General features: G+C 43.6%; 3 protein-coding genes and 1 long non-coding RNA gene across 7 annotated transcripts; 2 read left to right on the plus strand and 2 right to left on the minus strand.

Moving 5' to 3' along the window:
• Positions 1–7607: 7607 nt before the first annotated feature.
• LOC117000673 lies at positions 7608–25794 on the minus strand. Its single transcript, XR_004418841.1, has 3 exons — positions 25715–25794; positions 20716–20721; positions 7608–7713 (listed from the first exon to the last, which is right to left on the minus strand). It is a non-coding gene; the product is annotated as an uncharacterized LOC117000673 (long non-coding RNA).
• On the plus strand, positions 7700–211866 carry ARHGEF4 (Rho guanine nucleotide exchange factor 4). Of its 4 annotated transcripts, XM_033068551.2 has the most exons (15): positions 7700–7721; positions 25717–25794; positions 91083–95333; positions 99006–99344; positions 104637–104766; positions 166142–166281; positions 199526–199705; positions 202176–202358; positions 203348–203527; positions 204741–204973; positions 206151–206280; positions 207070–207201; positions 208128–208371; positions 208994–209071; positions 210302–211866. In XM_033068551.2, exons 3-15 carry the CDS (start codon positions 91908–91910, stop codon positions 210457–210459), a joined length of 5553 nt encoding a protein of 1850 aa, XP_032924442.1. In that variant the 5' UTR covers positions 7700–7721; positions 25717–25794; positions 91083–91907; the 3' UTR covers positions 210460–211866. The 4 variants fall into 4 exon arrangements, with proteins under 4 accessions (XP_032924442.1, XP_032924443.1, XP_032924444.1 ...); XM_033068552.2 differs by lacking the exons at positions 7700–7721; positions 25717–25794; positions 91083–95333; positions 99006–99344; positions 104637–104766 and adding an exon at positions 111508–111729; XM_033068553.2 differs by lacking the exons at positions 7700–7721; positions 25717–25794; positions 91083–95333; ... (1 more) ...; positions 104637–104766; positions 166142–166281 and adding an exon at positions 182810–184315.
• A 6647-nt stretch (positions 211867–218513) lies between these two features.
• FAM168B (family with sequence similarity 168 member B) lies at positions 218514–241461 on the minus strand. The gene is made up of 7 exons (XM_033068555.1): positions 241396–241461; positions 234935–235015; positions 231205–231288; positions 227156–227298; positions 226050–226227; positions 224696–224825; positions 218514–223416 (listed from the first exon to the last, which is right to left on the minus strand). The coding sequence occupies exons 2-6, from the start codon at positions 235002–235004 to the stop codon at positions 224713–224715; spliced, it is 588 nt and encodes a 195-aa protein (XP_032924446.1). The 5' UTR covers positions 235005–235015; positions 241396–241461; the 3' UTR covers positions 218514–223416; positions 224696–224712.
• A 22360-nt stretch (positions 241462–263821) lies between these two features.
• PLEKHB2 (pleckstrin homology domain containing B2) lies at positions 263822–278017 on the plus strand. The gene is made up of 8 exons (XM_033068756.1): positions 263822–264340; positions 267422–267469; positions 268054–268206; positions 268925–269027; positions 269915–269954; positions 272159–272248; positions 273368–273482; positions 275489–278017. The coding sequence occupies exons 2-8, from the start codon at positions 267433–267435 to the stop codon at positions 275623–275625; spliced, it is 675 nt and encodes a 224-aa protein (XP_032924647.1). The 5' UTR covers positions 263822–264340; positions 267422–267432; the 3' UTR covers positions 275626–278017.
• Positions 278018–406561: the final 128544 nt, after the last annotated feature.

Below are 406561 nucleotides of genomic sequence, written 5' to 3' on the forward strand. Positions count from 1 at the left end.
TTTGTAGATTACAGAAAATAGTATCATTTTGGTTATGGCCATTATAAGTCATTTTGATTCTAGCATAAGAAAATGGCAGGATAAACCTTGAGAGCTCGCCTTTTTTGTCCTAATGCAATAGATGAGGTTGTAGTGTTGCAGTTTAGAGAACTTCCAGGTAATAGAGTAATCCAGATAGAATTATTTACCATTAAAAATTATTTACCAGTAAAGCAGCAAGCTCTGAGCACAGACCCAAGTCCACAGGCAAATTTTCAAGCAATGTCCATCCAGGTTTACCACTCCAAAATCCCTGATCCACACTGTCAGCAGGTTCTGCTTCTGCCAGAGGGGCAGTGCCACAGGAAGTGCAGCCACCACACTGAGCCACAAGGTTTGGTGTCCAGGTGTGTTAAAATAAGCTGAAGTCAGCACTGCTGTTTTGTTTAGCCATTCTGGCTGACTTTCTGTGTTAATACAAGTGAGGCCCACTAAGGCAGACAGGCTCAATATAACATCCACTGGTATGGTGCAGGTGGTGTGAACCTGTCCCCTGGACAGCCCCTGGAAAAGCTGCCTAGTAAGATGTGTTGCAAAGGTGTTTGCTAAAACCTCATATACTGATTAACAACATACTCTGGTGGCATGTATGAAACAGAAAATTAACAAGATAAAAAAAAAATACATCTTTTTATGGCTCCTTCTGTATTTCCTACCTTTTCCTGGTGATTATGTTTGCTATTATTCCCCAGAAAGCAGTATCAATGCCCTATATTAAATTATATGGGAAAGAATATCATAGTCCTTTTTACACTTTATGTATTCCTTCAGAGCTAAACTGAAAAGAATTGGGGGGAGGGGGGGTGTTAGGGAAAGAATCTAGTATTTGGAAAACATTTTGTGAATGTTTCTGTGCTGCCAAAGCAGACAGATAGCTTTCATGCTCAGACACAAAGTTATGGGGTGGGGCAGGCAGAAGGGATTAATGCTGTTTCCATATGAATAAGTAGGGGTTTTTTGGGTATTATTTACTATAATCCTATTAGCACAATGGACAAGCCTAGTACAGTTTGGTAGCCAGTCACTCCCTGCTGAAAGAGAGACTGGGCCCTTAAGGTGTGGTGAGAAGCGCGTGGGTGATAAACTAGAATGTGCAGAAAATACTGATGTCAATGCTCAGGAGACAATAACTTTCATAATGTTGCCAGTTAAGGTTTTCAAATGGCATTTTTTCCCCTTGAATTCCCAGCTCCTGGAGGTGTGTGACTGCACCAGGGTCTGATTTTAAAAAAACTAACACATTTTCAGCTGCTACAGTGGCAGAGGAAAACTGAAATGCCAATTTGGAGTGCAAAGTTCTTAAACAACGAGTCTTTCATCCTTGGACTTGTCAATCATCTTACAAGTATTTTAGAGCTTGGATCAGCTTGTAAAAGATGCTGATTATAATAGCTGCTGGATTGAATTTTTTCTTTGCTTAGCCCAAATAAAAATTCAAAATGCATGAGTATAGCACTATTAATCAGAAGAGTGCAGGCTTTCATTTCACTTCCCATATAAATAGGCAGTCAAGATGTCCAGCAGAGAGAGTGCAAGGGGACTGACATCAGCAAATGCAATGGAACCAGGAGAAAACCTCCTAAAAATCCCTTCAAAAAACAGAGGAAGAGACAGAAAGGCTAAAAAAAAAAAAAAAAAGAGCAAAAAATTTGCATTTTAGCTGCTAGAAAGAGGCAAGGGCTTCTACAGCAAATCTGCACACAAGACATCCTGGGAACTGTAGTGGTCATAAATGGTGGGAGGTTTCCATGGCCCATCAGATCAGTGTTTGCCACTCTCCAAAGACAGCAACTCCCTGTTGAATTGTGAGGGTGACAACACACCGTGGCACGAATTTAAAAAAAAGTGATCCACTGTGATCTCATGGGATTTTCCTGCTGAAACCAGGGCTCTGTGTACATCTTTGTTTCCATGGATGTGTGCTCTTTTTTATCCTGTTTGCTTCCAAGCATCTGTCAGTCCTAAGAGAATGGAACCTTTGGCTCCACAATTCTGTGTTCGTAAGTCCTGCGCAGAGCAACGTTTCTTTTGTGTTGGGAACCACTAATATGGATCCCCAGGGGAGCAGCATGGCTGGAGCCAGTGTTTGTCCAAACCCTGATCTGTGGAAGCACAGACTGTGCATTGATGTCCATCCCACAGCACTGTCTTCCCACATGTGCTCAATTCAAATGTACATTTTCAATTCAGTAGAGTTCATCTTTCCAGACTGAGAAATGTGCACAATCCTATGTGAGCACACTGAAGATTTGGGTTACTCCTGTTCCTGCTTCAAGCTTCCAACAGGGCCTTGGATAACCTGCTTCATCTCTGCATCATTCTTCATATTAAGGGGAAACTTGCTTATTCCCTCCAGGATGTATGCAGCTTTTTGAGAGGAAGGATGTGCCTGTGTGCACAGCACAGCAAGTCTCTGATTTGGGCAGCAGCCTGGAGCTATCACCGCATTACAAAGAGCAGGAGGGAGGGGAAATGGCCTGCTCATTAGCAGGAGAGAGAAAGTATAATTTGAATGACATCTGCAATTTGTAAGTTAAAAAAATCCAAAATTAATGGGACATTTAAGTTTTCAGATTACATTTATTTTAGAGTTGTGTAAAAAAGGGTAGGATGTTGCTGAGAAGCTTATGCAACTGTTTTTGGCTTTTAAGTGCCTTTTTTGGTAGTGCTCATGCCCTGAGCAGTTCCAACCCCTAATTACTTGTTTATTAGTCCATTTCTTCCACCCACACGCACAATTGTAGCAACACAACTCCTGGCAAGTTCCACAAGTTGAGGAGTAAACATGTCTGGAAACCTGATTTCTGTCTCACTTGGCCCAGGATATTTTCCTTTCTGTGGAAGTGTCACATTTCAGGGCACAGTCCCACAAGGAAGGCAGAAACAGGTGGGAATTTTGGTCAGCTGGAACTTCCTTACACCATCATTGCCCCAAGAGCATGGGACTATACCACATTCTCATTCATTGTCAGAAAGTCTTTCCAAGAAAACCAAACCTACCTAGACAAGGTCAGGACCTGTATTATAAAATATGCACCAACTGTGGAAAGATTCAGGGACTATTCTGTTAAATTATCAGAGAGACATTGTCGTTTCAGTAGATCAAAGGAGAAACCCCGGTGCCTCAGGGTTATTTACATGTTGTGTTTGATCCTGATATTGCTTTTCTCTTCCCCTCAGCAGCACCAGGAGTGAATTATCATCACATTAAAAAGACAAGGTTAGAGGCAGGAACTATTTTTATTTACCAGTTCTTCAGGTTAAGTACTAAACTAAAGTGACTGCAAGGGCTTATAAAGTGTCTGGAATCAAAAATGTATTTTTCAGAAATCTGATAACTTAATTTGTTTTCAAATATGTGATCCTTGATGATTTGAGATGGTTTAGAAGACACTAGAAGTGTTTTTTTCTTTGTTTGTTTTATTTTCAGAATATCAGAGTGAGGTTTCTGAAGCTGTTTTTTTTTAAAATGGTTTACTACTGCCACTACAAAAATGGTAATTCTTTATAAAAAGAGAAACAAGCTGAAAGAACAGGATAAAAAGGAGTATGGAGAAAAGTAGATAGTGTTGAAGGCTATTTTAGAACAAATTTCAGGAACCTTCATTGTTCAGGGATAAACTAATTTTGCTTTACATTAAAATCTACTTATTTGAACAGGTATAGCTTCAAGAGTTACAGATGATTCACTCTCCCTTCTTCTCATTTTTTATGAGCCCCTTTGAAGTTTATCCTAAAGCTCCCCAGAACTTAACTGCCTGTTCTAAGAGAGGTTTTATGTGAGTGTATTAAAAATGGAAATTGAAACTGAGGGAAAGGACCTTCCTGAGGAGAACATGCACTTCTCCAGAGAAACAGTGGGGTACTTGCTTCTAGAAAGAGTCAAAACTCCCAGAACCTTGGTGTACAGGAGGGTGCTGTACATATCTATATCTATATCTATATCTATATCTATATCTATATCATCTATATCTATATCTATACCTATATCTATATCTATATATCTCAGTCTAATAAATAAAGGCACATAATAGAATCTGTGACCCTAACATTGGATTTACCAGTCACTCACAGGACCATGATCAGTTTTCCAAGTTCTTCTATTATATTATTTTCTATCTTCCTTTAAAAATAGAAAACAACTTTTCATTTGGCCTTGGAAAATCTTAAAGAATGTTATCATGTTATCATTACTTAAGTGAGCTCTTTGGGATGGAGGGATTTTACTCCTGTAAGTAAAGGATTATGCATAGCCTACAGCGTTACTGTAGCTGAAGATCTTCATCCTCATCTTAAAGAGCATAGTTTATGTGAAACCCATGAGGTGGGAAAGGCCCATGCAGAAAAAGAAATCTGGGGAAATGTGTATAAGGAATGGGATTTGGGATCACTGTTAAGAACAGGAACATCAACTGTTTTTTTTATAAGGCATCAGTATTGGAGATGGGCAAAATGACTTAAGGCAGAACCTTCAACTTGAAAGTTTTATTTTACTTTCTCCTTTCCAATGTAAAGTTCAAGCCAAGTTCACTAAAGTTTGTGAACCCTTCAGCAGCACTTGGCTAAGTTGTAAGCATGAAATTGTATGTGGTTTGGGTGCAAATCAGGATGGGTTTGATCCCAAGCCACTTGAAAGAGCAGTTCTGGCCACATGTAGCTCTGTCTTTCAGCCTTCTTTGCAGCCCAGACCTAGACTTGCCCAGAGGGAAGCTGTGGCTGAAAGCCCCAGCTTTTCAGTGGATGGTGCCCACTGCACTTCTCACTGGTTTTTCACAGAAATGTGAACGTTGTGTACTTGCCCTGGATGTCCTGGCTTGGGTTCCAGTTCAGCTAGAGGGTCATTATATCTATATCTAAATTTCAGAGTTGAAGGGGCAACATGGGCATCTCACCCAGTCTTCCACAGGGAGTTTTCTTCAGAACAGACTCCTTCCTTTGGCAAAAGCCAAAATAATTCCAAAAGCTGCCCATTGGCTCTCTTCCTAGGAATTACTAGGAATGTTTCAAAAATTAATCTGTAAAGACTTTTTGACCTGTAGAAGCAGATTCCTTCAGATAAGTCTAAAAGTTTTTTTCAGTTCTATTCTGCGTAGTGCAAGGTCTGGGGAAAATTTATTCTAGAAGTCACAAGCTGGTTCCTGCAGGTCTCAGGGATTCCTTTGTGCCAGTAGCCACAGTATGTATACCTGCCATGATGGTAAGGTCAAACCTTTCGTAATTCAGAATGAGCAAATGCTGGTCCTGTTTGTGTTAAAGACTTGAACATCTGTGGAGCTGAATAGCTAGATAAGATGTTACTAATAATTATTAATACAGTAACTATTTGTTAAAAATGCTGAGAGGACTTTTACAAAAGCCATTATGGAGTGACTACATTTTACTGCCAAGTAGTAATATGTTATTTTTTGACGTGGGGTATCCTTTCCTCTTTGTTACACTGAGTTGAACAACCTTGAAACTCCAGCTAAACAAGTCTCCAATCTTTCTGAATTTGTATGGAATGACTAAACTTTGGCTGAGAGTTTTCTGACATGGTAATGTCTGTTCATGTCTTTTCCTGGCTTCCTTTCCTCTCAAGAGCAAGCTCATGAGTAAGATGACTGGGAAATAAATGCCAGCAAGTTTTATATAGTAACATGAGGAGTAAGTCTGCAGCTCTTATGGCAAGGTTTTAAAGGGTTGCCATGTAATCACTCCTTGCAGAGCCAGCTCCTCTTGGGATATGCTCTGTCTGCAAGATGCTAAATCCCAAGGACCCAAGCGAGGCAGAGTTTTTGGCTTTTCTAGTGAGAAATGGGCAGGTTACTTCCCCTGTCACCTGTATGCAGTTGTCACTGGCTGCTGCCCTATATATTACATCCATTGTCCCTTGAGCAGTGGCTAAGAAAACCTGGATGTCCAGCCCTTTCTAGAGGCAGGTGCTACAGTTTAGCTGTAACTATTCATCTATGAACACTTTTCAGGTGACACAAGTCTGATAGCATTCAGAAAAACTACCTGAATTTTTCCTTTTATGGTCTCTACCTCTATCATAACTGAAAATAATGCAGATAAACTTTGGATATGGAATAAATTTTTAGAACTAGGATTGCACACTTTAGAAATCTTTCAGTTTACTGTTAAACTATCCAAATATGGGCTTGATGTATGCACTTTGAAACTATTTTGTTCCACAGTCCCCAGTAAAATCCAGTATTCAAAGCAATTTGACATTGTCAAGTGCCATTTTCAGTGTATTTTGATACAGGTCAAAACTTCTATTTCTTTTTTTCACTTCCAAAAATTACTTCTATTAAAACCCAAAGAAACTTAAGACTGTGATTTTGCAGCAGCATAGGTTATATGTGCATATAGGTAGTACAAGATAGAATTTACTACAAGTGTCTCTCCACCAATCTCTGTTCTCCTTTGCTTGCTACCTCTGTCTGTGCTTTTCTTCCCAGACCTGTTTCAGCTTCCAGCCCTTGAATGCCTGCCTCCCCTGTCCACCTGGGTGTTGATTATCTTAAGGAATTTCCTTTTCCCAAGTTCTTCTTTTTAGACACAAATACTTCTATACAGGGTGTGGATCACGCACATTCTGGTGGCTTCCAGATTCTGGACTTCTAAAAGCAAAGTTGCAAGAAATGTTATATTCTGCTGGACTTCATTACATCCAAGAAAGTGTTAGTACATTCTTACAAGATGAACAGAATTTTTTCTCAGATAATGACTTGCACCAGGTACTGCTAAGCACTCTAATGTGATCTGCTAAGCAGCAGTGTTTAGGACTCACTTATGATCTGACATGAGAGTTTTCTAATGCTTACAATTTAGGGACTTACACCTAACTTATATTACTATGAAGTCAGAGTATGGTTGGCCATTTATATAAAGTTAGCCTCAGAGAGCTTCCAAACTGAACTTTTGTTTTAAAAAAATTCTTCTGAATCCCCATCCAAAGTGAGGTTTTCATGTGGGAGCACCACATAACATGATTACTGTTTTTGAGGGTGTGTGATCTTAAAGAGAAATGGAGAGAATGTTAAAGCACACATACTAACAGGGGTACTGGTGGGCAGGAATTCTGCTCCCATCTTTTTTTTTTTTTTGCAGTGTGTTTTTTGCAGGAGAGTTTCCTCTCCTCCCTCTTATACTGAGCTCCTCTCTAAGTAACTGCTTAGGTTGTTAGGTTTTCCTTTCCTGTTTTAACTGTTCGCTTTTCCCTCTCTTCATTTAACCCTCTCAGAAAGAGTCCTGAATACATAAAAAGCTTTTACAGTGTGCCCTGAAGCATGTCTGCTGATGAAGCACATACAGTGTAATTATGGATATGCAGCATCATGAAGTGCCTTTGTTTACAACTTCTCTATCAGCAGAGTATAATGAACGGATTCACTGAGGAAATGCAAAAGCAGATGCCTTTGGCGGGCTCCTGTTGTTTTCTTTTTGGCAAAGACAGAGGGACGAATCTGCTCTGGGACAACCCTACTGGAGTCAGATGAGTTACACCAGGCAGAAACTGGAACGTTCTTCTTTTCTTCTTCTTCTTCTTTTTCTTTTTCTTTTTTTTTTTTTTTGGTTTCATTTTGTTTTAATTTATTTTTTTTAAAGCACACTGTTTCCAGGTTTCTTTTCCCTGACTGTCACAATTTCTCTTTCCACAGAAAGCCTGTGAGAAAAGACTGTCTGCTTCTAAAAAGGTAGGATATTCTTTTAGTCACTAATAGCTAATTTCCTCAGCTGTATACATTCTCTCTATATATATATCTATCAACCAGTGAATGTAATAATAAAATTAATATGTAACTATATTTTTAAAAGTACTAAAAGCAAAAACCATTGTTACTGAGTGGGACAGTAAGAACAGATTGTGCTGTGAGAGGGGTGCAGTGCTAACACACAGCTGTGCCTTCAAGGGCATGAGATGTGCTCTTGAAATGTGTACTCATGCCTGGCATGTACTGAGGTGTAACAATGGGCAAAGCTTCTGAGGCAGGTGTCTGTGAAAGCAGCCCGTTTCACATGTGTGTGAAACCTTTAGGGAAGAGAAACCTGTGGCAACTCATGGTATCATGCATATTGGCAAGGGATAATCTTTAAAACAAGTTTATTTGGGTAAACCTGGAACTGCACAGTGTAATAACAGAAGTCAGCAGGACTGCTGCTGCCTTCTGCCTGCTCATGCAGTGATCATACTTCTGGGTTTTTTAATTCTACTGGGGGCCTGAATGGTGCCTCTCACATAAAACCTGCCATTTACAATTTGCCTTTTGCTGAGGCTCCCTTTGTGCTCACACAAGGCAGCTGGCAGGAGTGCTGACCTCCCCAGAGCAGAGCTTGCCAGCACTGCCTAATCAATATTCAGTAGAGTTGGCTGCTCTTTGCGAAGCCATTGATTATCTCAGGAAGGTCACTCCCCCTGGGTGTCACTTTTCAGTCTCTTGCCTGTATCTCCCCTCCACCCCCATTCCAGGCTCTCAAGAGGAAAGAGTGCTGGGATGGAAATGAGGTTACCATTCAGGGTCTGAACAGTTTGTCGTCAGATGTCAAAACAGTCTTTCAAAAGAAGGTGATTTCCTCACTGCCAGATTTTTGTTTATACCAGTTTTGTACTTTTAATTTCTGGGATACTTTTAATGATTGCAAGTTGTGGCACTTGAAGGATTAGTTGTATTTGACTCAGGCAGGTTGCACTAAACCTTGGTTTGCTGTGTGACCAGAGGAAAAAATTCACATCTTTTGTACAGCTGTAGATGACCTTTCTAACCTCTCTTATGGAAGGGGAGAGCCATGATTTCATATTCCGTGCTGTTCAAGAGTACATGAACTGGGAGACTCATGGAAATGTAAAAACATGGCACAAACCCCTAAGTGCTGGTGTGCACTGCTCAGAGCACACCCAATTCATCTTTTCCAACATAAGAAAGGAGGCCAGTGAGGTTTGTGTGGCACAATACCTGCCCATTACCCTAAAGTGAGTTTTGTAAAAATCATATTGAAGTCTCTCCTTTTAAGTGTTAATTGTCCTCTTAGGTCTGTATTCAGTCCTTAATACAGCAGCAGAGAACTGTGAAATAAATATACAAACCTAAACACTTGAATTCATTAGGAGTAATGGAGTCCAGGTATATAGACTGATACAAAAGAGTTACTGAAGGAATAGTTTGATTTGGTTACTTGTATAATAAATACAACATTAACAATCACAGCAGAGTTTAAAGGGCAAAATGGCAAAGTCAGAATCTCAAAGGAGGGGAGTGTACAGGTGGAGCTAAGAGGCAGAAGGGTAAAAGAAAAGCATTTGGTGCAAAAGAATTGTATTCCTATCTCCATCTCAGTTCAAATCAGTGCCCTTTCCAAAGAGCAGAAACTGCACTGTTTTAAAGTCTCTACATTAGCAGAAGAATTGAACTTGCAGTAGATGAGTAGTAATTTAGTGTTCAGCTTCCTTGTAATAAGGTGATTGAAAGTTAATAGCTCTCAAGCTTTATCCTGCTTGTCTCTTCTCAGTTTGTATTTGAGGCATCACTAAATCCAAGCCAGATGCCTCTATCTGGACAGGAGCAGAGTCAGCAATGCAAGTCAAAGCAAAGCGGAAGTTACTAAGTCAGTGGACGTGAGCACTGTTCTTCTCCTGCCCTTAGCACTGAGGGTGGAGCTTTTGCTGCATGGGGAGCAAATCTGCTCTGTGCTTCTGGCTTTATTCTGAATGCTCCTGTAGTGGCTGGCAGTATTCACTGTTGATGGAACAACACCTAGGCCACACCTGGTCAGCACCTTCCAATTCTTTATCACCCTTTCTGAAAAAAAAAAAAAAAAATTCCTAATATCCAATCTATATTTCCCTGGATGCAGCTAAGACCATGTCCTCTTGTTCTGTCAGTGCTGCCTGGTGAAAGAGGCCAACCCCACCTGACCACAGCCACCTTTTAGGAAGTTGTAGAGAGTGATAAGGTCACCCCTGAGTCTCCTTTTCTCAGGATAAACAACCCCAGCTCCCTCAGCCATTCCTCACAGGGTTTGTGTTCCAAGCCCCTCACCAGCCTTGCTGCCTCCTCTGGACATGCTCAAGCATCAACGTCCTTCCTAAACTGAGGGGCCAAAACTGGACACAGCACTTGAGGTGTGGCCTCACCAGTGCTGAGTAGAGGGGAAGAATGACCTCCCTGCTCCTGCTGGCCACACTATTCCTGATCCAGGTCAGGATGCCATTGGCCTTCTTGGCCACGAGGGCACAGTGCTGGCTCATGTTCAGTCAGCTGCTGACCAGTGCCCCCAGGTCCCTTTCTGCCTGGGCACTGTCCAACCACATCATCTCCAGCCTATTACGCTGCAGGGGGTTATGGAGGCCAAAGTGCAGGACTTCACACTTGGACTTACTAAACTTCATCTTATTGGACTCTGCCCATCCATCCAACCATTCCAGGTCCCTCTGCAGAGCCCTCCTGCATTCCAATAGATTGACACACGCTCCCAGCTTAGTGTCATCTGCAAATTTACTAATGAAGGACTCAGTACCCTCATCCATGTTGTCAACAAAAGTACTGAACAGAACAGGTCCCAGCACAGAGCCCTGAGGGGCACCACTGGTGACTGATCCCCAGCAGGATGCAGCACCGTTCACCACCACTCTCTGGGCCCAGCCATCCAACCAGTTCTTAACCCTGCAAAGAGTGCCCCTGTCCAAGCCAAGGGCTGACAGCTTTTCCAGGAGGATGAGACAAATTTAGCTAAAATTCTTCTACCCTTAACAGATGGAGCCCATCCAGCTGCAGCAGGCCAGGTGCTGAAAATGTTGCCCATGATGAAAGAATCCAAATTCTGCTGATGACATGAACCCTTGAGCCATTTGTTAATAATGTGGGCTCTCCTATTCCTTTCAACATTTTTCTCCATAACCAAAGGGACTGAGCAGAACATTACTTGTGCTCCTGCCTTATCAACCACTTCACCCAGTGCCCTAAAGTCTTTTTTTATTTCTTTGACACTCCTCTTTTCAATCTCATCACTGCCAGCCTGGAGTGTCAGCAGTGGGTAATAATCAGAGGGCTGGATCAGCCCAGGAAATCTGTCAGTGATATCCCATACCTGGGCCCCAGGGAGGCAGCACACCTCCCTGTGAGATAGGTCTGGTTGACATATGGGGCCCTCTGTTCCCCTCAAAGGGGGTCACCCACTACAACTACCCTTCTTTTCTTTTTAGTAGCCAGTGATCTTTCCAACATACCATGTGTAATTGGGAGGCTCACTGGGCAGATAATTTTCTTCTACATCCTCTGGCTGACCCTCTAGATCCAGGGCCTCATATCTATTCAGAAGTGGCACCTGGGTAGGTGATGGGGGTTGGGAGGAATTTTTATTATGGCCTCCCCAAACAGGAACTCCCAAGGAACAAGGACTTCCACTCCCTTTCACCCACCAGGTGCCCTTCTAATGCCTGACAGTGGGAGGCATGGGAGTCCTCTGACTCTGGTGGGCCTCCCTCAGGGATGGAAGGGCTGAACTCCACAATCCTATTTCCCTTTCACTTCTCCTAATACTTCTTAGTCCTTCAACTTCCTTCCCAAGCTGAACCATCAGTGAAAGGAGGTAATTCACCTATTCACACCACAGGCAGGCTTCTTCTGCAATGGCCTCTGGAACCACGGATAAACTCAAACATTCTGCACAGGAATGGGTCTGGACAGAAGCATCCTTTTTGGAGGCTTCTACTTGGCTACATACACTTTCACTAATTACAGTTTTTGACCTTGTAAAAACCAACCAATCAACAGAGACAACAGACAACGAATGGAACTAGCAGGAGGAAACCTGCAGCCCTGACTGTGACACTTGCTGTGCCACAGCCTTGGAGGCATGCCACTCCCTCCGAGCTGTGCCACACCCTCCGAGCCGTGCCACACCCTCTGAGCTGTGCCACACCCTCTGAGCCGTGCCACACCCTCTGATCCCTCCCACACCCTCTGAGCCGTGCCACACCCTCTGATCCCTCCCACACCCTCTGAGCCCTGCCACACCCTCTCAGCCGTGCCACACCCTCTGAGCCGTGCCACACCCTCTGAGCCATGCCACACCCTTTGAGCTGTGCCCCACCGTCTGAGCCGTGCCACACCCTCTGAGCTGTGCAACACCCTCTGAGCCGTGCCACACCCTCTGAGCCATGCCACACCCTCTGAGCTATGCCACACCCTCTGAGCCGTGCCACACCCTCTGAGCTGTGCCACACCCTCTGAGCAGTGCCACAGCCTCTGAGCCCTGCCACACCCTCTGAGCCATGCCACACCGTCTGAGCTGTGCCACACCCTCCAAACTGTCCCACACCCTCTGAGCTGTGCCGTGCCCCTGTTTGCCCACTCCTGTTTGCTGCACTTCCTAGAGCCTTCTTTTCATCCCCCCGCCTCTCGCTGGAGGAAAATCCGGCCCTGAGCCTGCATGGCTGACAGGAACCTTGCACTGCTGCCTCTTGGTTCCTCTCACAGAGTGGTCTGGGGTTTGTCAGATGCTGATGGTATAGCCCATCTCTCCAAGGGCTTGTTTAGCAGCCAGCAGCACTGTGACCATTGCCAGCAATCTGGGTCCTGTCCACTGACACAAACCAGAGAGATGATGACAGAGATGTGAAAAATGGCAAGCTGGCATTAACCAGGCATGTGACTGGGCTGGTATGTGGCACAATGGACCTGCCTGACTGCCAGAGAGTTTGTTTAACCATAATTAAGGGGTTAAAGTGAAAGTGGGCAAGGGACAGACAGTTCTCAGCTGACAGAGAGGGAGCTGTCCCTGGCACAGCAGAACAGTGATACCTCATGCCATCCTTTTTGTCAGGAAGTAGTTTCTTTTTGGTGTTAATTGTCAACCCTCTGGCATTAGGTCGTGTTTTGGCTATTGTCTGTAAAAAGGCCACTGCTTTAGTAGCCTTTGCTACTAAAAGAAGATCCCTGAGACATGGTTTTGCAACAAGTTTAAAACCAATGACATTTACATCCAGTTTGTCTTTCAGCTGTCTTAGCACACCTGAGACATACTTAAAGGATGAGGTGAAGGGTTAATATTATGACATAGTTAAAGAATATTATCAGTGTTTTACAAAGGAAATCTTAAGAGAGAGCCTACAGCTCCCATTCCTCCACTTGCAGAACCTGCCTGTCCCATTTATAGTTACATGGCCCTGTAGCAATCACTGGAATGCTAGAGGGAAATACTGAATGGAATGTGTTTCTAGCTATTGCTGCTGATGGAGCAAAATAAGTCAGCATTTTGGGACCAAACTGTTCGCACCAATCACCAGCGAATCTATCTGATGTAGAGGAATATCTTTCCTGTATCTCCTTTCCACTTGTGCTTTAGGGTGTATTGAGTGTTTAGGGAACCAGGGTTCTCTTGGGGCTGCAGTGACAGCCTGTGGGTTAAAGGGCAGTGGCCTCTCTGTGAAACACCGTATGAAAAATCTCCAAAGAGACATGAAATGCCCCTGAAGCCATCTTGTGTGTTTGACAAGTAAAATGTAATTGGGGTACACTCACATTTTTCCTTCTAGGTTCTTCATGATGCTGATTATGCCTGTGAGGTACACAGACATTGAAAGTGATAGAAAAGAAAGATTTCATAATGATGACTGAGAATGTATTATGTTAAACATGAGAATCCTACATTTGTTTCAAGCATGATTGTGGGTTTTGTAGTGGAGAAAAAGTGTGTGTTTCTTCCTGAGAGCAAATGTAGAAGGAGAACCCAGAGGTTAACTGTGTAAAGACTTTTTGTAAAGTTCCATGTCAGTGTGGTCATGAAGACTAAATAACTGTGGGACTGACCTCCACAAGTGGCAGGTGCAGAGTACAAGTTTGTATATTCAGTGTAGCAAACGAAACATCCTTTGGTATTCATGAATGTTGAATAAAATTTTGAAAGATCAAGAAAACTTTAACACTGCCAACAGTGTTATACTTGTATTTTTTAAAATCCCTCCCTCAAATGGAGATATGAAGTAATGGCTGATATTTTGGGCTATGTGGATTCCCAGAGCACCCTATAGGTCAGTGGCAGTTTGCAGACTTCAGCCTATTGTGGTGTAGGTTTGAACAAGTGATTCAGTTCATACTGGAGATAACTGCAGCCTCTGAACACATGTGGACCTCATTTTATTACAGCACTCCATGAAAAGCCTTAATATATTACTGCCTGTAAGTAATAAAACTACAGCATCCAGAATTGAGTGTAAGGCCAGACTTTTGTAGCAGTATGTTGTGTACATACTGTTACATGCCCTGACACTGTTCTGTACTCACCTTTAGAAGGACTGGGCAGGAAGTATTTTCAGTAATTCCCCTAGGCAGTGGGCTGTGTCAGCTGTTAGTGCAAAAGTCAGCATTTCCCATTGTAAATAAAATACATTTCTAGTAGATATGAGCTCTTGTCCTGCATTACCAGATCCTGTCTGATTAAATAATAGTAAAAAGGCCCACTAAATGATCTGCCTTGTGTGTTTGCAACCTGAATTATGATACCAAAGGTGCTACAGATCCTTGTTGTTTTTCATTTTGCAGTTATGCCAAGTGTTTTCTCCCGAGTTGGTGAAGTTTAAAACTGGTTATTCTCTGTTTGCTCTCAGTGCAAGCTTGGCAAACAAAGAGAGAATCTGGGTTCATTTGTCTGCAGTTAGAACTTGCTTTCATTCTGGTACTTCAAAAGCTGTTGTAGGAGTACAGTGGTGCTATGTGCATCTCAGTTCACAACAGGTGGAATTGTTACCTGCAATAATTACACTTCTCAGGTATTTGCTCTGTAGTCAAGAGAATGAGTTTATTTCATTGTTCAAATTTAATTTTAGCATCACATTGGTATGTAATAAATTCACCTTTATCTTTCTGATAACTTGATTTAACTTTCAAGGTAAAGCAGCACTTAGAAGATGGCCACCCACATCCTTTGCAAAGAAGGAAAGAGAATGATAAAAAAGCATTTGTTGCTTTGCAATTTTTTATGATGAAGAACAAAACCCAAAAGATAATGCTATCCTGACTGTCTATAAATTATGTGCTTTTCTCATAGTTCAGGAAAGCACATAGTTTATAGAGGATCAGGACAGTATTGTCTTTTTCTTTAAACATCCGTGTACTTTTTTGTATAGTGTTGTGGGGGGCTTTTTGTATAGAACTTGTCACCATGGTGTCTGAGTGCCTTCTCCATGCATTCAGTCTTCAGTATCTTTTTGTGAGGTAGCAAAAGGAGAATGAGGGGTGAATACAGTGAATTATTTGCTCAAGGTCATTCAGCAAGTCTAAGGCAGAACAAGGAACTGAATGCAGATAACCTAGCTCTCATATATTGTCTATCCTTTATTTTAGGAATTAATGGATCCCAAAGATTGAAAGAAAACCACAATGTTATTTCCTACAGCTTTTCTCAGTCTAGATTGACTCAGACCCAGGCTTTTCCTTGGTATCCATTTGAAGTAGTAGATAAAAGGCAGATATGTTCAACAGTGAGCCCCTGTTTACAGCACATTTGAGCTTGCATCACTGTCGCCTCCTTTTTTGTTAGAACTGTTCCTGTGCAGTGTCCTCTGTGCCTGCCTGGTGCAGGGAATCACTTTCTATAGAAACTGGCTTGTAAACTGCTGGGCTTGTGGCCAGTGAGGACAAGGGGTGTGTCTGAGGGCAGCACAGAGCTGCTTCCTTCACACATTGCTGCTCTGGCTTCCTTCAGCCTTTTGGGACCTGTTCCCCTTGTCACTGTGTGTGCAAACAGGAGCTTCTGTTCAGGATGCTCCTCCTGGAACCCAGGAGCTCCTCCTGGTTCAGAATGGGAGTAAAATGCATTTCAATATCCCTGCTTCACATCAGTGTTGACTGTCTGTCTGTGGCTGTGCTAGGCACCATATAAAGAGCACTGGGATGCTTGGAAGGAGGATTTCTTCCTGGGAGATGCTGCTTATGAGTTTGTGGCAAGAGTGTGGAGGTGCAACTTGTTCATCTTTCCATTACAGTGTCCCTCAGTGGGGGCAAAGTGCTTGGCTTAAAGATCCCTCATCCCCTCAGTGCTGTGCTAGCCTGGGACACCTAAGTTACTTTTTTCTCTCTGATTGAATTCAGTTCCTGTCTTTCTTCAGCTGACAAAGTGAAAGATCTCTGGGGAAGCTGTGCTCCCATCAGGTACTTTACTTGATTCAGTATGATTTCAAATCAGAATTTGTCCACTAGTTTTGAATTTCGGTGGCAAGTCAGGATGCTGAGCAGTGTGACTGCACTGCACATGGATCTTACACTGTTGACTCAATGACACAAGAATATCAGCTTCAGTTTCCCTCTAAAATAAAACTAAAATTGGTCTATGGTTTTCATTCAGGGAAGAGAAATTGCATTCAGAACAGTGAGGAAACAAATACTAGAAATTTCTTGGTTAGGTGAAATGGATGAATAATTTCATACTCACTCTTAGTTGCCATTGGAATGTCTCATTGCAAATTCAGGATCATAATTAAGATGCATAATCTGCAGGATATATAGCTTTAAAAGGTGAATGTATGAACCCATTAAGCTACTGTTTTCACCAGTTTTTCCTGGAGAAACATTTTCTGAGACTTTCTACTGTAGACAGCATGTAAGAATATATTAGGTACTTCAAATTATAATAAGGAAAACCTGAGCTCAACCTTTGAAGGATGAATTGCTAAAGCACACATTTCATATTATATTTGCTTGTTTGTAACAAGGATGTTGCAGTTACCATCTATGTAATTATTCACACTATGTTGCAAAGAGAATGGGGACTCTGCTTTCCAAATACAGATTTACAGTCCATTAAAGACTTCTGGTTTAGTGTACATCAGGAGATACATCAGGAAGAAAAGCTTAATCATCACCATCTAGATGAAAATATTTGGAAGGGTAGAAAGTAATTCAGAAGCCCCAGATCAATTTCATTTTTGACACTTTTCATTACATTTGATGTCACCACTTTGCAGCACTGAGCTGGAAGGTTCTGCTGCAATAAGCCTCTATCTGGTGAGCATACTCATACTTTTTATGCCTTGTTGATGTTTCTTCATTACATGCTGATGTCTGCGGCATATCTGTGTGAAAAATGAATTCAGTCTGAGGTTTTGCAGTTTTGCAGTAGCCACTGCACAAAATATATGGCGTATAAAGTTAACTCCTTCAATCATTGGACAAAGAGAATCCCTAAGAATCCAGTGCTCTCTCCCTCCAGCACCTAGATTAAAGTATTATGCATTGGAAATGGCCAAATTTAAAAGGTAATAGAGTATCAAAGTTTTCTGTAAGTTTTATAAACACTGGCAGTTAAGTAATCAAGGAGTATTCAAATTAGTACTCTTACCAAGGGAGCTCTCCAAATGTATGCTTTTATTGACAAGCCCCAACTGGTCAGCTGGCATTTGTGGGTGGAAGCACAGCTAATGTGGTGAGAAAGGGTATTTTGGGGGCAAAGATCCGTAGGAAACCAAGCTTCATCAGTTCTGTCTCTTGGGGAACAAGCTATTGTATAGCAGAGCACAGAGATGCTGCATAGATGTGAAACCTCAGTTGCAGTTTAGCTTTTGTCTTTTAGTAAAAGAGCATAATGTGTAGAGACTCTTTCAATGTTTGGACAGCGGAGCTGAACAAAACAGAGACCATTATATGTAATATCTGTCAAGGCTTGTGAATGGTCTGTGTTAGCTTGCCAAATGCAAATGAGGATTGTCCATTCATGTAGTCCAAGAGAGAAAATGATATAACTTCTTGGGTACAATTACTTTACTGTGACAAATAAACAGGGAAGAGAGGACTCCAATATGGCAAATGGTCAACTTCAGATAGCTGTAGGGGCTGTAGAAATCACACTGCTCTGATAGAATACCTTATTTTACATTCTTTGCTCAGACGTAGTCCTTACATTTTCAAAGTGGTTTGTATGCTCCCCCCACAAGTTGTAGAAGAATTGACACCCGAGTCTCACTGATTTTTTAAGGCAAGAATATGTTTGTCTTGGTTGGAAGTGGGGTGTTCTCAAGCAGCCTGAGCTACCCTATTTTCTCTCTGCAGTATTTTCAGTCAAAGCACTAATGCAATTTTGTACATCTCTGTCATGAAGTAGAGAAATTACACTGTTTCCAAATGCTGGCCATGGGTAGAAGTGAAGGGGATGTAGAGCTGAAAAGTACTGGCTAGTTTCCAGCATGTGAGTCCCAAGCACTTTGCAGAAGGAGGCCACAAGGGAAGGGTTCAGCAGCTCTTCTGCGCCTCAGCTGAGTTTGAGAGATTCACCTGAGGAGCTGGTAAAGCTCTGGGGAAAAGGTGGATGGGCTGAGGGGAAGCAGACATGCATTTGGTTGCTGATAAGATTGACCCTATCAGAGATGGACATGGTACAGCACAAAGCAGCAGGTTGGATGCCATGGTGGTGCACTCCCCTGGCCAAAGCAGTAGGTTGGATGCCATGGTGGTGCACTCCCCTGGCCGCTCTCTTTTGCTCAGAGAGGGCAGTCCTGTGTCACTGTGGGGACTGAGCTGACAGGCTGTACCTGCAAACCTACAGACAGTGGGTCCAATTCAACCCAAAGGTCAACAAATTGCTACAAAAGCAGGCTCTCACCTGAGTGATGTGCCCCAAAGCTGGAGCTTTCTTGGCAAAATATCTGTGCTTCCTAGGAAAGCCCCACATCCTCACTAGCACCACGTTATGGCTGGTCACTTGGCACAAAAACCTCCTGTGCATCATACAGAGAGCACAGACCTCTAGTTCCTGTAGCTTCAGGCAGGTTTCATCAGTACCCTTTCACTGCAAGACTCAGCAACTTAGTTTAGAAAATAAAACATGGGGTTTGTTACCTTTGTCTCATAAGAATGTTTTTTGAAAGATAAAGGACTATTTCAGTTGAAGTAGTTATTCCAGAAGCGTGATTTGGAGAGACACTTGGTGTGTGGTTCATCTTTCTTTCCCAACACTGGTGGGTTAGAGTCTTCCCCCAGACCTAGCTCAACCCAAAAATGCTCAGATATTTTTGAAGGGAATGAAGTGTGGGCAGCTTGCCCTCTGCTGGCTGCTGGCACCCAGGTGTTAGAAGGAGCTCCAAAGAGGGACTTCGGGAGCTCAAATTGTAATCTGCCTAATTCTGCTGGAATATAAACTGGTTAGACTAGATGGGTGCTGACATAAAAGCTCCTTCTTTAAAGTGGAGTTGTCTATCAGCAGCCAGCATGAGCAGCAGCGTAATCATCCTCTGACTTGAGCTTGAACCATCAGGTGTCAGCCTAGTTCTGTATCAAGGATTTTCAGTGCTGAGTTATACCAGTTATCTCCTTTCCAACTTCTCTGCCCCACCATGCACACAAGAATGAGGGACAGGTGTTCCCAGTGAAGTCAACAGCACCTTCATATTCCCTTGGAGAGAAAAAATGAAGGGATAGATGGGTGAGTCAGGAATGACCAGTACTGCTTCCTGCATGTGGCTGTCCTTCATGAGACAATTCACCACACACAAGCTGTGCTCTCCTGCTGCTCCCTTGACCAGTGACCTGTGGCAGGGAAGGTACCAAGGGTCTCACAGTCCCTCCTAGGGCTCCACTGTGCACTCAGGATTATATACAGCTTGTGCTTCCACACTCAAACTTGTCCGCACTACAGCTCCTCTGTCCTTGTGAACTGGTTCTCCAGCTGCCCCAAACTTGTTTTGCTGTGACCTTCTGCCAAAAAGAAAAGCTGTTTCCATAACCCTTATATTTCAGGCTTTGATGTTAATCCTGACATTCTTTACCTAAATCCAAATATGCATTGCTTTTACAATTTTAACGGAAAAATACTTATCTTGGATCTTAAATGCCTAATTGCATCTGACCAAACTAGGCCACCTTAAAATATACCCCAGGAGTAAAAGATCCAATTGTTGCCTTGTTAAATACCAAATTAAAACAAAACCCTGAAGAAATGAAGGGGTGGCAGTCAATGATGTTACAGTTGCATAGGGACTGATAGTAAGAAAAGTGGCATACATCCAGAAGGGGCCCATAGCAAAAGAGGGAACCTGGCTCACATGGAGAGTGGGATAAGGTACTGCAGAAACTGATTTGGATTTGCAAATGAAATTTAAGAGACAAATGTGTATATATTTTGTAGTTGGAAGACTATTCATTAAATAATATAAAAGAAATGGAAGGAGAAAGTAATTATGATGACAAGAAAGAACGCAAAACACTACTGTAATTTTTCTTTAGCTCCCTGAAGACTGCAGGTCTTTGTGTTTCAATGCATGAGCTACTGTTTGGCATGTTTCCTGAACCACTTTGTCTATTCACTTCTTGCTAATGTGAAAGTGCCCAGACTCCCTGGAAAGGCAGCTTTGTTGGAAACCTTTCATTATCAAGGATTAGCTGTTTGGTAAACCTTTGGTGTCCCCTTTAACAGTTTGACAGGAAGTGGCGACTAATGAAGGGCTCATTGTGGTGCTGCTGTTAGTGTGGGACTGGAGGGTTTTATTGCTCAGCTTGCAAACCAGGGTCCTTTGTGCTCCCAAGGACTGAAGGGAAACTGAGTCATGCCCTTTGATTCTGCTGAAAACATGTGGTGAAAAATATGCTTTCCTTTCTTAGTGCTCTTGCCTTGTTTGTGGTCTAAAGGTTTTACACATTTGGGAATTTGGTTGATATGTTACAGAATTATGTGTGAAGATTGTGTCAATGTCTAGGAACAGCTTACCTGAAACTTCTCCATATAATACCAATATGAAAAACTGAAATAATACAAACCACTAAGTGCCTTTATCACCTCGCAATGTAGTTGAAAATCTTTTTAATGAACCAAATCTGATATTCTCATCCCACCTCTAGTAAGGTAGAAAGGCATGGCAGACAAATATAAGATTTATGTCTTCACTGATAAACTTTCATATGTGTTTTACATTTCAAGAGAGATTTATTGAAATCCTTTATGAAAGTAATGGACTAGAAATGCATTACCTATGAGAAATGTCCAAGGACAACTTAAATAATGAAGAAATACTGCTGTAAATCATCATCAGAGTCTGTGTTATCAAACAGGATTCTTTTATCTCTGCAATAAATCTTTCTCATTGAAACTCCCACACCACTCATAACCCCAAGGATGCCCAGTGCCTGCAAATGCAAAGGAACAAAGAAAGGCAGCTCTGTAAAGCACATGGGCAAGAAAACAAATCCCTACCCACAGCCCCAACCAGGCTCCATGTGTTTGAGGAAGTGAGTGTGGAAACAGGGAGCTGTTAAAAGTCCAGAGACTGCTAAGCACCAGTGCTATTGGGTGGGGGGGCCAGGTCAGTGTGGAACTGCTCGTTCTGAGGGAGGGCCCCAGGAATATGGCTTGGAATTTGCTCTTCCCCTCTGTTAAAGCTAAGCAGGCCAAGTGCAGGGAGTGTCCCTGCTGATCCAGCACACAGGTGACACAAGTGGTTCCTGCCAAAGGAAGTGTTATTAGCTGGTCTGTGCAGGAAGGGCAGCCAGGTAACACAGGGATGTGTGTGTGTGTGACTGGGGACTCCTGGAAGATATTGTGATCTAATGCAGAGTTTTGAACTTGTTCTCTGTCCTGTATTCAAAGGCTGCAAGAAACTAATCATGCACATAAATGTGGCTGGTGGGAAGTGGCTGGAGAGTGGCCAGCAATAGAGAGGGTGCTGCAGCCCACATCTCACTGTCCTATTTCCCTAGCTGAGTTCTCAGCTCCACATGGCTCCACCCATCCAGTTGTATGGAACTGTGTGAACACATAAGGACTGTGTTACTTTTTACTGGTGATCCTCAATAGTTTTTCACTGTGAGCAATTTATGTCTCAATGCCAAAGTGGCTCCATACCATTCATAAAGAGAGGAGATGTGGTGCTCCTTTTGTACATTTTTGGTGTAGGTATATGAGTGAGCTTTAGGACCCCAGTTCCCAGCACAGTTCAGGGCTTTGTTGTGGCACAGGACACAGAACAAGAGCTGTGGTGCTGCAGGTGACTGATGAGAGCAGTGCAAAACAGGCTTTCTGGCAGTCTTTCTGTCCCCCAATAAACACACAGTGTAATGCCTCATTTCTAAGATGCACCATGGATAAAAGATACTAGAACCCTCCTACAGCCTGTCCTTGGCCAAGCAGGAGGAACACTGGATATGAGATCATTGTGACAGATGCAAATCTCACTCTTTGGGTAAAACTCTGGCCCAAGCCTCTATCCCTGCTGCTGCAAAGCCACAGGCACTAAAACCTGGTCTAGGTCTTGGCCCCAGCAGTTTCTCCAGGAGCACAGAGGAATACCTCTGGCAGCACCATGGTAGGACCCTAAAGTGACAGCTCCTCACTGAGCACCCCAAGACCATTCCCACATTACAGACCATTACCCAGCTTACAGTGCTCTCCCATCCTCAACAGCTAAAGAACCAAGACAGGAGCCACATCCTGAGACAGGCCAACAGTGTCACTTTTTTTTTCCTTTGGCTTTGCCCAGCAAAAACAAGGCACCTAGTTCCCACCAATCTCTTGGGTGTTTCTCCAGGGAAGCAGAAGAGCAGGGCAGACCTGCCAGTGGGCTGCTCTGGCTGGGCCCACCCTGGGAGAGTGCACCAGGGTTCATCCTGGTTCCAGAAGGATGTGATGGTCAGGGGACTTAGGAGCAGGGGGATCTCACTGAAGGATCCCTTCTCACAGTGAGTCTGTGATTCCCCCAGCCATGCTGAGTGCCATTTGAGCTGTCCCCTCACTGCTGGGTCCTTTCCTCTGTCTTGCTTGGTCTTGGCTCTTTCTTTCTTTGGGGATGGGGGAAAGGAGGGGCAGATAGGTGTTGTTGGTGTTTTTCTCTCATGTTTCTAGTGGAGTGAAAATGTGTAAAATCATAAAATGAGGAAACAGAAAGTGACTTCCTGCCCCACACAGCCCAGCCCCTCAAATGTTTGTGTGCCAAGTTTGAGCCTATTGCTTTCTTACCTGTCCTTGCTGTCCTGAATGCTCATCCTTTCTCCTTGCATGGCCACGACTTTTGCCTGCAGACCTGGTGTGCCCCTGGACAGGGTTTCTATCCTGGTTTTGATCATTTCCTCTGCTGTGGATTGAGATTTGTGGTCTTCCTGAGGCAAAACCCCACAGCCATTACCTGTGTGCAGAAGTTGGGGATGGGCTGGCGAGTGACTCGAGCATAGGGCACAAAGCATGGAGCTGCCCAATTAAAGATTCCACTGGTTTCTCTGGAGATGAAATAGTATCAGCATGTAACCAAACTCAGAGAGAAGGCAGTAAGAAAAAAATATTCATAATTATAGTAATTACAGCTAGAGAGTGCCTTTCTGATTGACATGGAGACCTTACTTCAAGGTATTGCAAAAACAGTCCTGGGCAGTTTTAGAAGTACTGAACGTAAGTACAGCAAGTGCTGAAGCCCACTTGTCAGAAACGTGGTGACCACATAAGAGAGCTTCTGTGCTGAAGGGGTGTCACCCACTCCAGCACAGCCTCAAAAAGCTCTCCTGTTCCTGGGCAGGGGGCATCTGCTCAGGGTTTGCTGTTCCTAATTTGATCCTTCCTGACTTAAGTCACAAGTTAACCGTACACAACCAGCACCGAGATTTTCCTGCTTGAAGCTGTTCTGCAAAACCTTCCACCAGAGGGCAGCTGGGAAAAGGAATGTGATGGGCTTGCCTGGCTCAGGATGAGACAGCAGCTAATTCGATGCTAATTATTGTGCTTGTAACTTCCTCCCTAACCAGATGCAATCCCCTTCAGCCATTTCCAATGGCATTATGCTCAGGGAATGCCTCCCACAATAAAAGCAGAGGCAGCGTTCTTTCCCAATTGCCCCAAGATCCATTCTCAGATGTAATCTGAGCTAGACACAGTACAATTAGTTATTTGTGTTCCTGAATTAGCAAAAGATTAAGCTTTAAAAATCCAATAATGCCTCTGAATGATGTGTTTGCAATCAGTTTATCCCTGAGCTCCATTAACTGCAGGTCTGGTATGGTTTGTGCAGTCTAAGGTGAGAAGAGCAGAGGAGTCAGGAACTTTTTACTCAGCATGGCATCTCCTCTCTTTATGAATCATGTGGACCCATATTGGAGCCACTTACAGGTATACAAAGCGTGGTGAAAAACTGTTATAAGATCACAAGCAAAAATAAGTGACAGCTGCTTCCTGGTGTAGCCATACATGAAGAATACAGGGAATGGACAAAACTACTTGTGCTAAGTACTTATTTTACCTTTCCTTGTGATGGAAGAAGCTACTCAGCTACGATACTTGGTATCCATCTGCTCTACCATATCCCACACTCCCTGTGGCCATGATGTGTGCTTCTGCTGTTACATGGTACAGATAATCACTGAAGACTGAAACAAAAGTTTCAGTGTTTTTCAAACAGAGACAAGTAGCAACTCTGACCACCCCCTAATGACTAATCTCAGTCTAATTGTGAGGTTTTTTTTTTTTCTTTTCATACTTTCTCTTTTGCAGTTTCTCTCATTTAGTGTCCCTTTTATTTATACTGTTATTTTCTCTGGGGAGAGAGATTTGCTCCTTCACCTCATATTGAGGTGGAATTCAGCTAAAGTTAATGAGATTTCTACTGCACTAATAGTAATTTTTACTGTGGAAGTGAATTGGACTTCAGAGAAGCTGGAGCTTGATGATGTTGGCAATTTAAATATTGTTTCAAGGTTTTCATGTCTCGTTTTGAAACTGAGAAACTACACCACTGTCTTAATCTGTCACAAAGCTAATAAACCCCTCTTTGTTATGGCAAATTCCTCTCTCTGGAGATACCATTAATGTTAAACCTGAATGTTTGTTATTTCCAAATATTCCATATATTTAATGAACACTTTGCATTGAACTGAGAGGGGATATGTACTCCAGAGCTGAAGACATTCTGACACTTGTTGCCTTCTTTGTAGCTTTTGACTGGGAGCTTGACATTTGCATACCCCTGATACCTCGTTAGTTTGTGTGACTGGTGTCTACTGGTCAGGACAAGCACAGGAGACAGCTGGCAGGAACACCATCTCCAGATGAAAATAGGTTGGAGGCAGATGGATTTGGAAAGAGTGGGGGAATAGAAACCTAAAAGAAAGACCAGTTAACCTCAAAGGCATGCAGTAGAAGTGAGGAGCTGAGTTCCTGTCATTTTGCCAGTCTGAGAAACAGCAGAAGATTCTTTCCTCCTGGAAATCCACAGGAGTACCAAATGAAGCCATAGGTTCTGCAGTGGCTGCTGGCAGGGGAGCATGGGCTGAGCAACTCCTTACCAGCCTGCCCTTGGTTCTCCATGGACCCAGGGCTCTTTTGGCACCTAATACAGTTGCTTTTTCCCCTCTTCTTTGTAACCCAAAGAGAATAGTAAACTCAAGTCTTAAGAGAGTTTTGTCCATTCCTGTGCTGAGTGAACCACAGGATTTGTGAAAACCCATTTAAGTTATATAGTTAAAGAGTCTACTCAAATACACAGTGTCACACAAGTCACCTTCATCCTTGTGAGTATTAGGGTTTGAGAGCCTCATTTTGCAACCAGAGTGATGTTCCTTTAACCCTATTTTCTATGAAGAGTTTTCAGTTAAATCAGTTAACTGTCAGTTAAATCAAGACAGTTTTCAGTTAAATCAATTTTTTTCCTCATGGGCAGGTGGATTGAAGGCAGCTGTAGGGATGACTCATTTTTTTCCAAATTTCCTAAGTTTTTTTTCCTATGTCTCTGCACAGAAGTGCCAAAGAAGTGCTGTAAGAACTGCAGGAGAAACAGAAGAGAGTACTTCTGAGAAGACACAGTGCCACACTGAGGTGAGAGCCACTTCTGTTTGACTTGGGATTTTGCTTTCATTCATGGTATATTCAGAAGTGCTCTTTGCAGGAACTGTAACCATCTGTGTTCTAACAGTTAAAAGCAAATTCTGGCTTCTTTATGTGGGGATATTTGGGCATCACAAGAAAATATTCAGAAAAAAATCGATTTCAAAATGATCCGTACCAGCTTTAAAAGCTGCCAGCTGTCTTTAAAGAAATTTTGTAACATCCCTCAGTGGAAAGCTAATTTTATAGCAAAATTTTTCTATCAAGCTCTGACAATGCCAAATACACAAATGTAAGTTCACTCACTTCTTGTACATATTATGATATTGAATAATGATAAGTTTTAAATTATATGATAGTACAATAAATTTTATGTACAGTGTAACTGAAGTTAATTTATTAATTCATCTGAAAACAATGCAGCCTAAAGCTGTTCAGCGCTTCCAAGGATTGTCTCCCACATAGGTACAAAAACTACAGCTCAAAAGCTCAAAGCAGCAGTGGAATTATTTTTTACATGATTATGAACTATGGGGAATTATCTGTTTGCATCTGTCAAATGATGAGATTCCAGAACAGAAGCCTTTTTTTCATATTAAATTGAATAGGATAACTCAGTGCCTCAAAGCTTGTACCTGGAGACCTGTTTGATGCTAGTTTTACTAGTTAGTTTCATTAATTTTCGTGGCATTATGTAGCCCTGTTTTGTGAAGGTTCATAATGTTCCCAGAGCACTCACGCTTTCTATGTAATTTGGGTGTCTCCATTGTCATAGAATGTAAGTGCCTTCCATTCTTTGTGTTTGCTGTTCCATTAGAGCAATTCAGTTATCCTTGGGGAAAAGTTGAAGGGAGGTGCAACATCTATGATACAACTTGTCCCTGCTCTGTCTTTTCACATAATTGTTCTATTTAAAAGTTTGGTCCAGTTCTTCCATTTTGCTTCTTCTCTGTTTCTCATTTACTACATCTCTGTTCTTCCCAAAACCGTAAAGTACCTCAGTTTCCATATCTGTACCTTTCCTGCTTTTTCTAATTTGGCTTTTGTCTCTGCTGCCAGAAGTGTGGTGTATAAACTGGAACAAAGTTTTCGAGGTATGGACACTTACAAGAGCATCTTATGTATTGTTCTTCTAATCTGAAATAAATGAACTTTACAGCACACAAAATGAATGTGGTGATGCAAGTGGGACCATGAAAGCATCTGGCTAGGGAAGCTCTTTTCTGCCATGTTCCCTTCCTGCCCATGGAAGAGTTCATACTCTCTGTAGCTAAAACTTAAAAGGCAAATTGCTCTGTCTGGGGAGGAGGAGGAAGGAGGTCAAGGGGCTTTACTTGCACTTGTGTGCAGTTCTCTCAGGGAGTCCTGGGGGAGGCTTGAGAGGTCCAATTTAGAACATAACTAAAAATGAATAAATAAGTCTATTCACTGAATTCTGAGTAAGATTAAGAGGAAAGTTTGCCAGCCAGTGCTGTTGGTGGTATGTTGGCCTATGGCCTTTCCTAGTGATGCCTGGGAAGGCTGACCTGGAACAGAGACTAGGCAGAGCAAAAGGAACAAAATAGGTATTTATTGAAAGGATTCACCTTGGGCACTGCAAGAGCCTGGCTGAGGCTGCACCCAAATCAAATCCCAGATGGATTCTGGTCATGAGTTTTACACTTTTATGAGTTTTGTTTCATCTACACATTGGGGTCAATTGTCCAACCACAGCCCCAGGCTATGAAGCATCAGCCTGGCTTGCCTCTTTCCATTTGCTATTGTTTATGCTTTTGGGTACCAGTTGTCATTGATTCTCTAGCTGGGAAGGGATTGTTTTGTCTAACTACCCAGTGAAGAGAACTTACTAACACCTGTTATGAAGTTTCAGAGTTATGTACTAAGCAGCAGAGATTCTGAAAAATATATAAACTAAAACCCAAGGCATCACTAGCAAGCACCAATTCAAAGTTATTAATATGCAGACTTTTCATTTGAGTGAAATTTAAACAGCAATTTTGTCTGTCAGTTTAATACATATGAATATTCTCCTAAACTCAGGAATTTTGTGTTGCAGTTGCATAAATGTATTCCTTTTGCTGTGTTCTCCTCACAAGAGCCAGAACATCAGACAACACCCAGGACTTACTTACCTTTGAAAAGGCAGAATGGTAAAACTGGTTTCATAGAGTTCCTGTCTGAGAGAATACCACTCTTCAAACATCCTGGATTTTAAATGTTTCTGCTGCTCCCTGGGAACATAAGTAGTAAAACAAGCTAGTGTGGATGTGAAACCAGTTACAGAAGTGAGTTGCCTACATATAAACAGTTTTAAAAGTGTGAGATTTTTCATATAATGAAGTAATTTCTGTTTGCTTTTAACACGAGAGGATCAAGTGTTTGGGACAGTGAGGACCTCAGTGTTTCAGTAACTGAGCAGCTTCAGCTCACTTCCTTTACCTGGTCCAGAAGGTGCTGATTTACAAATAAGTTCAGACCTTGCAAACAGCACTGAGGATCCCTTGAGCTCAAAAGAAGTTTCTGACATGTCAAGAGTGGAGAAGAACACTGTTTCTGGTGAAAGCTGCACATCATATTCAAAACCTAAACATTTTATGAGTCCTGACCCTGTTTGAAAATAGAGATCCTAAAAGAAAACTATGAAATGGCAGTTGAGATTACCAGCCACTTCGTAGAGATTTAAGAGCCTGTCTCTAGTGGTCCTGTTTTAAAATTTTGGATTAGGCTTACAGTCTCTTCAGATCCTTTCTGCACAAAATGAAATTACAGTAATTTCATGATTATAAGGCGCACCATTTTGACTAAAATTTGGTCCGAACCCAAAGTGCAACTTATAATCAGGTGCGGCTTATATATGGACAAAGAACAAAAAGTTGCTGTTTTAGTTTGGAGGACAGGTGTCTGCTGAGAAAGGCAGAATCTTCTCTTTGAAATGGAGACTGTAAACCCCTTCCCTCCAAATTATTATAATTTTGAAATCAAAGGAATTTCAGGCAAAGATATGGGAATTAGGAATAACAGTTCTTTTCTAGGGAAATTAAAATAGAAATACAGTACTACAAAGGAACAAACCCCAAACCCTGACAAAATCAGAGTACAACCTGACACCTGTCAGGCAGGGTGTTGGCAGCAGTCCCATTAAATGGTGGCTGCATCCTCCTGCAGTGACAGATGTGGCTCAGTTGGAGCAGTGCTCCTGTACAAGGTGCAGTTTCCCTCCGGAGGTCCAGTGGTGATGTGGAGAAATCTGGTTTTCCTCTGGAGTCCAGTGGAGAAAGGGGCTCCCTTAGTGTCCCAAAACCTCTGTTTTTATCTTGGTAAGAAATGTTGGGCTCTTCCCCCTGGCTGGAGCAACTTCCAATGGGATGCAGTAATTTTATCAGTCCCTCAGTGGGACTCAATGGCCATTAGCAGAAAATGACTGGCTGGAGGAAGGATGGGTTGTGAAAAGATAAAGAACAATGCCCTGCCTGGTTTCAATGGATGGCCCATTAGCAGAATCTCTGCCGTGGAGATAAGGATCACTGCCCCCACCCTCAACAGATGGTGATAGAACAGATACCTTTTATCACATCCTGTATTGTAATGTGCGGTTTATAATCAGGTGTGGCTTATGTATGGACAAAGAACGAAAAGTTGCCAACACCCGGAAGTGCGGCTTATACTCAGTGCGGCTTATAATCATGAAATTACTGTAGTTATTGATTCAAACCCACCATGGGCATTTATGGTTTACCAAAGTTAGGACTCATTGGAAACACTGCTTTCATTTATGTTTAGGGCTCCTTAAGTAAGCAAATTTTCCTGGAGTAATGCAGATTATCAGTGGAACTTATAGGAAAACTCATGTCTCCTGAAATCATATCTCTTGTCCTCATATCCCTTTTATTGATTTGAAGGAAATGGAAGGAAAAGGCCTCAGCAAAAACTCAGAGATGAGCCACATAGGCTTATGTGATATGGAAAAAGTCTGTGGAGAAATTTAGATTGTTTTTCAATCCTCCTTTTCCTAGCTGTTGTTCAAGTGGATGTTACCTACAAAACCTGGGGTCATTGGAAGCAGAAACACAAATGCTATTATTTAAAATAAGAATAGCATGGAACTAAACCAGTCTTGTGTGTGGTTTGAACTACTGTTTGGAGAATAGTAATCCACAGAAGGAGCTGTGCTGCAGCTGCTGAAATGAAAATGATCAGGGTATAAAAATATGTAATACAGACAGCATTAATGTTGCCTTAATTAGAAGTTGCTTACTTGGAGATAACTTCTAAATGGACATACAGTTTCTTGAAGATTAAAAATAAAAGAACAGATCTGTGCAAGGAAAGAATTGTCCAAAGCTAAAATGATTTACCTGAGAAAGAGTCCAGCATTACATGATTGGAAGATATTTAATTTAAAGAAACAGAAGACACAGGTGTTTTCTGTCTGGATGTGGGACCATAGTCAATGAGAAAATCAGAAATTAATTTTCCCTGTTTGAATTGGAAGTATCTAGAATTCATTTAATCCTGAATGACTTAGATCAAATACATGAAAGTCTTTATTTTCTAGTACACAGTACTTCAGCACAATAATTGGGAAAAGAGTATTAAGTTGTCAAAGCATGAAGCAATATACTACTTCCCTGGTCTGTCAACACTGTCCTAGGAAGTGTGAACTAAAGTGAACTTCTATTTGTAGGAAAGATTGGTGGAGTGAGATTTTCCTAAAAATCAAAACATAGAACAGATGAGAAAAAAAGTAATAGAATACTGTTAATATCAATTTACAGCAAAGGCAAGATGGCAGAAGGAGAGCACAGCAAAAAGGAAGTTGGCTGCTTTCCACAACACTCTCCAGCTTTCACTGTCCTGGGGCTGTGCAACTGGTTTTCTGTGCATGGAGCAGATGGGATACAACAGGTTTAATCTTGTTTTTCTTGATGTTGTGACTCACCTGAGCTTTAGTATGTGTGATTTGTTGACCATGGTTAAACAGCAAGGACTGAAAGGACATAAGGAATGAGACATCCTGTAAGTCAGTGGACAGTCCAACGTGGTCTGGTCCATAGCTGAGAGCCTAAGAAAAACAACTTTTCTAATTTGATATATTCCACAAGCATATGGCTGTTTTCTTGGAGCCATTTTCAGTCTGTATCACACTTTGTAGGAAAGAACTGGTTTTGTGGTGAGGCAAAGGAATCATTTGTCAGGCTATGAAACTGGTTGCTAACCCTTCATGACTCAGAAGAAAGCTTTGAGTCCTGCCTTGACTTACAGCTAAATCACAGACAGTCAAGCTGGCTCTCAGTCCAATTACTAATGCCAGGCACACACAAACAACAAAGCTTGGGATGCAGTGACATCTTCCCAGTTTGAAACATTTCTATTTCTTGCCTGAACTGCACTTTTTGGGACAGCATTCTCCCTTATCCTGCCCTGCCCTGCCTTTACTACTGGATGGAAAGAGATTTTTGCAGGTTACTTCTGCAAGACAGACCTGGTGCAGTGGACAGGAGAAGTGATGATCAAAGCAGGTTAAGTGCTGACAGATGAACGTGTACAAGCTTGAGCTTGCAAGTACTTAGAACTGCCTTGGTGCATAGGCAAAGGCAAACCAAAATATTCACATTGTCTGATACACACACTGGAAAAAATTATTATTATTGTAAAAATGTTTTCAACTATTCTTCATAGCTGATTTTTTTTTTGTTTTTGTTTTTTTACTGATGCCTTGAACTCTCAAAGGGAGCTAAAATATTGAATAGCAGTGTTTCCAAAAGTAAAATGTGACGAATCCTCTGCATCTGGCTCATTTTTAGAACATAGATTTTCCAGATTTTCAGCTTGCTTTTGTAAGAAAAAGAAAGGTCTGGACATAGAGCCTCATTCTCCATTTTTTTACTGGTATTGGTGTCTGGATTCTCTGGGTTGTGCAGACAAAATAGCCTGGAAAATGTGAGCTCATTTAAGTGTATAAGTCTCTGCATCTCTGACTTTCTCAATTGCTGAGATCATCCAGATCCAGTTTTCTTCTGTGGAGATGTGGTAATTATTTTAGTTTTATCTCACTGAGTTTTATCTCACTGTCAACTTCTCACAGATTTTCCATTTCTTGTTATGGAAGATTGTTATGGAAAGGTTTCATAACAGCAATGCAATTATTGTAGCTGCTTTGGGAAACCAAAACATGAAGGGTTTTGCAGGTTGAATATTGAAATTAGTTTTTAGTTTTTATTGTTTAATATCTTTCCCTGGGTTACTCCTGAGTTCTTCAAGTGCAAGGACTCTGCTCTAGGAAAAGGTAAGACTGTAAATGACACTCTGTCATGCATGAGTCTCAGTAAGAACAATTAGTTGGCAAATTTAGCAAATTACTGGGCTGTTTTTCTCCTCTGCTATGCTGAAATCCACCATTATTGTAGAATTGCTTATCTCAAGGAACAGAAATGGCTATGATAACCGTTTTCAATTGTCCTTCACTCTTTGTTGGAACATCCTGCCATCTGGGCTCCTCTGCACAGGTTGTTCAGGGTGTTGAGAGCACAGCAGAGCAGTTGACCTAAATTGTATCTTACTCAGTCTTGCCATTGAAGAGTGAGCAAATAGCTGGAGTTCCACGGCATCCAGAAGAAAGAATGAATGTTTCTGGCCCTCTGGGTGTAGTAATTGTTTCCATTCAAGGTGGTGAAGAAAGCTTTAGAAGCTCTCAGGAGTTGGGGGAGAGGTTAAAATTTGAATAGTCAGATTTGTAGCTGTATATATGCATCAGTGAACATGGATCTCTGGCCATTGTAGGTACTATGGGCAAGATTTTTTCCTGCTCTTACAGTCAGTGTGACAAGCCTGGGTATTTGGCCTCTTGGTATGTCGCTTGACCCATGGCATATGTAAAAAATTACTGTCCAAAATACTTCAGATGCATGAGTCTGAGACAATATTAATGTCAATTGACATAGGTCAGGAGCTCTTATGATCACCCAAACTGTTTTTGCTCACTCAAGCTTGACAGTATCTTACCAAACTGAAAATAATAAAACTGTCCCAGAGGGAAAACGGAAGAAGAGTGAAATTCCTGGTGGGATTGAAGATTAGCAGCATTACATGGTTATGATTAATCTCTTTCCATTCTACACGTGTGAGGCTTGTTAATACTCTGAGTGCACATGGTCTTTGTTAATCTCCAACCACATTACTCCAGTGGAGGCACAAATGCTTTAGGGCACAGCAGGCAGAAAATCAGCAGCAGAGATGCACCTCCAATAGCAGTTATTTTTCCCACTAATAAATACATTGCAAGTGTGTGGTACTGCTCAGTGGCTAAGGGTGAATTCTTAGGTATTACTGTAATAGATATCTGCTGCAGCATCAATGCACACGTGGTTAATCCTTGGAACACATATTGAATATATGATAGTGACTTGGAACAGATCAAAAATAAAAAGGATGAGGTTAGGAGCCTGAGCCAGAGATCCCAACACATGGTGTGGTGCAATGTCAGTTCTGCAGCTGTAACTGCAACTTTTCAACATAGTCCATTAACAGAGCTTTATTTTTGTTTCACAAATTCATTAACTTGATCTTGAACGCAGAACTGGGAACTGATGGCTACAGGAGCAAGGGAGGCTGGTGGTCTGTGAGCTTCCCCCTCTATTCTTGCCAGACCTGCAGATGCAGCCTGCAACAGCCCCTGTTCCAGCTGTCACCTGCCTGCCTGCAACCTCAGACATTCACACTGAACAGGGTGCATTGCAGTTCTGTGATTAGACCTAGTGAGGGTTGCCTGGGACTGTTCTGATGCCTGACCAGTTCAGAGTTCTAAGATGCTCAGGTTAGTGTGGTTTTGGGAGCTTATGACACCTGCCCATGGTGGTGTTGCCATTTGTAGGATGACTCAACTACCAGGTCTTGGCTTGCATAACAACTGGGAGTAAGTTGCTGGAAGGAATTAATACTAGAAGTATTTGTCTTTAATTCGTGCCAAATGCCATACCATGCTAGTAAAGAGATGCATATTTCTTGTTTTCATCTGCCACTTTCTCCCCTGTTGGTGTCTGGGGAATTTATAGGAAAAGAGCTCTTGGTAGAGGCTGAGCAACACCTGGGTTTTGCAGTGCTGGGTAAGTGCCAATGCCAGCCAAGGAGTATGCAGCCAAGAGCTGGGGTGTGCCCAATTCTTAGACATCCAGCTAGTTCTGTGGAAGGGTGGAAACATGTATTGGTTGGTTTCTGTCAATAGAACAAACTGCTGAGTTTTCTTTATTAAACAAACTGATTACAAGGCAGAGTTTTAAAGATACTTGTGAAAAAATGACCTATTCAAAAGAGCTAAATCTATCATGAAGAAGTAAGAATCAGAAAAGCCAGGAAATCATCTGGATGTTATAACACTGCAGGAAGAATACATCCAAGAGGGCAGACACAGTGAATGAATATTGAAGTTACTCTAGGAAATCTATACTGTGATTTCTTTGAAGATTGGTGCCATATCAACAAAGCAGGAAGCAGGAAAGCCATGTGGTAATCAATCTCTACTGAAGGAATACAGAGCACTATTGTTTCTTATGCTTGTATTCACAACATTTTATGCTTACAGGCTCAAAGCCTTGATCTGCATTTATAATTTCACTGTAAAGTGTAGCAAGAAATGAGAATAATGTTATTTTTTTTCTCTGACTATGCAATCTATCCTGTTTTGTATAGCTATTTTCTATGTATACGTGATCTAATTACTTGTCTAGAGGTGAAAGCATACTAATGTATGTAAGTGTTGACACCTTGGTTGAAAATATGCTGGTAGACAAGAACAGCATTTATATGTTAATCAAAGGAATAATTGTACCAAAAGTACAAGTGCTTCAGTTTTTTTCTCAGTTTTGAAGTATTTCTTGACTGAAGAACTGACCCCATCTTGAATAACTAACCTTGTGATGTCACCCACTCAGGAAGAAAGCTCTAGACTTTCTCACCCCACAGTGATCAGCTATGGGATCTCATCAGAGGGACAGCCATTTGTGGGAATTTCTCTGTTATGTGTGCACTATCTATTCCTGGAATGTTTGCCAAAATGCTTTTCCTACAGACAAACCTCTCCATAAGTACTCTGCCTCTGTCTTACGTATTAAACTTTCTGGATTAGAAATCTGAATGTTATGAGCCTTTGAAATAGTAACATTGTCCTAACCAGAATATACCACCTAATAAAAGAATATAGTCTAATTCCCTCTTCTGTTGAATCTCCCTGAAGACAGAATTTCAGAATAGTCTGGCCCTCTAAACAGGACAAGGACTGTGATCTGAAAGCAATCTTTTAGCAGCCCTGATATTGACTGTTTTGTTTTCAGTCTCCCACCAGACTGATAGTAACTGTGGCTGGTTTGTGTCTCTGTGTCCCTGTGCCTGACGCCTTGATGTTTGACACTACAGCGTTATCACTTCTGCTGTGCCACAGCCTCTCACCTTCCTCTGTACCTGGGGGGATGCAAAGAAATGGATTTTATGTCCAATGTAGAGTAGATCTGGGGTGATGGCTGGGATTCTTGTTTATATGATGATCATACTTCCATCCAGGCAGAGAAGGTTTTAATGGCACACCAGAATCTGATATAATGGTTATAACTCAGAGACAGTTGAGTTCCTGAATAACTTTGAGAATAAAAATACTGGAACTCTACTTCATGATGCCCTGTCATTTCCATCACCTTCATGTGATAAATACCCCTCTGCCATTTACCTGGCTGGGACATTCTGGAGAATAGTGGGTGGAGAAGCCACTCATGCTGCTTCTTACTAGCTGATTAACAGCAGGACTTCTCTCTAGGCACAGGAAAAAATCACAGAAGCCTACTTCTACCCTGCATTTAGCTCTCCATTTGTTTGACTTGTTCAGAGGGTATTTAAGGCAGAATTATAGCTTGGGATCTCAGTACTTCTACTCTGGACTTCCTCAGTCAATTCTTCTAGAAAATAGTTTTGGAATTAATTTAACTGGTATTATTAGGGCCAAACACACTTCTTGACCAGTGGTTCATTTTAGCTCTTTTCTGCAAGAGATTTTTAAATGCACATGAGTAAGATATTTTCTAAACTCATAGTAAGAGCTTCCCATTGGACCAGACTAAAAGGCATCTAACTCTGTGTTGCCTATGCCTCTAGTCTGGAGTGGAACTTCAGAGATCCAACCAGCTCTGAATTAACCTTGCAAGCTTCATAGCAAGGCTCCTGGGTCTCACAGCCAGGGCTCAGTCTTGAGTGGAAATATCAAACTGGAGTAAAAATACCTTCATCTGCCTGTGGTTAGGGGCTGAGGATGCAGAGACAGCAGTGGGAATCCTCCTTGTGGCAGCACCAGCAGCTCCCATACATTGATAAAACAAATTGCAATCAGGCTTTGATCCATGACTTCTCCTGCTAAGATTCCCTTTATTGTTTTTCTTCAGAAGCTTAAAATTCAAACCAACTCTTAAATGTCCTATCATTTACAGCATTGCCTGAGGAGTTCTAAGTTAGTAGCTGATGTCCATAAGAAATGGGATTTTGTTGGGCGATGGTAGCCAGTGTTGGTATCCAGGGATTTCTGGTTTAGAAGCACAAATGTTCATCCAGCTGAGAGCTGAGGCTGTGGTAAAATAAAGAAATACCTGTCAGCTTCCAAAAGCTCAGTTCCCCATTATAAGCCCGGAATCTCTTACCTTCTATGAAGGCAGAAAACTTAAATGTTTTGATTACAGGAGGGAAGTTCAGAAGGATTTGAAGAGTCCTTGAACCAACATGTTAGGCTGCATCAAGAGGTATATTTTTATGATAATGGTAATCAAATGAACTGCCTGAGGGAAAATAAGCAATTACAATGAAGATGAAAGTGTCTGCCATGATCCTTCAGAAATTAGAATACCTGTTTGGTCACTGAAATCATCATGTGAAGACACTTAGTGATGGCTGCCTGCAGCATGTCCCTTCTGCCCAGGATAGGCTGATAGTTAAAAGTTTAAAGTTTTCATTTTTGGAGCTTTTGAATTCAGATTGCAATATTCCAAAACCTGAGCATCCGTGGATATAAATTAATGTGCCACTGAGGCATTTTTAATGCCTTATTTAATAGGTATGGTTGTGTGTTTACAGACATGAAAACAATGAAATCTCTGGGCTTTGTCTTCCAAGGGAAAGGCAACATAGAGCAAAATTGTTGTTCCCTGAAGGAATTTTACAGGATATGGTGCTCTGAGAAGAGGCAGGAAGGCAGGCCCAGTCTCCATCCTCACTTTAAGCTCTGCACTATGCACACAAGACTTGTCACATTTGACCTTTGCAGCCATAAAGCTGGAATGACTTCAACAAATTTTCCAACCTTTAGTTGGTTTGGAAGCCAGCCTGACACAACCTACATACAGTAGTTTCACGAATACAAGCCGCACGGATTATAAGCCGCACCCCCGGTGCCTCGACAATGTTGCTGTCTTTGTCAATAGATAAGCCGCACCCCGAATATTAGCCGCACTTTCGTTCGTCGCGAGAATCCGTGCGCAGCTTTCACAAATTGGCCAATTAGTAACAGGATCGCGGCATAGCGGGCTTTACTGGCTCGGGGCGGGGCCAGGCAGGCTCGGCCCGCTCATGGTTGCTGACGGGGCCGGCCGGGTGGTGCTGCAGCCGCCGCCGGGCTCACTGGCCCCCCTCTCCCGTCAGCACCGCCCCGCCGCTGCGTTAACGTAGTTGCCCTGCCGGCGGCCCAGGCACTGCCGCCGCTGGCAGGCACGCCGGCCGCGTCGCCGCTGCGTTGTTTACGTAGTCGCCCTGCCGGCGGCCCAGGCACTGCCGCCGCTGGCAGGCACGCCGGCCGCGTTGCCGCTGCGTTAACGTAGTCGCCCTGCCGGCGGCCCAGGCACTGCCGCCGCTGGCAGGCACGCCGGCCGCGTCGCCGCTGCGTTGTTTACGTAGTCGCCCTGCCAGCTGCCCAGGCACTGCCGCCACTGGCAGGCACGCCGGCCGCGTCGCCACTGCGTTAACGTAGTCGCCCTGCCGGCGGCCCAGGCACTGCCGCCGCTGGCAGGCTCGCCGGCCACCCCCTCCCGTCTGCACCGCCGCCGCATTTCCTCGCCCTGACCGGCACTGCAGGCCCCCGCACCGCCGGGCTCCCCCACGCTGCTGGCCCCGATTCTGCTGGGCTTCCCCTGCTGCCAGGCAGCCCCACCCGCCGGCCTTCCTGCTTCTGCCATGCTCCCCTGCACTGCTAGCCCCAGTTCTCCCGGGCTCCCCCGCCCTGCTGGCCCGGGCTCTGCCGCCCCCCCTGCCCCGCCCTGCTGGCTCAGGCTCTGCCGCCCGCCCCCCGCACTGCTGGCCCCGCCTCTGCCAGGCTTTCCCACCTCTGCCGGGGCCGGCCGGGCTCCAGCTTGGCTTGGGGCTGCCGCGGGCTCTCACTTCCGTGTTGGCAGCTTTTAGAATTTTGTTAATGTATTAGCCGCCCCGGAATATTAGCCGCACTTCCGGGTTTCCACCAAAATTTTGGTCAAATTGGTGCGGCTTGTATTCGTGAAATTACTGTAATACCCAATACCCAATGTCAAACTAAGTAAATGGTACATGAAATAATCAAATAGTTGAAATGAGGGGAAGAAAAGCCTTCCACTAGTGCAGTAGTGGAGTTTCAGTGTCACTGGTCTGCCCTCAGAGAATCCTAGTCTCTGTGTTCTGCAAGGTTTGGACAGGTATTTTTGGTTCAGGCACTCCATGGTGCTGCTGGGCTGAGAGCTGTGTCACTTTAAATAGTCACTTTTGGCTGTGTGGCAAGAAGCAAAAAGGATATTTTGTTCTGAGTCAGTGATAGTTTTCAGCTGCTGTTCTTTATAAAGCAGAAAAGGCATGTGGATTTAGATAGTGTATCAGTAAGGAAAACGTCAACAGTAGCTGGCCTTGGGCATTTGAGGATTAACAGTTCTGTGCCTGTCCAAAGAGACTAAATCCTCAGTGACCCAACGAAACCTCAGAATCATACACTGAAAAAATGATTGCCACAGTTTTGCAAGTGGTGTTCATGGTGAGTGATAAACTCCTCACTCTGAAATTGGACTTGATAGTAGTGAACTCCAGATTGTGTGCATTTAAAGGGCGGGTATAAAATTGTGAGAGGTTAGCTATGAAAAAAAATAATCTATCAGCAGTAGGCTGACATTTTGGAAAATATAAAGTTTTGGGCATCAGAAAGCTTTTTACAGATTTACAAATCAAAGTTACTATCAAGGATTTCATTGGATGTACAATTAAGGGAGAAAGAAGAACTTTTGGGTATTTGCACGTTGTAACCCAGATTAAATAAGGTTGCAGGTTCTCTCTAATGCTTTGAGATTTGTTTGTAGTTGTAGTGCATAGTGGACTGACATCTGCCAGCTGCCCACCCTGCCACCCTCAACAGGACAGGGAAGAAGATAAGATGGAAAAGCTCATGGGTTGAGACAAAACCACTTAACAATTACCATTATGGACAAAACAGACTCAACTTTGGGGAAAGTGGTGAAATACGGTGAGAAACAAAGTGGAAACTCCTTCCCCTACCTCTCCCTCGTTCCCCACAAAGCTGATGTTCCCTCCTTCACTCCTGGCTTCTCCACCTCTGGGTTTTATGTCCAGCACAGAGCAACCCTTCCCCTTCCCAGAGGCACCCCACTACCCTATGCCAGGCAAACCTGGTCCAGCCAGTGCTTTTCAAGGGCTGTGAAAGGACTTAGGTAGCTCCATAATGATCTGCTAAGGTGCAGAATCACACAGGCCTGACTGTTAGAAAGTTTATTGCAATTTCCCTGGAGTTTTGACCAGCAGAGTTCCAATTGCCTTCAAGGAATTGCAGATTGAGGGAATACTGTGCAATTTGCACATCCTGTGTGGTGAATTGAATCAGCCCAAGAGATGTACCAATGTGAGGGAATGGTCCCAGCTGATTTACAGGAGGAATATCCTCATTTCTAGCCCATGAACGAGTAAAGCATGGAAGAATAAGGTGAAGATGGGCAGTTGAACTTTAATTTCAGAAAAGACAACCAATGGAAAGGGGGCTCAATTCCTTTGGGCAATGGCCTGCTTTGGCATGTTGTTTGTAAGAGACATTTCTGTGTAAATTAGAAATATTTACAGATAAAAATCTGGCAGCAAAAATCTGCCTTTGAGCATACAATGATTATTATTAAAAAACCCCTAATTCAAATGTGACTAAAGCTTTATTTTCCTTTTCATTTCTGAAAAAGAAATGCCAAGGCACTGCAGAGATGGACTTTTCTCAGTGGTTGTTTCCTTCTGCTCAGTCTGATGTCAGGGCTTAGGCAAAGGCTGTTTCACCTGAGCCTTGTGAGCACAACCTGAGTCAATACCAGGAGAGGCATGCAGGAAATATAAGTGTGCCTGCCACTTCTTGAATGAGCAGGTTATAAAACAGTGAGAGTAATTTCAGAATAAATCATAAAAATTACTTAAATATTAACAAATCAAAGTATTGAAAAAACATGAGCCAGGCCCATTTTCCTCCAAAGAGAATTTTTGAACACTAATGTTGGATTTTTAGTTGTTTTGCGACTCTTTAGAATTTTTATGGGGAGTTTTCCTTTCATAATTTGGGCCAAAAATTTACTTTAAAAGATTACTGTGGGTCTATAAAATTGACATATGCCTAGATTTTAGAGCTAAGATTTACAGTAAAACACTCCCTTTGTCCATGAAATCATAAGAGATGACAGGACCAAACTTCACTGAAGCAGTATTGTCATTTGGTGGATCAAACCACGGATGATATTGCATTTGTGCCTTGTGTTGTAATTTAGAAATTATTGGCCTGGTTTCTAACAAGTTGGGTGTGCCCTTCAGTGTGACTGTGTATGCTTAACTCATGCAGTTCCCACAATGGCAGAAAAATTGTGTATGCGGCCAATTATAGCTTCCTGCTGTAAAATACTTGAGTTTTGCATGAAAAAATCTGATTTACATGTACTACCCAAACATCAGTGTTCCTGCATGCAATGGCCTAACCACAAGAGTGACTGCTGGGAGCTTTGCAGCACAGCAAACCCAAAACAAAACCTAAAGCAAACCCAAAGTGGGGCGTGCTTAGGGGGTGTTGGCCCAGAGATCCTGCATTACACAAGGCAAAAGAGCAAATTGAGCCTCAGAGCTGGTGTTAGCTGTGGATGAGAGCTGGGCCATAAGCCACGCTGGGGGCTGTTCCCATCCCACCCTGCTGTGCTGGGGGCACTGCACATTTCTCTGTTTCTCTTTTCTGTGCCAGCAGTGTGGAGCACCAGAAGCTACTCTGGAACTACTACTCCTTGAAACACCTCTTCCTGGTGGAAGGATTTTGGTAGTTCATATATAGGCCATAGCTAGATTAAAAAATAAGTGAAAGCTTGCAGTGTCAGGCTGTGCCTGAGAGTTGCTGTAATGCAGAATGATCCCCCTCTGAGAGCTTGCTTGTGCTCTGGAGTTGTCTTTGATTCTAAGTGCATTGTGTGAGGAGACTTTGCATAACTCTCAGCCCTGGCCAATAAATGTTGAGAGATTCTTTGCTACGTGACATTAGTTGCATCTCTGTGCTGCTGAATGTTACTGAAGCACAAGTAAAGTTTAAGAGACTATAATGCTAAGCGAGAAAAAAGACAAAAGTGAAATTGCATATACTTTTCTGCACTTCAAAAGACTTGTTCTGCAATTTTCCCTTACCTTTAAAGATAGCAAAGCTCCCAGTGTGGGAGCCTTTGCTTTTAAATGCTGCAGCAAGCGTAATACTCACTGGGTGAACTTGGAGTTGGCAAAAGCAAAGGCTGGGGGGGATGTACGGGAACATGTGCTGTCCTTTGTAGTTCCAGTTCTTTTAGAAGCACTCACAAATAGCTTTAGTTTCTTTAGCAAATACAATGGCATCATTCTGGGCATGCCTAGTGGAAGTGTTCTGGGGCTAGTAAACTGTGAACAAACCTGTTTGCATTGCTGCACTGCACAGCGCAGCACAGATAAGCCCTAATTGTTATGCAACTCCTTAGCATAAGCTCCTGGCATGGCTCATATGCTTCCCTTGTACTAAGACTGTCCAAAATAGCAACAAGAAAGCATGTAACTAAAGACACAGCAGGAGTGTAGGAATTCACCCAGGCCTTGGATGTTCTAAAGATTGAACAATTCTTCATTTCAAGCCCTCCAAAATGCTAAGCATAATGTATTTTCTTCGGAGCTTCTTCAAGGTAAGCACTTTCAAACTTTTCCTGTTTGTTGGGTTTAGTTTTGTTTTGACAAGAGAGAAACTTGGATTTGAAGGCTGCGTGCAGGAGTGTAGAAAGTAGTTTTCTTGAGAACTGATGCTCAGTAAGCAAACACACTCACCAGGTTTGCAATTTGCTTTGCTGTGTTAACATCTAATTTGTAGACGGTGCTTGTTTGCAGCTACCATAAAAAAGAAACACTTGTTGTGCATTTGAGAGATCCTTATGCCATGGAAACCATGAAATTTATAGTGTAAGCTACATGCATGACAGGGAGCTGTTAGCAGTGAAAGATGCATTTTATGAGACAAAGCCAAATCTTAACTTCCAATTTTATTATGATTTCCTGAAGTGTTTGTTGTATTATAAATGTGCCAAACTGAGCAACTGAACACCAACATAATTAAAAATATTTTAGATACAAACTATATGATAAGCTGTTTTCAATAAGTGTAAATTCATATGAAACAACCTGACCAAATATCTAATATTCAGTGGTGGGTATGCAACTCTCTGGGGACAGATTTTTTTTCTGTGAGTCTAAGTAAGTTTTGTGACAGAGGCTGTGCTGCTGCCTGCTGTTGGGCTGCAATAGCTGTGTGAGATCTGAGTCCCAGCTGTGGCTGTCACCCTGCTCAGAATCACAGCCTGGGCTGCAGGTTTTGGTGCAAGTGTACACTGGGAAATGCAGAGATGATTTGGAGAAGTGTGGGTCAAAGAAACGAAAGTTTAATCAGATTAAAGAATATTGGATTGTTTTGAGATCTAAAATATTAGAATTTGAAGCTCAATAGGGAATTACACAAGCTTAGAAGAAAAATACTTAAGGAATAGAATAACTGTAGTGAGATGAATTTCAGATTCCCATTATGTTGTCACTTGCACATTTGCATGCCAAACTGCTTCTTGATAAAGTATGCTGCAGGATTGCAGCTGCAGAGAAAGCCAGCAGTGAATTTTAACTCAGAGTTGCTCTGTGGAGAGCAACTGTTTGAAATAAATATTAGAAAAAGATTAATTTTGGTCTTAAGATACAATTAGCACCTGCAACTACCTGATTGTTCATGGGAAACAAGTAGTGCTCCTAAGGAGGTTAATCCTGTTTTCAGCAGCCTTCCTTGGGGATATTGTGTAGAATTGATCTTAAAAAATTGCTTACATTTGGGTAGAAAACATCTACTTAGTTTTTTCTAAATTGTGTTCTTACGTTGTTCCAGAGGTAAAAGTGAGGGGCAGGAAAAATACAATGGGAAGGTTTTTCTCTGTTACTGGGGTATGGGTTTTGACTCATCACAGTTGCACACTTGTTGTTTTATCACATGACAAGCCTTGACTTTCAAAAATTGTAGCATAAATCATGCTGCTAAAGTGTATGTAAATATCCTCCTTCAGCGTGGGAGAGTTTGTACTTCTCAGCACTTACAAGAGTATGTATTTTTCTATTAAGACCAGTCATCTACAGTCACCAGTTAGAGAAAAACAGGACTGAGTAAAACTGTTAGCTGTCAACTGTGTTATGATGATTACTGGATTCATCCTGAATCATTTTAATGTAACAGCTTTGTGCCATCTCTGTTGGTTTCAGTTTGAGAAAGGCCAGTTCATGTCTGTGAATTTCATTCTGCATTCATTGACTTAAATCCAACATTCAGCTAAGTTGGTCAAAATATGCCTGAAATAGAGGAAAAATCAACACTGTGCTAATACCAGTTTCTTCATTGTTTGCTGTTTTCTTGAAATAGAAATCTCTTAATTGGATTCTGGCCAAAATACAGTATATCTAGAGCTGTATTTTAGAGGTCCTGTGCACACCACGCTGCACTCTGATGTTCTTGTGACGTGTTAGAATGACCCAAATAGCTTGAAATGCAGTCTGAGGCCTCATGTTTCCCAACAGGATTTTAGCTACTAAAATCCCGTGTCCTTGCCTGGGAACTTTAAAAGTATCACCCTCGTCTGACTGAAAAAAAAAAGTAGGCTGGGTCAACTAGCAATAAACCTGCCCTAAACTGGGATAAATGCTGCTGTGGGAGAGTTACAGTGGTGCCTCTTGTCTTTCTCTGGAAGTTGTATCAGCACCTTTGCTGATGGGAGGAGTGGGATAAAGTGGAAATAGCATAAACCTGTAAATTATTAAAAAAATTAAAAAGAAATAAAATAAACTCCCTAGAGTGGAGAGCAAGACTGTGGGGCAGAGTTGGTGGGAAGGAGCTCAGGATCCTCTGCCTGCCCCTTTGTTGTCCGGTTCAAGGCTTTCCCAGCACAGGACTGAGTTTGCAGCACATAATTGCATCATGGTGCCTTCCAAGTATTGAAATTGCTTGCACATCTGATCTTAGGAGGTTGATTGCTACATCCTGGCCAATCAGGTTTTTTGTCTCCCATAATAATTAATTTTAAAACCTAATATTTTTATTTTGATTCTCCCAAGAGAAATGGAAGCAGGTTTTGGAGTTGACGTCAACGTGCGACTGCATGGGTCTGAGATGCTGGTTTTTCTCACTTGTTTAAGAAATTCTATAATTAAAATATTCCATATGACTGTTCACTTGGTAATAAAATATTTGGTTTTGACAAAAAATATGCAGAAATCAAAGTGTAACCCCTTATTGAATGAAAAGCCAAATAAATGGCTCACATAAACCATAATGTTTTTGAGAAGTGTGACAACAAAGTTTATGGAAGCATCTTCTTTCTTCCTTTAATTTTAATACTGGAAGGTGCTGATTAATACTGCTGTTTTTTATGATGACCACAATAAGAATCATGTTTTCATATGGCATGGGCATTTCAAAACAACAACCTGTTGCAGTCATTTCCAATTCCTCTGTAATGCCACTGGTACTGCAGTAAACAAGGCACGATGCAGATTTGCACTAATACCTTTAATGCCTCTAAAATAGTACACCTATTGTTCTCTCTGAACCAAAGCTCCAGGCCACTAATACCAGCTCAACAATTCCTGGCCACTTTAAAAGGCCAGTGTATGCCTGAGCAGGGATGGCTGTGTCACCATCCCAGAGATTTTGGGAGCCCTGCTGCTGCTGTCATAGGAAGCAGCATTGCACAGCTGTGGAGCATCCTAAATTTGTATCAGATTCTGCATTCTTAGTGTTGTACTTTTCTCTCTCCTTGGCCATAACTTTCATTTAATTCTGCTCAGAAATCTGTACCATCTCCCTGGTGAGATTTGCAGCCCATCCAGCTTTGACTTTGGATCTGAACCAAATTTTGCTGGTTTTCTCTTTAAGCAACGTGCCAAACTTGTGTTTACAGAAATTGAACTGAAGAATTTGTTCACAATTTATGTGCTTCTCTGAAGGAACTTTTGTTCTGATGTAAGAAATCGAGGACCACACTTGTACTAGCTTTAGGTCTTGCATGCATTTCACTGGATATTCACCTATCCTGAAACTTTAGGTTCCCACCTAAACTTTGTGGTTTAGTTCCTTTTTTGTGACCATCAGTCTTTTTTCTGGGCTAATCTTTGTTAGTCTCAGCCTTGGCACCTCTAAGACACCTGTGAAATGAGCACTAAAATCCTGTCTGGTTATTCTGCCCCGAGGGCAAGCTCCTTTTTCCCTTCAAGTGAAAGAGCGGAGATTTCTAAAAAAAAAAAAAAAAAAAAAAAAAAAAAAAAAAAAAAAAAAGTCCTGATTTAGACCTGTGCCAGGACCCTGCTGAGTGGACATGCCCTTGGAAAGTCAGAATGTTTCTCATTGAAAATGTACCTTGTTATCTACAGAAGCTTTGGTTCTGGTGTGTGCAGTTGTAACATTGCTGCTGCGTGGGGCCATGTCTTGACTGTAACATATTTGGCTGAATAATAACTGTGGGTATTTTAGGTTTTACGTGGATAATTCAGGTTTTGCTTAAACTTTAGGAATTACTAACATGAAGCTGTTCTAAATACGTGTTTATCAGTTGTTTGTTATCTAATCTGTATGATGTGGTGTGGCTATGTGCTCTTCAAGCGTGCTCAGCTGGCAGGCAGGCAGATGCCACACAGGTATCTTAACCTGATCTTTGGCACCCTGTGAATCTGTGGAGGTTCCAATCTCCTGGCCAACGAGGTCACTCTGTACTCTGGGATTTCTGCACTGATGCTGCAGCTTTCTAAATAGCAACAAAAAGTATCAGGAACAAACAGAACATTTCAGCTGGCTGGGAACTGCTTTCTTGCAAAACTGGCTGAAGAAGACTGGCAATGTTTAGTTAATGAACTTCTTGTAGCATAAATTAAACCGAGACAGCGTTGAGCTGGAGCTAAAGTGACAATCCCAGAATGTCAGCTTAGATCTTAATGTCTGCAGCAACTCATATTTCCTGAGTAACAGCTCTGCAAGTAATACCAGAATACACACCTCTTCATTGAAAACGTAGAGAGGGCTGCTAGTGTCTCATTTAATATACAAAACAACAAATTTGAATGATTGCACACATGGTTGTAAGAACCCTTGGGTTATATTGCTATACAGAATGGATATTATAGTCAATGCTGTGAGTATTGGTTCTTGCAAAAATACAAAATTAATTTTACTGGAGTTTTTAAGTACTTTAGAAAAGACAGCTGTTTTAGGAGCATAGATTCATGTATAAAATGCCTCTGTGAAGGTCTTGCTTTCAGGGGGACTGAGGCAGCTGTAGACAAATGCTTTGCAGCTGAGGTAACCACAAACTAAATTTTGTCCAAAGAAATTAGCATGCCTTGACTGAAGTGTATTTTCCACTGAGACTAGCAATATGATGGCCAGACTTAAATTTTCAAATAATGCCTTTGATACAAGGAAGAATGGAAGTTCACAGATTTCATCCTTGCAATGGCTTTCCTCTAAAAAACAGTGAATACTGAATTAAGCTGCAGTGTATGGCAAATCATCAGGATTGGGCGTTCCTCATCCCAGACAGTTACATAGTACTTTCTTAAACCAAAAATGCTGTACAGTGCATGGCAATGGGCAGTCTTCATGCAGAAAAAAGTGCTGTAATATGGGAAAGAATGTGATACCAGATGAGGGTACCGGAGATATCCACTTCTGTATAAAAAGCAAATAAATTGGTGAGGTTTACCTAAGAGTTCACATGTCAGAAGAATAAAATTAGCCTGAAAAGACTATTGACTGAAAAAAGGAATGAGGTTTGGATCAATTGTAGTTATTGCGTCAGCAAACAAGATGTCATATGAGCTCTGACTGCTTTAAGGAAGGAATGCATTTTGTCTGGAAGAGGCTTAAGGACACATAAAGGGAAAGCTAGTATTGCTTTGTATGCAAACTATCTGAATAATGAAAAGACAGAGTCTCTGAAGCACTAATGCATCTTTGAGAGTAATAGAAACTGGAATTTATGGCAGCCAGGTAATTCCTGATTAACCTGCCTGCATGTATGTACATTAAAAGGGGTGATGCACACACACCCTTTGTCATCTGAAATACTGCTGCCAGAGCTGGGCCGTCTTCATCCTCCATACAAGAGTGCTATTATGAGTCTAGGAGAGTGGAAGCAAACCCTGTATCCAAATGATTAACATTTGCAATTAATGCTTATTTCAGTATATATTAATGACTGTCAGTTTTAAGGCAGGACAGAGCCATGAATTACATTACAGAGAATAGCCACTAAAATATAACAATGGCTAAAAATGTAACAATGGTTACAGTTATAATGCATCCGTTGACAGGAATTAACAAATATATCCATTTGCTCAGACCTTTAACTCAGAATCACTTTGACTTCTTGGCCATTAGGATCTGTTGCATTTTGCACCTCTGTGTGTGACACATTATTTGTAGCCTCCACAAGGATCATCAAGTCCAACTTAGAAAAATACCCCCAAACTCAAACCCAAAAACCAACAAACTTGGCCCATTAAGAAAGTGATATCCACTTATTATCCACTTTCACTTAACAAAGTGAAAAGTGATAACCAAGAGTGAAGAATGGTTTGCTTACAGATAAAAGTGTGGGGAAAGTCCTGAAAGTCTTGGTCAGCTTTTGTGTAATCAAAGCTTGTGTTATGTTGAGACCAAAATTTCCTGCAAGGTGGCCTTTGGTACCTTTTGGCCATTGGTACAGTTTCCCAAATCAGCAAAATGATGACATTGTTGGCTGTGTTCCAAAGAACTCAGGGAGCTTGGGAGCCACAGTTTTCTTTTGCCTTCAGAGATGGATACCCTGCACAGCTAGCATAGGTCTTGCTGCTGAGAAACTTCCAGTAACATTATTGAGGTCATACAGATGAGTATGTAATTACCTAGATAAACAGAGTTTCAATTAACATGATTGCAATCTAGTAGCACTTAAATAGTGTTCCTTAAGAAAAGGATTTCACCCTGTAAACTGCCTATACATGAAGAATGAAAATCTGTATGATTAAACCACACCACAAAGTTAAACATTACCAGAACCTATACATAGCCTTAGGTTCAACTTTTGACCCCACAAGCATTATTGCCTGAATGAAAATCCCAGGAGACAAGGCAGGAATTTGCATCAGATTAATTATCAATGACAATGTTTTTGTGGTTTTATGCAAAATGCAAGAAGATTAAAATAATGAACAGTGCCTTGCAACACGCAAGCACTCTTTGGCTAGGCCAGCCTTCTTCCTGGCACCTCAGCCAGCTGGAGCTGGAGCCTTTGGAGGTTGTTAGAGAATTAGCTGAGCTGCTTCACAGCTGAAGCAGCAGCTTTCGGATTACACACATAAAAATAAGGTGAAATAGTGCTTCTCTCTTCAGACTCTTCTCTTGCCAAGACTGAAGGTGGAAATTCAGGCAAGCCTCGCTCCAGCAGTGAATGACTCCCCTTCCTTCTTCTTCTAACACTTCTCTGTGTCAAGCCCCTCTGCTGAGCCAATTTTCTACACTGATGGTAGGGGCTAATGAGCAATCTGCTACTCTTGGAAATCTCCCATGTTAGCATGCCACAGATGTGCTTGGTTGAGGACAGTGTTTAGCTCTGAGTGAAATGCTATCTGCTCATATATGTGATCTTCCTGTAAAACAGAGCAAGTGCTTGTCCTCTTCAGTGCAATCTCATAAGTGTCTTTGCTTCCTGGTACTAACAAATTCTCCTTTTAAAACAGTTTTGTGGTCATGGAGGGCCCAGACAAGCCTTGCTTGCAGAACATGGCTTTCTCTATTGGCTGAGATTTAGCATTTTCAATAGACAACTTCCTGATCAAACGTGGGATGTGGCCAGTTTTCAGTATAACTTCAACAAATCTCTTTGCAGCAGGTGGGCATCAAGACCTCTATGTTCCCCGAGGCTTATTAAAGAGGTCAAGTATAATAATTTAAGAAGCAAATAACCAGTGGTATAAAGAAACCAAAGTTTTAATAAAAATATTTTGAAAAGAAGCAACAACAACAACAAAATTAATTTGATGTATTTTCAGATGAACATTCAGAAATTTACAAATTAAGATTGGGTTAGAAATGGGTATTTCTGCAGTTCTGGAACAGGAAGAAAGTCTTTCACTTCACAGTGTGTCCTATAGTGAAGGTGAGCTGCTGCAGTACACAAAAGGATTGAATTCTTGTCTGCTTCTCAAATTCTAGCTTATATGTATATAAGCCAGAATTTTTACTTTGACATTTTTACTTTGACATTTAAATGGCAAATATGTCATTTAATGGTATTTGGGATATTCTTTATGTATTTTCATGAGAATTAAATTCCAAGAGTTGAAATTCTTAGAGACCTCTATAGTAGGAATTTTATAAAATGATGGAAAGGCATTGAGGTAGTTTGAATCAAGTGTAAGGGTAATAATATCTTTTCAAAGTCAATCTTTTATGCTGTCTCATAAACGGATCCCTGTGTTGTTTTCTTTAGTCTAGATTTCAGTTACAGTAACTTCACGATTATAAGCCGCACCATTTTGACTAAAATTTTGGTCCGAACCCAAAGTGCGGCTTATAATCAGGTGCGGCTTATATATGGACAAAGAACAAAAAGTTGCTGTTTTAGTTTGGAGGACAGGTGTCTGCTGAGAAAGGCAGGAACTTCTCTTTGAAATGGAGAATGTAAATCCCCTCTCTCCAAATTATTATAATTTGGAAATCAAGGGGCTTTCAGGCAAAAATATGGAAATTAGGAATAACAGTTCTTTTCTAGGGAAATTAAAATAGAAATACAGTACTACAAAGAAACAAACTCCAAACCCTGACACAGTCAGAGTACAACCTGACACCCCGTCTGGCAGGGTGTTGGCAGCAGTCCCATTCCATGGTGGCTGCATCCTCCTGCAGTGACAGATGTGATTCAGTTGGAGCAGTGCTCCTGTAGCAGGTGCAGTTTCCCTCCAGAGGTCCAGTGGTGATGTGGAGAAATCCAGTTTTCCTCTGGAGTCCAGTGGAGAAAGGGGCTCCCTTAGTGTCCCAAAACCTCTGTTTTTATCTTGGTAAGAAATGTTGGGCTCTTCCCCCTGGCTGGAGCAACTTCCAATGGGATGGATGCAGTGATTTTATCAGTCCCACAGTGGGACTCAATGGGCCATTAGCAGACAATGACTCCCTGGAGGAAGGATGGGGTGTGAAAAGATAAAGAACAATGCCCTGCCTGGTTTCAATGGATGGCCCATTAGCAGATTATCTGCCATTGAGATAAGGATCACTGTCCCCACCCTCAACAGATGGTGATAGAACAGATACCTTTTATCACACTCTGTATTGTAATGTGCGGCTTATAATCAGGTGCAGCTTATGTATGGACAAAGAATGAAAAGTTGCTGAAACCCAGAAGTGCGGCTTATACTCAGTGCGGCTTATAATCGTGAAATTACTGTAATCAAATGCCATAATGCCCCGGCAATAGAATCTTAACAGACATCCCACGATAAAAAGATTCATTCTATCTTCAGGAGACTCTTTTGAGACAGGTGGCTTTACATATTTGTCAGCAATTACAACAAAGACAATTATGTCTTCAGAGGGAATGTCTCTTCGGTAGGTGCAGACCCTGCAGTGTCACACCAGCCTCCTCTCCTACCCGTAGTGAGGGGGACTGGGACAGTGCAGGGATTGATGGCCCAGCAAAAGCTGCTCCTGTGCCTGGCTAAACAAGAGAACCAAACCTACATGGAGCCACTGCTGCCATGCCTGTGCTCTCACCCTGCTGCCACCCTGCTTTTGGCTTGTGTCTGCAACTGGTGCAAGAAAAATTAGTCTGAATTTCAAAATTAACTCTCCTGAATCAGCTGTAGGGCTTTTACTTCCTTTCCTTTCCTTTCCTTTCCTTTCCTTTCCTTTCCTTTCCTTTCCTTTCCTTTCCTTTCCTTTCCTTTCCTTTCCTTTCCTTTCCTTTCCTTTCCTTTCCTTTCCTTTCCTTTCCTTTCCTTTCCTTCCCTTCCCTTCCCTTCCCTTCCCTTCCCTTCCCTTCCCTTCCCTTCCCTTCCCTTCCCTTCCCTTCCCTTCCCTTCCCTTCCCTTCCCTTCCCTTCCCTTCCCTTCCCTTCCCTTCCCTTCCCTTCCCTTCCCTTCCCTTCCCTTCCCTTCCCTTCCCTTCCCTTCCCTTCCCTTCCCTTCCCTTCCCTTCCCTTCCCTTCCCTTCCCTTCCCTTCCCTTCCCTTCCCTTCCCTTCCCTTCCCTTCCCTTCCCTTCCCTTCCCTTCCCTTCCCTTCCCTTCCCTTCCCTTCCCTTCCCTTCCCTTCCCTTCCCTTCCCTTCCCTTCCCTTCCCTTCCCTTCCCTTCCCTTCCCTTCCCTTCCCTTCCCTTCCCTTCCCTTCCCTTCCCTTCCCTTCCCTTCCCTTCCCTTCCCTTCCCTTCCCTTCCCTTCCCTTCCCTTCCCTTCCCTTCCCTTCCCTTTCCTTTCCTCTGGCTGATTTATTTGAGAGGACATGTAAATGCTACCTTATTTCAATTCTACCTTTGGAGGAATCAAACTATTTGATTATTTTTCACCCATTTATAAAATGAAATAGTTTTCTGATCCACAATAGAACATTTAATAATCTTACAGGTAATGATGTATAGTTCCTGAATGAGCATGGAAATTACTTTATAAGTTTATAGCAAAGCTAGACATCCTGGACTGCTATAACAGTATACACATAATAATGTGTGTAAATATGTAATGTATATAATGTATGCGCTCTTAGATTGCTGTAATCAACCATTCCATCCAAATGAAGTTGAAAGAACAAATTCTGTCTGTCCATAGGAGAGGCAGAGATGGGGCCTTGCAGCCCCAGACTGGTGGCTGTTGCTGTGGAGATGTGCAGTCGTGGCCTTGCTGTATTCCACAGGATGGGATTTTGTTTCTGGATTTACTGCCAGTGGAACAGAGCTGAGAACCCCGTGTTAGTGGAATCATCCAGATGCCTGAAAATTTTTGTGCCTCTCCCCCTTCTCCTTCCTTTGCTTGCCCTCCGAATGCAGCAGCGAACGGAGCAATGAACCCCATGCAGAAATCAATGTTTTGCTTCCTCAGCTCTTTTCTCTCAGAGCTGCCCATTGCATTCTGCCAGCTCGGCAGGTTCAGCTGGATGCAGCGGGCTCTGGGCTGTCCCTCTGCTTTGTTCTGCTCCATTCTGCTGATGCCACGGGGTGTCTGTGCCGGGGACATCAGCCTTGTGCATCTTTCTTCTCCTGGCTCTGAGGTGCAAACCCCTGGAGCACTGTGCTGTACACACACAGCTCTGAAAAGAGGAAAAGAAGCCAAAGTCAGCTTGTACTCTTAGAGTCTTACTTGTTGTGAAGAAATAATTTAAGAATCTTGCTAAAATCCTGCACCTGGTCTCTCTCTGGTAATGCATCTCCCAGCAGGCGGTAAGAGCAGGGGCCCTCAGCCCTGTGTTTGGAGTGCTGTTTCCTTCCTGCTGTTGCTGGTTTTGTACTTTCAGCTGTCCATCATTCAGGCACAAAAAGGTAATATAACAGGTCTCTGCCAGAAAGCCTGAAAGAACTGTCATAGTTGTTATTTGCAGTATCTTAAACTTTTTCTAATTCATTTCCTTCCTTTTGTCTGTTTGTTTTTGAACCCCCATGGCATTTGTTTCTCAGCAGGACTTCTGAAACAGGCGAAATTTTACCTTGTTTACTGTTTGTTTATCCAAATCATGATGAAGGCTTTTGTAAAAGCAATTTGTTTCTGATATTGGTGTATCATTCATAGCTTTCCTAAGGCTGAGTTTCCTTGACAACTAATTAATAAAGATTAGCTTTTCTTATGGAGCATAAGACTCAAGTACATCTTGTTTTGTGATGTAGATAATCTCTCAATCTTGTTTTGGAGGCTGGGTCTTGTCACAGAGATGCCACAGGCAATCTATTCTGATTTACAGCCAGACTTGGATTAGGGGTGAAATTTTTCAGATAGTTTTTATTTTCCCAGTTCTTACATTTTTCCAATCATTTGTTTATCTGTCCTTGGTTGGTGAGAATTCCACAGCCTCTTTTGGTTTGAAGGACATAGAAGAAAATCACCCTTTTGAACTTTAAATTAGCTGAAGAAAAATCTAGATCTACAGATAAATTATGTTAAAACAAAGGTATTTAGTTGAAATGCATGAAGCTATGTTCCTAATAATATAAAAAGGTGTCATAACACAGTGTAACATAATCCTTGTATTTCCTTAAAAATATCCTAATCTTTAGCATACCTGCTATATTATTAAAAGTATTATTGGAACTTCAGAAACAGGCTGAATTTTGAATTGCTCTCAGTACTAAGGAACAAATGCTTGATTTCATGCTTAAACTTTTCTCAACTGTGAAGTTGCTGACAATGCTGTTATTTTTGATTCATGGGAAAAGGGAGGACAGGGATCAAAGCTTCCTTATTCTTGAGGACTTTTATGATCAACTGTGCTTGGGCAACATTTGCTGTGTGCTCCAAACACTCTTGAGTGACATTTGCCTGAATGGGAGACTATTTGTTTTCTTGTAAGGGTGAGCCAGGGACAATCTGATGCTTTACACTTGATTTTACACAGATATCTGACCAAACTGAAACTCATTTTGTTTACTAAAACAAGGAGTTTTAGCAGAGGAGGGCTTTGATGAAATCAAAGATTGAGTGCTTCTATCACATAAGAATATAAGCTTTACATCCACACATTTCTTGTCTTTCTGGATCAAAACTCAACCAAACAAGCAAGAATATTTTAAGCTTTGGATTTGATCTCCTTTTCTGTTCCTTACTTTTTTGAGTCAGTGAAGTACTTCTTGGCAATTCTTGAGGTTGTGTCAATCCCATGTTAAGCTATGAGAAAATTCTCCCAGTGAAAACAGTGCAGGGCTATGCAAGAGTGGAGCAGCCCTCCAGTGACTACTCAAGAATTACCTTCAGCAAAAGGCTTTGCTTCATCTTGGCTTGTGTAGCTCCTTTGCTTATTTTCACAAGCAAAATCCTTTTTATGCTGATGTTGAGTTATAGACTTGCTGGTTTGGCTGCATCTTTCAGCAAACCAGCAGTTACCTGGTGATGTGCTCTCAATAGACTGGGCTGCATTTTGTCTCTCATAAACCCTTTGGCAAAAAGCCAGTTTTAATAAGATCTGAAAAAAATCTCTCCTGAATAGATTTATTTTATCCTTCCTTTAAAAGAGCAGGTTTTCTCTCTAGGCTTGCAAGCAACAAGCAAGACCTGACTGATAAAACCCTTTCCCATATGGTCTCTGTGCAGCCATTCAGTACTGCATCTGATTTGCATGAACAGTGCCAAGTACTTTGGTGTCCTACAAATGAGGACATCTTCAGAGCTGAGACATAAGCCAAGACCACCCACATTTAGGAGGAAACTTGCATTTGCAAGCTGAAAATTAGCTGATGCAGCATATGTCATCATGGGGCAGTGCATTGGGCAGAATGGTGACAATGTGGAAGCTGCCCTGAAAGGCAGTAGGAAATGGGGCTGTGAGAAATCCATGGAGAGTCATGTCATTAACTGTAGCACAAAGGTCTGACTCTTGCCAAATTCTCAGCATCTGTTTTTTAATACATCAAATTTAGTCAATTCTTTGTATCAATATTTAGACACTACCAGTGAGCAACTGGGGAATAAGCAGGGTTGCCTTTCTGCAGATGAGCACAGCTGGATTGTGTCCTGCAGGGCCAGGTGAAGCTCCACTCCAGAAACTGTTCTTGCCCTGGTTTTGTCCCCTGTGTCAGGTCGTGGTGCCTCTGAGGCCACAGGAAGGATGCCATGAAGAACAGCTGCAGTACTAGAGAGCAGGGTTAATCAGCACCCAAACCTGTCCCCACCCCAGGGCAACAACAAATGTGCTTTTATTTCCAGCTGCACCTTGGATGGGCTGTGGTCCAGCCTGTCTCATTCCTTTTTCTGGTTGCCTAAACAATACCTCTAAAATCCCTAACTAGCATCTAACTAGCATGCTAAATATTTGCATGTCTTGCCAGGAGAATTAAATGTCAGTGTAGAACCAATTATCTTGAGGAGAATTTAACCCCTCATTTATCTTAAACCTCACTTGTGGAACTCCAGTGCAAATAGTGGCATATGGTCTGGCAGTCACTTGTGTTTGTTCTGTTTTGTGACACTGGATCTGGGCTGATACTTTGTGAACTGAAAATACATGAATTCTACTTCTGCTTCACAGTGCCAGTGATTATCATCCTCCTGTTCCCCCCCTCATACTTTCTGTTTCTATTTTCATACATCTCTGCTGTTTTAAGGGAAAGCTTACTCCAGGAATTTGGTGTTTCAGAGGAATTGACACCAGTGCCTCGTGCAAAGAACCACTTGAGCTGAGATCTCTGTGCAAGCTCAGAGATTGCTTTCTGAGAAAGAAATAATACAGGAAATATTTTTTGTTGACAAGATACTCTTCTGGAGAGCTCATTCTCAGTATTTTGCACTGGAAATTTTACAGACTTAGACATTCTGCACCAGATTATTTAGAAGAGAGGCTTTTCCTCATTTTGTAGATGGGTGCACTTATTCTGCCTTTTCTTATGATGGGAGATCTATAACTGTTCCAGCCTTAAACATTTTATAGACTGTTGGAATGTATCCTGTTTCTTTTTACAGGGACTTTTTTTTCAATCTGACTAGTTTCTTGAACAAAAGTAAATAAACCATTTTGGGCATGAGGAACCAAGGCTAGGTTGAAGTAAAGAATTGATCTGTAGGCGTAAGTCACTGGCTAGTATGAAATTTGACCCAAAGTTTGTTAAGAAAGAACAATTTCTCCTGCTGACTTATTTAGAGAATTTACATATGATTTTCAAAAGAGGCTGTTTTCAGCAGTGGGGGGTTAACAGGCTTCATTTCTGCGCTTCTCAGTGTGTCTTCATTTCATTCTCAGTGTGAATTTGCTAACAGCCTAAATTATTTAAACATACAAAGCTTTGGCATTAATCATGGCACAGCAAATATAAAAATTGTTGAGCATTCAGTATCAGCATGAATTATTGTCTTCTGTAGGTCTGGCACCTCACACAATATCTCACCTTTCAGAATAACTTGTGCTTGGAAACAAGTCCTTGTGTAATCTGAATCCTCAGGTGACATCCTTCTTCCCTGAGGACAGGGAGGAGCTTGGCAGTGGGGGCTGATCCTGGGCACAGGGAGCACCTGAGACCTGGGAGCACAGAATATGGGGATCTGGAGCAGGGGCCATTGGGAAAATGTGCATTCTTGTACAGCACTGCTAAATCTAATGTTGTTATTGTTGACATTTAAAAATGTATTCATCATCTTTAAAATGGCAGCATATTTACAGGTTTTCACAGGTAATATTTATAGAAAAGTTTGATATTGGCAACAGAATTTTTCTATCTCACTGGTTTTTTTTTGAAAGAGACTTTTAATCATGGAAGTAGAATAACTTTTGCTCTCTGAGAACATTATTCATCTTATTCCAGTCGTTCTCATAAATGAAGCTTTCAAGAAAGAAGAAATAAGACCTTTACTTCTGAATCAATAGGGAGCTTTTTTGACCCAAAAGTAAAGGGAACAGAACACAAGGCTGTATTCTTGCAAGTAGGATACTATTAAACCCCACTGAAGCAAGAATTCAGCCTTGGGAACAACTGAACCTTTTCAGATCTTGCTCTTAGTTACTTTCAGTCTTTGATACAGAGGTATAACATTATTTTTAAATTATTTGTAAATATTTAGGGCTTATTGTACAACATACGCATTCTACAATGTGTACATTGTAAATTTAAGCTGATTTCAGGATGATAATTTTTACCTTGCTCTTAGAGAACAACACCCCAGACTGGAAAGGAAAACTTCAAAACTGTAATAATTTATGGGAAGAAAGGGAAGAATTAGAGAACTGTATTTAACTGCCTAAAATTACCAGAACTGGGTGTTTCCCTGTGGTGTGTGTATGTCGTGTTACTTTGTTATCAGTTTATCGTGTCTATCCCTAAGGCAGAAGTTGCTCTGTTAAAGTGTGATGTTGGTACTCTGCCCCTTTGGGATTTCCAGTTTATTCTTGCAAAAATGAACTCAACGAGTTCACCCTCCTTGAAAAGCTTCATCTCCTTGGCAGCAGCAAAGGGAGAAAAAGTGTTGGGAATGCCTTTACAAACAGAGAGCTGCTCTACTTCTGCACATTCTCCTAGCAGCCAAGACTTTGGAGAGACTGTGCCCTCTGTGTTCTTGCTGAATCATGGCACAGGCCTTGGTACTCCAGCCAGCCTTTTCCTGCATGGATAGAAACCACTGTGCCAGTTCTGACTCTCGATGCTCACTGAGATGATTATAAACAGAGGAAATGTAAAACAGGCAGCAGAGGACACTGAATCTACTTTTTGCTTTTGAGTAATATGAAGGAGGCTCTGACTATAGATGTTTCATGATTTGGGTGTTTCAATAGCAGATCATGCTCTTCAGGTACCTGGTGTTTAGATCATCTTCCTCTTCTTGCTGCATAGACAAACAGCTTTATATCAAAGAGAAATTTTGCATGCTGCTTGTTATCAAGCATATCCCTGCAAGAGATACCTGTAAAGGTTTTCATCTATATGAAGTCCCTGTGGCTTAAAACATAAAAGGGCTGGTAAAATGGTTCTGCTTGAAGAGCAATGGTGGTATTTGTTTTATGTCTAAATCACTGCTCAGTGAGAGGCTCCAATAAGCTCTCAGTGCCTTTTATTCTGCAGAAAAAAATGTGTTGTGCTCCTCCTCCAACTTGAAGAGCCTCAATTACATCTTCCAAGAACAGTGTATTAAACTGCTGGTTTCTAATCCAGATAACTTAAAGACAGGTCCTTAGAGGACACAGTGCACATGTGCTGCAGTTTGATGTACCAATTTGTATGTCTTGGTCATGCTTTTCAGAGTCCCACAGACAACCTTAACCTCAGTTTTCCAGATGTGTGAACTGGAAGTGTGTGGCCCATTTCCATCGGAGAATCTCCACAGGAGTGCTGCCATAAAGCTGAACCTGGACTGGTGTGTCCTGACTTGTTACACGGACAAGTAATACACAGCTATTGGCACACACAACACATGGAGATTAATGACCTTTCCTATGAAGCTTGGTACAGAACTGTAAGCTAACAGGAAGCAGTGACAGGACTTGTATCTGAAATCCCTCTTTCCTCCACTTTGAAACTGAAGAAAACAATGGAATTAATGTGACATTTGGATTTTAATTTTTAGATTACTCCTTTAACTGTTTGGATTTTGTGGTCAAACCCAGGCAGTAGCAGCCCAGCTGCCAGAAGGAAACCTTCAGAGGGAGGTGGTATCCTATTTAGGAGTGTATAAGCTGCCTGTGTCCTTTGGGTGGAATTCTTAATTTTATCCTTTTGCAGTCATCTTTCTTACTCTATTCCTGTTGTCAGGGATATTGTGGAGATCTTTCAGCACAACGATGTGTTCTCAGTGAGGCCCCTGCAGTTATAGACAGCTCCCTATGTCTTCTGGGTGGTTTGTGAAGTGGGAAGGTAAGAGGGAGTAAGGATGGATAAGTGGACCCATGTCTGAGTATAATGAGGTTTTAGCTATTGGGGAATTAATTGGTTACAACAAAAGTTAGCTATTTCAGTACTGACATGGTAGTAAGTATTGGGTGGGAGGGGATTCTTGCTGTTGCTCTGAGGAGCTGCTGCAGTGACCCTTCAATTGATAGAAGTTGCAGGGGCACATTGGTACATTAAACTAGCAGAGGCTACTTGGAGTAATCTACAAAATGCAACAACAGACACCTAATGACCTCTGCTTGGAAAAGGAGAAACTGCCACTGAAATAGCATCACTATGGATACAGGAAAACAGAACTGTTTATAGGATTGTGGAAGTGTCAGACTTTTTGAGGAAGGATAGATTGGAGGCCAAATAAAACCCTATGGGGTGTTTTTGTTTAGCCTGATCTTTCTAAAACACAACAGGGGAGACAGGCACTGGTTTTCACCATATTTACCTGGTTGGTAAATATGGTAAAAACAGGTAACATGTTGGCATAGCTGTACTTCTGGAACTCATTTCTGCATAGCACAGAAGAAAAACTACCTGAAGAAAAACTTCATGGACAGCCCATTTCTGCCAGTCAAGGCAATAGATAGGAATTTGGTCTTAAATCCTGATGGGACAGTGTCCCACGTGGCAGCTGTCCAGACATAGTTAATCAAATAGCTAATTAACACCATGATGGTGATCAAGCAGCTGATTTGACACAGAGCAATAGGCTTTGTATTTTGAGCAATAGGCTAAAACTTTGAGTTTTGTTTTGGAGCTTAGAGAAACTGTGAAAAAGCAAAAAAGAGAATAGTTTGGAGGGGATCCAGGGGAGCAGGAAGTATCGGCTTTAGCTGCTCTGGGTGGAAGCCAGAGGAAGAGGTGCTGTTACAGAGCCTCCCTTGTGATAGAGACCAGTGCTTTGGATGTGTGTGGGTCAGTCCACTTCTGTGGAAAGCATTGCAGAGCTGGGTGTGAGCTTCTGAATACCTGTGCAGGAAGAATGATGACTGACAAAAATGTTGGAGTGGTGAAAATGGTGCTGAGTTGGTTTTGGCTGCAGAGCTGTTCCTGGGGTTGTGATGGAGCCCTGCAATCCCAGCCACTGAGCGTGGGCTTTGCCTTGGAGCTCCTAACTCCCTCAGATGCCTGAGGAAAGGTTTCTGTTACTGTATGGCTTACTGCTGCCACTCACAGCCACACAGCTGGTGCAGTCGGCACAGAGCAAGAAAAGAAATAGGCTGGGCTTGCCCATGAACACATTTTTGGTTTGATTTTTCTCTAGTAATAGAAAAAGATATTCCTGCTGCTGGTTTGGAAACCAAAGACTATGTCAACTCTTACTTGGAAGACCCACAACAGAAGTGAATTTACCAGAGAAGCAGAGGAAGTATTTTCTGGAGAACTGTTGCATAATCTTTCATGTTTTTACACGCTGTATTTTGACATACACTGTACTTTAGATTATTATTAGCCTGTGTTCTACTTTATGCCCAATACACTTCACCTGAAGTTGAATGTTTGAGCAAGTGAAATTCTGCCAAGTCACTTGTGACTTGAACAGATCCAGTCCAAAGCTGCTTCCCTTCTGCCAAGCCTCTTCCTTCAGTATGTCAGAAAACCTCATATTTTTTACTCTTTTGGAGGGAAAGTTATTATCTTTCAATAAAAAACATCTGGGGTATTTGGGGAGAAAAAACAGATACCCAGCCTCTTTGTCAACTCTGACTGGGGAAGTCTGCCTGCCCACCTTCCTGTCCTTACATCTATTCCCCAGTTTGCAATAATACGCATCAGGCTTTGAGAGCAGTGGGATTCTGAGGATATGCCTCTGCCATGAAGGCAAAGCAGTGCAGCAGCTGTTCTGGCCAAGCTGGCTTTGGAAGCTGTTTGTGCTCATCACTTACCTGTGCTAGGAGGCAGCTTGGAGCTAATGAACTTCTTGGGGACTGAGTTAGCATTGGGGTGTGTGGATGCAGGCCCTGCTCAGCCTTCCAATGTGATGTCACACTATATTAGTCAAATATTCCCTGTGGAAACCCAATGAGGGATCTTCGTTGACTCTTCCTTTCCAGGAACAGGGGTATTACAGTCCTGTTTCATAAGGTCTGCAACTTTGTCAGCAGGTCTGTGAAATTTTATGAGGTGATGGACTTCCTTCTTGACTATGAGGCCCTAACACATGTTGGCCAGACAAGCTGTGCATGTCCCCTTCCTATGAGCGTTCAAGGTCAGATTGGATGGGGCTGGAGGCAATGACAGTGGGTGACATCCCTGCCCATGGCAGGGGAGTTGGAACTAGATGATCTTTAAGGTCCAACCCAAACCATTCACTGATTCTGTGGTTCCTCCATCTAGTCTCCTTAGCCTCCTGAAGGAAGAAAATTTGTGAATTTGGGACAACAGCTCCCTTTCCCCAGTGGGCTGATCTCATTCCACACTTAGAGTATCAACCTTTATGTGTGTACAGGAAGATTCTTCCTGCCTGTGTAGCAGGGGAACCATTCTGCTGTCTGTGCCCTCTGGAATCTGCTCTGGGGCGCTCAAAAACAACTTGCTATGAACAGGGCTTGCATCAATTTGTTCCTGCCTGTGTATGGATATGTGTTGTACTACTGACTGGTACTATTCTAATAGTGACAAAACTTGAGTCTAACCAGAAAAAGCAAAATATAGAACAGAGTAAGTTCAAGTACCTAACTTCTGGCAGGCCAAGAGCCCTAATGTCTCTGTAAGAGCCTCCCAGGACCTCCAGGTGTGATGAAAAGCTGACACTTCTGAGCTTGAAGAAGGCTGGCAGAACATGAGCCTGGCAGCTGAACAGGGACAGAAGAGTTATCTGATTCACTGCAAAAGGGGAGCAAAGGAGCCTGAGGTGAGCTGGTATGAGACAGACTAGGGATAAAGAAATAGAAGCATATAGAGAAGAACAGGTGAGGTGAGGTCCAGAGAGCCTAGAGCAGATCCTCCCTACCTGGAGGGAGAAGAGGATAAAGAAAGGGTTGAGTGCCTGATGTGACAGAAGGTGCTTTTTTCCTTCTGTATTTCCTCTCATACCCTGGAGAACAGCTCTGTGGGTGGATGGCTGGTTGTAGAAAGAAAGATTGTGCTTTCACCTGGGAAGGGAAAAAAGAGCAGGTTGAACTATGTTTAATAGCTGCAATAAACAGGTTTTTCACTCTGGAGGTTCCATCTGGAGCAGGCAAAGATAGGCTAAGATAGGATGGACTCTTAAGCTTTTCCATGCATCACCAGATGTTCAGGTGGGAGAGCCACCCACTGCTGGAGACACCCCGGCATGGGCACACAGCTGAGCTCTGTGTGAGGCACAAGGACTTTTCACTGTCAGTGTTGGCTTCCTTTTCCTCTTTGGTGATAGAGCTCAGGTAGGAGAGAGGAAGTCTTTCAGGAGGGAAGTACAGCGTGCATGATATTAGGTCTGAAATGTTCTCCAGAGGTTCTGCTCTGATAAATTTCAAATGCATATGCAGCTGGTAAATTCTTATCTAAGTAACCTGAACCTCTTATGTCTGAATTGTTGGGCTGCAGTCCTTGCAAAGTTGTTGAAGATGGGAGTCAGATTTCTGATGTGTCTGCGGCTGGCTACAGGATTTTTCAATCTCGCTACTGCACAGTTCTAGGACAAGTAAATACAATTTGACTGTGTCAGAATAATCCAGTTCTCCACTTCTGCTTGTGAAAATCAGCTGTAACAGCCATGAGGGAGTGCAGAGGGAAGAGCATAATTTCCCGAGCGGGAGCTGTGGCCGGGCTCCACCTGCTGCTGGTCGGGAGCAGCGCCCGCAGCCACCGCTCATCGCACCCCTGTCCTGTCCGCTCTCCTGGGCACGAAGTAAAAACCACGGCAGAGAGGAAAACTGGGTCCTTCCTGCCCCTCAACTTGCTTTAGGGCTCTCTCTCGTGTGAATGATGTGAATGTGTAGTGATTTCTGCTGATCAGTTGTCACATCTATGTTTTAGGAAGATTTGTACGAAGTTGAGTGTCTGCTCCTGAAAACTGCCCAAGCTTTGGTTGTTAGCAGTCAGTCATCAGAGTTCAGTTTTTGGGGTTTCTGCCACTGGGTATGGAAACATAACAAAGCTGAGTTCAGTATATTTTGCAGCATGAGTCAGTGGTTTTAATTAGTGCTGTTAAATAACATTGTTCTTAATACTGCTGTAGTTCACTGCACGTATTCTTCAGAAGTGCTCATAAAACACTTGGTGCTGAGCAAGAGTCACGCTAAAGAGGAAAACAAGGTAAAATTAATACTTCTGGTGCTGGCATGATTTTACCAAAAAGGAAAACTGTCCTTAAATGTTAACTATTGCTCCTTCTTAGGGAACTCCACGATGCCTGCATTACGGTTCAGGCTTTGTGCCTACTCATATGAGATGGGCTTTCCATTTTGATTTCTTATCAACTCTTTCTGCTGTCTCTGCTTGGAGTATGTGGATTATGACAGTCTGGAAGCTGTGTAAACTAGATTGATGCATTGAGCAATACATGCTATTTCAGACCACAAAGTGGCAGCATAAGCAATTTTATTCTCTCCCTCCCTCCCTCATTCAGTTTTCTTTATTATGCTACATTGTGCTTTTAACTATAAGCAAAGTACTTAATGGTAGCAGACTGGGCTGTATACACCACAGTCAGGTGCTGCCTGCTCACATATAGGTCAGAACTGAAATATTTTCAAAGCATTCACACTTGTTCTTCTAGTTCTGGGACATGTTTGGGCAGAATTTTCTGCTTCAGTTTGGTTCTGGGTTCCTTTCTTGAGGGGTTCTCAAGTGAACAGGATGGAATGCTCATATTTAGTTTTCTTTGAGGTGGACTTGGCTTTGAATCCAGCTTTTAACAAAGGAAAAGCTGGTGCATAAAACTCTGAAGTACACATCCTCAAATACTGTTTTTGAAGAGGAACATCCCCTCTCTTCCCCCCACCGCCCAAAACAGAGGATATGTAAATGGGAATGCCTAAATATGTCTATCAATGGAGTCAACTTATCTTCATAAAGAAAAGTGGATACCCTTTGCCCCATGTCTTTTGTACCAACCAAATAACACATTCCAATGCTGAGAATTAGGATATGACAGGTAGAATGGCAAACCATAAGCATACTTGTTTTCTCACTACTGTCTGCTCCCAGTCCCTTTTTTATTTTTCTGTTTGCTGAAGTATGAGCCACTTGTTTCTGGTTAAAGGGCTTTTCTTCTGTCCCCTGTGCTCTCATGGTCCATTCCAGTCTCTGCAGTGACCAAGTGCTACAGTGAAAGCTTTCCCTGGAGCTGAGGAGAGTCGGGGATGAATGAGAGGTTCTGGTGTGAAGTGCATTACTCCCACCCCTAAGCTTTAGTCTTTACTTGTTGAGAATTCTCCTTTCTCTCATTTATCTTCTGATGCTTCAGCATATCCTCTTTAAACCTTCTCATTATCTCCTGAAATTGCCCTGAGTTCAGGCAGATAATCTTATCCCTACCATGTTTCCAAGGGGAAAGGGGGCTCTGGGTCAGCCTGAGCACTGTAGCACCCTGTTGGGAGTGGTGGTGCAGCTGATCAAACAACTACACCACAGAAGGAATTTGGTTTTCTGTCCTGCTGCACTCATCTTACATTTCCATGTCTCAACTGAACCTATACCATTTATTTTATACTCTCCAACATAAACAAATATTTCAAGTGGTTTTAAAATTTGGTTTTGTTCCCTGAATAAATGAATATGGACAATTAATTATTAATATTTTTAGATAAACCACAGTTGGGGCTAGGATTGCTTTTTGTCCTAGACCAGCAAAGCTGTGTTTCTGTTAATTTTGAGTCCTTGCCAGTGTAATTCTGCCACCTAAGAAAACCTGACTTTCAGAAACCTGTCTTTGCATAAAGAAGTTAAGCAAAGAGAAGGTTTGCAAAAATTCATGTTGGGAGTTTATTAACCACAGGAATTTTGGGTTATTGTTGCATTTTCATATAATCTCAGACTTCTGATGTTTCCAAGGAACGGGGCAAATATCTTTGGGTACACACCTTTAGTTCAGCTCAAAAGTAAAACCACAGCTGCAGTGCTCAGAGAGAGCTGAACATCTCTCGGGGGCTGGAGGATGAAGCTGGCTGATGGCTTCCAGAGACCAGGCAGCTGTGCTTTGCTTCTGTTTAGTTCCTAGTTATGAACAGAGGTGGCCAAGAGCAAAGAGCAACAAAGAGAGCAGTCCATAAATGTGGTGAGGACAGTGTCCTTCTCACCAGCCTTGAGAACTTGCACAAGCCCCATTTGGAGACAAACTTTCCATGGAAACTGCTGCTATAAATAGGGCAGATTGCTGTTCTGTTTCTTGAGGATGTGTATTTGTACTAAGCAGGGGTAAATCAAACTGCAGGGGTGTTGGCCTTACTTGTTCAGTTGGATTAATACAGATCTGGTCTGTGGGTACAGCTCCCCAGTGCTAAAAATAGTTCCTGGCAGGCCTCATTCCAGAGTGATGGGGAGAAGGAAGATGCCATGAGGCTCCTCCAGGGATATCAGCTCACTGACAGCCCCGTGGGGCAAAGCAGGGCTGAGTTCAGAGCATGTCACCCCTTGTACCATGCCAAGGGATGAGTCTGTGTCTAAGCAGTTTCCTCTGATTCATCAGTGCTTTGTGTTGTGGGCTAAAGATACTCCATATAGAAGCTCAATTTGAAGATAACATGTTGTTTGCCTTTCTCTCTGGTTGCTTTTTAGCTACTGCTGTTCATCTTCTAGCAGTTGTCACCAGCTGCTAATTTTTCTCCTCTCCCCACCCTTATCACTTTCCTCCTTGCCTTCTCTGAAGGGTTCACCTGCGAGGAACTCCCTTAATTTCCTGTGCTGATTACACAGTGCTAGTCACTGAGAAACACAACCACACACCTAGCGTAAAATTATGGAGAACCCCTCTGCATATAAACATGAGGTACAAATGTAGGATTTTCTCTTTTAGCATTAAATTTTCCATTAATCATAGGTTCTTCCTACAAAGAATCCCTGGTTCAGAGGCTCTGTTGTTTATGACTGAAAATTGCATGATGAAACTCCTGAAGGGCACTTCCTGTGATTCAGGGCTATGTACATGAGTGATTGAGAATCAGAGACTCTGGGGAGAACATTTGTGGGCTCCATGCAGTTGTGTGGTGTTTGGAAGAAATGGGGGCCTTTGCATATAGAATGTGGATAAAGCTGCTAAAGGCAATGGACAGGGCACAACTTTAGATGTTCAGGTTTCAGAGAAGCCGTGGAAATTTGTAGTAGCAAAAAAGATGGCTTATTTGAAATAAATATGGCCTTTATTTGAAGCAGTAGCAGCAAGAATGTAGAGGCGCTTTTAAGAGTAATGTTGTTTGCCAGAAAGATGCACTGAAGCCTTCCACATCTGTGTTCAGGATTGGATTATATATCTGAGCTTTTTTGAAACTGTTTCTGTCTGACAACAACCTATTGTGTGAAAATCCTTAAAAATTCTGTCTTATGCAGTAAGTAAGGGTAAATCACTATTCTAATAGAAGAGAAACCAAGATATAATAAATGTACTCAAACTCATTTTTCGATTATCAAAATAGGAAGCTGCATTTTACATCACAGACTTCTACCTGAAAAGTCTAAAATACAAGGACTTTACAGAAAAAACTAGAGAGAGTTAACAAAGACTCATCAAGCACCTTTTGAAAAGAGGAAGGAATTTCCATTTCTTTTTTTTTGACAGGGGTTCAAATGTGAGCATCCCCATTTGGATAAAATGCTTTTGAAGAGATTGAGGAGTAACTGTAGTGCCAAAAAATTATTATTTCTGTAAATGAATCATTAAATAAATATATACTTAATATTGATTTAATTATATATTAATTTAAATAAATGTATATATGTGAACATGTCTAAAAGTTCACTGTGGCATGATTATAAAGTTCATGTTGTGTTTGTTTAGCATGGATTCATTTTGTAATTCATGGTGGATTACTACACTAAGGTTATAAATAAGATGTGCTGCCCTCAGTGAGCTGTCCTGATTAATTATTAGTAGGGCAGTAATTGATTTGGCAATATTCCCTGTTATTGCTGAGTAGTATACAATTTTTCCTTGTGTTTGCATTGTTGTGGCTTAAAATTTGTATGACACAACTAGATGCCAAGTCAGCACATGCTTTCAGGCTGCCTTTGTAACATTGTGCTAGGCTTCTCTTGCTTTTATAGGAAAGAAAAGAAATAATAGTTACATGGTTACTCACTGGGCCGGGAAGGCTCTCACACTCTTGTTTCTCAAGAGCTTTTTTCCCAAGTAGTCACAACTTAAAGCACAGTCCTATCTTGCAATACTTAATTTGATGGAGCTTTTAAGGTAGCTTGAGAAAGGTAATTTCATGCAGCTCCTGTTCTGTGAGGGTCCAATTGTCAGCAGCAGGAGACCTTTCAGCACTTGCCAATGGATCCACTAAGATTTCTGCAAAACACAAGCTTGACTTTAATCTTCTCAACACTCTGGAAGTAGAGATGTTCTTGAATCCTTGCTGGCCTTGCCCCAGCCAGAGAAGCCAACCAGGTCCTCAAGTGTGGTGATTGAAGGAATGAGCCTTAATCCCTGGGTGTCTCTCTTGCACAATGGCATTGTTAGTCATGAAGAGGGAAAGGAAAGAGATCGGTCTCTGATTGCTTTGGAGACCCAAATCCCCACGTACACATCAGTCATCAGCCTTTTCCAAGCCTGAAAACTGCCCCTGGCCTCTGACTTCTCCTGGTTTGGAAATAGCAGGAATGTACTTGGATCTGGTGCTCTACAGGAAATGTGTTTCATCTCTCCAACTGTTGGCTTGGTGCACAGCTAAGATTTTTTTCTCAAATGAAAAGAATGACCCCATACATTTCAGATCTGTGAAACTTCTGATTCCAGAGCTTTGAAAATAAATATTGCAGGATACATGGAACATGTCATCTTCTGTGAGTTCTAGCAAGAACATTACAGCCAAGGACTTGTTCAAAAATCCAACATCTTGGAAATGAACACTTTCATCTTGAAAGTTTTATCTTAATTCCCCATGCTGGTTTTACACCATGTTAGATGAAGTTGACAGCACAAATTCTGCAGTTATGTCTTAGATAAGGTGGGAGTTGAATGTACACGTGACCAGAGCGATCTCGGAATCAGCCCAGCACCAGGGACCAACTGGGTTTAAGTGACCAATGATCTTGCTATCGATCTAGTTAATCTTTATAATAATATCCATATTAACATCATCTTATTTTTGACTTAACTTCTGTCTCTCACACTATAACCTAGAGAATATCTCCTAGCTATCTACCTTTCCCTCTCCCTCTTATTTTTTTTCATCTTTTTCATTATCTTTTTCTTTCTCTCTCTTTTGACACTGAGTTTTTTTCCCCGGGAAAACATTAAATAAATTGTTGGTTCATAGAGTGCGAAAGCAATACTATTTTTTCTGTTTTCTGTAATGGGACATCCAATAAGGCAGAATAATAAAGCTCTTTTGTCTTTATTTTACCTCATGAAAAAATCAAACAGGAAGATCTTCAGGTTTACCCCCAAACCATTACCATTCATCAAAATACCAGCACAAGCACATCTAAAACATCTCTCTTCTATGAGCAGCTTTTGGCATTTGAATGTTAAAATGTTATCCCTTAATATTTCAGTATTACAACCTTACTGTAGCTGCTGTGAGGGCAGCCACCATTCCTTCATGGTCAGGGCTTTTTTTCAGCTTCTTGACACTTAAAGTTGTATATGAGAAAAATGTACATATGTACAATGGAAGAAAGAGACATGGATATCCAGGAGCACATCCACTAATGGTTACGTCTTTAAAAAAAATATTCTACTTCTGTTATCCTCTTATTTCAAAGGACTGTGAATACCAATGGATTCACACTCACCCTGTGTTTGTGTTACAGATAGAAGCATTATGGCAAAACATGTAGCAAGCCAAGGTAATGCTGGAAATCTGGCCAAGCCCAGTTGAATTTGTGTTCTTTAAATTGCCTTGGGTCGCAGAGGAGAGGTTAAATCAGAACGTTGTTTATCTCAGCTTCCTACAGAGAGTTGAGTAGTGAGGCAGACAGAGCATTCTGCTTTGGAAAGAAGCCATATATTCCAGTGACTAATGAAAACCAAAGAGGGCAGGGGTAAAAGTAGCAATTAGGACATCGGAAAATGTGTGGCTCGTTTCAGAGCGTGAGGCTTCACTTGTATCTAGTTCAGTGCTGCAAACTTGGTGCAAATTTCACTGTATAGTAACAAACCTGAATATTTGCCTTACCTGAATTTGTGATCATATTCCTGGCACCATACACACTTCAATTGAACACGTCCACAAAACTGTGCGAGGATCCTTGGTAAAAACAGGCCTCCGCAATTTCCTCACAATTCTCTTTTGATTTTATAGAAGTAAAAGAAAGGTCTTGTCCCAGCCCAGGAGATCTTTCAGGAGTCCCCAGCACTGCAGGCTCAGATTTCTTGTAAGGTGTTCTCACTTCAGAAACCAAGAAGCGGCTGATGAGTAATAAGCAGGATTTTCTCAAAGCTTCTAGGTAGGACTGTTGGAGCCACAACCTGCCTGCCTCATCAAAGAGCCTTTCTAGTGAGCAGCATGCTTGTGGTGATAGCTCAGTGAAACACAGCTGGTGACTGGGCAGTGTTTCACTAGGGCACTCATTTGCATCCCATTTGCCATGCTGTCTGTCTCTCTGAGGTGTCTAATGAGCACTTGGCACACTGGGCCCAGCAGCCACTGAAGAACTGGGACAATCATCTTCTTTATCCAAGGAGGTAGGTAGAAATAGAATTACTACAATTCCTCCTCAGCATAATTAGTGGTATCAGCTCCTGTGCTGCCTGGGCCTGATCCATTATTTGCTTACTGTTAGCAAGGTGCAAGAGGAAGGTGGATTGCATATGAAGGGTGGCTCCTGTCACCTTTGTTTGATGCAGTGACACCAGACTGAATTACTGCATTAGGTAAAGAACTAATTTAACAGATACAGATCTTCATGGCAATATAACATTCCTGGGAGTCAGCTCCATGTATTTACAGTCTTAAAACTGAAGGAATTCTTGCAATTACAGAATAGTTGAGGCAGGTTTTCAGTTCAGACTGTTGAACTGATAGAGGTTGTAGCAGCTCCTGGATTTATAGCAATGTGGGCATTTCTGAACTGTGACCAACAGAACTGACCTCCTGTGTGTGCTTGGTTGTCAACAGGATGAAACCATGACAGCCATGAACATTGGAATTGTTCTTTCCAGGAGGTTTAGATCATTCATATTAAATGCTTTGATATCTTACAAGAAAAGCTTTATGGGACTGCAGTAACACATCCTACTGTGGTGTCATGTTCTTAGTGCTACTGCTCCTCTACTGAGTATCACAATAATTTTGTGATGAAAATAATGTTTAGATAAAAAATTAGTTTTGTGTAAAATTAACAAGAGTACATTTGGAGAAGTCTGCCATTGTACCTGGATCTCAAAAAACACTGGGAGCTGGAATAAACAAAAACCTGTCAATCTCATAGAGACCAACTCTATAGTTTGCATCTTATTGATCCCTTGTATGACTACATCTCACTAGGGACAAAGTTCAACTCCTGCTGAAAACAGTAGGATTTAAAGAAGGAGGTCCTGACAAAATCTACAGTGATGTATGTTTACCTATAGAGAGTTATATGTGTATTTCTAATTTAAAAACATAAATTGTGCATCTCAGCAAAGCAGGACTTGTTATTCAAGAATACTGGGCATTGGAAACTTCATCTACAATCCCTTTGAGTTTGTCTGTTTTTCTGGCTGGTCTGAGTTTTCTTGGCTGTAAGTCATTGGTTTTTCTGGTTTATATTCCAATGCCACTGAGGTTTCACAGCTTACACCTGACTGAGTGTCTTTCTTAAGGAAACTGCAGGTAGACATGTGTCATGCCTGGCTCAGGTAACCCAATACCTCTGTACCTGATTAAACCTGAAAGGACTGGGTAAATGCTGCACTCTCAAAGTCTGGCAAGTACTTCACTCCTTAACTGTTGAATTCAGACAGGCAATAAATGGGAAGAGCAGACAGTGAAAAATTAGTCTGTGCCGTGAGCACAGGAGTTACATACCTCAGGGATTTTTTTATATACTCTTTAAAATTAAGAAAACCTTTATATTAGTCTGTAGATTCTGTGTTATCCTTTCACCACAGAGACTGCAGTGCTTCTCAGAGAATTAAGTACTGTGGAAGGAGAATCTGCTTGCTGAGAACCTTGAAATGAGCATCTCTGAAAACCAACAGTTCTATTTCTGAAGGCTTAAATCTGGCACGGGGGAATATTTGTAATAATTTTGATATAGAATCCAAGAGAAGCCTCACACATTTTTCCACATTCCACAAATACAAGGGAGTTTTTTGCCAAGCTGTGAAAGTAGCCAAAACAGAAATGAACTTTGGGGCTGAGCTTTTTTTTCCTGTGCTCTCAAAGTACTTGACTTTGATGTTGCACTGATAGAAAAAGTTATCTAATTGTAGATCCTGATATAAATTGATACAACAGGCTGCCCAGCTCTCTGCCATCTGGAATGTTACTGGGAGCCGTAATAAACTGCAGGGTGGTAATTCTTTCAGCTAATGTCCAATAAAGAGGGGATTTGGCCTCATGGCAAATCAGACTCTTAATTTTAGTCTGAGACTTCTTGACTGAGAAAGCTCTGTTGCTAATACAAGTCACATGGAATCCTAACACTATTTACAGCAATGATCTTTTTAATTCCTGAGCAGCAATACATAATATTAACAGGGTTGGTTTGGAATGGATCATAAAGGCAATGATCTTGCAAATACTACTCATGTGCTGTGTCTTGGAACAAAAACCCAGGAGAGCACAATCTCCATTGCTCTGAAATGTGCATGAGTGCTGGCTGGATGTGATGGCATTTGGTACCAAATCTATTCTCCCTGAGGCTACCCAGCACTGAGAGCAGAGGCACAGAGACATTTCTTAAAATGATATGTTCAGCTGATGTGAAACCCATAATCTGGCTTCTATAATTATTGAGTAGGTAATGCAGCAAGCTAAGATGGGAAATGGCTCAGAGCCTGTCCTGCAGAAGACAAAAGCCAGGGGGATTTGGTTAGGGTTGTTTCAGTGGTGCATTGCTAAGCCATTGAAATCCAAATGTCCTTCAGTTGCTGGCAAAGTGAAGAGCATTCTCCACAGCCAAGACTTCTGCAGTGGTGAGGCTGCATGAAATACCTGGGATTACAGAACTGGAGAAATGCTGCTCACACTACAACCAGCCTATGGAAATGTGCAATTTCCAACCAAAGGGACTGTAGATACATCCTGTGACAACTCCAAATGGCATTAAAATCCATCCAAAATTCACTGAAATGGGGAAAGCAGATGAAATAAAGAGGATGTTAAAAAAAGAGGACAAAATCAAATTTTAAAAAAAGTGCCGATTTTTTATTGAAATGTGCTGTGATAAACAAATCCATCTGGAAATTTCCATGTCCAGGAAGTCCTGTAGATGCACAAGCTAGTGCAGGATTTTCAGCCAATGTGACATGCAGTCTCTATGAGTTGCCCTTGCCCGATCATGTTATAGTCATGAGCTTTGTTTAGTACAGTCAGACACCACAGAGTTGGAAAACTTTAAAAAGAAAGGTTTTGTTCTTCAGTTTGCTTTCACAAACTTATAAAATCCTAGTGTATTATTTACTGGGAGGGCAAAGAAGCAGCAGTGTTCTTGGTTGTAATCAGTGTCAGCAGAAGTAATGCACTTCTGTGTGTTTCTGGTTTCTCTAGTTCAAGTGTGATGTTTCCTGGTACATGAGTAAGTGTGCAGTCACTCAGAACAGGAACAGAACTGGGTCAGCAATGACAGAGAAAATAGCTCTTTATACAGGGCAGCTGTAATTAGTGCTGAAAACTTCATGTTCAGTCACACCAATGCAGGCCAAAGTAATGGTTACAGAAAGAAACTTCACTAAAATATCATGTTTGTCATTCAAGCTGGGGTTTTTTTCTTCTTTGTAATGTAATATGTTTGCTTATATTCCCAAGTCAACAGAGTTCAGCATCTCATCTGCTTGCTTGGGTTTGTCTTGTGGTGTCCTGGTTTGTATTGAGAAGTACAAGAATGGCAGCAGTGCAGCGTTTCTAATCTTACCCAAACTTTTTGCACGTTTCTGTCCCATCAGGGCTCTTATCCTGCTGAGGCATGAGGTGGTTTAGTCCTGTTTTACCAGTGATGTCAGAGTTTCTGGGACTGAGGGTGTAGCCAGCCCTTTACACTTGGTCAGTGCTGTGCTGTCAATGAGCCCCAGTGTCCCAAATGCTGGTGCCATCCCTCTTGGCTCACAGGGCTGCTCCTGACACTGGGGAGCTCTCAGCAGTGACAGCCTGTGAGAACTGTGGCCACTGTTAGCCCTTGTATCAATGGGATGGATCACCTCACCAGGATGTCCAGGGATTTGGAGTCAGACCCAGGTCAGATGGCACGTGTTTGACCCACCACAGTGCAGAGGGTGAGAGCTCTTGGTTTGAAGAGTTGAGGTAGTTCACACAAGGTCACTCAGCAATGTATTTCCTCTTAACATAACCTGATTCCTTTACTTCACTTTCCCTAGTTCACAGTAAAAAGTTTTGAATGTTCATTTTTATAGGCAAGTTTTCCAAAGGAAGCACCAAGATTCAGCTCTCTATGTTTAAAAATCTGTCCTTAAATTTCTTAAAGAAAGTTGCTTTTTGACGTCATCCACTTTGAACTTGTTTCTTGCTTTGTTAAGTTAGAAAAAAGCAGCTACAGTGGACAGATGGATCTGTAGTGTGTTACAGTTAGCTCAATATCCTGTCCAGGAAAAGGTTTAAAATTATGGCAAACATATTGTGAAGTTTCTCCTGAACATTCTGTCTGCTGCTCTCCACCCAGAGAGGCCTTTTAAATAGGGTTGTTAGATGTAGGGCTGGTTTACCTTTGGACTAGAACCTTTGTTTTCAGAAGCAGAGCTGGGGAAGGCATTTGGGTTGGGGAGCTGCTGAGGAAAGAGGCACGGGATGCTGAATCCCAAACTTCCTATCCTGGCTTTGTCTTGTTTATTGTCAAAAGCAGATCACATCATGTCTCTGAGCTCCTTTTCTCTGGGTGAAAAGGGGAGTACTGACCAGGGTGGAAAGAAGCACAGCGTGACGATGCTTGATATGCTTAAGAATGTCTTGTTCAGTTCAGAAATAGATTTGTAACAATAGGATTTAGAGTTCATCTCCTCTGCCTCCTCCCTACACTATTATTCTTCCAGGTAATCTAATATTTCAGGAAAGGAAACTTGTCTTCATAATCTTCCAACAGGCATGAACAGCAGTTTCCACTGAAGGAAAATCCTTTAAAATGTATGATGTTGCTGAAGCTTCACAATACTATTATTAATAGTTTATTATTATTAATATACTATTAATAATATAATATGTAATAATACTATTAATACAACATTAATACTATTAGTATTATAGAATATTAGTATTATCTAATGATATCAGTGTATTTTACTGATAGTTTTGTCCAGGTCTAATAAAGAGCTATTAAGAGATCTACTTCACAGAATTTCAGACAAAAATCTTGTGATTACAACACAACTGTGCACTGGAGTGTTCTGAGCAAAGCCATTAAGGCACTCTGGTACTTCAAATTTTGCATAGCTTTTTGGGATGCTTACCTTCATCTCCTTTTTTTGTTTAGCTTACTACCTTCAAGTCAGCTGACCCCATAAAAACAGACGACACTGAACATTCGGAGCAGCAGAAAGTGGGTAAAGTTTAGGGTTCTCTTATGAAAGTAACCAAAATCTGTGTAATTACAGAATCACAAAATAAGCTGAGTTTGAAGGGAACCTCAAGGATCATTGAGTCCAACTCCTGGCCCTGCATAGCACCACCCCCCAGTCACATTAATCTCTGTACAGTAAATCTTATTGCTAAAAGTGGGTCTGAGACTCTCCAGATTAATTTGAACCTAAATCCTCCTTTAATAAATTGCTGGGACTATAATTTTTAAACCTCTTAAAATTCAAGTCTTTGAAAAATGCAAAAGCTTTTAAGTATTTCAGCATTCCACCTCCACCTAAGCTTGCTGTGTGACCAAGACTTTAATGGAAGAGCTAGTATGTTCCTGTTAAGGGACATGGTGAAGCAGTGGGCTGGTATAAATCAACTTGTGAGCTTCTCCAGTGCAGCTCAGGAATAATTTTTTAGCCAAATATTTTTTTAATGTTGCCATTATTACAGAATTGATCAGTACTCCTGACTCAACTAATGGATCTGGCTGGTTCATTGAGAAAAGGTTTTTAGAACTGTGATCAGCTTGCCCTGTGTAGGGATTTGCTGCAGAGAACCATTTACTTCTTCCTGATTGCAGCATGGGATGCACAGATCCCTAAGGTCTCTTTGGCTGGGATACAGCAGATACCCACAAAATATGAAAAAAGGCTAAAAATAATTTCTTAGTACCACACATTCACAAACATGCAGGACAATGAAACCATCTTCTTCTAGTCATCTTTTCTTCAACACACACTTATAAATTGCATTGTTTGTACCTCCTATGTGAAAAAAGCTGCAAAATTTAGGCAGCTGCAGACTCCATCCCAAGAAACAATTGCCCATACAAAGGTCCTTCCAGGGCTGTGCTGCTCTGCCATGCTGTGGGGCTGCTGTCTGTCATTGCTGCTCTGGTCCTGCACACTCTCCACAGATGTCCTGGTGGCATGGGGGGATTGTTTTGCTGTAAACATTGTGCTGGTAATTATTGCAAGTAATGTGTGTAAAACCATTAAACCCGAGGTTTATGTTTGATTTCCAGCAAATATTTGACAAGCTGTAGTTTTAGGGCATTCAACAAACACTTCCTAGCAGGGGAGGCAGTCTTTCCATATCATCTTCTAATTTCCTTCCCATTCAATTTTCTCTTTTACTCACCTGCCCTTGCTACCTGCATGGGAGGAGCACTGTATTTCCTGCCCTGCCAGACAACCTGGGCTAGAAGGCAGGAGTCTTTTGGGTGGCAACTTCAGAGGCAGTGGGAATACCAGTGGAACTTACGCAGCTGTGGCACTGAAGACTGGGGAGTTCCCATTGCATCTTGCTGGAAGTTTTAAGTCCTGGGACTGTGAAATCTCTCAGGTTCCTCATGTCAGTGGCTGATGGTGAGATTTGGCTGATATAGATGACTGAAACCTGAAGGTTCTCTTAGGACTGTTTTTTCACTTTGGATGTGAAAGGTCAGAGGATTTTTTACAACCTTGATTTCAGCTACTTCCTTTGAAGGAAAAATGAAGAAGATTTCGGGGCACAGCAAGTCCAGACAGAGTGTGGTTTTACAGAGGTTCCAGTCCAGGCAGCAGGAACAAATGCCAGGTGAAACTCTTAAAACCTTTGCTTCAGCACTGCAAGAATTGGCATCAGTGTGTGCTTTTGGCTGTTGGCAGGAAGAGCTGATCCTGGCTCAGCTGATTGACAAAGCAGCAGACCGGCAAATTCGGGAGAAGCTCTCGAGGGAACTTGGTACCTTGACTCTGGCCCAGGCATTGAGGCCAGGATCACAGATGGAGAGAGTGTTGCAGGGAAATTGCCCTGGGTTTATTTCAGTTCTGACGAAGCAGTGGGAAAACTGCAGCAGCACCAGTAAAATTTGGAAGATAAGAAATTATAATTGCTGTAATCAGTGGTACTGCTGGAGACAGAGAAAACATCCTGCCCTCACAACAAAATATGATCAAGAGAAACAAAATCAGTTCATCCCTTTTTGTCACAGCCCAGTATCATCTGCACCAGTTATGAGGAGACAGCACCTGGGCTGGCAAGTGAGATGTCCTGCCACTACAAATACACCCCCCAGGAAAGTCAGGAACATTCAGGTAGGCTGCTGATTGCAAAGGGCCTGGGACAGAGTGACAGAAAACCAGACACGGGCACCTGGGACCTGACCATTCAAACCATGGGTCTGTTTATGCAGAGCCCTAAATCTCAGCTGAGCTGCAGTCCTCCAGGTTATACTGCAGTACTTGAACACTTCAGTGTTCACTTTCTTCTCTGGAATGTAGGCATTGCATTGTTACGTGCTTGACATTTGCTTTTTCTCTTTTGCAAGACTTAAAACTTGCATGAACGTTTTTGGTAAGGTGTTAACAACTGTAAGAGCAATGTCTGTACTGGGTTTGGTGTGTTGATGTGTTGGCTGGATGCTTCTGCTGAAGGACCTGGCAGAGAAGTAATGTTATAGATGGAGTTTTCAGACTGGTACTAAAGGAGGCTCTGTGCCTGGAGAAAATCTTCTTAACCCGTTATAACACATAAGAATATAACCCACTTCTGTAAGAGCTTAGATTTGTAGAAACCTCCATTGCTCCATAGTCATTGTGCTTTGAAATGGTTGTGTAATGGAGCATTAGATTTATACAGATATCTGTGAGGAAAGATTATAAAGAATGGCATATAAGAAGGTGACAGGCCAATGGGCATCACAGAGTTGTATCTATATCTGAGGTACCTGTCAAATGAGATAGAGTCAAAGAAGTTCTGCTGTAACATCTCTTTTTCTGTAGTATTCTGCTCTATTTTAGTCTAAATTTCCTACTTCTAGATAGGTGGCAGAAGATACTAAGATCAGTTCCTATTTTTCTTTTTTCCTTTTTAAAAAATGTTTTTATTTTTATATGTGTTTGGCTTGGCTTTCTTTCATTTCTTTCTTTCTTTCTTTCTTTCTTTCTTTCTTTCTTTCTTTCTTTCTTTCTTTCTTTCTTTCTTTCCTTCTTTCTTTCCTTCTTTCCTTTCTTTCTCATTAAAGAAATGATTTCATCATCTTTGGTTCTGATAATCATCCTCTATTTGATTTCTCTCTGGTAGATCAGTGGAACTGACCATTTGTGTTAGATAATGTAACAGGGTTAGGAAGAAAGGAAGCAATGATCAGCAAACTTGATAGAGACAGATCCAATAAAAGGACAAATGTGAGCAGAAATGATAGTAGAGAACAAAAATCACAGTCGATGTGGAATTAGGCTCTTTTTAAACAAGATCAACTCTGGGCTGCACAGAAGCAAGCTGAAGTAGTTCCTCTCTCAAAGGCTAAGAGAAAATACAGTTTGTGAATGGTTTGAAGACATTTCTCCCAGCGCTTCTTACTTTGTCCTTGCTGAATTCTTCCAGGACCTGAACATACTGCATCGCCTCACAGCTGCCCTGCTCTCCCCAAGGCAATTATTTGTGATTAGCTAGCATAATGTAATTAAATGTTTAGATTGTCCTGAACAATTGAATGTTGTACCTCTAATGCCTGTTATTAGTGCTCTTCCTGACAGGTAATGAAAACATTATGAGGCTAAAAATGTCTGGTACTCTTTGTGTATTCAGCACTGAAGCAGTGAAAAGGCTGACTGAAGGGAAATGAGCTGTAGTGAGAAGTACTCTGACCTGAGGCAGTGCCAGCAGGATCTTCAAAGACTTGAAAATGTACAATTTGCATCTTTTTGTTTCCTTTTAAATGTCACTTGGTCTTTGTGGTTAAGAGCAAAACTGAGCTCTGTTTTGTTAACCAAAGTTTGCAGCTTTTTGGATGCTCATGCAGGTCTGTGTGCCATTTTTCTTGAACTGACCCTAAGAGAGCATGAAATGAGACATAACTTTTGCAAGAATTTTTTCTGATCTTGTGATGGTTTTAAGGCAGTGCTGTGCCAAGCAAAATCACTAGGTAGGAGGATATAGTTACTGTATTCCTGATTCTGTGCTGCTGAAAGCTGGATTTTGGCTTAAAAGGCATATTTCTCTGATCTGATAAGCTTTCAGATCTTTCTGTGCATTCAGATTGGCACTGGCTAGGTGAAGAATTGTGGTGTGGATTGAGTGACTGGATTTTGCTCACATCTCACTCTGCATTCCTTGCCATGTGAAGTAATTTGCTAATACCTGGGGAGATACACAGGGCAGTTCAGGGGCCTGGGAGCAGCCAAGGAATTAATGACTTGTTATAAATTTACCCACTCTGCTCAGGATCTTGCTGCCCTGGATTTTCTTCTGCAAGGCCTTTTTCTCCTTCCTGCATGTTGTCAAGTGGGAGAAATTGTGTGTCACGATTTATTAGAGCTCCTCTCACATCCTGCAACTGTCTCTCTAACCTTACAGTGTGGGAAGCCAGGTCCTTCCCACTGCACCAATGAATGACATACTCTTGCAGTTAACTTTCCAGGAGCAGCAGTTTCTGCTATTTCCATTTCAAAAAAATTAATTACTGCTTCATTGATAAAGTTTAGGGAAGCCAAAATAAGCACTTGCTGCAATCCTAGACTCTCACTTGCTGGTGCATAGGTATGACAGGCCAAAGAGCAGCTCCTCCCTCCTGAGGAACTAAATGGACATAATTTGTGTTTCTGGTGAGGGATATGAAATGTTTTGTGTCAGTGGAAGAATCTCTACCATAATATACTTTTTCTGTGACCCAGAGGCACAACTCAGAGTGTAGGACAGATGTGCCTAGGTGGATTGTGCCAAGGGACTTAAAATATGGACAATTTCTGTCCCTTTGGATGCCTTTTTAAATGATACTGCAGTTTTAAGCCTTGAAATAAACAGTTTAAGTTATGAGGACTGGGTGGACTGTGATATTTTGCACTGTGAGGTTTTCTCCTGGCTTAGCAACAGGCGCTCAGTCTTTTCTCATGCCACCTTTTTTAGACCTCTCCTCTCATCAGTGGACACTCTTGGGACCTTTCTGAGCTCTGTACCTGATACATGCATGTGGGTTGTGTGTAAATCTGGATTGCTGCAGGAGTTCCTTGCTTATGACTGCTCTTCCATGTCACGTCTGTTACAACAGTGTATCCCTCCCTGGCCTGTGGATTGTGGTAAAATAGATTAATAAGCATGTACAAGACACTAATTACTGAATTAGAAGGTTACAAGGAGCCAAAAAATCTTCTCATCTGTCCCACCACTGGAGATCAGCTCTCCCTGAGTCATTCCTGTCAGGTATGTCTAATCTGTGCTTAAACACAGAAAGTGATGGTTCCATGCTATCCTCTAGGCAACCTGTCCCAGTTTTTCATTATCCATACTGGTGGTGATTTACTGATTTTGGTTTTTTTTGTGAACTTCAGTCTTATCTGCTTCAATTTAAATTCATTAAATCTTGTTTTATATGTCATACACTCGGAGAGAAGATAGCTACCTTGTATCAGCAGTTAAAGTCTGTTTTCACACCATACTCTCTCTCTCTGGGATGCAAATCTTTCTCCGTGATTCATCCTAAATAATCCTAGTTCTTACTTTGACTATTGCCACTTGCTCCATGTATCCTGATGTAGGATATACATCAGGTTGTCTGGGAGGTTCCAGCTGAGACCTCATCTGTGCCAAGCTCAGGTTCCCCATGCCCTTGTAATTACTGTAGCTATTTTTTAGCCACCTGCACTGTTGAAAGTGTCAGAAAGCCCCTGGAAACTGTTTACACGAATGAGACAGGAGTCTTGTGGCAAAAGCACAGCTGGTAGTTACACCAGAGCCACTATATCCAATGGAAATAAAATCAAGGGACATCACATGAAGTCATTGGTGGGATAAAAGGTTCCTGACAAAAGGCAGGGTTGTGGACAGAGAAGAGGCCATTTTGGTCACAGATTCATACAACTCTTGTGGATTTTGGAAAATAAGGCTGGGCTTATGTGACCTCAGCTCATCTCATGAGTCAGGAGTTTCCATTCCCCTGCGCCTCATCACTTAATCTGGTCTTACAGCTCAGAGGTCTGGAGGTGTTGTGAATGGCACACTGAGAAGGAACAGAGGTGAAATCAGGTACCCAAGATCAAAGAAGTAAAGCATTGAGCTGGCTACTGAGCAGCTGCATGGGAAAAAGGCACATGGGGCACTCCCTGAGCCCCAGCAGCTGGAGGGCCTGGTCCCACATGCAGAGTGTGCAGCACACCTCAGCCTCAGTGTGTGCCTGCCAGCCTGGCACAAAGGGCTTGCTCTGCCCTGCACTGTGCCTTGCGGGCACAGAAGAGCATTGAGACTGCGTTGGACCACTGCACCCTGACCCACAAACACCAGGTGCAGATGTTGTCCTTGTGCCTGTTAAAAATCCCTGTGAACAGCCCTTTTACTTCCTATTATGTGGCAGGGGAAGTGGAAACTGTGGGCAAAAAGGGTCTTTGCAAATGGCACAGCTTCAGGCAGCTGAATCAGTGATCTGCAACAGCGTTTTCCTTGAAAGTTGTTATTGTATATATGCTGGCATGTTATTTGATCTCTTCTGCTTTGAAAAGCTCATGGAGAAGATTTCTCAACCACTCTGGAGAGAGGAGGAAGGGAGTGAACAGACTGTTGCCACTGGAATATCTCAAGTCACCCAGCTAGGCTAAACTCAAACAAGGTGTGAGGATGCAAAATTGTGCTGGATTCAATTCACTTCCTGAACTCATGAGCAGGACCTAGCCCGTGCTTGTTCCATATCTGAAAACCATCCTTCTTCCCACGATCCTCATTTTTCTGCTGGTTCCAGATCTCATGTCAGGTTTTAGGTGGTGTCTTTGCTGCAAAGCCTGAATTTCTCTTTGTGTAACACATGCAAGAGTCCAGAGCTCAAATGCAGGGCAAATGGGTAAGAAACAACCACTGAAGGTCAGGAAGAGCAGCTGAGGAGGGGAAGCTTCATGTTTTATGCACATGGAGTGATACAGACCAGGAGTCAACCTGAAGATGAGGCACATGACAACAAAAGAAGGAATAAGTCTTATCTGACTATCAAAACCCAGCCTGACTTTGTTAGCAAAGCTGTTACTTAAAGCTATCAAGAGCATGCAGCAATGGCATATGTCTTAGACTGGGACATATGAAAAAATAATGCTTCTGTTGTTTATAGCTCATGATAGGGATGCATGTTTCACTGAATTTTACTTGGAGCCCCTCCAAATCACCTCAACAATGCAAAATATGGTACTATGCTTTTCTTCCCTATTTGTTCTTTCTTCCCACTTAATTTTTCCCATTGATGCTCATCTCTCTGCTGCCCCCACTTTGACATCATGCCTCCTTAAAATGCCATAGGAAAGAGACTACAATTGTCTTAGGGGCAGTTCTGTGCTGGCAACCTAGTTGATGCATATATACACAGCATTTAGTCACATCTCTTTCCTTACTGTCCCTGAGGTTTTCTCCTCTGTTTGCATAGTATTCTGTGTGGGGAGATCTCAAACTTCCAGAAAGTTATTAGACCCAACAGAGGAATTAAAAGATAAAATTAATGAGCAGGGACTGAGGTGGTTGAATGTCTGGCTCTGCTGCAGGTGCTCTGGTACGACTAGAACCCTGAACCAGTTAATGAACACAGCACTTCCTCCCTCTCCCTACTTCCCTCCCTCTATCTTACATAATTAAACACCATGGTGCAGACACTCTTACTGTGTTTATCCAGCACTATTGGGTCATGGGCCTTGCAGCATCTAGGAACTCAGCAGGATGTGCCACAGGAAGGGTGTTTGGTATAATCATATTGCAGCAGGACTGATAAAAAGGACCAACATGACCACAGAAACAAAAGTTCAAAAGCAAACAAAACAATGAAGACAGAAATGCAGTGGCTGAGTGTGTTGGGCAATTCATGGTGATGTTTCCAGTGATGGCAGGAGGAAGTCACGAAAGGCAGGATTTTGTATCAGTCACTGCCTTGCATTTCCTGGGCTTCATGTAGGCCCTTTACTTCGGAGTCCTCTTTTAATTAACACTCTGAATTATAATTTTGCAGATTGAAATCTTGTCTCAACAAAGAAAGACTGGTTCTAAAAGTGGACTGAGTGGTTAGAGTGGTTATAAGATAAACAAGCTATATATCTCATGACATTCAGCTTCCAATTTCACTCCAGTCCCATGTTGAACACTGAATTGATGATAACTGAGGGAATATCAGTGGATGTCTTCTGGCTACACCTATATGCACACATACACTTGGGATTTCTTGAGTCACTCTTTGTCCTTGGTGGAGTCTTTTTTTTCCAATATTTTTTTTCTTTAGAGGAGTTTGCCCTGTCTTTAGAATATTTACTCTCTTTGTACTCCTTCAAGTCTGTTGTCCTATAATTTCTCAACAGCACTCTGAAAAAAACAAAAAAGAATTGAGTTTGAAAAAGGTAAATATGTCTGCTCTAAAGTGTAGTCACAAAAATGTAGTGCAGCAGAGTTATGGTGGAAGGACACACTTGCTGCCAGTCTTCTAGAGCAGAAGTCTCCATTTCTTTCACCAGGAATCCTTAGGGTTCCCACTCAGCTAAGGGGTGTAGCCCTGAAACACTCTGAAGGGAAGCTGAGCATGGATGTTGTGTTCATTTAGTGCAGAGCAGCAGGCCAGAATGACCTTTTCAAGAGTATAGAGACTTCACTGCCTGATGGATGTCAGTACTTGAAGCTCCTTAAATCCAAGAGCACAAGAGTTCAGCAAGGTCCCTGTCTTTGCAGGAGGATTCACACAGTTCCTAGGCAGGACTTTTGCTCTGTGCACAGCTGAGTGGTGCTTCTGTCAGGCAGCTTCAGCCTCCTGTAAGTGCACCTGCCTTGCAGAAAGGTAATGGTAAAACTCACACAGACATAGATGTACATTTGCTGTGTGACTCAGGCAGGTCCTTCCCTGAGGCAGGTGTGTTAGATTTCCTTTTGAGTACAAAAAGTGTTTACACTGAGGCTTAGTGCCCCATTTCATGGGAGCAGGATTTTATCTGCTCACATCTTTATCTTCTACATGTACTTCTGATTTTCTTTTGCTGGGACAGTACCGAGCTTTTCCCTATTAAAATAAAATAGAGAAGGGGCATGAGGGAGGAGGAATGTTGACCTGGTTTTATAAGGCAAGTAAAATATATCCCAGTTTTCCTGAAACGATAACCAGCCATCTAATGTAAGCTTTCCATGTGTTGAAGGCAGAAGCACAATGAAGCAATAAGCAATATTTTCTCCTGAGATTTGCCAGCAGAGGGAGTGCTGCAGTGCAATGGTCACAGATTGTATCCAAGGGCAGGGAAACTGCTGGAGTCTGAATTTTAGCTGTTTGTGTTCCAAATTTTATTTGACTTATTATATTGCCATATTGACCAAAAAATGATCTATTTTGGAAGAGTAACAACAGTAATTATGGATACAGTCTAAACTTTACATTTCAAGAGTGAAACTCCATAGTGCATTGGCTAAAATGTAGGATTTCATTTGGTACAGATCAGCTGTCAGTTTGTGAGAATAAACATACAAATATTTTCACAATAGTTACGTCCCATATTGTTGTACTGATGAAAAAAAAAAGTATTTCTGATGCAAACTGCATCTTGTAAAACTTAATGGAAGAAATAAACCACAGGTACAAGACACAGAGAGCCATGAATCAGTTTTATGCAATCATTTTGTACAAATAACCTATCTTGCACACTTATCTTCTGCTTAGCACAGGAAACCCCTATGCCTCCTCACCTCTTCATCTGCTGGGCAGCCTTACCTGGCAGGAACTAAAGCTGAGGGATTTGATGGTGAGGCCCTGCAATGCAGCCTGTGTTTATTAGGGGCAGTGTGTATTTGTCTGTGCAAAGTGCTCTGGCCAGGCACTTCTGCACCTCTAGATGGCTCCAAGACCCCACGCTCTGGGATCCCCCACACCTTGGCCAACATCTCTGCTAAGCCCTGTGTGGGAGCACGGGGGTCAGGGTCAAAGGGGAGATGCTGGTTTTGGCTTTGGGCTATAAAAGTGTTTTTATGTTGGAATTGGCTTGTTGTAGAGAAGTGGAGAAGCTGTGGAGTGGAGCAGACCCCACTGCCTGTGGTGTTTGTTTGCTCTTGCAGTCCTGCACTGATCAAGTGTCACACAACACCATGGTGGGGGCCCAGGTGCCCTCTGGGGCCAGGTTAGTCAGGGCTCTGAGCAGAACAGAGCACTCCAGCTGGTGGTGGGTGGGGGGAACACACTGAAGTTTTGGGAGTTACAGTGCTGTAATGATGTTCAGATATTTCACTGATTCTGTGCCTTGTTTTGCCTTTGGTTGCAACTCGTTCCTCCTGCCTTCAGCTGGCACCGCCACCTCGGGTGATGCTGGCTGCCAGAGCCTTGCTCACCTAGTCCTGCTGATTTTGGACTTGCTTTGCCATTTGGAGGCTTTCCAGTGAAGGCACTAAATATAACTAGAGCAGGACATGCAATGGATGTCCACGTGTTGTTTCCTCATGCCAGGAGTCATTAGCATAGTGCAAGTTGTCCCAAATCAAAACAACTGGCTTTGAGAGATTTTTAGCGAAAATTAACTGCACCTTTTGGGAACAATGAAAAATCCATCTTTTGTGGAAAAGGGAGATATGTTGTTTTAGTGACTTCATATATAAGTGGTTCTGTATACAAAAATGTTGCCACTTTAGATTGAGAGCTCTGCAAACAGTGCTGTTGCTGTGTATAGATGATTAACAAAACATCTGTGTCACCAAACTGCTTAGTGCCAAAATTACTTTTGGATGCCTATACATATCTGCACTAGAGCAAGAACCTCCTGGGAAATTGCTTTTCTCATCCATCTGTGAATTTTGTTTCCTCTTGTGCAGTTAAGATGCAAATGTTTGTATCCTGCATGAAAAATTGAATATGTTTTGCAAGGAAAACGTCATCATTCAGTGGTTATAGAGCACTTTCCCCAGTACCTGCAGAGGGTTTCATTTCTGGTGCCTTTCAGAGTGCCTGTTGAATTGCCATTTATGCACAGAGCAGAATCAGTCTGAAGGCTCAGAACTTCTGCTGACAGCAGCATCCCTGCTCAGCAGTCCTCATCAAGGCACAGTGCTGCATCTGCTCTTCTTCATGCTGGTTTGCTCTTTATAAACATCTGTAGCACCTGTAATATCCACCTAAATGACAGGCAGTTCAGAAAAAATTCTGCTGACTAAGAAACAAAAGATCTGTCTGAAGTTAATGTCTTTCAATCTACTTCTCATTAAGTGTAACAAGATTTATTTTTACAGGCAGTACTAAATAAAGGCAATTTAAAAAAGAGCTTGGGTATCTGGATTTGATCAGGAAGATAACTTGAAGCCTCAGGGACCTTGTGTGCTTATTTGACATGATGTTTTCTGTATAGTTTCTAATTTAAATCTCTGCTGGGTCATTTTTGCAGCCACAGTTGATCAGTGCAGAAGGATTTGGGGTGGGTTGCAGCTACTGCACTGTACCCTTCACTGTCACCTCATGTCTGAAGTCCCTTCCCAGAGGCAACTTTTTGAGGGGTGGTTGTGTCATCCTTAATTTAGGAGCCTTCCTCAAGTTCTGTGCTTCTGTGTTATGTGAACCCTGAAAAACACAACTCTGGGCATATGGGAGAGCTCTCCCAAATAACTTTGTTTTCTCTTGACAGAATAAATCTTTACATGCAGATTCATTTGCTACATAAAATTCCCCTGAGGTAGGCCTGTGTCTCTTCATACCACAAATAATCCAACCCCTGACTGGCATCCAATTTGCTTTAAGGATTTCTGGACAGGCTTTGCGTTTACTCAAGGGTGGAAAAGTGTAGGTAAATTGAGACCATTAATTCTGGGTCTGTATCTCTTCCCCAGATATGTGTGAAGGGCTCTGTGATGACTGAGGCAATGTGACTGGTTCCTTGAGCTCCATTATTGCCAGGAGCCACTTTTGTCCTCTGTGACAAAACTTCGTGTGAAGGGAACACTTTTTGTGCTGTGTTTGCTTTAAATCCAAGAACATAATTCATGAAAAGCCATTTCTGTGACTGTTCTTCTGGAAAGGCTTGGTCATCTTAGATCTTTTGAGGCCTTCCCAACCTGGCAAACATCCAAGTAACATTCTAGAAGCAACGTTATTTTGGGCAACCTTTGCCAGCCCAGTTGGAGACACCAAGGCCCTGGGGCCAGACTCCTTTGTCTCTCCAAGACTGTCCCTTTCAGAACAAAAAGGAGAAACTGGGTATTCCAAATGCTCTTTTTGTCCTGGTACTGAACATACCATTGTTTTTCCCTCTGTGCCCTCAGCTCAGGATATCTATAATGACAATAACTGTTCCATGACCAGCGTTTTTCAAACCCCAAGGCCACCTAAGTCCCTCCGTGGTTGTAGGAAAATCTCAACTTTTCCCAGCTCTCATTACACAGAGGCTGAATGAGTTTCATGCTGCCATGTTAGAATCTTAACTGTTCAGCTATCATGAAAAGTTAAGAATTTAATACTGAGTCGGGATCCCTGGGAAGCCAAGGAGGAGTCCCAGAGACTCAGTCATTCAGTAATTCCATTCAGCTTTTCCAAACATGCGGGGCACAAACCAATACAAGTGACCCAAGACAACATTACAGCTGAAACCTGAAGCAGCTATATTAGCAATCTCACTTTGCAGTGAAGGGGACACTTTCATTCAGTACTTTTGTCTTTCTTTTCTTCCCTGCTTTTTAAGTGGCAGAGTTCAGAGCACAGGATGAGACCTCCTGTAAATCATTCCCTCATCCCTGCCCTGGAAATTGCACATTCCCTTTCCTGATGTGCAGGCACTGGGCACAGAGCTGGCTTGTTCTCACCTGTTAATGGCCACTGCATTTTAGCCTCCTCCCATTGCAAATCAAAGACACTGGGCTGTGCCTTTCAGTCAAACAAGGTGTGAATAGAGATTTATGAAATGTATATTGACAGCGACTCAAGAGTTGTTACCATCAGCTGTGGAGAAAACAATTGTCTGGATCCTTTGAAAATCAACTGAAAATGTTTTCATGTTGTCTGGACTTCAGGGAAAACCTCGTCTGATGTTCCTTGAGCTGGAAATGAGGTGATAAGTAGAGTCAGGTCCAAGTTAGTGGGAAAGCAAGTCACACTTGCTTAGGGAACTTGCAGCCAAAGTAAAAGCAAAAGCCATCTAAATGATCAGGCTCTGATCATTTAAGGATAAAATCCTTCATTGAAAGACTAGTTGAAGTAATATGATTGTCTGTTTAACCTCTCCTGCCAAGTGTTAGGCAGAGAAAATTAGGGAGACACAGTATCTGAGAAACTCACGATTGTTGCAATATAATATTGTGTGAAAAAATTATTCAAATAGCAAATCTGCTCTAGAGAAAAAATGGTACCTGACTTCCCACCAAATGAAAAACATTCAGAGGTCAGGAGCGACTTAGCCCATGGGAGCAAATGTCACATATGAGGGCAACCTGGATGGGAGGTATCTTATTCTGTGGAGATAAAGGTCTTCAGTTCACATATCAAAGTCACAAGGTTTATTTTTCTGCTGACTTTAGTTTGACATGACTATATATGGCTACATGATCAGTAACTTCAATTTCATCCTATTTTCTTGGCACAGTTCAGAGGTGCTAAGAGAGATGCAAGAGAAAAGCAGTCAGGGGAGCTTTGCTGTGTTTTGTGTATTGTTTGTGAAAGCAAAAGCCTTATTTTGGTACTTATTTTTCACATTTATTCCCTTGGCCCTTGTCTTCCAAATGTTTATCTGCTCTGAGATTGAAGAGATGTATAAACAAGCAACCCTGTCCCTGGGTGCTGAGGGTTTTCTCAAGAACTCTTCCCAGGAAAGACCCATAATTTGTCTTTTAAAATTCTCAGAGTGATCTCAAAGAAATTAAAGGCACAAGGGCTGTTGTCTAATGAGCAGCATGGCTGAGAATCACTGCTGCACAAATACTCAGTTCTCAACCCTGTGATTGTGTTGGGAGCACAGGGCTACGTCAGAGCCCATTTTAAACCTTCCCTTCTGCTCTGACTGAGTCCTTTAACCTCAATTTTTACAGAAAAACAACCCCCAGTAACATAATGAGATGTAGTCCCAGAAACCCTAACAAAATACACACACTACAGGTTGGGAGAAAATTAAACCACGTGTGACAGAGCCAAGTCTGGTCCTCGCACAGACACTGGGAGACCTGCAGAAGGTACAAAGTGCAGGTCACTGGGCCTGTTAGGATTTCTTCCCTGGGCATTAGGGGAAGTTCAGTGAGCTCAGGAATGTCAGATTTACCACAGGTGAGCTCTAAGCCTCCCTCTTAGGCAGAGGACTTGACTAGATCTGGTGCACACTGAAATTTCCACATGCTCTCTCTCCTCAGAGGAGCTCCATCCCAGGCTGCATCTGGTAGACTTGGTCTGCCAGGCTCATCCTGGCACTGGTTCTCATCCTCAGCAGCACTGGGGCTAGTCTTCAGTCCTGGCCCAGGGCAAGACTGGTGGTTGGCATTAATTGCTGCCCTTCATACCTAGAAGTTGTTTCCTTATTTCCCACAAGTTGTGGAAGCAATTGTGGGGCCTCTGTTTCTGCTTTAAATGCATAATTTTATATAACACCCATTAAAAATAATTAATTTGGGAGGGGTCACAGCATGAATATCCTGACATAACTATGTTTGGAATTATAGATGGAGCATAAGAGATTTCTGCCCTAGTTCTTTTTGCAATTTAATCCATAATTATCCTTGTGGACAGTTGGGCATCTTCATTACTTTGCTTCTATTTGCCTGAATAGTTTTTCTCTCAGTTTCTTGCCATCTGTAAGTTTGTGTTCAGAACAGTGTTGAGGAGGCAGAGCTGGCACTGCTGAGCAGCTGCTGCTGTGTGAACCAGCTGCTCACATGAAATGCTGCTCTGTGCTGCTCACTGCTGGCCCCTCCTGAGCAGGGACACCAGGATTTGCCATGACTGGATATCTCAATTACGTGTGTCACTGGCTGCACAAGTAAAGGACACATTGCTCTGCTGCTTGTGTGACTCGTGCTGCCACTGCAGTGCAATTTGATCCGGTTCAGAAGTGATTTTTGGACTTGTTTTAAAGTACTGAATTCTCCCCCTTGCCCCCTCCATTCAATTTGTCTTTTCCTTCTTCTGCCAAGAGAAATTACCAGTCTTCTTGAGAAATTCTCATTTGTAAATAACTCTTGTGTCTTTCTTTTTCCAATTGACATGCTATGCTCTGGAGTCTAAAATCAGATACTCTGTGGCATGTCCTTTGATGTGATTTGCAATTTGTCTTCCCATATGAGGACTCACACTTCCTCTGTGACACAGCACAGAATATGAATATGACATGCAGCTCAGGCTAAAGGGTCTTGTGTTCTAGTTTGATGGATGCCATTCACTTCTGGTGTGTTCTGAATTTTGGTTTGGTTTGCTTTGCCTTTGGTTTTTTTTTTTTTTTTTCTTCTTTTCAGGAAAATCTTTCATTGTTTGTTATCTCAGTTTTCAGATTTTAAAATATGCCAATCATTCTTGTGAGGACTGTCACCAAAACCTGGGTAAAGAGGCATCCAGCATTAGGGTTAGAGGCTGCCATTTATATTTATGTGGCATCTCATTCGAGATATGAATGGACTGAAGCTGAAATCAGCCAAGTATCTCAGCTGGATGCATTTGTAGAACTTCTGACACCAGCAAGTACTATTTTTACCTCAGGAAAGTTTGAAGTCACTTTGCTATGACTTCATTTTCTACTTCAAAGTTGAAAAATACCCCAACTTCTGTTGAAGAAAAGAAGACTGAGGCTCTGCCAGGGTTAGCTGTCTGTGACAGAAACATTTCCTTATACTGACTGTGTGGTTTTAATCCTTCTGCTCAGAGCCAATGATTTGGATGTGCTCTGATGACTGATCCATGTAGTGCTCCTGGTATAAGCCTTCTGGAAAATGAGATTTAAGACCTTTTTCAGCCTTGGTCCAAGTTTTGGTATGGATAATATCTGAATACTCAACTGCAGTTATTCTGCATATATTTATGCCACATTTCTGTAATGCAGACACTAATAATTACTTCCCAGGCTTTTCACATAAACCTCAAATTTGAAGATGTGTTCACTGGAGTTTCTAGATCTACTGGCAAGGGATGATTTCCATTTGATCAATTTGGTAGTGAAAGATATGGCCAATGTTTCTAGGCATCACCAATAATAAAATTTTGCCCTCTACATAGTTACATATGAAAATGAAAAAAAAAGGTTAATTAAGAAACATTAATTTAAAAAAAAAAGGCAAGAAATAGAAAGACCTCGGGACCATAATGAAGTAAGACAAGTATAACTTTCAAAGACATCAGTATTATTGAATTAATTGTGTTCTGGAGTCCCTTTTCTAATAATAATTCATGTCACCCTGCTGCTATGGGATATCATTGCTAAATCATTCCTTATTGTTTATTCACAGACCCCACAGCCAGTTGAAAACTACATCAGTGAAGGAGAGTTTGAAGACGATCTGAATTCTACCCCAAGCACAACCGAGCTGGAGGTGCGTGGATCCAGCCAAGAAACAGATGAAGATTATTTTGAAACTGTGTCACATCAGAGTGGATCTTTGTCAGATGTGAAAACTGAGCCTTATGAGAGTGCATCAGACACAGAATCCCTTTCCAGTGACATAACTGGGAATGCTTGCTCGGATTCAAACTGCCTGTTCACTGAAAAAAAGCCCCTGTGCTGTAATCTTCCCAAAGAAAAGGCAGAAACCTTCCATGGACTGAAGTGCTCCAGGCAACCAGAGTTCACCCAGCACCTACAGCTACAATTGTCCTCCAAAATAAAAGAAGCACCAAACAAAACTGAATTTTGCATACAGTTTGCAGATTTAGAGGGTGAAGAATTCAGTGATGAAGCGCTAAGGTTATCTAGTGATATTTCCACTGCAGAGAGCCAAGTCTACGAAGAGGGCATTTTATCACAGACCAAGAGAAAATCTGTAACAGCACTGCAGAGTAAGGCAGAGTTAGAAAGCAGTGAAGTGCAGTCCTGTACCAACTCAGTATTTACAGAAAACAATGATGCAAGACTGAAGGAACATCCTGCACTATTTAGCATTGCTTGTTTCAAAGCAAACTCAGAAAGTTGTTTGATTTTTCCTGAGGTACAGCAGTTTTCCTTCAGGTCAGATGCAGCACCAAGCTATAGTTTGCCTAATCTTCATTTTGAAACAAATGGACCCAACTGTAAAAGTGACACTGAGACATCTGACTGTAGGTGTGAATTAGAGTCTATGTCCAGGGTGAAATGCAGCAGGAGGCATTCAGCTGACAGTGAGGACACTACAGGTAAAAGGATAAAACATGGAAGTACAGACACCATGTTAACATCAGATTCACTCTTCTACCAGAGTTGCTTCAACCCAAAATCTCGGCTACCACACACAAGGTCAGAGATTACAGAAAGTAAAACATGGCACAGTGTACCTGAAAATATCAGTGCTCAAAGTGAGTCAGAATGTGTGCTGAGCTGTATTCACCCAACAGACAAATTTAGATGGTCATGTTCCAGAATACATCTTCAGGAGCTGGATTTTGAATACACCTGGAAAAAATTTGGAAGGATAACTGTAAACCCTGAAAAGGCTATAGAAATAGAAGGCAAATTTGGCATAGAAAGATCTCTTCTTGATACTGACACAGACTCAAAGGAGTGTCAGGCTTCTCAACCTGCAGCCTCTCCCCAGTGCATTGATTATTATTTGCACTCTAAATCAGAGACATGTGGCCTTAGCCCAGAGCCAGCTGGTACTTGTGCTGACAGCTTAACATGGAGTGATGCTTGTGAGGGCAATCCAAACCTAAAGGAGACATCTTCTTCCCTGGATTGTGATGCAGTGATCATAAACACCGAGGAACTTACGCATAACAATGAGTACAAAGCTGAAAGAGATCTGGAAGCAAGCAGATTCCCATGTAATATTGATGTTGGATCCGACACTGGGGACACTGCAAACCCTGCAGCTTCCCATGCAGGTGTTCCTGCTCTTGTGGAAAGCAGAGACTATGATTGCTCTGTAAATTGTGTTTCCAATAGTGGAATACACCACAAACATTTGGTGGAGAATGGCCTTGAATCTGAACTGTCAGATACGGAGATTGTGGCAGGAGAAAGCTGGGAAGATGATTCTTCCAATCTTGGCTTTGGTTGGAAAGTCCTGGAAACTGCAACACAACCAGATAGCAGTGACAGAGAGGCAGAGCATGGAGAGTCCGTGCAGCAAAATCTGAGTTGCACAACTGGTGCCTTAAGGAGCCACTCGGAGCTAGGAACAAATGAACATCCTACTCATACAGGAGAGGGTGAAGAGAGTGTCTTTGCTGTTGAAAGGACTTCCAGATCAGATTATGTAAGGCAGGAAGGGGATTTAAAGACTATTCCAGAATTAAAGCCTGCCCTAATTATAGTCTCTGTAGAGGAGAGAGGATTACAGTCCAAAACACTGAATGATAACCATCCTACTGAAGTGGTAGCTGGAACATTGGGAAATGTAGTGAGCAAGGATTTGATGTCTCCTCATACTGCCAGTAAAGCTCATGACGAGCCAGAGACAGTTCTGAGTGAAAGCTGTAACTGTGAAGAACAAATTCTGGCCGCCCTTCCCATTCCTGGCAGTGCAGAGGTACTTGCTGGTAGGGATACAGCTGAAGTAAAAGCAGAAATTTCAGAAGAGAAAAGAGAGAAAACAGAAGCAGTTTCATCCTTTGGGTTCACCTGTAGTAATTCTGCAGTAGCAAGTGCAAAAGTGGAATTCAGGAATGTTGCTGTACCATTAGACAGTGATACACTTATTGCAGAAAGTCAGATTTTTCTGTGTGAGAAATCACTTATAAGATCCCCCAGAGGGAGCAGTGTGAAGGTGTCTGAGGAAGAACGCTGCAGAACAGGGATGCTGTTGACTAGTCCAGTGACAACGGAGACTAGCAGCAGAATAAGAAGTTTGTATCAGGGAGGTGGTGCTGGTGTCAGCCTTCAAGGACCCTGCCTTGTCTCTGGGCAAGGAGTAGGCAGGCGAGGAAAGGAAAGCTGTAATGGCTCAAAGGAAGGAACAGGTATTTGTGAAGAACCCTCTCGTAGGGAAGGAAAGCAGGGCTTTCCTGCAGAAGACACCTCTAGCCCCAGCAAAGACAGTGCACTCAGTCTGGATGTGTCTGATGTCTTTGATGAGTCTCTGAACAGGGAGTCCCACAGCACTTTCATGCTGGGCCTGGATAATGTAAGTACCTGCAGCACTAACAGCGAGGAACTGGATGAGAACTCATCCCACACCCTGGGAAGTAACAGCAGTCTTCATAAAGCTGTACAAAAACCTGCAAAGAATGAGAATGGCGGGAAAACTTCCAGGTTTTTAGTATTCTCAAAAATGACATCTTCCAGAAAAGCTAAGTCTGCCTCATTGGAAAACCAGGGAAGCAGCAGTATCTTTGGCAGCAAGGCAAAGACTGAAGAACTGGATATTGCGAAGGATGATGAAGACACTGCAAGTTTACTGTCTTTCAAAAGTTGTTCATCTGGCTTAGTCTTCCACAGGAAGGAAAGTTACACCTCTGAGTACTCTGATGATGATGATTTATTTTATGAGAGACCTGCAGGATTGTTCAACAGGTTGAGCCTGAGGAAGGCCTCTGGCTCTGGTCGGATACTGATGGAAGATGCAGATAGGCAGGTTTCAGGTTCATATGAAAACAATGACAGTGAACCTGCGGAGCATTCATGGAATAGAAAATCATTCCCTGAAAATGAACACAAAAGAAACAAAACCCCTGAGGGTAAGAAGTTCAGGACAAGGTTGGCCTTGGCACACAAATCCCTCTCAAGCTTATTTGAGTCCAAATGTCCAGAAAAGGAAAACACTGAGCAAAGCTCAAAAGCCTCAGTGAAAAATGAAAAGGAGAAAGCCAAATTTCGCCAGAGCGCCTGGAAAGCTTTTCTAAAAAGCAAGGAGGCAGATGGACTAAAAAGGCCTGTCTTAATAAGTTTATCATCCACACAGGAGAGTCTCAATGCAACCAATGGCCACCTGTTAACATCAGTAGAGCGACAGCACAGCTCCAATGGACACACCTTTTTAAAAACAGAAACACATAATGTCTCCTCAACAGACTCCAGCTATTTTGACAGCTCTGTGGAGCCTGTTGATGCCTCTTCACCTTCACATATGTGGAGAAGACGAATACAGTCCCATGACTTGGGTATCAGATACTCACAGAGTTCAGACTGTGATGAACAGCAGGAGGTTCTGAGCAACAGTTTAAATACCTCTCTAGAGGAGTACTGGATGAAATCTCCATATAGCCCCGCTGACTTGCAGCTGGCATTTAGTCAGACAAGTCCATCATGCCCCCAGCTCTCAAATTCTGATGGCAAAGACATGCCTTGTAGGCCCATGAGTCCCAAACCTCAGAGTCCACGATCCACTTCTAAACACAGGAACTTCCGCTATCCTGGGCGGGTTTACGCCACTTCCATGATCTCTCTTGGAAACAGCTCTGGAGTGGAAAGCAGTCTGGAGGCTCCTGAGAGACCAAAGACACTGAAACCCAGAGGAAGTCTCCTACACTCGTTGGATGACTTCCAGAGGGATGACAGTGGCATAAGCAGTCAGTCCCAGATCAGCTTAAATACAGATTCTTCCACTAGTGACATGCTCCGAGATGAGGTGAGTTTTTGTCAGAGAATGGTTTGCAGTCTTTTGCTTCACTATGGTTTAGGAATTCCAGTGAAACTCTTCAATGGCTCAATGGCTCATTGATTAGATGAGTCCTAAACAATCCTCTTGGTCTAAGGTAGGTAGCACTATTCATTCTCTCTGTTTCTGTTCAAGACTATGTGGACTGATGTGCTCTTAAAGGGAGGATTTGCTACAAAAACCCAAAGGGATGGAGCAATCGCACCATTAAAGATCATACAGACAACACCCTGAGTTCATCTCTAGTTTTAAGCTGGGTTTTACCCCTCTTTAAGGCAGAATTGAGCCTTGTAACTGGTGCATAGTAAATAAGTTTCTCATTGTGAAAGGCAACCAAGAAATCAATTCCTACAGCTAGCAGTCACTTTTTAAGAAGTAAAATAATTTTCTTTAGACAATGAGTAGCTGTCTTTTGAAGTACTATGTGTCTTTTGCTGTCATCATAAGTACTTTTTGAACTAGAAGTCCTTTTCTGCCTTTTCTACAACAGACAGAAAACCCCCACTAAGCTGCAGACTCAGTGTTTCCTTTTCATGTTGTATTTTTTTCTAATCCAGGTAACATATTAAATTCTTGGCATAGGCTGAATCTCATGGAACAGATTGGATCTTCAGTAAGGATTTTGTGATTGGCTGAGACCTCTAAAAGCAGAGACTTCCTCTGTCAGTAGACATTTAATCTCAGAGAGGATTTCCCAAGCTGTAAGTGGCTGGGAGCTAAAAACTCTCTTTCAGTGGCTCAGCACAACCCCCAGAGTGACCGAGACTGAGCTATAACTAAGGTCCCAGAACATGCCTTGACCATGCTACTTTTCCAGTATTATTGCTGATGAGTTTTGACATTAAGAAATGGGAAAACAAATTTTTTGAGCAGATTGTCAAAAGTGGCACTCGAGAGAGTGCATGAACTTTTGCATACCAAAAGCAGACAATTTTCAGAGGGTTCATGAATCTGGAACTTCTTGATCAATTCACAACAGCTGAGAGCTGCTTGTGTTTAACTCATATGAGCCTTTCACAGCTTTTGCTGCTGTTACCTTTTGTCTCTCACATTTCAGTTTATACTAAACCTTTAAGATAACCCTCCAAGATGGTCTTATCCTAAAACCTCCATTGCTGAAGGTTTCATTGCCTCTCTGGGAAACATATTCCTTGAGAAAATGTTTTCCCAAAGGCTCAACAAGAACTTTCCAAGCTGCAGTTCCTGGCCACTGTCTTGTGGCGTTGTCTGGCACTACTGAGAAGAGTTTGGATCCATCATCCATGTCAAAAATTGTTGGTGGCTGCTCTTATATTGGCTTTAGTGCCCTGTTAATAGATTGACAAAACCCAGGTCCCTCAACATCTCCCCACATATTCCCAAATGAAAGTGTTTTGGTTGATTGGCTTGGGGTTTTTCTCTAAAGCTGTCTGGAATCCAAAGAAGTGTTTGGGTGGCAGTTTGAGAAGTGAGGGCTGTAGTGTCAGAATTCCAGGGTGGGGAAAGGGGAAGAGAATTGGCTTTATTCCCTTCTGTGCTTAGCTTTACTTGAAAATCTTTTGTTTCATGGGCACCAGCTTAGCCTACAAACTTAATACTGGACAGTGCATTCCAAACAAGAGACTGCAGCCTAGGATAAAAGCTAGAGACTTGGGCTGTACACACTGTCAACAGATGAAGCCTCTCAGAGGATGAATAAAATCATTGACCTGTATATTACAGCTCAAAAGAACATCTAGCAAAGAGTGTAGAGATGAGGCATGTGTAAAGCCTTGAAAAGGCAAGCCCACATGCTATAATGTAACCACTAGGAGCAAATAAATAATTACTTAAATTGATTGCTAGATTAAATTATTCAAAGAAAAACATAAAAAATTTAAATAGTATCTAAGACACATGGAAACAGTTTAATTTTCCTGATTCTTCTGGAGGCTGCAGAATATGATATCTGAAATTGGACAAATGCAGCTGGAGCCTAGAAATTAATGCAAATGTCCCAGCTTTCAAATACAACATCTAATCTATTAAAATAGATAGTGTTTTGTTTATTTATATTTTCAAGACAATGTGAAATGAAGTAGAATTGCACTCTTGATTTTTTAAGCATAGCTGTATTTTCAGGAATCTCTGGAAATACAACAGACATTGGGCAAAGTATATTTGAAGTGTTAAGTCTTTCCAAATAATTATTTGCATGCTAAGGATGGCCTTCCTTGCATATACTGCTTTATAAAGCAGTAATAAAATTCAGTTTGTTGATGAGTTTGAAGAAAAGTCTTTTTCTGTTCCACATGAGTAAAGACATTAGTGCAAAACACATCTGTAGTAATGAAGCTCTTGAGCTCACTTCCCATTGTGCCCTCCAGAATGGGGATATGTGTTTATTCCCCAGCCCCAGGTATTTTTCCAGTTGTTTCAGCATTATCTCTGTTAGTTCTATGCCAAACTGCACTGGATCAGCTCACCCTGGACACCTCTGGCCACCACTCAGGTAAGTAACTCACCTGAGCCTGCTGGAGCACACAGCAGCCCCTCTGTCATTACCTGCTCATGGTTAACATTCTTCAGCTTGCATCCAGGACAAAGATTTTATACTGAAAACAGCAAGACAGAACCATTACCAGTTTGCCCATCTGCCAAGCCCTTCACTACTTGTTTACTTATCTGTAAAAATCTGGCATGATTTTACTTGCATAACTGTGTTACTCAGCAGGCAAGAGCAAACTGTCCTAAAATGTCCCATGTTTGCAATTCACATGTTCTTCTCCTTGCTCCTGTCCGGTAAGGTGGGGTTAGGCACAAAACACCTTTTTCACAAAATCTATTCTTTCTAGACTGTGGCATCTCTTGCCAGGGGCAAAGAAGAATTGACCTGGAATTGCTGGTTAGTTGAAAATAGGTAGGAAGTGCCTGCAGTGGTTTGAGGGTTGTTTTATTTGGATTCTTCAAATGATTTATGAGAAACTGGACAGATACTATTGTCAGGAAACAGCACTTTTTTGTCATGAGACTCCTGAGTTCGCTCATTCCCCAGTGCTGTTATCTCCCACCTTAAATATTATTGATTCTTACACTGATGCTATGTGGAGTAGTAGCTGGTTGCCTTAGGGCACACTTGATTTCAAGTTGTTCTAGTATAAAAGCAGTAATTTTGTGCAACCACTCAAATGGGAGTGAAGGGCAAAGCTGTGCAATTCCTTACTCTTGGCCCAGCATAAAAAAAATAAAATGGGTAGTGTAAAGAGCACATCAGGAAGCACAGGGCTTAATATATCAGACCTGCAGGCATCCACAAAACCTTTTCACATTGTATAACAGAAGTACAGTTGGAAAACCAGAAACAGACAAGAGGTCATTTTTCTATTTTCAGAGACATCCTCTGCCTTTGTAAATAATATTATACAGACAGAGTGACCTAAATCCTGGTGGTAATGTCAGTGTGATATGCCATTTAAATCAGGGCAAACAGGGCACTGTCCTTGCACAGGGAGTGTATATTGCACCCTCAAAGGATAGCAGAGCTCCTCTTTCAGGCTGAAGTACTCCTGAGAGTTTTCTTCTGAGTTTTTCTGTGGCTGAATAACAGAGCTTTGCCATCTTCTGTCCAAACTGACTTGAAGCAAACAAAATTTCCATCCACCAAACCCTTGTGTTCGCCTGCAGTTTGTAACACAGGAGCCCAAACAGCCATGGCAAACAGCAGCTGAAAAGAGGCCAAATAAGAAATGGGATTCCCATCGCAAGAGGAGGCCCCCCCGGGTCCCACCATGCCCACGCCCCGTCTCCAGCCTGGAGAGCAGAGCCCCGAGGCTCTCCTCCCTTGCTCCAGAGGAAAAAGCCAAGGAGATTCCAGAGAGGAGGAGGAAGAGACCCAAACCCCCCTATAAGTGCTTCAGCTTCGATGATGTTTGGATGGAGAGGAATCAAAAAACGAAGCTGGAGAAGGAGGCACAGCCAGAGGGAGGGGTTCAGTTGCAACATCTCCCAAAGGACACCTCAAAAGTAAGAAGCCATGCACCCACCTCCTCGTTCCCTGGCACTGTCTTCTCTGCTCCAGCTGCTTCTCTCTGCTCTCATCATATTCCTGTCCTTACACTTTGTCTGGCACCACTTCTGTCAGCATTTCTGGTACTCTGTGGAAACTGCTGAAACACTGACTGGTCCTTAAGTGATGGTGTCTGAAGGTGGTGGGTTTCTTAGCTTCTGTAATCAAACAGTTCATGCCCTGTGAGATGCTGGAAATAGAATGCAAGAGAATCAGGTTGCTCCTCTGTGAGCTAGTGACAGGGAGGGCAAGGAGCAAATCAAAGTTTCCTTAAATCAATATAAATTAAACTGATGAAATCTCATTCTGTGCCCTGTGGTGTTGCTGTATACTTTAATAACAGACTTCTAAATTAGCCTTCCCTTGTATCTGAGGCCAACTCCACAATTCCTACTGGAGGAAATTCCTGCTGTGAAACACTTGAGAGAACATTGCTATTGGATTTTTAGCTATTAATATTTTCCTCTCCACTGAGGGAGACTTTTAGTTCAGCATTATGATTGCTTGTGAAAAACTTGTGGCTGTTGTGACTCACAGTGATGGCATCTGTTACTTTTGGATCCAGAGCTAAGGTCTGTTCCCTTCAGGGAGAGTCACAAATCTCTGTCCAAGAGCCAAAATTAGCCATAATACATACAAAAGAACTTCTGGGGAAAAAGGACATGAGATCAAGGGATGCTCTATGAAGCCTCTCATGATAATATTGAGAAATTTTCTGATCAAGCTTGAAATCATGTAGCATATGTCAAATAAAAGCTTTCCTCAGGGGTTTCTGTTTTGGTCTGTATCTGTATTTGTTTCCCTTTCTCTTTGTTGTCCTGGTTGCCTGTTTCCCCTTGTTATTACATTAAAATGACTATTTTGGAGAGGAGATGGGGCCTCAGTAGTCCTATCACCGCTTCAGAATATGCCTGAGCTTATGTACACAGAAATTTCTGTGAGTGGTGAAAGGGAAACATTGGCCTGCCCACTATGGCTTGCCCAGAGAAAACCTGGGAGAGCTCCCATCAAACTGCCAGACACCTGGGACAGCAAGCCACACCAATCCCAGAGAGAGGGTTTCTGAAAAACTGCACCCTGTTCCCCCTTTCTCAAGGAAAGAGACTGAAAATCTGTGCTATTTTGTATGAGCTGGGCTCTTCAACACAAAGTGTTGCTGGTTGCTGCATGGATGCGTGCTGGATAATGATTCTCTGATGTGATTCCCACTCTCAGTTCAGTGAGGATGCTTCCCTGGCTCAGCTCCCTACTACCTGTCTAATGGAGACAGTAAGTCATTCATTCTCTTGAGGCTTGTGTATGTTAGGATCAAAAAAAAAAAAAACAAAAAAACTTGGGTTACTTTTCTACCTTGGTAGAAGTTCCGAGTGTTTAGTGCTGTACAGGGATGATGCGGGCTACTGAAAGTGAATACCTGGCTTACATAGGATCCAGGATTAACAGAAATCAGAATCACAATTCCTGGACAAGCATGGGCAGTGATGGAAATCTAACCTGTGCTGCAGGGCACCACTGAGAGCATTAACTCTGCTAAGAGGAGTGACCAGTTCCCTCAATAGCTTCCCCTGGAGCCATCAGATTACACAGCTTGAATGCTGTCTGCTTTGCTGATTGACTGCACATTTGGAGGCTGCCAGGAAACAGCTTCTCCTTTAAGCATTTCCACCCTTATTTTCTGGTGCAAACTTGCCTCTAAATTGCAATCAGCTGTGTGATGATTTGCAGCTGCCCCTGTGTCCACGGAGTCCCTCTGAACATCACCCGCCCTGGGGCTCTTGGGTCTCAGTGCAGTTTTCTGGTTTATTCTTCTCTGGGTAGAAGTGTGTAGGTAGGTTTGGTGTTTACTGTTGCTGTCTATTTGTGTTATGTAGGTTATTGACACTTTAATCTTTGTGGGCAGGCCAAGAAAGCAAAATGCTGGTTTATTGAGAGGACTGTGGGGATTCAAAGGCTGTTTTTTACGTTCATGTAACTGAATTTCTTGGCCTGTGCTTTTTATTTATAATAGTAACCACTTTGCAATGCTCTAGTCCTGTAACAGTGCTGGTTTATTCATACTCCCAAGTGTCATGGGAGTGCTGCCACAAGCTGCAGTGTTTGAGGGCAGTTTTAGAAGGATGCTGAATTCCTTTTAAGAAGGAACAAATTATTACAAAAGAAGCTCTGTAGGATGTTTATTGTCTGTTATAGTTTTGTGACTGCAGTGAGGTGACTGTATGGGGCTTTGGAGAGCTGAAATTACAAGTCTGATGTTTTCTGACATGGCTGCCTTGGGATGCATGGCTTCTGTTGTGACAAGTCACTCTGTATTAAGTCAAGATCAGGTCAGCCCACAAGGTGATGTAATGCTGCAATATTGGGGAAAGCACTTATTGGGGCAGGGCAGAGAGGAATTCTTGATTATTCAAGGACTGATTTCTGATACCACTCAATCATTCAGATCAATGTACAGAGAGGAGCATAATGGAAATATAAGGTTACTCTGAGGGCTGGTAATTGGGGCAGGGGAAAATGGACAAACAATCAAGAAACTACCTATAAACGAAAAAAAAAACCCCCAAAATAAAAAACCTTTAAGATGCCAGTTCCAAACAATTCTGTATATATTGTGTTGGGTTTTTTTTGTTTTTTTGGTTTTTTTTTTTTGCTTAGGTTTAGTAAGCTGCTCTGCTTCCTTAAATGGGAACAGCATGTGTAAATTCCCAGTAAACTCAAAGCTTGACCCAGCTGTCCCTTATAATGAGATGCTGCAGTAACAAGCTGAGCAGCTTCTGATCTTGGGCCTTAAAGTCTCAATACAACACCTCCCATGCTGGCCACCCCAAGGGGAAGAGCCAAAACATAGCTGTGGATGAATCTATATTCTTTTGCTTGTCCATAGGCTTTGCCTTTCACATGGTGCTGGGTTTCAGGCTATAGCCTGGGGTCCTCCTGCTTTTTTTTTAATGCAGGAGAAGTTCCCTAACTGCAGCAGAGACAATGCCCCAAACCACTGACATATGGAATGGCAATGGGCTCTGTTTTGGGAATTATTTTTGTTCTGAACTGCCTGTCTGTTGCCATCCAGTGCTTTCCTCTTCTGACAAAATCTTAAAACCTGGCTCTTAAGCTTGATGCTTCTAGAGTGCACAGCAATAGGAGCACAGACATGGCTTCTACATGCATTTGTTTGAGCACAGTTTGTGCACTGCCAAATTAGAGAGATTCCTAAAAGGCCCATCAGGGGGCTATACCCAGAGGGGGTATCGTGCAGAAAAAGCTCTTTTATTTTGAAAGAGAAATGAGAAGCAGTGAAAAATAGATCTTTAGCTCATTGCACTGAATATGACTTCTGGAAATTTGATTTTACCTCATCCAAAATAAGAGAAAATGAAATTTTATTGTGTGGTACCACTGTTATGAGCACCATGGACAATTCAGATAGACTTTAAGAGAGAAATGAACACAGTTTGGGGAGGGGATTTAATGAGAAGATCTCCCCATGATGTGCACCTGACAAGGCATGGATATACAGCAGAGACCCAGCCTCTGCCAGGGACTGAACTGCTGTGCATAAGAGCATAGAAATAACCTCTGGCAGAAAATACAGGAGAGAGGATCTTCACTTTGCTCCCTCATTTCTCATCCTTTCCCTTATAGGTTGTGGGAAGCAGATTACTAACACTGATGAAAATGCTGCTTCTCCTGAGTCAGGGTTGTACAGGCCTGGCTTCCATGCTATAGGATCAAATATGCTATATCAAATATTTCGTGCCATAGAATTAAATGATGCCTGCACCCAAAATTTGCTCTGATTCTTATTAATTCCCAGGAGTTAATAAGAATGAAGCCTGTGGTTGTAACAGCCTTAGGCCAAGGTTATGCTTTCTAGTCTTAAACAGAACAATAATTCTTTCTATCACCTTTCATGTAAATACCCTAGACTTTACCTTTGACATTTTCAGAGCTGTGGCCCAGTAAGTTTGATTTTCACTGTCACCAGAAGAGTGTGTGTTGCCACTGGGTCTTTGCTGTGACTTTTCTAGAAAAACAGGCACTGCTCAGGTTAATCTGAACAGGGTTCATTCTATCCCTCAATAGATGGTGATTTGTGCCAAAGTATTGGTGGTGTTCTCTTTGTTTCAGACAAGTTAAGTCCAGGAATCAAAAGCCAAACCAGGCAGGGAGCAGCAGCACTCAGCTATGTGGGCACTGTGTGCTGATTAGTTTTGGAAGCAGGGTTTGGCTAAAGTCCATCTACAGGAGAGGTTTCAGCATCAAGGCTGGTCAGCAGCCCTTCTGCTGATGGGACCTAGTGTGGGCTGGTGGGGAGAGGGAAAGATCCTGGAGAGATGACTGGACCTCAGTAGGCCGAGTTCCTGGCTCAGTGAAGGATGGATATGTTGTAACTGAATGTCAGTGGCAAAAGGAAGGGGCAGTAGTGATAGAGATGAAAAACTGGCTGTGCCCACGGGATTAGTGCTTACTGACCAGCTGATCTCCCAGTCACTGATGTTTTCTGTGTGTGGCAGCCATGGGAGAGAAAAGGAAAAAGGGATAAAAGCATACCTGCAGCCTGCATTAATTACTATACTCTGTATTAGAGGCCATGAACTATGTGTATGTATCTCTGTTTTCCCCTTTAAACCAGCGAAATTTATTAATTCAATGAGATCTGACAGTGGTACAGAGTTTTAAAAGTTTCATTAAGATCTATAAATTTTATAAAATCAATCAGTCAGGTAGAAGGGAGTCTGAGAATTCTTACTTGTACCTTTAGCTGAAAAGAAGAATATTGTTATCTATACTCTATATGGTTGGGGACTGGTACCAATAAATATCTGAAAGGAAAAGCTTGCTTTTCACATTAAATACCAGAGGAGGACCTATTAATCACAAAGCTGCAGGGATAGTTCTGTAGCTGAGGGGATGATTTGTTGTAGTGATATTCTTAACCTCCCCATTAGAAACACTTCATAGGAAGGAGTGAAACTTTCTGTGAATGGAGGTGTGTGTGATTGTATTCGAAGCAGGAATCCAGTACCTACTTATCCACTTGTGTTCTTATCACCTTGCAGTTTTCCTTGCCTTCTCACTGTTTTCTAACACTTCCAGCCATAACCATCCATGTGTGTCCATTAACACACTGCTTACCTTCGTGGGCAGGTACCAGAGGTGGGAAGAGGTGCTCTGGGATCAATGCTGTATTTTGTCCTAGGGGACATCTAAACTTAATGTTTGCTACCTTTGTTTTCCCTGTCCTGTTGCAGGCTGGAATAAGTCCATCCATCACATCTCCTGTTGCCTTTGACATCCTGCCACTGAAGCTGCATCCCTTTTCCCAGAGCACTCCGACAGGGCTGGACTGCGTGGGCTGGAAACGGCGCATCTCTGCTCCCGGTGTGTACCCTGTGCTGGCTGAGAGTGTGCGTGATGGGAGAGTTAACCTCTGCCTTACTGAGTGTGGGAACTGTCTCATAAGCTTTCTAACCTGTTTATGATGACTGCTGCATCCATGTCTGAGCAGAAATCTGTCTTAGAGTTGAATCTTTCATGTGATTTTCATAGCCAGGTTTGTTTTCTCCCTGAGTGGATAAACAGGGTGCTGTTTAAAGGCACAGTCAGCTGTTTAGTGGAGATCACTCCTAGCAATGATAGTGTGCTTGATGTAGAAACATTGTGTTGTCTCATGAGAACTCTGTCTCACCTATGATGATGTCACCTGTATCACACTCTTGAATTAGGTTTCTGCAGATGAAATAGATTCTGCCTTGTGTTTGCTGGAGAGCACTACAGTGGGTATGGTGAGGTTCCTCTCAGGTTGCTAATTAGGCACTAAAGCAACTAAATGAGCCTCTAGAGACAGAAGTTTCCTGTACTGTAAATCCCCTTAAAGAACAAGTATTCTGTGTTTTCATGAGGAATGGGCATGAAGTATCACTTCTACTTCATTTCTGATGACTGACACTTTCTCAGAATTAAAATGTAAGTTACACAGATTATTAAGATGTGAGACATCTTTGCCAGGTTTTTAAATTCTCCATCTGACAGTGCGTGCCCAAACACTGTAGATATCTCTATCACAGCACTTTGGGCTGCAATAAGGAAAAGAGAATGCAGAGGAGTTGTTAGGAACCTAGCCAGGAAAAGCCAGCCACAGTTGGGTGCCAAACTGCCATTTCTGCCTCAGAAGGTCTCTGTACCATCGATTAAACCCTGCTGGAGTTACCTAATTAAGGGACAATAACACTGTACTAATTACATCAGAGTTGAATGGTCATAGTATTTTGTCAAGCAAAACCAGTTTATTTTGTGCAGCTCATGCACAGAGTCACGAGGCTTGATCTGGAAATAGGAAAACTATTTATTATTGTGATGTTGAGAGCTTTGCCTTTGCTCTCTCACCACTGAGGGCTTTGATCACTTGCTGTCACAAGCATCTGGTGCTGCCCCAGTGCCTAGGACCAGCTCCCTGACTGAATTAAGAAAGCTGCAGCTTTGCTTCTTGGAAATCCCAGATGGAAACCCATCATTGTCAAGTTGTCTGTGCATCTCTGACATTAGCTGAAATCCCTGAGCACTGCTGTCACACAAGTACATTCTGAGTCACAGCTGAGACAAATTTCATGGTAGTTCCCAACTGGGACATAAGGGAGTTAAAAAATATGTATGAATTTCTGAGGGTGAATAGGGGAAATAAATACATGCAGACTGACCAGCTGGCAGTGGTGTAGGTGCTGTGTAGAAATGGGGCCTGAATCATCAATATTCCTGAGATAGGTACAAGTGAATTTCATACCATGACCTAAACCCGGATTCTGATTCTGAATTTCTGAGTAAATGTAGCAAAACAAATGAAATGGAGCAGAATTGTTTTTCCACCACCACAACCATGATCCTGGGAAAGGAAACTGATGGACAGAGGAAGCAGAGGTTCTTCTGCCACAGCCATGTGTCTTAGCTGCTGCTTGTGGGCTTCATTTGAAGTGTTTTTGGGGAGAAGAACATGGGCACGTGTCTTGCCTGTGGTAGGATGTGGATCAGAAAATTGCAAGTTAATGAAGTGTTGCTCAGAAGCTGATGGATCAGTTTTGAGATTGGCTATGTCCTTGAGGCAACAGTAGTGCAGCAGAATGCCCTCTTTGATTCGTGCACAGCTTTATTGTGATATCTGCTGTTTTTGACAGAGCTGTAGGGCATGTAAAATAAATATAAATAAATGGTCAATTCACTTAATCTAATGTAAAGATTTCTAACTCCAAAGCTGCAACTTCTTGTATTAATTATCCCAGTCTATGCTTTAGTCATAAAAACCACTGGATATAAAAGTGCAATGCAATATGCAGTGCTACTAGATGGTTCCATGTTGAAACATGGATAAATATGCTGCAGAGACTCTGAGGGATGGACTGTGGAGGCCTCTCTAGTTCTGCAAGTGTGAAATGATGCCTGGGATGGTCCCAGCCCAAAACGTGCTATGCACAGCTCCCAGACTCTGTCATGAGTCTGAGACAAGGCTGGGGACGAGAGCTGGGGACAGCCCGACTGCCCTAGGTCAGGCTGTGGTTTTTACTGGAACAGCTCGGGTGCAGAGAAGTTTCATTTTAATGCTGTACCTGCTGTGCTCGTCGCGCTCCGCTCCGCAGTGGGAGCCCTCGCTCTGGCTGCCTTTATGTCCTGCTGGCAGGAATGGGGCAGGAGCTCGGAATGGCTCCGAGCTGTCCCTCCTGTCCCTTGTCCCTCAGCCTTGCGGAGCCGGGCGGCACCGGCAGGTGGCTCTGAGCGCTGGGAAATGCGGGGCTGTCCCGGTGCGCTGTCACCTGTGCTCTGTCCCGGTGCGCAGTCCCGGGGTGCTGTCCCCGGTGCTCTATTTCAATGCTCTGTCCTGGTGCCCGAGGGCCTTTTCCTAATGCTGCTTGGAGTCTGGCTGGCTTGGTGCTGGGACCACTGCCCTGGTGCCCAAACATCCTCTGAGTGAAAAAACTTTTCCTAATATCCAACCTAAACCTGCCCTGACACAACTTCAGGCCATTCTCCAGGTTCTTGTCATCAGAGAGAAGAGATTGTCCCTCTGCTTCCCCTTGTGAAAAAGTCTGAGTGCAATGAGGCCCCCCCTCAGTCTCCTTTTCTGGTTGTTTGGGTACTCCCATGTCTTCATTCAGTATGTTCATTCAGTATGTTCCTTACTGCCAGTTTAGGAAGCAAGCAACTTCCTAAAGTGGATATGGGAATGCTTTTCTGCTTTTTAGCAGCATCTGAAGACCTTTTGACACAGGTATTGCACCAGGAAAGGGGTGGCAGGGAAGGACCTAATAGGCGCTGGAGTGAGCTGTAGCAGGATAACAAGGCTTTGGGTTAAAGCAGTGGACCAGCATGTTTGTCTTTTAGGCTATGAGACCTATCTTCTCCTTCCCTATCCCTCCTGAATCTGGTATTTGTTTATTTATAAACTGAAACTGCTTAAAACTGGGGATGTTGCTGGGAAGCTGTTTGGACAGAGGCTGCAGCTGTGAGAATGTAGCTGCAATAAGGCTGAAGCAGGAGATGGGCAGTGTGAGAGCTACCAGCTCATGGGCCTAGAGCAGAAGGAACATTCTGGGGACATGCTGCTGTTTCTGAGCTTTTCCATAGGGACTTTCCAGCAGGAGGTAGTCACAAGGTGACACAGTGACAGACTCAGATAATTGTCTGAGAACTGGACTTTCTTGACATCCCTGCTCTCACTGCTATCCATGCCTCTCAGGCAGATTTTCTATTCTTGTTCCAGCTTGTTACCCTTTCCCAGGTGTTTCCCTCATGCTGCCTCTCAGAGGCTCTGAAACTTTAGGGTAGAGATTGGGACAGAGACACACACCCTCATAAACCTCCAGGGTTTGTCATATCCTCATAGAGGGAGAAACCTGTAACCTGTGTATTGCAAGTTTGTAGGTGTGCTAGAACAAATCTCATACCTGTATTATGTTAAATCGTTATCTAAAGGCAGACCGAATTTTTTTGGCAACCTTCCACATGTCTTGTCAGGTTAGAACAGCTGTAGAGCTTTGAATTTTCTGCTATCAGATGTCTACAAGAGCTGCCCTGGAGTTACACCACAGAGCTGTGGTTGGCTGTGCCAAGCAGAGAGTCATGGATTCCCTGTGACTGATGTGTGCTGATGAGGAACATACTGGTGGCCTTGGACATCTTGCAACAAGAGTAGGCGAGCCAAGTTCTCAAGGGCTGAATCTTTTGTGGACAGTCTGGAAAACAGTGACCACTCAGTGATACTGAGTTATCCCCTGGCCTCCCTGGTGTAGTGGAAAGTATTTCTCAGAGGCAAAGGGACTGTCTGTTTACTCAATATCATGTGGACAACTTTCATCCTCTTTTCCCAGCTATAGATGTGCTTTTAAACTCACCCTTGGCAACAGTTAATGTGAAGATGTTTGACAGCCACTGGAGAAATCTGTTCAAGAGGCAAAATATTAGCTCAATAACAGGACTTTATTATGTCTTATAAATATTTAGCAGTCCTGTAGTTCAGCAAAATAGCCAGCTGACTTATTTATTCCATTTTTGTCAATTTAGCTCTTGAAAGGACACAGAAGAAAGTGGTATGCAAGTTCTCAGAAGTGTATCATGGTCTCTGTAAGATGAAATGTTCATTCCATCCCCATTAACTAGAGAAGTATAATTGAATTTAAGTGGCTAAAAAGTAATCACATTGCCTGCTGTATACTTTTCACTTTTTCTTTTAATCATAGAAAGATTAGACTTACTATGTCAATCTTGTCCTCTTCAACCACAGCCACAAACATTTGCCCTCTCTGAGTTCTCTGATAACATGTGCTCACTCAACAGTTTTCATCCAGTCTTAAAAGCAGGGCCTGGTGGTGGCTGAGTTCCTGAAAATTTGTCTTAGCAAGTTGAGTGGGTTGTATGTATTAGCTATGCAGGTTGAAGATTTAGCACACCGATAAAACTTTCTGCGGGGTAAAGAAAGAAGAAGGTCCTAGAAAATCCTGAACGATTCAAGAAAACTACAAGATTACAAGGGAAACCAACAGAAAATCCAGCAGACATTTAGGATCAGGTTGTCCAAGGCTAGTTTGACTACCTTTACCAGTCTGTGCAGTGAGATCCTTAATCTTTAGTTCGAGTCACTTACTGCTACTCAATTTCAGATAACTTCTCTCTGTATGCCACAGAAGAAAATCTCTGTGTAGATTTTACAAGAAAAAAAAAAGGAGTTGGGGGAACCCCTCTATGATGGGTTGCATTCTTGAACTCTGACACAAATTTTGCTTTCCAGAACTTAGCTTTGTAGTATTTTTCTTCTTCCCATTCTATAAGAAAATTCCTCTTCAGTGCATACATACATCAGACACACATATGTAAGGATAATCAGGACTGAACTGTAACCTCTCCTCAGCACCTTTCCTGTCTGAAGAGCTGCACTGACTTCCTTCTTCTCAATGCCCTGTTCTCCACATCCACGGAACAGCTGCATTCACCTTTGTTGTCAGTGTTTAATTTACCTTCCCCTGATCATTGTGATCAAGAAGAGTCTCTCTCCTGTTGTACTCAAATGCAGATCAATGAATGGTTCTACTGCAGTCAAATCAAGAACACATTTCCATTTCTGTTAGGATGTATTAGATATTTTGGTCTGAGTAGCTACATTCAGAAGATACTTGAAGGAATTATTTTGTTACAGATCACTAGAAATGTCATTTTTGTTACTGCTGCAGAGACCTTTCTTTAAAGAATAGCTGAAATATTTAAGGACTCAAAAGTTGGTTCAGCATTATTGAATGCTTTGTGATATTCTCCAGTGATGGAGTGTGACATTTTTTCCTTTTAGGAAGTACTCAGTAAACCAGAAGTCTTACTGAACCGAAAAAACTCTGCTGCTGCATGGATAGTGAGGCAAACTCAAAGGGGTCTCTACTGGAACAAGCTGTGATGACCTTATTTACTTTGCAAAGAGTTACCTTACATTCAAATTGTAAAATAAGTGTTTTCAGTTCTTGTGTGAAATTGGGCTCCTGGGTTTGGACTTGGCTGTCTGGAGCTGTGCTCACTCTATGTGACAGGAGCAGTGTGGGGTTTTCCTTTGTGGCCCACATGTGGGTGGCTGTCCCTCTCCCAGATGTGCTGGGGGAATCTCCTTTGCTTGGGTCCAGCCCCTACCTGCAGTCTCACCTGGCTGAACTTTCACCTGCCCTGGGTAATCCCACACTGCATCAAGCTAGTTCTGGTCTTACACTCTTTCCTGCTGCACAGGGTACAAACCACTCTGAAATTATTTTGATAGTTTGACAAATCTGCCATCTGCAAGGTCTTTGAGCAGAAATGTTCTTTATTATAAAATCTCTGGTGCCTCAAAGCTGTTGTGAAAGTGTACAGGTATTTCTGCATTCTCAGGAAACTGGTATCCTTTCAGGATCTTTCTTATAGGGACACAGGCAATCTCCTGTTAGGTAATGAGAATATAAAACTTTCTAGTAAATAGTAGTCAGTGATGCTGTTTCAGTTGGGACTGAGGTCTCCTACAAAGATTACACATGGAAATAGGGATCATACCAGGTCTGCAGTCTGGGAGTGGATGTTAAATGATTTTTCAAAACTCTCAGCTGCAATCTCCCCAAATCTCAATCTGTGTGTTTCTGGCTCTAATTTAATTTTGAATTTTTTTTTTTTTTGAGCACTTACAAAAATAGTTTTTTAATAGCAGCAGCCACAGCCAGTTCTAAACATGATTAGTTTGTATGTTAAATCCTTTCTGAGTTCTCAGGGGAAGCAGATAACGCAAGGTCTCTCTCACTTGGGCATTTTCAAAATGCATGAAATTCTACTATTTCCACTTATTTATTTTTAATCTGCCGGTTCTGCTATATTAGGAGGAGAGATCTGTGTCTCACCCTTTGCTTCCTTAACGTCTTGAAATCGGCTTTAATAAAAATCAGCTGCTGGAAGGCGCAGCCGAAGGCGGCGGAGCTGCCACAGAGGGAGCCTCCTTGGCGGACCCCTATGATGTCAGGATGCATCGCGGCGAGCCGAGCGGCGGCTCGGGCTGCAGCCCAGAGCTCCGGCGGCGCTGCCAGGTGCGGCTGGCCCGGGAGAGCTCCGCAGAGCGCTGCCCCAGCGCCGCCGCAGCCCCGCGGAGCCCGCGGCTCCCCCGCTCCGCCGGCCGCATGAGGACCCAGCAGTGCCCCAGCGAGTCCAGCGGCGCGCACAGCGCCGAGAACTGCAGCAGCAGCGGCAGCTCCGGGCTCTCCCCGGGCTCCGACTCCGACAGCAGCGGGGTGGTGTGCGGTGGCGGTGGCATGAGAGGGGTCCTGTCCAGGTACTGGAGCTTGGAGAGTCTTCACTCTGCCACGGGTAAGGGGCTCTTTTCCCCCTTTTTCTATTTTAAACTTCTCTATGATATTGCGCTGACCTTGAGAACCCAAACCAAACCTTCTGGAAAAAAAATATAGAATTGAGAAATGCATTCTCTTAGTCTTGAGAAATAACCAAAGGGTTCACTGTTTGCTGGCTATGCCCTCTGCAGACTTAAACCTAAACCAAAACATCACACACCCTTAATAGACTTCTTAAGTCAGGAGGGAAGAAATAGGTTTTTAATGGCTTTGGAAACAGCGTGTAGGCTACCTGATTAAAGCTGTTCTTGCCTATTTGAACATTTCTCATTTCAGCTCCATCACCCAGAGCTGAACATTAGAGTTGCTATTTCTCTGTGCAAATTCCAGTGTGGAGAGTACCACTGCCTCTAGGAAATGCCCAGGCAAGTGCTGTGCTGCAGATGAGGGCTAGGTAGGGTTGCACTGCTGTGAACTGAAGGAGGGAAAGGCAGTTCCCTGAGCCAGCTGCTCAAGTTCAGTTTTTGCTTTCCCATCCATTATTTAATGTCTTTCTTAACCAGAGATTTTGGAGGCATGTTCATGTAGCCTGGACCTGTTCTGACTCAGTCTGTCTGGATCTGGTATTCTGGTTTTTAGTTACTGATGTGCCTATTTAGGGTTTGAATGTTTGAATTGCAAGCTTAGTAAAGAAGCAGCCTTCTCATTCCCAACTGATCCTAGCAAAGGAGCCTGGCAATGATGTTAATGGCCAATGACTGCTGAGCTGTTCAGCTGTTGCTGTTTAGAGAGATTTTTAATAGAGCTGCAGTAAATTAGTTCCTCTCTTAGATAAATTCAGACAAGTGCCTTCAAGGCCACCAGTGATTTCCTTCATAAAAATACCCAGTGCTACCAGCTAGAATCAAGGCTTGGGAAGAATTCAGAGTGTAGTTCTGTGTAATCTGCTTTAGTCGTGTGTACTTTTAATTATTGAAAGGTTTTATCATTCCATCTGCTACTGTAGATTTGGAGCTGTTTAATAAAATCTCCACTGCTGCTCTGGAGTCTCTGCACAATCAGGAAAGGGCTGGAGCAGGGGGCCAGTTTCCCTGACTTTCCACCCTGCACACCACACCTTCTAGGTGGCCAAAAGCACTGAACACCCACAATACATCCTGAGAGTCCAGGGACAGGAAAAAGCCATTGCTGCTCTGTTTAAGGGAAAGATCTGGGCTGCAAGTACAAGATGATGGGCTTTTGCATTCTCAGTAGCATCTGCTGGCTATTTTCTCTTGTAACTGGGAGTGCAAATGAAGCCCAGAATGCTCTGACATTGGTCTGAAGTAAGCCTGGCTCAGGGTCTTTTTGCAAACTCCTGCTCAGAGTTGTGTGTGGGGCTGCAGCAGTGGCTCCATCCCCTCTGTGTACAGGATTGCTGTCAGCTGCCCTCCCTAGAAGTATTCTTGGGCTTAATCAGGTCACTTGAACCAAATGGTATACAGTGCTACAAAAGAAGTAAGGCTGATAGCAAAATCAGGCTCTGAAGTTAAGTCTGTTTTTCTAAATGCTCTTTCATTTCCATAATAGTCTTGTTCCCAAGGCTGTGAGGAATGGTGTCATTTTGTGGATGCTACATGCATTTAGCAGGAAATACAGAGATGAGAAGAAATTGAATAGAAAATGGTATGGAGACAGACTGAGGACAGGGAAAACCAAATTAAGTTCCATAATTACAGTATTGATAAATAAATACAATAATAAAAGCAGATCACTGCATTTCAGACTCCCTGCAGCCTCAAAATACTGTGGTAGATGTCTTCTCATGTGCAAAAGGTTTCTGAGCAGTTTGTCTCTAACTGTTAACAAAATTCAGGTCAGAATACTTTGAGAGAAATGGATCACTAGGAGGGATTTGTTTTGATTCTTCTCTGTCAGAATTCTTCTTTGGCTCAAACTTAGGAAGTTGTGGTAGAACTGCTCCTCCCCATCAACGCAAATTGCCTGAGGAGTGAGGAGGATTTCTTTAAAGCTTGTGCTGAATAACGTTTTTGAATGGTAAAATTTAATACACTGCTTAAGCCAAACAAAAAAACCCAAACAGAAAACCCAAGAAGAAAACCCCAGCAGGAGCAGTAGCAGCTGGCAATGCATGAGAGAAGTTGTAACTAAAATGTGAGGCAATGTCCTCTCCTCAGAGGAGCAGGGAGCCTCCAGCTTCTTTCAATGTGATACTCCAAGAAGTTGGGGAGAAAAAAGAGCACAGACTGTGTGGAAACACTGTGAAGTGCCCAAAGTTGCTTTCAAAAAGCTCTGAGGGATGAGCCAGTCTTTCTCTGTTTGAAAGGGATTCTGGATTTCCTTAAGGCTGGATAGGTGGACTTGGCAGAGAGGGTTTCGCTTTTTCCCCCTGTGTGTACATCACCTTTTCTGTAGGGATCTTCATACTGAGTCTGTTGCTGTCTCTTTGGGGATTAGAAATAAGCCAGATTTAAATGAGTAAAAAGTGGAGGTGAAAAGAAGGTGGGAGGTATGATTGGAATGCATCCATTGGAGATTTTCTTTTAGATAATTTAGATTCCAAGAGAGTGAAAAGACGGAGATGTGTGTGTGGTTATGTATGCATACATTTGACAAGGTGTGATTTCAGAAATACAAATTGACATCCCCCGTGTGGAAAAGACAGAGTTTTCTGAGGTTCACAGGAGCAAAAGCTGTCTTTGGTTTGTTATCTTCCTCTGCAGTCAGTAATGAAGTACAATTCCTTTTAGTTTGGGGTTGACCTTATTGTAATATATTGATCAAGAGGGGAAATTAATGGGACAGTTGAAAGAGAAAAGAGCTGTTGTTATATTTATAACAACAGTTATAACTTCTGTGCAAATGCCATTTGAAATACAACTATACAAAAAAACCCCCATGGTTCAGGCTAGTAGGAAGTGAAAAAAAATCTGGTTTTTAGTATCAGTGACATTTCTGCTCTAAATGTCAATAAGCACTACCTTACATGAAAAGACCCTTCTCCCTGAAGCTAAAGATAAACATGAAAATAGGGAGTGTTTTACTCTTCTACCAGGCTCTCCATTTGAGGATGCCAGAGGATTTTGCAAGCATCAATTACTCTCACAGAGGGCCCAAAAGACTTTCAAAGCATGATTTAGGATAGATAAAAAGGTATAGTTTGATACTTGGACGGTATCCTTGCTGTTTTTAAATACTTATGAGCAGTGACCGAGTGTTTGGCCAGTGAAGAAAGGACTGGGAGCTGGGGTGGCTCAGCAATTCTGAAAACCAGGCTGTGAGTATCTCAGCTGGCCAAAACCCCATAAGGCAGGCAAATTAAAAGATGTGACAGTGCTCCAGCAAGTGATTCAGTGGCACTCTGAGCACTGTAACCCTGGTTTCCTAGGCAGGACTTTGTACCCCAGGGCTGCCTGTATCCCATTCATCACTGTTGTACAACTCCACTGAAAAGTTTTTTCCTTTAGAACGTTTCCAGATTCAAGACTGTGAGCAGCTCTCTGTGCCTTTCCAGCTCCTTTGTTGCAGGTCCAATCCCGACCTCATTAATACTTGTGTTTGTTCTTTTTCTTCTCCAAGTTGGGAAGGACTGGAAGAGCAAAGAAAGGTAGGGACAAAGGGGGAATCACAACCTGGAGAACTAGTGGTTGCCATAGTTTCCCTGGGATCCTCAGTGTATTTGTGCATATGTAGCAATTTAATTGTACAGGCTCCACTTCAGTGCGCCTCTGCACAGATTTGTGGCTCCTAATATGCAGATATGCTCATCTACTGCCCTTGGGAATATGGCCTTTAAACAAACAAGAAAACATGAAGCATGGGTGTGGAGGTTTTTTTTTTTTTCTTCATTCAGAGCTTAAAAAGAAAATTGTGGGTTTTTCAGGAAGGTTTTTCCCAAGTCATTCATTTCATTGTTGTGGCTGATGAGAGAGCCAGTAATAGAGCTGTGGCAAATGCTTTGCGTCTTTCTCGTTTGGCAAGAGATTTTCTTTTGAGCCCTTTCTTTTTCCCTTTTTCTTCTCTTAGCCCTGTCTTTTTGGTACTGATGTCTTCAGCAGTGTTCATGGACTGCAGTGCATAATTCCACTGACCCTTCTTTCTCTGGGGTCACTCAGTCAGAAGGAGTTAGAGGTCACACAAGGGGAGATTGATCTAAGGTTCAAATTGCTTCAGAACACATCCAAAGGAGAGCAGGGAGGAAAAGAAGTGAGTGCCTCAGAGCATCTAGTGCAGCATCTTGAGGTTGTGTATCACTCTTACCTTGGCAAATTGCGAGCTAGGGTATTCCAGCTGGATTCATGCTTGTGCTCTAACATGTCCCCCATATATTCCTTGTCACCTGCCAGAATAACTTCCACTCATCTCCTGAATGAATAATCGATATATTTAAGAACAAACAAACAATAATCCATGCTAAATTAACTTTAGATATTTCTCCCTGTGTAGATTAATTTGTAATGGTGACTGGTGAGGTTAGGTTAAACCTAGGGGTGATCCTGAACTTTTGAGGACGAGTTATAAGATGAACATCTCTTGGTTGAGCTAGTGAGCTGCCCTAAAGCTTAAGTAAATATTTCTCAGTAGAAAATACATCTTCCAAATAGTATTGAGTGTTGCTGAGCTGTGACTTGGCATCACATCCAAACAGTGAGAGCATCTATATGAATAAGTGGTTGAGTTCATTCCAGTAAGGGGAATCTCAGTTGATGTGTGTAAACTTGGCTACCTAACACATTTAGTACACTTACAGAAATGTTTTATTCAGTGAAAAGTATCCTCTAGCATCATGCTTTTCCATGAAAGGGAATAAAAATAGTGTTAATATAGGTAGGAAGTCTAATCATGTTTCTCTACCTCTGTTTGCAGCAGAACCTGATTTTGTAAGTTCAGCTACTTTGGAGTTCTAATTACATGTTAATGTGTTGGGGGTGGTTCTAGCTGACTTTCCCTTGAGATTTTTTTGGTGTTGTTTCAAAAGAAGCAAATTCTTATTCTCATGTCCCTGTGAGGCACAAATTAGCACCTGTGCCTCTCAGAAATAAACATTCCCCATCTTTGCTGATGCTGTGTTTGCAGCAGGGAAAGATAAATCTTTGGAACACTGCCTGTGATAGTTCCCCAGCTGTCACAGGTACACCATCTTCATCCTTTTCCTTCTCTGCCTTCAAAACAACTCCCATGAAGAACATTTAGACTGTGATTACTATTCCCTTTGCTGAGGAATATGACAACTCTCAAGACTGTATTTTTTCAAAAATTCAGTTACCTTTAGAGTAGCCTTTCAGACCAACACTTCTCTGGGATATATCCAAACATCAGTTGCTGCTATTTTTCTGCATGGAAGTGAAACAGCTTTAAGCCACCTGATTTCAATACTGCCAGCATCACAGCTCTTACAGCAGGGAACTAGCATGGTCCAAGAGAGTGAAGAAAAGGGGGAATGAGGTGGTACCATGAAGCTTACCTGGCCCTTCGTTTCTTCTCTACCTTTAGGTAGGCAAGCAAAGGCTGGCAGTGACTTGAACACAGCTTTTCATTTGCATTATCTGGGTCTAGTTCATGTAGGTAAAACAGCAAAAATAGATTAGAACACGTGCTGGCAAATAGTGCCTATGCCCATGGTCACAAAGAATGTGTGTACTTGCTGCCTACACATGATGCAACTTTGCTATGGCTGCTTAGCAGTTAAGTTAAACAGTGCAGGGAGCAATCCTGCCTGTCCTTTGCCATCAAGATGTAGCCTTTAAATTACTAACCTTGTCTGTGACTGAGCTTATTCTCTACTAAGGTCTTGTTCTCCAATTCTTCTGAATCATGAGAGGTGTCTTTGAAGGATTAGAGAAATGTAGCCCTCTTCTGAGTGTCAGTAATTATCTTTGGAGGCTTCTAATTTAATTAGAACCCTGTCTCATCTCAAAATCCTTTTGTGGCCTGATGTTTGTTAAACCAACTAACTAGTTCAGTGATTTGCTTAAAAGTGCCAGGGATGAGCTGAGTGGGCTGGACTGCAGGATATTGGTCTGAGCAGGCCCAAAGTCTGAAGATGAGCTGTCTTCTTGGTTACTGAATGCCTTCAGTGGCTGTGCCATTCTAGAAAGCTGCTCCTAAAAGTGGTGTGTCTGCACATGAAAGTGAGACAGTAGCCTGGCTGTGAGCTGATAGGAACATGTTTTGCACCTGGTTAACTGTCTTGGATTACATTGTGTGAACATCCAAGTGTTGGCAGCTCTTACTACAAATATCCCTTGGGGTGTATTTGCCTAAACAGGTAGAGAGCTGTGCTGCTGTTATTCTCAATCCCTGCAAACTAAGGAGCGAGAGATTCCCTGGACCATGATGTTGGCTCAGAAAAGCACAAATAAACTTTTTTTTTTTCCCTTTTCTTTTTGCCATGGACTACTGAGTAATTGCTTTGCTGGAGTAATTGAACCATTTCCAAGTTGAGCTGTATCCCAGAGAGTGCTTTATGGATGCTCTAATGCATCACCCACGAGCAGCTATTCCTGCGTTCTGTGGCCTCCAGCAGGATGAAGGCTGGCAAGTGATTGTAGAATAGGAGGGAAATCAAGTGCTGAAGGCAGCTGAGTACACAATTGTTCTGAATATCCTCCTTGTTCTTACTGTGTTGAATTGTCTTTTTACCTCATGTTTGAGTGGACGTATATATATATATAAAATATATAAAAAATATATATACATATATACATGCACAGATATAAATATATACATACACACAAGGTTATTCATTAGTTAAGCTTAGAACATTCCTCAGTGAGGTTTTTCCCTCCAAAAGAAGCATTTCTAGGTGTGCGCTCTGATTTTTTTTTTTTTTTTTTTTTTTGTCTACCAATGGATAAGGTTTCTTTCAGAACCCTTCTTAAAGGCTCTGATAAAAGCCTAAATAATAATTTGAAATCCATTTCAAGTGTGTTGTTGAGGTATATGGTACCTTCCTTGTTACCTTCCTTGCTTTGGAAGGTAAATTTCATGTAAATATTGATAAAATAACTTGAAAAACAATTTTTGTGTCAGGAACATGAGGTAAATGCAGAATTTTGTTGTTTTTGTGGGGTTTTTTTCCTTTAAAATTAAAAAAAACCATTATAATGGCATTGGAATGTTTCATGTTGAGAATAAAGGAAGATAAGACTAATGATGTTTTCAAAACAACTGGCACAGATTTTATTTCTATGGAGTGAAATTGCAAGAGTTTCCCTTTTGGCTAATGGAAACAGTTTCCATGAGGTAATTTTCAATTAGGCTCTTTGCCTTTTTTTTCAAATTGAAGGGTCCCCAAAAATGCAGAAAAAAGACAGTGAACTAGGAGATTCAGTGTTAACACAAAATGATTGGTTTGAATGGACATGATTAAGATACTCTGCTCTCCCTTGGCCAATGGAACCTTTCCAGGCCAGGTGTGGAAAGCTCTTCATGAACCAAGATCACTGCTGGGATGTACATGGGAAGTGGCAAACTTGGCATTTGGCAACTGCACTTCATGGAGTGCTCCAAGAGGCAAAGGAAGGCCACAAGCAGGGTCTGGGCACCCATGGCCATGGCTCCCTGCTCTTGGAGCTGTCATTAACCTGACTGCTTGCAGGGATCTTCACACATCTCAAGGCATGTAGAGGTTCAAAGGAGGAGAGGCTGTCTGCACAATTGCTGAACCTAAACAAACCCAACCCGAAGGATTTGGGAAGTAAAGGCTCAACTGCAGCAGGGAGGTGCAGTGAGAATCAGTCTCATTTGCTGAACAGGAGCACCCCAGGGGCTGCTGGAGCTGCTCCTGTGCTGTGACCCCTCTGTGACACTGCCTGCTCTGGGACACAGCACAGCTCAGGAGAACCACACGAGCCAGCAGCCCTGTGTGCTCCAGCCCAGAGCTGGTCAGAAAAACACCTGTGTGCAGTGTTCAGAGGTGGGCTGGAGGCAGCTGTGAAGTGCCTGCAGTTGGGAGATGGCAGCAGGGTGTAGAGTGCAGGTGTAGAACCCCAGAGTGAGCACTGGGCTGTTCCCAGCCTACACCACTGCTCGTGTGGCTCCTGTGTAGATTCTGTTGTGTGGCTGTATTGGAATTGTCTCAGTTTCTGACAATACAGAATGACCTGGATAAGAGAATATCAGACTGGATGCTGGAGCTGTTGTTTGAAGCACTGGGTTGGCTCAGCTCCTGCTCAGCTCTGAGCCCTCTCCCTGAGCAGAGCTGTGTGTCAGCTTGAGGTCACTGATGGTACATCCTGCTCAGGGCAAAAACCTACTCTGCATGCCTGAAAGAAGCTTTGACAATAAACCTTTTAAGAGAGTTTATTATGAAAACACAGCGTTACTAATACCCTGAAAACAGTGGATTTGGATCAGTTCAAAATGTGGCATTCTTATCAACCTTAAAAGCCTGAATAAATTAAAAATATGCAGAACCCATCTGTACTGAAACTTGTTGATTGGATCTGTCATTTCTCTTTGGAGAGCACAAAATAATTTAATTTGGGCTATTTTTGATCCCAGTTCTGAGCTTCTCCACAATCTCTATGCTGTCATAAATCTAGGTCCTGGCAGTCCTATTTCATGCTGTCTTACTGTCAGTACTCTGCACAGGCTGAATTCTGGTGGGTGGGTCAAGCTTTCTTCTGTGAATCTATAGTCACAGTTGGTGGTATAGTGATCACCTGTGCTCATGCTGCTTTTTCTGGCTCACTTGAGAGCACACACTGCACAGCTGGGACTTCTGCTTGGCCCCCAAATGCCACTTCACCGTCATCTTTGAGCCACTGGAGGAAACCTCCAAAGTAATTGTATGTAGGACAGCTTATGCATCTTTTAGGCAGCCACTTGTGATTGTCTACTCCAGATAACTCCTCTGATCTGGAGAACTTAGCTTTCAGAAGGAAAAAAAAAAGTACTTCCAAGGGTAAGACAAAGAAAAGCCACAGTGTTTCAGGCCTGTGACTTGACACTTGTACAGAATTATTTAAAAAGCCACTGAATTAATTATGGCCAGGTCATTAGTCGTGACTCATCTGAACCATTCTTGATGTCTCTGAAATCACAAATGTAGATGAGTGTGTGCGCTACTGCATCAGAGTCCTGTAAGGCTGCTTGGCCAAATACATGGTTTTTTTCTGAATAAAGGTGGGACCTGCAACCTGGTATTGTCTTCCTCTCAGGTCCTACCTTTCCTCCTTTCAGTTTTCTTTTTTGAAAAAGGCACCTTGATTGCAAAGACTTTTCCAGTTGTAATAAGGAAAAACAGTGGAACTCTGCAAGCTCTTTCAGGCTGCCCTTAGTGTAAAAAAGTTTATATTTGAATAGCATTTACTGTAATTTGGTCTATTTCTTCTTGTCCTTTTATTGGCACCAGATCAGAGCCTAACTATCTCTTCTACACCTCCCTCATGAGGTACATGTACACATTGTTTAGATGTCCCTGAACCTTCTCCTCCCCAGGCTGAAGAGTCCAAGCTCTCTCAGCCTCTCTGTGGATATCAGGTGCTCCAGTGCCTTAAACACACCTGACCTTTCGTTGGACCCACTCCAGGACATCCATCTGTTCCTTGCAGTCTCATTTGCACTGGAGTCCTAGTTAGGTTTAATGTGGTGTGTTTTCTGGACCCCTAACCACCTTAATGATCATCTGGTATCACATCTGAAGCTTTATCTGTCAAGTGCTTTCTTTGGCAAGGCTGGTAGAGAAAATAAATTTTCTGAAAACACAAAGCAGAAGAAATTTTTTCCCGCCTTAATCCTGAGGGCCAGGGTTTGCATTGTTGCAGGATTCACAAGTTGCTTCCTATTGATCAGCTGTGCACATAGCTGGAGAGGAAGCTTTGAGAAGCCAAGACAGGTCAGAGTTGCCTGGTTGCAGCAGATATTGTAGCTGATGGGTCACTGGTGACACTTGCCTGTACAGACGGTGTTTGGTGCCTAAATCTCTGAAACATCATTTAATTCTTTTAGGATATGAACTGCCTGGTGTGGGATATTTTGTTGGTGGTGGGGTTTTGGGGCCCCTTGCTGCATGTTTCTGCACTTGCAAAGCTTGCCAGTGGGATGTGTGGTGTGAGCATCTGATCAGTGCTGCTTTTGTTTTCCTGAGAGTAATGTCAGATACCAGCTGGACCATGGCCTCAGGGATATGCCAGGCCAGACTTTGGTGCACATGTGGGAGGAATCTGGTTGTACAAATAGTTCATGCAAAGGTGGAACCTTGTCTGAAGGATCCTGAGAAAGCACTGAGGCTGTGTGCTCTTTTATCCAGCCTTGCATGTGGTTTCTGCACTGTGTACGGACTCATTCAGTCCCCTATTTATAACACTCCACAAGTAACAAGTCATAGCACAGAAGGGACCGTATCGGGCACAACAGCCTACAGTTTTGTGCTGCAATACTCTAATTATTAATCCCAGGAGTCTGTGGGAGAGGCCAGTATGCTTGTTAGAATGAGCTCTTGTGAATAAATTCCCTGGATAACCCCATTTAAATGCAACATCCCTTGGTTGTGAATGTCTTTTCTTGTTGCTCAGCCTGCTCAAAGGGTTTTGATCTAACAATTTTCATGGACAATTTAAAGCATTGCCATTAAAACAGGGCTTTCTCCTGGAAACACTGATCTCAACTACTTTCTTCTTGACAAAGCACCTGAGGTAGCAAGACTTTGGGAGTTCCTTGACACAGACTCTGGAAGGAGATAGGAATGCTGTGAGGAAAGAGGTTTTGGCAGTCACTAACTCTGTGTGCTCTGTGTGGCAGGCAGGCACATTACCTACATTCCTGCTCTGTTTTCCTCTCCTATAAAACCTAAATACAAGGGGGTTGTGTGGGTTGCTAAGTGCTGTCTGTAAGATAATCAAAAGGCAAACAGAGCTGGGCCATAGACCAAAACATTGCTTCAAGTACCTTACAAGGGCCACAGAAAGTTTGAACTCTGCTGCAGGTTGGAATTTCCTGCTCCCTACATAGCTCTGATCCAGGATCTCAGAGCCCTGTGCTGGAAGTGTTTTAGTGGGTCTTTCACTAATCCATGATATTAAAATCCAGGGCATTTCACACACTGTGTGGTTCTAGATCATCACTGTGCTGGAATGGTTAGAGTGCAGCAGGAAGAGCAAGGTGCTTGTGTTTTGTCTTATAACACAGAGAGTGTTCCAGGCCAGGCTGGCAGGGTCCTGGGCAGCCTGACCTAACTGGTGGCATCCCTGCCTGGGGCAGGAGGTTGGAGCTAGGGGAGCTTCTTAAGGTTCTTTCCATCCCAACCCATTCTGTGGTAAGGCAGCAGCTGACAGAAGGACCTCAGGTCATGTTCTGCACTGTGATGGGGTTTCTGCAGTGAGTGAAGCTGTTTGCAGTGCTCTGCAGGAGCCCTTTCTGCTGTGTGAACCTCATCTGGCTAGGAGAAGAAAAATGCTAGTGAATCCTTCTGAAGTGATTTAAGAAGTTGTGTTTCTTTGCTTATGGCAGTCTTCTATTTTTAAAGCAGGGTTGGTGAAATAAAATGAGCACATGAACCTCAGTTCTTTAAAAACAAGGACAGGAAACAAAATTTAAACCTTTCTTTACCAGCAGTTAATGATGAAGAACAGCTCAGCTGTGTGGCTCTGTGTTGGAGAACTTAGGGTGAAGCTAGGCAGCTGGGTCCCAGCCTTCTGCAGCACATTGAGAGGACATGGAGAGAGCACTGCTATCCCAAAGGGCCCCTGTTAATTCTTCTCTGAGTGTTTGCCCACAGCCACCAGGAAGGAATTGGGTTTAAAAGCAGTGCAGCAGAACACCCTCTAGTCATGTGTCTCTTCCTTCTCTGTTTGTTGAAGTCAAATGTCTATATTTGGCACATCCTAGGCTGTTGTCATGGAAATGGTTGTATTGACACATCCACAGCAGAGCAGCTTTGTTCTGTACTGAAGGATCAGGACGATGGGTGAGAAAGGAAGAGGCCTCTTCTCAGCACTCAGCTGTACATGATATTTGTTCTCCAACTTCTTCACTCCAGTTGGAAGGCACAGAGCTGTTGAATGGGTTGTTTTGAGCTAATATTGAAAGAATTGTCTAGGACAATACCCAATGCTTGGACAGAGAACATTACTGAACATCACAAAAGATAGAACCCCCCAGCTACCATAGCTGCCTCCTATACAGCTGTGTGCTGCTGATTAGCACCAGTGCAGAGCAGTAACATCTCTGCCCAGTCTGTTTCACCCTGTATTTCTAGTTTGTGGGAGATCTTGTGTGTACCTGCTGTTTTGAAAATGGTAGGAAAGAAGATTTATCCATTTGCACATTGTAGCTGACTGAACACTGAAACCAGATGCATCCCACTGACCAGAGGGAAAAGAGGAGTATTTGAAGAGTTAAAGAAGATGAACTTAGAGAGAAGTGAGTAATATTGGCAGATTTCACTCCTAGTGTCCTTTCTGATGCTGCCAGGCCACTCTGCATTTTCCCAAGATAGCTTCTTTGCTATGAGAAGGGGAAGGAATAGAAGAAAGAATGTTGGATCTGTTTGCCTCAGATCAGAGTGTTTTCACAGCCTGTTGCTACAGGGAGCTTCTCAGCTTCATGCCAAGAAGAGTCAGAAGATAAGGAACTTCAGAGCAGCGAGGGAAGCTGCATCTTGCATCTCGGAACTGAGCTCTGCAGGGTTCTTTCCTTCAGTGCCTGGGTCTGTGGGAGGAGTTCCTCCCCCCTCCTGTGTATCTTGAACGTGCTGGGAGATTATTTCAGTGCATTTCATCAGACATTTGGTGGGTTTATTTCCCTGGTAAATGTGCACATAGAGGCTGTTCCATGCTTAGTAAAAGCCATGCTGTTTCTAGTGCAGTCTGTGTGTCCAGCATGATCCATAATCACCCGTGTGACTGCAGATAAGGAAGGTCCTTTCTGGCTGCATTGGGAAAAGCTCTTCTCACAATGGCCTGCACAGATTAGACAGAATTCAAGTAAAGAGAGCTCCTGTCCTTGCAGCACAACTGAACCATGCACTCCAGGTCCCCCTGTAGGAAGGCAGAGCAGGACTTGCCCAGAATCCACTATTTTAGATTTAATCTTTTGAGATTTCAGGAATGTTTATTCCTTTATCAACTTCCCAGTTACTGTTGTATATGAGCAATACATGTAAGGGTCATAAATATATTTGTAATTAGGGCTTCCAAAATCCAAGCTTTCTAATTGTCCATTGACTATTTGAAATTTAAAAATATAGTTAAGCAAAACAAAAAAGGTTGATTTTCTTTTTTTAAGGTTTGATGTCTGTTTCCTGGTGCTCTTATTTTGTATATGTAAGAAGGGAACCAGATGGGGAGGATTTTCATTTTGTGTAGAAATTTGCAATGTTAAGAACATCATCTTAATATTTTATCTGCTTATATTTGTGCCAGCTGTTCTGCCTGAGAAAGCTGCTGCTCCCTTCAGGGTTCCATGGCCTGGTCACCCTGTAAATACTGGCAGATTAGAATTACAGAACCTGTATTATTGCTGGTGTTCAAAGCAGAAGGAACAGCAACTGGAAACTTACTGTTTATCTCTGATAAAGCCAAATACAGAAAAATATTCTGTAAATTTGGCCTTTAATTGTGACAAGTTCAAAGAAAGATGGTAAAGATTTATTATTAGATTCCATTATTTAATTATTGTTAGAGTACATGATTTATTATTAGCTACCATTTATTAGATAAAGTGCATCCTAATTTCTTCTCCTTCCCAGGAAGGGAATTCTGAAGAGTGATAGCATATCTGTATTGCTGCTCTGGGCACAGTGAGTGAAAGCCTTGGATGACTTTGTCTGCAGGATGTGGTTATGGTTGAATAATGGACTAAACAAAATATGGAGTATAATCAGAACAAGTTCCCAGGCAGTTTTTCATGTTAGACATTGGGGAAGACCTTAAGAAGAAATACTTTCTTTTAAAAGCCATTTTTATACACATTTTCTTGGAGCAAAGGGACTTTTCCAGATAACCCTAACCTGAAGTAATCTTTCCACATCAAGGAACTTTAACCAGGGAAGAAGTGTTGGTTGCTTTCAGATCATCTCTCTGGTGAACTTTTTGTATCTCAGAGGCAATATAGAGAAAACAAAAATGTTCTTTTTTGATTGAGACCACCTCTGAGGCAAATGTTGAGTGACAGCACAGCAGAAAAGGTGAAGGAATCATTGGGAACTTTGATATATGTTCTGTTGAGCTGTACATTGCCTTTGGTAAAAATATGAAGGCAGTTGGCAAGTTAACATTTTATAAGGAAGGCAAAGGTATAGAACTGCTGTCCTTATATGGCTTCTTCCAGTGGAAGCAGAGAGAAATCTCTCCTGACACCACGGTGGAAAATTTGATGTGGGGCAGAAGCAGAAAATGCCAAATGCAAAAATGTTATCATCCCTACTGTAGGATGCCAACTTGGCCAATACAGGAACTCTGTTATTTAGCAGCATGATTTTTGACACAAGCTCTTTTGGGCAGGCAAAACCAGCTGAGTTCCACAGGGCAGCTCCCCAGTTCCACACAGTGCATTCCCTGGTGTGTCCAGCTGGCAGGTGCTGGATGGCTGCAGCTGTGGTGGGCATCCTGACTTGTGCAGAAACATTTCCAGCAGCCAGAATTTTGGGGTTGGGCAGCCTGTTCATGAGGAGCAAATAAAGCTTTGTAATCAGATTCACAGAAGCAATTAGTTCTGGTTAAAACAGGCACATGTTTTACTGTCAAGTTTTGGTGTGACCTCTTGTCCTCTGGTGTCTGAGTAATAAACTGACATTCTGCAGTGCCCACAGCTTGTGACATGAGTGAAAGAATGGGGTTTGGGATCTGGTTGGTATTTCTGATTGGGAAGTTAAATGTGCAGATGATGTGCAATTGCTGAAGGGTTGATGTTCTCAGGTGGGTGTTCTGGGTGTGGAAGGGTAATGTGTCCTGGATCTCTGTCACTGTCACGTTCTCCCTGCACTATCCAAAGTCTGCTCCTTTGCTTGTGCTCCCACCTTTTCTGCTTGCACAGCCACTCTCCAGTGAATGGATTTGCAGGTGTGAACCCAGCTTCTTGAACACAATGAATCCTTCATCCTGCCACCCATACATCACCAGCTTCTATCAGCTCTGCTCCCTCCCAGACTTTCTCCATTATTGCTTTCCTATTTCCAAGCACCATTTCATGTGCTCCTAATACAACCTGTCATTTTGGTTTGATTTTTTAAGGTATGTGGGAAAAAATCCTTGACTTTTACTGGACTCATGAAAGCTTTTGACACAGAAATGTATTCTCCTTGTTCTCCAGAAACCTCCACCTCTGTTGGAGGCACCTTAAACTCTGTATAGGTCATCCTATAATAAACCTATGCTTGACTGCAGGACTTGGGTCACCTTTCAAAACTCTGCCACTGGCCTCTGCTGCATAAAGAGCACAAGGCTGAACCCTCTGCTGCTGTGTCTGAGCAGCTCCTGCAGATTCCGGTTTAGCCAAACTTGTCAATAAGGTAGAACTGAGGTTTGCTGGATGGAGATCAGACCTTTGCCAGCACAGAGGTGTTGTGTGCTCAGGGTGGATCCAATCCTTGTGTTTTGCAGCTTTCAGGGTAACTTGCTCCTAGTTGACTCCAATTAACTTCTGCTTTTCCAAAGGGAAACCTTAGAAGTGTGCCTGGAATTAAAATGTAGGTATTCCAGTGGGCTGCTTGTACTGCCATGAACTGAAATCACCTCCTGCAGGAAAGAACAGTAAGCAGGTGAGAAGATGTTATCTCAAGGAAAAAGAAAGTTTCCAAACCAATTGCATAATATAAAGTGACATTGAAAATTAAAAGCTAATTTGCCTGCAAAGCTAGCTCTGAATCACTAGACCTTGTTCTGCTCAACCTCCAAACTATCTAAAATAGTGATTTTCACATCAGGTGTCTCAGTTGCATTCCGAGAGCCTCATGCTCTGGAAGGGGATTGTGTAATTAGCTCTTCTTGTGACTGATTAAATCAGTTTTCCTCCTTCAGTTGCTGAATACAGTTGGTGATAAGTAGCAGTTGTGATATGCACAACATAAGCTGGGAATGTCTCTTATCTGCACTCACCTTCTTCTATGTGCACTTTGTTACTTTCCATACAACTATTCATGCTATCTTTAATATTCCACTTGGAATCTAATTTTAATGTCTTTGCCTTTATTTAGACTTATAACCACAGGAAGTAAACCCAATTTAGCTGTTTGATGTATGGATCTCCTGGCTTTCAAGGAAAATCATTTGAAATTGGTAACTTGCTCTGTGAGCAAATAGTGTGAGGTATCAGGAAAATAAATTAGCTGCATTTCAGTGCACTGACATGAAGACTTTCTGTGGCATCAACAGGAAATACCAGTGGTTTACGGTGGGCAGCTCTCAGTGTTATTTTAATGCAAATAGGCATGAGCTAATTGGTCAGGGCTAGAGGGAGCTCCTAATTGGAATGTATAAAGAAGAGGCAAACATGCAGAAGAAAATTTCCTTTTCCACTGGGGAGGAAACTCTGCAGTGTTAGCTAGGCTATACCTGTAGCACAGCTTGGCTGCTTCCAGTGCAGAATTTTGTAATACATAGATTTGATAGTCAATCAGTATTTTTGCAGTTAATGCCAATTTATGACTTAAAATAATCTTACCTCTGCTGTGTGACAGCTGTTGTTGTGAGGCTGGGTCAAGTGAGGACAAACCAAGACAGGCAGGAGGTTTGTGTGACCCAGCAAGGGTTTTGTGACTGGGATGGGAATGTCTCTCCATCACTGCAGATGTCTCTCCATCCTGTGCCCCAGGTTGAGTGGGCATCCTTGCTGTCAGGCTGGCAAAGCTGCCTCTGTCCCTCCCTCTTGCAGGCAGAGGCACTTCACTTCTGGCAGTGCTCATGCAGAAAGGAATTCAGGGAGTGGCGGCTATCCATTTCACACTTGACCAGGCAATAAATACAGGAGGGAGCACACAAAGCTGTAAGTTCCTGAGGGGGCCTGTGCTTCATTTATATTGATGCTGTTTTCTAATGTCAGACAAAAACTGTATCTCATGTCTAAAACGAAGCAGCCACTTATGGGTTGAATAATTGGAAGTTTATTAGTGATAACAGGAGATTGATGCACTGGAAATTCAATTCTGCCCGTTTGTCTCATGTTCCTTTGCTGGACTTCTGCATTCTGTGTTTTCTCTCAGCAACAGAGACTGTGAGATAGTGAAAAATATGGGGTTTGGTTTGGGGAATTTTTTTGTCTGAAAAGATAAGACTTTTAATGTCGTGTTTTATGTAATTGCTTCAAAATTGCAAATTAGCCCTTACAAATTATGGAATTAGCTACTCATTAGCTTTCCATGTTGCCAGAAGAAGGACATAGTTCATGAGCCAGTGGATGAATGTCTTAGGTGCATTTTAGCTAGATCACAAAGACTACTACTTGCCATGGAAAATCCTCTGGTGTTTCCTGGCAGCTGGCCACTAGTGAGGGCCTTGAGCTAGATAAACTTAGGAGCTTTAAGGAGAATAAAGTTGGATGAATCTGGGCCCTAATCCCTGTTTACCTCAATGTTTTCATCTGTGGTTTGGCAGCATTAGTTACTGTGCATGCTAAGGCTGAGGTCTTGCTCATTAATACTGAAAGAGATTGAAGGCTGTTATTTTCCATGCACGGTGTTCCACAGGTTCCAGCAATCTGGAGACTGAGAGAATTTTGGTGGTGAATCTCTGTGTTAGGTTCTGTCTTACTGGGGGGAGGTTCTGTCACTCTTACTGGTTGTGCTACCTGACCTTGGTTGGTGGGAGATGTAAAACCACCTGTGGATGTGTAACCTTTCCTGTGATGCGTGCCAGGAACAGAAGTGGGGCTGAGGGGAGCCCACGTTTGGAGTGAAATCTATTCCATCTGTAATTGGGAACGTATGGAGTGCCTGTGTGTGCTCAACACATCACACATCAACACCTGGTTGTGTTCAAGCCCTTGCTTTGGTTCAGACCATGGGTGGCCTGGGCTCAGCCCTGGGAGGAGAGACAGACAGGAGGACTGCAAAAGGCACTTGGCTGATCAAAATGGGCATCAGAACTTCTGTTGCAAATGGGATTTTTTGTCTAAGCAAGAACAACAATCTTTGATGCCTCTTTTTATAGATGCCAGCTGAACTCTTGAATAATTCTGTGCAGTTCTGCTCTCAGGGAAATAGGAATGTTTAATGATAATGACTCTTACCTGAGGAACTGAATTTAGAGCATCTCTAAAATCTTAGCTTGACGCCTAATATGGAATGCAGAAGAGGGCTGTAATTCCTGAGCCCAGAGCAGAGATAAAAGAAGCTGCAAGCATTAGTGTCTCCTAAGCCTCTGTGACAGTTTTTTCTACTTTATTAATGTTTACTTTAGAAACAAAGATGTACTTGCTCAGTTTGCTCATATTCTGAGACTAATTTATGTTCTGAGTTCTGCCATAGTATTTTCCTTACCACTATGGAATTTGGTTGTATTAACAATGAAAAAAAAATCCAGAGGGTTGAGCTAGAGAGAGGCATAATTAATGGAAGGAGGAAGCCCTGTGAGATAACTTATCATGCCAATTTTCAGTAGTAGAAGTGAGCTACTCAGCTCTTTTGTCCAGATGTCAGGGTAGACAGACCCCCAGAACTCTGGCTGCAACAGTGGCAGAAAACAGAGTTAAACACTTTGGCACCTGGCAAGCTAATTTACCACTTGATCTGAAAAATAGGGAGCAAGGGAATCTTTATGCAAAGCATAATTAGGAAGAAATAACTATAATGAAGCAAAAATTAATCAGCTACCTCAAACTGAATTGAATTAATATTTTTTAACAAATACTACAGACTAAATGCATTGTTCAAACATTTCAGGAAGTGTAATATAAAGAAAAGGCTCTTACTTTGAGGAAATTTCATTACTGCATAAAAAATCCATGTAGCCCAAGGTGACAAATACCACTCCTGTTTCCCTCTTTTTTTGGAATAAACTGTTCACTTATGAAAACACTTCATTTTTCATTATGTGTTGTTGTACTGTGACCTAAGAAGAGTTAAGGGCACAAGAACATGGGAAGTTCTGGACCAAGTTTGTACATCACAGAGGGAGTTACTTTAAATTTAGAAATTGGACAAGCTGTGTAAACTACTTCTGCATTTTTGGTTTTGGTTATTTGGTAGGTTTGCTTGGATTGCACAGAAATTGCTCCAAGTTCTGTCCTGCTCCCATCTGTTCTTGACTCTGGCCAGCTTCTCTGGGAGCACAGAAATGTGCATTTAGATTCTGCTTGTGCAGAACACATCACCACACTAAGCTTCAGGTTGGTTCTTTATTCAAATGCCTTTAAATAAAAACCCAAGCTTTTCCTGTTTGTATTTTATCTCTGGCACCTCTCAGTGCCATGTTTCAGGATAAAGGACAGTTTTTATCTGCCTTGGGCCAGCAGTCACCAAGTTTTTATTCCTGACAAGGTTGGCCAACTGGAAGAAGAAAGCACTGCACTCGATTTTAGGTTTGTTTTACAACTGCAGAGTATAATTGATATATCCAGGCATTGTAATGTCACCACTGACCAAAATTAACAGTAACCTGACCTGAATAAAGATTAGGAGAATTCGGTGCTTGTAACTGTGGTTTTACAGCAGGGTTTCAAAACATGATTAAACAAAAATACTTACAATGTTTGAGGTGGCAATGAAAGTTTGGAATCGGATCATCTGCTGAAAACATTAGTTGATTTCTTCCTGTGTAATATGAATTAATCCACAACATATCACCTCCCCACGACAGCCTTAGGTCTGTAAAATTAACCAGGAGAATATTATCTTCTAATTTAAAAAGACCAGACCTTTGTCATTGAAAGGGCTACAAGGCTGCAGCTCTCAGAGGCAGAGCAGGAGCAGATGTTGGTGCTCCCTGGGACTGCTGCAGGGTCACAGTGATACCAATTATAGAACAGCACTTGGGCCAGTTTTTCAGGTGGATAAGGAAGATTTATTTAGCCATTTTCGTGGAGCCTGCTCACTGTCAGCCCTGCCCTGAGGAACAAGTGTCCACATCAAGATAAACACAAATGGGGGGTTCTTCTTGTCAGGCTCCAGAGGGAATTGTCAATCCTTCCCAAGAGGTTCCTCCCTAAATAGGACTAAAGAACTCAAAGCTCCTGTAGACAGCTCAGATGGTTTCTGCTTTTGCTCCACCTGCTCTGGAGATAGATGATGAACACTTTAAAGGATTTGGCAGCCTGTGAATGTTTCTCAAGTGTTCGCTTCCCGTTGGAGCTGAAGGTTCTGTGTGGGGCCATGCTCTCATAGCCTTGAATTGATCACAGCAGGAACGTGAACTAACTCCTTTTACTTCTCTGTGTTCTGTGTGAATTCCCTGTGTCTATGGCTAGGCAGCAGATTGTTGGCTTTGTTTCCTGTCCTGTCTTTTATCTTTTCATCCAGATTCACCCTCTTTCATTTTTAAGTATTTTGGTTTTGATTTCTGAAAGAGAAAGGCCTCTCTGATGAAGGAGGTGGGCACAACCATCCTTTTGAGAGAGGAGAGGAAGAAAAAATGAAGTATTGTGTAGCATGAGTGAGCATTTGCTGAAAAACATATGATTCAGTGGCACCAAGTATTCGTGGTTTTATTGTGAAGCAGAATGAAGTTCCCAGTGGTCACAGTTCAGAGCAACAGCAGCCATGATAGGAATGTGGTTTTTTTCTGAGATTTTTTCTACATGAATAAATTCAGTTTGCATAATGGAGTGAGGAATACCTCTTTTTTTAACTGACCTCTTTTTGGCATCTCAGCTTCTTCCACTGTCTACTAGCCAGAGACAAGTGCTATCAGAAATTCCCACAGTTCTTTGCCCCCTTCATTCTCCAGCCACCTAGAAATCACTTGCTATTTATGGATTAGTGCTGGGAAGGAGTTATCTGGGGAACTGGAGAGTAAGAGAGTGCATTTCAAACTAACCTCTGGATCATGCTGTATACAAATTTATTGTCCAAAACTACCAAAATCTGTTCTTATATCCTGGGAAATGTGCAGAGAGCAAGAAACAGTGTTGGCAAATATAGTATAAACAAAATATAATCAGATTTATGGCAATTCTGCTGGAATTCTGGGGTGAAATCAGAATTTGTATTTTAACATCTGTAGATTTATTAGAATGTGTACTTCAGAAATAAAGCAACCAGCCATTTTATACTGGATTCATGATTCCTGCACTAATTCCTCAAGCTTTCAAGAATCATACCTGCTCTCTTTAAATAATGAGGGGAAAGATTGTAGAACTATGCTGTGATCACTCTTCTACTATTGGTGTTGTATCCCCCATCCTGTCTGTGTTTCCCCTGGCCTTGATCTCTTGGTGAAAGAGGCACAGAAAACAGAGAGAAACAATGAGAAGAAGCATATGGTGTTTGAGACCATATCTTATCTTCTGTACATCCAATAAATATTTAGTTTTCTTGCTTTGTTCTTTTTTCCCTCCAGAAAGCCAATTAGCTGAACATGTTTGAATCCATTTGCCAAGACCAGTTCCTCGGCATATTTCAGATGTGCCAAAGAAAAATATATTGTCTCATCAGTCGTTGCTTAGTACCAATCTTTAATCTGGTGAGCAGCCCTTTACTACACAGCATTTTCCATGAGATGGTAATTTACCTCTTGAGCCACTTATTATGGTTTTTTTTCCCTTGGAATGTATGCTTTGGCTCTTACCTTTGACAGTTTCAATCTGCAGTGTTGTTCTGTAGCCAGAATGTTTTCATCCTCTGCTGGGTGACTGGTACTGGTGGTTCTTGCTGAGTTTCTTGAGACAAGTGCTTTAGAAACCAAGTTCACCACTGTGTGTGCAAACCCACGCACTATCTGTGCCTCCTGAGCTGCTCAGCCAGTACAGTCCAAACTCCTGGTGCTGCTTACCATGTTTTCCTTGGGACTCACCAGATGAGGTAGCCCTGTAGACCACAATCAGATTTATAGGGAGGCATTTTTGTTACCCTGTAAATGACACATGGAATGTAGGTCGTGATTTCACAGAGAAAAAAAATGGGTCAAAAGTCTTGCTGGAACAGTGAGGGTCTCCTGGTGCTGGAGGTGTGCAGAAGTGATCTGTCTCTACATGCCTATCATGGATCTGCAGCTCTCATGCACACAAAGTGTGAGGAGATTGGGGTTCATCACTGGAAACCCCAAGCCTGTGCTGTCCATGCCCAACACACTCCATGGCCTCAGGGGAAGTCTGTGATGCACAAGGAATGTGGGTTTGCTGCCAAGTGTTGTAAAATGCAGAGATGACAGCTCTGTTCCACAGAGCACAGTCTAGGAAGATGCAGAGACATCTTTTGCATGATGCTGGTGTCCTCCTTTTGGGCAAAAAGATAACACAGACTAGGAAATCTAGTGCTAAACGTGGCCTGAAGGGTTTTATTGTGTTTAATAGAAACTTGTATCTTGCCTTTAAACAAAAGTAAGCATGGAGTGTTTGAATAGTTTTCTGGTGGTTTGATTCTGCCTTGGTGACTGAGGCTTTGTGCTAAATGGAATTGGTGACTGTAACTTACCAAAAATCGATTTACATGACGTGTGAGTCTCCTAGCTCCCACCCCTTAGTTACAAGTACTCTTCCTTTTTTTTGCTCATAAGTAATGTGGGCTTCTCGCCACAGATTGAGTTAAATTGATTAGGCTGTTAATCACTCAAGTGATTTTGAGTTGGAATAATTTGAACCAGTTTCCCAGACAGTCTGCTTCATCACCAACAAAAATCCATTAATATCATAGGCTCTGATAAAGCAAGGACAATGTCTTTCCTTGCCACTTCTCTCTCTTAGTAGGAAAAATGAGACTCTAATGCACAGACTGATTGTCAGTGGTAAATAAAATAGGAAGAGGGGTCTCACAGAACAAGGAGATTTTGGGTGGCTGTCATAAGCTGGTCAAGCCAGTGCTGACTTTCAGCTGAAACAGTGCTCTTGGAAAGACTGAGGCTAAAATCACTGTTTTTTTCTTGGAAGGGAAATTACTGGGGAATAACTTTTAAGTCTGCACAGATATTTGTGAGCTTTGGGTTCTGGATTTTTTTAGGGACTATGGAAGCAGCACTAAAGTTTTCCAGAGGGCTTATTCTGCAAAACCAAGCTTGGGTCTGGTATCCATCTTTCAGCAAGTTCCTTCTAGTGATGGAAGCACTTCTTCCCAAGTTGTCACGAGTGGAATGAGCGATTCAGTTGGAGGCTGGTGCTGAGCAGGCAGGTTTAGTGCTGCTTTTGGGACAGTGTGTGCTTGGGTATCCTTCTCTCCACCTCCAGCACAATCAACCTGAGCTGGTACACCCAGTGTTTTTTCTGCACACTTGCTAAAAACACAGTTCCAGAAGCTGACTGCACATCCCTTGTTTGCCTGTCAGATGCTAAAGGGGATGTGTGGAATATGAGCTTCCTCTGGGACAGACCTTCAGGCTGAGCATGCTAATTAGTACTGCAGAAAAGGGAAGTCTGAGGGGAGCTGCTCAGAAGGAGACTTTTGAACTAGGCTGGCTTTGTGTTTTGATTTTCTGGAATAGAACAGCTTTTCCATTTTATAATACTGTTAGCACAGAGAAGTCATACTTGTGCAAATGGCTGCTGTGACACTGCTGGCAATGATGTCTCTGCTCTACTTCAAACAAATCCACTTTTTTGAAAGTGGTGTCTAACCCACTGCAGCATGTTAATAAGACTGGTGGTGGGAATGGAAAATGTTCTGTTGTCTATACAGGCTAAAAGATAGAGTCAGTTTGACTTCAGACCTTTTCTTTCTTTGCACTAAGAAATAGCTCAACTTCACTGGCTGATTTTCACACATTGGCCATGAAGTTGTCATTTTCTGTGCTGACCTAAAAGCCAAAGAATTGGTTTTAGGCTGTCTTAGAGGTTAAAAATTAATTTAAACAATCTCGAGTGAGTATTTGTGTGGCTGCTTTCCCACGCTTTTTGCCTGCATCACAGCAACAGACTGCTCCAGTAATTGGAGAAATTCTTTGCTTTATGAGACTGAGATGTATTGCAGGTTGTTCTCTTTTGGCAGGTGGTTGATATGTGTGTGTAACTGGCAATTAGAAGTTCTGCATCAGTGTCTGTGCTGGCTTCGTGGGGCATCTTGGTGTCACTCCAGCAGTGCAGCATCCAGAGTCTCTTTGCAAGACTGTACACAGCTCATGGGCTGGGGGATAGAAGTGCCCTCTTCTGTTTCAGAATACCTCTGTGCTGCTTGGTTTGTTTTAGAGAACTAACAAGTCTCCTGACATAAATCTGAAAACTTGTTAGCAGCCTTTCAGCTCAGATTGAGCACCTGTTATCTTAAAATAGAAGAAGAAAAAAAGAAAGAATGCATTAAAACAAGAAAGAGATCCAAACTGTAAGAAAATATAAAGTCTTGCCCAATGAAAACAACTATGAAGATTTGGACAGTGTAAACTTTTTTAAAAACTAAATTTAGAGAGCTTGCTTTTGAGGTGTTAGTAGTTAATAAAGAGCCAGCTCATAATGTGAAGACAAGCCCTGTGCCAGACAGCTAAATTCAGGCTTTGTTCTTTTAATATGTCACAGCTACCTCACCCTGGAATTCCTCATCTGGAAAGGGAACCTAGATATGGTCTGGCCCTGGGCCAGGTTGCATTTCTTCAGCTATTCAAGGCTCTTTATGCTACATAATCAAGTTAGGCCTTGGTTTGGTGTTCTGGTACTGGCATACTTTTATTCCTGAATTATGGATCCATCCAAAACCTGTTGATTTCAGCAAGAGCAGGGTAGTGTCCCACAGAGCATATCAGGGCAATAGCTGGTGGGGAAATACTGCTTTCCACAGTGAAACATTTGTGAATCAAACTTATTTCCTCTTCCCCTAGGTGGTGGTATCCAAGATGTCCACAGGGAACAATTTAGTAATTCATCTGTAGCTGACATGAACATTTTGTGCAAATAGGAATGCCTAATCTGATAGCAGGTTGGCAAACAAACTTGAAGAGCAGGTTGGTCAGCAGGCAGAAATCAATACCAAATATTTTCCTTGCTGCCTCCCATCTTTTTGGAAACTTTAGAAGCCAGAAACATTCATTGGAAATGTACATTAAAATGATCCCCAAAGTGGATTACTCAGCTATTTCTGGAAGAACACTGCAAATTCGCTTCTGTTGTGCTGTTGGCCTCCTTGAATCATTATTAATTAGGAAATTTAGCTCTTTAGCAGGCTGCTAATTAAATTGAGCTGCAGTGATACAGACAAGTAAAGGACCTCTTCTATTCTCTGCCAAGAAAGTCATATATCCTGGGGTTGTCATGAGGAATATCCAGCCAAGCTGCCAGTCTCCCTTCCTCTAGGGATGACGTGTCACATTCCATTTGACTACCTGTCTGTTATAGTGGATCTCTCCCTCCTTTTCTTTTAATTTTAGATTTGTTTATCTCATCCTTTTTCAAGGCGAGAGCTCAGCCCGACAGTGCCTTTTGACTTGGTCTGTGGGCTCTTCATCAGTCAAGGATGTAATTCAGTTCTGTCCTGGAGGCAGTGCTGGCCATAGAGTGGAAACTGAAGGCAAGGGCGGGAAGTTAGTAGCAGTAATCATAAACACTGTCCCAGTTCTACAAACCTGCTGAACTCTGATGTTTTTCTCCTGTGAAGCTTTTTAAGCTAAAGGTGCCTTACAAAGTGCTTCACTCTCCCCAGACACAGCCTCATTTCTCTGAGCCTCTTATGGAGAGATGATGGTTTACTTCACTATTATCCAGTCTGCTGTTTGCTTTACCTAAAATAATATGATGATGGAGAAGGAGTTTTGTTGTCACTTCACTCTGTCCTTTTTGCTGATAAAAAGATGCTGAAGGAAAAGAAAGCTCCAGAAGAACAGTTTTGTGTCATCTTGGATTAAGTTAGCTATTAACTGCTGGCTGAGGTGCAGTGAGTGAGGATCTGCACCCTGTTGTGGGGTTCTTTACAGCTGGTGACCTCTAAGTTGGGAAGTCCCTTCCGTATTCCTTGCTGGCCTATTGCTAGGAAGCTATAGCACACTATTTCTATGTCACTGCCTTCTCAGCTCATTCTCTGTGTGAAAGTGAACATTTCAGAAAAACTGCTGTTTCTGTGTGGTCTCTGCTGCTCCATGTCCTCCTGAGCACCAGGGGAAGCTGTGTTGGGGGGATGAGAAGACAAACACAGGACTGCAGCCTTGGGAGCAGCCAACTACAGCAGCAGGCAGCAGACACCACTCTGCAATTCAACAAGGAACTGGAGGACAGGAGTGCCAGACACACAAAGAAGTGGCTACTAAAGATTTAATGTCTCTAGCCTGATGTTCGTTTTCTCCCCCTACTAGTGTGAAAGCAGTAGCCAGAGGGATGAAAGAATGGGGGACAGGGGACAGAATCTATTCAGAATTTCCCCTCTTGAAACTGAACCCACAGTGTTACACAGGTATTGGTAGCAAACAGCTGAAGAGATCCATCCATACAAGTGACAAACAGCCCAGCTCTGGTACCAGGAGAAAAACCCCTCTGCTCACCTAAACATTAGCCCTGTGAAACAGCTTCTTGCCTCTCTTGCAGGCTCAGGAGAGCCATCACCTGTGTGCCAGGACCATGCTGCTGTGCTCATGTGGAGCAGTGCTGCTGAGAAGATGCTTTGCAGAAACTTCCCAAGCATAGGAAACCTGCAGAGTCCTTTCCGTGAAACAAAGCAGCCTTGGTACCTTCATGGTAGAGGCTGGGCTGGAAACACTCACCTATTTTTCAAGGAGCTGAGATTTCCTTTTTTGAATAGAGCATCTACTGAATTCATGGAGTTAAAGGAAGACTAAACAACATTTTGCCTGAAAACATGCAGTGAGCAAGGAGTTAACTTTCATTTCCCACCCTCCAAGTGTTGAATTCCAAAGCCCTGTTGAACAGAAACTGCAACACTACATTTTTGCTGGCTAAGCTGTTCTGATATTGATCAAAAGCTGTTCTTGCATTCACCATCTTACCTAAAGAGCTGATGTGCTGTCTCTGAGATGGTAATCTTTTCTACCAAGAAAAATCCCCACAAAGCCATTTAACTTTTCATGTTCTCTTGTTCTGATTTAGATATATTTTTCCTGGAAATGTAAAGCTCATCGAGCAAGTTCTGTGGGCAGGATTTTCCACATGAAGAATATCAAGGGTATGTGACCTCCTGGTCCAAATCACAATTTAAAGCACATCAGAGGGATTTGAAATTTGGATATTACAAAGGATTCTCTACCCTGTTATCACTCTTACATATTTGCATCATATTTACCATCAGTATATGAGAATCATATTAATTAGTTTTCATTTTCATTAAAAAGAAAAATTAAATTTAGTATTTTTTTATCTCTACTTCATTATTTGAGTTTTCTTGAAATTTTTAGCTTGGGATAACATTGGGATTTTCTGTCGGATTTTCTTGTTTGACTTTCAGTCTTTGAGAGGTTTTGGTATTTTTCCTTGCCAGACTGAAACACACATCTGAGATTCTTATAAACAGCTAAAAAGACACTGGAATTCTTCATAGTATAGGAAGCCACAGTCACAACACTGACTTGTGCTTTCCTGTTAAAGACTTACCAGGATAAAAAAATGCCTACAATGGGATATTGAAATTAAACATACTGTGAATTAAAAATGCTGCAAATTAAAATATTCTGTTTAAAACAAGGCTTTAAAATACTTAGCATGAGAGTACTACATAGTTGTCTTCAGAGAAATGTAGCCCTTCAGTGAGTTTATTATATTGAGACCACAAGGTTAGGCAGTGCTGAGCACATATGAATAAAAAACAAGCTGACCAAACAAAATTCAGCATAGGGTTTGCAATAAATTCCAAATTGCCAGCCTAAAAAACTGTGACTTTTTCTGCAAATTTGGGACAAAAATTTCCCTGTGAACAAGGACACTGATTAATCAAGGCTATATAACATACTTAAAAATGTAATGTGCAGTAATGTTTTTTCTGCTATATAACACACCTAAAGATGTAATGTGCAGTGATATTTTTCCCCAAGAAAGTTTCAAATCTTTTCAGGCGAAATGTTGTTTAGTCTTCCTTTAACTCCATGAATTCAGTAGATGCTCTATTCAAAAAAGGAAATCTCAGCTCCTTGAAAAATAGGTGAGTGTTTCCAGCCCAGCCTCTACCATGAAGGTACCAAGGCTGCTTTGTTTCACAGAAAGGACTCTGCAGGTTTCCTATGCTTGGGAAGTTTCTGCAAAGCATCTTCTCAGCAGCACTGCTCCACATGAGCACAGCAGCATGGTCCTGGCACACAGGTGATGGCTCTCCTGAGCCTGCAAGAGAGGCAAGAAGCTGTTTCACAGGGCTAATGTTTAGGTGAGCAGAGGGGTTTTTCTCCTGGTACCAGAGCTGGGCTGTTTGTCACTTGTATGGATGGATCTCTTCAGCTGTTTGCTACCAATACCTGTGTAACACTGTGGGTTCAGTTTCAAGAGGGGAAATTCTGAATAGATTCTGTCCCCTCTCCCCCATTCTTTCATCCCTCTGGCTACTGCTTTCACACTAATAGGGGGAGAAAACGAACATCAGGCTAGAGACATTAAATCTTTAGTAGCCACTTCTTTGTGTGTCTGGCACTCCTGTCCTCCAGTTCCTTGTTGAATTGCAGAGTGGTGTCTGCTGCCTGCTGGCTGTAGTTGGCTGCTCCAAAGTTCTGGGGATTACTTTGTGCACTCCAAAACTCAGCATTGCATGGGTTTGCTGTTCAGGGTAGCATGGTGGATAGAAAGTGATGCTGTGCTCTTGACCAAATAATGCACAGCAAAACTCTTCAGTGACACAAAGCTAAGCTTTGGCTTTCCTTTATATTCATACTGTCAGTTCTCATCTGGTGTTTCTTCTTATTTCCCACTGTAATCAATCACCTGCTGTGCTCATCTGAATTTGTTATTTGAGATGTGAAGCTGCAGTCCTTAGCTCTGTGTTGTGGTTCTGCTGTACATTTTTGAGTGCCATACTTGGACACTTTCCAGGCTGCCTGCAGTAGGTGGGGGTGTTTGGTGCAGCCCTTGGTTAGCTCAGTGACAGGCTGCAGACTCTGTTCATCACTCTGTTATCCAGATGCTTATCAGCTGCTCTCAAACCCCAGCCCTTGTTTGGCTGCTGGAATTAAGGCTCCATTGTTTCTGAGCTCACAGAGCACTGCTGCAGCCCACAAGTGGGAGGCCACAGCAGCCCGAGTGTGCTTCTGTTTGCCAGAGCCTCCCACGCAGGGTTTGGAGGCAAGCAGCTCCTGCCTCTTGTAGAGTTTAGAAGTCTCCTTGCTTTCTGCTCTGCTCTCTGGGGATCCTCAGTCAGGAGCCTCACAGCAAAAGGCCTCCAAAGGAGTCCCCAGGCAGAGTTGGGAAAGCCTTGCATAAGGGGCAGGCAATGGGAGAAGGACAGAAAGATTAATTAACCACTGCGTGCTGTTGCAGCCTCACCTTGAGTGCTGTGTGCACTTGTGGGTGCCACATCAGAAGGAAGATCTGGAGCTATTAGAGAATGTCCAGAGGAGGCTCCAAAGATGCTGAAGGGCCTTGAGCAGAAGCCATGCAAAGAACAGCCGAGGTCACTTGGCTTGTTGAGCATGGACAAGAGTGAAGGGAAACATCATTGCTATCTACAGCTTCCTCTTGAAGGGAAAAGGAGGGGCAGATCCTGATTTCTTCTCTCTGGTGACCAGCATCAGGACCTGAATGAACAGCATGTAAGGGTACATTTAGATAGGCTCTTAGGAAAAGCCAGAGGGTGGCTGGGCACTGAGCAGGCTCCAGGGCAGTGCTCACAGCACCAACTTCACACAGCTCCAGGAGTGTTTGGACATCGCTCAGGGCCACATGGGGGTGACTCTTGGAGTGTCCTCTGTGGGGACAGGAGGTGGGCTTCTCATGGGTCCCTTCTAGCTCAGGTTATTCTATGATTCTATGACAACAGATGATTGGGACCTTTCCCCCTCCTATCCTTTACGAGGTGGAACTCATCCACTTTCTTTGAAGGAAGCAAGACAGAACTGCTGGGTGTGAATCAAACCACAAAATGGTTGCAGCAAAACCATTTTGAACTAAATGTTTTAGCACAGACAATGCCTCACAAACTTGGGTGAAAAGATGAGAAAGATTCCAGTCTTGCATCCCTTAGTCAGCCAGAAATATTGTCTCCTGGAGCATGTTAAAACACAGAGCTATGCATGCAAGAGTTACAGCCCTTCCTATAACTTCCTCCTGGATGGGTGAAGGGTTTTCAGAAAGGAAATTTGATCAATTCAAGTCAGACTAGAAAAATAAAATGGCAAGAAGCTCTCAGTTCTTTCATCTTTATTAAATTCTAAAATATATTTCCTTACAAGACTTACATGACTGGAACATTTTATTACATTGTATGCAAAGTAGTTAAAAATACTACTTTTAAAGAATCTGGAGCCCTGCCCTGGCATTTGGATGTATCCAGGTTCCCCACAGTTTAATGAAGCTTTGCTGTACACTGTCCAATAACCCCTGACTGATAAGGGAGTTTGTGTTTGGTGTTTTGGGGGTGCCAAGACAGGCATTTGAATATCTCATCTATGGTCAGAAAGGCAGCACAGAGTGCTCTTGGAACCCCCTCCTGTTCACTTGGCTCCTCAACACTTCTCCCTGTGCAGGTGGAGTTAACATCCTGATGGGTCTGTGGAAGGGTTTGGAACGTGCAGCAGAGCAGAACCCATCTCACAGTGCTGAGCACAGGTGTCCAACTTCAGCTCTTTGTTCAGGAAGGGTTTTCTTGTTTAGTTTTTTTTTTTTAGTGCTGACTGATCTTTAATTTGTCATCTTTAGTTAATTTTAAAATAAAATACAGGACCATCAGGGGCTTGCTGAGTCAATGTTTTAGAGTCTGCAATAAGAACAGTCCTTTTTCCCTTACAGCTGGTTCTGTTCTGGGACACTTCTATAACTTATTTTCCAGCAGTGTCTCTAAATTAACTAGATTGTCCTGTTTTTATCACTCCTGTTCAGGAGGCTGTTCCAAGAGCTTGCTGCTCTGAGAGTTACAAGCCTTCTGCAATGAAAATGTCTCCCCAGTCTTAAATTCCCTTACAGCAATTCGTGCATTTGTCCTTGTGCCAGAGCTGTCCTTCCAGTTGAAAAGCTTCTCCCTCCCCATGCCCCAATTGTGTAGGTGTTTATCTTCAAGGCACCTCTATTAATCTGCTTATCACAGGGCCCTCTGTGTGCCAGGAGAGCTGAGCTTTGTCCTTAAAGGTTATTTCCTCAAACAAGGATACTTGTGCTTTGTGAATTTTATGTCTGCAGTTGAAAAGAGCCTTGGCTTCCTCTGACCCATGGGAGTTCTCCTCACAGCATATGTCCTTCTTAAGTAAAAACCCTCCATGTGGGAATTCTCAGACTCCTGTTAGTATTTGTATAGCAAAGAGAATCCTCAGGTAACACAAAAGCCAGCTGTTTCTAAGCTAAAAAAGGCTTGAGTGCCAGAGGGTTGGGGATGTCACAGTCAAGCAATAACTAGAACTGCCACCATTTAGTGATCCTTTTGCCCTGAAAAGTTTCCTACTTTTACATTTATATCATAAGCACAAATTTCTTCCAGACATACTGTGCACAAATGAGATATTTGTGTTAAAATATCTGACATCCTCTATCTTGCCTGCTTTTCAGACAGTTAATGTCAAATGGAAGATTTGAAACTTCTGGGCCCTGTATTAATGACTTTGTCTGATTCTTTACATTCCTTGAAATTTGTTTATGTCTATGGAGGCCAAACAGAGTTGATGATTAAAGAGAATATATTGTAGCTTCAGCTGTACAAGGAGAAAACTGAATTGCACCCTTGCTAAGCAGGTCTTTGGTTACTTGTGCTAAGATCAGCATGGGACTAACCTTGCCTAGGAAGTCAATTTAGGAGTAATTCTCACTCAGTGGTCAAGATTTCGCACATTATTGTTTCAACCATCATATTTGGGTGATTTATTTGAACACTCGGATATAATTTTTGCTTTGATTTTTGAAAAAAAAAAAAAAAGTATCATGGTTGAAACAAGAAATCCCCCTCAGCAAGAATGGGATGTTGAACTAATTGTTGGCTGACATGTTTGCATTCCTGTCAGATAACAGCTAGATTTACAGGGTCCTAGGTTTTGTGGACAGATTCCTCTCTTAAGACAAACTGACTTGCATTTTGCTAAAAAATTTGAGATTCAGCTGAAATATAAAGCAAGTCTTCTGTGTCTTCCAAAGTAACATGACATTAACTGTGACATCAGTGTTAAAGGATCTGTGAAATACCAGGGTTTGGGCTCCTTTGTTTTGAATTTCCTTAGTGTGTGTATATGCTACTGAAGGAAATCTCTCTTTGTTCTCACTCCCATGTTCCCCCTAAGAGGAATGTTTTTATAGCAAGGTACTGAAGATCTGAAGCAATGTCAGAAAAACAGAGAGCAACAGGCTAAAATCATCTTAATCTCAGTGATGGCCTCAGCCTGGAGCTCTCTGCCACTGCTGCTCTCAAATGCTCACTCTTAGTGATTTTCAAGCTCTTTCTTTTTCCCCACCCTTGGTTTGCAGGAGAGGCACTGCTCCTTTCAGTAGCAAACACAGGTGGTGTCTCCTCCTCACATGTGCAATAAAGTTTTATATATCCACAACAGGTAGAAGGTTTCTGTTTTACATACACCAAGGATTGCCACAGCAAAAACAGTCTGTTAAATTGGCTCAGAGACTTCTGTTGTGAACCCAAATCTTTGCACATCTAGAGTGAGGCAGATTTAAGACCAGACTTTCTAAGATGAATCTTGAGTTTCTTTTGTTGCCTTCCATTCCCAAAAACCCACAGGTGAGACTTAAAATATAATTGAAACTGTTTGTTCCTGATGAGGATAATAAAGTCCTTTAAAGTAAAACTTCCATGCTTTTCTGTTACTCTGGATTTGAATGTTTCTACAGTCTCTTGATGCATTTACTAAGTCTAGAAAAGGGTTCTCCAGAATTATTTTTTTCTCTTTTATGTTTTGTTTTTTGATTCATCCAAAGTTGCCTAAATAGCTGGAAATGTGGACAGCACAAACTCAGAGATGCTGGAAGCATTGGGAGTTCCCCCACAATCAATCCATAGCTGAGCACGGGATCACAAGGCCACAGAGGGCTGAGTTATGGTCTGCTCAACATCTGTCAGGCCTCCAGGATGGAAGGATTTGAAAACTGGGAAGTCTGAGATTCCAACTTTGAGAGCTTTCTGTGGGTTTGGGTGGAGAGAGGACTTCTTGCCAGCATGAGTCCATGAGAACAATAACATCCTCTGCTGCTGGGGGAGCAGCGTGCCTGGGGTGCCTTAGGAAGCTGCTGATGTGCGTCCTGAGCGTGGCTCTTGGAAAGGCACTCACTCTCAAAACACAGCAGCAGCCTGCCATGAGCTTGGGTTGAAGGGATAATGTGCAGACTCAATTACAGAGAGTTCATTTCACTGAGATTTTGAAGCACAGATGTGTGTTCTTCTGTCATCCCACCACTTGATTTTGAGTATTGTCTTTTCCCCCTGCTATTTTCTTTCTCCATTGTAATTACTGCTGGCAATGTGACCCAGCTTGCTGGCTGTGGTGCCATGCCCATTTCCTGTGCACATCGTGGTGCAGACAGCCATTCTGGGTGGCTGATGGTCATTGACAGGGAAGCAAAGCTGAGGTATGCCCAGCAATGGAAGGACCACCAAATGCTGCAAGCACAGCTTTTGCTTCCTTTTTGCAAAGCTGAAGTTCAGGGGTTTGCTGCACTCTTTAATTTGGGCAAACCATGTGTATGGATAGTCCCCCACATGGGCTTCCTTCTGCAACTTGAGAAAGTGCAGCCAAAATAGCAAATTTTAGTCCATTGCAGTTGTTGTATTGCAGTAGCAGTGGAGTCCTGCCAATCCACAGCTCCATTCCAGGCTATGCAGTGCAGGCAGACAGCAGAGGAAAGTCTGCCCTGAGAGGACAAATCTTCTCTAAATAGTTGGGCTGTATAGCAGGAATGTGAGTCCTGCTGCTGACCTGCTGCTGACCTGATCAGACAATAACCAGATCAATAATAATGTAATCCTTCTGGCCAGACTTCTTGCACAGTTGCCTTTTCATTTAATCTACAGCAATAAAGTCAAGTCTTTGCCTAGGTATTTTTATTAATAGTTTTACAAGCAGAAGAAGAGTAGCCTTGGGCAAGTCTTTGCTATCTGCATGTCTCAGGACATTATAATCTGAAAGGATGTTGTCATGGCTGATAGTAGTTGTGTAAGATGATTACAAAACCAAGGGAGCTTTCAGGCCTGTTTACAAAAGCTGTGCTATTGTGTCTTCCTCCCAACGGTGAGAGCTCCAGGGGCTCTTTTACTGGAATGTGCAGCAGGGGAATTGGCAGAAATTAATATTTAGTCCTATTTGGGAGTGATAGCAGGTAATGACAGGGTGAGTTAGTGGTACAGCAAAACCTGCAAAAGTAAGGATGAGGAGATCTTCCTTCAGTTTTAGGGAGATTACCAGCAAATGGCTTCGCCTGATTCTGCTTTCTACTGTCAGCCTCCTACAGCAGCTTGTTCCCTTGAGTATTCCCACCTAGCAGAGGGGCTATCCTTAAACTGCCTGGCAGAGGGGTGGTGTGATCAGTCTCTGTGCATGCTAGTGACACAAGGAGATATTCAAAGCTTTTTTTGGGGAAAAAACCCATAAAATTCTTGTTACAGTTTTGGAACATGCTGATACAGAGCACCTTGTGGAGCAAAAGCAATTGTGTTTTTGGAGTAAGCAGACAGTCAAATTGTTTCCAAGGGGAGATTATAGACAATGACTAAGATGTGACTTCTGTGGAGCTTTGTTTTAATGACAACATATTGCTGCACATAAAACACATACCTTGAGGTAAATTCATAGCCTCTGGCACCAGCCTCTGAGAGGTTATTGCACGTTCAGTGTAACCAGACAGGCACAAAAATTTTTATCTTGAGTTGGCCTGTAAGCAGCTTTGGGATTATATTGCAAAAAGCTCTGTGATGCCTGGATTTTATGCATTTACATTAAACCCCAACAATTCCAGGAAGCATCTGAGTTCTTGTGCTGCTTATCACTTGTCTTACTCCTCATTAAAGACTACTTGGAAGAGAGAAAACGTACTGCAGTGATGCCATAAATCATATAAACAAGTAGAAGAATATCTTCCCCAATTATTTTTAAAATTAGTCTGCATCCTTTTCTGGCATTTAACTCCTTTTCTTTCAAAACACAGCTTGCTTTAAGAGGAGCACAAAACTGTAAACCACATCTGCCAAGCTCACAGTCCCCACTTGCTGTGCTGGGTTACACAGCCATAGTGAAAATGGGACCAAATTTCAGGACATATAGCGAAAGAGGGCAGCTGAGGTTGTGCTTCCAGGAGCTGGGGCTGCACTTTGTCTGGACTGTGCTGTAAGAACTGGGACCCACTTACATGGCAACTGAGCTCATGCTCACTTATGATAGGTCACTGTTTCACAACACACAACTGCAGAGAAGTTTTCTGTACTAAGGTGAGCAAAAGAGTCACAGTTTAGCCTTTGAGGTTCAATTTTGGTTTGTTCTGGCCCCTGATTTGCAAGAACTTTAAATGGAATTTGGCATTTCTTTCCTGGAAAAATCTGTGAGTGGAAAACTCAAAAGTTAGCTTCTACCTGTCAAAAGCAAGCACTGTGAAATACTTCCAAGGTAGTTACACATGAGCAGAGATGTCTATGTGGGTTAGAGCTTCACAGCCAGGTTTTAACAAGGACCTGTCTCAGCCTGGCTAATCAACCTGGCTGAAGCATTGAGTTGTTGTATCCTTGCTCCTCCTGGAGCTAGGTCATTGTGGGCTAATTTGGATATTGATCCTTCCAGTCTTGAATTAAAATTTTAAAATCACCTTGTGCTTCCTGATGCATATTCTGTGACTGTAAGGTGAGCTACTCCCCTGAATTAATAGCTTTGTTCCTGGCCCTGGCATGGCCTTCCTGTTCTGCTGGCCACAAGATATTTGGTGTGATACAATCCCAAAAGGAATTTTGTGTGCTGCCTGGGTGCTCTGCCCATCCTGGGATTGAGGAGAACATCAAAATATGTGCATGCTCAGCTGAACTCCTAACTGGTCCCAGTTATTAGCATCAGCTGGGTTGGTTGTACAGAAGTGGCTTCAGGCACTTGAATTCTCTGGTGTCTGACAGACTTGGTGCTGTCAGAGCAAAATCAACAGCCAGGTTTATTGAGAGATTACAATAAAAATTGCAAATTTTAAAGAGCAGTTTCCTAATGGTGCTTGAAGTGAGGCTGGATGTCATGCTCTGCCTGCAAAGAGCAGCTCTAGGGACAGCTGGCTGGTGAGCAGCCACGAGCTAATTGGAGCAAGGCAGCATTTCCCAGTGCAGCTGTTCTGCCCTTGCACAGATGAAAACTGCTCTGCACTCAGAGCAAACCTTGCTGGCCAAAGTCTTTGAAAGCCCAGTGAGAGCAGCAGGCTGGGGAGTGTGGTGCTCTGCTCCCTGTTCCCCTTGGCCCGAGCCAGGATGAGTGGGAGTATTCTGCTCAGCATGAATTCCTGCCCTAAGCATTCCTCCCTCCCCGCTGTGCCCCAGTGATGCTGTACTGCATCACATTGTCCTAAACCCCTTCTTCCCATGTCCTCTTCCCTTTGGGGGCTGGGCAGCTCCCTGACAGCCTCAGCTACAGCTTAACCCAGAGCATAAGTGCTCCTGTGATAGCATTTGACAGGCCTCATGTTTTATCTAGAGGGGGAACTTTCTCCAACACAAATAATAACATCTGAAATTTTGTTGCTGCTGACTGAGGGCAATTAAAAGCTAAATGTCACACAGCAGTGTAGGCTGCACTTTCCTAGTGAAAATAGTACATGGTGATTTGGTGGCAGCAGTTAATTAGTTTGGGCAAATGATCTCTTGCTGTGGATGTTTATCAGTGCAATCACATTTATAGCCAGACTAACAGGGTAGAAAAAAGGGAAGGGAATACTCTGCCCTTTTACATTAGGGAGAGCAGATCATCAAACAGTGTGACTCTTGCAAGACAGGGACCTGGCTCTGTGCTTTTTTCCTCAGCTCTCTGCTGAACAAAATGCTCAGCAGCAAGACTGGAGGTCACTGAGCTGCACACAACAAGAACTGACAGGTCTCTTTCCAGGATCTGGCTGAGCTGCAGTACATAAAAGAAAATGAGAGACATCCAGGTTCAGCAGAGCTCTTGGGAGGGGTGTTCAAAGTTCAGGCCAAAATGGGTACCAGAGACTGCTTTCTGTGCTCAGTGCACATCAAGAGGCACAGTGAGTACCAGGACTTCCAAATCCAAGTGTGGCTGTGTCAGAACACGTTTGCTGGGTTTGCAGAGTAGGGAAGTGTCTGGCACCTTTCTCTGGGAATAGCACTGAACTCAGGTGAAGACAGCAACAGCTACTGGGGCCCAGAAACACAGTGCCCTGAATTTAACTGGATTTGAGTGAGTTCATGGCAGATGCATTCTTGTTGCCCACTCTACATCAATCTTCTCTATAATTTAAAATAAAGCTGCTCTGAGCTTCTAACAACGTCATTTGAATATGCTTAGCTTGAAGCATGAAACTGTGTGTAGGCTGACTTGTTAAGTGTGTGTGTAGTGGTTTAAAGGTGATACAGAGCATATTTTTGGGCACCACAACAAGAGTGCTGTGGGATGAGTTGGAGATGATCCAGAAGGAAGTAATGAGAGTAATCCAGAGCATGTGATCTACAGAAGAAGTTTGGATGATTTCAGGGGTGTGCAGTAGAGGAGAATGGAGGAAGACATGAATCTTTGCTGGGGATAGTGAGGGGAGAGAAGGGGTTGGGAAATCTGGGCAAAGAGGTTTCTGATTTGATGCTAGGAGAAACCCTGGATAAAGATTACCTGGAGAGACTGTGAAGTCTCAGTCAGTAAAGGTCTTGAGGAGGAGATTGGGGAAACCTTTCTCAGAAACTACTACTGCTGTTGATTCAGCTTCAGAGCAGATGAACTAGCAAGAAGATTTTGTGAGGGTCCCTTCCAGTTTTGCCTTGTGTAGACAAGATAAAAATGAACACTGGGCTACCCACCTATGCTTTGAGCTGCAATTCAAGTAATTGGCTTCACTGATCTTTTTATTTCATTACTGCAGAGTAAATCACTTTGGCTCCATTCCAGTATTCCTTTACTCTAGTAAAAGTTGGATTAAATCCTTTCTATACTGTTAGAAGCACACTTATGTTTCCAAGATATTTATTCCCTACTAATTTATGTATTTAAAAGCCTACTGTGTATTTGTATAGAATGAAGATGACTTCACAGGCCCCCTCTTTCCATTTCAGTGCCATGTTTGTAGATATTTGAGATGTGAGTATTGTAGACTCAGTATGGTGCCTGGAAGGTCCCATAGGTAATTCAAACTATGTGAGTCATGTAGGAAGTATTAAATCAAGTTTGGTGTTCCAGGCAGCTCAGTACCCCATCTTGGAGAGCTTATCTTGGTGACTCTCCATTCTGTTCCAAAAATGAACAAAAAATATCCCCCAGGGATAACTGAGATATGATGGTGTTTAACTGTTTTACTGACATTGTCAGTTCCTGGTTTGTGGGACACACAATCCAGATGCCAGACGTTATCAGGGACTGCTTTCAGCAGGGACGTGCTGGATTCATGCTCTGTACTCAGTGTACGTGCAGTTTTTGGGGGGTGTCCCACACTCTGTCTTCTGCAATGTTCTGTTACATCTGTGTTTTCTTGCCTTTCTGACCCCATTCTTTTGTTAACACAGGTCAGAAACTACTAAAAATGGTATTGTACACCCACTGGGAATGAGAATTCCAGATTCTGCTGCTATGCCTCCAGGGCCATCTCCATGTCCTTGGTTGCTCGAAGTAGCTGCATTTGCTTTACCTTTGGTCATCTTAGAGCAGAGAAAACTGGGAAGGGATTGAAGGAGAGGTAAATTAAACCTGGACCAAGAGAGAATCAAAGCAGTTCCTCAACATCTTTCTCATTAGAACCCACTATAAGATGTTTGTGGGCCATGGGAATATAATTTACAAGTTGTTCTCTCAAGCCCAAATTTGCCTGTCTTTCGTTGCTGGATAAATGCAATCCATTAGTCAGAAGCTGAAGAGGCTTTTTCCACTGGTTGGATTGTTTCAACCTGTTTCTGAAACGTATTTTTGTGGTTTCATATGTTGTTTTGAAAGTCTAAATCCTCTCTGGAGATGAATATCTATGAGGTTGAGTGGCAACAAGAGGGAATCTTTCCCTTCTATACCACCCTAATTGTGGCTCTGGGGCTGGGGACGTGTTCCCTTCCTGGAATGAGGATGGGAAAACAAGCTGGCATCAACTTGTACAGGGCTCTCTGTTTGCTTTGCTTGTCCTCCTCTCCATCTTGGTCTTGCTCAGCTTTTTCCACACCACACAGAAAAGTGAGATTATTTGAGTGTGTGGTTAACAACAGCCTCACACTGGTGTCAGAAGCATGAATTAATAACTGGGGGGAAAGTGTTCTGGGTGATGGGTCTTTGTTGGGCAAGAGAGATGTATTCATGAGATGAAGCAGCCTGCACCCTTCCTCCCTTTGCTAATGTTACAGAAAGCTGTTGCTGCTCCTGTTCTATGGGAAGATGAGCAGGCTTTCTTCTCTTGCTGCTGGCTCCTGGTGTGATCTCACCTTTATGGTACCCTAGTGATAGTTTCTGCTCTGGACTGTCTTCACACACTGTCTAATTTTGGGATTTGTTGTCTCTTTGACTGTGGAAATATCTGAAATTTTAATGAGAGAATTTTTTTTTTTTACCAAAGACTCCTATTTTCATGTAACCATTTCTGTGAGCATGATGAAGATACTGGTTTTTGTGCCTAGCAAAATACTGTCAGGAGACTGAATTTGGTGCAAATTTCTCCTTTTCCTGCAGTTTTTTCCCAAAGGGACATCTTACTAAAATTATTCTAAGGAACAAAGTGGATGCTTAGTTGAGGAAGTAGCATCAATTGTGGTGAGACTGAGTTCACACTATTTCTATTCCCCAAAAGGGAGAGGAAAGTACTTGTCAAGTCCAGAAGCTCTCTTCACACAGCTCACCCTCAGCTCTCCCCTGGGTTTGACAGGTTTCAGTGGTTCTGGCAACAGGCAAGGCCATGGTGTGGTCATCACAGTGATGCTGCCGTGTTGTCACCAGGAGTGCAGAAGCTTTCTCATGATTTCCAGAACAGTTCTTCAGCTGTCATCATTTTGGAACTGAGAAAACCTACTGATTTCTTCATCAGCGCCAGTCTCTTTTATGAGTCCCAGACCTATTGCTCAGAAGAATAACATCTTCACAATCACTTTTCTGCCTCCCAAAAGGCTGGATTAAACTGGTGAAGCTGTAGATGTAGTGGTGGAGTCATTGGAGGTGTGATGATCCATGACCACAGTATCTGAGTGCCAGCCATTCCAGCTGTCAGTGGCTGAGCCCTCTCCAAAGTGACAACTCAAACTTCTGGTGATCCCAACCACTGCAGAACATGAGGATAAATGGTGATTACAAGTGAAAACTTTGTGTGTTGTGCTGCAGTATCGAAGAGGGCCAACATCAAAGGATGCTATTTTGTTGCTTTAGACTGGAAGTAATTAGAATGGAGGTATTAATTTTCATCATCACTCTGCTACTACCTTGTTTAGTTGTGAATTCATCAGTTCTTTTTGTCCCTCCCACCTAGGATCAATCTGAAAAGGGATATGTGCACATGGAGAGCATTTTCCTCACCTCTGAGAGAGCTCTCTAGCCTTTATCAGACTGGAAATGCTGTTCTGCACTGCAACCAGGCAAGCACTGTGTGCTTGTTCTGATTGTTTTGCTGTTGACATTTTTGAGATTATGCAAAGAAGGATCTGTGCAGTGTGGTGAAAAGAATGAACCCAAACCTTTAAGGTTACTCTGAGGTTAGTAATGAAAACTCATAGACCTCAGAAAATGTGCCTTGGCATGGGTTGGAAGCAGTGCTGTGTACAGAGCAATTATTCCCAAGAACACCAATTTCCAGTTCAAACAAGCTCAGACTGCATTTACAGCAGAGGGATACTGGAGTCAAGGGGATTGTTTAACTTCTGATACACTTTGATGACATTTCCAGCAGGAGAGATAAGCAGACGCCAGGAACATGGTTTAGAAATGGCAATTTCCTGCCCTCGGTGGAACTGCACCTGCTGAGTTCAGACATGGACTTCAGGGGAGGAATGTCCCACTTTTGGAGCCTGTCCTTTGCATTTGTGTTTGAAAGGAAAGAAGGCAGACAGAAGTGTAATTAATCAAAGTTTGAGGAAACAGGATTGTGAAGATTTATATCCCTCATCTGTATGTATAGTGGCTCTGTCAGCTGCATGATGGGCTCCTTGGAGGGCTGCTCTCTAATGGGGTGGGATGAGAGCTCTACAGTGCTGAAACAGCTCAGGGTGGGGAGATTGCTATAGGGTGATACAGGCCCCCATTGCCCACCTTTTGCTTTTGTCCAGAAGAAAAGAGGGGAGAAGAAATGGGCAGCACAGTTTGTTGATACAAGCAAAAAGCTTATTTGTAAAGATTTGTGAGTTTGCTTTGGGCCATTTTGTAAGTAGAAGGGTCACATCTGAATGGCTGCAGAGTGTTCTCTGCACCTGTCTGCCATGTCCTGTGCAGGAGTGCAGCTGGTGGCAGTGCTGGCTGTCTCCAGCACAGGGAGGGCTGTTAATCACAAAGAGCTGCATTGCAGCATCACCCCTAAGCCAGGCTGCCAGCAGAGCTGCAGCTCAGCATGCAGGATGCCAAACACCACAGGCATGTGTGTGCAGTTCCTGGCATTGCTGCACACCAATGGCCTCATGGGCCAAGAAAGCATCCTCAATTTTTCATGGATTTTACAGCATGCTAAGCTTCTATGCTTCCCACTACACGCTCTGTGCCTCACTCACTGATTTTATTCACTAGAATAATTCTCTTTCAAAACTCATTCAGAATAAACCAACACTCACTGTTCTCACCTGTCCATGAATACTAGATTTTATAAACACTGAGGAGCAGCAGAGCAGTATCTCATAGCTGCTTTTGAGGAAAAACCTGTGGCTGTTGAGTCGAGGCAGTGCAGCCCTGGCTGGCAGCACTGAGCAGGGTGAGCCCTGCCCTGCTGCCCAGCTCAGCTCCACACACCCCTTCCCTGTCAAGTTAAACAAATGGTTTTGGTGCTGAGAGCACTGGTCACTGTCACAGCAAAGATGGATGGCTTTCCAGGATGGATGGACTTCATCTGGGAATTTGTTTTAGAGCTTGGGCCAGGGGTTTTTTCATATCAGAGGAAGAAATTTATATCTTTTGACAGTAGTCTCCTGAGGGCCTCTTTCCTTTATTGGTACTTCAGTGTTGTCCTTTGATGTAATAATCCTGCATCACAGAGGCTGTCACTCAGACATGATCAAGTTGGACCTCTGGTGCAGGGAAATACCACCAAAGCTGAAAATAAAAATAATTATTTGAATTTATGAGACAGAGACAGCTATACCTTAACTCAAAGGAAGATGTTTCTGCACAGAACAATTCATGATGAATATGAAAATTAACCAGGAGCTTGGTCTTACAGAAATATGATTTCAACTGACACATTTTGTGTTTCCACTTCATCCAGACCATATCCCCATCCAGTTTAAAATGCACAGATATTATCCAATAGCAGTGGCACTGTGGAATTCAGTATTTTAAAATTTAGCTAAACATGGGAAAGATCACATTTTACATACCTGCCCTTGAGTGAAAGGATTATTGTGCTTGTTTCATAGATCCAAACAATTCATAAAGAATTGCAGGTTTGTTCTCCAGGGCAGTGCATTGGAACACACAGACACTTGCTCTGGAAGGGATGTCCTTGTTTAGCCTGGGTTTGTTTTGCAAGCAAGTTCCACACTGGTGTCAGACTTGCCAGGATGGCTTTGAGTGCTGCAGCCATGGCTTGAGGAGAATGTGCCTTTCCTGACCTGTGCCTTGGGTACAGCTGCCTTTGACTGGACTTCATTTTTACCATCTCCAGCTGGGGATGGGTTCAACTTCTAAATTGGTTTCCAAAACTTCCAAAATATTCTGTGCTGCATGCAAAGATCTGGAAGTGGTAATGTGTCATTTGGAATTCACAGTTCAAAATGCACGCTTAGCATCTCAGGCTCACAATTTGCTGAAATGCTGAGCTGACCAGTTCTGCTGCTCTGATTTCCTTCTCAAAGCCCACAGTAAACGTCCTAAGTGATGAATTTAACTGTGAAAGGCACCCTGGACAATGTGACCTTGACAGAATGTTTTTTTTTCCTTTTAAAGGGGTGATTAATAATGGCTTTGAATCGAGTACTTAATGCATTTCAAGAGGAATATTGTTTTCCTTGGAAGAGTTTTCCTGCTGTAGGGTGAGACTGCACCTGACACATCCAGCCACAGTTCAGACCTGGGGCTGAGTGTTGTGGAAGAACTCTGAAATGAGGCACCTTCTCACACCAGTTTCCAAGGAAACTTAATTTTATTGAAAGTAAAGCTTCCTTTTGTTTCTATGATATTTGAAGGTTTATTGAGATGCATCAATCAGTAGGTTCAGTATCTTGAGGATAATTCTTTAAATCTTATTTGCAGTGATCTATCATATCTGCATCTCCCGACTCCCAAGGAACATAAACTTTACAGTGGGCAGCTCAGTTAAGAGCAGAATCAAATACCAAAGGCAGTGAGGCCTCTCCTTGAATTCTTTAGTGTGTTTAATAAGAATATTGCTGTCCATATACGGTTTGAAATTACTTTGGTGCCGAGTCTTTCCCATGTATCACTGGCCGGGAAGCCTGGAGTCCCTGGGGAGGAGAGGGGTTGGGGCTGGCTGCTGTGGAGGGCACCCCCAGCCAAGCCCCAAGGGCAGAGACTCATCCAGGGCACCTCAGGGCTCCAACCTTCTTTCCTTGGCTTGTACACCTGGTCTTCAGCACAGACATTGATTACCAAAACCAGTCAGTTTTGCTTTGGCAACAAAATTTGCACTGACAAAAGTGTAAATCTGCCATGCCTGGGTTTAAATTTCCACCTGTCTCTGTCCTTGAGGGCCCTGAGCTGATGTGGTGTCCTGCTATTCTGCACCCATCTTCCAGTGGCAATGCTCTTGTGCCTTTTTCTACTCAAATACAAAAACTGGATTACATTTGGCCATGGTCAGCAGCTGTCCTGTAGCTTGCTCAGAGCTGATCTCCCAAATCTGTTCTAAAACCACCAAAGAACTCCCCTGACTAATTCAGAGCCTGGCTTTGAGTCCTTGGTTGTAGCATTGTGTGATTCAAATTTCTGCTACAAAAAGTCTGACCCCTTGGCTATTGTGGTAACCGTAGTTAAATAATATTAATCCTTAATTTTCTGTTTTCCCCTCAGAAATATTTGGTAGATTGATCTCAGGGATTTTCTTAGAACTCAGATTAAAATATAAACTGGGACAGAGGGATTTCCTATAGGTAAAGCAGTTTTACCAGTATTTTTAATGAAAATATTGTATCCTCAGCATGAAACCAGATGTGTTGTGTGTTACATGAAGGCTGGTCATGCAAAATAATGTCAACAAAAGAACCTTGCTGCCCCTTGAGACTTATACTTGATAATGCACAAGAGCAATTGAAAGTCTTCTCATGGCATTCATTTTTAATTACTTCTGTGGTCCAAGGTCATAGATACAAGCCACTTGTCAGCCTGGATAGCTTCTCCAAGATAAAGAATGAATTTATGGCATTTATGCAGAATTCTGGGAAAAACCAAAGGACACATTTTTCAAACTGAAGTGTTCTAAGTTAGTTCCTTAAACCCATGCTCAGACACTTGGATAAACAGGCTGCCTTTCACAAGTGCCAGCAGAGGCTCTTTGTGCTGACACTGCTGCAAACAGCCTGTGCCCAGGGCATGTGTCACTCCCCAGCCCAGGCTGGGGCTTGCAGCCTCCTCCAGGCTCTGCTGTTAGTTTTGCCTTAACCAAAGTGGCCCCATTGTCAAGGCTTTAAATTATTATGAAAACAATTCTTCATTTTTCATCATTCAAGTTATAATGTGGATGATGCCATTGTAAGAAAGATCTGTGTCTGTTTTGTTTCCGTGCAAAGTTGGCATGGCCAAGTGGAACATTTTAGGGACTATTGTGATATGAATTGTTTTACATCCTAGTGGCAATCGTTCATAAAAATTATCTTAACCATTCTTTACAGTATGTTTTTTCATGCCAGTAGCTAAAGACTTCTTGTGTAGTGGAATTTTCTTGTTTTTAGACTGTGACTTAAGACTGAAGAAAATGTTTTGCTTTTTGGCAACAAAATCTCTAGCAATGACTTCGCTTCCAAGCTCTTGGTGTTTTGAGGGTGTGCTTGAATGTAGAGACAGAATAAAAATGCAGAATCTTTGGAGATATAAGTCACCCAGAATTTTCTACAGCATGTTTGCATTCTTTCCTTTTTTTAGTAAAGTAACAGGTACAAGAAAGGAGGCCCTGTGAGAGCCCATGGTGCTTGGGTTCCCACCACTCTCTGTGAGTACTCTGAGGAAGTTGTCTTAGAGGTGAAGCAAATCCTTGCTAAATCAATAGAATTAAAATAGACAAGGACAGTGTAAGCTTTGGGACATAACAGCACTTGCATGAAGAAATCACCAATTAAGTCTTTGGAAAGCAGCTGCAGAGGCAGGAGAAGCAACAGTTCCTGAGAGAATGGGGAAATACTTTCTAGTGAAGGTCTTTATTTGAGGGCTGGTGATGACTAGAAATATTGGTTTTCTCTGTATTGTTTAAGAGTCTTTCATTTACATTCTGGAAAAAGAAAAAAAAGCTTTAAAACACAGATTTTGGGAATGCTTGAGTATGCACCAGGGCTTTGGTTCAGATGATCACAGATGAAGTGAAGGCAGAGCAATAAGACTCAGTAGCAGTAAGGTAAGTGTGCCTCCCTTGTTTGCATGTTCCCACAGGCAACTTCCATATATTTGTGCAAACAAAAGCTGAGAGAAGCCCAAAGGGGATTCTAGGAATGATGCCACATGTAACCATGCACTGAGGTAGCAGCAAGTACTGAGATCATATAGGGCAGTCTGTGGGAATAATCTTTTAAATAAACAGTGTGTCTCTTTTTGCCACGTTGCTGGTCTTCCAACTTGTGGGATGTGCCTATAAGGTTTTGAAAATCTGGAGCTGATGCTCTTCTAAAAAGAAATTCCTGGAATCTTATTGACAAAATCTCTTCCAGTCCATTTTGTCAGGCCTGTCAGCTGTACTAACACTCTTTGATGCTGCTTTTACCTCCTGTGTTTGCTGAAGTAGGTGTTGCCTGCTGTAAATAACCATTGTTCTGGTTTCCTAGCCCATTTGTTTGAATTTCCTCGGTTTTTGTGGCACTTCTGGACAAGAATGGGTGGATATGGATACAGGGATGTAGCATTTTCAGCTTTGCAGGTGAGTGTGGCTCAGTGAGGACACTGCTGCTCTGACCTGACTCTCGTCACGCTCACCAGGCAGTGTCTGAGACATTCCCCAGCCAGCAGCCTGGCAGGAGTTTGGGAGGCAGTGCTCTGATGAAGGGGCAGCCTTTGAGCAGTGTTTGTATCAAGGGAGAACAGTTTGGTCTGAGGTTGATTTTTACTGAAGTTGTAGCAGGCAGCAGAGTGAAATGGGCAGGTGAGAATTCTGCATGGGTTCAGAATGTCAGTGCTTGTCAGAAATGAGAAAAGCAATCATTTCAGTCTTTCACAGAGGAAGCATTCAAAAAATGATGGTCAGCTGTTTCACCTCAGCACACACACATACCCAAACTCCTTTGAATTTTATTCAGTGGATAAAACTCGTTTTTGGGGCAGGAAATGATCTGCTAGCTACTCCAACCTGCACACCCTACCAAGGGCATGGTGAAGAATGTGCCTGGATCCTGGGAAGGATTTGTCTGCTAGCTTCGATTGCTGCCATTGACTTCATGCTTAGATTGTGATAGGGCTTAAAGGACTGAACTCAAATTGGCCCCTGTTGTGTTCAGGGTTGTCCAGACATAAAGTAAATAGCATTTCCAGAGACATTAATCTGCTAAACGAGAGCAAACAGTCACTGTGGATGAGTAATCAGACCTGAGCAAATAAACAACAAATACATGGAGGAGGAGGACGTGCCTGCTTTTTTCCAAGTCAGTAGCTGTGATGGGAACAAGGCCAGTGAATTAATAGTTTGTGTGCAGTGCAACAGAGGGACTTTTCAACAAAGGAGCAGGCTTTGGATGAAGAGAATATATTTATGTGACTTTCTCTCTGTTTTTCCCATTATGTCCACTCTTTTTCAAAGCCAGTTAAATCACTCCCCCTGTCCCAGTAGTGCCATCACCCAACGAGCCAGGAGGGAGCAGCTCTGTGCCCTGGGTGTGCCAGGGCAAAGTGGGCCAGGCTGCAAGTGCAGAGCAAGTGGTGATGTGGGAGTCAGAGCTGCAGAGCCATTCATAATCCACAGCTCTCTTCCCCATAATTATCTCTGCTTCCCGAGAGAGTTGAGAGCTCCCTTAAACCTCCCTGCAAGTCATTTAGATTCTAATTGGGATTTAAAAACTCTTGAAACCTGAGTGGGTGGCTCAGTGCATTATTGCTGATGAATGGTACCCCAGGTGATGTGCCCAGCAGACCCACAGAGGATCTGGGCTTGGTTTTCCAGTGAAGAGCTGGCCTTTCTCTTTTCAAGCACAGATTTGCTCTTTACCTCAGCTAATTAGAAACTGGCTTCACTCACTAAAGAAATTCTGTTTGTGGCACTATACCAAAGTGTTAATTCAATTTTGTTATGTTGAATCCTTGCCCTTCTTAATGTTTCTTTACAATGGAGGGGAGGAAGCTTGCTTTCTCCACTTAAATATTTTCTGTCTTTCCTTCCCAGCCTGTGGTTTCTCCTTCAAAGATTGGCTTAACATGGTTTAATTACCTACTCAGAAATGTCATCATAAGGACCTCAGCTCTCTAGGCTTGGTTTTGAAGGACCATGTTCCTGGTGTTTTGGTGTTTTTTGGTTTTTTTTTCCTCCTCATGAAGCTCATCCTAACTGGTCATTGTTCCCTTGTTGCTAATTCCCTGCCTGACTTCCCTCTTCCTGTTAACCTGGCCCACAACATCAGCAGAATGATGAGAGAGGGTCCATCAGCACAGTAAGAGCTGGAGAATTGCCCTGCTGGGGCAGGCGTGGGATGACATCACTCTGATGGATTCCACTGTGGCAGCTGCACAGGGACCTCCGTGGGCCGAGCATCTGATAAATGAACCACATAATTGAGAACAGGGCTGATGGAGGCTGCAGCACTGTTTTTAGGGGGACAGGGGTTTAGCAATCCCAAATGGGTGAGGAGGAGGGTTGAGGGGCTCTTCTCACCTGGGCAATGAAGTCTGGGTGTGTTCCCAACCCCATGCACGCCATTCACTTTTTTATCATCTAAAATCTCTTGAAGTGCTTCCTGCAGCAGCTGCACTGCGCTTTGCTGTGGGCTGCACACAACCACAGCAATCTCTGCTCAGTGAGGCAGAGGAGATGATGTTGTTAGCTCTGAATTAATTTGCTCTGTGAGTGTAAATCAGCCTCCTACTGTTGTTTTGGTGAATTATTTTAAATGTAAATGCTACAGAGACAAATGAAATGGGTGGATGTGGAAAAAGCACACTTGAAAGAGAGAATTCAAATACAGAAAAATTGTTCCCTTTGTCAATATAATGTGCTTTTAATAAACTATGGATGCTCTTGGCTTTCTAAGCTGCCTGTAATCATCATGGATTCCTGTCCCAGCCTTACCCCTAAAAGCTGTAGACTGTAAGTCAAGTAAAAACAGATAACCAACATTTTAGGAAAACGCCTCTAGCCCATTTTCCTTCAGTCCTGGGTCATTGTTCAGGCTTGTGACCCAGACACGTCTGGAGCTCCTTGCCACTGGGGAACTGCTGGGGTTTATTCCAGCTGACAAACTCTGTGAGTTTGAGAGAGCTCTGTTAAGAGGCTGTGCTAAATTTGGGGCTGTAGTGTCCAGCTCCTCTGAGGAAACTATTCTAGAAATTTATTCTGGGAGAATAATTTTCTAGTGAGAGGAGGGGATTATATAACTTTAATTTTTTTTTTTTGTGGTGATAGGTGTGTGGGGGATTTTGGGTGTTGGTTTGGGTTTTTGTTTGAGCTTCTTATTTGTTTGATTGTTTAACAGCAACTCGTATTCACTAATTCCTGGCACTTGGAATGAGGCAGGTCCAATCTTTGAGAGAGGAGCAGAGCACAAATGTGTGGAACTCCATGACCTGTACTAGGTGACATTACTCTTAACTGAACTCTGGACTACAGTTAACATCTGCTTTTTGAGACCTCCAGTAGACACTATAATTCCAACTTCATCTTCCCACCAGTTTGATGAACAGCACAAAACCTTTTCTCTTGTTTGCCCTCCCTGCCATCTCTGTGGTGGTGAAGATGGAGGCTGTCCCAGTGCAGCCTGGCTGGTGTGTTCTCCAGTGTCACCTGAGCTTGATTGTGAAAATCCCACCTTGCAGGCAGCTGCCTTCCAACTATCCCAATTTCCCTCTGGGCAGGCTGCAGTTGCACTGGCAGGGTGGCAATGAGCTGTTCAGCCATGGCTTGCCTCTCCCTCTGGGCACAGAGTGCTCTTCTCTGTGAGTGCACAGAGCTGGTAACAGCTCCAGAGGCTTTCTGGTGACATGGAGAGCTCTGGAGCTGTGCACAAGTACCCTTAGAGTTGCTTGGCATCACCCTTCTGCAAGCTGGGGCACAAGCAGAGCCCAGCCACGACCCTTCCCACTACTGCCTGCTTATTCCTGCATTCCAAACTCAGTAGGAGCTGTAAGCAGGGTGAGCCCTTCCCCTGGGCCATCTTGACCAAGCTCCACTTGATTTGCACAGAACCCTTCCCTTTCATCCATGAATGGCAGCCCCAGTGCTGCCTGCTCAGACACTCAGACCACCTGTGCCACTCACTGCTTCCAGTGACATGTTCTGTATGAGTTCTGAGGCTTCACATCCTTCACATCCTCATCCAGTTGGGTTTTTGATACTTTATCTGTATGGTTGCATTAAAAAAGAGTTTGTGTGGCATTCTTTTGTGAGCTGCTCTTGCTAGAATTATCCATCTGCTTTTGTATTGTAATGACACAAATCCCAAGCTTGGGCTAGGACTAACAGCAGCGTGAAACAGGTTTAGTTCTTGCACATATTGGCTGTAGTACTAAATGTTGGTGACTCCCCCTCCCTGTTCCTGTGTGTGGGATTTGTTGCCATATTTAGTGAAATTTCTCAGGACAGAGGTATAAAATATGAAGAAATCTGCTTGAGTTAATTGATGCTTGGCTTTACTTTTTGGCAGAATGTTGTTCCTTGGTGTGGCCTGACTGCCAGGGAGGGCAGGTCTGGTCAGTGTTTCAGAGAGGCCAGGCATGACCGTGCCACTGAATTTCAGTGTTACACAGAGATGAGCACTTGGAGGTGGCAGGAATGGAGATGTGAATTAGCCACTGTGCAGTTTAACAGCAGCCTGTCCAGCCAGTGCTGTGCTGTTGGGGAGGCTGATAGACTGTTTCAGCAATCTCTGCTAACTTGTCTTCTAAGATTTTTGTATAGTGCTTGCTTCTTTTCTACTTGACCTAGTTTATGCTTTGCACGTTAAGTCAGTTCCTACACTAAAAGCCTTCCTTCTCCTACTTCCCTGATGGTTTTCTAGTGCATTGGGTCACCATTCCACACTACTATTTTATTTATTTGTGGTCATGTCTTTCATCTAACCTGCTTCCAAGCAAATTCTCATTTTTCATTAATTTAATTCTTCCCTTCAACATTAGTTTGGGAAAATGTGTAATGGCTATCTTGGGCCATTCTTCCTCAAGGACTGAGAACTTTCTCATGCTTATAAAATGAAGTTTTGGTGTAATATGTCTATGAGGACTTTTTTTTTTTTGCCAGGAAAACTAATCCCAAATGCAGTAGCAGGTCTTGAGACAGCAGAGAATTGATGAGCTTGGTAAGATCAGAGAGGAAAAACAGATCTCTAGTAAAAGCAAGCACAGCTTTCAAGGCACTTAGCAGAGGTATAGAGCATTTTAAGTAACACAGATAAATACCTCCCTGGAGCTTTTGCTTTTTCATCTAAGCACAGATCAGAGAACAAATAGGAAAATGCGGAGGCAAAAAACAAAAGCTTTAAAGGTGCCAATGAATATTTTTCAAGCTGAAGGTTACTTTTAGCAGTGAAAATAGGAGAAGACGTGTAAAATAAGGGAAAAGAATAAGATCAGAGGGCAGAAGAAGAGTTTTGAATTAAGTGACTGCTGACTTGCTTCTTACAAATGATTTATATTTATTTGTTCTTGAAAAACATTTCTAATTTGTTTCTGTGCTACACTAACACACTGAAAGTTGTTCATTACTATCAGACAAAGGTTTTTTTAGACAGTGTTTGAGCAAAAAATGATACCTTTAATGGCCTAAATTTAGTTTTAAAAGTTACAACCATGGTAACTCTGCATGAAATTATCATATCTGTGGTACTCCAGCTGGTTTTGAGTTTTATATTAATGGACTAGGTCTAACCCCAGAATTGCTTTATATGCAATTTATACTACTGAACATATTCCGTGCAGAATTTCTGTACAATGAACGATGTGAGGTGTCAGAGCAAAGCTAGGGGAACGCTTGATTTTTTTGTGAAATGTCACTTAAAGTTGAACGGTTGGGTAGTTCCATACTTGCACAGAAAGCTCTGCTTTAATCATAAGCTCATATGCACCTCTGTGTCCTCAATTGCCATCAATACCAAGTGGAGTTCCAGCTTCAGACAGTGTTTGCTGTGTTGTGCCTATTTATTGAATTCAAAGCATAAACAAGCAAGTAGTTAGTTCAAAAATAGCTCATACTTGTCATTTTGATGTCAGGTCACCGCATTGAACTGATAGCTGCTACACTGAATTTATACCTCACTGTTATAAAGTGATCAGGTGGTGCAGCCTTAACAAACCTTCCCTTGTACTGAAAGTGTTGATGAGGACAAGCTCTGCAGGTCTGGCTGTAATCTCTGTCAGCACTTTATTCAGTGTAATGTGGTGCAGCTTTGGTTTCAGGTAATGAAAGCTAACAAGCCATAGGGTGCTTTTTTTGACCCAATGGCACGATTAGGTGCATAAGATGCACTTGCATCGTGAAGGGAAATGAGGGCTCAAGACCAGGTTTGTGAGTTGCTCCCTATTAAAGCTCTGCAAGGTCAAGTTCATAAGACTTTTTCCCCTGTTCTGCAAAAATTTGGAAGGTAACATCATGTAACTTGCACAGCCAAGACTGTTGCCAGGAGTGTTGATAGTAATGTTTGTGTTTTCATTCAGTTCCACTCCTGTAGCCATGTCAAGTCCACTGAACTAAAATCATTATTTATATCAGCTGTTCTCTGCATCATGTCTGTGTAGGCACTTGTTTCATGCACAGAAATCTTTGTAAAGCTCACTGCTTTGTCATGGAAACTGTTACCCTAGCAGTTGCTAATCCAGATGAATATATCAGCAAGTGTTTTCTTTAATCACTGTCATTTTTCACAGATTTGAGAACAGAAAGTTCACATTCAGTAACCAGTACAAGGATAGGATGAATGACACTACAGGCTACTGAAGGGTATTTGCTAACACCTCAAGGAGACTTTAGGAAAAAGATCCTGCCCATGAAACAGATGAAGTGACACTTTCTTCTGTGCACGGAGTATAAATACCACATTTTTATTTCTCTCAGGCTTGAGACTTCAGTGTTTGTTGTAGTTGCAGACTGTGAACTCTCCATTATCTGGAGCTTGTTTGGGGCTGTGCTGAGCAGAATGGCCTTCCTGTGGTAAAAATGGATAATTCTGGAGCAAGCACCCTTTTAGGCATCAAAAAAGGATTCTAAAAAAAGTGTGTGGACAAAGAGGAAAGTGAACATTTTTCCCAAAGGCTGAGATTTCCTTTGATCTGATAGGATTTGGTAAATCATAATCCTCAAGGTATGAAGTGGCAGACACGAGCTGCTTGTTATCTAGTCCAGTTTCCTGTCAACACAGCAAGGTCCTACTAAAATCACATTTGTGCCATCATTGCCCTGTGCCTTTTTTCAGACCTTGTTTTCCTATTATTGCTTGATCTTTTCTTTGCAACATGCAGAAGTTGTTGAATTTTTCAAAATCATATTTTCCAGTCTAGAAAAAGACACAAATGGGGGTAAAACATGAGTGGAGAAAAATTCTCTGAAAAATAGGCATGTGTAAGGGTGGAATTCTGCCCCAGAATTCCCTCTGTAGTTTCCCTGTCTTTTTCCCCTTTGTGCTGCATTACAGTGCCCCTTGCCCCAGTGAGCTCCTATCCTGGCTCAGTGCTGCTGAGCTCCTGGAGTCCTGGAGGACTGTCCCTGTCAGTTGTTTTCTCGTTTTCCTTCCTTCATTCTGTTCCTACTCAAAGGCAAAACACTGTTTATGATGTTTTGTAATGGGACACCCCCAGGAAGCATCCCTTAAATCAAGTCCTGAATAGCACCAGTGTGAGGAGGGAACCTGGCTCAAGATGGTACAAGGATCTGGGATCGTGGAGTGCTGGGGTTTGATCAGGATAGGAGTGTTACAGGGGGACATAAAACATAACCCCTGTTATAGGGTTCCAAAGGACCCACCCTTAGCTTAGCAACAGGCTGCAACCCCTGCATTCCTTCCCTTGAAAGAGGATATTGATTTTTAGACACTTGTTGAGGGTGAGGGTAGTCCCCAACAATACTTTTTAGGGTTCCTCTGATATTAGGGCAATAGTGGCAGAAAATAAAAGAAGAGTGGTGCAACGACCACAGCTAGCAACATAAAATACTTTAATAATAGTGAAAATAAATGTGGGATGAGGCCCAAAAATCCGAACTCTAACCAGGTCTTTCTAGGAGTTGGTGGTTGAAGACCAAGATGCAGGGAGGTCCAGGGTATAAATGGTGAGCAGGAAAAGGGGTGGAGTTGAGGTTAGGGTCCAATGGGTATAGGGGAAAGTGGTGCAGAGGTGAGGTAAGGGAAAGTAGGGTCCAATGGGGACAAGAGGAAGGGAGAACATTCTGGAGACTGGGAGTGGTGATGATAACTGGAAAATGAGGGCTGGGAATGTGTATGAGGCATTAACATGGGTGATTCCATGGAACTACTTCTTTTGGGATCACCACAACTCAAACAGATGCCTGCCAAGGCCTAGGGCTGGGGTACAGGTCTTCCTCAGTAATGGTTGCCTGACCTGGAATACAGGTCAGGCTGACTCCTACACACACCAGTTGTCCAGGTTGCCCCAGAGTAACGTGGAGAGGCTCCAGATGCAGTTTCCCATATTCCCCTGGGACTGCCCCTGCCTCTGGGCTCACTGCAGATTCACTACAGTGTGCTCTGTGCCCATTTGTGCATTTTGCTGTTGCAGTGATCACGGATGGAGCGCTGGACAAGACAGCCCTGACAGACGATGTGGGGAGCGAGGAGGATCTGTATGAGGAGTTCCGCAGCTCCAACCACCGCTACGGCCACCCCGGGGGCGGCGGCGAGCAGCTGGCCATCAACGAGGTACTGCTCCCTGTGGGATTGCACACTTTAGGTTCATATTTGGCACTGAAATGGTTTCTCCTGTGGTTCCCCCATGGTCTGTTATATGGTTTAACCCTCCCCTTTTTCCTCCAGCCAGACCTGATTGGCAGTGACCTGGGGTTCCTCTGTCCCGTACCCAGGTTTGAAAAATCCCTGCGATTTCCCACACTCTCTTCTCTTTCCCCTGGAACCCATTCAGGAATAAAGGCTTGGATTATCCTGGGAAGAAGAGCCTCCTTTGGTCTTTTATCTCATTCCTGCTGGATTCTAAGCCTTCTCCTGGTCTTGAGCTAGCCTAGAAGACAGAGAGGAGGCTTGAGTATTTAACTGCAGTTGGCGCCCAACGTGGGGCACCAACTGCTGTTAATACCTAAGCCTCCTCCTGGTCTTGAGCTAGCCAGAGAGGAGGCTCAATTATTAACAGCAGCTCCACACCTCTTACAGCATGGACAACTGCTGGATCCCACAAACCTGGGGGTGTGCAGCTTTCTGTGCTTTCTGGCACTCACCCTTGGAGAACACTGCTTTTGGCCTGAGGCTTTGGAGAAGACTTCTAAATTCGAGTTATGGAATTAAAATCATTGGTGTGTAGTTAAATAGAAGTGCGTGATTTCACATGGTGAAGGGTTTTAAATTTGAAGTTTTTAAAATGTGGTAATAGGTATAGGACAAGATGGAGTGTAAGAGCCATAAGGAGAGAAGCAGGACTCCAGATGGCTCTTTAAAATGCTGTTTATTGTATCCAGATGATGCAGCAATTCACAATTCACGGGTCATGGGTGAAAGAGCCTATCCCACAGCTGGTCAGCCACAGCTGTAGGTTTGTCTGAATCCAACTCTAGCTCTGGTTACAATGCATTATATACTTTTATTTTAATACATGACAACCAATCAATACCTTTACTATTACCTAGAGCCTATCACAACTACTAACATTACCATATTCATGTTACTATTTTCTAATCACAAAAAGTTAGTATGCTACAGTATATTACAGTAACTACTAACATTACCGTATTCATGTTCTGTTTTCCAATCACAGAAGTCAGTATGTTACAGTTTAAGCTAGAAGTTGTTTTTCATTTTCTTACAGTGGAAAATTCTGAGACCTTTTTTCTACTTGGAACATTGGTTGTCTTGTTTGCCTGTGAAATCTTTTTGCTTGGTAAAAACATCTTCTGTTTGAGGTGGGTTTATCCTTTGCTCTGAGCCATAAAAACCCCTTCTAACTAACATACCCTTTGCCTTCTTAGTTACCCAGTAAGACTGGCTCAGCAATTCTTTTCTTCTACATCAAAACTTGCTTTCATTTCTATTCCTTCTTTAGATTCAAAGATCTTTCTGCTAAACATACATATGTGTGAGACCTTCCTGTCAAACCCCAACAATGGAGGATTTTGGGTGGTGTCTCTTCTCAACGTTCGCCTTCCTTCTTCTTCATAGTTTCAGGTAGTGGTTTCTGGTTGGTCAGTCAGGGTCAAGTGAGGGTCATGGGAATTTAGTTATTGGGTTAAAAGTATAAATAATATAGGTGTTAATTCTTTATTGGACTGTTTAGCTTTAAGAGATCTCGTAACTAGCTGGATTCACCTCCATTTTGCTCACATCTAGCAGGTGACTGGAAGTGCTGCTGGACTTTCTGTACTTTAGATAAGATTTAATAAACAACCAAGCCTGAATGCAAGAAAATTAGTCTTCTTTGTGTATTTTTTAATCCTGGCTCTGATTGAAGGTAGAGGAGACTGAGACAAACCCCTAATTAAGTGGTGCAAAACTCCGACCACTGTTACAGAGAAGGATGCTGTGGCTTTGGTTAACCACAGCCAAGCTGGTAATGGCACAGTGGGTGGGGCTTTAAACGTCCTTTACTGTGGGCACCATTTACAGCCAGGTGACAACAGGGTGCTGTCCCTGAGGCAATGCAGAGCCACAGCCCCTGAGCAGGTGACTCTCCTCTTGGGTGCTTTTGATTGAGAAGTTTGAAAATATTAATTATAGAAAGTGGATAGTTTTTTTTTTTTCTTCTACCTGCACTCAGAGTGAGGATTGAATGCTTAAGAGACAGATTTTTAGTTTGGACTTGGTTGTTTATTAACTCTTATTTAAAGTACAGAGAGTTTTTCAGACTTCTGGCTATTAAACCAAAAGCGAGAAAATTGAGGTGAATTTAGCTAATTACAAGGTCTTTTAATGCTTAACTATTTAATTAAGAGCTGACATCTGTATTATTTATACTTTTGACCCAATAACCAGATACTTGTGACCTGCACTGAAGGATTTTTTATCTAACTAAAAACTACTACTTGAAATCATGAAGAAGAAGGAAAAAGAAGGAAGAAGAGCCACTGCCTAAGAACCTCCATCTTGTCCCATACCTATTACTATATTCTAAAACCTCAAATTTAAAACCCTTCAGCATGTGAAATTACACACTTCTATTCCAACTAAACACCAGTGGGTTTAACTGTTACTTAGATTTTAAAGCCTTCTCCAAGGCCTCAAGTCAAAAGCAGTTCTTCCTTAGGGGTCAGTGTCAAAAAGCACAGAAAGTTCAAAACTCCCAAGCTTCAGGGTTCCAGCAATTAATGAACTTGTTAAAAACATTAATGAGCAAGTTCAGACTTGGAGTGTGTTGTGCTGAAGTCATAACAGAGATGCTGAAAAATCCCTGGTCTACCTGTTTCTTTTTTCATGGGTAAGAAGAGTGCAAAGTTTAATACAGGCTCGGTCTTCACTGGTTCTGCCTGTTCCCCAGAATATTCACTCTAGGGATGTGAAAGACTTGCCTTTTTAGTCACTGTTTTTAGCTATTTTCTTTTATGGTGCTGAGCATGATTAAGCTGGCATCAGCAGTTTAAAAAGGTACTACTTGGTTTGAGCACTGCCATGAGCACTATGCTAACAGATCGAAGATGCTTTTCCTGTAAAAGTCCTATTGTTTTATCTTGTGCATTAGAGCTGGCATCCTGCTACACACAGAATGCTTTTTCTGCAAGGTGAACTTGAAAGAGTGGAGCATGTTCACCACATGAGTGATCTGCTGAACTCCTACACATTCTTTCTCTCTTTCCTCTACTCTGTTACATATACATGACCTTCCCAAGATGAGAAGGCAGGGATAAAAGAAGTATTATATTTTCTTGTGGCTAAGCTATAACTGAAACTGCATGGCTCTCAGTGTGTGTATTTGATACACCCAGTGATGGTGCTTCTGGGGTCTGAAAAAGCTCCAGAAAGCTACACAGTGAGGATAACAGCTTTTCTTCAGAAACAACAACAGCAAATGCTGTGCCAGCAGTTCTCCCACTGCTCAGAGTCCCCACCTACAGCCCTGGGTGCCTGGGCTAAGGAAAGGAGCTACTTTATTTCTCTCCCTGTTGTTGCCATCCAAGGGTTATGAAACCATCGTCAGAGCTTTTTAATTTAAACTCAGCGGTCTTGGACTGTTGTCACTGTCAAGAAAACATGAGTAGAACACCAGAAAATCTTGAGTTGCATTCTTCCACACTTACCTGGTGTGTTTATGAGTCCAGGCATCACAGGAGTCAGTCCCAAAGCATGCACTGAGTCTGGGAGGAGGATCCTGCTTCCCTCCCAGTCAGTTGCTTCCATCAAACAGAATATCCTCTGTGTTCCTTTCCTCTTTCCTCTTTCCTTTCTTCTTTGTTTTCCTTTTTCCTTTTCTTTCTTTCCTTTCCTCAGTTCTTTAAAATCAGGAAAAAAATAAACTTGCCAGCAGGTCTCACCATTGTGCATGTGGTGGTTTTATTCTTTCTTTATTCATTATTACTGAGAACAATTGCTTTTCTTTCATTTCTTAAAAGTTCATTTTATTAGTGTAAAATCCCATCACTTGTAATCAGGAAAACCAATGGATGTGTCCAAAGCAGGTGTAATTTATATAATCTATGAAGTGTTATGTGAGGTTTTGTTGGCCAGTTGACTTGAAAGAAAAAAGATTATTTTTGGCTTGTTCCCTAGAATGTTGCCTGTTCAGGAGCCAACAAAACTGTAAGAACAAACAGTTCATTATTTACTTTGTTGACTGGTTCCTAGGGGTAATTAATCCATCACTTGGTTCCAGTGAGCCTTAGCAAGGCGCTGCCTACACGGTCGCTTCCCGGAACAAGAGATTACAGAAAAGTACAAAATCTCTGCAGTGAAACACTCAATCCGTGAGATGGGAATTCCACAACAACAGATGTCTTAAGGGCTGGAATTGAAATATCTCAAATAGCTGGTATTTGGACAGGCTTACCCTCATCTCCCCTGCTGGACCAAAAGGTGGCTGTTGATTAGTCCTGAGTGTTTTCCACAGTGCTAGGAGTGATGTAGGGTGAAGATTTCACTGTTCACTCATTCAGTCACATTTTGTGAGTAGTCTCAGCTTTGTTTTATTGTATTCCAAGTTGCATTTTATTGGTTGTGGATAAGGAAACTATGGTAACCATATTATTCTTAGCCTTCTTGGAAGAAACAGCTTTCAAATAAACAGAGAAGGCTGAAATACATTTTTAAGGTAGTTGGCAGACCAAGTGTTGCTTTAAGGCACAAAACACCCAACCACTGAGTTTTAGTTCATTTTGGATCAAGAGAAAATGATTATGAAGTAAAAAAGAAACCTTTCATAAAACAAGAATAATTTATTGGCAAGAACACTAGAGGGATAAAAGAAAGCTGAGAAGGTTGTACAGAGCCCACCTAAGAAGATCAGCATGAGAGTGTGTAAGAGCCAAGAAAAATCAATCAAAAAGTAATAATAAGGGTTTGGGATGAGAAAAGAGGCAGGAGAAGTAATTTTGTTGGGGCATCTGTTTGACATTCTTTCAAATGCTTTCTTGATGCTCAGGAAAAGAGATTTTTGTGTTTAGATTGTACTTGGTTGAGTTTACTTTGTGTTTGCTCCAGATAAAGACCCTATCCTTGTATTTTATTGCACCCAAGGTATCACTGGGTGAAAATGCAGCAAGAGAAAAATCTGTACTGCAAAGATATTGTGATTCTATCCTTCTAGTTCTGCATAGATGTTATGTATAGATCCAGCTTCAAGCTTCATTAAATGTGTTCCATGTCTGAAGTGGAGAACACGAGGGATAAGGGATATAAAAACCTGCCTGCCTGGCTCTGGAGTGACCATAGGGATGAGAAGCTGTCTAGTTTTCCCCACTGAGTAACTGGCCTGGGTGAGGAAGCTTAGACCTCTTTGCTGGGTGATATCTGGGTGTCCTGAAGGTTTGTTGTGTGCTGCTGTGGGACAGTGTGGCTCTGTGCTTTGCAGGAAATGCCACTGCAGTTTTACACAGCCCTCCATGAGCAGCACCGTGCCCATCTTGTGAAAGCAAAGACTCCCAAGTTTTTCCTTATCTCTTATGGCTCTGTGCCTGATAAGTTTGGAATTTGGTATGTGAAGTCTCATTCCTGAGGAAAGGCACAGTTCATTGGCTCCAGCAGGGCAGGATTTTATCTGAGACATGTAACCACTGCTGCCTTGTGCTTTAATGTGACAATATCATAATGTCTTACAGATGTTTGAGCAAACCCATGGCTGTTGACAAGATGCAATTAAGCTAATTGGTTCCAACATACATGTTTCTGATTTTAAAAAGTAATTAATCCAGCAAGATATTCAAAGTGGCCCAAACAATGCATCTACCACGTACCCAGGCAGCAGACACTGTAGCAGTACTCTCTCCATCTTACTGAGTCTCTAAAACATTACTCTGGTGCTAACTCTTTGATCCTGTGCTGGGCTCACCCAGTGCTTCTCCCAGACCAATCAATTTTAAACAAGACAGACTATTCACAAAATGTTAATACAGATGAAATCAGAACAACTGATTTTAATTTTGTTAAACATGAATAATATTGTTCATAGCCTTTTTAACTTCATTTATCTTCATTCTAATTAATAGAAATCCCTTGTGTACTATATGAGGGCAAATTTTATGTGACAGAAACATTATAAAATAGTGCCACAAAATATTGCCATTCCTTTTCTTTAAAAGAGTACAAGAATAGATTGCAAAATATGTGGTCACAATGGATTTCCACACTGAAAACAGAGTTAGAATTATTGCTAATAAGGAAGCAATATATAACATTCTTGTGTAATCTGGGAGATTTATTATCACTTTTGTATCGTAATGTGAGTATATTGCTAAAGCAGACAGAAACCATTTAACAAACACCTGCCAGCACACACTGAGTTGTTTTTGGGATTTTTTTCCCTTCTGGAGGCCCTAATTGCTGCTTTTGTGTCCCCTGTATTCCTGCAGCCAAGGTTGACAGCTGTGCTCCAGAAGCAGCAGATATGATTTATTTGTAGAATATGGTATAAAGCTCAGTGCTGTCAAGGACAAGAAATAATGTTCCCCTGTGGACATAAATCTTTATTGGATCCCGCTTTTTGGTCCCAAGTGCTTGAGTAACTTCGTGTAGGGCTTAAATGTGAGTGTTCAGAGTGTGCAGTCAGAATTGTAACTTCTTTTGCTGCCTAGTGGATTTAGTTTTTAGAGTTTTTTATCATGCAGACTTTTAAGGTTGTTTCAGAGGGCTTTTTGCAATGGATTTAAAGCTAATCAGTATATTCAAATGCTTTATGGCAGTTATGTCTCATCAAACATCAGGATCAGTAGCTAAGTGGTCCCAGGGGTTTCCAGAGCCATAATTCTGCCTACTGCCATGGGCAGCTGGGGCTGCTCTGAGCCATTTTCTCACGTCCTCTAGCACTGGCATCCCTGAGCAAGGGATCCTCCCTCAGCAGGCTGAAGATGCAGAGGATGTGATGGAAGGCAGTGTAGCTCACTCAGCACTGAGGAAAGGCTGTCTTGTGAGTGAGTTCAGGGTTTTTGGGAAGATGGGGGAAATGGGATGTGCTTTCCCACCTGCAGTCATACAGTGAGTCCTTGTCCATCCAAATGCTTGTTGTCAGCCGTGGGAGATGGGGGCAGGTAGTTCCCTTACCATGGGTGTGTGCCACACACACCACCAGGAGTTCAACCCACATCGAAGCATTTCTGCAAAATGGATTTTCTTTTGCAGGACTATGCTTTCTCTAGATACCCAAATTAACCTGATACTCATCAGGACCAAATAAAAAGCCTCCAGGGTTAGGTTGGTATTTGGGGTATGAATAATGGGGGGCTGTTGGAGTTCTAACTCCCAAACCAAAATTCTGTGGTGTGACAGTGCTGCAGGTGCATTAGGGGATGAGTGGGTTATGGGCTCAGTCTCTCAGGGAATCTAACTCCTCCTTCCAGGAGCCAAGCTGGAGCTGCAGAACAGGAGAGGCAGAGCCTCTGGCTTTCACCTCTTTGTGAGCAGGGTGTGCCTCCACAGGCACACAGACGTGTTTGGAGAGGGGAGGGTACTGCCCAAACTTTCATCCCTGGCTGTAAAACAGAGCTAAATGCGTCACTCAGAGGAGATAACTGGAGACAGCATGAGCTTTGGAGCTCTTACATCTGCCCTGCCAGATGTTATACTGTAAGACTAACAGCTTCTGTTCACACTTGTTAATGATTTCTTGTATTAGGGGACTCAGTAAAATGTCTGGTTTTTGTCGGCATTAAATATGTTCCCAGTTACTGGGGTGTGAAGGGGGGCTTGGCTCCACAAATCTATCCCCTTTGGAGGAAAAATGATCCAAGAATATTTTAACTCCTGAAGCTCCTTGTGCCAAATCACCTCAGAGGCTGCCTGTATTTTATCCAGTGTCTCCATGTGTTCCCAGGACTGTCTGGTGCTCCCCAACGCTTAAAGACAACATGATGTGTTTCCAAGAGGTCTCTTTATCCTGAGGTTAAATATTTTAGCATCCCATTAGAGGGGCTCCTTTAACCTGTGGCAGTGGCATTGTGTCCTGCAGGAATAAGGGCTATGTTGCAGAAGGTCTTGGCTTCCTGCCTGCCATTTTTAGCTCATGAGGGCCATTTACCACAGCACCACTAAAATTTTCAAATCCTCCCACAGGGCAAGGCAGGCTCTAACCCCTCCAGGTCCTCATGGTTCTACCTGCTGAGGGCTCTCACCTGCACCTAATGAGGGTCTGTGCAATGAAGCCAAGGAAATGTGAAGGTGAAGGGGAGAGATTTCACCATCCGTGTGTAAAGTGGAAACCTTTCAAACCTGCCCTCTCTCTGACACAAAGAAGGAATTTACCCTGTCCTCAGGAGCTCCTTATCTGGCTTTCAGGGATCCTTGGTTTTGTTCCTCACTCTCCAGTGCTGTTTTATGGGAGGAAGAGCATTAGAAGCACTGTGATATTTGCAGCTCTACAAAGATTTTCAGAAGTGTAATAAACTGCTGTTACCACTGCTTGAAACAGGAGCCTGATGGTGTGCAAAGATAAGTCTGTTTTGCAGAATCTTGCTGTTACAATTTGCTCTGCCAATGTCTTTATTTTAAACAAAGGTTTGGGGATGTCCATGCCCCAGTTTACCAGTTCAAGAAACACCTGGAATGGATAACAGTGCAATAACCAAGTGGATATTGGAGTACAAAGATTTACTGAGAGAAGGGGATAAAGAAGGAATGTGAAAGAGTAGGAATGCTGGGTAGTGTAGAGGCTGTTGCTGAGGTTTTTCCAGGCTTAAGTGCTTGCATAGAGACAGAGAAGTGAATTTCTCTCATTTTATACCATACTTGTGTCTCAGGTTCCTCTCAGCATGGTTTTGATATCGGAACATTTCTTGGATTTGTTCTCCTCTCCAAACCCTGATTTGGAGCAGCTTTTCTCTGCAAAGAATTTTCCTAATTCTCTGAAGACAATTGATCCCAGTGGTGGAAAAACAAAATCCCTCCTGGCTCTTTTGACCCTTCAAAGAGCACTGTTAATCCCTCAAGAGATCTTGCCCATCAAGTAGGGGACCAAGGCCCCTTGTCCTACACTTGGTAAGCTGGGGCTGAGTTAGCAAAACTTTTGGCCATGGTTTAACAGAGTGAAGGCACTGGCATATTCCTTGCAGATTTATATCCCCACTCTGGTGAAAGCAGAAAAACCAACAATAACCAAGCTGCTCAAGTGCCAGCACTGCTCCTCCTGAGGCTCCTGGGAAGGCTCCCCCTCCTCTGGGGCACTTGGGGCCAGCCCTCCTCAGTGCCCTGGGACAGCCACTGTCCAGTCAGGTCATTCAAGCTCTCCTTGCAGCAAAATGAGGAAATGTTCCTGCTCCTCATTGCTCCCATGGGAACACTCCAGGGGCAGGGAGCAGAGCAGCCTCTGTGCCCAGCACTGGGGCTGCCCCACACCTCCTGTGCCACGGGCATGGCAGGCTGGCCCTGGGACATCCAGTTCAGCTTCTTCCTTCAAGTTTTGGATTTCAGGAACAGTGACCTAGAAAGGTGTTGTGGGGGTTATTTTTTTTCAGTTCTCCTTTTAGCTGATGTTATCTGTTATCTTCAGAGAAGATCCTGTTTCTGGCTGTTCCACTGACTCGCTGCTGGCAAGTCTTCATGTCAACAGGTTTTATAGATTGAAAGCAGGGTGTGTGAGCTATCCAATACAGACTGAATGTCCTGTTTTTTTCACATTCCTCTGTCCCTAGTGGATATTTTGCCAGTAAAGCAGAGGGGCACCTTGTTCATTTACTACTGGGGCTTGAGAACCCATACTCACCTTCCTGATTATCCTAAGAACCACTTACTGAGTTTGCTTCTGAGCTGTATCTTAGTCTTACTAAAGTTTGGGGCAGCTTTTGGAGAACAGCTCATCAAGGTTTGATCTTCAGGATGTATTGTTCTGCTGTATTTTTTTGCCTTCTGGCTAAAACAGAGATATTGGGGGAAACCTCAGAAGGCTGCTTGACCAATTAAAATTTCTGCCCTGCTTTTTTGTCATGTAGAACATAGGAATGCCTAGCTTGATTCTTATACACAGCTTATGTATGTCTTTTATCCTCTTATGGCTTTTCTCATCCGTGGAGCTTATTCTTTTCTCCAGCCCTCCTGTGGCTCCTTTAGTTCCATCAGAAGGCAATGAAGGACTCCAAAATTAATATTACTACAGACCAGCCTGGAAGAACTTTAGAGACCTGCCACTTGCAAGCAGTTTTTCTGTTTTCTGCCTCCACAAGACTGGCATATTCTGTAAGAGGTGAGGATGCTGAACAGTAAGAGAAGGGTCAGAACACTGCTCTGCAACTAAATAAATGCATTATTTTAAAAGATGACAGGTAAAGGAAAACTGTACTTGTGATTTTGCAATGTGTGGGCTCAACAGAATATCTGAGACAGCCCAAAATGACATTGCTTTGTTGTAAACACCTGTACAGTCAGAAACAAGGGGGGCTAGTGGCCTAGAAACTACCAGAAAAACAAAGTTTGGCCCTGTTCCCCCATCCCTCTCCACCCACCTCTTGTAAAAACTCTTACAGGGATTATCTGTTAATGTTTTCCAGCTTTGTACAAAGACATCTTCCTCTGCTCCATGTTCCCATATTCATCTTGCCACTCACCTTGTACTGTTATTCATCCCCTTCTCATCCCCTTTATCTCTTTCACTGGCTTCACTGCAGCTTCCTCTGACCTCAGCTGCTCAGGTCCCCCAGCTCTACCTGTGCCTGTTTCCTCTCTTCTTTCCTTCCCTTTTCTAGGAGTATTTCTCTGACTGTTTTGCCCAAATGAGCATTCCTTGTTATTCTATGTTATCTGGGGCTGTCAAATTTTCAGCTCGTAACCAGGATACCACAAAACCAAAAAACATTCAAATAATTTCAGGAACCCAAACACCTCTCTCAGACACCCAGGATGTCATTGCCAGCATGTCTGTTCCTCAGCCCTGTAACAAGGGTGGTCATTTTGTACTCTGACCCCTCTCTAGATACTGCATTCAGGCTCTTATTCTTGCTGGTCTCCAAGATGCAGCATTTCCTTTCTTTCCATCTGTCTTACTACAAACTCTATTCAGCCTGTGTTTATTTCAGAGCATCATTATTACAATATCCTTTGTTCTGCCTGTGTCCAATTTGTACTGAAGATATCTACCTTCCCAGTCCCACATGGGCTGTGCCAGCCTGTATTTGCTTCTCCCTGCTTGCTCCTTGCTCTGCCACATCTATCCTAACATGCATAGTTTTGTTTCCCAGGCCATTGCTGTCTGTATCCCTCTCCTGCCATCCCTAAATCCCAAAAGCATGCCCAGCTCTGGCCCAGCACACCCTGGATCTCTCCTCAGCTCCCAGGGTGTGTGGGAGGAGTTGTGTCAGCCCATGGCTCATGGCACCATCACCTTCCTTTGGCACTGGAAATCCAGGCCACGCTGGTAATTCCCAGATGCTTCAAACATGTGAACAGTTGCTGTTGCTACTCTTGAAAATAAAACTTGCTTTAGGAGAATTTGGAAGATTTTCTAGATTTAGTAGAGTCTGAAAGCAAAAGGCTGTTTGCTAAGCAGATTGTCTCTTTTTCTTTTCTTTTTTTTTTTTTTTTTTTTTTTTTTTCCCTTTTTAAATAATTGTAGTCAGGGGTGGCCAGTCTGGCTGCTTTTCTTGCAGTCTCCCAGCAGGGCCATGCCTTAATCTATGCACTCCATAAGGAAATTATCAAGCCCATTCTCTTTCCATTGAGAGTTATCTCGTGAGTCTTGGTACTCGAGCACGAGAGCAGCTTGTAAAGTTTTGGCAGCACTGCATGAGTAATGTGCCCAGGGAAGTACTGGCTGTAAAAGCTGAGTGGGTTTAAACCATGCAGTATGAGCTAGAGAAAGATGCAGTGGGAGTAACTGTGCTCTAGTAACACAGTGTAACACACTGTAAAAATTCAAAGCAAACTCTGGCAGACTGTTTTCCATTTTAGAAGTACATGATCATATGCAGCTGAAAAAGCTATGCTTGTTCTGATGTTTTCTGTGTGGCTCAATAGGAGTGCTGTCCTTTTGGGAGGTGTTATGTGCAGTGTTACTGAGTGTTAGCTCAGTGCATAGCAGGGTTGGTAATTGCTTAGTTTGGATGCTGGGAAAAGTGTAATTGTGGGATTACTGGGAGTTAAGGAAATTTGGTTTCCATGGAATGATTTGCAGGTACGAGTGCTTGCCCCCTCACAACTCCATTGTCAGCTTTTTCAGCTGCTGAGCTGTCAGCCCCTGAACATCCACTCAGACTGGTTTCTTTTTTTAAAGGTGCATTCGAATGGTTCATCACACCAGTGTTATAGATAGAAATGTTTTTATCACTCAATTAAAAAAAGATTAAAATCAACAGAAGCTTCTCCCCTAAGAAGTTCTTCAACAGTACTGTACAAGGGAAAGGGCAGTAATAATTAGATGATTTTTATGTCAAAGAGAAATTGAAGGGGGAAAAAAACCCAGTCATGTTGGACCCAGATGAATCTGTCTGTTGGAACAATAAAGGTTTCTGAATGTGCTGAACGTGTTCTCTTGCTCTGCAGCTCTTTATGCCCAGCCAGAGGGACAGGGGAATTCATATTTGTGTCTGTGGCTTCATTGGTGCAACTGCAGAGAGGAAAGCTGCCTCAGGAGATATCCTCTTTGGGAATACCTTAGGGATACTTGTAAAGGGGCTCATATTTGCATGCTCCAGGCTGAGTTTGCACGCACAGAGACAGCAAACCCTGGAGCTGCCTGCCTGGTGTGTCCATGAGCTCTGCCCTGAGCAGGCAGCTGGGGCAGGAGGTGTCTGTGTGTCAGGGCTGAGCCAATCCAGGCTCAGTTCTAGCACTTCTATCTTTGTTAATATTTAGATAATACACCTTTCACCTTGTTGGAGGGAGAGTGTTGATAAATGACCCAGTAAGAGCTCTTTTTCTGTCTAGGGATATTCAGAGCACAGTTTATTTGTGCCTACAATACTAATGGATCCTTGCCTTTAAGAGGAGTTGAATTGTGTTACATCTTGTGCTTGTAGCAAGCACATTTCTATTTGTGACCAGTCAAGAACAGGAAGTCCTGGAAATGTGCTCCAGCATGGTATGTAGTGTTCTGCTTGGAGCTTTGCTGTCCAAGGCTGCTCACCAGCAGAGAGGAGAAAGGTGCTGGAGGTGAGGCTGGTCCCCACATGACTCTTGGTGGCCTTGCTGTGGGACATGAGCTCTGCTTTCCTAGCCTGTTGGATCCAGCTTCCCTGCTGGTCTCCTCAGTTATTTATCTGCCTGTTCTACTGGCACACCTGTGCTGCTCATTTACAGGTATTATTTCTTCACATTTATGTGTGTGTGCCTTTCAGTTCCCTGTTCAGCTGCTACAATATTGAAACACCCTTGTCACTGGTAGCCAGTGGGCTTGTCTGTATACTCCTGGCCTCCCAAAGATGACACCTAAAACAGTCTTACAAGCTTAAGCCTCATGTGCTGCATGGTGATGAGTAAGGACTGGGCAATATTTAGCAGCATTTTGATGAAAAATGTCTTTCTTCTTGTATTTTATCTAATATTAGACTGGGGGTTCTTGAATAACTCATTCCCCCTTGGTCACTGAGCAGCTTCTGGGACTGCAGCAGGGTTTTGTGTGTATCCAGGCCTTTGAGGCTGTGCTGTGATCACTTCTTACTCTGTTTGAGTGGCAGCATTATTCCCATGGTGCAGTCCTGGCCAAGGATGGCTCTTAGAGGAAGGACTCAAAGGAAATAATTACAATTGCAAATTAGATTCCAATGGAGATTGTGCAACAATTATTTGAAATATGCTCCCTCAGTGATAGTTATACAAAGTGAGCCCCACTGTATTAGAAGCCACGAGGTGAAACTTAGAGCTATTTCATCTCTTGCTGATGCCACCTAGCACAGAAGCAGGTGTGATCAGTGAGGAATAAGAATGAGGCTTTATTTCCATGATGGAAAAATGCCACATGATGTTTGACAGAGTGCAGCAGTAGCTGGAGAACCCCCCCAGTGCAAACACTTGGAGTTACCATGGAATTGACTCCCCCATGCAGAGTCTCTGCCACAGACCTTGTGTGGGGGTGGAAACAAAAGCCAGATCACAGCCAGAGTCACTCTGCAGCTTTTGTCCATGTGAGTTCAGTTTCTCTTCACTGAGGGGTCAGAAGGGTGAATGCCACTTAACATTCATTGTGCAGTGCTCCAAGATGTACACGAGGCAAATATGTTATTTGTGCCCAGGCCATGCAGGGCAGGGGGCACTTGGGTTTGCACATCACAAGAGCAAAGGAAAATAGCTGGGGCTTGGGGTGTTTCTTAGACACCACAGAGTTAGATGAAAATGTACCTTCCACTACAGTTTTGGGCTTTGCTTCCCCCTGCAATTTCTTCCTGGCATCAGTTTCCCCTAGACTTCTTTTACTAGGGGGGCTCAAAGCAGTGTCCAAGAAGTGAACTGCTTTTCCCTTTCAGATGTCTTCAGACAAACTTTCTGTGCTTTCATCTTCAAATGTTTCAGCATGTTCATAAGTGGCAAAGATTTCAGGAGACTAGTGGAGAATTATATCATGGATTTTAGAAACCACCCCATATCCTGCAATACCAACAGTGTAGCTCTGCCAGCCTTGTTGAATCAGTGGAGTTTATCCATTTCTTTTCAGTGTAGCTATGTGCTTACAGAAGATAGTAGTTGCTGTGCAGGTTTCAGAGAGGTGGGTGTGATCATGCTTTCCATTCACCATAATTTGCTTCTCTTGAAGATCTACATCCCACCCAAATCCTTCTTGGTGGCTTATGTCCAAACTCAATCAGGCAAAAAAAGCCTTCAAAGCCAGACAGGATTTGCAGAATGCCCAAGAGTTGAACAATGCAATGATGCGAGTCAGCTGTGGACTTGAAGGACTTCCAGTAAATTGAAGTCTGCAAGCTTTGAAGTGTTCTGCTGGGATGCACAGGGCAGGGAGAAATAGTTTTTTTAAGTCATTAAGTCATTGCATGCCAAAAACTCAAACACCAGTGAGTTTGGGCAGCCTGTAGATCCCAGCAGTTTGCTCTGTTTGTGAGGATTTTCCTACAGGTCTTGAAGATGCATTGAGAGCACAAGACCTCATCCTACACATCATTCTCCTTGTTCTATATTTAAGCCAGAGACAAGGAGATTTGCAGGATCTTTATGTTCAGAAACAAGCAACTGAAATAATTCTTGATTTTATTGTGACTAAGAAAGACAGAAGCACAAGGAGACAATGAAAGTTTTGACTGCACTTTCTGTATAGCCCCTGATGAGGATGGCACAATTTGGGGAAAAAACTCTCCAAAATTAAAGGAAATTACCAGTACCCATAACTCTTAAACCTTTCTTCATTTAAATATCTTACCTGCTGTTTTCCAGGATATATACAGGAGCTGTACAGATCCCCAAGAAACATTACAGGCACTGATGTACTAAAACATTTAAAAAAAAAAAAAAATTAATAATTACAGTAATTTCACAATTATAAGCCGCACCATTTTGACTAAAATTTTGGTCCAAACCCGAAGTGCGGCTTATAATCAGGTGTGGCTTATATTAATTGTGAAATTACTGAAGTTTGTTTCTCAGTTGTGAGAGAAGCTGAGAGTGTTCCATTTGTACCCACATCCCTTCCCAGAGATGGAGATTACCAGAGGTGTTTAGCATTTTGGGATTTTATGGGGAGGGACCTTGTGTTCTGGTTCCTGCTGCTAGGAATGTGTGTGGCCATGTTGGGAACTTCTGTGTGAAGTGCAGAGTCATCCTCTTGGATAACTCCATCCTCCATCTGTGGCTCCACACACAGCTCCAGTATCACCTAGCCCTAAATCCAAGGTCTGGATTGAGCAGATTTCAGGATTGCTGGATTTGTATCCCTCACTCTCATGAGGAGGGATGTGTGGTGTAAGTGAGAACTGGAAGATGTGAATCCTGCTGTCAATGAAGGGTTTGAATACTGAGTGTGCCTCCTCCTCTGCTGGGAAGCAATTGCTGCTGGGCTGTTCAGTTGGACGTGGGCTCTGCTTTGCTGGCTAGAGGAAAAGGGCTGCAGTGGAAGAGCCTGTGCTGGATGCTCTCCAAGGTCTATCCCTAATCCTTCCAAGCCTTTTCCCTCTGTTCCTGACCCAACAGGGGTGGGAGATACCCTTAGCTGGGGCATCTGTGAGTGTAGCAGCTTGGTCCAGTAGCAAAAGCATATAAATTCATAAAAGCAGGGCTCTGCAGAGCTGGATGGAGGTTTTCTGATTGCAGAGGTTTGGAGATTTGCAGTGCCTCAGGCCCACGGAGGTGCTGGCAGAGGGAGCCAAGTGCTTTAGACTTTGTGTCTCCAGGACGCTGGCAGGAGCCGAGCGGGAGTCCAGCAGCAGCCGCTGCTCCCGGGCTGCAGGCGGGGCCGGCCCGCACCTCCCGTCCCTCTCGCACCTCCGCACCTGTTGCACGCTCAGGTGTACGGGAACCGCCCGTGCCCTGAGCCGGGCAGCGATTTACCCGTATAGGGCTCGGCCCCGCTGCCGGACGCTGCTGGAGCGGTGGGATTGAGCGCAGCACGGCCTAATCCGCGCCGAGCCGCCCCCGGCGCTGCCCGCGCCGCCAGGCCGCGGTTGCCAGGGCCCGGTGTATCCTGGAGACGGAGCGAGCGAATCGCGGCGCCGCTCGCTGGGAGCCGGCACCGCCGGCGGATTGCGGAGCTCCGACAGCGAGCCCGGGCTGCTCCTGCTCCGGGGCCATGGCGACGGCTCCTCGGGCACGGCAGCCCTGCAACCCCGGCGATCTGCTGGCAGGCTCGCCCTGAGCTGAGGGGGCGTTGGCACACGTGCCGAACCTACAGACTTCTGCTTTTCAGAGCTGCAAGCAGCTTTTGTTCACAGCCCTGTACCCCATCCTGCCCTGGCAGGCACTTCGGCTTTTTTCTTTTTTTTTTTTTTTTTTTTTTTTTTTTTTTTTTTCTAATTTCCGGGGGGCTGAAGGGCTGAAGCAATGGCAAAGGTCCCCGACAGAAGCAGGCACAAATGGAGTGCGCTTCACACTTTCCTCCGCTGCAACATGAACCCGGAGACCCAGCGAGTGGTGGTCTTTGTCATCCTGCTCTTCCTCATCATCGTCAACGTGGTGCTGATGTTCCTGCTGGCATTTCACTGAAGGAACGCTGCCGCTGGTGCTGAGGTGCGGGGGTTTCCAGGACTGGGGACAAAGCAGCAGGTCAGCTTGTGTTGTGTGCCTCTGGTCTGCTTGTCTGCTGTCACGGTGCCTGTGTGTCTCACAGCGTTCCTCCCGTGTTTTTGAATCGTCAGCTCCTTCCCCACCCTGCTCCCCTCGCTCTCCTCCTGTCATCACTTGTGCCTTCGCTTTGGATCCCAGGTAAATGAGACAAAGAGGGGTAACAGAGCCAACCTGCTTAATCGTAGCTGCTTTCCGTGGCACTAATCAGCCTTGGTCCCTAGCCATGACGATGGTGTGCCTGCACGTAGCACTGCTCAGCCCTGGAGAAGCCCGAAGTGCTGCAGCTCTGTTTGCAGAGGGACAGTCACCGTGGCAGGAGCCCTTACACCAGGACCAGCTACACGTAAACACCTGCTGGAAAGGCTGAAGCCTCTAACGCCTCCGCTGCCCTGCCACTGTGAGCACTGTGCTGTGGCATGAGTAATGCCCGATTAGCCAAAGAGATTGATTAATAGAGTCCATCAGGAATTCAGGCTGAATAAATGCTGCAGCAGTGTGGAAGGAGCATTCTGATGGCTCTAATCCCATTTCCTTTATGATACCTCAGTGCTTATCAGCTATGTGTATCAAAATGGCTGGCACAGCCCCAGCACAGGACACTGCCTGCAGCCCACTGGCTCCTGGCCGGCCGTGCCCAGTGGGGCAGCAGCTCCAGGAGCACTCCTGTGCAGGGGCAGCAGGGAAGGACAGCCAGGCAGCCTGCCCCATCCAGGCCTGCTCACTTCCCTGATGGGATCAGCAGCCCTGCACATCACAGCACTTCCACACTTGCCATTGGCACCCAGTGGAGCAACCCTCGGCTTGATGGCATCGAAGGAAACCGATCCCTGGAGGAGCACAGACTGGGAAGGAAGCCACTGTTCTTAATGACACTGCTTGTTTTTGTGCAGAAGACTGCAAAAGATGCAAGCCCTTAAAATTCAGCAGGATCCTTCATTTTGTGTGTTAGGTAATCTGCAATTTAAGTACAGCTTTCACAAGGGCAGTGTGTTTGCTGGTACTAATGGTTGAGGCTACTGCAGTTCTTTCAGACCTGAATATTTATGGCTCCTGGAGTCTGATCTGGTGTTGAGAAAGGCTGGATGGTGGTGTTGTCTCTGTCATCATGAGTGATGTACTCTGCATGAGTTATTTATGTGATTGTGTAATGCATTAGTGTCGTACAAAACCACGTCACTTTAGCACACAAAGAATGGAATTTGTACCCGTGGAGCTCCTTTGTGTTACACCTGGGGTGCAGAATATCTTTTCCCTGAGAGAAGATTCTCTCTTGCAGTTCTGGGTGTGGGGCAGCAGCAGGCCCAGCTCCCTGCAGTTCTCTGGGAATCTCTTATGCAGATGAACAGTTTTGAATTATTAAAAATCTCAAACTAGGCTATAAATTCTGTTATCTAGCCACTGGGATAGCCACCAAAACCATCCAGTCTATGTTGTTTTCTGAAATTATCATTAGGGAAAAAAAGCTAACCACAGCTCACAACTTGGCTTTCAAACAGATCTGTTTTCTCTTGAATGTAAACTTTACCTGAAGTCTTTACCCTCCAGTTTCAGCTGAAATGCATAAAGTAGAAAAAAGATTGTTCCTTAGAAAGGATAAGTGAATGATAGGAATGTGTGCCTCAGTCTTCAAATGACATATGAGTGACAAAAGTGCAGCTTTGGGGTCATAAGTGTCAGTGACAGAGAGCTTTTGGTAGCTGCCAAGGAGGGCAAATCCTGTGCAAGGTTTGGGCAGGTTCTGAAAGTGCTCAAGGTTCAGAAGCTCCCACCCCTTGTCAGAGAGAGGCCTCAGCATCATGGCAGCCCCTGCACCGAGTTTGGACTGTTACTGCTGTCATTCCTGCTCTGTATCTTGAAAAATTAAAAAAACCCCCAGATGTTAGATGAGAGGAGCAGTGATTCACAGGGCCCACATGCAGTGTAGCTCTGAAGAGTAGCCGGAGATGGGCTCCATTCACAATGCCAGGGATTTCCATGTGGAAGCCATGGGGCAGCTGGGAAGCTGAGCACAAGCACCAGCCTAGACTGAGCCTGGATTCACCACGGCTCATGCTCTTGTTCAGGTCAGTGCCATGCCCCTGAAATGTTCCTTGGGTGGCTTTTGTCACTGAACTGGAGACTGTAGCTTCCTGTTCCACTCTGCCTAGGAAGGGACTTCAGAGAAGTTTTCCAGGAACATTTTTTTATTAAATATCCTGTAAAATTGGTTAGCATGGAGCTGGTCTAGTGGTGATGGAGTAATTCACCCTCTGCTATGCTGCATGTTCACTTTGGGGATGCCTTGTTCCTGCTGCTTGCTGGAGGGCTCTGCTGGGTTGGGAATATCAAAGCTGGGAAGGCCTAGGGATGCTGTGAGTTTGGGCAGTTTGTGCCTGAGGGGTACAGAGCTGCCATGCTGCTTCCTGCAGGGCAGCTCTCCTGGGAAGCATTGCAGCTGCTGATGGATAGGGCCCAGGATTTCTCCAGCAGGAGAAGACCTGCTCACTGCTAGAGAACTGAAGGAAAGGACTGTTCCTTTCAAGGGCTGTGGGGAGTGCAGGACAGTGAGGAAGAAAAGTATGTTAGAGGAAAGGGTAATGTGCTCTCTGGTGAAATTGCCTTCCCCTTTCCCACTTGGGGCAATTTACACTACTCCTGCTTAGGACAATTTTGTACCAGAACAGTTGGGATGAAAAAAGTAGAATTGTTCTTGCATTTAAAAATTCTGATCAGAAAAATATCAAGATTGCAGAGATCCCTTTGGAAATGTGTTCCAACACTGCCTGCCACAGGTGTTAGCTTGGGTTGCTACGAGCCTGGGAACACTTTTGCACTTACTGTTGAATGTTTGGTGAATTTTAATTTCCTCTTTCCAATGCTTGTTTGGATTCTTGATACCTGACTAATCCTGAAGTATCTGTGTCAAGTTTTGTTACGGGAAAGTCGGTACTATTCTCCTTCCTCACCTTCCCCTACAGCTGAGTACATTCAGCTGGAAGGTACAGTTGACAAGTAAGTGTTAATCAGTCTGGTATAAGTTGTGACTCATTCAATCCTGCCTCACATCTTGGCTGAAGAAGCTGCAATGGCCAATAAAGCCCAGGAAAAATAGAGCTGGTGAAGGATCCCTGAACTGCATGCAGAAGCTGTAGATGTGATAGAAAGACAGTGGGGAGGGAAGAGGCTCTGACATGCCTGTAGGGTTTTTGAGTTTGCTCCCGGTGCACTTATTTGCCAGGAGAGCTGGCTGCTCTGCAGAAGGGCTGGGATTGCCTTCTCTGCTGTCACCTGAACACCCCCCATAGGGACACAGCCCCAGGAGGGAGCAGCACTGCCAGGGCAGGGGGAGCCCTGTGCCCACTGCTCCCTGGTGCTCACAGCTCCCTCCTCCTGCTGTGGAGCAGGGCATGGCAGCCAGGCCCTTGTGTGGCCAATGGACATCCCCTTCTCCTCCTCCTTCTCCTCCTCCTCCTTTTCATCCGTGGGTGCAGAGCGAGACAGGCACAGAGACACAGGGATGTGCCATGCCCTGAGCCCTGCAGGGACAGGGATGGGGATGTGCCATGCCCTGAGCCCTGCAGGGACAGGGATGTGCCATGCCCTGCAGGTATGGGGACAGGGATGTGCCATGCCCTGAGCCCTGCAGGGACAGGGATGTGCCATGCCCTGCAGGTATGGGGACAGGGATGTGCCATGCCCTGAGCCCTGCAGGGACAGGGACAGGGATGTGCCATGCCCTGAGCCCTGCAGGGACAGGAATGTGCTGTGCCCCCTGCATAGGGCAAGTTCACCAGAACACTTAACAGGCAAGAGCTCTGCTATTGCTTTGCTTTGCGCCTTGAGAGAGCAAAGAGCATCTGTGCATAGGAGTGAGACCAAGACATCATTTCCAAAGGGAGATCTGGGCTTTAGATTATATCTTTGCTTAATTTGTTCTCCCAGGCTAAACTCATTTCTGTGGTGATATGTGGTATCTGCTGTCTTTGTGATTTATTCTTGGAATCCAAGGCATGAGCTGGCCAGATAAGAAACACAGTAAGCACTTAGGATGATACCATCAACAATTACTTTTAATTACCCCTTCCAGTGTTTTGATTTAAAAAATACTGACACACAACAAAAGAAGCCACAATGCACAGGTTAAAGAAAGATTTCTAGAGGGACAGTACTTGTTATTGATGCTGTGTCACTGGCCTTGTTAACTACAGAGTGTGCTTCAAACTGGAATAAAATTATATCCTTTGTGAAGCTTTGTATGTGTTCTTTGGCTAGGATTACTCCAGGCAGGAGTCACATACAGTGTCACATACAGTGCACCCACTCTGTGTCTGCATTTGGCAGTGGCAGAATTGGAACTCAGATGTGGCATGGTCCTGTCTCACACTACTGTGGTTTTCCCTGTCCTGTGGTGTGCATGCAAGCTTTCTGCATTTGCATTGATAAATGTAATAGCTCACCTGTGCTCGAGGTGCTAAAAGAAAAATGTCTCCCATAGTACCAAGAGAGTGTTGGTCAGCCTTTCAGCAGAGGTGTGAAGGACCACAGAGAGGGAAATTTTGGAGTTTGTTCTCCCTTGCAACTGCCCAGGAGACCTGACCCCTCTGAAACAAGGGCCTGGCACTGGGCTCTGGTCCCACCCATCCTGCTGCAGCACAGAGGTCCTGTCCTGTCTTCCCCTTCTCCCTCCCTGGAGAGAGACCCTAGCACAGCCCCTTCCAGCATGCTTCTCCCTCCAGAGAGCACCAGTTTCACTTGGACACCTCAATCTCTGCTGTCCCTTGGTGGCAGAGCAGGTAGAGCCTCCCCCAGCTGGGGGAACATGGGTTGCCTTCAGCCCCCTCTGTCCTTCTTGCAGCTGCTCCTGCTCAAAGCCAAGAGGATACAGGGCATGGAGCAAAGAGCACACCTGGAAATCTTATGCTTGTGCAGTGCTGCATCCATTTGGGATATCAGCTCAGGAATGGGATCAGCTGTTGTCTCCTGCTAAGCTGTGCTGGTTTGTAGTGGCCACAGTGCAGGGGCAGTGCATGAGTGTTCCTTGTGGTGCCACAGCTCCAGCAGCACAGGTACAGCAGGGCTCCACTGCTTGTGCTTCTTCTGAACCATTCCTGGCACGTTGAGTATCTGCAGTGTTGTGGAAAATGTTATATGGAAATAAAAACACTGCATATAGGCATTGTGTGAATCCAAGCAGCTATGCCAGGATCTCTCAGCAGCAGCCCAACACAGCTTTCCTCACCTCACCAGATGAAATAGTTCCAGCAGGAGATCAGGAAAAGACAGGCTGCTAAGGAGTCATGGCTTGGTATTTTTAGCGTCCCAGTTCACACCTGTAGTGCCCAGGAGCCAGCAGCAGTTATAATAAGCATAATCTAATTATGTGGTGAGAAGATTTGCACTGGATGGCAAGAGAGGAGTGCTGGGAATGGCAGGAGCCCATTGCAGCCTGACCCACCAGAACGTGCTCAGTTGAAACTGAGCTGCCTCTGTGAAGCTACTTTGTGCTGCTGGAAATCCAGGGTCCCTGTTGGAGGGTTGTGCAGAGAGTCAGGGTGACAGAAATGAGAACTGGTGCACAACAGGAGGGTGTGATTTCCCATCTGGACCAAAGCCATGTCCTGCAGGAGGAGCAGCAGTTGCCTTGGTCTCCTGTGGTTAGAGGACTTGTTTGCAATGTGGTCTTGGAAACAGGAATGTGGTTCTGGTTTGAGGCCTTGGCTTTGTTTAGGCCATTAAATCTCGTCATCTAGATGATGTGGACGTGAGACAAATTAAGAAAATGGATGTATTCAAAAGCATAAAGTTCTTGGGGTGGGTTGAAGAGACTTGGGTTAAAGAATAAAATGGCAATTAATGTTCATGAGTATGATGTTGGCATATTCAGCCAGGAAGAACAGGGCAAAGGGCCCTGCTGTGTATTCTTCATTAAATCCTGAGATTAATTCTGACTCTCCTTCTGTCAGGTCAAATGGGGCAGGATTTGTTTCAGTGAGTGTAGATATGGTGAGGGGAAGATGAGGCAGAGGGGTTCTTGGGTGTTTGCAAGGGTGTTGAGGGTGGAGCTTCTGCTGAGCAGAATGAGGGATAAGAGGATCATTGCTGAGGTCACTTCCAAGGAGGTGGTTTGAGCTACTGCTCATAGTGCTCCAGTTAGGGGATATTTTGAGCTGGAAGCTCATCCTGATCATAGGATGGAGTACCCTGTAGGAAGAGAAAGCCTAGACTGGGGTCTGCCAGGGAGAATGGGAGAGGGAGTGGGGCTCAGATGGAGACTGCAAGGAGGAGGGCAGATATGGGGGTTGTAATCAAGAGGACTGGGGAGGAAGTTGATGGACAAATAGGTTCCTTAATGAATAGTTTAGCCCCATCTTCCAGGGGTTGAAGTAACCCAGATAGGCCAATGATGTTTGGGCCTTTCTGGCCTTGTATGTAGCTTAGAATTTTACACTCTGCTGGTGTGGGAAAGGCTACTGCAAATAGAATTAGGGGGGCATAGGAGAGAGCTATGATGAGGTTAATTAGAAGGGGGTCATTGAAGTTTGCTGGGGGTGAAGCTAGGGAGGGGATTTGAACCTCTGAGTTAATGAGCACAGGGCCTCAGAAGATCCCAGGAAGCTGCTGCTTCCTGAACATCTTTACTAGCATAGGACACTTCCAACAGGAAAAGGTGTTGTTTTCATCGGGTGTACATAGGTTGAAGAACCTTCTGCAGAAATTACTCATTTTTATACTTACAGATACTAAACAAAAACAAAGGCTTAGGCAGCCTCCTTTGCCTGACAGTGAGACATTATCAAGGTCTTTTTTTGTTCTTCTCCTTTATCTGTTATTCAGATTTTCCTCTGCCCCATTTTGAAGCAATTCTTAGTTCTGTGAAGAAAGGATCTAGCCCAGTGTGTACAATGGGAAAGAGATCTCCAGAAAGGGGGTGGGTGCTGGTGGTAATGGTGGAAGTTGTAAGTTTTATGTCACCAAAACCCTGAAGAATTTCTCTCCCAGGAAAAAGTGAAGAAAAAAAACAGTTACTAAACTGTGCATGGTTCTTTTGAGGCAGGGAGAACATCTTTGAGCCACGTCATGGAAACTGATAAACAATCTGTGTTGGCCCAGCACGCCTGCCAGCACCTGCCAGTGTTGTAGGGACTTTGTTTTCACAGCAGATAGGAGCAATAAAAATGATTTCAGCATGTTTTTGCAGTGTGTTCCATTGCAATTAACTCATGCACACACATGAAAAGGAAAGCCATGAACTGTGTTTGGGGCTTGGTGCTGACATTTGGATGATTCAGAAGGGTTGTTAGCAATGCAATTTGTATCTGCTTTTAAATGTTTTCTTTAACCTTATTTGTAAAAGAAATTTAGATTAATTTGCCTTCAAGCTATAAGTGAGTCCATAACTTGCTGTATCTTTTGGGGGAGGAGTCATCAGCAGGCAGAGAGCCTGTGACCAGCATGGTTCCTTTTCCTTTCCTTTCCTTCCTCGAGGAGCCAGGATGCAGCACTTATCCTCAATAAATCTGCATGTCAGAATAGCTACAGCTGAGCTGGTTTGGATACATTATCCTGAGGGATCTGTAGAGTATATTCCTCATTTTTGCAAAGAAATAATGATGAAAGAGAAAGCAAGAGAGGAGGTACATAGGAAAAATTCCAGAATTAAGTCATGAGAGAAGGGGTGGGACCAGGAGCTGTCCTGCAGAGATGGAAAATGAGAGGAAATATCCCGAGGGAATGTGCTGGTGGGAGTGGACAGAGGAAGGGGTAGTCCTGCAGCTGCAGCAAGAGGGGAATGGGGAAAACATAAGTGACACAGAAATGTGTTAATGTAGTGTTAAATAAAATTTTCTGATGAAAATAGTTTCTGCTTGGGTGTCCGAGAAATGACAGTGTAAAAAAAGATGCAACAGCAATCACTCTTAAATGTGTGAACAACGAGACAGAAACATCCTGGGCTCTTTCCATTCCCAGGTTGCACAGTTAAATCAGGGCATCAGAAAATGCAAACATTGTGGTAACCAGCTTTGCTTCATCCTCTGCAGTGAGTGTAGGCTTCAAAACTCTTGGTGAGGTGAGGTGGGGAATCAGGCAGTCTGACACAATTTTCATCTACAGCCAAACTGGAACCAGAAACTACAAACTGTGTAGATGTGTGAGCCCTAGGTCATAGTCTTGTTCAAACCTGAGAGTTCAACCCCAGGCCTTGCTCCTTTCCAGTCTTGGAAACCAAAGAAAGTAGGAGAAGGGTGTGTGGACAATTTCCAGGTGCTGTTCTGGCATCTGGGCTGTTTGGGGTGACTGGGACTGTGTGGCTTGGGTGAGGAGTAAGGGGTGCCTAGCTGGGAGAGAAATGAGGAGTGGCTGAGCCAAAAGTTAGAGATTCTTAAACCACTTTTAAGCCTTAGATATTTCAAGCTCCTTAAGCCACTTTAAGGCTTTAGATGGGTTTAAAATGCTTAAAACACTGTAGGGCCTTAGATGAATTTAAGCTGTTTAAGCTGATTTAGAGCTTTGGGATGACTTAAGTTTTCTGTCTTTAAGGAGGTTTTGAGGTCCTTTGAGCTCTTAATTGCAAAGGGCTTTCTGGACATTTTGAGAGAGGATGTGGCACAAACCCTCCTGTGACCTGTGTTCAGGGACTCTTTCTCCCAGACAATATCTGGACAGCCAGGTTTCCCTGACTACACTTTCATCCTCCTTTCTGGAGACAAGCAAAGCATGCCAGGAGTTAGACATCCATGTGTATGATCCAGGGATGAACCTCTGCTCCAGATGTGTGCTCCTGGTGAGGGTTGTTTGTGCAGGATGGAATGTGTGGGATCTGTTATACTGAATGTGTGCTGAGCAGTCCCAGCCAGGAGAGGAACAGCCCTGCCCCAGGGGACATCCCAATGTCCCTGTAATTACTGTGTTGGCAACTGCTAATTTTCCACCTGAGTGACAGTGCTGCTGCACCTCAGGGATGGAGCTGTGCCTGCCAGGTTTGCATTTTCATGGCTTGTTGTTTTTAAGAAGTATCTGTGGGTAATACAAGCAGTCAGCGTTTCTTTCCTTCTGTGCTTTTTGCTACCTTAATGTCCTAATGCTCTGTGAGAGAAATTTTACCACCTAATGCCCAGGTCTGCAGGGCCAGCCAGTGACACTTCCACCTGAGTCTTGGGTACCTGCTCAGGAGCAGAGGCAGATATGGCCTGGCTCTTCACCCTGTGTGCCTTTCCAGGTGTGTTTAAGGTCCTTGATGGGCTGTATCCAGACAGGATGTGTTTAAATGTCCTTGAAGGACACACATTTGCTTAATCTTTTTTAAAACCACCTCTGTGTTGGGCTGTGGGGCTCCCTGTGGCACAGCTTAGTGATGCACCACAGGGGAAAGGTCCTGCTTTTGTCCTGAGCTTCTTGCCTGCTGGTTTCACTGGGCACTCAGCAGCCTGGATTAGAAATAACCTTTTTGTGAGCCTCCAGCTCATGGCCACCCTCCATCCAGCTGTCTCTGTTGCAGCTTCAAGTCTGTTTAGCTTGTGCTGCCCTAGAAACTCTTCCCACGTTTGATTCATGCTGCTCTTTGTGCCTTGCTGAGTTCTCTTCTCTCTTTCTGAGTCATTCCTGATATTTGGGCTTCTGACCCTGATGGAGAGGGCTGAATTTTTCTTAAATGGGTCTGCAAGACCTTTCTGAGGAACAGCTCATTTAGTCAGTGACCTGTGTTAGATATTGTGTGTGTTACATTGGTCAGCATAGAATTTCTGTTGCCATTTTGTCACCCTGTCACTCAGCATTGTATCTACTTGTTTAGAAAGAATGAAAATACATTTCACTTAAAGCAGAAAATAAACCTGTTATATACAGAAGTTTCAACAAATGTCCTCTGGAAAATTGTTTGACAGGTTAAAATGGAAACTGCTCTACAGCTTTACTCCCTGTACATTTACCAGCAACTGCAATGTGCAGCTGTAAAATGTGACACAAAGAACCTGTTGCAGAGTTACTGAGAGGCTTGAGAAGAGCTTTGCTCCTGGCTTTTCCTTATGCCAAAAATTAGGGATCTTAATTCTCCAAATGAGCAGAGTCCCCTGACAGACAGCCCATGGGATAGTGATGGTTGGAGTCCTGTGGGCACTGACAGGGTCCAGGTGATTTTGGTGTCCTCAGCTACAGGTGGCTGTCCCCACTCCTTCAGGAGAGCTTTCCTGAGTTATTTCAGCCAAAAGTGAAAAGGGTTGAAAGCAATTTTCAAGTTGTTTTCTTTTGCGTTGTAATAATCAGCTCCCACATTTTAGGTGAGGAACTGGGAGGTTCTTGCATCACTCTGGGGTTTGAAGGGTGACATTTAATGGCACCCAGGGGACATGCACCCCAGCAGGCTTCTCACTCCAAACCCTTCACACACAGCTTCACTCAACATGAAACCCAGCTCTGCCTCCTCCACTTCCCACAAGGGCTCTTCCCTCCTCCTGCAGCTCTGGATAAAGGGAGACCTCAGAGCCTCTCCTTGCCTGCTGCAGGGGGACCCTCCTCCTCTTCCCATCTGTTTATATCACTTCTGAGGGGGAATCAGGACTCAGATGATATAAATAAAAGGGAATAATGTAATTAATGCCAGTCAGAATGGTTTTGTGGAAAATAGTTCTTACCAAATAAATGTGATGACAAATTTTGAATGTTTGGTAAATGGAGGCAGCTGTACTAAATGTCACATGAGGAGTTTAACTACAGACACTGATTAAAAAAGCAGCACTGTGGAATATCAGTGTAGCACTCTTAGCTAGATTAAGATCTTTGTTGACTGATATTTTAGATTTGTTACAGAGAATCACTGTCAAATTAAAATATTTTGAATGGAGATCTACAGTGCTCAGAAAATGCTCAAGAGTCCTCCAGTATCCTTAATCAGTCTCAAAAATAATCTGGAAAATATGCAGCTTACAGTGCAGGGAAAAGGGCAACAAATGCCAAGGGCATGGCTTGACTGGGGGCACAGTGTGTGGGCCTGTGAATGAAGCAGTGACACGAGCACTGCCCACGTGGGGACATGTGCCCACTGCCACACTGCAGGGAGGGCTTGTGCTGCCCTGGCACGTGTGGGCAGAGCAGCAGCAGGAGCACTGAGGGGTTTGCTGTGGCTGCAGGGCTGTGCTGGTGCTTCTGGCACCCTGCAGCCAGGCAGAAGCAAGCCCAGTCTAGCAGAACCAGCCCAAATTCCTGCCTGGCAGTGAGGGGAGACAGGAACCCCAGGGGCTTGGTTAGCTCATCATGCTGAGAGAGATGCTGAAGATGAGCCCTTCCCTGGGGTGCCTGTCTCCCCACGAGGGGAGATGCTCTGAAAGCCAATCCACATAACTCATTCAGACTCAGTGCCTGCTGCTCAGATGACAGAATCTCTGTGAGATAAAATTTAATCTCTGTTGTCCATTGTTAGACAGTGATGCTAAAAGTTTTGAGAGGAAGCAAGAGCAAGCTGTCAGGACAATTTTGAAACTATCCTATGGTTTCAGTTCAAGGCAGAGGCCAGTTTAGGCTTCTACCCATGTTCAGAGAAAGTAAGTATTTGTGTGAATGAAGCATAACTTTGGGCATGTGTGTAAGTAATCTTCTTTCCACTCCTCTGCTGCACCTTGCATGAGAGGGGCAGAGGAGAAGATCTGGAAGCAAAGTGACTGCTGAAAGAACTGGAAGTGTGGGAGGGCTTTGCCTTGGGGTCAGGACTGCTGCAGGGCTTGGATGTTTGGTGTGCTGGACCAGTTCAGCTTCAGTCTGTTACACACAAGTTTGGGGGGTCAGGCAATGAGCACAGGCTTCATGGCAACCATTTCAGCTCACCAGGAAAGGCTGGATTCAGGTGTTCTTTGTGGGACATGTCTGTTTTAGGGTCACAGCTGAAAAATAAATTCCATTCTATTGGCACCTTCTCCCTGATCTTCCCTTTTCCCAGCTCTTTTGATGTTCCTGGGTTTTTCGGCTCTGCATGATCCAGTGTATTTGGCATTGTCAAGAGAAAGCTATTCAAATTTTATTCAGATAGAAACAAGTGGCTCAAAGATAAATATTTCCTAAAGGCATCTTCACCCCTCCTTCTGTAAATTGCTGAGATCTATCTCTGTTAATATTGCCTGGAGGTGCTGTCTGAACGAGACCAGGACATACAAGGTAATTGTGTCAAGGTGTCCAGCCTGAGACAGACAGAGACCAAGGAGCTGCAATGCCAACAAGCCATGGAATGGGCCTTGACATGCCAGATCTGTTTGCCCACCCCTAATTCCCTTAATTTGGGGCAGCAGCCCTGGCCGTGTCTCATCCTTGGCAGCCTCTGTGTAGGCACTGCTTGGAGGAGCCATGCATCAACCTTCCCCCCAGTCTGTGCCACAGGAGGAGCTGTCCTGATGCCTTAGGATTTTAGCCTTTGTGTTTTTCAAATCCTTTACTGCATTAGTGCAGAACTCCAAATAGAGTGTGAGTTACTGTCTTCACATTTTGGTCAGACAAAACAATCCCTCTGGGCCTGAGAGCCAAGGACACCCTACAGGTGCCTCAGAAAAGTACAAACAAAAGTGAATTGTGGGGAGTAAACTGGGGGTAAATGACTTCATTACCTGAAGCTGTCATTGGAAGATTAATCCCTGACATGTAAATGGAGCAAACTTAGATCTTATATCTGTCTTATATCTTGTATCTTATATATCTTATATCATATATCTTATATCTTATATCTGAAAAACTCATGACCATTGTCCATTTTGGGTGTAGCCTCTGAGGTTTCTGACTGCCCCAGGTGTATCTATTGAAGGCCTTTAATAAATCCCCACTTTATTCTCTTAACCTTGTCCAGCCTCTGTTCTAGGGAGCCACCCCAAGGCATCATCCCAGTGCCTTCCCTCACAGCAGGGAGGGCTGGGACAGGAGCCTGGGGCTGCACTGGGACACAGAAGGGCCAGGGCAGGTACAGAGCTGCCCTCAATTTTCAAATTCAAAGCATCTGGGCTAGTGCTGCCTTTGGGTTGCAAATGCTGCTGTCTGCAAAGTTAAATGTTTTTATAAACAAAGAAATAAAGTTGATTTCTGATTGTTTTCCCCACTGCCAGCTGCAGGAGCTAGAGCAGCTGTGAGGTGGCTGGTTTGCATTCTCTAACTTTTCTCTGCTGTACACTTGTTTGAACCTCTTAAAGAACATGTACTGAGTTGTCCTTGACCTTACAAAAACAGGACATAAATGTTGTTTAATATGGAAATTATTAGTTGTTTTTCAAACGTTGCTTTAATTGCAAAGATCAAAGTGTGGTGAGCTGAGGTGGTGTTTGGCAGTGGTGAGAATTCCCTTCCCTCTGGAAGCCAGGCAGCTCCCCAAGCAGAGCCTGTTGATGGTGCCACCTCCAACACTTTTTGCCAAAACCCTTTTACCTACTGGTGTGTTTTATCCCTGCTGGGGTAGGGAGAGTCCTGTCCCTCTGTCCCCAGGGGCATGGGGCAGCTCTCCTTGCTGCAGTGACATGTGGCACCCAGGTGCTCCTGTGCCATGGAAATGGCAGCCCTGGCTCTGAGCTCCCTAGCAGCACCTGCTCTGGGAAGGGCTGTTTGACTGGGTGTACTGGGTATTTTTGTGTCAGACCAGGAGCTGGGCTGGAAACAGTGGGAAATAAGAGTACAAGGCACAGCCTGAATGGGGGCAGAGAGCAGCAGAGCCCTGCCCACAGTGATCACCGAGCACTGCTCAGCATCCAGGTCTGCCCCTGCCCACCCCAGGGTACCAGCACAGGAGGAAGCAGGGATGGGGGGGACCAGGGAGAGCCTGTCAGCTGAACATGTGAAGGTGTGCTGAGTGCTGCTATTACATTGATTGAGACAATCCCAAGAACAGATGAATTTTTTTTGCTCTTTATTTCATGCTTTATTCCATATATATTATTCCTTCCCAGAAGCATGACGTGTGTTGTCAGTTAAACAAATCCTGGCCTGTTGTTCAGGAATATTTTATTTATTTCTTTGCATGAGAACTGGCAGTGTCTTGCCTGCCTTGTGGTGATGCCACAGTTGTGACTTCCTTTATTTTGCAAATCATATCCACAGTATGGCTGTTGCTGAATAGAGAAAATGTAAGGTATTAATATTAATAGATGGATTAAAATAGCAGCTGAGGATTCTCTTCTCAACTCCATGGCTCTCAGTGACTCTGAGTAGAACCATGTGTCTCTGTGAGCTGAGTGTATCAGCCCTATGTGCTGTTAATGCCAGGTCAGGCTAGGTATCCTGTCTTCTCATCACTTTACCAGGATGTGACAGCGTGGTACTGTGTGGTATTAATGCCTTCACATCACCAGGGCTGTGTTTGTGTGATCAGCTCAGTACTGGAGGAAGCCCACTTAGTCTGTCTGTGGTAATGGTCATGGTGTGTGCACAGCCTGCACATCACACTCAGAGCACTGATCCAGGCTGGCATATTTAAGCACAGAGAGAAGGTATTTTGTCTGAGAAACAGACAAAATAGATGTCTCTATGTGCTGGTCACAGTTTGGATGTTGAAAAGCCTGCTGGATGCCACTCTTCCAAAGGTTTAGCAGCTTCTGCCATTTCCTGAGCAACAGCCATCCCTTCCCACAGGAATGTGTAACTCAGCAGCTGCTGTGACCTGAGTGCAGGTGAGTGCCCAGCACTGAGAGGGAGATCAGAGTACTTAATCAGCTCCCTCCACAAGGCTGGCCAGGTGCTGCCCCCTGGATCCATGCCCTGCTCTCACAGAGATACACATCACTGCACTGCATCCCACCTAGCTCTGGCTACACACTGCCTGTGTAGATAAGTGGGAATCTCTCACCCTCTGCTTCCCCATCATCCTGTTATTTTTGTCACAATGGAAACACTGCATTAAGCTCTTTCTGGTTCAGTGAAGGGGCATTTGCTATCCAAAGGCAGACTGCATTTCAATTTTCTTTCAAATGCCTGGTTAACCCTTTTCTGATCTACTCAGCTCACAATTATCCTGACATTCTTCTCCAATGTGCATCTCTCTCCTTTGTGGGGAGGCAGAAGCAGTAACCCAGAGCAGGGGATGACTCTGGGTGACTGAGCAGCCCAAGGGGCGTGGGTGGCCCGTGCCCTGTGTGCTGTGGTGACACTGCTGCAGTGCTGGGACACCCACCAGGGACAGTGGCTTTCCTAAAGCTTTTCTTTTCTCCTGTGTACCTCACAGACTGTCCCCCTGTTGTCTTCCTGTAATTCATCACTGCAGCATTTTCCTGGAGAAAAACAGGCCTTCACTGCCACTCCACAATGGCCAAGTCCATTTTAGCAGAACTCCAGTATGCACTCCATGTTCTCAGGAAAATCTCTGGTGTTCAGACAGTCCCAGGGGCACTCAGGCCCTGGGAACTCTGTGTGTGTACTCTGTAGCTGTTGAAATCCAAGGGAGACTCTGACCTGATAACCCAGTGGCATCAGGCAGCCCTGCTGTGGTGGCCAGCAGGACCAGCCCACAGAGCACTGCAACAGCACCCAAGTGGTACCTGGCTACCCCACAGCTGAGCTGTGAACACAATGGCACCAGGCACAGCTTCACTGTGCTCAGGAGCCCCCAGCAGCTTCCAGCCACATGGGCTTCAGTTTTGGTTTGGGTTTTTTAATTGTTGGGGCTCCTGTTTTTCCTGGACTAGGGCCTCTATGGGACATGTGGTAAATAACTCTTATTTCTTAGTATCATTGCTTAAAACTCTCCAGGAGTCTTGTTTTAAGCATCTTAAGTTCTATGTTTAACTACCTTAAAGGCTTCAGGCTCTACCCACTCGAGAGCAGCTCTGAGGCCTCCAAATGCTTTCTGCTCTGAAGTATGTCTCTAAATATTGATGCTCAAGGTTTTATTTCAAGGTTTCCCAAAGCAGAGCTGCCCTGGCAGCACCAGAGCATCCTCCACAAACAAGGTACCACTGAGCCTTGTTTACTGGCTGAGGCAAAGCCTGCAGTGTGAAATACCAGAATTTATGTTTTTATCATAGTAAATGTAGTGTGTGCAAGTGATTCTGAATAAATGCTGCTGAGAGCAGGATCAGGCAAAGCAGCTGCCAGCCTTGCACCAACTCCCCATTGCTCATGGGGGCACAGAGCTGGCAGCACGTGTGGCTCAGCAGTGCCAGGGCTGCAGCCAGGCTGGCACAGGGTGCTCTGCATGCAGGGACTGACAGTGTGACTGCTCTGCCCACAGCTCATCAGCGATGGCAGCGTGGTGTACGCAGAGGCGCTCTGGGACCACGTCACCATGGATGACCAGGAGCTGGGATTCAAGGCTGGCGATGTCATCGAAGTAATGGATGCCACCAACAAGGAGTGGTGGTGGGGAAGGATCCTGGACAGTGAGGGCTGGTTTCCAGCCAGCTTTGTACGGGTAAGATCTCGGTCTTTCTTTGTGCCCTCTCTGTTAGCGCCAGGTGTTTGTTCTTCTCCTCCAGTTTCAATGTTCTGTGCTGACTCCTAAGGACTTTCACTGCTAGAGATGGTTCAGCGTGTCTTGTTAGCATTCCTCTACAGGCAGCCACAGGGCAGGGTGTTCTGGCTGAGAGAGGACTCAGTGTGGAGATCTCCCTCTACATGAGTAAATCAAGGCAAAGGGTTCAGCTCCAGACTGGAGCAGAGCTGAGCCGAGCTGTGCCAGCTGGGGAGCTGCCCTGTTTGCTGGTTTGCAGCCTGGCTCCTGCTTACCCATCTGTACATTGGCTGGTTTGTGCACAAGCACATGGCATCTGCCTCCAGGAGCAAGCAACACCCTCTTGGAGGAATCCCTGCTGCAGCTGGCAGAGATCTTCACTCCAGTGTCCCCTTAGATAGCAGAGATGAGCATGGCACCAAAGGCACCCCTCTGCAGCTGGTGCTGGGCCAGGGCAGTGCCACAGCCAAAGGATGCACCCACCTGACTGACACAGGCACCTCCTCTGCCCACCGAGCTCCTGGGCTGCCACACAGCACTGTATGCCAGGCACTAAAAAAGGAGGAGAAAAACACAAGAAATGTCTTGGCAGTCATCTGGGCTATCTGAGACACTCTGTGCTTGTACCCTGGTGCCAGCTACAAAGCCCACCCAGAAGAGCTGTGCACAGCAGCCCAGACAGTCTCTGCACACTGCAGAGGCTTCATTTCCAGCAGAGCTTTCTGAAACACAGGGCAAGCAGGGGGGACCCGGGAGTGTGGGAGGGTGGTAATGCTGTGCTCCCTGTCCTGCTGAGAGGAGAAAGGCTTTTGTCCTTTCCCTGACTGTGACTGTGGGTGTCTGACAGCTTTCACCACCTCGGGGCAGGCTCCTCAGCGCTGCAAAGGCAATTAGGTGCCTAAAGGCAGAGATTGTCAGCCCTTTAACTCTTTATCCAGGTCACTTCAGATCACAAGTGACCTACAACCAGGTGAAGCATGAAAGGAGGTGACACGAGGTCAATCTGGTGTTTGTAGCAAAAGTCCTTGGAGAAGTGGGGCAGTTTTGAGGTGTTTTGTTATAGATTGCAGGAGACGTCTCAGCTGGATAATTATTACAAACAGTGGAATGTTTTGCAAGTAAGATTACCAAGACTTCATCAATGCTTTTTTTTTTTTTTTTTTTTTTTTTGCAATGAAAACACAGAAATTTTTTCTTTCATGTTACTGATAAGTTGAATTGTCCTGGCTGGCAAAAACTTTTCATATTATCTTAGAATAAAGCAGACTAGTACTAGGCATTAGGGATGCAGAATAAGAAATTCTTTTAGCAGAGGAATCACAACACTTACTCAAGCATCCAAAGATTTCCTGCTAATTACCACTGGCTCTCCAGCTCACTACAGGGAGGGCTGGTATGTCTGGAGGCTTGGGTCACACTGCAAGCCTCTGTCACTCCACACGAGTTTCAGGGTCTGAGTTTGTCACCGATGTCCTGCTCACAGTGAAGGAGAACCAGGACTGCAGATCTGGAGGGCTTCAGCAGTGAGTAAATTAATCTGTGCCTGAGCTGACAAGGGAGGGGTATGCATTGTTTTTTATATTTGTATCAGGTGGTAAGTCATAAAGCCTAGAAGAAACCACATTAAAAGTTTAAAGCAGTTCTGTGTCACTGTACTAAAAATTCCGATAATTTTGTGTGGTTTAACTTCCTATCTTTCACTTCTCTGTGCTGGGACGGATCCTTTGAGTCATGTACAAAGTATTCGCACGGGCACTCCGAGAGCTGCAGCAGTGCCCAGAGAAGCGAGCTCTCAGTGAAAAGCCCGATTCCGATTCCGAGCCGGCTGTAGCTCGGTGCTGCAGGGCAGGGTGAGCAGCACGGGCGGCTCCAGCCCGGGGCTCGTGTCTGTGCTGTGCTGCCATCTGATGGGGACCGAGAGTGCCACACAGCCCTGCGGCCACTGCCCTTTCTCCTGCCTTAGTGCCACAGGCAGCTGCGGCTGCTCTCCCTTTAGCAATCAACTCTAAATAATCCTGGGGAAGCAGGTACCGAGGGGCCATCTGTTACCGACACTATGGGAACAATAAAGTAGATAAAAACCCAACCATTTACTGGTTCTCCTCTCCCTCCTGAAGTGTTCCTTCAAATATTTAAGAAAATTCCTCTTGCTAAACCATTTTTGTCCTGATTTGTTATGTATTCCATATTATCAAGAAATGGCTGCTTGAAACCACCCATGTCAGGGTGGGAACAGCTGCCGTGTGGCCTCCCCAAAGTGACTGTCTGGCCTCAGCTTCCCCAGGGGAAAATGTTTCCAGGCAATACACATACCCTCTTCACACCTTGTCCCAGCTCAGTCCTTGCCTGCCATCCAATCGGCTGCCCCAAACTTCCTTGCCAGAGCTGTGCTCAGCAATACAAGCGGTGAACATCTTGTGTGCCCGCACAGCTGCGAGTAAACCAGGATGAGCCCATGGAAGATTATCCCCTGAAGGTGGAGGGGGGCAAAGAGGACGATTCCCGACGCTTTGGGATGGGCCAGACCACCAAAGACCAAATGAGGACCAATGTCATCAATGAGATCATAAGCACAGAGAGAGACTACATCAAGCACCTGAAGGACATTTGTGAGGTAAGGAATAAATGGGGAAGGGGCTGTGAGAACTTGTCTGAAGGATAATGGACTATGTCCCATTCTTGCCCAGAAAGGGACCCTAAGCAGGTAACTTTTCTGAAAATGAGACTGGATTTTCACCAGTTCTGCTGAATGCCATTATATGCTCAGAAAACAGAAGACAATTCATTACAGCAAAATCCCAAATGCTTCTGCATTTGGAGCACTCACTTGTGCTCTGATTAAATGGAATTAATTGAATTTCCCAAGCCAGAGAAAAGTAAATGTCTAGCACTGCTGTCCTCTCTAATATATGTTCTGGGGTAATATAATCAGCAACTCCAGCCTTCAGGCAAATCATGCTCAGATCAAAACAACTGGGGGATGCTCAGCCAATTGGGTCCTTTACTGTCAAATATGGTGAATATTGTGACACCTCTTCTAAAGGAGATCCATCATGTACACTGGGGGAGTGGAGGCAGTTGGAATATTTGCAGGGACATAATTCTCCTCTGCAGTGGCACAGAAGTGTAGTGGCTCCCAGCAGAGGCAGCTGGGGCAAACAGCTCACACTTACAAACAAACCTCTCCTGCTGCAGTGTCCCCCCACCCCTTGCAGCTCTCCTCTGCCTGGAGTCAGCTGGGCAGCTCCTCACACAGGCTCCCAAACCAGATCCAAAACTGGACTTAGCTGGTCTGAATCCAGCAGTGCTGGGTCAGAGCACCCCATTGCCTGCAGACACATCAAGGCTTTTTCAGCAAGAGAAGGCAGCTCTGTGACTCCTTCAGGTATGGGCTGCAGCATCACCCGGGGCTGCCATGAGTCTGTGGCAGCTTCTGTTTGTACCGTATTTAGGGTAACATTAGAGGAAATAATAGTTAAAGATGAGTACATCTCTGCAGGAAAGGAATCCAGGGACCTTGTGTACACCTGACTGCAGTCCTTGGGGCTTTCTGTTGCCACAGAGCAGATGCCCAGGAAGCTTTCCAATTTGGTTTTCTCCTAGGGCTACATTAAGCAGTGCCGCAAGAGAGCAGACATGTTTACTGAAGAGCAGCTCAAGATCATCTTTGGGAATATTGAGGACATCTACAGGTGCCAGAAGAAATTTGTTAAATCACTAGAGAAGAAATTTAACAAAGACCACCCACATTTGAGTGAGGTTGGCTCATGCTTCTTGGAATATGTAAGTAACATAACAATGCACACACACACAAAACTCTGTAGCCACTGCCAGACCTTGGTACATCAGGGAAAATGTAGGAAGTATGGAATTAGGTTTGACTTCATGGGAAAAGGGTAGCTGGGTAGATTCATAATCCTCTGGCATTATAGTGTTCAGAAGATAAGGTGCTTTGAAAATGCTCCTTCCACAGCCACAAGAGCTATAGGATATTTCTGTGAGAAGTGGGGAGTGGTTGGGCTTTCCTCAGCTGGTTAATTGGAGCAATATTTGAGTCTTACCAAAAACAATTCCAGCCTTGGAAATAGGTAGGAAAAACCTATTTATAGGTTTTACATAAAGTCAGTAACAAAATACAATGTACTTTATATTAACTATAGGAAGATTATAAAATCTTGAGCAGACGAGTTTGCAGTGATGGTGTTTTCAGGTCAGTGCAGGACCAGCTGTGGCTGGTGTGGGCACTAAAAGCATCCAGCTGGGCCCAGACCAGAATATGTGGCAATGTCTGGGTCTCTCACATGAGCTGCAGGTGCTGAAGCTACAAGACACCCTGCCCCAGCTTTAGGTCTCTGTGCTTGAGAGCCTGGGGAGGATACAAATCACAGAGCAGTTCCACGGACAGGATACAAATCACAAACACCCACAGGAGCCTGTGCTAGGGTGTGCCTGAGGACCATGGGCAGTGAATGCCTCCCTGTCCTGTTGCAGGGGCCAGAGCTGCACTCACCTGTGGGTGGGTCACACCCTGAGCAGATACCTCAAATGTGGCTAGAGCAATTTCTCTACAGCCTCTTACTGTCAGTTTGTGTTCTAAGGGAGCAAGGAGGAGGGGGAGGTCTTTTGCATAGGATAAAAGAAGATTTATTCCTCTGGGGAATTTGGGGGCAAAAGACAAAAATGCCAGGGTGCAATGGCTGAAATATGGGGGAGGTTCATGGGGAAGATACAAACCATCAGCAAATTGGAGAAATTCTGAGGAGGAGTAAAGGGTAGGGTTCATAAAGGCATTATCCAATGAGGGAGGTAGGGGGGAAATTGGGTCACATGGACTAATGAGACATCCAGTTTTTAGGGGACTTCCAAATGGAAATTCCAAGCAGGGGGTTGGCACAAAATAGGATTGCCAGGTAATTCAGGTAATTTGATAAGGTGGGTAGGAGGACATAATTTGGGCAGAGCATACCATTAACCAGAAACACACTGTCCCTTGCAGCAAACAGAGTTCCAGATCTACTCTGAGTACTGCAACAACCACCCCAACGCGTGCATGGAGCTGTCGCGCCTCACCAAGGTCAATAAGTACGTTTACTTCTTCGAGGCCTGCCGGCTGCTGCAGAAGATGATTGACATCTCCCTGGATGGTTTCCTGCTCACCCCCGTGCAGAAAATCTGCAAATACCCCCTGCAGCTGGCAGAGCTGCTCAAGTACACCAACCCCCAGCACAGGTAGGACAGTGAGTGGGGAGGGAAGGAGCCAGGCTGCTCTCATGGAATGGGCGCCTGCTGGATCTTACAGCTTATACAATTCTTACAGGTTACCTCACAGAAACCAGGAAAAAAAGTATATTTATGTCAAATACATAATTATCCACTACAGCAGCACTGAGCTTTCCTGTCACAGATCAACAGTTACAAGGTCCACTTTATAATGGCCCTTTTCTATTTTATTTGGCTCATGTAACTGTGACACCAGCACATACATACATGTTTGTGATGGTGGTGAGAACTTTGCCTCCAAAACATTGGTTGAATATATCCCAAAATGTCCATACAGCTAAACTTCACCAGTGCCCTGCAGCAGTCAAGCCAAAAGCTCCAGTGCCAAAAGCTCCAAATCCTTGGCTCACTTTCAGGGTGAAGGCACTGCCTTTGGCTCAAATGAATGCTGCTTAATTAAGTATCTGAAAGCATGAAAAAATCTGTATGAAACTGTTGGTATTGGTCCATTGTGGTTTGACTTAATTTCACCTTCCTAATTGCAGCCCTGGTGCTTCCCAGAATGGTTTTAAGCGTGTCTTGTTAAATCCCTAAGCATGTTGTCTGAAGCTGACCTCGGAGCAGAAAGCTCCTTAAGGAAGTGCACAGATGTTTAGAGAGTTGCCTTGGAGCCAAGTTGTGCAGCTCAGCTCTGAACTCAGCAGAAGTAGCTGGTGGCCACAGATGGTGTGTGGGGGAGGGCAGCCTCTGTCCTACCCTGCCAGATAACCCTCAGCTCCTGTTTGAAACAAACCAGTTACTGTCGAACTGCTTCACCTCTGCACCACAGACCAGTCCCTCATGGAACAGCAGCATTGTGAATACGTTGTATTATGCTGCAGAAGGAAATGAGAACCTGGAGGTTCTTCCAACAATTTGTATTTACAACTCTGTAGCTAAATTTGATTACTTACCCCTTTCCCTTCTCAAGAGGTGGCCTAGATTTGTTACCAGAGCGTAATCTGTGCCTCCAAACCAGCGAGTGTCCGAGAAGCTGCCACAGGAGCAGGTGTCTGATCCCAGCACAGAACAGGAACTGGAACTCCTGGTTCCATCCCCAGCTCTGTGCCAGGCTGCTTTCCTCTGGAGTGTGGGTACAGCACCCATGTGCCAGTCTGCCCAGCCTAATGCCTCTGTGTGTCCCCAGGGATTTCAAGGATGTGGAGGCTGCCCTGAACGCCATGAAGAACGTGGCTCGGCTCATCAACGAGAGGAAGCGGCGCCTGGAGAACATCGACAAGATCGCTCAGTGGCAGAGCTCCATAGAGGACTGGGAGGTGGGGACACCTGCCCAAGCAATTCCACCAGCAGCTTCTCCCTACAGGGACATCTCACTGTCCAGCCCCACCTCAGCTCTCTGCCCATCTTTGTGGAGAGTCTTATTGTCTATGTAACAGTTATGATCTTTTAGTTCAGCTGAGCAGGTCTGGCACATAACCTGCCTAGACCAGCTGCCTTTGCATGTTCCTTAGAGTTTTGCTTCCTTGTTTTTCCTTGCAGAAGGAAATCAGCATGTAGGTTAGTGAAATTCTATTATTTTTCTCTTGCCCCCCATTTTATCTTGAGTGACTTCAAACTCTCAAGATGAGCAGAATTGCCCCTTAATTCTTAATAAGCCAGGTTGCAGAAAGGCAAGTTCTGGCATAGTGACAGAGGAAACCAAGGTTCCCTGTAGACTCATTTTAAAAAACTGCTAGATAAAAGAACCAAAATACTAATTTTCTAAATCCTAGACTCAATAAACCCACACTGTCTCCGTGCCCACGGATGTCAGGCTAAATTCTTAGCTCCCTGCTTATGTGCCTCCTTTCTGTCTGGGCTGGAGCAGCTTTCCTGAGTAGACTCCCTGGAAAAAGGAGATTTAAAAATACTTGACATGCTGTTGTTCTAATCAAATTAATTTCCCATTCCCTGGGTGCCAAGAGCACAGTGTCTCCCTGAGGTGCCAAGGACTGTCCTCAAGCACAGAGGCTCTCTCTCATTCCCATATGAGTTCTGTCAGCAGGAATTCAGGCTCCCACTTTCAGATGAGGCTGAGACCAACCTGTTCTTTGTGCTGTTCTCAGGGAGAAGATGTCCTAGTCAGAAGCTCAGAACTCATCTATTCTGGGGAATTAGCCAAAATCTCCCACCCTCAAGCCAAGAGCCAACAGAGGATGTTCTTCCTCTTTGATCACCAGCTTGTCTGCTGCAAGAAGGTAACCCATGAATGCTGGCTACCGCTGTGCTGATGGATTTAAGTGAGCTCCCTCTCCAGCCCTTTGTTTCCCTAATTCTTCCTGGCCTCATGGTTTGAGAATTCTCTGTGCATTCTTTGCAGTCTTTTCTCTGAGGTCCTGGGGTGTTCTGTGCACCTGAGCACAGCAATCAGCTACTGGCCTAATTCTCACAGCAAAAGAAGCACTGTACTGCTTCTGGGGTTACTGTGGGGCCATTCTATACAACTCAGCTATGAGTATTGTCACACAAGTTCTTTTAACTACCTTGTTCTTCAACTGAACTGCCACCTTAGTGCTGTATTCAGAAAAAACTGCAGATTTGATGAACAGCTGTGGCCCTTGGCAGTCAATCAGGCCATGCTAAGAGCACATGTAAGTTTTTAGGTACAGCTCATGCTGTTTTTCATAAGCTGAGTAATAAAAGAAATCTTCCCTCTTGGAGCCAATGAATGGAATTTCAGAACTGAATGTGCCAATTATTTTTTGCATATTCTACAGCACGCAGGTAGCTCCAGGTGACTTGGCATGAAAATCACTGTTCTCAAAGTTACTTTTCATTGTCAACAAAAAGCCAAGAGCTAATTAGTATTATTTTTGTTTTTTAACTGGAACTTAAGGACTCGAATAGTATTTTCTGTCAGAGGCTAAATGAGGATTTGGGATCATGTGTAATACCCAAACTTCAGGGCAGCAGAAAGGCCCCAACACAGACACCAGCCTGTCCTGACCCCAGTGCCAGAACAAGCCATACAGTTCCCAACAGTGCCCACAGCAGCTCAGCACTCTGCAGTTCCACAGGCTCAAATCCAGGATTAATTTCTTTTACAGACTGAAATGATACCAGGAAGGTTAAATACTCCATCATATCCAAGGAACAGCAACATCTGTTGTGATCTCTCTTGCAGGACCTTCTGCGCAGGGACATCTTGTACTACAAGAGTCGGATCAACATGGATGACATGGAAATACTGGATGTGGAAGATGGGAAAGACAAGGACTTTAATATCAGTGTGAAAAATGCATTTAAGCTGTACTGCAGAGACACTGAGGAAGTTCATTTATTCTGTGCAAAAAAGCCTGAGCAGAAACAGCGCTGGCTGAAGGCGTTTGAGAATGAAAGGAGGCAGGTGCAGCTTGACCAGGAGACAGGTATGGAAAAAGCAATGCTGGGAGATTGTTGTTTTTTCTAAACCTTTTTTTTTCTTAATAATTTTTTTTTGTTTTTTCATCTTTTTTTACCCATTGGCTAGTGTCTGAGCAGTGAAAGGATGGGGAAGCCAGTCCATGCTCCAGGGCAGCTCTGGGCTGCTGAATTACACACTCTGAATGAATTCTGTGCAATTGAAAAACTGCAAACCACCATAAACCATCACTGCAGTTTGTCCTCAGAGAGGTTGATGTGTCTTAAGGAGTTCAAGCAGGGCTGACAAAATAGTCAATACATTACATACAGGGTCAGAACAATATAGAACAGGTTCAGTCAAGGGTTCTCACTGTACAACAGGGTTTGTGTTGTTTTGTCCAAATTCTTAACTCAGCCGAGTGTGATCTGAAAGATTTCAGCCTCTACTGGCCTGAACTGGCTTCTCCCCCAGTGCAGCATGGGCTGAGGGGCAGGCAGCAAACCCTGCCTGGGGGGTTTGTGCAGCACAGAGTGAGCTGTGCCCCCCCAATCCTGGCAGTAACTGTGGCCTCTTATCTCAGGCATTTGCCTACCCCTGTCTTCTCCTGGGGTACCAAATGATGACAGAAATCTGCTTTTATCTTCCAGGTTTTTCCATCACAGAGGTGCAGAAAAAGCAGGCAATGCTGAATGCCAGCAAGCAGCACCATGCTGGGAAGCCCAAGGGTGAGTCACACCTGAACACAGGAACAGTTTGAGAGTGGGGGTGGCTCTGTATTTACTACATGGGAGAGGTTTCAATGAAGTGGTATTAACAAACTCTTGAGAAGGCCAGATGGTGGCAATTTGCACTCCACTTCCTGGCAGATTCAGATGGCTGGAGTCAGGAGACTATTCCTAACTCCAGCAGAGTCACTTTGCAAATAATCAGCTCTCAGCCAAAACCCAGCAGCTTCTGCTCCAAGGCCAGTGCACAGCCTCTCCCTAGGAGCCAGGCTTTCCCAGCAGTGTGGCATTGCCTTTGGCAGAAGGCAAGTTCTGCAGCAATCCCCATAGTGCAGAGGGCCACAGGGGTCACTGCAGCAGGGACTGTTCTGCTGGGCAGTTGTGCCTGTGGAAGATGCTCTGAGCCCTGCACCTTGGGCAGAGTGCCAGGGGTGGGTATCATGCTTGAGCAGAGCTCTTCATTCAACCTGAGACAAGCACAATTAGCAGCAGCCAGGGGAGAGTGAAGTCAAGCAAAATACAGGCTCCTGTGCCCAAAGCACAGTTGGCTGAAGACAGCCCTGTTGTTGCCACCTTCCCCTTCTCTCTGCTCAGAGGAAGAGGTGTTGCTTGGTTTCCTCTGTACCCACAGAGGCAACCACTTCCTCTTGGTGGTACCAGCCAGCACTTAAAGCCCAGCCACATCTCCTGAAAGAAAGCTTGGCTAAATGTCAAAAAGGATCAGAAATAAGATTTGGCTGCAAACAGGGGGAAGTTTGGAAGGAGGCCAGACCACACCAACTGAGCAAAGCCCTTGGGGAGCAGCATTAAAGGAGACTGCACAGACAGCCTTGCCCACCATGCAGGCACTGACAATTCCTGCTCAGACATGCAGCCCAGGAGGCTGGAACAGGCTCCAGCACCGCTTGCACAGCAGCTGCTTCTCCCAGCACAGCCAAAAGCAGCAGCTAAGTTTGTCACCAGTCATGAGCTGCAGCTCTCCAGCCCTGCTGTCATGCTGGCAGAACACCTGAGAGTTGTACAGCACATTTCTGGGCCTTCCACATGAGCTCTAATCCTAAAAGGCACTGCTGAAAGTAAGGATCAATTAAAGGAAGGGTAGCACAGGCTAAGACAAACCCAATGTGCAGCCCTGCAGGTGTAATGGGGACTGGGGAAGGCAGCAGAGTGGGGGGAAAGGAGCTGTGTTCAATTAACATGCTTCCCATCTCCTCCTCCTCCTCCTCTCAGCTGTCACCAGGCCCTACTACGACTTCCTGATGCGGCAGAAGCACCCCACGCTGCCCAGCGCGCTGCCCCAGCAGCAGGTCTTCATGCTGGCAGAGCCCAAGCGCAAGCCCTCGAACTTCTGGCAGAACATCAGCAGGCTGACGCCCTTCCGGAAATAGGGGCAGCCGTGTTTGTGCCTGAACCCCTTCTGAGAAAGCACTTTATCCAGCAGTCCTGGCAGGCTCATCCAGCCCTGTGTTTACAGAGGATGGCACACGTGCTCCTGCCTTCCCTATTTATTTTGCAGCCTGGCTGAGCCGCTGGCTCCGAGGCGAGGCCCCGTGGGCGCTCGCACAGCCGCGGGCAGCGGTGCCACAGCCAGCCCTGCACTGCCCAGCAGGCACAGCTCCAGGAGCACACAGCAGGGAGCTGGACAGGCTGCAGCCCAGGGAGTTTGCTTGTCAGCTGTACTTGGACTCACTCTTTCCTGCTGTGCCCACCACTGCTGGCTGGCAGCTGTCACAGGGGATGGCAGCTGATGGACCCCGTGCTCAGAACAACAGTTCAGAGTCCATGATGAGGAGGGATGAGCCCTTCTGCTCTGCCCAGCCCCATGCCCTGCATTTCTCAGAGCTATGATCCTACACGTGTCCAGCTAACTCAGCAGCCTCTGCAGGCACTCAGACAGGGCACAGTGAGCACTGCACTGTGACCTCCTCCCTCCCTCTAGTCCAACAGCACCGCTGAACGGTGTCCTACATTAAACTGTGCCAACCTGCAGCATGAGTCAAGTGGAAGAATCTCTCTAGTGGGTTTGAGTTACATAAGTTAGAGAAAAACGTGCCTAATTAATACCATACTCAATTCTTTAGATTCTCGTCTCTCCATCATTCTGCCATATTTCCTGGCCAATGAAAATGCTCATTGTTTGTAATGTGTTTATTTATGGTAAAAATCAGAACTGTGTATTTTGTAAGTCTGTAATTGTTCTTGTCAGATGTTGTTAACTTGATGCCTGTTTTGTCTGTTTAATTTCTTTTTTTTTTTAAAGAAAGGTCAATATTTGCAAACCTAGCTCCCAGAAGTCAGAGTCTGCTGTTCAACTCTGCAACGTCATTGTTATGCAAACTCCCACAGTCCCTCAAATTCAAGGAGTATTACTGACACTTTTAAAAATGGAAAACCACTTTATAAAGGCCTAAACTTAGCATAAAGAACCTCACTTTAAGTACCTAAGTTTCAAATGATGGCCAAAAAGAATGAATTTAAACCTTGGTTAGCAAAAAAGAAAGATTTGCCTTACCATAGTGAGAGTTAGAAGCCATACTGACTGAATTCCCTAGATTAGGAGACATCCTGTGACAGTGGAAGGAAGACACTGGCTCATTCCAGCTCAAGTGTGAGTGAGCACTAACTGTCTGCAGAGCTCAGAGATCCAGTGTTTGTTGATGCTGTAGCTGACCAAAGTCTGGTCATCCAGGGATATCTGAATTCAGTAGCATGTACAAAGTCCTTCTTGCACTATATCTTCCCCCCAGACCAACCAGGGGCAACATTTAATTTCATAAAGAAACTTGTAAAAGTGACTCTCAGCCTGTGTTTGTCTCCAGCCCGTCTATCTGTGTGAAGCTGTTTCTTTCCAAAGTCGCTGTGGGGATTGTGCTCTTGCAGCTCCAAAGGGGCTGCTCAGCCACAGGGACCATGCCAGAAGGTGACCTCAGAGCAGCCATCCCGTGGAGGGACAGCAGGGACACAGGGACCTGACCAGAGGGGTCACTCTCTGCTCCGGGGGTGACACTGGGTCAACGGTGGGGGGAGGGGGGAGGGGAGGGAGCAAAAGGAAAAAAAATTAAAAATCACTCTGAGAAGCCATGGAGATCAGGCAGCTACAGCAGTATTAGCACAACATGCACACATAGATACCAGGAGATACAGACATGGGACACTGAAAGACCCAGAGACACACTGAGGCACTGCCACGTGTGAACAGACACCCACAGGGGGAGATGGTGACCAAGGGACCCTGACACACAGACACAAACACACAGGTATGTCAGACAGTTGCAGCCAGCACCACTCAGGATCAGAAGGCAATTGTCATTTCTGTGTTTACCTTAAGTGTCTGCACCCTCCTTTCCTTATCCATGGCATGTTTGTTTTGATTGGCCAGGAAGAAAACCCGTTGGCACTAAAATTATCAGTTTTCTGAGCTTATCATCAGCTTGTAGTAAGTGGAGGGGGGTAGAGGGGCAGAGGACAATCCTCTCCCCAACATAGATACAGGATCCCCCCACACTGAGCATGACCAGCTGTGACAATGCATCAGGTTGCTCATAGTCTTGTCCAGTTGCTATCTGGGTACACTCAAGGATGGAGGTTCTCCTAAAAGCTCTTTATATCCCTGCTCAAAACCACTCTGTCCCCAGTGTGAAGGAAGTGCTGACACCTATTCAAAGCTCCCCTTTCTGCAATGCCTGATCTGCTTTTAGGCAGAATGTTGCTTATTATACTCAGCTTTACCTCTACAATGAAGTTACTCTGGTAGAAATCCTCACCTCTCCTCCCACGGGAAATGGGGTGACAGTGGCACACGACCCTGGAGGGCAGCAGTTGTGAAGTGCAACAGCCCTGCCCCTGCCCTTCCTCCCCTGCTGAAACACACACAAGAATTGGCTATTATTAATTACCTGTGTAGCAATACTCTGAACAGTAAATATGCATTGAGTGGTTAAAACAATCACATCATTTATCAGCTCTTCCAGAACTGGCTTCATCTGTGACCAGTGCGCACAAAGGATTTACAGAGACGCTGTTTTTTACAGACATTTCTGAAGTGCCAAAGCAGACTTCTCTGGTCAGCAGCATCCCAGTCAATGCACAGGTAATTACTTCTGGAAGAATTCTAGTCTCCACTTGACTAGCAGTACTCTTTCTAAAAAGTGTCCTCAGTTGGGATTCTAGTCTTGCATGTCACATTTGGAGCTAGGATCCAATGCCCTATGCAAGACAGATCAGGTAAAAAAGCTGATCACACAAAGTGGTGGAGTTACAGCAGCAACACAGAAAACAGGTAAGGTTCAAACCATAAATCCATTGTGTTCAACATGCCCACCCCACAGACTGCTCTGAAGTGGATTTCATCACAAAATACCATCCTTTGTTTCAAGGATACCATCCAGCACCACTTCTCAATTCTCACCAAAACCCTCAGCGTCTCCTGAACAAACTGTCACAGACCATCAACCTCCTTAGGTTTTAAGTGATTAGACACTCCAAAATCATCCCCCAAGTTATTCATTAAATGGCAAGGTGTACCTGTGTGTGAGATGGTACCAGATTAACCAAGCCCAGATTTCCCTCCTGCTCCTCCTGGCTTCTGGATTTGGGTTGGAGTGCCTCCCACTGTTCTGTCAATGGACAGTACAGGGTGACCAGGTGTGCAGGCTGGACTGTGGGTGTGCACAGTGAGTAGATCCCAAGGGCATCAGCTGAGCTTTGTGAGAATGGGGTTCCTGGCTGCTCAAGTACAGCCTCTGACAAGCTCTCTGAACTAAATGGACAAGAGCATTGTGCCAGTTCCACAAGGAGTGTCCATTTGAAATAGGAAGAATCAGAGCTGTGAGACATCAGCATCCTTTTCTCTGGAGCTGAACCTTCAACAGGGACCAGGAATACAGATTTGTGTACAAAACAAACTGAAGGCCCTGACAGGCCCTGAAGGAACCTGAACAACACCAAGCCTTCTGGAATTTAGGGTAGAACCAGCTGAACAACAGTTCTGCATTGAGTTACATAAACAGGACAGAAAGATTGAGTCAGGGGTGGTTTGGGGTTTATTTTTACAGGGGTGTTGGCTCTATCTGTTCTTCTCCTTCTGTAGATATAGATTTAGGAAGCTTCTTGCAAAACCAGCCCTGTTTCTTAATGACCTAAAACTGCCCAGATTTCATTTGGTCAAATAAAACACGCAATTATGCAAAGCATGTGAATCAAATGAAAGAATGATTTCCTGAAGCTACCAGTTAAAGTGAGGAGAACCAGTGGCTGCTAAATAATGGAGTTTTTGCTCTGACCAACAAAAAAAAAAAAAAAAAAAAAAAAAAAGAGGAAACAAACCCGTCTAATTTGATTCAGACACTGTGGGTATATACACTGTTCAAGTTCTAATAGTATCAAACCCAGCACAAATTTTTTTTGTGCTAACTCAAAGTAAGAACTAGGTCAGTTCCCATGGAGAGAAAAGTTCCCCCAAAGCAGCCTTTAACGTCTTTCCTGCTTTGTGCATTCCCTGAAGGACAGAGGGGTGTCAGCTGGGGAGGAACCCCATCTGTGTCCTTGGCCTCACCAAGTCCACTGCAGGAGATTCCCACTGTGCAGGACACTGCTCTGCAAAGCCAGCACAGAACTCTGTCACCCAGGAGCCAGCCATGTGCCAATCTGCACCTGGGTGTCCCAACAGCCTCCCAAAATCACTGAAAACCAGGCCTCACTGACACCAACAGGGATCATTCAGAATCGAGGCACATGCAGTAACAAAAAGTCTCAGCTTCAGACTGAGAATGCTTCATTTCTTGGGATGCCAGAATGACAGAAATTAGCTCTTTTTAAATAAAAAGGCCTTTCACCTGATCTGTCAAAATATCAGCTGTGCTCCTCCAGATTTACTGTAGTGGAAGCACATCTTCATGTAACTGCACCACTCAAGAAGTCTGTGACAAGATTGGTATGCAACTGTCAGTCTTTTGAAAGTACTGCACCACTCACCACCCAGACTCTGGAGCTGTGGGACAGCACCCGGCAAGTGCTCCTTTCTTCTTTATTGTTATTTCTTCAATTGTTTTAATTCTTCTGTCAAGTTTCACCACACACCTGCTCATGAGGGTCATGGGCATTGCAAAGCCCATCTGGACAGTTAATATGGTAGAACATTAACTCCTAAAGCTTTAAGGAGGGAACTACTCACACCTCATTCAATTTCTGGAGCCTCAGCTTGTGCCTGCTGCTACTCATTCTCTACCAAAGTGGGCAGGACTACCACTGCTGACAGCAGTACCGCACTGGTACAACCCAAGTATCAACCAGAATGTCCTGTACCAGCAGAAACTCCCTGTCCCAGAGCACCCTGCCTAAGCAAAGCTGTAGGGTCAGGCCTTCAGGTAAGTAACAGGTTAAAAAATAAGTGGATAAAAACTAACTGGAAAAAAATGGAAGCTGGTTTTAACCCCCTGAAGACACACTGGTGCTCTTTTAGGTGGGCAGTGTGGGGAGGGAATCACTCTTCCAGGCTGCAGTGACCCATCAGAGTGGAGGCAGTGCAAGGGGCAGGCAGCAGTGTGACCTAGCAGCAGACAGAAATGCCTCCTGCACACCCTGTCAATGCCGTGCAGGGGAGCACAGCTCCAGGCAGCAATGGAGTCACCTCCATTCCACTCACAGCCACACAGCTGCAGGCTCTGCAGAAGCCAAAGGGTGCTCCTTCCCAGCCACACAGCAATCCCAGCCTGCCCTGCCTGCCATTAACACCTCACACCTTATTTCTCCTGAGTCTCTCACACATTTCTTTAACAAGCTACATGACTAAAATCCCATGGCTTTTGCACTTCTAGGAAAAGTGCAGGCTGCTTGTTCTTTTGGCTTAACACTTGTCATCTTTCCCTCTGCACCTACACCCTCCTCTCCACGCTCTCTTTTGCACAAGTTTGCTACCAAAGCAGCTCCCTGTTTCACAGGCTGTGCAAATGAAATACCTGTGGTATTACCCCAGAGCTGTGTACCCTCGTGTGTGACTGCTCCATTTACAGTTGTGAGATGGGAAATAAACAAGCTAGCAACTTGAGTCTGGTCTCATTCTGTAATCCTCCCATACAGCATTCACTACTGACCTTACAGCAGCTGTGTAACAGCATTCTGCTTAAAACTTCCTTCTATGCTTCCACACCTACTCCTTTCCCTTTTCTCCTAAGCAACACCCACCCACTACCTGGGCTTGATAATAATTTATGGCTTTTTTCTTTAACCTCCAGTACCCTGAAATAATATACTTGCTATCTAAATCACACCATCAATAAAAGCCTCATCCCAAATACAGCCACGTGTTCACTGAAGCAGAGGGAACTGCATTTGAGCTCAGCTGGGAACTTCACATGATTACAATTCTTACAAGGCTGCCAAAAGCAAAACCCCTTTCTGAAGCCTCAATTTATTCACATATTTTACCTTTCTTGCCTAGAAGAGCAAAAGCTATTGTAGAACACTACAGAGTAAATTACTATAGCCCAGAAATGAAGGTCCAGCTGTGCTAATTTAAGCTGACAGCTGAGCTGCTCAGTGTCAAGTTCTTTCAGTCACATTTGTGTTGGAAGGATCTCTTAGCCCACCAAGGACTACAACTGGGAGTTCCTTGTACCCACAAGGCTCAACAGTCTCCCCTCTACACCTGCACTTCACCCTGTGACACAACCCAGCTTCCCACAGCTGCCAAAGACTTCTGGCTGCTGTTTAAGATAAATATTAAAAAACTAAAGTCATCACATGGCCTCCATTCTATTCTGGATGATGAAGACAGGATAGCTAATAGCCTATGGATACTGAAATAAAATCCTGGAATGCATTTAGCTTCCTAAACACGAGTCAGACATTTCATCCATGCAATTCAGCAACACTGACATTTCCTACACAAAAACATTCCCATCTAAATAATGAGTACATCATTCCTGATTCCAAGGGAGCTCACCAATGAAACTATTTCTGTTACCTGACTTTGTTTATAGCAAGCCATGGAATTCAGAATCTAAAGCAAGATTAGAAGTTAGAAGCAGCAAATTTTGGTTTTGCCCATAAGTAGTTACAGGAAAACTTGAAACTCCCAATTTCTTGCCTGATTTCTACCAATCACTAACTGAGCAGATATTTTCCTGGAAGGGGCTCTGGCTGTTCCCAGGGGTTCACAGCTCCCCCTAAATTAGAGAGTTCTTACCAGTGCAGCTGCCCTTCACAGCAAGTAATCAGCTTGTCAGTGAGGGGAAGGTAACACATGGATTACACTGCCACTGCAAAATCAAACTGGCAGAAAAGTCAAACCATTACTGACCCAGCACTTTGCCAGTTCCATGGATATATTAGAACCACCACAAAAGAAACTCTAGGCAGAGACTCAAGAGTTCAGCACCATGTCCTTACAGGGGCTGAAGAGAGTACAAGGTCATGTTCCACAGCAACAGAGTCCCAGGAGAGCAGCTACATCAGAATCCCTCTAGCCTGAGAGTGATCAGCACCATTCTGAAGAACACTTTTCCCTTTATAGCATCCCAGATTTCAGCAACCCACTGGTTGAGGATTATGAATTTTCATCAGCTGCAGTGCTCTGCAAAAAACACTCCCAAACCTATCCACCTGTAACATGAAAGCAATCCCAGGATAACTGACCAACAATCAGCTTGAGGGAAAACACACTGAAAAAAAATCTGTCCATGGTATCCCTTGTGCTTGGCTACAATTTTAGAAGCTCAACTACTAAAAACTACCTGTAGCAATAATCCTGACAATGAAACACTATTCCTGCAGATTGATGCAGTCACGTTGCACTTTCCCCTTCCACATGTGTTGCTTTTTTCCAGAAGGTTACCAGGTAAGTTACTGTTATTTTTGGAGACCTACAATAAATGAAAATAGCCAGTTAGTTCAAGCAGCTTAGTTGTTCCCCCAGAGCTTTACAACCACCCACACACTAAAGAAATAGGATAATTACCCACACTTCACACCTACTCTGCTCTTTTCCTCCTGGGGAACACTCAAGACACTGATTTATAACAGCTTTCTGCTCAGGGCTGTCACCTCTCCAATCAAACAGAACGGGTTTGGTATGAAGCAAATGCTGAAGTATTCAAATTTTACATCTGTTCCATTTCCTTTGTTTTAAGCTATAAAATAAAGCCTCTCAAACCTCAGGAAATGTCTCAAAAAGGAACAAGGCAGGGTTGAACATCTTTACCATAACTCAGACAGGACAACTGAGGGCAGCTGATTCCCCACTGGGGACCCTTTGCCACTGAGTTCTGTTAGGCATCAAGGAACCTTACTGAGGAAAGTCACTCATCCTATTTTAACATTTTGCTTTGCTTCCATCCATCACCAGATTCCATCAGCTTGAAGAGCTTAAATGTACCACACTGTTCTCCAGCACAGAATGTTTTCTGGAAGGATGTCACCCAAGACAGTAGGAAAGAAAACACAATAAGCAACACAAGTCAATCTTTATTGAAAACTGAAGTATTAATACATAACAATTCTTGTTACAATAAACGTGCTTTTAAGAATTTAAACTTGAGCTCATCTACTCATTGAATTGCATAAAAAATAAAAAAAGTATGAATTTTCACAATTGAACTGGCTCAGAATGGAATCTCCACTCTTTGTGTTGATGCGATAGTTCAATGCAGGAGTGAGTGATGCCTTAAAACTTATTCTGGAAGACAACATTGACCTAAACTTAAAAAAAAAGTACCAATACAACTGTTCCTAAGACAGTTTTAAAAAAAGTCATAAAAAGGAAACCTGTGTCTATTTCATAACAAACATGGAGAACTATTACTGGGGCCTCTTGTACTTCCATTGCATGCACTCACTTTTTTAGATCTTAAGACAGGAGGGCAGCCAATAATAGCATTACAATTAAAAAAACCCACTAACAAATCCCTTCTACTTAAAACAAGTCTGTACAGCAGCCAGCTAAAAAAGCTTTCCCAGTTTGCCTGCTAAGTGCCCAAAAGTCACAACCAGTTTAGAAAAGTCATGTTCATTTCCTTGATGTTGAAACTTCAGGGCCCATAAATTGTCTAGATTCAGATATCACAAATGGACCCTTACTATGTGTGAAATTCAGATGTTTCAGTGTTATATGCAATGTGCACCAGAAAAGGTTTCTTGTCCCCACTGTTCCTCTTTCCTGTCTGGTGCCTATAGGACACCTTGCCTGCCCTCAGCACCCTGGGCAGAGGCTCCAGACCGCCCAGAGCCCTCTGAGCAGATGGGAACCAGCTCAGCTCTGGGCCAGCCCTGACAAACTGCCCAACCCTGCTGCAGGTGCTCCTGCCCTGTGGCATTCCACATGTGAGGGACTCTGTAGGAAGCCTAGAGCTGACACAACACAGGATTAGAAACAGACACTTGTTAATGAGAAGCATGTGAGTGAGCTGAAATCACCAAGTCCTTTACAGCCTTCCCAAAGCCTGGCTCCCAGGGCTGAGGAAGCTGCCTGGGCTGACAGAGCTGGGGCAGGCTGGGGCTGTTTCCTAAGGAACACTGCACAAACACAGCCCAGGCTCTGTCCCATGCCTGGAGCTCCAGCTGAAGCATCACTATTGCTCACATTCCTAAGATGGGAGGTTTCACACACACAGGAGTTACAGCTCCTGGTAGGAGTTTAGCCCCAGAGTTAGGTGGTGGTGTCAGACTGATGTGCTTTCCTGTTTGAGCAAAATCCAAATGAACAGTTTGGAACACTGCTGAAGCCCTGGGGAATGGTTCCAAGCCAATGTCCCTGCCCAGCTACCCGAGGAGCAGAGAAGGCAGAACCCCCCATGGAGAGCAGCCAGTGCTGAGCACCCTGGTGGACAGCTCTGGACCATCAGCTCTCCTGCCAACACCCAGACACCGTGGTACTGATGGGTGGTGGTTACTTTTTTCAGTGGATGGAGCAATACAAGGAAGAACTTCAACTAAAATAAAGGACTTTTTTCACCTACTGCTGCATCTAAGCATTTAACTTGCATAGTACACTCAAAAAGAAGCTTTCTTGAGCAGCATTCCTGCATGTCTCCTAGAAACTCCTAACAGGAGAAGGTTACAACAAGCATAAGCAACATCTGGTAGTAGGTTGTCTCTTTTCCTTCCTATGTGTTTAGTTAACCACCACCACACTGACTAGGGCTATGTGGTTTTGGTGCCAATTATCAGCCATTTTTCTTTCGCTGCTGCTACATTTAAAAGACATTTTCATCAGCTGTTACTGACATAGGGAATACCTTGGTTTTTAAAAAATACTTTATCTAGACGCAACACCTGAAATTTGAATTAAAAAAAAAATTCTTGGACTTCTTTGTTATTGCTGCAACAGTTATTTTCAGATCCAGGTTTATAGTAGTACTTCTTTTTTTTAAATCACATAAAGCTGCCATAAAAGTTTTCTTTTTTTCAAGAGAAGCTTGATCTGAAATGTCTCTACTGCACTAGCTCTTTTCATTTGCTGAGGAGCTTCAGTGCAAACACATACTGTGTTTTTATTTATAAAGGAATTCTAAATAGGGAATGTTATATAAAAAGCAGGAGAGAATGTTTCATAAGACCCTCACTGTGTAAACGCCTATTTAATGATGTACAGTTTCCCCCACTGCAGTTTTATATCCATGCTTTCTACTATTTGCAACAAAATACCATTAAGATAGTTATATATACACATATTCCCCCCATCCCCCTGCACTGTGCTTTTGGTTACTTTTCAGAACAACTCCTGGAGACAAGCTCCAGCCTCCCAGTAGGATCAGAATTGCTCAGGACTGGAAGGTGCAGTACCTTTGAAAAAGGTACAGTTTCGCCCTCCTGGATGAATCCCATAATGCAACTTAGGAAAAAAAGTGCTCAAGTAAGTGAGACTGCCTAAGTGTTATGGAATACTACATGGAGACCAATTCCAAGATGACATTTAGGAATCTGAAGTTAGAGCAAATATATAGGAAGTTATATTAATTCCTTAACTATTTCTCTATTGCAGCATTCATGGAAGTTCTCTCCTATGACTTCAGTTCATGGTGATGAGACAGGAGACAGCAAAACTTCCAGCCTGGCCCTCCCAGCTCCTCCCCACCACAGCACTGCTCCAGCCCTCAGCTGCTGCTCAGAGCCATGCTCAGGAGGAGTGCCCTGCCTTGGTGCTCACTGTGCTCTGCCACACCTGACTGACCACAGCTGCAAATCTAACACACAAATGGAATTGTTACACACACTGAACAAAGCAGTACAGATTCAACTAAGTTTGTCTTAGATAATTTTCTGCTCCATATAAAAACATATGGAAATCCCTAAGCTGCAGTTAAGTGCTCATGAGTAAGGTTGAAAGTACTTATTCCAACAACATAGTTATGTTCAAGGCATTAGAAATAAGGGGGCCATCCACTGACAGTGATTCATGCAAAATAAACCTAAACTTTATTTAAAAAAAAAAAAGGGTACAAAATACAGAGAGTGCTTACTGTAAAAAATAAAGTTACTGAAGGCTCTAACCACCAACGGGGTATGAAGGTACACAAGCCTCTCACCAGGGCAGAGTACTGGGATGGCAGCACTAAATCAGCACTGATGCTACCCCAAATCAGCTGCCAAACCTGTACAGGAGCAGAACACCCCAAAACAAAGCATAACTAAGATACACAACTTCAAAAAATTTAATTCTGAATGGAAGTTAACCTACGAGAACAAGACAGCCTGATATACCTCTGTGGAAATGCTTAAAAGGGAACAACATTTTAGATCCATTTACTGCATAATTTATTGCAGGCAGAATGTATAAAAAAAATTGCATCTTTCTGGAATTGTAAATCAAGCAGGTTTAAGAAGAACCTCGGTTTTAATGTGCAATATTCAAATTTAAAAATTTAAAATCTCCCCCGTAACAATTTTGGTATACAAATGGGTTCCAAGGCTAGCCCTTTATCCCCACAGCATTTGCTTTGAGGTACTTTAAAAATTGAAGTTGCAAGAAAGAATATCACAAATGACTCATTGCAATGAAATGCTAATCTGCAGTCGAGTCTTATTTTACGTGCTTCCAAGTGCAATTTAGGAAGTCAAAAAAAGAAAACACTAAGAAAACACATCAAAAGGCTGTAACCAACAAATGGCTCCTACTTCAATTACAAATATTTTCATGAAAAAAAAACCAAAATGGAACTGCTATTTAAACCCTCTATATTCTGGCAGCCCTACTACAGAGTATCCATAGTCCATACTGCAAGTAGATAATAAGGAAATTGTGTTAAAATGATTTGTTCCCCTTTAACACACTCATCAGGCACACAAGCTTTCCTCAAAATAACATGCAGCTGAACTCTGTTGCAGAAAGCCCTTGCACTTCTTAAGTTTCTGGAAAGCAAGCTGGATCAACTGCACATACATTTTCAACTGACTACAACATTCTTTAGGAAAAACAGCACAAATTTGCTCAACTGAGAACTAAAAGGAAGTGTTTTTCTATCAGTCTGTGTGGCAGTCTCACTTTGACACATCTTGCATTATCTGAAAGATAGTACTGGATAGAAATCTCCCCAGGACATGCAATTCATTCTGCAGGTGATATCACCTCCTACTATTCCTAAGAGCCAGTTTTGCCTCAAGGAATTTTGCCTTATTTACTGGCACACACAGCATTACCTCTGTCATTTCATTCTGATCCTTAAGGACATCTGTATAACACTGATTCCATACAACTCAAATGAAAAGGTATGAAGTAAACTAATGGTGTGCGGGATGTCTACAGCTTGTCTGACTCATTTTCCAGTCACTCCAATTTATTAGCTGAATTTGAAAAGAACACATCACTTAAAAATATGCCCCTTTTAAACTGGCAACTCCATCAACCTGAAACAGGCTGAAGCACTCATCTAATGTATGTTATGGTATTCTAGAAAGAAACTCACTTTCATGATTCTACCTTGTCAGACCCTGCATACATTACAACAGTGCATTAGTGATACAAGTTGTAAAATACTTTTCGGTTCCTTTGGATTTGCATATGATGGTTTTTGCATCAGTCACTGCAGGTAGATTGAGCAAGCTTTGTTTTTTGTGTTTTAACATGCATTCAACTAGATATGGATCAGAATAAATTTATACTCCCTTTTTATCATTATAATTAGCTAAAAAATTGCAAGACAGTCCACAAAACAGGATTTGCTTTAAGACTAACTGCTGGAGTTCCAAGATGTAAGATATGCAGCACTGGAAAATCTTCAGTGATCAGGAATTAGTAGTGTTTAGCCAAGTGTTGAAAGCATTCAGAAGGAAAGTCCTGGTTGGAGGCATGAGGGCTTCAGCACCAACTTTTAAACCTCAATTTCTTGATTGCATATCTCCCATCTTTAAACCTACATTAAGAGGGGGAAAAGAGGGGGAAATACTCTCAATTAGGTGAAATACTATTAGAGTGTGGCAGAACACACTAACATTGCATGTACCACATACACCAACAATGCCAAGTGTTAAAGTTACCCTAGCACTTCTCCTGACACTTTCTGGGGTAAGAACTCACTACATGGACTTGCTCTTGTCATGCCCAGTCCAGCTTTCTATCAGCACCACCACTGATTTTAACGTAGAAGATGAAACATTAAGGTACTTTGTGTTAAATTTAATTACCAGCAGTCATGAGTTTATTCCCAGCATAATTTTCACTTGTTATATTCATGTAATGTGAGACTCTTGGCTGAAATACTTAATGAGAAACATTTCAGATCTGCAGACAGCAGTGCAGCATCACAGCAAAATGAGAAATGGTTGCTACACTACTAACTCAAAGGGAACGGTCACCTGCAATCTCAAAACTCTGTACTTCTAACTGCTGAAACAGAAATCTAGAGAAAGTTAAAACAAATTTAACCTTGACCATGAACTAAATGGACTAAAAGTGAAAATTTCAAGTTCAGTTGGTCTGACCAGTCTGACCAGAAATAATGATAGGTCATTACTTCAAAATAAACTGTTTTCAACTTATGCTAAAAATAACCAAACAAATCAGAAATGAAGTGGGTATCACAAAAACATTAGTACTTGTGTCAGTTTGACACAGATTACACCCCCAAAATCCATCCCACTTTATAGCAGATTTCAAAATGAAACTCCTTTTCTCGAAACCCACGATCTAAATTTTGGTTCAGACTAAAAGTGCTTTTTCCATGCTGACTGCACGAAGTATGAACTGATACTTACCTGAAACAGAGTGAATATATGAAATTATCTCAAGATTATCTGTTTCAGCAGCTTGTGAGGAATATTCACCCTCTGAGCAAGGCAAAACACCTTGCCTACATATTTAGCCAATCACAGATAATTTGACTACAAAGTCAAATGCATTCATTCAGGAATCACAGTACTACTGAATTCAACAATTACCAATGATTCCAAAATACTGAATATATTTAATTCCAGATGTATTTTAATAAGGCCAACTCAAGGCTTATTCCTTCATATTTGACAATCACGCATCATGAAAATGATTCCTGACTTGTGAACACACAGACCACTCAAGAAACCCCAGCTGGAATTTTTACTACTCCTGCTCAATTAGAACACTGTAGAAGCACCCCCCATTGTTTACCATCTGCAAAATGTCCCCTGAGATGCTGTTTGTAAGAAAGATGAACTTACACTGACTGCCAGGATGATCACCACTGCGGGGGCACATAACTATAGGTTGGTGTTCCCGGAGCCCGATACGTGGGCATAGTAACTGGATGAGGGGCTACTGGAGTTGGGGAATGAGTTGTCAACAAAGTACCTGGAATGAAGAGAACAGTTTTTCAGTAAGCAAAAATTCTAGTAGAGAGACAAAAAATAAAATAAAAGAAAAAAATGGAGGGGGGAGAAAAAGCCAATTTATTTTAAAGACAATTACAACTTGTTCATCTCCAAAATGACCTTTTGTATCCTTTTGCACTCCAGTCCCAGTCTTCTTCAAAACTTTATGCTCATTTTAGCCCAGTGGATGTTTAGATCAATGCATACAAAGATATTCATTACTCAAAAATAGCTCTAGCAGAAACCCTGCAACATAAGCAACTCTCTCACAGTAGGCTTTATGTGCCATGAAGAATATCTGATGGTAGAGATAACTTGACTGATAAATTAGAATAAATTAGTTCTTGTTTGCATTATTACAGATAGGCTTTTCCCCCACAAATGAAGCTTCATTAGCTCAGTTTGTGACACCTAATTCCTCTAGTTTTGAGGTTTCTCAAATTAAATTATAAGTTTGAGAGGCTAGAAACCAGAATCTCAAAACAAACTTATGGCTCCTGTTTCTTAGATTTTTAATTCATGTCCCCTAAGTGAATGTGGATTTTCCTTTTTGGGTTAACACCCAGTGAGTAACAAAGCATGACACCCCCTCAAGTAAACACTCACAGATGAGACTGAATTATTGGTTAAACACAGCTCTCTCCAGAACACTACCACCAGAAGACTGTGGCAACAGGGAGGAGACATCCCCAACCATTTCCCATGACACTGAGGACCTGCAGGTAACCAGCACAGGGTAGTACAAACACATGAAGTGCTGTATCTCAAGACAAGGAAGGTCTGGTAAGAGGGGTGAGCCCAGAACACCACAATTTCCTCAGCTCTGAGAGGCTGCTGCTTTCAACTAGCATAGAGAAATACATTGGGAAGAGCAAGTCACACTCTGGACCCTGTTATGAGGAGAAACAATGGGTGCAAGAGTGATACTCTACACAGACATGAAGAAAAACTGCTGTCCCACAATACTAACTCTGAAAAGAGGATGTGGTACCTCCATCCTTATCAAGGCACTGCTGAACAAGAACATACCCTGACTGAGCTGGACTCACTCAGAACACACAGGACCTGCCCAAGTCCTTCTGAACTGACATTTGTGTGATTCTGTCAAGAGCCCCTGTGGCAGCACATTTTGTATCATGGCTGTGCTCCCCTGGGCTCACAGGAGAGCTCCACAGATACAAACCCCTGCTGGGAGTGCACCCACCTGCTGACATTGCCATGGTGGTCCCAGCCACCATGCCCATGGTGACCCCGTTCCCTCGGGGCGGCGGGATCGGAGCAGGGTACATGGTTGCTGGCATTCCATTGGGCTGCACGACTGTGGTGTGGTGGATTACGTGGGGTGGTGCTGCATACAAAGGCTGTGTGTAGTAAGTGCCTTGCTGTTGGAGAAAAAACAGTGAAGTAATTACAGTGTATCTGCTGGGGAAGAGAAATGATAGCTTCTTTCACAAATGTATCATAAAATTAAAGTATTATTTTAAATGTAATGAATTTACAGAGGAGAAACTGAAACATTTATTGTAACTATCACAATTGTGTTTCACTCACATTTTAACATTTTATCCCTTTTTAAGGCATTTAGGATACCATGTGAAGTAGAGACCTTTGTAGATACAGATTATACTGATTGACAATAAGGGCTCATTTGCTATTCATTCCCTTCCTTTTGATCCTTTCCATATATTAATCCATGACAGAACTTCTCATTCTTTCACAACTCTTTATTCAGTTGCTTTTAGTAAAAAAATCCCATGTTTTTGGCAAATCCAAGTACACTAAGCAGACTGAATAATACTTGTTACGTGCTTATTAATCCACTTCAGTTACTGCTTACATGCTGGGTGAGTTCCCCCTACACAAGGAACGCCAACTTTTCCCTAAAATATCATATTTACTAAAGTGCCCTAATTCTATCCTTTGCAATAGTTTTCAACAGCATCCCTAGTATGAGACTTGGTAAATCTCTGAAATTACAACAGAAATTTCATAACAAATTATGACAATTTTTACAAATCAAAAATCAGGATATTGGTAGTTATAGGATCCAGCATGTTTTGATAACTGCTGAATTTAGTATCTCTTCAAAGAGTGAACACATTCCCAGTAAGTGCTGACTAACTGTCATGCACGAGAGGATGTAAAATTGCACACACACTAAATCATTGTGTTAAGAATTCTTACTGCAGGCAGTTAAAAATTCTCTCCGTGCACAAAGACGCGAACGTGATGAAAAGTTAAGAGTTCACAGAGATATCAGAGGGACCACAGAGATGCCCACAGAGGCATTTTGGGACTGTACCCACATACCTGTGCATATGGGTTCTGCTGGGGGTAGGCACTTCGGACTGGGTACACAGCAGTCTGGTAGGGGTTGGGTGACGACGAGTACGGCGGCACTGCCCCACTGGTGGGTGAACAGGACACTTTGTATGGGGTGCCTGGCGTGTAACCTGCAACCAAAGCAAACCTGCATTCAAACACCCAGCAGCACACTGCTTCCCAAAGCCAGCTGCAACCATTTGCTTACTTCCCAACTCCCTAAGCTTCATGTGAGTACTTGGTAAATTAGTCCCAGGATCCAAGCACAAGGTGTGTCATTCACCTAATACTGCAAACAGTCTGGAAATAGTATTTGAGTATGTAACTAAGCATGAAAAAGTGACTGTACAATTGCACATTAAGCACCAAGATTTGGCAGATTAGGCAGCACCTGTACATAGGAGGACTTGGCACATGTGTCAGTCAATTCTCCACACACCCCAAATCACACCAGGAAAACACAGTAGCAGTCAAGTACCTGCTGCAGGAGATGATACAGCACAAGAGTAAGAATTTCAAAAGCCAGAATCATCTAAAGACCTCATGACAGATTTTCAGAGAACAGAGACAAAATCTGCAACCTCGACTTCAACTGATCTTTATTTCTATTTGTTTTCTGGCATTTTCTGAACTGGCTAAAATAAACATGAAAGGATGTACCTTTAAAACCCAAAACTGCTAAGTTAAGTGCAACTGCAAATTTGATTTGGAAGGCACTTTGAGATCTTAAATCTTCTTTTTGAGTATTATATATGTAGACATCATTAAACATCACTTAAGAATTGTTTTTGTACCACAGGAAGACTTTTGATGCCATCAGAAAGTGGTTGGCATTCCTATTACAAGATTCCCAAAACCAGCCTACCTCTGTAAATGTTTGGAACTGTTGAATTTTTACAGGGATAAGTGGAACTGCTGGTTTAGACTCTGCCCAAAGACAGCTTTCAGATTTTTCATAATTTCTCCAGCCCTCATCAGACAAGGTCTCAGGGTCAGAACATGGGCTTGAAGGGGCACGGAGGAGACTGTTTTATATATATATGTACATATATATATTTACAATGTTTCTGTGTGTTACACTCTCAAGATTATTCTGTGGCCAGAGTGGGAATGTGAACACCTCAGCAGCAGCATCCAACAGCAGTAACATTCAGGGCAGCTGACAACAGGCATGATCTAGTCTGGAGAAAGCATCAAGGCCCTTGCCTGTGCTGCTGTGAACACATCTTAGATCTCATGCAGGTCAACCACACTGGGAGACAAAACATCCACAGGTACAATTTGTAACTAGCTGGAATTCAATAAATTAGTATCAGGGCAGTGTGAGAAAGAACAAGTACTTGGTAATTACAGAAAAAATGAGACTATCAGAGTAAAGATTAGGTTGATTTTAAAAGCTGCCTGGAATGGGCTGACTTCAATATGGAGAACAGATCTGAAGTTGCAGAGCAGAGAGAACACTGGCATTTGTGCTGTCAAAAATCAGTCTGTGCAAACATTCATTCTTCTTGAAGTCTGGGCTTCTTTGTAACTTCATGACACCCTTCAAACTAAACGTTGGTTAGCTAACAAAGAAATAGGTTTACTGTTTTTTAATATAATCTTTACCTTTAAAAAAGCTGCACCACAGCACTTACTCTGAACTCTTGCTTTTAGAGATCCTAAGTATTTCACAGATCCTGCATGCTGAGGAAGTAACTTCTATTGGTATGGAGAGCTATTTGTGGTGAAAACCCCAGCTACAAAATGCTGAACATGAAGAATCACTACAACCATGTCCTCAGTGAAGCCCACTTTCATTCTAAAAACCCACTGATGCAGCTGCACAGGCAATTGCTCTTTCATTCTTGCAAAGTGGTAAATCTGCACAAGAGGTATTCTGCCATCCCAATTATTTTTTCTCCCTAATATGGAGCAAAGACCTTAACAGTAAATGACAAGGTAAGTCAAAAGCACTGTAATTTAAGACAGTTACCTGTAAAAAAATACTCTTTTGTAACAGCAGTGGCACAGCACATTCAAATACTGCTGTGTAATATGAATTTACAAAAGCTTTGATTCTACAAACAAGCTGTTACATCAGAAAGGCTAAAAAAGATACAAAAAAATCCCAGCTGTTAGGACAAAGTACTCCAAGTGGTTATCTGCCTGAATTAGAGGTCTGTACATTTTGAACTTTTGTTCACAGCTTGAAGAGCAGCTAAAAATTAAAGCTATTCTTAGTTCTGAAATAAAAGCTTACTTCCTATTCAACAGCAAAAAAGACTAACAGTACTAGTTTTTAAAAAATTAATGACATTCAATGACAGTATAGGACTTTAATGCATCTTTATTGCTTTTTCTTAGAAGTGAAGAGGTTCTTTCCTTGACTTTGCTCTATATCATGAGATATATTCCAAGATTAATCAATGCAAACTAATATTACAACATGATTAAGTCTAACAGGTCAAGAATCTATGCCAGAATTCCCATGATTTGTTAAATTGATTCCATGCAGCTTGGCCTCAGCTTCCTGCAGCAGGATTTGCAAACTACAACCTGTTCTAAGACTGGAGTCACCTTTCAGTTGTAGGATCAAAGCCTACAGCTGCAGGATACATGCAGGGCAGCACAGGAGGCACTGACACTGAAGGGAAATAAAGCTGAGGATAAAAACCCACCTGGGGCTCTGCCACCCCAGGAAAGAATTCTACCCTGATGGGAACTGCTCTCCCTTGAACATGGCTCTCAGGGTAAGTTTTGAAGCAACCCAGTGCAGATGTAAGCTGGCACCCCCAGACAGGATACTGGCACAGTGGCAATACCCAGCCATGGGATCGATTTTTAGTTTTAGTTTCTGGAACTTCTAACATTAATTTGTTTCCTTACTTTAAATTCAAGGCCAAAGACAAGACAAAGTGTGAGTGTGCACTCACTCTGCCTCTAAGCAGCAAACTGAGCAGTGACAGAGGTTGTACCAACCAGCATCCCACACACTTTTAACAGGTTCTGCAGGCAAACATTTTGGATGAGCCTTTTGCCTCAGTGATTGCTGCCACACCCTGAAGAGTCTCCTGGTAGTTAATGAAGTCCCACCCATTACAAACACTAAGCCTCCACAGCATAAGTTTCCCAGTTTCAAGCAGCATCCCTTCCTACTGCCACAAATTGCACAAGGACACTCAGAGACAACTAGCTTATCTGTCACATGTATCTCTGGAAAACTGGCATAATACATGGAAGTGAAAGAGTTCTGAGGATGCCCAGCTCTACATTAACAAAGCAATGTAAGGAATTCCTTCCTACACAAAATAACTATAGGGAGAACACTGTTCTATCAGGTGCATGCTCCTGCTTTAAATGGAAATTAAACACCACTAGTATCTGTTTTGTTTCAAGGATTAGCACATTAAAGTCACATTCTACTAGTGAAAGCAGAGCTACACAAAAAAACTTTGAGTGCCTTTTTTTCCATGTCTGTGTTTCCACCTCCCTTTTCCTAGGCTCATCCCATTTCCTTCCCTAAATGACACACATGTAAGTGCAGTAACCTAAGTCCTTGCTCTGCATCCACAATGGTTAATCAGTTTTACCCAGCAACCAGGCCTTCCAGACCACCAGCTTGTGCAAGACTACCCTAAGAGAAGCCAGCAAGCTGAACTTGAAAAGATACAATTTAAGAAAGGGATGAAAAAGATTAATTTTGAGGATAACAGACAGAAAATAACAGTAATCTGGAAATGACCAAAAGGATGCAAAGCAAGCAGAACCATGAAGGAAGCAGTGAGAGGAAATGCAATGCAAACCTCAAGGATCATCCAGAAATACAGAAAAAACAGCTAAAAACCTCAGCTGTTCCCTTCTTGGAAAGGGCCCACAGTACAACTTAAGATTATAATATTTTCAATTTATCAGATTCCTTATGAGTCATGTTCAAGGTAATGTAAAACTTATACACAGTAAAAGTGCTATTGTGAGCCCCTAGAGCTTTTTGTCATTCTTGCTTCTAACCACCTGGAGAGGTGAGGCTCCTGCTGGGACATCCCAGGTGCACATACCTGTTTGGAAGGTAGGATTGGCTCCAGGATACATGTTGGGGGAATAGGCAGGAGCAGCCGCTGCATAGCCCATTGGGAAGCCAGCTACAAGAAAGAACACACCACAGTTATTTTCTAGACTGACTTTACTCTCAAAGTTCTCATTGCTTTAACTGAGGCAAGCAAACAGCCTTCAATCACACCTCCTCAAATAAAACACTGCAATCCTCTTCTCCCAAGGCCCCTGGAGATGAATGCTAAGTGAAGAGAACAGCAATGGTTTCACAAGTCCATTCTCTCTTACACCCCCCTTCCAGCCATCTCCATTGGCCAAGGAACTCTTAAGACAGCTGGAAAACAAAGTTTTGTGTAGCTGTCCTGCACTCCTCCCCCTGGTGTGATGTACCAATGATGCCTTAGGATTTTAGCTTTTCTATTTTTCATACATTTGTAGTCCTGCAATTCTTTAGTGTATAACTCTAAACTCCATACAGTGTGAGCTGCTGCTTTCCCATTTTGGTCAGACACAACAATTCCTCTCCAGGCCTCGGAATCAAGGACACCTCAGTGCCTCAGGCCCTGAGAAATGGAAACAAAAGTGAGAGAGCAAACTTGGGGTAAATGACTTCATTACCTGAAGCTGTAATTAGAAGATTAACCCCCAATGTGCAAATGGACCAAACTTATGAAAGTGTGAAAACCTGTGACCCATTGTCCATTTTGGGCGTAGTCCCTAAGAAGGCTTGGTCTGCCAAAAAGGTACTTGAAGGCCCTTCATTAAATATATCTGCTTTTTATTCCCTTAACTTGGTGTGGCCTCTGTTTTTAGGTAGCCCTGAAAAGGCATCACATACAGTAGTCGAGTGGACTTTTTCACAGAAAAAAAAAATCCCTAGTAGTTAGAATGACTCTGACTCTCCAGATCAGAGGTATCTCAAGTAGAAAGTACAAAGCAGCAGCAGTCCAAACTGCTTGCTGAATTTGACACATATTTGCTACTACACTCAGTATCAAACGAGCTCCCCAGTTTCAGACACACGCTGTGACAACAGTAACGAGTGATTCACAGAGGTACTGCCAAAATGACAGTGAAACACTTCACACCAGAGAACGCTGTGATATACTCCAGGGTAAGGCACAACACAGCACTAGCAAAAGCTTGTTACCTGCAAGACACAAAGCTTGCTCAGTTTAAGTGAAATTTCTGAATTAATCATAGCTATTAGTTTTCCCACGGACCCATTTACATTATTCAAACCTGTAAAACCAAGTAATGTCAGTATTCAAGAAAACAGTTACTACCACACTCTGCTCTCTACATATAAACATTTCAGCTCCTTCAGATAAAAGACAATTAATATTTGCACACCCACTCTCAGAGCTTGGCTTTAAACTGCTGTTCAAATTTGAAGGGTTTTTATTTCACTATGCATCCCAGAGTCCTCAGCAATTACTCCCAACAATAAGAATCACTTAGCTCAGGACTATATATGCTAACCAGTTTTGTAAAGCACTCTGTAAACATATCAAGTGACATACACTTGGCACTACTATTAGTGGTCAGCATGGAGAAGACTAAGAAAAGCCTTAGGCTTAAAAATCAAAGTTAAAAATAACATATCCAAGTTGTAACAACTTTTCAGAGTGCAAATAGCTCCTCAGTTTTCAAACTCACAAGCTGCTGGTAGAAAGCTTTAGTACAGCTTTACCTTACTCAAACACACGACACATCTGCAACAGTGAGTGAGGGAAACGTTTTCAGTCCTTTCTCTTCACAGCTTTAGCTGCACTGTGGAGCACTCTGAGCTACTCAAGAAGCAGGTCCTTTGTGGAAAATGTAACTACAACAAGCAGTTTTAGCTTCTCCAAGGAACTTCCATCCATATGAGAACATTTGAATATTGATTTCTTACTGTTGTAAAACTATCCTAAAGCCTAAAATAGGTGTAGTATAATATAAACAGTTATTAAATATGCAACAGCTTTAGAAACATACTGCCTTTCAATAACGCATTCCACCTACTGCTGTGTTCCTCACTTTCTATTACCATGCAACCCATGTAAATGCAATGATTCTGAGTGGAGAATCTGCAGCTTTTACATTAGGAGAAGCAAAGAAAGGGGACTTAGTCATGCAACATTTTTTTAAAAAAATCCTAAAATGCGAGTCTACTTTTCGTTTTAGACAATGTGCTCTGTATTTATCCCACAATCTTAAAGCCTGGAGCAGGCAGCTCAGCAAACTATCTAATGGTGTAACACATTACTGACTAAGCTGAATGTTAGGGTCACAGCTGTGTGAACTGACCAATCACCTGCTGCAATGGAGAATTTTAAGGGACCACTTAGTTTAGTATAGACAAGAGCCTCAATGCAATATGTAGATGCTTATAAGTACAAATAAAACCCTGGTTAATATAAATCTGAGTTTAGAAAATAAATAGAGCTAAAGATATGACATTGTATTTAAATAATCCATAATAATCTTTATCTAAAGCAAAATAAAGGCTGGAAAAAGCTATTATAAATACAGAAATAACTGTACCATACATTATATTAATTAGTAAGCCTCTGCTACTTGCCTGATAATAAGATTACAACAGCCTTTATAACTCAGAGTAAAACCATCCTGCAGGACTTATGGTTACAGTGTCAGCTTTACAATTTATTATTGCTCAGTCACTGAACAGACTTAAAAACATTTTGACACATTTTGTGTTTCCCTTATAAATACCCTAGAAAGCAAGGAAGGTACATTAGTTTGAGGAAAAGTAAAAAATAAAACTGAAATGCTTTTGAGACCATCGACCATCAAGCCAATAAACAGAACTCATTTATTTCAAAGGAGAAACAGAAGAGTGGAACAGGAAAATGGGAATTCTAATACATTACCCAAGGTGAAAAACAGATTTAAGAATGGTAAATAGCAATAGGCAAATATAGTACAGTTACCAAGAATATAAACAGTAGCAGCACAGAATAATTTCTGCCTCCCAACACAGACACCAACTAAATGACAAAACAGCCTCCCTGTAAAAACAAAAGAAGTTTAACTTCTTATGAAACAGAAAGCTGAGCAGAAAAGACCCTGGAGCCTCTCCCAGGATGGAAACTCCCTTCTGTCAGAGATAACAGAAATAAAAAGACAGCATCAAGACATGCTGCTTGAAATGTCCCCCAGAGGCACAGGTTTCTCTTCAGCCTTCCTGGAAACTTCTGTCCAAACTTTCTCATCCAACTTTTACACTACAGAGACACCAGAAATGAAGTCTCCTTGCACATACATATTGGGGAGGCAGGGGGTGGACCTCATGAGAAACTTTAAGTCAAGAGAAGAAGATAAAACAAGAAATTAAATATATTTCTGTTTCAAAACAATTTTTTGCCATTTTCTTGGTCCCACCTTTGATGCCATGCTTTGGGCAGTCAGAGAACAGACAGCATGAACAAGAATTAGAGGATAGAAAGGTTAACAGTGCCAGTCAACCAGCAGCAGAAATAGACTGCCTCCTCTTCTTGCAGGGCGGAATTATTAGAACTCCTAAAATAAGCTGCATTGGAAGAGATACTGAAGTTAGAAATATAAAGAAGAAATAACATCACTCTTGAAATGTCACTTTTTAAATTTAAAAGTAACCTCATCCCTACTCCAAAACAGATTTACACAAAGGCATTAATGAGTAACTATTTCTTCTTGACCATAAGCAAAGAGCAGGGTAATGAAAACTCGTCAGAAAACAGAGTTGCTTACCTGGATAACCAATTCCTTTGGCATTTGCATAGGGAACCCCAGAAGATCCAGGGCTATACACAGGATTCATGATTTCAGTGACTGAGTAAGAAATGAAGAAAAAGAAAATCAGTACTTAGTTAAGTATAGGGAAAGCTTAAAATCTCAACAACATGGAACTGGAAACTGAGGAAATACATCGGAAGAAAATGCAACAAAGGACAAAGCAGCAATACCACTACCTCTCAATATTAAAGCTGAAGCTACAGGCAGGAAAGGATCACTGCAGGAAGAAGTTTCAAAGCATCCCAACCCTCAATCAGCCAGAGAATGTCTCAGGAATGAAACAGTCCCTGTTGCAGAGCAAGCTTTCGCTCCCCCACGGTGTGCAGATCCAAACCCACTGCAGGGATTCTCCTGTGTTGGACTCCTCTCCTCGTGCCATCTGTCAGTCACTCAGCATCTCTCCACCATTTATCAATCACTCAGCATCTCTCTGCCATCTATCAACCTTGCTTTCTTCCCATTTCTCTCCTGAAGCCTCTAGCCAAGGGATGCAAACGCTTACGGTCTATTCACGAGCCTGGCATTCCAGTCCTTTACCAGCATAAAACAATCAAATATCCAACTGCCACAGAAGCAACTGGCAAAAGACTCTGCATTCAGCCAGCCAGCCCACATCACTTTCTTTGTTTACTTCCTGCCAAGTTTTTCAGAGTCTATGACAAGCCCACAGTCGTGTCCAGTCTTTTCTGACTGATGGGTTCACACAAAAAACAAGCTCCTACAGCCAGCATCACCCACAGGAATAAAACCAAATCTCTTTTTAAAAAGAACCTTGTATGCAAACACCAAGGAAAAGAAAATTGCATTGAAGATGCTTCTCAAGTGCCTCATACAGGAATACTGTTCACAACTACCATTCCAGTATTTTAGAAAAAAATCCACAAATCTCAGAATCTTCAATCATCTGATTTTCTGCACATAGATACATATATATACATATATGTATAGCTATATACATACATAGATACATATATATACAGATTGACACTTCACAGGGGAGGTTTATGCTGGATATTTGAAACAGATTCTCTTCCCAGAGGGTTACTGAGCACTGAACAGGCTCCCCAGGGCAGGGCTCATAGCACCAGGCCTGACACAGCTCAGGGAATGACAGGACAATGCTCTCAGGACATGGTGGAATTCAGGGTGCTGTGCACGGCCAGGAGCTGGACTGATTATCCTGTCCCTTCCAACTCAGGACATTCTGTGATTCTTTCTGCAAGTACCCAAGACAGAAAGGTACCCTGTGAAACCAGACTTTAATAACTGCTAACAGTGACACCTGAAATTCCTCTTCTCCATCTGGAGACGCTGTCTTACTGAAATCAACTGGGTGTTAAGCAGTTTAACACAGTTCAATGAAATTTTGTAAATAAAGTTTGTGAAACAAGGAAGTTTAATTACACATGCACGACCTTAGTTACAGAATATGTTTCAGCAGGAACCCATGTGGAGTTTATCAGTATAACTGCACTGATAAACCTATGGTAAGTTATTATAAAGCATAACAGTTTGCTTTTTACAGGAACAGTAAAGCCAGCTCTGTGCCAAGAGAATTAGCAGCACCTAGTACACAACAGATATAAAACTTGTGAATAATTAGGAATCAGGAAGTGCTGTTAGAGTTCATAATCAGGTTTCACAAAACACTCCAAGTCAATACAAGAGAATGACAAGATTCAGCAGTTTCTTGGGCTTCCTCCCCTCACTTTCCAATAACACTAACTTACACAGAATTGTCTTTTTCATTCAGATTCACACATGGTTACACATCAGGAAAGTAGAATCCACTGAGTTACAGACCAAACAAGCTGCCATTTACATCACTCAGTATGCATAAAGTCCCCCAGAGCAGCATGTCTGAATCACCTGACCCACATCATTGAAACAAAACTCTTTGAAAACATTCTACAGCAAGCTACACAGGTATAAAGTGCTAGATTCCACTGAAGCCCTGTGGAGTTTTAGCAGCATTAACTCTGTACCATAATCAACAGGTGCATTTTGCTGGACCAGCACCTTCTTTTAGCAAGGCTGCTGTTTTCTCCCATATTCAGTGTATACTTCTCTCTGAAGTACCACTCTCATTTACTTGAAAACTTTCAGTCTGTTCCCTTCATAGCTCCCTGCACTTTCTTCTCTTGTGCATTTCTGCTCCTCTTTCAATGTTGGTTTTGTCACATTTTGTCTCTAAATTGGCAAAACCCTTAGGGTTCAAGCTTCACTTTGGTTTCAGCATTTCCCAGTTAGAGTTAAAGTCTTAAGAAGATGGATAAACCTTTCTGTTTCTCCCACACCCTCATATCCTACAAATGTGCTGCTCCTCCTTACAGTCCCTACAGCAATCAGGAGCAAAGACTCTGGAACCTTCTCCCCATTCTGAAAGGCAGTGAACAGAAAGAGAACTGTCAGGTGGAAAATCAGCAAGGGCCTTCTGTGAATATTTAGGCAAAATACACCAAAAAAATCCCAACTTATTAGAAATATCAGTAGACAATGACTGTAGAACAACACATGGACATACACTATGGAAGATGACTTCAAGAGAAGCCATACAAAAATGAAGAGACAGAGAAAATGGATAGAAAATGTCAGACAACACAGACTTGATCTCAAAGGAAGTACAGAGAGAGACAGAGGAACTCAAGCAAGGGGAAAAAAACCCCTATGACACTGTTCAAGCTGTTCACTTCCACTTCAAATGACTCCATGTTTCCAACTCCACACGTACACACACACACTAATTCAACTTTGGTGGGACAGGGATGCACTTTCACCATTCCTGCTTTCACCACTGACAGACAAGGCAGAGCCACCAGCCTACACAAAGTGCTCAGTCTGTAATGCAGACAAAACGCCAGACCACTTCTAATTAAAAATAATTATTTTCAGGTCTTCTCTGAAGGACCCAACATGTGTAAGTATAATTATGTAGTATTACCCAGTGGTTGCAATCATCCCACTCTTACCATAATTTTACTTGGAAGGGCATCTGTTATACTGAGATGTGGAACCTTGCAGTCCACTTCCCTGGAATGCTCCAAGTCCACATCAAACACTAGGCAGGACTGCTATAAAGGGAACCTAAAGAAACCATGTCTTTCAACTGCTTTGTTGGCATTCCCTCCAAAGCATTCTCATGTTAATGGATATGCAAATAAGTGTCTACAGTGCATCATCTGTATATAAATTGCACAGAGCTAACTGTATATGAATTACTCTTTCAGCTGAAATGAAGGCAATCATACTTATTAAAGATGCTCTGATTAAAGACTGCACAAGGATGCTGGGAAGTGCAAACCCTCACCTTTCCCTCTTGCCAAAGTCAGGCAATCAGACTCAGTTTTCATTAGGGCAGTTAGATCTCATCTTGGTACAGATACCAGGACAATCATGCTCCTCTTAAATCCAGGTTTTGGGAAGCTGAGCACAAAGGTCAACCACTGCTAATGCTGCAGCTCTAGCACTCCCAGTTGGATCTGTTTTGCACACAGCTCTTCCTGCCACACTCAGAACAAGCATGTTTCTAGGAAACTCTGCTTTTTAAAACTGTTTCACAGAGATGAATGTAAAAACCCACAGATCAATGCAAACACTGAGACAAACTGCACGTTCCTTTGCAACACATGTATCTTCATACCCCTGGTTTCCAGTTGTGCAGAAACACTACTAGAGTAAGATCTACTGAATGCCACTTAGTGCTCTTTTTATGACAAGAGCTGGGGAAGAATCTCCAAATATCTTGGCTAAAGTACACTGCTGTGTCCAGTAACACTCTCCTTCTTGGATCTGAAGCAAACTCACACACACTATGCTATTGTAGTGTTTAACATTAATCCACTCTGGAACACTTTCAGACAGCCATTTGCCATGAAATTGTACAAATGACCCAGTTCCCACTTACTAAGTTACTTACCATCTTAATAATGTTCTACATTTTACCCATTTGACTTCCAGTCAATGCATAATACAAGTAAAACATGTAAGTGCCTGGTAGCTTGTAATGGAAAAGTAATTTCCACTGCAAAGTAACAAAGAAAACAGTTCATGACACTTCAGCTCTTCAAATAACTGACAATTAAAGTCTCAGTTACACTGTTCCCTTAAAACTTCAGCCACCAAATAGGCCATTTGATGCAAACCCCAGGCCAAATAACAGACACTTTTCTCACAATCAGTTAAAAAAAGAGGGCTCATATTATACAAGACAAGGCATCCCATGCTGTACTGGTACTGGCAGGTAGTACTTTAATTTCTTCCATTCATTCAAAGACCTCAGAAAAGGTCCCTGAGTTTTCCCAGGAAGGAGGAAAAGCCTGCTGAGGCGAGGGCAGGGGTTTATGGTAGGCCAGGAGTGCAGGCAGCTGGAATCAGTGCTCACACAGAACTGCCATGCAGCTGGCAAGCAATCCCTGCACTGTGACCCCTCACCAGGCTAGAGCAGAAAAGCTGGCTGCCAGCATTCTGGGCTCTGCTGGAGGATTTCTGGATAAAGGATTGCTAGTTTTCAGTCTATCAGCTTGAGACAACTGAGACACATCCACAAATCACCAAGACCAGCTCCAGTGCAAGGAAGGAGCAGGACTGGACAGTGACAGAACAGACTGAGGCTGCAGAAACACAGCCTAGAAAAGGACAGTTAATAACTTTGAGCAAAGTTCACAAGGTAAAATACAAAGCTGGAACTCTCATTCCCATGCAAGTCCTCTTCCCCTGCTGGAGTTACAAGATGTGAATAAGACACCTCCAAGCACTCTACATTTTGTGTGCATGCATTCTTTTTTCCTAAGGCTAAAAAAGGAATGGAGCAGTTTAGGCTTTTTAATCGTTTCTCGTGAACACAATTCTCACCTGCAAGCCTGATCTACCAAGGGTTTGTTAGGGGGGGTTTTTCTATGTAAAATACACATACATTAACACTAGTTGTACTCAGTGTCAGTAAGGACAGAGACAACAATGATTAGATGTGAAAGACTCAACAGTTTCATATGTCAGTCACAAAAGAAATCCTACACAAAAACCATAATACTAAGCTCCTGCTTGTGACCCAACTTTATTTGTACATTGTGGCATCACTTTAAGTCTTCAAAATATCAGAACATGACCAAAACCTCCTTTTCTTCAATAAACCTCTTCTAACATTAAAACAACAACAAACATTAAACAAACTGCACAGGATCTCTCAGTCTACAGTTTCTGTTGTTGCTATGGAACAAGGGGATAGAAGTTGCCAATCCCAGCATCTCCTGTACAACTTTGGATTTGTATGTATTCTCATCTCAAACAAGTCCTCAAATCACCAAGTCCTTACTGTAAGAATCACAGAAGCCTGTCTATTGCCAGATTTAGTTAATCAATTATGAGAAACAGAGAAAAAACTCAAATGGGAAGAACTACAACTTCACCACATGAAGGAATTGTATTTAGAACTTCTTAGCTAAGCCCCAGAGCTCTGCTTCTTCCTAAAATCCCATAAAGCATTTTCCTGTGAAATTAATTTTCAATGTTTCCCCTATTACTCTCTGAAGTAACACGAAACTATCACAAACATCAACGAACGCAGAATTCCCCAAAGCCTCCTAAGCCCTCCTCCTTTTCAGCCTCAGAGTTAGTGTGCAATTACCCCCCAAAGGCGCAGGGAAAGGGCTCGTTCTACCAGCCTGGAAGTTCTACGACACTGACAATTCCACATCTTGCAGCAAAATCCCATCACAGCAGCCAGAGAGCCTGGTCACAGCAGGTAACACGCACACCGCGATTCAACATCCAGGAACAAATCAAGTCAGCCCTTCTGCCCCTGAGAGCTGGGTGCCTGCCCTCGGCGAATCCTTGACTTTTTACCTTCCTCACAGCACTGATTTCACCATTTGGCTGGGGTTTCTATGGCTCCAAAGGATGCATAAAAGCACCGCAAGCCCCGTTCGTACCTTTTTCCTTTCTGCCTCACCAGACAGCACCGAGGACCACGGTTCGATGGCTGCCCGCAGCTCACAAAGGTGTGGGGCAGAGCGCACCCGGGGCCCCTCAGCGCTCCCACACGCAGCTGCAGCCGCCGATGCCGTGCACGGGGGACCGCAGCCGGCCGGAGCCCTCATGACGACACCCGCAATTCTCACCAAGTTCCCCGGTACCCGGACGATGCTGCGCTGCCATCAGGAGCGGCACCGCCGTGCCCCGAGCGCGCCCCGCTCGGCGCGGGAGGCCGAGGCCCTGCGCAGGTACCTGTTACGGCCGGACCCCGCGGCCCCAGCAAGTTCCCCTCCGCCGGCCGGGCCGCAACGCCGCGGGGCCGGGCCCACGGCCGCACCTGTCCCGGGATGGCGCAGCGCGGCGGGTGCGGATGGTGGCGGGCCCGGCGTCCCTCCCCGCGTCCCCCCGCGGCCCCGGGCGCGCCGGCGGGCCCGGTCCGCACTCACCGTGAGCGGCGGCGCTGCGTGCGGGCGGCGCGGCGGGCGCTGGCTGCGGCCGTGCGTGCGGGTGCCCGCGCCTGCGTGCGTGGGTGGGTGGGTGGGTGGGTGGGTGCGTGCGCGGCCCCGCGGGCACCGGACGGGACGGGACGGGAGGGGGCGGCCGCTCCGCACCGGCCGCACCGCACAACTGCGCACCGACCGCCCTGACGTCACTTCCGGCCGGCCGGGAGGGGAGCTGGTCACGTGTGCGGAAGGCCCGAAGCACGTGACCCGCGGCCCGGCGGCCATGGCGGGCGGGGTCAGCCCGGGCCGGCCCCCTCAGCGCCGGGAGCGGCGGCGGGCTAGGGAAGGGTTTGCCGCAGTTAATGTGCCCCCTCTGATAAAGACAAATATTGCGCTGAAAAGTAAATAGATCAGCGGAGTGGTTTAACTGCACGTTTCAGTGTCCTAAGGAGGCTTAATGGACTCTGGCCCGCTGCATAATTTTGTTAAACCACCTGCCAGCACAGCTCGCTGTCATTTTTCCCAGCTTTTCTCAGCTTTAGATTCAAATGCATAAATACAAACCAATTGCCATGTGGCACAACAACTTACGGGGCAGAAACTGAGGCTGTCTGCCACAATTCTGGAAGTCCCATCTAGTTTTCACATCTACTTTAGGAAAGAAAAAGCCCGCTTCCATGAAAACCTCTCCCAAGTGCTATGGAAAACACGGTTTGGGAGCTGTAAAGAACTTTCTGACCCCTCCTTTCAGGGGTGGTGCAGTGGCCCCCCCGCAAGGATCAGAGACCCTCTGCTGAGGAAAAGGCAGCAGAGCCAGGAGTGAGAAGGTCTGTGTGAACTGAAACTTAGGGAAAAGATGGATGGATGGATGGATGGATGGATGGATGGATGGATGGATGGATGGATGGATGGATGGATGGATGGATGGATGGACGGATGGATAGATGGACGGATGGATGATGGATGGATGGATGGATGGATGGATGGATGGATGGATGGGATGGATGTGTCAGGAAAATTAAGCCACAAACACCAGAGGTTTATGTCTAAAAAGGAGACAGAGGAGTCCTTTTACTTTATTCAAATAAAGAGAGAGGCCATGGGGCATTCCCCTGGGATCTCTCAAAGTTTTGGAGGATGCAGCCTCCTTTTTATCCCATTTGCCCGGCCGCATTTCCCTCTCTCCCCATTGCTGAGGTACGTGAGAGGTACAGATTTCCCGGAACGCCTGATACCTGACATTCCCCTCTAATGTATAACCCTCCGTTTTAATTTTTAATTCTTATGGAATCCATGGTTTTTCTCCATTGTTTCTTTCATCTTTCAATATCCAATTTCATTTATCAGCAAACCTACAGTTTGTTTGTAGGCCAAATATCTTTTTTCCCCATTCATCAATCAGTGGAATCAATCCCACCATTTCTTTTATCTCTCAGTGCTAGTCTTATCTACCAGCAGACACACAGCTTGTTTGTAAAGACTAATCTGTCATTCCTTTTGGATGGATGGATGGGTGAGTGGATGCATGATGGAAGGATGGATGGATGGATGGATGGATGGATGATGGATGGATGGATGGATGGGTGGATGGATGATGGATGGATGGATGGATGGATGGGTGGATGTTGGGTGGAAGGATGGATGGATGATGGATGGATGGATGGATGGATGGATGATGGATGGATGGATGTTGGGTGGAAGGATGGATGGATGATGGATGGATGGATGGATGGATGGATGGATGGATGGATGGATGATGGATGGATGGATGGATGTTGGGTGGAAGGATGGATGGATGATGGATGGATGGATGGATGTTGGGTGGAAGGATGGATGGATGATGGATGGATTGATGGATGATGGATGATGGATGGATGATGGATGGATGGATGATGGATGGATGATGGATGGATGGATGGATGATGGATGGATGGATGATGGATGGATGATGGATGATGGATGGATGATGGATGGATGGATGATGGATGGATGGATGGATTGATGGATGATGGATGATGGATGGATGGATGATGGATGGATGATGGATGGATGGATGGATGGATGGATGATGGATGGATGGATGACACAGCCCCTCCAAGGGTGCCAGCAGCCCGGTAAGGTGCTCCTGCCACTGTGGGAATGCCTCCTTAAAATCTCTGCTTTTCTAACAGTTTTTGTTTGCTCAGCAGGTAAACCCAGGAAACTTTTCTAGACATTTGAACTGCACCAAGCTATGTACAAAACAGAAACAGAAGAGCATGGCAAATTAAAACAGATAGGATTAATGAGAAAGCTTTCTAACTAATTCTCCATCCTCCAGTTGATGGATGCAAGCCAACGCTACAACTGTTACACCTGCCTGGCTCTGTCAAGGTTGTGATTTGGTTCTCAGACAAAACACTCAGAATTCCCATCTGAAGAGATCTGGAATTGACCTTTTTAAGTACCTGCTGAGGATGGGGCCAGGCAGCAGTGTGTGGCTGGTGAATTTAGCCCAGAGCCTGTGGGCGTTACTGAACATGGCAGCAGAAGAGACCCGAGGGACAGCTGTGCTGGACTCACATTGCTGCTCCTCAGAAATGCACAGCTGGAGCTGCACACCCCTGTGGGAAATGCACAAGCCAATCCAACAGTCACACTGCCCAACAACTGTTGAGGAAACAACTTTGTAGTGTCTGGAGACAGCCTGAACAGAGAGGATTTATCCTGAGAAGTCAATGCCAACAGGACCACTGTTTCTGGGATGTTCCTGATCAGCACCAAAGAGGGGGCTGCTGGCAGGACAGCAAATTATTGTTAGTCCTGGGCTGCATAGGAATACACAAACCAGAGAGAGTCATGCTGGCATCAAACAAAGACAGCTGGTGACAGGTAAGAGGTGAGTGGCACGGTGCCCTGTCCCTGCTGAGACTTGGTGATGCCCTGCTGCAGGGTCCTGGGCTGCTGGAGCAAACAGCCAGCCTGGAGACACAAATGTGGATAAATCAACATCTTCAGTCCCAAGGGACTGATCATCCTTTGCTTGCAGAAGGTCCCCAGTACAACCAGTACAACCAGTGGAGCCCTGGAGTACAACCAGCACACAGGCCACACAGCTGAGCCTGGCATTCAGAGGGATGTGACACCCCTGAGGTTACAGGGGGTCTCAGAAATCAGGTGAGCTCAGGTTTCACTGATGTTTCCCTCACTTAGGGGTGTGCAGTACCATTAACCCCCCAGGAGTTATCCCACTGTGCATTACTGTGAAAACCACAGGGGTGCTGGTCTTTATGCCAGACAGAATTCTGCAAACTATTTTAAGTTCAGCTGTAAATTCCAGCTTGTCTCCTGGTGTAATTCCATGCATCATGACAAAAAAATATTCCAGCCCAAACCAAAATCTGATACCAAAGAGATGAAAAAGCAACACTCTGAACTCTTACACCCTGGCAGCACATTCAGAAGGCAATCTCTGTCTGGTTTGTGCAATTGTTAGTCTCATCTATTAACTATAGATCAGTTGTATGGTGCACAGCCCCTGTCAACAAGACAAATACACACATATAAATGTAGTTGGAAAAAATTACAGTAAAATGGATATTATTGTTAAAAATGAATAAAACTGAAGACTTCTGATACTTCCCTTGTGCAGTGTCATATTTTCAGTAGTAAAATGTAGAATCTCAGCTTGCTGACATTTGTGACAGGTAGGGCAGCTTGCACTTTTCTAATTATCCTCAAATGTCTCCCTCTTATTGTAATGCACTTCCCAGAAATGTGAGCTGACATTCATCCCTCATGCTGGTCACTTGCAGAAGAATCCTGCAATAAATGGCAGCTACAGGACAAGAAGAATGATACCATTCATACCTCAGCAGGAATGAGCATGAAGGTGATTTTAAAAAAAATAGTGTCCAGCACTGTCATGCAACCATTCTGAGTGTGGTTTGTGTCTGGGGGATGAGAAGTCATCACTGCTGTAATGGCACCAAAAAAATGCTTGCAGAGGTGTGGTTGTGGGCTGCAGTCTGTTGTGGGGGTCTCAATTTGGATTAATAAGGATGTGAAAACAAAGGCACTGCAGGAAATTATTCCATCTACAGTGAGATAACACTTACTCCAAAATGATTCCCTGTGTTTTGTGGGATATTCCAGAATATTTGAAGCACCCAGCATCCCACTGTCCTGCACTGCTAAGAGTCTGTCTCACTTGGCATTGCTTGGACTGCTCTGGAAACCTGTGCATCTCCAGTCTCCTTGGGGCCTGAAGAGGGAGATCCCTGCTTTGGATTCCCCTACCCAGTGCCAATAAACCCTACTGCAATGCTCTGACTTTATCCAGGTAACAGTCTTGGATGAAACAACTAGTTACTGTCTTCTTAGTACTTTATGGGGTGGTTTTTGGTGGTTTTGAACTGTATTGTCTGTGTATTTTAAACCCATGATACAAACTCTAAAGGAAGCAAAACTTGCTTCCATGGAATGGAGATGTGTGGAGGGTCATGTTAATTCGGGATATATTTTCATTGCTTGTTTATATTGTTCAGCACTCTCAAGTGGCCCTGTATTTTAAAAATATATCCTCAAGAACTGGCAAAAAGATAATTGAAAAGTAGGTTTTAGGCAGTTTTGATTGTCCTCAGTAAGACTGGCGAATGCTATAAAAGTATTCACAAGCATTTCTCATTTTTAGCTTCTTCTATTCCTACCTCTTTCTTCACCATCCAGGAGTTCTCATGCTATTCCGTCTTATTTTTTTCCCCACAAGCTCAAAATGCCATCTCTTTAGGCCTTACCACTCTCCTTCATTAAAAGTCTTCAAAAATGTATGTTTTGATCAAGCACTTTGGGTGGCAAACACATTTCAAGGGGTGGCAGACAGAAAAAGAAATGTGCAAACACATTCTGATTTTTTGAGACCTTCACTGATCCATCAACCATATGAAATACCTCAGAGTGTTAGTGTTCCTCAGACTTTCTCAGGAGTGGACACATTCCCTTTTTATAGGAGTTTAATTTCTGTATGGGACACATGCTTTCCTCTAATGTAAAGTCCCTCACAGGTATCTTTGTCAGGTACACAAAAGCCTCTGAAAATAGCAGTCCATGTGGACACCAGCTGTGGCACAATTCTAGTTCACATCAGACATGATTTATTGCTCAGCAGAACCATTTCTTTTTATGTTTTATGGCCATCAGAAGTGTTTTCACTCAGCAGACCTCCTTCATGCACAGCTAACACAATGATACACTGGGGCTGTTAACAGGCAGTCCTTGGCTCTTAATTCCACAACACAACATGAGAAAAGTAAATCATACATGGAGTTAATTAACCAGACAAAATACTACTTCCATCACAGTGAGGATTGTAAATGTGTGACAGAAAACTTCATAATGATCCCTAACATCCAAAAGGCAGGAATTACAAAATAAAAGAGAATGAAACAGATTTTGGAATGTATGTAAATATCACTGTGTCTTAAATAGCTCAACACTACTCTGTCACTACACAGATAAATGAATTTATGAGGTCAAATCCTTGATTTCCTGTTAGATTTCTTTTGCCCTAATTGGAGACAGATTTTAAGCCATTGTGTCCTGTTGATAAACATGTGGACAATTTTGCAGACAAACTATATGCTTAAAGGTTGAGGAAATAATAAGGAAACAGATATTTCACATGTTCTATTGTGAGACTTTACAATAAGGACCAGTGCCTTATGGCATTTAGTGAGGCTTTACAAATGTTTGTTGATGCTGTGACTTATTTTAATGATACAAATAATCAGCTAGATCTTTGGTGAATATTGTTGACAGCACTGTAATAATCTCCTTTAGTTTCCAAAGCAGAGGAGAGACCCTTCCCATACATGCAGGCTCTCAGCAGTTGTTCTGGCAGAGTGAACACCTACTCTGAGCCACCATGAGCCTCTACAAACAAAACTGGCAAATTCTTTTGTTAGAATTTAACAATAAAAATCCAACATAGAACTAGTTAGCTTCACTCCCAAATTCAAGATAAATAAACTGCAACAGAGGTGTTTAACATTTTAGAATATTTTACATTTACAATTAACATTTAGAATGTATTAACAATATTAGACTATTTGACAATCTCCAGAGAGAGTTATGGAATACTACATTCAATTTCCCCCTGTATTTGCCAGAATCAGAACCATAGCACTTATAAAAGGAAGCTAATTTGTATTCCCTGTCACTGACCTATTGCTGTTTATTTGATGCCAACACTTTGCAGAGGACAAGAGAAGTAAGGTTATTTCAGTGCTGTGAAGAAAGAAAAATAAAAATTTTGATATATTTAACAAAAACCCTGTTAATTTATGCTTCTTTTTCCATTTATTCACTGCTGAAGTGAATGAGTATATTTGATCTTATTTATTATTAAAATAACCAAGCCTCTTTTCTGTATATTTCTCCAGATACCTCAACAAAAAATGACTTAAATCAGGAGAAAGTTTGGAGCATTACACAGTCTGCTGCAGACGGATCCCAACTTCTATTGTCTGTGTTCCAGCCCCCTGGGAACTAGGTAACAGGACTCCTGCAGGAATCACCCAAAATTATGTGCTTCAATTCAGGTCTATCCGCAGAAATTAGGATTATTTCCTAGAATGTGGAAGGGGAAAAAGGAAAATATGAATACTTTTCTAGTATTTCTAAGTTTTAAGCATGTTTCAAATAACTGGTATTTCTCATTAATAGTACATTTTTGTTTGTTTAACTTTGGTTAAGGACTGCAAGGACTTTTCTGTTGCTATTTTTTCTTTAAAATTATGTCCTGTTGTGAGTGAGGGCTGTGTTCCAGAATTCCTGGGTATAACCTGTGACCTTTTAGGCAGGATAAATGTAGGAAAGACAGCTTCTCTCTGGAATAGCTTTAGGATCGTGGCCAGAATGAACTTCTCTGGCCAAGTGCAAACTGGGAGGGACTAGATGCTGATTCAAGCAACTGTTGAATTCCTCCTGTGCCCAAGGAAATGGACCTTTGTGTATCCTTTGGAAAAGAAAAGGGCTACATCAAAGTAATTCCCCACTTCATTCTCTTTTCTCCTAATGGAAAACAACTGGCGAGATTCCAATACACACCACTTGCTCAGATCAAACCCAAAGCTGTATTCTTGATGTTCAATTCCACAGGAAGAGGTGTTCTGGAGACCTAAGGTGGATGGGGTAGAAATGGGAAAGAGGCTTAAGTTTGCAAGGGATGAGATTTGAGAGATTCAGGGAAATGGCTTTGTTAAACATGCTCTGTGTCCCTACTCTGTTTGAAAGCCTTTAAATAGCTGTTCGAAAGCCTTTAACTACCTGTTCAGTGTTAACCAGATGTGCAGGTCTCACAGGAGAGTCCTTCTGCTGTTCTCTTGCTCTCTGTTTCTGTCTTCACTGCTTGTCCCCAGTCTACCCTGGACCCAAGCAGAGCAGGAAGGCATCAAGTGTCATTCCAGGCTGGAGCAGCAGGATGGTGCAGCATGTAGGGGACCAGACTGTGCTTAGTGCAGATAGAAACTCCAGCAAATTCCAGCTATGAATTTTAGGAAATCTAGATTGTGTATCTGAGAGATAAATGTTCTCAGAAGATGAAAAGTTGGCCAAATTTGGGATAATTCTTAGTAGGACAACAAAAAGCTGTGTCTGTGACAGCAAGGAATTATCCATGCCCTGTTCCCAGACTTGCTGAAAAAAAGCTGTAAGGATTCTGTCCATGAAGGCAAACTGTTCTTTTCTTCCATAGCCACATTTTTGGCCACAACTGAAAAAAGTTAGTTGAAAGTACAAAAGAAATCTGTGGAATTTGAATTGGGCCGGATGGCATTCAACCTGAGTGGCCTCGACTTGGCAACTTGTAAGAATTTTAAAAATAGAGATTTATGATGGGATGTGCCATTGCCAGAGAATGTTCATTATGTGTCTGTGCATGTCCAGGCCCCCCACATCTGTATTGTATACAGATGTGCTACAGTGCTACTGCATTACTGAAGATTTCTTAAACAGAAGTATCCCCAAATAATTATGTATACTGACAGTAGGATTGTAAGAAGACAAGAGTTGGACATTTCAAGGATGTTAGAATTGCAGCAAAAAAATGTTCAGAGTGGCTGTGAAGTGAAATGGGTAGTTGCTATTTACAAATATGATGATTACATACTGTTACCATGGAAACTTGAGATGGAAAATAAAAAGTGACTTTAGCTTCATCTTGAAACTGCCCTGATTGGGAGGAGAACAATAGCTGACATTCCTCCAGCAGGAGGCTAATCGCCTTGGAGACTCTTGAAGAATGTACAGTATGTTTTTCTGTATTTTTAGCTACTATGCAAAGTTTTAAACCTGCAACCAACTGATGATAAGGCTCAGATAAGAGACACATCTGTTGTTAGAATCCCAGCACAGTAGGATTTATTCTTTTTCCTACTCTATTTACTGAAACACTCACTGTTCAACATTTTCTCTTCTAAGACTATTTCAAGTGGTTCTGGGTCCCATCTAAATCCATGGCCTGGGAATTCTCCCCAAGTACATTTTTTCATTATCTGGGTTTCTACTTTGACAAGATAATGAGTGAAGCATGCTCTAAGGATGTGACTCATTTCCATCAAAATGAGCTTCCTGAGAACCATGGAAGAGGCAGGGAGTTGACAACTGGCCCTGGAAATTTTAGGACCATTTTAAATGTGAATCAATTGCTGGTTAATAAAATAATACATATAATAATAACTGAACAGGTTATTCCTAGTATAAAATTGATACCCAGTGCTATTGCAGCAAGCACTGAGGCTGGAAGTCAGAAGACTGAACAGATGGTACCATCTGTCTGTCTCTTGGGAGTCATTCTGGTGCTGAAAAAGCCTTTCTGAGGCAGATGCTCAGAGCCAGGGAAGTGTTTGCTGACAGACACTCCTGCTCCACCTGGCAGAGCTGTGTTGGATCCAAGATCCAGGTATCTGCACACCAGTGGAGTTGTGACATTCAATGTGCCACACAGAAATCAGCAGCACAAGGTCTCCTTACCAAAGGTTGGAAGTTCCATTGAAGATGAGGTTCAAAGAAGAGCAGCAGACCAAGAGTTGTGGGCACGTGGATGGCCACTGAAACTTCAGGATGAGTCTTTCAATTTCTTATATATTATCCTTTCTTTTTTACACACTGAGTTTGTTCCTTTTGTCACCTACAGCAGCTTACAGGCCAGTAGTTAATTTTATATGGACACACAGAGTCTAATTTACAACAGCTGCAATTCTTGCCTATTTAATTTTGAGTAAATGTTGCTCTTGCTACATGGAAACAAGATTTCCAGAGCTGCCTAACTTGGATTTTTCTCCTTTTGGGGACCAAACTGCTTTCCAAAAGCTGTGCTATTTGACAACTGAACACCTTTGGCTTTTCACTTTTCACAGTGTTTTTAAAGTTCTTCCAAATTATTAAAATTAACAACAGTGAGACACTTTCACATGGTAATGGTTCTACACTTCTGCTCTGATGGATACCTGTCTCACTCAAATACACATTTGAAGCACTTTAACACAGAAACATCCACTAGGATTAATAAACTCAGCTTGCCAGTTGCTAGTCCAAGTGCTTGTAATGGGAGAGATGGAAGTCTTGAGCAGTTATGGTAGAAAAGCAAATGGCAATTATCTGCCAGACATTTCTGTGACATTTTAAAGAGAAAGTGAATGTTCAGTGTTCCTTGTACCTCCTCTGTGCAGTGATTTCCACTTGCTGATCAATATACTCCACTTGGAAAGTTCAGGCAATCCACCTAAGTGCTGACACTTACATGACAGTAATTAGGCCCTACAGAGAACTGTTTCAAAACTATTGCCAGAACTTTGTTAGAATTAGGAGAACATGATAGTCACTGAAATAAATAAACAGATCTTTCTTCTGATCCACCTCTGTCAACCTAAAACTTTCGTTGGTCCCCAGTGCTGCCAGGCCTGGGGGCATGCAGGGACAAATCCCAGTTCTGGTAACACCATTTCCAACAGCAGGGATCAGGTAATAGTTAGGGTTAGGGTTAGGGTTAGGGTATTGGCCCCAGGGCAGAGATGTAAGCAAGTACAGGGCAACTGAACTTAGCTATGTCTGCCTTGGACAATATTGAATATATTTCCCCTTTCAGTGCAAAGCCCAAGCCACCAAATTAGTGACCTTCCTCTCATTTTTAGTTACCATTTTCATGTTACCTCATGTAAATGCACCCAATATCAGGTAAGCATATTCCCCCCACTTTTTTCTTACTGCTTTTTTCTTACTCTTGAGCAATACCCAGGGAAGTGCAAGATATTGAAATTCCATTCATTAGTGATATTTGTCATTATTTATTCAGGTCCAGAAAACATTTTTATTATGAAGTTAGGCTACCCTTGCTCATGTTTCCTAGCCCTCTACCACAGGAAAATAGAGTTTTCAGTTGATGCTTTGTTTACCATGTGCTATTGTGCATTTTGGCTGTTTAGTGAATAAGCAAAGAGGGACACTTCACTGAGACTGATCCATAAGACATTAATTACATACAAATACTGTGTTGCTTGTCTTGATATAAACAATGTTTTCAACGGCATTCTCTGATACTTGATGTACCTACCACATGATACTTGATGTAACTACCACACAGAACTATTTCCAGCCTTCATGGTGCCATTACACTTCAGTTTCTGAATTTTCTAACAGATAATGTTAAACATCTCAAGCTGAAACTCTTCCTACAGCTAAGGGCTAAGTAGTGCCTAGAGTACAATGCATTGTACAAAGTAAAACATGTGACATTTCAAGATAAAAACAGAATATTCCTGCTTTTCCAGAGGCTTTGTGTGTATAGCTAATGTGTAAAGTCTTCTACAGAAAGCTTCTGTATCAACCACGGTTTTTTATGCCTTTTCAAACCTCTGGAGTATGAATGCTGATATCAGTTCTCCTCTCCTCTCCTCTCCTCTCCTCTCCTCTCCTCTCCTCTCCTCTCCTCTCCTCTCCTCTCCTCTCCTCTCCTCTCCTCTCCTCTCCTCTCCTCTCCTCTCCTCTCCTCTCCTCTCCTCTCCTCTCCTCTCCTCTCCTCTCCTCTCCCATCAAGTTTAACACTGAGTGTGTGTTGCTAGTGCTGCTTTCTGTGGGGGCCTTGGCCCTGAATTTTTTTGGGACTTTCTGATGTTTTTGGGACTTTTCTGATGTTTGGGACTTTCTGATGGGTTTTTTTTTTTCTGGGATATCCAGACTTTGTGAACTGGTTTTGGCATGAAAATAGTACCTGACTTCCATAAATTGAATTCTGGATTAGGTGACTCTTTGGTTGCTGTATGTGTTCAACCCTGTCTGTCTCTAATAAAATTTTACTTTTCAGCATAGGTAGTTTACAGGATTTTACAGCTGCTATCTTTCTACAAAGTCAGCTTTCTAAAATTATAGGGTTGGATGCTGAACTTTAGATGAACCTATTGCACTTGCTTTTCCTACTATCAAAGAAGGTATCAAGTAACAAAACAAATATTACAAATATTAACTTCATCATACAACAGTAAGACTTAAATTTCTTTTGATAGACAAAAACAATCAAATAAAGACAATTGTGTAGCACCACATATTGATGGAATGTGGCTTACAAATACCATTCAACTTCTGTAAACAGTTCACTAAGAAATTGAAGGCAGTCAATCAATTGAAAATGGACACAATAAGCTATTCACAGCTCTGTATTGCCTTGTCCTTCAGAGTCTTGCATTTGGGCAAATGCAGGGAAAATGCTTGGTGTGGAATCTGTTACTTAATGTTTCTTAATGACTGTATAAAGCTCTTCTAAACTGGATTATGTCTGGTATTCTTTCTAACATCCTTCTTCCCTCATGTAATACCAGAGAGGGGACATAGGGTCTCTGAGAAACTTCTCTGAGAAACTTCCATTTTGTTTGAAAAGAAAAAAAATAAAAGAACAAAGTAAGAACTCTGAGTATCATGAGCTCCCTGTATTTCTGCAAGTATCCAGAAAATACCAGATACACCCTTTCTAAACAAGCTCTGGGTTTGTGACCTTGTGGTACAAGTCTGATCAGTTCCATGGAATTTCCCCTGCATTTTCCTCCCAGTTCAGCTGGCTGACCTCAGCCTCACAGGTTTTTTTTCTTTGCCACTGCAGAAGCTTTCTGCAGCAAGGATTAAGAACAAAACAAACCCTTCAAAAGTGAGATCCTGACGGCAGACACAGTGGCTGCAGCCCCCTCAATCCAGCCCCTGTTCTGCAGCCAGCAGCTGCACTCCTGTGCCCACATCTGCAGCCCTGAGAGGAACTCCAGGCCATGGCAGCCTGGATGCAGCCATCAGGGGATGCAGGGCAAGAGGGAATGCAAACACCCTGATGCTGCAGGCATCTTGCAGCACTTTAATGAAACAGAGCCTGAGCCAGGTACAGGTTTTAAAGTGAACCAAAATAGTCAATTATCCCCCTAAATAATACCTTTGAAAGTACAAAGCAAATATGGACAAGCTACAGCTAAGCATACACTGGTATGCTGCATATCCTCTGGGGCTTGTATTTCCACAACTTTTCTATTTATATAGAGGCAGTCAGGCACTTTTGAAGCCTTGCTGGCTCATAACAGCCACATTTCACCAGAGTAACAGCTTCAGCAGTGAGAACCTTTCTCTGCACAAGTGAGTTGTGATGGGCTTTGTTTCACTGGATCAGTTCTTCCTGGAAAACTGACTTTTTAAAGGAACCAGTAAAGTCTTCTCAGCTGCAGCAAGCATCTTCCATATCCGTGCTGTTTTCATAGCACTGCATGTGCCAAGTGCTGGAGGATGTAAATCAAAAGAGAATTCTCCTCAGCTGTCCCCATCCCCCTGAAAGCTCTGTTTATCCCCTGGTAAACTGAGTGCACTCAGTGTATCACAGACATGAGAATAATTAGGCTACTGTCTCCATCCCTGCAGCGTGTACCTCACTTCGTGCCAGTCCTGTCAGCTGAGGCTGGCAGAGATGATCCCAGCAGTGATGTTGTTTCCTTCAGCTTCGTGGTATAAAGAGTGACACCAGGAACCAGATACTTGCTTCTTCCCTATCTGGCACTCTTTTGTTCCAAGCACAAATGGAGTTCTATTACAACCTGACATAATTTTTTGTCTCCATTTTGTGTGAAACTAAAGAGCTCCCAGGAGGTCAGTGAAGGTTTCTGATGTGAGCAAGTGCATGGAGGTAAACAGAAAAAAATCCACTTGCAGTTAATGGGGGTGTCTGTGCTGTATTTCTGTTACAGTTGCATTAGTTGTAGAGATGATGTGTTTTATTGCCACACGTGCTTCATGAATGAAATATAAAAGAAAACTGACAAGTTCCCAAGTAAATTGTTGGGAATGCTTTGTATTTTCTCACAAGGAAAGGGCTTTGCTGTATCTCCTCTAAGCAGCTCCTTTTGTCATCATCAGCTCTTGAATTCAGAGCACAAGGGCTGGGGGTGAGAGCATTAATGCCACAGAGGTGACAGCATTAATGCCACAGAGGTGATAGCACTAATGCCATGCAGAGAGGTTCGACTGATACAAACAGAAGGAAGATGCAAAGCTCTTGGCACTCAGCTGGGCCATGGCAGCAGCCAGCCCTCAGATGGAAGTCTCCAGGAATGATTATGACAGTGCACAAGAGCTAGGGAATTCGACTCAGCAAAAGGAAAGCATATGGGACTCAAAGATAGTTGTGCACATTTAAACTGTAAAACAAGCATTAAAGCCTTCCAGCATTTTTAAATGTACCTATGCTTTACTAGGGACAAGCATTATTTGGGTTTTTGGGCAGAGCTCTGTGCTACTGCAAAGCAATACAGTATTAATGAGCATTATACATGGTTCTAAACCCTTCCCTCTCCCCCAAGGAAAGAGCAAGCAGATCTTTACCCAAGCTTTGGAGAAACAAAATGGTAGCAAGGGTTGGAGGTACTGTTCAGGTTGAAGCCAAAGCTGTCTTTGAGTCACAGTGGCTGCATGAACCCCCATGCTCAGCCATCATCTTGAACCACATTTTCCAAACATCCCAAGATACTGTGGCAAATCCTAAATCCAGGATGTTTCTGTTCAGTGGCAAACTCCTCACATACCTACATTAGGAGAAGGATCACTTTAGGGTTTCTGTTTATTCACTGGCACCCCTAAAAAGTGAAGTTGAAAAGAAGAACAAACCTAAAGAACTGAAGCTGAGATGAGTGGAAGCATTCTCTGGAAAGGCCTTTCAGTCATCTAGAGGGAATCTAAATCAAGTACTCTGTCCCAGTGCCTAAATGAAGTGTCTGAAGTTCAATGGGATGAATTGGTCCCCTATAAATATTTGAAAAGTGCCTCAGAAAGTTATGAAACAGGATGATGCACCTCCTTGGATTATTTGTAACATTCATTCCTAACTGCTTCTTTAGGCACCTTATAAATTGGCAAGTCTACACTTCCAGCTACACAAATAGGGACAGACTAAGGAAGCTTCCAGGAAATCCTATTACACATTATAACTTGGCTGGCTTCATTTAGGCTCTGTCAGCAGTGGAATTACCACATTACAGGGGCTCAGTGACTGGCAAAGAAAAGGGCACCATGAAGGGAATCAGAAATGAAATGTTTATTTCATTATGCTATTGCACCAAAACCACCAGTTAAAATACTTCCTCTGCAATGCAAGGGTCTGAACACTGATGTAAGGGCTTTCAGGTTGTTCCATGCAGAAATTTTATTTAGAGGTAGAATATTATCATTTCAAAGCCTCACTAGTTTAGACAGAATTACCTCAAAGCTCAAAAAAAGTTATGGCAGAGGTATAGAGTATACACTGATGTGTTTGTGTTAAATGCTGTTGTAAAATAAATAGATATAATATAGGGATATAATAAATGGATACCTGGACTTTCTTGTTGGCTCCAGGTCACTGAGGAGTTGTCATGTGCCAGTTGACAGGAGCCAATCCTTGCTGAATGTGAGGGCTGGGGATATGTTTTCTTCCTGCACTGGCCTAATGCTTTGATTCAGCACTGACACCTATGAATTTGAACAATCCCAGCCAAGTGCCTGGAGTAAACACCTCTTATATGCTCAGTTAGGACTGCTGGATCTTAAATTGTGCTAATTGTGAGGCAACATGAACTCTCTTAATATGCCTTAAACTTTGTTAGTGTTTATTCTCCAGTAATCTTTTCTCTTACTTGTATTACAGTAGGGCCTGGCTGAGACCAAACCCCAGAGTGTAGGGGACCACACAAAACACAGCAGGAAAAATTCATGTCCCACAGATCTCACATTTTTCTGAAAGTTTGTAACTTTTTTTAGAGCTGAGTGACACTTGACAAAGAATGTTAGAAATATGCCCTTCATTCTTATGTCTTTGGCTGAAATGATTTATTTGAAGACCTAGGTGTTGTTTGAATGTTGTGGTAGCTAGAAACCAGACAGTGCACCTTGAAATACAGACACTGACAATAAGACCACAGTGAAACCACAATCCCTGAAATCACTCTATCTGCTTTTCTTTCTTGAATGGTTTTGGAAATCAGCCTTCTGCTTTGGAGCCAACTTATTAACCTGCTCAGAGTAAATAAAGAGCAGTTTATCTGGTGAGCTGGTCTCAGAGATGGGTTGCACTAACCCTTCTTGTACAGCTCTGTTAAATAAGTTACTGGAGGAGGGGCTGATCTGTCTGTGTACACACACAGACACACCCAAACCCCTGTCATTACTGTGACACAAACAGCTGCAGAGCTTTTTATTTCTGGTTGTTGTTAGATCATGGGTCAAGTCATGTAAAGAGCTTTCAGTGTGTGCTCAGAAGCCTTTTCTATACAGATGAGGTTTTCAGCAATTGATCCGCAGTTGCATATTGGCTCTCTGCCTGGAGCTTAATTGTTCCCATCACTGTTTTCTGGTGAATGCTTTCTGCAAGGTACATAGGAATTGTCAAGTAATTGTCTCCAAAGCTTTTGTATATGCAAAGAATACATGATATGGAGACCACTATCCTCCTAGATTTACAAACTACTGCAGAAAGGCATTCCACGATATTCTAGTGATGGTCTGACACATTAACATAGGGGAAATACCTTCACGTGCTTCAAATGGAAATCTTCACAATTTTCATTTTGCTTGCATTTTACAATTAGCTGCCAACACTTCAAGACCTGACACAGTAAGGGAAGAAGAGAGAACATTTCTACTCTGATTCAAAACCATTTTAGCAAAGTTCAGGCTGCCAGACACTGCTGTCATGTTAGTGGTGAGGCAGAGAAGGGATGTTTCTTAGCTCAGCCTAGGCATTGACTTCCATGCTTTGTGCCTTTCTAGAAAAGAAAAACCTAGGTGCAGGCTGGAAGGGAACTACCATGCAGATTTATGTATGGAACACTGCAGCTTGATATGCAATCTGTAGTTGTGCTCAGACAAGTAAATTCTCCTGATTGCTTCCTCAGGTGCCCACCTCCTTCTAACTTTACATGTTGAATGCTGGTGCTAAGTGTTGGATTCTCTGTTCTAAATCTTGCAGCTCACAGGTCTAGGACTTCTTTGCTTCAATTTCTGTGTATGTGCAAAATATCTGGTCCCAGAAGTGACAGAGTGGAGGTTCAAAAAGAAAAAGAATAAATGAGAATGATCATTCAGAAGCCCTAAATACAAAGGGGTAGATGAAAAGAGACACTTGTGAGACACACTTCCATGCTGGCCTTTTCCTTGTCTGGCAGGAGATAATTTCTCCTGGCTCATCTTAGCAAGAGCAACTGGCACTGTGCTGGGTAGCAGCCTCACACTGCAATGTGATCAGAGGACCTCAGTGGGAATACACAGCTTTTTTACACAGAAATTCCTCTTAGCCAAGAATTCCAAGTACCTGTGTTTGGGCATGTGGAATGCACTGGCCCTCTTGCACGGCCCTGGTTCTGACAAATAACTGTTGGATTTCCTATGATCACTTGGAAAAAATCAGAATACCTCAGCAGATCTCAGCTGTGAAATAAAATACCATCAGTCAAGCACCTCTACTCCTAGCCAGAGCTCCTGCTGTTTAATCAAAAGGTATGCACAGGCTCCTGGGAGAGGCAGGTATTGGAGTCTGTCCCTAGGAAAAGCAAAAATCAAACACAAGCATGTCCCACACATATCAGTGTAGCACACAGCACACTAATTCCCAAGAGGCAATGGATTTTCATCCTCCACTTCATGTCAGTGTTTTAATGTCTGACTGCTAGAAGAGAAGGGGAAAAAATAGGTGGCCTAATGCAAAAGCCTCTGAAGACATGGAGATTTCTACTGAACCCAATGTTTGGCAGGTTGGGTTTAAGAGGAGAGATTCAATATGCATTTGAGGACAAATAGAACAAGAGTAAGATGAGGGAACTGACTTTTAACTTACCAGTTCCAGCAAGCTTCAAGAATGAAATTTGGCAAAACAGATGCCCCCTCACCAACAGTTCTTCCAAAGTCCAAACCACAAGCAGCACATAACTGAAGATAAAGTAAAAAAATAGTCCTAGAGCAAAATATAGACTGGGAACTTCCCTGCTGGTGGCCATTGGACTGTGGCAGTCTGATGAGGAAACACAAATATTTGACAGTTTGGCAAGGGGAAGTGTAAATCTGTTTCACCATAGTGGCACAGATTTTCTAGGCGGCTGCATGTAATTCTTACTGTCCCTGTGCTTTAGTCCCTCAGTGAAAATGAAATGTAATTATTCTTTTGATCTCTTCTTTCCTTGACACATCTTTCTTTTGGCTATGATTGTGAATCTTCTCCTTTGTGCATGTAGCACTGTCTTTAAATGTTAATGGAATAGTACAGCCAATGCAAGGTGAGAGTCAAAGCTTAGATAATTCAGAGGAAATGCTCCCACTGATGCTGGCTGGCTGTCAGGCCCAAACAAAGTTATTAATGGAAACAGAAATGTTTTGCACTAGGATTTTCTTCCCTTCAGAATGGCTGTAAAGAGACAGGAACTTTTCTGCAAGTTGCAAAGGATCTAACCCATCTCTGATAATCCCACACCTTTCAAAGTTGCCTACAAATAAAAGTGAGATCCAAAACTCCAAACAGGCCCCATCAGTGCCAGTGAAATGGCTTTCAAGTGGTGTGACCTGCAGGGATGTCTGATAAGCATGTGGTCATTCTCTTGCCAGTTTGTTTTTAATCAGATCTGAACAATGGAAGCTGACAATGAAATCCCAGAGTCTCATCCAGAAAGTTCCTCAGCTTTTGGCTGGTCTTTTTGTGTGTCTGTTGTTCTCAGTGTACTCTGCAATCTGCTTCCAGAGAGCTACACTGGCCACCGGGAAGCTGCAGATGCCTCTTATTTGGACCTACCTGTCTATGCTGCTTCCTCTGTAGTAAGTGTCTGAACAGGTCACTTCATTGCAGAATTGAGGTGTCTGGAGTGCTCCACAAACTGCAGGCCAGGAGGAGGCAAGGAGAGCTATCATGGTTTCAGTTAGAGGTCGAGGAGGAGCATCCTCTACCTTTGCCCCAGCCTTCTCATGCACCCGGGCAAGTCTCTCACCCTTGCTGTCAGTATGCAAGAGCTAATCCTTCTCAAGCCTTAGCTGACAGATTTTTCTAAGAAAATACACTTTCCCTAAGGCATTTGAGTTCTTGAATTGCTCTGAAACTGTTCGGTCAACACAGCTGTTGCTCACATCCCCTTTAGCAAAATCCAGTTCTTAAGGCAGCTGGAAGACGAGGCACAGCCCTTGCTGTGTGCCTGCAGTCACTGTGTGTCCGCAGTCACTGTGTGTCCCCACGATCCCTGCTCAAGCAGGGTCATCTCAGAGCATGTGGCACAGGATTGTGTCCAGAGGGGTCTGGATTATCCCTAGGGAAGGAGACTCTGCACCAGCTCTGGGCACCAGCTCTGGGCAATCTGTTCCAGTGGGCAAGCACTGCACAGGAGGAAAGTTCTTCCTCATGTTCAGGTGCAAATCCCTGTGCATCATTTTCTGCCCATTGCCTCTTATCCTATTGCTTGGCACCACTGAGAAGAGCCTGATTCCACCTTCTTGGCATCCCCTTTAAATGTTTACACACAGTAATGAGGTTCCCTCTCAGGGGTCTCTTCTCAAGGCTGAACACACCCAACTTCCTCAATCTTGCCATGTAAGACAGATGCTCCAGTTGATGCCTTGTTTGGGCTACCTAAAAACAGAATCCAGACAAAATTAAGGAAATAAAAAGTGGTTGCATTTATTGAAGGGCCTTCAGGTACATTTCAGGCAGACAAAGCTCCTCAGGGGCTACACCCAAAAATAGATTACAGGTTACAGGTTTTTACACTTCTATAAATTTGGTCCATTTGCATATTGGGGGTTAATCTTCCAATTACATATTCAGGTAATGAAGCAATTTACCCCAAGTTTGCTCCCCCCAACTCACTTTTGTTTCCATCTCTCAGGGCCTGAGGCAGTGAGGTGCCCTTGATTCCCAGGCCTGGAGAGGAATTGTTGTGTCTGACCAAAATGGGAAAGCAGCAGCTCACACTGTGTATGGAGTTCAGAGTTATACACTAAAGAATTGCAGGATAACAAATGTATGAAAAATACAGAAGCTAAAATCCTAAGGCATCACAGTGCCCAGATTATCAGCAGGTGCTACAGTCTGTGGTGCTGGGGTCTGAGCACTGGCCAGGTTCAGCTGGAGCAGAGCACTTGTGCAGCCTGCAAGCACACTGCCCATTCCACATGCATTATACACCCGCTGTGCTTGGCAGTTCTGTGTTATGTTTTGCTGCATGGATACATTATGTTTTGCAGATTTAAGCAGAACAAAACCCAAAGCAATTTAAAAAATCTGTGCCCTTCAGGTCCTCATGTCCTCAGCATGCTAGGAGAGCTGTCTGTAGCTCTCATGAGGGAAAGCTGCACTCTGCATCCTGTCCAGGAGCTCCACACCACACCCCAGGAACCCCTTCAGCTGCAGACACTGCTCTCATGAGGCAGCACAACACAAACTGATCACACAGAGTCATTTTTGCAGGTAATATCTGCCAAGGAATTTTAATCATGGGTGCAGATGAATTACACATAGAAATGGCAGGAACTGAAAGCCAAAAGTCTTTTCCACTGGACACTGGGAGTGTGTTAAGGCAGTCTGCAGAAAGATTTTTTCCAAGTCTATGATTTACCTTTCTGCTCAGGACTATTATACACATGGCCAAGACAATAGAACCTTCTGGAAAAACAGAAATATGTTCTTTTCCATCTCCCTTTCATTGGGGAAACTTTATAGGTTATGTACAAACTATTGCAACCTGGCTTAGTTTCCCAAACAGTTAATCAAGCTTGCCTTGTTTCTGGACCTATCTTCTGCTCTGCTATTCTCACCTAATGCATAACTACTTTCAAGTTGCCCGTAATCTTCATACCTAAGATCTGAAACACTAATAAATAATGGACATGTAATAATAGCCCTTTTGGCATCCTAGTTCTTTTAATTCCTTATTCAAGTGTTTTCCAGCAGCATCTCTCCTGATCTTTCTGTTGCAAGCATGGCTCTTTGGTTGAATAATAGTTTTTTTTATTTTACTTTTCATTTCATTACCTTGTAAGCAATACTGATTCTGAAAAAAAAAAAATTAGCCTGATTGAGCATGCATTAGTTGTAGTAACATTAATAGCATTACTTATAATGCTTAATAATGCTGGCATGTATTCTGTTTGAAATTATTTTTCTTAATGCAAATGTATATTATGCTTGGTTTAGAGTCTAATTATATTTTATGAATCAAAGTATGAAATTTGAAATTTAAATTTCAGCTGAAGACCCTTAAATGACTGAGAATTCAAATGCTTATGTTGGTGGCAATCAAAATTTAGCATGTATTGAAAAAGATGTATTATGTCAGCTGCATTAAGACACAGAATTAGAAGTCACATATGGCTCAATTTTTCCACATACATTTTCCAAATAGCAATTTCTTAGTTGGTTAGAAATTTAATTTGCCAACTGAATTTTAACTGTTATGTTGTAACTATGATGGGGAAGTTGAACTTCAGCCTTGGTTGCTTTGGTTCAGGACAAGAATGGGAGTAAAAAACCCAGGGTTTGTTAACATTCCAGGGTTTTTAACATTCCAAACATTTTTTTCCAAAATTATTAGTGGGGGTGTATCTTACATCATGCTTTGGAAGTTACCAGACTGGCAGTGCAATTATGGACAGGCTGAACAATTTGAACAAAAGCCTTCACTTTCCCACTTCACTGGCAAATGACTTGAAAAGAAATCCCCAGTTGTAACAGTATTCACCTAAATATTCTAGTTCTTGTGCACAGGGTATTAATACTCAGGCCTTCAGCTCTGCAGCACAGCTAATTAGAAACTCGCTGATCAAAGTTTCCTCAGCAGATGAGGAGCCCAACATGCTTAATTCAAAAGATCTCAGAGTGATAAGCCTAAGAGATGTTTGCCTGTGGTTCCAGCTGACTGAAGATCTGATCTTTCCTGGATCTGTGCCTCTGTCTTGCACTCTCAGATTTGTGTGGCACTTCTGTGGCTGGGGTCACAGCCCTGACCAACTTTCCAGGGTGGGTACAGGACATGGTCCCAGACAGCCACCAAATAAAGCCTTGATGCTCTGCACCATGGAGATAATTCATCCAGGAAACACCTGACAGTTGCCTGAGGAAGTTTAAAATTGTTTTAAACCTATTATGAAAACTACGGTTTTATATGAACCCAAACAGCCAATGCTTTGAACACATGCCAAACAGGCAGCTGTTCCATAGTGACTGTTCACACAGGGTAGGATCTGCTGAATTCCCAAATCCTCAAGAGAAGTGTTTATCATTCCAGAAGTAAACTGCTCCCTCCCCCGGTGTAAAGGTTGTCTTGCCTTCCACCACCAACCTAATACCTCCATTTCTGAAAATAACTTTTTCAGCAATGAAAGGTGACAGCTTTAGCTTCACAGAAAGGGCCCCTACATAAACAGAATTTGACCTACACAAATCTCATTTACTGATGGTTTCTGAAACCTGTTCTGTTCACAGATAGATGATCTCTTTTTATCCCTCCTGTTCTGACTACAACACCTTTCTTGTCCTTCAGTGATACATGAAAGCAAAGTCTACACTGCAGCCTTGAAATACAGTGTCACATGTAATATGTAGTTTAGAGCTGCTGTTGTGCTCAAGAAGAGGCGATAGATGGATAGGAAGGAAGCTAAGGAGTTTGTTGACAGATTAAGTAAAATTCTAACTATGATGAATATTATTTCTGTGTTATCTAGTCTTAAAGAGCGCAGAGCAGCACTGACCCAGCAGAGCAGCACTGAGCCCAGCGGAGCTGCACTGAACCCAGTGGAGCGCAGAGCTGCACTGACCCCAGCAGAGCTGCACTGAGCCCTGCGGAGCACAGAGCTGCACTGACCCCAGCAGAGCTGCACTGAGCCCTGCGGAGCACAGAGCTGCAGTGACCCCAGCAGAGCACAGAGCTGCACTGAGCCCTGCGGAGCACAGAGCTGCACTGAGCCCAGAGGAGCAGCACTGACCCCAGCAGAGCGCAGTTGCTGCCGTGCAAGCGCGGCCCAGGCGCGGTTCTGGCTCCTTATGTAAGAGCCACACACCAGCCGCCTTCCTGGCCTCCAGCATTTGCCTGACCGCCCGAACAAAGCGCCTGCTACTCTCTGCTGCGGTTCTGTGGGTGAGATCAGAAACTGCCGAAGAAACGAAAAAGCCTGATGGCCTCAGTGCCATCACAGTGAGGCCGCCCCGGTGGCAGGCGCTGGCCCCGGCAGACGGCGATGATGTATTTAAAGCGCCGGGAAAGCGCCGGGGAAACGCATTAACGGGAACGGGGTCAACGTCCCGCTCGCCGTGCCCGGCGGATCGGAGCCTGGGCCGGGCTGGGCGCGTTCCCCTCCCGGCCACCCCCGGCGGATCCGGGCGGCTCCGGCTGACGTCAGGACGGGGCTGGCGCTGCCCGCGGGCGGAGCGGGGCCGGCGGAGCGGGGACAGCAGGTAACGGCCGGGGCAGGCCCGGGGTCGGGCCGGCGGGGAAGGGGCGAGGGGGGGCCGGCTCCGGGGGGGCGGCCTGGCCGCTGCCAGCCCCGTCAAGGTCAGCAGGGCGCGGGCCCGCCTGTAGCGGCTGGGAGGGCGAGACGCGGCTCTCGGGGCAGCCCGGGCCAGCCCGGGCCAGGCCAGGCCGCAGCTGGCGGGGACGGAGCGCAGCCCCGCCGTGCCCTGGCCGGGCAGAGCCCCGCTGGACCCGGGGGCTGCTCGGGCTGTCCCGCTGGGAGCCAGCAGCGCTCGGGCAGCGCTGGGACCGAGCCGCTGGCTCGGACAGCACAAACAGCTCCCGGGAAACGGCCTGCGCGGCTGGGCCACAGCCAGGCAGCGCCAGAAATAGAAAACTTGGCTGTTGAGAGCGGGAGGGGGCGGGTAGGGTCACGTTTGAACACTGAGCGCCCTGTACTGTACACGAAGTGCCGGGAGTGTCTGTGGGCACTGCTGCTCCGTAGCTGGGTCTGGGGCTCAGCCCTCAGCCCTGCACGGATTGCAGGCTCGGGTCCGCTGCTAGCGCAACTGCACTAACCGAAATTGCTCTAGTGATTACAGGCTGCAGGGAGAAACACTCGATTTGTTCGAAGTGTGTTTTTCCGAGAAAAGGACTGGGACAGACTGTTGGGTATTCTACATTAGAGCAGAAAACCGTTGTTCCAGGGAGCAGAAAATTCGAGTTCATTTTAGAGTGCTACTATTCTTTGATTTCAGTCACCAAAACATTTTACTTATATTCGTTATAAATTAATTTATCTTTGATGAAGTCCCATTCTTCATGTTGGTGGCACTGGGCTAGTTTAACAAGCAAATACAATTGAGATGCAGCTAATCTTGCTATGCTGCCTTCTAGCTCTGCAAATACGCTTTTAAACATCATGTGGGTGGACTGTGAATACTGTACAGGACTTCAAATGAAGTGCTTGTGCTTAAAAAGGACAAGGAAGAATATCTGTTGGTTTTGCACCTCCTACTTCAAGTGCTGGCAGATTATTCTGTGTGATTCCTTGCTCTCTCTCCAGAGCTGAAGTTTTGGGTACTTAAACTGTGATTTGGGAGAGGGTAGTTGTTGCCTCTGAGGTTACATCTGAGGTGCTGTACAGCTGCTGAAACCCTGTTTGCTCTTGTAGCTTTAGACAGCTCTAAGATATTCTGAATGTGAGACTTTGTGAACTATCCTGTAATCAGATGCAAAACTCAGTCTATCAAAGGAAAGGTTTTTTTCTTTGGTTCTTCCCCTTTTTGTGTCCAAGTTAAATCTAATTATGCTATTGTGTAATAGAGTAAGTTTAAAGGTATCAACAAAATTCCATGGCCTAGACTAACATTTGCAGCAGAACTGAAGTTCATGCAAATTCTTTTTTGGCTTATAGACTATGAAACAGCCTCCAGAAATAGTGATTTCACCTTATTGGGCAAACTGGAACACCTTTAGAGACACCCATTCCTATGAAAATGAGCAAGTAGACTGTTTGCTAATAAAGGAGAATCAAGGGGAGAGAAGCCTGTACTGGGGTGCTGGCAGAATGAGGCTCAGGCCCTTTGTACTGCTTTGTTACTTTGGGAGAATTAATTGGCCTCTGTTTCTGGAGCTCCCTGTCTTTAGCTGGGAGACAAGAGCTCTCTCAGACCCAGAGCAGGAGCAGGTGACCATGAGGAAAGCAGGACAGGAGTCTGACACTCCCTTTCAGTGGGCTCTCAGCAGAACATTTCTTTTGCCAGCAAACTGGTACAAAAGTCAAGAACAAGAGGTTTATCCTGGAGTTCAGACTTTACCTGCAGGTGGTTCTCACCATCATATCCAAGCCTGTGCAGGATGAGCCATTCCTTAAATATGAAATCCTGACAGTTATAATCTTATGTGCTACATTATTTGCCTAGTAGTCCGAAGAGGACACAGCTACAAGTAATATCCATTGGATCAGGAAACAGATGGATGCTTACTAACTTTATATTTTGCTAGAAGATTACAAAACTTTTATTTTTCTCCCTTCTCCTCAGCTTTAAACACATTCTCTGAGGTTTGTCTGGGAGGAGTTCCTCTGTCTATCAAATCTACTATGCCACCTTTCACCCCCTCATGGCCCCCCTTATGCTGCTACCACTAGAATGTTATTTGTTGCTCTCATATTGGCTTACAGGCCCTACAAATAATTTCTAAAAAGCAGCCTTCTCAGGGGAGGCTTAAAATGCTTCTATTCTTGATTTTCTAGTCCAATTGCACCTGGATAGTTGAGTTTTTATAATCTCTTTTAAAACAATAATCAGAATACTATTAGGCTATAAAATAAAACCTCATTTTCCAATATAACCTGCACTTGATCTCTTTTTTTCAGCATGCTCATAAACCAGAATGCAGTGGCTGAGTACTTAATGTCACATGTGATAACTTGAATTTAACACAGAGTCCTCACTTTGCTATTTCAAGCTTCATTTAAAAGCTAAGGAGAACTGAGAATCTTATTTTATGGGTATATCTTCTACTTACTTTAATTCTTCTTGGAGTGAGCTAGTGATAATTTGAAAGAAATGCAAGTCAGAAAAAGAGGTTTCTTAAGATGAAACTGTTTCAAGTTTTGTTTTGACTGGACTTTGAACCAGTGAATTAAAAACACAGAAGAGGAAGTACAGAAAAAAAAAAGAGGCAGATAGAAGTGAGGGTGCTTGGTAACTTGAGACTGCAGAATACAGGAAGTACACGTATGCAGAGAGAACAACTTTAAAAGGAGCTGGTGTGAGTCAGGAAGCAGTCATTTCCAGTCTGTCTCTTCCCCATTTTCTAGGAGCAGTAGCCATAAGCTTTTGTTTGCCTTTACACATCAAGGTGGTCTCTTACAGTCACTGGATCACAGCACTTGCACATTTGTTACATCCACAACACCAGCTGTGCTTACTGAGTATCTTCAGCTGAGGCCTACTGCAACGTGAGCTGGGTGCATGCAGCTCTAATAGATGGTGCTGAGATGCCTCTTCCTAATGTATTATTGTGAAATACTGAAAACTGCTTTTCTTCCCCCTCCCCCTTCCTCTTCTGCTCGCTAGGTGAAGCAACAATGGCATTTGTGAAGAGCGGGTGGCTGCTCCGGCAAAGTAAGTCAAGGGTCTTTCTCTTCCTTCTCTCCTGTTCACTGGGATTTCTTCAGAAAACAGTAGTTTAGTAATTCCCAGCTTTTCTTAAAATGGGCCTCTAGTTCTGTGGGTTGTTTCTGTTGTTTTTTTTTTTACCTTTAGGACACGTCACGTAATGACGTGTCATGATGGCATTGCCATGTGACCTTTGGGTGCTGCAGTGGGAAACGGGATATGAACACATCTGAGATGTGACTGGCATTCAGTCAGATGCTGCTCTGTAATTAGTGCTGTATAAGTGGAGACTTGGAAATGTTACCTGACACGTCAGCTTAGTGTCTTTCAATTAATCATGCACTCTGCTTGTTCCTGCAGCAGGTTAGAACTCAAGCATCATGCATTGACAATAAAACCAGTTTTGGTTTGGTCCTAGATAAAATATGGCACCCAATCCTCTAATGGTCCAAGTAATACAGCATTTTGCTTGTCACTTTGGAATGTTGTCTGGGGCAACTGTGAAGGATTTCTTGGTTTATTTTTTATTAACTTTAGGACAGAAATGTTTCCTGATATCTGCCCTCAAGAGTGACTGTTTGGTTTTTAAGGTACTATTTTACGGCGTTGGAAGAAGAACTGGTTTGATCTGTGGTCTGATGGCCGCTTAATATTCTACGATGATCAAAGTCGCCGTGACCTAGAAGATAAAATCCACATGCGAATCCACTGCATCAACCTCAGAGTGGGAAATGAATGTCGAGGTAATAATGAATCTTCAGCATTTGTATATCCAGGGATTCTTTACAACTTCAGTGCCTGCCCAGCATACCACATACAGCACTACTGCAGATGTAAACCTGTCCAAAATGTGTGCAACTCCACTGTTCTTGAATCCCCCCACCTTCCAAAAAAACTCAACCCCAGCAACTCCTGAATTGCTTTAGAGATGCCCAGGGTATGGTATCACCGTCTGATAGGTTAGGTCAAGGTTTGATACTTCTGCTAAAACTCAGTGAGGACAGTGTACCATGCATGCAGGAGGCTGGGATGTTGCCAGCAGGACTGTGTGTCTGATACAGAGCATTCCTGCTGTGACCACAGTGCTGGCTGGATGGAGAGGCAGGGCTAGAAATGGGAAACCTCAGCAGATGTTTTTCCTAAGTTCACTTCTAGCATTTGTTAATGCTCCACTTGGTGCTGACACAAGAGAAGGACACAAGTACTGGAGAGTTCTTATTGCTAAGTATGGATTGGTTCTGCTGTAAGACACTTGCATTTCATAGGACAGGTGTTCAGAGCTGCTTACTTTCAGGACACTCTGAAGAGTAAGAACAGGTTATTTCCTTCTGGGATTTGTTCTGATGCCATGGAAGGCAGCTACAACTGGCCCCAGACTTGCATAAACCGACTCCCTTCTTGTACATGTGATCATGTAATGCTGTTCATACTTCATCACTCATCTCTGTTTTTCTCACCTAGATTTCCAGCCTCCAGAGGGGAAGCAGAGAGACTGCTTACTGCAGATTGTTTGCCGTGATGGGAAGACAGTCAACCTCTGTGCAGAGAGTGCAGATGACTGCCTGTAAGACTGCCAGACAATAATGGTTTTGCTGCTTTTCCCTCTTTTATCCCTCTGTCTCCCTAGTTATTCTCCCTACTAACTTTCAGATATATATTTTAAGAAAGTTTTCAAGCAAATGAAAGCAGATTTTCAGTGACAAAAATCCCAATAGCTCTCCTAGAAGTTGTGTAGCTCATGCAAACTAACTGCACGTTAAGTCCCTGAAAACACTGAAGAGTGAGGAGGAGTAGAAGCATCTGATTAATATGATTAATGCAAGACTTGTTAAACAGATTTTTTTTTAAACTTTTGCCATTTTTCAGGAGCACATGATGTGGCATTAGCCCAAGGACATCCCAGTGGTGATAGGAAGAATATTCCATTATTGGGAACTATCAGCTGAGCTGGGCTGTGTAGGGTTAGGTAATTTCTGTGATCACTGTTTGCCAAGAAGTGTGGCCCATGGACAGCTCCCAGCCCCATGGCAGGGGAGGAGCTGGGTGAGGTGTACCTGCCTCCTGGGAAATAGCATCAAGGCCCCTGCTCTGATAAGCAGAGATGAACTGTTCTGCTGGGGTGCATCTCTTCCTATGACCTCATCCTGAGCATGACTGCATATTTCCTACCTGTTGTTCTTGCAGCAAGGACCTCCAAAACGACCCCCATTCTTCCTCTTGTTCCTCCTCATTCTTTCTCAGCTCTGCAAGGAAAGGAATTGTTTCTCAGTCTTGGTGTAACACTTCTGTGCATTGGAGTGTCTCATTAGGCTTTGACACATGCAATATCTTAAACTCTGCTCCTGGAGTACCTCCAGTTGCTAACCTCATTTGTTTCATTAACCTGAAAGAAAAAGGTGATGTTAATTTTTATCAGTGTTCCACTAACCAGTGGGTTTTTTTTTTTTGCAGGGCATGGAAAATTGCTCTCCAGGACGCCAGAACAAATACAGTGAGTGTCTCACTTGGACTTTATACTGATAGAGAAGCAGCACATCAGTGTTATGTGTGGTCCAGCAGTTTAGTTCTGAAACCATGTTCCATCCTTCTCTGCTAAACAGGGTCATGAGCATGATAGTAAAGCTTGTGGGTGGGGACAAAAAAGGTTCTGTGTATCACAAACACATCCTTGCAGCCAAGTCCAGCCAATTACATGCTGTGTGGAAAAGAATGATTTTAAGGAATGATTTCTCTGGGTGGAAGTGAATGTTTGGAAAGCTGGTCTGTGGGCACTGAGGCTGTGGGCAACAAGCAAATCTGCAAGCAGCAAAAATGAACTTTTCACTCCTAGTGTTTGCTGCCTCCCAGGTGGGTGCAGTGCTAAAGGAAGCTTACTACACAGCAGCTGTTTGTTAATGCAGATCCATCCCACTGTGGGATGCTTCTTGGCAGAGACATGGGGAACAGTGAGATGCTTGGAGGGGAGTGCAGGCATGCTGAGGAAGAGTGTATTACCTCTGCATTGCCCTGGTAGCTGGGGAGAGAAACAGGAATCACAGAAGCCTCCTTGTGAGTCTTCTGGAGAGCTGTATCTTTGGGCAGCCACATCCATCCACTTGTAGGTATTGCTAATTTGTTTTTCCTTTAGACTGCCTTCCAGAGTACTCTGCAGCACTGGCTTTCCTTGGATGACTAGGTTGAACCAACTCGAGGTGTTTCTGTTTCAGGGGAAATTCTGTGTTTTGTAGAAGTTTATCTCAGTTTCTGCTGGGTCCCATTAGCATTACCACTGTACTGGGGCATCTGTCAGAGGATGTAACTTGGATTTGTAGCTACCCAAAGCAAACACTTGTCATGGCAAAACTAGCCCAGCCTCTGGCTTCAGCCATGCTGCACTGCCTGTGGCCTGAAATGAGAAGGGAAGGGTTTGTCCTCATGCAGAGGACACAACACTCATGTCTGTCTGCTCTAGCTTTAGGGCTTTATCTCACCTGTGTGTGGGATGGTGACTCCAGGTTTCAGGAAATGGGAATTGCTGTTTTCATGCTGTTCACACTGCTGCCAGCCTTGATAGATGGCTCAGAACGTGGCAGTGCTGACTTTGGTCAGCCAAGGCAGACCCCTGCTACTCAAAGTAGAGCAGGTGGCCCTCTACACAAGTAGATACATAAATTAACATTTTGCAAAGCTATTAAAGGTGTCCAATGAAGACCTGGACTAACTGGGGAAGTGGGTTTGAGTCTGTAGTGCGTGACACACTTTTCAAAAATTCCAAGCATCCAGCAGTGCCTCTTGACTGGAATAGCAGGGTGATCACCTTAGCTTTGAGAATTGTATCATTTACAGGTGTTTGCAGCCTTGTGCATGGCTTGCACAGAGATCCCTGTGGCAGGGCAGAACACATTTACTGCTAAGATGTGAGCAGATTTCCCAGGTGATTGAAATACCACTTCATATAGTATTTTAACAGTGTTTCAAGCAATCTTTAGAATCTTCACCATGAGTTTGACTTGGGGTATAACCCAGTCCAAGAGATAATACAGCATTTACTGTTGATTTAATTATTAAATAATTTTATCAATTTTAATCAATTTTCATTTTAAACTTAATATCAGTTTTAATCAATTATTAAAATGTTCCGTTGTGAATTAAAGAATGGGAGCTGGCTTTTAACTTGGAAAAGGGAGTAAGAGCATCCCTGTAGATTTTGGATATTGGGGGCAAGAATACAAGGATAGTGTAAGAAATCTTAATTGTCTTTGGGAACTTATTCTGGATGGACTCAAGTGTTACCATCTTTGCCTCAGTACCACTTTTGGCTACTGCATTTGTTTCCTTTACCTGCTTCTGCAGAACTTGGTGATCCCACTCTGGGGTGCCAAGAAGCAGCCAGCTTAGTTGTGAAGAATTCTTTATCTAAAACCAGAAAATGAACAGCAGGGTAATTTCTAAATCTGAGGCTCTGGAATGGTGGAAGGAGCCAGTGTGCTTGCAGGTGTACTCATATGCATGTCTGTGGCACACACACAGGGAAAAAATTTATGGCTCCTTTCTGTGGTTGATCAGGTCTACTCTCCAGGTACTTTCTTTTTACAAGGTACTCACTGCTTTCTTAACACACAGTGTGGCTGAAGGTTACTTTTTCTTTGGGGTCATTAAGTTTAACTGTCAGTCTGTAGGAACAGGTGATAACTGCTCTCTACCCATGGTGTTTAGGGCTACGTGGGATCTGATGTGATGTATGATGAGACAGCCATTTCCTCAGCCCCTCCTCCCTACACAGCTTATGCCACACCATCACCTGAGGTAAGAGTTGCAGTCAGAAGTGTTAACATGAGCAAGGCAGCAGCAACCTCCTTCTAGCACTCACCAAGTGCTGCTTTGTACTCTTATATCCAGCTTTAAAGCTTTTACAGCAGAAGAGAGTAAGGCACTATGAACCTATTGCTGCATTTATTTGAGATGGATTTCATTTGAAAGTATGGGGTACATGTGGTTGGGAGGTGTATAAAGGGGTGGCTGCTCAGTGAACTTGAAAAATAAAGCTTCTGAGAGACAGGGCAGAATTTATTTGGCTGATCTTCAAATATATTGGTTGTGCAGCTTCTAACATAAGGAGGTGTAACTACACTTCCATGTTGTGCAAGCACTGGAGAGGTGTAAGGTCAGGAGTTTTAGACACAGGCTGTAATAACTGGAGCCCCCACTTTTAACACATAAGCATTTTGTTGTACCAAGATGTCATAGCAACACAGTAACTCTAGTTCCTGGATACACAGTTCTCTTGCAGTGAAGGAGCAGCTTTGGGACCAAACCAGTATATTTTGGGGATTTCTGGATGTGCTTAGTGATATGCAGTGATATGTGGGGGATAGTTTGGAGCACTTGCTTTTTGCACTTTCTGCTCCAGCCTCTCATTTTTGTTAATAATGAGTTGTGGTGCTGGAAGCTTCCTGTGTGCAGCCTCCTCTTTTGGAGAAAAAAATTACTTCTAAAACATACACTGTAGAGCATTTGTCTTTAATCTGACATTTGCTTGCAGTGTACCCTCTCAGAGGGTTGGTTGGAGTTTTTTGGGATGTGTTACTGCCTTCCTGGCACTTCTGAGCTCCCCAGAGAGCTGTTGTTGGAATGAGGGCAGAGAGGAGAAGCTGGCAGGGCTGCTGTGCCTCTGCCTGATGATCCAGGCCCTGCCTCTGCCATTGCCTGTCCAGGAAAGGAAGAGAGTGAATGCTGCTTGGAGTGCTTATTTTTTCAAGCAGTTGTTCTGGATCCATTCTAGGGAGTAGATTGGCTGTAGCAGAACAGCCTGGATATTTTATTGAAACTTTAGCTCCATTAGAAAGAAAGGCAAATTGAACAGTGTGTTTAATTGGATCCATGGCCAAGTGTCCTTGTGTAACAGACCTGTTCCAATGTCACCAGGTTTATGGCTATGGCTATGATCAGTACCATGGTGCGTATCCCCCGGTGGGCCCTCAGATCTTCTATGCCTCCAACGGACAAGCTTATGCTGTTCCCTATCAGTATCCATACCAAGGTAAGCAGCCACATCCTCCCCCTTTCCACAGAAGCTACTTGAGTCACTCTTCCTGGCTTCAGCTCTATTAATCACCATCCTTTACCAGCCACCACTCCTGCACACAAAGAAAGAAACCTGACCTGTAACTGGAACCAATCCACTCACCCGTTCACAACAAAGGGAGCACAGTGAAAGGGGTATTAAGGGATTTAACCTTCCCAGTGTGATCTCAGCATAGTTACATTGCTTTATAAACTCCTTTGGAAACATGCAGAACTCTAAAGTACAGCATGTTTTTTAAGGAAAGGTACAAGAGCCAGAGGAGGATGTGATTTTGTGATTCAGTACTCCATATTGGGCATTGATGGAGCTTTTCATTCATCTGCTGCTCTTATACCTAGTTGAATTATTTAAATGCAAGTTTCAAAGGTAAATCCACTCCCAGAACAAGGTTGTAGCTGGTTCCTTCCCCATGTGCTGGAATTGCAGTATAAGGTAATTTCAGCCACATGAAATCTTCTGTTGCTCTGTTCAGGTTTTGTATAGCTTTCAGTCTCAAAAACAGGAAGCAAAGAGTAAAATTGTCGGGTATACTTTTAATCATAGTCACCTTAATTTAGGGTTAGTTTTGCATAGAGCCCCAGTCCTACAGAACTGGGGCTTTAGAGTTGTACAAGTGATAAAAATGAGAAAACAAATTGTTTATGATCTGACTCTGCAAACAAGAATTTCTGCTGAGATTTTTTTTTCAGTTTTGAGAGAGATTTTGTTTTCCATTTGACATTTTTCAGGTTATTTCACTTGCCTTTTCCTTTTTTTTTTGCTATAAGGCAGGTTCATCAGCCTTTAAAGCTTTTAAAGTTTTCTTCATCTAAGTTACTGAAGTCCTAAGATACAGATGATACACATTCAAACACAGAGGAATGTGTGTTCTGTTGGCTCTGAAGAGCAGTAGCTTTTTAAAAACCCAATGACTTTTTAAAAAAGTTCCAGCAGGCCTTGGAAATCAAGCCAAAGCCATATGATAATAATGTAGCATCAAACATAACTCCCCTGGCCAGTTTGCAAGTCCAGTGTGTTAAGATACTGGTTACCAAGGCTCAGTGTTTTCCTTCACCAGGGTCACTGCAGCTAAACCTTAGGGTTCAGCCTCACCACAGCATCTCACTTAACCTTGTGCTTTCAGCTCCATTCCTCCTCTGCAGTGACATAATCCTTGGGGGGGACTCATGCATTGTTAGGAGTCAGTGAAAGCCTTTCCTAGTTGTATTTAGTTGGATTACTTAAGAATCTGTTACAAAACACCACTGTGGGATTTTCGAGAATATTTAATCTTCCTGAAATGTATGGAAGGGAAACCAGTACTGTTATGTTTGCTTTGCAGTTAGGAGCTAAATCAGAAAACATGAGAGGTGAGGCTTGTACAAGTCTGTTACAGAGCAAGGGTCAGTCGGTGGCTCTGTGAGTCTCAGGTTTATTTCTTAGTACTGGCCAATTTTCATCTGAACAGAAATGTAGCAGCTGTCACCACCTCACAGATCAGTCCAGGATGTGAAGCCTGAATTTCAGTAGTCAGGAAATGTAAATAACTCATGTAGAGTTTCAGACAAATTACTGGCTTGAGATCTGCCAAAGATTTTTTCAGGGGGAGGTTGTGAGGGGGGAGAACTAAACTATTTGCCTTAACTTCAAGGCTGAATCAGTTTTAGACCCATTTCTTACATTAAATCCACAAAGTGAATACAAATAATTGATAGGTTCTTTGCAGAGCAATGTTCACTTTTATGTTTGTGATGAGTTTTCCTCACAGATATGAAGTTGTTAAAAGGCTGAAGTGTTGCTAGGCCCTTGGATTTAATTAATGTGGAGGCCGAATCCAAAGCAGAAATGTATTCTACCTGTGCAGCTGACAAAATATTGGTATTTATTTGAAGGAAGAAGGTGAAAGAATGGCTTGTTTTGAAATTGCAGTATTAAGATACACATTTCTTTTGCCCTCCTCCCAACAACCTCTTATTTCCTAGGACCTTATGGCCAGCCCCCTGCAAACCACGTCATCATTCAGGAGCGCTACCGTGACAGCGATGGAGATCTTGCACTGGGCATGCTGGCTGGAGCAGCAACTGGAATGGCTCTGGGATCATTATTTTGGGTCTTCTAGATTACCCTTTCCTTATCTCTGTAGTTTCAAACCCCTTTATTGTGTGCAATAATATATTGGCAATGTTGTTTACTGTTAAACTTTGAAAAACGCAATAGTTATTTTTCAGTAGTGACATCTTAATAACTGATTCTTAACTGTCTTAATGAGAGTTTAAAGGCACCATTTAGTTAAGTGGTTGGAGATGGCATGTGCTGCTCTTGAATTCTGGTCTGATGTTCAGAATTACAAGGATCAATATGAGCACCAGTGTCACGTGGTAGCAGTCACCTGCTTTATGAACAGGCTGTTGCTATAAACACCATAGGAAAAAAGGGTTTTTTGGGGGGTCTAAGATCTAGTTAAAATAAAAGATTAACAGGAGTCCTGCATTAGTATAGACATACTACTGGCTTTCAAACATTCCCTGGAAAAACAGAGCTCAGCAGAGGTTCCTTGGGCATTAGACAGTCTGCCATGCTTGAGGGTTTTATTGTTTGCAGACTTGCCTGCAGGTGGTAGTGTGCTTTCTCACGTGGAGTCCTGTACCTGCCTCTCACACCGTCCAGGTAAAGTTGTCTCTGAGAATGTATGAGCAAACCACTGAGAAGCAGCAGCACTGTTCAGTTCTTTTATTCTCCCAGAAATGTGAATGACCAGTGGCAAGAAAGAGCAGTGTTTGTTGTTGTAGCTCCCTCCTTATCCTGGATGACTCTTCTCTGGTCAGATGGAAGTAGCAGATCTTTAGCTTTGCAGGTGTCTGCAGAACAGCAGCCTCAGACACTGCACAGCTGCAGTTAGGAAGCAGCTACTGTCCTGTGTCTGTGTTTGTTATTGCCATGGCTCTGCAGAGGCTGCAGGAGGAGAATGAACTTGAGCAGCCCTCCCTGTGCTGGGCCTCCCAGCCCCTCTGCAGGCAGGAACAGTCAGGAGGGGAGGAGAGACAAGCAACACAAGTAGACCTTGCACACAGCCACTTAGCTATCAGCTGCCTTGCCAGGGCTAGGACAGGCTCCCTGCCTCTTAGCCACCGAGGTTTCCTGAACCAGGTTCCTTATTTGCAACTAATTTTGAGCACAGCTGAGCCTGGGTTTGTTGTATGTATGTGCATTTCCCCCTCACATTCAGCAGGTCTCTTCTCCGTGACTTGTTGAGAAAAACACTCCAAGGCACATGTCTGGTTTTGCTTGTAAGTGTGGTTTCTCTACACAGTGTGCTGTGGGCTGTCCCCTGGAGTGCAGCTGTTTTGTGTGTTACATGGCCTGTTCTAATCCATGCTGAGCTGTGCTCAGCAGGGAAAGAAATGCATAGGCTTTCTTGTTCAGGTAAATGAGGCAGGGTGCCTAAGTTGAGTTCTTATAGTAAGAGGACTTATTTTTATACTTCCACTTTTAGCTTCCTGTATTTGCATACTGTTTTGATGTTAATCTTACTTATCCTTCCATTTAGAAGAAGGTTAATTTCTTTATGGTTCACAGGGTTTCATGTCAGGAAAGAGGAAAATAGATGAGAACTTGCACCTGTATAAATTTAAGTGAAGTCCCAGTCTTCACCATTTCATCCTAAAACTCTCTTGGCTCTGGCCTACTTATTTAATCAGTAGAGGTCCTGGACAAGAGTTTGGGTGGCAGCCAGGGGAAGCACTAGGCTTCCATGGGCCTTAGGACTAACTCAACCAAGTGGAATCACTGGAAGTACACAGACAGATGTAATTGTGGCTGCTTTACTCAGAGCCTAATCCAGGGAAGGTGAACTGCTTTCAGGAGGCTGGCTCTGAGCTGTACACCAATGTGCATGCATGTCCTTTCACAGTTTAACACAAGCTGCATGTGTTCTGCCAGTCAGATGGACTGAAAGAACATTCTAGAAGTGCAAGAGAGGACTAAAATGAAAGTTTCCTATTGCTAATCCAAACCAAAAGACATTGCAGTACATTACTGGAGCTCTCTTAGAGACCTGGTAGCCTTGAGGTCAGAAAAGGGATGGAATATAAGTGAATAAACATGTCTGCCCTTTTAAAAAGCCCTTTAAGAGGTGAATTTGATTACAGGTCTAGGCTGCTGTTAGGTTTATGCTTTGGAATAGTGAGTTCTGCAGAATGCCTCCATCTCTTCTTCCTCTGTGATTCTGAACTTGTAAGGAGTAGGGGAAAAATAAACAACTGGGCATCATATAATTTTTTTAAATTTCATAATGATCAGGAAAGGATAACACAAAGTGAATCAGCTGTTTTTTTTTTTTTTGTTGGATTTTTTTTTTGTTTGGGTTTTGGTTTTTTTTTTTTTTTTTTTTTTTAGAAGAACTGTTAGTTACAGCAGGGGAACATGTCTTGTGTTTTCAGGATATAACTCTGTCTAGGTCCCTGGTTTCTTCAAGTGAAGTATATAAAATAAAGATTGTTGATTGCAAAACATTCCTGGGTTGAGATTAATTTTTTTTTAAGTTGTAATTGAATTATTGAATTAATTGAAGTAATTGTCCATTAAGAAAATAACCTTACACTTCTCAGTAGAAAAACACTACAAATTATTGTAGTTTTGGCTTGGAAACAATAGGCTGCTTTTATAGAAAAATCATGAACTATGTTCTATCTCAGAAACACAGGCATTTAGGAGCCAGAAAGCAAGCGTACAAACCTGTGCTAGAGCATGAAATGAAGAGCAGTTACCTCCCTGCAGGTGCTTGTAGCCTTCCTGATCTCACTGCAGAGACAGAAGTGGCAACATCCTGGTGCACAGAGCAGCAGCAGGGGCATTGCCACCTGAAGTCCCTGGCTGTTGAAGTTCACACTTGCTTCCTGAAGACAAGCTCATGTCTCCTGTTGCTCAGGAGCAGAGCAGAGCTTTGGTCAGATCCTCAGTACTGTCTGGCTGGATGTACAGCTGTAACTCAACAGCCTTTGTCTGCCCACTCTGCACTTCATGTATCTGCAGTTGGTGTGGATGCTGCTGGGAGCTGAAGGAGGTGGGATTTGGGGCTTGGGGCCAGGTTCTGCAGACCAGTGATACCAATACCACAGTGATGGGAAGAGGCTGCAGGTGTGGCAAGGTAATTCTCCAAGCAGATTGAAATGATTGTTTCTGAATGGTGCTATTCATGACTATAATTCCAGTTATATTTGCATAGTACTTAAGCACACATTCCTGCTTTGGGCCCATACTTAAGCCCCCTAAAGCTGTGGGAGGTTCACAGGTAGCACAGTGCCACTGTTGTTGTGCAGTGTACACTGTCAGGTAAGGATAAATCTGTTGTACAGCAGTGCCAGTCTGTTCAGAATTCAGTGTCAGTGCTGATGGAGGTCACATGTTCATCTGGACTTGTTACTTTTGGGCTCTGAGCTGTGGACAGCTGGACAGAGCCAAGCTTCCTGAGAGCAGGGTGGAATGCTCAGCCTCCTGGTAAGTCTGACCACATTGCAGAGGCAAACCAGGGACCCCTCCCACATTCTCAGTTACAGGTGAAAACATAGCTCTTGGCTTCTTTTGCATGAATTTGAGGGAGAGCCAGTCTCTTCTAGTGAGTGGGTAAAGGCTTATGGACAGGGAGGAGGGGGTGGGCACTGTTTCTGTACAGAACAACTGCACTGACTTCCAGCAAAGACACCAAGCACATTCCCAGCAGCATCTAGGTGGAGCTACCCTGCATGAAATCCAATCCATCCTGGATTACTTTGGTTTGTTCTACAGTAAAGATTCAGTGGTGATGGAACCAGCTACACAGGTGGAATAGAGGAGAAAATTCACACCCCTGTTCCTCAGATGTGTTTGTGCTTTTCCTGTGTTCCAGTCATGGAGGTAGCATGCAACAAGTTTCCCCTCCAGAACCTTTATGTTCTTGTGCACTCCCTGTCTTTACTCCAGCTTTTACTGTATGTCCTCATTCTCATTATTAATTTATAGCAAAATAACCAATAAGATTCATATTTAGTGTAATTATTTTGTCTCGACATGTTTACTAGCCTTTATTCAACACTTCTCATTTAGTTAGAGTGTAGACAGCTCAGGCTGACAAACCTTGGGCATCTCAGTTACCATTTAATAAGCATGATGTAAAGTCTGCAAAATCAGCCAAGTAACTCCACACTAACACTACTATACCAAGATTAGAATTAAGACCTATTTCTTTCTAATGGAGTTGAAGGCTTTGACTCAGAAGTGCTTAATCTTGGATATATGCAACACTGATCCAGATTTACCATTTGACATTGTGTTATCAACAGATTTGTACTGTTTGGTGTTAGACTAAGCTGCTTGGAGCACAGATGTTGCTCTGGGCAAAATGCTACTGGTTGCTGTATTGGTATTTCCTGTTCATGAATTGCTTCAGAGCAGTTGGGTACAATCAATAAGTTTGCTTTGACAAAGACACTAAATGACCACAGCTAGCTCTGCCTCCTAGAGGCAGATAATCTTGCATACTTGCAGGGAATTAAACTTCTAGTCTGAAGGACCACAGTATGTTGTGTAAAACACTATCCCTGCTTTTGAGCATTTCTTTTTGTTTTTTACTGCTGAGGGGTAGTGGGCTTTTAGCCTCTAAACTGAGGAAGGAATGAAAACAAAACTGCTCTTTGTCCTAGTTTAGGGCAAATTTAAAAAAAACCCAAACAAACCAACCCCCCAAGACTCCTCCCCCACCACTGGGTTCGGGAAGAACTTCCTCAGAGGAATAAAAGTGGAAAAAACCTGTTTATTAATTAAACAAAACACTCCCAACACGAGAGAGGGAAAATTAACAACCCCTGATGACAAACAAAAACTTTTTCACCGGTGTAGGAGGGTGACAAACTCAGGAAAAGTCTCTCCTGTGGTAGTGTCAGTCTCTGGGCTGCAGATCTCAGTTGCAGGGTGCCGGTTTCTTCGGTGATCCAAGTCCGGTCCAAACAGGTTTAAAGGGTATACAGAAAAGAAAAAAAAGGAAAGAACAAAGAACAGTCCACAGAAAAAGATTGGACTGCCTAACTAATAAGCAAAAAAAACAAACTAAAGCTAGCAGAAGCAAGCGGCATGCGGTAGCAGCAAAGCAGCAAAGCAGCAAAGCCGAGCCAGCAGAGCTAGCCTCCCAAGCACAGACATGGGGGAGGGGAACCAACTGATAAGTAGACTAAACAAACTTTTGCTTAAACAGGACACACGATTGGGGATACAGGCCACTATAACGTCACTCCAGGACACTCTTTCAACCCATCAGCTAATGAGGATGCTATGTTGACTGCTTGTTTTGTCAGTCAGCAGTTCCTTATGGTGGATTTACCAGGCTAAGCAGCACATCATGTACACTTAACCCTACCCACCCACTTGTACTGAAATTCTCTGCACCAGAACAAGTTAGGGAACTGGATTTGCTGTGCAAGGCTTAGCAGCTCCATACCTTCCTGAGCTTCCAAACAGCTTAGAGAATGGGCTTTGCCTCTGCTCCTGCATTCCTTCTCCTCGTTGTGGTTGCAAAATGCAACTGCCATAATTAACTTGGGTTGTATTTCTAAAAGTCCCTGTATTTGTCACTGTCTCCTGTTGCGCTGCATTGCAGTGAATTCAGTGTTCCCTGAATTTCAGTGGAGCTAAGTGTCCCCCCACCCCAAATGCTGTGAGCAGTCACTGACCACAAACCAGAGCTGGTCCCAGACCTAGCTGGGCTGGAGCCTCCCAGGTGCTACAGGGCATCTCACTGGGTTTCAGAGTTTTTGAGGCATCTCTAAAAGGCTCCAGGTCTTACGGGGCACATAAAAACTCCAGTGTATCTGTCCAAGTTTAACAGCCATATGATTATTTTTAAGGTGCAGGTTGGGAAAGTTTCAGACCAACAATGCTGAGCTTAACCTGACTGACTATGGTGGATGCAATACTGATTCTACCCAATTCTCCATGTACTTTATATACAAAAATTAGCCATGCATTTTGCAAAGTATGACAGGTAAAGTCAAAAAGAGCGACCCCTGACAAGCCCCCTGAGCTTTTTGGGGCAAGGTGCTTAGGGGCTGAGATGAGCTTACCCCAAGCAGCAGCTGCATCTCCTGCCATTCTTCCTCTTTGTCCCTGGGTGCTCCCAGCTGGGCAGGCCACAGCCACCTCCCAGGTTTGGAGGCCAGCAGAAGTCCTGCAGCTAACTGAGTCTGTCCTTTGTGAACTCGTGGATGACACCAAGCTGGTTGGCACTGTTGATGTGCTGGAGGGCAGGATGGCTCTGCAGAGGGATCTGGACAGGCTGGATCCAGGGCCCAAGGCCAGCCGTGTGAGGTTCCACAGGGTGGAGTGCCAAGTTTTGTATTTACTCCTGCAGCACTGCAGTCTGGGGCCAGAGTGGCTGGAAAGTGGCCCAGAGGAAAAGGCCCTGGGCCCTGGGGGTGCTGGTCAATAGTGGCTGAACATGAGCCCAGGTGGCCAAGAAGGCCAAAGGCACCTGGCCTGTGTCAGCAGTGGTGTGGCCAGCAGGACCATGGCAGTGATGAGGCCACACCTTGTGTGCCGTGTCCCATTCTGGGCCCCTCAATTCAGGAAGGACACTGAGATGTTGGAACCAGTCTGGAGAGGAGAATGGAGCTGGGAAAGGATCTGGAGCACAGGTCCTATGAGGAGCAGCTGAGGGAACTGGGGGTGTTTAGCCTGGAGAAAAGGGGGCTCAGGGGGGACCTTATGGCTCTGCACAGCTCCAACAGGAGGTTGTAGCCAGGAGGGGGCCAGCCCTGCTCTCAGGGGACAAGGGACAGGATGAGAGGACATCGCCTTAAGCTGTGCTGGAGGTTCACATTGGACATTAGGCGGAATTTCTTTCCAGAAAGGGCAGACACTGGAATGGGTTTCCCAAGGCAGTGGCGGGGTGACCATCCCCATGCTGTGTAAGGACACGGTGTGTAAGGACACGGTGTGTAAGGTGTGTAAGGACACGGTGTGTAAGGACACGGTGTGAAAGGTGTGTAAGGACACGGTGTGTAAGGTGTGTAAGGACACGGTGTGTAAGGACATGGTGTGTAAGGTGTGGAAGGACACGCTGTGTAAGGACACGGTGTGTAAGCACACGGTGTGCAAGGACACGGTGTGGAAGCACAGCCCCGCAGAGGTGTCGCTCCCCTCACGCCCGTAGATGGCGCCGCGGCCCCGGCGATGGCGGCGCTGGGTCCGGGCCTGCCGGACCAGGCAGCGCAAGCCGCGGCCTCTCCGAGCCGCCTGCTGATCAAAGGCCGCTTTTTATGGGAATGCTCAGGGACACGAGTGTAATGAAAGGCATTTCCGTGCCAGATTTCCATGCTCAAACCCCTAGCTGCTGCAGCTGGAGAGCTGTTTCTGACAAAGTGAGGGGTTTTTCTCTTGCTGGAGGTGCAGGGGGATTTTGCTGTGCTGCCAGGCCGGCGGATGACAGCATCGAGCCTTGGGCAGCCCCCAAGAGCCCCCAGAGCAGCCCCTTGGCGCTGGGAAGGTGCAGCCTGCCAGGGGCTGCTGTGCTTCTCACAGCACAGGAGGGGAACAAAAGCTGCTGATGATCGGGATCTGACTTTTCCCGGCCCTCCCTTCAGTCTGGGAAGGTGGGCTGGGAGCCCTGGGCTGGGATGAGGATGCTCTGGGTCAGTTTTCCCAGCTCTGTCACAGGCGGGGTGCTGGGAAAAGCCACTTTGCGTTGTCACATCTCACTTCTCACTTCCCCAAGACACGGTGCTGCAAAGGGAAAGGACAAGTCCATGAAAAGCTATAAGCTGTTCCACTCTTTGCAGGTACTGAGGACACAGCCATATCAGCCTGGGCTGGCATTTTCAGAGGCCTTCGATATGATCATAAAGAACAACAATTAACGGTGTTTAAATAAGAAACAGCCTGGATACAATATGGAGGGCAAGGGCTGGCAATTCAAGAACAGGACCGTGTTTCTTTACACACAGAATATATATGACATGAGGGCTGGAAGAGATTTTAACCCTTCCTGATCTAAAGCAGACTCAACTTCATCACCTTGCAGCCTGTGCAGGAAACCCAGAAGCCCAAGTCCCAGGATGGTCCATGGTGCACAACCTCCCCTGATGCAGGCAGACAGGGCCAGCAAGACTGAGCATAGTTCAAAGAGGGAAAAAAAGGGAAAGAAACAGTACTGTCCTTAGATAGATATTTTTTAAAAGGAAATGTTAAATTTCAATCTATGTTTCAAGCTCACTTTAGCTATCTAGACAGGAAGGATCAATTTATAAACTACCTCCCTTCAGTTCACAGGAGCATAAGCAACATCAGCATTTCACTTACGTTGTCATCTTTCAAACTGCTGCCGAGCACAGCAGATGGAGATGCAACTGTGTCCTGCACATCAGACCAGGCATGACTCTGAGTACATTAATTGATTGTCTGAAACTTGAGTCTTTACAGTACTTTATGTACTTTTGCAATGACTGGCTGACAAAGAAGGGGAAAAGGGAGACACAGTTGTTCTTTAACTACCCTGAAAAATACTAAGGTTGCCATTTCACTACCAGAAATTTCTCCTGATTTACAAGTTCAGTGTAATGCCATGTGATGGCATGTGGCTTGTACTGAACCTGCACGTACAGGCTGATAATCAGAGGCCTGAAGAAAACACATCCAGGAAAAAACCCCTCCCACCAGCATAGGACTGTTTGCCTACATCTAGAACAAATCCCAGTCCTGATTTCTCCTTTAGCTGCTCAGCATCACAAACCACTTGCAATTTCTGCATGCCTCAGTTTGTAAATGTGACAGCCATCTCCCAGTTCCAAGAAAGTTCCTATTCCCAGGAACATGATGTCATATGGCCTTTCCAGACTGGTTCTGACCCCTTTTGCATCTTCCTCATTAAATCTAGGCAATGCTTTCAATCTCAGATTTGGATGGCTGAGAAATAATCAGGAAAACAAGCCTGGCTTCCTGTACTCCTCCGTAACTTTTCTGAAAGATGTTCAACCACTCCAGCATATTTTTTTTCAAAACTTTCTTTAAAGATTATTTCCAAAGTTCACACCATAGCATCCTTCTAACTTAAAGCAAAACTGTACATGAACAGACCCGAAGAATCCCCTTGAGTCAATCAATAGCTATATTTCTGACTGTTTTAAAACCAATTGTTTCAGATGTCACTATTCCAAACCAGGTTTTGTCCTGATCAATAACTCTGACAGCTGTTCAGATAACCTACCAGTGGAACTAATTGCTGATAAAGCTATGCACCTATGCTCAGTCAGGCTAGGATATGGGCATATTTTCCTTATGTAATTGCAAAAGAAAACCTCACATGAATTCAACCCATGCATACAAAGCACAGCTACTTTCTGGGATGGGCATATTTCAGTTTAGCAGCAAAATCTTTTTTTGGTGCTTTCTTTGTCCTCACCCCAAGAACAAAATCCAGAAATATTTCCATTATTTCCGCTCTGTCAATGTACTAAATTGTAGGCATGGAAATGACTGCATTGACTTGAGTGGCATGTACTGTGCATCTTGAAATTCTTGTGTTGTTGGACAGGACAACAGTTTTCTAAAAACTGTTCCCAAAAACAAAGCTCCCAAGAATACATTAGCAATTTGTGGGGAAGTGGGGGGAATCCTCCAAAATGCTGGATTTGTCAATACATGGTGCAAAAGAGGCCCAAATCTGCACCAGCATCAATAAGTAGAACACTAATGAACCCACATGCCAGTCTGCTCCCTGGTTTTACAGCTAATGAAGGCTCCCAAAGAGCCATTTTAAGTTAAGGAAATGCCTGTGCCATTAACAAACCAGTCTGCTTCTCCCTTCATCAGAATTATTACCAAATGTTTCAGAAGTGACCCGATCTCGTGTTTTGCAGAGGCATCAATAAACTCCTGCATGCACAGAATCACCCACAGATGTTGCAGTACACTGCACCATATTTTAGTGGCACAGGGCGAAAGGAAGAAGTTCAGAGCTGTGGTAGATTGTTACAGACACTGTGGCAGGAAGGAGAGATCTTGGTTTTGATCACACTCCTGATGCCTTAGGATTTTAGCTTTTGTATTTTTCAAATCCTGTACTACATATAGAGTGTTAGCTCTGATGTCTTCACATTTTGGTCAGACAAAAGAATCCCTCTGGGCCTGAAGCTCAAGGACACCTCACTGCCTCAGGCCCTGAAAAGTATGAACAAAAGTGAGCTGGGGGGAATGGAGGAGACAAACTGGGGGTAAATGACTTCATTACCTGAAGCTGTAATTGGAGGATTAACCTCCAATATGTAATTGGACCAAACTCATATTTGTCTGAAAAAATCATGACCATTGTCCATCTTGGGTGTAACCTCTGGGGCTTCTGACTGCCGCAGGTGTATCCACTGAAGGCCTTTAATAAATCCCCACTTTATTCTCTTAACCTTGTCCCGTCTCTATTCTAGGGAGCCACTCCAAGGCATCATCCCAGTAAGCCTGAGTAAATTTAGGTAGTTGGGTTAATACTGCAGCTATTGCTATATCTGAAATAAAACCTGAAATTCATGTAGAAAATGATGACGATGATGATGATGATAATAATAATGTATTAAACCAGCTGTCTACATCCAAAATCTGGTCCTGTTTCTGTGACATTGGAGTCTGACACTGCCATATCATGAACAGCACACCAAGTGTTTTACTTTGCACAGAAGTGACTGCATTGGTATGCTAGCACAGTCTGCAAAACTGCAATTACATCAGCCTTTAAATCGAGAACAACGCTTTACATTAAGTGATACCAATTACAGAGTAAGTACCTGATGTTAAGAAAAGTAACTGTTATATTTATGTGCTTATATAACTAACAGATTGAGCAAGCTCTTGCCCTTTGCTTATCTGTCGGGCTCCTATCATTTCAGGAAATGAGAATCTACCTCCACGGGTGATCTCATAAGGCAGGAAATACAGATTTTAAAGTTAGGTTGGTGATAGGAATAGGAGCAGATTGGAGTTCTGTTGTTGTGTTAAAGACAGTGCTCAAACTACTGTGCCTGCCCTGAAGATGGCCATGTTCATGTCATGTTCATGAACATGGTATGATTGCAGGGAAACATGAAGGGCTGAGGTTGGAAGGCACCTCTGGAGATCATCTGGTCCAATGCCCTGCTCAAAGCAGGGTCAATTAGAGCAGGTTCCTCAGGACTGTGGCAATTCAGGTTTTGAATATTTGAAGCTGGAGACTCTACAGCCTCTCTAGGCAATCCTACTTCAGGATTTAATCATCCTCACAGTAAGAGAGCTCTGTCTGTGTTTAAAGAGCTCCTAAAATCAGCAACACAAGTACCTATGCTGTGCCACCAGCCTGGAGAAGCTACTTGAGCTGCTGTGTTATGTCAGTGACAGTGGCACTTGTAAGTGACAATGGCCTTTACCAGTGCAGCAGAATTACAGCCCCAGCACAGACTGAGCTGTTTGTAACCCTGGGCCTGTTTTACTCTGTGCAGTGAATGAAAACAAATGGCTCCCAGAGACAAGTAATGCATTCTGGCAGTGTTTTAGACCAGTGATAGTTCAGCAGAGCTATAAAGGCCTCCAGACTATACAGAGTTCTCAGATTTTAAGTACTGGTGGTCCACTATCAAACCACCAGAGCTTTAATCCATCCCTCTTTCAAAAAGATACTGCAGATGCTGAATTAGTTGCTTGCAGAAGGTACTGAAGCAGTACAGAAGCAGCTAATGTTGTAAAAGCTCTTTAGGTATAGCTAGGGGGTAGGGACCTTGGAATGCCACTCTGATTAACCTACACAGCTCAGGGCCAACTTCCCAGGCCCTGCTCCATCACAGGGCTGCAAGCAACAGCACCCACTCCCTCCTCTCAGCTCTGCTACGATACAGATCTTGTTTGTTCTGACATTCTTTATGACCACTGGGTATATGACTTTGATACTGAGGTTTTAAATCCTTATTTTTCCTGAAGATTATTTGAAGCAGAAAGATGGTTCTAAGAAAGAGAAAGCAGAATCTTATGTGCTGTGTTGCTTGCATGCCAAGAGTTGGGATATTCCTCTGCAGAGGCCAGCCAGTGTTTATGTTATTGTCTGCAAGCTTTCTGCAAATTGCTGTGCAACTACTCGAAGTCACAAGGCACGTGCAGGGCCAGGACCAGCTCGGTGCTCAGGTCTGTGGCCATGGTTATGTCAGTCCTTTGGAGGTGGTGGAGCAGGCTTTCAAAACAGAGGAGGAGTCCTGCCTCCTTGTGTAGGTTACAATGTACGATGGAACCAAAACTCTGTATTCTATTACCATCTCCATAAGCTGTTAAAACCAGGTGAGGCACTGTTCTTTGTCTCTTCCATGACTCATCCCTGATAGCTCAGGCCAGGGGATATCTTCTGCTAATGGGCCTTCAGTTGTCACTGCATGACTCAAAAAATTACATCCTCCCATTGTGACATGCTCTGCCTAGGGGGAGGAACCAAGCATTGCTACCTGGATATAGGCTGAGGTTTGGAACACCACAGCCAGCCCTAACCTGCTGGATTCCCAGGGACAAGAGCTCCATAACCACCTCTGGACCTTCAGAGGAAGACCCAACCCTTGTACAGGAAAGCCAACAGAACCAATGGAGTCTGTCAGTCCATGTCAGTCCAGCAGCACTGCAGCCACCATTTAATCAGACTGCTGCCACCACCCTGGCCAACAGGGTGTCAGGTTGTATCCTGACTGTCAGTTTAAGCCAGTGTTTTCTACCTTTATTTTAGTTTTCCTATCAAATTGTACTGAATTATAATCTCCCACTGGTTTGTTTTCAAACCAGTACACTCAGCTACAGCACAGGCTGAGACGATTCAAATACCACCAGGACAGTTCTGAACATGGGTGTGACACCCACAGATCACCCCCACCACTGGGGCATCCTGCAGGGCTGATCCTACCCCTGTCCTGGGAGGGCTGTGCTGGATGCAGGAATGCAGGAGGCAGGATGCTGGCAGGAGATGAGGTACAAAAGCTGCAGGTGTGCCACTGCCCCATCTCTGCAAGGCACACAAGGCAGTTTGTGCTGTCCTGGGGGGCTCCTGAGGAAGGACACTGTTCTCATTGTTGCTTTGACTTCTCTGGGCACAGCTTTTCCTCGCAGACATAAGGGTTGTGTCAGGTTGTACAGTGATGTGTGTTGAGATTTCAGCTTCCTGGACTATGACATGCATCAAAGCCACAACCAGGCATCCTGGGCCCATCAGTCAGAGCTCTGAACCACATGTAGTTTAAGATGAGACATAAGGAAATGGGAAATATCCCTGATGGCCAGTAAAACCAAAATCAAAACAGAATAAAAAAGAGCCCAGAACACAGCGTAGCAAGAACAAAAGGAGACTAGAAAAGAGAAATCATCAGTGCCCTCAGAAACAAAAGCACCAGGCACAAAGGCAACCACCCGGTGTTGGTCTGTCCAGACTGTGGTCAAGGAAATGAGTCAGTCTCACAGCTCTGCATTTCACATGGCTGGGAAAAACTTGCTTGGGCCCTTGGTAATCTCAGCTTCTTCATGCAGGAAAGAATCTAACCATCTCCCTCTGCTTGGCTTTTGGTTCTTCTTTTATTTTTTTTTTTTGGCTTTCCACACACGTAACTCATTAAAAATAAGAAAATACAAGGTTTGACTGTGGTGGGTGAAGGGAACAGCTGGAGTGCATGTGAAATAGCAGGTCTCTTCTGATCCAGAATGCTGCACCACAGGAGAGCAACATAATGGAAGCTACTAATACAGTACTTTAATGACAAGAACCCCCATGCAACATCTGACTGTGTGGATATCCATGCTTTATGTGCTTTGGCAATTCTTGCTTATAATCCCACCTACAGCTGACACTGTGCCCATACTTTGGTTGTAGACTGGAAAAACACAAACCTCATTTGAAATGAAAGGAAGAAAATAATTACCTTGCATAACAAAGTCATTCTACACTGAAGGGGAAATCTGCTTTACTACTGTGTCTCAAATGATAGAAAAATTACTAGAGCAGATAGCACTGTTGTAGGTGCTTAATGGTGGAGTTCCTGCTGTCCTACAGTCACCTGATGCTGAGGCTCTCAAAGAAGTCAGAATGCTCTGTCCCTAGAAACCATGCCATTAATGCCAGTTTTAGCAAAAGGAATCAAGAGATTCTCAGAAGACTGAATTATTTATCTTGTCAAGCAGAGGAACATGACTATATCACAGGATAACTAATATAACTAGTATAACTAATATACTTTTAAATTTAATCTACAAGTCTAGAGGTCCATTTGCAACTACTAGTTCAAGACTCCATTATAAACAAGTGTGTTCAGGGCAACAGCAGTGAGGCAGCAGTGTCCAAAGGTGGGACAGGCAGCTTCAGTGCCAGTTTGGACAGTAAGGACAGAGCAGTGGGAAGTGCCCTTTCCCCCTGTGCTAGCCCATTCTTGATCCTGACAGGATATCAGGAACAGTAGTGCTCACCCTCTAGTAACTCCATCCAATGTAATGGCTGTTACAACACCAAAATTAAAATAAAGCTTACAATAGAAGTTGGTGCTTAGTTGTTTCCTTGTGCAAGAAACTCACTTATCTATTCCTGAGGCTGGCTGGGGGACTTGGGTGTTTTTAGACCTCCATGCTGATGCTCAGGAGTGCAGATCTTGCATGGGTTAGCTGCAAATAAGCTTCTACCTTGTTTGGGCTACTGTAAAAAATGCAAAACAGCTTTGCACCAGAATCCAGTGTGGGGGAGACTGGATCCCTCTGAGTCTGTTCAGTGATTGAGTGCTTGACTAAAGCGTTGCTTTTCACGAGCAGCAGACGCTGCCATATGTTTTCCTGAAATATTGGCCCAGAAAACTGTGCTTCCTGGTGCCTCACTCAAGACACAGATTGGTGGATGCTGACATCCCTGCTGGGACCCAGTGGCTGCCTCTGTAGGAGTGATGATAGAGCAAAGCTATTTGGCTTATTTCCCTTGGAAGGGATTTTCTCAAACCTATTACCAGCAGGAATTTCAGTAATGACCCCTGGAAAGTGTATACACACATACATGCATATGACTCATTTTAGCACGAGCTATAGGATGAAACAGATTATTTATTTTCATGGTTTGGATGAGAAGCAAAATGAAGATTTACATGCACCATAGCATTTGCCACATGAACTTTAAATCATCACGCAGGACTGCATGCAGACAAACAGTGAAAATTCGTGCATGTCCAAAAAACAGCCCTGGATATTTAGCCCAAATTCTGACACTGCTCTCCTGTGAAATAAGTGAAGATCATTCATAGGATCAGTTCTGCAAAACATTCTCTGCTTGCAGCAGCTCTCACCGTGAGGTCAAGGCCAGCCTCCCATTCCCTGAGAGGAGGGGGAGTTTGAGTGGGTCCAGCCTGGCTTTCACAAGATACAGACCTGTGCTGCTGAGCAGCTTTCCCACAGCTCATCCTGGGCTATGCACAGTGTAGCAGGATCCCACAGCCACTCCAGGGAAGGCAAGTTTATAAAAGAAAACTTTCTTTATGATCACAGTTTTACTTTCAAAAGTTTTCAGGAAAGCTCTCAATGTCCATTATTCACATGGTTTAGGTACTGCTGTTGCACAGCTGTCAGCAACAGAATATGCTCCAAAACTGGTTTTAGTAATTCCAGTGTCAGTAGCAGCCCAAGGAAGAGTCAGTTCCCAATTCCTGGCCATAATTTGCAATACACTGGCTTTTATCAGTGAGCCCTTTGGTGGTCTTACAGCCCCACACCTCTGCCATCACCTCCACAGCACAGAATCTGAACTGCCTCCATACCATCTGGTAGAAATTTGCTTTCTCCTTGCTGCCAGGAATTGTGGGAAGAGGAGAAGTCATGTCACAAGAAAAGTTTTTTCATACATATATATATAGAGAGAGAGAGAGAGTGAGAGAATCAATACAAGCAATTTCTTCCTTGATAATTCAGTTCCTGAAAGCTTTTTATTAATCATGTTTCCAGAACATGTGATGTTACAATAAAGGTTTTTGCTATGAACACTTTCCAAATGAAAGGAAAAAAAACCCAACCAAGGCAGCTGTAAAATAAAACAAGTAAGGCTGCAAAACACCTTATCCAGATGTGAGTATTAGGCCTGAGCACATTCAGACATTGATTCCTCCTGCTGCCCCTGCTTCCTCCTTTGAGCTGTGAGGTAAGGACTAAGGAAAAGCTTTACAACCAGGGAAGAAGTATCTTTTAGGGGAAAGAAAGAGGAAAAAAACCTGACATTTTTTTTAAAAAAGAAAACCTCAAAAACCCAAAAGAACTCCAAGAGGAGTCAATTTGTCCAAAAGAACTGTAGCATTAAGAGCTTAATCAGTATCTTGGGAATGATGTTTAGTTAACATCTGTATTTTCTCCTTTGGTTTTTCTGTATTTTAGACAAGATTAAAAGGCAATTACCACATTAACAGTAGGAGACTGTTACTCTGGTATTTCCAGCACAAATGGAATAAAAAAGCCCCATGAAAGACACCTGATTTCATGGAGCAGCACTGAGCTAAGGACTAAAGCACATGGCTCTGTGTGCTATGTTGACATTGCTGGGTAAGACAATCCAGCAGAACACTCTATTTAGCCAGGAGAAAGCATTTCCTTATTTATACTTCTGAGGCCCTAGCAATTAATGCCTGAATACAATGCAATTCCCACATTGTGCTGCACCACCTTTAGAGGGACAGGTAAGTACAGTCACCCCATCTGCACCTGCCAGCTTTGGGACAGACAAGTTCTGCCCATTGCACAGGCAGAGGCAATAAATGTCATTTCAGTTCCAGACTAGAAATGTAGCCTTCCTAGCACCTGATGCCTTTTAGCTTTTATATTTTTCATATATCTGTAATCCTGCAATTCTTTAGTGTATAACTCTAAGCTCCACATACACTGTTAGCTGCTGCTGCTTTCCCATTTTGGTCAGACACAACAATTCCTCTCCAGGCCTGGGAATCAAGAACACCTCACTGCCTCAGGCCCTGAGAAATGGAAACAAAAATGGGGGGGCAAACTTGGGGTGAATGACTTCATTAGCTGAAGCTGTAATTGGAAGATTAACCCCAATGTGCAAATGGACCAAACTTATGAAAGTGTGAAAACCTGGGACCCATTGTCCATTATGGGTGTAGCCCCTGGAGGGCTTTTTCTGCCTTACATGTACCTGAAGGCCCTTCATTAAATATATCTGCTTTTTATTTCCTTAATTTTGTCTGGTCTCTGTTTTTAGATAAGCCCAACAAGGCATCACACTGACACCCAGCTGAAGGCAGTCAGAAAACTGAAATCTAATTAATCCCCTGCTCCCCTGATGGAGCCTCCTGCTCAGTTCATTATCCACCTTTCCCTCATGTGTGGAGCCCTCAGCACACAGGGCATGGATCTGGATCTGTCCCCAGTGCTGAGGCTCCTGTGACCCAGCTCAGTTCCAGCTGCCAGAATTCAGCTCCATGCTGTTCTCAGCAGCCTCCCCTAACTCCCCCTCCTTGCTCTGCTCCCTCTCTGCAGGTGACAAAAGGACTCTGGGCTGCTTGGGGGGACAGCTGGATGTTACCCTGAGGGGACCCTGTGCCTGCCCTCCCTGCAGGGGGTTAAAGCTTTGAGCAAAGGACATGGCTAAACCAAGGAAAGCACTCAGGCTGCTGAGCAGGGCCCAGCCACCCCAAATAGAAACACCTCCTTGCAGTGTCAGCCAGGGCTGTGGGTGTGGCAGAGTCGTGGCTGGCAGGAGGCACATCTGAGGCTTGGGGACAGTGTGGTGTGAGCTGCCATGGTCAAGGGCCATCCCCAAAAGGGAAAGCTGGACAGGTGTGCTGTAGCCATCACAGGTACAACAAATCACAGCAACCCTGTGCTGCCCAAAGCATTGGCTCCTGCTGGGCACTGAAGGTGGCTCCTCCAATGTGGCCTTAGGGGCTCTGGGATAAGGGGGGCTGCCTGCTTGCTGTCCCAAATGCCTGAGGGGGGTGACAGGGGCTGATGTTCTGCCCTGTTGTGCACATGGGAGACAGCTGCTGGCTAGAGTGGAGCCAGGATGGGCACAGAAAGCCCCAGTTTAAAGACTGGCATAATAAATAACCAACCCTCGGGTCAGGATTGAAGAGGAGGAGAGAAATGCATCTCTGATTAGGTCTGATTGGTTTGAAAGTTTCTCTCTGGACATACTCTTCAAAAGAAAGCATTTATGAATAGGCCTTGTGTATTCTGGAGGTGAGGGAGGGAAAAGATGAGGGAAACCAGGTGGAAGAGAAAAGTGCTTCAGCTGACAATGACTGAGAGGGAGGGAATTGCACAGCAACGTGCCATCCATCTACTGGGCTAGATCCATTATTCACAGCTCAGTCATCTGACTCTAAATTTTAAATGTCATCTAAAGTGCTTTTTGAATTCATCAGTTTAAAAGATATTTACTAAGAAGCAAAACATTGTGTGATTACTCAGGGGCTCTGGGGGCTGTGGGATGACAGGCAGCGTGGTGGGTGGTGGAGCCAGGAGCAGCTGAGCTGGAACCTCTCACCTGCCATGCCCAGGTGGCCCTGCAGGTGTGGTGCTGCCTGGCCCTTAAACTGCCCACAGCTCCATCCCAGCAATGTGCTCACCCTTCTGAAAGGTGTCTCTCAGATTTCAGACAGGCACCAGTGAAGAAGGACCCTACACCTCATTTGCTGCCTCCACACCAATCACTGCCAGGACACCCCCCACAAATCCCCTGTCACACAGGGCTCTGAAATTATGAGAAGATTTTTACATCACCCCGCAGCACTCTCTTAAGCAGTAATAAAATCTCTCCCACAGAATGTGATTAGCAATTAGAAATCAGGCCTGGAAGAAGACACAATAGTGTTAGCTACCCCCAAATGGTGAGGTGTCCTTTGCTCCACCCCCCCCCCAGGCGTGGCACAATGCCCTTAGCATGATCACTCCCACACTAATGCCTTCTGCACAGTCCTTTCTTCACCAGCAAACCCATGCATGTCCTCAAGATGTTTAAGCTGTGCATTGTGTGTAATAGCTTTGTAATGATGTTCATCTATCACTCATTTTAATTGTCCTTGCTCTGCCCACTGACCCATCTCCAATGGCTCCACCACTCCACAAACAAACACTGCTGAGAAGGCACACTTGGGAAGAAAAAGGAGTGCAGGAAAAGAACCAAACTGAAAACTTCCTAGCCAGATCTTCACAACCCATGCTCAGGGCCATGTGACTCAGGTGGAATTTGTGCCGACTCAGAGCTGAGATGCAATGCCTAGCTCAGAGAATAGCATCAGTACTTTTGTGGGAAATACATTGTTCCCTTCCCATGTCCATGAAGAATGTCAATTAAAAAAAAAAAACCAAACAAAAAAAGAAGCTTTAAAGAAATCTGGGCATAGTGAACACCATGCTGGAGAATTGGAATTAGCATCCTAGAGATTCCTTCTTCATTTTGTCTGGCTTTCCTGTCTCTGCTGAACCCATTTAAAGCATGCTGGCATAAGGAAAGATCCTCACAGACTTTGGATGACTCAAAACCCCCAAAGTAGTCTGTGGTCAAGCTTAACTTTTTCCACTGTCCAAGGATAAAAGATTTTGGTTCTGCTTTGGCTCTGGGTTGGCATAAAACATCCTCCCAATTTTATTTGAATCACTTCATTCATGGAATAATAGAACTATAAGGATTATAAAGCAATAATCCTCAGCCTTCCATGGGATCAAAGCAGTATTCAAATATTAAGCAACACTCAGAGAAGATAGGTCAGGTATTATTATCCTAATTTTCCAGAGGAAAGATAGGAAGACGTGACTTTAAAGCACAGGACTTCTTCCCAGGAGGATTTATGCTGGGAATCATGTGCCCCAGGCCAGCTTGAGGATCCCTCCATCCTGAATGCTGTGGCCACAGCCTCAGCCCTGCACCTGGTCCCTCCTCACCTCCATGGAGCTGCTCCTTGGAGCTCTTCCCTGCCAACTGCAGCATTCACCAGTGCTCCTGCCTTTTTAAATAATGAATGAAATGTTAAGTATCAGCACCCCAAAGCCTATGGTTGCTCTCCCATTGCTCTCCCAGCCCTTGAAGCCCAGCTGTGTGCCTGTGAGCAGATGTGACCACACACCTGCAGCTGCCAGAGGCAAAGGGGGAGCATCACCCTTCCCTCTGCCCCTAGCTCACACAATGGCCACAAACGTGCCCCAGGGTGTCCTGCTGTGCCCCAGGTTTTCCCAAACCCTTTGTCACTGGTTTAATGTGATCCCTGTGCCTGAGGCACTGCCTGGCCACCCTGCAGAGGAGCCACAGGCTGCTGCTCAGGGCCCTCAGGTGGTGCTGGTGAAGTAAACAAGTGACGATCACAAGGAGGAGGGAGAAGAGAGAAGCTGGCCTTGGAGCTGCTCTGTGTTTACTTAAATAGCACTCTTGAATAAACAAGTTCCAGGAACCAGAAAGCAGAGACTGTGCAATTTTCTGCACAGAAGTGCACAAGATCATATGCGTTAAAGGAGATAAAGAAATATAGCTGAGCGCCAAATACAGGTTACAGTGGCTGGAGATCATCTTCAGGAGATGAAATATTCCTTAAATGATGAAGACAATAATTCATAAGAATGAGGCTCTCCAGTGAATTATGGGAGTCCTCTTCCAGTAAGTTAGAAGAAATACAATTCTAAGATTTAAACACACTCATCCATCACTGATTGTGCTTAAATAGATTTATGGATATATATGTATTTTACCATTTTTTATATTTCTATATGTGTGACATTTTAGTTCACCTGTAGGTGATACCGGGACATGAAATGCACCAAAAGCTTCCCTCCACCCCTCATGTATTATAGGCATGGAGAACATTTTTAATCTCAAGGACCAATAGAGCTGACAAAAACATAAAACAAGCTACAAAGGAAGTTTGAAGTTATTGTGTCACTTCGGGGATGGGAGAAAAGAAAGATACTGGCAGATTAACCCTGGAGCCCTGTAAAAACTTCCTGTGACCAAGTCCAAGCAGCAGTCATTTGGAGAAGTTGGTACAATGGACCCCAACTGAGCAAGGTACCTAAAATCAAGCACCTGATTTTAAATGCAGTATCACTTACTTCAGTGGTGAAAATTCATGTGCACTGAGTTACAAGGTCTTTAGTAAAAAGCACATAATAGACTTCTTACACTGGATAAATCCCTGGCCTTTTAACAGTGCTCAGATATTATTACACATCAGGTGTCCAAATATTCAGTCCTTTGACCTAAATTGAGGCCATCTTTTCTGTTTCTTCTAATTTCTCTGATTTGCTATTTTACCTTATCCATTGATTACATATAATATCTAGTTTGCAAGGAAAAGGAGGGAAGGAAACAAAGCCTGGGTTGGAATCCTGGTTCCCAGTGCACAGCCATCTGTGCATCTGTGCACTGTGCACCAGTGGCCAGAGATGGTATTTCACAGATGAGTAAAAATCTCTGTGCAATGATGTTTCTGTGATTTGGGGCTGGGGAATTGGCTGGGGTAGAAAGCCCCTGTTAATGTACAAATTCTGCCACATGACTTTGTGCTCCATTTGACACTGGAGCTCTATTCCCTGTGCAGGCTGCAGCTCTGGATTTCACTGCAGCCAGTCTGGCTGAGAGCTCTGGTTGAGAAAAGTGGGGCTGTTCTCCCTTCTCCCCTGCTTTGGCAACCTCCCTGGGCCCAGGCTGGGGACTGTGTGGTCATGATCCATCTCACTGAGCTCATAGAAAACTCACCAAAATAAAAATGGCATTTTCTCCCTTATCACCATGTGTGTGTGATCACAGCACTGCTTTACAGGGAAGGTGCAGAGCAGGGAGTGGAAGGCTCAGACCACTCTTCCCCCTCACCTGCTGCAGCTTTCTTCACATCTGATTCAACCTAACAAATGCCAAATGCCCCAAAGCAGGGAAGCCTTTCTCTACAAATCACACTTGTGACACACAAACATCAGAGCACTGAGCACATTTTTTAGTATCTGAGCATTTAAGTTCAGAACCTTTGTAAAATTCTTGGGATTTCCTTTTCAGTGCAGGTGGTTTACATATGGACTCAAATATGCACTCAGCCAACTGTGGGATTGTGGGCATAGGCTCATAGGCTCTTTTACAACCACACACCCCCTTAAAAAAGCTGGCACAAATTCCAGTGCAGGCCAGTACCTCTCTGCCACCTCCATACACGCCCTTTCTCACCAAAGAGTTATCCCTAACCCATGCAAACCCACATGCACTGCCCAAATTGTACCACCAGGCAAATCAAAGCCCTGTATCCACCACTGCTTTCCACTGCCAACCTTTATTGCTAGATGTATTCTCAGCTACAGCTCACAATCACAAGAAGATTTATTTAGCTGTATCTGTATTGATATTTATGGAGTTTGAGGCACATTGCAAACCAGACCAAATGTATTATTTTATTCTTTATTGAATAGTTACTGGTAATGCAAGTTGTCAGGAGAATACATTGCCAAAAAACAAAAAAAACCCCGCTCTCTTAATGTTAAATCAATGATTCATCTACTCTCTTGATGATTAATTGCAAAGTATCTGGAACTCTAATGACTTTTGTGGATGCAATATCATTTAATCTAAAGGAAAAAAGATCCAATCTGCATGGTGATACTGATTTTTCTTCTATGTCAGTACAACAAGGAACTATTTACTTCCACTGCTCCAGGTGCTAGGGAAAGCTGTCAGAATCAATATGGAAGCCTGAATACCTCAGGATGGGAAATTCAAAGCTGTTTTTCTTTTGGAAAGGTGGGTCTGTGCCTTTGATGCTGTACAGGTTAACACATGTCCAAAACAATGGACTGATAAACACCAGTGTGCTGGACAGAGCTGGCCTCCATCTGAAGCATTCCTGATTCAAAGGGAATCACAGATATTTAGCCAGTTAAAAGCCTGACCACAATCCAGCATGTGGCCCCAGTAGTTTGCAGATTGAGTTTAGGCACCTTTTAAGCTCAGGCTTAAGCCTAAACTACAGCTGCTATTGTCCTCCTGTGGATCCTCATTTCCAAGGGCTGGATCAGTCCCAAGCAATGCACCAGCACAGCCAGATGTGAGCTTCCAGTGCCAGGGAGCCCTTCCAGATGTGGAGAGATTTCAGAAGAAAATACCAGAGCTGCCAAGACCCGTGCACAGGATTGTTGAGGAATGCACCTGACTCCCACCTGGCCACACAGGAAAGTTTCCTGTACAGCATCCTCAGTGCTCCTGCTGAGCTGGTGGAATCAAGGCTAGTGAGGGCAGTGTGCCCGTGGTCAGCACAGCTCTGTGGTTCCTGACAGGGTTTGTGTTCCAAGCCCCTCACCAGCCTCACTGCTCTCCTCTGGACATGTTCATTAACGTGCTCTTGTGCCCCTCTGCAGTCTGATCACACGCCATGAAATGCAGAGGGACTGTGCTGCCAGGGCTTTGGAATGGAGGGCACACACAGAAAGCACCCATGAAGCTGCTTGTTGTTAACAATGGTTTTACACCCATGAAGCTGCTCGTTGTTAACAGTGGTTTTACACCCATGATCCTGGCTCATTGTTAACAGTGGTTTTACACCCATGATCCTGGCTCATTGTTGACAATGGTTTTACACCCATGAGGCTGCTCGTTGATAACAATGGTTTTACCTCCTGACAGATCCTCAGGTGGTCACAGATCCCAGGGGCCAGGCCTCTCATGGTGCTCACCAGCAGTGTGTGTGCTCAGCAACATTTCTGCAAGGAGTGCAGAGCTGGAGAGCTGCTTGGAGGTTGGATCCCCTGCCCCATTCTGGATGTTGAAAACTTTCTACCCATCCACCATTTATGTGGCAGCATGTGTCCAAGAGGAGACCTTTGCTAATGTGACATAACATGGAAAAAAATGCTGGTAAAAAAAGTAATACAGGACAATAAAAGCTGTTTTCTGACTGCCTCAGAGTGGAGAGAGGACCCAAAAACACCTGGTAAGCTGGCAAAGCTTGAGACTGGACAAGAGCTCCAGCCTTGGGTAACAGTCTCCTCACATGAACTATTTGGCTTCCTTCCTTCTGGGATTTCCCTCCTGTGTTTCCAAAATATAAAAGTCCTGTTGTGGTGCTGCCCAGGGAGCCAAGCAGGGAGGAGGCAGCAGCCCCAGAGTGAAAGCTGCAGAGGGGACAGAGTGTCTGGGTTTGAAAGAACAGGTGTCTGCTAAGAAAGGCAGGAGCATCTTTTGGAATGGAGAATGTAAACCCTCTCCCTCCAAATTATTATAATTTTGGAATCAAGGAGTTCTTAGGCAAAGATATGGGAATAGGAATAACAGGTTTTTACTATGAAAATTAAAAATAAAAATACAGTAACACAAAACAACAAGGTACTGACAGAGTCAGAACACAACCTGACACCCCATCAGGCAGGGTGTTGGCAGCAGTCCCATTCCATGGTGGCTGCATCCTCCTGCAGTGACAGATGTGATTCAGTTGGAGCAGTGCTCCTGTACAAGGTGCAGTTTCCTCCAAAGATCCAGTGGTGATGTGGAAAGGTCTGGTTTTCCTCTGGGATCCAGTGGGAAAAGGCTGCTCTGATGTTCCAAATCTCAGGTTTTATCTAGGTGGGAAATGCTTGGCTCCTCCCCTGGGTGGGGCATCTCCCAATGGGATGATGGAATTTTATCAGTCTTGCAGTGGCACTCAATGGTCATTAACAGGATGGGTTGTGGAAAAGATAAAGATCACTGCCCCACCTGGTTTAACAGATGGAGAGAGAATACACACTTTTGGTTAGATTCTGCTTTGCAACCTAAGGCACAGGGAGAGGCTGAGTGCTCTCAGCTGCCCAGGGTGGGAACAGCACACACCTTTCCTCAGAACTAAACACCAGTTAGCCCCAGGTGGGAAGCAGAGATCAGATCCATCTCTTGCACCCAGAACATCCTGCACAGCCATGCCTGTGTGTACTCCACACCACTTTACTTCAGCCTTGCTGGGACCTTTCCCTGCCTGTCCAGCTCCAGTGCAGCAAGCACACCTCCAGGAGGCTCCACTGAGGTGTCAGACATTCTGCCCAGGGCACATGAGTACAGGAGAGCAAATTTCCTTCTCAGCCTTGCAGCCTCCTGAAGCTCTGGGGCTCTCCAGGACACAGCTCACAGGCTGCCTGCTGTGTTTAAACAGAATAGTCCCAACACACATTGCAGATTGCTTCAGAGAAGGCACGAAATGAGCAATGTTCTGTTTATAAATAGCTCTGTCCCATGTTTGCCCACTGCCAGCCCATGCTGGCAGGTGAGAGGAGCAGTGAGTGAGGACTTCATCTGCTGGGGGAGCAGAGCTTGGCACTGCACCCTCTGGCAGTGTGGTGCCACTTGCAAAAAGCAACTGAAGAAATGCCAGACATCTGTGCCCTCACTGTGTGAACCAAAATGGAAAAGAACCAAATACTTTTCTTCACACCATGATTTATAAAAAGCCCCTGTGTGATCCAAACTGACACAGAAAATGACTGTCTCCTATTGATTATTTTTAACCTAATTTAGCTGACACTAATTGTACTGGACCTCTATAATTGTGCACAGCACTTGGATAGAATTATCATCAGCTTCATGGGGCTAATGTTACACCAAAATCATATTTGACCCATGTTTCCAAGAGAGTCAGACATTTACTGAGTGTCAGAATAAAAGCATTTACTTTTCTTGGGAGCCTATTTTTCTTTTCCTTTCACATTTGCTTCCACTTTAGATATACCCCACACAACTGAGAGTTGTACAGGTTCTCTCTGCCCACCTGACAGCTCTCCCCCAGAGCAGGGATCCCATCAGCTGTGGTCACACTCAGGTTCTGCTCCATGCAGCCTTTACCAAGTCCACCCCACCTTTTCTCTAGACCTGCAGTAAGGGAAGAGAGTTTTCTTATGCCAGGAGGGGCAAAACACTGAAGTTCTGGTTTGAGAGGGGGCAGAATCTCTTGTCCCTCGTAGCAGACTGACCACAAAGGTCTCAGTAATTTCCAGAATGTGGCACTAAGTGCCTCATGATGGCACCACAAGGCAGGATAGCCAAACGTAGCCCAAACATTTAGGGCTTAATGAAGCAGAGTTAAACTCCATCTGGCAACCAACAGCAGGGGAGCAGAGTCCAGTGAGTCCAAGGGGAAAAGCAGCACTTGGTAAATGGATGGATACACTGTGCTTTAACTGAGGGCTACTGGTGCTGGTCCCAGGCTGGGCTCCTCCTTAGGAGCCATGCATTACTGTAAAAGCACCAAATGTACAGAACCAGTGCTGCCCCTCAACATTTGGGTGCATTTTTAATTAGCAATAGTTGAAAGAATTATCTTAGCTGTACCTGTATTTTAGAGCCTAACACATCTCTACACTGTGAAGTGGAATAATAAGCACTAAGTGCTTGCTCTTACCACCAGTCATGTAACCTGCACCACCTCTCCCAGCAGATCCTCCCAGTTAATCCATCACCCTCCTCTCCAGGTCCACTTCAAAGAGAATCAATCTTCTCCTTCCCCAGTCAGCCAGGATTTTTCAATTACAGCTGTGCTCAACAAGCTGGACTGTGAGGCACCTTAAGACCCTTAACACAATTTCTTAAAGTGTGACGTTAACAAAATGGGGAGACTGTGAGGAAACAGAGGGGGGAAAAATCTCTATTTCAGTGATTCTCTCAACCCTGTGTGCTGGATACTTTTCCATTCCAGTGTTTTAATTATATCTATCTGCTGTGGTCACCACTGAAGTGCCATTTACAGGCAGTGTAGTGAGGGAAACCAGGACTGCTGCTCAAAGTGAGCATGGGGAAGATTTATTTGGGCAGTTTGACCACTTCTAGTGCATGCCTGCCACAGGAGAGTTATTTTCTTTAATGTAACTCTGCACCACCAGCATATTTCTCTAGGATTCTTACAAATAGGGTCAGTTATATTTTTAGAAAAGAAAAAAAAAAGAAAAGAAAAAACAAAAAGAAAAAAAATGGGAAAAAAAGCAGCTTTCCAATTGACTCAATCTTAAAAATGTGAAGAAGTGAATCTTGTGCTGTGCCAGGAACTTGGTGGGGGGTCTTAATGCCTGTGGGCATCACTACACAAGGAAAGCCTGGTTTAGGGTCCCCAATAGCACTGGAATTTAAAGTCATCACCAGAATATCCAGAATATCCAGAAGGGCAGAGCCAGGAAGGAAGATGCCTTCCCCCACATACTATTAATTATTTCTTTCATCAGAGACTGCTTTGTAGGATAGCATGTTATGCTTCACAAAACCTCCAAACCTAGTTTTTAATGCAAGTCTTTGCCATCAGAGTAGCAGATTACAGTAATTTCACGATTATAAGCTGCACCATTTTGATTAAAATTTTGGTCCGAACCCAAAGTGCGGCTTATAATCAGGTGCGGCTTATATATGGACAAAGAATGAAAAGTTGCTGTTTTAGTTTGGAGGACAGGTGTCTGCTGGGAAAGGCAGGAACTTCTCTTTGAAATGGAGAATGTAAACCCCCTCCCTCCAAATTATTATAATTTTGAAATTAAGGGGCTTTCAGGCAAAGATATGGGAATTAGGAATAACAGTTCTTTACTAGGGAAATTAAAATAGAAATACAGTACTACAAAGAAACAAACTCCAAACCCTGACAAAGTCAGAGTACAACCTGACACCCTGTCAAGCAGGGTGTTGGCAGCAGTCCCATTAAATGGTGGCTGCATCCTCCTGCAGTGACAGATGTGGCTCAGTTGGAGCAGTGCTCCTGTACAAGGTGCAGTTTCCCTCCGGAGCTCCAGTGGTGATGTGGAGAAATCTGGTTTTCCTCTGGAGTCCAGTGGAGAAAGGGGCTCCCTTAGTGTCCCAAAACCTCTGTTTTTATCTTGGTAAGAAATGTTGGGCTCTTCCCCCTGGCTGGAGCAACTTCCAATGGGATGCAGTAATTTTATCAGTCCCACAGTGGGACTCAATGGCCATTAGCAGAAAATGACTGGCTGGAGGAAGGATGGGTTGTGAAAAGATAAAGAACAATGCCCTGCCTGGTTTCAATGGATGGCCCATTAGCAGAATATCTCCCACAGAGATAAGGATCACTGCCCCCACCCTCAACAGATGGTGATAGAACAGATACCTTTTATCACACCCTGTATTGTAACATGCGGCTTATAATCAGGTGTGGCTTATGTATGGACAAAGAATGAAAAGTTGCCGGCACCCAGAAGTGCGGTTTATACTCAGTGCGGCTTATAATCGTGAAATTACTGTACCTTGCCAAGGGCTGCAGAGCCTGCAGGGTGAGCTGGGGAGGGGCGTTCATACCTTGGGCTCCCACAAATAGCTTGCTAATACACACTTAATTGCTTGCTACGTTTAGTGAACCTAAGATTCTGGATTAGAGGAACAGTGTTTATGCAAAAAGTATTATTAGCCTTCAGAAGTCTGAAGTTAGCAATGCATCTGTCCACACACCCATCCATCTGACTGTTCTGGAGTGCCTTAGCACAGTCTAGCAGGAGTTGTTGTCTCCTCTTCATGGCATTATGGCCATAAAGGATCATTACAGAAAAAACTAGGAACCACATCACATCACAAATGCATGTTCCCAAAAATGCTGCATGAAATCTTGTCAGTCCCTCTGCAATCTTGTATCAGAGGGGAAGTAAAAAAAATGCCCTAACAATGATAAAAATTGCAGTTATTTTAGAATCATATTTTCCTTTAATTTGATACTCAAGGATAGACTGTGATATCATTTCCATCCTCTGCAAAGTTGTGTAGAACCATTTCACTGGCTATGGAAATCAGACTATGAATATAGAAGTATTTAATGAAATGTGACAATCCTTTTGTAAGGACAGCCCCAGCTGATGCTCCTGCATTGTGGTTGGTGGAAGCAATACTTGCATTTGGCTGCAAGAGGGGTATAAAGGAATTTTAAAGAGAGCAAATAAATTAAGCGATATTTATGTTAGTATTTACTTAAGTTCTGAAGATGACTTATTCAGAATGTGTTCACATAAATTTTTTGAGAAGGTAGCAAAGATTAATTGAAATATTAAATCAATTTTATGACTATAGGGGAGAATGCAGTTCATCCCCATTTGTCACTGTATTCAATAAAGCACTACAGCTTAAGACTTTGATTTACAAATAGTGGAGCAAAGAACCTGAACACTAGAATACTGCTGGGTGTCTCTAAATTAAAGGATCTGTATAAAAAAAAAGAAGTAATTCTTATCTACTGCTCTTAGACTGGCACTGTGTGATATATGTAGAAGATGTAAATAATAAAAAGGACATACATAATGAGATTTTCAGGAACTTTCAGCCACAGCCTGACTCTGTTCCCATTGTACTTACAACACAAGCAGAGCTAAGTCATGCTCACCACATTTCTAAACCTCACATTTTATTTTGCTCATTTTTTATCCTGCTCTGCTGCTCTCTGCAGTAACCTGCAAGGCTGAGCACTGAGTGCAGGTCCTGCAATACATTCACTTTGATCCTTTTTGGTGAGCTGAGCAATCATCTCCAGGATATGAAGACAAGACTCATGCTGAACTCAATCTGCACACAGGTGACAAAATGGTTTAAACAATAAGTGAGGGCACACTTGTGTTTTATTGCACTGTGCTGATGGTGCCATCCAGAGCAGTGCCTGGACATTTCTCCACATTTTCTCATTTCAAAAACTTCTGTTAACCTTCAGTGACTTTGGGGCTGACCTGTGGCTCTGGTTAACTTGCTCTTCCCCTGGACCTTTCCCTCATCTTTCCCCATTTTTCTAAATGTGTGTTTAGCTGCTATACTTGGTGCATAAGTTTTCCTGGCACACAACAAGATTGGGATTGCTGTGGATCCTCTCACAGGAATAATGTATCCAACACCAGTGGCAAAAGCACATAAGGTCAGAGATAAAATCCATCTGATATTACAAATAGCTGTTAACTTTTATTAATTTGGATGCTTTTTAACAAAACACAGTTGTCCAGTGTGTCACTGACTGACCTCACATTCAGTAGATCTGTTTAAAATATACTGAACACACTGAAACAGTCAGAGAAAGCAGGGATGAAATTTGTGATAAAACAATAACATTTCCCAAGACCAGCATAGCAGGAATGCCTTGGCAGAGAACATTGAGCTTGAATCTGGATATTTTCTGGGTTTTCAGCCAAAATAAAAGTACATGACACGGAAATTGATCTTACTTATCAAACACACATTTCCCTGCTCTTGCCACATTTTCCTAATAAATGTTTCTAATTCTGGCCCTGGTGGGTAATGTATCTTTTGAAGGATTAGGCAGAGAAATATATGCAATTTTTCAAACACCTCTGCTTAGTTCAAAGCACCTTGGCTTACCCTGAGCCTCGCAGTCTGCAGCTGGAGTGCATCCACACAGCTCCATGGGCTCCACACAGAGCCACGACCTTGTTACAGGAATGGAGCTGGCCCTTGATTATATCCATGAGCTGTAAGGGCCTGAGTGAACCTTCCTGACAGCACTGAGAAAGTCAGGGAAATGTCTTTGATGACAGAAGATTACTTAGCATCAGTGAAAACCTCTACATTTCACACAAATAATTCCTGTCTCTGTATGCCTCCCATACCAGGGTGTTACCCAATGCAGGTGTGAATTAGGCTGGTAGAGCTGTGTGCTCTCAGAAGATGCTGCTGTTGGAGACTTCTGTGGCAGTGGGCTCAGAGCTCAAACTCCAGTTTGGTAGCCAGGCTCTGCAGGCAAGTATGATGCATCAGAAACCCTCTGCAATGGCAGGAGCTGCCTAGATGGCCATACCCCATAGTTTTTTTTGCTGAAATGTGGGCTAGAGGGAGGTCTGCCCACCTGAGCAGGCAGCATGTGGGTTTGTGCTTTCTTGGCAAGAAATAGAAGCTTTGGCCATGCTGATGACAGCTCAGTCTGCCAGCCCCTATCACAAAGGACAGGTTTCTAAGGTTCTTAGCTGGTGATTTCAGCACCTGGATGTTGGAGAGCTGATAATATAGGACAGTATATTTATTTTAGATCTAATCTTCAGCCAGGCATCCTGCAACAAACATCTCTCCTTCAGTCATACACAGATCAGCTTTGGCTGGGGAGCAGGCTGACAATTCCATCACTTGGAAAAGATTCCCATTTAATTTCTAATGACCTGACTTCAAAGGGCCTCTGACTGTCATTATTTTGTCATCAGAACTTAATTAGCAGACAGGTTTTTGGTCAGCTGTTTCTCATATCCCAGTATATGAGTAGCTTATGAGGAGAGAATAGAGGGGTCCCAGTACTTGTTTCTGTCTTAGCTGGATAAACAGATTCTTAGAATCCTGTTTCTACCTGAATATGCAGAGCTGCAACATTTCATAGTTAATATTCTTCAGCAGACCCCAAGGACAACCTCTGAGTGATTACAAATTTCATATAAAAACAGTGTAAACAAAACCACTGTAAAGTCTTCCTTATTTATCCAGCTCATCTGCAATATATTAATGGTGATCATGCAACTGTAACACACACAATACTTTCATAAACTGTTCTACAAACAAAAGGTGATATGCATCAATTTCTGAATGAGCTTTTTGTATATGTCACTGCCTTAAGTCCTTATCACTACTCATGTTATATACTTATTTCAATGTGATTGTCTCATGCATGAGCTGCTAATTAAATGGCAGTGAATTACTTTTTGGTCAAGCAAGTGCTGGTGCACTACCTCGAAGCTCTCAGGGAAAGACAGTAGCTTTTATTGCAGGGGATTTTTTTTTTAAATCTGAACTCATCTGTGGGAGGTTTGCAAGTATAGTGCTGAAGGCAATCTGCCCCAGTTAATTACAGCTGTACTAATTAGCAGTCCTGCCTGTCCAATGAAGATGGGTGTTATAAAAGAGTGGGTTAGCTGGGCTAGAGTCAGCTGGAGATGGAGTGTGCTGGTTGTGCTCTGAGGAAGAAGGGTCATGCAGAAGGAAGAGAGAATCAATGTTGTGTGGAGCTGCCTGTGGGAAACTCAGAGAGAGAAGATCTGAGGAGTTTTTCACATAATAAGTGACTGATGCTGGTGTCAGTCGTGCCTCCACTGTCACTTATCAGTGAGCCTGGTGCTGAAAGCTTAAAGCCTTGATAGGGCTGAATAGTTAACTAATGGGGTAAAAGTATTTTCTAGAAGGAAAAGAAAAAATAGTTGATTAGGGTGAGAGGGCTTAGGGAACCCTAAAGGTCCCCTGACTTCATTTAGAAATGGAACCCAGTAGTTCCTGTTTTATGGAACTCTCTGGGGCAGAGATGGAATCTAGTGTCCCCTCCCCTGTCCCAGGTGCACTCCTTACACATCAGAGTGCACAAAAAGGAGCCACCCCACTGCCAGCAGGTCACAGACAGCAGCCACAGAGGAACAGGCAATTCTGAGACATTCAGCTTGTCCCTAGGAGGGAAAACACAACCTCAAATATGTTCAATAAGCACAAACAGCTGGCACTCTTCCTGCTCTGTGAGAAAGCTCCAGGTCTCACTCAGGAGAGGGCCAGAGCCCCTGGGACACAAACACAGGGAGAGGGCTGAGCCCCCTAGAACAGCCCCAGTGCCCCCTAAAACAGCTGTCCCAGCCCTGCACTGCCAGGCAGCCCCATGGGGAGGGCAAGGGAAAGGAGAGCCCCTCTGGAGCTGGGCAGCTCAGGGACTTTTCTGGATAGAAATGCTGATGGTTAACTATTAGAGAAATCCTGCTGTGAATTCCTTCTTTGCTCCTGTTCTCTGGATTGGGTGTATTTAATTGCTGTGAGGATCTAATCTAGATCTAAGATACTTTACATCCTTGCTGATTGTTCTCCCTTGAGATGAAATAAGTGACCATGCACGCTCAGGTTTTGGTACCAGCCCAGCAATAATGCCACTGTGATGTTCCTGCAGAGCAATTGAATTCCCATTCATGCCTGCTGAGAATTCAGTTCAAGACAATATAAATGTTTATAACACTAACAGAACCCTGTGGGGACACAACCCACATGTAAACATTCAGAAGTTTTTTGGTCTTCATGCATCTACTAGAAGCACTATTCTATGTTAACAACATTTGAACTAAAAATGGAGTAGGAATTTTCATGGAGTAGGTCCAGCTGAGTTAGAAGGAAAAATGAAAATCTTTGTACTGTCTTTGGCTTAAAGCAGTTCCAACTACATTTTAAAATAATAGCTTGAGATGTAATGCATGGAGAGTATGAGAAATGCTCCACAGTGAGGTGATCTATCAGAGGGAAACCTTGAATGAAAAGGAGGGAAAACAATAAATCCCCAGAATAAATATTGCAAGGGGAGAAAGAAGGAAAGAGATTTCATTTTATTACATCATTTGATGTCATGAACATGAACTGGGGAAAAGATTTATTTATTTATGTTTCCCTGAGGCTCTGGTTCTGTAAAAAGATGGAAGAAGGGCTGGGAAATCCAAATTCCAAACAGAAAAGGTCAGGGCACGAAAGAGCTGTATTTTCAGATACAGTGATATAGTGGCTGTAGCTGACACTGGGCTTGACTCCTTATTAGATTTGCAGTGGTTTATGGCTGGGTTATGCAAATTCCCAGTCTGCTGGAAATGTGCATGCAAAGCCCCAGCTTTGGTGCAAAGTGCTCCCCTGGCACAGGGGCACAGCTGCAGTTACACTGCAGATCTGGCACTGTGTTTGAAAACCCTGTGTTTGAAAACCCTACAGCTCTCTCAAGAGAGCAGCTCCCCTTACTTGCTCTCACACCAGTCCAGATCTGGACTTTTAGATTTAAAGAAAAATATATCTGCTAGCCTAACTCTAATATAATATTATACACGTGTTTCAAAATTGGGATGCCAAAATGGATCTACCCATGTTCTTTGAACTGTCCTATATTAGCTCTTCAGTTCAGAAGTTCACTTCACCAAATGTCATTTTGAAACTCAGACTTAGCTTCGTGTGGGTAGCCCCCCAGAAAAGATAAGCACACGGTCTGTTCAGGTGAAACACAGGGCACAGAGCTGTTACACCTTCTATGTTTCTTGCAGCAGCACCTGGAGATGCAATCAAACACACACACCCCATGCAGTGGAATTGTCTCCTCAACAAGTGACACAGACACTGCTTTCCCATTTTCCCAGCTTTGCTTTGGCTTTTCCCTACTTTTAAGCCTGGTTACCTGTTCCTCTATTGAAATGCTTCACTCCTTTCAGGAATCTCCCAATTGAGTAAAATGCTAAGCACAGCAGTGCCATGGTCTCAGCCAGCATTAGCCATGATCCTGAATGGTAAAGAGTGAGCTTCAGTGCTGTTATATCACTGCTGGGTTATCCATGGACACTGAACCATCCCATCCCTTTCAAGGATGTTGCATGATCAGAACACAAGTACCTGGGTACATTAATTCAGTCTGCTCTGCTGTGGGCATATCTAAAGTTTCTCTATCCAAATCAAAGAGAACCAAAGCATAGTGAAAATGTTTATTAGCTGCAGTTATCTCTGTAGTGCTATTGTAAAATGCTTCTATTAATACATTAATAAAACAGATAATAAATAACATATTATATAAAATATATAATGCCAATAGATAACAGTTCCATTAGTATTTTGTTAGATTTTTAGTCACTGTGGTGTCTCATGTCAGAGGATATATTCGGTCTCTTGGTGAGTTATTACTGAAACTCATCTGGCAGAATATGCTGGAGTTTAAACAACCTCTGCTCTCAGAGCTGCCTGTTGAATTTCTGTTATTATTTTTGTACAGAATGCTGTGTTAGGGTCTCTCATTTTAATAGCACAGCTAATAAAGCAAGCAGTTTGCCTTGGGTCAGCCCAGTGGCAAACCAATGCTCTGCAAAACACTCCCAGGCAATCCATCAGCTCCTGCAGGGCTGCCCAGAAAGGAGCCAATGGGCTCTGAAGGATTTGGGGAGAGCAGCAGAACGGGGCAGCTGCTCCCTGCAGGGGGAAGAGAGCAGAGGGCTGGGGCTCCCAGCTCCTGCCTGCTCTCACTTTTTCAGGTGTCTTTTCAGTCCAAGGCTCAACTGCTGGGGCTGCAGGAGTTTCAAAGACTTGGAGAGCTGTTGCCAGCCTCGTTAGGTGTAATTTATTAGTAGGGAAGTATCCAAGGGCTTGATCCAAAGCCTTCTGTGTTCAGTGGAAGGCTTTCAATGTGGCTTTCAGCAACTGTGGGCTCTCTGTAGTAAAAATTGAATAGTAATAAAAAGAGGAAATGGCTTTTTCTGTTGCTACACCAGTCACATAGACACAGATCATCTTTTACAGTGCTGTCAGGTAAAGTCAAATTACTTCTCTGGGAGATTAGGGATTGATTAAAGTCCTTGCACTCAGGGATATATATCTGTATTAATCTTGGAAATATTTGTCAAACACCCAAGATCTCTGCTGTGATTTGTGGGATATATTCTGAAAGTCAACACTTCAAATGAGTCAAGATTTTTAAAATTATTTTTATGTTTTTAAAGCAAAGGCAGGAGCTGCTTCCTTGCCCCGAAAGCAAGCACTGCTATTTTTAACATGGTGCTCTTTTTGCTTTGAAATGTGTAGCTGATAATAGAGACTGCAGATGGGAAATTGGAAAGTGGGAGCTAATACACTCTCAGACAAGTCCATAAAGCACAAGGCAGTGCCTCAAACCACGAGGTTTCAGGTTTGCCAGCTTGGCACTGACAGCTGCTGCTGCCCAGTCAACAAAGTCAGGGTTTGGTGGTGAAGCCAGCACTAAATCCACTTCTCCAGCTTCTCCTACTGCAGTGGAACAGTTGATCCTGTTTGGCTAGGCTTTCAAAATGCATCTTTGGTGGTGCCATTGCACAGGGATGCCCAGCTGCAGCCCCTTACCTCCCTTGCTGCCTTGTGCAATGCAAAAGGCACAAATGGTGCAGCACACACAGGATCCCCAGGGGCTGGGGAATGCTGTGTGCAGAACCTTCTGCATACCAGATCCAGGCACAGCAAGTCCAATTTTGGTGCTTCTGATCCAAGCCAGGCAGTGTCACAGCCCCTCAGAAGGAAGCAGGGCTGGCAAGGTGTGGAATCACAGCGTGCAGTATGGAACAGACTGCTCCAAGCCCTCCCTCAGAACAGGGGTCAGGTTTAATTTGGCCTCAGCCTCTATCTGAGATGAGATAATTTTTCCCAATTTGCTAGGCCTGAAGGCAGTCATTCTGCCTCACATGTAACAGAAAAATGTTCTGGATAAACTGGCTGCAGCTCAGTAAATAAGTCGTGATACACGCTTTCATTTGAGGGATCAAAATTTTCTGGTTTAGCAACCCCTGGCAGAATAATCAATAACTTTCTTTCTGAGAGTGATGGGAAGAGGGAAACAATGAAGATAACAGACACTAGCAGTGCATCAGGACCTGCAGGGGGTCTGCTAACCTGCTGGGATAAGGATGTCCTGGCCTTTTGCCATTGGAAAATTAGGGCTCATTGGCAAGGCAGGAAACATTTGGGGGGAGTTTGCTGAGACAGAGAAAACCACCAGTGCACAGCTCAGCACAGCTTCTAGTCTGGTCAGAAAAAACTCAGATCTGGAGCACCAAGTGATGATTAGGGTTCAGCCTGACCCCAATCCAATCCAGTGCAGGAGTGAAGACAGTGTGAGCCCTTCACAAATGATAAATGACATCCCAGATGAGAACCACAGACTGGAAAGCCCCAGCACAGGGGGAGCTGGCTGGGGAAAAAAAGGAAAATTCACACAGCCTTCTCATCAGCCACAACTGCCCAGTTATCCCCAAGGGATTCCACCTTGCTGGATGAATTAGTGCAGCTGTGTTTAATAAGCAGGGCAGGAAGGCTGGCATGTCACCATCCCCAGCTCCTGCCTGTCAGGTGTTTGTGAGTCTGTGGGACTGAGGCTGGGAGGACCCAGGCTCTGCTTGGGCTTGGGCTAACACTGAAGAGACTGCCAGTGGAGGAGCCAGGGGAAAGTCAGGGTGGTTTGTTTCCCATTTTGTCTCCTAAACCATCATTCAGACTAAGTTTGAAAGCAATTACTTTTAATATCTTGTCTACAATTGTGCACTAACAGCCCATATAACCTCCCAGATTCTGTGAGCTGCTGAGACCCTACAACTCAAGCAGAAGTGATCTGGGGGCACAGACACAGAAGAATTGGTATTTATGATCTTGCCTTAAGGTTCCCAGCAGGGCTGAACCTGGCCTACTGACTCAGTCTGTCCAACTGTAAACTAAATAAGAGCCTGAGGAACAACAATGAAAAAGCCAATTAGTTGATACACTAGGTGGTGGATTCCCTAGAAATAACTGTTGGAATCAACTTTCTTTAAAAAGAAAAAATCTAAATAAATTTGTATCAAGCCAGGAAGGAAAACATCCCTAATTTCACCAGTAACTAAGTTAAAATAATATATATGCAGGAGTCTGCTCTGTAAGGCTGTGCTCAGCAGTGCTGACCTGAGCAGGGAAGGGTGGAGATGTGCAGTGAGCAACCCTGAGCCTGGCTGGTGTTTGGGACAAACAAATCCTGGTGTTTGGGAGATGCCAGTGGAGCCCCAGCCTCCCCTGCCCACTGGAGCTCTGGGCCTGAAGGCGTTTCTGTCCTGCTGGAACAGATGAAGGCATCAGAGCGCTGGCTCTTGTGCATGAGCCACATTTAATCAGGCTGAGTTCCCTGAAGTTACAGAATCCTGCCAGAATACAGTGCTTTAAATTACTGAATTCTTATTATTTACTCAGATTAGCTCCGTGGTTGGGTCATGCATCTTGTGCTTTCTAGAAGGGCTGATGGCTGCTACAGAAAACAAGGAATTTCCATGAGATGTTGTTAAATTAATCAAACACCAGCAACTCCACTTGCTCCCAGGTTTAGAAGAATGAAAAATGTTTCCTTCTTGATCATTTTAAACTGCAGCAGTTGTTTTTTAAGGAAGTGATACAACCAGAGGGCCAGAATTTTACTGAGCAGAAGGGGAATCCTTCCAGCCCCTCTACACCAGGTGAAAAGCTGCTCTGTCAAGACTAAGGCTCCTTGTCAGACAAGCTCAGTGCCACCAAAAACCAGTGGTGTCTTGGGAATGGGCTGGATTCCTTTGGCCAGTAGAAGGCATCCAAGACAAGCTGGATGCAGAGGAGCTTTCTGCAGCACACCAGTCTGTGTTGAGTCACTTAGGCTAATGAGCTTAACAAATAATGTAGTAACTAGATTGCTGGCAAAACATAAATAGTCCTATTATACAATAATACCTAGTAAAAATAACATCCAAAAGCAGTCTGAAAAATTAGACTCCTTAACAATATCCATGAATTTTTACAAGCAATTATAGAAAAACGATTGTAATTTTTAAATCATAAATCTCTACAATTAAGGAATCATCTGTAATTTGTATCTTGAATTCCCCTGAACAAATAGGCACTAAGGCAAGTCTGTAGGATTCTTATTATCTATTGGTGATAAATAACTTGTTCTTTTTGCTACTAAACTGACTTTGGATATTTTCTCGGCTTTGCAGTCTGCTCTGTGGCAGCAGCATCAAGTCAGAGAACTGGTGCTGGGGAATTAACCTGGGTTTCCATCACTCATAGCAGGAAAGGGCAGCAGACAAAGCTCCACCATCCACGTTCTCTTCTCCAGCATGTTTGCATACACACATCTTAATTTGTACAAATTAAAGGGGTTGCAGGGAATTTACAACAGTTTTAACATGCAATGGCAGCTAACATATTGGATAAACATGAGAAGCCTTTGCTAAAAAAAATCACAAACTATCCTGACTGAATTTATGCTCTCACATGGTTAGTGCTGAGATTCAAGATGTGGGAGTTTGCTGTGCTGGGTGCTGTTCAGGTATATGGACATGTGGAACTTGAAGGTTATTAGAATCTTTGATATTCATTATGTAGCTGCATTTTGGTCCAAAATTGATACAGTGAGGTGTCCCTCTCCCATGTATTAACTCTCTGTATGCCAGAATGAATTCAAAGTGTTCCCCCATGACTGCAGCCAACAGCAGCTCTGCACATGGTTCATGGCATGGTGACTGTCACAGGTGTGGCCAGCAGGGCTCAGGGGCACAGCTGGCAGCTGGGCCAGCCCTGGGGAGCTCCCCAGCCCACCTGGGCAGGGCAGGTGTGGCAGGACTGTCCCCAGCCCACCTGGGCAGGGCAGGTGTGGCAGGACTGTCGTCCCCCTCTCTACCACAGATGATTGGTGCAGATATGGAGAGATAACCTGGGGGCTGAAAGGCCCAAAGGGATCATCTCTGGTGCCAAAAGGGCTCAGATCCCAGCAAAGAATCAACATTTCAGTCTGGAGAGCAGATGTGGGAAGAGATAAAAGAAATATTTTTGACCAAGAGATGCTTTTACAAAAAGACACACGAGTTATCATGGAGGCAGAAGCCTTTACACACACACACCCTGACAAGTGCTTAGGACTTCTCCCAGAGTTTGGATGCAGATTCCATGGTTACTTTCCTGGGAATTGAGGTAAAGGATCTCAGTGTGTGCCCCACCAATTGGATGGTAAGATACATTGAATCCTAAGTTATATCATTTCTTCCCTAGCTGTAAAATTAATGGTACCTTTAACCCTATGCTATATATACCTACTAGGAGTCTCTTTTCATCTTTATTCCTGTGTAGTACCAGTTTGTTTTCAGTCTTATGTGTGTTAGTTTTGTGTCCATTAAATTAATAATTCATTCTCAGTCTTGGGTTGCAATACAGGATGTGATCAGGGCTGTGTGTTCTGTCACCATCTGTTAGCCAGCTGTGGCACTGTTCTTTATCTTTTCCACAACCCATCCTTCCTCCAGGAGATATCTCCTGTTAATGGGCTTTGAGTTCCAGTGCATGACTGATGAAATTCCATCATCCCATTGGGAGATGCTCCAGCCAGGGGGAGGAGCCAAGCATTTCCTACCTATATAAAAATCTGAGATTTGGAACATCAGAGCAGCCTTTTCCCCCTGAATCCCAGGGGAAAACCAGACCCTTCCAAATCACTTGACCTTTGGAGGAAAACTGCACCTTGTACAGGAGCACTGCTCCAACTGAACCACATCTGTCACTGCAGGAGGATGCAGCCACCATGGAATGGGACTGCTGCCAACACCCTGCCTGACTGATGGGGTGTCAGGTTGTGTTCTGACTCTGTCAGTGTTTGGGTTTGTTCTTTGTAATACTGTATTTCTATTTTAATTTTCCTAGTAAATAACTGTTATTCCTATTCATGTGTCTTTGCCTGAAAGCCCCTTAATTTCAAAATTATAATAATTTGGAGGGAGGGGGTTTACATTCTCCATTTCAAAGAGAAGCTCCTGCCTTTCTTAGCAGACACCTGTCCTCCAAACCAGGACATTCTCTAATTGACTGAATCAGTCATTTTTGAACTTGTGAATGACAGTGAGTTTTGGGGTGCTGGGCATTTCAATAAAGCTCCTGCCTGCTGCCAGAGGGACTTACCTGAACCCCCACATCCATTTGTACCAGAGAGTCCCAGTGAGCACCACACAGATGGCACGGTTCTGCCCCAGCTGACATGGTTCTGCCCCAGCTGGCAGCTGCAGGGGCAGCAAACCCCACAGCCACACTGCCTCACCCACCTGGCCAGCTGGTTCTTCTCTTACCATGGCTTTATTTGGGTGCAGGTACTTTGAATCATTTTCATTATCATTCCCTCCCTGAGAAAGCATTGGTTTCAACGCAGAGATCCCTCCACAGAGGGCAATGACCCCAAGTGTCCCTGCTGGCCCTGCTCTGCTGCCAGGAGTGTGGCAAGGACAGCAGGACAGTGACCAGCTCCTGCCTCCAGCCTGGCTCTCTCCCTGCCCACTGCTGCTGATAACAAAGTGCTCTGAAGCCTGGGTCACTGCTTTCAGCTCCCAATATGCAGGCATGGGTACCACCAGTGAGGAGGAAGACACTATCTAGACAGCTCTGCAAGGCACAGGAAACCTAATTCAATGCAGCCTCCTTGCAACTGTCTTGCTTATAATTGATATTTTATTGTTTACTTTGCAGACTTGCGTTTATCAATGCCACTCTGCTGCATGAAACAGCTGGAGGGCTTCTACCTCCTTTTCCAAATCCTGGGGCAAACTGTGGTGATAAATGAGCCCTGAAACAGCATGATTTATAGCTCTGCTCCCTCAAGGTGCACTGCAGATCCTTTTGTACAAATTAAATCCTGCTTAAGACTCCTTAAATTTTTCAGGGTGACCTCGCTTCTTCCCTGTCACAATTCTTGTTATGAATCACTGAAACTCTACCTTCCTTTTTAAAATGTTATTTTAACTAAGGGCTGCATATTTCCATTTATTTTCCCTTCAAGTTGCATTGGGCCTCAACCACTATCAGTGTCTGGTGAAGGGAAATGCTGTTTGTAAAGAGGAGAAGGGTGGTGCCCTGGTGGCCTGTGCACCCCCAGAGACACTGATCCAGGTGGTGATGGGCTGCTCTCGCTGCTCCCTTGTTTGCAGAAGCTGCCAGTTAAAATCACAGCTGGACACATTGAATCTGACTTTCTGACTTGCCAGGATGCTGTGTCTTTGGTACCTCTGATGCCTTTTTGGGACTAGCTAAAAACAGAAGGCAGACAAAAATAAGGGAATAAAAAGCAGTTCTATTTATTGAAGGGCCTTCAGATACATTATGGGAAGATGAGGCCCCTCAGGGGCTACACCCAAGAATGGACAATGGGTCACAGGTTTTCACACATTTGTAAGTTTGTTCCATTTGCATATTGGGGATTAATCTTCCAATTACAGCTTCAGGTAATGAAGTCATTTACCCCAAGTTTGCTCCCCCACTTTTGTTTCCATTTCTCAGGGCCTGAGGCACTGAGGTGTTCTTGATTCCCAGGCCTGGAGAGGAATTGTTGTGTTTGACCAAAATGGGAAAGCAGCAGCTCACACTGTGTATGGAGTTTAGAGTTATACACTAAAGCATTGCAGGACTACAAATAGATGAAAAATAGAAAAGCTGAAATCCTAAGGCATCAGCTCTGAGAAGGAAGGTACCAATGACAGTGCAGAGAGCCCCTGCCCAGCAGCCAGTTCACAGCTGGAGCTCTACATCTGTCCCAAGGCTGCTCTAATGCTGCCATTCATTTCCCAGCACTTTGGGAACACGACTGAGTGACAAAAGCCTCAGGTTTCCCATCTGAGTGCTGACCCTCTTGCCTGGGTTAACCAATATTTCTAAGTTGCCTTGGAATTTCCATGTGGGAGGTGCCACATAGTGCAAAGTATTTATATTGGTAAACTGGAATAAAGATTTATTAGCAAAATCCCAGAGATCTCTGCAGCAGGACAGAGCTTCCCAAGGCAGCTCCATGCTGGGGCTAAGTCCTTCAGCCTCTCACAAGTGGGAGTTGTGCTGGTGATGGGAGCAGCAGTGCCCAGTGAGAGGGACTGAGTCTGTTCTGCTTCCAGGGACTCTTCACTCACCCCAGCCATGGCACAGATGTCCATGGAGCCAATGAGTGCCCATTAGCTCCTAGGAAGATTCATTGCATAAAAACACGGTGAACAATCTCTTGACAGCTGTCAGCATAAAGAACATTTCCACAGACTGCCCCACACCCTGAGTGATGCTTTGTTAGCTACATTGTGCAGGTGGTGCAAAGTGTGTCACGACATGTCCTGATAGCCTGCTCTGCTCCCCTGGACCAAAATGTGCACTCTGCCCACATCCAGCTCCTTTCATTCTTTGGGGGTCTCTTCCCCACGCTGATCTGAGCAGCTTCAGTCTAAATGATCTGGGATTGCTCATCATGAGTCTGCAGAAACCTTATGACTGTTAGGAAGTGTTAAATCTCTCAAAAGTGGAAAATGTAGGGCTACACAACAGGCACCCTGCTGAATCTCTGTAGGGTGTTTCAGAACAAAAGGTGCAAAGAGAGATGAAAGAGAAACAAGGTTTTTGAGGCTGCCAGTTCCCCAGGTTCTGTGTGAGTCTGAAGATGACTAAAGGAGTTTGGCTGATAGCATTTGTTCAAGCTCTGTACATTTAATGCAAAGCTGTAGCAGCTGGCTCTGCAGCTCAGGAGCTCTGGCCATGGCATGTGGGGAAAGAAGGCTGTGAGTGAAACAGCACAGGGGAATCAGGAGCCACCTTGTCAGCAGGACTTGGACACACAGCAAGAATGAAGCTGAAGGATGCTGTAATGTTTGTTTTAAAGGAAGATCCATAAGACTTTGCTGTTGTAAACCCAAAGGATGCTCAGTAATGTCAGGATTTGGCCCATGGGATAAAAGTGATGTTTTTAGATCTGTCAAAATGCAGAGAATCTCAGTCAATGAGAGCTAGACATTCCATAGTGAGATACAGAACTGGGAGAGTCCTGACTAGAACAAGCACATATGGCACACGTGATGGGAGCTACAGACTTCAGGAGGAGCTCACCAGAGCTCTCATACATTTGAGACACACATGTAATACTCTGAAAACAGATTTTGAGGCAAAGGAAAAAGTTGTTGAAGAGTCATTGAGCTTGCTATCCTTATAAAACTGTCCTAGCACTGTATGCTTTGTTTTTCTCACATAATTATTTGGATTCTTTCCCACAAGCATAGGTTATTACTGATGAGCAGCAGAAGGAAAGGACCTATTCCAAATTTGAATCAAAGCAATGCCATTAGCAGGTGTTTAGCAGGACACTGTGAGTGATGGGCAGCAGCAGTGCATAGCTGTGCTGTGAAGCCTTGTGCCACTCCTGAAGGGAAGGTGTTGAACTGCAAGGTACCACTGCTATTAGGATAATAACGTTATCAGCAGAGATAGATGGGAAGCACTTGGGTGCAGTGGCCAAATTCTCATCTCATTTCCCCTGGGTACTCATGATGCAAGGCATGATAAATGCTGCAGGCCTGCATTTCCCAAGGGAGGGTTCTGGCCCAGCTCTGCAGGCAGCTCAGGAGAGTGAATCCTCTGAGAGGAGGGAAGGGCATCCTTCTTTTCATGGTGCTGTTCCCATGTCCTTCTCAGACTAGAAAGTAAAGAGACAAATAAATGATGAACCCTTTCAGTGGATAATAGGTGAAATAAATCATACAGTGTTCTGGGCCATAAATAAACAATCAGGGAATTTTGAATATTTAGCATTTTTGCCAGCAGTCCACAACACATTCTTGTGACAGCATAAAACCTTCAGCAGAAAGAGAGGAATTGGGTATTTATATGAGAACAAGATCCAACTAAATTTACTTATTTGGTTAGTTAGCTACCTAATTATTTGTTTTAGAAATTGTACCAGTTTGATGAGTTGGAATCTTTAATGACTCAGAATTAGGGTGACTTTTCTTCTGGCACATTGCCACCATAGTTGCTGGGAATAAAATGTCCTGCAGCTTTAGCCACTTCAGGAGCTTGGAGGAATCCAACGAGTCCAAGGAGTTCCTGTTCTTTGGAGGGGGCTGAACTCCAGTGTGTTCTTGACCCTTCCCATTACTGGTTTTTATTTTATGCTTTGTGTTCAAGTCCAAGCCAGTTTACATCCTGATACAAATTTCCAGAACTCCACAGCATGTTACACAGCCCTTTCCCAGTGTAATTCTGCTGTTCAGAGAATACAGTGTGTGTGTGCCAAGCATAGAGCTTTTCTCAAAAGCCAGCACTGGACTTCATGTCCTCTGTGTCCCTCCACCTGTCACAGAAATTTGTGCCATTGCCTGCAGCCTCACAGTGCCAGCAGGGTTAAAATCTGGTGCACTGTGGTAAACATTTGGCAACCAACAAAAAAACAAACAAACAACAAAAAAAAAAAACCCAACAAAAAAACCAAACAAAACAAAAACCAAAAAAACCCACAAAACCCCCCAAAACAACCAAAAAAACCCCCAAACAAACCCAAAACAAAACAGTAACAAAAAATAAACCAAACAAAAAAACACCAAACAAACAAAAAGAGCAAACAAAAAAACCCAACCAAAACCAAAAAACCCCAACCAAAAACCTACCAAACTGTCAGAATTAATTTCTTGGGTAGTTACTGCACATCACACAGACATTCACTCAAGCCCAGTGCAATTTGACATTAGTTAAATGTACCATTAAAGTAAATTCTTAGCTAAAAAACTCCTCAGGAACTCTCCACCCTTGAAAAGCATTTACCAAAACCCTATTATGTTCTTGATTGCCTTCACTGTATTTTCTGTGGTGTTTTTTTCATTTCAGCTGATTGGAATTCTGAGATATAACAAAACCTTCTTTGGAGTATGACCTTGAGAGTCGAGCTGTTGTATGCTATAAATAATGAAAAATTAGGCTAAAACAGGGAGGAAAGTATTTTATATGATTTTCAAGGGCTGTAAGCTCAAGAAGAGCTGATGTCTATCAGAGTGTTATATAAATAGTCTTGTAATGAGGAAGAGCATATAAGATCTAAGATAGATTTCTGCTTTTTAATGAGATTGGAGAATATATTACTTCAGAATTTAAAGGCTATTTTTCTTTTTGAAATTCAGATCTGGCTTTATGAATATTTTATTTAAAAAATCCAAATGATGGTAATAAGTTTTCTAATGCTAAGACATTTCTCTTTAACATGTAAGTATATTGTTGACAAGCCTAATTTTTCCAGAAAAATCACTTTAAAGTTAGTAATATACATTTTAAAACTAAATTCAATCTCAGCCCATCCACCAGCTTTTCCAGTACTGAAGCTTTCTGCCATTGTGAGGAGTTACAGTAGAAATTACTAATAGCTCCAAGAGAATAATTGCTCCTACAGTCCCTGCTGGAAACTTGCCACAAGGATAACCCTGCACCAGACCTGCATTTTTTTGAATGAGCTTGCATCTGACTTGGTACTGGGGTTTCTGCAAAGAGGAAACACCAGCTCCTTTAAAAGGTACCCTCAAATCTGTTCCATGATTGAGATAACATTTTATTGCATTATCAAGTAAGTTTTGCACTGTAAACTTATTAAAGCAGTAAGTTTTACTGCTTTATTGGAAATTCATTTTAAAAGGATTTCTCTGGTTAGAGCCAGATCAATAGCTGCATTTTGCAGTGTGAGGATTTTCTTTTCATTTGGAAATAGGAGAAATTGCCTTAAAATTAATTTCAGCTGCAGTGGAAGGAGGGTGTTGGAACATCCAGGCACAGGATCAACACCGGCCACTGTTTTGCCAAATGTACGAAGAAGGAACATATTTCCCACTCCACTGATACACTGTGGGTAGATCAGTAAAAGTATTCTCAACTGAGAGAGGCACAGTTCAAAAATGATTGAGGACAGACTCATGTACAGTGACACCCACATAAACCAGCCATTTTTCAGGATGTTCTTCCCCAGGAAGCCAGACTCTAAATCCTGTGATTTTTCTAAAAGCTGGAACATCTTTTCAAAGCAAGCTAGAAGTTCCAGCTTTCGTTTCAATATGTTGTCTCACCAAGTGCCCACACAAAGCAAATGTGATATTTTGTTTCAGGTCAAATATTTCATAGTGGATAATTTGTTTGGTCCCCTTTAGAAATGTCAATGTCATAAGGGAAAAAGATTAATGAGAATTTATCTGAAAAGAATTACCCTTTCCCTAAACAAATAAGAAAAAAACCCAGGTGTTCTAATTGCTAAGCTGCTATTTTCCAACTCTGTTTCTGGCCAGAGGCATCCCAGAATCAAAACTCACACTCTATCCCCCATTCATCCACTGATTATTTGCACTTGGAAAATTGCTATTTTGTAAGCCTCTTTTCTCATCTGAGAAAGAGAGATGATGTGATAAATCCTTGTGCAAAGCCTTGTAAGTGCTGTTGATGAGTCTTACCATAAGACAAGAAGGCTTTTATTATTATTATTATTATTATTATTATTATTATTATTATTATTATTATTATTATCTAATAGTCTTTTCTGCTTTTTCAGCCATTCACTAAAGCACATCACGTTTTAGGCCATTTACCCCCATTCTGGACAAGCTGTAGAGGTCCCCTCTCTAAAAGCAGAGAGACTAAAAACTCCTTCAGAAATCTTGGATTTATGTGATGCACCAACACTGCTGCATAACACGTGAGCACCATCAAAAATGCAGAAGGGAAGATGAGAAGAATCTGTATTTTCAGGCTTTCAACATTGCTCAGGGGGTGTTTTGCTGCCCCTCAGGGAAAGCAGCTTTGTCCTCCACCCCTGCAGGGCTGACCTGCTCCCCAAGGCAGCTCCAAAGCCTTTCTGTCTCCTCTCTTGCCATGACAGCCTTGCCTCAAGTCAACTCATTAATGTTTCTCATAGTGAAAAAGTGCTTAATAACCTCTGTTCCAAGTCTGCTGTTCTTTCATTTCCACTTGTGCTCCTGGTACTATCATCTGGTAGACATTATCTACAACAAATTAAGAATTTATATACTTCAGGAAAACTGGAGGCTCATTGGGGGAGGCTTTTTCATGGCTTTTTTCAAGGCTTTTTGAATGGGGGCTTTTTCATTAAACTTTTTCATTTCATCTGAAGATTGAAAAATGTATGAAACAGCTTCTCTGGGGAAGGAGACATTTCTAACTCTTTAATAAGTGCTATTTATCAAAGACACACAATGTGAACTGCCTGCCAGATGTAGAGTGCATGGTCTGGAAATTCTTGTATATGAGCAGCCTCAAGGCTTGAATGCTCATTTCTCTGAGTGTTCTGTCTGCCACACTCACTCCTCACTGACCCCCCTGGCTCCTGGGGAAGCTGCTCACACACAGACACTGCCAAGGCCACCTTCCTCCCATGGCATCTTCCCTGCCCTCCCCAAAGCAGCCACAGTGTCCCCATTCCATGAGGCACAGCCTGGGTGGGCTCCTGGTGGCCAGGCCAGCCCAGGCTCAGCCCTGCTGCCAGCAGCCTCAGGGCAAAGGGGAAACCAGGGGCACTCAATGGAATGGGGAAACCAGGGGCACTCAATGGAAAGGTAAACTAGTGGAAAGGGGAAAACCAATGAGACTCAATGGAAATGGAAACCAGTGGCACCAATGGAATGGGAAACCAATGGCACCCAATGGAATGAGAAACCAGTGGCACTCAATGGAAAAGAGAAACCAGTGGCACTCAATGGAATGGGAAACCAGTGACACTCAATGGAAATGAGAAACCAGTGGCACTCAGTTCAAAGGGGAACCAGTGGCACTCAATGGAATGGAAAGGGGAAACCAATGGCACTCAATAGAATGGAAAGGGGAAAACCAGTGGCACTCAGTGGAAAGGGAAACCATTTAGGAGGTGACCATTGTTGCCCAAGTGTTACAATAATTGGGCTCGGGATTGGAGACAGAGACATGACCCCTTAGAGATTCATATGACAAAACGTTCTTTATTGTTCCTGGACCCTTCTGAAATAGAGGGTTTGAATGTCCTGGATATACACATGTGATTGGATGGGGTCTGAACACGCCCATTTCCCTTGCCAATGATACATCTGCGCTTAGGGTCCAATGAATTGGGATCCTTTGGATGTGTTCAAACCCATTCTATCACCACTCCCCTGTTTGCTTCCAGGCTGGTTGAGTTTGGGCTGCAGCTTCAGACTAGCTGCAATGTGACACCTAAGGATTTTAGCTTTTTTATATTTTTCCATGTATTTGTAATCCCGCAATTCTTTAGTGCATAACTCTAAACTCCATACACAGTGTGAGCTGCTGCTTTCCCTTTTTGGTCAGACACAACAACTCCTCTCCAAGCCTGGCAATCAAAGACACCTCACCTTGTCTTGGGCCCTGAGAAATGTAAACAGGGGGCAGCAAAGTTGGGGTAAATAATTTCATTACCTGAAGCTGTAATTGGAAGATTAACCCCAAATGTGCAAATGGACCAAACTTATAAAAGTGTGAAAACCTGTGACCCATTGTCCATTTTGGGTGTAGTCCCTGGGGGGCTTGTTCTGCCCTACATGTACCTGAAGGCCCTTCAAAAAATACCACTGCTTTTTATTCCCTTAATTTTGTCTGGCGTCTGTTTTTAGGTAGCCCAACAAAGCATCACCATGAATAAAAATCACAAAAATAATCACACTGGATTTAGTCAACACAGGTTTTAAACCTAGTTTTCATTTAAATTTTCATTTATACTGCCTTTAGAAATCTATTTATATCTTTTCAGCAGATATATTAATGGAGCTGACTTATAGTGGAGGAATGTAACTTTTCAATATCTAGCCGTGGTAAATATTAGTATAGCTCACTTATAATTAAATTGATCCATAAAAGTTTCATTATATTTTGAAAGTCAAGGTCTCAGTGTAATGGAAAGCTCCTTCCATAACTATTACATTCTAATCAGATTACTCATCTAATCCCTCTCATTTATCAAGTGCATCAGAATTGATCTGCACCATACAGGAGCTCTTTGTCAACTCTGAGTTTTTTGGGGGAGTATTTCTGCCTACTCTTCCCCAGTTCTTTATTTACTGCCAACATAGAAGGAGCCCTGGCTCTGTACCAATCTCTCAAAATACCCACTGGAAGGGACTATGAGGCAGAATCACTCTTAAACATCAGTGTCTATCAGGACATTAAAGTTGGAAAATGGAACAATTATTTTTGCATTAGCAAGTCACACTGACAAATTCCCTCTGCACCCTCTTCCTGTCATGCCAAAATGAATCATCAGCATCTTATTAAGGTGCCCAGGCTATTCCATAACAGTAATAAAGTGTAAATGTATCCCAATTATTCATTTAATGACTTCATGAATATTCAGTATTAAGAAGCAGTAGCTGAGCTCTCTACAGTAGGTTATTAAGGACACAGGCTGGATATCCCTTATTATTTCTGAGATTACTTAAGGTTTATTTTACTCAGATCTCTCCAGTGTTCATAAATGATAATTCACTGGGACAACACCGATTCTGTGACATGAACCAATCCACACAGTTTTAGTCCTCTCATTTGCATATTTCTTGGGAGAGGATCTAATCTGATAATAAAACCAGATTTCAGGGAAAATCCAATTGCTGTCTAAGGAAGGGATCATGGACCAGAATGACATGAATTTGGATGCTCACAGTGTTTTTCACCTGGATATCCAAAGCAGCAGGAACCAAACATTTCATTACACCTGCTCAGCATCCAACAGGGCACTGCAGGGTCAAGGTTGGAAGAACAAGTTGGCACAGAAATGCTTAGAAATGTTACCAGGGAAAACTGCTGCTGTGAAAGAGATTCTTCTCTTCAAGAATGACTGCCAGTGCAGGTGTGAGCAGTGACTGCATGTGCATGCATTCTTCTCAGTCTGCACTACCTGGTGCTGTGCTTTGCCCTGTGCCTGGCTGTCCTTGAGAGCAAAATCTTCTCCACATCTCTGCCAGGACCTTTGGAAACCAATCTGGCCAGAGATCCCTGGCAGTGTCAGAAGAGAGTCCCCTCCTTCACACAAGGCTCACAGAGGAGGGCTGGACAGCCTTGATAAGCTTTTAGTCAGAAGGACACGTTTTTGTTCAAAGAGCTGGCTGGTGCCCAGAGCAGATCTCAGGTGGGCAAGTGAGCAGCTAATCTCCTGACAGAAAATGTAATTCCAGTCTGGGAGGAGAAAGCAAGAGCAAATTTTGACAGAGCCGACCCATTCTCTTCACTAAAGGGTCTACTACTACTATGGAAATCTGAAACCTGCCCCAAGACTGCCCAGAAAGAAATGGGAGCAGAGAGAACATGTCCTAGATCCTTAAAGGATGAGGATCAACTCCTGATGCATCTGAGTAAGGAGGAAACAGAGACAAGGATTCACCCATAGCATTGCTTAAAATACTAAAGGGAACAGCTTTACCTCACCTGCTCACCCTGTGGCTTATCTTCTCCAAAACAACAAAGTCCTGAACAAATGATCTGAAGGTAGCCTTAGGAAGGAAAGGAGCCAGTTTCTACAGATTTTGCTAGAGAGACTCTTTGAACCTAGGAATTAAACCTGAAGGCTTCAAGAGCAAGAGTGCTTGTGCACTGGGCAGTCCCTGGAAAGCTGGAAAGCCTGGAGTCTCACAAAGCTCAGTTGTTTGCCACCAAGCCAGCCACAGTACACAGAGAATGAAAAGATGAAAAAAACCCCATTTGTAAGCTGATTTATGGTTATTTATTAGTTTGACTTTGTCAGTCCTACAGATACACAAAAAGCAGTGCCTTCCAAACACATAAGTTGTCGTCCTGTGAAATTGATGCTTGTTTTGGACAGGCTGTCCTTGGGTTTCTATTTTCTGGTTAACTGGAGAAAATGTTACTTGTACTAGGCATGCTCCCATGGGGATGTCTGAGAGTCTTTGAAAGCAAGGAGCAACAGGCTCTGGATGCATAGCTTGACTGCATTAGCTTTTATGAAATAATCTTGTAACTTGAGACATGCCAAGGAACACTTCAAAGAAAATATTTATTTTTAACTCAACTAAATCAGTGAAAAAGACTTTTCCTACCCCAGCCAATATTCAAAGCACATAAAGTTAAATTTCTGCTTTCCTTCTCTTCATGAGAAGTGATTTGCTTGCTTTAGGGCTCTGTGTTGGAGACTGACCCCAACTAAAGAGCCCCTAGTGTGCTTTGGTGGCAATCTAACTCCATCAGGGTTTCATTGACTGTGATTCCATCCTTTCATTTCCTTGTGCAGACCTTTCTGGGGCTCTCTTGTTGAGGAGGGCAATCATAATCATCACAAGTGCAAATGGGTTCAAAATGAGGAACTAAACTTTAGGGCCAGGTCTTTGCAACGTGGATATTTTATATCCACAAATGGGGCTCAGCTTCCTAGAATTTATGTTGCAGAGAGATCAGTGACAGCTTTGGGATGTAAGGAAGCTGGAAAATCTGCTCTAGGCATTTAGGTGCTTAACTGCCATTGTCCTGTTATGCAAATCTGGCTCTTAAGAGTGAATCATCCTACCTATATTTACCCATGTAAAAGCGAGCACTTAGTCTAAGTAGTTCTTTAGGTTTATGATATTGTCAGAGAAAGATAATTCAAGAATCTGATGGCTTTTCCTGTTGGAGGTATTAGAGCTTCAGTGAAGAACACATTTTCATGTTAATTCTTTTATACAAATCCCTGAACAAATGTATGTGTGCATATATATTTTTATATGTTTTAAGCACAAAATCTATGTTTTACTCTTCAGTTTTAATTAGGGATGTGCAAAAAAAGCAGGATTAAGCCTTGCTTGGATGCCATGATACACTGGCATTGAAGAAGCTGCTCATTTCTAACCATCCCATCTGCGATGCCTTCCTCTTTTTAAATGATTATGGAGACTGAAAGATCCTGTTCTCTGAGGATGTGCTCTAGTTTTTTGGTAGTTGGGATGTTTGTCATGAGCAAGCTTAAAAGTCAAAGGGTTTAGGTTTTACTGAAAATACTTTATGCTCCTATAAGCTTTCCCTGTAATTTATGTGCAAGTGGCTCCAAACACAGCTGAGGATGTCATCTGGGAATAGACTGAAATGTTATTTCTGGGATATTGCATCAATGACTTGAGCTTAACCTACGGGAAAAGGGATGAAGAAAGAGCATGATAAAAGCTGTCACTGTGATCAGTTTGGAGCTCTCCTCCTACCAGAGATATTTCCTCTCTGGCTGTGCCATTGCAATCAAGCCGTGTTCACTGCCCGATATATTTGTGCACAACACCAAGCAACAGCGTAATTCAAATGAAACATTTCCTAATTATTGTTCCATCTCAGTAATAAATATGTATGGCTGGCTTCTGTGCACGCAGATGCCCTGGGAAAAGGCTGGGATGCAGAAGTCAGAGGTATTTATTCCTGAGCTGTGTGAGGGTGTGTGCCAGCATAACCAGCCCTGCCCAGAGCAGCCTGACTGCACAGAAACTCTTGGAGACAGAGGGATCTGCCTGCACAGCCTCTGCCAAGGACAGAGAAGGAGTCTCAACCTCATTGAGCGACAAAGTCCTCTGGAATTAACCACACAGGAAACTTAGCCATGAATAGAAATCTAGTGCACACTGGTTAGCCTCCCAAAACTAAATGGAATATTCAAGTATTTAATGTCAAACCAAATGAGTTCTTAGGCAATTTTGCTAGTTTGGAGAAGTTTCTGGAACTACAATTCAGAGAAGCATCTAATCTTTCTCAGAGCATCTTTGTCACAAAATAAAGACTAGCTACTCTTTGGATTTTCCATTTTCCCCAGATTTTTTGCTTCTCAGAGCCATTCTGTCACTCCTTGCTGTTGCTGTTTGCTCCTGACAGAACTGCAGGGATTTGCCAGCCACCCTCACTGAGGCTTGCTGATGAAAGAACATGGTGCTTCAAAGCAGGACTTTTAAATCACTTTCAAAATCTTCTGTATGTTGGCTCCAGGGAACAGTGCAAGCACTCCTTATAAATAACCCACACAGGGCAGTTCAGAAATACTGGCAGTGAAAGGAGATCTTTACCCACACCAACATCCTGCAGGGTCACAGAACCCTGTCCAGAGCTCACCCAGGAGCTTCAAAGTTCTTTGCATCCAAATCTCAGTATTTCCCCCCGACCACTGCAGACAAATATCACCAAATTTGAAACTGGAAATGCTGTAAATGTGATACACTTCTCCAAATCAGCTTTAGGACACGTACTGTGGCCACATGGGTGCTAAGTTTTGGAAGAGAGGTCATAGGAAATTAAACAAATGCAATTATTAGAGAGGGCTGGGAGGACTGTAGTGCACACAAAACTAAACACAGCTCTGTCTGAGACTTGAGGCGCCCAGGCAGCAGCTCCTTCAGGTATTGCAGCAAGTTTCAAAAAAAATCCATCATCACCAACACTTTTAATTATTTCCAGCCAAATGCCTGTAACCTTGGCAAAAAACAATTATTGAGCAGGCTATTGATCTAGTCAGTAAATAAATACACTTATGTCATCAGTAAGCTAGAATCCTCCTGGGTATAAAACCAAAATCTTAAGAACTACTAGTTATCTGACATATGATTTTAATTAGGATTTATTGATTAAGGGTTTTTAAAAACAAATGGACTTTCTCGATAAAACCCCTAGCACAGGATTTTCTGCAAAGTTAAATAATGTCTGACTTGCTATATAACAACCTGTGACCCACATCCTAATTACTTTACTATGCAAGTTTGCTTTTATTTCAGCAGAAGAATGCAGGCAACATTTATTCTAAATACCAAGGAAGTTTAACACAGAGGGAGAAGGTCTCAGCTGTCAGAACCACACAGGGAGATGTTCCCAGTGCCTCGTGCTTGCCTGCCAACCAGGGCTGTTGCAGTCAGATAAAAAGGAATTGAAGGAAAGAGAAATAGTTTTTAAATGCTTATGTTAATGTTCTTAATTTTTATTCTCATGTCCAGCTCATTCCTCAAATGAGCTGGACATGAGACCAGCCACAACATCTCCTTGGATCCTGCTACGGTTCAGTGTCTGCTTAAGGACTCTCCAGAAAGTCCCACCACTCCCAGGAGGAGAAGGTCACAAGATATCCATGGCTGTGGGCTGAAGTCAGGCTGGGATTGATTCTCCATGCTCAACCTGAGCCCTTGAGCAGACTCACTGTAGCCCTTGTGCTGATGTGGGTGACAGAAACTCCTCTGGAACTGCAGATGGCAATGAGACCTGGAGGAGGAGCTCCATCAGAAGAAGCTCCCCACCACTCCCATTATTTTCTATAAAATTGGTCAAATCAAAGGCAAACTCAAGGCAAACTATATGCACCCATATTCCTCCCACTGTAAACTGTAACCAACACATTTATGCAGCCAAGAACCTGGACTATTCACCAGCAGCTTAGGCAATTTTCCACACTTCACTTTCAGGTGAAAGCCACAGAATCCCTCCCCTGCTCTCCCTTCCCCATTTCCTGAGCAGCATAAAACATGATATACACACAGCTCCCCCAGTCTAAGAAACAGATTGTTAATTTTTTAGTGCTACATTAGAGCTAAAGATTCATCCTCTGAGAAGGACATATTTTCTTTAAAAGTAACCATTTGTGTCATAATCTTTTATCCACCTGAGTCAGGAAGAATCAGCATTTCCTGAGATGCCTGTGGGGAGCCTCATGACTCTGCCTTCCATGTAAAACTAATCCTGTTTCTTTGTGTCACACAAAAAGCATATGACCATCCAAATCTCTGTGCAGCTCTATTAGAACCATTTAGTCCAGAAAATGTCGTTGACATTTGATTTTTTTTTAAGTATTTAAGGAAAGGAAAAAAAAAAAGGAACAAAACTCCAAACCCCTCCAGAGGTCTCCTGATGCTTGAGTGACATAAATATTCACTAGACCATAGGAGACTGTAGTCTAGTTTGTTTAAATTCAATTATGTCACTGTCTGCACCAAAATGACAGGGGACTAATAAATGCATGGCATACCTGGATGAGGGAGAAAAGGGGCTGGCTGGCTCACTGGCAGGGCTCTGCACATGAAATGGGGCTGTGTGAGGTTGTGCACTTGGCTGATTACTTTGCCTTTACCAAATGTAACCCCGTGTCTAAATGTCACCAGGAGAGAGTGAGACCTTCAGTGCTGTCACTTTAATTTCCTTCCCACTGGGTAATTATAAATGAGATACTAGTCCAGCTAAAAGTGTATAAACATTCCTGACAGTCTCTCACAGGGGCAGTTCTATCCCTCTGCACTGGGGAGCAGAAATGTGGAGCAGCATCAGAGCAGGGGCAGTGACCTCCCCACAGCTCCATAGGGTATCAGGCAGCTGGCCTCTTCAGTGTGAAGTCAAAACTGCTTTAAAAGCAGAAAAATTATTTTATTTCAGAACAAACCAGGAGCTTTGATCTCTCCCACAGCACAGAAAACCCAATAAATTTTACTTACAAACCAAATCTTTTTTTTTTCCTTTTTTTTTCTTTTTTTTTTTTTTTTTTTCCAATTCTGAAAATGAAAGCACATCCTAAGTCTTATCTAAGACCTGATTTCTGGATGTCAAAAAATGAGACAAGTCCAGCAAAAGAGCAGCTCCAAAGAGTCTTAGGTTGCAATACAGGATGTGACCAAAAGTATCTATTCTATCACCATCTGTTGAACACAGGTGGGGTAGTCATCTTTATCTCCATGGGAGATATTCTGCTCATGTACCATCTGTTAAAACCAGGCAGGGCAGTGTTCTTTATCTTTTCCACAACCCATCCTTCCTCCAGGAGATATCTCAAGTTAATGGGCTTTGAGTGCCACTGCATGGCTGATAAAATTCCATCATCCCACTGGGAGATGCTCCAGCCAGGGGAGGAGCCAAGCATTTCCTACTCAGATAAAATCTGAGATTTGGAACATCAGAGCAGCCTTTTCCCACTGGATTCCAGAGGAAAACCAGACCTTTTCACATCATCACTGGACCTTTGGAGGCAAACTGCACCTTGTACAGGAGCACTGCTCCAACTGAATCACATCTGTCACTGCAGGAGGATGCAGCCACCATTTAATGGGACTGCTACCAACACCCTGCCTGACGGGTGTCAGGTTGTACTCTGACTTTGTCAGTGCTTTGTTGTTTGGCATTAGTGTATTTTTATTTTAATTTTTCCTGGTAAAGAACTGTTATTCCTATTCCCATATCCTTGCCCGAGAGCCCCTTAATTTCAAAATTATAATAATTTGGAGGGAGGGGGTTTACATTCTCCATTTCAAAGAGAGGCTCCTGCCCTTCTTAGCAGACACCCGTTTTTACAAACCAAGACACAAGGCTTGATGGAAGTCAGAGAAGCCAAGGGTGGGCTTGGGATTTCAGAGGCTTGGCAGTGCCCAGGAATGGTGGGGAGCCCAGCTCAGGAGGGGCACTGTCCTGCCCTGGGGTCACCGAGCACCAGGGCCTGGGCTGGGGGGCCAGGCAGGGTGGGGGGACCACCAAGGTTCTGTCCCAAGCCCTAAGAGATTCCCTGATGGGGATGCACACCTAGAGCACAAGCTCAGTTTTGACAAACGTGTGCTTTTGAGTTCAAATGCTGTTTCACTGAACAGCTCCCATCTCTGGCCCTTCCCACTCCAGCTTCCTCACACAGGCTCACCAAAATACCAGCAGTGACAATGGGACCTCCAGAATAAACAATCTGAGTGTAGCAGTGGGCAATTCCCAGCCTGGCCCAGAGCAGGAGACCACAGTGATCACTGGCATGGTTTAAAAATTCCATTTACCCTGTTTGTGTCAATAATATCTGCTTAACTGCTGGAAACTGGTGTTTGGGTGCCTGGATGCTTTTCTCTCGAACAGGTTTGCCCTTTTAAACAATTTATATCCATTTGCTTCAGAGAGAAAACAAACAGCAAATTATAATGCTGGGTAATGTTTGTTAATTACCCACTCCTATGAAATACACCTTTGAATGGTGTTGGCTCCCTAACCAGTACATAAACCAGCAGCTAACTTATTTATTAGCTCTGAAAAGGAGCTGAGGATCAAAACACAATAATTATTCTCCTCATTCCCCTGGGCTGGCTGCTGTGCAGGTGCTGAAAGATATTAAACACAGCTCTGAACTGGAAATGGGAATGGGATTGTGAAGGAGTGGCCCCAAACCCAGCCCTAACAGAATAAATTTAGCCCCAAAAATTTACACAAATAGTTTTTCAACCTCATTGCAAACCATAGCAGCTGCCTCAAATCTATCCTGTAGGAAATTGTGGGGCAGAATTCTTCCAGAACCTCCTGGACCTGGTGCTGATGACAAGAGCAGAGACACAGAGTCCATTCTCCTATTTGGTTCTGTTTGTCACAGAAAGTTACAAATACTTTAGATCAAGAAAACCTAAATGACATGTGACATTCCAGTTAAAAACCACTAAGCAGTGTGATGTTTGGTTCAAGAAGTGGAGAGAAGATAGGCAAAAAAAAGTCAGCTGAGGAATGTGAGTCATGACAAAATAGAGAATGGCCTTGGCAGGCTGGGGGAACAGCCCTGCTGAGGCCAGCAGAGCAATCCTGAGATATTCCTGCAGAGATTCTGCTGCTGGGAGAGGGAGATAAAACATTGCTGCTGGATTAAGCTGGGTGTGGGCTCCTGTCCTGGTGTGCATCCACAGGGTGCAGAGGGGGCAGCCCCTGCTCCCCCCTCAATCAGCACTGCAACATCACCCACCCCAAAATGAACCAGGATGGCAGAGGTGGCCACCGTGCTTTACATTTAAAGCAGAGAACAGGTAAAATAAAACAAAAAACACTACATTTTTTTTACTTACAGTAATTTCACGATTATAAGATGCACCATTTTGACTAAAATTTTGGTCCAAACCTGAAGTGCGGCTTATAATCAGGTGTGGCTTATATACGGACAAAGAACAAAAAGTTGCTGTTTTAGTTTGGAGGACAGGTGTCTGCTGAGAAAGGCAGGAACTTCTCTTTGAAATGGAGAATGTAAACCCCCTCCCTCCAAATTATTATAATTTTGAAATCAAGGAGTTTTCAGGCAAAAATATGAGAATTAGGAATAACAGTTCTTTACTTTACTAGGGAAATTAAAATTGAAATACAGTACTACAAAGAAACAAACTCCAAACCCTGACAAAGTCAGAGTACAACCTGACACCCGTCAGGCAGGGTGTTGGTAGCAGTCCCATTCCATGGTGGCTGCATCCTCCTGCAGTGACAGATGTGGCTCAGTTGGAGCAGTGCTCCTGTACAAGGTGCAATTTCCCTCTGGAGGTCCAGTGGTGATGTGGAGAAATCCGGTTTTCCTCTGGAGTCCAGTGGAGAAAGGGGCTCCCTTAGTGTCCCAAAACCTCTTTTTTAATCTTGGTAAGAAATGTTGGGCTCTTCCCCCTGGCTGGAGCAACTTCCAATGGGATGCAGTAATTTTATCAGTGCCACAGTGGGACTCAATGGCCATTAGCAGAAAATGACTGGCTGGAGGAAGGATGGGTTGTGAAAAGATAAAGAACAATGCCCTGCCTGGTTTCAATGGATGGCCCATTAGCAGAATATCTGCCGTGGAGACGAGGATCACTGCCCCCACCCTCAACAGATGGTGATAGAACAGATACCTTTTATCACACTCTGTATTGTAACGTGCTGCTTATAATCAGGTGTGGCTTATGTATGGACAAAGAATGAAAAGTTGCCGGCACCCAGAAGTGCGGCTTATACTCAGTGTGGCTTATAATCGTGAAATTACTGTAATTCTGAATTAAGAGCAGTTCTTTGATTATTACTAGTGCTGATTTCTATTCGAATTATTTCCCACAGCTCTGTTATGGGCAAGAGGCAGGAGAGAGAAAAAGGAAAAAAAGATAATAAAAATAATAGTAGTAACAACAACAAAAGCCAGCACAGGCTGTTCCAGTCATTTCAAAGCACAAAGTAATCAGATGGCCATGTTTCTGAACAGGTGTGATTGGTGAGAGGAAACCAAATGTCTTTAATTTTCCTACTTAAATTGTAGGATAAATAACTGTATCCTTTGTTGTATACAGGTGCTCCATCCCCCCCTTGCTTTAAATCACATATTTATGCTTCTTTCCAAATAGCTAAGGGACCAAGCCTTGAAATAAAAATCTGGACAGTCAGAGTGATTACACAAAGTTCCACTGGCTTTGGCACAGAACATTTGCATTACAAAAAGCTATAAAAAATAAATATTTAGTTTTCTCTGAAGTACCAGAGCATCGTTATTGCAAACCTTTTTTTTTTTTTTTCCCCAGCAGTCTTTCTATAAGTTACACATCACCTTTACCACCTTCTCCCCTTGTTAGTCTCTGGGTTGAACTAGAGGCTCAGAGATTTTAGTAGGAGTAAGACAGCAGGAAGACGCCCATGTAACATCAAGAGGAAGTTTGATGCTGTGTGTAAATAATGAGCTTTCTTCTCTTTCAGTCTGCAGTAAAGAGAATATGACAGAATTTCTGTTCCCACTTTGAACGGGTAAATATGAGCATTATGGACTCACATCCATCCTTGCATGAGACCTGCAGAAATATTTAGTCTCAGCTTTTTCCTCCCTTTTGTTAAAGTACAAATTAAACACCAAACCACACTTTGATGCTGAGTGAACTTTCCCTTTGTTTAACGATCTGTGAGTTTAACTGCTTGTTAACCAAGAGCAGCACTGCTATTTACTTCTACAGCTGCCAACCAAACTGGCCTTAATAACAACCTGCCACGGGCTTTTCTCCCTCCCTCCCATTAGAGGCTGTTCCTTATCAAGAACACACTTCCATCAGTTTGGCTAAAAGTAACAAACAGAGTTCACAGCCTGTTTCCTAAAAGCAGACATGATTTTGGAATAGATGAAACTTCCATCTGTCTGTTCTCACCTTCCTTGCTTTGTGCATACTTCACATATTTTCCTGCTGGCCTCTGGTGGCTGAAGAACACATGTTGCACCATGGATGGGAAGGACATGGAGTCCAGTCTATTCCTTACATGACAGAATTGATTTGTGCTAAACCAGGCACTCCAGCTGAGTGCTCAGTCTGAAGTACTCCCACACTGACCCCCACACATCCAGCCAGACTGTGGGTGAAAGTTAATTGAATTCCACCACCACAAAATCCAGAGTTAAGATATATTTTCATCACTCTCTGATATTAACCTTAATATGAATGTGCTTCATTGCAAGAAAAGGTGAAAAAAGTCTTGAAGTCTGAGCCCTGCTTTTTGATGTTACCAACGTTTTTAGTCTTTTAGAATGATTTAAAGAAACCTAAAGAAACCCACAAGGTGCCAGCTGTGCCAACAACTGCACAAAAGTTGTATTTTCAGAGCTATTGGGAGGTTTGCCATGTTCTAATCAAACTGGTTCTTTATTCCTTTAGAAAACTTCAGCTTCCCCCTAACCTCAAATTACAAAATTGCTGCAGCAGCCTGCAGAGGCTCTTAAAAAAAAATTGTACATTTGGATAGAAAAGGAGGAGATAGAGGAGGGAACCATTTCCATGGGATAGCTTGGCCTTGAAAACTTATTTAAGGTTTTGGTTAGGCCAGAATATTGTTCTTTTTGTTATAAAGGCAAGGGTGAAATCCTGGTTCTGTTGAGGTCAGTGAGCAGTTTGCCACCAGGATTCAGAGGGCCAGGCACTCTGTCCATCCTGGATCTATTCAGAGACATCTCAGCATGAGGTTTGACTGCTGAAAGAAAAACAAAGGGACAGGGGCTTGGAGTGAGGTGGTTCCCACCCACAAGGAGGCTGTGTCCCATCCCTATCCCTGCCCACCAGTTTGCACTGAAGAGAACTTTCAGCACTATTCACCATTGCTGTAGCTCAACCTCCCCCTTTTTTTTTTTTGTTCCCTCTCCCAGGAAAGTCTTGCTTGTATTACTTAAATGTATGACTTACAAAACCTTAAAAAAAAAAAAAAGGAATGTTTCATTTGCTTGATGTTTTGCCATGTGATCCAAAGGGGCCTCCTGAAAATCTGAGATGTTACAGAATCACTGAGTGGGTCAGGTTGGAAGGGACCTCACTGGTCCCACCTCCCTATTTTAACATCTCGAAAAATCTGACTTCCAGCTGCCTGCAGCCTTAATCCTGTCACTGTACTTTGGTAACACAGCTGCCACCACAGCTGACTGAGCTCATGGCTGCAGGAACAGCAGCTCTGTGCTGGATTAACCTTTGGAGGGAACCCTCTGAGCATTAAAGCCCATGAGGGAGTGTCTCCTGTGCAGAATCCTGTTTATTTTCAGGCTACCACACTTGGACACCCCCTGTTCTGAGCTCAGGACCTGATGTCTGTCACAAAGGCACCACAGTTCGGAGGTGCAGCCTTCTTCAGAGCATCTCTCAGCAGACTGGCCCAGTCACTCACTCAAAAAACCCACTTCTACTGCATCTGACCTGACTTTAGCTCCCAAGCATTACTTTTGCTGTGCTCCTCTTTGCACAATCAGAGGTCTCATCACCTCATGGTTTTCTCCCTTGTTTCACCATCCAGTGTGATAAAGTCTCTTCTCACCGTTCTCTATGACAAGGTTGATGTTGCTTCATTTAATTCACCCTCGTGTGCCAGTTACTCTTTTGCTAATCCACGGGCACCTTTATATGGGTATAACTACATCCTCATAGGACATGGTCCTGGGAAAATTACCTCAGGAAAGATCAACCTCTCCTCTTCCCTGCTGATCCATACCAGTCCAAAACTGGAAATAAAATTATTCCACACATAACCCAAATGTGGAACTCCCTCTGACTTTCACTTGGAAGTGTAAAGCATTCAGGTATTTTGTGCTTGTTTTGTCAAGAAAAAAAAGGACAGGGTCTCTTTTCACCCAGATGAGCATTCACTTCCTAGATTACTTGAGTTCAAAATGAGATTTAAAATACCTCTCAGCTGTATAACCTATATAAAATTCTCCCATCTTATGCTCAAGGAAAGGAAATATCCTGCTAGAGCAGTTTTACAATTTTATTCAAAGGACTCTGAAATACATTTTTCAGCTTTCCAGAAGTACATTTTGCTGCTGCTGCTGCTGCTTTCCAAGACTCAATGCAATTACTTGTTAATAAAAACATGGTTTAATATGCTGGCAGAAAAATTGATACCACTTCCATTCTCTGCCTTGAAACAAATGAAACGTAGGAAGGAATTGAGCTGTCTCATTTCTGAAAGGGGAAGCAGATATTTTTTAAAGTTCAGATCATTACCAAGTGTAATATTCATATAACAAGTTTAACTGACCTTGTGCTATTACTTCTGTGCAGCTAACTTTGTGGGAAATGCATTACAAAACCTAAAATGAGGAATACTGTTTCAAAATTCTCCTGCTCTGCTCACCAACCAAAGTGAAAAATATCTCTAGTTGGATATTTTGGAATTATGGAACCGATTTGTGTGGCAGCAGTAAGCTGTGCCCATGGCAGGAAGATTGCACTGCATTTCTGTGGAATCAGAAACCTTGGACCATGGGGCTGACTCCAGCTGATGCTTGGGGTGGTACCTAGAGCAGGGGCTGGACAAGGTTAAGAGAATAAAGTGGGGATTTATTAAGGCCTTCAATAGATACACCTGGGGCAGTCAGAAGCCTCAGAGGCTACACCCAAAATGGACAATGGTTATGAGCTTTTCAGACAGATCTAAGTTTGGTCCATTTACACATTGGGGGTTAATCCTCCAATTACAATTTCAGGTAATGAAGTCATTTACACCCAGTTTGCTCCCCCTAGTTCACTTCTGTTTACATTTTTCAGCCCTGACACAGTGAGGTGTGCTTGATTCCCAGGCCTAGAAGGGAATGGTTTTATCTGAAGAAAATGGGAGAATATCAGCTGACAGGCTGTGCAGTTTAGAGCCATACACTAAAACAGTACAGGATGTGAAAAATATAAAAGCTAAATCCCAAGGCATCACAGCCACTGCAGCAACAGCACTGTCCCTGTGCCACAGCAGGGCTGCTGAGGCTGTGCCCCACATTTGTGCACATCTCTTATCTCTTACCTGTGCTTCATGGGATTGAGCAAATCAGCCAAAAATCACCCATCCTCTGTGGCTGTGAGGGGATAAAGAGCCAGGCAAGCAGAGCTGGACACTCATCTTTTCCCACCTTTTTAGTCCCTAGTGCATCACACCTAATGACCTTAAACAAAACCCAGCCCAGGCTGACCTGAAGCTGTTTTCAGTGCAGCCATTCAACTCAGTTATTCTTTGTGTCATCAAAAGAGAAAAAGCTGTTTACTTTGATGCAGCACCTGTCTTTCCTTTGGAATAGGGAGAACTGAGCTCAGTTCCTGCTCCTGCTTCAGGGAAAAGGAGGACACATGTACCAGGACAGCTCCAGATTTGTCTTGCAGGGGACAGGTGAGGCTCTCCTCAGTTATGGCAGCACTGACACAGGGAAGGAAGGACAAGGATTTCCCTTACTCCAGACTCAGGGCAGTGCTATGGGGTTGGGCCACTCCATTTCAACATCTGAGTTTTTCTGCTCACATCTACAAGTGACTGCAAATACAGCCAGGTCAGAATACCCTATGGTTTGGTCTCTGTTTAATGTGAAATAACTGCTCAGATTCAGGAGGGAGCTGGCTTTGGATTCCCTGCTGGAAAGAGTGCCTGGATAAGAAGCCACCTGAAAAACAGACAATTTAAAGAAAATCTTTGAATCTAATACCTGCAGTACACTAGCTATATCAAGATTTTAGAAGGAAAGAATTCCTTTCAAATTTTGACCCCTTTTCAAGGCCTAGATAGATCTGTATAATAAAGAAATCAGAATTGTGTTTGCTTTTCATCAATTTCCCCAAAAATAGGGACAGAAATTATTCTATTTTGTCTTCACAGAGTTGTCAACCCTGTGGGACAATAACTACTTCCTGTTCGATCTGTATGGTGGGACTCTGAGCTCTCATGGGTCTGTCACCTCCCACTGTTATTTCAGTAGAAAACATACATAAGCATAGATGCTTAAATATATATACTCTAATATCTATTTCCTTCCCTCCAGAGTACACAACAATTTAAAAGAAAATTCAGATAAATTGCCATGGAGGAAATGAAAAGGGTTTTCTTCAGCAGAAAGTGCAGTGGAAGTGGAAGGTTTGCAGTGATGCCAACACACAGCCCTGCAGCTCATCCTCCTGCCACATCAGCCTTCAGTTAATCTCAGGAAGGGTTTTATGACAGCCAAGAGAATTCTAGACACTGCAGGTAAAATGTTTTGTCTCATCAATATCTATTTTTTCCTCCCAGTGAGCTCTGCCAGGTTTGATTCTGGTCATTTGTTCTTTACCTTGTGATATCTCAATTGTGAATGTGCAGAACTTAAATTAAGAATTGGGGAAAAACTCTTAATATTAAGCATTTCCAGGAAATAATTTATAAAATCAGAAGAGAAGAAATCAACCAACTTGGTAAATGTCAAGGGCAAGATTACCCTTTTTTTCTGATAAACACAATTCAGCAGCCACATCAAAACGTGCCTTTGCATGTGAAACTAAAAGGACTATTTCCAGCTTTAACCAACTCTGTGACTTCCTGTAGCTGCAAGTTTATCTCATTTGCAGAACCAAACCCACCTTGATCTAAGAAAGTTGGAACACTTTTGAAGACCATTTAATCCCTTGCTGAAGTTGATAGAAGAGTGTTTGGGCTGAGTATTTCAGATAAGCAATTGCAAAAAGGGGATTTTTACTTTGATTTTTGTTTGGATTACAAGATTAGCCAGCTTTGAAAAGCCATCCAGAAGGAGCCTGACCCTGAATGTCACTTACCTTGGTGTGGATATTTCTTGCTGTTCAGGAATGTGAATGCTAAAAGCAAAGCTTGCTTACCTTAGATATTCCACACAAGTACAAACAATAAGCAAACACACAGTCAGAATGACATGTTTCTTGCCACTTTTGGTCAAAAGTGTCCCTAAGACCTCTAGAGTTCCTTGTTTGGCAAAGGTTTGAGGAGCAGGAATCCAGGAAAGGCCTCCTGGAGCAGCAGGCAGTGCCTTGGGTCAAGAGCAGAGTCTGGCAGTGCAGGAGGTGAGGCAGGGACAGGCTGCACACCCGGCTCTGTGGCCACACCAGCAGCTCCAAGGACAGGACAGCAAGAAGGGGTGAAGGCTGAGGCTGATTACAGATGCCTTAGGATTTTTCTTTTTTTTTTTTTTTTCCATGTATTTGTAGTCCTGCAATGCTTTAGTGTATAACTCTAAACTCCATACACAGTGTGAGCTGCTGCTTTCCCATTTTGGTCAGACACAATTCCTCTCCAGGCCTGGGAATCAAGGACACCTCACTGCCTCAGGCCCTGAGAAATGGAAACAAAAGTGAGGGAGCAAACTTGGGGTAAATGACTTCATAACCTGAAGCTGTAATTGGAAGATTAATCCCCAATGTACAAATGGACCAAACTTATGAAAGTGTGAAAACCTGGGACCCATTGTCCATTTTGGGGTGTAGCTCCTGGGAGGCTTTGTCTACCTGAAATGTACCTGAAGGCCCTTCAATAAATAGAAGTGCTTTTTATTCCCTTAGTTTTGTCTGCCCTCTGTTTTTAGCTAGTCCCAACAAGGCATCACTACCCTGGCATACACTGACATGTGTGCTGTTGAAAACAGAAAATCTTTCTGGGCTGAAATATTTGATTTACAACTTCTTTCTGGTACAGATTTTATGCACAGAGTAAGATTTTAATGATATTAGAGAATTTCTTGAGAAAATATTAATCTGAGTGTAATTACACAATCTTACTGGGTATCAGTGGGCTGATGTGCCAAGATGCAGTGCCCTCAGTGCCCTCCCCAGCCTGGCACAACCTCAGAGTGTCCAGAGTGGGCTGGGGCTGGTAACAAGGGTCAGCCAGGAGCCCCACGAGCTTCAGACAAGCCCAGAGTGCCGAGGGAGGTCCAGAGTCACCCACAGCACATCAGGGTTGACTGTGCAGACAAGAAGCCATTCCCAGGGCAGGAGAAGAGGATGTAGTGCCTGGTGGCACAGGCACTGTGTGTCTGCAATTTGACTTCAGGTGCCTTCTCAAGATGGTGAGTGTGCAGTGGTTTCCTTATTCCAACATTCTGCTGGCATCCATGGTGGAAATTAACTCAGCTGTAGCAGAAAGGATTGGGTGATCTGGGAAAAAAAACAACAATTGTATAAGAGTAAAATATTTTTGCTTCTTTTGTAAAAATAATAATATTTTAAAATGCCAGTAAATTAATTTTATAGCATATTTTTTATTATTATAATTTTTTTATCTTTTTTAGGCACCATGACACAGTGTTTCTTGCATTTACAGGAAGCAGAGGCACAAGAAACAAGTTTCTGTTTCCTGCTCATAAGTAAAACCAAAGGAAAGGAAAGATGCAATTATGAGATTTATAAACTACTGGAGAGATATTTCCATGGTAAACTCTTGAAAATCTCTTGTAGCACAGATATTTCAACACACTCAAATAGTACTGAGCTCTTTATTTGCCCTATAAACAGTGAGACAGTAATTTCACAATCTGACAAATGTAGAAGCAAATAAAACCAAACTGCTTGTTGAACCAATAGAGAAATCGACTGTGAACATCTCTGATTTTTGGCTTCTTCTATTCTGTCCTCAAGTGATCCAACACTGTCAGGCTTTAATATGTGATACTTATTGCCAAGCTATTTCAAAGCAAAACATAAGGAAATCTACTTTCCCCTGTCTGTGGGACAGCAGGAGCCTGTGACGGATTTTGGGAAGACCAGAAGTGCATTTGTGGAAGTTAATGAGCACATTAACACCCACAAAACACTTACAGACAGCTCCAGGGCAGGGAATGAACATCTACAGCACATCTACTGATACCAGTTGTGACTTCATCTTTAAAGCATTTCTGAACCGTTCCAGTCTCTGGTTTGATAAATGCCTCTCCCTCAGATCCTCCACCAGACTTCACCCCTGGCTGGGAAGATTGTTTCTTTTGGCAACTTAAACATGGTGTGGGTTAAGACATCCTCAGTTTCCCCAAGAACTGATTGACCTTTCTATTAGCGATGACTATGTTTGGAACAGCAGTTTGAGCCCTGGAAGGTGAGGACTGCTTTCTCCTAGCACCAAGGCTCCCACAAAAGCTTCATTCCTTTCCTAGCCTGAAGTACCCTTTGCTCACAAGATGCAGGCTTATCAAAGGGGTTAATTTCCCAGAACTATTTTTGTTTAAAGCAACTCAGTCAAATGTAGAACTAACCCCAGACAGATTCTGAGTAGATGCACAAGGCATGAAATTTAAATAGAGACATTTTTCTTAAAAAAAAATTCCCTTGAGTGAAGAGAGATCTTTGTCAGAAGCCATAGCTAATGCAGCAAAATGTGAGAGCAGCAGAGGAGGGAATGGTCCTTGGCAGCTGTTTAATGGTGCTCCTCTGCTGCAGCACTCAAGGCTGACCAGCTCTGATTTTGCTCCTGATCTATCACTCCCTCTGCTCTGCTGTGACTCAGACCCCTTAGCCTGCAGCACAGCTAATTGTGATTCACTCCCTGGTGCCCAGAAAACGAGCTGAAAAGTTCAATATTGTATAAAGTGTGGCTTATAATCAGGTGTGGCTTATATATGGACAAAGAACAAAAAGTTGCTGTTTTAGTTTGGAGGACAGGTGTCTGCTGAGAAAGGCAGAATCTTCTCTTTGAAATGGAGAATGTAAACCCCCTCCCTCCAAATTATTATAATTTTGAAATCAAGGAGTTTTCAGGCAAAAATATGAGAATTAGGAATAACAGTTCTTTACTAGGGAAATTAAAATAGAAATACAGCACTACAAAGAAACAAACCCCAAACCCTGACACAGTCAGAGTACAACCTGACACCCCGTCAGGCAGGGTGTTGGCAGCAGTCCCATTAAATGGTGGCTGCATTCTCCTGCAGTGACAGATGTGATTCAGTTGGAGCAGTGCTCCTGTACAAGGTGCAGTTTCCCTCCAGAGGTCCAGTGGTGATGTGGAGAAATCCGGTTTTCCTCTGGAGTCCAGTGGAGAGAGGGGCTCCCTTAGTGTCCCAAACCTCTATTTTCATCTTGGTAAGAAATGGTGGGCTCTTCCCCCAGGCTGGAGCAACTTCCAATGGGATGCAGTAATTTTATCAGTCCCACAGTGGGACTCAATGGCCATGAGCAGAAAATGACTGGCTGGAGGAAGGATGGGTTGTGACAAGATAAAGAACAATGCCCTACCTGGTTTCAATGGATGGCCCATTAGCAGAGTATCTCCCACAGAGATAAGGATCACTGCCTCCACCCTCAACAGATGGTGATAGAACAGATACCTTTTATCACATCCTGTATGGTAATGTGCAGCTTATAATCAGGTGTGGCTTATGTATGGACAAAGAATGAAAAGTTGCTGAAACCCAGAAGTGTGACTTATACTCAGTGTGGCTTATAATCGTGAAATTACTGTAAATTATCTCTGGAATGATGCATTTTTTTTCTCTGGACTCTACCTTTTAATTTATATCTCCATAACCCATTCCAGATGATTCTAGCCCAGTGGTTTCTCACCCCAAATCCCATAAGCAGGAGATGACATTTTATTCTGGGTGATCTGCAAGATGTGTGAGTGTTTTGTGTTTTCCTGCTCAAGGATTGCTTTGTTAGAATACTTTCCTCCTTGGGTTGTAACCGCATTTTTTAAAATTTATTTTTAATTTTTAAATCATCAGGAGGATGCTGAAGCATGAGATCTCTGCTCCTGCCATCAGGACATCCCAGCTTGCAACAAATAGGCCGCAGTCCCAGAGGGGAATGGACCTGTTTGGAAACTGTGGTAGGAAAGGGAATGGGTGTTTTCCATCACTTTTGTCCTCTACTGCGAATTTCAGAGCTGATAAACAGGCCAATGCCCCACCAGCGTGAAGGAGCTTGGGGTCTGGAAATTTCTCAGTGGGTTTGGAGTTTCTCTGGGGTCTCAGTGGGTTTGGGGTTTCTCTGGGGTCAGTGGGTTTGGGGTTTCTCTGGGTTTGGCAGTTTCTCAGTGGCAGGAGCCTCTGCAGGTGGATCCCCAGCAGGGGCATGGCCCAGTTCTGCTGGACACTGTCATATCCCCACCACTGCTGTGCTGCAGGGGAGGAAAGTTTTGGTGGTGCCAGTCATTTCCAGCTCTCTGTTTGAATTCCCCATGTACATCCTGGGCCTCAAGCCCACCAATAATCAGTTGGACACCTTCCTCTTGCCTCTGGATCACTCTCTCCCTTGTAGCCTTTACCAGAAGCTGCCTTGCCAACCTTCATGCAACAAGAAAGCTTCACCAGTCTCATCTCATGGAATTACTCCCCAAGGCACTGGTCAGAGCAGCTGCAGGAACCCTGACCCTGAACTGGGCTCTGAGTGGCACTGAACAGGATGCCAAGGCAATGCCCAGGGCTGCAGCCTCCTCTGCCCCTCAGAGCCAGCAGTAACACTGCTGGGACCCCCTGTGAGCTGTCCCAGCCCCACACTTCAGGAGGAGTTTAAAGCTCCCAGGACAGCACAAGCTTTTCCATCCTCTGTGGATGTTAACAACCACCAAAATTAATCCTAACTGCCAGAGGACTTAGGCTGTCAGCACTTTGGGGATTTAGAAGGGGCTGGATGCCAAAATTCTTCAGGCTGCTTCAAAAACATGGTCAGTGTTTAACCTTGCACTGGGCTCTGGGAATTGCCACTGACTCTGTCTGTCTGAATATTTTCCTTTTCCTTTTCCTTTTCCTTTTCCTTTTCCTTTTCCTTTTCCTTTTCCTTTTCCTTTTCCTTTTCCTTTTCCTCTTTTCCTTTTCCTTTTCCTTTCCACCAGAGTGGAAGAACATTAACAGAGTGGACTGAACTAACCTGGTGCACACCTTGACTCATTTCTGGGGGTTCAAGGTACAAAAAGGAGCCCTGTTCTTTGCTACCTACAAATGCTTGTGGCTTTGATCCCGAGGAAACTCCCCTGAACAAAAGCCATGGGTGATTTGTTGGCTTCCTAACATGATGCTGCCACTAAGACACAAAACACACACAGCTAAGACCACAGGACGAGCTGCTGGTCTCTCACTCTGCACTCCTGCGTTTTTCACTTATTTCTAAAGGTTCATTTAAACATTTCACCTGTTTATTTCTACCCAGTGAGTTGCATTTCAGTTGCTCATGCATTTAGGGTGCTTGGAAGGCAGAGCAGCTCCAGCCTCAGAGCTACCTCAGGCACACTGCAAGCACTGGCAGCCTGCCTTTATCTCCCATTTCCCAAAAGGAGCATAAAATCAAGGTTTTTTTCAAGGAGGTGAAATGGCAATAAATATATAACATGAGGATAGGGATGTGCCAACAAGGTCTTTTGGGGTGGAGTTGGACACTGAGAAATTAGGTGAATCAGAAGTTCATAAAGGTACATTAATAGAGACAGCTGGGGGGGAAAAGGATATTTGATATTTGATTTTCTTTGGCTTGCTGAGCCAGAGTCCCCATCAGCAGAGGTTTCTGTACCAGAGAGGTGTTTGGTACCAGAGTGATGCCTTAGGATTTCAGCTTTTATATTTTTCATCTATTCATAATCCTGCAATTCTTTAGTGCATAACTCTAAAGTCCATACACAGTGTGAGCTGCTGCTTTCCCATTTTGGTCAGACAAAGCAAATCCTCTCCAGGCCTGGGAATCAAGGACAGTTGGAAGATTAACCCCCAATATGCAAATGGCCAAACTCATAAAAGTGTGAAAACCTATGACCTGTCATCCATTTTTGAGTGTAGCACCTGGGGGGGGCTCTGTCTGCCCAAAATGTACCTGAAGGCCCTCCAATAAATAGAACTGCTTTTTATTTCCTTAGTTTTATCTGGCCTCTGTTTTTAGGTATCCCAAAAAGGCATCAAGAGTGCAGAGCACAGCAGAATGTGCAGCCGCTTTAAAGCACTGGTTTCTCAGGATTTACAGTATGTGAAAAAAGCAGAGATTTAACATGTCCAAAAAAGTTCTGACAGAATTCAGCTGAACATCTTTAAGAATCTGAATACACTAAAAAGCTGCTATAAAAGCCTTGTAACTCAGGGACAATGTACCATGAACACAGTGGGTTTTCATGCAAGTCCTTAAAACATTACATCTCAGTTTATGCATCATTACAGACAGCTTAAAAAGGTTTTACAGAAATATATTTCAATTTTGAAGTGCTAGTAGTCAACTACTCAAAGAATGATGAGATAGGAGAACTCTTGGCTGCTTTAGAATCATTTAGGGATGACATAAATGACACTGAACCATAGAGGGGTTTTTCTGGGAAGTTAAATAGTTGGCATTAGCAGGGTAGGGCAGAAATTGTCTCTATGGCAAGCACAGACTTTACCAACATTTACTTTACTTCTTCAAAAGGAAAATGGTTGCTATTTCAGATTACAGCAATTTCATGATTATAAGCCGCACCATTTTGACTAAAATTTTGGTCCGAACCCAAAGTGCGGCTTGTAATCAGGTGTGGCTTATATATGGACAAAGAACAAAAAGTTGCTGTTTTAGTTTGGAGGACAGGTGTCTGCTGAGAAAGGCAGGAACTTCTCTTTGAAATGGAGAATGTAAACCCCCTCCCTCCAAATTATTATAATTTTGAAATCAAGGGACTCTCAGGCAAAGATATGGGAATTAGGAATAACAGTTCTTTACTAGGGAAATTAAAATAGAAATACAGTACTACAGAGAAACAAACTCCAAACCCTGACACAGTCAGAGTACAACCTGACACCCCGTCAGGCAGGGTGCTGGCAGCAGTCCCATTAAATGGTGGCTGCATCCTCCTGCAGTGACAGATGTGGCTCAGTTGGAGCAGTGCTCCTGTACAAGGTGCAGTTTCCCTCCGGAGGTCCAGTGGTGATGTGGAGAAATCCGGTTTTCCTCTGGAGTCCAGTGGAGAAAGGGGCTCCCTTAGTGTCCCAAAACCTCTTTTTTAATCTTGGTAAGAAATGCTGGGCTCTTCCCCCTGGCTGGAGCAACTTCCAGTGGCATGCAGTAATTTTATCAGTCCCACAGTGGGACTCAATGGCCATTAGCAGAAAATGACTGGCTGGAGGAAGGATGGGTTGTGAAAAGATAAAGAACAATGCCCTGCCTGGTTTCAATGGATGGCCCATTAGCAGAATATCTCCCTCGGAGATAAGGATCCCTGCCCCCACCCTCAACAGATGGTGATAGAATAGATACCTTTTATCACACTCTGTATTGGAACGTGTGGCTTATAATCAGGTGCGGCTTTTGTATGGACAAAGAATGAAAAGTTGCTGGCACCCAGAAGTGCGGCTTATACTCAGTGAGGCTTATAATCGTGAAATTACTGTAGTCAAATCTATTTGCATTAAGAAAAATATAAAAATTAGAGTGGGAAAAGCCCAGAGAGAAAATGGGGATTCTATAAATGAAAGGGGTAGCACCAGCTCAGGAGGGCCCACAGAGTAAAGAAGGCATTACTGAATGAGACTAAATGTGTCCCCATCCCAGCACCTGTGCTAAGGACAGTGACAGTAGGTGGGGATAATTTTCAAATTTCCACGGCATTTTCTGCAGGCTCCCAGCCCAAGTGAGACCAGCACTGCCAACATCCCACTCCTGCCATCCCACCAGTGTGTTATTCAACAAAAAAAGCATCTGGGGGTGTGAGGGCACCGAACTGCCTTGGAAAGCAAGGGCAGGAGCAGTGGGCTCATGAGGGATGAAGGGATTCCTCCCCTCAGGGGGATTCCAGCAGCCCCTGCCCACTGAAGCACAGACTCCTCAGGTACCAAACACCAATCCTGGCTTTTTTCCCAAAGCTTGTACAGCTTTCTGAGAGATGTCTGACCTAAGAGCAGAGTGGGGTGTATTTAGGAGGTTTTGACTCTTTCTTCTCTCTGGTGTTCAATTACCCACACCTACTTTATCCACTCCAGACAGGAGTGCTACTGGTTCTACTTTCCCTCCCCAGCAAGGAAAACTCTCTTTTTTCATATAATCAACCTCTGGCTCAATGCTAATGAAGCTCCCCTGCCTTGGTTATGACTGGGGGGATTCATGGTGTTTTATTGCCCCCATCATTGCCACTACACTTGTCCATCATTGCTGGTCTGAAATATTCCCAGTCCACACTTAATTCATGGCTTCTGGAAAAAAAATCCAAAACTGATGCAGAACTTTGGCCAACAGAGTTATGAATATACAAAGGTAGATGGCAAGATTGAAAGCCAGTCAGGATTTATCAAAGTGGAAGGTGAAACAAAAAGTCTCACAACAAAATGCCACTGACATTTATATTAAAGGGGGGAACAAAGCCCAGATCTGACATTTAAATATAATGCCATCTGTGTAAAACCTAAACCACATGTTTTACAGGCAGTGGGAAAGCTTCAAGGCAGCTCCCCTTGTCCATTTGCTAACTGTGCTGCCTTTCATCATAAAAGGTTTCACTTTTCTTGCCTTCTCACGTTCTTTAAAAGGGATATTGAACAGTGACTGTGCAAAAGGCAAGGCTGCAAGAATTAAGTGAGTTGAAGAGACCTCAGCACAGGTAGCACAGCACCACATTTAATCCTTCTGGTGCTCATTTTAATAACATTTATCATGATGAACTCTTAATTCATTACAGAGTATAAAATATGCAGTGCTGTGCTTTGCCATTTAACATTTAATTTATCTCCTCATTGCTGTGATGAAGACATTATTACTTTTTTGAAATCACTTCTTATCAGGCAGGTTCAGCCACATACCACTGGTTTTATTTCAAAACTCTTCACAACAGTCATAATCAGCAACTGATGCCCCATTTTTTTTTCTTCATAACTAAGGAAAAACCCCAGGCCACTTGTCAGAGTCACTAATCAACAAAGCCACCTGCAATTGAAAGGTAGGGGAAGGAGATCTCACTTATCACAGACCTTGTTGCCAGGCTGTTTTCTGTCCTTATCTGGTTAAATGCTTCACAGATGCACGGGGTAAAGCAGAAGGAACATTTCTTTAGGTCAGAAAGGCTGCTCCTCTGGCAGGCTACACACAAGACAAAGAACTGCACCATGCCACCTCTGTACCAGACCTATCCATTTGTGACCAAAGTACACTTCATTGTCCTGGTGGACATCTCATCTTGATGTGAAGTGACTAAGCATTTATTGCATCTCTAATTAAATGACTAATTTCTCTCTTTGTGCAAGTACTTTCACTTCCTTTTAATTTCCAGCTACTGGACTTTGCAGGGAGGGAACAAAGAGCCCTGGATCAGAAATCCCCTAATGTGTACTTGCAGTTTTCTGCCTCCAAGCCCACCTTGGCAAGGCACAAGGACTGATGTCCTCTAATGTCTCACTGAAAAGTTTGTTTGAAAGTCCTCTGCAGAGAACAGTGGAGGGAACTGCCTAATGTTCCTTAAACCACTGTAATCCCAAGATCTCTGTTTGCTTTCAGTGTGATTCGCCCAGGGGGAGCAGCAAACACGGTCAGAAAAGCTCTGCACCTCAGCAGGCTTCAATCCACTGCTGCAGGAGGAGGCAGTGGTGGCAGCAGGAAACAATCAGACCAGAAAATGAAAGATGAGCAGGAGTCAGAGCTCATCAGCTGCTTCGACCTGAAGCATTTTATGGACATTTTGGGAGCAGCAAGAGTTGAAAAGTGGAACAAACACAAGTTATGAGTGGTGTTATCATCATCATCATGTTTGCTCACAGATTGCTCCTTCACTAATTTTGATGATCACCTTTTCAACAGAGTAGAGGCTGAACAACATGAGCTACACTAACATGTCCTAAACCCAGTGGCAATGACTCAGGAGAGGACAGGGGGCCAGTGCAGCACTGTGCTCAGAGGCAATTCATAAAAACATAGCACACATACAAAATCATCAGGAAACGGCAGTCCAAATGGGCACCATGCACTTCACGTGACTGAACTGCCTGGCTGCAGCTCTGAGTGTCCCCTGACATGATGGAAATTTGGGAAGTGCCTGGAGGACAAGGAGCTGGAGTCTCACTGCAAAGCACAGCGGATTAGGATAACTGAGATCAGACTAGACTAGACAGAATGGGGTTCCTCTCTACATCCTCGTGAAGTTTAAGGCTTCAAAATAATGAGAAAGAGCTTTTTGATTTCAGCTGCACTGATTCTAGCCCCAGGGGGTGTAAAAGCATATAGATTTTGATGACTCAAAGTAGACAATTTGTTAGATAAACTAAAAGGCATCACCTTGCTCTCTGCAGATAATTTGGTGAAACAGCTGAAAGGGCTCACTTCATGCAGCAGTTTTGGATTTGCAGCAGAGCTGAATTAGAAGACCTCAAGAACTTCATTATTCTGTGGAACCACTGAACTCAGCCCTGTCAGAATGCTCCAGAACCATCCAGGGGTGCAAACCACGGTTATTCCTCCTCCCACCTCACACACAACAGCTCCAAGCACTCCCTGCTTTACCAGCTTTTAACCCCCACTCCTGACAGACATTTAAGAAATGTAAACTTAAAAAAAAAGAAAGAAAGAAACAAAAAAGAGTTGTATCTCCTTCTATTGGCAACTACACGGTTGGGAAAAAAATCTTCAGCATTAGCTTCCTTTTTGCACACTGGCTCTCACCCAAGGGTACTTGGGAGACTCTTCTATTTGTCACAGTACAGTAACCCAGCATTTTGGTAATCATAATGTATCATTTCAGAGCTCTGGTGGATAAATAGCTGTAATTTTCATTAGTCCTTCCTGAATAAGCTTTCCTGGAGCAGGAGGTTTTAAATAAAAACCTTTGACTCTGTTCTGCTAACTACTAAGAGATGATGAAATGGCAGAAGTGATGAGGAAGCCCATCAAGGCATTACCCTGTGTATTATACACAAATTATATACAGCAGAGGGAAATGATGTACAGCAGAGGGAGGACTTCATTGATAGGAGGTGCCTGTGGGGTTTGGCAGCCAGGACTCTGTGCATGCCTGGAGAGAGAGCTGTGGGGACAGAACCATGGAGGGGCAGCCTGGCAGCCACAAATTTATGAGTGAAACACTAATCCTAAAGAAATTAGGATTTTAGTTAAAAGTTAGAAGAAACTGGGCTTGAGATAGTTACCTGAAACTGAAATAATTGATTCCCTGTCAATTTATGTTTGCTTAGCTGTGCTTGCAATGGGAAAGGATGAAACTGGTAGTTAGGTCCAAAGAACACAAACAATTGCAACCAGAAACTCATTCTTTGCAAAACTGGAGTTGCCCCAAAAGCCATTTGTATTGTCATTGATAGAAAAGGTCAGGGTGAGGAAGACTCACTTTACTTCCTCCTTTTAAGACCCCTCCCCACAAAAACGATCCCAGACTTAATTCAAGAAGCCAACCACGCTGCTTAATTGCCATTCAAGCTAATTACCATAGGACACAGGGATGGCAGGGGCTGGTATTATGAATATTTATTTGTTTGAACCTTTTGTCAATAAACAGACTCTGTGACCACCTGTAATTTTGCAGTGCGTATTAGGGGGCTACCCCACGCTGCTGCCCAGCACTGAATAAACATTCACTTTCTAACTTTAAATTGTTAGAGAGTCTTTTGTCTGTCACAGTTGAGTATCGGTGTTAGACCAATACTCATATTTTGGTAAATCAATTAGGGAAGGAGTGGAAATCTCCTTCCTGTGGATGTGAGTGATGTCCTGGAGCCAGAGGTGCAGTTATGCAAGAAATGAAGAATCCAACACTAAGGTGCAGGAAGGAGTAAAATGCTATTAAGCCCATGAACACAGGTAAATACCCTTGTGTCAAAGACAGATGCTATTTTTTCTAAAACAGCAAAAACTCTGAAAAAATTCCAGTATCTCAATCACAGGAAAAATTTACAATGTCTTCGTGTGCACTTTTCCTCAATTAAAGTACACAGAAGTGACATGGAAATGAGACACTGTGAGATTATAAATTACATTTTAAATATGGCTGTTTATTCTCTTAACATGAGTTAGTCCTGCTCTTGGGGGCTGGGTGACCAGACAACCTAAGTTATTCCATCCCTTTGTGAAGCAGTATTGAAGCATTTCCCTTGGCATCCTTTACAGATCCAGAAAACATTGATTTATGCCTATACCATGCTGGTAAAACCTATCACCCATCTGCTGCCCCTACACAAAACCATGATGCTAAATGTAACCCAAACCCTACAAATACAGCAAATATGAAAAAAAAAATTAAATATATAAAATAGAAGTTAAGTAAAAGCATTTTCTTTCCAGACACGTCTGAAAGCACAGAAAATGGATCCTTCCCTAGCTGGAGCAGATTTCATCTTGAGCATTTGTTATCTGATAGAGCACTGTAATTGACAAATTATCATGGAATAATTTCTGCCACTAAATATATCTTTCTAGATTTCTCAAGTCTTGCTGTGTTTCTAAGGGCATTAATACAATCTCTTAATATCTCAGCTATCTCTAAACAGAATTAGAAGCCCTTGATTAAGTAATTAGCTATGTCAGTAGAAGAAATCATCAGCAAAATCATACCTTCCTTTGGTATGAAAGAAACAAAAAACCCTGGAGAATAGATTTGTTGTACAAATTAAAAGATCCATTTATCATTAATCAATAATTCACCTTGACACCCTGCAGGCTGCTTGTGCAGAGGGCAAATGGCTCAGAGCCCCCGGTACAGAAAGGGCTCCCAAAGAGCAAATACATATACAAATATGTACAAATTATATATACAAATACATATATACAATATACACATATTATATATACAAATATATACAAATTTTTATGTAATCTCCTCCACACAGTGCCACCTCCCTGGAACAGGGGCAATGTGTCCCTCCCCTCCTGCTCACAGTGACAACCCAGAAACTTTGCAGAACTGTGTGGTCGTGTTTGCCTAATTAACTTCTCCTTGGCCAGAAGGGAAGATGTGGTCTGGCCTCAAAATGTGTCACAAATGAATTCTGGGCAGGGCAGCAGGGCCCTGAGAATGCATTGATCAGCCAGCCCACATCCACAGGCAGGGGGATCACTGAATGCTTCCTCCTGCTGAGGAATTCACCCAGCAGAAATGTAGCTAACCTTGGTGGCTTTTCCCATTCACTTAGGAAAAGCACAATAACCACATCTTAAAGGCTGAATCACTGTGAGAGCAATCTTGAGAACTAATAACATGAAAGCCATTATTGATGAGACTGGGGTGAGAGAACAGCTCTGCAGCTGCTTTTCCTGTAAACACAGGGAGCAGGAAACCTGCTCATTTCCTTGTGGGCCAAAAAAGATGCTCAAGGGATACAAATGCCACCCATTCCAAACCAGAACCAGATCACATTGGTTTGGACTCCCTGCTGCTTTCAGAGTGAGTACTGCAGCAGTATCACATCACTTTTTATGTAATGTCAGTTTTATTTCCAACCACTTCACATAATAGCAGCTGATAATTCATTGCATATTATTTTGACTCAGTGCATATGCTCCCACACTGGGAACATGCTCACACTGCAGAAGCAGATCTCCACCTTCCCCTCTGCTTTGTGCTGTTCTTAACTAGCATTATACAGGCTGTGGGTAAATTGCTTTCTAAATGCACAGCATTCAGCTCCTGGCCCTACACATGGAATTTGTGCTTTAACATGGCTGTTTTTAAATAAAGCTGTGGTTTGTCTGAGCTCTGCTGCATCTGGTAGCTAGATGATCTGTGCAGAATGCTGTTTTGTAGTCTAAGAACACCCACTCAATATCAGGGTTACAGACAGCTGAACAATGAATGGTTTTATAAATCTGATCCTGTTCCTCAGAGCATCATCAAGGAGAAAGTAATATAATGATAGGTAAACGTGTTGATCTAAACCTCACTGTGTCCCTGTAGCTGGTGGGCTCTGTAGTGGTTCTCAAGCTTGTTTTTACTGCAATCCCCATGTGGTGAGAGAGAGCACACCTCTCCTCCTCAGTGCTGAACCAGCCTGCCCTGCCCCACAGCCAGCTGGGCAAACCCCAGAGCCACCCACAAGCTCTGTGGGCTGGTGACCCTCTGTGCTCACCTTGGCTAGGGAATCCCCAGTCAAGCAGTGGGACCTGAAAATAAATGTCAGTGACTCCATTTGCCTTCAGAACTTTACATTATGTGAGTTTCCTTTCCCTTTTTTCCTGCACTAACACTGCCCAGATGAATGGGCAGCCCTTCACAGAGGTCACAGTGAGATGGCCAAGAGCACCTCAAGTTCTGCAAAGACCCCTTTTTCTACTGTACAGCAGAAGAAAAAAAAAAAGAGACAGAACTGAAATAAATGTTTGTCTACATTCTGTACATGGCATATTTTCAGTATGGTTGTGAAATGGCTTTAGAATTGGTTTCAAAGGAACATAAAATGGCTTTGTAATTACAAAATAGATTTGGAATGACTGAAGTCAAGTACATGTTCTGAAAAGCATCCTAAAAACTTCCTGGCATTACAGAGCCTTAGATGTCTGTTTTATGTTCTATCTCGGGAGCAGATGAAAATCTGTTTTTTTCCTAGACATTAATGTGTGCTCTAAAGTGTAATGAGAAAGTTAGGAGGATATAGCAGAGGAAGCATTGCCATGCTCATGAACAAACATTCTGCTTCAAGAGCTGCTGGGCAGCGAGGGCCACAACTGAGGAGAAGGAAGAGCATGGGAATGCAGCCTCAGGAGTCAGGGAGGCAAAGAAGCAAGCACAGAACATGCAGAGCTGGAAGGGACCCAGGAGGATCACTGAGTCCATCTCCTGGGACACCCCAAGAGTCACACCACGTGTCTGAGAGCACTGTCAAATGCAGAATCATACAAACAAATAAAGAAGTTATTTGTGTCAGCTAATTTCTGCTTCCTGAGCAGCTCTCAGGTAGTGCTCATCCCTCCACTGACCCCAGAGGGAACATCATGCTCTTCCCCAAGCAGGATGCAGTCAGATATCTAAAGCTGGTGGTAAAACCTGTGCTGCTGTAGCACATAACAAGGCAGGTGGATTCACTTCCTCATAGCTGCAGATGCTCACCTCTGCTTCTCACTAATTAATTCCTGCCCTCATTTGGCCAAGGAGTTCTTTTTCCATCTCAGAAGAATCTGCAATATCCAGGCCTTGGTCATTTGGACTGGATTACTGTGGACAGCTGATAGGACAACTGGGGAAGTCCCAGCTCCACACCATGAAGTATTTCCATCTGGTTCAGCAAAAAGCCCATTCCTTGGATCTTGGTCTCAGTGATTTTATTAGTCAGACTCTGGGGGGCACTAGGATCTCATGATGGAAGGTGTGGGATAGAATCACTGCTGCTTCCCACACTTGTATTTGCAGCTATTTGGATTTTCAATGTAAAATCAGGGCCAACAGTGATTAAATTTCAGATGAGTCCCATCACACTTCAGAATTCCCCTAATTCCAGTTCCACAAACTCTCTCTGGACCTCTTCAGCTGGGAAACCAGCAGAGAGATCTCAGGAGAAAATTGCTTCTCTTCAGCTCTGAAGCTGAATGTGCAACATGATTTAGCAAGGTGTTGAACACTTGAGAAGTGCTCCAGCTGGCAGAGCAGGAGCAGGGCCATGGGCTGAGATACTGAGTCCCAGAGCTGCTCCCTCTGCACTGCCTTCCCTTCCCCCTGCCCCTCACACTACATTAGCTCAGCTCTTGATCCCACACAAACCCAGAGAGCACAGGGACATGAGCAGGTTGCTGGTTTTCCCCATGGCTCCTGCTCAGCAATGACTTCTCTCAGAAGCACAGGGTGGGGCTCATGTTCTCTTAAAATCCTCATCTTGCTTTTCCCTGGAGTCATCTCAGCTTAAGGACAAAGCAATATCCAAATATTTATTAATTGCAATGAGAAAATTGCTCCTGGAGAGAAGTTAAGGAGGCAGGAGCAGAGAAAGCATGATTTGAGGTAGGTGCAGGGAAGCCTTCAAGGATGTCTGGAATACCCACACAGCCATTTGCCCTGTTCCCAACACTAACAAGGAGCCACTACCATAAAAATAGCAGTAACATATAGATCCAATTGCAAAATCCACATTTCAGCCTGCTACCTATATGGATTATGTGATAGCATCTCCTCTCCTGACTGTTTGATATGGTTAGCCAAAATGGCAAGAATGGCAAACATTATCATCAAACATGTGACTGGCAATTTAAGCAATAAAACTATTTTCATGAAACTCCCTATTATGCAAGGCAAAAATATCACAGAATTTATGGAATTTGTCTATATATGGAGGATTTCAAATGACAATTGCCTGCTAGCAGTCTCAAGACCAAACAATTACAGTGAAATATGTTTAAATAAACCATACTTATGGCTAAATGTATGGATTTTCAGAGAACACTGAAAACCTAGAAAATCTCTTCAAATTAATCATTGCAAATTATTCAGTCAGTTACAATTCTAGTCATCTCTGCTTGGGAGAGTAAAAAGCATGTAATTTATTTGTCTGACTCTCACAAAGTGTCCACCCATTCCTTTAAGCTCTATTTTCACCATGCTTTGTGGGGACTATCAGACAGCTCTACAAAAGCATTTTAACATCAAACTGAGCTTCCCAACATACACTTCCCAACCAGAACTCCTAGGTGAAGCCCCCAGGAGGGAATATTATGTGGCATCTTCAATAATTGCAGTCCCTATTGTCTTTAATTTCTAGATTAAATGCAGATGGAGGTGGGGAAAGAAAATCCTTTTTCACAGACTGATATTGTCATCTGAGGATATTATCTAACTATAATTTATGTTTTAAAGCACTTCAGAAGGAACTGATATTTTTATAGATGCCTGAACTCTTATGATCTGTAAAGCTGCCAGCTGTGAATACTCTGGAGAAATAGAAATTCAGTTATTTAAAACCACAAAGAAACAAACCAGAAATGCAACCTACAAAGAGAATTCTAATTTGACCTTTGTCTTTAACCCAAAGTCAGAAGCTGCTCAGCTAAAAATGGGGTGAGTGCAATACTCAGTCCAAACCCACCCGGAGGCTGAGAAAACTGGAGTGTATCTGAACCTGAGCTAACAAACAGCCACCTTCACAGGGCTCAGAACAAGCTTTATTGTGGGAAGAACCCACAGTCCCAGCCTGTTGTTCTGTCACAGAGAGCAGCTGGAGCACATCTGTGCTGCCCCTGCCACCCCGGAGAGCTCCAATGCACACGGACCAGTCTCTGCCTTGGATACACAAGAAGGTGCCAGGCTTTTGCTTGGCACTCTCTAGAGCTATTTTGGTGCTGAAATAAACAGCTGGAATTATATTTTGCTGCCCTCCACTTCCCTGGACAGCCCAGCCCACCCCATTCCCCACACCAAAGGGGTGTCTCAGATGTGAAGGGTGGCAGTGCTGTGCCTGCAAGGAGGCTCTGTGCCTTGTCCCACTGGGCTCTGGTGGTGACCAGATTTATCTGACTTTTCCAAGACTTTGTCTTGAGATTTATCCATCACTGCTGTCATTTTTTGGGTGCAACTGGTCTTGAAAAGAAACTCAGCTGGTCTTGAAGGAGCAGCCCACTAAAGGAGCTGAAGCAATCAAGCCCCTCTGCCTCTGCCCACCACACACCCATCCCATACTTGGTCACATTTTTCTGAACCTTCCCATTTCTACCCCCAAGGATGATGCAAAAGCCAAGTGCCACACCCATCTCAAAACCCCTCAGCTCAACACCTTTTTTGTCTCTCAAGGATATGAGGAAAAAAAATCCGTATTTCTTACACCCAAACAAGATCACTCTTCAGTAAGCCTAAGAGAAACATCATAAGCAGCCAATCCACCTGATTTCCCCCTGATTCCCACTGGAGCAGGATCAGTTTGCTCGTGCCCACGAGGTATTTGAGATAAACTCAGTGCCAGCAGCACAAAGCAGGGCAGGGTCCCATCAGGAAATTCCCTTCTCCCCACCTTCCCCTGCTCCAGTTGCTGAGAAACAGCAGTCACAGCATTCCAGCTTTAATCACAGTTTTGTTCACTCTCCACAGAGCAGTAATAAAAAGTTCAACTGGAGGGGGGGAAAGAAAAAGCACAACTAGTCATTCCCACCAGCCATACATCTGGCCCTTAATTACCCCATGGTATTTATATAATCAAGAAAATATTCAACTTGTATGACTGATCATGCTGGAGTAGTGGAATGCATTAGCAAATAAATAGCAAAACACACAAATTTGTCAACAGATGGATTACAACCCAACCTAATTAAATGCAAAATAGTTCTGCTTTTAAAGCAATTGCTCATAAATTAGCCTGTCAGCAAATGTATGCAACTAATTGCATGAAAAAAATTAGGCCATAAGACAATATTATCTGCACATAGTCTTTCCAAACAATGTAAAAATGATTGGGTACATTATTAATTGAAAAGAAGTCAAACTGCATTAGTTTAATTTCTCTTTTTTGTGCAAACCTATTAGAATAATTTATACCATATTTACTCCTCTTTACATTTGATGATAGGTATTTAACTCTTGTTTGTAGACTAGCAATGATGATTTTACCTTTTCCTCAGCCTCATAAACACAAAAAGAATTCTGTCATTGGTGACTGTGTCCCAAGAGGATGTAAGGAGAATGGCAGCTGAAGCTGTCCTCAGTGATAGAGCCCTTTTTAAATCAACCAGAGGCTGTTACAGAATTCAAAGGTGGCAAGGAAAGCTTGTTTCCAGAGAGGAAAGACTAAAGAACTGTAAAACACATTCTGAAAAAGTGCATCCATAATGACATTGACAGCCCTGAGCTCTGTGACACATCATCAAAGGTTTCATCCCACGGTTTTCAGCCCATGAGCTGCCCAGGCTGGACTGGGATCCATGGGCTACTGATCAAGAGCTGTGAAAGGTCAGACAGAAAAACAAAGCTGTTCCCTCACACTGTCTGGGCAGGAATTGGCATCTCTGTGTTCCTATTTCCTCCCCAGTGGCTGAGAAGCTCTTGCAGCCCAAGGCTGACAGTCAGGAAAATCAAGATTGCATTGATTTTAGGAAGCTTTGCTTAAGTTCTCTAACCAAGAAAGATCTATAGTGAGCTTAATTCAGGTCTAGTGCTGCTGCAGATGGGGAGAGCTTCTGGTGAAACCACAGAAACAACAGAAGAAAGATCACAAGTGTGATGCATTTCATGGACCTAATCAAAACTTCTGCAATTTGAACTGCTCATAAACAATTGGTGAACTAAGAATCATCCATGTAAATTATTCAGCAACTAAGAAAAACATCTGAGGAAAGAAAAAAAGAAAGCTATTTAGTTATCTTGAGCATTTCCCCCCCTCTTTCCTTAACATGAAGTACAGCTGAAAGAGAAGTAGGAAGAAACAGAATTTCATGGAGAAATTACCACTTTGGACACAGAAATACACCTGTCCAAAAAACTCATAAATGAGCAAACTTGTCAGCTGAACCCAAAAGGAAACACTGATGATCCCAGAGCAATTCCCATGCTGGACAATTTTCCCAAAGCAATGAATGCAGGGGTTCCCAAAGCAGAGCCTGCTCTGCCTGGCATGCCCAGGGACAGGGGAACTGCATTCAAACTCAGGCCCTTGCCCTCAACAGAGAATGGTTGACCAGGTACAGAATATTGCCAGCAGAATGGATAATTTCTGATGGCACAGCAGCTGTGAAGCTGGATGAGAAAAGCAGAGAAGGCAGGAGGGTTTGGCTGTGACACACAGGTGTACATTCAGGAACAGATCATGGAGTGGAGGAGCCTCCTGAGCCCAGCCCAGAGCCCTGAGAGCCCCAGCAGAGGGGTTTGGCTCTTTACAGCAGAGCTGTCACTTCAAAGGGCAGAATGACACCCTGTCTTAATATCTCACCATGAGGGAAAAGAACCTGCTGGGTCAGTGTTGGCAGGTAGCTCCAGGGCACCACAAGCAACATTGTGCATGTAGGGATGAGTCTTCCCAACCTCCAGAGAATAAAATTTGTTTCTTGACTGAGTGCTTTAGCAGGTGAGGTCCAGTGGAGCCTGGCATTAGCTGGTAATGAGAAAGTTTCTTTGGCATGTATTTAAAAGCTGACATTTATGGATAACCCTCTAGAAGAAACTGATAAAATAATCCCAGGGGAAAGAGGCTTGTAATTGCTGGGGTTGATGAGTCCTCTCTGAGATGTTGGTGTCTCTACTGAAGGGTTTGGTACTTGCCAACAAGGGACACTTGGTGGCCAAACCCGTGGGAGTGTGGGAGTCACTGAATGTGACTGCTGAAAATGCAGCTGCTGCTGGGAAGAAGTGGGCACCACAGCATCCCAGAAAACACTTCTGAGTTTCCATATTCCCATCCACAAGCAATTTTTGTGCTGCCTACAGCAAATCCAGGGGGATCTGGAATTATTACAAACCATTTTCAGCCCAGCCATATATACTGTAAAATCCTGCAAGTTTGTCATAAAAGTGGAAATTTCTCTCAAAATTAGCTTTGGACATCCCAGAAGGAAGTTCAGGGTTAACATTGCCTCCTCCTGCTCTGCAGATTTGGAAGATACAGCTTGACAATGATGGATCCAGACAATGTTAATAAATACACAAGTATATTTAATCAATATTTAGTATTGCAAAGAATATCTCTGCTATTCCTACATTAAATTTCCTAAGTAGTTTTGGAAAGATACAAAATCAAGGCTGTTAAGAATTTCTTGATTCAGATAATGCAGAGGAAATGGAAAAACTGACTCAAATGAAAATGAAAATAAGAGTAGCAAAATTTAAACTCTTCAGTCCTGGGCTTGTAAGCTTAAAGCATTATTGTGAGCACAGGATTCACCTTAAAAATCTTAATTTTACTCCAGGAATTATTGGTTACAGCTTTCTCAAAGTGAGTGCTTGCTCCTGAGACATTTACATTACATGAACATGATCAGAAATTTAACTTAGCATTTCAGCTGCTCCTTCAGCCTCCCCCAGACCTGCAGGGTGGGGAAGAGCAGAGGTGGGTCTGGAGCAGTGTCCATCACCTCTGCCCTCCCAGAGCACTGGGGAAAAGCTTCAGGGTGGTGGTACAGGGCCATCTGTGGGGTGGGCACTGCTGCAGCCCCCCAGAAATGCTCTGGCTTTACCACTAATGGCAATGCTAACAGGAAAAAAATAAATGCACTGAAGAGAGGCTTCTGTGAGCATTTGCAGTGCACATTACCTTTGCAAAGATTTTTGCTTAGGGCATATCCTGTTGTGAGCTGTGAAGGATTCCTCGTGTCCTGAGGGAGGCACTGGGGAACTCTTCAGAAATCTCCCATTACCCACCCAGGAGCTGCTGAGCAAAGGAAATTCACTGATCCTGAGTCTTAAGAAACTCTTTGCAAAGCCAGAACAAAAAGAGGATTTTTTTTTTTTTTCATTTTTCACATTAGATCCAACCAAATAGTTGGACAGAAGCACAAACTTGCTTCACAGCTGGCAACTTCCAATTATTCTAGCAAATACCTCAGGATGCCTGTTGATTACAGAAAGCAGAGCTGCAGAGACACCAACAGCCCTGGCAAACATGTGCATGAGACAGAGGAAATTCACAGCAGAAAAGGTGTCTGCTGTGGCAAAGTTAGAGAATTTTAATATATTCAGCAAGTGGGAGATAAATGAACACTCAAGTGGGACAGTGTTGAATTATTCCTGAATTGATAATTGACTGTGCTTTCTTCACAAGGCTTGCTAAACTTTTACAAGCAGTGCCACAGAGCTGACAAGCGTTTCCCGACGTTGGGGAAAAGATGTGCTGGCAATGATGTGTGTTCCTGTAGAGCCCAGGAGCTGTGCTGGCAGGCTGGGAGCATTTGGAACTGTCTGCACACGAGGGGCAGGACCAGGCTCTGCCCCAGAGTGCTCACACAGCAGCAGCACAGCGGGGCCTGGGGCAGAGAGGGAGCAGGGAGAGAACAGAGCAGTGCCAGCAGCACTCAGAAATTGCACTGACAGGGGGCAAAGCCAGACTGGAACACAGGATGGCAGAGAGGAGAATGGCAGAGCCTGGGAGGGTCCTGCCAGATGTGTGAGGTCAGGGAGCACAGCTGGATCCCCACTGCGCTGGCAGCGCCAGAGAAGGGAGATGGGGAGGGAGAGAAACCTGGCTGGGGTGGGACAAACCCCAAAAACCACAAACCAGCAAAAGGGACGAGCAGAGGACACACAGAGAGGTTCCACAGCTGAAGCAGCTGGCAAAAGGCACTGGAGGAAGCACAGCTGAGTGCAGGAACCTCTGGGAAAGCTGGAGAAGCCCCAGTGAGAATCAGAGCTGTACTGAAAAGAACCTGCACCAAAGGTTGGGGTATGAATCAGCTGTAGCATAGACATCAAGATTTAGAGAAAACATGGCCAGAGACAGTGTCCCAGTGAGGGATCCAAGTGTGAGGGAGAATTTTGGGACTTCCCATGTCAGCTGCCAGAGGAGAGACAGGAGAGTGCTTGTGTTATTCTTGGTGTGACACTTCCTTCTGTGCTTTAAGATGTGTAATCTGGATGCCTGCACTCGAAAAAAAAAAAAAAAATCAAGATTTGCCAATGTGGGTGGATAAACCTGTCATTATTAAAATGAATCCATTAACTATGATGCTTTATAAACTCCAGATGATCTCTCTTCTATTATCCCATGAGGAGATTAGAATTTTTCATTGTTGCTTTTATGCAATTTCTTTGTAAAGGGAAATAGCTCAAGGTTAAATTGAAAAACCTTTTCCATCCAATAAAGAGGCCATATTAATTTTCCCTCATCTTAGAGAAAATGTATGGCATTGTGAGACATGGAGGCTCTGAGTGTGCTCCTTTCCAGGCTCCTAAGTGATCTGTTTAATAATGGAACAGTGTCTTGGCCAGCCCATCTGCTTCCCTGAACTGCTCTGGAAGGGAGCAAGGCTGCCCATGTCATTTCCAATCAGTTAAATTCAATCCTAACAGATAAAAGTTTGCAAAATACATTTTAAATCCCAGGAACAAGCAGTTAAACCCTCTCTGATCTCCCTTTTAATTCAGTACCTCCAAGAAAACAAGGACAATGTTCCATTCCTGGCAGCATTTAGAGTCTGAATATTGTGCAATTGAGCTCCCATGGCAGAAAGTTACATTTTGACCTGTTGTGCACAAACTCTGCATTGGGTTTAAGCACAATACATGTATTTACACACATATATCCTCCCGCCTGATTTTACAGCTGCAATAGAAATCCTGAGCTCTGCACGAGGTAACTGCTATGGCTTTACCCTGACCTGCACAGATCAACGCCAGGTTCTTTATTTTTACTTCCCAAGGGCCAAAACAAAGCAGTGTTTCTCCTGGCACACACTGTTGTGCTCCCAGGGTATCATTTATGCATTTCTCAGCATTCTCTGCTCCCTATGCTCTCAGCATGAGCCCAGCTCTCCTCTGCTCATGCCCTCCCTTCAGAGCCTACAGCAAATTCCACTCCCATGGGTGCTGCCAGGCTCTTCCACAAGCAAACTGAGCAGTGTAGAATGAGCTCTATAATCAGAGTATTGATTTCAGAGCAGAAATGCTGGCCAGACATCAGCTTGGAGCATACACAGGGGTTTGCAGCACACTCAGAGTACAGCACACTCATCCCAAAGGCCCTGCAGCACCCATGGAAAGCCTTGGAAAATCTGTCTGGGCAGCTCCTGCCCACCACAGTCAGCACTGTCTGCTCCTGGAACACGAGGGAGAGCACATCCACTGTGTTCAGGGCATTCCTGGCCCCTGCCTCCCACTGGAGACAAATCCTTCCTGCTGCTTCCAGAGGGATGATTAAAGTTTATGCTGGAATGCAAGTTTCCATTAACAGCCAAGGTAAGTGAACATCAGGAAATTATACAAAGCATGAGTTTTATGAGCTGAAAGATTTGTTACTTCCACCCACACAACTGAAGGCATTATTTTAAGAAAGTGTTTAAATCCTTAAACCTTATTCTTCATGTATCAAAAAAAGGAATCCACAAGAAACTCTCCCCTCCCCCAGTTCTGGTATGAGCCTCCCTAGGTGCCTTTTAGAGTTTTTTGATGGATAGCTTAACTCCTAATTGCCTCTTCAAAGGCTTTTGATTCTACAATCTGCGGGATTGTCAGAGTTGCAGCCAGGTGTGCTGGAGTCAGGAGTGAATGCCTGTCCCCAGGACTCCCAGGACCAGCAGATGGAGCAAGGATGCACCACCCTGGAGCAGACACGTCCCAGCTGGCCACCACCTCCTGGGACCTCTGCTCCTGCCTGTGCCCTGATGCCTTAGGATTTCAGCTTTTATATTTTTCATGTATCTGTAATCCTGCAGTTCTTCAGTGTATAACTCCAAGCTCCATATACAGTGTGAGCTGCTGCTTTCCCATTTTGGTCAGACACAGCAATTCCTCTCCAGGCCTGAGAATCAAGGACACCTCACTGCCTCAGGCCCTGAGAAATGGAAACAAAAGTGGGGGAGCAAATTTAGTGTACAGTAAATTCACAAATACAAGCCGCACTGAGTATAAGCCGCATCTCTGGGTGTTGGCAAACATTTCGTTCTTTGTCCATAAATAAGCCACACCCGAATATAAGCCGCTCTGTGTTCGCAGCGAGGACCCGTGTGCAACAAAGTTGCCAATTAGTAACAGAACGGCGGCAGGGCGGGGTTTACTGGCTCAGCTAAGGCTGTGCAGGCTCGGCCCGCTCGGGGCTGCTGACGGGGCCAGGTAGCCCAGCCCAGCGCTGCCACTCGGTGGGGCTGCTCGGGGCCAGCCACCGCTGCCACTGGGCTCGGTCACCACGGCCCGGCGCTGCCCCGTGGTGGCAGGCAGGGATGGTGTCCTCCCGCTCCCACGGCGGCGGGCGGGGACAGAGCACCCCGCCTCCTCCCCGAGCCGCGGCGATGGCAGCACGGGGCCCCCTCATCTCTCCCCCAGGCTGTGGAAGAGGAGGGAAGGAAAAGTTCTCCCTCCTCTCTCCCCGCCCCTCGTGCTGCCTGCAGGGAGCCAGGCTCCACCTGCGGCCCAACAGAGTAACAATTTGTGACAATCACGAAATGTGAGCTTTTACTAGCAGCTGCTCGGCACTCCGGCAGGCACTTCTGAGGTTGTAAATGTCAGAAAATTATTCACATATTAGCCGCTCCTGAGTATAAGCCGCATTTCTGGTGTGGGAGCAAAATTTTAGTCAAAATGGTGTGGCTTGTATTCGTGAAACTACTGTACATTACTTCATTACCTGAAGCTGTAATTGGAAGATTAACCCCCAATGTGCAAATGGACCAAACTTACAAAAGTGTAAAAACCCGTGACCCATTGTCCATTTTGGGTGTAGCCCCTGGAGGGCTCTGTCTGCCCTAAATGTACCTGAAGGCCCTTCAGTAACTATAACTGCTTTTTATTGTCTTAATTTTGCCTGGCCTCTGTTTTTAGGTAGTTCCATCAGCCCTCTACCTGATGGAAGCAGGAACAGTCTAAGGAGTTGCTCAGGTTTTACAGGGCATGGTCAATTCTGATGGGGGTGGAGGAACAGACCTGGCAGAACACACAAGGGCAAAAATGAAGATTAACATAGCCCTTCCCAATTTTCCTCTCCATCCTTCCCTCCTCCCCATGATGCTACTGTAGGTTGTTGTAGAACAGGTTTGTTATTCATCCACACAACAACAAATAAGCCACTCTTGCTCTGCTCACTTACTGAAAAGTTTTTTCTTTTAAAACACATGAAATCCCAAAATAAAACTGCTGAGGACACCAAGTGAAATAGCAGTTATGTATCAAATGGTTTATAAACATCAGACCCTGAAAAATAAAACTGGTTAAGACAAAGATTCTGATCCTGACCACTGTAGAAGGCTGGGCTTGTTTTGCTGAGCTGTGAGTATTTGGTCTGAAAATGTACCAGTTTGGGAGACATGAAAGAGTAACCTGACATTGGAGCTATCTGGAAAAAGATCAAAAGGGAAAAATTAAGTTGAAAGCCTTTGCATGAATTGCCCAATGCCATAAAAATATTCTTGCTCACCTACAGATCAAATAAACATGGGGATCTTCTGCCTAGAGATGTCCGTCAAGACTTCTGTCTCTTCAACACAGGAGCTGTGTGCTCAGAAGGATTCAGAGCCCAGCTCCTCCTGCTACAAATCAAAGAGCTGCTCTGGGAGTGGCAGGAATGGAACTTGGGTCAGTCTAGAAAATGAGCCCACTTCTGCAACACAGACAACATGCCTTTTTCTCTCAGCAACACTTCTGTAAGTATTCTGTAAGTACAGCCTAAGTGTCTGGGGCTTTTTCAAACCCAGACTGTTGTGACAGCCTGCTGCAATTCCTTCTTACAGACGTGAAGGAGGGGAATGAAGCTGTGCCCAGCCTGGCAGCTTGGCTGAGCACAGTTACAGAACCAGGGCTTGATGTTTGCCTGCCACAAGTAAAATTAAGTCTTCAATCTTTTGTTCACTATTTGAAGGTGAAATCCCCAATCAATAATACTCACAGTCTTCCCTGAGCTATGACCAAAGAGCATAGGCCAGAATCTCTGTTCCTTATTTTTTTTTCCTCTTCCTCATAGCAATCCTTCTGAAAATTCAATCTTGCAGTTCAAGCTTAAATTGCACATATTGAGACAATCCAAACCTCTTGGAACCCTGTATGACTGAAGGATTTGTAGTAACTTTGATGTTTTTGTAGCATCAATGCTCAGAGGCACTTTTCCAAAAAATGTACACAGACTCATCATATATAAGCAACTGGAAATTAATAATCTAGCAGTAAAATGTAAGACTTTTGCATAGTTGGGAAAATAATGAGGCCTGTATTTAAGATATCTGTCCCTATGTAAGTTATTAGAGCACAAGGATCCACACACAAAAATCAATCTTAATTGTCCAGAACCACCTTTCAGCTGGATTTAAGAATACATCATTCTAATTCATTGCAAGTAACAGAAACACAGCAAGTGACAAATACCCTGACCAAAAGCACATTTGATGTTCTGCTCCCAAGCTGTTTTTTTAGAATCAGACACATTCTTTTAATGAGATGCTCTGCACGTGGGATGTAAGAATGTCTGACCCTAACTCAGCAAAGGACTTGTTCCCAATCCAATTAATGTCTGTGCTTAAGAATAACCTTGAACTTGGAGGGGATGCAGAGTTCCCACTGTCTCCAACAGCAGGAGAGCTGTGGCAGAATGAGGCAGAAGTGTCCCAGAGCCCACAGAGCCTGGGGAGGGAGGCACAGCTCTGCATTTGTCTGTCTCAGATGCCTCCAGTGGGGATCCCTTTGCTCCCCAAATGGGGATGCACTGCAGTGCTCTGCCCACTGATTCTACAATTGTCCTTCTCCTCTTAGGACTCCAAGCCCCAACTCCCCTCCTGGCATTCACTTTTGAGGTCACAATTCCCTTTCTAAGTGTGATTTCTGCAGGGGATTTCTGACCCCACTTCTTAGTGATGCCATCTTGGTTTTTGCCTTTTTTTCTTTTCTATGTTCTCTGTATTCTTCACTCAAATGTTTGGAGCTCTGTAGCCTATTAATTCCAGTAGTTTTCCCAGTACTTTTCCATGCCCTTTCCCTTGGCAGGGAGACAAAACAAATTCCAGAGCTCCAAGCCCTGAGGGTACAAGATCCCTATCCTGTTTTGGTTCTTCCTACGAAGCAAAGTTGAGAAAAACTCTTCCACATGGACATTTTCATGGAAAAAGTACAGCTGGTACCAGGGGGCATGGCTCCAGGGAAGGGGCCTGACCTGGGGGGGAATTGCATCCCCACTTGTCCTCCTGATTGCTGCTTTTGATCAGTTATGCTGATTTCCTAAAGCCTACAAAAACTGTATTCACCCTGTGTGGGCTTTTGTGGACACCCTTCCATAACTGTGCCTGGAGACCTCCAAATAAAGATCCACTTTTATATTACCTTCTATACCAAAATTTCCCTCCAGTTTCCTTTCCAGGCTGTAAAAGGCAACACTGGCACCATGACCCTGGCATGGGCTCCCAGTGCCCAGATCTGCAGAAGGACAAAGGAAACCAAACCCCCCACACTGCCAAATGTTCAAGGCAGAACCACGGTGTTCAAAAAAAGCCTCAGGGCTGTGGCTGTCCAACATCTCTATTTCCTAAATTTGCCAGTGCAGACAGGTCTCTGGGTGATGCTGTGAGGCAATTCCCCACAGGGCAGCTTTTATTTCACCTGATGTGTTCAGACCACTGATCTGAGATGGACTGGGAATTCCAGTGCTATTGCTAGTCACAAATGAAAGCAAGCTCTGACCTCTTTTTTCCACCATTCTAGTTTGATAAGTCAGGACATAAAGAATTAATTCCAAGAAAAGACAGGAGTCTTTTTCTGTCAGAGGAGCTGCCTCACTTCCTGGAAAAAATGTCAATTATTAAACATTTTTTATGACGCCTTTATCAAGTCCTCTCTTGTTTTTGTGGTACCAGACTTCATTGCCTAGAGAACTCCAAGTCTAAAGCCAGGTCTGGGAATTCCACTGGTCCTTAAGACAGATCACATAATAGTAATCCTCACTCTTATATCTTCTGTGTATTTAGCCCAAAGTGTTTTGACAAGGAGAGAACAGTGTTCAACATATGCTTAAAGCCAAGTACATGCTTCAGTGGGCTACAAATAGAGCTCTTTAAGTTTGAAATAACACATTTTGTAAAGCTCTACTCCAGAAAGCACACTTCAAGGTTTTACACATAAATACTGCACAGATCCCCAGTAGCTCTAACATTTCCCATATGGTCCTGTGCACATTTCATTCATTTCCTCTGCTATTGGTCATTTATACACCAGCACTCCTATCCCACAAAATGATGTACACAGGCTTTTGTTTTCATCATTCCCCCTTTTTGGTTTTAGCTGGTGGGGGGGTCATCAGAGAGATAGATAATGGTAGATAATGAAAGGCTTCAGGATAATTAATTTTTTAAAATTAAGAGCATAAGTTCCAAAATCCATTAAAAGAGAGTTCCTTTTTGGAAGACACAAGCACAGCTGGTTGCTCTTATCCTGACACAACACTCTATGGAGAACTATTTCTTGCTCTAAAAGATTCAATCTCAAATGATTTATACTTTACTTGCTCCTGAAAAGACCTTTTGTATCTGAGTACTCCTTCCTGGAAATATCTGCCCCCATACAAAACTCTGCTTTGATGCTGAGATTAAGTGTATCAGCTTTCTTAGGAGAGTGCTCAGGTTGATTTTTGAGCATTCTTATTGAAAACTTCTTTTCCTCTGTTCTTCTCATAGTTCATTAATTTTTTATTTTCAAGTCTGATCCAAGGCTTTACTGAAGTGAGCAGGAGCAAGAGTATTTGAGATTGCAGACATGGTTAAAGCCTGAGCCAGCTCACGCTTAACTTCTTTTCATTTTTAACACTCCTTGCCCTGCAGGTATAAAAAGGGAATTAAAGCCATAAGGCACTGCTACAGATTTCTTCTCTTAATTAGCTGCTGCCATGGTGGATTAATTCCATCTGCAATGTGTTGCCATCTCTGCAGAAGTTTATTGCAGTGGAATGGGGGATTAATGAGGAGAGTGGATGCCTCAACATCCCAGCTGTCCCTAAGCTGGCTGTAATGGGATCAGTGCAGATGGCACCAATGCTCTCCTTAACTCCCACTGAAGGTGAGGAATTCATTTTCCATAAACCTGCCACGTGCAGTTACTCATCCTCTGCAGAAAACAGTGTCAGGGCTGCACATCCAACCTAAAAACAGAGGGTATGGGATCTGATAAAAGAAATGGTGGGACTTTAGCCTTTAAATTTTAACATGAGAGACTAACCATATTTCCTCCTTTTGTGTTTTAAGTAGAGTAAGTAAATGTAAATACATTTAAAAACTGGAGGGTTTCTTTTAAAGCTGGGAAAGCTGCTGCTGGGGCCCAGGCAGCTCAGCAGTGAACTCTGCACTGGGGTCTTATCCCTAATGAACGAGGCTCTGGGACAGGCTGCTGGGGCAATTTAGATTTTTCCTTAGCGTAGTTTGAAACCCAAATACCTTCAGTAAATCTAGAGAACACCAGAGGCATGAAAGTGGTGAAGGACAATTAAGGATCTTTCTATTCTAGTTATAGGTTGCACTTTTCCCCGTGTTTAAAATGAAAAAATCTTTACTTGCTTCTTAATGTCCATTCCTGTGAAACATCCCCATGCAGTAATATCTGAACACATCACCTGCCTCAATAACTGCATTGCTTCATTTTACATCTTGATTATTAACAGACATAAATTGTTTCCAAGACTGCAGCAGTTATTCTCTTTAAAAAACACAGGTCTGAAACTCTAGAGTTAGAGGTTCAATGACTGTGACTATTACAGACTGTAACTGCAAGAGTCTTCATTTATCCCATGGCCCTACCTAGAAATGGAGATTATGCACCTTTTAGTGCCTGTTTTGTCTGTTTTAAACTGTCTGTTACTTGGGGCAGGTGCTGCCATTCTCATGCTCACTTAGTGTCTTGCATAATAGAGTTCCCATCTCTGTTGATGCCTCTGTGTGTTATTAGAATACAAAGGATGTCAAACAGGAAAAGACATTTAAGTGCTCAGGTGCCATGGGAACAATGCAGGTGTGCAGGCATTTCTCTTCATCCTCACAAACCTGCTGCTAAATACAAAAAGCTGTCTGTTGCATGACTCACACATCAACCAGAGGAGCACCAGACAGTCCCAGTGCTGGATAATGCATGTTGGGCACCTTCCAAGAGAGCTACCACAAAATGGCAGCAGTAACTCTGATTCCTGGTTGATAAAGAACACAAATAATTTGAAATCTTATTATTATTTTCTTATGCATCATCTTGTAGGTTTTTTGAATGCAAAATGCAGTTCTGCTCCACTCCTATGGCTTCAGTTCTTAATCCTTACCAGTGTCTCAAGAACATACAGGATAATGTAAAAATCTTTCCTCTAGTACTACAGAAAGGAGGGAGGGAGGAGGAATCCATGCATTCTGGAATCTTCAGATCAAAACACTTCAAAAGAAAGCTCTAAAGTCCCATTACTCCACTGGATTTGTGAAAAAGAGCTGGAGAAACAAAGTGGAAGCAAGAGCTAATAATTTCAAGGAGAGTGCCCTAATCCCAGGGGCATCCCAGGGGATGTAGGATGAGCACAAAGAGAAGAATCAGCACTGGGTCAAAATGAGAACATCAGAAACAATTAGAGGAAGGTCCTTGAGCAAAGGAGACGTGGCTGTGGATAAATCCCTTCTGTCACACAGTCCTCTGAGGGAGGGGGGACAGGAGAAGGAATGCAGAAGGAATTCCAGAAGGAATCCAGAAGGAGAGGAAAGCTGCATGGCAGAGAGCAGCTGAAGGCTGCTTTGGCTCTTTGGAAAGCTGGCAGCTCTCCCATGGATGGCACTGGGGCAGAAAATGTGGCTGTTCTCAACTCCAGCATCTCCTGGATGGTCACTACCCTGCCAAGGCTCCTGCCCTGCTCCAGCAGCCCAGGGGCTGCCAGCAGAGCCACCAGGGGAGGGCTGGGACGTGGCTGGGTGTTAACTCTGCCAGGGCTGCACACAAGCCTGTGCCCTGGAGAGCTGAACAGCAAAGGAGCTCACCTCAGGTGCAGCACTCACCCCAAAGTGGCACAGAAGGGGTTAAATAAAACACATGGCACTCTGCAGGTCTCCACTCAGCACAGCAGGCAGGCTTTGGGAACACGGCTCTGGGATCTGTACAGGCACGGCATGACAGCACATATTCACATTTTCTGTAAATGTGGGCACTGAAAAGGCCTCTCTGGTCTGGTCTCTGGGGCCAGCCAGGTGCCAGATCTGTTCTCTCCAGGGATGTGCCTTCCCAGAGCCTCTTCTCCCATGTGCAAAGGAACAGCCCCCAGCCCAGCAGCTGCTGCTTTGTGCCAGTGCCTTCTGCCTTTCCAAGGGAAATCTCTCAGGGCAATTTCAGATTTTTCTGAACAATTTCACTCGAGTGACAAACACATCCCAACCCTAAAAGGTCCCATGGCCAATGTCAGCCTAACTTCTCTGTGTGTACATACAAATTCAGACAGCCTTGAACCAGGACTGTAAGGGTAAAAATCAGTCCCCAGATGGATCATCCAACATACACATCTTGTCCAGCTTGCATTCAGTTACTCATCATTTCCTATCACCAATTACCACAGAAGCATTAAGGGTAAAATCTCACTGGCACCCAAACCCTGGTCTGACTCCTGAATGGCTCTCAGCACATTGTGTCCAGCACTTCCTGCAGCAAAGATGTTCTTCATCGTCCTCCCCGCCCCCTTCTGCTGTGCCAAAACAGTTATTCTGGGGCTCAGAGTGAGATCCCAGCCCACACACCCCCTCCACAACTGAGGGGCTCCTGAACTGATGGAATACAGGGTCAGGAATGAAAACTAAACGAAATGAGTGGAGAGGTTCTTCATACAACCATACCCTAAAATGTGTGTAATTTCATTTTAGTGAAATTAAGATTTCCATTTTAGTACAGTGAGGCTTTGGGATTACTTCCTTTTAACATTTAATCCTTAACTGTAATAACATAGTGAATGAAAAGGAACAGGTCAAATCAAGTCCTGTCATTAAGGTGAAGAATAATGGTTCTCAGGTTGAAAGAGGTGAAATTCAATTTGGGGATTAAGAAAACTGGCAGGAAAGTTTGATCAAGAACAGACTCCTTAGTGATGTGGCTGTAGCTAGTTCATTAGAAAAAATGAAGCTGGCAGGAAGTATTCTGCAGTTTTTTGTTTCCTGTAGCTGAAAATTCCTCTTCCATAAGATTTTGAAAATCCAAGACTGATACAAAGGTACATGTTCTGGTGCAATTTTATATCCTGAATCTCTCCCTTAATTAGAAAGCTGTTTTAAAGATTAGGCAAATGATTTAGCCACTTCTCTTCTGCATCTGTAACAGTGTGTGATTACAGCTTTGAGGAAACCCAAGCCTTCTGCAGAGTTCAGAGCTTCTGGTCTGAAGCCTGTGTGAGTATCCCACTCTGGGGAAATTCCAAGAGTTGCTTCAGTGCTTTAATTTATTTACTTTCACTTTATGAAAAAACAGCCAAACCAAAAGAAAAACCCCAGGCTACAGAACAATAAATTCGTTTGAATGTAATAATCTCTTTTTCACTCAGTTCTACAAATTACATGACAACAAGCTCTGAAATAATAAATTGTTTGGCTCGCTATTGTGCATTAATCTTCACTAGAAATCATAAACTTTAAGTCATCAAGCATGGGTTTAATTAAAAAATTTCCAACTCAGTACTATTTTACTACCCTTTCCTAGATTAGGCAATAAACCATGGAGTTTTATATGAACCAATTTTATTTTTCCCCCTTAAGTGGCTCATGTGCAGGGTAACTTCCTTGAAGCAATTGTGCCTTCCTATTTGTCAGTGTACAGCTTCAGCTGCCTTCTACCCATTAAGGTAAAACAGGAAAAGCTGGATTTGATCAGAGCTGGGAGAGGGAGAAGCAGGTAAAAGTATTCATTATTGCTTGAGGAATTATTTGAACTCTCTTCAGTTCAGTGGTTCTGAATTTATGGTTTTCAGATCCATGCAGAGCCTGTTTCCAGAGGTCTTGCACCGACTCAAGGAGCAGCTGTGCCAGCTGTCAGTGGGCCTGAAGAATAAGGTAATCCTCCAGCCTGAACTGAGCTGTGCAAACCAAAATTCACTGGGAAGTGGAAGGATTAACAGGCTTTGGATCCAACCCTTGCAATAAATGCTCAATGGCAGAGCTGCTCAGTATCCTAAAGAAGGGTGAGAACAGGGAAGCAGAGACCTGAGTCCTGGGCAGCCTGTTCAACACAAACCTGAAGTTCTGGAAAACAAAACCAGCCAAGGATCTAGCACCACAACTGGTTTGAAAATATGGCTCAGTTTCTCAAGCTAAGAAATAAATTGTGTCTAGCAGAACCATGTGGAAGCATTTCTCTTCATTCAACTGGCCTCAGTCCAAGCTGTGCCTTCAGCACAACCCAGAGAATTCAGTTTGTTCAGAGGGGGTTCTGAATCTGCTGTTGAAAGACTGCAACACCAATTGCTCAGTGACTAAACAGCAGGTAAGCTTAAATTGTGTACGTCCCAGTGTTCCCAGATGGAGTTTTTGCATGTGTGCCCTTCCCTGGTGGTTTTTCCTTCCAGCCTCTCACATCCTGCCTCAGCTCCCTGCTCTACACCCCTGTCCTGCCCAGCCCTGGTCTTGGCAATCCTCTGCAACCTCCAAATGCAAAGTCCTTGTTTTTGAGGTTTCCAAACAAGCTCATCTCAGGAGCCTTGCAGCAGTTCAAGCTTTGGATGCTGCTAAGTGTGGAAGCACAAGAACAGGAGCTGGCTGGCAGAGGGGGACACAAATCCAAAATACAGCTGTGATGGCCTTCTGAGGGTTGTTGTAAATGTGGTATTTGCATTACTTAATTAAGGACTTATCTTCATTTTCTTCTGTCTTTACTCAGAGTCAAGATTAAAAACACAAAGAAGATGAGTTTTCTCATGTTTGGGATTGTTGTTTATTAAATTTTATCAAAAGTGCAGAGAGTTCAGCAGCACTTCCAGCACTTCCAGCTAAAAGTGAGCTAAATGGAGCTGAATCCAGCTGGTTACAAGGTCTTTTAAAGCTCAACAGTCCAATAGAGAATTAACACCTGTATTATTTATACTTTTGACCCAATAACCAAACTCCTGTGACCTGCAGTGCAGCAATAACTGTCCAAACAAATACTACCAGAAATCGTAAAGAAGGAAGAAGACAGAAAAAGACACCACCCAAATTCCTCCATCTTGTCCCATACCTATTACTATAATCTAAAATCCCCAGATTCCAAACCCTTCCCCATGTGAAATCACACACTTCTATTGAACTACAAACCAGTGATTCCAACTCCATCACTCAAATTTGGAGCCTTCTCCAAGGCCTCAGCTCAAAAGCAGTGTTCTGCAGGGGGTCAGTGCCAGAAAGCACAGAAAGCTCAAAACTCCCAGGTTTCTGGGATCCAACACTTGTGTTTTCTGTGCAGCTGACACCAGAATTTGGCCTTTTCTCTGACCTAGGTCCTTTGCTCCTAAGGCACTGCATTTCCTTTTAGGGGTAATACAATATCAAAACAGGCACAGGTGATACCTGCTGAAACAGGAGTTTTCTCCAACTGCAGAATTAGTTTTACTTGACCAGTATATTAAAACCCAGTGGTTTGGGGGTTGTGTTTTATCGACTTACAGGGCATAAAACCACACAATTAACAAATTTTACTCGGAGAGCAAGAAATGCTCATCTTTCAGATCTGGTGTGCAAAAAGGTTCCCTTTGACTTGCCTCCTTCCTTTGTGTGCTTTAGGTTGGAGAAATCCCTGTAGCCCCGTGGGAGGGCTGCATTTCCATTGAAATAGGGATGTTCCCAGGTGATTCCCAAGAGACAAACTGTAGCTACTCTTGGGCTCTAACAAGAGTGTTAATTTATACAGTTTCTGATGTGTAGCCCTGATAAAGGAGCATCCTTGAAATCACTTGGAAATGCAAGTTCTCAAAGTAGTCTTTTGAGACTTCTCCAGAAGGGAAGCAGCTGTCCCCAGGAGAACCAGCCCCAGCTCAGTGGCACTTTCCTGGGGCACTGCCAGGAATGGCTTGCTTTCTTCTTTACCTTCCTGGAGTAGCAAACATTACTGTTCTAATTTATTTTCTTTCCCTTTGTCGTGCTCCTCCCCACCTTTTCCCTTGTCCTCCTCCTCCCTCCCATAAAACCAGGAGCTAAAAAATGGAAGACAAAGGCAACAAGGTTTATGACAGTTTTTCAAATACAGCCAAAAAAGTCATCTCTGGAGAAATGTGGGTTATAGTCACACCTGCAGTCTAATAACTGTCATCCTCAAGAGACAAGTGCTGTAATTGAGCAGCACTGAAATGCCTGTGCTACTTAATTATTTTAATATATGCCTCCCAACATATCAAAATCACAAGCATTACGAGCAATACTCAATTTCCAAATGAGTCTTCTTTCAACTGAGAGTGCAGAAAGTCAGAGCTGTGTCTTTTGGGTCTTTCTGAAATACCACTATGCTTGAACCAGCATAAAAGTCCAGCTGGGAAAAGCCCTCCTAATTTTCATTTTCTTTGTTTTTCTTTAGTTTTCAGCTGTTATTGCACTATGTTGCAGACACCTGCAGCTGACCTTGGCAGAAGAGGCTGCCCCACGTCCCAGGCTCACCCCACACTGCAACAGAAGCTTCTCCCACTTGCCTGGGCATTGAGAATTTCCCTCTCCTGTGCTTCAGCCTTGCTCACTTACATGTAATGTAATGTGCATTTAACCTGTGCTGTCCCTCTAACTCATGCAGAACATTTCTTAGGCCCTCAAGTCTTTGGTGCAGAGGGTCAAAGCTGTCTAACAGAAGCCACTGCACTATTTTGGGCTCTCCCTTTGGTAGACACTGGTGTGAGATACAATAAAAAAATGCACTCAGGTAATTCACACTGTCAGATGTTCTTACAAGTTGATAAAATACACTTCAGCCATTTGCTCTTTTCTTCCTCCCCAGACCATCCCTGCCCTCCATTCCTGCATGCATTTCCTCCCCCAGATACACCAAATTAAACTCAGAAAATGTGTACCAGTAACACAACAACCAGGAAAGTCCTTCCTGAGTTACTGGTGGTTTCAAACCCCTCAGGTCTCTGGCTGTCCCTGTAAAGTGCTAGAATTGAGCATCCTGGTGCTCACAAGCCAAAAAAGCAAAGGACACTGAGCAGTGAGAGCAGAGGCTGGGTGCAGCAGGCAATGTCTGTGCACAGAGCAGGCACAGCCCTCTTCTGTAGGGTGCTGGCTTCTGTGTGAGCAGGGATTCTGTCTGCACCACAGCACCACCAGCCCCAGCAGCACTTTCCAGGTGGGACCTGTCAGCTCCTACACGTCCTGCAGCAGCATTTCCTCTCCCTCTCACCAGCCTTATTAAAACCATCATTTCTGAACGCTGTGGGCCTGACAGAACTGAGCCTGCACACCTTGAGCCTTCTCCTGAGCTCACAAAGCACAGGTGACCACAGCTCCTGTGTGTGCTGTGTTACCCTGCAGCACAGCTCTCACTCAGGAGGCACTGGCACCTACAAACCCATTTAGGACAACAGCAGCTGCCAATGGGTTTGTAATTCACTCCAGAAATCCAGAATGTGAAAAGCACGAATGTTCTGCTGGAGAGAGTAAGAGGCAAATTAAGCCAGAGCAACACCAAATTCTGGGAAGAAAGGCAGTAAGAACAGAGAAGGAAGCAAAAGCACAGTGTCCTGTGGCCTCATGTGTCATGAGAGGTGATTAAGTTAAAGCTTTTCTTTTGGAAATACACCTGCAGTGAAACTCCTCTTCCATCACAGCTTTCCATCCTCCCAATACAGAAGCTCAGCAACCTAAATCTAAATGCTTTAAAGACTGCTTTAACAAATACAGGCTGGGGAGAGAGTGGATCCAGGCAGCCCTGAGGGGAGGGGGGTTTGAGGCTGTTGATATAGGAGATGCTGGACATGACCCAGCAATGTGCAGGCACAGCCTCTTAGCAGCTGTGTCCTGGGCTGCATCAAAAGCAGCAGCACCAGCACATCAAGGGAGGTGATTGTGCCCCCCTGCTCTGCTGAGACCCTCCTGCAGTGCTGCATCCATCTCTGGACCCCCAAGAGCAGCAGGAATAGATCTGTTGGAATGGGTCCAGAGCACACCACAAGGATGAGCAGAGTGCCCTTTGCTGTGCAGACAGGCTGAGTCAGGGCTGTTCAGCCTGGAGAAGAGAAGGCTTCAGGGAAACCCCAGAGTGCCTTCTAGTGCCTAACATGAGCTAGGGAGGGCCTTTTAAACAGGTATGGAGTGATAGGACATGGGGAAATGCTTTGAACTGACAGAGGCAGGGTTAGATTAGACAATAGGAAGGAATTCTTCCCTTTCAGAGTGGTGAGCCCTGCACAGGTTCTCCAGAGATGCTGCAGCTGAAAATATTCAAGGCCAAGTTGGACAGAGCTTTGAGCAACCCTGTTGTCTTGGGTTACAATACAGGATGTGAGCAAAAGTACAGTAATTTCAAGACTATAAGACACACCAGATTACAAGGTGCGCCTCTGGGAGTTGGCAAATTTCTGAACTTTGTACATTATATAAGGCACACCAGACTATAAGGCGCACTTTTTTTTTTGCAGTGAGGATCCGCGTGCAACAAAGTAACAAATTAGTAATGAACTCACGTGATCGCGGGGTTTACTGGCAGGTGCTCAATTTGCAAACATTTTTCACAGATTGGCCTAGCCTTTAAACACAGCCCCAGGCGCCCTACCCGTGCCACAGGCTCCGGTACTCCCGCCCGCCCCCGGCGCCAGCTGGCGCAGCTTGGCTCCTGCAGCACTGCCATGGCTCGCGGCTCCCACGGTGCGGCTGCAGCTCGGCGCTCCCGTGGCGCTGCTCCCCCTTGCGGCTCAGCTTGCATATCACACTTCCGGGTTGGCAAATTTCCAAACTTTGTCCATATATAAGGTGCATTTGATTATAAGGCGCACTTCCGGGTTTCAATCAAAATTTTAGACAAAAGGGTGCACATTATAGTCGTGAAATTACTGTACTTTGAAATGCCAGTTTGCTCGTAAAACCACAAAATGTAATTTTACTTTTTGTTTCTGTGAAAAATTATTTGATTTCCAGAGTCACACCATGGGATGTGATCTAGCCACTGCAACCTGCAGACTCTTCAAGAGATCATCCTGCCAGGTTCAGGGCTGTTTCTGTCTGGCAGCACAGCAGTGTTATTATTTCAGCACTGGATGGCTTTGTGCATTTTGGAAATTGCCATTGCCCATCACAGACTCCAGAGCGCTGGGGATGGGTTCTTTGCTAGTAATGCTCTTACACCTGCTAAAGCTAGATGCAAAATAAAAACCTCAACTCCACGAATGAGGCTCTGAAAAGAATTTGGGTTCAGTTACAATCCCCAATGTTTTGTTAGGGCCAAAGGAAGGGGAATTCTAGGACTTAGATGAGAACTTGTTGGTTTTTGACTTTTTAAAATCAAAACTTTTGTGAAAAGTTGTCGGAATTCAATACGTAAGGAATTCTCAGAACAACGAGCCTGTGAATCAAAGTCTAGAAAAGAACACAGGATTTGAACTGAGACCATAGAAAAAGCTTCCAAGCTTAGGTGCTAGAGGCAAGAATGCAGATTTAAAGCTTAAAGCAGAGACATGTTAAGCAGAGAAAAGTTTAGCCACAAAGTTTAAGATATAGAAAGAATCAAGTAGGTACAAGGGTGACAGACTAGCCTTAGAATAGCTCTGTGTGCCAGAGCAGGATTAGCTAAGAAAGGTCACATTGTAATTAGACAAAATTTCTTAGTATTGGATTAGAAACATAAATATCTTTGTTGACAGTGTTTCATTGGTTAATAAATCCTTAAAAGACCTTGCAACCGTAAGTCTTGTGACTTCTAGCCATGCTCTCAACACCTGTAACAAGAACTCACATTTTCTGTAGAAGATCAGAAAAATAAACCACACTTTCTAAAGCAACCAGAAATCCCATCTCTCTGCCTTATTCAGAAAAAGAAAGAATCCCTATGGAACGTGATAACATGGGAGCAAATAGCCCACAAAAAGTTGGCTTAGTTTTGACTTCTAGATTAAAGAGCAGACTGGTGCTCACAAATACATAACCTTGTGCAGTTTTTCCTGTTGAGAAGTAGGTTGAAAGGTATGGAAAGGAGAACTTAGGTTTCACATCTTAAAATTTTCAGTGACCAACCTAAACCCCCTCAATATTATGGGGGACACACCAGAAGAACAGGCATTGTTAAGAAGCAATTAACAACCAGTTTGAAGTCAGTTTTGTCAGTGGATTCTTAATTACAGAGAGACAAGCCACATCAAATAATCTAAAAGGTTGGATTTATATCAAAAGGAATCCTGCATTGACCCTGAAGAAGGAAGAAAGGAAATGTCCAGTCCCAAAAGACTGACTGCAGATCCAGCCTCTTCCAACTTTGCTGATGAACCTTTTAAGACCAAAGAGAACCTTAGTAAAACCAGGGATAAATCTAATTGGTTTTTAAGCATATGAGCTGGCTAGGCTTTGCCCAGAGGTTGTTAATGAATAATTTGACCTGCTGAAAGCCAGAAGAGAGTTAAGTTTATTGCTTAACCTTGTAACAACAGTAATTGTAGTTAAGTGGTAGCCTGGGAAAGTCTGTTCCCAGCAACCTGCTCAGGCAAATCAGAAACTTAGTGTTTGAACAGATAACCTTGCCATGAGTTTTGTCTTGCACTCACAGTACAATTTTAAGCAGTACTCAGGACACTTTGCCCGCTGATGTTGATTATTGGCACAGCACAGTTGCTGTGCACAGCAGTGCATTCTGTGCTGCATTATTGTTTGTTTGTGCTATGGAAGCACCTGGTGGCTCAAGGTGAGACACTTCACAAATTCCCAGGTCTGAAAAATGTGCAGGGCAAGCCCCCAGAGCAGGGGAGGAGTGTCTCCCTTGGCCACACAGAACAAATATCCTCCAAAACCAGCTGTCCATTCCCATCATCACATCCTGCCCCTGCAGTGCTGAGCCACAGACAGGCAGGAGGAGCCCCAAATCCCAGTTTCTATTTTTGTTTCCTTATAAACAAATCTCTGTTTAGAACACAGTAATCAGCACAGGTACAAACAGCCCTGTACTTTACCTTTGCTTTCATGGCTTCTTGAAATGTTTTGGTTGGTTGCTGTGATTTGTGAGAATTTGCCACAGAGCATTTCTCAGCTCCATGCGTGCTCCTTAAGGCAGGGCTGGCCTCCTCCTGACAAATCCAGCTCCTTGCCCAACCTGGCAGCAGCAATTACCAACTTCACCTCCTCTTAGCAACTAGGAACAAGAAGGAAAAACTGTTTAGTGTGAATTTAAGGTTAGTGCAGCATACTCAGTTTTAAGGGTCACAGGGTACAGGGTAAACACTCTCTTAAAATGAGCAGCAAAACCCAGGGTTGCAAGGGCTGGTGAATTAGGGATAGAAATGTGTCCAGACAGTTCATTGCAGTTTGTTTTAAAAATTATATGCTCTGAGGCTGCTTCTAGCAACTGGTTGTTTTACAGATGGGCCTTTGTGTCCCAGTCCTAAAAGGAAAAATATAAATTCTGTGTGGTTCTGGCAATACACACCACATTCAAGTATGACTTGGATCCTACTCTGCCACTTGGCATGGTTCAGCAAAAATGATGCAGTTAATCAATTTTTGTCTTCAACAATGCAAACCTAACCCAAACCAAACCCACACATCCCAAAAAACAGATTATTCATCATGGCTGCGTGTGAAGACAATTCCCCAAGCCAGCAAAGCTGCACAGGTGTAAACCAACACAAGGGAACAAATGTTTTGGCATAGAATCCATGGCAGTGTTCTTTGGGATCATCTCTATTAATCACTGTAAGCATAAATGGGCTCTGTCTATCCCACACACGACAGAGATGTCCACTTTCAAATTAACCTGCAATAGTGTGCCCTGGAAGTGCCCATTTGCACATTTCATTAAAGCTGAACATAAGCAAATAGGAAATCAATTCACTCTGCAACATTTCTGTTTAAGAAAAAAAGGCAGCTTGTTGATCAGCCAGGGTAGAAAAGAGTTAATTCCAAAAAATATAAAAAGAAAAAAGGAGGAGACAAAAACATAAAAGGATAATCCTTTAAGATTATAAAGGTTTTGTGTCATGCTTAATTTTAATCAATATACAGGACCAGACAAGGATCATCCTCACAAAGGGTGACATAAAAGGATTAGTGACTTCATCCAGCACAAAACAGCACAGAGACCATGGTTATTACAGTCTGGAATTGTTTCTTCTCCAAAGAATATTTTAAAATTCAAAAGAGATGATAAAGAAAGATACAGGTAGAAAAGGGGTTGGCTTTTAATTTATCTTATTTTTTTTTTCAAGATGCAAAATTAAAATGCAAATCAAGAGATTTGAGAACATCAGTGTAGAGCTGTAGAAAGGGTAATATCCCACAAAACTTACAAGACTATTTTGGTTGTTCAACATAAACAATTGGGCCATTCTTCATTAAGGCAATTTCAAATATGTTTTCTTTTCCTCTCAGGCTAGAATTCTTAGAGTCCACTTCTCAAGTTTCTAACCAGGTTATGCCAGCCAGACTCTTTGAAATGAAAACTGGGATTCACATGACCATACAGTTCTCTGGATGGGACTGGCAGGAAAAGGGATAAAAATGCACCTGAAGCAATGGTATTGTCCAACATGCAGGCTGCACAGCAGTGAAGTGAGCACAGACAGACAGTAAAAAAACTCTGCCAGCCCCTATTTCATCATCTCTCTCCCTTTGTGGGAAGGGAAATATCTTTCTTTATGCACAGCCGCTTCCCCAGACTTTCTTGTGTGCTGTAATCACTTCTCTTGTTCCAACGTCTCATCTCCACATTCTTGCCTCTTTTTAGTACTTTGATCCTCTCCCCTTCATTCTCATTCTATTTTTCTGATTCCTCATTCTATCTTTCAGAGATGTTTCCTACCATCCCTGTTTGCAAGTGCCACCCCCAGACTCCAGCAGAAGGGTATAATTTTGCACTTTTCTGTTCTTCTATTAGTTATGCCACTGGTGAATCACCCTAATTGCGAAGAAAAATATGTTCCCCATCATTTGTGAATTTGGTTCACAAATCTGATAGAGTGCTAGGAACAAACAAGACGTAGAATGAATATGTAGGAATTAGCTGGCCACTGTGAACAGCACTAAGGCTGCTCATTCAGGCTGGGATATCCGGTAGGAAATCACAGGGTGCACATCCCAGTGTGGTGTTTCATAGTCCCAGCTCACAGCCAAAATGGGATCTGGCTCTGCAGACAGCTCTTGAAACTGTCTGCTCTGCCATAAATGCAGATACCAAAGTCTCAGCAGATCTGGGGGTGTTTAACAGAACAAAGCTGCTGTGCTCCAGTGAGGGGCTTGGCTAACAAGAACAGCTCTCCTGTGCACCAACTCAGGTAAACAACTGTCAGAGAAGCAACACATTAGATGATAAATGTGAGTGGACATTAGACAGAAAGTTGTCAAAGTCCCCAGTGAGTTGAATGTGGTGGCATGAGTGGTTTCAGGTGTCAGATCAGGGCAGGAGTCCCACACCCCTCTGAGCAACCTGCCCTCACTCCTTGGTAAAATCAGGAAAATGCCATTTGCTCTTCCTTCCAGGGATACTGTTAATTAATTAATTCTTAATTAAGTTTGCAAAACACAAATACCCTCAATTGAAAGAAAGTGTAAAGAGAAATTATTGTTAGGAGGATAAGAACTCTAGCCTGGAGAAAACCTTTGGGTGTATTTTCTCATTAACGCTAATGGAAATTAACAGCTTAATGCAAGCCAAGCTGAAAATAAGATCATTTACATTTGCATCTTAACTACATTTGGTTCATTACTTATTTAGGATCACTGATGCATGTGGGAAGGTGAGTCTCAGGACTTCAAGCCATGGTATTTGAGTGCTCCTGTAGGCACAAATACATCCCAGTAAAATCTGGGCAGTTGTTATGACAGTCCTCTCCTAGCAGCACCCCCAGCTGCACACTTTGCCAAAGGGACACACCAAACTAGCAGAGAACAAGACAGAGCAATCAGAAGAGGCCAAAGACTCATCCAGAAAAGAAACTTGGACTCTGTTCAGACAGTGAGAGATGTACACATGGTGTTTACATTTAACTCCATCCCAAAATCACATTCTGAGAGCTTTTGCTGCACCCTGGACATGTCCAGGTGTGTTGGAGGTGGCAGCTTTCCCTGCACACACACAGAATTCTCCTTCAGTCACATCCAGTTGCCTGTGACAGCCACAGGGCTGGCAGCTCCTGCCCTACACTCCAGCCCTGGTGGGGAGGGTCCATCCCACACAGGGCACAGAGCACAGCTGTCCCAACACCTCTGAACAGCAGGGCAGGAGGAACCTGTCACCTCATGGCAAATCCACCCCTCTCAGGGGCTCAACCTCCCCCCTACAAACACAGGCTCCAGCTGTCATTTCCCACTCCAGGTGGGGGAGATGAGACATAGGGAACCTCCCCACCCCAAAGCTCAGGTGAGCATCCTAATGCCAGACTGTGGTGGTGGGTTCCTGTCTTGGCCTTTCCTGAAGCCCCAACAAGGTGTAATGGAAGAGCTTCAAGAGGGAGAAGGGTCCAGCCCATCCCAGGATGGGAGCCCCAGGAGCTTCCACTCCCACTGATGCCTTTACCAGGCAGGCAGGGAGAGCCAGCAGCTCCAAGCCTGAATTCCCAATGCCAGTCTGAGCTCTCTGGATTTCATGCATCAAGTTATTTCAGCCTTTAGCCAACCTCCTTTGTTCCATGGTCAGGGGCACCCCCGGCTCTTCTACCACAGCAATCAGACACAACTACAGCAAGTAGAGGTGGAAAGGAAACCACCTTTAATGTAAAGATATTAATTTCCTCTAGGTTAGGATGTTAAGATGTTGCTGTGTAGGACCAGTGGCAGCAAGAATACATGAAGTGTGCAGGAACATTGTGCCAAACACAAGGAACAAACCAGAAGTTTCAAGGGAAGCCTCCAGAGATTCCCTCCCTCAAATCACACATTTTGAGAGAGTTATTTACTTAGTGAAAACATATGAACAAGATCAGATTTTCAAACACTGACAGGGGCTTCTATTTTTCATTTTCAGATGCAGAAATTCAAAACATATTTTTGGTTATCTGTAGCACACTTTCCATTCTATTTTAATTCCAAAGAATGAGAGGCCAAAAGTGTGCAGAAACAGGAATCATGAGAATTTGGAATAATGTGTGCCCTCTTTGCTTAGTAACATCTGAGACTATTCAAGAGTTAATGTCTTCTGCATTTTCAATTATGATAACAGCAAAAGCTGCATAAGTCAGAGCAGCTAAGGTATAATTCCAGGAAAGTCACGTTTTTGTTAAAGTGATTTACCACAGCAAATTTATGCCTTTACCAATAATTAATCTGTCTGAGAAAGATGTCATCTGTTTTGATGACTAAGATAATCACCAGATTTTGCAGGCTATGATAGACTGATAATGGCAAAAAGAATTTCTTGTGCTGCCTCACCCAAACAGAGTCACCTGCTCTTTGCTGAGAAAATACACATCAAGCAAACTGTGTGTAAAGCTGTGGAGCAGAGACACTGCCAAGAACAAACTTCTGAATTCCACACTGGGCATGAGCCCATGGAAACATCCTGCAGCATGGTGAGGGCCAGGTGGGCAAACCAGGAGCAAACATTTCCCCTTGCAGTGCCTCCCCTGCCATTGATCTGCTGCTGCTGGGCTTTGTCCTTCCCTCAGCTCCTCCTGCAGCAGCCAGCAGCTGCACAGCTGTGAGCAGAGTGAAATATCACCTGTCACCACGCTGACCTTCCAGTGCCTGCCCTCCTCCCTGCACTCAATCATGTTCTGCAATTCTCTCCAGGTTCTTTTGGGAAACATTTTCATTTCTGAGCCAGTTCACAAGTTCACTTCCCACCCTGGGACAGGGGCTCATACCTTGTGGTGACACTGCCATGAAATAGAGAAAATTTTCAAACCTCTTTGTCCTTTTCTGTGCCCAAACAGGGGAAAACACCTGTTCTGACTTCCATGAATTTCATTGGCTTCTGCCACTGGAAAGTTTGTCCCCTTTCCTTTCTGAGGCATGCACAAGTTTGCAGTATCCAGGTAAGTCTTCCTCCCTTTTGGTTAAATAAGCCAAAGCTCTGTTCTTCATCAGAAATTTGGTTTTATGATCTGCTGTGCTATGGGTAGGAAAATGTACATTCAAATGAGTATTACCCACTATCCTATGCACTCTTATGGTTTTTAAAACTGCAGTCTAGGCATATTATGCCTAGAATTGGTCTCAAGGAAATATCTGGAAACAAGAAGAAATCTATATGAGATTATGGGTGTTAAAAGAGTGTTATTTGTATGAAGCCACTCAGTTTGCACTCGATAGCATAAACAATGATGAACAAAGAAATGCCCAAAGGAAGGGCTACATAAATAAGAGGTTAGTATTTTATACAGATTTACTTTACCAAACTACAGAGTCATTTACTTGTTAAAACAACTGTTCTGCTAGATATTAAAGAAACACAACAACAAACAAAAAACTCAAACCCCACAACTTTCCAAGCCAAGGATTAGCTATGTTCCTGCAATCATCTTGAATCCAGATCACTAGCTGGTGTGGAGAGAATCTTTCGTGAAGAATCTGATTTATTGTGAAGTTGCTGTCCAAAACAGAATCCCCAGTCTCCTCCTGAACAGCACAGAGCACAGGGGCTGAAGTGAGAAGGGCTGATTACTTTAGACATGGTGGGACTGTGCTGGTGTGAACAAGTCTGTCTGGTCTACAAGATTGGCCCAAAAGGGTTTTCTCCTGGGCAAAAATATGGAAAAAAATCAGAACTAGAGAGACAGAATCTGCAATTGCAAGTAGCATTTTAAGAAGAGAATCACTGAAGGTGCAAACAGGAAGAAGCCATCCCCTTCCACAAAAGCACCTCAAAGGACATCCCAGAAGACACAGGGTAGCCCCCTCCATTTCCCAGTACCTTATCACAAACTAAAGAAAGCACTCAACAATACAGAGGTGAAAAAAACGAAATCCCAGACAGGTTTTTCCTACCTGGATCATCCCAAGTGTGTGCTCAGCAAGGGGGGATGAGCCAAGGATGAAGCACAGGGCAGCATCCTCTTCATCACAGCACAGCCTGCAGGGAGGACACAGGCTCAGGGACAGGAAATCTATTTAGCAGGACAAGCCCAGAGTCAGCCAGGTGTGAGCACAGACAAGGAGCTGGGCTGGAGCTGGGCTGAACTGCAGCTCCTGAGCCCCCAGAGCCAGGACCCAGCTCAGTCCCAGCTGCAGCTCAGCACACCTGGCTGGTTAGAAGCAGCCAGAGCCCAGGGAGCAGATTGGGGCTTCTCTCAAACATCAAAACAGCCATAAAGAGAACAGGGGGTCTGACACAGAGCTGGCTGAGAAAGACAAAAGGGGGACACACACTTCTGGGATTCAGAGAAACCAGCATGAAGTGTTTTGATGCTGAAAAGGAAGAGAATCCAACTCCTTCCTTCCTCCTACTCCCTTAGGAGCCAGGCTTCTAAGGAGAGCTCATGAGAAAAGGAGTTTTATCCACATCAACCTTTTTGCCTGTTTCCTCAGCCTGACAGAAAATGCCAGCAGCAGCAGTGGTGGGGAGGCTGTGCCCACATGAGCACAGCCAGTCCTCAATGTGCTGACAGCCCCTCAAGGTTGAAATAGAGAAAACACAGTATTTCACCTAATCAATATAGTCCTTTCCTGCCCCTCTTTCCCCTGCAGGACTCCCCACACTGCTGCTACAAATCAAAGCCCACCTCATCCTCAGTGTGTCTCCAGCATCCCAAAACAGCAGTGTGTGACACATCTGGACCTCACTCAGAGCTGGTCTGAGTTCACATGAAGATTCTGCATAGGGTCTGTAAAGGAAACAGATGCTAAAAAATGATCAGTTGTTAAGAGGCACACAGCTCGTTCCTAGCCTCAACAGGTAGCCATCTGTAACACTTTTTTCTGATCATCTTATAATGGTCTATAAATACACAGTAGTCATATTATAAAAATAGTAGACATTTCTTTCTCATTTATTAACTTAATAAATGGAAATGCTCCATGAAAAGGGACTTTGTGCTTATTAAAATCTGCAACCTTGAGTTCCACTTTGCTTTTTTAACCACCACTTATTTTAATAAAAGGGACATTAACTATTTTGCTTCATTTCTTTTGCTCGTTGAGGCGTGTTCAGCTACATCCTTCTTTCTTCCTGTGCAGCAGAGCAGAGCAGGATACAGCACAGCCCATTAGGGATGGCACTTACTGAGGGAATTGTTCTTTCTCCCTCCTCTTTTGGCAGGGAGAACAGAGCTGATCCCAGAGGCCTGTGCTGGGAGAGAGCTGGCAAAGGCAGGAGGGGGCAAGAATCTGCTGGAAAGGACATGAAGTCCAAGGCTGTGCCTTGCAGGCTGCAAAATCTGCACTCAGGTGGGATTTGGGAGCAGGTGGTGGCAGCTGAAATCCTCACAGTGAGGAGAGGCACAGGGAGCAGCAGATTAGCATCAGTGCCTCCAGAGCTCCCATGTTTTCTGGAGGACTGGGCAGGTGAAATCGCTGCTATTCCAGGAGAATGGGCAAGGAGCACTCCCAGCATTCCTGCTGAGAGTCAGTGGTGAAACACCCTCCCTCCTCCTCTTCACTTAATTTCTGCCCTGCTAGCCTGGAACCTGATTAAGAAATAATTTTCCTGCTCAGCAAGAGTGGGATGTCACAGCAAGGTGGCTTCCTTTGTCACTACTTACTGTAGAAGGACTTGTATCACAGGATTCCTCTTCAGAGGCCCCAGATCTGACTGCTCCTGAGTGAAACTTTTGCACAGTAGTTCTTTCAATCCCTTTCATCCCAGCCTTTTTACATTCCATCTACCTTTTAAAAATCCAGTATATCTGTGTTGCTGCCTTTGAGCATTTCCTCCTAGGTACCTCAAACAAATCCAATGCTATAATGACCACTTTCTCTTGGATGAAGGCTCTATCTTTTGTCACTTAGTGTTAATTTCCAACCACTACAGCTTCTGATCTTATTGATTGCCTAAGAAAAAGCAGCAAGAAAAGAGTCCTGAAATAAGCACCAGAAACATTCATCCTTTCCCAGTCGTTCTGTAATTCTTAATCTAAGTCAATAGTAGAGTCATTAAACCCTCCCATGACGACTGTCCCTGACTCTGTGAACTGCAGGAACACTGCATGCTCTGCTCTCCCTTCTCCCCTTGCAGCTCTGTTACAGGCTCTTCCTCATCATTTTTATTCTCCTCTTGCAGTTCTCTTTATTGGAGCAGCAGAGTGTGCTTTGACTGCAGCCCCAGTGCCAGGCTCACACACTGCTTTTGCCATTACCTCTCCTCTCCTGTGGCAGCTCCCCTGTCCCCCAGGCTCTGGTTTGTGCAGTGGCAGGGCAGGAGCACCTGCTGTGGGCAGTGTGAGCCCAGCCTGGGAGCTGCTGGGCTGGCTGTCCCCCAGTTCCAGGCACTGAAAATACCTCTGTGATGGTCACAAAGCCTTTACCACTGTGAGAAGGAAGGGATTTCCCCTGCTTTGAGAGGCAGTGACAGCACACAGGAGTTTAATCATGCTCAGAAAGGAGGCTGGCACTTGTACAGAGTGCTCACTCACACACAGCCCCCAAGGAATACACTGGCACCTGTTCTCATATTTGGCCAAAGGGAACTCACCTGTGATCAAGGAGTATCAAGTCACTCATATCTGACACCTGACACCTTTATGCCCATCAAGCAATTTCCTTCCAGGAAAAGAATCTCCACTGATATCACAGAGGCTGCTTAAAGAGCAAATTTGCTACTTCAGGTCATCAACTTTTGGCTCACTGACTGATTTCTGGAAAGGTTGCATTGCTTTTTCCTGTGTTCAAAATACAACATGAGGAGAATACCAAACCTTCACTGTGTTTGCTCTTTGTGAGAATGATGTATGTAAATTTGTAATTTTAGGTTAATAATTACAGTTCTTAATTATTTTCTAGTCTACAAAATCAGACTTTATTTCTTCTCTTCAAAGATTTAGCTGAAACTGCTTTAATAATGAATTCCACTTTTCATTTGTATTCTGTTTCTTCTGCACTCTCATTAGTGATTCATAATTTAGGAATCAGGAGTGATTAATGGCTGCCTACACCACATAATGCTGTTAAGGAACAATGCTGTAATTCAGAAGGTTTGGAAGCTCCCCTCATTCCATGTCCCACGTGTTAACCTGCACTGAAACCAATCTGCTCCACCCAAACTCAGGAGGCAGAAGGATATGGTCCAAAAATCCCACTGGAAATGATGGGAGGTCACTGGAGGAAATGCCCAGCAAATACCATGAACAAAACTTGGAAAGAAGAGCAGGCACAGTGCTAGGATTTAATGGTGAGCTGGCAGACAGCACCCAAGCTTTGTCTCGTTTTTAGGTCTGGTTGAGCTTTGGTGTCTAAGAGAGGGACTGAGGGGAGCAGGGATTGCTGTGCAGCACTGAGCACACCCAGAGCAGAGCCCATCTCAGCACAGCACCCTGCAGCAGGCAGCAATCTGAACTCCCCACAGCCTGAGATCCACAGCCACCATGAGCTGTGCTGGCTCTCCAAGGTTATTTTGGTGCTGCCTTATCGTCATTTCACCTTGGGGTCAAATGACAACACCTTGTAATGCAATTTACAGATGCAGGCCCTAAAATGGAGCATCAGCACAATCAAGCCTGTGCTGCTGAGGAGTTCTCTGGCTTCCTCCAACCTTCAAAATGTCATGAATGTTCAGCTCCTCTGGGGGACTGGCCCCAAAACCAGCTTCAATCCCAAACCCTCTGAACTTGCACAGGTGGGGCCTGTGCATCTGAGCACTGAATCCATGGATGTGACAAATCTGAGCTGACAAAACTGAATTATCTGCCAAATCTGAGTGACAGAACTGACCACTGAGTCCACCTGGGCAGTTTGGGTGAGGTGGGGGTGCCCAGCTCAGGCTCTGCTTTTGCTGCAGCACTTTTATTAAAGCTTGGCCATGAGGGAGGAAGGGCTAGGCTATTGTGCCCATGCCCAGACAGCCAAGCACACTGCAGGTACTAGGACTCACTGCACACAGCTGTGTCTAGCCAGCTTGAGGGGGTTTTGCTTGCCATATTCTTTATTTCTACTGATTGCTACCCTAAAAAAACTTAGCTCCTTACTTTGCCACACCAGTAGAAGCACTCTCCTCTCTCCATAATATCCAGACTGCAAATAAACTTTCCATAAGCAAACACCAAGCTCAAGAGCTTTCCAAAGACCCTGCCCACAGGGAGGGTGGAAGAAGGCAGGACAGAGCTAAATCCAGTGCTGCTTTGAAATATGCACTGAAGAAATTAACCTTGATTTGCAAAACAATGGTGGTGATAGCTGGTAAAAATTGGGAGTTGATATTGATTTACCAAAATCCTAACTAAAATCCTAATTTCTTTAAGATTAGTGTTTCAGATATTTACCTTGTTAAGGATTTGCAGAGCCAAGAAACACAAGCAGGTTGGTAATGATTGAGAATCCTGACCACAGTGGGAGTATTGCCTCCCTCTTTTGGCTCTTCAGGCAATAAGCAATGAGTCCTTTGCTCATGAGATATCTGATTCAGTTTTTATTAATTTAATTTTCTGAAAATTTAGTAAAGGATTAATTTCTTACTTAGCTTTCTATTAGCTCCCATTGGAGCTGCCATTCCACTATTTTACTGGAGTAGGGAAGACAACTGCCTTCAAGATCTGCTTGTATTAACTGGGGACATAAAGTGTCCCAAAAAAACTAAGAGAAATGAGGTGTTGAAGGATTGCCTTGGTGCCTCCTTAAGAGTGCAGCTAGGTAGGAGATGACAGCTTGATTAGCATCCCCCGAGAGTGTGTGAACAGGCACACAGCTCCTCAGACAGGCTGATGAGGAGAGCCAAGCTCGAGTGCCATCACAGTGAGAAGCATCCTACCCTTGTAATTCAAGTGGGTGAAGGGGTTCATGGAGATGATGACTCCTTTACAGAATCTGCCTGGCCTCACTGCTCCTGCCCATCACCAGGACCACTGCTGCCACCCCTGAGATGTTCTCCTAAATAACACAGGCCTTGTCTGGAGCACTCCACACCTTGGACCACAACAGTCTTCAATGTACCAGCAGCCAAGAGCCCAAGAACACCGTCAAAGGGATTTTTTCACTGCTGCTAAATAAATGTCAGTCATTTTTAACTTAAAAAAAAATATTAAAATGTCCAGCTAAATTCACTGAATTTGGGGTCATCTTCTACATTTACTGAATGAAATTGAGTCTGGTACCAAGACTGGATTCCACCCAGACACTCACAAAGGGACATCATGCTTTTCCTCTTTTTCCTTAAAACCTGCATTTTCCATGCCACAGTATAATGGCAGGATTTCGAGTCCCTTCAGCAATGTTCCAGTGATGTGTACCTCCATCCCACCCCCCTGACAGACCAGAGCTCACTGCAGCTGCCCCTGGGGAAAAGTGGGTGCAAATGCCTGTTGGATCCCACAAACCTGGGATTTTTGAGCTTTCTGTGCTTTCTGGCACTGACCCTCTGGAGAACACTGCTTTTGAGCTGGGCTGTGGAGAAGGCTTCCAAATCTGAGTGATGGAGTTAGAATCACTGGTGTGTAGTTAAACAGAAGTGTGTGATTCCACATGGTGAGGGTTTGGATTTGGGGTTTTTAGAAATAGTCATAGGTATGGGACAAGAGGATTTTGGTGGTGTCTCCTTTCTCGTTTCTTCCTTCTTCATGATTTCAGGCAGTAGTTTTTGTTTGGACATTTAGTGCTGCACTGCAGGTCACAGGAGTTTGATTATTGGGTCAAAAGTATAAAAATATAGGTGTTAATTCTCTATTGGACTGTTTGGCTTTAAAAGACCTTGTAACCAGCCGGATTCAGCTCCATTTAGCTCACTTTTGGCTGGTAGCTGGAGGTGCTGCAGACTCTCTGAACTTTAGATAAGATTCAATAAACAACCAAGCCCAAACACGAAAAATTCATCTCCTTTGTGTTTTAATCCTGACTCTGAGTAAAGACAGCAGAAAATGAAGACCAGTCACTAATTAAGTGGTGCAGATACCACCTTTACAATGCCCTGGCGGTGAGCAGGAGGTGGCACTGCCTGAGAGGTGTCCAGAGAGAAGTGAGGCACCCAGCAGCATCACTGGCACCCTGACCCACTCAGCAGAGGAGCCACATCTGCTGTTCCTCCCCCATTGCTCCATCAGCCCAACATTTTGGATTTATCCCCAGTTTTGACTCTGCTTGGGCAGGTCCTGAGGAGTCACAGCCTCTCCTGCCTGCACAGACCCACAGCCCACAGAAGGCTGGCTCTGCCTCCAGCCAAACAAGGAGCTCTTGGGACTTGAACAGAAAAAAACCACATTCTCTTGGGAGTGGGAGTCCCAAATATTAAGCAATTATATTCAAGTTTTAAATTTTGAGGAAGAGGGAAACAAACAGAAAACCTCTGTTCACAGTCAAACTGGTTGCTGCTTTGTTCCTAGGCAAATAAACGAACATTTTGTCTCTCATCTCTGAAACCTGCAGCAGTGATCTTGTCTTTTAATTATTTATAACTTCTGAGCTGCCATGAATCTGCAAACTTTGTTCAGTACCTTCAGGTTGTCTCTGGGGTCACTGAAAAAATATTGCAGGACCTCCCCACAAGCACACAGCTGCATGGTAATGACTCAGTTGCTCTCAGAGTTCATCACCTATCAGCCAGAAATAAAACTTAATAGGAATAAAGGTCAACTTGTGTCACTTCTCAAATATTGCAAGGTATCAAGAAAAAGTAGATTATACAAACTACTAATTTAATCAAGTAAGTTTACAACACTATTAAAAAGCGAGTATAAGAGGATCCATTTTCACAAGCCAATACCAAGCAGCAATTATTAAAGAACTTACAAATTTTAAACAATTTATTACAAGATTACTGTCTTTGTCCTCCTTTTGTCTGAGTCAGATATCATTTTTCATTTACCAGAATTTTATTTACACAGATCAATCCATTCCTGCTTCAAATTCTTAACAGTAATTCCCTTTTAATGCCTTGAAACTCTCCTAGGAATTTTGAAAAAAAAATCAACCAACCCAGCAAGCAAAAAAAAAAAACCCAAAAAACCCCTAAACAAACAAAAACACCTCTCCCCCCCACACACATTAACAAATACCTCCTCAAGCAAAAACCCCCTTAGCACCAGTCTTTAGTCAGCTCTCTTACAACTACAGGGTGTGAATTAATCTACATCTGCCAAACTGAAGAAGTGCAACTTCTGTAGCTGAGGTTTAACACATCCTCAGGTGAGTGATGAAATGATTGCATTCTCATATGAAAAGGACACATCGTTTTGCCTTTCCTCAGCTGGAAGATAGAAATATCCACTGAAAATTGCCTCTTCCACGCTTTCACTGGCAGTGTTCCCACTTCCCAGGAATGGACCCTTACAACTGCTGCATATTTCTTATATGGTTTGATACACCTTCAGCTCTACCCTAGGTTTCACAATTTCTTGCTGATGACTTAGATTTCAACTTCTGTTATTCCTTGGTTCCTGAGTCCCCAGTTAATGACTTAGAACCCATCGCCTTCCCCTTTCTTCTCTTTGTTATGCATCAGACTTTTAAAAACTTTTTTCTTTCTAGTTGCCTTGCAGCCCCCTAAATCAGATTCCTCAGTGAGAGGGGTCTCTTTCTCACTGTGATGTTTTTGGAGCTTGCAAGTGCAGCTGAACCACTTCCCTTGAGTGCTCTGCAATTTTATTTCAGCTCCTCACCACTACACCTCAAAATTCTGTGTAATAATGGTATGAAACAGCCAATGTTAAACCATGCAGGGACTCGTAGATAAGAAGTGAGATCCCATGTCCTAGTTTGGAGGACAGGTGTCTGCTGAGAAAGGCAGGAACTTCTCTTTGAAATGGAGAATGTAAACCCCCTCCCTCCAAATTATTATAATTTTGAAATCAAGGGGCTTTCAGGCAAATATGGGAATTAGGAATAACAGTTCTTTTCTTGGGAAATTAAAATGGAAATACAGACTACAAAGAAACAAACTCCAAACCCTGACAAGTCAGAGTACAACCTGACACCCTGTCAGGCAGGGTGTTGGTAGCAGTCCCATTAAATGGTGGCTGCATCCTCCTGCAGTGACAGATGTGGCTCAGTTGGAGCAGTGCTCCTGTACAAGGTGCAGTTTCCCTCCGAGCGTGGTGATGTGGAGAAATCCGGTTTTCCTCTGGAGTCCAGTGGAGAAAGGGGCTCCCTTAGTGTCCCAAACCTCTGTTTTTATCTTGGTAGAAATGTTGGGCTCTTCCCCCTGGCTGGAGCAACTTCCAAAGGGATGCAGTAATTTTATCAGTCCCACAGTGGGACTCAATGGCCATGAGCAGAAAATGACTGGCTGGAGGAAGGATGTTGTGAAAAGATAAAGAACAATGCCCTGCCTGGTTTCAATGGATGCCATTAGCAGAATATCTCCACAGAGATAAGGATCACTGTCCCCACCCTCATCAGATGGTGATAGAACAGATACCTTTTATCACATCCTGTATTGGAACCCAAGACATCCCATCACACCAAAACCATCAGTTTTGCCATACCCTCAGTTTCACAAGTGTGTCCCTGCTGGATGCCAGACTTCTCACTGTCACTAGGACTGGCAGGAGTGGCAGAAGCATCTCAGCAGCAGGAGCAGCACTCAGGCTGAAGGCTGCCAGAGTGCACAGCCTTTCCCACCACTGAAAGGACAGATGCTGCTTGAGCAGAGGCCAACTTGCTTTGCAATGCCAGGGGGTGGCTGTGCAGCCATTAACTTGGACTCCATCTCCTGCTCCCTTTTTAGGACATGGATTTATCAGCATTCCTGATGATTTCTTTGCAGTTCTTGATGACTCACTGACAGGGAGGGTGATTTCCATACTGAGCACCGATCCTTCTTCCAGTTTGCCCATTTTTACTTTCAAAAAGGGGAAGGATCAGAGCCTGAGCAGCCAAAATCACCTGGGGGGAATGTGCCCTGTGTGCCATTACTGCCTGCTGCTGCTGCACAGCAGGGAATTCAAGTCTGTGACAGCTATTAAACTTGAGCAGCAGGGAATTTCCAAGAAGCCCAAAGGAGCCCAAATGAATTCTTTAGGGTACTCGAGTCACTCAGGCTCTCTGGAAAGTCTCCAGCCTATTGCACAGTGAAGGAGCACAGTACCTGCCCCAGAGGGGAATGATGTGCAGAGAAGGCAAATCCCACTGCAGGGTGGGCACACTTGCTCTCAGTGCTGGTGTCCTGATCTTAACAGGGATTCCTCCTGGTCCCACCGTGCTGACCATGCTCTTTAGGATACAGATCAACTCTCTCCTCTCCAAATTTTTTGCCATCACTCAACTAGTTTTTCAACTAACTCACTAACTTTGCCAATCTGGTTGAAGGTGGGAGATGTGGATGTGTTTGGGCAGTTCCATTCTGGTGCTTGTGTTTCCAGGCTACAAATGGGCTGAGCAGATTTATAGAGGGAGATTTGCAGATTTACTCCTGCACGTTGAGGCAGGAGTTCCCACAGTGATCCTGAGCTAGCTCTGCACTGTACAGCAGGGTTTGCTCCCAGAAACAGGAATATCTGCTCAGCTCTCAGGCAAAGACAAGGCTGATGGATGAGGGGTAGGATTTTTGGGTTGTTAACATCATTCCCAGTGGAGAAATCCCATATCCAGTATGGATCCCCTATCCCATATCCAGACTCTCATCCTGTGTTACCTCACAATTCCTTTGTTGGTTATCTTTGTTTTCACACCCCATAGTCAAATCTTTACACCTGTGATTGAAATGACCAAGGGGAACAGAAATCTCCATCACAGCCCCCTAACAACCCCTGCAGCCTCAGGGAAAGATTCAGTCACACAATGATCCAGGCTGGAAGAACCTTCAATGAGATCTCATCAGGTCAGTGCTTTACTCAAAAATGGAGATGGTACAGCCAGCCCAGAAGCAGAGCACAGGTTCTGTGCCTGACTATCCCTGTGGGGGACAAGCTTCTCCTCACACCCAGTCAGACCCTCTCTTGACCCCACTGATGCCTGCTGTCTCTTGCCTGCCCTCCCAACTGAGAGCTGAGTGTGTGTGAAGCTGTGAGACTCAGAGTGGGATGTGGAATGGAGCAGAGGAGGCAGGAAGGACAGAAAATCCAAGGCATTATGTAAAGCCTCATCATTGGCAAACCCTGCCCACAGCACCCTTTGCTTGCCCTCATCTGTAGGGTGCTGGGATCCCTGCTGGCAGGGGAGAGAAGTCCCACCTAGAGGCACAGCTCTGACACAGCCTGTCTCATTCTACAAGCTACCCATTAATCATGTCTGCTTCTTCTTTTACTTTGTGCATATAGACAAGCACTTCTTCACAATTCCCTCTGAAGAGACATGAGTTCTGTTCTCCACAGAAACACTAAGCCCCATTTTTTAGAGCCGTCCCCTCTGAGCATCACTGCCCTAAAAGGCATTAGCACTTCAGACTGCAGCTGAGCAGCGCACACTGGTGATACAAAGGAGTGACAGTGAAAGGGACTGCTCTCCGGTGTCCCACTGTCTGATTCTTCACTTCAACTTGCACTTTATAATAGTCTTCAAGGATTTGTGTACACATGTACACGTTTCTTTATTACTGCATCCATTTGTCCCTGCTAACTGCAGCCTGCAGCTCAGGCGCCAGCACATGCAGCTCTGCCTGTGCCACCCCAAAGGCTGGGAGCAGCAGGACACAGCTTTATGGTTAAACCAGGGATGGCTGTAATGTATAACATGACAAAGTGGTGGTAGACAGGCCATTTAAAGTCCCATTTAACATTTTAGTTAGCCTTACCTCAGGTGGAAAGCATCATTTGCATTACTCACATCAATGGTCAAATTGAAAGAGGAAGGAGAAAACAAGAAAGGCAAACAGGCTTTGTTCTGTAACTACAAAGATAGATAAAAGTGTTATTTTTCAGTTTTTGGGTGCTTCTCCCCTCCTATTGCTGACAGCCTGAGGGTACAGCTCCAATGTGAGGTACTGCCCATGGCCTGAGCCCTTTGGGGAAGGAGCCACTGCCTCTCACCAACCTGCCCTTGGCAAAGTTTTAACCACACACAGTCTGAAATAATGGTTTAATAGAGAGGAACTCAAGGAACTTAAGAAAACATAGAAAAGCAGCACATAGCCTGGTACTTTTGTCCCACCAAGACATGGAATGTCCCCTTTCTGTCAGCAAAAGACAATTTCAAACCTCATGTTCAGCCTTTTCTTGCCTGTCTCCCTTGACTGAAGGCTTGAACTGAGTGCTTTGGTGGGGGTTTGAACCAGGTCCCTTCCAACCCTAGAGACTCCAGGACTCCCCGGTTGCTTTCCTGTGCAATCTATTCCAGCACACAACTCCCTGCTCAGTGCTTTGTCCCACACCTCCCCTCTTCTACCCTTGGACATTTTTTCCCTAGCACAAAGTGCAGGGCAGTTTATTTCTCTTTTCAGAGTCTACACATTCATGAAGATTAATGGCTTCCTTCAGTCTCACTTTTCTTGGACTTTCAAATCCCAAACCTGCCCTCATCCCTTTATAGCATCTTTGCATTGTTGGCTCTGTCCAAAATTATTTATTTGCATGGCCAGAGCCTGATCTGCAAGAGAGAGAAATGTTCCCTCCCAAACCATCCCACCACTGAGTTCAGCAGAGCAAATGGTATTTTGCCATTTCCTCCTGCTGAGAAACACAATATTCAGAGCACTGAAAGAGGCTGACATATGTAGGCAATGGGAAATTACTCAAAAATTCAATTAGTGCTGTGTCTCACAGCACTTTTTAGACCTGCTGACTAAACACCTCAGCACAGTGAGGATGGAACAGATCTGATGGCATGATCATGACATTACACTGGGTTTGGGATCCAGAAATATATTCATCAAATGCCAGTTTATAAGGACAATATTCATAAGCCCAGGCCATGTTGATGACTTCCCTTTCATAATGAAGTTCTCCTGCTTTGTCCCAGTGATACTGAGTGGGATTCTGTAATTAGTAAGAGGCACAGCACACACCTGGGGTTTACTCTCTTAAACATTACCTAAGCTATGCTGTACATTTTATTACAACAGAACACACATTGCAATGCTTGGAAAAAAAATGTTAAGGAAGAACAAACAAGATCTAAGAGAACAACATTCTGTAGATTATGAAAATGTGTTTGACTGAACAATCCCAGCTGAAAGCTATCAAGCACTGCCAACATACCCAAACCAATTACTGATAAAGCTGCTATGAAGCATGGATTAGTAAGAACTTGGAGAAACCATCTTGGCACAAAAGCTCTCCTCACTCTTTCTCTTTCAAAGCTTGCCAAGGAAATGAACCCACGGAGATGTAATTAAATGCAACATAAAAAAATGTTCTAGGAAAAAACAAGCATCCAACCAAACAAGGAGCCATATTTAAATCTGTTTTGTTAAACTTTGTAAAAAGAAATTTTTCCTTCCTCTGTCCTCCAGGCTGGTCTCACAGATAAACAATTAAATTTAGTGTAGTAATATCAACAGTTTTTCAGACTTTTATTTCATTTCAGGTTCAAAAGACAAAAGGGTTCACAAGAGCTTCTGTACCAAAACACTCATTTGCCAACTTGCATCCTCAATAAAGAGCCTCTCTGTAACAATTTCCATGCATTAAGAAGCACAGAAAATACAATTCTGCATTAGCAGGTGATGACAGAGAGGACCTTAAAACCTCAGGATTAGAAATCCAGATGTTCTCTGACCAGATATAAACACAGTGGCTGTTCCCATAGTATCTGCTAGGGATACACAACAATATTTTAGAACACCTGGACTAATGCAAAGGCCTTTCAAATGAGCAATACAGGCTTTACTAGCTGATGAATTCCTATGCAAATTATAGTAGAGTAAAGGAGAAGAGTAATCATAAAGTTTTGGTTATCACATATTTTGTCTTTCTTACCTGCAAATACAGACAGCTGTAGACACACCTACAAATCTGTACAAAAATTCCAGGAGCACTGTCCCATTTATGATGCTGGTTCTGAAAGATTTTTCTTTTGGGAAAACTATAATTGCATAGTCAAAATGCATTAATGTAATTCTTTAATCATGATTTTTGACAAGGGGTGGTGGGGAGCAAAAGTTGCTGAGAAACAATTCCAGCTGCTCAAGGCTTTTAATCCAAACATGTTGATGAGGTAAGGTATGTACCAAAGGATAAACCCCACTGACGTTTCCTGGCTGAAGCTTTCCCTTCAGGACCAGACAAGCCCTTTTGTGGTCTGCATGTACAACCCAGCCTCTTGCCTAGTGGGACCAAGTGATGTCCACTTCAAGTGTTCCAAAACTGAGGCTTTTTCCCTTTACTGAGATGGAGAAACTCAATATATTTTGTTAAACTGCACTGAGCTTGCCTTGAAGTGAGTGAAGCAAATTATCTCTTTCAGAATACACAGGAAAAATAGAGTTTCTGGGTGGCTGGGGTTGCAAAAACCACGTTGTCTGCAATGTTTAGCTGGGACATTGCACTAAACTTGTAGGAGATTTATAAGGGCAAGAGGGAAGAGAGAGATGGACAACAAAAGTAAGAATGTGGTTTCTATGCCAGTACAAGTTGAGAGTACAAAAGAAGGTCAAGTGAGAGGAAGAACAAATTTAGTAATGGTGATTCCAACTTTTTGTGAACGTAAGGGTCTGATTGCCTCATCTCTCACATCCTTGAACAGCACAACTGTATTAAAAGACATGCTGAAAAACACAACAAATGACTTGAAATGCTGCCAGCAATCAGATCAGTACAAGCAATCAGATCAATCCACCTTCCTGGGGCTGCTCCTTGCTGGAGCAGAGCACCTCTGACCCAGAGCCAGACTCGTGGCCAGGCTGGCTCCTCTGCAGGAGGATGAGCACATCCCCAGGACCTGTCCAGCACAGCTTCCAGCTGAGGAAAGCCAAAACGATGTGTCCTTTTCATTTGAGAGTGCAATCATTTCATCACTCACCTGAGGATGTGTTAAACCTCAGCTACAGAAGTTGCACTTCTTCAGTTTGGCAGATATAGATTAATTCACACCCTGTAGTTGTAAGAGAGATGACTAAAGACTGATGCTAAGGGGGTTTTCCTTGAGGGTTTTCTTTTGTATGTGTGTGGGGGGGGATGTTTTTTTTGTTCAGGGGGTTTTTTGGTGGTTTTTTTTTTTGCTGGGTTGGTTGTTTTGGTTTTCAAAATTCCTAGAACCTTGGGAGAGTCTCTAGGTTTAAAAGGAATTATAACTAAGAATTTGAGGCAGGAATGGATTGATCTGTGTAAATAAAATTCTGGTAAATGAAAAATTGATATCTGACTCAGACAAAAGGAGGATAAATACACTAATCTTGTACAGTAATCCATGTTATCTCCTCTCCAGAAGGATGAGCACATCCCCAGGGTGTGCCCAGGACACTCAGCACTCCCAGTGTCCATGCTCCCTGCTCTCCAGAAAGATGAGCACATCCCCACATTAACCCCCAATATGCAAATGGACCAAACTTACTAAAGTATTAAAAACTCGTGACCATCATCCATGTTCAGTGTAGCCTCTGAGGTTTCTGACTGCCCCAGGTGTACCTATTGAAGGCCTTTAATAAATCCCCACTTTATTATCTCAATTTGTCCATCTTGTTCTAGGTACTACCCCAAGGATCAGTGGGAGCAGCACCCTTGGGTGTGAGCACAGGGGGATGCAGGCTGCACCAGGAGGGCAAAAGGAAAGTGAGTTTTTTCTCCAAGAAGTTCCCCTTCACCTACAGGGTATTTCCCTGCTCTCTAAGGAAACAGAAAGGTGAAACTGCACTGCTCACACCAGGCTGTTGGCTGAGTCCATCTGAAACTGGACTGGCAACAAATTTCCCTTGCTGAGCACACCAGGATGCAAACGATGGCTTGGGACATCAGATGTGCCATGGACCAGGCTAGAGCTGCTCACTGCAGGCAGCTCAGCTCAAATTGTGTCACTTCTGTGTCACAGATGTGTGGGATTCTGGGGGGTCTCTTCAGGAAAAACTCTTCAGAATCTGTCATTCTTTTCTGCATTTCCAGACACAGAATCTTTATCTCGAACTCTAAATGGATACTGATCCTTTTAAAAAAGCACATAATTACATTTGGCTTCTTTCTGTAAACATTTTGTAGCTAGAGATGCTTAAAGCTCTATGAAGTTAGTGCCCAAAATGTCACAGGCAAAACTAAATGCAATTGCTTTGTTCCAGTTTTAATGCAGTGAATTACAATAACATTAATTGCCTGCTCTCATTTCAAAACCGATTTGTGATATATCAGCATTAGAGTCAAGTTGACATTTCCCAGTAAATCACTTCTCCAGCTGAAAAATATTTCAATGAGAATAAGATTTCCAAAGAAAGAAATTTATTTGGACTATGTGTTGTGACTTGGATTTGTTTTCAAATGAAATTCTGATAAAATTAACTTTTAAAATTCAATTCCAATATCTTGCCTCAAGTTTACTGTTCATTTTTTAGATTCTTTTAATAACAGAAACATATTAGAAATCAAATTAAAAATGAATAGCTTTGATGAAAATGTATTAACAGTTCTGACCCCCTGCTATTATAAATTGTTAGTGCTTCAGAAGCCCCATGCAGACAGAAAGTGAAAACTGACATTTTGGCATTTTGTACAAAAAAGAGTGGATGCAGTTGAGGAGATAACATTAGGCAGATAACATTAGCTAAAAGTGGCAATGCTTTGGTCTTTCTTCTGCAAATACTTCAGACAGCTAATCAAATACTGAAATTTGAGCGAGTGCTTACGTGCTTTGTTGAGGAGAGTGATTTGAGCACATTCTGAAGGTTAATCATGTACTTCACATGCTTTACTGAATTTATTCATGTGGGTCTGATCCAAAGCCCTTGAAGTCAGTGACATTTTTTTCTGATTGAATTTGTGTATCACATTTAGAAGCAGAAGCTAATTTCTTTCTCTTCAAAAACCTTTTTCTATGTAAATAATAATTTAAAACAGTCTAGTACAAGCTATTAGTATAGTAAAAAATATTACCATAGTAATTATTATGTTTAAAAAGTAATACAATTCCCTCATATTTTTCATGGTAGGCATCTCTTGACTTTTTAAATTAAACTCATCTGCTCTTGGAAGGCTCATGGAGCATAGGGAGCAATGGAGTCAAAACGACAAGTTACTGAATGTAAAGTTTAATTTAACAAAAAAATCACTCTGTTGACAAAACCTGCAAAGTAATTACATAACAAAATCTATCTGCTATTTAACCATCCTGCAAGGGGTTGGTTCCCTGTGGAGCAACACCTTGTGATTGTGTTTTTGACACCACAGCACTACATCTGGCAGGTGGAACAGCTCCCTCTGGTTCTTAGGTGGAGACAGGCAGTGAATCATTAAATACCTGCCACTTCCACAAAAACACACCTGGGCAGCAGGAATGGCAGAGCCAGAGCCACGAGTGCTCCTCAAGCCATCCCACCTGGAAATTTGGAGTGTGGCACAAGCAGAGGAACCTGCCCCATACTGAGTGCTCTCCACACTTCAGGAAAAGCCCTTTCCACACAGGAAAAGCCCTTTTAATGCAGTTCTGCCCTCTGAGATCCCTGCCAGCCATTCCTGCACACGTGAGAACATGCTCTCAGCTGCCTCTGCAATATCCAACACAGACCAGTGGGAAGGAGAAGCCACAGGTTTTCTTACATCTTCCTACCAGAGTCTGCCCCCAGGCAGACAAGCTGCAGTCACAGCTACATTTCAGGGAACTTGTGCTGAAAAGGAAAAATCATTTCAGCATCAGGAAATCCAGAACTGCTGCACAGATACTGGAGCAAAGTGTCTCCTGCCCAGATGAATGCTTAGGAGAAATAAAATTAAGCTCTGAGCTTGCAGGTAATCACATTACACATTACCAGAAAGCTGTTGCTTGCTTAGATTTCATTCAAACACACCAGCTTAATTCTCATGATTTATAGGACTGCAGAAAACTCCACAGATTTTTTTTCCACCCCCCCCCTAGCCTTCTGTTTTAAATATAACACAGAATGTAAAACTGAGAAACTGGGAAGGCAATTTACTTTACTGATATTAAACCAAAGGAAAAAAAAAATCAATTTTTTGTACCCTAGAAGGAAAAAGAAAATCAGACTGTTCCTCTATCTTAAATGCTAACTGAAACCATCCCTTCCAGGTATAAACTATCAGTAAGATGAGTCTAAGTTTCTCAGCTGCCTTTGGCAAAGCAGAATCACTGTCATTCCAAAGGATCCTGGCAGAAATCACAAAGTGCAAAGCACAAAGGAAAAGCTGAACATGTCAGACAGCTTTACTGAGTAAGTAAAGTCCGCAGAAAGAAATCTCTGCAAGGACAAAAGCAGGTAGTTTTGGGGAAGAAAACTTAATTAAGTTCTTAGGGAAGTGCACACTGCCTTCCCCATAAAGGGCACTCCACCCCCTAGGAGAGCAGCCAAAGGCTGCCAGAACAAATCCAAGGACTTCATCAGGGCTTAGTGTAAACTTCAAAGCAGTACAAGGCATCAAGATAGTCCTGAGTCACTACACAGCCACAGCTTGGAAAGGTCATTCATTATCAAAGAATCAAAAGCCTGCACCAGAAATTACCTCTTGCCTTTTATCTGCTAAGTGAAATTTAGTTGTGACTAGACACAACATTACTTATCCATCAGATATGCCAAAGTGCCCTGAAGGCCTGGGGTACATTATACACTTGCTGTTGCCATGGAAATAATGATTCTGATTTAAGGAGTGATAGGCAGCAACCTGTCAGGGTGTCATTCTTCAGAGTCCCAGGGGAGCCTTGCACTGGATGCTGGGCTGAAATGCCTCATTGCCATTCCTCTGACACCTCTGTCTCCAGGAAGGCTTTGCTGATGCACTCCTGACTCCACTGCCTGTTGTACTGTCATCCTGGGCAGTTTACTGTGGGATTTACCAACACTGATGGCTGGAAAACCAAACTTGTATTTTACACTTTATAAAGCCAGTAAGGCCAGGAGATGCAGCCCCAGAATTGCTGTGCTCAGAACAGAGATGGTTCATTTCTGCTTGGGAGTGTGAAGTGCTGCCCAAGAGTGACCACAGAGCCAAGAGAAGACTCCACAGTTCACCCTAACTGGAGACAGAGGGGCAGCACTGGGATTCTTCTGTTTGTCATGTTTTCAGGTGCTCATTTTTCGTGGTCCAGACCCTACTTTGTACTAAATGTGAAAGTGTGAGCACATGGGCCTTGACAGGTAAAAAAAAGCAACTTCACCTTCTCTCAAAGTATTGCCAATGGCATAAGAAGTTTTCCTTACTGTAAAGACAGTACAAATGGTATGCAAATCCTTTTTGTGAACACATTGTTGCTACTTATTGAAAATCTTATTTACCATTTCCATATTGTCTTGCTGTGGATCCTTGCCAGAATCATAAATTTCCTTCAGCCATAAAACATTTCACCCCATGCAAGGCTGAGGTACCACTAACCCCACTACAGAGTCAAAACCTTCCATTTGGAAAAAACATCACTGCCAGTCCAGAATCTGTGCTACAGAGGAGCTATTCTTCCTTCCCAAGCACAGGGCAGGCTAAAACTTCCAGCCCTCTCCAGCTGAAGGTATCAGATCCTGCTATATCCCAAATAACAGCCTCATTTCTAACACATGGGAAAACGAGTAAACCACTATGAATGGTTATGCTTTTCAGCCCATTTGATTTCTCTCTTCCACTGGACTCTACTCCTCAGTCCTGCTGATGCTGCTCTAGCTGAAACCACATCCACACTTGCCAGGAATTCATTCTGTAACACCAGATTCTCAGCAAGTGAAAAATCTGCCTGTGTATTTCTGCTTTTCTCTATTTTACAAAAGATTGCTTTAACAACAGAGGAAAGGACAGACACTCACAGAAGCATTTTCCTAGATCAGGACACTGATGTGATGAGGTCTGTGCCATGTATCTGACACTGCAGCTTTCACTTCCTTGCCCCAAGGTGAGTCCTGGCCGTGCCTTTCATTGCAAGCTCTCGATTTTGATGCCTTAGGATTTTAGCTTTTGTATTTTCTAAATCCTGTACTGCATTAGTGCAGAACTCCAAACAGTGTGAGTTACTGTCTTCACACTTCGGTCAGACAAAACAATCCTCTGGGGCTGAGAGCCAAGGACACCCCACAGGTGCCTCAGAAAAGGACAAACAAAAGTGAATTGTGGGAGTAAACTGGGGGTAAATGACTTCATTACCTGAAGCTGTAATTGCAGGATTAACCCCTGATATGTAAATGGACCAAACTTAGATCTGTCTGTAAAACTCATGACCATTGTCCATTTTGGGTGTAGTCCCTGAGATTTCTGACTGCCCCAGGTGTATCTATTGAAGGCCTTTAATAAATCCCCACTTTATTC

Source organism: Catharus ustulatus, chromosome 10 (assembly GCF_009819885.2).
Source record: "Catharus ustulatus isolate bCatUst1 chromosome 10, bCatUst1.pri.v2, whole genome shotgun sequence".
Taxonomy (NCBI): Eukaryota; Metazoa; Chordata; class Aves; order Passeriformes; family Turdidae; genus Catharus; species Catharus ustulatus.

What these genes read in the sequence shown, in the direction of transcription:
- ARHGEF4 (XM_033068551.2), top strand. Translation starts at nt 91,908, where the DNA reads ATGTCCAGGGTGAAATGCAGCAGGAGGCATTCAGCTGACAGTGAGGAC. An exon ending in TACACCAACCCCCAGCACAG is followed by an intron (nt 204,974 to 206,150) that starts GTAGGACAGTGA and finishes GTGTGTCCCCAG; the next exon opens with GGATTTCAAGGATGTGGAGG. An exon ending in GCAGCTTGACCAGGAGACAG is followed by an intron (nt 208,372 to 208,993) that starts GTATGGAAAAAG and finishes TTTATCTTCCAG; the next exon opens with GTTTTTCCATCACAGAGGTG.
- FAM168B (XM_033068555.1), bottom strand. Translation starts at nt 235,004, where the DNA reads ATGAATCCTGTGTATAGCCCTGGATCTTCTGGGGTTCCCTATGCAAAT. An exon ending in AGCAGAACCCATATGCACAG is followed by an intron (nt 226,228 to 227,155) that starts GTATGTGGGTAC and finishes TTTCTCCAACAG; the next exon opens with CAAGGCACTTACTACACACA. An exon ending in CACCATGGCAATGTCAGCAG is followed by an intron (nt 224,826 to 226,049) that starts GTGGGTGCACTC and finishes TCTTCATTCCAG; the next exon opens with GTACTTTGTTGACAACTCAT.
- PLEKHB2 (XM_033068756.1), top strand. Translation starts at nt 267,433, where the DNA reads ATGGCATTTGTGAAGAGCGGGTGGCTGCTCCGGCAAA. An exon ending in CGGGTGGCTGCTCCGGCAAA is followed by an intron (nt 267,470 to 268,053) that starts GTAAGTCAAGGG and finishes TTGGTTTTTAAG; the next exon opens with GTACTATTTTACGGCGTTGG. An exon ending in CTATCAGTATCCATACCAAG is followed by an intron (nt 273,483 to 275,488) that starts GTAAGCAGCCAC and finishes CTTATTTCCTAG; the next exon opens with GACCTTATGGCCAGCCCCCT.